At 44.4% G+C, this 576,716-nt stretch overlaps 4 protein-coding genes and 1 pseudogene across 9 annotated transcripts; 2 read left to right on the top strand and 3 right to left on the bottom strand.

The window, feature by feature from the left end:
- Positions 1–52,240: 52,240 nt before the first annotated feature.
- Positions 52,241–53,136, bottom strand: LOC125117077 (60S ribosomal protein L10a-like; annotated as a pseudogene).
- A 60,058-nt stretch (positions 53,137–113,194) lies between these two features.
- Positions 113,195–140,676, top strand: PIWIL1 (piwi like RNA-mediated gene silencing 1). The gene is made up of 20 exons (XM_047760869.1): positions 113,195–113,280; positions 113,619–113,730; positions 119,461–119,586; positions 119,980–120,194; positions 120,552–120,673; positions 121,745–121,825; positions 122,475–122,672; positions 123,365–123,476; positions 127,578–127,704; positions 127,878–127,995; positions 128,492–128,606; positions 130,271–130,458; positions 130,838–130,910; positions 132,590–132,790; positions 132,901–133,004; positions 133,818–133,888; positions 134,030–134,183; positions 137,530–137,655; positions 139,490–139,637; positions 139,802–140,676. Exons 1-20 carry the CDS (start codon positions 113,203–113,205, stop codon positions 139,916–139,918), a joined length of 2,586 nt encoding a protein of 861 aa, XP_047616825.1. The 5' UTR covers positions 113,195–113,202; the 3' UTR covers positions 139,919–140,676.
- A 7,865-nt stretch (positions 140,677–148,541) lies between these two features.
- RIMBP2 (RIMS binding protein 2) lies at positions 148,542–436,112 on the bottom strand. 5 transcript variants are annotated; one of them, XM_047761601.1, is made up of 23 exons: positions 436,089–436,112; positions 369,086–369,220; positions 262,245–262,334; positions 251,786–251,908; positions 220,128–220,232; positions 212,065–212,115; positions 200,102–200,306; positions 193,399–193,544; positions 191,744–191,820; positions 183,897–184,006; positions 180,712–181,524; positions 178,170–178,321; positions 176,701–177,150; positions 174,676–174,819; positions 171,831–171,989; positions 168,364–169,062; positions 166,681–166,798; positions 161,748–161,932; positions 160,834–161,002; positions 156,451–156,554; positions 155,021–155,092; positions 151,341–151,475; positions 148,882–149,218 (listed from the first exon to the last, which is right to left on the bottom strand). In XM_047761601.1, the coding sequence occupies exons 5-23, from the start codon at positions 220,227–220,229 to the stop codon at positions 149,030–149,032; spliced, it is 4,080 nt and encodes a 1,359-aa protein (XP_047617557.1). In that variant the 5' UTR covers positions 220,230–220,232; positions 251,786–251,908; positions 262,245–262,334; positions 369,086–369,220; positions 436,089–436,112; the 3' UTR covers positions 148,882–149,029. The 5 variants fall into 5 exon arrangements, with proteins under 5 accessions (XP_047617553.1, XP_047617557.1, XP_047617552.1 ...); XM_047761597.1 differs by lacking the exon at positions 168,364–169,062 and having other exon boundaries at positions 148,542–148,972; XM_047761596.1 differs by lacking the exon at positions 168,364–169,062.
- A 51,279-nt stretch (positions 436,113–487,391) lies between these two features.
- Positions 487,392–525,507, bottom strand: STX2 (syntaxin 2). Of its 2 annotated transcripts, XM_047761207.1 has the most exons (11): positions 525,273–525,507; positions 514,396–514,470; positions 508,142–508,241; positions 501,495–501,569; positions 499,751–499,824; positions 498,562–498,670; positions 496,575–496,648; positions 496,316–496,453; positions 493,562–493,672; positions 491,241–491,366; positions 487,392–488,301 (listed from the first exon to the last, which is right to left on the bottom strand). In XM_047761207.1, the coding sequence occupies exons 1-10, from the start codon at positions 525,300–525,302 to the stop codon at positions 491,286–491,288; spliced, it is 867 nt and encodes a 288-aa protein (XP_047617163.1). In that variant the 5' UTR covers positions 525,303–525,507; the 3' UTR covers positions 487,392–488,301; positions 491,241–491,285. The 2 variants fall into 2 exon arrangements, with proteins under 2 accessions (XP_047617163.1, XP_047617164.1); XM_047761208.1 differs by lacking the exon at positions 491,241–491,366 and having other exon boundaries at positions 525,273–525,506.
- Positions 525,508–548,557: 23,050 nt separating this feature from the next.
- Positions 548,558–552,427, top strand: RAN (RAN, member RAS oncogene family). Its single transcript, XM_047761439.1, has 7 exons — positions 548,558–548,809; positions 549,381–549,426; positions 549,871–549,955; positions 550,036–550,161; positions 551,352–551,539; positions 551,765–551,935; positions 552,024–552,427. Exons 2-7 carry the CDS (start codon positions 549,391–549,393, stop codon positions 552,066–552,068), a joined length of 651 nt encoding a protein of 216 aa, XP_047617395.1. The 5' UTR covers positions 548,558–548,809; positions 549,381–549,390; the 3' UTR covers positions 552,069–552,427.
- The last annotated feature ends 24,289 nt before the right edge of the window (positions 552,428–576,716 follow it).

Here is a 576,716-nt window from a genome sequence, read left to right as displayed (position 1 = left end):
GGCTGTTCCCGCTGGCGGTGGACCTGCTCTGGGCCAGCGATGTAACCCCTCTCTAAATGCAGCCCTAGTCATTGCCCTTAGAGAGAGTCAAACGACAGACAAGAAGAGGCTCACAAGCTTGAAAGGGGGACAGAAAGAGGGAGCGGGAACCTGGTTCTGCATGACTTGTGCCCCCTGGGGTTGCGCCTGCCTAATCTGGGGGCTGCTACCCTCACCAGGGCCCGCATCTGCCTTCAGAGCTGATCAGCACCTTCTATCACACAGCTCCCTGAACTGCTGGAATACAAAAATAAAGCTATTTAGATCTTTAGTAATTCACAAAGGATAACAGAATACGATCCTCATACTGATAAACACAGACAGGTGAGGGGCAGTGGGGTAATGCGCAGAACAAAGCATCTTTTTCCTTTGAACGCTCAGCCTTTGTGGTCCACGTAGAAAAATCCAGGCTGACCAGAGAAATGGTGGGTTATGTGGGCAGGAGAAAATGAGGAGAATTCCTTCCATCGATGTTCCCAGCATCTGCCTGCTGGGCTGAAGGTGCTGGATGCACCCCTGTGGTCCATCCTATGTTCTGCTTCCTGCCTTTCAAAGTGATATGACAGCCAGGCTCACCAGGAGAAGGTGGCTCTCAGGTGGTACTTCAGAAAGGCGGCTTCCTGGGGAGGTCGAGGTCCTGATAAAGAACAAAGCCCCTGAAATTGTGAGCTTAGGGGATGAAGGCTCCTTTCTGGAATAAACAAGTTTCGAGCTCCCTCCCCCACTCCCGCTCAGTCACGCACACGCTCCCCGGGTCCCCTCTGCGGTGAGCCGGCTTAGATTTTCTGTAACAGAGTCCGTGCAGGGCATGCATCCTGTAAGCCTGGTAGAACCGTATTCCAAATGAGTTGAGTACCAAGGGGACAAGTGCCCTCTATTGTCAAAAAGAAATGGTTGGTAGGGCTTTCTTTTCTTTCTTTTTTTTCCCTTCAAAAAAAAAAAAAAAAAAAAGCAGTAGCTACTTTCAAAGTCGAGAGAGGCAATTTTTTTTCAACACAAAGGAAGAAATAGCCACAGCGGGGTGTAGCCTTACTCTGTCCCTTTAACATGTCAGCTTCGGGAGATACTATTAATTTTCTCCTTTCTCTTCTGGCACAAGATGGTGAAAAATGCCCATGGTGCTGCAAACCTCCAGGCAAATTATCTTAAGAGGGCTTCCCACGAGGTATCTGGAAGGGGGAGGGATTCCTTAACCCACTGGCCCCTGTCCCAGGCGCTCCAAACCCCAATCCCACCCCTAGGGGTGACCAGAGACCACCTGGCCAGCAGATTCCCCCACCAGAGCCAATGAAAACAGGTGATAAGGCCTGTCTCAGCTCAGGCTTCAGGAGGGATGTGCCGCCAGTGGAAGCAGGTCAAAGCGTTGAATATCAATAGCCTCCATCCTGCCTGGGTAACCTACCCTGGGCCAGGAATGTAAACTTCTGGAACAAGCTGCTCACCTTTGCCCCCTGGCCATCTTCCTGGCTCCCCACTTCAAAGGATGCTCTTCACGTGGAAAACCGCTTGATGGAAGGGAAAAAAAAAAAAAAAAAGAAAACCGGCCATCGCTCCGCAATTATTTTAGAAACTCTTCATTGTATTTTAACAGAGGGCAGATGCCCCAGCTGAAGTCTGGAGGGCTTTCAAGATTAAGATCTAAATCCTGAGGTTTAGAAATTAGAACATCAGACATACACTCGTCCCAACATGGGGAGCCTATTCTTCGCTCTTTGAAAAATATATTAAATTAAAGACCGAGTCTCGGTTTGACAACTCACCTCACCATTTTCAAATAAAGTAACAAAATCCCGGTGCTAATGAAGCCTTTTTTTTTTTTTTGAAAGTTGGATTACGCTGAAGATTATTTTTACAGCTCTTTGAGCCTTCAAATAAGAGGCACTTTGAAATGTCAGCTGTGCCAGGAGACAGGCTGTTGACCTCTCTGTCCTGGGATTTCTGTTCTGAATTTCACAGCCTAACCCCTTCCTTGGTGAAGCACAATATGAAAATGCTCTGTGTCATCCTTGCCGAGAGGGACACAGAAGAGGAACCCGGAGCAACGGAAAGTGACGGCACAGGATCAAAGGGACCAGTGGGCTCCAGCTCGGCATTACTTGAAGCTCACACACATCATTTGGGAAAATGTTAATTCAACAGGCGGGTTACGACCATAACCGCGGCAGGCACACCGTGCAAAACGGGATCCCACCACTCAAAGAACCCACTTGTCACCTGAAAGAAAGCATCTGAGAGCAGCCTCCAAAGAGACATTTTTGAACGATTGAGGAGAAGAATGAAGGAACGTACAGAAAACACAGTGAAACCAGGGGTATTCCCCCTTGAAGCCGGAAAGAAGCATATTTTGATCAAACCTTTGGAAAGATTTTGCTATCCCAGTTCTATTTTATTTTATGTTTTAATATTCATTTAATTATTAAAATAAAATTATTAAAGTATAGTTGATTGTATATATTATATAAGATAATTGCATTATATATAATTGTATTATATATATTACATAGTTGATAGAAAAGAATTTGCTGAGGGGAAACCCTATGGCAGGAGTGTTCTGTTTTTTATTGTTTTAAAAATTTTTTTATTATAACTGGCACACAATGTTGTGTCAATTTCTGCTGCACAGCAAAAACATATACACATATTCCCTTTTTTATATTATAGTCCATCATGGTCTATCCCAAGAGACTGGATAGAGTTCCCTGTGCTATACAGTAGGACCTCATTGCTTATCCATTCTAAATGGAATAGGTTGCATCTACCAACCCCAAACTCCCATCCCTTCTACTCCCGTTTGGCAACCACAAGTCTATTCTCCATGTTTGTGTGTCTGTTTCTATTCTGTAAATAGGTTTGTTTGTGCCATCTCTTACATTGCCCATATAAGTGATATCATATGGTATTTCTTGGTTTGGCTTACTTCACTTAGTATGAAGTAAGTATGAGTCTCTAGTTCCATCTATGTTGCTGCAAATGGCATGATTTCATTCTTTTTTTACGACTGAGTAATATTCCATTGTGTATATGTGCCACATCTTCTTAATCCATTCATTCGTTGATGAACACTTAGGTTGCCTCCACGTCTTGCCTATTGTGCATAGTGCTGCAGTGAACACAGGGGTGCATGGGTCTTTTTGAATTATGGCTTTGTTCCCAGTTCTATTTAAAAATATTTGTTCCCAGTTCTATTTAAATAATATTCCTGTCGTGGTTCAGTGGTTAACGGATCCGACTAGGAATCAAGAGGTTTCGGGTTCGATCCCTGGCCTTGCGCAGTGGGTTAAGGATCCAGTGTTGCTGTGAGCTGTGGTGTAGGTCACAGACACGTTTCAGATCCTGCATTGCTGTGGCTGAGGTGTAGGCCGGCAGCAGTAGCTCCGATTGGACTCCTAGCCTGGGAACCTCCATATGCCACAAATGCAGCCCTAAAAAGCAAAATAAAATAAAATAAAATAAAATATTATCTACAGAAGTTGGAAAAGATGTTGCTTTTTCTCTTAAAAATTTCCATCCTAATTCTGGAACATTGGCAGTGGCATGGTACTGTTTATAACTCTCAAAAATATGCAGAGGAAAAACAAAGACTTATGGTAAAATCTACAATAAAATTGATGAGGAGAAATCCCACAAACCTCAGAATATACATGGGAGGGAAGCCTGGGGAGTGGCAGACCATGGAGAACTACCATGCGTGTCAGCAGCTGTGCAGGAGGCAGAGAAAGAATGGGGCGTCTGAGGGATCTGAGTGTTTCCAAAGAAATTGGAAGATTTGGACAACCAACTAAGACGAGATGCTGAAATAGGAGCAATGTTGCTCCAGGGGTAGGTGAATTCAAGGGGTCCAGGTGTTACCTGATTCACATTTGGCCACTTGCCATCACAGCAACAGCAACGACAGATCTAAGCCATGTCTGCAACCTACACCACAGCTCAGAGCAACACTGGATCCTTAACCCACTGAGCAAGGCCAGGGATCAAACCTGCATCAGGTTTGTTACCGCTGAGCCACAACGGGAACTCTGATTCTTACTTCTTTTAATCTAGGAACAGAATCAACAGGTTAGACACGGCATGATGTGAATACAGGAGAGCATAAGACAGGAGGTAGGTTCAACTGCCTAGCAACCTTTCTCCTGTTATTAGGTTCTTTTTTAAGATTAGAGGGGAGCAGAAAGGGGTAAAGAGGAAAGTGGCAAAAAGCCGCCTTCACAAGGAAGGTCTGAAGGGACAGAAGTACACTGGACCCCAGGAACCCTTGAAATTCAGAACTCCTCTCCAGGACAAAGTTTTATACCAAGAAGAGACTCCTGGAGATGGAATGGAGATTGGAGTCAGTGACACAATAGAGAGAAAAGAAAGAGGCATCCAGAAAAAATTGCACTGGAGATCGAGAGACAGGTAATCTCAGAAAACAGATTGCCTTTTTTTTTTTTTTTTTTGCCTGATGTATTTTTAAACAGAGCATACAAACAAACAGAAAAGAGAGCTCTGCAACTTGGAGCTCAAAAGAGGGGCTCAGAAACATGACTCCTTGTCAAATTTTAAGAAAACTTTGTTCTGTGTTCCCTGGTGACTCAGTGGGTTAAGGATTCAGTGTTGTCACTGGTGTGGCACAGGTTCGATCCCTGGCCCGGGAACTTCTGCATGCCACAGGTGTGGCCAAAAAACACCTCCAAAACTGTGTTCCCAAGACACTGAGTAAGAAGCAATTGAGATTAAATCCTATACATAGTTAATATACAATAAAACAGAAGAGTCAGTAAAGCAACCCTACAGCTAGTGAAAGCACACCATAAGGTAGAAGAGAATGATGGCATTTTTTTTTTTTTTTGGCCATGCCTGTGGCATGCGGAAGTTCTGGGGCCAGGGATCAAACTTGTGCCATAGCAGTGACAATGCCAAGCCCTTAATCCACTGTGCCACCTGGGAACTCCATGTGTTGCTTTTTAAGAAATAAAATGATATCCGATTTTTATTTATTTATTTATGTATTTATTTTTGTCTTTTTAGGGCCACACCCTCGTCATATGGAGTTTCCCAGGCTAGGGGTCGAATCGGAGCTACAGCTGCCAGCCTACACCACAGCCACTGCAACGCAGGATCCTAGCCTCGTCTTCAACTTACACCACAGCTCACGGCAATGCAGGATACTTAACCTACTGAGGGAGGCCAGGGATTGAACCCTCGTCCTCATGGATGTGGTCAGGTTTGTTAACCACTGAGACATGATGATGATGACAAGATTTTTAAAAAGAGCAATATACCTCAGGAAATCTAAATTAAACTCAGAAATTAAATGATATAAATTAGGAAGGAATTATTTTTAAAAGGCAATGTTATTTTAGCAATAAAAACTGTACTAGAAGAACACAGGATAAAAAAATACCTCAGAATGCTTGCTTTAACAGATGTGGAAGTTGAAAAGAGCATTTTTGAAAATTAAAGAGAAATGATTTTAGAGAAAGCAACAAATCCAGAAGCTAGGTAAAGCAGATGAAATAAACATAAAATTTAAGTCTCCAAAGAAGAAAAAAATCCAAGCTAGGGAAGAGGATCAATCCTAAAATTATAATTCAATAAAAATATTCATAAGATAAAAAATAAATGGAGTGATATAGTGAAAGCACACATCACACATTTGAGAAATTTGGCCCAGAACAACTAATCATAAGAAACAGTCTAGCAAAAAGTACTAAAATTTTTAAAAAGGATAAAGTATTTTGGGACTACAATCCAAAACACATCGTCACTTATAAAAGAAAGTTAAATTGTTATCAATTTTTTTTTTCTTTTTACAACCACATTGCAACATATGGAAATTCCTGGGCTAGGGGTCACATAGGAGCTGCTGCTGAGGCCTATGCCATAGCCACAGCTCAATAAATAGCTTCAGTAAGGAGTGAACTTCCTTCTAGAAATCAGTGCCTATTTTTCCTGGAAACCCCATTTTAAATAGCCCAGTCCCATCTGAAGACAAGCTGTCGTTGCTTTTGTTCCATGATACCAGTAGGTTAGGGAACCACTTTTTGGTTTAGAATACATACAGCAGATTCAGCTGGATTCTGGCAACACCAGATTCAAACCGCATCTGGGACCTAAACTGCAGCTTGTGGAAATGCCCTACCCTTAACCCACTGAGTGAGGCCAGGGGTGGAACCTGTGTCCTTAACTCAATGAGCAATGGAACTCCTAAAGCTTTTTTTTGGGGGGGGAGGGCGCACACCCATGGCATATGGAGGTTCCCAACCTAGGGTCAAATTGGAGCTACAGCTACTGGCCTACACCACAGCCACAGCAATGCCGGATCCTTAACTCACTGAGCAAGGCCAGGGATTGAACCCACATCCTCATGGATACTAGTCAGGTTCATTACTTCTGAGCCATGATGGGAACTCCGGTCTTGCCATTTTTAATGGCAGTGAAGTTATGAAAGTCAAGTAAAAAACTGTCAAAAGCCAACTTGAAGAAAGCCCCACAAACCAAAGATGAGAGTAAACATTAATAAGAAAAATAAGTGCAATGAATTAAAACCCATTAAGCATATTTCAAGCCACAAGTTTATAATAATGCTACAAAAATAAAATTGGTTGGCTTTGAATGTTGAACTAACTCCTTATTTTGAACATCAGCAGCAAAAGAGAAAGAACAGTATTATAAGAATTGTCCTGTAGGAGCTGTATCACTAGGTAATCAAATAATAAATGAGAGAAATTGCCTTTTTATAAATTGATTTCAGCTAATAAAGAAAAAAGTGATAGCAGTTAAATATCATCATTGTGCTACTTCTAATAAATTCATGGTTCTAGGCATTGAGGATCCATGTCTGCTAACATCAAAAAGAGAAAAAAAAAAGGAGTTCCTGTTGTGGCTTAGTGTGTTACAAACTCAACTAGTATCCACAAGGATGTGGGTTTGATCCCTGGCCTTGCTCAGTGGGTTAAGGATCCAGTATTGCCCTGAGCTGCCATGAGGGTCAAAGAAGTGGCTTAGATCCCGCATTGCTGTGGCTGTGGTGTAGGCTGGCAGCTGCAGTTCCTGTTCAACTCCTAGCCTGGGAACTTCCACATACCCCAAGTGCAGCCCTAAAAAAGCAAAAGGGGGCAATCAAGTATTGTGTTTCGTGTTTCCTGATGGATAACCACCTGCCATCTATGAAGTGGTCTTACTGGGGAAAAAATACTGTACTGTATACACTTGAAAGTTTAAAGTTACATTAAACATAAAAAGTTCCCCATAACAAACATATTCAGATTTATTCCACAAATTCTGAAGCTGCACTTAAAAAAAAATCCTATGATTCTCTATGGATGATACACTTGGATTATGTTTAAAAAGAGACAATTTTGCAAGTGACGATGAGGAAAAGGATGTTCAAGTACTGAGCATGCATAGCTCTGTAAGTTATGGAGGGGCAAAGGTAAGGAGTGTGTGGGCGATCATTCTGGCGAAAGCCCCCAGCAGGAAAGAACAATAACTGTTGTGTTGCATGCATTTCTAGTCTCATAGGCGATTTATTTATTTAAGGTGTTTTGTCTTGATCAGAAGTATTATCACATGAGCATATTTGATGAGCCTCGTTTCCTGATGTATGGGGCAAGAGCTGTTAATATCAAGTACAAATGTAAAATTTAAGCGGCTTCATTCACTAAAGGAAGATCTCTTTATTTAAATCAATATATAAACAGCTTTGGGAATAGATGTATAAATGGAAACAAAATCTGTGAATGTAAATGAATAAGAATGAAAAAAAATGCTATGAATATTAATCAGGGCATTTCCAGGACTAGCTCTGGGACCTTTAGCAATTGTTTCCCTCTTCCTAGCTGTTAAAATGGGAACTTACAAGAATACCACCCTTGGAGTTCCCGTCGTGGCGCAGTGGTTAACGAATCGGACTAGGAACCATGAGGTTGCGGGTTCGGTCCCTGCCCTTGCTCAGTGGGTTAAGGATCCGGCGTTGCCGTGAGCTGTGGTGTAGGTTGCAGACGCGGCTCGGATCCCGCGTTGCTGTGGCTCTGGCGTAGGCCAGTGGCTACAGCTCCGATTCGACCCCTAGCCTGGGAACCTCCATATGCCTTGGGAGCGGCCCAAGAAATAGCAACAACAACAACAACAACAACAAAAAGAATACCACCCTTGAGGAGTTCAAGTTGTGGCTCTTTGGGTTAAGAACGCGAGTCTCCATAAGGATGTGGGTTCCATCCTAGCCTTGCTCAGTGGGTTAAGGATCTGGCGTTGCTGCAAGCTGCAGTGTAGGTCACAGATGTGGTTTGGATCTGATGTTGCTGCGGCTGTGGCACAGGCCTGCATTTGCAGCTCTGATACCACCCCTTGCCCAGGAACGTCCATATGCCTCAGGTGCAGCCCTAAAAAAAAACAAAAACAAAAGAGAGAGCCAACCACTCTTGAAAGGACATTCTGAGCATGCAGTGAGTTGGTACTCTTCCAAAGGCATGGGTGGAGACCAGGCTCGTCATGTGTTGAGGAGCAAACAGGAGACTGGGCACTTGGGCTGCCTTGGGGGAAGGGAAGCACCAGCTTGAAGGGAGGCAGCAAGGCCGGAAGAGTTTATTTAGCTCAGGGGCAGGGGGAGGTGCAGTTCAGAGTCCGAAGGGAGGCAGGGGTGGCAGGAAGGATGAAGAAGGACAGAAACATCAAGAGCATCAGTGGGGAGGTAATTCGGGGATGGAGGAGGAATTTGGGGTGAGCCTGTAGATGTGTGTATAACCAGAAGATGGGGAAGGAGGGAGGAATTTAGGTTTGATGATCCACATTTTCCCTGTGAAGGAGAAAGCAGAAATAATGGATTTTGTGGGTGGCAAATTTGCACAAATTGGGAGCAGCCACCCAGAAACACAGAGAAATCGTGTCTTACGTGCTCCTCGTTGGGGCGAACTCTCTGCGTTCTTTCTTAGAAGATGGGGATGTGTATTACGGCCTCTGGGGTCCATTTTCACCTCCCGATTTGGGGAAATGCCTTTTAGGAACTCTTTGGAGAAAAAAAGGGATTAAAGAAAATGGGCTGGCCCGGCGAGGGCCTGTTGCCCTGGGGTGTTTGGGGCTTTATAAACGTAACTAAAAATTCCACTTCTGAAAACACGCCAGCACTACACTCAGGAAAAAGAAAACGCGTTTGTTGACAGAACTGATTGTTAGACGCTTTAATTTGGAAAATATTTTGGAGTAGGGATTTCCTTTCTGGTCCCTTAAGAGGTAATAGAGACAGAAACATCTTCCCCCATGTTCTGGAACAAGGCTGAAATGCTTTCATCGTTAATTGGATTGTGGTTGAGTTAACAAAGAATGCATTTTGGTTTTCTCTGTGTGGTGTGTGTGTGTGTTTCTTCTCTCTCTTTAGAAAAGGCATATGGCCCAACTTTATTATTCATTAGACATTTTGCTTCATCTATTAGCTTTGCTCATAAAACGTTGCTAAGATTCTAAAATGAGAGGCACACATGCATTTTCCACATTCCCCTCTCCACCTATTTTGTTTTGCTTTGTTTTAGTTCAGGAATCACAGCTTCTCTTCAGTTTTGCAACTCGTAGACCTTGTAATGCTGCACATCTTTGCAGCTCTGGTGTCTAGAAAAGTGTAAACCACCCCAGGCTGAATTCAACTCAGCCTGCAGAGTTTGGGCCTTTAACCACTTCTTGGCAAAGCACAAAAAACATTCAACAGAGGGTTGAAATGAGCGAGGTGAGGGAGTTCCTGTCATGGCTCAGTGGTGATGAACCTGACCAGTGTCCACAAGGATGCAGGTTCAATCCTCAGTCTCACTCAGTGGGTGGGGGATCTGGTATTGCCGTGAGCTGTGGTGTATGTCTCAGACATGGCTTGGATCCTGCGTTGCAGGCTGGCAGCTGCAGCTCTGATTCCACACATAGCCTGGGAACTTCCATGTGTATAGGGCATGGCCCTAAAAAGCAAAAAAAGAAAAGAGAAGAAAAAAGAAATGATCAAGGTGAGAAGTAGCAAGTTTCCCCACTGTGAGGAGGTAGAGGAAGTTTGAAGGAGAACTATCTTCCGTTTTGTTTTGTTTTCCTTTGGCCACATCTGGGCCACAGGGAAGTTCCTGGGCCAAGGATAGAACCTTCACCACAGCAGTGATCAATGCCAGATCCTTAACTGCTAGGCCACCAGGGAACTCCACCATTCTCTGGTTTTGACTCTTTTCCACTGGAAAAGCAGGTGAGTCTAAGGGCCTGAGAGATACACTTACCATGTTCTGGGGGAATCTAATAGGGCAGGTGAGGAGTATCCTGATGGCTCAGGAGATTAAGGATCCGGCCTTGTCTACTGCTGTGGTTCAGATAACTGCTGTTGTACGGGTTCGATCCCTGGCCCCAGAGCTTCCAAATGCCATGGGTGCAGTCAAAAAAAAAAAAAAAAAAAGATAGGAGGTCCCATTGTGGTTCAGCAGGTTGTCATCATATCTTTGAAAACTTGGGAAGCCTTACCCAAATAATGTATCCTAACCATGGAAATGATATCTTCAGATCAAAAGACACAAACATTTAAAATTTTGGTAGATGTCTTGGGTATCTGTCGGGACAAAACTACAATTCAAAAAGATACATGTATCCCAGTGTTCATAGCAGCATGTTCGCAATAGCCAAGATGTGGAAACAACCTAAATGTCTATTGATAGATGAATGGACACAGAAGATGTGGTACATATATACAATGGAATATTACTCAGCCATAAAAATGAAATAATGCCATTTGTAGCAACATGGGTGCATCTAGAGATTCTCATACTAAGTGAAGTAGATCAGAAAGAGAAAGACAAATAGCATATATCACTTACACATGGAATCTAAAATATGGCACAAATGAACCTAAAATATGGCACAAATGAATCTAAAATATAACACAAATAAAACAGAAACAGACTCACAGACATAGAGAATAGATTTGCGGTTGTCAAGTGGGAGGGGGAGGGAATGGGATGAACTGGGAGTTTGGGTTTGGTAGATACAAACTATTACACTTTTTTTTTTCTTTTTAGGGCTGCACCTGTTGCATATGGAAATTCCCAGGCTAGTTTTGAGCTGTAGGTGCTGGCCTACACCACAGTCACAGCAACACCAGATCCAATCCATGTCTACAACCTACACCACAGCTCACAGCAAAGCTGGATCCTTAACCCACCGAGCGAAGTCAGGGATCAAACCTGTATCCTCACAGATACTGCGTTGGGCTCTTAACCCACTGAGACACAACAGGAACTCCTTAACTTCTATTTTAAAAACTTTAATCATGTAAAATGTTCCCATTCTGCCTATTTGATTTAGGAAGTATACATGTCAAACTCTGTGCAAAAGCGCTGATTCTTGGCCAGTTGTAGACTCCAGAAAGAAGGGAAATTTAAATTAGAAAGTTTTACCTGCATGCATGTTATATACTGTGCCTTTTCCCCTATTACTAAGTTTGACTAGTTCTCACCCAAGATATAGGCAATACTTCTGTTTATGTCCTGGAGACCAACCTCTTTCACCTACTGATGGACCCTTCCTGCTGTTCCCTTCTCTCTCCTGCTTCATCCATCCTTCCTCTTGTTCCCAGCCCTTCCCATCAGCCAACAGATGTGCTCTTATGACTTAAAAAAAAAAAAAAGCCCAAATCAACCTCCCTGGTCCCCCTGTTACCCTCCAGCTATAGCCCCATTTCTTGCTTCTCCCTTTCATCAAAGCTCGTGGAAATGACCATCCCCGCTGGCTATCTCCAATTTCCTGCTTTTATTTGCTCTGGAAGCCTTTACCCTTCCTGCCTATTGGACATCCTTGTGAGGATATCAGGGAGCCAGTTGGATATACGACTGTGGGTTTTAAGCCAGAGGTTGATGAGGTCCACTTGGAAGTCATTATCAAAGAGACAGCTATGAGCATCATGAGAACAGATGGACCACCCAGACAGGCAGGGTCTAGGCTCTGGGCACTCCTGTGTTTCCTGTCCAGCGTCAGAGGAGCCCAGCCAAGTACACTGAGAGAGCAGTTGGTGAGGTGGGAGGAAAACAGTGTTGTTTCCTGGAGTCCTAGAAATAGTCGCGTTCAGGGAGAAGTACGTTCTGACCTGGGTCACGTGCCACTGAGAGGTCAAGAAGAGTGAAGGCTTGGCCATTGACTTTGTGGGTGGAGGTCCTTAGGGACCTTGACAGGAGTGTCCTGGCATAGCCTGGTGGGGGTGGTAGAGCTGCACATAACCCAGTGAAACCTATTTCTGACTTCTGGCCTCCAGAATGTAAGAGTAAGTCTGTGTTGTTTTGATTAACACTAAGCTTGAGAAGATTTGTTATAGCAGCAATGGGAAACTAATACCCATGATATCAATGTGTTATGAATTGAAGGGCATGACTGAGTCCTCTGCAGCTGGTAAAAAAAATATGTAGTTATTTCTATAACTAGAAATATAGATACACAGAGGATAATTTTTTTACCAGCTGTAGAGGTCTTAGCCATACCCTATCTCTCTCTCTTTCTCCATCCATCCACCCATCAATCACCTATCTACCTATATATCCATCCATCCATCCATCCATCAATTATCTATCTATCCATCCATCTATCTCAGTCTATCAATCAAGAAATCATCTATCTATCTGGTTGAAATGACACAGAATTGAGCACTGCTCTGTTCCACTGCCACCCACTGGTCCAGACTCCCTTTCTCTCTCACCTGAATCATTTCAGCAGCTTCCTAACTGTTTCACTGCTCTCTCTTTTTTCTTTTTTTCTTTTTTCAGGGCCGCACTCACGGCATATGGAAGTTCCCAGGCTAGGGGTTGAATCAGAGCTACAGCTGCTGGCCTACACCACAGCTTCAGCAACTCGAGATCTGAGCCATGTCTTTTACCTACACCACAGCTCAAGGCAATGCCGGATCCCCCACCCACTGAGCGGGGCCAGGGATTGAACCCGCATTCTCATGGATACAAGTCAGATTCGTTTCTGCTGCACTACGATGAGAAACTCCTGTTTCACTGCTCTTGCTCTTGCTGACTCCCTCAGTTTTTTGCCCATAGCCATCACAGCAGCCAGAGTGACCTATAAAAACCAAAGTCATTGCCTGTCACTTCTCTCCTCCGGCACTTCTAGGAATTTCCCGCCTCCCTCGGAGTAAAAACCGAAGTCCCTAGGGGTCTCCGAGGCTCTGCTCCTCTTATTCCTTTGATTTCATCTTCCCATGCTTTGCACTTTGCTTATCTTGCTCCAGGCTCCACATTTCCTCAACGGACCTTGTTTGCCCTACTTCTGGACTTTTGTGCGTGCTGTTCCCTCAGCCTGGAATGCTCTTCCCTCTGGTAACCTGGTTTGTTCCCTTCCCTCCTTATCTCTCTGCTCCAGTGTACGAGGTTTTTTCTGGAACCACCATCCAAACTTACAGGCTGTAACCCCAGCACTCCCTACCTTCCTTCATTGCTTTATTCTTTCCATACCCTTGTCAGCATCTAACACACTATACATATTAACTATTTATCTTAATACCTGTGTCCATTCACTAGAAGGTTAGCTCAGGGAGGCAGCACATTTTGGTGTGTCTTGTTCATCCCAGTGTCCTTGGTGTGGGCAACCATGTTGTCACATAGTGAATGCATGGTATATTTTGGTGTGTCTTATTCCCCCTGTTGGCACATAGCAGATGCACAGTAAATATATATTGAATGAATTGGATGGGTGAAATTTTGCAATTTTTATTTTTATTTTTTGTCTTTTTAGGGCTGCACCCGTGGCATATGGAAGTTCCCAGGCTAGGGGTCAAATTGGAGCTGTAGCCGCCTGCCTACACCACAGCCACAGCCACTTGGCATCCGAGCCGAGTTGGTGACACTGCAGCTCCTGGAAATGCTGTATCCTTAACCAACTGAGCAAGGCCAGGGATTGAACCTGCCTCCTCATAGGTGCTAATCGGGTTTGTTAACTGCTGAGCCACAACGGGAACTCCTGGATGGGTGAAACTTTAATTTATAAATTGGGTTTATAACCACAGTCTGGTCATGATAACACATGAGAAGTTTCTAGGATAAGAGAGGATGTGTTCAGTGGGCTTTCATGAGCTTAGCACCCCAGTGTACTGAAAAACCAAATAAAGAAATGTCCTATGGCTTTAAGTACTCTCCTTTTTTAATGTATCATCAAGAATACTGTTATTTTGGGGGAAGCTGGCAAATTCAAACACTTTGATCATGATCCACTCATTGATTTTTCAAGAACTTTAGGTGGGATTTTGACTGTGTTTGATGTACCTGATTAGAAAGCAAAAGCTCCCCCACCCCCACCTAAATTTCCCTTCTAAAAGCCCAGATCTCTATGAGGTTGCTCACAGAGGTGTATTCGGCAGACTTCGATGGATTTATCCACGGAGCAAGTTTTATTCATTTGGAAGGAAACCACATGTGCAGGATTTTGAGAGTGTATAAGTTCAACTCTTCTGGGCTCGATGTGGGCAAACATACACACCCACTCTCATAGGCACCGTCTTGAGCTCCCTCCTACTTGTTGGCTAAATGAACTCTGGAATCAGCCCTCTCCCATCTTGAGGATGGGAGACATCTTCCTTCAGCGTAACTTAGAGGTACTCTTAGCAGGGGCATAGTATGGGTACCTTTGGGCAGGGTCCTACATTTTCCACTTTGCCGGCTGATGTGGCCATGTAGGAACGACCCTGCTTTTACTCTCATTCTCTGTGCTCTTTCCTCTTCCTGGGTGGAGTGGCCTGGGTACCTGCACAATTTCCGGGTGCTCGTGCCCAGAATAGGGCATTTCATTAGTACACGGGGAATACCATAGGTGGTCCCAAGAATTGCCCCAAACACCAAATACAGGAGGGAAACCAGACACAGGGCATTCTTTTCATAAATAACAATATCCCCAGCCACTATTGTTAATAGCTCTTTGCCTTGTGCCAGGCACCTTAGGTCCAAATGTCCCTCTCCCTGTAAGGACACCTGTCACTAGATTAGACCTGCCTTAATCCATCATAAACTCATATTAACTTGATTACCTATGCCAAGGCCCTCTTTCCAAATGAGGCTCCAGGAGACAAGAATTTTTGAAGGGGACACTATGCAGCCCAGTGCCATTATTATCCCTACGTGATATTTAAGGGGGGTTGGAGAGGGCTGGGCTTCTGCAAGGTTGACACACAGAATTGAAACCAAAGAGTTACAAATTGTGATTTGGTCTTCTTCCTTGTGACTTTTTCCCCCTTTTTTTTCTTTTTATGGTGCACCTGCAGCATATGGACATTCCCAGGCTAGAGATCAAATTGCAGCTGCTGGCCTATGCCACAACCACAGCAACACCAGATCTAAGCCGCATCTGTGAACTACACTGCACCTTGTGGCAAGGCTGGATCCTTAACCTATTGAGCAAGGCCAGGGATTGCACCTGCATCCTCATGGCCACTGCTTTGTGTTCTTAACCCATTGAGCTACAACAGGAACTCCTCTTCCTTGTGGCTTTTCCTAAAGATGACAATGCTCCAAGTAAACTTGTCGTCTATAAGGGCATCTTATGCAAAGATGGATTTTATTTATGATATATATATATTTTTTTTTGGTGTGTGTGTGTCTTTTTAGGGCCCCACTCATGGCATATGGAAGTTCCCAGGCTAGAGGTCGAATCAGAGCTGCAGCTGCCAGCCTACAACACAGCCACAGCAGCAAGAGATTCTTAACCCACTGAGCGAGGCTGGAGAATGAATCCAGGTTCTCATGGATACTCATTGGGATCCTTACTGCTGAGCCACGATGGGAACTCCAAAAAATCTTCTTCCTTAATGTACAGAATCCTCCAAAATTAAATTTTATTGTAAGAGCTACCAGTGTTGAGAAATATTGATAAATATGATATAAAAATAATAGCTGAACTTGATGGAAGAGTGACTGTTTATCATATACTGCTTTAAGAGCTTTATACATATTATTTAATTTAATTTTCAAACAACCCCTGAGGGTCAGTTACTGTTATGATTCTCAACCTACAGAGCAAGGAAATAAAGTTCAGGGAGTGTCAGTAACATGCACAAGGCCATATGCTAAAAAGTACTGGAAACATAGTGAATTTTTTTTTAATGCATAGTCATATTGAAAAGAAATGGGCAAAATCGCCGTTTGGCAAATACTACAATGATGATTGTTTCAGACAAGAATAATCAATGGAATGGATGTGTGTAGCTGTATAATGAATCGCTAGGTGTACAGTAGAAATTATCACAACCTTGTAAATCAACTATACTTCAATCAAACTTTTAAAAATTAAAAAAAAAATCATCATTGGGCACTAACAATTTTGGGTGAAAGTTAGATGAGAAACTGCATTGTCTGTGTAGTGTCCACGTATCATTTACCGAAGATACTTATTATTGGAGTTCCCGTTGTGGCTCAGCAGAGTAAGAACTGACTAGCATCCATGAGGTTGTGGGTTCAATCCCTGGGCTCGCTCAGTGGGTTAAGGATCCGGTGTTGCCGTGAGCTGTGGTGTAGGTCGAAGACGCAGCTCAGATCTGGTGTGGCTCTGGCTCTGGCTCTGGCGTAGGCCAGCAGCTGTAGCTCCGATTTGACCCCTAGCCTGGGAACCACCATATGCCATGGATGTGGCCCTAAAAAGACAAAAGACAAAAAAAAAGATACTTATTATTTACAAAGGGGAAAAATAGTAACTATTCCACAGCGAAATCTGGTCAGCTCCACATGCAAGTTCCCTTTTTCATTCATCCAGCATTTACTACATGCCTCAGAGGACATAACGCTGAATGAAGCACTACCCTGACTCAGAAGTCATGGGAAGTAGCAATCAACCATCTCTACATTTCTTCTGCCATAAAGGATGTTTGAGGCCAGGCCAACTTTTATGACGTGTGATGAAAAGATGAAAAGAGTAGGTGTGAAGGGTGGGGGCCAAGGCGTGGAGGGCGAGGTTGTATAATAAGCATGTTGTGTGTTGCTATTCTCACCAGGCACAAGTCTTAACCTGGAGAGACCATCCAGTGAAATCCTGTTGATGTCAAGTCCTCTTCCTGTGAGGAGTTACACAAACGAAGCTTCTCCATTAAGCCAAGAACTGTCCCTCCACAGGACGTCCGTATTCATTCAGGATTCCACGTTTTTTCCACCCAGAAAATGTCAAGATGAACAACAGAGACTATATTTTATTTAGCTCTGTGTCTTGAAAACACTGCCCTCTTTGGTGTACTCTGCATGCGATAACTATTTTTGAATGAGCGGATGGATAAAATCCTAGGAACTTCCTTCATTTGAATCTCAGCTTTTTCTTCTTTTATTTCATCTCTCTTTCTCGTTAAGGCTGCACCTGAAGCATATGGAAGTTCCCGAGCTAAGGGTCGAATTGGAGCTGCAGCTGCCAGCCTACACCACAGCTACAGAACACAGGATCTGAGCCGTATCTGTGACTTACCCTGTAGCTTGCTGCAATGTGGGATTCTTAACCCACTGAGAGAGGCCAGGTGAATCTCAGCTTCTTAATAACAACTCTTGTTGTGGTGGAAATGCAGGTATCAACCATTACTTAGGATAATAAAATGATGTAGTAAAATAGAATCTAAGCAATAGATTTTTTATTTAAGAGTGCACAGGAGTTCCCATTGTGGCTCAGCAGTAGCAAACCCAACTAGGATCCCTGAAGATGGGGGTTCAATCCCTGGCCTCAATCAGTGGGTTAAGGATCCAGCATTGCCGTGAGCTGTGGTGTAGGTCACAGATCTGGCTTTGCTGTGGCTGTGGCATAGGCCGGCAGCTGCAGCTCTGATAAGACCCCTAGTTTGGGAACTTGTATATGCTACAGGTGTGGCCCTAAAAAGCAAACAAAAACAAAAAACGTGCATGGGAGTTCCCTGGTGGTTCAGTGGGTTAAGGACCTGGTGTTGTCACTGCTGTGGCTAGGGTCACTGCTGTGGTGTGGGTTCACTCAGAAAGAGGCTTCATTTTACTGGGCAATTAAAATAGAGCAAGATGTTTTTCAACTGTGTTCTGGGAAACCGAAAGATGCGCTTGAAGGACGTGAAGTCTTCCCATCTGGGTAATTCAGTAGTAGAATTAAGTCTCCATATTTCAAGTGTTTTAAAAGTCTAGTTTCTAACCCAATTTTTTTCTTGCCTTTTGTCCCCAAGGTACATTCTGAGACTTACGTCGTGGTCCTCTGCTGCATTCATTTGTACACACCTCCTATGTGCTGACTCATTTATTTCTTTAATGTTTACTGAACACCTACCCTGCCCGAGGCATGTGCTGGAAGCCATGGGAAACCTTAGTAGAACAAGACAAACCTGCTCACAGGAAGCTTAAAGTCAAGAGGAGGAAATATGTTGAATAAGGGTTGGCAAATGTGGGCCAACAGGGGAGGCGGGAAGAACAAGCGGGAAGCAGGAGAAATGCCAAGAGGAGAGATCCAGCCACCGCTCACCAAGGGACTCAGAGATTCTTCTGCAAAGAAGCAAATAGTAACCCTGATGGGAGAAGGAGAAAAAGAACCTGCCGCAATATTGAGCAGAAAGAACGTGAGCTTCAGCATCAAACAAACCCGGTTTCCAATCCCAGTTTTTCTCCTTCCAAAAGCAGTAACACACAAATTAGTTAGTGTCACTGGACCTTAATTTCCCCATCTTCCAAATAGGGATACCTATTTTTCAAGACTTTTGTTAAGAAATTATTTAAGTAATTATTTAAATTTTTTTAAAACTAGAAAAAGGCCTTCAAAATGATATTTAATCAAAATATCACATTAACCCCCTACCTCTCCTTCTTGCTCCAAAATCACAGAAATTATGGGAAAATATAATTATATAGACAATTTTTGGCCACGCCTATGGCATGCAGGACTTTCCAAGTCGGGAATTGAATCCACGCCATGGCAGCAACCCAAGCCACAGCAGAGATAACACTGGATTCTCTACCTGTTGAGCCACCAGGGAACTCCAATATGTGTTATTAATATAATCATTATATTATATATAATATATAATAATTATAGTCACTATTTATAATATGGATATAATGTAATTATATGTTATGTATAATCTTATATAAAAATAAACATATATAATACATAATTATATATATCATATAATTTATATAATCATATAAATTATATAATTATATATAAAACATATAAATATATAATATATATAATTATATTTTAATCCTAAGATGTGTGGAATACAAGAATTATGCCATCAGTAGAAGGAACCAAAATGAGATACTCAGACTGGGTGAACCAGGTGAGTGGCTGGTCAGTGTCCCATATGCCACTGCAGAGACTGGCTGTGAAGGATCATAGAAGGTGCCTCAGAGAAGCCTGGTGTGGATGGAAGGAGGTGGACCGGAGAGGCTAAGAGTGGAACTGGATATGGGCCAGGATGCCTGTTTTGTTTGGTGGGTAAAAAGCATGCCAGATCTTTTCATTTTGTTTAGGGTTTCCTTTGCTGTGCAGAAACTTTTAAGTTTGACTAGGTCCCACTTAAGACAACCCACAGAATGGGAGAAAATCTTTGCAAGTGGATCGACGGACAAGGAATTCATCTCCAAAATTTATAAACAACTTCTGCAGCTCCATACCAAAAAAAAAAAAAAACCCATCAAAAAATGGGCAGAAGATCTAAACAGACAGTTCTCCAAAGAAGACATACAGGTGGCCAAAAAACACATGAAAAGATGTTCAACATCACTCATTATTAGAGAAATGCACATCAAAACCACTCTGAGGTACCACCTTATACCAGCCAGAACGGCCATCATCCAAAAGTCTACAAACAATAAGTGCTGGAGAGGGGGTGGAGAAAAAGGAACCCTAGTACACTGTTGGTGGGATTGTAAATTGGTGCAACTACTGTGGAAAGCAGTATGGAGATTCCTCAGAAAACTAAACATAGAACTCCCATTTTATCCAGCAATCCCACTCCTGGGCATCTATCCAGAGAAAACCACAACTTGCAAAGACACATGTACTCCGATGTTCATTGCAGCACTATTTTCAATAGCCAAGACATGGAAACAACCTAAATGTCCATCAACAGAGGAGTGGATCCAGAAGATGTGGTACATATACACAATGGAATATTACTCAGCCATTAAAAAGAATGAAATACCAGCATTTTTTGCAACATGGATGGACCTAGAACTATCATGCTAAGTGAAGTCAGCTGTACAATGAGACACCAACATCCAATACTTTCACTGACATGTGGAATCTGAAAAAAGGACAGACAGAACTTCTTTGCAGAACAGATGCTGACTCACAGACATTGAAAAACTTATGGTCTCCAGAGGAGACAGTTTGTGGGGTGGGGGTATGTGCCTGGGCTGTGGGATGGAAATCCTGTGAAATCAGATTGTGATGATCATTATACAACTATAGATGTGATAAATTCATTTGAGTAATAAAATATGTATATATATAAAAACAAAAAAAAAGAAAAAAAAAGTATACCAGATCTTCCAACTTTTCAACTGAAGTTGAAAATCTATTTTTTTTTTTTTTTTTGTCCACACCTGTGGCATGCAGAACTTCCCAGGCCAGGGATTGAACCAGAGCTACAGCAGCAACAATGCCAAACCCTTAACACACTGAGCCACCAGGGAGCTCCTCCTACCACTAATAAGCCCAAGCATCTCTTGCATCATCCCCCACCCCTTCCCCCACTTGCCAGTGCAGTGCTGGTGCATGTTTAACAACCAACTCTTCAGGAAAACGAAACATCAGCAAAAATAAGCAAATTTTAAAATAAACTTGGAGATTTCTCTGTGGTGCAACAGGATTGGTGGTGTCTCTGGAGCCCTGGGATACAGGTTCCAACCCCAGCCCAGCACAGTGGGTTATGAATCCTGCATTCCTACAGCTGCACATAGGTTGTAACTGCAGCTTGAGTATGATCCCTGACCCAAGAACTTCCATATGCCATGGGGTAGCCCAAAAAAGGAAACAACAACAACAAACAAAAAAATAAAAAGCTTGATTTGTAATGTTTGCCAATTTCCACGGTGTAAATACTCCCACCATGATCAATTTCAAGATATCAACATCACATCACCACTAGAGTTAGGAAGAGATACATTCCTCCATCACACAGCATTTCCTCCCTGGGGACAAACCAGATGCAATTAACCTCAAGAGCATCGCTCTTAGTAAAAGGGAGTGAAATCATTAGGAATTGATAAACTTCACAGATTTATCACCTTTGATTCTAACACCTTTTATTTCATTTTAAGCACATAACTTGATTTTTTTAACTTTAATGATTTTTAGTTTTTTCCATTATAGCTGGTTTGCAATGTTCTGTTCATTTTCTACTATACAGCAAGATGAACCAGTCCCACACACATATATACATTCTTGTATGACTTGATTTTTAATAATGTCTCTGTTGAACAACCGGCTCACAAAATTCTTGAAAAGTAATAATTAATCAGCACGCAGGAGCCCGTATGAACTGACTCCATCGCACCACTGCCTAGTGCTGAGAATTACCAGACATTTAAATGGGTTGAAGAAAAAAAAAAAAGCCCGGTAGTTAACCCCTGTGTGGCTTAATATCAAAGCACACAAAGCATCTTCATGCTCTGGCACAATGAAGGGCAAACACCAAAAGACACGTTTGAGTACAGGGGCGGGGAGTTACAACACGCTATCTGATTGTACTCGTGGTACCCAATCAACAAAACCCCATCTTGTGAGCCACATTTCTGCAGAACCTGAGATAAATGGGCTCAGCCCTCTAGAATCCCAGCTAATGCAGTTAATAGGAATACAAACATTGATCTAAATTGAGGCCCTAAGAACAGCCTCTTATATCTTCCTCGCCCCGGGGGGCATGAATGAGAAAGATTACTTGTGGATTATAATTGCTTAAAATAGCTGGTGATGTAAAAATCTAATCCCGTCTCCTCTTCAATAGTAAAGTTCTACAGACAGAGAAATTATGCTTAATGCCAGTGTCTTGAAGGTAAAAAGAAAATTCTCTTCTCCCTTTGGGGGAAAAGAAAGGACATCTTTTTCGAGCTGTCAGAATTCACAAGCCATAATAAATTATTCTTTTTCATTACTGATTTATTAAGCAGGCTGCTTGGTGTAATGGCAGAAAATTTCTGTTTAATTTTCATGGTATTAGACTACTGTGATTCTTGATCTGAAATCAACTTGAGTTATTAAAAGAAGGGAATGTATTTAATGTCATGCGTTAGGGTCTCTCTTTACTAAATTCTCTCAAATGCAGGGTTTAAGAGTTTATGGAATATGGTCACTGTTTGGCTGGAGGCAAGACTTCAGCCCTGTTCTTTGGAGAGTTTCAATCAGGCGTGCAAACCCCAAGACTGCTCTTACTGACAGGCAGATCACCTGCAAAATACAAAAAGTGTGTTTCACCTGCAAAACCCAAAAATGTGTCCGGAACAGTCATGGGGCCAAAGACTTCTTGTTTTCACTGGAATTAGAATCTTTTTTTCCTTTTTTTTGTTGTTGTTGTTGTTGTTGTTGTTTTTTGTTTTTTCTTTTTTGGGCAGCATCTGTGGCATATAGAAGTTCCCAGGCTAGGGGTCAAATCAGAGCTGCAGCTGAAGTCTACGCCACAGCCATGGCAACAGCAGATCTGAGCTGCATCTGCAACCTATGCCACAGTTTACAGCAGTGCTGGATCCCCAACCCCCCGTGCAAGGCCAGGGATCTAACCTGCATCCTCACACATACTAGCCAAGTTCTTAACCCACTGAGACACAACGGGAACTCCTGGAATTAGAATCTTTTTGAACGGCAAACCATCAACCAAAATATTAGGATCATGTTGCTAACATTTAGGTAAATGTGGGATGTTTCAGAAGACTTTCCAATATGTATGTAAAATTATAATTTTGTGAGTAATACTTGGACCCATGCAAAGCAAAAGGTATTCTGTTACTACCTATCTCCATTGCCTCTGCTAATGAGAGGGTCTCCAAGTGCATTTTCTTCCCTCCTCTCACAATCTTATATTAAACATTGTTTACAAAGCTCTTACCTTTACAGTTCCTGTTGTGGCTCAGCACGTGAAGAACCTGACTAGTGGAGTTCCTGTTGTGGCTCAGTGGTTAACGAATCTGACTAGGAACAATGAGGTTGCGGGTTCGATCCCTGGCCTTGCTCAGTGGGTTGAGGATCCAGTATTCCCGTGAGCTGTGGTGTAGGTTGCAGATGTGGCTCAGATCCCGCGTTGCTGTGGCTGTGGTGTAGGCCGGCGACTACAGCTCCAATTAGACCCCTCGCCTGGGAACTTCCATGCACCTCGGGATCCGCCCTAGAAAAGGCAAAAAGACAAAACAAAACAAAACAAAAACAAAAACCAGACTAGTATCCATGAAGACACAGGTTCAGTCCCTCGCCTTGCTCGGTGGGTTGAGAACCTGGCGTTGCCAGCAATCTGTGGCATAAGTCACAGATGCAGCTCTGATTTGACCCCTAGCTTGGGAACTTCCATATGCTGCAGGTATGGCCTTACCAAAAAAAAAAAAAAAAAAAAGTCCAAGCTCTTCCCATGGAATGCTCCAGCCGGGCAGGAGGGTTTGGAATCTCCTGGGCAAGGTCCAGATGACACAGGAGCTGTACCAGGCAGGTGAGGGGAAGTGTGGAGGAACACCAGTGACCCATAGCCTCCAGGAGGGTCTGTGGGGCCTCACCGACCAGGTGCAGCTGTCTTTCTGGGTTTTGTGGAATTTACCTGAAAGGGAAATGATAAATGAATCCAGTGACTTATTGCCTTTCATGATGAGACATAATTCTATTTTACTGAACTTGCAGAACCAGGGAATAACTGAGTGCTACTCTATTCCAGCTAATATAATTTCTAGATTGTTCTACAGGGCTCATTTTGTAATCAACCCCTACATTTGCTGAAACAGCATAGACTGAATATATGATTATAGCCAACTGAACAAACTTAGGATTTTTGACCACATTCTAGATATCGCCTTCTGGGAGTTCCCGCCTTGGTGCAGCAGGTTAGGAATCTGACTGCAGTGGCTCAGGTCACTGCAGAGGTGTGGGTTTGAGTAAGGGGTTGAGGATCCAGCATTGCTGCAGCTGTGGCGCAGGGTGTGGCTATGGTTCAGATTCAATCCCTGGCCCCGGAACTTCCATGTGCCACAGGTGTGGCTAGAAAAAGAAAAAGAAAGAAAGAGAAAGAAAGTAAGAAAGACATCTACAGACATCCTTTGGCACAGGGGGTTTCTTTCTGTCTGTCTGTCTTTTCTTTCTTTCTCTCTCTTTCTCTCCTTCTTTTTCTTTCCCTTCCTTCCTTCCTTCCTTTCCTTTGCTTTGCCGCAGCTGTGGCTCAGATTCATCCTCTGCCCAGGAACTTGCATATGACACAGGTGCAACCAAAAAAAAAAAAAAAAGACATCTGCATCTTTGACACGTACAATTGGTGGATGGACTGGCCATTACAGAGCATGAGGAAGACAGAGAAAAGTGCAAGGTGGGGGAGGGGGTGATGAGGGAGGGGAAATCCTCTTGCCTATGGAATGATTTTGTGTTTATTCTTTCCTGCCTCCGACCAGCAAGATTCCCTGGGTCCTGGGCGTATAAACACCTCCTGAACAGCCACAGCCGGCCTCCCAAGATGATTCCAGGAAACACAACGCTGACTCTTCAAGAAAAGAAATTCCTTGCCAAGGTATGCCAGCCCATTGCAGAGGGGGTGAAGTTTGTTTGAATAAAGCCCAGTTTCTCCTGGGTTTCCACCATCTGTCTGTACCCCAGGAACTCCGCCTCCGTGGACACCTGGATGTTTTGGACGTGGAGTAGGTGGTCCAGTTTGCAGATGGCAGGGAAGGGGTCAGAATTGTATTCGCAAAAAACCAATGATCCAGAAAACCATTGTGAAGCAGGATTTTTAGTTTCAACAAGGGTGGCGGGGGTGGGGGGACGGAATTAAAAGGGGGGAAAGAAGCAGAAACAAAAATAACAAGGCCATTAATCTTTCATTAAGTTAAAGGGATGAAAAGGAACTGCTTTAAAGTATCATTCTTTCCTTGTACCACAAGCATGTTGCCCCCTGCTGACTTCAAAGGCCCTGACGAGAAGTTGGTTAATGTTGTTGGCACAGTATCAGGCTGTGGTTTACTTTTGCTTAAGTATGATCTTTTTTTTTTTCCTTTTCAACAAAGAGCGCGTCAGGGTTGGGCCCTCTGATGGGAGGAGACACGCCACGGAAAAGATGCCTTTGTGTTGTGGGGCCGAGGCTTTTCGAGTTTGGCTCTGCCCATGTGCACTGTTTGCAGACTGTCCCGAAGTCGAAAAACCCACTGCGCACACACACACACACACACACACACACACACACACCCAAGTCTGTCAGAAAGAGAAGAGGAAAGAATCATTGTCCTTTCTGCCTCTGGAGAGTCAAGCCTAGCCCATGTGTGACTTGGCGTCTGGGTTCTTGGCGGTCTTGATAGAGATGCAGTTTGCAAGAAAGCCTGCCAGGGGGTTCCCTGTGTGGTTCAGTGGTTATTGAACCTGGCTGGGATCCATGAGAATGAAGGTTTGATTCCTGGCCTCCCTCAGGGGGTTAAGGATCCGGCGTTGCCTTGAGCTCTGGTGTAGGTCACAGATGCAGCTCGGATCCCACATTGCTGTGGTTGTGGTGTAGGCCAGCAGCTGTAGCTCTGATTCAACCCCTAGCCAGGGAACTTTCACATGCCACAAGTGCAGCCCTAAAAAAGAAAAAAAAAAAGCCAGCTGGAAAAAGTCCCACTGCTTTTCAAGTCCCAGCTAAGATGCCTGGCATCTCTCACCTGTTTAGGGGCTGTGGGGAGGGATAAACAGCTTTGCAGCTTTGGGAAGCTGTATTTTTCTTCCAGGTAGCCCTGTTTGTACTGGAAACAAAGCTAATTGGTGGTGAGTGGCAGGGTTTTGTGGTTAGGCTCTGGCTCTGGGTTGGCAGGTGCTGAGTTGGTGAAGGCAGGCGGTCCCACCTGACAAGTGCAAATGCCCTGGGGCAGAGAGAGAACAAAGTGTGTGTGGGGGGGTGTCTGGGAAGGTCTGATGGCCCACTTGAAGACCCCATTGCTGGAAGCCCACCGGAGGGCTCCTGCTATATGTGAAGCTTGTGTCAATGTCCTTTTCTGCGTGTTTTCATGAGGAAGGCAGGAAACCAGTTGCTGCTTTTTAAGAAAGATGCTGCAAATGTGATCCACCAAGGGTAAGTCTTGGTGGGCACCATAATGGGTAATGTTAGGTCTTTCAGACTTAGAGATTGTTGGCCAGTGGCCCCAGTTTTCCCAGGAGAGTCCCAGAATCCACAGAACTAACAATCTCTGCAGTCCTTGACCTCTTCTTTTTTAGGCACCCTCACCTCCATGCAATAGATATTTTGGAGTCAGATTAAAATGGGTTGAATCCTGACTCTGTCATTGTGCCTGGTGAGATGCTAGCAGGCTGCTCATACTCTACCCACTTGGTAAGGGGAAAATAACTGTCCCCAGGGTGACTTTGAGGACCATTGGGGATGGAGTATGTGAAAACATCCAGCACCTAGGCAAGGTTCGGTGAAGACTGGCTGATTCCTGCCATTATCACAAATATTACCTGCATTTGCTGGACAAACCTGGGAAAGGGCATAGGCAGCTTTGCCAAAAAAATATTTACTTTAGAGAAAGGGAAGGAGGCTGTGGTTGTATTTTTTTTTGTCTTTTGTCTTTTTAGGGCCACATCTGTGGCAATGCCAGCAACGCCAGATCCGAGTCCTCGTTGACCTCTACAGGCATTCCAGCAGCCCCAGGGAGCAAGGGCTTCAGCAGGATGGTTTGCTGGGGGAGAATGGAGACAAGCAACACCAACAGGCATGTGGGTAGACAGATGGATATGGGGGTGAACGTGGATGTGTGCGTGGTGTAGATATGGGCATGGATATGGGTATAGATATTATTATGGGTATGTGTACTGATAAGGGTATGTGTATAGATTTGGGTATAGGTATTGATAAGGTATGTGCATAGAGATTGTTATGAGTATGTGGTTTTTTTTTCTAATTTTTAGGGCTGCACCTGTGGCATATGGAAGTTCCCAGGCTAGAGGTCAAATCAGAGCTGCAGCTGCAGGTCTGCACCAGATCCGAGCTGCATTTGCAAGGCCAGTGACTGAACCCACTTCCTCATGGATACCAGTTGGGTTCTCAGCCCACTGAGCTATGACAGGAACCCCATGAGTATGTGTATTGATAAGGTGTGTGTATAGATATTACTATGGATATATGTATTGATAAGGGTGTGGATATAGATATTGGGTATGTGAATAGATATGATTTGGGTATGGGTGTGGATATAAATATGGGTATGGGTACATATCTGAGTATGGGTATTATTACAAATATGGAAATAGCACATATAATATATATATAGATATAATACAGATACATATATAGGTAGAGATATGGATAGAGATATAGATGCAGCATTTTTTTTTTCAAGCAGGCAACTGGTGGAGAGTTGATAGCATTCTCAAGTTGAGAGGATGCTGAGGGGAGAGGCATTCAGAAGGCACTGAGCATTGGAAAATCTTATAAACAAGCCATTCCAATGCTGCTAATAAAATAGATATTTTTAAAAGACTTTCTTAACTTCCAGCTAAATTCTCTCCACTCCAGTTTGGAAAATGAAAGTATCTGCAAGCCCAAACTGTTTGTAAAATAATCAGTAAAGGGAGTTCCTGCTGTCCCTCAGCAAGTTAAGTATTGGCGTTGTCTATGCGGTGGTGCAGGTTCTATGCCCACACAGGAGCAGTGGGTTAAGGATCCAGTGCAGGTTGCAGGTGTGGCTCAGATTCAGTCCTTGGTCCTGGGAACTTCCACCTGCCACAGGGGCAGCTGAAAAAGAAAAAGAAAAAAATCAAAGTCACTAAAATACTTAATTCTCTGCTCCTAATTCCAGATACTATAATTTGACCATGAGCATCTAAATCTATATCCACATCTACAGGTCAGTTGGGATGGGCTAGGTTGTTGCAGTAATAACTCCAAAACTCCAAAAGTGATGAAAGAAACAAGGTTTCCATCTTGCTCAGGCTCCAAGCCCATCATGGATCTCTGGGGGTCCTGCTTGTCTTGTCCCCAGTCAGGCTGCAGTTTAAAAGAGCAGGCAGGCTCTGTGGCATAGGAAAAAGTGACATGAAAGAACTTGAAGGTGACCTCGGGCCTGGGAATGACCCATGTTATTTCTATTCAGTGCTCAAAGGTCAGAACTAGACACGGTCCCACCCAGTTCCCAGGGGGTCAGGAAGTGCAAGTACCCTAATCAAGCATCCAGCAGGTCCAGCCTCAAGACTCAAAATCCCATCAATCCTTAAATATCACCATTACTCCTAAATTCATCCAAAGTCATTTCTCCAGGCTGAGCCTCCCCCCTGAACTTCAGACTCATATCCAACTGCCTTTTTTAACACCTCCATTTGGATATCTAATAAATATCCCAAAGGTAACATTTCCAACCCCAACCGTCTGGTATTTCTCTACAAACATGTTCCCCAATTCCCCAATTCAGCTGATGGTAATTTTATTCTTCTAGGTAGTTGCTCAGACCAAAGCTCTTAATCTCATCCTTGACACATTCTTTTCTCTCAAAACCCATGTCTAATAAAATACCAGCAAGTGGAGTTCCCGTTGCGGTGCAGCAGAAACGAATTCTACTAGGAACTCTGAGGTTGTGGGTTTGATCCCTGGCCTCACTCCATGGATTAAGGATCCAGCGTTGCTGTGAGCTGTGGTATAGGTCACAGACGCAGCTCAGATCCCATGTTGCTGTAGCTGTGGCGTGGGCCGGCAGCTATAGCTCCCATTAGACCCCTAGCCTGGGAACCTCCATATGCCGTGGGTATGGCCATAAAAAAAAATAAATAAATAAATAAATAAAATACCAGCATATCTGATAATCTCTCTCCTCAAAATATCCAGGACCTGGCCGCCTTCTGCCTTGCTCCAAGCCACCATCCCCCGGCCCAGATTATCTCAATAGCCTCCAAACCAATCTCTCCTTGCAGTGTAATTCCCAACATGGGAGAAAGATGGTCACTTTATTTTTTATTTTTTATTTTGGGGGCCATACCTGCAGCATATGGACAGTGCCAGACTAGGGGTTAAATGGAAGCTGCAGCTGCCGACTTACACCACAGCCACAGGAATGCAGGATCTGAGCCACATCTGCAACCTACACCACAGCTCACGGCAGCACCAGATTCTTAACCCACTGAGTGGGGCCAGGGATAGAACCTACATTCTCATGGATACCAGTCGGGGTCATTACCACTGAGCCACAACGGAAACTTCAGTATGATCCCTTTATTTTTGATATTTAAATATTTTATTTTATTTTATTTTATTTTTTTAGGGCTGCACCTGCAGCATATGGAAGTTCCCAGGCTAGAGGTCAAAAAGGGCTGGGCACAGGCTGCTAATTGATTTTACCCCCAGTTATCCCTAAGTTTTATGGGGGTACATGATGACCCATCTAAAGATGCTATTTTGTGGTTTTTTCTGCAGCTCCCTGTGGCCGGAGGCTAAATTCAGATCAATGACTATGAGCAGAAGCGGTGCAGGCAATTCCAGGTCCTAACATTCCAAAGAAAGCTGGTGAACCAGAGGCAAGTGCAACCTGCCTGTTCCAGAGATTTGAGGCGTGTGTCCATGTTGGCAGAACCTCTGTCCACCCCCGACTGACCCTCTGGACTGTACGGAGAGAGAAATAAGCTTTATTCTTATCTCTTATTTGAACCCATCTATCATGTGGTCCCTTTGTTATCGCAGCTAAACCTGTACCCTAATCATACGAATACAGAGCTAGCGGTAAAGTCACAGTTGGCCTTTGGATAATGGTGGTTGGTAGAAAATGGGGGTCATCAAGGGGGAAGTCATTGCCTAGAAAAGTGGACCTTGTCCCCTGAAGTGTCCTGAGAGATATCTTGTTAAGCACTCACATTTTCAGAACAACTAAGAGACAGTGGTCTTCGGATCAGAAGAAGCAACACAATGAAATTGGGGGGAAGACAGACTTATAAGAGCTTTAGCAAAGCTTTCCTTCACCTAAGGTTTGCATGAGAAAGGGCTTTGGAATTCAGAACAAAGGAAGTGCCTGCCTTTGACTTGTGCGTTTGCATATTTATAAATTTCCCCCTTCGCCCTGTAGCCCATGTTAGGAGATGAGTCCATTTCAAAACTTTTTAGATCAAAAAATGGAAAATCCTATGGCTCTTTATGTCCTGGTCTGGTCACTACATTCTAGAATATTATCTTCCCCATTATCCAAAAAGCATTGCTTTGAAATTGTCTCCTTGGAGAGTTGATTTAACACATGAACAATTGTTCTCACACCTCCCAGCCTGGAAAAAGCATGAATTCACTGTCGAGATATTGCATTCAAGTAGCACAGGAGAGGGGAGAGTGGGAGTTGGCTTGAAAAATCACGGAATCAAAGGAAAATGATCCAATATTTCAAACAAAATCGTGTCTCGTGTATTTCTGCCCCATTACAATAGGGTAGGTTAGATCTAGTGTTACCCAGGCTGCTCACTTAGATGTGGAACTCTGCAAGTGCTTGAAAAGTCTTCTATTTTATTACATATACAAAGGAGCTCTTTTTAATACAGCTACTGTCGGTGACACGGAAGTCATATCTCAATTTTCTTTTTCAACTAAAACCACTCGAAACTGGAGAGCTATCCCACTACTGAAGAAGGTATCCCACCCTTATTCCCCATGGATGAATAGGCAATAGACTTTCTCCTTTTTTTTTTTTGTCTTTTAGGGCCGTACCTGTGGCATATGGAGATTCCCAGGCTAGGGGTCCAATCATAACTGTAGCTGCCGGCCTACACCACAGCCACAGCAACTTGGGATCCAAGCTGCATCTGCGACCTACACCACAGCTCACAGCAATGCCAGATCCTTAACCCACTGAGCGAAGCCAGGGATCAAACCCTCATCCTCATGGATCCTAGTCGTGTTTGCTAACCACTGAGCCACAATGGGAACTCCTCCTTTTTTTTTTTTAAAGAAACTATTCATTGAATAAATTACCAAAATAGTCTACCTGTCTTATGTTAGTTGCATATTTTGAGGAGTTTTAATATCTGCCAAATATTGTGGCGTCTAAACTTCGAGCTGCAAACAGTTTTTTCTAAAATTGAAAAGTCCTCGGTAATTGTAAATAGCTCCCCCTCTATGTTAAGCTTGGAAGAGGTTTAATGGATTAATGATTTTAGATACACTTTCTGGGAGGTTGTTAACTTTTAATCAGTTTATCAATTGGCAGATCATTGTAGTCTCACCGTCTGGTCCAGAAAAACAAACCTAAAGTTAATGTTAATGAACTAAACAAATCTTGCCAATCTAAGACTGAGTTTATAAGTCATGACAAATTCATCCTTATGAATGACGAATGTTATGCCCAAACTCTGATAAGCATGGCTTCTGTAGTCCTTGAATGTTATCAATATAGCAAGTAATGTGCAATGGTTAATGTTTTTAATTTTTTTTATTTTTATCTTTTTGATTTTAATTTTATTCAAGTATATGGATTAACAATGTTGTGTTGTGTTAGTGTGTTAAAGCAGGCTGTCTGTGGCGTTTCCTTGTGGTGCAGCAGCTTAAGGATCTGGTATTGTTACTGCTGTGGCTCTGGTTGCTACTGTGGTGCACGTTTGACCCCTTGCCTGGGAATGTCCACATGCCTCAGGCATGGCCAACACGCCCAAAAGAAACAAACAAACAAACAAAAAACTCAGACGGACTGTAAAAACATGATATGGAGTCTCAATATTTTCATAGTCATTCTACCAATGCCTGTCAAGAAGCTGCTATGTGCCGGCCATACACCATCTCTGTTCTTATGAAATGAACAATCAAATGGGACCTAAAATGAATATCAAGCATAAGGGAGAAGAGGATCCTGCACTAAAACCTTTTTATTGGAGAAAGCATAGGCTATCATGGGAGGGTATAAAAGGGTATCTTGATTGGGCTGTTGGGAAGATTTTTTTTTTTTTTGGTCTTTTTAGGGCTGCACATGTGGCATATGGAGGTTCTCGGGCTAGGGGCCAAATCAGAGCTGTAGCCGATGGCCTACACAACAACCACAGCAATGCCAGATCTCAATTGCATCTGTGACCTATACCACAACTCATGGCAATTCTTGGTGTCAGGAATTGAACCTGTGTCCTCATGGATACTAGTCAGATTTGTTTCCACTGAGCCAGAACAGGAACTCCCTGTTGGGAAGATTTAGAAATGACATCTGAACAGACTCCTGAAGAATAAACATGAATTTTCCAAACTCAAAGGACTAGGAAACAGTGTGTGCAAAAGCTGAGGAGCAAGAGAGAAGAGCAAGTTCCAGGAATTGACAGAAATTTGTTGTGGCTGGTGTGTAGACAATGAGCCTATGATAGCAAGGGAAGATGACTGAGAAACCAGCAGGGGACGGGTGCTAAGGAACTGAGCATATCTGGAACTAGATCGAAGGCCAGGAAGATGCAGAGAAGTGGGCTGGTGTAAGGGGCATTTGGGTGGTGGGATAGATAGAAGCGGATGTTTGTTTAGATAGAGGCGGGAGGGGCTGGATGGAGAATGACTCATAGAGTTCTGGATATACAAACACGGGGCAGGGCGTGGGGAGGACTGGCAGGGAGATAATGAGTTCCATTTGGATTTGTTGGGTTGAAGTGTGTGGAGATCTCTAAGAGAAGCTATACAGTTCCCAGCTGGACACATGATTCTATAGCTCAGAGACCTAAGGGTCCGTGAATTGAGACTCATTGCCAAACCAATGTTGTCTGATGACATGGGGACAAAGCTTGCTCCATTTACTAACCGGAGAACCAAGAGGACCATTGGTCACCCACCATTTAACAGCTGAAATAATTCTGAGATGGGAGATTGTAAAATGAGGCAATACAGAAGTGATGGAACTGTGAAGTTGGACAACCTTAAGCCGGTGGGCAAAGAAAAATGAGTCAGCAAAAGAGACTTGGAAGGTAACTGCAACCTAGGAAATAGCACCCAGAAAGAAGGGATGTTTCTGACACTAGAGAACAGTCAAGAAGAACAGGGACTGAGGATTGTCTGTCAGGTAAGCACAGGGAGAGGATGTTGGGGTGGAAGGAGGAAACGGTGGGATGAGTAAGGAGCAGGGGGAGAGCTGGAGGCTTAGGGGTCTAAGCCATTTGCTATGTGGGGAGGAGAGATTGTACGGAGGTGAATTCCTATGGCAGGAATGTTTTGGGATTTTTTAAAAAATTTTCTTTTTCTTTTTTTAGTTTTACTTTTTTTTTATTAAAGTATAGTTGATTTACAATGTTGCACCAATTTCTGCTGCACACAAAAATGACTCAGTCATACATACATTCATTCCCTTTCTTATATTATGTTTTATCACGGTCTATCCCAAGAGACTCGACAGAGTCCCTGTGCTGTACAGCAGGACCTCATTGCATTATCCATTCTAAATGGAATAGTTTGTATCTACTAACCCCTAAACTCCCCTCCATTCCACCCACACCCCCACCTTGGCAACCACAAGTCTGTTCTCTATGTTTATGTTGTAGAAAGATTCATTTGCCTTTTGTTTGTTTGTTTTTTGTTTTTTTAGGGCTGCACCTGTGGCATAGGGAAGTTTCCAGGCTAGGGGTCAAATCGGAGCTCCAGCTGAAGCCTACACCACAGCCACAGCCACACCAGGTCCAAGCCACCTCTGTGACCTACACAGCAGCTCAGTGCAATGCTGGATCCTTAACCCACCAAGTGAGGCCAGGGATCGAGCCAGCATCCTCATGGATATTAGCTGAGTTTATAACCCACTGAGCCACAATGGGAACTCTCCATTTGTGCTGTATTTTAGATTCCACATATATGTGATATATGATATTTGTCTTTCTCTTTCTGACTTACTGCACTTAGAATGAGAATCTCTAGTTGCACCCATATTGCTGCAAATAGCATTATTTTGTTCTTTTTATGGCTGAATAGTGTTCCATTGTGTATATATACCAAATCTTCTTAATCCATTCATCCGTCGATGGACATTTAGGTAGTTTCCAAGTCTTGGCTACTGTGAATAGTGCTGCTATGAACATAGCGGTGCATGTATCTTTTTGAATTATAGTTTGTCTGGATATATGCCCAGGAATGGGATTACTAGATCACATGATACTCCTATATTTCGTTTTCTGAGGACTCGCCATACTATTTTCCATAGTGGTTGCACCAGTTTACATTCTCACCACACCCGCTCCAGCATTTGTGATTTGTAGACTTATTAATGATGGCCATTCCAATCTGTGTGAAATGGTACCTCATGGTAGTTTTGATTTGCATTTCTCTAATAATTAGTGATTTTAAGCATTTTTTCATGTGCCTACTGGTGGCCATCCATATTATTGTTCTGTTTTATTGTGTCTTAAGATGGGAAGGACTATACATCTTTTGAATCACATCTGTGAGAAAATATTTTATACATGTATTTACTGTTCACTGCATTTAGATCACAGTTACACTGCAGAGCCCTACCTAATGAAATTACACCTCTCAGAATGGAAACTCACTTTTACCCATTCAAAGTTAAGTCATGACAAAATCCTACCCAGGAGAGTTCCCACTGTGGCTCAGCAGTAACGAGCCCAACTGGTATCCATGAAGATGTGGGTTCAGTTCCTGGCCTTGCTCAGTGGGTTAAGAATCCAACATTGCTGTGGCTGTGGTGTAGGCTGGCAACTGCAGCTCTGCAATCAGAGACCAATGACCCCTAGCCTAGGAACTTCCATATGCTGTGGGTGCAGCCCTAAAAAGCAAAAAACAAAAATACCAAGAAACCCGCCAAAACCAAAACCAAAAAAAAAAAAAAAAACCAAACAAACAAATAAACAAAAAAAAGAAACAAAACCATCCAGGAATATCCAGGCAGGCAAGACAATATTAACACATTCACCCTAGTCCCTGAGCATGGTGACATTGCTTCGTTTTGTTTTGTTTTGTATTTTGTTAGAAATAGTATTTGTCAGCTCCCTGTTAGAACCACAGAAAACAGGTTCTGTTAGGAATCTTGAAAGCTAATCTCTTGTCCATCCTTTATCCATCCCCATCAAAGGGTCACTCAACCTCAGCCTTTAAAGCTTTAAAGCTCTGGATGTTCACAATTTCCACAAATAGCCTGATCTGTCTCAGAGCCCTTCTGACTTCCATAAAGTTGTCCATTACATGAAGTCTGCAACGGTCTCCCTATAAGTTGCTTCTGCTGAGAAATTATGAGCAGGAGTTTTAAAGTCAAACTTTGTAGGTTCACCCTCCTGCTCTGCCAGTTACGAGTCATGTGACTTGGATACACCGCTTGATCTCAGCTGCCTCAGTCCCTTCATCTGTGTAATAGGCATAAATATCAACTCCAGCCTCATGGGCCTCAGTCCTTCATCTGTGTAATAGGCATAAATATCAACTCCAGCCTCATGGAGCTGTTGCTAGGGAGAATCCAGAGAATTCTGGACCTGAGTTCAATAAATGTTAACCACCTAACATTGATAGCAGCTCTGTTCACAATAGTCAAGGCATGGAAACAACCTAAAGGTCCAATGACAGATGAAGGGATTAAGAAGACGTGGTACATATATACGAAGGAATACTACTCAGCCATAAAAAGGGCAAAATAATGCCATTTGCAGCAACATGGATGCAACTAGAGATTCTCACACTAAGTGAAGTAAGGTTGAAAAGAAAAAGAAAAATACCATAAAATATCACTTATATGTAGAATCTAAAATATGGCACAAATGAACCTATCTATAGAACAGAAATAGACTCACAGATATGGAGAACAGACTTGTGGTTACCAAGGGGAAGGCGGAGGGAGTGGGATGGACTGCGAATTTGGGGTTAGTAGATGCAAACTATTCCATTTAGAATGGTTAAGCAATGAAGTCCTGCTGTACAGCACAGGGAACTCTATCCTATCACTTGTGATGGAACATAATAGATGATAATATGAGAAAAAGAATGTATATATGTCTAACTGGGTTACTTTGCTGTACACCAGAAATTGACAGACCACTGTAAATTCACTGTAATAAAAATATTTAAGAAATAGTTTAAATGTTAATTTTTGAAAAAGTTTATTGAAGTACAGTTAATTAACAATGTGATAATTTCTGCTGTACAACAAAGTGATTTGGTTATACCTACACATTTATCCCTTTTTTTCGGATTCTTTTCCAATATAGATTATCACAGAATATTGAGTGGAGTTCCCTGTGTTATCACAGCAGGTCCCCATTGATACTCCATTCCATATACAATATGTGCATATGAAGAAATATCAAATAGCCTTGGCATGTCCTAGCCTTTGAAATACTTCAGGGAGACTCGTGTCAACCCTGCATGTTTCTCCTCTAAATTCCATGAGTTTCCCCACAGCTTCTCATCTGACACAGCTTGACATGCCTTCACCACGGTGTGCTGACTTTCCTTTGGACACTGGTTTATTTATATCCCCTAAATCCAGTTTATTTATACCCCACTCCTCAGAGAGAGGGGGGCAGGCAGAACAGGATTGAATACTCCAGGATGGTATGTCCTGAGCAAACGGGAGAGGGCTTATCACTTGCTTTTTTCTTTCTGCTGAAGCCCTGTGAAGACTGCCCGAGATGCCCTTCGCTGTTGTGGTTGTTATGGTCCCGGCAACAGCTGATGCACATGGGACTCTGCGCCGAGTACACTGGAATCCCTGAGCCTTTGCACACGTGCTGTTCCTGTCCTTGGTGGAGTGCAGAGCTCCCTGAAGTCCAATCCTAGCTCCGCCCTACCAGCTGTGTGATGTTGAGTGTGCTTTCTGTGCCTTAATTTCAGCCTCTCTAACAGGATGTGATTAGAGTTTCCTCCAGATATAGGCCCAGGAGTGGGATTGTAGGATCATATGTTAAGTTTATGACCCTGCAATCCCACACTGGGGCATCTTTCAGGACAAAACTCTAATTCAAAAAGAAACATGCACCCCAGTGTTCACTGAAGCGCTATGCACAATAGCCAAAACATGGAAGCAATCTGTCCATCAACAGATGAATGGATAAAGAAGATGGATAACCCAGAGGTTATCATACTAAGTGAAGTAAGCCAGACAAAGACAAATATATTGATACAGCTTATATGTGGAATCTTAAAAAAAAAAAGATACAAATGAAGTTATTTACAAGATAGAAATAGATCCACAGACATAGAAAACAAACTTATGATTACCAAAGGTGAAGTGGGGAGTTTAGGACTAACAAATACACGCTACTATAAGTAAAAGAGATAAACAACAAGGACCTACTGTATAGCACAGGAAGTCACCAATATTTTGTAATAACCTATAAGGAAAAAGAATAAGAACAAGAAGAATATATGTATGTATTTATGTATATATAAACTGAATCACTCTGTTGTACACCTAAAACTAACACAACATGGTAAATCAATTATACTTTGATTAAAACGTTTTTAAAAAATAAAATGGTATGATGATAACTATACCCACCGCACAAAGGTTGTTGAGATTGAAAAGTGCTACTACATGTCATTCTTGGAAGTGTGCCCAGCACAAGTAAGCCCAGTACAAATGGTAGCTATTGTTGCTGCTCTTATATTTTCTATCTCAAGTGTAAGATGACATCATAATTCTGCCCTATGCGTGCTTCAGAAACACCAATTTGTTCTCACACGATTGCTGCATTAAGGGACAATCTGAACCTAATGCAGAGCTTATATTTGCTGAAGGGCGATTTCATCTTTGAGAAATGCTAGGGGAATACAGAAATATGCATGCTGCTGAAGAAGGCATGAAGAATATATGCAAAACGCACACGCACACCCCTCAGATGCCAACCAGCTACCCCCCAGCTCATTGAGGTTTCTCAAGGCAACCATGATATCTCTGCTAACGTCCTTTCCTTTAATTTTAGGGAATCTTTTCCACCACAATAACTCACCAGTCACAATGCTTCTGAGGCCAGAGGCAAACTTCAGGTCTTTTCTTAATTTTTGACTGCACCCATGGCATGCAGAAGTTCCCAGGCCAGGGATCAAACCAGTGCCACAGCAGTGACAACACCAGATCCTAAACCCACCGAGCCATCAGGGAACTCTCAAACTTTAGGTTTTTTTACCAGGTAAAGTGCCGTAGTCTTTGTAGTATTGGTACTTTTTCAATTATTTAACACATGTAAAACCATGCAGGCATTTTAAATCTGTTCCTTCCACCCCCCCACCCCCCACCCCCTTATGGCTGCACCAGAGGCACATGGAAGTTCCTGGGCCAGGGACTGAATCCAAGCTGCAGATCTGTGGCAACCCAAGCTGCTGCAGTCAGATTCTTAACCCACTGTACCATGGTGAGAACTCCCTTATCCTTTTTTTTTAAGTGTCACCGATGGAGTTTTTGAGTTCTGTGTTTCAACTGCATTTTTCTCATAAGCTGTGTGATTTTTATTATGTGATTTTCTGCAGCACCTTGATTTCTAGGCAGGCATATGACACATTACAGCAGGACTGACTGTAATTCTCTCTGCTAAGTTTTGTAGACTCTCAGAATATTTAAATCCAGAGTCTGCCTTTCATGATATTTGACATTTCCAATTTTCACCTTATACATGAATCTGATGTGAATATAACACTAAGCTATCTGTCAATCATTGAGAGGTAAAGCTTCATTCTGGAGCATAGTCTGATAAAAATGAAAAAGGCCTTTCCTGCAGGATAAATAAAGAAGCTCCAGGGAGTTCCCGTTGTGTTGCAGTGAAAACCAATTCCACTAGTATCCACGAGGATCCGAGTTCAATCCCTGGCCTCTCTCAGTGGGTTACAGATCCATGAGCTGTGGTGTAGGTCGCAGACAAAGCTTGGATCCTGTGTTGCTATGGCTGTGGCATAGGCTGGCACCTGTAGCTCCAATTTGACCCCTAGACTGGGAACCTCCATATGCCATGGGTGTAGCCCTAAAAAGAAAAGAAAAAAAAAAAAGAAGTAATGTTATCAATTGAATAAGCTATTTTCCAATTTAGCTTCTGGAAGTGAAATCTTTCTCCCTGCACTTACTGAAATCTGGAAGACCTGCAGGGCCATGGACTTTGGGTGGCTTGTAAGGGATCCTCTAGTCCAATCCCTTTGCTCTAACACTGAGTCAGCATGGCTCTGGGAAACCTATGTCTTGCCAATTTCGCCCAACTTTACTGAGCCAAGCTTCACTGCTGCTCTTGGAACCCCAGCTGACTCCCAGTTACATGTTGTACAATTTTACATCCTTGTAATAATACTACAGCTTCTTCCAAACCAGACCTACCCCTTACCACAGGGAGGGATTTGTACAGTAGGCAGCTTCTTGGACTGGTCCAGGGATTGGGAAAGGTGACAGCCTTCAAGAGAGGCCAGACTTGGAATTCCCGTCTCAGCTCAGTGGTAATGAACCCGACTAGGATCCATGAGGATGCAGATTCGATCCCTGGCCTCACTCAGTGGGTTAGGGATCTGGCGTTGCCATGAGCTGTGGTGTGGGTCACAGACATGTCTTGGATCTAGCATTGCTGTGGCTGTGGTGTAGGCCGGCAGCTGCAGCTCCAATTCAACCCCTAGCCTGGGAATTTCCACGTGCCATTAAAAAGACAAAAAAATAAAAGAGAGGCCAAACACCAGGAGGCAGTTAGTCGGGTGGCCAGGACCCTGCCCACACCATCTACCTCGGGGTGGGAGGAGGGGAGGGGACCTAAGACAGGACATGGTGACATTATCACCTCAAACCTATAGAATGAGAACAAACCTGACTCTTTTAAGTTCCCTCTTCTCAATTGCTTTCCCTGTAAAATGGGTTCATCCTTTTTGAATCCTTAGCTTGAATTATTTATTCATTTGTTTATATCATGTAAATAGGGATAGTAGAATAACTTTTATTAACCAAATGGGAAAAAAATACACATGCTGTCTTGGCATTGCTTTTAGTGATAGAATAATATAAGACACATCTACCTCAGTCATTTTCTGTAAGCCTACTTTTTTTTTTTTTTTTTTTGCTGCACCCACAGCACGCAGAAGTTCCCAGGCCAGAGAGTGAACCCATGCCACAGCAGTGACCCAAGCTGCTGCAGGGGCAACATGGGACCCTTAACCCACTGAGCCACTAGGGAGCTCCTCTGTAAGCGTGCTCTTGTTTTTACTAGAATAATTCTGATGAATACTGTGTTTAGACCATCAGAGTTAGTTAACTGATGAATCTGTTTATAAATTCAGAACTTGTAGGGGGCCTCAGCATAATATCCTAACTTATCCACTCATGTACTTGCTTATTGATTCATTAATTTAGTTCCTCACTTATTTATCTCTGGGAAAGCTCCTGGCTTGTATTATTCATTCCCTTATCTTCTTACTAGATGGACACACAAAGGCCTATGATTTAAAAGGCATTAAAGAATGTATCGGGGGAAAAAAATAGATCACTCTTTCTCCCCCTCTTCCCCCTCACCTAGGAGAGGAAACTACTTTTTAGCAGATGAAGATTTGTCTTTCTTCCCAGGATGGCCCCTGTGCTCATGATCATGTGTGTGTGTGTATGTGTGTGAGAGAGAGACAGATTACAAGAGCAAGAGAAAGAGGAGGAGAAGAAGGAGGAGAAGAAGAGGCAGGAGAAGGAGAGGAAGGAGGGAGGTGGGGAGGGGGAGGAGAGGAGGAGAAGAATGCAATATACTATGTATCCATGTCCCAGTGGTCTCACCTGGAATGAATCCGCCTCCCGTTGTTCATTGTCACAGCTGCAGGGAGGCTGCCACTGGCATCTGATGGGTAAGAGACCTGGGATGCTGCTTAACGTACAGGATAGCTCCACAGCGAGGAAATGGTCTGACCCCAAATGGCAAAATATCTGGCTTTCGGAATTCCCACTGTGGCTCAGTGGGTTAAGAATCCAACTGTAGTGTCTCGGGTCGCTGTAGAGGTGCAGGTTCGATTCCCCAGCCTGGTGCAGTGGGTTAAAGATCCGGTGTTGCTGTAGCTATGGCTCGGATGCAATCCCTGGTTGGGGAACTTCCATATGCCACAGGCACGGCCATAATAATAATAATAATAATAATAATAATAAATAAATAAAGAGTATCCAGCTTTTACTTTATATTTTACTTCTCAAGCTATTTTTTTTTGTCTTTTTGTCTTTTTAGGGCTGCACCCGTGGCATATGGAGGTTCCCAGGCTAGGGGCCCAATGGGAGCTGCAGCTGCTGGCCACAGCCCACAGCAACAGGGGATCTGAGCCCCGTCTGTGACCTCATGGCAACACCAGATCCTTAACCCACTGAGCGAGGCCAGGTATCAAACCCACAACCTCATGGTTCCTAGTCGGATTTGTTTCTGCTACACCATGACAGGAACTCCTCAAGCTATTCTGATTAGTGTTCCCCGAACAATTTAGCACCAGATTTCCCTGGAGTGTGGAGAGAAGAAAGTTTGAAAGTTACTGGAGCAGAGGAGCTGAATTTTGGCTTTGAAACACCAGCACCCAGCCAAGGGTTTGGCCACCAGTAAGTATTCTTTGGCTGCACAGATGGATTACCTTTGGTTGGGAGATGCTTGAAATAAAATAAACTAAGGTACAGCAAGCCGTTCTTTCTTCAAACTGGAAATTCTAGAGCATAGATCAGAATTTGCCTCATGGGCCATGGAGGAGGTTCACTCTAAAATTCTTTAGACCCAAAGAAAACACCATGGGTTCTGAAGGACATTTTCTATTTTGGAAACAAAGGCTGGAGAAATTAGCTGCCTGGTGGAAGCCCCCATTCTTTTACCTGTTCCCATTTACAAAGATAAGTTATTAAAATAAACAGAAAGCTTGCCTGGCTTTTTAAACGAGGAGGCCAGCCAGCCTCCATCAAAGACATTAGAACACACATCAGTGAGAGGGTAGAAGGTGTTTCAACTTCATCAAAAGCCTTGAAAAGGAGGACGCCCTTTGTATCTGGGCTTTCGGAACTTTTGCAGGATGGATATTTGTGTGTAAATCAGAACCCTTCACAAAGCAAAGCCCCCTTTTACAAGGGGTTGGAGGTACCCATCCTAGAGATGACCTCTACCATTCCAGGCTGGAAGGAGATATTATTTTTCTAGGGAAAAAAAAAATGGATCTCTTTCATCAGCTTAAAAAAAAAAAACATTGTGAACAGTCACTTCTCTTATTTAAAAGTTTAACTTTACTTTCATCAATTTATAATCAGAGTTCCTCTGGTATGTTTGATTCCTGACAAACAAGGATAAAAGTCTGGTGCCCCCATTGCTAATGAGATGATAAAACAGCAGGGATCAAGTTTTTAATTACTACAGGCAATGCACTGGAGAGGTACGGATGATATTTTCTATTGCATGTCTAAGTTGTAACTTCAGGCTTATGACAGTCCTGCTGTGCTTCACTGCCTTTGATGATCACTCATTTTTGTCTCCTGAGAACACACAAAAATTTCTGAGCTAGAATCCTGGGGGGCTGGCAATTATTGGCGTAACCTGGTGCAGGTCTCTCACTTCAACCAGGATGCTCGGTCAGGACCCAGTAGCTTAATGCCTGCCGTTATCCCGAAAGGGAAATTGGACACTCAGAATGTCTGTGAACGTTCCTCCTCAAATGGTACCCATTCTCCTTTGACCAGCGTGGGCTTTCCATTAATAATAAAGTGGTTAATTGAACTGGGAGATATGGAGGAATACACTTTTTCCTTTCTTTTCATAGTCATGCTTGAAATTTTTTCAAAAAGCTGATTCTTATACCTTTTTGTAGCCATGTATTTATCACTCTGAGCTGGTTCCACATATTTCTAACAATATTCTCTTTGTTACCGCAGACATTTGCTCATCGAGGTTCTTAAAGGTGTCATTTATGGGTCAAGCATGTGGAACACCAAGGTTGTGTACCCTTATAGTGATTGAAATGGAATCTGGGACTGGGCTCCATTAATTCTCATTTTCACAGAGGACACACACACACACACACACACACACACACACACACACACACACATGCACGCACACTCTTAAGGATGGCCAGAGCATTCTACATATAAAGCTAGCTTTATTTTTAGCCATAAAAACTGGAGCACAGAATTAATCTGATTTGGGGATGATCACTGACCCAATTGGAATCCAACTCACCAGCGTATCAACCAACCCAACTTGTCAAACAACTAAATTTTGATCACTCAATTAGTTTCTAAACTATGAAGTAAGATTGCGTGTCAGAATCACAAGCACTGACTGAATCTACTCAGTGGTTGAAATTTCTGAGATTTTGAATCATAAGGATAAAAATGTCTCCTCAGCTACTAAATTGGGGAAAGCCCACACATGGAAAGACATTTACAAATAATGAAAGCAAACAGACCTTCTTTTGGTTCAACACCTCTCAGAATCAAAATGTCCAATATCCATTAGAATTTCTATTTTTATCTACCCAGCTTTCATGGCTTTTAAAAATATCATATATGCAGAGTTCCTGCTGTGGTATAGTGGGTTAAGAATCCAACAGCAGCAATTCGAGTCACTGCAGAGGCAGGGATTTGATCCCTGGCCCAGCTCAGTGGGTTAAAGGATCTGGCATGGGTCACAGCTGCAGCTCAGATTCAATCCCTGGCCCAGGAACTTCCATATGCTGGGCAATGTGAACATAAAATTAAAAAATAGGAGTTCCTATTGTGGCTCAGCGGAAACAAAACTGAGTAGCATCAACGAGGACACAGGATCAATTCCTGGCCTTGCTCAGTGGGTTAAGGATCTGGGAACCTCTATATGCCACAGTGCAGCCCTTAAAAAAAAAGATAAAAATAAAGTTAAAATTTAAAATAAGAAATAATACATGGGAAACATAAACACCAGATACTTACAGTTTATTTTCTTCTTGACAAAGGGAAGTTAGAAATATTTTGTTTGCATAATGCATAAAGAATACAGAATTCAGATTGCTTGTATTAGTCAGAATGGACCAAGTGTTGAAACAAACATTGAAGAATCTCAGGGGCTAAACACAGTGGATGTTTGTGTTTTGTTCATGGGACTCCATGTGCAATGGGCCAGGCTGGGCAGTGCTCCTGGGCAGCTGTCTGCAGGACAAACTCCACCCATCCAGTAATGCCCACATCTTCTCACACAACAGAGCACAATACTGACTCTCAATACTGGCCTGCAGCTGGGGAAGGACCAGTTTGAAGACCCCTGGGATCTTCAGGAGCTGTGCCTGGTGGTGGTGGTTTTACTTTGCCCACCTTCCATTGACCGGAAGGGGTACCAGGGTATCACTCAGATACAAGTGGGCCCAACAAGAAAACAAATTGGTTTGGCAAGTGACTTAAGAGACTTCTCTGCATTCATTCTAATATTACTTTACTATATAAAATGCTTTATTGTTGTTGAGAGTTTTATGGATACTCATTTCATCCTCCAAGTCTTGGAAATTAGCCAGAGAGCATCATTATTTGTAGGTAAGAAAACTGAGCTTCAAATATACTCATTTTCTTGCTAGAGGTCAGGCTGTTACCAAGAACTAGAACCCAGTGCTGGTCTTCTTATCTCTTGTCTCCTTTGCTGTTTGGTATACCATATGACCACCATAATTTAGGAAGTTTGTTGTCCTTTAGAAATAGTTATTATAATGTAATCATGAAGATTAAGATAATCATCAGTTCCTATTGTGGCTCAGTGGGTTAAGAACCTGACTAGTATCTATGAGGATGCAGTTTGATTCCTGGCCTCTCTCAGTGGGTTAAGGATCCAGCGTTGCTGCAAGCCATGGCATAGGTTGCAGATACAGCTCAGACCTGGTGTTGCTGTGTTTATGGCATAGGCCTACAGCTGCAGCTCATATTGACCTCTGGCGGGGAACTTCTTTATCCTACACTTGTGGCCCTAAAAAAGAAAATAAAAGAAAAAGATTCAGATCATCAGTATCAAAGTATTTAATCTTCTGCACAACTTGATATGAAATTGACCACAAACTCTAGTAATCAAAGCTACAGAAATCAGTCTTGTTTTTAATGTTCTTCTCAGTCACATAATTTGATGACTACCAACTTTGATAAAACATGTACACAGAGAAAATATGTGATTTCAGCTACTGAGGTGATGTGTCTTGAAATTTGCTTACAGATCTTAAATGATTGAGGACCATATGAAATTTTTTTGGTCACTCCCATGGCATGCAGGGGTTCCCAGGTTAGGAATCAAAACCCCACAACAGCAGTGACAAAGCCAGATCCTTAAGCAGCTGAGCCTTGAGGGAACTCCAAAAGAACATATCAGTTGTAATTAGTGCATGGCTAACATGTGCATAGTTCTAGTGACTGTGGTGTAGTTAAAACCTTTCATGATGTTAGGAGGACCAGAGAACAAGGGATACTTAAAGTAAAATAATGGTCTAGCATAATCGTCAGAATATATTGATCATACAGCTGACCAAGGTGGTAAAAACATGAGTGAAGACTTTCAGAGTATTTTTTCTTCAGAAACACATAGATCAGAGCCCTATACTTAATCAAACTGCTCAGCTATGAGAGTATTTTTAGAAAAACAGCTTATCAAACAGTTTAGCTTTGGGGCAGGTAAAAAAGGTAAGAGCAGATCATCACTGGGGTCATTCAAAAACCAGGGTTGAAGAGTTTCCATTGTGGATCAACAGGTTAAGAACCCAACTAGTACCCATGAGGAAGTGGATTATATTCCTGGCCTCACTCAGTGGGTTACAGATCCAGCATTGCCATGAGCTGCAGCATAGAACACAGATGAGGCTCAGATCTGGTGTTGCTGTGGCTGTGACATAGGCTGGCAGCTGCAGCTCCGATTTAACCCCTAGCCTGGGAACCTCCATATGCCACACCTGCATGAAACAATGAGCACACCAGATGTCAATTCACAGATATTGATCAATTCCAACAGAATGCCAGCCACTATGCTGAGAATCCCCTGTGCATTATCTTGAATCCATACAACAAAAATGTAAAGTCATAATATTATTCCTCTCCTCTTTCTTTTAATCAAAGACATATAGAGAGAAAGTGGCAGGTAAATGCTTATTTTAAGTCAGATCTGGGAGGTTGAGCCATTTGAGCTCAAGCTGCCTGTTCTCCTTCCTTGGTGCCCTGCAATAAATACTGTACTATCCTTCACCACACACACACATGAAAAGTCGGATCTGGCTGATTCCAAAGCCTGTGTTGGGCTTCCTGCAGTTGATAAGGCATCTCTCAACAGGAGAGACAGACCTGCCATGTCTCTGCTGCCGAGTGGTTAGGGGTCAGGACAATGATGCTGGTCTCTGGGTTCAAGTCCTCTCCAACCTCCCAGGCAGGTTACTTAATCTCTGAATGCATCCGTTCATTTGTTTACAATGATCATGGCTCATTGTGTGGCTTAAGTGGGGAAGATGCACAATGCCAGACATTGAGTAACTGGTCTGGCTGTCGCTTTTACTCCTTGCAGCTTACCAAAGTTCCTCAAGAGATCATGAGTCATTTTAGTGATGTGTTCAAAGCACCAATACCAACTTGCCCGTTGGTCCCTTGGAAATCTGAGGAAATTGCACACTTTCCATCCTTTATGAACTCAGCATTTCAGCAGCAGGAAGTGTCCTCGTCCTGCCTTAAATGGAAATCAACTTTGTTCACAAGTGTCACATAAGCAGTCCATGCCTTAGGAGGTGTCAGTCATTACCAAGGTCAACCCATGACATCAGAAAAGAAAGCTCTTTCCCAGTAGGAAGTTCGCCTGCACTTATTTGAGCAGGTTCCTTCCTCCAGATCTCCTTCCCATGCACCAGACTCTGTTCCAGTCCTCACTTCTCCATCTCCTGACCTCACACCCAGGAGAGATACAGAAGGAACTGGAAATATGCTCACTTTTTCTATGAGAATCAAATGTACCCCATACACACATTCCCTAAAGGGATTCAGGGAAAAGCTCGCTTCATACACAGTTAATGCCTAGACACCTACACCTGGTCCCTTCCACCCTCCTGTGTGTTTAAACTGACTCCCACCGGGGTCTCAAGATGGCTGCAGAGTAAGGAGTAGGGGTGAGGGTGGGGAGGAATAGGGTGTCTGTTAGTCATGACCAGTAGACTATGGCAACAATTTAGGTAAAGACGCTTGGTGCTCGGGCCAGAGTGGTAGCGGTGAAGAACTGATCAAATTCTAGAAATATTTTGGGAGTTCCCTTCATGGCTCCTCAGAAATGAATCTCACTAGTATCCATGAGGATGCAGGTTCGATCACTGGCCTCACTCAGTGGGTTAAGGATCTGGCATGGCCTCTAGCTGTGAGGTCAGCAGATGTGGCTTGGATCCCTCATTGCTGTGGCTGTGGTGTAGGCCTGGCGGCTGCAGCTCTAATTCAACCCCATAGCCTGGGAATTTCTATGTGCTGTGGGTGCAGACCTAAAAGGCAAAAAATACAAATTAAAAAATTTCTAGAAATATTTTGAAGACAAAACTGAATTTTCTGGTGGTTGGGTATGGGTTGTCCAGGGCAGGCATCAAGTAGGATTTCAAGTGGGGAGCTAGGTCCTCCTGTGCCCCAAGGAAAGATTGTTACATGAGAAAACAAACATCACAGATAGTATCTCTATCTGGATGTGTTTACCCATATCTGGGCAAATAGATAGAAGCAAGTCTCCAGACAGATACCAGAGCAATAACAACCATCAGCCTTGGGAAGAAAACTCAGATGTAGGTGTGAGAGGGAGGGGGGAGGAAGATGAAGATGTACTTAGAGTTTTGACACTATACTTTGCCCACATTTTTTTTTTTTTTTTTGCTATAAGCATTAATTCTCTACTACCTATGTAGTTTTAAAATGTTTGGAACAATTTCGAAATATTGGTATTTCAGAGTATGCATAGTAAAAACTACAGAGCAATGTTCGGATAAAGAAGCTTTTTTTTTCTTTTTCAGGCTGCACCTGCGGCATATGGAGGTTCCTAGGCTAGGGGTCAAATCAGAGCTGCAGCTGCTAGGCCTACACCACAGCCACAGCAAGGCGGGATCCAAGCCACATCTGCTGATTTACGTCACAGCTAGAGGCAACACCAGATCCTTAACCCACTCAGCGAGGCCAGGGGTGGAACCCACATCCTCATGGATACCTGTCTGGTTCCTAACCAGCTGAGCCACAGTGGGAACTCCAAAGATGTGCTTTATAGGGTGATGCTATTGGAGCATTTTTTTTTTTTTTTTTGCCTTTAAAGCTACAGATGCAGAGACAGACAGATATACCTTCTTAGTGGGCAAAGATGATCTCTGGAAAAACCCAAAAAATTCTTTAAAAATTTTTAAAAATAGTCCAAAAGCAGAAGCGAACTTGTTGTGTGCCAACGGCCCAAAAGCAGACAAGGGGACATTGATCTCCTGAGAGGAGGAAAAGGGTTAAGCGGTTGACAAAGTCTTGGCTTTCCTTCAAGAGACGGACTGTGGTGTGTATGACATGGGCACCTTTTGAATGGCAGCTTATTTAACAATTTCCCCCAAATTAAATTATCTAGTTAGCAAAGGTCTTGTGTAGGGGTACGGGCCATCCATCTACCGCAGGGCAGGGAAGATGAAAGCGCTTTCCCAGCCATTAGCGGCCGGAGTTAGCACGTTGGCTGGAGCCATCTCCCCATCCCGCCCAGGTTCACACACTGGGATGCTTAGGAGACTAGGTGACTTGCCCCTGCTATGTGAAATATGCATTTCTACGTTTGCAAGCACGCTTCCGTGAAAGAGGGCACATCTGTTTTAAGTCCCCTTTTATGAAAATGACTGAAGCTTCCTCAGCGCGCTTATCTTTTAATTTCAAAATCCTTTGTAGCCATAACTTGAGATAATAACCAACCATATTTCTGGTCCCTTTGCAAAATAAAGGTCGGGGGGAGGGGGGAAGAAAGCACAAATGAGCCATTGGAGAGCTTTGAACTCCTTGTTCTAATCCTTCCCCTTTAGGCCTGGGTGGAAAAGGCCCCCCTCATTTGCGTTTTGAAGGGCTGGGCTCCGCCTGCGTGGCTGTTGGCTTCGGCCCCCAGCTGCCCAGAGCCAGGCCCAGCTTGAGGCTCCAGGATTATTCATCAAGTCCCCGGCAGGGGGGAACGGCTCCTCACTTCCACCGCTTAGCCCGAAGAAGTTCAGCTTCTCTTTACAAGCCTCTTCATTCTCCCTCCCCCTCAACCTTCCCCAAACCGGTGTTTTTTTGGTTTTTTTGGGTTTTTTTCCCCACAAACTTTCTCACCCTCTCCCTCCCTCCTGGGGGCTACTTGAATGGCAGGATACTAGATCATTTCTTAACTCCCCCAAATCCCACCACTAGCCTTTTTATTGTGAATAGCACAGAAGAGGCAGGGGTTTATTGACCATATGTCTTTCTGCTTTTAAACGGTGGTTTAAGGCTCATCTACAATCAGGGATTGAGCAGAGACGTGGATCAAAAGTCTTGAGAGTCCTCCTCTGGATGTCTACTACCAGTTCTTTTCCTTCCTTCCTCTGAGAGGTGATTTTTTTTTTTCTTTTTCTTTTTAGGGCTGCACCCCTGGCTAGCGGCTGAATCAGAGCTACAGCTGCAGGCCTACACCACAGCCACAGCAACAGGGGATCCCAGCTACTTCTGCAACCTACACCAGAGCTCACGGCAAGGCTGGATCCTTAACACTGAGAGAGGCCAGGGATTGAACCCACATCCTCATGGATACTAGTTGGGTTACCACTGAGCCACAAAAGGAACTCCCTGAGCCTTGATTAAATGAGAGATTCAAGGGTAAGGTGGGAAATAGGACAGGACTTGAGTTGGAGGATTCAAGAGACAGGGCGTCTTAGAGGCATCTGTTCTGGGGCTGACCCACCACTCACCTTCAGTTTGATGAACTTCAGCAAGAGGCACAATGAAATTCTTGATTTTCCTGCCTATCAAATGAGGCTAATCACATTTTAAGATATCTGATGGTCTTTATTTCGACCTTTTTTTAAAAAAAAATTATTAGAGTATAATTGATTTACAATGTTGTGCCAATTTCTGCTGTACAGCAAAGTGACTGTCATACTTCTCATGCTGTCTTCCATCATGTTCTATCCCAGGATATTGGATATAGTTCTCTGTGCTGTACAGTTGGACCTCAATGCTTATCCATTCTAAATGGAATTGCCAAGACATGGAAACAACCTAGATGTCCATCAACAGCTGAATAGATGAAGAAGATGTGGTACATATATGCAATGAAATACTACACAGCCATAAAGCTATGACATCCGACAGTCTTTAGAGTCATCAGAGGAAAGGGATTCATGAACGGCCACCATGTTTTCCTGTGTGCTCTGCTGAGAGGAGGATGATAACACAAGAGGAAAAATGAGGTCAATGCATCCTTCTTCCCATCCATCCCAGAAGCTCTGGATCTCAGTATGATATTCACATCCACAATACTGACTTGGAAATTTCCTGACTAACTAACTATGTAAGGCAGGCAAAGATTGTCCTACTTAGAGGAATTCTCTGGCATCCGATATTTCCCTCCTACTTTACCAAGTGAAGGTCTTTCCATCCTTATCTTAGTGGAAAGGGTCAAAAATAGAAATGGAATCTAAAATTATTATTTCTGCTCAGTAAGCAACTCTGGTCACCAGTATCTGAACAGAACTGGTGGTGACTTGTGGCTTAACACTTATCGAAGTTACTCTGCCCCACCATAGGATGTCAGACATTGAACTTATATACTATTTTTTTTAATTTTTTTTTTTTTATGGCCGCACCTGTGGCATATGGAAGTTCCTGGGCCAGGGGTCAAATCAGAGCCGCAGCTGCAGTCTATACCACAGCCACAGCAACATCAGATCCGAGCCCCATCTGTGACCCACACCACAGCTTGCAGCAATGCTAGATCCTTAACCCACTGAGCAAGGCCAGGGATCTAGCCACATTCTCAGGGACACTATGTTGGGTTCTTAACCCACTGAGCCACAATAGGAACCCCTACATACTATTTGTAAATAATTGAATCAAACCTTGTTCAACACCAACAGATATTTGTTGAGCACCTATTATGTACAAGAAGCCTCTAGGCTAAACACTTAGGAGACAAGAAAACCAGTAGAGAGATAGTTTTCTAAGATTCCAGATCCAACAAGGACCTACTGTATAGCACAGGGAACTATATTCAATATCTTGCAATATCCTATAAAGGAAAATCTGGAAAATAATATGTGTGTGTGTGTTTAATGAATCACTTTGCTGTAAACATAAACATCGTAAATCAAGTATACTTCAATTGAAAAAAAGACTTCAAATCTTGTTGGAGGGAGGAGGTCTACAAAAAGGAAAAGTGCAAGCCCTAACTCAGGATATTATTTGATAAATGTTCAAAAGAATTGCAGGGCAAGGGTTTCCACCATGGTCCAACGGGATCGGTGGCATCTTGGGAGCCCCGGGTCTCAGGTTCGATCCCTGGCCTGGCACAGTGTGTTAAGGATCTGGCATTGCCACAGCTGCAGCTTAGGTTATGACTGGGGCTCACATCTGACCCCTGGTCTGGGAGCTCCATATGCTGCTGGGCAGCCAAAAATGAAAAGAAAAAAAAAAAAGGATTACAGGGCATTTCATCAGAAATTAAAGAACAATGTTATTCTTGGTTCTAGGAATATAATAATAAATAAGACATGCAAAGTTTCTGCCATCATGCAGGCTACGTACTAGCTTGGGAGGAGAGTGAGGGAGGAAAATAAACATGCCAATAAATTTCCAAAATTCATACAAATAAGGATACAAGTGATGAAAAAATAGATCAAGGTGATGAGCTGGGGAGGTAGGTGATACTGCCACCACCTCTGGGAAGATAACACTGATGCTGGGCAGTCAGCCAGGTGGCAGTGGGGTCAGCCAGGTGAGGAAATGAGCCAGCCGAGTAAGAAAGTGGGCCAGCCAGGTGAGGAAGGCTAAGGCCAGGAACCAGCTAGAAGAGAGGATGAGGTTGGAGGGAGGCAAGGGTGGATCATCTAGGGCTGGATTTTGCTTGCTTTTGGTGTATGTATGAATCACTTGGAGATCTTGACAAAATGTAGACAGGATCCTGTCTGACAGGATCCGAAATGTAACCAGTATCCTGATTCGGTAGACATGTGTTAGGGGGGAAGGGGAGATTCTGCATTTCTTTCTTTCTTTTTTTTTTAATGGTGTCACATGGTTTATTAAGCTGTGCCTTAGTACAAGCGCTGCGGTTTGCCCATGGTGCTCTTACAAAGCCCTGATATTCTGCCAGTTTTTCTTGAGCAATGACACCAGGAAGTTGACAGCTAAGTGGATGCTGTCATCATCTGTCATCTTCATGTTGCTGACAGCCACTGCCAGACACAGCAACTTCTTCATCTGGAACTTGATCATGGACTTCACTTCATCAATTTGGGCCATCATAGTCTTGTTGTGGGTCAGCAAGGAAGGGAACTTTCCAGCCTTATTCAGGCCTGGGCCTAATATTCATAGGATTTACTTGATTAGAGACTCTGAAGTCAAAAAAACCATCATACTTTTTGCTCAGCCTGTTTTTTTTTTCTTTTTTTCTTTTTGGGGCCACACCCACATCATATAGAAGTTCCCAGGCTAGGAATCAAATCAGAGCTGCAGCTGCCAGCCTACACCACAGCCACAGCAACGCCAGACTCGAAACACATCTGTGACCTACACCACAGTTCAAGGCAACTCCAGATCCTTAACCCACTGATCAAGGCCAGGGATCGAACCTACAACCTCATGGATACTAGTGGGATTTGTTACCACTGAGTCATGACAGGAACTCCATTGGCCAGTTTCTTGACCACTTTCTTATTCCTGTTGAGTTTCTTCAGTGCCTCGATGTCCATGTGTGGGATATCCAGAGCCTTGGCCTCATCACCATCCAGAACACACACGGAGAACTTGGGGCAGGAAGTAGACTTGAGCCTGATGGTGCCCAAGATGTGTTTGTCCTTCTGAGGGTCATAATTCTTCAGGGTGAATTGAAGCTCCACCTTCTCCAATAACTTCTGGCACTTGCATTGGTTCCCATGCAGGACCTCCCACACTGCCTCTAGAGGGTGTCCTGGGAGACTTTGCTGCTCATGTTGCCTGGCACAGCAGTAACTAGAAAAACAGATTCTGCATTTCAGACAAGGTGATGTGATGTCCCTCCTCCGGCCACACTCAGAGTAGCAAGGACCAGAGCCTTGGTCTTCTAAGTGGCCTCACAAGAATCACCTGGAGAGAGCTGGTGCCACTCACAGGTGACTGTAACGTGCATAGAGGGTTGAGAACTACTGTTGGGCATCTTAGTTGGGCTAAGTGTGAGGGTTATATTGTCTCTGCCATTGGAAGGGGTAAGTGCCTCCGATTGGCTTCCAGAGAAGGTGTTCTGTGGTGGACCAGAAGTCAGGTTTGAGCTAGACAGTGACAGGTATTACATTCAAAGAGACAGAGGTTCAAAGAGGTCCATTTGGAATGGATAAAAGGTACAACCCAGGTTTCTCAGCCTTTGCCTTCTTAACATTTTGGACCGCATGATGCTTTGCCTTGAGAGCTGTCTTTGTTTCATAGGATGTTCTTGGAACTCCTGACCTCCATCCACCAGCTGCAGGTAGAACGTTCTCTCTGTCCAGAAACAACCAGACATGTCTCCAGACATTGCACCATGTCTGCTGGTGGGTATACAGACCCCAGTTGAGAACCTCTGACATAAACAAAGATATAGAACCAGGAAAGTCAGAGATATGCCCATTAAACTGATGTTCAATAAATATTTGTGGTTAATTGCTCTGGAAACCAGTCAGCTTTGGGGATATGTCCCCCTCTGAAGGCAGATGAAGCCCATGCTTAGGGCATCAGCGAAAACAAAAGGCTTTTTGAAAAGAAAAAAAAAATGACACAGAAAAAAAATACATCCAAGTAGACAACGTGGGAAGAATCAGAGTTATGTTAATCTTCCTTATACTTATTTTATGCCTTAATGTTTCTGTGTTTAAAAAAGAATGAGCTACATGTAGAAACATAGATACATTCAACGATGTTGAAGCCAGACACGAGAGTTGATTGTGTTCCAATCCCTTATGTGAAGTTGGAGAACAGGAAAAAGTCATTCAGAGTTTTGAAGTCAGATTTGTGATTCCACTTAAGATAGCGTGGGCAGGGGGCGGGGCAGGTGACTGACTAGGATGGGGTCCAAGGGAGGCTTCTGGGAACTGGAAATATTTGCTCTCTGGAACTAGGTGGTGGCTCTGTGAATGAATACAGGTATATAATTCACTGAGTTGCATCCTGGAGATTTGTGCCTGTGATATATGTTATATAGACATAGAAGACCTCCTTTTTACTGAGCTTAGAGCTTCGAAAGTGATTTCCTAGTCTGACCCAGAGAATGCCTGGTTTAATTTTGGCTGGATGGAAAGAGCGATGGCATGTTATTATTGGTCAGGTGCAGAGCATGGTGGAGGAGCCTTAAGATGAAAAGGCAAGGGTCAAGACAGGGAGCACAGTCCGGTCCATGGGGTGTCTAGATTTCTGCTGCTGGAGAAATAAAACACACTCTTGTAAATGGCTGGGATGTCTTGCCCCTTTATGCTGTCCAAACAGACTTGAAGGAGCTGTATCTGCAAATCCCCTCCCTGAGAGAGAGCAGCTGACAGCTCAAATTGGGCTCTTGGCATCAAAAAAACAAAACAAAAAAAACAAACAAACAAAAAAAGGAGATGAATTGATGGGTGAAGAGAGGGATGGATAGAGAGACCAAGGGTTATTCAGATGGAGTTAATGTTAATTATAGCCTCTAGTGTGTGGGTACTGGTTGTCCTCTTTACAAAACTTCCCATTTTTTCCCTATTTTTTTGAAACTTTTCATAATAAAATCAGGGGAGAAATCAAGCCCCTTGGTGCCAAGCTGAAACACCCCAAGAATTTATACAATGTAGCAAACACCATTTTAAGCTCCATTATGTTTTGCCATTGTTAAAATCATTAGCAGAGTTCCCTGGTGGCCTAGGGGTTAAGGATCTGGTGTTGTCACTGCTGGGGTGTGGGTTCAATTCCTGGCCCAGAACTTCTGCGTGCCAAGGGTATGGGCAAAAAATATAAAATAAAATAAAAAGTAAAATAATTACCAATGAGGTTATATTGCCATGTAATCTAAAACAAAATATCCAAATTCATTTCTGGAAGTAAACTTTTCTCTCCTTGTTTTTTGGCCACACCATAGCATAAGGAGCTCCCAGGCCAGATGTCAGATCTGAGCCACTGTTGCCACTTACACCGCAGCTGCAGTAACACCAGATCCTTAACCCACTGTTCAGGGCTGGGGATCAAACCTGCCACCTGGCGCTGCACAGACAGCACTGAATCCCACTGTGCCACAGTGGGAACTCCAGGAAGTAAACATTTCTAATGTTGAGATGACTTCTTGAGAAAAGACTTCTAAAAACATTTTTGAGAATTTTATTTACAAAAAATGCATTGACGTATAGTTGATTTATGATATTAATTTCTGCTGCACAGCAAAATGATTCCGTTATCCATATATACATATATTTATATTCTTTCTCATATTCTAAGTCTTTATAGCAACTTGGGGGCAATATAAAATTCTTATTAAATTCAGCTGTCCAGAAAAAAATAATGCCCAGCCTCTCCTTCCTAAAGATGCCCAATTAAGGATGAAATGAATGACTGTTTTCTTTCCTCGTACAACTCTGTTATGAGCGGCTGAGTTGGGATGAGAACCCTGCGCTTCAGCCGCTGGGATCCCATGAGGTCACTGGAGGGAGTGAAAAGAATCGTGGCTGCCCTCGGGGATGGGGGGGGGGGGCTCTGTCCTCTGGGGTGGGAAATTTAACAAAGGAATACATTTCAAAGGAGACACCGTGTTTTCCACTCTTTTTCTGAAGTGTTTTCAAACACATGCCCCGCTAAAAATTCTTAGAAGTAAGAAAAGGAAGCATTTCTCAGACAACCCCTGAAGCGGCTGACAATTCAGAGAGGAAAAGATGGGGTTAGATTTGAAAGACATGAATCCCAATCCATTCTCACTGTAGGAGGACTTGATTTCTTTTTGCCCCACCCACTGGGTCTCCACTTTGAAATGCTCAGTACAAAAGATTTGGACTAATGCCCTACTTGCGTGCATCCTCTCCTAAAATGTGACAAGTCTTATTTCCGTCTTACCCCAAGCCAGTGTTGCAGCACCTTCATTACCAAAGGATGTTGCATCCACTTAAACTCACACATCTCCAGAAGGTGATGGTGAAAGTAAATTATAAAGCAACATAAGGCAGGGTTTTTTTCCTTTCTCTTTTTCAATGGGTGAATGTGTGTTGCACTTGTAAAGCAGTATGCATAGCTCTATTAAAAGAAATCAAACGTTTTTCAGGAAAAAAGTGAAATTTCCCCCACCTCTGATCTTCCCCCCCCCTTCTGTCTCTTCCTCCCTCTTCTGACTACCCCCTGCCCTCTATCTGAATCCTTTAGGGTGGGCAGGAAGAGAAATAAGTAAATTTGGATTTTATGCATGTGACTATGACTATTTTAAAAGAAATGTTTGTAGGACGAGTGTAAAGGAAAGCATTTAAATTAGGTTTTGGCATGAAAATGCCTCTTGTTCATGACGGATCATCAGTCAAGATTCTTACAAAGAAGGAAAAGTGATGCTTGAGAGGTTTTCAATTTAATTGGGCTTTACTTGCATACACTTTGTTATTCAGTGAAATTTTTCATAATTTAAGTATATTTAAAATTTATTTTCATTTATAATTATTTTAAAATCACATGTACAGTTTATACAGTCTATATAATGTAGATTACATTATATAGTATGAGGCATCAACCTTATAGAGAGTATTATTACATACTACAGTATATAGTAGTATACTGTAGTATACTATATAATACTATATAGTAGTATACTATAGTAATACTAATAATATAATAGTATATATTATATAGTATGCTATAGTAATACTAATAATATTATAGTATTATACTACTATAGTACTATATAGTATATATTATATAGCATGCTATAGTAATACCAATAATGAAGTATTATACTACTGTAATACTATATAGTATATATTATATAGTATGCTATAGTGATTCCAATATTATAGTATTATACTACAATAATACTATATAGTATATAGTATGCTATATTATATATAGTATGTATTATTATATTATTATATACTATTACTATATTATTAAATTATTATTATATATAGTATAGGTCAATAACATATATGGGGAATGTGTGTGTGTTTAACGTTGTGGTTAAAGTCTGGCTACCTTCTTTAAGAATTCCAACCTATGAGTTCCCTAATGGCTCCAAGCATTCAGGATCCAGCATTGTCAGTGCCGTGGCTCAGGTCACAGCAGTGGCACAGGTTTGATACCTGGCCCTGGAACTTCCACAGGCAGCAGGCACAGCTTAGAATTCTAAGCTAATACTAAAGATGATTTATGATATTACTAATATTATCAAGCCAAAAACTTACCTAAAATATTCAACTTAGGCTTTCTGATTGCCGATGTTATATCCCCAAGGTAAGGCAATTTTTTTCTTGCAAAGAGATGGTCTAAATTTTTTATTTCGTAAAAAACCACAATAATATCCTCCCAGTGAGAAAGCTTCTGTGCAAGCAAGATGTCAGGTTGCAGGGCTGGTGTAACTCATTGGTGACTAGGTGTTTTCTTGAACACCACCCCCCTGCTTGGCTGACCATTTCCCCAGAATATTTAGAATAAACATGCTTGACCCAGGGCCTTGAATTTCTCCCAAGTGTCAAAAGCCTCCACCTTAGTATGTTAGTTGTATGAGCTCAGACTTTGTATCCATAATAAATCTTTCAGAGAATCAAATGCTCAGGTTAGCCACAGTACACATGCTGTCATCACCCATTATCTCTTCTGTTCTGCTGGAAAAAACTGGAGCAGAATCAGGGTTTTGTTTTGTTTTTTGTTTGTTTGTTTGTTTTTGTTTTTTGTTTTGGCTACACCCACAGCATGAAGAAATTACTGGGTCAGGGATCAAACCTGCACCACAGCTGCGACAATGCCAGATGCTTGACCACTAGCCACCAGGGAACTTATTCAGGTCATTTTTTTGGCGGGGGGCACACCCATGGCATATAGAAGTTCCCAGGCTAGGGGTTGAATTGGAGCTACAGCTGCCAGTCTACACCACAGCCACGGCAACTCAGGATGCGAGTGGTGTCTGCAACCTATACCAAAGCTCATGGCAATGCCTGATGCCTAACCCATTGAGTGGGGCCAGGGATTGAACCCGTGTCCTCATGGATACTAGTTGGGTTTGTTACTGCTGAGCCACGATGGGAGCTTCTCAGGACATTATTTTAATGAGCATCACATTACCCTGTTCTATGCTGTTTTTGTCAAGCCCTGACATCCACCCAGACATATATGAATGTAAATGTCATGTAATCTGAATATAGCATAAAGAAAAATTTGATGATGAAATGACATGTTAGAGTCTGAGAATCTCTCACTTCAATGTGTATGAATATCTGTCAATGTGTCCTTTGAATTCAAAAGTACCTTCATGGCAGTGTTGTAGATGAACACATACACCTGGAGAGATCACCATGATTGGGTAACTAAAAATATTTTTCAGCATGCATGCGCGTGCACACACACACACACTGTATTCTGCAGGTTCCTGAGGAAGACCTCCTGGATCTGAATTCTGCTCTGATGCATATGTTCTTGAGCTATCTCTCCGTATTTGCATTCCCCAGTTTCCTCAGCCGTGAAATGGGAGTAGCATGTGTCTCCAGAGCATTGCCGTAATAATCACACAGTGCCCTCTCCATAGCTTTGACGTCTGCATCTCGGCCACTTCTGGAGAACTGACTTCAATGAGATGCCTGGCTTCGTGGGAATGTGTCATCCCTTAGTTTATTCAACCCTGGAAGCAGGACAATGGGAAGTGAGAAAGAGATTTCCTGTCCAGGTGCAGGCTGCCCTTTCACCTCCAAGGTCACACTGCTGACCGCAGCCAGCAGGCGGGCGAGGACCCCTCCTGCCATTCTCTCTTTGTTTCTTTTTGCCCTTCTTGCTTGAGTAAAGGACTCAGGGGGCAGAGGAAACATGCCACATTTGAGGGAAAAGGAGGAAATGCTGTAACTCTTCCCAGAACTCTAAGGATGAATCCTAAAACCAATAATCTACTTTGAAAAGGGTGGCTCTAAGAACAATCAAGGCATGACCTGTAAGAGCCATGTCATTCCCAGCAGACCTGCCGACCACACCATCACCCAGTTCAGAGGGACAAGTTGCCTTATATGAACATGAAGCAAGTCCTTAGTTAAAACAGTTTGAGAGTTTCAAAATACGCTGCATTCTGAATTGGGTCATAGGGTCCTTAAATGCTATTATTATTACTGCCACCACTAACAGTCATATTGGACACCAAGTTAATCATTTGGAACCAGTGGAAATAACTTATTGCTCAACTAATGTTTCTTAACCAGGAAAAGCTTACTTGTGGTTTTCTGTACAACTGGAAGCTTACACTATTTATTTGTAATTCCTCTGGACACCTATATCAGTCAGGATGGTCTAGGATATGCTTCAGTAACTAATAAATACACACAATTCTCAGTGCCATAAAGAACAAAATTTGTCTTATTCTTGATAAGAGTCCTTTGGGACTTGGATGCGGTGGAGCAGCCCTCATCTGCACTGGGGAGGGGTCCCTCAGGCAGAGGGGAAGAGAAAATGCAGGAGACCAAGTCCTGAATGGCAAGCTTCCTGTGGCAAGTTTCAAGTGTCTCCTCCACACACATTTCATTGACTAGAGCCTGTCACGTGACTGCCTTCTATCTCCAGGGAGTGAGAAAGTACATCTTACCAACTGCAAGATGGAGGAAAGTGAAACTAGTGGGTAAAGAATGCCCACAGGTCATTGCCATGGTCACCTTGCATCATGCAAACCCCTGGCTAAGGTCCAAGGCATCTTCCACTTGATGCAGCAAGAGTCCACCTCCCACTGTGGATGCTGATGATGGCAAATCCAAATGTCTTCAGACTCTTCTGCAGGTAGGGACCCCAGCTCTGACAATCCATTGGAGATTTGAAATCTGTTGCTAGTGTTGCAGAGAAGGGGGAAAGGAATGGAATCCAGGGTGACAGATAGAGACAGGGTAGCAGTAGCCCCTAGCCTCCAGAGGCAGTGCTGGTGATGATGTCATTAGGACAAGCCGCAGCATCCTTGCCCATCAATGACGTCAGTGCCATGATGGAACCTGCACGTTTGCTCCTGCACATGGACCCCTAAGCTTCATGTTTTGGCTCTCCTAGAAATTCTAGTTGCTGCCAATATACTCTTTAAAAAATTAGGGTAAAACGCACACAACATAATACAGCTTCTAAACAATTCAGTGGCATTAAGAATGTTCACAATGTCATATAACCATCACCACCATCCATCTCCAGAACTCTTTTCATCTTGCAAAAGTCTGTACCCACAAAGCAATGACTCCCCATCCTCCATTCCTCCAGCCCCTGGCAACCACCATCCTACTTTCTGTCTCTGTGGATTTGCCAATATCCTTTTAGTAAATCCTTTTTCTGTTTAAATTAGCCTGAGTGGCTTCTGATGCTAAGAGTGAAGAACTTGACTGGTATTGACTGTAAGTGCCCAGAGGGGCAGTGGTTATATCCCTGTCCTGTTTATTTCCTCACTGCCTGGCAGACAATCGTGGAACTGAAGGGTTGAAATGATTAGAAGCCCATCATTTCAAAATGAGGCCACTCAAATAAGATGCTGAATAATCCACTTCAATACTGAACACACATTTTTATGTTCTGCCTATAGGATTAGAAAGAAAAAAGTCATCTTTTTTAATCAAGAAAAGGAAAGTGAACAATTAATGTCTTCAGTTTTCTGGAGAGATGATACATGAGAAATAGAGAATGTATGCCTTTGTGATGTATTGATGCTTTTAAGGGACTTCAAAATAAATCTATTCAGCAGAATAACCAGGAATGTGGGTAAGAACAGCTGGTGCATTGCCTCATTCTAGCTATTGCCGTCAGACTCCACACTGGCTTCACAACTAATTGAATCTGCAGGGAAATGTCATTTGATCTGAGATGCATTCTCTTTTTAAAGAAGTTCAAACATCCAATAGAATCAATCCAACGACTGAAGAAAAAAGATGGAAAGGAACACTGAATGTGTCATTCAACAGAAACCCTAAAAAAAGATTCCGGTATAGATAGAAATATATCCTCCCAAATTCATGTTAAAGCCCTCATTCCCAATGTGATGGTCTTTAGAGTTGGGGTCTTTGGAAGGTAACTAAGGTTGGATGAGTCATGAGGGTGGGGCCCCCATGATGCCATTAGTGCCCTTAGAAGACACTAAAGAGCAAGACACTAAAGAGCTTGCTCACTCTCTCTCTCCACCATGTGAAGACCTAGCAAGAAGGTGGTTGCCTGCAAGCCAAAAAAGTGGTCTCATCAGAAACTGACCATGCTGATACCCTGATCTTGGACTTCCAGCTTCCAGAACTGGGAGGAGTAAATACTGATTGTTTATGCCACCAGCCTCTAGCTTGAGCCAACTAAGGACCTTTCTAACTTTCTTTTCTGATAATGAATCAGAAGCCTAACCAAGGGAGCCAAGCATGACATTCAGGGAGTTCTCCACCTTGGTCTGCTGAAATCTTAGGTAGGACAGTTGATGGCTGTGAATGAGTCAACTCATTGTGTGGATTAGCTCTTGTCACGGAGTGTCTCCAAAACAGTGTAGCTGTCAGAAGGCTTCTTTCCTTCCTGAGCACTTAAGCAGGTGGCCTCTTTCTCATGGGTCAAAAGCATTTGTCCATTCAAGATACACTTATTGTGTCAAGTATTTGCACCAAGGGCTGGGAATAGACCAGTGAACAGGTCGAAGAAGATTACTACTCGGGGAGCTTGCATGTATGTATGTACATGAAAAGCTGAAAAAAAAAGCCAATTTAGGGGGAAAGATAAGGACAGAGGGTCACTATTTTAGACAGGCCATTGGGGAGGCCACTCTATGGAGGTATCACTTGAGTGGTGTCTCACTGAGGGTTCAGCCACGGACAGTAGTGAGTACTTCAACAGGTGGAATTCAGTACAGGAAATGGGTAACATAGCAGGTGTTAGAGGGCTGACCAAAGTCAAAGGCACATGGAGTAACCCAGCAGTCGTAACTGTAGAAGCCACTGCCACACTAGGATTGAGGAACAAAGGGATGAATTTGGGGATAGCCGTGCCTAGAAGCTCAGACAAGTGGGCGCAGGTATCTCAGGATCCCACAAGAGGGACTCTGCTGCTGGAACATGTGGGGCTGCCTCTGAGAATGCTGAAGAAAGTTGGGGTGAAACCAACTGACGCTGTTGGGGTGAAGGGTCCCCGGCTGGACAAATTGCCATTAATGGGGGATTCTGACAATGACAGCAAGCCAGCAGGGAGGCATAGGCTTTTCTTCATCCTGGAAGCCTCACTCTATCACTGACTCCCTCCCCTTCACTGGCTGAACAAGTGAAGGAGCAAACTACTGGGCAGATTCCCAGCCCTGGCATCCCCAAGCATGGCATGGAAGGAGGGTTTGCAGCCAATTGAGGATGGCTCAATAACCAGACCAAGCAAAGATCTAGTTGAAGTGAGAGAACATGCTGATGCCTGGGGATAGAATATTTCAGGCAGTGCAAGACCCAGAATGGAGATTACACCTGGTACATTTAAGGAACATGGCTCATGTGGGATGACCAGAGGCTACTTCCCTGCTTACTGTATAGGATGGCTCATATTTGCTTGCTATAAATGCAGATAGTCAGATTTTCTTTTATATCCACAAGTAAATTAATGGAGTTCCTCTCTTGCCTGATACACTAAAGAGATTCTTACAACCTATCACTAAGTAATCACTAGTCACCTACATTTTATGCCCCTCCTAAGGATGCTAAACACTGCTTTAAAAAAAAAAAAACTTAAAATTTTCCTAGAGACCAATACCGCCGTAAATATTCAGTTTCTAACTTTAACTCTTGTCTGGGAGTTTCTTTCTTCTTCCTGCCCTGAATAGATGCAAGTATGGGGCAGTGGCAGCCACATTGCAGCCATGAGGTAACCTCAGATATGAAAGTCACTCTCTAAGGATGATGGAGCAAGAAGATGGAAGGAGGCTCAGGAAGGAGTAAAATCATGAAGTTGATGCATTAGCCTGGCTTTCCTATCTCTTGACTTCCTGATATCTGACAAAATAAATGATTATTGCTATTTTAAGTTTGAAGCTGGTTTGTTAGCAACTAAGAAAGAAAAGTCCTGCCGGATAAAGTAAGGCACAATGTCTTAATGATAATCTCGTGTGACACATGAGTGGTTGCATCATCCTGTCTTGGCTGTGGAACTTCTGTCATCTCTTCAGACAGATTTGCAATCCCTTCTGCCATGAGCTGCATTGCTTGGCATGTGGTCATTAATCCTTTTGCATCTATGTGTGGGTGTCTTCTTTACTTGGATCCCCAAAAGCACTTGGATATCGCTTTGGAAGAAAAATGTGGAGCTGGAGTCCTTCTTCCCAAGACAAATATTTGTCTTTGTGATATCACATCTTGGCCCACTTTCCAAAACCAAATCATAGTGTAGTTTCCTTTAAAATAACATTTCTACCACCACTAAACCCAACACATGGAGTGTTGACAATATGCATACGTCCACAAAGTAGTAAATAGATGAACAGCTGTGGCCAACTTTGAACCCAGGAAGGAATAATGACAACTGTATCACAACCACTGTCTGGCCCCCACAAGGTTCTAAGACCCCCATGGAGACAGTAGAGCTAGCGTGGACATCACAGGTGACAGGTGTGTCTTAGAATCCATGAAATACGATCTGAGTGCTTGATGAAGGGGGTTGTTGTTGCTATTTTACCATCACTAAGGGAAGTTGTGTGACTATTTCATGACTGAATTTGAGATGTACTTGAAAAGGAAAAGCTAAGGTGAGTTTTTAAAAAATCTAACCATTAAATTAATTTTTTTTGGATTTCTAGAGTTTTTTTTGTTGTTGTTGATGTATAGTTGATTTACAGTGGTGTGTTAGTTTCAGGTGTACAGCAAAGTGATTTAGTTATACGTACATACATGCTTTTTCAGATTCTTTTCCCTTAAAGGTTATTACAAAATATTGAGTATAGTTTCCTGTGCTTCAGTAGGTCCTTGTTGACTGTCCATTCTGTATACAATAGTTTGCATCTGCTAATCTCAAACTCCTAATTTATCCTATCCTGCCTTTCCCCTTTGGAAACCATAAGTTTTTTTCCTACATCTGTGGGTCTAATTCATTTTTAATTAGCCTTCATACCCCAAAAATTGGGCAGGGGAGAATATTTGAGTAGGTTAAACGTTCTAATCATGGATAAACCATTCATGGAAATTACCAAGCCATAAGGCAAACACTTGAGCTGTTACATGGATTCTGTGGAAGTGGGTATTTAGTATTTTTTTTCTTTTGTCCTTTTTAGGGCAGCACCTGTGGCATATGGAGGTTCCCAGGCTAGGGGTCTAATTGGAGCTGCAGCTGCTGGCCAGCACCACAGCCACAGCAATGCCAGGTCCCAGCTGCACCTGCAACCTACACCACAGCTCACGGCAATGCCTGATCCTTAACCCACTGAGTGAGGCCAGGGATGGAACCCGCAACCTCATGGTTCCTAGTTGGATTCGTTTCCACTGTGCCACGACAGGAACTCCAGTGGGTATTTAGTTTTGAGAACAAGGACGGGGCCACTACATCACAACCCTGTGAGGCGTATCCCTCATCTCTTGTTTACTTCCATCTGCATGTGCTCGGAGAGCTCTATCTGTTCATCGACCGACTCTGAGGGCCATACTCTGAGACCCCGACTGTCCATCCAGTGTTTGCTCCCCCAGCATCGTGTCCTTGGCATTTCTGCCCAGTTCTTCCTCTACCAACCTCATCTTTCCTGAACCACACATTCTGCATGGCTCTTTTCTGCCTCTCCCACCATCATCGCCCCAGATAGTGTGTGGCCCTGCCCAGTGCCCCTTGGCTCCCTGCAGCCATGCCCACCTCCTTCCAACTCCTCCCTTGTCCTTAGCTGGTCCACTCCTGCCCAGGCAGTGCCCTCCTCAGGGGCACCTGGCCTCCTGCTCCCCAACCCCTATGGCCACCCTTATTCATCCTAGAAATCAACAATTTTCTAGTGCATTTTATATCATAATTTCCTAGCATTTGACCTGTACACATATCACTGTGACAAGCACTCTGATATTCTGATATTTTCTATTCTGTTTTACTTTACTTTAATAAATAGGGCAGTTTGAGGGAGTTCCCGTCATGGCTCATTGGTAATGAACCCGACTAGTATCCATGAGGATGAGGGTTCAATTTCTGGCTTTGCTCAGTAGGTAAGGATCCAGCATTGCCCTGAGCTGTGGCATAGGTCAAAGATGTGGCTCGGATCCTGCACTGCTGCGGCTGTGGTGCTAGCTGGCAGCTGCAGCTCTGATTCGACCCCTAGCCTGGGAACATCCATATGCCTTGGGTGCGGCCCTAAAAACAAAGCAAAGCAAAACAAAAGGTTGGCACCCATGAAATTATTTTCCAGAGTCACTCTGAGTCACAAGTGGCAGCTGAAAAGGGTATGTCCTACAGTCTAGGCGACTCCCCCGTGGGAAAGCCCTGTCTGGTTCTCAGGCTTGGTTTAGTTTCTGTCATGCTGATTCTTATTCTTCCCTTCATATCATCTGGCACAGGGTCTGGTTACAGGTGAGTGTGAATGTGTCTGTGTGTGTCGGGGGGCGGGTATGTGTGTACTCGTGCATGGCTTGTGTCTCTGTGTTTGTATGTATATATAGGCATGCATGTATGTATATGTGTGTGCGTGTGTGTGCACTTGTATGCGCGTGGGTGTTATGTGTGTGTGTGATTATCTCACGGATGTCTATCTCCTCACTTAAACAGTAAAACAATAGGCTCTGTCCAGGCAGACACGGTGCCCACTTTTTCCATTTATTAGGAGAGATTTCCCCCCATACACCCAGGGAATCAGTGTATGGGGGTATGAGATTCCCATCCCATGCACTTCATAGGGACTTTCACCTTCATTTGCTAATTTTCTTATAATAAGTGTCAGGGGGCATCCAGAGACTGACACTTTGGCCCCTTTTCCAAGGTCACTCAGAGCAAATTCTGTGTCTCCCTTTCTGATGGGAGCTGTGTGTCTATGTGAAGGAGAACAAGAGACAGGTGACAATTTCTGGGTCATTGCTCCCAAGAGAAACAGCAGCCAGGGTGAGCAAGCTCCCTCTCTGGTCCCAGCAGACCCTGGAGACACCATTTCCAGAGTGTTCAGCACACAAAAACATTTGAGAAATACTGTCCAAGGTCACGTGACTGGTGTGTGTGTGTGTGTGTGTGTGTGTGTGTGTGTGTGTGTGTATCACCACGTCAGGAATGGTGGCAGCAGTGAATGGATAGGAAGCAGTGATGTAGGACCTCTGGGTGGACAGCTGACTGTGGCATGCAGTTAGCACGAGAGGGGTTTTGTGAACTCACTGGACACTGGTCCAAGTCACCCCAACCCCCATCTGGATGACAGCAATGGCCTTCCCTCATGCCTGGCCTCCCTGTCTCTAGATTTGCCCCCCACACTCACTCTCTTCTGAATGCAGTGGCCTTTAATGCACTTGATTACACTTAGCCAAAGTCGCCACTCAGCCCTAAGCTCCAATCTCCCTTTCCCTTCCAAGGGCAGCACCCACACTCCCCCTGGCTCCCTCCACCCATCCCCAGAGCCTCCTGACTGGCTTAACATTTGCATTTGCTCTGCCCTCTGGCAACCACATGATTGGATTTGATAGATGTTTAGATTAGGTACATAGGACTTAATGAGGGGGGTGAATGTGGAAAGGTGTCATCCATGCTGCCAAATTTCCCTCTCATGAATGGAATGGAGGGTGCCATTCTCTGAGACAGCGCCACCAGACAAGGCCCAGGTTTGGTGGGTAAAACCATGAATTCACTTCTGAACCTGTTGAATTTGGGGCACCTGGGAGTCATCAAAAAAGATATCAAGGAAGCCGACAGTCAGTGACCTGAGACATCTCCACCAGACCTGTCAATAGGCAAGTTATCAACACATGGGTGTTAAGTGAAGCCATGTGGATGGATGAGATGGGAAAGAGCACAGCGAGGTGGCCCAGGACCAGCCTTGAAGGACCCCAACAGTGAGTGACCTTGAAGAGAAGGATGAGCTTACAAAGGAGAAAGAGAGAGAGAGAGGCGAAGGAGAATGGGGAATCTAAGTTGGGTGGATAAAGGAGGGCATGGCCAGTGGGGTGGGATCTTGCAGACCAGCTTCTATCTCTTAGGTGGAGATGAAGTTTGTCACAGGAAGCAAATGAAACATAGCATATGCTAAGTGTTAGCATAATCCTTGACACTTATCAGATGACGTTTCATGGAGAAGGTTCATTTTCTTTTTCTTTTTTCGGCCACACTGGCAGTATATGGAAGTTCCCAGGCCAGGGATCAAATCTGAGCCACAGCTGCAACCTATGCCACAGCTGTGGCAATGCCAGATCCGTAACCCACTGCATGGGGCCAGAGATCAAACCCTCACCTCCACAGAGACAAGCTGGATCTCTAACCCACTGTGCCAAAGAGGGAACTCCAAGATGGTTCTTCTGATGGGGAGGTTCCCCTAGGACTAGTGTGACCATTCATCCCAGTTTGCCGAGAAACATCCTGTCTTACATCTGCTATCCTGGTATAATGAATGATAAGTGGCAACCCTGTCATATTCAACACATCCCCAATTTGGCCTGTAAATGTCATGTTCACCCCACCCATGACATGGACCATTAGTACAGGGACGGCATAGCTTAGACGAACTACAAAATGGTCAGAGGTAGAAACCCCAATGGGAGGGTCCCACAGAGAGCCTACTTCAGGACCACGGGCTCCCTAATATCAGAGTCAGGCCCCCAATTGAGATGTTCCCAGTTATTCACGCAACCAGTGAACTTGGCTGCCGCATAAAATCCAATGTCAAGGTTTTAGGAACATATGACATTTTTTTAGCCTCAAACCACCCACAGATATTTTCGTATTTAAATAACCTTGTAAGTGAAACTCCATTGTGAAATGCAGCTTTAAATATTCCAGCCTTGAAAAGGAAAAAAATCCTATCATGGAGATTTCTTTCCACTCGTAAATGAGTCGTGCATTTGTGGAGCATGCAAAGTTTTTATTTTTAATTCATATTCCTTTGATAAATAGCTATCTGTAGTGACAAATAATCCATCCCTTTCTACAGAGCCTCAGCGATCAAATCCTTTTTATAGGATGTGATGTTAGAGATCATATTACACTGATTGATTAATTCTAAACCAGAGGTATTAAAAAAGATTTATAGTATGGGAGAGGCACAACATTGTTTCAAAAGAGCCTTTGATGTTTACAAACAAAACTACTTTATTTCATGGCTGAGAGGTGTTTTTTTTTTAAATCGAGGTACTAAGAAATATTTAAAGGAGGATAGAAAACAAAGGCCAGTGTGACGGTTCCACTCATTTAAAAAGAATTTGTTACATCTTTGGAAATGTTGCATGAAGAAATTTGACCGTAGTGCCAAAAAAGAGGACCCCCTCCATCTCCCCTGCTGAGGACACCCCACCAGAAAATAAACACAAGTGACCTTACTTAGAAGAATATAAATTGTGTGGTAATGTGACAGTAATAAAGGTTGATTCTCATAGGAAATTCTAAGACTTCCAAATGATTTTATTAAAATACAGATCTTTTTACAAAGATCTTGGCAGGATCACAAGAAAATGAACTATTTTCAAGGGTCTGGAAATTTTAAAATAAATACATTGAGCTATCACTCACATGTAATTCATCTTTTTAAAGTTTATGATTCAGAGGGGTTTAGGATATTCATAGTTGTGCAACCATCACCAATATCTGATGTTAGAACATATTCATCAGCACAAAGAGAATCCGTATAAACTGGAGCTGTCACATGTCCTCCCATTTCTCCCCAGGTCTAGGCATCCATTAACCTATTTTCTGCCTTTATGGCTTCACAGATGAGTGAAATCATACACTAGGTAGTCTTTTTGCCTGGCTTCTTTCACTTAAGCATGTTTCCAAGGTCAATCCACATTTTAACATGCATCAGGATTCCCTTCCTTTTTTAAAAATTTTTATTTTAATTTTTTTATACCACACCAGGGGCATATAGATGTTCCGGGGCCAAAGATTGAATCTGAGCTACAGCTGCAACCTATGCCACAGCTACAGCAATGCTGGATCCTTTAACTCCCTGTGCTGGGCTGGGGGTTGAACCCATGCCTCTATGGCAACATAGCTTCTAAACCCACTGTGCCACAGCGGGAACTTCAGTATTCTCTTCCTTTTTATGGGTGAATGATATTCCATTTTATAGATATACCACATTGTGTTTATTCACTTGTCCGTGGATAAATATTTGGGTTGTTTCTACCTAAGCGATTTGGTACAATTATTTAAACTTTTTAAAAAATCAAAGTGCAGTTAATTTACAATGTTGTGTTAATTTCAAGTGTATAGCAAGGTTATTCAGTAAAACATATATACATACATATATAAGCATATGCATACACACACACAATCAAATGCTTTTTCAGATTCTTTCCCATATGTTATTACAGATATTGAGTGTATTTCCCTGCGCTATACAGTAGGCCCTTGTTGTTTACCTTTTTATATATAGTAGTCTTATACCCCCTGATCTGTCCCCCTCCTATCCCCTTTGGTAACCATAAATTTATTTTCTATGTCTGTGAGTGTCCTGGGTGCAGGGCCGAGGCAGAGTGCCAACTGCTACTGAATACAACTTTGTGGCATGTCATCCTTCTATATGCAGGTGAGAATCATTTTTATCTAGTCCCCAGATTCATCCCATTGGAATTGAATTAAATACTTTCATTATTTTGGAGAAAATGATGCCTTTGCAATCCGCAGTATTCTTCTCTTTCAGGAATATGTATTTCTCTCTCCACTATTTTTAGAAAAATTTTTTTAAATTTCCCCAATGTATTATTTCTTTTCCTACTGTACAGCATGGTGACCCAGGTGCACATACATGTTTATGTTCTTTCTCTCCATTATATTTTTTTCCTTTTTACAGCAGCACCTGTGGCATACAGAAGTTCCTAGGCTAGGGGTCTTATCAGAGCTGCAGCTGCCAACCTACACCACAGCCACAGCAATGCCAGATCTGAGCTTCTTCTGCAGCTTGCAGGAATGCCTAATCTGTAACCCAATGAGTGAGCCCAGGGATTGAATCCTCATCCTCACGGACACTACTGGGTTCTCTCCACTGAGCCACAACGGGAACTCCCTCTCCATTATTCTGATAGCCATCAGCAAAACTTTAGGGTTTCGTAGATTCTGTTTATTCATTTTCACCTCTTCTTTTTGGCTATTTATATCTCATTTCTCTTTCTTGTCTCCTTGTCAAATATGAATAGTGATACTTAAAATCCTTGATTCTGACCCTTATGGGAAGTTCTTCACTTTTTACTGTGAGGGATGAAGTTGACTGTTAGGTGAATATTCATTATCGTGTTGAGGCTGTGCCTTTCTGTCCCTAGCCTTCTTTAGGATTTTTCAAGCTGATCAAATGGTTTTCCCCCTTTACACATTTCATGTGATGCATTATATTAATAAGTTTCTCAATAATGAACTATCCTCGTATCATCAAAATGAGCCTTAATAGACCATGGTGCATTATCTTTCAGCATAGTACTGAATTTGATTTTCTAGTATTTTGTTTGGGATTTAGAGATCTTTCGTTGTAATGGGGAATAATCTCTTCCTTCTGGAACTGTTAGGTTTTTGAATTCAGGAACAGGCCAGTTTGTAAAACAAACTGGGAAGGATTCCAGCTCTTTCTATGTGTATCAACTAATGAGTTTTCAAGTTTTGGAAATCTAAACTCAGTCTTTCCTTCTTCGCAATCCCTCTGCCTGCCCCCTGCTTCTGGCCCTGGTCACTGCCAATTTCCAACCAGTGTCTCAGCCTCCTGTCTCCACCCCTGCAAAACTCATCAGAAGTATTGATGATTCAAAACCTGAAAAAAAAAAAAAAAAAAAAAGGATTTCCCTTCTTGGCTCAGAGGTTAATGAATCTGACTAGAAACCATGAGGTTGCAGGTTCAATCCCTGGCCTTGCTCAGTGGGTTAAGGATCCAGTGTTGCCATGAGCTGTGGTGTAGGTTGCAGATGTGGCTTGGATCCCGTGTTGCTGTGTCTCTGGCATAGGCTGGTGGCTGCAGCTCCGATTAGACCACTAGCCTGGGAACCTCCATATGCCACAGAAGTGGCCCTGTAAAAAGGCAAAAAAACAAAACAAAACGAAACAAAAAAACCCTGGCCCCAGACCCCCTACTCTTAGTCACTAACCTACACTAAGATCCTTAGTGAATATTGAGTTTCAACTGCCTGAGCACAAAATCTGGTCTACTGCTTGCTGTGTGATGAAAAGCTAGTTGTAGAGCCTCTCTGTGCCTATTTCCTGATTTGTAAAAGAGAATAGCATTTCCTGGGGCTGCCATAACATAGCACTCCCTAAATGTCTGTCGGAGGGAGAGGAGTACGTTATTGGCAGTAAGCACCACTGCAATTTGACAGTGCTACTTGTTGACTCTAATTTTTTCGGCCCTGCCCCATGACATGTGGAAGTTCCCTGGCCAGGGATCGAACCCTGAACCACAGAGGCAACCAGAGCCACTGCAGTGACAATGCCGGATCCTTCATTCACTGTGCCACAGAACTCCTACTGGCCCTAATTTAAAGAGGAGCTTGTGTTTTGCATCTTCATTTTTCCTGTTTCAACACTGCTGGGAATTTCTTTTTATCCTGTTTTACAAAAGTGGCAGTCTGTGGCGCATTGGAAGTAAACTCCATCACTCAGCGGACCTCCGCTACCCAGATCTCCTGGGAAGACTGCTTTAAGGAGCCTTGGCACTTCTGAAGTCCTGCAGGTGACGCTTGAGATAAAGTCAAGACCAGCAGCGCCATGCTCATACCAGGTGCATTATTGTACGTGAAGCATGTCATGCATAAAGGATCATCTAGCTCTCTAAAAGTCCTGACACCAAATTGAGGCTTAGAAAATTGCGGAAACCACGTGAGGGCTCAGATCTGGGAAAGGGCAGAGACAATCTAAATATGAAGCTCCCAAGTCCTGAAACACATGTTCCTCCCATGTGACTGGTGAACTTGGCGGGGAGCAGGGTTGGGGGGAGGGACATGAGATGAAATGGAGCTGGGAGATGATCCGTGTTGATGACTGATGAGTAAATGCCACTCTCTGAACATCAAGCTTCTTCCCCAAGCAAAGTCAGATAGAGTCCTAGTCTAGGCAATGAACTTATAAGTGCCTTAAAAGAAAAAACAAAACCAAAAAACCAACCAAACAAAAAAACCAACCAGGGCACTGTCTCAAATATTAAGTAAGAAGCCAGAGGGACTGATCCATTCAAATAGCCCATAGCCAAAGTACCAGAATGACAGGTAGTTAGAAAAAGCAACTTTTCAAACCTTATCCAGGATGCCAGTCATCTTTTTTATTTTTGGGGGAAAAAAAATGACAAGAAATAGCTCCAAGATCCAGTGTTTCAGATGCTCAGATTCATCCTCATCAGCAAGACAATATTTTTCTCAAACACGAGCCTGTCTGCGGATTAAAGGCAAGCATTTCAAAAATTATTCTGTAGCTTAAGAAAACATACTTCAACAATTACTGTTTCCTTTTCCATGTAACCAAATTCACTGTACATTACAACTTTAAAGCTGAGATCTAAGGTTTCGATCAGTCCTTTAATCCTGCCTGTGGCTTCGGGTCCTTCCTGCTCTTTATGAGAAGGGCTCCAGGCCAGCAGCTGCCTGTGAACTTTAAAAAAAAAAAAAAAAAAAAAAAAGGAAGAACTTGGCTCACTGGGAACAAAGTTCTACAGCATGAAAAAGGTTAAGCCATGGCATTTAAAAATCTGACACTTGAAGAATATATAACTTAATGACATGACTCCACTTTTGTGCTTTTCAGAGAGCTTCAGGTCAAATGAAATCACTAAAGAAAGATGGCATTGAATCTCCTTCTTCTCAAGTAAGTTAAAAACACTTTCCATACCAGAAGCACTTAACTTCATTTATCAAAATTGAATCAGATTTTGCTTTTTCGAAAAAAACCTTGATAGCCACACCCACAGTGTTATGGAAATTCCTGGGCTGGGGATTTCAACATTGGATCCTTTAGCCCACTGTACTGGACCAAGGCTGGAACCTGCACCTCCACAGTGAGCCGAGCCGCTGCAGTCAGATTCTTAACCCATTGTGCCACTATGGGACCTCCTGCTTTTGTCTTAATTTGGTGTGCCACATTCCAGATTTTTTTCAACTTTTCTTTCTTTTCATTCATTTATCTTCCTCTGAGTCAGCTTAGTGTTGCCATCCTGTATATTAAGATGATATTGTTATGGGGCTTGGGGGAGAGGGATTCCAACAAGCATTGCTGAAATTGCAGTTTCATGATGCAATGCTACTCTTTGCAAATCATGGATTCATATACAAGCATTTGATTTACAGCTCATAATTGACTGGAGTGTGACCTTGAGCAAGTGGCTTTATCTCCTTAGGACTTCTATGCTACCGTCTATAAAGTGGTCCCAGGAATAGCCACCTTGCAGAGTTATGGGAGAATGAAGCAAGATGAGAAATGTCAAGTGCCTTACAACAGCATCTAGCACTTCGATTTTTCTTATTACACGCACTGTATAGACCAAGGCTCCATGCTTCAATATACTGCTGCTAATTTTATTTATTTATTTTTATGGCCACACCTGTGACATATGGAAGTTCCCAGGCTAGGGGTTGAATCAGAGTCACAGCTGCAGGTCTACACCACAGCCACAGCAACTCCGGACCCAAGCTGCATCTTCTACCTACTCCACAGTTTGCAGCAACGCTGGATCCTTAACCCACTGAGCAAGGCCAGGAATCGAACCTGCAACCTCGTGGTTCCTAGTCGGATTCGTTAACCACCGAGCCACAACAGGAATTCCCTGCTGCTAATTTTATTGTCACAAAGGTAAAAAGTTGCCTTAGGATGAATCCTCTTGGAGAAAAGAAAATGTCCTAGTTATACTTCTGTCTTCAAAATATACATTTGGGAGTAAGGAGATTTCACTTTAAAGTGCATCAGCTGGAGTTCCCGCTGTGGCTCAGCAGTAGTGAACCCATCTAAAATCCATGAGGTTGCGGGTTCAATTCCTGGCCTCACTCAGAAGGTAAAGGATCCGGTGTAAGCTGCAATGTGTCTTGCAGACACAGCTTGAAGCTGGTGTTGCTGTGGCTGTGGTGTAGACCAGCAGCTGCAGCTCCATTTTGACCCCTAGCCTGGGAACTTCCACATGCCATGGGTGGGGCTCTAAAAATAAAAATAAAAATAAAATAAAACAAAATTAAATTAAATTAAAAAGTGTATAAGCTGAAAGAGACGGCTTTCAACTTTTTCTTGAAGTTCAGGTTCAAGAATGTCCTGAAAAGTTTCTCCTTTTCATTTTCCTGATTCCCCCTCACCCATTTTTACATCATTTTCATTCACCAGAAATACTGATTTCACATTCAAGATCCTCTAGAATGTATTTAACACAATATTGAGACCCTGCAGTCTCCTAATAAAAATCAAGTGAGTAATAGGATTATGGTTCTGAAACCTAACTCCTAACATCCTAGTGCCAGCCTGGCCTTATGTGTTCCAGCTTTTCTTAAATAGGACCAGGCTGTGTCACAACACTGCAGCATGTAGCTGAGTGGTGGTCAGTCTGATAACGAGCAGCCTGGGACACTCATCTGTCCCTGTGCCTTCAGCTCCAAGGAGCGTCAAGCCATCATGCCTTGCAAAGCTCACCAAGAGGAGGTGTTCAGACTCTTTCAAAAGATGGAAATCCTGTGAAATTGGATTGTTATGATCATTATACAACTCCAGATGTGATAAATTCATTTGAGTAATAAAAAAAAAAAACCCAAAAGTAAAAGTCCATTTCTTAAACTCATGGACATGGAGAATAGACTTGTGGTTGCCAAGGAGGAGGGGGAGGGAGTGGGATGGACTGGGAGTTTGGGGTTAGTAGAAACAAACTCTTCCATTTAGAACTGATACGCAATGAGGTCCTGCTGTACAGCACAGGGAACTAGATCTAGTCTCTTGGGATAGAACATGATAGAAGATAATATGAGAAAAAGAATGTGTATATATGTCTAACTGGGTCACTTTGCCATAGAGCAGAAATTGACAGAACATTAAAAATTAACTACAACAAAAATAAAAGAGCTTTTATAAAAAATGAAAAAGTACATTAACTTAAAAAAAAAAGTCCGTTTCTATTTATCTGAGCTGACTCCTCCTGGTAAAGCTGAATAAACCAGATCCTCGCTGGATCCTGCAAGTACAGATGTCACTTAAAATAGCAAGAGAAGAGGCAGGATTTTCCTCTCTCCCTCTCCTTCCCTGTAAGTTCTTCCTCTACAAATCCACTGATGGCTCTACCTCCCCAGAGCTCCCGACTTACATGCGTTAACAGCTGCCTACCGGAGCAATTCCGGTCTCCCCAGGCATCTCTTTTCCTGTTTATACTTGTACATCAAATGTGCCTTTGGAAAATTCCCTGATTTCTTTTGTCCTGTTTTCTTTGTTCTGTTTCCATTTGGAAATGACATGTAAGGGAAATGGCCTGTTTCAACAACTGGAGATGATGGGAAAAGGCACCCAACTAGGCAAAAGAAAACACACACACATGCACACACACACATACGCACGCACGCACGCATGCACTCGGGGGCTCTGAGGAAGCAAATCTCAGAGCCAAGGTCTCCTAAAGAAGCCCTAGCTGCTGCTCCTTGTATAGGATCAGGTGTGGAAAAATGTGGACTTCTCCGAGGAAAATTACATACAAAATGGCATAGCGTCAGCGCCTCTGGAACTTTTATCTTCAAAACTACTTTGTTGCAGAGTTCCCTGGTGCTTCAGTAGGTTAAGGGTCTTGCGTTGTCACTGCTGTGGCTCAGGCCACTGCTGTGGTACAGAGATTCGATCCCTGGCCCAGAAACTTCTGCATGCTGCAGTTAGAAACAAACAAACAACAACAACAACAACAAAAACCCTACTTTGTTTCTATAGATAAACAATAAGGCTCTACCATAGAGCACAGGGAACTATGTTCAACATCCTCTGATAAACCGTAATGGGAAATAATATGAAAAGGAATAGCTTTATATATGTATAACGGAGTCACTTTGTTATACACCAGAAACGAACACAACATTGTAAATCAACCATAGGTGAATACAAACAAATAAATAAAAAGAAACAGTCACAGTTAATAATTTAGTATTTAACCTTTAAGACCTTAAAATATTGATGTTTTATCCTTACGAAAATAAACCATTAGTTTTGGGAAAAAAACCTGCTTTGTTTCTTCTTGTGCTTGTTTTTTAAAAAAATTTTTTGGAGTAGAATTGACATACAATGTCGTATTAGTTGCAGGCGGACAGCTAAGTGAATCAGTTTTTTATATATATGTATGTGTGTGTATATATATATCTATTATTTTCCTCATCTAGGTTATTACAGACTATCAGGTAGGTTTCTCTGTGCTACACAGTAGGCTCTTGTTGTTCCTTTCTTTCATTCTTTTTTTTTTGTCTTTTTGCCTTTTCTAGGGCCACTCCCGAGACATATGGAGGTTCCCAGTCTATGGGTCTAATTGGAGCTGTAGCTGCCGGCCTATGCCACAGCCACAGCAATGCCAGATCCGAGCCGCATCTGCAACCTGCACCACAGCTCATGGCAATGCCGGATCATTAACCCACTGAGCAAGGCCAGGGATCGAACCCAAAACCTCATGGTTCCTAGTTGGATTCGTTAACCACCGAGCCACAATGGGAACTCCACTCTTGTTGTTTCTGAGTGTCATCAAATGCACCTAAACACCAGGCTGTTGGACACATCCTAACATCCCCCTGGACTTCAAGTCTCCAGAAGCCGCCCATGTCCTGTGACACGAGGACACAATAGTGGACAGCAGTGATGCTAAATGATGAATGGCCGGGCCATGGAGCTAGGGGTTCGTCCCCACCAAGTCACCCCAAATGAGCATAAAATGGAAACCAAAAGGGTCTGCTTGCTATGCATGGAGGCAGCCCCACTGTCCCCAAGCACACGGCCATCCCTAATCTCAAGGAAAATGGGGCGCTATCACTGTTTGCTCTGGCGCAGTGAAAAATGTCATCCCTAAGAAGAACACTGGCAGACATTTATTTTTTTTCTTTGTCTTTTTATGACCGCACGGGCGGCCTACAGAACTTGCCATGGTAGGGGTTGAATGGGAGCTGTAGCTGCTGGCCTACGACACCACAGCCAAGGCAGCGCCCGATCCGAGCCACATCTGCGACCTACAACACAGCTTGCAGCAACACCAGATCCTTAACCCACTGAGTGAGGTCAGGGATAGAACCGCATCCTCATGGACACTATGTTGGGTTCTTAACCCACCGAGCCGCAATGGGAACTCCAACATTTATTTTAATTTGTCGGGTTTAACAGAGTGGGGAGGGGCCAGGAGAAGAGGCCCTTGAACCATTGCAAACTAAAAGTAAACCCATCGTATGTTTAACTTTGGGGAGTGGGGAGGGCATTGAAAATCCTTAGTATTCTATGAAAAGTGATACCGGTGTTTACGGGTTTGGTTTTGATTAAACGTCCCAGTGCTGTACCCTCTCTCCCCTCTCCCATGGCAGGGCATTTAAATAATATTGTAAAAAGACTTTGATGCTCTTTCTGTTTATCTTTGCGACACAGCAGAGCTCAGATGATTCACAAATCATATTTCTGTAGCTTTAACCCCCTGACCCACAGGAGAGCTCGGCAGGCTACTATATAATAAAATTCCCCACTGTGGGGAAAGAGCCCAGGGCAAGTTCAGTGCTAATCAGGAGAGAGCATGCCTTGCATAACTGTGCTCTGTTTTGATGAAATATTCATCTATATCAATATTGAAGCCCTAAAAATTAGGGTTGAAAAGTTCCATAACCTCTCTGTGAGCTCTGTCCAGACACGTGAAATGTCATCCTTTCAAAGGGTCACTGAGACCTCAATGTGGTGGGATCAGTTCCCTGCCCTTTACAATGAAAACTAAACCACAATTGAAATCTTTTGATCCACGAGGTAATGTCAATTGCATGTATTGTCTGATTTTCTTTTAACGGAAATAAGCCGCTGTTTTTGTCATTTTGAAAGGATTGTATGTCCAAAAAAAAAAAAAAAAACTCAAGTGATATAATAATGTGTCTGGTAGAAAATAAAAATGACGAATACGGCCAATATCTGGAAGAGCTCTCCTCCTTCCAGGTTTACAGACTTATGTGCAGTTCACACACCACACACACACAGGATATAGTTAGAGGAAGAGATGTGAGAGTAAAAGAGAGAAGAGTAGATAAGAGGGCAGGTTAGGGGAGGAGAGAGATAGTAAAGAGAGGCGATCATACACAGAACTGGCTTGTACCAGTAACAATGAATCATATACTTTTTTTTCAGCCACCCCCAAGGCATATGGAAGTGCCTGGGCCAGGGATGGAATCTGAGCTGCAGCTGCCACCTACATCATAGCTTCGGCAATGCTGGATCCTTAACCCAAGGCGCCAGGCTGGGGATTGAACTTGTCCCTCCACAGAGATAATCCAGATCCTTAACCCACTGGGCCATAGTGGGAACTCCAATTGTGTGTCTCTCTCTCTCTCTCTCTTTTTTTTTTTTTTTTTTTTGCATTTTAGGGCTGCGCTTGCAGCGTGTGGAGCTTCCCAGGCTAGGGGTCTAATTGCGCCACAACCACAGCAACATCAGATCCAAGCCTCATCTGCGACCTACACCACAGCTCACGGCAATGCCAGATCCTTAACCCACTGAGCGAGCCAGGGATGGAACCCACAGCCTCATGTTTCATAGTGGGATTCATTTCTGCTGCACCACGAAGGGAACTCTTTTTATTTTATTTTATTTTTTTTGTGATGCCAATAAACATAGAGTGGCACATCATTTTTAACCACTTTAAAGATTACCACCCCACATACAAGAATTGACTCAAACACTCACTCACAGACATTTCAGTTGTTTCTCTGGAGCATGCATTTCAAAGACATTTGTTCCCTATGAGTTTTAAGTAAAGGTTGATTCACAGTTATTTTTAGAACAAATTAATAAAAGTCATTTGAACAGAGTGATCAGTTATCTCATCCTCAACTGATATCAGCTGAGTGTTTAGGAATCATTTCCTTAATTTTTTTTTCTTTTTACAGCCACACCTGTGGCATATGGAAGTTCCCAGACCAGGGGTCAAATTGGAGCTGCAGCTTCATCCTATGCCATAACTATGGCAATGCTGGGTCAGAGCCGGATCTGTGACTTAAGCTGCTGCTTGCAGCAATGCCGGATCCTTAATGGACTGAGATTGAACCCACAACCTCACAGAGACAACATCAGATTCTTAATCTGCTGAGCCACAAAAGGAACTTCTCATTTCCTTCCTTAATTTATTACATCACATCTCCTCAAGGAACAGAAAGGATTGGCTTAGAAAAGAAATGATCCAAAAGAAAACAATAATGACAAGAATGAATGAGGCCAGACTCGGGGACCATTCTAAGATCCTAATAGGAGTTGTACATCTAAGTATGGCAAATATAGACTATGCATCTATAAAAATGGTATATTTTGCATACGTTAATAGTGTTATCAACCATTTTCATTATGGTATCCTATACTGTGAAAGTGTTTTATTTTTTAAAACTGTACCAAACTCCAAATCCAGCCACTTGTCTTGGGAAGGCAAAGAACACACAACCAACAGTCATTACTTTATGCAGACCTGCAAATATCATTTCTTTGGATTAATAGATTACCATAGAACAAAATACCCATCGACTATTACATTGAGAATTTCGTCAACAGGGCTGTAATGTCTTGATTTTCTGTGCACTGAAATATATGTGTATTTCTTTAAGCAGATAAATACAAACACATGCACAGGCTCTTTGTGCTTAGAAGCATGAATCACTCAACAAGTAATTAAGAGCATGCGCTTTAGGCTCAGAAAGACCCAGACTCAAAAATCTCCAATTGCTAAATATGTGTCCTTGGACATATTGTTTCTTCATCTGTAAAGTAAAGGTCATAACCGAGCTTACCTGGCAGGTGTGTGGTGGGGAGTAAATGAATAATAAACTTAGCATAGCACCCCATGCAAAGCAAATGTTCAAGAAAAAATTCTACATGATCGTGATGGCCATGATGCGAACAATGAAGGCGTATTTTAAGGAGAAGGTGAAGATGATAAGTGTTGGACATGGTGAAGGATGAGCAGTGACATGGTGCAACGCGTACATAACCTAAATGTACTGAGGTAAAACACACCCTGGAGTGATGTATCACTATTTTAATTAATTTATTTATTTATTTATTTATTTTTGTCTTTTTGGGGCCACACCCACAGCATACGGAGGGTCCCAGGCTAGGGGTCTAATTGGAGCTACAGCTGCCGGCCTACGCCACAGCCACAGCAACGCGGGATCCGAGCTGCGTCTGCGACCTACACCACAACTCGCTGAAACGCTGGATCATTAACCCACTGAGTGAGGCCAGGGATCGAACCCGCACCCTCATGGATGCTAGTCTGTTTCGTTACCACTAAGCCACGTTAGGAACTCCATAATTACAAATTTTCAGGTTCATGAATGCTAGTCAGGTTCGTTAACCGCTGAGGCACTGCGGGAACTCCTCACTATTTTATTTTTTGTAAAGGCCCCACCTGCAGCATACAAAGTTCCCGGGCTAGGGGTTGAATTGGAGCTGGAGCCACCAGTACCCCACAGCTTCAGCAACACTTGATCCTTAACCCACTGAGCGAGCCGGGGACACTTATCCTCATGTTTACTACTTGGTTTTGTTACGACTGAGACATAGCGAGATCTCCAATACACCATTCTTTTAGATGGAAAATTTAAACTTTATAAAGATGTCAGTTTCCCCCAAAGGAACATGTAGATTTCTTCCATCGTGCATCACAGCAGGACTTTTCCTGGAACTGAATGGTGGTAGTTGCATCATGACTAGTCACAGTTATCCCTTAATGAGCGTTTAGGATGCACCAGGTACTGTGCTGAGCATTTCTCTACATTATCTCATTTTATTGTCTTTACAGCTTTAATCAGGGTATCATACAATTTACCCACTTGAAGTGTACAATTCAATTTTTTTTAGTATATTCAGAATTGTGACATCACCACAATCTTATGTATTTTTATAACTTTATTTTATTTAATTGTCGCTGCATCCATGCATGAGGAAGTTTCCAGGCCAGGGATCGAACCCCCACCATAGCGGTGACTCAAGCCAATGCAGTGACAGCGCTGGGTCCTTAACCTGCTGAGCCACCAGGGAACTCCTCACCACAATTTTAGAACATTCCCCTTAGCCCCAAAAGGGACCCTGCACACATTAATGGTCACTCTCAATTTTACCTCAATTACTCAATTTTACAAGATAGTTAATCCAATTTCTGTCTCTATAGATTTGTGTATTCTGGGCATTTCTATACATGGATTCATATCACATGTGGTCCTCTGTGATTGGCTTCCTGCATTCTGTATCATGTGTTCAAGATACATGCACAGAGTGACATGCGTCAGCACTTCATGCCTTGTATTTGCAAATAAGATTCATTGTCTGGATGCACTACCTTTTTTTTCTCTGTGCATCAGTCGGTGGATATTTGGGTTGTTTCCGCTTTCTGAGTTTTGTGTTTTTATGAAGAATCCCATACATGGTTTAGTGTGGATATGTTTTTATTTCTCTTGGGTATAAACTGAGGAGTAGGATTGCTGGGTCAGGGGCACCTCAATGTTTAAGCTACTGAGGACATTTCAGACTATTTTGTAAAGCAGCTGCACCATGTATATTCCTGTCAGCATCATATAATGAGGGGAATTTTTTTTCCACACCCTCCTTAACACTTGTCTTTTTATTGTAATCACCACAGTGGGTGGGAAGTGGTATCTTGTGGATTTGAAGTGAATTCCCTTAATGAATAATAATATTGAATATCTTTTCATATGCTTATTGGTCATTGCTGTATTTTCTTTTTGTCCATTTCTAAGGTTATTTGTCTTTTTATTATGGAGTTGTAAGAGTTCTGTATATATTCTAGATCCCATTCCCTTAACAGAAATATGATTTATAAATTTTTTTTCAGGAGTTCCCATCATGGCTCAGCAGAAACGTATTTGACTAGTATCCATAAGGACGCAGGTTCGATCCCTGGCCTCACTAAGTGGGTTAAGAATCTGGTGTTGCCGTGAGCTGCAGTATAGGTTGCAGATTCTATTTGGATCTGGCGTTGCTGTGGCTGTGGCGTCGGCTGGCAGATACAGCTCCAATTCAACCCCTAGCCTGGGAACCTCTATATGCCACAGGTGCAGCCCTGAAAAAAAAATATTTTCTCTTACTCTGAGAGTTACCTTTTCATTTTCTTGATGGTGTCCTTTGAAGCACATTTAAAAAATTTTTTGATGAAGTATAATTTATCTATTTTTGATTTTGCTTGTGTTTTTGGTGTCAGAGATAAGAAACTATGGCTTACTCCAAAGTCAGGAAAATTTACTATGTTTTTTCTTTTCTTTTCTTTTCTTTTCTTTTCTTTTCTTTTCTTTTCTATGGCCACACAGCAACACCAGATCTGAGCCATATATATGACCTACTACTGCAGCTTGTGGCAACACTGGATCCTTAACTCGCTAAGAAAGGCCAGGGATCAAACCTGGATCCTTATGGAGACAACATCACGTCCTTAACCCATTGAGCCACAACAGGAAATCCCTATGTTTTTTTTCTTAGATTGTACAGTTTTAGCTCTAACATTTAGGTGTTTTGAGTGCATCTATTTTGAGTGCATTTTGGTAAGCTGTGTGAGGTAGAGATCTAGTTTCATTCTTTTGCGTGTGGATATCCAATTATCCTAGCAGCATTTGCTGAAAAGACTATCGTTTTCTATTGAATTGTTTTGGCAACCTTGTCAAAAATCAGGTGACAACATATGTAAGGGTTTATTGCTGGATTCTCAATTCTGTTTTACTGATCAATATCTATCCTAATATCAGTATAATGATGTCTTGATTACTGGAGCTTTGTAGTAGAATTCAAAATCAGGAATTATAAAGTCCACTAATTTGGATTGTTTTGTTTATTTGAAGTCTCTTGCATTTTCAGGTAAATATAAGGATTATTGACCATTTGTTGCAAAGAGGCCAGATGGAATTTTAACAGGGATGACATTGTATCTGTAGATCAATCTGGGGGTATTTTCATCTTAACAGTGTAAATCTTCTGATCCATGAACGTTGCATGCCCTTCTATTTTTTTTTTTGATCTTCTTTCAAAAACTGTATTTTTTAGTTTTCATAGTATATTTTGTACTTCTTCTGTCAAATTATTCATAATTAGGAGTTCCCGTTGTGGCTCAGTGGGTGAAAAACACAACATAGTGTTTATGAGGATTCAGGTTTGATCCCTGCCTCACTCAGTGGGTTAAGGATCTGGCATTGCTGCAAGCTGCACTGTACGTTGCAGAGGTAGCTCCCATCTGGTGTTGCTGTAGCTGTGGCATAGGCTGCAGCTGCAGCTCCGATTTGACCCTTAGCCCAGGAACTTCACTATTCCTAATTATTTTATCTTTTTGGTTGCTAGTGTAAATAGAATTTTTATATACAAGATCATGTCATCTGCAAATATAAATAGTTCTACTACTTTCTTTCCAGTCTCGATGCCTTTTGGTTCATTTTCTTGAATAATTACCCCGAGTAGAATTTCTAATACATTGTTGAATAGAAGTGGTAAGAACAGCCATTCCTCTCTTGTTCTTGATCCTGGGAGGAAAACAATTTTCACCATTAAATATGTTAGCTGTAGGTTTTTCATAGATGCCCTTTATCATGTTGAAGAAGTTATTTTCCATTGCTAGTTTTTTGCATGTACCATCATGAAAGAATGTTGAATTCATCAAAGGCTTTTTCTCCATACATTAAGACGACCATGTGGTTTGGGTTCTTTAATCTATGGATATGGTATATTACATAAATTGACTTATGATGTTAAATCTATCCTGTATTCCTGGGGTAAATCCCACTTGGGAATGGTGTATAATATTTATTTTTATTATTATTATTATTATGTCCTGGATTCACTTTGCAAGTATTAAGCATTTTTGCACCTTTATTCATGAAGAATATTGGTCTATATTCTTGTGATCGCTTTGACTGATTTTGCTATCAAGGTGAATGCTGGCTTCATAAAAATAACTTGGGAAATATTCTTTCCTATTTTTTTTTGACATATATGGAGAATTTATACTAATTCTTCTTTGGTGTGTGGTTAAATTTATCAGTAATGGAGTTCCTGTCATGGCTCAGCAGTAATGAACCCAACTAGTATCCACGAGGACATGGGTTCAATCCCTTGCCTTGTTCGGTGGGTTAAGGATCTGGCATTGCTGTGAGCTGTGGTGTAGGGCACAGATTCGGCTCAGATCCTGCAGTTGGCATAGGTTGGCAGCTGCAGCTCTGATTCAACCCCTGGCCTGGGAACTTCCATATGCCACAGATGTGGCCCTAAAAAGCAAAATTAATTAATTAAGGAAAAGAAAGCAAGTGGGTTAAACATTTCATCAGATATTTTAAATATATTTAAAAATAGTAGTAATTAAAACAGTTTAGCGCCAACACAAAGTTTTACATACATTTTATTAGAAAAGATTGAATAACCTGGAATACACACACCTTTTAATATATGATTGTAGTGGTCATACGAACCGGGGCACAATACCCTCTTCTTCCTGCCTAATAGAACCTGACTTTGTTCGAGACCGTCCATCCACCTCCATCCCACCCCTATTCAGCTATGAACCTCAGGCTGGTCAGATCTTAAGGATATGTCACACCTTTGCTAACACTTCATTCATGAAAGGATGTGTCACCCATTTCTGGCCAATGAGACCTGGCTCGTCAAGACTGCACAACCACTGCATCTCAAGATCTCCTTGAATTATCATCCTGGAATTTCCCTTAATGATTATCCTATCTAGAACTTTCTCTTTCTTTTTAAAATCCTTTATTGACTTGGTGAAACCCTTTCTGTAGTGGCTTCCTGAGAAAAAGAAGTAAACTATCAATTTCTTGCACATCTCAAATGCCTTCATTTCATGCTTATTCTTGATCGATGGGGAGAGTGGATAGAGCCTTGTAGGTTGGAAATTTCCTCCTTCCTTTTCCTTCCTTTATTTCTTTTTTTCTTTCATTCATGTCTTCACGGCAAAACCTGAGGTATATGGAAGTTCTCAGGCTAGGGGTTGAATTGGAACTGCAGCCAGTGGCCTACATCACAGCCACAGCAAAGCCAGATCCGAAGCACGTCTGCGACCTACAGCACAGCTCAATGCCAGATCCCCAACCCACCGAGCGAGGCCAGGGATCGAACCCATGTCCTCATGGTTACTAGTCAGTTTCGTTACCAAAGAGCGACAATGGGAACTCCCAGAAATTACTTTTCCCTTGGGATGTTGAAGATATTCTTCCCTGACTTCTGGCTTTCACTGTTGACGTTAAATAGTCTGATGTTATTTTGATAATCAGTCCTTGATTTGTGACCTCTTTTTCTGCCATGTAGTTACTTTTATTTTGATCCATCCATCTTTTGTATCTCCCTACTTGAGAGACATAACATCTTATTGGCTATTTCTTTTTATTACTCAAATGAATTTATCACATCTATAGTTGTATAATGATCATCACAATCTGATTTCACAGGATTTCCATCCCACAGCCCAGGCACATCCCCCCACCCCACAAACTGTCTCCTCTGGAGACCATAAGTTTTTCAATGTCTGTGAGTCAGCATCTGTTCTGCAAAGAAGTTCCGTCTGTCCATTTTTCAGATTCCACATGTCAGTGAAAGCATGTGATGTTGGTGTCTCATTGTACAGCTGACTTCACTTAACATAATAGTTTCTAGGTCCATCCATGTTGCTAAGAATGCCGGTATTTCGTTCTTTTTAATGGCTGAGTAATATTCCATTGTGTATATGTACCACATCTTCTGGATCCACTCCTCTGTCGATGGACATTTAGGTTGTTTCCATGTCTTGGCTATTGTAAATAGTGATGCAATGAACATTGGAGTACATGTGTCTGCGTGTCGTGGTTTTCTCTGGATAGATGCCCAGGAGTAGATTGCTGGATCAAATGGTAGTTCTATTTTGAGTTTTCTGAGGAATCTCCATACTGCTTTCCACAGTAGTTGCACCAATGTACAATCCCACCAACAGTGTACTAGGGTTCCTTTTTCTCCACCCCCTCTCCAGCACTTATTGTTTGTAGACTTTTGGATGATGGCCATTCGGGCTGGTGTAAGGTGGTACCTCAGAGTGGTTTTGATTTGCGTTTCTCTAAAAATGAGTGATGTTGAACATCTTTTCATGTGTTTTTTGGCCATCTGTATTATGTCTTCTTTGGAGAACTGTCTGTTTAGATCTGCTGCCCATTTTTGGATGGGGTTGTTTGTTTTTTTGGTATGGAGCTGCAGAAGTTGTTTATAAATTTTAGAGATGAATCCCTTGTCAGTTGATTCACTTGCAAAGATTTTCTCCCATTCTGTGGGTTGTCTTTTTGTGTTGTTTAGGGTTTCCTTTGCTGTGCAGAAACTTTGAAGTTTGAGTAGGTCCCACTTGTTTATTTTTGTTTTTGTTGTCAATACTCTGAGAGGTGGATCTGCGAAGATGTTGCTATTGTTTATGTCAGAGAGTGTTTGGCCTATGTTTTCCTCTAAGAGTTTGATAGTGTCTGGTCTTATATCTAGGTCTTTAATCATTTGGAGTTTATTTTTGTGTATGGTGTTAGGGAGTGTTCTAATTTCATTCTTTTCCATGTGGCTGTCCAGCTTTCCCAGTACCACTTATTGAACAAGCTGTCCTTTCTCCATTGTATATTCTTGCCTCCCTTGTCATAGATTAGTTGGCTGTAGGTGCGTGGGTTTAATTCTGGGCTTTCTCTCCTGTTCCACTGATCTATATTTCTTTGTGCCCATACCATGCAGTTTTGATGACTGTTTCTTTGTAGTATAGTCTGAAGTCCGGGAGCCTGATTCCTCCAGCTCCATGTTTCTTTTTCAGGATGGCTTTGGCTATTTGGGTCTGTTGCACTTCCAAACAAACTTTAAAATATTTTGTTTGAGTTCTGTGAAAAATGTCCTTGGTAATTTGATAGGGATTGCATTGAGTCTGTAGATTGCCTTAGGTAGTATAGTCATTTTGATAGTATTAACTCTTCCAATCCATGAGCATGGTACATCTTTCCATCTATTTGTGTCATCTTTGATTTCTTTCATCAGCAGCTTATAGTTTTCAGAGTACAGGTCTTTTGTCTCTTTAGGTAGGTTTACTCCTAGGTATTTTATTCTTTTGGATGTGATGGTAAATGGGATTGCTTGCCTAATTTCTTTTTCTGCTCTTTCGTTGTTAGTGTATAGAAATGCCATTGATTTCTGTGTATTAATTTCGTATCCTGTGACTTTGCCAAATTCATGATGAGCTCTAACAGTTTTCTGGTAGAGTCTTTAGGATTCTCTAGGTATAGTATCATGTCATCTGCAAATAGGGATAGTTTTACTTCTTCCTTTCCAATTTGGATTCCTTTTATTTCTTTTACTTCTCTGATTGCTGTGGCTAGGACTTCCAGAACTATGTTGAAGAGTAGTGGTGAGAGTGGACATCCTTGTCTTGTTCCTGATCTCAGTGGGAATTCTTTCATCTTTTCACCATTGAGAATGATGTTGGCTGTGGGTTTGTCATATATGGCCTTTATCATGTTGAGGTAGGTTCCCGTTATGCCCACTTTCTGAAGGGTTTTTATCAGAAATGGGTGTTGGATTTTGTCAAAGGCTTTTTCCGCATCTATTGAGAGGATCATATGGTTTTTCTTCTTCAGTTTGTTAATGTGGTGTATCACACTGATGGATTTGTGGATATTGAGGAATCCTTGCATCCCTGGGGTAAATCCCGCTTGATCATGATGTACAATCCTTTTAATGTATTGTTGGATGGGGTTTGCTAGTATTTTGTTGAGGATTTTTGCATCGATGTTCATCAGTGAAATTGGCCTGTAGTTTTCTTTTTTTGTGGTATCTCTGTCTGGTTTTGGCATCAGGGTGGTGGTGGTCTCATAGAATGAGTTTGGGAGTATCCCTTCCTCTGCAACTTTTTGAAATAGTTTCAGAAGGAGAGGTGTTAGCGCTTCTCTAAATGTTTGATAGAATTCGCCTGTGAAGCCATCTGGTCCTGGACTTTTGTTTGTTGGAAGTTTTTTAATCACAGTTTCAATTTCAGTTCTTGTGATGGGTCCATTCATCTTTTCTATTTCATCTTGGTTTAGTCTTGGAAGATTTTGCTTTTCTAAGAATATGTCCATTTCTTCTAGGTTTTCCATTTTATTGGCATATAGTTGCATATAGTAGTCTCTTACGATCCTTTGTATTTCTATGATGTCCGTTGTTACTTCTCCTTTTTCATTTCTAATTTTATTGATTTGAGTCCTCTCTTTTTTGCTTGGTAAGTCTGGCTAGGGGTTTATCAATTTTGTTGATCTTTTCAAAGAACCAGGTTTTCATTTTGTTGATCTTTTCTATGGTTTTCTTTGTTTCTATTTCATTGATTTCTGCTCTGATCTTTATGATTTCTTTCCTTCTACTAACTTTAGGTCTTGTCTGTTCTTCTCTCTTGAGCTGCTTTAGATGTAAAGTTAGCTTGTTTATTTGAGCTTTTTCTTGTTTCCTGAAGTGGGTTTGTCTTGCTATAAACTTTCCTTTTAGAACAGCTTTTGCTGCATCTCATAGGTTTTGGAGTGTCATATCTTCGTTGTCATTTGCTGCTAGGTATTTTTTAATTTCCTCTTTGATTTCTTCAGTGATCCATTGGTTGTTTAGTAGAATGTTGTTGAGTCTCCTCGTGTTTGTGTTTTTTGCAGTTTTTTTCTTGTTGATTTCCAGTCGTATAGCATTGTGATCGGAAAAGATGCTTGATATGATTTCAATTTTCTTAAAGTTACTGAGGTTGGATTCATAGCCCAGAATATGATCAATCTTAGAGAATGTTCCATGTGCACTTGAGAAGAATGTGTATTCTGTTGCTTTTGGATGGAATGTCCTATAAATATCTATTAAGTCCATCTGGTTTAATGCATCATTCAAGGCTTGTGTTTCCTTATTGATGTTCTGTCTGGTTGATCTGTCCATTGCTGTAAGTGGGGTGTTAAAGTCCCCCACTATGATTGTGTTATTGTTGATTTCTCCTTTTAAGGTCGTTAGCAGTTGCCTTATATATTGCGGTGAACCTGAGTTGGGTGCGTAGATATTTAAAATTGTTATATCTTCTTCTTGGATTGATCCTTTGATCATTATGTAATGTCCTTCTTTGTCCCTTAGACTATTCTTCATTTTAAAGTCTATTTTGTCTGATATGAGTATTGCTACCCCAGCTTTTTTTGATCCCCGTTTGCATGCAATATTTTCTTCTATCCTCTCACTTTCAATTTGTATGTGTCCCTAGAAGTGAAGTGGGTCTCTTGAAGACAGCATATATATGGGTCTTGTTTTTGTATCCATTCATCCAGTCTACGTCTTTTGGTTGGGGCGTTCAGTCCATTAACATTTAAGGTAATTATTGATATGTATGTTCTCATTGCCATTTTATTAATTGCTTTGGATTTGTTTTTGTTGCTCTTTTTCCTTTCCTTCTTCTCCTGTTCTTTTCTGTCTATAGAAGTTCCTTTAGTATTTGTTGTAAGGCTGGTTTAGTTTTGCTGAATTCTCTCAGCTTTTGCTTATCTGTGAAGGTTTTGATTTCTCCTTCAAATCTGAATGAGAGCCTTGCTGGGTAGAGTAAGCTTGGTTGGAGGTTTTTTCCTTTCATCACATGAAGTATATCATGCCACTCCCTTCTGGCCTGCAGAGTTTCTGCTGAAAAATCGGCCAATAATCTTATCAGGGTTCCCTTGTATGTGATTTGTTTCTTTTCCCTAGCTGCTGTCAAGATTTTCTCTTTGTCTTTAATTTTGGTCAGTTTGATTAGTATGTGTCTCAGGGGTGTTCCTCCTTGGGTTTATTTTGTATGGTACTTGTGCTTCCTGGATTTGAGTGAGTGATTCCTTCCCCGTGTTAGAGAAGTTTTCAGCTATTACCTCTTGGAATATTTTTTCTGTCTCCTTCTCTCTCCCTTCTCCTTCTGGCACCCCTATAATATGGATGTTGGTGCGTTTAACGTTGTCCCAGAGTTCTCTGAGACTCTCTTCATTTGTTTTCAATCTTTTTTTTCTTTTCTGTTCTGTATCCATAATTTCCACTAATCTGTCCTCCACCTTGCTTATTTGTTCTTCTGCCTCCTGTATTCTGCTGTTAGCTGCTTCTTGTGAATTTTTTATTTCAGTTATTGTATTTTGCATCTCTTCTGGTTTAAGTTTGCTATCTTGTGTCTCTTTTCTCAGTGTGTCCTGTAAGTTATCCATCTTTGCCTCCAGTTTATTTCCAATGTCTTGCATCATCTTCAGCATCAACAGTCTAAAGTCTTTTTCCTGGAGGCTAAGAATCTCCTCATCGCTTAGCTGTTTTTCTGGGGTTTTTCCTTTCTCCCTCATCTGAGTTATAGTTCTCTGTCTTTTCATTTTTATAGGTTTTTGGTGTGGTGACCTTCTTACAGATAATAGAGTTGTAGCCTCTCTTACTTCTGATGTCTGCCCCCCTGTGGCTGATGTTGGTATGGGGGCTTGCTGTAGGTTTCCTGATGGGAGGGGCTGATGCCTGCCCCATGGTAGGTGGAGCCAATTCTAATCCCTCTGGTGGGTGGGGCTTATTCTATGGATGGGATTAGAAGCAGCTGTGTGCCTGAGGGGTCTTTAGGTAGCCTGTTTACTGAGGGGCGGGGCTGTGATCCCACCTGGATTGTTGTTTGCCCTGGGGCTTCTCAGCAGCTGACTGATGTGTGGGGCCAGATTTTCCCAAAATGGCCCCCTCCAGAGAAAGGCATGGCTGCTGAATATTCCCGAGAGCTTTGCTTTCAATGTCCTTCCCTCACAATGGGCCACATTTACCCCTGTTTTCCCAGGATGTCCTCCAAGAACTGTGGTCAGGTTTGACCCCAATTCCTATGGAGACTTTGCTTTGCCCTGGGACCCAGGGCACGTGAAAGTCTGTGTGCACCTTTTAAGAGTGGTGTTTCCGTTTCCCTCCGTCCTCTGGAGCTCTTGTGCACAAGCCCCACTGTCCTTCGATGCCAGATGCTCTGGGGCTCTTTCTCCCCATGCCAGATCCCCACATGTGAGAGTTTGATGTGTGGCTCAGAACTCTCACTCCTGTAGGTGAGTCTCTGTGAACCAGTTAGTTTCCAGTCTGTGGAGCTTCCCACTCAGGAGGTATGGGGTTGTTTATATCATGAAATCTCCCCTCCTACCTCTTGATGTGTCCTCCTCTTTTTCTTCTGGAGTAGGATATCTTTTTTAAGGTTTCCGGTTCATTTGGGTGAAGAATGCTCAGTCTTTAGTTGTGAATTTTGTTGTTTTTAGGAGAGATGTTGAGCTCTGGCCCTTCTATTCTGCTATCTTAATCCACAGAAATCTTGGCTATTTTTTTTTCCTTTTTTTGGCCATCCTGCAGCATATGGAGTTTCCAGGCCGGATTTCAGATCCAAGCTGCAGTTGTGACCTATGCTGCTGCTGCAGCAACACTGGATTCTTTAACCCACTCTGCAGTATCAGGACTGGTGATCAAACCTACATCCTTGTGCTGCAGAGATACCACCCATCCCACTGTGCCACAGTGGGATCTCCGTATTGGCCATTTTTAATGCTTCTTTCTGAAATATCTATTCATATCATTTTCTTGCTGTTCTGATGGATTGAAGAACCCATCACAGGCTACAGACATGAACAATTTATCTGTCATGTGTATTGCAGGTAGTTGTCCCAAAGCATCATTTGTTCATATGCTTTATTCATGGTACCCTTTGCTGTACAAAAATCTTAGAATCTTAAGTATCTTTAATATGTGTGTGTATATAATACACACATATATATGTATATATATTTACATGTATGTATACACACACACACATGCATATATAGTTTCTGGGGTTTCTAAGTTATAAAGACCTTCTTAACACCTAGGCTGCAACTTAGAGTCTCCAAATTTTTCTTCGAATATTTGTACTATTTTTTACATGTAAATCCATCAGCAATTTTATTTTGTATAATGTGTAACCTAGAAATGCAATAGAACTTTCTTCCAAATTATGTTGTTTGTGCCAGTCTTTTAATTTAAAAATCTTTTTCTCAGTGAATTGAAAAAAATCACCTTTACAGGAGTTCTGCTGTAGCTCAGTAGGTAAAGGATCAGCATTGTGACTGCTGTGGCTCAAGTTGCTGCTGTGGCGTGGGTTTGATCCCTGGCCTGAGAACTTCCACATGCCATAGGCATGACCAATAAATAAGTAAATTTAAGAGAAATAGTGTTTGCTCCATCAAATTCCCATTTTTACTGAGATCTATTTCTTCTCACCCATTTTCTCCACTGGTCTGTTTGTCAGTTCCAATGTCAGTGCCATATTATTTTGAATTGATTCTTTAATTGGCAAGAAAAGTTAGTGCCTTGTCATTCTTTTCCTTTTTTTATGATAGCTCTCCTAATTTATCTTCCCATATAAGTAACAAGAACATTTTCAGAATCTCCTCAATGCAACATCTAATTGGAATACTTTCAATTTAGAAATTCATTTAGAAGAAATTACATTTTTAATTTCTTTTTTTTTGTCTTTTTGCCATTTCTTGGGCTGCTCCCGTGGCATATAGAGGTTCCCAGGCTAGGGGTCTAATCAGAGCTGTAGCTGCCAGCCTACACCAGAGCCACAGCAACGCAGGATCCGATCCGCGTCTGCGACCTACACCACAGCTCACAGCAACCCTGGGTCATTAACCCACTGAGCAAGGGCAGGGATCGAACCCGCAACCTCATGGTTCCTAGTTGGATTCGTTAACCACTGCGCCACGACGGGAACTCCAGTAATGACATTTTAAAATGGTTGTACTTTGGACTTTGTTCAGGTCTTTTTTATGCCCTTCAGTGTGATTGTATAGTTTCTGCATGTAGGTCCTATAATTTTTGCTAGATGATAATGCCCAATTCTAGAGAGGATGCAGGGAAATTTATATCTACTTGGCTAGCAGCAATGGAAAGTAGCCCAATCAACTCTTTTGGAAAGCAATTTTATAGTCTACAAAGGGCCCTACAAAGTGAGCATTTCCCTGGGAGAGAATACATGAATTAGAGAACTTATTCTCATGTTATTTCCAAAAGAAAGAAAAAGCTATGTGTGGGGTGTACCATGGTTCGTAATGATGAAAATTTAGACTCAATATAAAAATTAAATCAAAAGGAGACAGTTTTTCAACAAACCCACTTAATAGCATAAGTCATTAAAATGGCATTTGAAATTTATATAACATGATTGATACATGATAAAAGGGAAAATGTGATATGAAATTGAATGTACAAGCTACAACTGAAAAAGGGCATCTATAAATTAGGGGAAAATATACAAAATATTAAAAAAAACATCATTATTGATTTCTTGAGATGATAAATGAGATTTCCCTTCTATTTCTCAAACTTTCAATAATTTCATTCTTTACTTTGAAAAACATAAAATGTTACTAATCAGAATTAAATGGAAGAGCAAGGGGTTGGATGGGGGAAAGAAATTTTGGAAGGTTTTCTTTAAAAAGCAATTTGACTAATTTAAAATATACAGAGCAGCAAGGATAAACTGCTAATGATGAGTTTACAAATAGAGGTTCACTTTAAGCAGATAAAAGTAATGTACTATTAGTAGTTTATATGCAATGTATTATGCAGTTTGAGAACAGTTTTTTCTCTTAAGTAGGTTAAATCTGTCTCTGTAATCTTGCTCACACCATTGATTTGCATCTGACACCCTCCTTGAAGTACAAAGATAAACTTCAGCTCAATTAAGATTGCATTATCCCTGGTCCTCATTAACAAAATTTAGCAGAGTGAAATTTCCCCATGCCTCATCACTTATCAAATGAAGAAGGTTTTGTGTTCATTAAAACAAAAACAGAGTAACTGGAACTTTTTCTACCTGTAACTCTACCTGTAGGTTACAGACCCGTTCTCAGCTCAACACTAAGATCCATTGTGCACCTACCCTATACAAAGAAGAGTTTAAGGCGATTTACAATTTATGATTTACATATATAATCTCACTAATTTTCATGACAATCCTACAAAGTTGGAATTGTTGGTTCTGATATAATAATGAGACACTGGGTATCAGAGAGGTATGACTTGTCCATAGATGACAATCTATGAGTCATGAACTCATTCAGCAGGCCTTAACTGAGCCACTATTTTTTTTTTTTTGTCTTTTTGCCATTTCTTGGGCTGCTCCCACGGCATATGGAGGTTCCCAGGCTAGGGGTCTAATTGGAGCTGTAGCTGCCAGCCTACGCCAGAGCCACAGCAATGCGGGATCCGAGCCGCGTCTGCAACCTACACCGCAGCTCGTGCCAACGCCAGATGGCTAACCCACTGAGCAAGGGCAGGGATCGAACCCGCAACCTCGTGGTTCCCAGTCGGATTCGTTAACCACTGCGCCATGATGGGAACTCCATGCCACTATTTTTAAAATTGATTTACAATGTTGTGTTAATTTCTGGTATAGAGCAAAGTGATTCAGATATACATATATACATAAATACTATATATATACTTTTTCAGATTCTTTTTCATTATAGGTTATTACAACACATTGAATATATTGTGTTATATAGCAGGTCCTTATTGTTTATCTATTTTATATATAGAAGTGTGTATCTATTAATCCCAAACTCCTAATTTATCCCTCTACTACTTTTCCTTTTTGCTAACCATAAGTTTGTTTTATATGTCTGTGAATCTATTCCTGTTTTTTCTCATTTTTTAAAGTTTTATCGAAGTAGAGTTGATTTACAAGGTTGCAATAATTTCTGCTGTACAACAGAGTGATTCAGTTATACATATGCACACATCCATTCTCTCTCAGATTCTTTTCCCACATAGATGATCACAGAATACTGGGTAAAGTTCTCTGCGCTCTAGAGCAGGTCCCTGTTGGCCAAGCATTCCATATACCTCACTGTGATGATGCCAATCCCACGCCCTAAGTCCATTCCTCCACCTCCTGCAAACTGTCCCCTTTGGTAGCCGTAAGTTTTACAAAGCCTATGAGTCTGTTTCTGCTCTTTAAATGAGTTCATCTGTGTCCCTTTTTTCGATTCCACATATAAGTAACACCATATATCTTTCTTTGTCTGACATGCTTCACATTGTATGATAACCTCTAGGTCCATTCACATTGCTGCAAATGGCATTATTTGTTCTTTTTTAAATTGAGCCACTAATTTTATTAGGCTCTAACACTGGCAGCAAGTGGTGGTGGCCTTTAGCCACTCCCATAATCTATCAGCCTTGAGTCAAGCCAGCCCAAGGAAATATATGACTTGGGTCACAGCAGTGTGCTTACCGTGCCAATGAACTTCCAGACAAGGGTCCTCAGCCCCTTCCCCTCCATGTGTCCCAGAGCATCTCCTAAATAGAAATGCTGACGGTGTCATTGGTGCAGGCTGGGTGCTTAGGCTGCAAAAATAATCAACATGGGAGTTCCTGTTGTGGCTCATCAGGTGAAGAACCCAACATAGTGTCCATGAGAATGTGAGTTCAATCTCTGACCTCACTCAGTGGGTTAAGGATCCAGCATTGCAGCAAGCAGTGGAATAGGTCACAGATGTGACTCAGATCTGGTGCAACTATGGCTGTGGTGTAGGCTGGTAGCTGTGGCTCCCATTTGACCCCTTGCCTGGGAAGTCCATAGCCCACAGGTGTGGCCCTAAAAAGAAAAAAAAGAAAACAAATCCAATGTGGTTGGTCTAGTCCTCAGCCAGGGTCTAGCACCAGGGGCTCACTTGGTTCCAGAACATTTTGGTAACGTATGAATGCACACACATTCATGTATAGATACGTGTGTGTGTGTGTGTGTGTGTGTGTGTGTGTGTGTGTGTTTCTAAAGTCGGGTCCACAACTTCCAGGCCCCCAAAGATTGAGAACTACCAACCTCCTAAATTCAATCCAAGGGTGGTCTGATGCTCAAGTCCAAGCTCTGCTCACCATCCTGTACAAATCGCCTCCAGGTTATGCTTTCAGTGTAATTCTCCAGGACCCTTCTGACTAATTTAGGAAGAAAATCCTTACCACGTCCAGTTCTTCACAACAGACCAATGACAGCTTGTGTCACAGAGATCAACGTAATAGTGATTTTGTAGCAAACAAAACTGCAAGTATTTGATATTTGCTCTTTGAATTTAAATAACTGAATTGAACAGACTTGTGGTTGCCAAGGGGAGGGGAAGGGAGTGGGATGGACTGGGAGTTTGGAGGTAAGCAAATGCAGACTATTACATTTGGAGTGGATAAGCAATGAGATCCTGCTGTATAGCACAGGGAGCAATATCTAGTTACTTGTGATGGAACATGATGGAGGATAATGTAAGAAAAAGAACGTACATATATGTATAACTGGGTTACTTTGCTGTGCAGCAGATGTTGACAGAACATTGTAAATCAACTATAATCAAAGATAATTTTAAAAAACTGAAGTGAAGATGGGTGAAACTTCAAAGGCGCCAATATGTAAATAATTAATCATGCGATTGGGTTGGCCCATAATGACCCAAATCATTTCTGCCTCTGCTACTGATCAGTCCCTATGCTTGATGACAATTTCCAGAGAGATGTATTTATATTAGTTAGAAACCCAGAGTAACTGTGTTAACATAGGGAAAAAGTGAAACAAATTTAAAGTTAAATTTAAATTAAAATAAATTTAATTATGTATATGCCATTTTATTATTGCCATTGGAGATCATCTGAGCCTTTTCCTTTTTATTTTTATTTTTTGGCTGCAGCATGGCATGTGAAAGTTCCTGGACCAGGGGTCGAACCCAAGCCACAGCAGCAACCACAAGAGAGATCCCTAAACCTTTTTCTGAACAATATTTTTCAAAGTACCCCTTCCTGTGTAGTCTCCACATACTACAGATGCTGAAATGTTGGGACACTTACTATTGACCTACATACAAAACAACTTGGATATCAGTGGAGGTGGAGGCTCAGCTTTGTTCAGCATAGCGATGGATAAATATAATAAAAACATGTATTTTAAGGTACTTGCTTACCTCAAAATAGTTATCCTGGAAGTATACCAAGATAGCCTTGTCAAAACAGAATGTATCCCCAACTGCATTCTGAATTTCATTTCTGCTCCCAAACTTACTCCAGAAACAACTTAGCTTCCAAAGTTTGACCTTGATCCAATGACAGGGGAATCGACCGGAAAGCCTTCTAAAACTTGAGATCCCTGTAATCGACAGGCATGGTTCAGTTCCGTAGCATCACTGTTCAGGTTTGGAGCCAGAAGCCCTCCCATGTAAGTTCCTGAGGATCTTCTGACCCACATCCTGGGGTGGGAAGTGCTACATCTTGACTTAAGGTGTCTGGGGCTCAAGAGCAACTTGACATCCCTGATTCAACTGGCTTAAGCCAAGAAGAAAGGATTCCCTTGAGTTACATTGCTCAGTCGTGGCAGCTCTGGACGTCATCAACATCACAGACTATGAAGGCAGGGCGGATTGGTCACTGTTCTACCCCCTTATTTTATTTTATTTTATTTACTTTATTTTATTTTCATTTTACATTACTTAACTAAAGTTTTATTTTTTGCTTTATAGGGCCCCACCTGTGACATATGGAAGTTCCCAGTCTAAGGGTCAAATCAGAGCTGCAGCTACCAGCCTATACTACAGCTCACAGCTGGATCCTTAACCCACTTAGCAAGGCCAGGGATCAAACCCGAGTCCTCATGGATACTAGTCTGGTTCATTACCACTGAGCCACAATGGGAGATCCTCTTTTTTTCCTTTATTTTAGTGACCCCAGCCAACAGCCTCTCCTGTGTCTTTGGACAGAATTTTTTCACGTCAACATCTAAAATATTCACTGGCACAAATAGCTTAAAACTAATGCTTAGTTCCTGAAGGAGGGGGTCGATTGCCACCCAAAGCCTTATGGGTTATGAGAATAAGGAGGTGGGAGGTGGACTTTGGGGTTCCAGATACCAGGAAATTGTGTTCAGTCCAATCTGGGGGTAATACAGTTCTTAATGTCACTTCCAAAGAGAAGAGCACAACAAAAAACAAACCCCCAACAACTATTAGCAAAAGAAAAAGATAGTCCAGGAGTTCCCATTGTGGCTCAGTGGTAACGAACCTGACTCGTATCCATGAAGATGGGGGTTCAATCCCTGGCCTCGATCAGTGGGTTAAGGATCCCACGTTGCCGCGAGCTGTGGCATAGGTCGCATATTCGGCTAGGATCCAGCATTGCTGTGGCTGTGGTGTAGGCTGTCGGCTACAACTCTGATTGGACCCCTAGCCTGGGAACTTCCATATGCTGTGGGTGTGGCCCTAAAAAGAAGGAAAGAAAAAAATCCAGAGAGGACACACTATTGGAAGGAGAAATAAACACACGTGTTAGAAAACTGAGGATTCCAGTGGCAAGTGACTTACACCCTCTGCCTGACCTCTGAGAGTCACAGGAGGATGGAAAGGAGTAATGTGTGTTCCCCATACAAAGGCTTTAAGTACAGCCCAACACTGCAGCCGAGTTCCTATGCGTGTGGGAACTGAGGGTTGTGATGTTGCATGAGCTGGGGACTTTGTCGTCAGTTAGGTTGCAAAATGATGAAGGAAACTGAGGTCCACACACCCACACATTTCACTGATGGTCCAGGGTGGTGAGCGCCATCCTGGATACATCACAGAGAGGAAGGGTTCTGGATGGAAGAGGGCTAATCCACAGGAGAGAACAATTTTGGAAAGACAGCTTGGAGGGGTGCACCTTGGTGCTGCCTGGAGTTCATGACCACAGGCACTTCGAACTGTGGGAGACCCTGGGAAGCCGCAGAACTGGACAAGCAGGGGGAGGGCAGGTAGCCTGCACTGCAGAACCTGAACCCGATGTGCAGCCCAGCCGCCTCCAAACAACTTTCATCATGCGCCCACAACAGCAAAATCTTGAGCATGTACACCCAATATATTTTTATGTATATATGTATGCATGTATTTCATTTTATTTGGGGGGCCGCACCTGCGGCATATGGAAATTCCCAGGCCAGGGGCTGAATCAGAGCTGTAGCTGCCAACCTATGCCACAGTAAGGTCAGATCCCATCTGTGTCTCTGACATACACCCACAGCTCACCACAAGGCCCGATCCTTAGCCCACTGAGCGAGACCAGAGATCAAACCTGCATCCTCATGGATACCAGTCAGGTTCATTACCGCTGAGCCACAAAGGGAACAATTTGTGTTTATTTATAACATCCCATTATATGTATTTATGATATATGATGCAATATACTCCAAAAAAATCAAGATCAGAAATAAAAATGTGGATAAAATTTACTCCAAAATCAAGATCACCTTTCATGGTAAAGATGAAATTTTTATGTCGTAAAGGCTATTTTTCACTGAAATAATTATTATCAATAAGATATTTCAGGAGAGCGATGGGACTGTCGAATCTGAATAATTCAGCGTTTAGGATTGCAAAAAGCTTGCACCATGAATAGAAACGTCAGCTCCAAGGCTCTTTTGTTGTTTGCTTATGTTGGCATTTTTCATTTCATTTGTGTGTGTGTGTTTCCAACCATGGTTTCTTTGCAGGGATATTTTCAAGCTGCTTTTGCATTTCATGAGGGTGGGTTCAGTGAGAGTTGGATTTGGTAATCAGAGCTGCTGCAGGCTGGGCTACACACAAGCTGGAGCCATCACTACAGTGTGACAACAGACAGGAACCCCCTACCTATGGATGCCCCACGTAGAGCCACAGGCTCCTCTGGAGGACACCAGTGTCACTGACATCTTAAATGTCATTAAAGATGATATTTTTATCATCTTAATTTCTCTTTTTTTTTTTTTAAAAATCTAGTAATAAGCAGAAGCTCTTTCCTTACCCCCATAGCCATCCCGTACGTCCTGCTTACGAGACCACTGCCAAAGTATCTGAACCAAGATTAGTCTAGGTAGGGGAACTGCTACTAGAATATTCCAGCAAAGAGCTGAACTTGGGCTCAATAGGGACATCGTCCCTTTAAGCTGAAGAGGCCATTTGACATCATGGTAATAATCAAGCCACTTCTAAAGAGTGAGGCAGGTGGTAAGCTTAACCCCTTAACTCCATGGTTAGCCCGCTGGTTCTCACATTATCTGGTGAATCCGAATCAACCGACAGCCTGGTTAACCACGGCTTTTCAGCCCCACCCCCAGGGTTGCTGACTCAACAGGTCTGGGGTGAAATCCAAGGACTTGCATTGCCAACAGGTCCCTGAGGCTGATGCTGCTGACCTGAGGACCACACTTTGAGAAGCTTGGGCCATGGACATTGAGGAGATGGGCAGAAGAAGAAGAAGAAAGTCCCATGAATTACGTGAAGAAGGACCAGCCAGAGCAGAGGAAGAAAACCTCTGCTCATAGGAGAGCAGACAGGATGTTGGATCATAGGAGGCAAGACAGGATGTTGCTGGAAAGGAGGGAGCCAGCATCACTCCCAAAAGGTACCTAGAGAACAGGTAGGTCTGACAGGTGTGCCCTGGATTTGGAAACAAGAAAGTTTCTAGGCTCATAGAGGTCTCTTAGAGAATCAGACTATGGGAGGGTAAGAAGGGGATGGGAGGTGAGGGAGTAGAAAGTGATAGGAGTTTCTTTTCTTTTCTTTTGCTTTGTTTTTTAAGATGAAGAAGATGAGACAAAGTCCACATGGCAAGGAGAAAGCCACAAGAGAGCTGAGAATAAAAGTCAGAACTCATGGAGCTCCTGCTGTGGCTCAGAGGTTAAGAGCCTGACTAGTATCCATGAGGATGCAGGTTTGATCCCTGGCCTTGCTTAATGGGTCAACGATCCAGTGTTGCCCAGCGTAGGTTGCAGATGCAGCTTGGATCTGGCATTGCTGTGGCTGTGGCATAGGCTGGCAGCTGCAGCTCCAATTCGACCCCTGGCCTGGGAACTTCCCTGTGCCAAGGGTGTAGCCCTAAAAAGACAAAATAAATTTTTTTAATTAAAAAAGAAGAGAAAAGAAAGAAAGGAGGTATTGACCTGGATCAGCCTTCTCCCAGTACAGTCTGTGGACCAGCAGCAGCCCACTTGTGAATTTATATGAAACACGAATAAATTGCTCCCCAGATCTGCAGAATAAGGATCTTGGGGTGCTGCCCAGGACTCTGCATTAGCAATCCCTCCAGGTGATTCTGGTGCTACTTAAGATTGAGAGATGCTGGCACTGGAACAGTCTACCCAGTGGTCTCATCTTTGCGTCAAGGCTTCCCTGAAGGGTTTAAAACAAACAAGCAAGGAAACAAAACCCCTCTGATTTTCAAGCTTTAAATCTCACCAAGTTTCTTGGTCAGAATCAATACCAATAGCCACCAGCCTGCAGGATGCCTGCCTCTGCAATAAACCACATTCCTGCCACATTGGTCTTCTTTGGGGCCACACACATGCTGCGTTCAATCCTGTTCAGGGTTCTAATCTGGTTCTTCCCTCTTTTAGGGGTACGTGCCTCCAGGAGGGACAAGTTATGTCTCCCACCCAGGTCTTTGTGTTCACATGCCCCATCCCCACCACTGGGCCCATGCCTGAGCCCCAATCACAGAGCTCCCCTCCCCACCCAGTCACCCTCTAACCCGTCCCTTCATTTGCTACCACAGGGACTTTGCACTTCCTGCTTCTCTGTTTGGAAGCGTCTCGCCTAGACTGTCATTGCTTTCTGCACAGATGTTTATCTGCTCCCTAGGCCCTTCCTTGAGCATCCGTCTGAAAAAGCTGTCTATTCGCCTCCCATCCTCCATGCCTCCCCCTGCATATCATGTCCTAGGGCTTCACAGCAAATTATTACAGACTTGGTGGGTGACTTAAAGCAACAGAAATGTATTGTCTCATAGGTCTGGAGGGCTATACACTTGGGATCAGGTGTCATCAGAGCCCTCCTTTCTGAAGGCTTTAGGGAAAGCTTCCGGTGCTCCCAGGGGATCCCTGGCTTCTGGCTGCATCCCTCCAGTCTCTGCATCCCTCTTCATTTGACCTCCTTGGTTGTCTCCTTGTGTCCTCTCCTCCTGCTTTCAAGACACCTTCACTGGATTTGGAGCCCCACCCTAAATCCAGGAAGATTTCATCTTGAGATGCTTAATGAGCTCCATCTGTAAAGATCCTATTTCCGAATGAGGTCGCATTCTGAGGTTCCTGGTGGTCATGGATTTTTGAGAGCTTACTCTTCCACCCACCTCACCCTGCTCTATCGATCATTTAGGTAATTTCTATTACTAAACGTTACCTGCTTATTTCTTACCATCTAGAACAAGATCCCTATATGGGCAAGGAATGTGCTGTACCCACGTGGACATCCCCAGCTTCCACAGGAGTGCCTACCACCCAACAAGTTCGTAATACGTCTCCATTGACTAAATGATGAATGGATAGATGGATGGATGAATGAAATCTCAATCTCTTCTTGCTCCAACTTTAGCCAGACCCTGGGATAGTCATTTCTCCCCATGTCCTCAACATCTCTGCTCTGTGGTTCTCCTGGCAACTGCATGCATTTCAACTGGACACTGTCCCTGGTCATCGTGTTCCTCCTCCTCTGGGGCTATCTTGAGCCTTCACCATCTCCACTAGCCCCCATGTGGTCCTTACCCCACTGGCCTTTCTAGTGCCCTGGGAAAGGTGAGGTCATGACCATGAGCTGCTGATTGCCACACTCCCATCGGCCTGGTCCAACCTCACCTGTGTTCTGGGTCCCTCCCCATCCTGCTTCCTCAAAGATTTCTCTCTAGCACGAGTCGGATCTGAGCCACATCTGTGAGATCTACGCTGTGAGCTTTTGACAACGCTGGATCCTTAAGCCACTGAACAAGGCAAGGGATCAAACTAACATCCTCACAGGCACTAGGTCGGGCTCTTAAACCCCTGAGCCACAGGGGAGCTCCAATGCCTCCTTTTTTAGGGCAGAGAAAGCTCAGAGAGCTTAAGGGGTGTGCCAAGGGCCACTGCTTAGAACAGAATCAAGCCAGTTTCCTAGCCCCAGGTTAGTGCTCTCCTGATCCCAACCCCACCCCCAAAACATCCCACTTATGGCCAGACTGTGATTGTCAGAGTTGATTAAAATTTTGGGAGTTTCCATCATGGCACAGTGGAAATGAATCTGACTAGGAGCTATGAGGTTGTAGGTTCCATCCCTGGCCTCACTCTGTGGGTTAGGGATCCAGCATTGCCATGAGCTGTGGTGTAGGTCGCAGATGCAGCTTGGGTCCAGCATTGCTGTGGCTCTGGCGTAGGCCGGTGGCTACAGCTCTGATTAGACCCCTAGCCTGGGAACTTCCATGTGCTGCAATGTGGCCCTATAAAGACAAAAAATAATTTTTTTTTTTTAAATTTTGTACTTGGAAAACAGACAAACAGCCTCACCCAATGTCATCCCTTTCAATGAATATTCCCAGTTATTCAATGTGTGTGTTTGTGTGTGTGTGTGTGTGTGTGTGTGTGTGTACCTTGGGGCACATACCCACCTTCCCATTCTGCTCCTCAGATTAGATCAGGTGTCTAAGGGGAGGTGAGAAGCTGGGCAGTTCTGTAATTCAACAGAACCAGAATGACAAGATAAATGTAAAAAGGGGAGGAGGGAATTGCTTTAGAAAACTATGGTTTACAGCATTCACGGTGACTTGTTCTGAGTTTTTTTTTTTTTTTTTCTTTTTCAAAGACTTCGTCTAACCCATTACCTACAAAATCTGGATTATGGTTTTTAAGAGGCTTTTCAATCTTTGAATGAAAGGAGCTAAGTTAAAACGTTGTCTGCTTCTGATTTTTCTTTTAATGGCCACATTATGGTTATAGGTGAAACTGTTGTGGGGAGGAAAGAATTAGGAAAGTGGAAATAACATATACATACACACTACTGTATAAAATAGATGATTCACAAGAACCTAGTGCAGAGCACAGGAAAATCTACTCAAGAGTTTGTAATAACCTATACAGGGGAAAATGGATATATATTTTTTTGCATTTTAAAATTATTTTTTATTAAAGTATAGTTGATTTACAATGTTCTGTCAATTTCTGCTGTATAGCAAAGTGACCCAGCCATACATATATAAACATTCTTTTTCTCATATTATCTTCCATCATATTCTATCACAAGTGATTGGATATAGTTCTCTGTGCTGTACAGCAGGACCTCATTGCTTATCCATTTTAAATGCAATAATTTGCATCTACCAACCCCAAACTCCCAGTCCATCCCACTCCCTCCCTGCTTCCTCTTGGCAACCACAAGTCTGTTCTCCATGTCTATGAGTCTGTTTCTGTTCTGTAGATAGGTTCATCTGTGCTGTACTTTAGATTCCACATATAAGTGATATCATATGGTATTTGTCTCTCTGATTTAACTTCATATGAGAATCTCTAGTTGCATTCATGTTGCTGCAAATGGCATTATTTCATTCTTCTTATGGCTGAGTAGTATTCCATTGTGTATGTATATACCACGTCTTCGTAATCCATTCACCTGTCAATGGACATATAGGTTGTTTCCATATCTCGACTATTGTGCATAGTGTTGCTGTGAATATAGGAGGGCATGTATCTTTTTGAAATATAGTTTTTTCCAAATATATACCCAGGAGTGGGATTGCTGGATTATATGGTAGTTCTATATTTAGTTTACTGAGGAAACTCCATACTGTTTTCCATAGTGGTTGTAGCAATTTACATTCTCACCAACAGTGTAGGAGGGTTCCCTTTTCTCCACACCCTCTCTTGTTATTTGTAAGAATGCATATACTTATGTGTATGACTGATTCACTTTGCTGTACATCTGAAACTAATACAACATTGTAAATCAGCTCTACTCCAATAAGATTAAATTTTTTTAAAGCATGCTTTGATTATGGGGTTTGGGGCTTTAAAAATTCAAAATTCCTGCATGGGTCATTAGGGATTCACAGTGGCTGGTCAACTTCCTTTTCCCCTCATGTCTGCCACCCTCTACCAAGACCACATTATGGGTCATACCTGAACTAACTTGGACTTTTTCTGTCTTTTTTCCTCATTATGTTTCCTTCCACTGGCATTGCTCTTCATAGCAACTGTCATGAACTCAATGGCTGTGGTCTGAAGAGGAGTCCACAGATGTCCAAGGTTCCTGCTTCTCTTTAAAAACATGAGACCTATCATTCTTTGGTGGAAGAATGGATAAACAAAAGTGGTCTATCTCTACCATGGAATAGCATCCAGTCATAGGAAGGAGTGAAGCACTGATGCAGGCTACCACCTGGGAGAACCTTGAAAATCTGGTGCTGAGTGGAGGAAGCCAGACATCAACGAACACTTGCAATTCCATGTATATGGAATGAACTGAATAGATAAATCATAGAGTCAGAAAGGAGACTTATGCCGGCCAAGGGGCTGGGGAGATGGGCTGGGGGTGGGGGTGGGGGGTCAACTGGGGAGTAATTGCTTAATAGGAATGGAGTTTGATTTGGGGTGATGAAATTGTTCTAGAACTAGATAGAGGTGGTGGTCGCCCAACATTGCTGCTAAGTGCCACTGAATTGTTCACTGTGAGATGGCTGATTTTTTTTTTTGCTTTTTAGGGCCACACCTGTAGCATATGGAGATTCCCAGGCTAGGGGTCCAGTTGGAGCTACCACTGCCAGCCTCTGCCACAGCCATAGCAACGCCAGATCCCTAACCCACTGAGCGAGGCCAGGGATCATGGTTCCTAGTCGGATTGTTTCCACTGCGCCAGGACTGGGAACTCCAAGATGGCTGATTTTACGTGATGTAAATTTCCCCTCAAAGAAACAAAATGACCGCAATGAAATAACTTTAGACCCAGCAACTCTGGGACCTCCTTCCCACTGGGTAAAGACTGCCAGGACTCAGAAGTCATTGACCCTTGCAAGTACGCTGTTTATCTTCCTGTTTGCCTCAGTTCATGCTTCTCCTCCTCTTCAGTGACCTCTGATTCAGTCCTGATGTGTGTTACAGTTGGCCTGGGTTGAGCATCATGACCAAGAAAACAGAGGGTGTATTTTATCCACAGCAGTTAGCAGGGTGCATTCAGCAGTAGGGATGTGCAGTGGTTTTGTTACTCAACTTCCTGAACCTGGTCTGTCTCTTTCAGTGCCATCATCTGCCACTCCCTTACAGGTACCGTCTCACCTGCTGGACCAACCACAAGTGTCTGCTCAGACCATGGCGCTCGGTCCAGGTTTTCCCCAAACGGCTCCCCGAAAACCCTATTCAAGACTGCAGTAGCATTGTTTCCATGAAGCATCTCCTGATCCACCCTCCCTCCAAGCACTCAGATCATTTTCTCACTCTGCTCACTTTCAGTGTTGATTCCCCCCACCCCTTGATTCTGGAAGGAGAATATAGAGCCATTTTCCAGTTCGCAGAGTCAGAAACGTACCTCATTGTTGCCAACAACTTAACCACTGGGGTCCTGGTCAGGCAGTCAATATAGAAACTTTTTTTTTTTAAAAGGAATTCCTGTTGTGGTTCAGGGGGTTAAGAACTCGATATAGCCTCCGTGAGGATGCAGGTTCAATCCCTGGTCTCACTTAGTGGGTTAAGAATCGGGCGTTGCCACAACTTCAATGTAGGGCAAAGATGCAGCTCGGATTTGGTGTTGCTGTGGCTGTGGGAACCCCTAGCCTTTGTATGCCGCAGATCAGCCGTGAAAAGAAATTTAAAAAAACAAATGTTTTCCCAGTCCTCCCCATCACCCCCAAGTTTTCTTTTTAAATTTTCAATGAGCTTTGTGAGATGTGATGTTTGCACTATCAGAAAGAAGAATGCAGGATTAGGCCACCATTCTGCTGTATCGTAACAACTTTAGAAGCCCATTTCATACTTCACACACACCAAGACACTCAATGATATTTCAAACGAGTACTGTATCTTTAGCTTTTACAAGGAATATCAGACACATAGAGAAAATAAACAGAAGAAAAAGTGTCACTTCTACCCTCTAAGGTCCACTTGTGATACTATCTTCCTCTATGCTGAGGCTATAAAGATATTTCTTGTTCTATGGCTCCATCTGCTGGCAAAACCTTAGAGAACATCTTTCCAGTAATATTTTAAGCCCTTCCTGGAAAGTTAAAGTGTATATTATATTCCAAATTGAGGAAAGAAAGAAAGGAAGGAAGGAAGGAATAAATAAAGAAAGAAAGCAAGAAAAGAAAAGAAGAAAGAGAAAGAAAAAGAAAGAAAGGAAGGGAAAGAAAGAAAGAAAGAAAGAAAGAAAGAAAGAAAGAAAGAAAGAAAGAAAATCTTTGTGAAGTTATTTTCCCCCCAAACTACCCCTTGCTCACTGTCTCTTCTTTTCTCATAACTTCTTTAAGTGGGAGATGTTAGGATCACAGATCTTACCTCGAATTTCTCAAATTCTCTGAGCATAAGAATCACTTGGCATGACTTGTGGAAGGAAAATTCCTTGCTACCATTTCAAACCTACTGAGTCAGGATTATCTGGGAATGTGTGTGTTTTCAGAAGTTCCCCCAGTGCATTTTTAACAATCAAGCTACTGTGGGAAACACTGAAGTCTAGCCTGTTCCTTTTGTTCCCACAGATGAGACTGTAGGACTTGGGGGGTGGTTTGGGGAAACTTCAGCCGTCTGCAACTCCCTAGCCCCATCAAAGTATACACTCTTAAGTATGAGTGAAAAACAGTATGTTTGTTGTATAAACATAGCTTCAAAGCCAGTCCCTAGAGGCACTACCCTCTGTACTCCATTATAGTGAAGCTACTGAATTATTACTGTATTTAACTAGTCACAGAGTCACCATCTGGCCCATTTCCCAGCCTGACAAATAATTCCATTCCACTTTAAAATATTTACAATAGTTTTTTTTTGGATTTATTTTCATTTATATTTTTTGTCTTTTTAGGGCTGCACCCACAGCATATTGATGTTTCCAGGCTAGGGGTCGAATCGGATTTGTGGCTGCCAGGCTACACCACAGCAATGCAGGATCTGAGCCTTGTCGGTGACCTACAACACAGTTCATGGCAACGCTGGATCCTTAACCCACTGAGTGAGGCCTGGGATGGAATCTGCATCCTCATAGATACTAGCCAGTTTCGCTAACCACTGAGCCACGATGGGAATTCCTAAAATAGTTTTTTTTTAAATTAATGTATAGTTGATTTACAATGTTGTGTTAGTTTCAGGTATATTGCAAAGTGATTCAGTTACATATATGTGTATGGATATATTCTTTTTCATATTCTTATCCTTCTGGTTTATCACAGGATATTGAATAGAATTCCCTGTGCTATAAAGTAGGACCTTGTTGTTTATCCATCCTATATAAATAGTTTGCATCTACTAGTCCCAAATTCCCAATCCAATCCTCCCCGGACCCCCTCCTCCTTGCCATCAACAAGTCTGTTCTCTATGTCTGTGAGTCTGTTTGCTAGACAAGTTCATTTGTGTCATGTTTTAGATTCCATATGTGTGAAACAACTGTGTTGGCTTTGCCCAATGAGGAAATGAACAATTGAGGACACCTGATCCAGTGCCTCTGTTATAAACGTAGACGCTGTGTCATCACCTTCTGCCATTTGTTAGAATTGCAAATTAGTGGGTCCCACCTACAGAACCTGCTGAATCAGAATCTTTAGCAGTGGGAGGTGCACAGTCCCCGTTTTAACCAGCCCTTCAGGTGATTCTGATGCAGGTCAAGTTTGAGAATCACTGTCATATACGTTAACATGCATGCACTCAGCACACAATTTGTTTGTTTTATAAAGTTAAATATGTAGGTGCACAGCCGCCTGGCATCCTGGATCTAGGAGGCAGTTTTATTTTCTTCGGGGGCAAAACTCAAATCTCATTTTCTTGTTTGATAAATGAAGTACCTTATTTTACCAAACTAACCCAAGAGTAAGTCCACTTTTTTTCAACAGCAGGGAGCTCCAACGCACCTGGTCACAATTTCATAGTTTATTGAAAGGTGTATTGAGCACACAGCCCTGCTCCACAAGCAGGGAGTAAATCAAGCCCACGGCAATCCTCAACCAAGTGTAGTCACCTTTGCTCCAGGAGGGCGGGTAAGGTGCGGGCGGGCCTAGTTTGGAAGGGGCGGGGCCCAGCTTTGCATGGGCGGGGCCTAGAGAGGAAGGGGCAGGTCCCCTCTGGCCCTCCCTCCTTCCCTACTCCACCAGAAACTGCCATCTACGCGGCAACCAATCAGTGCGCAGCGCGGGCCCACTGCCCGTCATGCCGTTACCTCGGTGTCACGTGCAAACAGTTTACCCTTTGAAGCTCATGTCCATCCGCCCAGGAAAAGAGGTCCCCGTCCAATTCCGCTGGTGCCCACACCCCGCAGTCGCCTACTCGCGGGGGCCCTCAGCAAGGTGAGAGCGAGCAGCGCGGCTCTGCAGAGTTAAGAGACTCCGGTATCCGTTTGGGCTAGTGTCGGGGTGCGAAGTCCCAATTCCCCGCGCGGAGGGATCCGGTGTGAGATAACCGTTGGGGGTGCTGCGGCTACTGTTAGTGCTGCGGGGGCGTCTGTTAGTGCTGCGGGGGCCTCAGTGAGGCTGCGAGGGGCATCCCTGCGGACCGGCAGTAGTACGGTTGCATCCGTGTGGCTGCAGCCTGCGTGCTTGGTGAGACCGCGGCCCGCTGCGGGGGGGTCCACCACGCTGCCACTCAGCGCATCCCGTCGGCGGCCCGGATTCTGGGGGCCTCTTGTCTACAGTGGGCATGGGTGGGGACGGAGCTGGGAGGTGGAGTTGGGGGTGGCCTGGCGGGCCCGGTGGGCTGTCCTTCGGCGTAGGAGGAGTGACTGTATCTTTGGGGGTGGGCGTTCCTGTGGACGTCGCCTAGACCCAGATGTCCTTTATAGCTGGTATGGTGGGTTTTGTCACTCATTTCTCACGTCTGGGGTGACGGTGTAGTTTGTGATCCAGCCTGGTTCCCCTGCTGAATTGGGGGTTGGAACAACTGAGCACTGCAGCTGGGCGGTGGAGGGGACATGGGGTCATCCAACCTGGCCCGGGTTTGATGGTGTGGGTAGCATGATCCAGGGGCTCTCGGGCTGGGTGCTCATCAGAACCACCTGGAGCGTGCTAGACATGCGCTTCTGGCTCGGGGCGGGGAATGGGCCCCCCATGTGATTTGAATTTCCAGCGAGTTCCAGGTGTTGCCAGTCAGAGATCAAGCTATGAGAACTACTGCAGTAAAGATATTCTCTCTTGAGATGGCAGTTCAGCTCGGTAGTAGGTTTTTTACCATATACAGACACGCAGAGTCACTGCGAGGTCGCCAAGCCTTGGGTTTAAGTGCAAAGTTCTAAACTGTGATTAGCAGCCAGGTCTGGAGGAGCGCTGTAGTGTGTTTATGAAAGAGAGAAGGAAACGGATTAACCATGCTGTGTGTTGATTGCTGTAACACGCGTGCAGACAGCTGTGTAGATGAGGGTGGAAGAGATGACCTTTGAGCTGGTCTTTAAAGGATAAGCTGGATTCTGCCGTTTTAGAAAGGAGAGTAAGGCACTTTGGCAAAGCGTGTTCCCTGGGACGAAGTGAAGTATGCAGTTTCTTCATGGCTGATGAGTGGAAGAAAGTAATGTTTGCTGGAGTCTAAAGCAGAGGTTTCCAGATTTGATTCTGTCCATCATCAGTAAGAGATTTGGGTAATTAGGTTGGCATGCTTTAATGTGTAAATGATGTGTGTATAGCTATTGTTGTGATATACATCTGCATAAATACAGAATGCTTCATAATGGCATTAAAAATTAGTTGTAATATGCCAGGGCCTCAGCAGATCACATTGTGTAACCTACTTGGGAAATTGCTGACTTGGATTGTAAAGGTGTTTACAATTAGGTGAACTAATGTGTGTTTAGTCCTTTATAGAATGTGATAGAAAGCGAAGAGGTCTTTAAAAGTGGAGAATGTCATTAGATTTGTCTTTCTAGGGAGATTGTCATGGAACCAAAATTTTTAGAAGTTGATAAAATGCATAAAAATGTTATCCCATCTTAGAGCAGAGTGATCTGAAATGTAAATGATGTCACAGAGTTCCCGTGGTGGCACAGTGGTTAACAAATCTGACTAGTAAGCATGAGATCACGGGTTCCATCCCTGGCCTTGCTCAGTGGGTTAAGGATCTGGCGTTGCCGTCAGCTGTGATGTAGATCACAGACGAGGCTCGAATCCCAATCCCGCATTGCTGTGGCTGTGGCATGGGCTGGTGTCTACAGCTTGGATTAGACCCCTGGCCTGGGAACCTTCATATGCTGGGGGAAGTGGCCCAAAGTGGCCCTAGAAAAGGCAAAAAGACCAAAAAAAAAAAGTAAATGATGTCATAACCTGCCCCTCTGTAGAACCTTCAGCAGCCTCTGGTTGCATTGAATGTCCAATGCAAGCTCATTACACTTCAGTTACACCGGGCATCTTTCAGTTCTACAGACAAGCCAGCTTCTCAACACTTAGTCACAGGTCGTTCCCTCTTGTCTGTGAAGAGTGGTACCACCTAGCTTCCACTTCCTAATCTTCCTCTGTCTCTGTTAAAATATTAGCTTCATTTGAGGCAGACCTCTTCAGTTATGTGAATTAGCTCTTATCTTCCTTTTTGTAAGAACATTCTGCTTATTCCTTGGTTAAATATTTGTGGTTATGATTTTATCTGCCTTTTCTACCAGGGCTCATGTTTGTCGAATGCTCGTGGTGTGCGGGGCACTTTGTGCTTCTGTATGTTCCCATTCAGCCACACAATTGACCTGTGTGGTCTAGATGATTACAGCTGTTTTGCAAATAAAGTCATGAGGTTATGTGATTTGCTCAGTCATTTATGTTAAGGGGGAGGGTTTGGAAGTCTAGCTCTTGAGGTCTCTATCAATAAAAACCTGATGATACTGCTTTCTACTCTGTGGTTGGGATGACTGGGTGGGGAACCTTTTATATACATGGTAACATATTTGATGCCTAACACAGATGCTGGCTCACAGTAGGTACTCATTAATATTGTGGTATTGAAGTAATGGAGATGGTCGTTGATCAGGTGTGGTAGAATTAGTTTAGAAATGAATGACTCAGTCAAGTTTTCTTTAGAGACAAAGTGGATGGTGATGTCACTCACAAGAATGAAATTCTGTGATGCAAATGATGGGGTAGAAAAGATTAAGCTATACATGGAATTATAGGGAGATCTGGGAGGACATAGTAATGTATCTATAACAATTATGTAGGTGTTTCCTGGTGGCTTAGTGGGTTAAGGACCTGGGGTTTTTACTGCTGTGGCAAAAGTTCAATCCCTGGCCCAGGGACTTCACATACCGTGAGTGCGGCCAACAATAACAACAACGAAAGAATTATGTGCAGGGCTTGGCATAATATTTGGCATCAGTGCTGACTTTTCATGGTAGATTCCACATCCAGATGTGAAAGAAAGAGCTAGTCACCAACACCTTAAGTCTTAACAGTTTTACCCTCCTAAGTCTTTTCATAATAATTCAGTTGAAAAATGAAATATTAAAATAAGTTTTGCACTTCTATGCCACCAACTAGCACAGGATCAGGTAAGTTTGCTTAAAGTAGGAAGATTGCTTTAAACTGTATATTAAAAGGTTAGAAAAATATGTGATTATCCAGGAGCTTATTTAAGAATTTTAATCAGTTTAAAGGTGACATTGTGGAAACACTCAGATATAACTGCTTATTTTGAGTATTGTCTTCATGATTATTTCCTTCAAGAAAAAGAAAAATGACTGGGAGAGCCAGAGCGAGAGCGAGAGGAAGGGCTCGTGGTCAGGAGACGGCGCAGCACGTGGGCGCTGCTGCAGTGAGTGTTTACTCTTTTCTAACTGCAAAGAAAAGCAAACTGCTGTGAAGCCTTCATCAGCTTAGGCTTCCAAAATAAGTTTAAAAACTTTCCTGGGAGGGAGATAGGAACTGATCAAGGAAGATCGTGTTCTGTGTCCTGAGGATGTTTGAAGCTAGTTCTTGACCTCAGGTGGTGACCCGTCTTGAAGACATATCTTTATAAGAAAATATTTGATGTCTGTTTTAGATCAGTTTTCATCGAATGCCTTAGACTTGTTTAAGACTAGTTATTTCGTTTGACATCTGTGACCTCTTGGCATAAAAAGGCTGCTGTTCTTTATTTGCATGTAACTACAGAGTCAGCAGCCTGGCTACATGCAACCTAGACCTCAGCAGCCACCAGCAGAGGGGGAATTAGTCGGCCGTGGACGACAGAGAGGAACAGTAGGAGCAACAGCCAAGTCACAAGGTAAAGGGAGGATAAAAAGGCTTCATGTGTGCATGTGTGTGCACTTGTAGCACTAGACATGGAACAGTAACCAAAACTCTTTTAAAGAAAAAGGAGTCTAGCAGTCCTTTAAAGTGTAACAGGATCTCTCTCAGACTGCAGCCTGCTACTGAGTGCAGAGCCACAGGGCTTCTTTTCTCCTTGGAAATGAAAAAGAGCATACCAGAGCCCCACACTAGCTATGACAAAGCAAATAAATCCTACACTAATTATAAATTTGCCTGTTTATGCCTTAAAAACTATTTTAGAGCGTTCTCTGGGCATCTTTAGTGATTTCATCAAAGCCTTACCAACTTCAACATTTTATAACTGATTTATAAAACGTATTTTCACATGTGTTCATCCTATTTCTTAGATGCAAAAGCTGGGGTCAAATTTATGACAGCCAGTAGAGTTAGAACACCATTTCTGATTCCAAAAATTGTGCTTTTTCACTGTTGTTGCAAAGATAAATTATTTGGATGGTTGGTATAAGATTCTTTTACAGTTATTAAGTTTGGTTTTAGTATAAGAAAAAAACAGATCCATATACACATATGAGGAATTAATGTGGTAACATTGGCTTTTAAACCATGGGATAGGCATGGGAAATAGGCTATTCAGTAAAATAGTGTTGAGACAAATGGAAAACTAGAAAACAAAGCTGGCTCCTTTCTTATGCCTCACATTAAATTTCCATATACTCCAAAAATATAACCAGTGGAATCCATAAAATTTGAAGAAAACATGGATGAATCTAAAGTGAGCTTGATTCTCCTGTACAGCACAGGGAACTATATCCAGTCTCTTGTGATAGAATATTATAGAAGATAATATGAGAAGAAGAATATATACATATGACTGGTTCACTTTGCTGTCCAGCAGCAATTGACAGAACATTGTAAATCAACTATATTTTAATAAAAGTTTTTTTGAAAGTTGAAATGAGCTAGGAGTGGTCTGAACTGAACTGTGGCAAATACTGTCATTGTCAAAAGACAACCTGGAAACTTACTGCAATGATAGAACAGCTCATTTGTCTGAGACACCGAGCATTCTTATAAACCCGGTGTTATTAACAAGCTGGGAGAAAGTGGAGAAAGAAAAAGGCAATGCATTGAAAAATACAAAGGCCAATGAAAACGTTACGCCTTATCATTGAATTTAAACTGAAATGTTTTTTATCTGTTTGTTCCCCATTTTACTTTTTGCCATTGCTGGCAAATGTAAAACTGGGGAACTCGGGCCCCGTGTGACTGTATAATAATACTAACTTGTGGACGGTACTTTGTAATGTGCAGCAGCATGACACTTTTGTTAGCAATTACAGTTATGGTAATGTACCAGACACTGGGTAAGTACATGGTTGTGTAATGGTGTTAACTACATTTAATACTCCCAAACTGTGAACACCTAACCAATAAGAGGTAAGATTTCGTACTTTAGCAGTAGAGTACCATTTAGCCATTTTCAAGAATGTAAAAACCTGCCTAAAATGAATACAAGTTATAAAACAGCATCCTCTTTATATTATTTAGTAAACATGTGTATGTGCATGTATATATTTTTTGTAGAGAAAATTTTAAAGAAAAATATGTCAGTTATTAATAGTGCTTGATTGGAAGAATCAGAAGACAAGGGGCCTTTTAATATTTTCTACATATAATTATGTATATTGCTCTTAGGGTACTATAAGATGTTTTAATTTTTAAGGTGTCTGATGACAGTTCTTTTATGGGCATTGATCTCCTTAAATTTATAGGATTTTATCCAGTATTTTTCCCTAAATGACTCAGTTCTTCTTTTTAATTACCCATTTAATCCAAAAAGTGAACAGAGGGATATAATCTATTCTATTTAAATAAATATATCACAGTAAATTACAAATGATCCTAATAATGGAAACTTAAACTTGCATGAGTTTCAAACACGTAAGCCAAGTAAGAATTCTGTATCTAGCATTAATGCAGGCTAGATAGCCTCCAACTAAATACCTTTAATGTGCTAGATTTTAAAACATCTTTTTAAATTCATCTGCTCTGGCAAGAGAGTTGCAAAATCTTCGGAGACCAAAAATGACAATAAATCCAGAGGGGAAATTAAGTGTTGAAACTGATGACTCTCCAAAGAGCATCCTCAGGTCACTTTCTTTTGTTATTTTTTTCTCTAGTTTTATTGAGAAATAATTGACATACATCACTAAGTTTAAGGCATACAGCATGGTGGTTTGATTTACATATATTGTGAAATGATTGCCACATTAGGTTCAGCTCACAGCCATCTTCTGATAAAGAAACAAAAAGAAAAGGAAAAAAAAAGTATTCTTGTGATGAGAACTCTTAGGATTTACTGTTTCCAAAATATCATACAGCAGTGTTAGTATAGTCATGGTATTGAATATCGTATCCTTAGTATTTATTTCTTCTAAAACTGCAAGTTGTCCTTTTGGACGCTTTCTTCCCCCACCCTCTGTTCAGGTAATAAGTCTGATCTCTATTTGTATGAGTTGGTTTTGGGGTTGTTTTTTGGGTTTTTTGTTTGTTTTCCCCCGATTCCATATATAAGTGAAATCATACAGTATTTGTCTTTCTTATGTCTGATTTCACTTAGCATAATGCCTTCAAGGTCCATCCGTGTTGTGAATGGTAGGATTTCCTCAGTTGTTTTTTGTTTGTTTGTTTTAAGGGCTGTGCCTGCAGCATCTGGAAGTTGCTAGGCTAGGGGTGTAGCTGCCAGCCTACACCACAGCCATAGCAATGTGGGATCTGAGCCATGTCTGTGACCTACACCACAGCTCATGGCAACGCCAGTTCCTTAACCCACTGATGGAGGCCTGGGATTGAATCTGCATCCTCTTGGATACTAGTCGGGTTCGTTTCTGCTGAGCCACTGTGGGAACCCTTCTCTTCCTATGTTTTATTCTAGGAGTTTGGTGGTTTCAAGTCTTACGTTTAAGTCTTTATTCCATTTGAAGTTAATTTTTGTAAGTGGGGTAAGATATGGCTCCAGTTTCATTCTTTTACATGTGAATATCTAATTATCTTGGTACCATTTATTGAAGAGTCTGTCTTTCTTGCATTGAATATTCTTGGCTCCTTTGTCATATTAGTCAAATATTGTCCTTATATGCTTGGGTTTATTTCTGGGCCCTTGATTCTATTCCATTGGTCTGTGAGTCTGTTTTTGTGCCAGTAGCATACTGTTTTAATGACCATAGCTTTATAGGTTGAAATCAGAAATTGTGATGCCTCTTGCTTTGTTCTTCATCTCAGTTCTTTTGAAACTTAGAATATTTGACATATTCAGCTATGTTCAACATATACAACAAATTTTCACTAAATTAAAATGGTACGAAAAGGTGTACTGAAGATGTTTTAAAAATATTTTATTGTTGCAGCCTTAAAATGCAAATAAAATTGCAGAAAATACTTAAATCTAAACATTCTTTATATTGAGCTTCACTAATACTTTTTAAACAGCTACTCATGAATTTAATTCTGTGAAAGTTATCTGCCTGTAAAAAGCTGTATACCTTTATAGACAAGGGTATACATAGTGAGGATTAAATGATACTCAGGATAACAAATGCAGGGCCCTATTTTACTGCCTTTCACTGTTCTTGTAAGTATTATATCTGAGAAGAGCTTGCCACATTAAGTGTTCAAATATATTCTATGTTTTAGAATTAAAATGATAATTTTAGGAGTTCCTGTTGGCTCAGTTGGTTAATGACCTGATGTTTCTGTGAGGATGCAAGTTTGATCTCTGGTCTCAGTGGGTTAAGATCTGGCGTTGCCACAAGCTTCAGCATAGGTCACAGATGTGAATCAGATCTGGTATTGCCGTGGCTGTGATGTAGGCCGGCAGTTGCAGCTCCAGTTAGACCCCTAGCCTGGGAGCTTCCCTATACCACAGGTGAGACTATAGAAAAAAATGACAATTTTAAAAGATTTATCATTAATAAGACATTGCTTAGGAGCTTGATTTTTCACTCTATAAAGGAGGTTGTGGCAATATTGAAGGACTCTTAAATAGCAAGATCTGGTTTGTGTTTTTAATCATCACTTTGGCAGGCCCATGGAAGGGGAATTAGGGTTTCCAGTTGTATCTAGTTTATAATCTGTCATCTTTCTGGATTGACAATCCAACTTTGGCTAAAATGTACAAATAACGGTAGTATACGTAAAGAGAGGAACAGACTTCATCATTGTTCATTTGAAACTTTCGATCAGGTTTTCACGTCCAGAACTGAATTTTCTTTCAAGGAAAAATTCAAATCAAGCCTGTAAGACCTGTTGTTTCTGTCAGGTTGGATTCAGTAAACCTGACCTTAAGTGTAGTTAATTCATGGATACCTTAAGCTGAAACCCTTTGGGATAAAAAGTTCACCACGGGAAACAAGTAGAAGCAGTTACATATTAAAGAACTTTAAAAAAGAACCCCTGACAATCATGAAGCACAGGAACCAACATATTTAGCAGTACCTTTAAAATGCTTATAAGTGAATTTTTTATTTAAAACATACTATATGCCTGTAAAATTGTCAGTTTTACAGGTGAAGAAGTTGAAGCTTACCTTAAAAAAATAACTTGTTTCCAAGGTATATCAGGAACTGTTGTTTACTTTAATTCTCCTCCAGAAGCTGGCAGTTCTGGGCTAGTTCTGGCATTTGTGGTCAGAAGAGAACTAGGCACTCCTTTTGTTCTCTCGAGTCCATGATTTCAGTCATTAAGACTTAGGTTTTGTTCAGAATGTCTGGTTGAGCTCGCTCCTGCTATCACATCCAGATGCCAGGCAAGATTGGCAGCTGGGAGCATAGAGAACATAAAAGCCAGCTCTGACTCTTAACCTAAGGTGCTCTCCTAGAAGTTTCATCCAGTGATTTCTGCAGAAATCTCTTAGGCCATCCCCACCTGCAAGGAAGGTAGACAGTCTAGTCTGTGGGGTTTATTGCTCCCCAAATAAACTTTTAAAGTAGAATGAAAGATGATTCTTGGGTAGTCAGTAGTCTGTGCTCCACAAGGTAATGTGCCTGTGAAGTGAAAGCTAGAATTTAACACGTGACTGCAAAGCCCATCTTCATTCTTTGGTCCACATCACACTATTGATATAAGATACTTCATTATATATTTTCCACAAAGTAAAGGGCTTAATAATTGAGCATATTTTAACCACAGCTTTTGCAGCTAAGCACGAACCGATAGTTAACCTTTAGCCACAGGATATACATAGGCCCATCCCATCTATTCTGCTGGATATAAGGGAATTGGTGAGGAAATTACGTTTTAAACTTAACATTTTGTAAGTCAGGTTGCTCATTTGAATCATATGAACCGCGAATTCCTATAGCTATAATTACATCATAAAAATTGTGAAAAGCACTGATATTAAGGCCCTTAGGTGGTTATCAGACTTACAGTACAGAAACATAATTATCCAGTCAACAAACATGCTCCTAAGTTCTTGAATCAGTTCAGTTGTCTTGATCTTGTAAGCGAGCTGAGTTTGCCTATGGCAGTGACAGGAAAGGCTTTATAGAAGAAGTTCTAGCTAAGAAGTTTCTCTCTTACTGAGTTGGCAGATACCTAAAACATTTTGACGGATTGTTCATACACTATCTTTAGCACCTCAGTACCCTTTGGGTATTGTCTTTCTTTATTTCATGTTTCATATTACTTAAGTGTATGATTTTTTTCTTTTTCTTTTTTAAAGAACTTCAGATATCTGCTGGATTTCAGGAGTTATCATTAGCAGAGAGAGGAGGCCGTCGTAGAGACTTCCATGATCTTGGTGTGAATACAAGACAGAACCTAGATCATGTTAAAGAATCAAAAACAGGTGTGTTAATTATTAAGAATAATAAGAATACAGTTGCACAAAATTACTTTTCCATTTTCCTCGCTTCCGTTTTGGTTTTGAAATAGGTTATATGACAACATTTGCACTGAAATAATTGTTTTATTACATGTTACATAGGTAACTTTTTTCCTTTAAAAAAGCTTTTGCTGTCAAGGGATTTCATTGGTTCCGTTGTAAATGACTTAAGTGTAGGGAGGATTTGTTTTTAAATGTGTAGTAGTCCCCAAAGTCAGATGTCTGAGCACTTCTGTGTTGGGGTCACATTTAGACCTTTGTTTACACAACTGGGTCTACGTTGTCGTGGTAGTGGAGATTTCAAGGAACAGCAATTAACTTGATATTTCATTAATGGAATGTGACTTCTTTTTACAGGTTCTTCAGGTATTATAGTAAGGCTAAGCACTAACCATTTTCGACTGACCTCCCGTCCCCAGTGGGCCTTATATCAGTATCACATTGACTATAACCCCTTGATGGAAGCCAGAAGACTCCGCTCAGCTCTTCTTTTTCAACATGAAGATTTAATTGGAAGGTGTCATGCTTTTGATGGAACAATATTATTTTTACCTAAAAGACTTCAGCACAAGGTTATGTGAATTGCCAGGATGGGGAGAGGGAGATGGGGATTTCTACCTCAAAGCAAAACTGCCCTGATCTATGGTAGCTTTTGTAGAAACTCCAGTGGTCTTTCATCTGTTATGACTTATAATACACCCAAAGAATGTGTTTGGCATTATTGTATCATTCTCAGATCCACCTGAGTAACTTAATAATTACAACTAAATAATAATAAGGCGCTTAATCACTCTTTCTCATAGCCATTCTTTTTCTAAATTTTAAGCTTTTCTGTACTTTCCATTGTTGCATTTTTCATTAAACAGGCATTATGTGATCGGGCTTATTTCAACAATTAGAAGTTTAGTTTTCCATTGTTCCGGCTTTAGGTTACTGAAGTTTTTAGTCAGACCCGAAATGGAGAGCACGTGAGGATAACAATCACCTTGACAAACGAACTCCCACCTACATCACCAACTTGCTTGCAGTTCTATAATATTATTTTCAGGAGGTATGTTAGTATTTTTTTAATGTTTTATGAAGAAATTTTAAAACATTCAAAATTTGAAAAACACATACAATAAGTACTTGTATATTATAACCTTGATTTTCCAATGGTGCTTAGGATCATGGGGTTACTCTGAATTTTAATTGTTTTTAGGTGTGGGTGTACTGATAAAAATCCCATTTATTTGCTTTAAGTGAGCGCCATGTTTTTAACTTCCCTGTTTGTGTTGAGATTAGATCTTGCAAATCCTATCTGAGCTTATGTTAAGAACACACATTCTCTCAGGAGGTTATCACTAACTTTATATTCCTTCTCTTCCACAGTGGGTGCCTATTCAGAAAGCAGACCAGGATTTAGGTCTACTCAGATATAGTTGTGCCATTGTAGAACACACACTGCATACTCTATAATTTGCTTTTAATATGGATATTTTCCGAATCCAAAGTTAGGACACGTGTTCTATGGAGACCCCTTCTTCCCCCACTGAGTGATGAGGCTGAAACTGGCATGGGTATAATGAGATATAATACTTTGATTTGTAGTTTACTTTTGTAAGTTGTTCATAACATACCTGTCACTGATGATTGAACATTCATTTTGGTGGATACTTGTTTGAATTAAGGTAATGGAAGATTTATTTTTTCCATAAATGATGGGTTGGCAAACTTTTTTGGCAAAAGATCAGATAGTAAACATTTTAGGTTTTGTAGGCCATATGGTCTCTGTCTCAACTATTCAGCTCTGCTGTTGAAGCACAAAAGCAGTCATAGAGCATATATGAATGAAAGATCATAACTGTGTTCCAGTGAAGCTTTACTGATGGACATTGAAATTTGAATTTTGTGCAATTCATGCATCATTAATCTTTTGATTTTTTTCAAAATCTTTAAAAATGTTAAAAAAAAAAAGAAAGTACTCCTAGGCTATATTAAAAGCAGCAGGTAAGCTGGATTTGGCCCACCTACAAGCCATAGTTTGCCAACTTCTGCTGTAAACACTATGCTATTCTGATTGTAGTATTAGAGATACATCTCAAGCAATATTCACTTCTCTATTCTGACCTTTGAATTCTAGGCTTTTGAAGATCATGAATTTGCAACAAATTGGACGGAATTATTATAACCCAAGTGACCCAATTGATATTCCAAATCATAGGTTTGTATATCAAGTGGAAAGTTTCTGTTACTCAGGATTAATCACAGGCTTTGAAAGTGCAGCTCTATTTCAAAATGATCAAATTTACTATGGCTGTTCATGGTACCCATCACATTACGTAAACACTTAATTTGGCTTGATTAATAAAGGAGACATCCCAGAATACTTGGATTTTAAATAAATACATGATTTTCATCTATCCCTGGGGAAGCATAAAGAGTTGTCCAACTCAAAGTTGGTATTTGCTCTTAGGTAACAAAATTCATCAGCTAATGATTACTTCAAAAGTTACTGTAGTATATCAAGATTGCAGCTCAAGTTGTTTGGGTTTATTATAATTGTAGCTCATTTCAGTTAGATTGGCAACTTTTTTTAGTCTTAGGTTAATGTGAAAAGTAATAAAGTTTAATAAAGTTAGGATATTTAGAATGGAACTTACAAAATGATTATAATACTATAAAATAACATTCATTGTTGAAGATCTTGAAAAGATCAGTCTTTATCTGAGCCATGTAAAATCTAGAAATAAATTAACCCAAAGACTTGTACTTTCAACCCAGTTAATAAAGGTGGAAACACAACTTGATACATAAAAAATATGTTTGGATATTTGTAGAGGTTACTTCATGGCTTTCATTCTATTTGACAGGTTGGTGATTTGGCCTGGCTTCACTACTTCTATTCTTCAGTATGAAAATAACATCATGCTTTGCACTGATGTCAGTCATAAAGTCCTTCGAAGTGAAACTGTTTTAGATTTCATGTTCAACTTGTATAATCGAACTGAAGAACATAAATTTCAGGAACAAGTTTCTAAAGAGCTGATAGGTTTAATTGTTCTTACCAAGTAAGAGTTTTAATGACACAAAATAATTTTACAAGATTTAAGATATTAGGGCTGTCTAGTCCTATAATGTTAGATAGAATTGGAGTTTAAAGTTGAGGGGTGGAAATAGCACAAAAATGAGAGAGGGGTGTTTATATTCTTTCTTAAGAACAGACGTTTTAGGGGAATATACTCATCTGAAAAGGACAAATGCCTCATGACTCCCATCCTTTTTTATTTTTTTTGTTTTCATTTTTGCCTTTTTTTAGTGCCACACCCATGGCATATGGAAGTTCCCAGGCTAGGGGTCCAACCTGAGCTACAGCGCCACAGCAACTCAGGATCTGAGCCGCATCTGTGACCCACACTGCAGCTCATGGCAATGCCAGATCCCCGACCCACTGAGCGAAGCCAGGGATCAAACCCACATCCTCATGAATGCTAGTTGGATTTGTTTCTACCGCGCCACAACAGGAACTCCTGTTTAAATTTTATTTTCCAGTAGTAGCTTAGTTACTTCCCAATCCATCTAGCATAGTTTTTAAGAAATTCTTTTCCCTTTCTCTTTCCATAATATTGTATATTACCAAGTTATTATTTGAAATTTTATTTTTTAAGAGAGTACATACTGTCAAGCCTCTCTTTTTAATAACATTTCTACACATTTTAATCAGATACCAATTCAAATACCATAAATCTCAACTGGTCTGTAGGTATAACAATAAAACATACAGAGTAGATGATATTGACTGGGACCAGAATCCAAAGAGTACCTTTAAGAAAGCAGATGGCTCTGAAGTCAGTTTCTTAGAGTACTACAGGAAGGTAAGATGTTAATGTTGATTTTTTATCTTTTTAATGTGAAGTTCTTATACTTGGACCTTAGGAGCAATCTGAAATATCGTCAGTAGAATTTTCTATTTAGCTGGTGTGCATATGGAATAAGTTGCTTTTAAAGCTGCATATAAATGTTTTTTAAGGCAATCACAGCCCATTTAGCTCATTAGCAAATGAGATGTGCCCTGTCATGGTTCCTTTTCTGCAGTGGCTTGAAGGATGACATTTGAACTTAAGCATGTGGCAGAAAAATAGGATAATAATGGTAAATAATACAAGTTAACATCTTACTATACTGTCGGTCTTTTTCTTTAACCAACCCTTTTTTTTAAAACTTCATTTGGCAGTGGGAGCTAAAGATCCTTGAACCCTTAAACCTACATATGGCTTAACTTTTTTTCCCCTTAGGACCACAGATGTGGCATATAGAAGTTCCCAGGCTAGGGGTCCGATTGGAGCTGCAGCCGCAGGCCTGCTGCACAGTCATAGCAACTGTGACCTACATTGAAGCTCACAATACCAGATCCTCAACCCACTGAGCAGGACCAGGGATCAAACCCGACTCCTCATGAATACTAGTTGGGTTTGTTTCTGCTGAGCCATGGTGGGAATGCCCATATGGGTTAACTTATGTTGTACATGTTGACAGAATTCAGACATACTTGTTTCATATAGGTTAGATCAGTTTATTGAGTGATCTAACACCAGTTTTAGACGATTCTAGCCTTTGGCACAGTAATCACTAAATTGAAAAACAAAAACAAAAACCACCAGAGACAAGTAGTAGCAGGAAAGAACAGCTACTGACTAGAAGAAAATAGAATGTTTATGTAGGCATGCATACTAACATTGTTTTAATATTCAGAGATAGGTAGATCTGTCCCCTAAATCCTTAGGAGGTCACATTCCATTTGATAGGCTCTGTTAAAAGTACAGGAAAAGTATTCAAGAAAACACATTAATTAAAATCTTAAAAGTTGTCTTTGAAATGCTAAAATTTATCTCATTTTTTTCCAATTTTCAGTAGATTGCTTCCTTTTTCTAAAAAGTGGAATAAATGAACTATTATATATTACACATTTTGTGTCAGAAGTATACATCTGACTAGTGACCTTTGAAGTATCTTTTTGCTGAATATCTACTCTTTCCTGATCTTCAGCTGCCCTGCTATGAATGAGAAGATCAGATGCCACTCAGGAGGGATGTGCTTCCCTGAGAAGCCATGTTAAGAACTGGTCTTCTCTGGGCAACATGAAAGCAGGCCAAAGGTCATCACAGCTTGATTTCCATACTGCTGTTTTCAGCTTCTGAAAACTCCTTGCGGGCCCCAGCCGTGTTTAACTTAGATTCTCCTGGGTGTCAGAGGTTACCGTGAGAAATGAGTTTTAGCATTTTCTGTTTATTTTAATAAAAATATCGGGGAAAGAGTGTCTGTCAACAACAGATAGAAAGAGGACATCAGTGGTAGTATGATTTAAACCTGAAGCAAGGACAGGAGACGTTCTCCCCTCCTCTGACTAGTATTAAATCTTGTGTGCCTGCTTATTCTGTAAGTGGCCTTTTAAATGTTGTCGTACTTAAAGATTCTGCCTCAGGTCCCCAGTTACTGTATATTTACTCTAGGTGAGCTCTAGTCTGTGCTGAGACTTCAGATATAATATGGTAACAGTTCTCAGGTTTCTAGCTCTAGCCCCTAGATGTCTGAACCTCCTACTTACTCTGAATATCAGGATGTCTCAAACATACCTTACATATAACCAGCAGTGACCATGTGATACCCCCTAGTATAGATAAGTGGAGCAGAGGTTAGATAGGCACGTTCTACTTGGAATTTTCTTGTCTGAAATAATTTTTTTTTTTTTTCCTGGCCCCTGTGCCATGTCCACTGAGTCAGGGACTTTGTAGTTTATAACACCCCCCAGTGCCTGAGTAGGCCCTCAGGAATTTGAACAGGTGAGGAATAGATAAGTCAGACCTCAGACCACCAGGCTGGCCTCTCTCACTTACCTTATATAACTAATTGTCAAAGCCTGTCTTTATCCTGCCTTGCCTATCTGATTTTCCCTCTTTATCTAAGTGACTACCACCCTCTATCTAGGCCCCATTTCTCTCATTCACTCCACCAGTCTCTTAGTTTTCTTTTCTCATGCCTGCCTTATCCAGTGAAACCCTGCTCACTTGCTTAGCCTCACCTTGTCATGTGGACCCGCTGTCTTAGCTGACCACAGGCTCCCTCTGCCTAACACACTCTGTGTGCGTAACTCTCACTCTTAGGCTTTTACACCTCAGTGTAGTTTATTTCTTCAGGGAAGATTTCTCTCCCAACAGGGGACAAAGGTGTCTAGTACAGAGAATTAATCAAAAGGGAGTAGGGTTAAAATATTTGAAAGACTCAAGACAGTCTTAGAACTTTCTAGTAGAAATGCAGTTCAATAATAAGTTGTGGCTTAGGTCTTACATACTAAAGATAATGTCTAGGAAACACTCAGAGCAAGAGAGAAAAGAAGGGCCTTTAGAAGGGAAGATCATGGTCAGTCAGTTTTAAAAAGAAAATGTTTAACGGTAATGTTAAACAAGTAGAAATGCTAGTTTTTCAGTTGCAGGGGGAAAGTGTTAAATTGACAGGCTTTCGTTTAGGCGCTAAGAACCCAGAAGGGGGAATTCCACAGTTCTGTAATTAACTATGCACTTAAGGCCCTTCCCTGAAGTAGAGAATAGGGACTCCTCTGAAATCACTACCACATTTCTACTTGTGTACCCAACTAAAGGATGTGTAAGCAGGGTGACTGTTAAGTAGACCCCTAATAAAATTGTGTGATAAAATAAGTAGTATAGATAAATGGAGCAGAGGTCAGATAGGCATGTTCTACTTAGAATTTTCTTGTCTGAAATTGTTTTCTTGGATGATTGATTGGTAAAGAGTTAGATGTAGGACAGAGTCAACAACAACCTAGAATTCATGGTCTCTAATTCATGATGATAGGTGGCCAGGACCTGGTCTGTGTGGTAGGAATAAGGAATGGGCAAGCGCCTTCGCCTCTTGAGAGGCCAAGATGAGTGATGCTTGATGGAGATGCAATTTGTTAAAATGTTGGAGCTGAACTATCTGGGGTATTAAAGGTGCTAGGAGAGGATCCTGGAGACGATGGGGCAGAAGCTCTAAGGAAGCTAACTTGAGGGCAGACCGTCGTGGTCTTGAGTTGCAGAGTGGAACTGGAGATCATAAAGCCATCTCCTATGTATGTTAGTTTTTGGTTTTTTGTTTGTTTGTTTGTTTTTGTCTTTTTGCTATTTCTTGGGCCGCTCCCATGGCATATGGAGGTTCCCAGGCTAGGGGTCGAATTGGAGCTGTAGCCACCGGCCTATGCCAGAGCCACAGCAATGCGGGATCCAAGCCTCGTCTGCAACCTACACCACAGCTCACGGCAACACCGGATCCTTAACCCACTGAGCAAGGGCAGGGACCGAACCCACAACCTCATGGCTCCTAGTCAGATTCATTAACCACTGAGCCACAACGGGAACTCCGTATGTTAGATCTTAAGCATCACTATTTTTTGTCTCTTTACAAGTTGTAGAAACGTACCCTAGATAGTTATTACATGTGGGGAATCGAGGTAAGGACTCAATGCTACTAAGTGGAAATTCAACCTCAGAGTATCAAGATCTCGTAAAAAAATTTTTGTAATCAAAAGTGTCCTGTAGCCTGCAGACCTTGTTGCTTCCCTCATTCTTATAGTGAGACTTTCATAAACCAGTCCTCACTATGAGTAGTTTTAAAGAAATTACCCTGTGATGAAGACTTAGAGTTACACAGACTGCTGTTTCTGAACCAATAAAGGAAGTAAGTAGAACTGTGACCAGAATCAGAACATAGAACCTTACTGTCCTGGCCATCTCAGTGTTCAGGAAGAAAAGATGAAGTAACTCTGTAGAGCACAACCTGTTTTTTTAGAAGGATTAGAAATATAGTTTTTATACTTGGAAACTGTCACTAGCATTGTTGTTGGCATCAGTTCTTAATGGAAAAAAAAAAAAAAACCTTGTCCCCTGACATGTTACTCAAGGCATTTACCTTCCCTTGAATAGCAATACAATCAGGAGATCACCGACTTGAAGCAGCCGGTTTTGGTCAGTCAACCTAAGAGGAGGAGAGGCCCTGGCGGCACGTTGCCAGGCCCTGCAATGCTTATTCCTGAGCTCTGCTATCTTACAGGTATTGCTGGCCTTTCTCCACCGGCAGCTTTTCCCGTTGTGTTCTAGAAGTGACTGACCGTTTCTTTATACCTCCATCCCCCAAAGCCCTTCACTGTCACCATGCTACACGCCAGATACTGAGACACGATTCTTGTTTCTCTAACTATATGCCTTTATATGTTTTATTTAAAGGTCTAACTGATAAAATGCGTAATGATTTTAATGTGATGAAAGACTTGGCTGTTCATACTAGACTCACTCCAGAACAAAGGCAACGTGAAGTAGGAAGGCTAATTGATTACATTCATAAGTAAGTCATCCATGCTTCACTGGCATGTGGTTTCAGTTTTTTTATGTGGGTTTGGGGGGAATGAAAAATTTTGTTTTCACTTTGTATTTGCAATATTTGTGGTGGGTTCTTTTTTCATGTTTCTAAGTGAGGCTAATATTTGTCATGGAATAAAGTTAAATCTTGCAGACTATGGTATTTCTAATTCTTCTTTTAGAAAAGGACAATAGACTGAAAAGTAAAATTGTTTTGGACAATCTGCTTTCTCTCTTTGTTCTATATAACATTATATTTACTTTGTGGAGGAGAAAGTTTGGGCATCTAAATGTTGAGGACATCATGAAGGAAAACATATGACGAGAGAAAAGTAGTGCCTCTGTTTCCTCACATTCTCTCTAGGGCTTTGATCCTGAGAGAAGCTTTGAAATTGATTATAGGTTGCAGTGGGTCTCTATTTGCACTGGTGTTTGCTGTTTTCCTTGCATTTAGTGGTATGTTAAATGTGTTAAATTTACAGAGATGATAATGTTCAGAGGGAGCTTCGAGACTGGGGTTTGAGCTTCGATTCCAATTTACTGTCCTTCTCAGGAAGAATTTTGCAAGCTGAAAAGATTCATCAAGGTGGAAAAACAGTAAGGCAGTTCGTAAAGTTGTCAGTCAAATCAGGTTTGGGTCAGGTACATAATAAAGCAAGCAGGAATAGCCTAGTTCCATGCCAGTGTAGTGCTCTCCTCTCTTTTCTCTCAACAACCTCCACTCTGTCAATTAACGGAACCACAGGAGGAGGAGATGTGAATGCACCAGAGAAGGGACAGCTCTGAGAGACTTGGTTAACAGGTGGCTTAATTTTTTAATAACCTAAATGGCCTAAATTACAGTATAGAGGAAGTCTAAGTATCTGATTAGGCTGATATTTCATCTGCCACTAAAGTGATTTTTTTTTTGGTCTTTTTTTAGGGCCACACCTGCAACATATGGAGGTTCCCAGGCTAGGGGTCTAATTGGAGCTATAGCTGCCAGCCTATGTCACAGCCACAGCACCACGGGATCCAAGTTGCATCTGCTGCCTACACCACAGCTCATAGCAACACCGGATCCTTAACCCATTGAGCAAGGCCAGGGATCTAACCCGCAACCTCATGGTTCCTCGTTGGATTCGTTTCTGCTGCGCCATGACGGGAACTCCTAAAATGATCTTTCACATGAAAAAGTCCCAATTTATTTGGCTTCATTTTTGCCTGGACTATTTATTTGTTAGGAATATATATTAAATATTGTGATGCCTTTAATATTTTATCTTCAGAAAAGGAAAATAAGTATTCCAAAAATGCGTTTTGTGTAATTAAAGCACTGCAAGTACACAAATGTAAAAATCCTTTTAAAAAGAACTATGCTCTTCTGTCTTCTAAATGGTCTATGAATAACAACATAATTATGTGCTTAATATTTTAATTGTAATTTTTAAATTAATCCTTTGTAGTAAATGTATATTCCTATGTAAGAGTGGTTGGGGAGGTGGGTAGGATATGTAAAAAGCACTGAGTTTTTTCCTCTGTGATAAATATTTGTTACTGTGCTTTGAGTTTGTATTAGCTCTCTGCCTTGCTGTCAGATGTTTTCACAGCTTGTTTTCAGTATTTGACACCTCAGTCCTAAAGTTTCTTAATTTTCAAGGCCTTATTTTTTTTGTATCTTTATCATGAGGAAAGTAACACCTATCCTTGTAAGATTTTAGAAAAGATTAAGAAGACTGCAGCTTAAGATACTTAGAGTACCTGGTGCAGGTAAGCATTTGAGTGGCAACTGTTAATATGAGTGTATTTTAAATAAAATTGCCATAAATCTTTGGATACATTTTTGTATCTTTTCTCCTAAAGGCATCTCACTTGTCACTACAGTTCAAATTTAAGAGTAGTACTCTGAGGGAGTTCCTATTGTGGCGCAGCGGAAAAGAATCCGACTAGTATTCCTGAGGATGCTGGTTTGATCCCTGGCCTCACCCAGTGGGTGTGGGATCCAGTGTTACCATAAGCTGCGGTGTATGTAGGTTGCAGACATGGCTCAGATCCCATGTTGCCGTGGCTCTGGTGTAGGCCAGCAGCTGTAGCTCTAATTTGACCCTTAGCCCGGGAACTTCCGTATGTTGAGGGTGCAGCCCTAAAAAAGGAAAAAAAAAAAAAAGAAAAAAAGAGTAGTCCTCTGAGGTCTAGAACATGCCATGGTAATTATTGAAGACTTGAGCTTTATCACTGAGAAGTTACAATGGAATTCACAGTGTCTCTGAACTTTCTTCTAGTTTGATTACAATCCACAATTTGCAGATTGGTCAAAAGAAACAAGAGGTGCACCATTAATTAGTGTTAAGCCACTAGATAACTGGCTGTTGATCTATACTCGAAGAAATTATGAAGCAGCCAATTCATTGATACAAAATCTATTTAAAGTTACACCAGCTATGGGCATACAAATGAAAAAAGCAATAATGTAAGTGTAATAATGTAAATCATTTCTACTCTGGAAATTGATTAGTAGTCATTTGCAGGGTGTGGGAACTCAAACTATTAATAGAACTATTAAAAACATTAGATTATCTTAAAGATCTGATATAGTTCCCGGTAGGGTGGGTACAGAAATGTATTTCAGTAACTAAGGATGGGTGGGAGAAGAGCAGGACTATTTCCAAACTATTGCTGTTGTGTGGGTTAGAAACAACACTTTGACTGCATGGCTACTCTTGGTGTTTTATTTAATATTTTATACAGAAACATTTTGTGTTATGATAATCTATAGGAACCTTTTAATGCAGAGTAATTTTTTTTTTTTTTACTTTTTCTGAATGTTGAACAAAATATTTCCATTTTAGGATTGAAGTGGATGATAGAACTGAAGCCTATTTAAGAGTCTTACAGCAAAAGGTTACATCGGATACCCAGATAGTAAGTAGTTAATTGATATGTAGGCAGTTGACCTGGAATCAGTTGTTTTAAAGGAGGCATTTGTAAATCTTAGAACTTGAGTTCATTGTTCTGTGTTATAATTAGATACCCAGACCAGCCACAAAATACATCTTTTACCTTCCTAAGATAATTGAGTTAATACAGCTTTAGTTGTATGCCTAGGAACTTGTTTTGCACTGCAAGTGGTAAGGAAGGGATGGAGAAAAACAAAGCCATTTCTAAAAATTACCTGGACTGAAACACTTCAATTACTCTAGAAAATTTGGAGGAGAAAAGGCACAAGAGTAAAAATCAGTACATAGTTTTTGAGCACACATAGTATAATTAGTGTATTTGTGATTACACTTAAGTATAGTTAGTGAGCTGGCAAAGAGAAGTTTAATGATAAACAACATATCTGTGTTGCTTTAAACCTAAGAAATGAGTTGGCATTTTATAGTCTATTCCATTTAGTCCTTAATCTCATACTTAAATTCCACAGGCAGATTACCAATAAGTTGTCTGGAATGATGGAGACACCTGTGGTAGGAAAATGATTTTGTTGGGATCTGTGGAAAGAAAGATAAGAATCTGGGAATATAAACTGGAGAACACAGTTGTGGGTCAAAGAACTAGATTCAGCTCCAAAACTTAAACTTGGATCCCCAGAATTTGAGCAAGGGTGGGTTGGTTGATTTTCCAGCTTTTTTTTTTTTTTTTGAGATATAATTGACATATTGTGTAAGTTTAAAGTGTACAGTGTGATGATTTGGTATGTGTAAATATTAAAAAAAAATGTCCATGACAAGGTTAGTTCACACCTCCATCATGTCACATAATTACAGGGTTTGTTTATTTTTTGTATTTGCGGTGATAATGTTAAGATCCACACTCGTAGCAACTTTGGAGTACATAATACAATATCCCTAACTATGATCAGCATGCCCTACACTAGATTCTCAGAACTTATCACTTAGCTGGAAATTTGTGCCCTTTGACTTCTATCCATTTGGAGCACCAGTGTGTTTAGATCAGGCCCTTAATTTTCTCCCCCAAATTACCCAGAGACTTCCTAGGAATTTTCACAGTTTGATCATATTCTCAAGCCAGAGCTTTAAAAGTTTAAAAGCCATGATTCTAGGTGGGTCATGAGTAAGTGAAAATTGTGAGCATTTTAGAAAATCTTTTTTGTCTGTCTGTAAGTTATTACTAACTTGTTTCGCCCTATTCCCTACCTCTAAGTTGTTCCACATTGGTAATAGAGCATATTTAAGGAAGTTCTCAAGTTTTAGTGATAACTCAGTTTTTAATTATTTGCTTAACATGATTTTTTTTTTTTATGGCCACACCACAGCATATGGAATTTCCCTGGCCAGGGATCAAATCCAAGCTACAGATGTGACCTCTGCCACAGCAGCAGCATTGCCAGATCCTTGACCCACTGCACCACAGTGGGAACTCCTAACATGATTTCTTATTGGTATCTATCACTTAATTATATTTTCATGAGCAATATCTAAAAGCTAAATGTCACACCTATTAGCTGCATGGCAGAGATGAATAGTAAAGTAGATGATTATGTGTTTATACCTCACAGGCGGGTTTGGTTTCCTGTCTTCTTCCTTGAACTCGATTATCAGTTTTCTAATTTTTTGTAATGACATTTTGTTTGTTTTTAGGTTGTTTGTCTGTTGTCAAGTAATCGGAAGGACAAATATGATGCTATTAAAAAATACTTATGTACAGATTGCCCTACTCCAAGTCAGTGTGTGGTGGCCCGAACCTTAGGCAAACAGCAGACTGTCATGGCCATTGCGACAAAGATCGCCCTGCAGATGAACTGCAAGATGGGAGGAGAGCTTTGGAGGGTTGATATGCCTGTAAGTTTGATTTAATTTGTGGATAAAAGATTTAATTATGATTTAAGCAAGGTAGATTTTAAAAATATTGCTGTTATTCTCTTGTGTCTAAAATTATGTTTTTATTAAAGCTAAAGCTAGCGATGATAGTTGGCATTGATTGTTATCATGATACCACAGCTGGACGGAGGTCAATTGCAGGATTTGTTGCAAGCATCAATGAAGGGATGACCCGGTGAGTGGGCTTTGGTAGCTATCAGTGAACGACTTGACATGGGCAGAAGGGGACCCAAGCCCAGGAGCTGACTGCTAGGGTGTCTAGGAAGTACAGGGGTTGTGTCGATTGTTTATTTTTAATTTGATTTCTCTTACGTTAGGTACAGTGAAAACATAAAAAAGAAAAAGGAAATTATTAACTACCATACCATTGACTGTAGTGGTCAAACTGCATTTCAGGTTATTTTATTTTGTACTTGGGAGGATGCATGTGACTATTCATTAAAAACATCTTTGTCTAATAATTTTATTGACCACTGGATGTAATTTCAAGTTTTCATATTTATTTTGGAAAATCCATTTCACTTTACCTAGTTCCTTATATTTCAACATAGTGAAACTGTTTTTTGGTGCTTTTCTTAGAGTTAATAGAATTGCTAAGCAAGGAAAGAATGAAATTTGAAGCATTGGTGTGTTAGAATTACTAATGGGCATATTTCAAGGTGTTTTATCTTTCAGAAAAGTATCTTTTACCAAGAGCATAGCAGTAAGAGTGCACTTTTCTGTGTGCTGAGGTGTAGTCTAGCAGGCATCTCTGGCTATTAGGGCTTAAATTTTATTTTCTCTCCTCAGTGATGAAATTATGGTATTGATTTATAATGAAAGAAAACTTTGTGAGGGATTTCCTGTATCTTGTTACTTGTGTTTAAGATTTCACAAAGGAAGTTAAAGATCATGAACTACTAAGGGTAAAATAAATATAGAATAATTCAAAAATGAAAAGCTTGTAGACAGCTGCGTTCTCACTGCAGTCGTGTTCTCTCTCTGATAGCTGGTTCTCCCGCTGTGTGTTTCAAGATAGAGGACAGGAGCTGGTGGACGGGCTCAAGGTCTGCTTGCAAGGTTGGTCTCCTGCTGTGGCTTCAATCTGACCTCTGAACTAGAGTCTTCAAGAACTTATCTTAAAGCTGTGTTTCTGAAAAAAAAACTGCCCATTTTTGTTCTATGTTAACGTGTTTAAAACTTATTCTGGCTTTCTTTCAGCTGCTCTGAGGGCATGGAATAGCTGTAATGAATACATGCCTAGTCGAATTATTGTGTACCGGGATGGTGTCGGAGACGGTCAGCTTAAAACATTGGTTAACTATGAAGTACCACAGTTTCTGGATTGCTTGAAATCTGTCGGTAGAGGTTACAAGTAAGCACGTGAAACGTAAAGCATTTTCTCTTTGTAACATGACAGTTTTGTATCTTTGAAAATGGTGTCACAAGGTGAAAAGGTAAGTGAGAATCTAACCTTTAGGTACAGTGGGGCTTGAGGTACAAGCAGGAATGGGGCAGGTGGTCCTTGTGGGGATTTTGTGGGAGAGACTGGAAATGTGATAGTTCCTTCAAAGAATGACACATTGAGATACCTACCAATTGTCTGCCTGCCGCCTTTCTCACCCAGGATCTGATTATCCAAGTACATTGGAATGAAAAATTCCAGATAGTTCTGACTTACTCTTTCATCACCTCATCACTCGAGAAATACTTATTTAATTTCTTTGCTTGATGAGTAAGATGACAGGCATGTTTAGTCTCCTAGGAGGAGGGGGTTATACTTCCACCACAGGACTGAGGGTAGTTAGTGCCTCCAAGTGCAGTGCACAAGCTCACCTCTGCTCTCCTGCAGAGGTCATGTCCATGCTGTTTGGCACTAAGCTGCAGACCATCTCAAGATAACTGTCCTAATAAATTACATTGTTTAACTTTTTGCCGTTTTCTTTATCACACAGTAAGCAAGTTGAGATCAGGGACTATTGTATTAAGAGCTTAATATACAATAAAGATTTGTGGATTTGATTTTAAGGATACATAGAAAATCCAGGAGGTCTGTTTGTGTGTGCTTGCACATGCATATTTAAGCTTTATCTTTGCCAGACCTTTTCTGCCAGCATTTGTTATCCTTATAAAAAATGAGAGATTTTGAACATCATATGACTGTATCTGGGCTTGTGATTTCCATGGTCCATAGGATGAACAGTAAGAGCTTTTTTCTAGCTAAATTGGAGGGTTATTCAGTGCCTCTTTGACCAAATTCTGAAAGAACCTCTTCTAGTGCTGACTCTGTGCATTGCTTAAAATGAGATCATTATGTCAGTAAGTTCTCAGAACAAGTCAGGGATGTTTTTCTCTCTTTTAAAGTAATTGTGTTTCAGATTAAAATACTAATAAGCATTTTTTAGTATTTCGTAAATAAAGGTTAATATTCTTTCCTCTTGAAATGCTTAATGCTTATATTTATATTTTCGCATTAAAATAATAGCATTAATTTTATTTTGGTTTTCGGGAGTTTTGTAAGCCTTAATTTGTTGTTTTTTCCCTTAGATTTTCTAAACGTATAGTGAGGTGTGTGGTGTGGTGTGGTAGGGAGTAGAGGAAGGTCTCAGATGGACTGCTGAGTTCTTGGTCTTTTTTGTTTGTTGAGTTGTTTACTACTCTAGCACTTTTAGAATGTTCTAGTCTTAGTTGCCTTTTTCTCAGACCTGGAGAAAAAGAACATTTCAGGAGGTGAAGAACCGAGGTGATGGAGCAAGTTCATCTTACCTCCTCAGGCTGAGTATTTGGGATACTGGGAATATATGCTGGGGCCCTGCTGGGGCCTATGTCTCTGGTCCTTTGAGTCTTTTGAGTCCTTTGGGTTTGGTTACCAGAAGGATTAGCAGAAATAGTTGTCAAAGAGGGGATTCTAGCCCTTGAAGTATCTGTGAACAGGCTTCTCCTCAGGTGTGGTGTTGGGCCTGCTCAGTTCCCTTGAGCCAATAGGAACACCCTCTGCTTATGGCAGGAGGGGCATTGGAATTGATTGCTTGGACTGGTGCATGACAGACCATGGCATGAAGTAGGTTTCTTGTTGTGGCTTGTGCTGTTATTTGGTGGCTGCAGAGCTTAGTGATGGTCAAATCAGAGTTGGGTTAATCCTAGATTTGCTTTCATCTGTGAGACAAAAAGCAACTAACCAAGGTTGCTGAAAGGAGTGAGAATGTTTAAGTACTTCACACAGTACCCAGTAAGCCCTCAGTAAATAACAGATAATTCATGTACAAAAAAGGTTAGAATTGTATATGAAGTAAAGCGATATTCAAGAATGATTCCTTACTTTGAGGAACTGCAGAGTTTACTATTTATATAGTAATTATTCTTAGAACCACAGTATTTTTTAACTGAAATGTTGATGCATCATGGATTAGCTGATTTAGAACATTTGGTATAACAACAAAGCAAAAAGTCTCTTCAGCAACTTGTGACTTTCTGTCACCACCTTTGTTAAATCATTTCTTGTGATGTCACGGGACTAAAATCCACTTTATCTTTTGGTTCTCAAAGCTGTGGCTCTGTTATAGCCAGGCCTGTTGTAGCTGGCAGCAGTCGATCTACATGGGTGGAGAGTGACATTCCTAAAAATGTCTTCTGTTTGCTTAAGTAATATCACCTTCGATCCCTTCTGTATGTGGTTACTACAGCCATAAAGGAGCACAGTTAGATTTGTCCTTGAACAGAATTTCCCAATTTGGGGTCTTTTTGACTATTAGACATTACCAGCCAGGTCCATACTACAAGTAAAGCCCTCTGCTTCCCCATGTTTAGAATAAAGCTTATTTATGTCCTTAAGGAACTAGTGTTCTAACTGGAAAAATAGCACAGGGAAATTGGGGTGTTGAAAATCATAGTATTTATCAAATGCTTATTACATGCCTGCATTGTTCCATAACATAACATGTTCAGTTCCTTTATTCCCAAGTGGTTAATTATACACAGCGTGAATGTTTCAGACAGGGAATTTGAAATGGACCTTTAAGAGATGGGTGGAAAGGGTGTGAAAGATATTCAAGCTGAATACCTATTGCCATTAAAGGCTGTCCTCAGGAAAGCTGAAGGGCAGTGGATCCAATCTAACACAGAGCCGAAAGCTTGCTGGGGAAAGGAAAGCCACCTGAGGAGCAGGATCGAGGAGGGGGAAGGGTGAAAAGGGAGTGTTCCAGTGTTGATGTGTGGTAGGCTGGGGAGTGATCGCACCACGCTCGACACACCCAGAGATCCCCTCATACATTGTTCACCAGTTATTTTGAAAAGCAATTAAGTTAGACTTGGAGATAATCAAATTAGCTTACCTCTCAAAGATTTTAGAGTTAATATCTTACTTTCCACATAGTAGAAAATGCCCACTAAAAAATGTTTCATATTGTTAAAAGACTTGCAGGGTTTATCATTTTAGGGTGATGGGAATTATCATATGTTTGGTCTAATGATTAAACATCTGCGTGACCTTGTGTCATGCCCTTTTATTATGTATATATATGCCCTTTTATTTTCTATCCACAGTTTATTCCTGGTCCTTACTTCAGGTCCTTAGAAGTTGTGGGATCTCCCTTCATAATTTGGATAGACAATGCACCCCAAGAGGGATATCTGTTTCCTTTTAAATGGAGTGTGTGAATGTATGAATGATTCAGTTCCCTGAAAATATGACTAAATGTAATTACATTCTTCACCATCTTAAGCCCAAGACTAACGGTAATTGTGGTGAAGAAACGAGTGAACGCCAGATTTTTTGCTCAGTCTGGAGGAAGACTTCAGAATCCACTTCCTGGAACAGTTATTGATGTAGAGGTTACCAGACCAGAATGGTAAGTTCTGTAATAGCTGGAGATTGTTTTCTGTTTTGTTTTTTCAGCATAACCTCTATACTTTATCACTTGAACACATTCACTTTTTAGTTCTTTTACTTTATTTCTGATAAATAGTAAAGTCTTTATTGGTTTGATCTAATATTGCCCAAGATTTATTAACTTAGTGTCTGAGACAGTGAACAGAGGTTTCTGTGTAGTTTCTCTCTGGGAGAAGAGGGTTATTGTTTGCGGCATTAATTATACATGCAGAGTTCAAGAACTGCTACTATAGATAGCTTTTCATTTTTTTCAACATTTGCAACCTCATCTACAGATTCTTGTTTTTTAGTCAAAATGTTTAGAGCTGTAATGCACTTAGTTATGCACAGGTCAAAAACACAGTTGCAGATGAGAAAAGTGGCTTTTCAGTAGATGCTTTTTCTGTAACTGGGAGCTATACTCTGCCATAAGAAAGCCAACTAGGATGTGCAGGGGCACAAGGGTTCGGCTGTAAAGTTGTGAGACTCAGTTCCTTAAAAACCCTTTGCACAATGCAGTAAGTCATGTTCGTGATGGTAACTCATGGGCTGATCCAAATTAATGCCCTCCTCCTGAGAGTGAATAGTTAGGACAATTTCTGTTCTCATATATAAAGTTTTGGAACCTTTTTTAAAAAGGGCAACTTTAAGCAGGATAAAGTGTCTGCCCATATACAAAGTTTAAATGTAGAATGTTTTTCCTATATAAACTTCACGTACATAAGGAATTACTGTAATAAGTTTATGTAGAAAAGTGATAATAATACAGATTTTAGTTCTGACCAGGTATAGAAATCTGTATTTCATGATTCGTTATCTTGGATTCTTTTTTCTTGGGTGGATGTTGATTAATGGCAGTGCCTCAGAAGGATTCTAACCTGTTGGGGAAATCACTGAAGGGAGAGAAAATAGCTATGATGTTACCTAAGATGTTAGTAAATTCATTTCCTACAGGATTCTCTCTAACCATTCAGAATGACCTCATAATACTTTCTAACCTTACTGCTATTCTGAGAGCCAAGGCTCAGGTACAACATTGACCTGAAGACATAACTGACTTAAACAATTTGGGTAAAATCCAAGTTGAATTATAAAGTATGAAAAATTTACTAAATGTTATTTAAAACTTAACAGCTGCTGATGCTATTCAAGTGCTTGCAGAAGTCCACTTTGAGTGGTATTGTGCTTAAATGGGGAACTTTGATTCTAGCTCTCTTATGATTTCTCTGTTCTTTGCGGCAAGTCATTTAACCTTTCGGAAACCCTCATTTTTCTAAATAAGCATAATCTACTCTAAATCAATACTGATTTTATAATTCATCTAGTTTCAATGGACATAATATTATTAGAGTTAATTTCTTAATGTCTTCATCAGGTCAAATTACAGTGTCTCTGGATTGATGTTTGGTACCAAAAAAATGGAAAAAAAAAGCTGATGTTATATTCCTTTATGTTTACACTATTTGGTTCTTGATTCTGATGCCTTTTCGTGTCCAGTCATCTCCCTCGGATGTGGAGTGGTAACAGAGGCCTGTTACAGTGTGCACCATCATGCTTAGCAGCCTGGAGGCATCAGTGATACAGATGTTTAACATAAATAATTGTAGTGTCCTAAACTTCTTTCACACATAAGCATTCCAAAATGGTTCATGAATAACAGATTCTGAATTCAAGGAAGTGTGTTGTGTTTTGAGGAGATTAGGCTGCATTAGTATACAGGATCTTTTCACTGGAGGAAACTTGAGTCATCTTAATTTTAGCTTTCAAAACGATAAGCCTTACCCCAACCTTTTTTTTTTTCTTTGTAATTCCAGGTATGACTTTTTTATCGTGAGCCAGGCAGTGAGAAGTGGCAGTGTTTCTCCCACACATTATAATGTCATCTATGACAGCAGTGGCTTAAAGCCAGACCACATACAGAGGTTAACTTACAAGCTATGTCATGTCTATTATAACTGGCCAGTAAGTATTTTTTATTTATTGATGTTTACTCACCACAATGAGATTCACTTTTCAAAATGGAATTGCTCTTTTTTCAAAGGCTTTTAAAGTTAATGCTGAGATTTACATCTTGGAGAAGCTAGATTTAGAGTAATAGAACCTTTTTTTTTCTTCTCCCACTAAAGGGTGTCATTCGTGTTCCTGCTCCTTGCCAGTATGCCCATAAACTGGCTTTCCTTGTTGGCCAGAGTATTCATAGAGAACCAAACCTGTCACTGTCAAATCGCCTTTACTACCTCTAACCTACGGAAGAAGACAAGCTGTAGCTGTGTTTTTCTTTTTGAAATTATAACTAACTTTGGGATTTTTTTTTTAAGCTTTCTTTTTTTTTTTTAACTGTTATCTTTCTATATGAAACTTGGGAAGGGAATGAGGAGTTCTAGAGTCTTATGTCTAACATTGCTATTAACTGACTTATAGGTAAAAATTAGGATTTTATATTTTATCCTGTTTGGTTCTCATAAATATGTTGTGAGGATTTTTTGTTTTGAAAAAATGTGGATAAGGTACTTTGTATTGTAAACAGACTCTCTTAAGCTATTTGAAATATAGGGATTTACTTGCAAGTGCTTTCAGGAGTGAGCAAGTCCTATTTGTAAAGCTATATTATTCTTATTTTTGAAATATTTGTTTTGAATTTAAAGGAGAGAAAAGGCATAAAGTGGGAGGCTCACTACAATCATAAGGTAGGATTTTATTTGGGTATCTGATAATCTCATTTTAAAGAAAAAGCTGCCATTAAATAACCTATACAAGGTATAGGGAAGATGTGAGACTGTGGAGAAATATGCTTGTTTTTTATTTCATTTTGGGGGCAAGGTGTTATGGGGGTTAAAAAAAGATAGTGCAAAGTTTTAAATTTCTGTCCAAAGAAACATTTTAAAACTCTTTAATGAAAGAGGTCAGTAGTCTATATTAACATTACTATTTATTTTACTTTTTTTGCAACTGGAACATCATTCTATTTGTTATAAAATAAAATGCAGTGATTGTCATCTTATTTGAATAACTGTGTAGTTTTTGTTTTTACTGAAAGCATATGCATTTTCTTTCCATTTAGTATGTTTTTTAAACTGCTGGAGAGTACACTTAAAAGATATGATTGCATTTATAAAATCTAATTTAGTGTCACTTATGAACTTCAGTGTTGGTAAAATTCTGTCAGGAGATACTGCAACCTCAGTATTAATAGTATAAGACTGGATGGAAATCCATAGCTTGTAAGGAAATGCAGGCTAAGAAATCTGTTATTGTGAAGTTGATAATTGTAATTATTTACATCTACATACCGGTAGGAATCTTTGGGGAATTTCGCAAGGTGATTCTTAAAGCTAATGAGTAATTGTATGTCATGAGAACACCTTTAGACATTGCTTATGTGTGGCATGAATGTAAATATTGATGATCATACACAAACCACAGGAACTATGATTTAAGCTAATGCAGTTCAGTAGCATTACTTATCTTACCATTATTGTACTTGTTCTTATCAAATAACTACCTTTGGATTTAGCTTAACATTTGTGAAAGAAAACCATTTTATTTTTCTTTGAATTCTTTGAGCCAACAACTTTTGTTAACATTGTTTTTGGCTATTAACTGAGGTTCCTTATTAACTTGTTTGATTTCTAAACGTTAGAAGAAATGAAACAGGGGAGGATTGTGAACTTTTAGAAGAATGCCAAATAAAGACAAGAAAGTCAGTGGTGAAAGTGGCTAAGTGTTGTCACAGTATGAAGGAATATAAGGAAGTTTATACAACTGTAAAAGATTGACTTGGGGCATTTTTTTATTTATGGTTTTTTTATGGCTAGTCATAACTTAAGTCATTAAAGTTTCATACTTAGCAGGTTTTAAACTGTCCCTTAAAGTTGAGAGACTTTGGAGTTCCACTATGGCCTAGTGGCCTAAGAATCCAACTGCAGCAGCTCAGGTCACTGCGGTGGCACAAGTTCAAACCCCAGCCCATTGCAGTGGGTTAAAGGATCTGGTGTTGCCACAGCTGTGGCTTGGACTTAATCCCTGGCCTAGGAACTTGCAATAATGCTGCTGGTATGGCCATTTTTTAAAAAAAGTTAAAAGCCTTTGTCTTTAAAACCATGAAAAAATGGTAAGTGTGGTAATTCTGGGAAAGTTGCCATATTCAAAAGACTCTCACTGTATTGTAAAGATTTTTGCAAGGGGCAAAAAGTCCTCAAAGTAGTTTAAGCCAAAAATGGTATTTATTGGCTTTCTCAGTCATCCTAGGCACTGGTTCCCAAACTGAATGTTAAACACAGACTACTGGGCTGCAGACCAGACCCAGGAATCAGAACACGTAGGGGAGCGGCTGGGTGAAATATTGAACCACAGCCCAGGTAGCTTGGGAATTTTGGCAAATGCCGCCTGAGAAGGTGTATAGAATGTAGGTGTACAGAAATTATATTGGGGATCTGTTCTTGGTGTCTTCAGGGTTGGTTCTGATCAGATAGGGTTACACAGATTCATGCCTCAGCCTCACTGTAATGAGAGGAATGCCTCTTCCACAGTGGTTATGGCACATCTCAGGCTAGCCACACATCCTTGAACCCAAGGCCCACACTGCCCTGACAGGTACTGGGAATTGCTGGATAAGATGAGGCCCATCTGGGAGTGGGTCAAGGAACAGTTCCTGAGGAAAATTCAGGTGCTACAGCCAGAAGACGGAATGCACAGGTAAGCACAGTGGATGTCTACCATTTTAACGGCAAGGCAGCTTTTGATAGAAGTAGCGATTGCATTGGCCCCTAGAGAGACAAGTACAGCAGAGAACTGAAAGGGGAATTCATTGCAGCACTTTCAGAGAACAAAGCAGAAACTCTGAAATCAAGGTTTCTTCCTTAAAAGAAGTACACACCAGAGTTCTTAAAGATTAAAGCATTAAAGATACTTCAGGCCTTCCCTTTTCAGTGCTGAGTCTGACCCATCAAACATGCCAGTGTGTTGGGATGGTTCCTCAAAAGCACATTATAACAGATAATTTACCTAGTTTTTTTTTTCTGGGTACACAAGTTTTTTTTCCCTCAAAAATCCAAAAATTGGCCCCTCATGGGAAGCTTTATATTTATTAATTTTACATGGTATTCCCTGGAGCCCATAGAAATCATCTAAGTATTCTGGAATGGTGTCTTTGTTCTCTCTGTGTCAAATAGAGAGTCTCTTCCAACGTCACTTTGGGCCTGATGCTATGATAAGAATCTTGAGAAATTTGTGTATTTTTAAGATTTAATTCATTTGTGTACTGGTATTGTCATTCACATAACAGTACTTCAAGGGCTGGGTTTAGTTCTGTTTGCATTTATGATTCCACCCAATTAAATCATTTAAAAATCTAGGGTGAAGAATAGAGAAATTGTAAAATTTTCAAGTGATCAAGGCTCTTTTTTCGTCCGGAGTGCCTGTGCTCCAGGTCTCACTGCCCCTCCTAGCAAGCAACCTGTGCTGCCATCAGCAGAAGGCAAGTGGGAAGTCCAGACCTCAGCCTGAGACCTCCCATCCCTCCAGCTCCTTAGGCAGAGCCCACCTCGCATGGGCCCAAGAACCATTAGGGTGAATGCAGGCCCCCCATCCCTGAGGTCTTATCAGAACAGTCTCCAAGGAGCTCCTTAAGTGGGCTTTTCTGACACCATCTACCACCCAGAAGCTTTTCACCATGTCCTCTGGGACCAAAGGTCATGGGTCAGCACATGTTAGCACACCCACCTCTCCTCAGGATGCTTCCTGCCTTTGAGTGACACTGTCTTACCCTCTTGTTCATCTGGGTCTAGAGGTGGGGTAGGTATCTTTCTTACTCCTCACCGGAGCCCCCTTCTCTTAACTCACTCAGTCTTGAATCTCACCTTTCAACACACCCACTCCCCCCTCCACTTGTATTCTGGGCTCAGACAACTCAGCAGTTTTAACTCCCAGCTTGCTCACAGTGGTACTTTGTTCTGAATCCTGCTTAAAACACCAGGTAAATCTGTTTGGCCTGTTTGCCTGTTCCCACCTGTGCTTCACCTCACACACTCTGGTGCTGCTGTGTATACCGTGTGTCTAGCCCATTTTGCTTTCTGGCTCTCACAGCTGTGCTGTTCTACCACCACCACCACCCCTGCTTAAACCTTCAGCACTACCTGCACCCTCACCCTCTGCAGATAACCCCGTTTTCTGTTGCACAACAAATTCAAGTGGCCGTGAGAACTTCCCACTCAGATCGACTCATTAGCCTGTAGACGGCCACTAACAGTCTTCCCTGTTTTCAACACTGGAGCTCTCTGCTCTGGGCTAAAGTGAATATCACCCACTTGCGCAGAGATGCCCATTCAAGGACACTGCTCTCAAGTCACATCTCTCCTTGTCCTGCCTCAGGGTTTTTTTTTCTTTTCTTTTCCCTATTCATTCCCAGCAGCGTTCAAACCTGTTTTTCATCCTAAAAACAAAAGCCTCTTTGGGCCCCTGGCCCCTGTAGCTTGCTTGTCCCTCCCCTTTTAAAGCAGAAGTCCTATATTGCCTTTAGAGCCTTTCCTCCCCGGTCTCTCTGACCCTGTGTTCCTGCCAAGATCCTTCATGATCTCCATGTTGCTGATGGGACAATGCCTGGCCCTCATCATCAAACCCACTGGTGTATTTGACACTGATGTCCCCTCTCCTCAAAACGTTTTCTTTGCCTGGCTTTTGGGATTCCATACTCTGTTGGCTCCCTGCCCCTGACTCTCCACTCTACCTCTTGCTGATTTCCTCTGGTCTGCCTGTCTTCAAATATCTTGGCGTGCCTCCAGTCTCAGTAGTGGGGTTTCTTTCCTTTCTACTCTTCCTTCCTTGGTAATTCCATTAAGTTCCATAATGCATTTCTATGAAAATGCTTCCAATTTGCATCTCCAGCCCTAGTCTCCTACAGTCAGCTGACTCCAAATGAGTCTCTAATATAGTGGTTCTCACACCTTTTGCTCTTGCAACTTTCTTACCCCCTTAAATTGTTGAGGACTGGGACAGACTTTGTTTATGTGGCTTATATTTACTGATCATTATAGATTAGAAATTAAATTTTAAGGACGGTATGGAAGCCCCACATTCCCTTAACTGTTAGAGTGAAGCTCTCATGTCATAAAACCCCTAGAAAATACTGTATCCTTGCAAGAGAATTAGAGTGAGAAAGGCAAAAGACCTCTTAGTGTTATCGAATTAGGTCCTGTGGATCCCAGCTCCTGTCTTGCCTCTGCAGGGAAGGTTCTTTTCCATTAGGGTTTACGCAGCGTGCACCCCCTCAAAAAACAACCCATGAAACTGTTCCATTGATTTATATGTCTGTATTTTTACACAAAACAGCACTATCTCGAATACTATAATAAGTCTCAAAATTAGGCAATGTTTGTGAACTTTGTTCGTCTTTTTCGAAGTGGTTTCGACCATTCTAGATTATTTGCATTTCTGTGTAGTTTTTTGTGGGAGCTTTTTGTATGTATGTATTTGCTTTTTAGGGCTGTACATGCAGCATGTGGAAGTTCCCAGGCTAGCTCCCAAACTGGAGCTACAGTTGCTGACCTATGCCACAGCAATACCAGAACCAAGCCACATCTGTGACCTACACCACAGCACACGGCAATGTCAGATCTCTGATGCACCGAGCTGAGCCACAGACTGAACCCGCATCCTCAGGGGTACTAGTCAGATTTGTTTCCACTGTGCCACAATGGGAATTCCCTGTATAGTTTTTGAATCAGCTTATTGATTTCTGTAATAAACCTGCTGGAATTTGGCTGGCATTTCACTGAATCAGTAGATTGACTCAGGAGTGAAATTGGCAATCTAACGATGTATCTCTCAAACTGTGAACATCTCTCTCTCTATTTAGGAGCTTTTTTAATGGTCTCTAGGCAGTGTTTTACATTCTCAGTATACAAGTCTTGTATGTATTTTGTTGAATTTATCCTTAGGAATTTTATGTTTTTGATGCTGCTGTAACATTGCATTTATTTGCTTATTTACTTTTTATCACTTATACCTATATTTCAATTTCTGTCTAATTGTTTCCTGCTGGTTATAGCAGCACAATTGATTTTTTATGTTGACGTTGTACCCTGTACCCTCCTCATTTACTAATAGCATTTTGTAGATCCCTTAACATTTTCCACATGCACAATCATGTTATATGCAAATGAAAAGACTTTTTACCTCTTCCCTTCAAAAGTGTATGACTGTTATTTCCTTTTCTTTTCTTTTTGCACTGGCTAGAAGCTCCAGTACAATATTGAATATAGTTAAGTAGATACATTCTTGTGTAGTTTTTGACAGAAGAGAAGTGGCCAGTCTTTCATCATTATGTATGTTGGCTGTTAACATTATCAAACTAAATTCCTTTCTTTGTTTCCTGAATAGGGGTTGATTTTGTCCATTGCTTTCCTGCCATCTATTGAAATGATTTAGATAGCTTTTCTCTATTGTTCTTTTAATACATTAAGACACATTGATTTTTTTTGTTCAGCAAGGTAAGCCAACCTGCATTCCTGAGATATGAACCACAGTTGAGCACGGTATATCATCCTTTGTGTATACTGTTGGATTCAATCTGCTAATATGTTCTTAAGGATTTTTAAAAATCTACATTCATGATGCTATTGGTCTGTGGTTTTCTTACAATGTTTTGGTCTAGTTTTGCTATTAGGATAGTGGTGGCCTCATGAGTTTGGGCATTTTTCTCTTCTCTGGAAGAATTTGTGTACAGTTGGCTTTATGTATTCCTTAAGTGGTAGTATTCACCAAAGCTAAGTCCAGTTCATTATCACTTTGGATTTGCCTGCATTTTCATATTTTATGAAATAAGTAAATATTTTCAAAAGAGTTAATCCCGGCTACCTATACTGAATTTTTTAGAGAAAGTGCAATCAATTTCTTTTTATTGTGGTAAAGTCTGTATAACATAAAATCTACCATTTCAACCATTTTTTAAGTGCGTTGTTATATTAAGTACATTCACATTGTTGCGTAGGCTTTAATTTCTTACATTAAAACTTCTTAAAACTGGAATTTTTTTTAACCTAAGACATTCCACTTAATCTAGCATTTCAGGTTTTTTTTTAACTTCATTTTTAAAAAAAATTTAAAATTTTTGTCTTTTTAGGGACGCACCCATGGCCTCTGGAAGTTCCCAGGTTAGGGATTGAATTGGAGCTGCAGCTGCCAGTCTACACCACAGCCACAGCAACACCAGATCCGAGCTGCTCCTGTGACCTACACCACAGTTCATGCCAATGCCGGATCCTTTAAACCACCGAGTGAAGCCAGGGATGGAGCCCAAGTCCTCATGGATACTAGTAGGGTTCGTTACCACTGATCCATGACAGGAACTACTTTTTTTTTTTAAAGTAGTATCTCCAGAATTATTCATCTTGTGTAACTGAAACTTTGTACCCCTTGACCAACATCTCCCTATTGCCTCCAGCCTCAGCTGCTTGCAGCCACCACCCTAACCTCTGCTTCTAAGTGTTTAATTATTTTAGATTCTACATGTGAGATCATGCAGTACTTCTCTGTCATCAGTTATTCAGACATAACTTTTTCTTATAAATGCAGTAGGTGAAAGCATAATTCAACGTGAATAACATCATGACAGCAGTTATAATTTTATATATGTATACATCATTTCATAAAGTTATGCATTTGAATTCTATTTTCATCTTTCAGGTTAGTTTTACGTCTTAATTAGAATAAACCCTGTTATTTGGAGAATTTTAAAGTAATTAAAGCTCTTAGGAAAATGCTTTGTATTTGAAAAGTTAAGTTGCATTTTATCGTATTGGTGTAGCTCTTTATTCAGATCATCTGAATTCTAAAGTTGCTGAAGGGAGATGTCAGGAATATGGTTTGAATTGACTCTTGAAGCCATTATTGCACATGTGTATTTCACAAGAAATACTGGCTCCACACTGCTTACCTTTTGTTTGCCACTGAGTGGATCATCACCAACAATGGGAATGTGATGGCATTTCGTAAATGGCTCCCCAAACACAGGTCTGAATTACTTTAAAAAAAAAGTAGTGCCAGAAAAGGTAATATTACAGAATTATTCTTGTACACATAAGAGAAAGGAATTCAGTTGTGTTATTATGATAGTGTATAAAACAGAATAAACAACATTGTATAAAATAACAAATTTTATTTCTATAAAATATTTTACACTAGCTGTACACATGCACACACCCACACAGAACTTAACCACACATTGAGTAATTTCCTTTTAATAAATCTACCACATACTATTATATTACAATTTACAATAAAGTTTTTGAAGACACAATGGGGAAAGCTTTGTCATTCGTTTATAAACCTTCCATAAGTTACAAAAGAAAGGCAATCTGAAAAGTATGTATAAAGAGTAAAAACAATTTACAAGTGGACAAGAATTACAAAATAGTAACCATCAAATACATCTGCCAGCAACTTTGTAAATCTTTTGTTCAAGTGCCACTGATGAAGATTGGTATGGAATCATTTTGAACAGACTTAAATTTAGGATGTTTTCGGTGTGGCTTATGCATTATGTGGATTGCTTTACGTGTGTGCTGTTCATTGTTGACTGTGTGGCATTCTGACAAATAATGAAAGTAACATAAATCCATATGCCACAAAATGTAACACTAAAAGCAATGAATATTACCAGCGTTCTGGCAGGTTGGAGTAGTGGTACTTTATCAAAGCTACTTCCTTCCCTCTTTTTTGAATGGTTCGAATAAGTAAACGTTTTCTGTGTGTTGCCTGGCTTGCTTGGAAAGACGGAAAACCAGGACCTTAAATTGCACAGCCTGTACAGCTTGATCTCAAACCACTGTGTCTGTGAGGATGAAGAGCACTGAATGCACAACACATACAAAGTGTACACTGTAGTTTTTATTAGACAGTACAAATCATTGTGCATTTATAAGGCAGAACATCAAGGCGATTAAACTAGGAATTTCAAGACCAGAGTTAAAGTGAGAGTTATGCGTTATGAGGCAAGCATTTTGAAAAGGGGGAGAGGTTGAAATCATTCCTTTAAGGGCAGATGACAAATGCACAAAGACTGGAATCACAGGTGGGGAGTGAGCTACAAAGAGCTACTGGCCCCCTGCTTGTTCGTGAGCCAGCCCAGCTCCCGTCAGACCTCGGGCAATAAGAGCGGATTGGCACGGAGGCTGGGAGAGCAACAGCAGCTCTTTGTCCTTGCGCTTGGTTTAAAGTGGATGGTAGTGCAAAGAGCATTTCTCTACTGGTGTCAGGGGAGAAGATTGGTTTTTTAAGGAAGTGCTTGAGTCATGAAAGCCCTAGTTTGGAATTAAAGAAAATTACATAGATTTGGAAGTTGTCCGGAAGCACATGAATCATTTCACTGCACCCAGCTTTTTCAGCAGTTTCTTGCCTTTGGAAAGCAGCCCCTTTTTCTTTTTCGAGGACATTTCCCTGCCTCTCCCAGGACTACCAGTACCCATAGATGACGTAGGTGACCCCGAATGGAGATGGACTGTGGGGGATGGCGCTCTCCTTGCTGTACCTGAACCCTCAGGAGGAACCTAGTAGGTACATTGTTACAATTTATTGAGTGCGGGCGCCAACAACATCCATCCACTCGGTAACATCAGTAACATCAGTGCTGCCCCGACTCCCACCAGGAAAGGAAAGGTAGGGGAGGTTCATTTCTTCTCTCATGGGTTAACAGACACCATAAGAGGCCCATGCCCCTCCCACAGCAGAGCTCATCGGCTCCAGCCCTCAGCACTGGCTTTCAGCTGCTTTGGGGTTTTTGGGGGGGTGGGGGTGGCCACAGCTTTGGCAGAACAAAGCTAGGTAATAACTTACTTTGTAAATTAAGCCAAAAGCGGGGTAGGGGGGAAGTTTAAATTCATTTGAGAGTAAAATTGGCCGAGTACCCATCAGTAATCTTGAAAGCCAAGGTTCTTCAGGGGACTTCTGTTGTATTTGAAAACTATTTGGGTCTATAAAGTCCTGACCTTGTTGAATGCATTCCTGGGTTAGTTAGTATACTGTAGCAACATTGGAGATGGCACACCGGTTGAAAGAAAAAATAAAAAGAAAACTAAAATGAACCTTAATTGCAATCAAAGAAAGCTTAAAGGCCCTTATTGTATGCATTCATTATTTCCAAGTTATTAAAGGTGCGTTTTGGTCAATAGAGAGCACTGATAGTGTTTCTATATACTTTCAGTGCTTAGTTAGCACTTCACAGGAGCTGAACTATGTGTGGACACAGGCATGGCAGCTTGGCCTCACTCACAGTTACAGATGCAGGCATGCCTGAGGTTATAGATCTTACCTCAGCAGAGCAAACCTCTTCCTAATTCGAGTGTTCATTATTTCAACAGGCAAATGGTCTGAGCCAAGGGGCTTCAAGCTTACTTGGATTTAAAATCAAGGTCTAATTCTAATGGAAAACACCTAGTAAAGCATCCCAAAGTACACCTGAAGATACCATCTATTCCGTCTAATGCAATCATTTAAGCTGCATGTTTCATTGAACTTAGTATTGCATTGGTATACCAGCAGAGCGGTCTTCCACCAAACGCTGTGGGTTCAGGACACTTGCTTGTGCTTTGAGGAGAAGCATCAGCTCTCCCGTAAGGTAGAGGGAGGGTGACTTAAGAAAAAAACCTGTCTGCTGTTCAAGTCAGCGTGGGGGTTCAGAGCCAACTCTAGATCACCTTGCATTCACTATTCATCTGCTCGATCTTGAGTTGTGTTTTTTTTTTTTTAAGTTTCCTGTAGTAAACATTTATTAGGTTGTGCTTTTTCCAAGAGTGGCTAACAATGCAATATGCAGCTGTAATTATGAGTAGACATTGGAACACTCTGTGTAAACAAACAATTAGCCTGTTAAGAAATATGTTCCCAATGTTGGCCTTTCAAATATGCTTCATGTAAATTGTAGGAAACGATTGTTAAAGATCATTTATTTCACTGCAAATTCAGTTGCTTTACAACTGAGACCGAGTAATGTTTTAGGTCCAATGAGTTTTTGAGACATATTTCTTTTTTTTTTTAACCCCACAGTGAAGCCTTAAGTCTACCGCATTAGTCCATTTAAGGTAGCTTAAGTTGGTATCTTTATAGGTATCTTCAGTTGCTCACTTACGTGAAGGCTACATTGCCTGATTAAGGTGTGAAATGAACACTCTTCTTCTGTTTCCAAGCAGATGAGCAAAGAAATAAAAATATATATATAAAAATATAATATATAAAACTTGCAGTGATGAAATAAAATAAAAATGAGACACTAAATATGAATGTAATCTAATAGTTTAAAAAGCCTGAGAAATTCTTTGACCTTTGTTGCGAGGATCTGTTAGAATCCTAACAGGGCAAATGACCATTTTTGCCACCGAATCTAAAGACTAGCCATCCCCTTTTCACTCGTAATCAAACTAGAATGTGCATCTATGATGTAGGATGGGATGTTCCTTTGTGAGTGAAGCAGACTGATTAGATTGAAAGGGTCACTTCTGTGAAACAAACAAGATTTAGAACGAAATTTTTAGGCACACCCCCCGTGTTAAGGCAGAGAGAAAATTCAGGGTATATGCTTTTCGGCCCAAGATATAAAATGCAATGCAAAGACTGTAATAGACCATCTGTGGCAGAGTGGGGTAGGGGTTAAAAATGCTGAATATGCACGCTTACCCTTTTTGTCTTTGAGCGCAGAGGCGTGTCCTGGGAGTAATGGGACGGTGCATCGGAAAGATAGACTTCTACGTCGTCAGGCACTTCTTCTAGGAAGTTGGAAGGTACAAGGCCTTTCTGCCCATTAAGCTCCCCCTAAAAACACAGGGATGAGGCAGAAGAATGACTGACTCGATTTTTTTCATAAAGCTGCTTCTTGCTTTGGCTAAAGGAATAGACAGAGCTCAGAGTCTAGAGGCATGGTTTATTATTATTTATTATTATTATTTATTTATTCTGGTTAAAAAGTGGTTGAACTCTAGACTCTAGCATTTCCAAACTACCCTGATCATAAGAATGACCCCCCCCACCCCAACCACCCACCAAAGGCCTGGATTTGGCCTGTCTGGGGTGGAACTAGGGAATCTGTGCTGGCCAAGGGCCTTGGTGATTGTTGGGGTCAGGCGCGCTTAGAAACATCCTGGGGATCCTCTCACTTAGTGGCTCTCAGCCACTCAACGAAGTAAACAACCCACTTAAAAAGTAGGCAAAGGACTATTCGGGTATTTCTCAAAAAAAAAAAAAAAAGATATACAAATGGCTAACACATAAGAGATGCCAACAGCAACACTCAGTAGGGAAATGTAAATCAAAACCATGAGATACCACCCACATCCATTAGAATGGCTACTACAAAAATATTTTAAATTAATGGTGCAGATAAGGAGAAACTGGAACCCTTTTGCAGGGTTGGTGGGAATGTAAAACAGGGCAGCCACTATGGGAAAACAGTACGGTGGTTCCTCAAAAACTTAAAAATGGATTTCTCATTTGATCCAACAATTCCACTTCTGGATACAGACCCTAAAGAACTGAAAGCCAAGTCTTGAAGAGATGTTTGTATACCTATATTCATAGCAGCATAATTCACCACAGCCAAAAGATGGAAGCACCCTAACTGTCTGTCAGTGGATGAATGGATGAACAAACAAAATGCGGTTCCATGGAGTATTCTTCAGCCTTAAAAAGAAAGGAAATTCTCGGAGTTCCTTGGTGGCCTAATGGTTAAGGATTTGGATCACTGCCATGACTCGAGTTTGATCCCTGGCTTGGGAACTTGTGCATGCTGCAGGCACAGCCCACCCCACCAAAAAAAATTCTGACCTATAGGTGAAAAATTCTGACAATACGTGTGAACCATGAGAACACTGTTATGCTCAGTGAAATAAACTGGTCATAAGAAGACACAGACTTACAACTCCACTAATGTGAGGTTCCAAGAGCAGAATGGTGGGGCTGGGGGAGGAGCACACGGGGAGCTGGTGTTTAATGGGGGATGGAGTCTTATTTATTTTTATCATTATTATTATTGTCTTTTTAGGGTGGCACCCGTGGCATATGGAGGTTCCCAGGCTAGGCCTACATCACAGCCATAGCAACACCAGATCCAAGCCGCACCTGCAACCTACACCACAGCTCTCAGCAATGCTGGAACCTAAACCCACTGAGCAAGGCCAGGGATGGAACTTCCTTCCTCATGGATACTAGTCAGGCTCATTACTGCTGAGCCACAATGGGAACTTCTGCTTTAATTCTTTAGAATGCTACTCTGTGGCCGCTTTGCTTCTGACCTATTGAAGCATGTGATTTAAGAGTTTTGGTGTAGAAACACTGGGCTGTGTTTGGTTAACACAGCATAAGAGTTAAAATATGATGGGTACTAGAAGTCTCAAATGAGTGGAGACAAAGCAGTGACTCAGCTGAGATTACGTGGATTATGGAGGGCAAGGCCCAAGTAGACAGCACAGGTCCCTCTGGAGTTCCTCTGCTCATCATGGGCTGTGGTGGAACTCGGAAAAGATGACAGCGTTAGGTCCCACAGAATAGGAGAGAATAAGTGCTCTCTCAAGAATGTTTCAGTTTGCGCATGATGTCAGAGAACACAAATTTGGTGAAATTCAAGATTTTCCATCTCAAGTTCTGTCCCCTGTTCTTACTTATCAAATAAGAGATGATAAAAATAAGTGAGCCGGGCAGTCTACTTGGCAAATTTGACCAACAAAATATACTAAAGCCATTTGGTGGACCAATAACAAAAAGTGTACATTTCATATCAGTTTAGATCTGATGCCCACTACCATATAAAATTCAAGAAAATAAAAAATAAAATGATGTAGGAATAAGAACTTGCAGACAGTATTAGAAAAATATTTTTAAATTACCAGAAAATACTGTCCAACCGAAAATCTAAATTAGAGGAATGTTTTCCTGAATATATATAAATTTGTCAAGATTGACATCTGCATTAAGATAATTATTGAAGAAAATGAAAACTTTTGTACAACTCCATCCTGAAAAGACACTGAACCTGAAAGATTTTTAGGCACATTGTAATAACCTTCAGATAATAGTAAGACCTACGTTCTTTAATCTGTTCAAAGCATAGAAAAATATTGGAAGCTTCCCAGTTCATTCAGTAACTCCTGATACCAAAAACCATAAAGATATTCCCAAAAATACAGACTAATTTCTGGAATAGAAATATAGCTTCTGAATAAAACGTTAGCAAGTCAAATCTAGTGCTTTAAAAATAATCGTAAAAAATAGCTGTATGCCATGGTCAATCATTTACTGATTAAAAGATAAACTTAGAAAATGAAAACAGGATACTTAACATTATAAAGATCATCTGTGTTTATCGATAATCTTGCCTAACCCATAACAGTGTAAAGATTATTGATAGTCCTACCAAAATACTCAGAATTGCTCTAAATGACGCAGTAAGACAATAAAAAGAAATGACTGATAAATATTGATGAAGGAAAGACAAAATGTCATTATCTGGGAAATCCAAGAGAACCAAGAAATGACAAAAGATAGAGATGCATTCAGAAAAATGATTTGTGAGGGAACAAACATGCATGCACGTACAGAGGCACACAACACATACATAAACACACAGACACATGCATACATGTACATTACATGCACACAAACACATAAATACACATATACATTTCCAACATATTTTCTAGATAACCAGTAGAATATAGACCAGATTAAAAAAATAACAGCATGAACATAAGCATATTTAAAAACTATATAAAGGATGTATAAGAATAAATTCATGAACCTGAGAGAAAAAAGGGAAAACTTTTAAAAAGTCAGGCACACCACGTGTCAGAAATGAAAGACAGCTGCTCCCCAGTTTAAAAAGTAATGTACCTCCTCAGGTTCAATCCCTGATCTCGCTCAGTGGGTTAAGGATCCGTGAGCTGTGGTGTAGGTCTCAGACGCAGCTCGGATCCCACGTTGCTGTGGCTGTGCTGTAGGCCGGCTGCTGCAGCTCTGACTCGACCCCTAGCCTGGGAACTTTCATATGCTGTAGGTGTGGCCCTAAAAAGACCAAAAAAGAAAGAAGGAACAGTGACCATCACAGTGCTGCTGCCGTCCTGTATGTCAGGTCCTCAATGAGGAGGGCAAGCAAATTAGCCAACCTTTGAGCAAGTCAGAGAAAAAAGTTCATGCACAATTTTAGGAGAAAGAACACACAAACCAAAACAAACAAACAAAATACACACACACACACACACACACACACACACACACGAAGGAGGTTGGCACCAGGGAACCGCCAGGACTCTCTCCCCAGAGGCTGGGTCCTGGCTGTTCTGTGTATATTTGATGCTTCAAAAACTTACATAATAAAACCCGTCTTCATCAATTTCACCAAAAACAGTAATAATATCTCCTGTGCAAAATGTAAGTTCAGCCTGTAGAGACAGAAGACACAGTAAATAGCGTTTTCCGGTATCCAGAAATTGCTTTAAAAACAAAAAAGTTCTGCAGGATTTCTGGGCACATTCTCTTTTTTTCTTATTATCTTGGTATTACCCTACTCGTTCAGTCAATGGAGGAGGAAAGGTGAATGCCTCTCTTTGTAGCCTCTTAGAACATAAGGACAACCCCTGGATGAGGCCACTTACAAGAAAAGGTCTGCCATGCTCTGATTCTCAGCCAGAATTCAAGATCGTCACCAGGTTCTGCTGGTGGCTCATCTTTAGAATTAGTCAAATAGCTGACTTGAAAACCCCAGAGCATGAAGGAGATGCTCTCTGCAATGTAGGAGTCATTGCAAACTTTTCCTTACACTGAGTATAAAAAAAAAAAAAAATCTGTAATCTGAACATCTACTTATTAAGTGTCTGCGACATGCCAGGCTCCAGGCTAGAGGTGGGTGCACAGAATCCAGTAGAGAATCCCAGAAAGAATGGCATTTTTATCTCTAGACATGAAAAATGAGGGAATAAAGTTCATATCCAGGAGCCATCAGGCATCGATACAAATCAAGCTTGTAGAGAAATCTGAAGATGCCTGAGCTTTGAAACTGAACCATGAGCTGGCCGCCCATGGGGGTAACAGATACTGAGGAGCCGGATTCAGATCCATCTCATGGTCTAAGAAAGCAGCTCCAGAGAATGAAAAGCTAATCTTCCGTTTCTGAAGGCAAATCCTTTTCATTTCTGTTTTGTTGTTATTTAACTTTAGAGTGGCACTTGTGGCCTATGGAAGTTCCTGGGTCAGGGGTCGGATTGGCAGCTGCCGGCCTACGCCACAGCCAAGCCACGCCAAATCCTTCACTCACTGAATGATGCCAGGGATCGAACACGTCCTCGTGGACACTATGTTGGGTCCTTAACCCGCTGAACCACAACATGAACTCCCCTTTTCAGTTCTCGCACTGTGCACAGGACCAGGCCGTACCGGGCTTTGTGAAGACATCCCTCCATCCTTCCCTCTATTTTTTTGAATGTGTGTGTGTGGATGGGGCGGGGGTGGTGCACTGTGCTGCTCTGCTCACTGACCACATACCCACATGGGGGGGAGACTGTCATTTCTCTCTCTGGGACCACCCACCACTGTGATGCTCTCTCTGCACTGGTCCAGGGAAACCCTCTGTCGGTGGTGGTGGCTGCTATGCCCTGAGTGTGTCACCAGGCTCACGACCCTTCTGCCTGCCTGGCTGTCTATTCACTGGTTGAGTAGTCCTTCCCCAGATGGTTCCAGAGAAGGGGAGGGAAGGAGGAAGGGAGCAGCGCTATGGGTAGAGGGCAGGGTGTTGGGCCGGTACCTCCACGTCAATGTTGGGTGAGCTCTCCCTCGGGTCATAGTCATACAGGGCCACCATCCTGTGCGTAGACACTGAGTGCTGCCTGCCGCCTCTTCTGCTTCTCTCTGTTCACGCCACAAGGAAGGAGAAAGCCACCATGAAGTTAGTTCAGAGCAGATGGCATCTATGGCTTCGTGGAGCCTGGCTGCACCTGGCCAGTGTGGCCAAGACGACCACCAGACACCAGTGCCAGCAAAGTCGGGGCTGCCGTGCCCCCACCCCCGCAACTGCCTATTCTTACATTCAGCTCTAGTCTAGCCACTCCCCGCCCCTACGGCAGCCAGGACACCCTAGTTTCTCCAGAGTGTCGGTAAGCAGGGAGACTCAGAAGCAGTCGAGCAAGATGATAATGGTTTAGCCATAAAACAATGTCAAGGACTCTGAGTTCCCCTCCAGGCCTACAAATAATATCCAAAGAGTACAGGAGTTCCTGTCATGGTTCAGTGGAAATGAACCTGACTAGTATCCATGAAGTTGTGGGTTCGATCCCTGGCCTTGCTCAGTGGGTTAAGGATCCAGCATTGCCATGAGCTGTGGTGTAGGTCACGGACGCGGCTCGGATCTGGCAGTGCTGTGGTTGTGGCGGAGGGTGGCAGCTGTAGCTCCAATTTGACCCCTAGCCTGGGAACCTCCATGTGCCGCAGGTGCGCCCCCCTGCCCCCCCCAAAAAAGTTGTTTTACAGATACTAAAACCCCCACCCTGGTGGAAGAAGTTAACTGCTGACCACCAGCATGAAGACTCCAGACGGGCTGGAACCAGAAGGTTGATGATGTGAATCCCGATTACCTCACCACCACCAATCAGAAGGATGTCCGTGAGCTGACGGGGCACCCTGTGGCCCCCTCTCTCACCTTGCCTTTAAAGACCCTTCCCTGAAAGCCATCAGAGCATTCAAGTCTTTTGCGCATAAGCTGCCTGTTCTCCTTGCTCCGCACCCTAGAGCAAATGCTATGCTTTCCCTCCCCACAACCTGAGGTCTGGCTGTTTGATGCACACCAAATTTGGCTGGGTAACACTACGAGCCAGTTGAGAGTTCTGGTTTCTCCGCACTCTTGCCCACACTTGCAACGGCCAGCGTTTCTCATTTCAGCCATTCTAGTGGGTGTGTCCTGGTTTCCCACTGTGGCTTTCATTTGTATCTCACTAATGGTGTTAAGCACCTTCCCCATGTTTATTTACTATCCATGTATTTTCTTTGGTAAGGGTTCTTCACATCTTTTTTTATTGAGTGGCTTTTAATTGTAGTGTTTTGAAAGTTCTTTGTGTGTGCTAAATACAAATCCCTCTCAGCTGAGTTACTTGCAAATATTTCCTGCCAGCCTGTGGCTTCTCTTTTCATGCTCTTCACGCTGTCCTAAGTGCAGAAGTCCTTCACTTCGATGACTTCTAACACACTTTTTTCTTGTCTATATCAATCACAAAAATTGTGGCCTCATCAGCACAAAGGTTTTCTATTTTTCTTTCAGAAGTTTTACAGTCTTCATTTTTCTTAAGTTTAACACCGCAAGCTTGAGATTCATTTTTGGCACGTGAGTGTCCAGTAATTCCAGCACCTATTCTTGAAAAGACGATGCTTCCCCCACCCCCACCCACACCCCCACTGAATTGTGCTTTTACCTTTGCCACAATGGACGGTGTGTGCGTTGATCTGTTTCTGGGCTTCATTCCATCCTATGGATCTGCATGCCTGCCCTTCTCCAATTCTTCATGGCCTTGATCCATCTGCCTTTATAGTGAGTCTTAAAACCAAGTTTTGTGAGACTTCCACTTTTGTTCTTTTAAATGTTTTAGCAATTTTAGTTCCTTTGACATTTCGTATGCATGAAAAATACAGCTTATTGTTTCTACATAAGCCTTTGCACAGATCTTGGTTGCGACTGCGTTGAATCCGTAGGTCAGCTGGGGGATATCTGACATCTCAGTGCTATGCAGTCCATGACCATGCTATCGCTATTTAGGAATTCTTTGATTTCTTCCATCAGTATTTTATCATTTTCGGCCTACAGATCCTGCACATGTTTTGTCAGATTTAACTGTACGTAGTTCACATCTTCATTATATTATGGTCTGTGGTGCTTTTTCAATTTACATCTCACAATTTTCATCACTAACATATGGAAATACAATTGCTTCTGGATCCACTGGCCTTGCTAATCTCACTTGTGAGCTCTAGCAACTTTATAGCTTCTCTGACACTTTCTAAGTCGATTTTCACGTCACCTTTCCATTCTGTGTCGCTGCTTCCCAGCTCTCCCTGTGCTGCACACTCTGGTGGGTTGTTGGCAAGGAGAGGTGAGGCAGAGATCGCCGCCCTGCTCCAGTCTCAGGAGGAAGCGCCTGGTCTTGCACTCAAAGAACGTTATTTCCCAGTAATAGAAGGGCAAGCAGGTATCTCCGCTTGGCTCCCTCAACCAGTCACGTTTCGAAAGCCAGAATGGAATAAACGGACATTTAATCGAATGGATAGTGTCAATCAAATTACTGATTTTTAGCAGAGCTCCTTGGCGCTCTGGGCTCATGGTGCACAGAGCCTGTGTCCTCCCTGAAGATTCACTGTTGACCTCAGGAAGGGAGACACTGACCCCGGGGAGTGGAAGGTGTGAGGGGCCCTGAGCTGCAGTCTTGCAGGTGTAATCTGGGCAACACACCCATAGAAACCTCGACTATTCAACGTGAATCTTCACTCCAGACAGTGAGCTCATCAATACCAAAAACGGTTGCGACGTGTTAGTCGATTCTGGGTTTATCTTCAAACTACGCCTATTCTTTGAACCACTGAATTTCACTTTTGGAGTCTGATTCAGAAGGAAATCTAATATTCGGAAGTATAAAAACCTTGACTATGACTGACATAAAATGAGTCTTTCTGTCTATAGCTATTTAGGAAACACAGAAGCCTTTTATTTTACTTTTGGTTATTTACTTTTTATGGCTATGCCCGTGGCATATGAAAGTTCCCAGGCCACGGACTGAATCTGAGCCACAGCTGCAACCTACACTGCAGCTGTGACCTCTGTGGCTGTGACAGTGTCAGAAACTTTAACCCACTGTGCCAGGCCAGGGATTGAACCCGTGCCTCCACGGCGTCCTAAGTCGCTGCAGTGGATTCTTAACCCACTGCACCACAGCAGGAACTCCTAGAAGCCTCTTAAATGAATAGGTTTTCCTTGCACATGGGAAAAATTAAAGATCATAAATGCGATGTTGCTGAAAATTCACTGAAAGCAGTTTTGCTCTTTGCTCACTGGTACTGCAGATGGGTTCAGGACAAACGAAGGTGTCTGGTATCCAAATCAAAGGATAAGAACTTTTTATGCCTTTTGGATAAGCAGAACTCACCTAAAAATGGCAAGCATCACACTACCCCATCAGCCTTTGAAATGTACTCTCTATGGGTGATGTTCAAACTATATTACCAATGCCAGAGTTCCCGTGGTGGCTCAGCAGGTTAAGAGCCCAACTAGTATCCATGAGGATGCAGGTTCCATCCCTGGCCTCCCTTAGTGGGTTAAGGATCCAGCATTGCCATGAGCTGTGGTGTAGGTCACAGACATGGCTCAGATCCTGTGTTGCAGTGGCTGGCAGCTGCGGCTGCAGCTCTGATTTGACCCCTAGCCTAGGAACTTCCACATGTCCCACCTGTGGCTCTAAAAAAGCAAAAAAAAAAAAAAAAAAGAAAAGAAAAAGAAAAAAATGTGATCATCAATGCCACAGACTGGCTTAGGCAGCAATTTGTCTCTCATAGTCCCAGAGGCTGAGGTCTGTGATCATGGCCTGGGCTGACCTGGTGTCTGCTGAGGACCTGCTCACCTCCTTCCTGGTTCACACAAGTTCTCTCTGCCCCGGCATGATGGAAAAGGGCAAGGGGGCTCTCTAAGGACTCTCTGATACGGGCGCTAGTCCCATTTGTGAGTGCTCCACCCTCATGACCTAATCACCTTCCCAAGGCCCCACCTCCCAACACCATCGCGCTGGGAGTTAGGATTTCAATGTATGACTTCAGGGCATGGGGCCACATTCAGTCCAGAACAACCTACCAGCAGTTGCTTATTCTCCAGATGAGATGGACTTTTAGCGAGCAAAGCTGTCCTTCAAATTTCGGGAGAAGAGCATCTGCTTTTTCATAAATATCTAGATGCAGCAGGACTATCACAACCCTAGTTTACAGAGTGGGTTTTGCTCAAACAAAGTCAATGGTTGGCACTCAGGTACTTTGGGGCAATCAGATGGTGCACATGGGTTCTGTCTCCTACCCTGAGCTGGTATCCTGCACCGGGAAGGCCCTCGGAAGGCTGGAGTGCCTGGGCTGCAGTTCACCGGGTGACAAGCAGATGGATGCTCACCTATTTTCTCCACTGGTGTGTTCAGAGGGAGGAAGCCCTGTCGGAGAAGCTGGTCCATCATCTCCTCATCATCTGCCTGGATTTCGGAGACCATGTTACAAGGAATAAGGCCGAGCCGGGCACAGGTTTCTCCCCGGTAGAATCCATCAGCATCTTTATCTCCGTAAACCTGGAGCCGGGGGAAGAAGTCAAGGCGTTGGGGGAGGTTGGTTCAGAAAGACACCAGCTCCATTCAGGGTAGAAGCACACATGGCAGAGCCAGAACTGGAAGAACACGGGTAATCCCTGTGTAAACGCGTCCACACAGCCCTTGCCCTATTAACCTGCATCCCTGAGAACCCACTTCTCCTCCAAGGTTTGAACAGCTCCGGGGGGCCTCTCCGCAAGCCTTGCTGGCTGAGCACAGGTGTGTGACGTCACACAGTTAAAAGCCAGCATGACAACCTCACCCCATAGGGAAGTGCTACGTGGACTCTATGTCTTGAAGTTTCTGTGGTGAACGGTTCCTCTGTAAGAAGAAAGGGCCATGGTTGGGCATTCTAGAAATGAAAAATCTCAGCTAAGAAGGAAGCTCTGCTTATATCATTCTGCAGGGTAGGCATCACTATCCTTTTAAAGGCCCTGTTTGATGGCACAAATATTCATTTTCAAGAGCTGTAGTGCCCTCCTGAGAAATGCGCACATCTAGAATCTGGGGCCTCTCCCGCTCTCCTGGGAGAATCACATTTACTTCTTTTCAAGTTCCAACCCCAGATGCGGGCCCCTCCTCCTCTCCTGATTGGAGGGCTGAATGTAATTAAACACAAGAGGAAGCAGCCTGGCCTTTGGATGTGCTCAGGAACTTGAGTCCAGTGAGCGCACCCCCTCCCTGACCCGGTGCCCCTCACCCCCGCCACCCCCTGGCGAGCACCCACCTTGATGATCTGCCCTTCTGTGAAGGGAAGCTCCTCTTCTGCAGCATCTGGGTTCGGGGACATGGTGAGGGGGTCGTAGTCGAAAAGAGCCACGAAGATCCGGGCTGGGAGCTCTTCCGCACCAGGATCAGTCTCTGACTCTTCGTAGAAGTCAGGAGAAAGCCGGTCTCGCCCACCGTACTCATCTGGGAGCGTGTGGGTTAAAGGACAGGGTGCCATGTGGTTCCTGCTGGCCATCCCCCACCCCCCTTTTAACCAGAAACATGAGGTGTTATACCAGGCATGGTATGGAAAATGAGGAGGGTGGCTGTGGCACTTTCATTTTTGTCTCTATTTATTTATTTATTTGCTTTCTGGGGGGCCACAGGTGGCATATGGAGGTTCCCAGGCTAGGGGTCCAATCGGAGCTACAGGTGCCAGCCTACACCACAGCAACACAGGATCCCAGCCACGCCTGTGACCTACATCACAGCTCATGGCAACACCACCAGATCCCTGACCCACTGATCGAGGCCAGGGATAGAACCCCATCCTCATGGATACTAGTCTGATTCATTTCCGCTGGCACCACAATGGGAATGCCCCACTTTTGTCTTTTTTTTTTAAAATAATTTTGGCTCCAAAACTCAAGACATGGAAGCAAACTAAATATTCAAGGACAGAGAAATGGATTAAGAAGATGTGGTACATACACACAATGGAATATTATTCAGCCATAAAAAAGAATGAAATAATACCATTTGCAGCAACATGGATGCAACCATAGATTCTACTAAGTGAAGTAAATCAGACAGAGAAAGTCAAATACCATGTGATATCACCTCTATGTGGAATCTAAAATATGACACAAATGAACATATCTAAAAAAAGGAAGCAGACCTACAGACATAGAGAACATTTTTCATCAGACAGGTAAATAACTAGATAAATGCAATGGCCAAAAATTATAGAGGAAGAAACCAAACCCAGTGAAATCCTCCTTTGGGGGTCACTGAACAATGTTATGAGGCTTTCTTTATGCTAATTATATGATTTAGAATTTAGTGGATGTGGAACCACATAATTTTTATCTTTTTAAATCAGGAGGGGCATTGTTTTCTTAATTTAGGAAACAGAGTATATTAAAAGTACAGTACACTTTACTCAATTGTGAATTCATGGCTTATTAAAACTATATTTATGAAGTACATGGTCTACACACTTAAGAGCCTCTGAAATAGAAAATGGATGCTTTTGGAGTATGGCAAATTTCTAAAGTATTAATTACTGATATTTACACAAGAAAATATAATAGGGATTAGAGGAAAATAGTCAGTCTGTTCACAGGTCACTGACCATTCATTTTCTAGGGTCTTTGGCACAATTCTCCTCTTTTAGTAGCTACCAAATGGTTCCCTTTTGTCTTTTGAAAATATAATAGGTTCTTTGGTCTGTGTATGTATATATATGTATGAATATATGAAGTTATGTTAATTATGCTTTTTATGTGGGTTCTTAAGCTGCTGCATAAGAAATCAGATATAATTAAAGCAACTCTATCATGGATTTAGCTAGCACTTAATTTACTGGGGTTTTTGTGGCTACACCTGTAGCATACAGAAGTTCCTAGGCTAGGGATCAAACCCATGCCACAGCAGTGACAATGCCAGTTCTTTAATCACCAGGCTACCAGGGAATTCCCTATTTAGTACTTTTTGAATTATAAAGAGGCTTTTTTGTTAGGGTGTACACAGCATTACTGTCTTTCTACTAACTTAGCTAGTGTCTTACTAAATTGAGACATGCATGCAGCCTTCTGCATTCTTTTTTTCTTTCTTTCTTTTTAGGGCCACACCTGTGGCATATGGAGGTTCCCAGGCTATGGGTCAAATGGGAACTGCAGCTGCTGGTCTACAACACAGCCCCAGCAATGCCGGATCCGAGCTGTATCTGCGACCTACGTGACAGCTTACAGCAATGCTGGATCCTTAGCCCCCTGAGCAAGGCCAGGGATTGAACCCACATCCTTATGGATACTAGTCACTTCTTAACCCACTAAGTCACAATGGGAACTCCTTCATCATCATCATTATCATCACCGTTATTTTGCCTCCTTTACCTTGAGACAAATCTGACTGAAGGGCTGTTGAAGACCCTGATGGGGAGACTGTGGGTGCATTGATGTTTTCCTTTACTTCCTTGCCCAGTCGGCAATTTGTAGCACCACAATTTTCAGTTCTGTAGACTTTCCTCCTCCTTCCTAGGAGACTGGATGGAGTAAGAGGCCCAGTCTTGCAGAGGACACCCCTTCCTTGTGCTGCAACATTAATCTTCAGCCACCGGAACAGTGGCAGCTCATGTAATGAGCAGGGACTGCAGTCTTCATTCATTCAAGCCCCAGGTGAATGAGGACTTGGAAGCCAAATTCAACAGGAAGAATAGTCCTGAACAGGCTCCACCTCATTCCTAAAGACAGTTGGTCTCTAGCAAGTCACTGAGCTTACAAGCCAGCTAAGCTCTGTAATTATTACAGAGGGAGTTACATGCAAATTAAATGAAGGTTTGAGAGATGTGGCGCTAGTTTTACAACACTCACAAATCATGCAGGCTTAGTACATGTGGGACTTCAAGGTCCCTTCAAGGAGATAGAACTCAAAACCTCTGGCCAAGACAAAAAGGACCAGACCCTTATCATCGCCCCACCCATCTCATTGTAATGCCCCCTCCCACACCTTTAGCAACCTGGCCCCTTCCTTCCTGCCCCTACTAGGAAAGGCATGTGGCCCACTCCTCAACCCACCCCCATAGGGGGGCCTTATATGCCTCCAACCAAGCAGCAAGTGTATCATTAAGATCCCACTTTCCCCAGCCAATCGGTGGGTCAGCAGGCGTATCCTAAGACCTCTCCTCTCCCTGGGCTATAAAAATAGACACAACCACAGGCCCAGGGTCAGCTCTCCCTGATTGTCGGGAAGTCATCCCACTGAGCTAGCAACATCTCTTATCTCAATAAAATCTTCTTTCTTTTCATCCTGTTATGAATATGGAAAATTCTTTCTCCGACCTGTAAGCACAGACCACAACCATATATATGAAACTCTGCTGGTGGATCTGTAATAAGCAAAACCAGTGTCTGTCAAGCCTGTGCCTATTTTGTTATTGTTCAGCTACCTGAAAAACTGTCTGCTTTTTTAAAGGTCTTTTAACATTCTATGAAATTTGCACTGATTAAGAAAATCTTCTAGGAGTTCCTGTCGGGGCTTAGTGTCCATGAGGATATGGGTTCGATCCCTGGTCTTGCTCAGTGGGTTAAGGATCCGGTATTGCTGTGAGCTGTGGTGCAGGTTGCAGATGCGGCTCAGATCCTGCATTGCTGTGGCTGTGTTGTAGACCGGCAGCTGCAGCTCCAATTCGACCCCTAGCCTGGGAACTTCCACGTGCCATGGGTGTGGCCACAAAAAGGAAAAAAAAAAAATCTAAAAAACTGTAAAGATGGAAAAGGAAATTTATGCCCTATTATTTGGGTGCTACAAGGAAGAAATGTCTAGAAGAAGGACTAGATTTCAGGATTCTGTATTGCTTTAGAAAGTCTTGAATTATTTTTAGTTGATATGAAAAAAGATGGATTATCTTTTAAACTCTCTTTAAATGTTATTAGAACTGTGCTCCCAGGTGTCTAGAGCATCTACGAGATGTTTTCCTTGAGCCCTGTTCTGCCAAATCAAGATGTTCTCTTCTCCTCTACGTCTATTCCATGAATGGGTCTCTGGTTTGATTTCGTGTGAGTGTATTTTTACAAAAAGCCCATCTACTCGTGTTGATTACCAGGTTCCATTATCTTGCGCAAAGACATTTTGGAATTGTGTTGCTGGGGTTCATTCCACTAATAGAAGGACCCCCCTCTGACCTTCAGCCACATTCCCCCTCTTAGCGGATTGATTAAAATGACTAAACTGACAGCTTTTTGCACAGCTGGCTGAATTCCAAAAAGTAATTAAGAGAATGGAACTGGATGCCAGAAGATGACTCATGAAGGAGGAGGTGACCAGATGGACGTGGGCAGCACACAGTTCAGGGCATATATTCAGGCCTCCTGGTGTTTTTCATAACTTTCCACCCTAAATGCCCAAGTGTTTCATGCAGATGGATAACCAACTCTCCATTTACTCAGGGCTTGTTTAGCTATTTGAAATGTTGTCACCATCCCAGCCTCTGCTGCTCTGACATGAGCATCTCATGACAGCATAGGACATGGAGAGATGGCCTGTTACCGTCTATCCAATGCTTGCGTTGGCAGCCTCTCCAGTAACAAAAACAAGAAATAAAAATTGGTAGGGAGAAGACTGATAGAATTCAATATATTTTGAGAATATTTACAAATAGGTTTTATTTATCTTGTGCTATGTCTGCCTGTTTATGCCATAAAAAAAAAACAAGAATTTTGCTGTATTTAGTTGAAAATGCTATTCCTAGGAGTTCCCAGGTAGCACAGTGGGTTAAAGATCCCGCATTGTCACTGAAGTGGCTTGGGTCACTGCTGTGAAGCAGGTTCAATCCCTGGCCAAGGAACTTCTGCATGTCGTGGGCATGGCCAAGAAAAAAAAGCTATTCCTAGTAATTTTATTTATTATTATAATTTTTTTTAGGGCTGCACCTGCAGCAGACGCAAGTTCGCAGGCTAGGGATAGAATCAGAGGTGCAGCTGCTGGCCTACACCACAGCTACAGTGACGCCAGATCCCAGCCGGGTCTGTGACCTATGCGGCAGCTCCCAGTAACGGGGGATCCTTAACCCACTGAGTAAGGCCAGGAATAGAACCTGCATTCTCATGGATACTAGTCAGGTTTTTACCTTGCTGAGCCATAATTTTTTTTTAAGTGTTTAGGTGGAGGATCAAGCAGCCATGTGCTGTGTGGTTCAAAGCAAGAGGGAGGCCTTAATGGGGCCCACTAACCGGTAGGCAGGACCATCATCGGCGGGGACCTGTGGGGGCCAGCGCCACCATGGGAAAACCTCCGGCCCACGTGATCCGCTCTCTCAGCCCGTCCTGCAGACACCGGGTTCCCTAAAATCTAAAGACAGAACAACAACAGAGTCATGAGCCTTGCCAGCCAGTGGAGACAAAAGGATTAAGTCAGCCAAATCAATTCCACTTAGAAGCAGAAGCTATAAAGGCAACTAAACTTAGCTTTTAACTGAAAGGTTAGCTGAATAACCTGGAAGAGAAAAAGTGCTCACCCCAGGCACCCGTCTTCTGCATCTCAGTTGCTTCTCCGCCAGCAGGTAGGGGTGGGGGCAAGAGAGAAGCCCTTTTTGTTGCTGCTACTACCATGGAAGCCAAATATTTTGAACCAAAGTGAGAGTGAGTGGCTTAAATACAACTGGTCACACCTTAGACATCTCTTTCCTAGTCTCTGTCCAGCCTGCCCTCCCCCAGTGACCACAAAGGTGGGGAAGACACTGCGTTTCTAAATGTCCCACTTGGACAAAGCTGTACATGAGGTGACCAGAAAGTCAAAGATAGACATTTGGTGTGTATCCTCAGCCTTAAAACTCACCGCAAAGTTTCGGCCCTAAACTGAAGACACCAGTCACATTTCAGGGCCAACCCAGATGGTTCTCCTTTGTGGTTAAGTTTGCCTCTGCTTTGCCCTCGAGGTATTTAGCATCAAAGGAGAAAATCAAAGCAAAACTTCCAAGCTCACTGTGAGGCAGGAAGTTTCCAGGGTCACAGGGAAGGAACTAGGGTTAGGTGTTTCTGCAATTAGCTCGTGAACAAGCAGGAAACAGGCTGCGGGCTGCAGTTTGCCGGTGAATCGATGGGTTGACTGGCGCCCTCTAGCGGACATGTCACAAACTGCACTGGCTCAGACCCAAGGCCTGGAGCCCTGTGATGTCTCACCTGTGTTTTCATGGAAAAGGTCAGCATGGCAGGAGCAAATGTTCTGAAAAGAGGACATAATATAGAGATGAATGAAGCCTCGAAGGGACCCCTACTCTTAAAAACCACTAACAAGCCTGGAAGACAAGGCAGGGGTGTGTGTCTAAAGCTGATGATGGAAAATTCATTCTGAAAACTGGTGGCAGGAAAGACGCAGGAAGGAAAAAAAAACACCTTTGGAAACAAATACAAAAATGGGTCTCTTCCATAATAGTTCTCCATTTTTTTTTTCCATTTATGGATGAAAGGCCAAAACCAACTACCACAAAAAAAAAAAAAAAAAAACCCAAAAAACAAACCCAAAACCACAACAAGAGAAACACCTTCAGTCATAGTGGTTGGTCATTTATAAGTCCCCATGGTTCATTCTGCAAAGTCTGTGTTGCCAAACTTTTGGATAACCATGGTTCAGCTAACCCTTAATTAAAATTTAGATTCAGTTGTCCTTTAATTTGAAGCAGCCATAATCATCACTGATTTGGGGGTGGGGGGGAGTCGTTATTCTAAAGCAAAGTAAAGGAGTCATCAGCATGGTGAAAAGATCGGGAAGCTTCAGAAATCAAAGATGCATGGAAAACGAAAGAGAGCCAGCAGAGAGCTTTCCCCGGGAATGGACACCAAAAGAAAGAAAGGAGGTGAAAGGATGAAAACGGATTGGTTTGGCAAGCGGATGTGAGCAGGTTTACTTTCACACACCAAAGGACCTTCTGCAACCTGGGGAGGTAGCTGTGCGGGCAGAGCACGGGCCCTACTGTCGGGCATTTTTATGCTTTTCTTCCAGACATCCCGGAGACCTTGGTGACCCGCGGGCTCGTCCCAGCCGTACTTGCTGGGGGTGGGCCTCTCTGGGCCGGGGTGGGCGTCATCGCTCCTGATGACGTCGCTGGGCTCCGCTGGCTCCCCAAAATCGATGCTGCTCTGCCGGGTCAGGGTCCGGCGCCGGGCCAGCAGGGGCCTCGGGCTCCTCCGACAGGGGCAGTGCCCGGGGATGGGGCTGCAGGGGGTTGCGGGACTCCTGAAACTAAATCGCATCTCCTCTTCTTCGCTCCCACAGTCCAGTCCGCTGTCTGGGCTCCGTGTGGCGGAGCGGCTGAATCGACAGCCTCTGTCTTCGAAAACAAAGTCTTCGGCATTGGCGGTGGCGTGGGGGCCCCTGGGCTTGCTGGAGAACCAGGAGCCGTGCGGGGCCTCGTGCCCCTGGCAGGGCCTGGAGGGCCAGGGCTCCCGGGCCCTGCAGGAGTACCCTAAGCTCTGCTTGAACAAGATCTCACAGGGCTCTCCGTTCTCCTCCGCTACTTCGGGGATACTGAAAAGTTTCTTACTGTGGTGGGTCTGTTGGGGGTACTCAGGCAGTTCCAAAAAAGCGCCTTCAGTGGTCCTATTCTCATAGCACTCCTTAAAGGGGGTGGTGGGTTATAACAGGTGCCCGGAAACAGTATATGATCAGATGAAGTGGTTGGGGGGTGGGGAGGCAGAGGGAAGGAAAGAAAATACAGACAGAATTAGTCTCCAAGGCAATGAGGGACAGAAATCATGCTTGTAACTCGTGGAGGGCAGAGCGCATGCTCAGGCCTGGGGTGGGGCGCTGAAATGAGAACAAAATGGGTTAGAAGGATGGGGCTGGAGCAGAGGGTGTGCAGGTTGTCGGGGGTGGGTGTCCAGGCCATGCAGCCAAACTGAGGAAAGAGTGGTAGCCGGGGACAAGGGGAGAGGGGCGGCGGAGGAAGAAGGCTTCACATGGACCTAGGCACTTTGTTCTGGGACACGGCTGTGCCCAGGGGCTGGGTACCTCGGTGCCCACTGCCCATGGGCTACTGCACCCTCAGAATCTCAGAAGGCACCTGCCATGGGAAGCAGGTTACCAGACATGATTGGCAAAAAAGTGACCCCAGCCTGGCCACGCCACTCAACTCCAGAGCTAGATCTGGCACTGGGCAACCTCTGAAATCCCATTCTGTTGGCTCGACTATGGCCTAGATTCCTGGCTGGAGGTAAGGGTGTGAAACTGGGGACCTTGGCACTGAGCACCCCCAAAGTCATGGCTCTAGGGACGGTCAGGCTCTGCCAGTGTCTGCAAAGGCCTGGGGATCTGACTCTTTTCCTGACCCTGGACTTTGAGGCCCTGCGCTGGGCTCCCAGCCAGTGCAGGCCGCAGAGCCTGGCTAAGGGCTACCCACCCCCCACAGGCAGCCTAGTGGACACCAAGAGGAGGACACTGCACGACCCGGTCCCTGATGGCGTCTCTCTCCCCTCCACCCATCCTCCGCTCCCGCTGGACCAGCTCACTGAGCGACTCTCTCTCTCAGGGGCCTTCACATCAGAGCGCCCGGCATCCCACTCAGAGGCCTCTGAGGATGCACCTTAGAGACGCAGTGTGGGAGTGCTGGAGTTTGTGCTCTCCCCCCATCCACAAGCGCCCTGGCAGTCTAATCCCACACAGCCTCCATAGTGGACTTGGAGCCCAGGAGAGCGATGGGGCAAGTAGGCAGATTGCAGGCACTTTTTTCACTTGCTAACGAGACGCTGGAGGGCATCTATTCTGGGGACTATTAGGGCGAAGGTACATCGAGGAAGCAGGGATACAGCCCTGGGGAGCCAGGCGGGGCCATCAAGTGGGAAGGTGAGCCCCAGGGGTGGAGTTTCCCAAGAGAAACTAGAAATCCAGATCGGCCTGTAAAATCTTCTGATTTAAAAAAAAAAAAAATCAGAACACTATGGGGGATGTGAGGTGAGCCTCTGCGCCACTTCCCAAAGCTCTGATCGCTCCTGTGGGTCGGAGTGGGGCTTCGGTGCTGAGCCTGTGGGGCTGGGACCTGCCAGGCAGTTTTATCCCAGCTTGCCCCTCCATTGGGAGGGGCGGGGACGCAGACACAGGTCTTGACCCCCGCATAGCATGTGGTTCTGAGTAAAGCCAGGGGAGGCGTGGGGGGAGGTTAGGCTGGACCCCTGGTAGCCCGGGGCTTTCCTATGCCAAGAAAGGTCACTGTGAATCCTGCTGGACCTGGACAGTGGCTCGGGGGGTGGGGGAGGGGAGCTGGTGTGGGGAGCAGGAGCTGCAACCATGCAGGGGATTTGCATAGGGATCTGGCATGTTCTTCAGTGACAGAATTTCCAGGGCCCTGCCTTGGGCCTTTGCTGGGAGAACATAAGTCAGTCTGGTCTATGCAAGTGGGCAGTGGGCTGGCAGCCAGATTTGGATGTTGCTGTCTGTCCACCATTCAAAGTGCGTGGCTCTGTGTTCCCAGAGAAAGGCTGGGGTCCGGCGCTGTTTCCCCCAGCAGGATTCTCTCTCCCTTTTCATTTGAATACCCCACAGAGGCTCTACCAGCTCTCCTCTCCAGCCCTTCTTCATCTGTCTCCCTCGCTAGGCTGGGAGCAGCTGGAGCCATCCTCAAGCCCCTGCCCCAGTCTGGTGCAGAGCCTTGTGCACAGGGGTGACCAGCTTGTGCCCAGTGAAAAGATGCCCGGGCTGTAACGGGCAGCAGCAGCAGCAGCGGTTGCTGGACAGCTGCCCAGGCGAGGGTGGGGCGCACGCCCAGGGCCTCAAGCTTTCTCTATGAAGGTGACACCCCATCAAACCCTTGCTGAGGGCCACACCAGAGGGGGGAGCACTGGATGCCAGGGTCGGTGGAAGGGGCTTGTGTGTAGACCCCACTGTCCTCCAGGACGGCAGACCCTCCTCTGACGCCCCCTCTCCCTGGTCCTCCTTCCCTCCCTCCCCCAGCAGGGCTAGCCTGGGTTGCTTCCACTAAAGACTCTTTGCGGGATCCCCCAGCTGGCACTATGCCTCCCAACCTCGGGGCGGACTCCCGGCACCTGCTCCTCTGAGGATGGACACGCCAGGTGGGGGCGTGGGGCTTGGGATGGAATCTTCTTTGTTCTATTCTTTCCGATTCAGTTCTTGGTACAGAGCTGGGTGCCCTTGGGGCTGCCCAGTGGATTCTTCCAGACTCCTTCGCCCCAAACTTTTGGCAAAGAGGAGGGACAGGAGGCCCGGGAGCCCCAGAGTGCAGATTCAATAGTGGGAGACACCCATCCAAATCTGCGGGCTCAGCCTGCAGGGCGAGGCCTCCCTCGAGCTGGCCTCACAGCCCCAGCAAAGGGAAAAGGATGGGGGCAACTGACAGGCGGCAGGGAGGGACCCAGCCTCCCCTGGCACTGACCTTCAGGGCATTGTGGGATGTGCCGCTGGGCCGCCTCCGGCCCCCGTCCTCCAGCTGCATCTCAGAGTAGAGCTCTTCCTCGTCCTCTTCCATTATGTCTGAGAGGTCCGACCCCCGGCTGCTCTCTGTGTGGTACTCGTCTCCATGGCAACAGTGTGGCTGGGGCAGGAGAAGGGGATGTGGATGGATGGGCAGCCCCAGCACATGGGAATCCCTGGGGTCTCCTGGCTGGCCCCTCCCTGGCTTTTTTGGTGTCATGTGGAAGTTCCCGGGCCAGGGATCAAACCTGTGTCACAATTGTGCACAGATCCACAGCAGTGATGCGAGATCCTTAACCTGCTGAGCCACCAGGGACCTCCTTACCTGCCCCTGCTTTGTCAACTCATGAGCTCAGGGACATGTCTGGGTGTAAGCCACACCCAAAGTGAGGGAACAACGGGCCCCAAAGCAAGCGGTAAGCATGGATGGATGGCAGAGAGAGGACCAGAACAGGCCTTCCAGCTCCAAGTCCAGACAGGAGCGAGCAGAGACCCCCGGGCTCCAGGCAGGACTTATAAGACACATGGGAAAACATCACTTTTCTGGGTACCATCAGCATCTTCAACTTAGTGGTTGGACATAGGCTAAAGCAAGAAATGGCAAACTCAGGAGGCAGCAGGTTCGGGGCCTGGGGATGGTGTACGCTGCATCTAGGGGTGTGCAGTAGAAACTGGTGAGTGGTGGGCAAGGGGCTGCAAGTGCACCATTAAGGGAATGTAAGAGTTTTAAGAATACCATGTAGTCTCACACTGGAGTGTCTGGAGGACAACCTGATCTGGGTGGGGTGGGGCCCCCAGGGGACCATACTCACTCTGTGCCCAGCTCAGTCACCAACACTGGAGAAAACCACACTGCTGGGGGTGCTCAGGGAGGAGTCTAGGGACAGCAGGAAAGGTTAACAGAAAAGCAAGCAAAAGCAAGCTTGCTAATGTGTAAGCTGACCTGCCAGCTGCCCTGATGGGGTTTTGAGATGATGGAATTCAACAGCCCCGTTCCCATGAGCAAAGCAAGCACCCATCCTTCAGCATCAGTATTTACAGCAACTCAAACTGCACAATGAGCTCAGATTTATGAGCCCTGAACCTGCATAAAACTATTTTGTTTCTGCTAGACAGTGTTGATTAAGAACAATTTCTTTATTCTCCTGGTGGGCGACAAGACAGATGTATTTAATAGCACCTTGAGACATGCTTATTAAAAATACCCTGCTTTCAACTGCTACTCTAGATAAAGACATGTCAACCCCTGAGTTACACTAAGTTCATGGCCTGCTGATGGGGAGGCAGCATGAGGGCCCAGACAGGGGGTCCCAGCCCCAGCTGAACCCTCGGAGAGTAGGGGGTCTTCCCCCAGCCAAGGCCTCAGAGAGGTGGCCTGGTGAGGATGTTCTTAGCCTGAGAAGTCCTTGTGTCCATGTTGGGGCTGCCCCAGCCTAATTCTTTCAAGCAGGTGCCGCAAAGACAGAAAAGCAAATTGGCTTTAAATGAATACACAAGGATCAGGTTGGTTTTAATGAGGTCTTCCCAAGGCAAATGGGAAAGAACTCCCCTCAAGAACACAGTCTGATTTGATTCAGGCCCAGTGATGAGTTAGCAATAAACTCATGGGCTGGAAGGAGGTGTCTATTGTTCACCAAATACTCCATGGAAAAGCCATTCATGGGAATCCTATTCCTCGCCTGGTATTGAGCACATGACTCTTGTCTGCCTAGCGAAATGTGGGAAGTCTGATGGAGCTTCTGGAAAAGATTTTGCTACCAGTTAAGAGAGAAGTGCCTGAAGAGAAAGCCCCCTCAATTTTTAGTTCATCCCTTCCTTCCTTCTTGGGGTGCTGTCATATGAAAGTGTGATGGTTGGAGCTATGGCAGCCACTATGTAACCATGAGAGAAAGGCCAAAAGAATGCAAGATTCAGAACCAGAGCCCAGACATAATTGAGTGTCTGAATCAACCTTGCAACCTCCTACCTGAGATGTTGTGTATTGTGGAATAATGAAATGTCTATTATCCTAGTCATTATTAGTCAGGCATTCCTTTTTTTTATTTTTTTGCTGCACCCATGGCATGTGGAAGTTCCTGGGCCAGGGATCAAACCCTCAGCCCAGCAACAACCAGAGCCACAGCAATAACAAAGGTGGATCCTTAACCTGCTGAGCCACCAGGGAACTCCCTTCAAGGTTCTGTTATCAAGGTTGTGACACTGTCTTGCTATACAAGTGTGTGTCTGAGAGGCTTGGAAGACCCAACACCTGGGGCATCTCCAAGCTCCGACATCTCAAGATTTTAGGACTTTCCAGGCCCCACCCTTCTGTTGCCCAGGATTAAGTCTTGACATCATTGCTCATGCTTGACACCATTCAAGGACATTTCCATTCAAATATACATGATCAGAAATTGGAGACAAAACCCACATTGGATGGATTTGTCACTTATAAGCCTGGTCTGGAAGGGAAAGCAGGACATTTGGTCCCTCCTAGGGTGGGATGTATAATTCTGAATCTCCCATGATGCCTAGCACACAGCAGACACCCAACATGCATCTACCTGCCTGATTAATGACAGGAAGGAACACCTGGAAGGTCTTGCCTAAGCTGAGGCCAGGTGGTTACCTATTTACCTGACCCACAAAACTAGCCCAAGGGATTCAGGGAGGGCAAAAGCCTTACATTCAGACTTTTGAAACTGTCCCCAAGTGAGGTGACAAATGCACAGGCACTGTTCAATCCCAACCATCCATGTCAAAGGTGACTGTGGTCACCCAGGCCTGCACCTCTCAGTCCCGCTCACAGACCCGGAAGCCCCACTCACCAGCTTGCCCAGCTCTGAGCCCTTCAGAAACTCGTCCACTGACGCACCCCTTCTCTTAACATCCGGGGACTCATAGCCATCCTCCTCGTCTGAGTTTGCATACTGCCCGCTGCTCCTCTCCAGGAAAACGCTCCTTTTCTCTAACTTGGAAGAGAAGAGCAGAGGTGTCAGGAAAAGCTGCAGGGGGAGGGAGCTTCCAGGCCCCGCATCTTGTCTTCTGGGCTCCATCCTTTCCTTCGCCTCCTGGGAAGGAAGCTGTGTGAATGGGACTTGGGGCAGGTGACTGGACGCGCTGGCTGGTGGGCATGTCTTCTGATGCTGCCTCTGTTGCCCTCCCCTTGGAGGCTCACCTGGGCCTGGCTCTTTTTAAAAAAAAATTAATTTTTTTGGCCTCCCTCCCAGCAGCATACAGGAATCACATCTAAGCCACAGTTGAGACCTAAGCTGCAGCTGAAGCAATGCCAAATCCTTAACCCACTGTGTGGGGCCACTGATCCCACTGTGCCACATGTGGGAATTCCAGGGCCTGGCTCTTAATGGGATCAATGAACCTTTTCTTGAAAGTGGAAGCTCAGGTGTTTGCTTTCTATCCACACCAGAAAGACGGAGCCAGGTGTGGAGGGAGGGGTAGCTGCCCCAGGCTTTCTGGGGCTCAGTCTCTGGCTCCAGCCCACTCTTGGGGGTCCTATTTGGGGACCCCAGGATGGTGGTGGACGTGGCTGTCACCTGAGAGGGCAGAGAGCACAGGGCCCACCCACCAGCCCCTTCCTGCCCATGGGGCCTGTGCTTTGTGGGAAATCGGGGTGGGGGGGCAAGGAGGGCATGGGGCCAGCTGTGAACATGAGTGTCCTGAAGCATTTCCTCTGGTCAGAGGTCACCCGTGGCTGATTAATTGTTAACAAATTGGGAGATCACGCATAAAGCCTGGCTTTCCAGGTTTTCAGCAGCGCTGAATCAATGGTATTCCCCAGAGGGTGGCCAGGCGATGGCCTGCGTCCCTCAGCTCTGACCTCTAAGGGGTCTGCATCCCTCCTGAAGTTCTTGATCTAGCCTCCAGCCCCCAGGATGCCCAGGAAGTGGGGGAAGGGATCTGCTGGCACTGGCATAGATGTCTCCCCTACATTTCAGAGGAGGCACTGCCAGGGGTCCCTGTCCTGGAGAGACCCCCTCCCCACCCCCACAAGCCTCTTTTAGGAAGATGGATCCCCAAGCTGACCCCCAGGAGGCACCTCTCAGACCCCTAGACACAGACCAGGGCCTGGTTAGTGTATTGTTCACAGCTCGTTTGCTAAGCGAAGTGGGTAGATAACCATTTCCTCTGTTTACCTGGGTCTATATTTATGGAATAAAAACACAGGTTTGTTTCTGTAAGGATCAGGCCTAAAACACTGTGTGAGAACCAGAGACTGGCACTTGCCATCAGCCTCTACACAGATTGAATCATGAGCCACTGCAGCTGCCGACCCTCAACGCCCCCTGAAAGGAGCTCAGGGTGGAGACCAGGAGTCAGGTCCTTTGTGCTCTGGGAAAACTAGCAGAACAGATTTTCAGAGAGTTAGAGATTTTCAGAAGATACTATAAACCCAATTCTTGCATCTCCTCATATCTAGAAAAGCACTAAAATCCTTCATGGTGAGGTCTGCTCCTGGGGACTAACAGAAACATTCTTAAGACTAGCAGCAAACTTCTGTAAAAATGTGTGTTGGGTTGCTAATGCTCTTTACCAAAATCACATATATACTGGCCTTCCCCCTACCTCTCTGGAGCAGTATCTCAGAGCTCTCTGAGATGCTGCCTCCCAGGCTACAGTCCTCATCTTGCCCCCAAAGAAAACTTAACTCTCCACTTTCATTTCGTGCGTATTTTTACGTGGACAAGTCTAGGGGAAACTGGGAGGATAAACATGACATCGTCCCTGCCAAGTCAAGGCAGCTGCCCTGGGGCTGGGTGTTGGGAGCCCTTCTCCCCCAAGGTTCCATCCCAGCTGGGCTGCAGGGAACCAGCGAGGAAACCCCCCAGCCTTACCCTGCTGCTCTCCGCCACCCTCTGCGCGGCCTCCCGGGCCATGGCCTTGGCGACGGAGCTGGAGACCGGGGCGCCCTGCGGCTGCGGGAGGATGCGGCTGGGCGAGGGCGACCGCCGCCCCTGCAGGCCAGGCGGCTCCAGCATGCGGCCGTGGGCCGGGGTGGGCGCCCGACCGTGCTCCCAGGCCTCGTCCGCCTTGGCGTGGGGACCCGGGTGTTCATCTTTGGTTTCGGGGGCTCCGGCACTTGCTGATGGCTTCGGTGTGGGAGCAGTTCTCGGGTGGGGGGTTGGAGGCACCAGGAGGTCGGGGGGAATGGCAGCGACGGCAGAGTCGATGGACTCGCCCTGGGCGGAGAGGGTCCTCACGCTCACGCCCTTGGCTTCCAGGCTGCGCAGCCGCACGAGCTCCACAGCTGTGCCATCTGCAGTCGGGGAGATGATTTCCGCCACCTGCGCACAGAGAAAGCCGGCTCCCGCGCTGCCCGGCCCCAGGGCCTCTAACGCCCCCCTGCGGCCAGGGGTGCGGCCGCCGACGTCCTCCTCACACCGCACTGTGCAGCCTGGAAATCAAGACCCTCTGGGACCAGCTCCCGCCCTGCTGTTGGAGGTTTGGAGGGAAGAGCACACCCCTTCTCCCCTGGCCAGGACCAAGTGAGAAACAGATGCAGGCGCCACAGGGGAATCAGAACACTAGGCTTACCACTGCCAAAGCCTGGCGCACCAAAGGTGCTGGCAGAGGCCCAAAGGGGCTTCCTGTGGCAGTAAAGACTGACCGTGGCCTTTTCTGCAGGGGCAGGGCCTGTCTGGTCGGCTTCTTGAGGGATCAGGGAGTAGAAGGAGGGTCCTGCAGCCCATAGCGGCCACTGTCACAGAGCGAGCTCAAACACTCACATGCACCTGACACATCACCTCCCCGGGCCCTGGAAGCGAACAGGGTGGGGAGGGTTCGGGAACAGACAGAAGCTTGCTCAAGCCCCTGCCCCACCTGCCCCCCCCCAAAAAAAGGGAGCCGTGTCTATTTCGTGTGCTTGGAGGAGGTGGGGCCTGTGATTATGGGCTTTCCCTCGGGGGACATTAAGGACCCTGCAGTGTTAACGAGGCATTTAGATGTGACTGCCATGTCACCAAGACTCACTTTGGTGAAATCCGTTAAGCCCATCGTCTTTTGAGGGGGCCCTGATGCTGTGGGCCTCAAGAAGTGACTTTTGGAGGGAGAAGAACAAAAAAGGTCCAGAGCAGCAGCACAGGCAGGCACGGGGGCATGGGGGGCGGGGGGGGGGGGCAGAGAGCATCTGGAAAGGAGGATGGGGCAAAAAAGGATGGAAGTTCTCGGTGGCCTGTAGCCGGACCCTGGGGTCGCAGTACAGGGGCACTTGTAAGTGCTGGGTGGAGGAGACAGGGACAGTCACCCTTCACTGCGTGGATGGCCAGCAGCACTGGGTGCCAGCACCACCTCAGCAGAAACTCACCCTCTGCCCTTTTGCATACACTCCGTAGCCGGTGACATTGGCTCCATTGGACAGCCCAGTGGCTGTCAGAGGGGGTGGTTTCCAGGAGATCTGGACGGTGCCTGGGGTGGCCCCAGCTTGGACGGTGATGTCTTGTGGGGGGGCTGGAGGACCTGGCGGGGGGCGGGGGGGGAAACAGAGTCAGATGAGTTTTCACAGCACAGCCCATTGGCAGGTGAGCTGATGCCATGCCCAGCTGGTGACATCTAGAAATGTGATTTTTGTCAAAGTCTGGGCAGGGGCAGGGAGGAAGAGAATTCAATGTGTGAAAGCAGAGCAGAAGGAGAACAAAAAGCTGTAGCTCCCGGATGCACTGAGGTGGCCCCTTGGAAAACCCCCCCCCCCCGGCTCACTGGTACTCTGTCCCCAGGCCAGCCTGTGACCCAGCAGCCACAAGATCCCAGCATGTGGCAGAAGAAAGAGAACCCCCAAGCCCTCTCTCTTCTCTTCTGTGCCCCCCTCTCCTCCCTCCGCCTTCCCTCCATCTCTCTCTCTTTTTATAGGACATGAGAGCAGTAAGCAAAACCACAGGTACCTATCTTGCCATTTCGCAGAACTGGGAAGAACTGGAAGCTGGCAAGGGGTGGGTTCTGAGGAAGCCCCGCCCACCTTTGGCTCTGCCAGTGAACTGCCCGCTTCCTTTGCATCTGAGCCAGTTTGAATGGTGCTCACTGTGTCTCCAGAGAGAAAGTCTCAGGCTGCTACTTCAAGCAAGAAGGGGGCAGGGGTCCCATTGCTGGTCATTCCCAGTAGCTTCTGGTGACAGCCCAACCGCCCATCTGCCCTGCAACCCATAGGCAGCTCTCTTTCCTCCAGGTCTGGAAAAGGCACATCTAACTTTTAGGAGGAAGGCATGAGCCTCTTTCTCTGAGACCTTGCTCAGGTCCCAGGGGATTTTTCCGCAGGGCAGCAGAGACTGTTTGCTGAGGATTTTCGACAAGCGGCTCATTCTGTTACTCACCCTGGACACTTCACATCACTTGATCCTTACAACAATCCTGGGGATTCAGGGCACCTTCATTTTGCAAAGGAGGAAATTAAGGTTTAGGGGAAGCTGCTCAGCGGGGCTCACAGCAGCTGCAAAGGCAGATGTGACACCTCCTCCATGGGCTCTCATACGGGCAACTGAACTTCCGACCAACCAGGTTTGGGAGTTAAATTCTACCCGGACAGCCCCTTCAAACATGACAGATGCTCTTCTTTATGCTCAGGGGCAAAGGTCAAGAACTGAAACCAGTCTGGGATCTTGCTGAGCACCCACTTCTACGTTGAAAGCAATCACAGCAGGGGGCTGGGGTTCTGTGGGTGGGGGAAGACTTGCGAAGCCGTGACCTGGCAGCTCCAGCCCATCCTTCCAGGAGGCCCAGAGGACGCCAGGCTGATGTCCATCACATGGGGGCACTTCGTCCAACCACACACCCACTGCTGGAACCAGGTTCAGAGGCTGCCCCTCCCCCACACTCATGACATGACATTTCCACAGTCCAGACGCTCCTCCTTCTGAACAGACCATGAAAACAGTCTGCTATGGCCTGAATGTGTCTCCCCAAACTCGTGTGTTGAAATCCTAACTCCGGAGGTGATGGTATTAGGAAGTGGGGCCTTTGGGAGGTGATTAGTTCATGAATGGGATTTGTGCCCTTATTAAATAGGCCCCACCAAAAATTTAAAGAAAAAAAAAGAAAAAAGAATTCCAGCTGTGTCACAACAGAATCAGTGGCAGCACCAGGACGCAGGTTCGAACCCTTACGCAGTGGGTTAAAGGACCTAGCGCTACTGCAGCTGTGGCGCAGGTGCAACTGTGGCTCAGATCTAATCAATGTGCTTGGGAACTCCGTGTGCTGCAGGGTAGCCAAAAAAAGAAAAAAAAAAAAAAAAAGAGGCCCCAGAGAGCTCCCTTCCACCAGGTGAGGACACAGGGAGAAGATATGTCTATGAACCAGGAAGTGGGCCTCGCCAGATACTGGATCTGCCCAAGCCTTGATCCTGGACTTCCAGCCTCCGAAGCTGTGAGAAATAAATGTCTATTGTTTATAAGCCACTCTGTTGATGGTATTTTGTTCTATCGGCCCAAGCTGAACAAGACAGCCAGGAATTGGGGCTGAGGATCTGCATCTCCTCCTGGTCCAAATTCCTCCCCCCAGCACACCTGCGCAAGCTCTGCAGGAGACTTTCCCGGCTGTCTCGGTGGGCGTGCGCCTCGCCTTGCCTCAGAACCCGTGGCACCCTGGTTTTGGTGTTTCTTGTTTCTTCATCCTCCAGCACGGACCCTAAGACCTCACAGCAGGCATCCACAGGGATTGGAACACACACACACACACACACACACACACACACACACACACACGTGGTGTGTGGGTGTTTCATGCTTCACAGTGATTTAAGGATGTTCCAGGACTGTGTGGGCTGTTTGCAGCTTCCCTTTGCTCCCCCACCCCTCCCCCTGTATGGGTGTCATCCTGGTGTCCCCTCCCTTGGGGAACACCCCTGGACAATGGCTCACCTGCGGGCAACGTGGAGAACTCCACGAAGGCCTCCTTCCTCTCCCTCTGCTCCAGGGGCAGCTGCCAGGGCATCTGGTGAGGCTTGGCCAGGACCTTGACCTTGTAGGCCGTGTCAGGCCTGAGGTTGAAGAGCTGGTACTTGTACCTGGCGGCCTTGACGATGTCCAGCTCCTGCTCATTGAGGAAGATGACGTGGCTGTAGTTGCTGTTGGTGGGCAGCCAGGAGAGCTCGGCAGAGACCTGCGTGATGTGGTCCACTCGCAGGTGGGAGGGGGCCACCACCACGTCCTTGCCCACCAGCAGCGTACACTGCAGCTCATCCGAGGAGCCCCGGCTGGTGACGCACTGCACAGAGACACGGTAGGTACAGGCTGCCAAGTTCAACTTCTCCACGAGTGCCTTGGTCCTGCCGCCCAGCGCCAGGCTCAGGCGTGGCTCCCTGTCCACCAGCACAGTGTAGCTGCTCACGGTCCCCCAGCCCGGGGGCACCACCGGGGGCTCCCAGCCCACAATGACACTTTTGGCGAGTTGTTTGATGAGGGTGATTTTCCGAGGGTAAGGCACAATGTCTTCTCCAATGTCGTCGATGTTCACATCGAGTGTCCCCGCCCCGTTGTCAGTGAGGCCAGAGTCCGCGTGCGTTGGGGAGTGGAGGTCCAGAATGTTCTCTCCCTCCCCACCGAGGCCAGAATGGTTGATGAAATTCTGATCCTGGTCACTCCCCAGTGTGCTTGCCAATCGAGATTCATTGTCCTGGACAAAATCCACAAAGTTGGAGGGCACCAGTCCCCTCTGCCCGTCCAGGAGTTCACCTGTTGGGCACAAGGTCAGTGTTAGGGCCTGACCGTCCCAAGGGGGACCTGAGGTCCTGCAGCGGAGTCTGCATCCCACCCCTACCCCAACCCCTGCCATGGGAAGGTTCAGAAACAACAGGGTCACAGCAGATCCCTCAGCTCTTTACAGGTATCTCTCCAAGGAGTCCCCCTCCCCTGGGCCTGCACCCCCACTACTCACCATCTGCCTCCCCCACCCCCATCACTCTGGCTTTCTCCGCAGCGTCCCCTGCACTGCATTTATTTACCTGCATACATGTCCACAAACCTGCCCCCCCAGCCCCCTCCCCCACCAATTGGGATGATGTTCTGGGAAGGCAGGAACCCTTGCTCCCCACTCCTGGACAGTCCTAGCATGGACAATGGCACACAGTAGGTACTCGTAAGTGTTTGTCCAGAAGATGAGCAACGTGGAAAATATGTGGGTTTGAAGGTGAAAAAAAATTTACACACCTCACTCTAATTTTTTTCCTTTGGACCTGTGGCATATGGAAGTTCCCGGGCTAGGCATCAAATCAGAGCTGCCAGCCTATACCACAGCCACAGCAACGTGGGATCTGAAGCTGCATCTGTGACCAACACCAAAGCTGGTAGCAATGCCAGATCCTTAACCCACTGAGAAAGGCCAGGGATTGAACCCATGTCCTCATGGACAATACATTGGGTTCTTAACCCACTGAGCCACATGAGAACTCCTACTTTTCCCCCTTTTTTCTTTTTTAAGCCCATATCTTACTCTGATTTTTGATTGGGTAATCGCACCTACGGGAATTAAAAGGTGACTTTCTACCCCTAGCAGAGCACCGTCTCCATCTTTGCGAAATTCCTGATATATGTCCATTTGGTGTGAAACAGAGATGATCAGTTTGGTGCCAGAACCACCTGTGGGCTACATGGCCAAAAAATGCCACCAAACTGCTCTGAGCAGTCACAGTGGAGGCTGGGGGCCCCCTTTTGATTTCATGAAATGGTCTAATTCCTGTGTGTCCTCTTTATTCATTGGGCTTGAAAGCCTGCTCACAGAAGATGCCTGAAAAACTGGGAAGTATTCTGAGAGGCTTCAAAGATTATGTACGGGGTTTGTGTAATCCCTCAGCACCAGCAGGAAAGGACAGTTCCCCCCTATTCATGGCAGGTGACTGCAGAGATAGGCCTTGACGGGGGGTGGGGGGGTGGGGTGTCCAGCGTCCCAGGAGACTGGGAAGTGCAGAAGGAACAGTTGGGTCTGCTCCCGGTAGACTCCTGCCTCAGGGGATGTGTGACAGGCTCAGCAGAGGGATGCTGACCATTGGATCAATCCTGATTCTCAGGAAACCAGTGAAGGTCCAGTTCTGCTCCTGTCCCCACCTGGACGGCGGTGGGTCTTGGGAGGTCAGTCCTTGCCTTGAAGTTGTTCTAAAACATAACCTGAGGAGTTCCCATTGTGGCTCAGCAAGTTAAGAACCCAACATGAGGATGCGGGTTCGATCCCTGGCCTCACGCAGTGGGTGAAGGATCTGGCATTGCCGTGAGCTGTGGTGTAGGTTGAAGATGTCGCTTGGATCTCGTGTGGCTGTGGTGTAGGCCGGCAGCTGGAGTTCCCATTGGACCCCTAGTTTGGGAACTTCCACATGCCGCAGATGCACTAAAAAGAAAAAAATATGTTTGTTAAAAATCAATTTGTTTCCAGCTGACTTTTAGAGGTAATGATCATTGTTTCATATCTCAAAAGTATTGCATTTAGAAATCAGTTGTGTGATAATGCCTTGGTATATCTGTCTTTTCTCAAGTTGTTGTTTTTTTGTTTGTTTTTTCTTTATAGCTCAGCTTTTATTCCTTCATGTTCAGGCTTTCTTCCCAGAAATCTCTTTAGACCTAGCCAATCTTCTACTTGTAATTAACCAATTATCACTACTTCTTTCTCATGTATTTTAAAATAGCCAGTAATCTATGCTTTAATAAAATTTTTCTTTGGTGTAACAGGGGAAAAAGGTTAACAACAGGGGCTGAAGATCAATGGGCTGAAGATCAATCACCTACAATGGGCCTGGCCCGGGTCCTGGCACGGAGGAGGTCACTTGAGGGTCCCCTGGGGTGCTGGGCAGTGACATGTACTGGGAGGAGAGACCCTGGTCCCTCGACCCCACGTGTTTACAGGAGCGGACATGAATGGGAGAGGGTACCCCACCCTGCAACCCCCAGTGTCAGAGGGCCACTTGGGATTACAAACAGGAAACCCTCCTCGGCCCCCCAAAGGGGAGCACCTGTCAACTGCAGAGGGCAGGAGGGTCAGAGGCTGGGGCACCCGGAGGTAATGGGGACCCCGCCCTGGAGGGCCGTGTGCGCGCACCGCCCACCGCGCTCGCCCAGACCTTCATAGAAGCCGTCCTCATCCATGTCCCCGTAGACATAGAGGTACTTCCCCGCCGTGAGGGGCAGCTCAGCCTCTGGGTTCTCATTCGGCCCGTCGAAGGGGTTGTAACTAGAGGGAGGAACAAAACTCACTCAGCGGACACCGGAGATGGATGGAGACTGAGCCCCTCCCCCTGTCCCTGGTTGAGTGTGGAGCCCTTTATCTGCTGTTCCCAGGACATTTTAGACCCACACCACGATGGTTCCCTGCTAGAGTCCTCTGTGCACCGAAAACTCAGGCCGTCCATGGCTGCATCATGCAGATTTAGAACTAAAAGATAATTCTAGAACCACCGTTGTACACTCAGAGTCCTTTGAAACAGATTATTTGACTCCAAATCATAGTTTTAAATACCCAAATCAATAAGCTAATTAAAAATAATTAACCGTAATTAAAAAATAATTAACCCGGGGAGTTCCCTTTGTGGTTCGGCAGAAAAGAATCCAACTAGTATCCATGAGGACTTGGCCTCCACATGGGTGTTGATTCTCTGAATTAGAACAACAGTTAATGTGTTTCTTTTTCTTTCTATGACTTACCACACCCGACTTTATATTTGGATTTTGGAGGAAAGGATGAGCTGAATTAGAATAAACCCCAACCAGACTTCCCATTGTGGTTCAGCAGTAACGAACTCAACTAGTATCCAAGATGATGTGGGTTTTATCTCTGGCCTTGCTCAGTTGTTTAAGGATCTGGCGTCTCCATGAGCTGTGGTGTAGGTCCACAGAAGCGGCTCGGATCCCATGTTGCTGTGGCTGTGGTGTAGGCTGGCAGCTTTAGCTCCAGTTCGACCCCTACCCCGGGAACTTCCATATGCCATGAGTGCAGCCCTAAAAATTAAAAAAAAAATTTAACCCTGGAACATTTCAGTATATTTTATCAAGAGAAAGTAGGATCATGTGACATACACTATTTAGTCATCTGCTTGTTTTTATACTTTCCACTATGGCAGGATTATCCTTCCACCTCATAAAATACTAACCTGTCCTTTTCAATGGTTGCATTATATTCTACTGAAGAAATTAACTTTTTTTATTTCACTCATTTCCTGTATTGGGCATTGATATGGCTTCTCACTTTTGGCTGATAAAATCAGTGCTGCATCAAATAGTCTCATCAACATATCTTTGCACACTTTCTTCCTAAAGATAAATCCCTAGAGAGTCTATTTACTCAAGGCAGTGCATATTTTTAAGGTCTTGGGTTCATACAGCCAAAACATCCTGGAAAATGGATGCATGTTTTATCTCCCCCACCTCCACCAAGAGTGTATAACGCCCTACCTTCTCAAGTCCTCCAAACAGTGGAATGAACATTTTTTAAAAGTCATGTCCAACTTGCAAATAAAACATGTATGAGGAGTTTCTGTCATGGCTCAGTGGTAGTGAACCCAACTGGTATCCATGAGGACTCGGGTTCCATCCCTGGCCTCACTCAGTTGGTTAAGGATCTGGCACTGCCATGAGCTGTGGTGTAGGTTGCAGACGCCGCAGAGATCCCTAGTTGCTATGGCTGTGGTGTAAGCCAGGCAGCTGTAGCTCCAATTCGATCCCTAGCCTGAGAACTTCCATATGCCTCAGGTGTGGCCCTAAGAAGCAAAAAAAAGTGTGAGATGAATTTTTGATTTTCTAATTAAAAGTTTCAGTAATTTAAAATAACAGGAAAGGCCTCAACTGGAAAATAAAACTGACATTACTGATTGTGGGAGATGATGTGTCAACAAAAAGAACAGCGTGTCACTCACTGTCCTGTTACACAAAGAGTGAAGCTGAAGCCCTCACGACAGCGTGCCCTGCAGGGAATTCCGGGTGGAGAAAACATGAGGTGAATCCTTGGATAAGATGCACATCTAAGCAAGAATTTCAATGACCCCAAATTCTTGCCTCTTCCCCTACACAGAAAAGCACTAAAATCACTAACTTGAGAAATGTGTTCTTTATGATTAAATTTTTTTTTTTTTCTTTTTAGAGCTACGCCTGTAGCACATGCAAGTTCCCAGGCTAGGGGCTGAATGGAGCTGCAGCTGCCAGCCTATCCACAGCCACAGCAAGGTGGGATCCTCAAGCCACTGAGTGAGGCCAGGGATAGAACTGGCATCCTCATGGATACTAGTCACTTTGTTACCACTGAGCCACTATGGGAACTCCAGGAGTAATTTTTAATGCTTGACTGCATGTATTTCCCAGCCCTCAAATTCATTTATGTTCTGCTCCTCTTCTGCCTCTTCAGAGCAGTTCACTCAGAGCTACAGGGGGTGGGGGGAATATCCCCCAAGCCAGAGTCCTCTGTAAGTTCCCTAAATAGAACATGACTCACAGGTTTTATGTTGTGCATTTTTCTTCAGTCCACAATAGCCGTGCCCCATGAACTGATAACAACTAGGTGACAATGAGTCATAGGCCAATAGCACCGTGAGTTACCAGCACTTTTCTCTACGTGTTTTATTTGATCCCCATTAAGCTCAGTAAGGAAAGCAGGAAAGACATCAGGACTCCCAATTTTTATGGCCAACCAAAGTGCACTGACTTGTCCCAGGTCACAAGCTCACTGAGCAGTCGGGCGGGACCAAAATGAAGGCCCCCTGGACCTCGTTCTGGGAGGGTCCAACCACACAGGACGCTTTGTCTCTCACTGTCCCAGTCCAGAGGTTCCAGGAATGTCACCCGGACACTGACGGTTTTACTAACTCAGTAACTGCCAGGGCCATTTGCATCAGGAAGGGACCCAAGGGGGCGGACTGAAGCAGAAACTTGTCCTGGCAGAGGGAAAGGCCAGTGCAAAGGCTCAGGGGCAGGGAGCAGGGTGCCTTCAGGGAGCAGAGAGGCTAGCCAGCTGGAGAAAGATGGGTAAAAATAGGAGGTTGGGGGATTGGCCAGACCAGTGTGGATTTAATCTCTAACGAGTATCAGGAAGGAGTTTAAGTAGGGAGTGGTGGGATCACCTTTACATTTCACAAAGGGGTCTCTCTGGGGCTGTGTGAAGGGGAGGGGGCTGGGAGTGGGGAACGACGGGGGAGGATGGGGGAATGGCGGGGGGTGGGAGGCAGCTAGCAGATGCATTAGAGCTGGACAAGGGAGTGGCTTCAGGGGCGATGCGGGGGGTGCTGGGTATGAGGGTGGGGGAACAGAGTCCTGGAGGACTCAAAGCATCCTGAGCTCAGGATACGCAGATGCGGATAGGATTACCCAGCAGGGGTCAGCGGGATGCATGGAGGCTGGAGGCCTCTGACTAGGCGCAGAGAGCTTGCACGTACGTGTGGCTGGAGACAGAATGCAGATGAGGAGGTCACCCAAGGGGGCGGGATGGAGCGAGGGGACAGGGGACTGCGGCACAGATTCATTTCACTCTTAGGAAGACAGGTCTCAGCTGGTGAAAAGAGGGTAGAAGATGTTGGAAGAGGCCAAGGGTGGGAAGAAAACTGTGGGCGATAAGGACTTGCGTGGAAGACGGAGTAAATGACCATGAGGTGGATGGATACACAAAGCATGTTCTCTGAGTCCTGTGCTGTTATTTGAGTATGAAAGAGAACTGAGATGCTGCGGGGCCTGAGCCTTAGGGCCTCTGTGCAGACTGGGAGGAACCATGGCAACCGAAAGCTCAGGGGTTGTTTGGGGCTGGGAACCAAGAGGATGGGCCTGAAGCCCACGAGGGCTGGGGGTGCTGGCGAAAGGATGGATGTGTTCTCAACTTGACAGTGGGAATGGTGGCAGGCACTGCGAATTGCACGCTGTAAACAGGGGAGAGGGGGTTTGTAAGGTATGGGACGTATTTCAGTAAAGCCTTTTTTTTTTTTTTTTAAAGGATGTGTGGAGTTCCCTCGTGGCTCAGCAGGTTAAGGATCTGGCTTTGTCACTGCTGTGGCTCAGGTTACTGGTGTGGCACGGGTTCTATCCCTGGCAGGAGAATTTACATATGCTCCGGGTGTAGCCAAAAATAAATAAATAAATAAAAAGAAAATAATTTTTTAAAAAAAGGATGTGGGAAGCCTGTGTCTGCTGCCTGCTGGACTTTCATCAGGAGTTCCCCCCGGAGCCTCAGTGAGGGTCGTCTAGCTGTTGGGGGTGGGGAGGTGGGGGGAGCCTGGGCTGAGGAGGCAGCATCCTGAGCAGAGAGGGGAGGAGAAAAGTTTGGGGGCTGCCACGTGGAACAAGGCTTCTCCTGTTTCAAGCCTGGGGAAACTTCCAAGCAGGTTGCTGAATAAAGACAGTGATTAGTCCCAGGGGGAAACACCCGGCAACTTGCCTTTCCTGGGAGCCACTCCTCTGGGGGAACCAAAGGGTATTTAGGGAACTCCGAGGTGCACACTCTCTCTGGAACTTTTCTCTGTGCTATTCACAACGCGGTTCGATTTGTTTGGGGGTGGGGTAGGCGGTAAAAACACAGGCATAAAACCATCACCAGGAAAATGCAGAGGGCACCAACAGAGGACGGAGAGGGAGATCACGGAGCACCCTGGCGGGAGCTGGCAACTGCAATGCAGAAAATAAATTGGTTGGCCTGTCTTGCCTTCTCTGGTTTCTGTGAATCCAGTCTATGGGTACCTGAACTCTTGGACACCTTTCCCAGAATAAGACCTCTCCTTCCCAGGAAAGCTGAGGGAGGGTGAGCCCCGCAGTGGGTGGCCAAGGTACGTGGCACAGAGCAGCCTCAAGAGACTGGGCTCAGGGCTGGGAAGGTGCAACTGGCAAGGGAAACACACATGGAAGCCAGCTCCCCATCTCTGCGATGGCCCCAACTTCCAAGCTCACATGGAGGGCTCTGTCTGAACAGCTGTGATTACCACTTTTCCACACTCAGAAAGAACCACTGACCCATCAGACACTGGGTAGGGCTAGGCCCTCCTTCCCTGGCTAGACTGCTGTCCTCAAAGCCCTCCCCAGAGCTGTGGCAATGTTCCCATGGACCCTGTGAAGGATGCTAGTCGGGGCAGCCAGCATTCAGATGGGGGGGTGGGTGGTCCTCAGGGGCTGGCTGGCTTCCTCAACAAGGGTCCCGAGCCCAGGGCAGCTACTCCACGTGCTTTTATCAGCTGAATGTCAGAGGTGGGATTGCATTGATGAAATTAGTGGATTACTCATCAGCAAAAAATAATCCACCAATCGGCAGAATAGTTATTAGAAATGATTCTCATTGGAGAAAGCAAAAGGCACTGAAAATATATGGATCGGCTAAAATTAAGGTGCCCACCCCCCACCCACCCCAGCCACCTCTGCATAAACAGTTTAGGATCTAATGAGATCTCATTAGATCCTAAACTGTTCACAGCTCTTGAGGTTTGATTTCTAAACAGTTCTGTGCACAGCCTGGTAAAGGGGATTCTGGTTGCCAGGATGCCAACTTAGAGGGCAGTGGTGTCCGCCTGCAAAACACCACCCTGCGTGCCCCAGCCACCTTGTGTCGCTGGAGCATCTTGAGGGACAACAGGCTGGGTCTTCACAGAGTGTAAAGCACAGGATGTGTGAATGTTGTGTGCCTGCTTTTTGTGACTGATTCATCAGCGTCTGTATACGTGGCAGACTTTGGGCGGAGACTTGATTCATTCTCACAGGCATGGAAGTTGGGGGAAGGCTAATCATCACCCATCTCAAAGTTTTTTGGTGGTTGCAGGGAGCCAAGAAGATACAAGAAGCCGAGGAAGGGAGCTTGCCTGAACGGTACAATTCCGAGGGCAGTCTCCTAGTCAGAAAAAGAGGCCTGCCTGAACGGTGCAGTTCCGAGGACAAGCTCCTAATCAGGAAAAGGGGCCTGTCTGAACGGTGCAATTCCGAGGGCAGGTTCCAGAAGACAGTAAGGCTCGCCTGCTGACATAGGTGGAAAACTAAATTTCCCAGGAAATAATTTCCATTTTGTGTTGCTGAGTGGGGATTGTTTCATGGATAACTTAATCTTTTCTGTTATTCACTTGCTATTCAGTTTTTCTCAGTCTTTCCTGATTATTTACTTATTATTCTTATTTCCCATTCTTATTGTCCTGTGGTGATTTGTGACTTAACAAAATTACAACAATAGTATAATAAAAATTTCATCCTGAAGGACTTTTCCCCTATTTAAATCCAACTTAGTTAAAACATAGTGTTTATCTATTAACTAGTTATATAGTAAACTTTAGAGTTTGGATTTTAATGAGGTCCATAGAAGTTAGCCATATATTATCCAAAAAACCTAGCTGTGAGTTTTGTCTTTGATTTTAAAAGCTTTTAAGTGATAGCTAGTTTAGTTAAGTTGGTTTATATTTACTTACACTATCTCCCTGCCATAACTCTTTGAAGATAAGCACCAGTCTACAAACAAGATTTGTGAATGCCAAATTCTTGTGTCTGTGAACTCTTCAAATTGTAAAGACTGGCTGGTCATGGAATGATTTGTACTGTCTCCTCCTTTCCACACGATGAATTGTACCTAATTGCCCTTAAATTGTACTCCCTAAGTTTAGTTAAGATAGAGATCTTAAAACATGATCTATTGTACCTAACTGCCCCTAAATTGTACCAAGTTTAGTTAAAACAAAGATCTTAAAACATGATGTATAGCTGCTATACCACATAATAGTTAACGAATGTACTTTTAACACTGTGATGTAATCTGTAGCAAAAAGCTGTCTATATAATCAACCACTTATGCCAATAAAATCTGAGCAGTCCAGCGTCCTGAAAGAAGGGACAAAGAGGCTGTCTCCGTAATTGTACATTCGCTGACGCCGCATCCCTCTCCGATCGGGAAGTGCACACTCCCTGGCTGCTGGAGCTGGCCTCCGACAGGTGGTGACCACAAGGAGGGTGGTGTGTGGCCAGACGGGCCCCCGTTAACTGTCAGAGGACACAGACACACGGGTCCTGCCAGAAGAGATCAGCTCGCGGCTGTACCGGCTGCGTGGTCTGGCCCAGGCACTGGGCAGAGAGTGAGGATGCTGGAAAAGCACCAAGCAGCAGGTTCTGGAAAAGGGTGGCCCGCTTTCAGTTTCAGCTTGCTGCTTGATGTGGGGTGAATTGGGTCCCCCAAAGAAATGTTCATGTCCTAATTCCTGACCCCTGTGGAGGTGACCTTGTTTCCAAATAGGGTCTTTCAAGTGTGATCAAGTTGAGATGGTGTCATACTTGACTTGAGGTGGACCCTAATCCAAGGATAGGGATCCTTATAAAAAGGAGAGGGATTGATTTCCTACTGTGGCACAGTGGCTTAAGGATCTGGCATTGGCACAGCTGTAGCATAGGTCAAAGCTGCAGCTCGGATTTGATCCCTGGGCTGGGAACTTCCATATGCCACGGGGGCAGCCTTAACCTTAACATGCTGAGCAAGGCCAGGGAGCAAACCTGCATCCTCATGGATACTAGTCAGGTTCACAACAGGAACTCCTAAAAATTTTTTAATTCTTTATTTTTTTTATTTTTTTTATTTTTTTTGGCTGTGCTGTGCTGTGGCTTGATGTGAGATCTCGGTTCCCAGACCAGGGATTGAACCCCAGGCCACAGGGGTGAAAGCGCTGAATTCTAACCATCAGGCCACCAGGGAACTCCCATCATTTTTAAATTTTGGGGTGGTGATGGTGGATTTCTGTTGTTTTAAGCCACCTGGTTGTGGTAGTTTTTCACGGCGGCCGTGGGAAACTAACACACTATCCAAACTCATTCTATCAAAACAAATGTTTGCCATCCTCCAAAGCCTGGCAGAGCTTCCCACCTTCTCTTGGTGCCCAGGAAGGGACCCCTCGGCTCACGATGCATTCCCACACCCATCACCTCACCTGCCCTGGGGGCTCCCACACTCATGGGTCTTCAGAGGGTGCAGAGAGGTCAGTACTCTTACCTATAGCGGGCAACACACAAGTGGACCTTCCCAGAGTATCTCTGCTTGGAGGTATTGGAATTCCGTTCATTATCCATCTATTAAAGACACAAGGGATCTCCAGGTTATTGAAGCTGTAGACTTCACGTATCATGCTGAAAACACACAGGAACTCCCTTCCATGGTCCCCATGGGCTTTTCAGCCTCAGATGGCAGACCCCTCATAAGACGCTACCACATCTTCATTCTCTGTCTTGGGCATGACCCAGAGTCGGGGGCAGGTCCCTCATTTGGGCTCCTTGGCCCTACAGAAGATATTATTAAAGAACTCATCTCCCAAAATACTGTATGATACCATTTATATGTGGAACCTTAACAATAATACAAATGAATGTATGTATATACAAAACAGAAACAGACTCACAGACAGAGAAAACAAACTTCTGGTTTCCAAAGGGGGAGGGATGAGAGAGGGATAAATTAGTGATGTGGGATTAATAGATACACACTACTCTCACAAAAGAGATAAGAAACAAGGATCTATTGTACGGCACAGGGAATCATAGCCATTACCTTGTAGTAATCTATAATCGAGTATCATCTACAAAAATACTGAATCACTATGCTCTACACCTGAAACTAATAAAATATTGTAAATCAACTATATGTTAATTTAAACAAACAAAAGCTACTTTAAAAAAAAGACCTCATCTCCCCACACCCAGATTGGACTCAAATGAGGTGAGGACCTCGCCACCACTCCATGTAATTTAAGGCCTGAGACGGTCACTGTCCCAGACCCTGCTAGGCTCCTTGGAGGACAAAGTTAGGCAATGATTTGTGCCCTCAGCTTGCAAGGGCTCAGCACAGAGCTGGGAGGGCTCACATGTGGATGGTAGCCAGTGCTCCTGGGGAATCCTGCATGGAAATGACACCAGCTTCTTCCTCATGATCCTCCCAACCCTGCTCCTCTTTGCTGACCTGAGTCTGCAGAGCATGAAGACGCTGCCTACAGATGTTTCCTTACACCTGCTACAACCATCTTGGGGTCAGGGGAGGGGAGGAGAGGGCACTGGGCATTTTTTTTCTCCCAGGACAGGGGAGGAGTGACCTTGAGCCTTTGTGTGCATCCCCCTCCCAGAGGAAGGCCAGGACTCCAGACCGGTCCCTCCTCCTAACACACCCCCAAACTCCGTGGAAGTCAGACACCTCACTTCCCTTCTTAGGGCCTTTCAGTGGCTTCCCCCTGGACTTGGACAAAAAATCAGGAGCTTCCATGTGGCCTCAATTCACCTCCTCATCTCCCAGCTCATCTCCAGTCTAAGTGGTTTCCCTGGGTCCCTTTTCTCATGAATGGCCCCTGGCTATTCTGAGGAGGGATGCCCTCTGCCTCATCCTTCTGGTTCATGACACTAACTGTTACCTGACTTTTAGGTGTTGACCTGTTTGTGGTCATTCTGCCCCATAAAAGCAGGGCCCCCCTGTCTGTGCATGCAGGGCCCTCACACCCCAGCACAAGGTCATGGAAAATGGGTAAATGGGAGCAAAGGGATGAGAGCAGGAGAAGGAGGAAGAGGAGGGAGACACGGAAGAAAGAGTAGGAGGGAGGGCTGCCAACATCCACGGCCTGCTTCACAGTGCAGCCAGCCAGCTGCCTCCAACAGGGCGGGACTCACGTCTGATTCAAATCTGCATCTTGGGCCACCAGATCTTGACAGAAAGGTGGGCTTGACGGACAGAGACTCCGGCTTGTCACCCGGGAGTGGGAGGGGCCGGATATATTCACCAATCACAGCTCGGCTTCCAATGGAGCTTTCCTGACCTGGACAGGATATTGGAGCAATTTGAAGAAAAACACAGAGGAAGTCATAAAAGCATGGTGGACGTTTGCCTTCCCCCTGTATCTTTCCAGAGCTTTGGCATCAGCCTTTGACTTTCACTTCGGGATCCACCCATCCCCCATGATTAATCTACATAGAAAGGTCTGACCCCATCCCCCACCCTGCTCTGGACCGTCCTTCTGGCAGAGTCCACTTCTGTTGGGTGAAGATGGGGGTGCTGCCCACGAGATGGGAAAGATCAGTCAGAGAGAACTTAGTGGAGTCATGGGCAAAGAAGCTCTCCTTTTTCCTGGGCTTAAAATTGAGAGGAAATGAAAAATGATACAAAAGAACTTATTCACAAAACGGAAACAGTCTCAAAGATTTTGGAACCAAAATATGGTTACTGAAGGGGAAACATGGGTAGTGGGCAGGGAGGGATTGGGAGGTTGGGATTGGCATATACACACTACTATATATGGAAAATCAATCAGTAACAAGGACCTACTCTATAGCTTAGGGAAATCTATTCAATACAATGTGATAGCCTATATGGGGAAAGAATCTGAAAAAGAATGGAGGTATATGTATATGCATGGCTGATTCATTTGGCTGTACACCTGAAACTAACACAACATTGTAAGTAAGCTAACACTCCAATAACATTTATTTTTTTAAATTGTTGGAGTTCTCATCGTGGCACAGCAGAAACGAATCTGACTAGGAACGATGAGGTTGTGGGTTCGATCCCTGGCCTCACTCAGTGGGTTAAGGATCTGGTGTTGCCGTGAGGTGTGGTGTAGGCTGCAGATGCAGCTCAGATCCTGTGTTGCTGTGGCTGTGGTGCAGGCTGGGAACCTCCATATGCCTCGGGTGAGGCCCTAAAAAGCAAAAAAAGAAAAGAAAAAAAGAAAAATTGTCAAAAATTGTTTTAAATTGAGAGGAGATGAGACTCAGTGATACTTCAGCCACACTGCCACACTGAGAATGGAGCTTGGTCATAGAAAGAGGAGCTGTAAAAGTGGGAGGAACCAAGTCCAGGTGGCATGGCTGGAGCCCCTGATTTCAGCTGTACCTGAAGCTAAACCTGCTGGCTCTGCATCTACTCTACATGAAAAATAAATCCCTTTTTACTCACTTTGGTTTCGGTCAGCTGTGCTGTCACTTATGTCTGAAAGATTCCTGACGTATACACAAAGTGACCAAATGGCCAGGCTTGGAGATACTTGTGACAAGAGACTCAGTCCGACCAAAGTAGTTCTCTGCCTGTCCTGTCCTCATGGGGCTACAGGGCCCTGGTCACATGGGGAAGAACTGAGGACCTTGACCTGTGTGGGCCTGTCAGAGTAAAGTCAGGAGTGCTTTTTTTTTTTTTTTTTTCTTTTTTAGAGCTGCACTTGTGGCATATGGAAGTTCCCAGACTAGGGGTCAAATCAGAGCTACAGCTGCTGGCCTACACCACCGCCACAGCAACACTGCATCTGAGCAGCATCTGTGACCTATGCCACAGCTCACGGCAACGCAGGATCCTTAACCCACAGAGTGAGGCCAGGGGTTGAACCCACATCCTCATGGACACTACGTCAGGTTCCTAACCTGATGAGCCCACAAAGAGAACTCTGAGTCAGGTGTGCTTTTGAGGATCAGATGTGGGATACAGAAGGCTTCCCTGCATTCTCAAGGCCCAGTGGATTATAGCCACTCCTCTCTGGCTTTGCCTAGCCTCTGGCTGCAGCCCTCACATCACAGGAACCACTCCCCTGCAGAAGCTGACTTCCTGAACCCAAATCGGGAAGTACAAATAGTGGTGAAGAGTGTCCCCACAGAGGCTGCATTGAAGTCATCCCTACAGAGCCCCAGGACCCTGACCTGATGAAGATACCTGCGGGGAAGCATCACTGTGGCAGAGAATTGATGCTGGAGTAGACAGGGGTCCCAGCCAGAAGGCTGGATCCCTGAGAGCAGCCTACCATCACTGCCCACAACCCCTGATGCCTACAGCAGCACATGGGGTACAGCAGGTGCAAAGAAAATATGTGCTGGATGAATGGCTTTCCAAAGCCAGCTGAGGGTGGCACCTGGCCAGGGGATGCTGAGTGCTACAGATCAATGTTTCATCGCCTTCCTCTAATCAACAAAAGAGGGTAACTCCTACACGTGGCTTGTCCCAGCCAATGACCTGTGTTGCGTCCCACTTTGGGGCAGAAGTCTTTTTGAGTAAGTGTCTAATCTGTTACACTTCCTCTGCCCTGTGATGGAACATTCCATACAGACGAGGCACAGTATGAACACAGTGTGGAACCTGGAACCCATCCCCTGAGCCAGCCTGAGAAGGACCCGGGGCCTGATCAAGGTAGAGCCTTGTGGGTACATTAAGTCCATGAAATTTGGGGGATGTTTATTCCTGCAGCTGAACCTAGCTCGTCCTGACTGATACACTGGCCCCGTGATCGCAGAAGGGGACAAATCAGAGCTGCACCTTTTCACAGTAAAGGTGAAATGAATATTCCCATTTCACATCAATGAATCCAGTTCTCTAGAGTAAAATGACTTGTTGTATGTGGCAGATTTTACCTGCCCTTCTGAGTCAATGTGAGATTAGAGACAAAATCTCCCAGCGCCCTCAGCAACGCTGGTCCCCCTGCCCCTCATGGTATGAACAGCCCACTCCTTCCTGATTAGAATCCTTCAAAACATGTATTTTTTCTGGAAAATATGGCCACTGCATCCAAATTAATGACTTTATCTGGGTGCACCCAAACCCAGCTCCCATCCTGGAAGAAAACTGGGTGGGCATGGGCGGTCCTGGGAGCTGAGGCGCCTCTTCCCAGCAGATCTCCAGGATCATCCTATCCCTGTGTGATTTCCACCTCGCCTGCTGTAGACCTGACTCCACTGCACAGAAGGCGAGCCCCCCAGGGCTCCTGGTCCTCCTCAACCTTGTGCTGATCTAGCCTGTACCAGCACTGCCCCTCCTCCCCCCAGTACACTCCCCTCCTTCATAAGAAGGAAAGGCCAGCCCAGCATCAAGCTCCTCGTCACCCTTACCCTTAAAGGGGCCCCGGCCACCTTCTGTCAAAAAAATGACCTTGAGGAGGACTTTGGGGCTGTGCAAGGAAGCCCTCTTACAGGCATTCCTCTCATGGCCGAGGGAGGCAGGCCCAGCAAGGATGCTGGAGGGTGATGCCAAGGGTGCCTGGCCTTGCCAGCTGGGGCCTCTCGTGGGCAGGGTAAGCAGTCTATTAAATGAGCTGGTCAGGGAGTTCCCATTGTGGCTCAGTGGAAACGAACCCAACTAGCATCCATGAGGACATGGGTTCGATCCCTGGCCTCACTCATGGGTTAAGGATCCAGCATTGCCATGAGCTATGAGCTGCAATGTAAGGTTGCAGACATGACTCAGATCCAGTATTGCTGTGTGGTTGTGGTGTAGGCCAGCAGCTGTAGCTTCCATTCGACCCCTAGCTTGGGGATTTCTATATGCTGTGGGTGCAGCCCTAAAAAAGACAAAAAAAAAAAAAGGAAAAGGAAAAGAACTGGTTAGTTACCGTGATAGCTCTTCCACATGGCTAAACAGAAGCCTTGGTGCAAACCTGTTCCTTTTTTTTTTTTTTCTTTTTCCTTTTTCCAGCCACATCTACAGAGTATGGAAGTTCCCCAGCCAGGGGTCGAATCAAAGCTGCAGCTGCTGGCCTAAACCACAGCCACAGCAATGCCGGATCCAAGCTGCATCTGTGACCTACACCACAGCACATGGCAACACAGGATCCTTAACCCCCCACTGAGCGAGGCCAGGGATCAAATCCTCATCCTCATGGAGACTGTGACGGGGTTATTAAGCTGCTGAGCCCCCATGGGAACTCCCAAACCTGTTCTTCTACCAGGATCTAAGCAACTCCCTTAGTAGAGACAGTCCTCTTTTGGTTTTGTTTGCTTTGTTCTTAGTGTCCGTTTTCTTCCATCATGACTCAGATCCCTTCTCTAATCAACCTCAACACTGATTCACTCAGGTAAATCCCTGCTTCCCATCCACCGACCCACACACTTGCCCTAGATGAACACATTCACATGTGCCGAAAGGAGTTCACACTGGGGGCGGGCGGGGGGCGGGGCCTGCCTGCCTCAGGCTTGGCTGCATCCAGGAACTCAGCCTCTAAATGTTCCTGATGCCAGTGTGAAAGCTTCCCTAACTGATGAGGGCATTTCCCCGGGACTAGACTCTATTCACCGCACCTGCCTTTCTCTGGCAGCCTGGGATTCTGGGCCAGGCAGAGGTGCTCACATGACCGGCCCCCAGTGAACCCTGGACACTGCACCTCTACTGGGCAAGCCTGTTGATGTCTTGCGTGTGGCTGCATTTTCCGCTGCACAGCAGGTGCCCCAGGCGGCCCTTTCGGAGGGAGAGAGCCTGAGATGTTTTCACATGGACTCCCCCTGTTGGCCCATCTTCTTTCCCCCAGGACCCACTGTGTGGCGGTCCCATGTCACTGTAACAAGTCTGAGCCAGAAGGATACACATGCTGAGTCCCAGGACTCGTTGACTGTGCTGGGGGCCTAGGGACCCTGAGAAATGTGCGTGGCCAGGCTCACATGAGCACCCAGCCCCAAACCATCTCATCTGGTGGGAGCTGGAGAATCTGTCTCACTCCGGCTTACCCTTCCAGTCTCAGGGCTCAAATGTCATTTCTGGGGAGGCGGCCTTCTCCTACCGTCCCTCGAAGTAGCCCTGGGGCACTCGCTAGTTTGTCACCTGGCCTCCCATGTCTGTCTGAGGGGGAGGCTGCCTGGTCACTCATCTGTCCCCTCCTGTCTTGTCTGTGTCCCCACCCCCCAACCAGAGGGGCTCCACACAGGACCTGGCCATCTGCTCAGCATCACACCCTTGGTACCCAAACACAGCCAGGAGGCACCATGTGCCCAGAACTTGTAAGGGAGGTGGTTAGATCTCCTCCCCCCCACTCCCCCATTTTGTGTTTCGTGGCCTTTTAGCATCCTCTCTAACATGTGAGCAGCATAGGAAGGGAGTGGGAAGGTGAGATAAGAAGGGAAACAGGTGTGGGAGAGGGATGGATGGGGGGGTTGGGACTGGCATATGCACACTATTGTATATGGAATGATTGGCCAGTGGGGCCCTGCTGTAGAGCACAGGGAACTCTACTCAATATGCTGTGATCATCTGTATGGGCAAAGAATCTGAAAGAGAATGGATGTGTGTGTATGTATAACTGAATCACTTGGTTGTAGAGCAGAAATTATCACAACTTTGTAAATCACCTATACGTCAATAAAACTTAAAAAAATTTAAAAAGGGAAACTTTATCTATCAAGATATATGCAGCATCACCTCATTTTAACATTGCAAAGCATTCCAGAGAACTTATCCTATGTTCTGATTAGAACTAGAAGTCTGGAAATTCTTTTTAAATGGAATTCCAAAGTGAGGTTCTGGCACTTATCTCCCCTACATTTTTCTTTATTTTTATTTATTTATTTATTTATTTATTTTGCAAACAAACAGATCCTCATTTCATTTCAATGATCTCATCTGAAACCAATTTGAATAAGACGGCACTTGGACTGAAAACTAATACTGCCCAGAAACCACTTAACAACAGCAGCAATGAAAAACACAGGTCACTATCCCCTACATTTTTCTTTTCATCATACTGCCATACCTGCAGCATGTGGCAGTTCCCATGCTAGGGGTTGAATTGGAGCTGCCAGCCTATGCCACAGCCACAGTAACAAAGGATCTGAGCAGCATCGGTGACCTATGCTGAAGCTTGTGGCAATGCCAGATCCTTAACCCACTAAGGGAGGCCAGGGATCGAACCCGAATCGGGTTCTTAATACACTGGGCCACAACTTGAACTCCATTCCCTACATTTAAAAAAAAAAAATCAACTGTTTTACAGGTATATAAACTGGGCCTGTGACCCATTTAATCTTCATTGGAAAGTCCCTGACTGAGCAGGCAGTTCGTCACCTGCACTGGGAACCTCCCCTGAGGTTAAAGTGAATGCCTCTGTGATCACTTCACCTGTGATGAAGGCTAAAGCCCCTGCAACCACGTCAAGTTAAACCTCCCTACTTCCTACGCTGCTTCCTGAACACCAATGTGATGGGAAAGCAGTAACATGCACCGCTATTACTATCACTGCTTTTGGTGGAACCGAAATTCCAAGTACATCACAGTGTCATCAAGACGTCGCTAGATGAAGAGAGGGAAAAGAAGGAAAGCTGAGAAACCTGACTGGCCACACCCCTGGGTCCCAGTCCCTTCTTGCTGTTTGGTTGCAGGACTTGCCACGTGCCTCTGCCTGTCTCATCTGTAAAATGGGGCTCACAGCCTGTGGATGTCACACTGTTGGATACCCGTTCAGTCCTCAGCAAGGGTCTGGCCCCAAGGATGTTTTCAGGAAACACTAGCTTCCTTGAATCACCCTAAGTCCTGCAATGTGTGTGGGGGGTGCCACAGTTGTACAAGGCTCTGTCACTTACACGTTGGCTGTGCCCAGCTTGCTGGCCGGGTGGGAGGGTGGGAGGTCTAGGTACTTACCTTTGCCAATGGAGGGAGCCAGTCCGTTCATGAACCTCGGGAAATGCTTGCTAGGGGACCCAGGGACATCCAGGGAGGCCACGGAGCTGCCGCCCAGCAGGTCGATCTTGCCGGCGTGCTGCCGGAACTGCTCCAGGTCCCGGGACAGCAGGCTGAACTGCTCACTCTGCGTCCGACATTTCTCCTCCAGCTCCCGAACCTTGCACTGCGCAGCAGAGGCCCAGACACTGGTCAGCAAGTAACCCTGGCTGATGGGGACCTGTGCGTCTGCACACGAGTGTGTGGTAGGTGGGGACATATGGGCTTGTGTGTGCATGTTGGTTGTACCTGTGTGTACAAGACTACTGCCTTGTGTGCATTGTTCATGACAGTGTGTGTGCATGTCTATATACATGAAGTGCACTATGTTTATATATGTGTACGTTTGCACCCGCGTGTTTGTCTATGTACATGAACTGCATTATGTGTGCGCACAGGTGCACCTGTGTGTGCACCCGTGCACATAAAAGTGCATTGTGTTTGCATGTTTGCACATGTGTTTGCACCCATGGAGCAGGGGCCAGGAGCTGCCTCTTGCCTCCATGTGAGCATGGAGGCTGAGAAAACCAAGCTTCCTGTGCAGTCCAGCCATCGGCCAGGTTCCCCTGCAGGATGAATGTGGAAAAGCACAGGTGCCAAGAAACTCTACAGTCACTCAGATCCCAGCCAACCGCAGGTTGTTCTGGGTTCTGCGTGCAGCCTGGGCACTTGGCGGTTGGCACATCTCAACAGAGCTGCTTGAAATTTGGAGCGTGAGGCACAGCCCAGCCTCAGGAGAACAGCTCAGTGGCTAATGAGTGAGTGAAATTTTTCTGTGGGGGCCCTGCCCCTACCACTGCAGAACCCAAATTACACCAACTTAGCCATAAAGGGGATTGCTCTCTGCTGGACTAGATTAGCAACACTGCTGCTGTTTGCAGACAAGGAGAGACATCTAAGGATCTTCAGGGAGGTGAGAGGTATCCCTCCCTCCCCTGCTCCCCCACAAACTCCCCCATCTTTGCCTGCCCCTGGTTCTCAGTTGGGCAGGTGTGAGCCAGCCCCTCTCCCCTCCCTGGGGAACTAAGGTCTACATTTAACCTTGTGATAAACAGAAAATACTCTGTACATTGTCTGGTTTCCTGCCCAAAATGTCCGCTTCATGAAGGCAGGACTTTTTGTCTGCTTCTTTCCTTCTGTATCCTCAGCATTTGGACTAGAGCTTGTTACCAAGTTGGGGCTCCACAGATGTCTGGTTTCACGTGTGCACGCAGGGAGGCAGGATGATGGCAGGCTGACCCTCAGCCCGGTTGAGGGCTCAGAAGTCCGCACCCTCCTCCTCGCTTCCCTTCCTTTCCCTCCACTAGCTTTAAGCTTTTCAGCTCCTTAGGCCGAAATGAAATGCTATTTGTGTCTGAGATCATGGAATTCTACAAATAGACTGAACCAATCCCAAACCTAGAATTAATTTCTTCAATTCATTAAAAAAAGAAAAACTCAATAGGATTCTTCTTTTAAAAGGTTGAATGAGCTTGGCTGTGATCACGGCCTCTACCAACAAGGCACAGAAGTGACACCAGGGGGACCCAGGGCCCATGTGGGGAGGTGGAGAGAAATTCGGATCCACCCCCTGCCTTGATCCCCCACCCCCCCATCAGTGAGATGCAGCACCTGCCTGGAAGCAGCTCTGACCCCAGAGCAGGAAGGTGACATAGATACTTCAAGGCCAAGGATCTGGTTCTCCCCACTCAGCCCTGAAGACCAGGCATTTGCTCCAGGACTGAGCTATGGGCCTTGGAGGACAAACAGGGTCCTCAAATACAGCTGCCAACCACCCAGCCCTGGACAAGGAGGGTGTGAGAAGAGACCTGAGCTCACCTGTCCATCCAGGTATGCTGCCAGGTGGTTGTGGACCAACACCATTTAAATGGCCATGTATTCATTTTCACGTGCCCGAGAAAAACACAGCCAGCAATCAAATCCTTGATGTATGTGTACAAAATGACCTGACTAAAAAAGCAGATAGATTTTTCATACTGTACAGCAGAGGGAACACGCTCTTGGGACAGAACATGACAGAGGATGATATAAGAAAATGAATGTTTGTATATGTATGACTGGGTCACTTTGCTGTACAGCAGAAATTGGCACAACATTATAAATAAACTACCCTTTTCTGGGGGGGGGGACACCTGCAGCATTTAGAAGTTCCCAGGCTAGGGGTACACCACAGCCAGAGCAACACAGGATCTGAGCCGCATCTGTGACCTACACCACAGCTCATGGCAACACCAGATCCTAAACCCACTAAGCAAGGCCAGGGATCGAACCTGCATCCTCATGGATACTAGTCAGATACCTGCTGAGCCACAACGGGAACTCCCTGAACTGTGCTATTTTCGTAACTTCTTGTGAAACTAAAGTTGCTTCAAAACAGAAAGTTTTAGAAAGTGAACCAATTTAAAGAAATGAAATAATAATGTAGGTGGTACATGGTTATGGTGAATGAACAGCTGGTGTGCAGGGACAGAACACCAGATCAAGTTGCCCTGAGTGTTAAAAGCAGAGTAGCTGAGATCCCGGGAGCCTCATGGGTAGAGGAGGGGGAAGTCGAGCATCTGATGCACATGGAAACAGAGGCCCGGCTGGAGCTGTTGACTGGATCTGGTGGGGTAGGGCAGTAGTGCGTGGGTGCTTCCAGCTGGCCATGAGGGACTCAGACCTGGGAGAGAGGCCAGGGCTCATACAGAGGCGCTGGACTGTGCATTTTAGATGGTCTTGTGAACTTCATCCCCTGGCAATTACTGCTGGCCAGTCCAGGACCCAAGCTCTCGGAGGCTCCCCTTCTGGGGAGGGTTCCTTTGTTCAGAGGTCTCCTTCCCTGATGGGGACTGTGATGACCCTTCTCCCCAGCAGCTGGCTCAGTAGGAAAGACTGCTGGCTCTGATGGGAGTGATGAGGGGAGGGTCCTGGGAGCAGGTGGATCAGACCTGATGTCAGACCAGTGGTGTATATTGGATATCCTTGAGGCGGTGAGGGAGGCCCATAAGAGGAAGGGCAGGGGCCAACCCACAGCATCTCAAGGGACCACAGTGAACCAGGGTGTGTGTTCTGTCTACAGGGGCATCTGTTTCTCAGCATTGGTCCAGCCCAACCGTGGACAAAATTTCTAGGGAACACGCTCTTGGGACAGAACATGAGAAGCTTCCAAGAGAAGCTTCACTTTAACGGAAAAATCTCTCAATCGTTAAGATTTGGCAGGCATTTTGAAGGCTTATAAACAGTCTCGCATGGCAAGGATCATGGAGAGATGGACATGGCCTGGGGGCTGCTGGGAAGCAATCCCAGCACCATTCAGGTTGGGCTATTGAATGGCCTCCAACTGCATGCACCTAAGTCCCAGACACACAGAATCATCCCCACAGAGTCTGGGACCAGGAGGCTCCAGGATCTATAATTTATAATCCTTCTGGATGGAGAGTACATGTCCTAGGCAATTCAACTTTCTGGGGCAATTGGTGCTGTAATTGAGAATTCCACCCTAGGAAGGGTTAACACAGATGTTAGGAAGGAAGCATCTTCATATAACTCCATCAACGCCCCAGGCACGCCTGTTACTGTGGCCATTATCAGGGAAAACATGGTGAAATGATGCGCTTTTTCCTAGCTGTGATGAAGGGGAAATAGGCATTCACTGGTGAAATTAAAGGTATTCAAAACATGGGCTATCTGAGCGCTATTCCATCTTGGAATGAATAATGTGTAAGACCTGAGGATGGCACGCAAGGCTGGGTCCTGTGTCCAGATACGGGGTCAGAGGATTTCTAGTTGCCTGAGGCCACCAGAACCTCGTGTCCACTTCTGTGGGAGCTGGCGGTGGAAGCCCTTGAGAGGGCAGAGAAGAGGGATGTGGCCACTTTGTGCCTGCTCATCAGCAAGGGATGGTGAGACACACGTCTGTCCCTGTGCGACAACACAATGGAGACCTGTTTCCATTGTGACCTGGGAGCAAAGCTGCAAGGCTAAGCCCCTCCCACCTCACATTCCTACCCCAGAGATTCTAAGAGCCCAGAGCAATCATACCTGATTGTCTGCACTTTATTGTTCAATTCTTTGCTTTGTTTCTCCTCTTTGATCTGAATCCAAGGCAATGGCTTCAAGCAGTATGTCAACTCCCAGAAGCCTGGGGCTTGCAGATGCCTGCTCTCACTAATTTCAGGGGGAAAGGTCTAAATGACTAGTAGATGAGAATTAGGAATCCATGAATCCCAAAGAACATCACATAGATGAGTGCTCCCTCCGGAAACTTCACCAGGCTTTGCTGCTTTTTCCCTCTTCCAGGAAAGGGGCAGGTTTTCCTTCCAGAGCTTCCAAGGACTCCCCGTCCAGGCCAGGCTGCAGCTGGCAGAGGCTGGGTTGCTGATACTGAGCCTGGTGGCTGGTGCAAAGTGTCTCCAATGGCCCCCGAGCCTCCAGTAGAAGGAACTGCTTTCAAACGATACAGAAGGAAAACAGCAGCCCCGATGTCCAGCCCCAGCTGGCTTATTTCCATGTCAATATTTATTTCAGGATTCAGAGCACTGGGGTCTCCCTGTGGATGGTGACGATGGTGGGGCAGAACCACGCCTGCTTGAGTTAACCCAGTGGCTTTTGTGTCCCTAGTGCCTGAGTTTCTCCCACCCTAGAGACCCGCCACCTGCAGCTTCGGGAGTGGAGGGTGGCTGCGTCCTGACCTCAGAGGAAACAGATGGTACAGTCATTGGGCAAGTAAACTATAATTGGAATAAACAGCGGAAACTTGCAAATTTGGAAGTGGGTATTTATTAAGACGAAGGAAAACACATCAGAGACATGTCTGCCAGCATTCTCAAGTTCCTCCAGTCTGGATTTCTCATTTAACTTCTGGGATTAAGGGGAATGGAGGAACAGGGTTCTGTGCCCCATAATTAGCATCTAAGCTAGGACCATTTTGAGAGTCAAGGGACACTGTGAACAACCAGGCCAGGGCAGCAAAACCAGGGGGCATCCAGGGCAGACTGGGTCACCCTGCATGGGAGCAAGTTGTTCTGTGCAGTGTTATTCGGTGTAAACTATGTTTGTGATGCTATATATTATTTACTGTGTACCTACTATGTGCTGGGTCCTGCCAGGGGCTTTATATGCATGATTACTGATGGCCAGAGAGACTCCATGCAGTAAGTTGGTATGAACTCGTCGTATGAGTGAGGAAAACAAGGCCAGAGGGACTAAAGGCCAAGGTCAGTAAGTGGCAGGACAGACCCAGGTTTCTCTGACTCCAGGCTCTGGGCTGTGTCTAGACGTTTGTTTCTTTATGGCCACACTTGATGCTGGATCCTTTAGCCCATTGCACAGGGCCAGGGATCGAACCCAAACCCCCCACAGCAACCAGAGCCACTGCCGTCGGATTCTTAACCCACTGTGCCACTGTGGGAATTCTTGTCTGCATCTAGATCCTGGATGCACCACTTGCTCACTCACTCACTCAGGAGACTTGAAGGCAAGTCACGTGAACTCAGTGAGCCTCGGTTTCTTCATCTATAAAGTGGGCGGCGGGGGAAGCTGCCTTCCAGAACAATGGCAAATTCTAAGTCCAGACGCTGGCGGGTATGGTCAGGGCTCCATAGGCAGAAACTAAGATCTTTCATCCTTTGTGGGCAAAGGACACCAACCGGCAGGGGGACGGCTAAGTAGTAACCCAATCACCGTTCCTACTCAGATGACCGAATTTCTGTTTTCGGCAAAAGCATGATGGTGCATTTGAGCTTGTGCAAGTATGTTAGAATTATTATCAGCCAGAGACATTGAAAATCTCTCCATATTCTTTCTTCACATTGATTCCCAGTTAAGAAATACCTTCCGCTGCCAGTTTAATATCCAACCTGCGCTAACTCTTGCCTGCAACTATAATATACACAGGAACACCCCAGAGATCCATCTGTACAGGCTCTGAGTTCCAGGATCTCAGCAAGAAATTGTTCTGAATTCCAGAATCTTTCCAGATGATGCAATCTTGATACTAAAATGTAACAAAGCAATAAGCAAGGGGACACTCTGGGGAAGATAACTCTTTGATCAATGTTTTGCCTCCGATAGTGTGTATGGATTCAACACTACCAAAATCCTGAAGGTTGGCTCTGGTTCACAGGATTCATCCATTTATCAAAGTGCCCAATGAAGGCACAGTGAATTCTGCAGGGGTGGGGGCTGGGGTCTGAATCAGGAGAGGCTTCTTGCTCCTGTATAGACAGGCATTCGTCATAGAAGTACTGATAGGGATGGAGTAGGATAGTCACACAGGTAGCTGTAGAAGTCCCAATAGGGGACCACAGAGAGGGAAACCTAGGGAACTTCTGGGGATCACTAAGTTAATAATTGCTCAAGAAAGCCATCCAAACCAGGCAGGCTTGCTTGACTAGTAGAGGTGCAAGATGTGCCTCAGGTCTTTGGGTGGGGGATGGGGTGAGGTCTGCATTCAGGTTCAGACAAAGGTTAGTAGTTTGAGGACCACCCTTCTGCTGATTTGAATAAGCACCAGGACAGTCCTAGTCTGACCTTATAGGGTTAAACACTCCGTTACCAGATACCAAGGGGGAGCTATTACTCCAAGAAAGAAGAAGAGGTGGTCTTTTCCCACCCCCACTCCCCTTGGATGATAAAAATATAGCCTGATCCTCGAGGAAGAGCCTCCTTGCCTGCCCGCTTGCATCTCTCACAAGTCTCCTATCATAATAAATCTACTTCTTGCCTATCACTCTTGTCTCTTGCTGAATTCCTTCTGTGCTGAGGCACAAAGAACCTGAACCTCAGTAAGTCCAGACACTGGGTGAGTGATTCTAATTTAAAAACTGTGGCTTCAAGTCCCAATCTGGTTTTAGGCTGGGTTTGAGTCCCGGCACATGGGTTCAAGTTCCAATCTGAGTTGAGGCTGGGTTCACGTCCCAGCATATGGGTTGAAGTCCCAATCTGGGTTCTGGCTAGGTTCCAGTCATAGATGCTGTCAATTTCAGTACCCTATGTACAAACGAACTCCTTTTGCTGATGGGGCCTCAGAACCAGGGACTGCCCACTGCTATGGCTTTGCCCTTGAGATGCCAACTAAGCTGGGAAGGAGAGGCAATAGGAGAGAAAGCGTAGGATGTCTCAACCCCCAAATACCTGAGCATTCTCAGTTTCTTTGTTCCTAACAACTTCATCCCCCAGGTAAAGCTCTTAGGTACAGGGTTGCCAAGGCTATTCCAGGGGAGCAGAGACCCCACACCCACCACAAGTCCTGGAGGAAAGAATTCCCAAGAGATCTGAATGCAAAGCATAAAGGATAAACTTCTTGATCTGTGCACTTTTCGGATTCTCAACATGGCTAACACTCTGCTCTTAGGAGCTGTGTGCTCTTGGCAGGTGGCTTAGTGTCTCTGTGCCTTGGTTATCTAATCCGTAAAATGAAGATGACACTGTCAATCTCACTGGCTGGTTTTAAAAGGATTACATTCCATCACACTTGTCACTTGTGACTGTGAGATATGCGTTTCTGTCTCTGCTCCTGCCAGGGAAGGGCAGGCAGGCTGCAGCGCCAGTGTTTCCAAGTCTGGCTGCTGTGAGAAATGACCCACCAGGCACTTTGTGGTACAGCTTTGCTGGCAGGAGAGCTGACCCTGTCTCGGAAGGAGGTCAGGATTCCAAGGTCAAGGGATGCTGCCCAGCAGTGGCAGAGGGTTTGGATTCTGGCATCAAACTCCTGGAGTTAGAGTCCAGATTCAGTCCCTGACTTGCTCTGTGGCCTTGAGCAAGGCATTTAGCCCATGGTTCCCCTGGTTGTCATGCAGACTGAGCAGGAAAATACATCTGTTGTCTCCTAAATAGACACCCTTAGAACAGTGCGGGGCTCAGAGGAAGGGTTCCGTAAACATTGCTGTTGACACAATAATTGTTGTCATTATAACTATTTTCTTTTGCTTCTTGGTCTTGAGCTAACGCCCTCATAAAGTGCCAAGAAGGCTAGGTAACTAGTAGCATCTGGAACAGTCCCTACCCTTAGGCTCTTTGCATATAGAGCTCTCCGTTCCTGATTCTGAAAAGCTCTGTTCTATTCTCAGTTGACTCCTGACCCCTGTCTTTGCTAAGACCCCAGGCCAGCCTAGATCAGTCCTGGGGCATCCTGACCAGGAATAAAGACACCCCCACTCCTCTCAGCCCCAAACATCCTGGCTGTGGAACTTCAAGTCCTCTCCAATGAGACAAAACTCAAAAAGCCTCCGGCTGAGATAAGAATTACCAGACTCTCATGATCCCCCCTGTCTCGCTGTTAAGTGTTACAGCGTTCCTGAGGATCTCCCCACCCCAGCAACCTGGACTGCTCCTTCCTACAAGGCATGTGGCCCACTCTTCACCCCACCCCCATAGGGGCATTATACACCCCCAGCCAACCAGCCAGCAAAGGCCCCCTTTTTTTCCTAACCAATCAGCAGATCAGCAGATGTATCCTGAGACCTCTCCTCTGCCTGGACCATAAAAACAAGACATGACCACAGGCCCAGAGTTGGCTCTCACTGATCATCAGGAAGTTGGCCCGCTGTGTTAACAGTGACTCTTGCCTCAATAAAATTGTCTTTGCTTCATTTTGCTTTGAATCTGGAAAATTCTTTTTCTGACCCACATGTACAGACCATGACACTGGCCACTCACTCATTCATCAGAAAACAGGGCTGAGAGATGCCCGCAGAACTGGATTTGTACCTGTGAGTGTTTGGGTTTTCTGGGGCAGCCAGCCCTTCTCTGTCACTCTATGTTATCTCCTGCTGCACAAGGAAGGGGGTTGATCTGCTTAGGAGATTATCTGAGTAAGGGAAGTCCTCAGCCTGCCCTTTGGGAGACACCAAGACCATGAACTTGAACTTCTAAATGAAAAATACACTGCCTGCTAGGGATGCTCTGTGGTGGTCTGGAAGGTGGGGTCTCTCTCTTCAGTTATTCTTGGTCAGCACTGCCAGTGCACATGAGTAGGCTGGAGATTCAGGTGACTACGGTGTTGAACTAGGATGGGCCGATTCCCAGAGGACTTACCCTTTCTGCTATTTCTCCTTCCTGTAACTAGCCTGGCAGACTCTCTAAACAATGCTTTTTGAATCACCTGGAGGGCTGGTTAAAATGCAGATTTCTGCCCCTCCCCCCCCCCCCCCCCAGTTTCTAATTCAGCAGGGCCTGGGCACCACCTGAGGATTTGTGTTTCTTCTTCCTTCTTCCCTCCCTCCCTCTTTCTTTCTGGCTGTACCTATGGCATATGGAAGTTCCTGGGCCATGGATGCAATCTGAACTCCATTTGTGACCTATGCCGCAGCTGCGAAAAGGCCAAATCCTTAACCCACTGTGCCATAGCAGAAACTCCAGGATTTGTGTTTCTAACGAGCTCCCTGGTGAGGCTGATTTTGCAGGTTGAGGAACCCCAGTTTGAAAACCACCCATACAAAAATGAGGAAAGCCATCGGTTCTACAAACTCACGGCCAAACTCAGAGTTTTGGAAAAGGCTCAAAACTCCGTTTGGAGAGACAACTCACTTCTCTTCCTCCTCCAGGCAGCTGCCAGAGAAACAAGTAAGCCCCCCGCCCCCCCAACAGGCTGCTGGCCCATGACACAGGAGAGGGACCACTCAGGTGCAAGGTTTGAATTCTGATGACTGAACCACAAAATTCTAGGCTCTCGGTCAGGGCTCACAAGCAGCTGGCTGGCCTGAGGGCCATGCAAACACCTCTCCTTCCTGTGGTCATCTGAATTCTTGGAATGTCCTTCCAGCCTGAGGATGGAAGCCGGCTTCACTGGGCCTGCTCATCACTTTAGAGAATAGAACACTGGGCCCCGATGCCCGGATTACAGCAGGGAGCCCCGGGTGCCCACAAGTGTATCAGCAGATGCCCTTGAGCCACCCATTTGCGGAAGAAGAGGCGGACTGAGCGGACCCAGGGGCGCACGGCTGGTCCATGAGTGGGAAAAATCGTTACCAAGCACACAGAGAGGGGCAGATATAATTCCCTAAAATACCTGCATGCTGTCCAGCGTGTTCTGGATGAAAAGCAAAGCAAGACACAATAACAGGAAGAGGTTGTGAATAAAAGAAGACACAGATTCTCGGCGCCTCTGCATCAGCTTTTCTTGTTTTTCAAACCAAAGCACATTTCGGCTATCCCCACGTGTCAGGGCAGGCACTGCCACCAGCACCAGATGACGTGACCTCAGCAGGACTGCCACAGAGCAGGAGCTCAGAAGGCAGATTCAAACAACCCTGAAGATCAGATCAATGGGTTTTGGATGCTGGGAAAAAAGAAACTACACTTCCAGCCGGGAGAGGATGCAAATCAAAGGGTGGTGGGCCATCTGGGCAAAGGGGAATGAAATGATTTTTCAGGAAGATGTATGGCCGTTAGGAGGTCTGTTTCCACTCTCCTGGGTTATATATCTTCCCACCTACGATTTATCCTCTCGGCCCTCATGATATTCATTAGCTAATGGAGGCTTTCAAAAAATCAATTTTAATATCTAGGATGTAACGGTGAAAACGTTTTTCCTGTGGGGGGAATAGATGTTAAAAGGCAATGTAAGAGAGGCATATATTCTGCTGTAAGTGGTTCCTGTTCCCCTGGGGACAAGGGACAAGGTCATCTCAAAGAGGATAAGTGTTTCCCCTATGCAGAGATGGCCCAGGGGAAAGGACCTCCTGGCATTTTTTTTTTTTTTTTTTTTTTGCTTTTTAGGGCCTCACCTGTGGCATATGGAAGTTCCCAGGCTAGGAGTCGAATTAGAGTCACAACTGCCAGGCTACACCACAGCCACAGCAAAGCAGGATCTGAGCTGTGTCTGCAACCTACACCACAGCTCATGGCAACACCAGATCCTTAACCCACTGAGTGAGGCCAGGGATTGAACCTGCGTCCTCATGGATGCTAGTTGGGTTCATTAACACTGAGCCACAGTAAGAACTCCCCCTCCTGGCCTTTCTTAACGTGATGGAACCAGGGGAGGAAGCTGCCTGGGGTGACCCCCATGCCCTGCCACCAACCCCTGCTGCTGTGAATGTAGTGAGGGGTCAATAATCATGTGACCTCTGTCCTCAGCAGGTCGAAGGGCTGGCTTGCTCCTTATGTCCATTTATTATGCATGAGGAAGGCCAAAGGCAAAAGTCCCCAGATGACCCCATGATATCCCCCACCCCTGCTCCTGAGGAGGCTGGCATAAGGCCACTAGGCAGGAACAGAAGTGTGGTCACCCTGCCATGCCACCCACACTGATGGGACTTGATGCCACTTCTCTGCCCAGCCCCCACCATCAGGGCCAGTAAAAAAAAAAGGCCTCTGGGTGGCAGGGAAGGGTCACTCCTGCTGTGCTCACAGGGACAGTGCCCGTGGCAGCACCTGGACGGTGGTCACTGCTGTGATCCCCTTGGTCATCCTTTCCCTAAAAACAGCAAATGCCTCTCCAGATGCCAAATCCTTCCTTGAGATTAATGCTGTCACATAAAATCTGCCCTCCCCACCATCTGACGCCCATCAGAATGGTCTACCCCCTCTTCTCCTGGAGAAGATCTTGCCCTGCAAGTGAATGGACTGGCCTTCCTCACTTTCCATCCAAGAGGAGCCAGCAGAGGAGAGGAGACCACATCCAAGACCCACAGATCTGATGCTGACTGTGTGGCCACAGGAAAGTTGCTCAACCTCTCTATGCTTCCTTTCTTCACGTGTAAAATAGGAATCATAAGGGCTCCTATGGTATAGGTTGCTCATGCTGACGACACGTGGGGGATGTGTGAACAGCACAAGTGACTGGTACCCAGCAGGCACTCAGTAGGTTAGCTATTACTTCTACGAGGTATTAACACAACCCCCTCCCCCCACCTCATTCACCCCCCTAGAAGAAGAGCCAGCTGGGCTGGTTCACTTACCTCTAGCAGCTGCACTGCACCCTCATGTTCTTTCTTAGCTTCAACCTGAGCCTTTTTTGATAATAAAAAGACAAGAGTGAGTGTTGAAAGGGAGGAAAAGAGAAGATTGATTTTTTTTTTTTCCCTTCAATAAGCCCCTAGGTTCTCTAAATCAGTTCTCATTTGTCTCTCCCTCTGGGCAAGGATGGAATGGATTTTGATGCTCATTGTAAAAACTGGAACGTGCCTCCGGATTCCCTGGAAAGTGCAGAGAATGGGGAGGCTGGTGGGACTAGGGTGGTGCGAGAGGGTGGGAGCTCCTGATTCTGTTCCTGAGAAGGGGTCACGCGTGATGGTGGCTGAACCCAGAACAGCAGGATACTTATTTCCAAAGCCTCTAGAAGCACCATTATTTTCTCAAATGTCCTTAACTGCTTGAGAAACAAAGTAAAGTCGCTTGAACTTGACCTCTGGATGACTGAAGATCTGTTGACATCCCACTAGGCCCTAAGGACAGGCTGCCCTGGAGGTCTTGAGCTGCCAGGCTCTCAGATGCTCAGCTGTAACAGGGGGGCTACCCTCTTCAAATTACCTGATGCAAAGCCATCTGCTCCACAGAATAAGAAATTACACAAGTTTCACTAAAGGAATTTCTCAGGAGGGCTACTGCCCGCCTGGGCCAAATGATGAGTTCACACAAAACTGAGATGCAACATTGTGATTTCTTGTCCTCACAGTCCCTGAAGTTCTATGATTGTGATGACAGCCAATATCTGTTGTGTTTGCCTGTCTGGAACTGTCTTCTGAGAAGAGGGCCTGAGTTTGCTGTGGATCCACTGAGTACCTGAGAACAATTCTAGACTCTCAGTGATTGGTTAACTGGGTGGGTATATAATCCAACTAGAACAAAGAGACTTTGCCTAGGAATGCTGGGAGGAAGGGAGACCCCTTGCTTTTGGCACTTGAGGCTGAGTGGAAGAGAATTTGGAGCAGATGCAGCCATTTTGCCACCATGAGGGGCAAGTCTAGAGCAGCCGGGGGTCTCCACATGGTAACCAAAAATGAAGCCAAGGCAGAGAAGAGCAGAAGCAGGAGAGCAATGGAGGTCTAATGGGGTTTAGGAAGTGCTGGGTTCAACCATATCTGAAGCCAGTTTGTCTGGGTCCTAGATCCAGCTGTATCTGCAGCAAGATTTTTCAGTGCTCTTTTTTTCTTTCAAAAAGAGTTTTCTGTCACTTGAAACCAAGAGTCCTAATGAATGAGACTGCAAGCTGATTTTTAAAGATTTTAAAGTTGGAGACCCCAAAGTGCAGTGAGAGGGTGGGATGTCATAAGACAGAGGAGAAAGGCCTGACCCATGTTGCCACCTTGATTCAGCCCATCAAACTGGTCTCTAGGTCTCACAAACACTCCCAATGAAGCAGCAAAACTCCAACTTTAAGGAGTATCTTCTCCTGAGGCCATAGGGTAGCTGCCTCTTAAAACTGTGAGCGCGAAGAAAGATCCATGTATTACATTGAGATTTACACTTTGAATTTTCATTTTTGGAGGAAGATTTTCTCCAGGTGCCTGGAGAATAATTAAGAGAATAGTTAACATCCTAAATAAGGCAGCAGGTGCCATCTTAACAGCTTCTACTTGTTAAGTTCATGTGAAAACTTCTGTGAGTCAGAAGGAGGGAAGGACTTGGCTCCCCAGAGCAAACTAAAAATGAAAAGTAGCCCGAGATTTCCATAGAGTTCATTCATATGCATTTTCATTCTCACATATTTCCAATGAGGCTTTTCAGAGCTAGGAAGTGAATAGAACCTAGCAAATTAATTAGACCATTCTTGAATGCAGCTCAATCTTTAAATGCTTGCAATTGTCCTTTTCAAAGCAAAACCAAGCACAACAAGCAATCACCAGAGGAGGGGGAAAAAGACAAACAACCAGAGAACATATAAGGATTATATAAATAACATCACCATTGAGCCACTTGAGTCAAAGAGAGTTTTCAACTGGCAGAATGAAAAACAACCCCAAACTCCATCACGGGCTGTGAAAACACAGCCAAGCTGGCAGTAACAACTCTGCTTCTGGCTTCGTGTGAAAAATCAGGAGTTGGTTTTCATAGGCTACTTGCAAGCTGGGACATTTTGGTGATCAGAATAGCTGGTTTAAAATTAGCCATTCAAATTAGCAGCGCTGAATTCTTGCAGAAGCTAAGCCACAGCTTAGGCGAGTCTCATTTTGAGGGGCCATGGCCAAGAAGCTGAGACCTTTATGTAGGCACACGACTTTGTGCAATTTTGCAGGACACAATGAAACTAGAGAGGGACCGTGACTCCTAGGGAGGCCCACAGTCCTGCTGTCAGAGGAAGGGGCCTGACATCCAGGGGGTCCAATGACCAGGGGATGGGTTAACACGGCCGAAAACATGATTGTCTTGTGTGAGGCGGAGGCAGTGTAGGTTTCCTATTACTGAAGCTCTGGATGTTTGGCTCAGATGAACAGGACACCTAATATTCAGCCATCCAAGGTCCTCGGTGATTGGGTTGGGATCATGAGAGCTGGTTAGGATGGAACAGGGTGAGTGTCACTTAAGGGTGCTATTAATATCAGCTCCATGGAAAAGTGAACAAGATTCGTGGAACTAGGCAGAGAGCTTTAGGGATCCTCACGTGGGGGTCCCTGGTTCCCGTAGAGTGAAGGAAGCCATGATACCAGGCATGGGTCATAGCAGAAAACCAGACCCGAATGAATACAGAGGGCCAGCCTGTGATTTCCCCCGCCATCCACATATTTCAACTAAATCCTAAATGTCCAAGAGAAGCACTGGATGTGGAGGCAAAGCACTTTTATGAATTGCACGGTGAGCTTGGCTTCTGTTTGAGCCACACATTTCAGCAATGGCCTTACAATGGGAGCTGATATATCTCACTTGGGAGGGATTTGAAACATCAGTAGCATCGGCCAGGTCTACAGGTAAATTTTAAATATGGAAAAACTCTCTGGCGCCTATATTTGGATTGTTGTAAGTGCTACTTGTAATGAGACAGGAGGTAATCTGCCCAGGAAACTGGAAATCTGAAGCTACCATTTCCCTAAGGAGACATTGCGGATTCAGAGTCAGGCAGCCAGGGGACCAAGAGCCCATTATCTAACCTCAGGACCTGCACCTGGAAGGGGACCTGCATCCCACAGGTTACAGTGAAGGCTGATTGATGCGTCTTTTCATGCATTCAACAGATCTAGAATTGCCTATAACTTATCATCAGTTATCCTGGTAATGTCATTTGACCATGAACTACATCAACTGATGGATTCTTACTAGGTCTCTCATTCATTTGTTCATTCATTCAGTTCCTGAGCATCACTTGGTGAGTACCTACATATGTCAGGCAAGGTTCTGGAAGTGCAGACATTCCACTCTGAATGCAGACAGTAGGCAAACAGGTAAATCAATAAGCAAGTGGCATTGTTAGATGGAGGGAGGGGACAGAGAGCACTTGGGCAGAGAGGTGAGATCCATTCAGGTGGGAAGGCCTAGAGGAGACTTCAGTGACAGTAATAAGCCAGCTCTACCATTATCTGCAGACCAGGCATTCTGGACAAAGGGCTGAGAGGGAGACAGTTTGGGAGCAACTGAGCAGCAGACAGGAGACCAGTGTGGCTTCAGCCTAGTGAGGGGAGGGAGGGTGACAGACAGGACAGGAGGAGGCAGAAGCAGGTGGGGCATAAACGAGGTGACATGTGCATCCAGGTACTAGGTCCAGAGCATGCCACACTTAGAACAAAAGTTCAGAGTGTAGCTTATTAGGATTGTCATTATGTACAGCCTTTGCTCACAGCCTGGCTCACTGCTATGTCCTTAGCTCCTGAAACATTGCCGACACGCAATGCTCAAGAACTGTGGAATGAATGAAAACGAGATTCCTCAGCTCAGCTCTTGGCTCCCTGATCTCCTTGAAGCAGGTGGACCATGGAAAAGTTCTTGTAAATGGGACTTGCTCTGCTGGAACTTTTTTTTTTTTGTCTTTTTAGAGCCTCACCCATAGCATATGGAAGTTCCCAGGCTAGGGGTCAAATCAGAGCTGCAGCTGCCAGCCTACACCAGAGCCACAGCAACACAGGATCCGAGGCACATCTGCAATCTACACCACAGCTCACAGAAACACCGGATCCTTAACCCACTGAGGGAGGCCAGGGATCAAACCCGCATCTTGTTCATTACTGCTGAGCCACGATGAGAACTCCAGAAATTTTATTTTTTTAAGCTATGCCTCCCCTGAGCTACCAGAGCTTAGCCATGGCTCATGGTCTTCTCTCTCCTTGATTCCCATTAGACTAGCCTTGGGCGGATGGATCAGTCACTCATTTATTCTTTATTTCAACAAGTTTTTCATTTGTTCATTATTTTGCTTGCTTCTCCCAACCACCATTCTGAGTAGGGGGATGAGCTGAGCTTCCAGGGAGGGAGAGGAACCCTGGAAAAAGTGCTGGGTTCCAGGTCCCAGACATCAGGTGGCTGGATGCTTGGACCTTCCTTAGAGGGACCAAATCTAGAGATGAGGCTGAAACCACAAAGGAATCTCCAAGTACCATACAATGTCACAAAAACCCACTTAACATTTCATGGGAAAATACACTCCTGGCTTCCTTACACACCTGCTGTATATCAAGAAAAAGAACATCACAGGATCCAGGAAACAGAGCATCCCAAAAAGTACAGAGGGAAGGAAAGGGAATTCCAAAGAAGACAATGAAGGGAATTCCCAGGCTCAGCTCTGTGTCCAGCCTCAGGAACCACCAGTGTGGACTAGAAGAAGAGGGTGGGCTCCAGGGAGGACGTCTTAGGGGAGAATGGAATTGAAACATCCCCTAAGGAAAGGAATTAAAACATTCCTTCCATCTCTCAAGAAATTCTGCCACTCTGGCAAAACGCTTGGGGATTAGGGCGTGATGGGTACATCAAGAACTGAGCAAACAGACAGACATAGGCAATGAACTCCAGGGAAAAGGAAAAGTTCTACAAAAAAAAAGGAAATGTCCCCTCTGAAGAGCCTGGGAGGATATGCATAGAGTAGGTGTTGCTGGGGATGAAAGGGAATTCAACTTGGGACACCATGTTTGGGGTCATCCAAGCTGGATATCTAGTGGGAGGACAGAAATGATGTTCAGAGACAGAATCAGCCCTGGATATCTCCATCTGGGAGTTGATACACAGATGGCATTTAAACCATGGGGCCAGACGAGGTCATGGAGGAAGCAAATGTAGGTCAAGAAAAGAAGTGGTGTGCAGGCTGAGTCTTGGGGATATTTAGAGGGGGTCTGGTGGAAGGAGGAAAACTGGAAGATAGTGGGGTCCCAGAAGCCTGGAGTGGAGGGTACTGACCACCTCCAACCGTGCCTCTGGGTCAAAAAGGATGAGGGCAGGACACAACACTGGGCATGTCCACACATGGGTGGCTTAACAAGAGCCATTGCATTGGTCAGACGAAGGTGGGGTCCCACTGGAGTGGGTTCAAGAAATAATGGGAGTGGTAGTCAGAGGGCAGTTCCTTGGAAATGACTCACATTGCTCTCTCGTGAGACTCAAATTGGATCTCAGAGAGCTTTGATGACTTTTACTTTTGATTTTTATTTTTAAAAAAATTTCATGAGCGTTGACTCACAATTTTGTTAGTTTCCAGTGTACAGCAGAGTGAGTCAGTTATAAATATACATATATCCTCTTGCCTCTACTTACTTTTGTTATGGTAGGGGGATTAGGGCCAGACTTTGTCCTTCTGTAGGACATGAGCACTTGCATAATGGGAGTCCGCCACTCCTTTCAGCCTCACCTCTTCTAAAGTCATCAACCTGTCACTTCAGTCTGTGTTTCCTTCATAGCATTTTCCTGATCTGAACTCATTTAATTCTTCACTGGCTTGTTCACTTACTCTCATTCTGTGAGGCAGAGCTCTTGTCTATCCTGCAAGTGTGTTCCTGGCTTCCAGAACAACAGCTGAGCAGCCATGACAGAGGCAGCAGTCAGCCAACATGGGCTGAAGGAATGGATGAATGAATGATCTGGTCAGCAAGTGCAGCACAAGGGCTGTGCTGGAAACCAAAGGGGGATGTGAATTCTGGAAAAAATTCCCCAAAATCCTGTTCTATTCAGGACTCAACTTTTCTAACACTTAAAAAAAAAAATCAGAGCTCTAAGAAATCACAAATTGGCTCATGCATATTCATTAGTTTTTCTTCCTCTGCTCCCCGCACTGATGAGCATCAGTGTATCCAAAACAGAGATATGGATGGATCCAGGAAAAAAAAGAAACAAAGGGAAGTTGGAAGGTGCTCAGAAGAGACTCTGGGCGCTGAATAATGGACTTGGCTCCAGCACACTTTCCTCGGCATCAAGTGCTTTGTAAATAAAACTCCTGGCTTGGGGGGATGGATGCTCTGTTGAGAAAAACCGATCTGTCATTCTTACTGGACAGTATTTGTATTCTTTTAGGCTTCTTATCTGTCCTGGATGCTCCAGCCTGAGCACGAGGCTTCTGGGGGTGCAGAAGATGGGTGTGGGTACCAGACAGGCATTTCCGGGCCCCAGGAGGTCCTTCCCACATGCGGGAGGAGATAAGAGTAACATCACTGTCTATGTCTCGGCAATATCCTGGATAGCATCTAATGAAATATTGCTTCTCAGATTGCTAGACAACTTGTTATGACAGGTCATAAGGACTGTGACAGTCTCCATTGCGCTGGCCTAATGAAATCCATCCTGTGCATGAGGTCTCCATAAATGATGAGAGAAGCAGTATCAGAAGTTATCTGCCTGATGCAACATGCTCTGCTACGAAACTCGGGGTGGGACAAGGGGGAGAAAAACCACTCCATCAGATCCCTATCGCCATCCAGGTAGGGCAAGCCATCTTGTCCTTTATTGGACATCAAAGACCCAGAATTGCTGGTCAGGGGGGTGGAGGGGTCCACCCAGTGGTGGAGGGAGTGCCTGCCCATCCCACCTGGCACCAGGGCTGCAGCGGGACCAGTGCCTATGCTAACTATCCAACCTTCAGTCAAAGCCAAATGGGAATCTGGGCTGTCTGTGCTCCCATTCACTTAATTCAGTGCACTCTGGCTGGAAGGGCTGGCTGCCCTCCCATGGGTTAGGGAAACAGGGGTTTGGGAAAGAAATGCAATGAGAACCATACACCAGGAATCCCAAGCCCCATGGCTCTGAAAGAGGGATCCTCAGACCCACTGGGAGAAATAAGAGGACCAAGGCTGATCACTAAAGATGGGGCAGTAGTTCAATTTCTTGGCCCCTGAAACCATCACAGGGGCCTGGGACTACACATTCTGAAAGGCCCCCTCCTTTCTCCCACTTCCTTCCCTCTGATTGCCATCCTTTCTTTTTCCTCCTCTCATTTCTTTCCTTATTTCTCTCCATTTCTTGCTTGTTTGGTGTGTTCGCTGTGTCTCCATCTCTTTCACTTGTTCTTCATTCAAGAGACCATACTCTACCTAATACCCTGAAACTTGATTGGCTCATGTAATAACACCTCACATAAATATCGCCAATGTAGCATCTATAAACCCAAATTATTCCTCCCAGTGCTGTCAATGCGTTCTGCAATATGGATGCCCCACAGTTCACATAGCCACACCCTCGAGTGGGCATTCAATGTAACCCCGTTAGCTGTGCTCCTGCAACAGACTGCAAACCACAAACCAAACCAAACCATCCCTTTGCACTGATGCCTATTTCTTACAGGGCATATTCCCAGAGTGGGAGAGGGCAGGGTCAAAATAGACCTGCAGTTTTAGTTTTCACTGATGCTGTCAGGATGCTTGCCCTCAGAACTGAAGTAATTCACACCCCTGTTCTTTTCCCTACAGTCTCACCAGCATCAATTGTTAGGGCTTTTTGTTTGATTTTGCAGTTTGAACCATGAACACACACAAGTCAACTTCAGAGAAACTAGGCAAGCACACGGGACTCTGAATTCATGCCAGTAAGGAGAGGAAGTAGCTCCCAAGCCTGCAAGAAGGGTTCAGGGAAGCAGCCAGCCAGCCCCAACCCTCAGTTCCCAGCCCCAGGTCCAGCTCACCTTCTGCAGAAGGTCGATTTCCTGCTGCTTGGCGTTGAGGACAGCCAGGGCTTGTTCATGCTCCAATTCCAGCTGCTGCCGCCGTTCTGCAGCCTCTCGCATGTGCTGTTGGGGGGACAGTGGGGTCAGCTCAGCACACAGCAGGGAGCCCCATCCTGGGTCCAAGCGGCTAGCTCCCCCCTCTGTCTCACTGCCTACTCCCTCAGCTTCTCACAAGGGCAGCTGGACAAAACCCTCAAACCCACAGGCCTTCTTCCCCCATTTTCATATTTTATATTTCACATGGCAGGAGCACATGAGCAAAGTGGAGGTTCCCACACAGAGATGAATACCTATTCTTCCTGTTGGAAAATTCTCTTCTCCCCATTTTTTCCTCCTCAGGCCTTTATGCAAATACCCACCAAGACTTGAGGATGCTTTCCTGCCTCGGGGTACTGTTCTAAGCTTTTTACTGCCATCTAAAAGTCATGTTATCCTCACAATAATGATAGGAGGGAGGTACTGGAACTAGCCCCATTCTACAGATGGGAAAATTGACACACCAAGTTTCCTTGCTTGTCACACATGGTAAGCAGCCACCTGGGATCCAAATCTGAGTCCTCAGTGGAGTCTCTGAGTCTCAGGGTTTGGCCCTGTCTACTCGCTCTAGTGGAGCCAGGTGCCCAGCCCCCATGCGTCCAAACATCCCCCTGCAAAGGTCCCACCAAGGGCAGGAGTCCCAGGGATGGACCCCTCCTCTAACTGGGGCATCTTCTCCCCACCTCTGATGGCTTATCACCACCCAAAGTTATCCTCTAGGAGGACCGACCAGTGAGCATCAAAGGACACCCGGGGCTCCAAGGCCCTAACAGTGACCACCTCTGAACCCTGAACGGGGAGGAAACATGAGAAATGACACCATGTAGGAAAAAAGCATGGATGGGACTGGCTTTTACTGGGGCAAAATTACACAGAATATTTCACAGCAAAAAAGATACACAGCGTTTGGTTTTGACTTCCTTTCTCCCTTTCCTCCCCGCCCCCTCCCTCCCTTCCTTCTTGCCTCTTTCTTTTTATATCAAGATCTATGCCATAGGTGACTTAGTGGTCAGCATGTTAGAATCTGGATCTCTTACATAAAAGTGCTGATTCCTTCAGAAAAGGGAATATTTGGCTCCATATCCCACCTGGAGGGGCTGGTGGAGCCAGAGTCAGAATCGTCCCCTCCCTGGGCACAAGGCTCCCCTTTGCTCCTGTCGCCATGGACCCGGCCCCTCCTTCCTCCTTCCTTTAGTTTTCATTGATGCTATCAGGTTGCTTGCCTAACATCCAAAGGCAGGACCAGAGTTACAAAGACAGGAGGCACCTTGATCAAATGGGGCAGGGACTCTAACATACTCTCCTCCTTGGCTTGAATTTGTTGGTGATTTATCATTATTATTGATTACTTTTAAATTTTATTGTCTACATTTTTGACCTATTTTTATTCCCCAGGCTGGGGAAGGGGCACAGGGAGGTAAGGCAGAAGGGCAGAGAGGCAAATTCTATTCTTTGAACCATTTTCCCCAAGTTTATCCTACCCTCTGCCACCAAAAGCTCCTTACTTCTGGGAAAGGTCTTGGCGCTCAACAGTTTTAACTGAGGATAGGGAAGCTTTCAGGTTTCTGGTCTGTCCCAAAGTTCTATGGTTTGTTTGCATTTAAAAAGCTGAGTCTTCCTGCCTTCTTGTGTGGCCTGTGTTACACACTCCGTCACCTCACATGCTGGCTTTGTCTCCAGTTTTGAGCTGAAAGACCTTACAGTCCCCTCTGCTGCCTCTTTGCCCTGGGAGGCTGCAAGTACCCAGCCCCTTGGCATAGAGCTGACAGTTCCACTGTTGCTATGGAAACCCTCCTTCTCATCTGGGATCCCAGCAGGAATAAAATCCCCTGAAAATCAGAAGTGGGCATGTCTGTCAATGACCATAAACTGCTTGAGTTGAGTTGGGACCGAAGGGATCTTTCAAGTCTATCTGAGGGCAGGACAGATGGAGAAATACACACACGCACACACACGCACGCACGCATGCACATCTTCTTGCATCTGCTCCAGTCTCCAGCCTTCCTGGTCTGACGGATCTCATCTTCCTGGGAAGGAGAGGGGTTATTTGCCTGTGGAGTCGCACCAACAACCAATCTTGACCATGGCTCTCCTGGTCCTGAGGGGCTCTGATTAATTTGGGTCTAGCAACTTTTTTTTTTTTTTTTAACAGCTGTGCCTGTGGCATATGGGAGTTCCCAGGCTGGGGTTTCAATTGAAGCTGCAGCTGCCAGGCTATAACACAGCCACAGCCATGCAGGATCTGAGGCACATCTGCAAACTATACCACAGCTCACAGAAACGCCGGATCCTTAACCCACTGATCGAGGGCAGGGATTGAACCGCATCCTCATGGATAGTATGTCAGGTTCTTAACCTACTGCGTCACAATGGGAACTCTGAATCTAGCCACTTCTAATGGCTCGATGACAGACTTGACTGCCCACTACCAACCCACTGTGATTCCCAAACTTGCAGCACAAGGGACAGGCCACTGAGGCACAAGAACCACCATAACCTCTGAAGATGTCAGGAATTCTCTGAGTTTCCAAGAAGCTTTGGAAATTCTCCCACCAACGCTGCTGACTCAGAGGGATAGTCCTTCTGAATTGGGTTTCTTCTTAAGGGCTGAGTTTGTTAATACTACTGGCTCTCCAACAACTTTCATGGGGTTGGCATAGAGCAGATGGGACCATTTGTGTGAAGCTTTTCATTCTAGAGAGGAATATTTCTGTTGCATTTCTTTCTTCATTTTCCTCTCTATATTTATTCAGTCAACCAACATTTACCTATCATGTGCTAAGAAATTGGCATATAGAACAATAGGATCTGACTTCATGAATGGACCTTATAATTGGGGGAGCAGGTAAGAAAGTGAAAACAAGCAAATAAGCAAGAAGATATCAGGCTGCAATAAGAAGTGTTAGGCTGGACCACTAAAATGGAGAGTCAATCATCTTTGACTAATAAGACTGGCTAGGAGTTTCCATTGTGGCTCAGCAGGTTAAGAACAGTGAGGATGCAGGTTCTGTCCCTGGCCTTGCTTAGTGGGTTAAGGATCCAGTATTGCCACAAGATGCAGCATAGGTCTCAGATGCAGCTTTGATACAGGATTGCTGTGACTGTGGTGTAGGCCTGCAGCTGCAGCTCCAATTCGACCCCTAGCTCGAGAACTACCATATGCTTCAGGTCCAGCCATAAAAAGAAAAGTAAAAAGAAAAAAAACACTGGCTATTTCACATAGCCTAATCCTATGATGAAATGTCAATCTAATGCTGGAATAAAGATTCACTCATTCATTCATTCATTCATTCAATAAATAATTACCAAGTACTTGTCACATGCTGGTCACCACTCTAGGTTCTGAAGGCAACAGCAATGAGAACCAAGACAAACAAAATCAGCTCTCTTGGAGATGACACTCTAGAGGAAGAGACAGACCATACCCATGGACATTAAATCATATAGAGTGTGTCAGGTGACCCTAAGTGGTATGGAGAAACATATTGCATGGAATGGGGGGATATGGAACTGCAGGTGTGGCAGAGGCTGGGAGTATTGATGAAGTGACCAAAGCCTCAATGAGAACTTGGACAGGAGCAGAGATTGGAGGCAAGTGATAGAGTGCCCTGGGGGCTACGGGGGGAAGGGTTTTCGAGGTGTGAGAACAGCATGGCGCTGGGACACCTTCCATTCCCACCTGGACAAGGCACTGAGTCAAGCTGCTAACAAGGCTGTGAGGATGTGGGGACTGGGCTGAGCTCCTGGGAAGCTTCCAGGGTGTTCCCTGCTCCAGACACCACTCACTGGTTCAGACATTGTCCCACAGGAAGGAAAGGGAACCTCTCCTCTCCATCACTTCAAGGAGGAATGTCTTTCCAGAGTGTGCCTGACGACTTCCATTTTGGTCTTGTTGGCCAACCCAGGCACCCCACAGCCTGACGGATCTCTGCACCCAGAGGGTGGACCATACCCCTTCTCTGCTCAGAGAGAAACTGTGGTCCTGCAGTGGCAATGGGACTGCAGGTCCTGTCCCCCTCCTTCCTCTCTGACGTCACTTCTACTGCTGTTCGGTTCACCCACGCTGTCTACACACCTGGGCTTTCTTACTCTTTCTGAAGACCAGGAAAACTTCTACCACAGGGCCTTTGCACATGCTGTTCTCTCTGCCAATCACGCTCTTACCCCTGCCCCATGTTGCCCCGATTTTGGAAGAGCTTGTTGTCTCAAAGTCCAGCCTTTGCCCAAATGCTTCTCAGTGAACACATATTTAACATTGTAACCACCCCCTACACCCAGCATCCTTATTCTCCATCCTGCTTTTTTTGCTCCAGAGCACTTATTACCGTCTAATATATTTTACATGTTACTAGCCCACTCTCTGCTTCTCTGCCCTAGAATGTAAACAGGCACCTTGTCTCATGGGGTGTAGTTCCTGCCCCTGAGCAGCAAATAAGCCAAATCCTTTGAGATGTCCTTTATGATATGATCTGCTCATGACTCCTTAGACCTCAGCTCTGACCACTCACTCCAGCCACATTTAGACTTCTATCTGGAACTTTCCAAACAACCCCAAAAGGTGTTTGCAGAGACAGTGATGGTGGAAACATGCTTCCGGCATTTCAGAAAAAGGGTGGGGTGCAGTGATCAAGAGCTAGACTGCCTGGGTTCAAGTCCCAGCTCAGCTGTCTCCCCACTCTGTGTCCTCAAGGCAGTGACTTAACCTCTCGGTGCTTTGTCTTCTTCTTCTGGATTAATTATTCATTGGCATTTGGATCAATTTGTAGATGGTTGATTAACAATTAATTACATAACTAATGTTGATTAGTTAATGATGAATGAACACCTGCTTGGTGGAGCAGATTTGAATATTACATGAGTTAGAATGGTACCTGGCATCTATTAAGTTTATTACCTTTAACTCTGAATAGAGGAAAACCCCTTCCCACTGACCGTGTGCTGTATTGTGTAATGCAGGATCCTGTAATGTAGCCTCCTGTAATGCAGCCTCCTGTAATGAAGTATCATGTAATGCAGCCTCATGTAATCAAGTATCATGTCATGCAGCCTCATGTAATAGTGTCAGGTGATGCATTATATGATGCCTCTGTGGTATAAAGCTCAAGGTGCATGTGGAGAGGTAGAATGTATTCAGTAACCAGGGACTCCGCCAGCAAGGCAATGAGCGACTAGGATGATGGTATTGGTAATATGATGGCAATAAAGGAAATGTGCTACTACTTATTCCAAGCCAGGCACTTTCTCATCCAATGCTGAGAGCTGGGTGCAGTGGTCACGTTTGCAATGGGCCACATACTCAGGGAAGCTGAGTGACTTGCTTAAGGACACATAGGGTACTGCAGCAGAACCTGGAAGCCATCCCAAGAATGGAAAACCTCAAAGCCAGTGTCTACTTAACCACTGACCCTTTGCTGGCCCGAGGCTACTTTTCCACGGCCTTCTTCACTATGAAATGCTATCAGGGGCAGACCAGCATTTTCAGGCTCCCAAGAAGCCGACCTGGTTTGGATGAACAATTACGCAGCTGTTTAATTATACTATTGTTCCAGCTCATTTTTGCGCTTCTGTTTATTTTGGAACTGGGCACTGCCAAATGCAGCCTGTGTAATCTTTATTTAGCTTTGGGAAGGAAGTTATTAGGGGAAGGAGGAAACCATTTTCCTTATAAGGATTCATTAGAAATGTGAACTGAGTACGGAAATCGCTCCAGGCATGCCACCATGGGCACTGGGGTCACTGGAGGAGAGAGGGTCTACAGACACCTCGTGGGCTCCTTGCTTAGAGGGGAAAGGGGGTCAGGGGCTTGTAGACAAGATGGATGGAAACAGCTGGGATGGAAACAGCTTTTATTTATTTATTTTTAATTTTATTTTTAGGGCCACACCCATGGCATATGGAAGTTCCTGGGCTGGGGTCAAATTGGACCTGCAGCTGCTGTCCTACACCACAGCCACAGCAGCACCAGATACAAGCTGCATCTGCCACCTACACTACAGCTCATGGCAATACCAGATCCTTAACTCACTGAACAAGGCCAGGGATCAAACATGCATCCTCATGGATACTAGTCAGGTTCATTACCGCTGAGCCACAATGGAAACTCAGGAAATAGCTTTTAAATAACAGATGGACCAAGTCAATATGAAGTAGTTGTCAGAAAAGCAAAACGGGTAAAATGGTATGTCCCTTATGGGATGTCATGTTTGAGATTAATTATAATAAGCATCACAACTGGGGGATAAGATTAGCTGGGAACACTTTCAGCTTCCATGTGCATCTCCCTCCATCCTACCTTTCCCTTCAAAGCCACGTTCCCCTCCAGCTGCTGCCCAGGTTCCCACTTCCATTCTCAACAAAACTGCCACTGGGGAGTTCCCACGTTGGCTCAGCAGAAACAAATCCGACTAGTATCCATGAGGACACAGGTTTGGTCCCTGGTCTCGCTCAGTGGGTTAAGTATCTGGCGTTGCCATGAGCTGTGGTGTAAGTGACAGACGCGGCTCAGATATGGCATTACTGTAGCCGAGGTGTAGGCCAGCAGCTGCAGCTCCAATTCGACCTCTAGCCTGGGAACTTCCATATGCCACGGGTGTGGCCCTAAAAAGACAAAACAACAACAAAAACCTGTTCACCGTGTTGTCCCCACTCACTCTCTCTGCGCCCTCACTCCGACTCACCCTTTATGCTTTTCCATCCTGGCATCCCTCCCACTGAGCAGACAGCCTGCTGCCATGATGACCAAGGAGCTCCCAAGCCAGCGGTGAATTCTCTGCCTGGGGACCTGATCTCTCAGCAGCACATGACATGAAGGGCCATCTCCTTATGGGATGCCCTTTGCTCCTGGCCAGGGGACCCCCTTTGTGGCCTGTGTCCCCACTTCTTTACCGCTCTTCCCCTCCATGACTATCTGGTCCCTGAACCCTGGAACAAGCCACTGGTCTATTTCTGTTCTTTCCTTATGGGGTCTTATCCCACAGCACAGTTTTCACTGTCTCTATAAACCCACGCTCCTGAACGAAATCTTTATCTCTGCGCTCGTAGCCAACTGCCTACTCCTCATCTCCACATAGACATACAGGAGGAAGCTCAAACTCAGCCCATCCAAAACAGAGTTCTTAGAGGTTTTTTTTTTTTCCTTTTTTTTAGATTTTTAGGGCCACACCCACGGCATATGGAAGTTCCCAGGCTAGGGGTGGAATCTGAGCTGCAGCAGCCAGCCCACACCACAGCCACAGAAACACCTGATCCGGGCCACATCTGTGACGTATGCTGCAGCTTGCAGCAATGCCAGATCCTTAACTGATTGAGAGAGGCCAGGGATTGAACCTAAATCTTCATGGATATTAGTTGGGTTTGTAACCCACTGAGTCAGAACGGGAACTCTCAGAGTTATTATTTTTTTAATTATTATTTTATCCTTAACTCTTTTTTTGGGGGGGGGGCACACCTTCAGCATGCAGAAGTTCCCAGGCCTGGGATCGAACCCAAGCCTCAGCAGTGACAACACCAAATCCTCAACCACTAAGCCACCAGGGAGCTCCCAAAACAGAGTTCTTGACTTTTTCTCTAGTCACTTCGTTCCCCAGGCTGCCCCATCTCAGCAATGACCTCACCAGCCACTCATTTCCTAGAGCAAAAGAGCGAGGAGTCATTCTTGACCCCCTTGCCCCCTCCCTCAACATGTAAATCTTTACAAAATCTTCTATTTGCACTGAAACCTTTCCAGATCGGCCTCTTTCTCTGTCTCCACGGCCACCATCAACAAGCTGGCTGCTATCACCTCTCTCAGGACTGTAACCAGACTTAGAGTTGGTCTTCCTGCCATCAGTCCTGGCTTCCAGCAGGTTCCCCCAGAGAGGCCAGGGTTCTCTCTCCAAAGCATGGCTATGACGGCTCATTTCCCGGTTTTCCAGCACGCAGATGGCACGGGCACATGGTGGGACTTTTTGGCCTCCATAACTGCATGAGTCCATTCTTAGAATAAATCTCCTCTTGCAACCTACATCTCTCTCTATGTGTGTCCAATTGGTTCTGTTTCTCTGGAGAACTCTGACTAATCCACTGCCTTCCAATGAAAGTGTTCAACAGCTGCCAACTGCGCTTAGGACCAAATCCAAACTCTTGGCCACAGCGGATGGGCTCCTCCATGATGGGGCCCACTTCTCTGCTTAATCCCTTACTTCCCCCCCTTCACCATGCCTCAGTCATGCTGATCAGCTCCATTCTCACCCCAAGATCATCCCCAACTCCATGTTTTAGCCTATACCATTCCACTGCATGAAATGCTGGTCCCTGCATCTTCGCATGGCTGGCCCCTGAAGTGCTGGTCCCTGCATCTTCGCATGGCTGGCCCCTCATAGCCTTTATCCCCCGCCAGAGATTACCTTGCTTATTTATATGTTTATTTATTCCATGTCTTTCCTCCTCCCCACTTATCTGTGGGATCCAAAGAATTCATCTCCATCTGCTGATATACCCCAGGGCCTAGAACAGTCTCTAGCACGTAGTGGGAGGGAATAAATGATAGAGCAATGAACCGACTTATCCAAAACATCTTCCTGCTGGCTCCAGCCCACACTCACTTCCTGCTTCTCCATCACTTAGAGAGTCTGTTATTATTCTGCACAGTACATGTACATCATCATTTTCTGTTCTGTTTTTCTTTATTTTTTTCTTTCATTGTGCATCACATTTAAAATTTTTTCTTTATAGGGCCATATCTGTGGCATATGGAAGTTTCCAGGGTAAGGGTTGAATTAGAACTGTAGCTGCTAGCCTACACCACAGCTTGCAGCAATGCTAGGTTCTTAATCCACTGAGCAATACCTGGGATCGAACCCACATTCTCATGGAGACTATGTTGGGTTCTTAACCAACTCAGCCACAACAGGAACACATCATCATCATTCTTTTTACGCACATTATTATTCTGCATATAATGTATGTGTTATTATCATATGCATATTCCTATTATCATTATTCTTCATATAGTTCTGGTTAATTTTGTGTTAATTTCACTTTCTCACTTGGACTCTGAACGCCTCTTCCTTGTGCATACTCCACAGGCGACAGAAGCCTAATTCACATTTGCAATGGAATTCAACCATAAAATCTGCCCAGTGGCTGTCAGGAAAACTAGACTTCTGCCTTTGGGGAAACTGGCGTACAGAGAATTCTCACCATCAGGGGTCTGCTACTTTAACCAAACCTATAGTTAAACTGTGAACCAGGCACATCAATTCATTCTCCTGGAGGAGAACCATGCTGGTAGGGGTGAGTGTCATCCCCTTATCATAGGTTCTCTAGGAGATGGGCTTTGAAGATGGATAAAGAGATAGATGGATGGTGAAAAAAAAGTTTAAAGCAAAACAGGAGAGAGATTGGTCTTGAAGGCTGATGTTTGTGGCATTAAGTGGATAGTGAGAGAAACGTTAACCCAAACAGTGGACAGGGTTTTGGAGCTGCGAGTTGAACATTAGTAAGATTTATGAACCAGCCAAAGCAGAGACAGACAAGCCTCAAAACCATACACACGTACTAAACAGATTCATCTGTCTGGGCACAAGGACACGCTATTGATTCATCTCGTACAGCATTGATTTTTTCCAAATAGAGCCAGAGATACGTCTATGTTGAAACACACCTAGAAAATCAGAGCCTTGCAAGGTTAACATTTTTGTGATTTCATCAATATTTCTTTCTACCGCTACCTTCTATTTCTCCTCCATTCCTCCCCCACTTCCCAACCAGGTGGTAGGTCCCTTCTGTGCTCACTGCCTCAGGGAGGATGGATAGGGGAAGAGCAGAAAAAAAGGATTCTCCTGGGATTGGGGAAATAAGAGAAAATCACACCAACAAACTACTGGTGGGAGCTACCTAGCCTAGAGCTTCCCTCCTCATCTGCAGAAAAACATTCATTCATCAGAGATAGACAGATAAATTGAGAAGAACTCATGTGTGTACAGATCCCAGTGGATTCTAGACAGAAAGGCATTGGCTCTGCTTCCTGGAAAGTTCCAGAGAGGCGAGACCCTAGAGAACTTATGGCCAGCAGGTGAGTCCAGAAAATAAAACTTTGAAACCACCTGGCAAAGACTCCTGCACCATACTGAGATAACCAAGAGTCCAAAGCAACTCATTCAACTAAATGATCAAATTCTCCAATCCTTTCGTTAATTATGCTGTCTCGCGTATTTGAAAATTGCTAACAGAGTAGATCTTAAAAGTTCTCATCACAGGAAAAAAATCCTGTAACTATGTATGGTGAAGGATGATAACTAGAGTTATGGTGGTCATCACTTTGCAGCATAGGCAAATATCAAACCATAATCTTGTATGTCTGAAACTGATCTAATGGCCTATGTCAATTATACCTCACCAAACAATTCTTTGGTCTTATATCTTACAATGATGTCATGTAACTTGAAGCCTTGTCTCCAAAATGATGAAAACAACTGATAGAGTGTGGCTCATGGATTTTTAAAGCCTACATGTAAATAATAGGAAAGGAGTTCCCATTGTGGCTCAATGGATTAAAGACCAGATATTACACAATGGAATACTACTCAGCCATAAAAAAAGAATGACATAATGCCATTTGCAGCAACATGGATGGAGCTAGATAATCTCATACTGAGTGAAATGAGCCAGAAAGACAAAGACAAATACCATATGATATCACTCATAACTGGAATCTAATATCCAGCACAAATGAACATCTCCTTAGAAAAGAAAATCATGGACTTGGAGAAGAGACTTGTGGCTGCCTGATGGGAGGGGTAGGGGGAGGGAGTGGGAGGGATCGGGAGCTTGGGCTTATCAGACACAACTTAGAATAGATTTACAAGGAGATCCTGCTGAATAGCATTGAGAACTTTGTCTAGATACTCATGTTGCAACAGAACAAAGGGTGGGGAAAAAAATGTAATTGTAATGTATACATGTAAGGATAACCTGACCCCCTTGCTGTACAGTGGGAAAAAAAAATTAAAAAAAAAAAACTAACAAAAGCTGTATGATAGATTTTAAATACCTGAAAAAAAAAAAAAAAAGACCAGATATTGTCTCTGTGAGAATGCAGGTTCAATTCCTGGCCTCGCTCAGTGGATTAAGGATCTGGTGTTACTGGGATTTCCTGTTGTGGCACAGCAGAGAAAAATATGACTGGTATCCATGAGGATGCAAGTTCGATCCCTGGCCTTGTTTAGTCAGTTGGCGATCTAGCATTGCTGTGAGCTGTGGTATAGGTCGCAGATGCTGCTTGGGTCTGGTGTTGCTGTGGCAGTGGTGTAGGCTGCAGCTGCAGCTCTGATTTGACCCCTAGCCTGGGAACTTCTATGTGCTGCAGGTGCAGCTGTTAAAAAAAAAAAAAAAGAACTGGACAGAAGGGTGGGAATCTCAGCATACGCATGCCTGGGTGGGGGTAAGATGGAATCCCCAAGCACTTTGGTATTATGCAGCCCCCCCAACCCCAAATTGGGTGTAATCTTGGCATTCCAGTCATCTGTCCTATTGCTCTCAGATCTATTTCTCCCCTTTCCCTATGGTTCACAGAGAACTACATTTCCCAGACTGCCTTGGCCCTGATTCTTGTAGATTGGCCAATCGGAGACACCAGAGGGCAGGAAAGGGAGAAGCCAGGTATTTCTCCCTCTCTCAGCTTCCTGTGTTGTCTGCCGTGGCTTTTTCTCCTCTGGGGCTCCAGTTCCTAATGGGCAGCCCTCCCCATAGCCTCAGCTCTTTGGAACGCCATGGCCCCACTGTCTCCGCAGACTTAGAGGTGAATTTTCCAAGTATATATTTGACTTCTCAGCTCTTCTACTGCCTGTGTGACCTATCCCCTGCATTAAAGTCCCTCCACCTGAAGACACCTAGATTGATGTCTGCCTTTTGATGAAATCTGGCTGAGAGACTGAAGGAAAAGGACAAAGCCAACTACAGACTGACATTATCTTTCAAGCACTCTTTCAAAATGAGCATCTAAGGAGTATTAAGTAACTTCGGGGAAAATGTTCTATTTCTTTTATTTGAGCCTCCACAACTAGATTCAAATCTGCTTAATAGATTTACTGTGACAACTGGAAGGGGAAAAAAATGAAAGCCCATTGAAATCTGAACTTTGCTGACCCTCTGCAAAGTGGAAATGAATCCATCCAGGAACATGTGCATCCTGAGAATGGCTTGATTTACTTTAGTTGGCTTGTTTTAATATCCCTTAGTTAGTTTGCTTAAAACATTTCTACCAAAAAAATGGTTTTGATGCTTCTGCCCAACCAGGAAAGGTTGTTCCTTTCAGTCTCAGTGTAGTTGATCTAGAACTCAGAGCTGTTTTAATGAGTCTGAATTGCCCCCTCCTCTGGATGGAGGGACACAGACACACAATCTCAGGGAGATCTGAAGCCTGTGGTTTATGCGCAGGGGTTGGGGGAGTTCAAGGATGATGCTCCCCGGGCCCAGGCCCCAGCCTTCTGCCTAGGAAAACTTCTTGACAGAACAGAAAAGGCTAAAGGTCTAGTGGGCTAAGAATCACTAGAAATGGGACAGGACACAAGCACCATTTCATTTTATTTGTAACACACACCCACCAGCTGAATACTTGAGACTTTAGGAGTGATGGAAATGGAAGCCAAGGCATTCTTTTATCCCATATTCACCTTCCCTCCCAAGCTGCTGTAAAGATGTCCAAGGAATGGCTAGATAGATGGATGGATGCATGATTGACAGCCATGGCCTTCCCCATTTCACATCACTGTCCAGCCTTGACAATCAGCCTCTTGGCAGGCCACTGAGTGCCCCAGGGTTGGGCCAGCTTTCATGTCCCAGGAACACTTCAAGGTCATTTCTGCCTTTCTGCCTTTGATTAGGATGTCCCCTCTACCGTTCATGATCTGATTTCCTCCTAAATGTTCACAACCCTCCCTATGCCCTAGGCCCTGAATTATCCCAAGGACATTACCCTTTTCCTACTCTCAGCCTTGTGTTTTACAGAAAGTAACCCCAACTTTTGGCTTTAGGGTTTGCCTATGATCTACACTCTTCTGGCTACATGAGCCCAAAGCTTGCCCAGTGAGACAAATTCTAAAACATTTGTAGGAAATACTGTGAAAGAAAGAGGCATTCTCTTCTGTGTGGGCTAAACTGGTAGGATGCAAGCCAGGAGATGTTAGGTACCATCTTTGACATGACTGGATAAGTGCTGCCTGCTTACTGGACTGACACAGAAAAAAAAGATGAGATAAAAGGTGAAGAGAAACTATTCTTCATGACATCATCTGAGCATCTTGATTCAACCTTGCCTGAAGCTTAATCATTCTCTCATCTTCCCATTTTATAAACCAATTATTTCTCTCTCTTAAAACCATTTGACATAGGTTTGTGTGAAATTTATCCCAAATGGTCCTCACTAAAATATTTTTCAACAGCATTTATGACTGTGACAAAACTTAATTGTAGAATGTCTCATATTATGCACTGAACCTTCACGGATCTTTAGTCTTGCTTCTCAAAATAAAGAGACAGCTGGTGGATCATGACAGCTTTGGAGTTCTTTCAATTCCCTTTTTACCAGAGAGCCAAAGGAGCTTTCCAGAAGTAAAATAAAAACTCAGCAGAGAAGAGTATCAACGGGGATGCAGGAGATGAAGGTGGGGTGGGGTAGGGTGAGGTGGGGCAGGACCAGGGTGCCTGGTGCCATCTCTTACTCAGGGCCAGGAAACAAAATCCTAAGATCAAAGTCACTGGCAGAAAATTTTGTTTTTCAAGGAAATTAATCCCCAGGGTATTGGTGGTATATGAAGGTTAAGACCCAAGAGTTCAACAACAGAACCAACCAAGGAGGTTTCAGGGAACCTCTGGTTGGCCGGGCCAGAGGACAGAAATGGAGGTTTTAAGCCCACACTGGAACTTAGCCATCTGGGCAAGGGTTCAAGTGGAGGAAGAGAGTAGTAGGCAGTCATAAGCCTTCACAGGAGCTCCTGATTCTGTGCCTAGGGCCACCTCGATTAAACTCTCCTTGGTGTTTATTATAGATTAGGATGTCTCCTAATCCTAACAGATGGTACAACAGGTGAACATCTATGTCCTGGTTGCAATGACCAGGTTGCTGGCTCTCCTCAGAGAGCCCTGTCCCAGGAATTCAGCCCCAGGCACCAGAATCTTCATCCCCATCTAAGCCTATAACCTTTACTAAATTCTACAAGTGCTGTTTTGCTAAGCATTTAACACATATAACCCATCAGATCTTCACAACAACCCTTGAAACAGGATTTTTTTTTTTTGCTTTTTAGGGCCGCACCTAAGGCATATATAAGTTCCCAGGCTAGGGGTTGAATCGGAGCTGTAGCCACCAGCCTACGCCACAGCCACAGCAATGCCATACGTGAGCTGCATTTGCAACCTACACCACAGCTCATGGCAGCGCCGGATCCTTAACCCACAGAGCAAGGTCAGGGATAAAACCTGCATCCTCATAGATGCTAGTCAGGTTCATTTCCACTGAGCCACGATGGGAAATCCTGAAGCCATATTTGAACACAGATTTGTGCTCACATTCTCTCCACTCAATCACCTGTCTGCTCTTCAGGAGACTTTCTCCAGGACCCCACCCATATTTGTGGGATGGGCTGACATCCAGCAGACCTTGCAAGAAAGCACAAGAACCTCTCCTGTGGTGCCCTGGAGTTACTCCCAGTCCCTTGAAGTTCTCAGGTCACACTGCCCATGACCACATGACCAGTGCAAAGAGCAATCCGCCGTTCTCCAGGGAGGGAAGTTACATTGTCACCTGTCTAACTTCCGCAAAATGTCGTGATGCCAGCTGTCCCCGGGAGAAGAAGGGGGCCTTGGACTTTGCAGAGAGCCTGCAAACCCCCTACTTTCACCCCCAAACAAACTCCTACCACATCCCTAATATTTGGCTTCCGTTTGCTTTTACAAATATCTTCCCAATTCCAAGGGCACACGACACATTCTATGGGGACATTCCACATCTGAAAAGTCTGAAAGATCATGCACCACCACAAGAAAGTGCCTGTCTGAAATTCTCTGCCTGTGGCAGGATTTATTTTTAAAGCGGTGGTATTTAGAGCCGGATGCCGGCATTAACGAGAGCGCTTAAGTAACCTGCAAATGTCAAGGCACCGCTTCCCCAGGAAAGCTTGGATGTGACAGGGAGTGAGCAAGCGTGGAGCAAATTAAATCATCTCCTCAACGTTAGATCAAAGGTGGGGGAGTGTCTTCTGTTCTGCATCCTTCCCTGCCTGGACAAAGGAATTAAGGAAAAAGTCATTTCCCTTAACAGGAGTGAACAGCAATGCTTTTAACGTCATGTTCATGGAATCTTGTACACATGGTACAAATAATGAAGCATTTCTGTGCCCACAGTTTCCTTTTAGGAGACACCTGGTGAAAAGAATACGGCACTTACTGGGGTAAGTGGGGTCCTGGAGAAAGTCTCCTGAGGCATTTAAAGCTGTTTGTTTGTGGACGTCCTGTCTGTGGACGTCAGATTTGTTCATAACGAGAATTAGCGTGAAAAAAGAGCCATGCAAATTCTGCAAGCTGAAATATATTTTAGCCAAAGTTTTTTAGTTTCTCAAACTGGAAAAAAATGAGGAAGTCAAGAGCCTCTTTAAAAAGATCTTGGTGCTTTCCTGATTCCTGATTTGTCCTGAAGCCGCTGGACAAGACTCTCTTTTGCTCATTTGACTCTGACGGATTCTGAAAACATGGGGACAGTGGAACTCAGAGCTATTAAGAGCAGCTTTCCGAAGCACAATTTTCTTCCTTCCTTCCTTCCTTCCTTCCTTCCTTCCTTCCTTCCTTCCTTCCTTCCTTCCTTCCTTTCTTTCTTTCTTTCTTTCTTTCTTTCTTTCTTTCTTTCTTTCTTTCTTTCTTTCTTTCTTTCTTCCTTCCTTCCTTCCTTCCTTCCTTCCTTCCTTCCTTCCTTCCTTCCTTCCTTCCTTTCTTTTCTTTTTTTTAGTCTTTTTGTCTTTCTCTAGGGCCACACCCGCTGTATATGGAGGTTCCCAGGCTAGGGGGTCGAATCAGAGCTGTAGCCGTCGGCCTACGCCAGAGTCACAGCAACTCGGGATCCAAGCCACATCTGCGACCTACACCACAGCTCACGGCAACAATGGATCTTTAACCCACTGAGTGAGGCCAGGGATCGAACCTGCAACCTCATGGTTCCTAATCGGATTAGTTAACTACTGAGCCATGACAGGAACTCCCTGAAGCACAATTTTCATCACTCCCTGTGACCCCCAAATGCCCAGCCAGGTGCAGGGAATATGGTCAGACAGACAGGTGTTCGAATGTCATCTCTACCACTTAAAAGCTGTGTGCTCTGGGGTGAGGTATGTACCTCTCTGAGCCTCAGCTTCCTCATTTAGGGACTGAAGGAAAAGAACCCCACCTTCCCAAGGTCGTTGCAAGGGACCAAATGGAATATGAGATTCAAAGAGATCTGCAGAGTAATTAACTTTAATGCAACTATGGGTAAGTGTTGATTTCAGTTTGCCATTTTATTATTTGTTTCCTGGTTGTTCCCTTTCCTTTTTATCATTCTATTTTGCCTTCCTGGCTTCTTGATTTGAATTTTTTTTAGTTTTCCCTTTTATGCATCTATTGGGTGTTTGACTACATATTTTATATAAAGTCCTGGGATCTCAAAATACACGTTTAAATTAAACTAACCCATTGAGAATTAAAATCTGCCACTCCAAATGGAATGTAGAAACACTACCCACCATTTCAGTACCTTCATCATCTCTCTAGGTTATGGTCATCCTATGGGTTATTACATGTACATAGATTGAAAACCCTTGGTGTTATAATTTTTCTTTGAACTGTCATACAGACTTTTAAGAATCTAAGAGGAGAAAAATAACCTATTATATCTATCTAGCCACTTACTATTTCTGTTTCTCTCACCCACCCAGGATTTACTGAGTGCCAACCATGTGACAAGTGCTGGCAACATGTTATAGGCAAAAACAGAAGTGGTCCTGGCTTGTGGGGAGTTCATGTTCTAGTGGGAATCATAAACGTTAATCAGATAAGGATATAAAAATGCAAACTTGTGACAAATGCCATGAAAGAGGTAGTTTTCAATGCTGACAACTTCCATCACTTACAGTTGAGCCCCGGGGGATATCAGTTTCCCTGGGGTGGTGACAGGTGAGTGGATTTTTGAGGATGCATAGGAGTTGGTTAGAAGAGGGACGGGCAAAGCATTCTACACAGAGGGGGCGGTATGTGCAAAGGCCCTGCAGCAGAAGGGATCACTGTGAGATGAAGAATGTTGGAAAGGGGAAGCCAAGGGGACTGACAGGGACCAGATTCCCAGGGAGGAATATCATCCTCATTCTCAGAGCAGGGGGTGGGGGAGGGACAGCCACACAAGGATCTGGATCAGAGTACAGAGCACAACTGGTTTGTGTCTGCAAAAACTGTGGTGTGGAGAAAAGATCAGAGGAGAGTCAGAGCAGAAGTAGGAAGAGGCAGGAAGTTAGGAAACTATTCACATAACCTGAGCAAGAGAGTGGCTGTGTGGTCTCAGGCAGCGGGGACAGAAATGAGGACAGGTAGACTGGTTTGTGAGGTGTCTAGATGGCTTGAAATTGATAGGACTTTCCATGAATGGCACAGCCAGGACGGGGGTATCTGCATGCCTCCAGATGGAGCAGTGGGGTAGAGGGTAAAACCAAGGAACAGACTCCAGTTGGGCTTCTTATTTCAAAGCCTGTGGGTTTGTGCTGAAGTAGAGTGTACCTCATGCTTTCATTTATCCCCAAATAATGACTGGCCACTTCCTCTGTGCTAGATGCTTGATGCTTGGAACAGAATAACAAGGAAGGCAAAGATCGTCTCTGTTCTTCTGAAGTTTACATTCTGAGGGGGGAGGGGTATGCAGAAAATAAAGAAGGAATCAGGCAAATAAATAAGGATTTCAGAGACTGATAAGAGGATGAGGAAATGAAGTCATGGGCAAGAGGAGAGAGGTGGCAGTGGAAACTCTACTCAAGCCAGTCAGGGAGGTAGCATTTTTTTCCCCCTTTTTCAACTGCACTGGTGGCATATGGAAGTTCCCAGGCCAGGAGTCGAAATCAAGCTGCATCTGCTGGCAATACCATAGCAGGAATTCCAGGGAGGTGACATTTTAGCCAAGACCTGAATGATGACAAGGGGCCAGTTAAGCCACGTTCCAGGGAAAGCTCAAGGAGGCTGGAGCTAGCCTGGTGTGTGTCCACTGGCTGCACCCTGGGCAGGGGTGGGAGGTGAGAGGCGAGGGAAAAGAGATCGGAACAAATGGGATGATCACCCTGCTGTGGGTCCAGTCGCATCCCCCAGACGTATGTGTTCAAGCCTCACTTGACCATACTTTCTGGTTACTAGATATGGTTGTAATTCATTGTTTAATTATTGTGTTATTGATCCACTTCTGGTGACTATCATGGTTGTTTCTGCCAGCATAGGTTCACTCTACAATAAATATCTGGGTGCATGTAGTGCGGGCTTTATGGCTTACGTGGACTCCCAGAAGGGAGGCTGTGCGGAAGGATATTCACAAGCTAAATGTGAACAGACAGTCTGGGGGCCCAGAAAGGCCACAGCAATTCACCCTCAGCCAGCTTTGAATAAGTGCACCTGCTCCCCACTCCTCGCTGGCCCCAGGCACTGTCACTCCTAAAAGTTCGGATGGAGGGAGCTGGAGCATCTCAAGGTCATTTCACTTCGCATTTTCCCCATGATGAATGAAGTTCAACACCCTCTATGCTCAGCAGATCAGTATTTTGATGGGCTGGTTGGAGCCCCAGCAGAAAACAAAGAGTCGCCTGCTACACAAAGAAAATCTCCCCCATCTCCATGGTGGGGGGCGAGGGGGCTTGAATCTCAGATTGAGACCTGGTCCTGTCTTTTGCTGGATGCAAATAAGACACGTGTGTGTCCCACAGCACCAGCCAGGGAAGTGATGATGTCCCTTACCCACACCTCTCCCCATAGAGAAAGGAAGGGAGAACGAAGCTTTGAAAGGAACACATTTCCTGTTTCTGGCCAGTCTCTGAGCATCTAGATAACATCTGAACTATCAGCTGTTGAGATCAAGGATTTTGATGGAGATGGAGCCTTAAACCTTACACTCATGATTGGAGAACCCTGCGGGGTTCTATCAGAGTTTGAGTGTCAGAACGTAGCAAATGAATTCCAAAACCTTAATTAAATCCGACAATGACCTCAAGCAGGTTATATTCGTAGATATGATGAAGCTCCATGCACAGATACAAGGTGATGGGGGCAGGGGGTAGAGACAAGGGAAGATTAACTGTCACCAAGAGAGTTTCTTATTAATCCCAGGTAATCAGTGGATCATTAACACAAAATAAGCTTCAGATTAGCTGCATAGAAATTGGACGAATCTGTTGATTATGGGAACAAAATCTGGTCCTGAATACTTTTTCCTTTGAATCCAAAACTACAGTAAATTTAATCAAAACTATTTTTTACATACCTGGGTCAACTATCTAAAATGTCTGCACTGCGTTTGGGTCAGAGAACCAAAAGGGTGGCTGCACAGGTTTCCTGGTAAACCTGTGGCCAGCTTTTCCCAGCCCCAGTCGACGGTGTGCTTGGGGAATCCTTAGAATCGGGAATCAGGATGGTCCTAGGTCATGATTTTTAAAAATTCAATAAAAATTGATGTTACAGTGCCTCACTCCATGGTCTTCCTGGAGATGTTTGAATATATTTAAATGGTTTGGGGCTTCCCAGTGGGTCAGTAGGGATGGGAGGGAATAACACACTGGCAAGGGTCTCTCTTTCTGTCTCTGTCTCTCTCTCTCCTTCCAGGAACTTTTTTTCCCAAAAAAAAAAAAAGTGAAACTCCTTTTTTCATTTGCCTACTAGCCAACCGTATGTAAGTCAGAAAGAGAAAGACAAATACCATATGATATCACTTATATGTGGAATCTAAAAGATGGCACAGATGAACCTATCTACAAAATAGAAACAGACTCACAGACACAGAGAACAGACTTGTGGTTGCCAAGGGGGAGGGAGTGGGATGGACTGGGAGTTTGGGGTTAGTAGATGGAAACTATTATATTTAGAATGGATAAGCAATGAGGTCCTACCGTACAGCATGGGGCACTCTATCCAGTCTCTTACGACAAAACATAATGGAAGATAGTATGAGGAAAAGAATGTATAAATATGTGTATGACTGGGTCACTAGGCTGTACAATAGAAATTCACACAACACTGTAGATCAACTATCCTCTAATAAAAAAGAAAGTGATACAGCTTCTGTGTGGATGTGAATTTGGGGGACACTGTTTACCCTCCATGGCTGTCTAGCAGCTTTCCCACAGCTGTGGTTCCCACTGGGCTCTAGGAACTGCCTTCAGGCTCAGGGATGGGCAACTGCTGGCTCTGCTGCCTTATCAGCCCCATGGGTTCCCCCAGCCCCCACCACTCTAAATGGTCTCTGTACTGAGCTCTCGAAAGTTAAACACTTAAGAGTGTGCCATCGTTCCCTGCCAGGACGCTAAAGCTGTCCTAAAACAGAGACAGAGGTCTTGTTCCATCTGACAAATAGAGCCATCTCATGGGTCTTGAGCAAGAAGACACAGGAAAGAGAGGCAGGGTGTGTTTTGTCCTACACAGCAACTGAAGCTTCACAAGTTCCTTTTCCGTTTCACTCAAATTGGTAAGATGCTAAGGACCTAGAATGAGTACCCTGAATATCCCACAACAGGAAATGTACATGAAAAACACTAGGCTCTTTTGCAGAATACTTGATTCTGAGAATCTGGAGAAAAGAACTGTTTGGTTTACTCCATTTTATCACAAGTTTAGATGCTTGCGCCAAGGCCTGAACTGGGAGCTGTTGGGCTTGGGGGTGGGGAGCTCGGTGGGAGGATAGCCTTGCCTGACAGCCATCCAGCCTGGGCCGAGTGGAGGCTGGAAATCACGAAGTCTCCAGCGGTGTTTCCTCTTGGAGAACCTCATTCTATGCCAGAAAGACGCTGCACTTGATTTGTGGCTGCATTTTTATAGAAGCACTTGCAAGCCTCAGAGAAGCAATTCTTCTGGACAAGCTCCCTTGACCACAGGGCTTCACCTGCTTCATTATTCTCCATGATGGCAGAAGGTGTCCACCATGAGAGCCCATATCAGTAGTCATGCTTGAGTGTGTTCACTCATTTACTCATGGAATCCTGTCATTGATGCATGCATTTACTCATTCACTCATTAATGCATGCACTTACTCATTTACTCAATCAATCCATATTTACTGAGTGCCCGCTAGATGCCAGATTTTTTCCTGTGCACTGAAACAAAGTCTCTCAAGGAGGTTATATTTGGGTAGGAGAAAACAAAAAAAATACATATACAAGTAAATAATTAAAACAAGCAAGATAAGTTTTCTCAGAAGAAAATAGGAGGATGTGATAGCAACTGGCAGGATGGAGTCTCCTGCAGATAAGATGGTCAGGAAAAGCATCACCAAGTAAGCGACACCAAACCAAGACCTAATTAATTGACCACGAGTCAGAAAAACAAAAGTGATGAGGGAAAGAGCCTTCCAGGTGGAAGAAGCAGTAAGTACAGAGGCCCTGGGGCGGATACAAGTGTAGTATGTTCCGAAAGACAGAGAAGGTCCCAGCTATAAGCAGTCATGGTAGGAATCAGGGCTGAAGGATCAGGTGGGGGCCAGAGAGCGCAGGGTCCTGTAGGAAAGAGTTTAGATTTTCATCTGGGTGCAATAAGAAGCAACTGGTGGGAGTAAGCAGCGGGGACATGATTCAATTTTTGTTTTACTAGGACAGCTGTGGTGTGGCTCTAGGGAATAGTCAGTCTTCAGAAGAGGATACGCGTCTGAATGTTTTGCAAAACTGAGGCTTCACCTGTTGGCTATTGTAAGCAGGGAGCTTAGAATATTAGATATTATAAGCAGGGCAGATTTGAGAATATCTTGCCTCCATCTCTCAACCACTCAGCCCACAAAAAAATTTATTATATGGTTTCTCTATGCCAGGCTGGGCACTGAGGATATATTGATAAGCAGAAAGAATATAGAATCTGTCCACATTGTTCTTAGAGCCTCCTGGACCAGGACAAAAGCAAACCAGACAGAAGGCTCAGCAAGTGCAAAGGCCCTGGGATGGTGGAGCATGCCTATAGGAAGAACTGAAAGAAGTGTGTCTGCGAGAGAGGAAGAGGCTTGGCTTTCCAGACCATTGTCATCTGGCTCCTCTGTGTCTCTCTGGCTTCATCTTATAATTTTCTATCCCCCTCCTCATTCTATTTCTGCAACTCTGACCTCCATTCTGCTCCTCAAACGTGTCAGGCTTCTGTCTTAGGCCTTTTGTACCTGCTGTTTCCTCTGCTGGAACATCCTTTCCCCAGATTTCTCACAACCTCTTTTCACCCAGGTAGCCACCCACATGTCACAGGATCAATTATGCCCTCCCCAAAACTGAATATAAAGTAGCACTTTGGGGAGTTTCCTGGTGGCTCAGTGGGTTAAGGACCCAGCATTGTCAGTGCTGAGGCTCAGGTCACTGCTGTGGCACAAGTTTAATCCCTGGCCCAGGAACTTCCACATGCCACAGGTGCAGCCAAAAAATAAAATGAAAGAAAAATAAAGTAGCACTTTTATCTTTATCATGCTTTATCCCCTTGTGTTTATCATCATCTGACATAAACCTGAATCTCCTTATTAACTCATCCAGAATCAAAGGCAGCCCCTAGGAAATGTTTGGCACTTACTAGGTATTCAATAAATATCTGTTGCATGAATGAATGTGTCTTCAGGTGAGGGTTTTCATGGGGGTAATTTCATGGAAGGTAATTTCATGGGGGTAATTGCAGGAAGCCAGTATCTGAGGCATCTGTGAACCCATTTCCTCTGATACTCAGTATGTACTACTTTACAGGTATGTAAAGTTACCTGGCAGGCCCTCTATAGAGCAAAAAAGGTCTCTGAAAACAACTATTACCATCACGATGAGATGTGGGCTCCTGGTTTATATAACCCATCACAGACTGTGGAAGGGAAGGCACGATTGTCTTCAGCTAAACCGAATCAACAGGATAAAGACACATGCATGACCCATCAGTGATATTTGGAAACAAAAAAGCCAACACGTGAATGACCAATGGAATAATTATCAGTGCAAACAGACCCTTGTTGGCCCCGCTTCAGAGCTGTAATTACATAGCCTTAACATAAAATGAGCATCCTTCATTTACTGAACAGCATGCCCCCTCTGCCCCCACCACTCTGAGAACGTTGAAGATGGTGTCCGGTACAGGGGGAGACAATTCAATCCATGACTGTAACCACAGATCTTCAAATGACAAGATGCCGTGATGGCCTTCAGGGTGTCCCTCTTTAACCCCAAGGAATTGCTCCTGCTTTACACACTGGCTGATCGTTGACTGAAGCCGCTTTGTGAGGACTGGAGGGGTCCCCAATTGGAGGACAGAGGGCTCTGTGGCCACAGTGCACTCCATCTCCAACACAAAGTTTCCTGACCTCCAACCCCCATCCTTAATGACACACACCACAGCCAATGACTCCATCTCTCACCCAACACACTCCTGAACCCTGGGCATCATCCTTGACCCCTCCCTCTCTGTCATCTTCATGGCCAATCCATCAGTGGATCAAGGTGTTGATTCTACCTTGAAAATACCCCAACGAAAATGATCCTTTATGCCCACCCTGGAGGAAGCGCCCGCATCTTCTATCTAGAGCATTGCTCCGAATCCACCTCCTAGCTTGCCCTCCTGTTTCTTGCCTTGTTCTCTGCTCCTCACTCTCTTCTCGTGGCTGCTATGCTGTGATTATGCAATGACTCTTTTTTCTTTTCTTTTCTTTTCAGGCCGCACCTGTGGCTTATAGAAGTTCTCAGGTTAGGGATGGAATCGGAGCTGTAGCTACCGGCCACAGCCATAGTCACAGCAAAGCCAGATCCGAGCCACACTGGTGACCTAAGCCACAGCTTGCAGCAGTGCTGGATCCTTAACCCACTGCGTGAGGCCAGGGATCGAACCATCCTCCTGGATACTAGTTGGGTTCATTACTGCTGAACTACAGCGGGAACTCCAACCCTTGGAATCCTACTTGGTACCCTAAAACCCTGCCCAACGTTGCCCAATCTAAGCTTCATTTCTACCTCCCCACCTCTCCCTCCCTGTTCACCAGCCACCTCCCCAAAACCAAGCATCTGCCCATCTCAGGCCCTTTTCTCTTCCTACCTTCTCCTTCCCTGAAGGTCCACAGGCCCCTCCCTCACTTCCTGGAGAAGCCCTTACTCTATTTAGTTGATGTGTCTGAAAGAGAACTCTTCCCCCACTGTGTTTTTTGTTTGTTTGTTTTTTGTGTGTTTTTTTTTTTTTTTTTTTTTGCTTTTACGGCCACACTAGCAGCATGTGAAGGTTCCCAGGCTAGGGGTTGAACTGGAGCTACAGCTGCTGGCCTATACCACAGCCACAGCAACGTGGAATCCAAGCCACGTCTGTGACCTACACCACAGCTCATGGCAACACTGGTTCCTTAACCCACTAAGCGAGGCCAGGGATCAAATTCACAACCTCATGGCTCCTAGTCAGATTCATTTCCGCTGCACCATGACGGGAACTCCCTTCCTCCCTTTTGAAATGGTTGGTCACTACCTCACTTCTGGGTGCTTCGCCCTTACTTGTTTTTCTTCAAAGCACTTATAGCTGCCTGATATTCTGTGACAAGTGCATGTCTTCTTCTGCATGGACTCTCCCAGTGACTCTCTTTTGCTAACTGCAATGTCCCTGCTGCCAGGAGCCAAGTAGGAACACAGGCAGTGCTGGAGCAACATGTATGAATGAAGGCAGGAAGGCGTGAATAGTCATGCAATAAAAAACACTCACAGGCCGGGGACCTGACTGTGTAGACCCGTGTTGAGATGCATGGAGACATCCCTTTTCTTAGTAGGGATGCTGGGGGTGGGGCGATTCCCAACAAGATAAAGTGGACATGTGGTAGGAGCCTCTTTAGCCCAGCTTTGTTCAGACTATGATGTTTTCCATATCTTGGGTGTATTTTTTTCAGGCTGCACCTGTGGCATATGGAAGTTCCTGGGCAAGGAGTAGAATCAGAGCTGCAGCTGAGGTCTATGCCACAGCCACAGCACCAAATCCGAGCCACATCTGCAGCCTACACCACAGCTTGTGGCAATGATGGATCCTTAACTCAAGGAATGAGGCCAGGGATCAAACCTGAAACCTCATGGACACTATGTGGGGTTCTTAACCCACTGAGCCACAACAGGAACTCCTTCTGTTGTGTTTGTTTGTTTGTTTGTTTGTTTTTTGGCTATGCCTGAGGCATGTGGAGGTTGCTGGGCCAGGGATCAGATCCAAGCCACAGTTGCAACCTAAACTGAAGTTGTGACAATGCGGGAACCTTAACCCGCATCATGGCACTCCAGAGACACCACCCATCTCATTATGCCACAGCGGGAACTTCTCCCTGAAGATATTTTTCTTTTCTTTTCTTTCTTTCTTTCTTTTTTTTTTTTGTATTTTTTGTCTTTTTAGGTCTGCACCTGTGGCACATGGAGGTTCCCAGGTTAGGGGTTGAATTGGAGCTGTAGCTGCCGGCCTACACCACAGCCACAGCCACGCAGGATCCGAGCCACAATCTGCGACCTACACCACAGCTCATGGCAACATGAGGTCCTTAACCAACTGAGCAAGGCCAGGGATCAAACCAGCATCCTCATGGATACCAGTCAGGTTTGTTAACCACTGAGCCACAACGGGAACTCCTGAAGATATTTTCTGCTATATTGTTCTGCATCCTCTAACATAACATTCCAAGTAAGAAAATCACCTTCAGTGTTCCATGGTTTGTTTTCCTTCAGAAAGAGTAGGTTCCCTTTTCTTAAGGAGTGAGAATTATGTAATTGCATATTTCCTTTTTCATCCAGACCGCATGGCAACTCAGGCCAAATTAGAATCTTAGAGTAACTATGTCTAAACTCCAAGCTGGCATATTTGAATTTTCCTTTCTTTTTGTCTCAATTCGCTACTTCCATTTGCTATTCCATTCATATCATTTGAGCACGTTACATGTGACGGTTTGGGGGATTTGGTGATATTCTTGGAGAGAAGCATGATAAAAACATATACAAAGATAATGACTGACAGGTTTTTTTTTTTCCTTTTTACAGCGGCACCTGCAGCATATGGAAGTTCCTGGACTGGGGGTCGAATTGGAGCTGCAGCTGCTGACCTATACCAGAGCCTCAGCAATACCGGATCCGAGCAGCTTGCAGCAACTGAGTGAGGCTGGAGATTGAACCTTCATTCTCATGGATACTAATTGGGTTTTTAACCCACTGAGCCACAACGTGAACTCCTTAATTATTATTTTTAAAAGTCTAAAAATCAGGATGAATTCAAATCAGGTTAAACATTATTGGTTGGGTTCATGTGTGTGGGGGTTCTAGACAGTTTCAGTATTATTCCAGCTGGATTGTCTTAGAAAACAGCCCCCAATTCAGTCTTATCTGTTTCATTAAGAGCTTTTGTATTTTGAAGGAAAAAGAGGTGTTCCATTCACAATTTGGTAAAAACCAGTGATGGTGTGGTCATCACCAGACCCTACCCTAAACTAGTAGTTCAGTGTCTTTGCATGTTCCAGATAAGAGTTAAGGGTCTGGAGCAGAGCTGCCTGGTCCAGGCTCTGCTGCAGGTAAGCTGGCCTCCCCTCCACCCTCCACGTGGCCTGCCGGCCTGGGAGAGTTCACTTTGATTCTAGGCAAATCGGGTTGACTGAAACTGGGGATCCAATTCATTTTCAAATCAATGACAACCAGAGACCAAACATCACACTCCAGGGGCTATTGTGGGGTGGGGGTGGGGGTCCGGGCAACTTTTGGAAATGCAAGATTATTATTTTACCCAAGAGAACAGAAAGGGCAGGATTTTCTAAGTCAGCTCCATCTCAGCCCAGCATAGCCATCACTGCCTCCCTTTTCTATCACCAAGGATGGGCTTTGCTGCTCAAGGAAAAAAAAGGGGGGGAGGTAATTTTGAACAGCCCGTTTATGATTCTGACCAAAACACCAGAAGAAGAACATGAAAATCACTGTGCTTTTGAATCAGGTCCAAATCAAGACACTGCTCATAAAACACACAGTTACCCCACTTGGGGGTGGTTCTTTGAAAGCAGCAAAGTTTAGCAGGTTCTGTCCAAGAAACCAGGGGTTCCAGCTACTGCTGAAGTAAAATCATCTCCTCCCTGATCTTTTCCCTCCTGCTCTCAGCTCCAAAAGTTAAGGATGGCTGAGACAGGGTTTTGCAAAATTGCAAGACATTCTCTTTCCTTCAACTGCTAACTGCTACAGAATCACCTCCTTGAAAAGGACAAATCCTTTTTTTTTTTTTTTTTTAATCGAAGCACCAGTGAAGTTCCCAGGCTAGGAGTTGAATCAGAGCTGTAGCTGCCAGACTACGCTACAGCCACAGCAACATGGGATCCAAGCCGCATTTGCGAACTACACCTCAGCTAGAGGCAATGCCGGATCCTTAATGCATTGAGCGAGGCCCAGGATGGAACCTGCATCCTCATGGATAGAAATGGGGTTCTTAACCTGCTGAGCCAAAGCAGGAACTCCAGGACAAGCCTCTTCTAATCTCCAGGTCTTTCTTCTCTTTCTCATAGAGCAAAAATCTTTTGAGAAAGAGCTCCATTTGCTTCCAGAAAGGACCCAACATGTCCTGCATTGCAGCCCTCTTATGGGCACTCCATCACTTAGTCACTCGGTCCTGAGAAGAACTTTATGGGGTGATTACTCAGTGCCTGGCTTTGTTCCAGGAATAGAGACTGGGAAAAGACAGAGCAATGGGAGTGAATGGAGTCAGGGCAGAGAGGTCCTGAGAGGCAAGGGTGGCTGCAAAGCACTGGGCAGAGGCCAGTGTGAACTGGAGACTGGCACTTGCCATCTGCCTCTATACGGATTGAATCATGAGCCACTGCAGCTGCCAACCCTCAACGCCCCCTGAAAGGAGCTCAGGGTGGAGACCAGGAGTCAGGACCTCTGTGCTCTGGGAAAACTGGCAGAACAGGTCTCAGATAGTTAGATATTTTCAGAAGATATTATAAGCCCAATTCTTGCATCTCCTCATATCTAGGAAAGCACTAAAATCCTTTATAATGACAGATGTCTGCTCCTTGTGACTGGCAGTGACCTTAAACCGTATGCTTGGTCACTGTATCTCCCCCTTTGCCAAAATCACATATATACTGACCTTCCCCCCAACTTTTGGGAGCGTGTTTTTTTTGAAGCTCTTTGAAATGGTGCCTTCCAGGCTCCTCATTTTGTCCCAAATAAAACTTAACTCTCAACTTTTAGGTTATGCAACTTTTTTTAAGCTGACAAAGTAAGGGCGCCGGGCTTTGGGTAAGGAAGCTGGGGATGGGGGTGGGGTTGTGTGGAGGGTGTGGGGATGGCACTGGGATCTGATTTCTATTTGAACGGTACTGCTTTGACCACCACATGACACACAGGCCAAAACAGCCTGGGAGGTGGTGGGAGGTGGTGACCAAGGGGAGGCAATTGCCAGAACCCTGGCCCCACGAGGTTGTCATTTGTCCCCATGGGGCCCTCACAGCCATTAACCTCTTCCATTTTTGCTGCTTTCCTGGTGACAAAGATGACCATGTCCACTGACAGCTGTTCACATCCTGCCAATCCAGCTAAAGTCCTGCCTCTCAGTACCTCCTTTATAAATAGAGCCGAAAGGACAAGCCCATCCATGAAACACACTCTCCCCTCCTGGACCACAATCCAGTTCCCCAGACCCTGGAATTCTCTGTCTCAAAGTCCCTAAGATTACTCCCAACTCCCTCATAGGCCTTCTCCCCAGTCAGCCCTCTGCCACACAACCATGTGTCCCCCTGCACAGGAAGGCAGCCAAGGGGAGGGGTATTTGCAGGGTGGGATGGACAGACCCAGTGTCTGCATGTGTGCAGGGCTCTGTGATGAGGCTCAAACCCCAGGTCAGACAGAAGGGCAGCAAGTCCCACAATGCCTGTCAGAATGCACGACCCTTTGCCCATTCCAGATAGGAGGAAAGACTGGCCTGAAGCCTGGCAGGCAGGCAAACGGGAGACCAGAGATTTATACAGGTGGGAACTTCATGCCCTGTAATTATAAACAGGGTCTCCTCTGCCCACAGGTGACATCAGCGCTATTGGCCACTCCGTCAAATAGTCTAGGTGGGGCAGGCTGAATGATGTTGCCCAAAGATGTCCACCTCCCAAGCCCTGGGGGCTTGTATCTGTGTCACCTTACATGGCAAAGAGATTCTGCCGATGTGATTAAATTAAGGACTTTGAGATGGGGAGATGGTCCAGGAGGATCCGGTATAATCATAGGGTCTTTACAAGAGAGAGCGGGAGGTCAGAAAGGAGAAAAGATGCCTATTTCTGGCTTTGCAGGTAAAGGAAGGGGCCAGGAGAAGCTGTCAGAAAGGGAAAAGGCAGGGAACAGTCTCCCTAAAACCTTCTGAAAGGTAGGCAGTTCTGCCGGCACCTTGATTTTTAAAATTTTTTTTAAAAATTATAGCTGATTTACAATGTTCTGTCAATTTTTGCTGCACAACAAAATGACCCAGACACACACACACACACACATACACACACACACACACACACACACAAATATATATACCCACATTCTTTTTCTCACATTATCTCATATCATGGTGCCTTGATTTTAGCCCTGTATTTCGAATCTGACCTCCTGAACCATAAGAGAATACATTTGTGTTACTTGACACTGTGACTATTTGTTACAGCAGCAATGAAAAACTAATGGTACCAGTGACATTTTGGGCCCCTTACTTCTTTGCCCTGGAGGTGGCCCTGTGCATTGCAGGGGGATAAACAACACTCCCAGCTTCTACCCACGAATACCCAATAGCCCCCTCCCAAGCTGTATCAAATCAAATCTGTCTCCAGATTGTCAAATGCCTCCTGGGAGCACAGTCACCCTGCCTGTGTCACCTAGCCACCTCCCGACCCTGTCCTTTATGGTGACTTTATTCCAACAGACCCTCTGCAAAGCCCCTGGGTACACCCTGGATTCCAGCCCATCCTCCATTTAATTTACCAAACATTAGCTTTCCCAAATTCTCTGGCTCTTGTCCCCCTACCATAGTAAAAGTCACCAGAGGAAAAAGGGTATATGTATGGGCATAACTGACTCACTTTGCTGTACACCTGAAACTACTACAATGTTGTGAGTCAACTTTACTCCAATAAGATTTTTTAAATAAGCATAAAAAATAAAAGTCACCAGCATGAATAAAGCACTTGCTTTCACCTCAGAGAACTCACAGTCAGTGATCAAGGCAGCTATTGAAATGAATAATTATGGGGTGGTATCTGATTCCTTGACAACAAGGTTCTAAATTCAGAGTAACTGGGCAAAAGTATCATGGTCAGGGTTAGCCTTGGTCCTTCCTCCAGAGAGGGCAAGGGGGACACAGGAGTGTCTCAGAAGCCGGCAGCACTGGGCACAACCCAGCCACTTCCTGAGGACCACACGAGGGGCATGGTTTACCGTCTAGCCAGCTGTGACAGAATAGGACATCCTCACTCTTAAATTGAGATGTGACTCACCTACCATAACTTTTATCCTCTTAAAGTATATACTTCTGAGGTTTTGGCACCTTCGCAAGGCTGTGTTATCATCACTCTAATTCCAGAACATTTCCATCATTCCCAAAGAAACCCCGTATCCATTTCCCACCTCACCCTAGTCCCCTCCAACCACTAATCTTCTTCTCACAGTTCTAGCAATTTCCCCAAGTGAGTTAAAATCACTTCCTGATGCCAGAGGGCCGGTGGGTGCGTCACAGCTCTGTTCCATGCTTGTGGAACACTAATGCTTGATATAGGTACTGGATTGTAGTACTGCAGGCAATTATTATTTTATTCTTTTACGTTCAAAATTTTTTTGCCCACGATGACAACCCAATAAAATGTTAACGCTTAAAAAACAAGAGCCAAAGAATTCATTCAGCTTAACTCAGAGACATCAATAGCAAATCAACCCACCCATTAAATATTGAAGGAGATCCCAGCTCATCAGAAATGCATGAGGCTATCCAATTACTTGCACCCTGATAAGGCAATTTTCTGACTTAGCTATTCTCTTTATAACAAAGGTCGTTAACCATCTGAAGAACAGCATAAAATTCATGAAGTTCGAAAAACCAATGTGGACACTTAAGCACAATTTCCATTTCAGAGCGCAGTCTACCATTCTTAGCTCAGCTGTGTTTAACATCCTAAGAAATGTAAATGCATAATTGGTTTTACGGGATCGCTTCCAGAAACATTCGAATTTTGTTATTTATTGCTTTTCATACCACAGAAAAGGGAAAAACACCCCCAGAGTCCTGAATTTTGATGATGTTGAAACTCAAAAGGAGTTTCAACCACTTCCTGATTTGGAATCCCACAGTCCCTCCTTCCTCGCGCTGACCCTAAGGAAAGCAGAAGGGGAAGCCCGTCCTACCTTTAGGACCTGTTCTAGGTTCTCCAGCTTGGCTTGGAGCTCGTTTTTCTCCTTCACGGCCAAATCACGTTCTCTGGTCACTAGGGTGAGCGTGTGGTTAAGCCGAGCATACTCTGCTTTCACCTACAAGTAGCAAAGATGGAGAAAAGGGGCTGTTTACAATATGCACAGGAGCTGCAGAGGGCATTGGTCCTCAGCTGTCAACTTCACTTCCCCTTTAATTTTATTTTGGAAACCCTTCCCCTCACTCATCCCCCATCATGGATTTCATGGTGGGTCCTCTCCTGCTGGGGTGAATCCAGCTGACCAAGGGCTGGCCAGTCAGGACACAGCCTCCCTCTTCATCCCGTCCACCTTCACCACAGCCACAGTGATTGGCTCAGGACTAGGAATATGACCCAGGCTTGGCCAATCAGTGCAATCCCACCCCCTGGATATAATGATTGATTGGGGAGGGGAGGGACCCAGTTGCATCCGCGGAGAATGAGATATTGGACTTGTGTAGGAATCTGGAAAGAGACTCCCTCTTTTGCCCACTGGCCTTGGAAAGTTGAGGACAAAGGCTGGAGCTACAGTGCTATTTGCCATCACCAGGGAAAGGAAATGGATGTAGAGTCAAGAGATGCAGAGGGAAAGGCAGGGTCCCAATGATGTAATTTGAGCACCTAGATCAAGCTGTGCCTGAAGCTAATGTTTTCCTTTCTAGTTACTTGGGCCAATAGACTTCCTTGGTTTGCTTATACCAACTTGAATTGTTTTCTGTCCCTTTGAACCAAAAGTCCTAACAGACACAAAATGTCACTCAAATTGTCCACCCATACTGTAATAGGGAAGAAAAAAATATCTGACTCCATATTGGAGCTGGTCTTTTTACTTTAACCCTTTAACCATATATTCTATTGCTTTTGCTACAAGTTAAGAATGTTGTATACAGCCTGAAATAGGCAGCCACTCTAAAGGCTATGACCTTTAAAGGTGAACACTTTCCCACCCATACAGAGATAAAAAGTTGCAAAACAGAGAATAACACTGGTCTAATTGGAGGCTTAATACAGGAACATCATGACCTGACCTAGGTGTACAGCTGCAAGAACAAAGGATTCTGATATCAAGAAGTTTGTAGCCACTAAGACACCTCTGAGTATAAGAGAAGCCCAAATTCTAACTTGGGTAAGATGGTTCTTTGGGACACTAGTCCACCATCTTCTGTTTGTTGGCTTTCTGAATAAAGTCACTATTCCTTGCCCCAACAACTTGTCTCTTGATTTATTGGCCTGTCATGTGGCAAGCTGTACAAGCTTGGACTTGGTCACCTTACTAATTATTGTGTCTAAAAATCTCACCCCTGTCTTAAAAGTGGATAAAAATGCCGATGAGGGTTCCTAGGGATTAGACTAATAGCAGCTCCAATAACCTCAAAAACTACATCCATCCTCAGCCCACAGCCCCCAGGACCATATTTGGAACTTAGCTGGCAGGCTTCACTAATCCTCAATCTCTCCTATAACTTCTTTGAGACAGATAAGGGCATGCCCTTGTTAAGAGAAGTTACCTCACTTATTCCCCATTAGTTTTCATCGTGCACCATAGTTTAACCTGAGCACAAATTTTAGTCTCTTTCCCTCCCCCCACCCCGAACGTTACAACATGAATTATGGCTTCAATAACAGACTGTCACAAAGTCATTTTTTTTTTTTAGCTACAAAAGTCCTTTCTGTTTCAAAGGCTTTATGTACAGAGTGTTCGTGACAATTTCTGAGGCAGAGAAAGAAAGGAAGGCACCCACTTGGCATTCCTAAATGGAACAGGGTGATGGGGAAGCTGTTATTAAGAGGTCATGGCGAGGTCTGATTCACAAAAGTGTTTTAATGTCATTTTGCTACAGTGTGATGCATCAGGCAGTGAATGTGGGAAAAAATTCAAATGCTCCCTGGAAAATGACATGACCTATGTGAACTAAGCAGAACCCGCCTTTGAACCTCAACCCCAGGTTACTGAAAGCCATCACTTCTCATGTTCTGGCTAATCAAGGAAATCATAGTTGAGAATAGTGTTTGAGTGCCCCCAAGCTCAGTCTCACACAGTAGCCAGAACAATCTTTCTGGACTATTAGTCAGAACTTTCTCTAACTGGGGGCTTCCCTGGAAATTAGAATAAAATTCAAACTCCTGGCATGGCCTATGAAGTCCTGTAGCATCTGGCCCACCCACCTCTCTAATTTGACCTGCTCCTAGTCACCACACTCAGCCACCCTGGCCTCTTTTTCCTTTCTTTCTTTTTTTCTTTTTTCTTTTTCTTTTTTTTTTTTTTTTTTTTTTTTTTTTTTTTTTGCTTTTTGGGGCCACACCTGCAGCATATGGAAGCTCCCAGGCTAAGGGTTAAATTGGAGCTGTAGCTGCTGGCCTACACCACAGCCACAGCAACATGGGGTCTAAGCCGCATCTGCAATCTACACCACAGCTCACAGCAACGCTGGGTCCTTAACCAACAGAACGAGCCAGGGATAGAACCCACATCCTCATGGATACTAATCGGATTTGTTTCCACTGTGCCACAACAGAATGTCCCACTTGGCCTCTTCCCATCCGTTGAGTGTGCCAGGCTCCTTCCCATCTCAGGGTCTTTGCATATGCAGTTCCCACAGTGGCACATACCTGCCCACCTCCCAGTATGGCCTCTTCTCATCAATTATGTCACTCCTCAGACAAGTCTGCCTCCACTCCCCTCACCAATTCACCCTGTTTTATGTTCCACAGGCATTTATCACTATTTGAAATTATCCTAGGAGCTGTTTACACTTTTCTTGGGGGTGCTCCTCATTAGAATGTAAACTCTGATCAGACAGGAGTTTTCTTTTCTGATTCAATTCCCTGTGGTTAAGAGTAGAGAAGCAGGGAGTTCCCATTGTGGCTCAGTGAGTTAAGGACCTGACTTGTATCCAGCACGAGGATGGAAGTTCAATTCTTGGTCTCGCTCAGGGGATTAAGGATCTGGCATTGCTGTGAGCTGCGGTGTAGATCCCAGATGTGGCTCGAATCTGGTGTTGCTGTGGCTGTGGTGCAGGCTGGCAGCTGCAGCTCTGATTTGACTTCTAGCCTGGGAATTTCCATATGCTATGGGTGTGGCCCTAAAAAGAAAAAAAATTGAGTAGAGAAGCAGAATGAACAGCCAAAGTCCACATAAGTCAGGTGTTTCCAAGAAACTCAGACTCATGCTTTGTAAGGAAGCTGACTTGGGATTTCAGGCACATACTCCCAAGGGCACTGACCAGGGCTTTGGTCAAGAATAGCCAACCCCCAACCTACAGATGTGACTCTGGAAACTGACAGGCAGGCACCATACCTGCCCTCCCACAGGCATGTTGCAGATGGGGGTTAGGACAAACCTGAGAGGGTCAGGCCTGCCCAGAAATCCTGTTTACCCCACATGGAGCTAAAACACTGTGCTGTCGTTATGGGAAACACTGTAATCATTATAGTCGCTTAATAGAAAGCAATACTGTTGGGGAGAAAAAATAAGTTTTATTTGTCTTGAAGACAATGCTCTAAAGGAAAGCAGACAAAGATGAGGAAGAGTCTACAGAGGACTTCTGGGCAACTCAAAGCCTCTGGAAGTTGTTGGCATTTGCTCCTAATACACTTCATCTCATGCCGAGATTGTGGTTTTGCATTTCTTCTTCCTTTTTTTTCTTTCTTTATACTGCTGCACCTGCAGCATGTGGAAGCTCCTGGACCAGGGTGAAATCAGAGCTGCAGCTGCCGGCCTATACCACAGCCACAGCAACACCAAATCCCAGCTGGCATCTGCAAACTTCGCAGCACCTTGCAGCAATGCCAGATCTTTAATCCACTGAGCGAGGCCAGGGATCAAACCTGCATCCTCGTGGAGACTATGTCGGGCCCTTAACCTGCTGAGTCACAATGGGAACTCTGGTTTTGCATTTCTTTGACATACTATTTTCCATCATATTCCCTTTCTGTTTACTGGCATGTTTAAGGTCATTTCTCCGGCTTGCAACAATGAAAAGAAGGTCTGTTGGTAAGGAAGGATGGGGGTAGACAAAGGGATTGATTTGGGGGAAAACAGAGGTAATGACTCCAAAAAGATGTCCACATCCTAATCCTGGAGCTTGTGAATGTTGCTTTATATGGCAAAAAGACTTGAAGGTGTGAAGGATCTTGAGATGGTATATTGTCCCAGGTTATCCAGATGGGACCAGCGTAATGGCAAGGGTCCTTAGGAGGGGAAGGTAGGAGAAATGGGGTCAAAAAGAGATTTTTGAAGACGCTATAGTGCGGGCTTTGGAGATAGAGGAAGGGCCCACGAGTCAAGGAATGTGGGCATCTCTAAAAGCTGGGAGAAAAAAAATGAGAACATAACTCTCTCCTAGAGATTCTGGAAGGAACACAGCCCTGCCAACACCTCGAATTTAGGATTTCTGACCTGGGCAGTTTTGTTCCAGTGCCTCCCTAGTTAAGAAAGGAGGAGAAGAGAAAGGTGTTAGAAACGTTAGTTTTAAAAGACTAATCTCTCCCATGAAAAAAATATCTTTTTGTAATAATATCTTTTTCAATAAATGAGAACTCTCCACTGCTGTTGGCCACATCACCCTGATGGATTACTTAACTCTGCCCACATCCATCTAAAGGCCCCCCCCCCATTGTTTTTTGGGGGTGTGCCATTTCTTTCCCACAGAGACACCGGTCTCAGTGACAGACGAGCAGGAATCTCCGGAGGAAAATGACCCCACATGAACACAATGCTTTTCAAGAAAGGCTGTGGGAATTCCCATTGTGGTTCAGCAGGTTAAGAACCCAACCAGTATCCATGAGGATGAGGGTTTGATCCTTGGCAGCAGCAGCTCCCATTTGACTCCTAGCCTGGGAACTTCCATATACTGCAGGTGTGGCCCTAAAAAAAAAAAAAAAAAAAAAAAAAAAAAAAAAACAGAAAAGACAGTCTATGACCACTCCAGCTACAGTGAGGATGTAACATTCAGCTGAGTCTCGGTGACCACAAAAGCCACAGACAGCCCTGTAGGATGGCACTGCCCAGAGGCAGGAGCTTATGTCCCGGCCCATCTCCAGCAGCGGCCTCCACCCTGCCTGCAGCTGAAAGAACCCCAGCTGGTAGGCACAGAGAAGGGCCTTCTCTCTGATTTGGGGACAGCCAATCCTGCCTGGAAACAGGACTCAGGCCTTGAAATAGATACAATAGAACTTACAAAACAGAAACAGACTCAAAGTTGATTTCAAAACCAAACTTTTGTTTACCAAAAGGGAAACATGTTGGAGGGGAGGGATGAATTAGGGGGTTGGGATTGATATACACACTATTGTCTATAAAATATATGGCTAATAGGGATCTACTGCATAGCACAGGGAAATCTACTCAATATTGTGTAATAACCTATATGTGAAAAGAATCTGAAAAGGAATGGATACACATATGTGTATAACTGATTTACTCTTCTGTACGCTTGAAATTAACACAACTTTGTAAATCAACTATATTTCAACAATTTTTTTTAAAAAAAATTGCTATTTGTGGAAATTGGAGCCACAGACTCCAAGAGATAAGATTCTGGTACTTCATGTTTATGAAGTAAATGAGATAGTTGTATGAGATGTCCTCTAGCAAAATAAATGGTTCAAAAATGAGAAAGACATGGAGTTCCCATTGTGGCCCAGCAGTAATGAACCTGACTAGTATCCACAAGGATGCCAGTTCCCTGTTAGGTAGAAAGCTAAGAACAGTTGACTCTTACAAGATTTTGCTTTCGAACAAAGGGAAAAATAGATAATGATAATGCCTACTGGGCTGACTTCATTTGAACCCAGGTGAGTAAGAAATTTGAAATCAGTTTTTTTTTTGTTTGTTTGTTTTTTTAAAGTTGAGTTTGCGGCTTCCAAGGCATTGAACCCATTCTTTCCACTGTGTCCTGGGTTCCCAGCTTGTTTGTTTCCTTCCTCAGGGCTGCCAGCCCAGGGAATTCAATCCAATATTCCAAATCATCCAATATCTGATTTTGCATCTAAGAGGCAATCCCTTCTGAGCGGGCTGCAGAGATGACACTGACTCTGCATCCACTTGCATCCATAATTAAGAGCTCTGATCATTAATGTCATTTACTTAATCAGGGCTACTAAGAAGGAGAGTGCAAATCCAAGCCAGAATCAGCTAGGAGGGAGTTGGGAATTCCCAGGTGTCTTCCTACCAACCAGAAAGGTTTCTTGTATTTCTACAGTTTGCCCTGATACTTCACCGCCCCCCGCAATGGATCTGGTGCTGTGGTTGAATGATTCATCAGCAGCACTAACCAGCCCATCCCTTGGATACCCCCACATTAGCCTGGGACACAGACGCTGGTCTCTAAGGGCAGTCTTTTCTACAGTGACTCTCCTGCAGACAGCCTGCTTAGGCACCCTGAGGAAACACCCAGCCCTGCAAAGCTGGGGAAAGGTCAGGACAGACCACGTGGCCCTGCCAGTCTCCCTACCTTCCCTCTGCAAGCTCTGCTATTCCTATCTGTGCCTGTGAGTCGTGCGGCGCCCTCACAACCCTCTGCAATGCTGAAGGGAGCTCATTTTCTGAGCCTTGAAGCCTTGTTTGAAAGACCAAGGTGTGGAGGCAGCTGGGAAAGAAGTTTCAAATCTTAAGTGAAAAAGTAATATTGGATTCAATTTTATGGAAGCAGGGGTGCCCACCAGGACAACTGGAGAGTCAGGTCTGGGAATGGAGACGGTGGTGATGCCCAGTGCTGTGACTCCACGCCACGGCCACTGTGCTTTGCTTCTCTGGCTCTGCCCTCCACGCTGGAATCACCACTCTGGGTGTGTGAGCCCCGTTTTAAGAACAGACAGAAGTGCACATGGGTGTGATCTGAGCAAAAGAGAGAAAGCCATCCCAGGATCAACCCTCCCTCTAGCCCTATGGTCAGCCTGCATCCGATGCCTGAAACACCACCATTCTTTTTCATTTTTTTTTTCTGTTTAAATAAAAAGATCCCTGGGCTGAGAAGGTCACTAAACCGCATTATGGATTCACATACCTCAGTGTGCATGAGTTTATCAGAGCCTTACCCGAGAGTGGATTCGGAAAGCAAAGAGGACAGAAGGCACGAGTGGGAATCGGGGGCGGGGGGGGGGGGGGGAGCGAATTAAAGGGAGAGTTGAGGGTGTACTAAAAATTCATCTTTTTTAAAAATTATGGTAAAATACACTCACATTAAATTTTCCATCTTAACCATTTTAAAGTGTACAGCTCAGTGGCATGAAGTACAGTCACATCACCATCACTCATCTCCAGAACTTTTTCATCTTCCCAAACTGAAACTCTGCCCCATTAGACACAAACTTCCCATCCTCCTTCCCCAGCCCCTGGAACCCACCTTCCTACTTTCTGTCCTGTGAATCTGACTCCTCTAAGGACCATATATAAGTGGAATCATACAGTATTTGTCCCTTGCATCTAGCTTATTTCCCTTTGCCTAATGTCCTCAATGTTCATCTGTGTTGCAACAGGTGTTAGAACTGCCCTCCTTTATTTTTATTTTACTGTATTTTATTTTTATTAAAGTATAGTTGACCTGCAATGCAGTGCCAATTTCTGCTGTACGCCAAAGTGACCTAGACATACATATATAAATATTGCTTTTCTTATATTATCTTCCACAGGGATATAGTTCCCTGTACTGTACAGTAGGACCTCATTGCTTATCCATTCTAATAGTTTGCATCTACTAACCCCAAACTCCCCGTCCACCCCACTCCACCCCCCTCACCTTTGGCAACCACAAGTCTGTTCTCTATGTCTTCGAGTTTGTTTCTGTTTTGTAGATAGGTTCATTTGTGCCATATTTTAGATTGCACATATAAGTGATACCATATGGTATTTGCCTTTCTCTTTCAGACATTTCATTTAGTATGTTAATCTCTAGTTGCATCCATGTTGCTGTGAATGGGGTTATTTTGCTCTTTTTTATGACTGAGTAATAGTCCATTGTATATTTGTACCACATCTTCTTAATCCATTCATCATTCGATGGACATTTATGTTCTTTCCATGTCTTGGCTATTGTGAACAGTGCTGTAATGAACATAGGAGTGCAGAAATGCCTTCCTTTTGAGGCTAGTAGTCCATTGCATGTATACACTGCATTTTGTTTCTCTGTCTATCTGTAGATGGACAATTGGGTTTCGTTCACCTTTAGGCTATTGTGAATAAAGCCGCTATGAACATGAGTGGACAAATATCTCTTCTCAACCCAGCTTTTAATTCATAGGGGTATATTTCCAGAAGTGAAATTGCTGGATTATGTGGTAATTCTATTTTTAATTTTTTAAAAATCTACCATCCTGTTTTCAGTAGTGGCTGCACCATTTTACATTCCCACAAACAGTGCACAAGGGCTCCAAATCCTCTACATCCTCTCCACCACTTCTTATTTCCTGAAGAGCATATATTTTTTAAAATGGCCAAACAGGATGGCAGGAAAATAAGTGTGAAATCAAGAAAGCTCAAATTTTTATAGTAAATTGTTGAACTCTGTTATTCTTTGAAATATCCGTTGGTAAAGCTGTGAAATTAGCAACTCCAAACCACCAATCCATCAGATATTTACTGAGCACCTATTATGTGTCCTATTATACATAGGTGCTGGGAATCCAGTGATGAACATGGGAGCTGAGATTCTTGCAGAGGAGACAGACAGACACAGGAGGCACAGACACATAGATGAAGACGTAATCGACCAAGTGATAAGACATGCAAGAAGATAAAAACTCAGTGAACCCTATGTTCACAACAGCACTATCCACAATAACTAAGACATGGAAGAAACCTATGTGTCCATTAGCAGATGAATGGATAAAGAAGATGTCATATATATATTCTATAATATTCCACTATGTATAAAATATAATATACATACTCAGCCATAAAAAAGAATGATATAATACCATTTGCAGCAACATGGATCAATGTAGAAATTATTATACTAAGTGAAGTCAGACAGAGAAAGACAATACCATGGGCTATCACTTATATGTGGAATCTAAAATATGACATAAATGAACTAAGAAACAGACTCACAGACATAGAGAACAGATTGTGGTTGCCAGGAGGAGGAGGTGTGGGAGGGAAGGATTGGGAGTTTGGAATTAGCAGATGCAACCTAATATACGTAGGATGGATAAACAACAAGGCCCTACTGTAGAGCACAGGGAACTCTATTCAATGTCCTGGGATCAACCATAATGGAAAATAATTATTTTATTATTTATTAGTTTATTTGTGCTTTTTAAGGCCGCACCCACAGCATATAGAAGTTCCCAAGTTAGGGGTCGAATGGGAGCTGCAGCTGCCGGCCTACACCACAGCCACAGCAATGTGGGATCAGAGACGCATCTGCAACCTACACCACAGCTCATGGCAATGCTGGATCCTTAACCCACTGAGCAAGACCAGGCATCGAACCCGCATCTTCATGGATCCCAGTCGGGATCATTAACTGCTGATCCATGAAAGGAACTCCCGAAAAGAATTATTTTTAAAAAGCCGGGTAAGGCTGCATAGTTAAAAGGAGGAGCAAAGGAGAGATAGAACACTCCGTGTTCTATCAGGGAAGCTCTGACTGCGGAGGTAACTCTTAGGCTGATACATGAATAGCAAGAAGCTTATGGCTATTTCAACAGGAGAGAGTAGAGATCTAAGCAGAGACGGTTATTGCACACTGACATGATGACCTTGGTGGTCTGAGAAGAAAAAGCAGGTCAGAGTGGACAGAACTTCAGGAATCAAAGGGAAGAGGCAGGTGACAAAGGTTAAACAAGACAGCAGCCTTGGGGAGGAGTTACATTCTTATTTCAGGGAGACATTGGAAGATTTACTTAGAGGAGCAACACTGTCTGGTTTGTATCAAAAGATCACTCTAGATCCTGCCGGACAATGACAGTAAGAGGTCAAGAAGGGAGGTAGGCAGGATGACTCAGCATATAGGCAAGATGAAACAGCAGCCTGTGTTGGAGGGACACAGTGGAGATAGGAAGGACTGAGTCTGGGAGCTGCTGGCGAGTGAGATGTAGGAGAGAGGAAAGGAGAACCCAGGACAGCTCTGAGCAGCCAGGGGGATGACCAGTCGCTGGGATGAGAAAAACTGGGAGAGCCAATGGTTTGGGAGAGCAGACACAGGAAGTTTTGTTCTGGCCACGTTGTGAAGGTTGTGACCAAATAGGCTTCTAAGTGGGAAGACCCAGTAGACAGAAAAAGAGACCCTTCCTGAGAGCTTTGTGTAGTGGTCACATGATGAAACCAAGAGGCATGACCAGGTTTCAGAGGCATGACCCAGCCACCCTCACATTGGGTGGAAGTCAATGAGTCCTCCCCTCCCTACCTTCCCCAGGGGCCCCACCCTGACACCCCACCTCCCAGTGGCATATTAATGGTAGTGGTTGGTTACCTTGTTGCGCTGCTGGGCCCTTGTAGGAAGGCCTGCATAATGGGATCTCAGGCGATGCTCTCTTTGGGCCGCATCCTTCAGTGCATTTTCCTACAACAAAAGGAAAGGGTATCATGAGCTGCCATCCCAACTTCTGGAGGCATGTGGAGCATGGTGGTTAAGGGTTCTGATTTGAAATTAGACCCAGGTTGGGTGAGATTCTGCAATTCACAAGTGTAGGAGTGTTGGACCTATTTCCTTCTTCTTTCCCAGCCATGAGTTTCCTACTCTATAAAACAGGAGGAATGATACTTTACAATGATGTTACAAGCATATAATAAAATAATATATACAAAGCCCATAGTGAAATGTCGGGAAGATAAATCACCTCTGATCCATGGTGTGCTTACCTGCATTACACGTTTCTGTCCTAAAGATGTAACAGAATTGCTTTCCAATTGGAGTTGTTAAATCAAGCTTTGACCCACCCCTTTCCTCACTAGCACTGTTCCAAACAACTGCCAAAATAAACAATAGGGAACATTTTTAAAGGTTTGTCTTGCTCGAAAGCAAGATAAAAAATCTATGAGGGTTACAGATGGCTGGGACACATGTGGTGAGTGGAACTCCTGGGACCCCCTAGATTCTAAGTCCATAGATGGGCAGAAAGACGAGAGTTCAATTTTTTCAGGCTACAGGAAACTGGAAGTATGTCACTTGTAGTTAGAGATGAAGGTCACTGCCTGACCCAAGGCTGAGGTCTAATCTCCAGCCCTGAAAAAGGCTTCCCAGAACTCTAGCTCAGATAAGGTACTGCCCTTGAGAAGTGGAGGGTACAGACCCAGTGGGTCAGAGATATCACCTGAGCAGAAACTCTGAGCTACCATTAATATAAACCAATTCAAGACCAGGAGCATCCATGGGATGGTATAGAATCACAAGGAAGTAAGACAAGGGTTGTTGAGGGGGGACAGAAAGACTGGGGGTAAAGATCTCCCATTAAAGATGAGTCTGAAAATAGAAATTCCAACAACACAGAAAACTCACACTACTAAAGAGAATTAACAATATTGGGAACCAGGTTGAAGCTGACTCGAGAAGAAACAAAAATAATGAAGGGACCTGAAAATAAGTTCAGTAAGTTGAGGATCCTCGCAAAGATAAAGGAAGGAATGACATCTCTTCAAAAAGTACAAGGAGGAAGCAATAGGAAAAATTGGTGGCCCACAGCAGAAGGCGATGGCAACGGCCATCAGCAGTCAGGACTGCAGTTTCCTTGTTTGCCTGATTCTTCAAATATGTTCTCTGTTCACTTCCTAAATGATTTACTTCTTGGGAGAACCCACATCTTGAACCAATCTGCGACTCTCCCCTGCAATACCCTGAGGGCTCTGAATTTAGGCTCACTCACACTCACCACAGGAAAGCGGTGAGAATCCCATGATTTCAAACACCTCCCACAAGGAGAAAAGCTCCTCCTGGCTGTCTTCAGGTCTCGTATTTCATTTAACCCCCCTTCCCCTCTGCCACAGTCATTACGACCTCCTCCTTTCTATGGCATCTCCTGGGTTTCCATGGTGATGAAACACAAGGAAGTAACCATATCCACACACCTCACCCATGGGGTTTGGTTCTGGGGAACAAGGATCCCCAACCTATGGGAAAGTGCTTCCTTCCTCTGAGATACCTCATCATCCTCTTTCTTAAGTCAAGTGATTACAACATAGTCCCCTGCAGGCTTCTTGAGGGACTGGAGACATTCTGAGCTGTCCCACCTGGGATAACCACAGGCAATTACAAGGGATGGGTGCACTTAAATAAACATCTGACTCCTGACCTTGGATGTTTTGGTGACCCAAGGTGAATTAAGCAGACCAGGTCTCAGGGAATGACAGGAGAAACTTTAAATTTACCTAGTTCTGAGGTTGAACTGGGTAATACAATACATCTCTACACTCTTTAAAGTTGGTGGATATAAAAGCACCTACCCAAGCAGGAGGATTAAATGAGATGGTTCGTAGACCACCAAGCACTTCTCTGCACACGCGGCTCAAGCTGGGGTCCCCTTCCCTACTGAAGGCACCATTGTCACTGTCCACACCTTCCACGCTCTTCCACAACCACCCACTCAGTTTCTGATACCACCTTCCTCTGCATCTCCCTTAGAAGGGTGGAATGCAAGAAGAGAATCATGGAGAGACACAGGGCTGGCTCTTTCATTTGGTTTTCCAGTGGTTGTAGAAAAGCTACAGTCATCTATTTTATTTACATTCCGTCTCAGTGATTCAAGGTCAGCTGCTTAACCTGCTGAAATCAATCTTCACAAGAACAAAAGCTCAGGATCTAAACCCAGTTCAGGAAGCACCAATCCAGGGTATCACCAGGCAAGGGAGGAGAGAGGTGGCCATCTTTTCCCCAAATCGGTCCAAGCGTGAATCTGCACTTGGGGGTACTGCTTACTGTACTGGTCCCCCACCACGAGGAGCTAGGAGCAGAACAACAAACTCATGTCCAACCAAATACCTCTTCATCCCACACAAACTCCTTAGCGGAGGGCAAAGACCCTCACAGAGTGATGCTGAAAAAACAGCATCCAGAGACCAAGACATCCAGGTAATGGCCCAAAGAAGAGTGAAGATGCCATTTGAACTACATGGACTATGTGATTTATTCACCAAATTCTAGCATCTCATTTATTCAGACCTGCTGTTTACCCCTGAAAAAACCCAGAGCTGGGCATAGAGCAGAGGGTACATGTGGTCTCACCCTCAATGCTGCAGTGACTGCAGACATCACCACAGGAGTAACAAGACACAGATGTTCCTCGGCTGTGCATGACCCTGCCTGGCCTAGGGGAAAATTCAGAAAATGCCTACTTCTCATGCTTGGGGTCCTAGTAAGATGCTGAGAAGCAGAACACTTACCCTGGAAGCTTTCATTGTGGACACCGTGCGGGACCAGAGCTGCCTGCCCAGGAAAGCTGTCAGCGCTCCAATTAAATCCAGCCCTTCTGGATTCATCCGCACCACCAAAGAAGGGCCGCCAAGCAAGAGACAGACCACCTTACGTTCCAGTCGCATGCTTGAGACCAGAATGCCCCCCAGAGATGTGGGATTTCAGTTGCAACACGACAAAATGAGACTAGCCAACAGGCGCGGGTGCACCAGCTATGACAATTCACAGGAGGAGGAGGAGGAGGAGGAGGGTGGGGTGGACTTAATATACTCCGACACTCCTGCTGAGTTTCCACAGCCTGGGGTAAGGCGGCTGGCCCCACCAGTGCCCAGACCACAGGTGTGCACACACATACCCCTGCTATGGTGTGATCTATGCTCCACTAGCTTCCCCTGGGCTGGGGGTTTGACACATTGACTACTGACCACATCTGAGTGCCCAGGAATCGAATCTGACAGCACACCCACCTCCTGGAGATGCAGAGCCAGTGACTCATGCATTACCAGGACTGTGATAACAAAGAACTTTCCAAACACCAGCTGCATGAAGTCACCCTCTAAGCTCAGATTTCTTGACCTGAAATAATGATGGTGAAGAGAGGAGCACCAGCCTCTGTGTATCTATTTGCTGCCTCGGAAATGGCACAGCTTTCCTACCCTTGGGAGATGCCTAGCTTCCCCCATGGGAGAGATTGAGCTTTTGATCCTTTATGTTTAAAGCCATCCAAGTAAGAGGGTTTAGGATTCGCCAGACACTGGATGCATAATGAGAGGGTCTACCCTGTGCAAACCAAAACACACAATTTGTTGACTCTAGTTGTCTGCAACCACAGACAGAAAAGGGCATGGTCCTTATTTGCACTTTGTAGATGAACATTTGGAGGTTAGGACCAGCTCCCGACAGGCTGATCAGAGTTCTGGCATCTGAGTTAAAGATTTCTGGGACCCCTGAAACCTCCCTCAAAGAGCAGCTATAGGAAGTGCTGGTTGGAGAGTTTTTAATCCATTACTATCCAGTAATACATTAAGGCAGAATAGCTTTATCTGATTTTCTGCCTCCCATTTAGCAAAATTATGGGCAAAAGGTCAACTCTGATGAAGACAAGGGAAGAAAAAAAGGGCTGAGGCAGTAGTGGCAAAGTGGCCTGGCCCCAGGGAACAGCAGGTAATATAAAGGGGTAGATGGGGCAGATGTAAGAGCATTCTAGAAGAATAAGAATGCAGCCAATGGTAAGGCTCATGCCCCAGCTAAAGAGGGCAGCTGCAACCTGGCTCCAACCAGTTGGTGCCACCTAGTAACCAACACTGACACACTTCTAGGTTCTTAGGAGCTGGAACTCTGGGTTTCTACCTGAAATATCCCTGGTTTTAGTTATTAATTCAGATTAAAAACACATACCATGTATTCCCTCCCATGATAAACATGTCTACAGGTTGAGTTGGCTTAAAACTGGAGCACTTTGTAAAAGAAGTCTGTCCTCATAAGAGCACAGGTATTATGGGGTGTGTGTGTGGGGGCGGGGGTGCAGGCTGTGTGAATTCCCCGTGTGCAGGGAGCTAGAAGGGGAGATGAGGGGTTACCAAGATAAATTTAACCATTTCAACCTGATTCTGCCTTGGTTATCGGCTATGGACTGAACTGTGTTCTCCAGAATTCATATATTGAAGCCCTGAAGCAATGACTGAATTTGGAGATGGGACCTTTAGGGAGGAGACTGGGGTTAAGGTTAAATGAGGCCATAAGGGTGGGGCCCTACTCCAATAGGACCAGTGTCCTTATAAGAATAGAACCTGAGTGCTCTCTTTCTCTCTCTGCACGTGTGCAGAGAAAAGGCCACATGAGGACTTGGTGAGAAGGTGGCCACCTATAAGCCAGGAAGAGAGGCCTCACCAGACACAAACCCTGCCAGCGACTTTGGCTTCCAGCCTCCAGAACTGAGAAAAAAGTTCCTGTTGTTTAAGCCGCCCAGTCTGTGGCATTTTGCTGCAGCATCCCAAGCTAATACATTACCCCTGTTTAAAATGTCAAGACGTTCCAGTTTCCATCAAGTGTCCTAAGAGCAGCCCAAGTGCTTGTCCCAGAGCAACTGGGTCCTACCCCTTCCCCATCAGGATCTCTAGTTAAATCATCCACATTTTCATGTGGTTGGATGGGCAGTTTCCCAGTGGAAACTATCTCCTGAGAAAAGGAAGGCACCCTCTTCTGTGACTTGTCAATTCTACTCAACAGAGGTCCTCTGAGTGTAGACATGGCAGGTACTGGGCTCGCTGGTCATCCTGGAACCAGCAGGTAAAGAATACCTCTGTCCCCAAGCTATATGGATGTGGTGGCCAAGGAAACAGGCCATGTGGTGCAGGGTGACAGGTCTTATGATGGCAGAAATGCAGGTTGCTAGGGAAGAAACGAGAGGCATTCTTGGTCACCTTTGAGACCAGTCTGGTCTCAGAGAGGACCCACCCAGCACAAACACAGATGTAAACTCCTTCTAGAAGCCTGCAGGGCCCTGGTTCAGGATCTGCATCAGCCTTACCACCCTGGACCCTAAAATATCCAGGTTCCTGCAAAGCTTGGCTGACTAGAGAAACACTTCCCCACGATGGTGGTCCACAGAGTAAAAGGGGCTTCTTGGTGGACTCCAAGGGCAGGAAGGGCATCTCGGTGGGCTACTCCCGGTTCAGAGATGGCTCTTCCTCAGATCAAGGAAGACATTACTTCACTTGTCTGACCTCTGTTGTATGAATGCAGCCAACCCCTGTGTGAACAGGTTAGCACTTCCTAGCACATCCATGGCCCAAACTCTTGCTTTCCTTTGCCTTCCAGGGGGGTTGTATTCGAGATGCCCTCCAACTGAGCCCAGTTAGGTTGGAGGTGGGTCACTATGTGATGCTTCCTCGTGGGGAGACCAGCAAGATGCAAAGACCCCAAGTTGCAAAGTCGAGGGAAGGCAGGAAGGGCAGGGAACTGCAGGCAGTTGGGTTCTTGCTGGCCAAGGCAGGCAATGGGGATGGATAGGCTTGGAGAGGCAAGCAGGGCAAGGTCATGGTAGGGGGAGGGGGGCTTATAGCTACAGTAAAGGAGTTTTTATTTTACTTAGAATGAGCTGCAAGAGCCATACAAGAGTTCTAAGATAATAGCATGATCACATTTGTATGTAAGAAATACCATCCTGAAGTTTAAGCAATTGAAGAGAAGCAAGGCTGAAACAAAAGAGATCAGTTTGCCACCATTTGGGGGAAAGGTGACAGTGGCCTGTGCTGAGGGCATAGCAGCAGAGAAATAGGGATTTGGGAAATATTAAAGAAGATGAGATAACAGGGCTCAGTGATTGGTCACAGAAGGAGGCATAGGATTCTGGGGGCTAGAGATGTTGGCCAAGGAAAGCGGGGTTGAGGGCAGAAGCACAGATGTAAGTGATGGGAATGTTGGGTTCCGTTGGGGTGGTGAGTCCGAGATGCTGGCATGACCCAGTGGGGGTTCAGTAGACAGTTTGCTCTGTGGCCCCTGGCTTAGGAGAGAGACCTGGACTTCGATCCATGTTTGCGAGTCATGTTTGAAAAGATGTCACTGAGTCATGGGAGTGAATGTGACCCGCCAGTCAGACTAAAGGGAGGCCTTAGGACAGAGCTGAGAGAAACTCAGATGCTAAAATGGGCAGAAGAGTCTCCTGCAAAGGGTTGGGCAGGAGTGATGGGAAACCAGGTATGTGACATCCTAGATGCTGAGGAAGCACAAACTTGAGGTCAACAGCATCAAAGGCTGCCCAGAAACCAAGCCAGAGGAGGACCATAACATGTCTAGTGGGTGCAGTGTAGAAGACCTCTCCCTTGACCTTCAAGACAAGTGCTGAGGAAGAGGTCCAGAAACCGAGAGGCAGTAGTTCTTAGAAAAACATTGGATTGAACAGGAGGAGGGAGGCAAGGTTGAGCCTCTGAGGGACACAGGTGACCATAGGAATGTGGAAACACAGGCTGTGCAAGCAGCAGTGGGAGGTAAAGTAAACCAGTGAATCCACCTTCCTGCTACAGGTAAGGGGATGTTGGGGGGTGATGGAAACAGGGATCCTCAAGGGAAATCCAGTTAAGGCAGAAGGTAGTAATGCTCAGGAGAGCGGCAGAATATAGACACAGGCATGCTGGGAAGCAGTGAGGGGCAAGAGAAAAGCACAAAGCACTTTGGGGGTAAGACCACGTGGGGAAGATGTATCCACATTCAATTACACAACAATGCAAGGAGCTTCTACTCTGAGCCAGGAGCTAATATCCTTGCTTTCTCCTTTTTCTTTTTCAAAATTCATTCAGTTCTCATGATATCTCTATGGACACTACTTTTCCTACTTGGTGTACAAGGAAATTAAAGCACCAGAAGTAACCTGAACAAGTAGCCTCCATGTGGCAGGTGGAAGGAGCAGGGTTGGAGCCCAGGTGGGGTGCTTCAGGATCACCAGAACACACTGCTCTCTGCACTCCCATCATCCCTAACTCTTTCTGAAGAGCAAGGTCCTGCAGCTTTCCTGGTACTGAGAGCAGCCAGCAGACTCAAAAACGCTCCCTGTTGGGAAGGCTAGGAGTTTTGGGAGGGCTGGAACAGCATATCTCATTCTTGGAGCTACAAAGTTTTCCAGGAGAGGTGTCTATGAAAAAAATTGGCATTTTCCCCCCATGAGATCTAAAAAGAATGAATATAAGCGTATTCCGTGCCTCCTTACCACTCGGGTCACACCCACGACATAGCGAAGTTCCCAGGCTAGGGGTCCAATCAGAGCTGCAGCTACCAGCCTATACCACAGTCATAGCAATGTGGGATCAAAGCCATGTCTTCGACCTACACCACAGCCCACAGCAACACCAGATCACTAAAACACTGAGGGAGGCCAGAGATCAAACACGCATCCTCATGGATCCTAGTTGAATTAGTTTCCACTGAGCCACAACAGGAACTCCTCAAGACTGAATTTCAATGTCTGCATTTGTGTGTGTTCATGTGCATGTGTGTGTGTGTGTGTGAATGCACTGGCTTGAAGAATAACTGTCTTGACTGCCCCAAGATAATGAAAAGATAACAAAGGCTAACATAAATGGTCCTTTCATGCAAAGTGAAAGCCAAATGACTTCACATGTGCTTAAGAATCAAAGACTTTGCAGGAATTTGGAGGAGATCAGCAGTAGGGACGTTGAATCAACTTTCAAGCAACTGTCAACTTACAAAGGAAAATTCAGTTTAAGTCATTATCTGACACATTACAGTAAGTTTGATTTTTGAACTTTGAAATCAATCAACTTCATTCATTTGTTCATTCACTTTGGCGTTATGGTTTAGAAAAGCCATAAAAATTTTATAAACCAGTTTTATCACTGGGCACATGTAATTACATTATGAATTATAAATATATCATCATATTGTGTTCAAATATAGTAAAAATTATGTTGGTATGATATGCAAGTCTAGTAGAATTATACTGTGTAAGAATGATGCAATGATCAATTATAATAACATATAATAAACATAATTAAAGTGAACACTGGGGTGTGCTTGATAATATTTTTCTTTCCAAAAAGTCTTCCTAAGTGGTTCTAGAATAAAGACATGGGAAGGGAAGATGGAGTAAAAGAAAGGAAGAAAAGGAGAGGAAAGGGGTACTGGGAGTGCTTGGGATGGGAGAGCTGGAAGGAAAGGGGGAGGAGATAAAAATAGATTGGGATGAGCATGCTTGGCTCCTATCCAGGGTCCTGAGACCCACTCCTGTCCGTTGTGGTTCAGGCCCCAGACAGCTAAGACATTGAATGATAGGGAGAAACATTGAGACTCAGAGGACCTGGGTTTGCAACTTAATTCTAACATTTACCAAGGGTGATTCTGGCCAAATTCATTAACCCTCTGAGCATTCCCAGCAATTTAAATGAGATAATGCTTACAAGTACACTTTGCAATCTGTAAAGGACAAATTGAGAATGTGAAAGATTGTTACACACAAGGGACTTATATGAAAGAACTGTCTCTGTTTCTTTAATGCTCTGGGGTTTGGGGCAGGGGGCAACAAAGCCAAATTTCTAAGTACCCTTCTGCATTTAGAAAAATCTATAAATGCATACTTGCTTCCATGATGACAGATACACAAGAGTCCTGACCCATTTGATATTCAGGCACTGTCCACCTGCCAATAATGTAATTATGGAGAAGCACATTGTGCTATTTAAAAGCTATTTTTCTAATATAGGTTAAAGAGAAGCTGAAATGGAAAAATATAACACACTAAGCAGGTTCTAATATAAGTTCATGACCCAGAGGAATGCTTGTATTTTAAAGAAGGCATCTCTCAGTGATTGTATTTCATCAGTTTACATGTACCTACAATGTGTGTTCTGTCCTACTTGTGGTTAAAAATAAGCACAGTGAAATCTACCCTTGCTTCCCATTGGTCACTATCATCAGAACACAGGCTGCCCCTAAGGGGACCTCTTCTGTACCCCAAACAGTGGGACTGGACCTAAGAGAACTCTTCGACATGGGATTGACGAGGGTAGGGGAGCAAGGTGAGGGGAAGAGAGGACAGCTCAGATGTAGAAAGATTTGAACTCTCATACATTGCTTGTGGGGAAATAAAATAGTGCAGCTGCTGTGGAAAAGATTTGGATGGTTCTTCATAAAAGATAAACAGAATTATCATATGACCCAGTAATCCCACTCCTAGATATATACCCCAAAGACTTGAAAGCAGGTGTTAAAACACTTTTACATAAATGTTCACAGCAGCACTATTCACAATGGCCAAAAGGTGGAAACAACCCAGACAGACGTTCATTAGCTGATGAACACATAAACAAATTATGATTTATCTATGCAATGGCATATCATTCAGCCATAAAGACTAATGAAGCTAGAATCTATACATGTATGTGTAATTGGGTCACCATGCTGTACAGTAGAAAGTTGACAGAACCATATAAACCAGCTACAATGGAAAAAATAAAAATCATTATATATAAAAAATCATTATATATATTAAAAAAAAGACTAGTGAAGCAGGAGTTTCCTGATGGCTCAGGGGTTAAGAATCTGGTGTTGTCACTGCTGTGGCAGGGGTTCAATCCACATACCACAGGCATGGCCAAAAAAAAGAAGTGATGCACACACACACACACACACACACACACACACATTACAATGTGAATAAACCTTGAAAACATCATGCTAAGTGAAAGAAGCCAGTAATGAAAGGTCACATACTGTATATATTTGATATAAAATAAAAAATAGGTAAATTCATGGGGACAGAAAGCACATCGGAGGCTTCCAGGGACTGGGTGGAGACTGGTAAATGGGTGTGGGTGTTCCCCTTGGGTGTTGGAAATGCTTTAGAGCTAGGCAGAGGCAATGGTTGTACAACATTGTAAATGTGCTTGGATGCCACTGAATTGTTCACTATAAATGTGTTCATTTTACGTTGTATGAATTTTACCTCAGTTTCAAACTAAGTCGTCACCAATCCCTCTAGCAATAGAGCCTGAAGTGCTATGAGCAAAGAGAGGCAAACATATTCCCCAACCATGTCTCCATGAGCTTCTCCTGAGTTGAGAGCCACTTTGGACAACTGATCCCCCAGATGCAACAACACTGTCTCTGGTCCTCAGCCAAGAAGAAGCAGTTTCCACCAATGCTAGAGGGAAAAGCTGACACCTGCTGGGTTCATCTCCAGCATGGCTCTTGCCAAAGGGACTTTCATAGCCAGTATTTCTATATGTGCTGGCAGCATAACCTGCTGGCTTTTGAGCTGAATCCCTGCAAAAGTGCATCTCTTCCATAGGTCTGTTCAACATACACAACACATAGTAATTTAAAAACCATATTCCTACTCCCCAAAAAAGAATTTAAGAATGCCTGTAATAATAATATTTATGCAACAAGGAAGTTAAGAATTTTAAAAAGAGAGAGAACAATATATAGAAAATTGTATACTGGACAAGCACACAGAGGATTTTACCTATTGACCGAACATCACATTTAAGCACTAAGCTTGCCAGCTATTAATGCGGGAAGGACAAGTTATTATTTAGAACTTTGTTTGTGCAAAGGGTGAGCCTCCTAGGAGCCTTCTACAAATAACACAGCAATAAAAAAAGATTTAAGTGACTTTTTAAAAAGCGTTTGCTTTTTCAAGAGATGGTTTATTGGTGTGGTTACAAAATGGCACTACATCCTCAGGAGCTCCAGCTTTATTCTACAGTCTTGCTTCCTAGGGGTTTTCTTTGCTTCTCCACATTTCAAATTCTTGATTGTGGAAACTTTGAGTTCTATGAGCAAATGGAAACAGTGGTGCTGCAAACTGGCCCAACCCAGCAGAGTCAGGCTGTAAACTTGGGTGGGTTAAGTAGCTATACCCACTCACTCAGGAAAACCACATTTCTCCTTCAAAGACCCATCACTCTGTTTGATTATTGACTGAATTTTCCTCATGACTCAGGGACCTCCAGGCGTCAGAAAGTAAATAATTGCGTTTAGATCCAAATCTGTCTTCTGTTCATACTGTGGTGCATTTAATGCCATAACAGTCAAAATTCCTTTTCTACATGGATTACCTATGTGAACATTACATCCTGGGACTTATTTTATAATTGGATGCTTGTACCTCTTAATCTCCCTCACCTCTTTTATCTCACTCCCAAGCCCCTTCCCTTCTGGCAACTATTTGTTCTCTGTACATATGAGCCTGTTTTGCTGTTTTTTCATTTGTTCTGTGTTTTAGATTCCACATATAAGTGAAATCATACAGTATTCGTCTTTTTCTATCAGATTTATTTCACTTAGCATAACACCCTCCAGGCCAATCCATGTTGCCACAAATGGCAAGGTTTCATTATTTTTTTATGACTGTCATGTTCTATTTTATATATATATATACATATGTATATATATGTATGTATGTGTATATATATATGTGTGTATATATATATATATATATATATATATATATATATATATATCTCACATCTTCATCCATCTATTAATGGGCACTTCAGTAACTTTTTGGATTGAAGTAGTTTTTTAAATTTTCTTGCCTTTTTTTTTTTTTTTTGCTTTTTAGGGCCACGCCTGCAGCACATGGAAGTTCCCAGGCTAGGGGTCAAATGGGAGCTACAGCCACCGGCCTACGCCATAGCCACAGCAACACAGGACCCAGGCCACATCTGTGGTCTACACCACAGCTCATGGCAATGCCAGATCCTCAACTCACCGTGCAAGACCAGGGATTGAACCTGCGTCCTCATGGATACTAGTCAGGTTCATTACCTGCTCAGCCCCAAGGTGAACTCCATGGAATGAAGTACTTCTGGATTGAAGTAAAAAACGCATACACAAAAGTGCTCAAATCATAGGCATACTGCTCTGTTCATTTTTACCAAGTGCACATCAGCACAATCAAAGCCCAGATTGGGAAATAGAACTTTTCAGTAGTTCCCAAAATTCCTCTCCTGCCTCCTCCTGGTCAAGATGCTCCCAAAAGGTAACCTCTAATTGTTTTGCCTGCTTGCTAACCCTATGTAAATGGAATAAAAATCATTGACAGAGGTAGGGGTATATGTGAGAAAGAGGGAGGGAGGGAGGGGAGAGGAGGGAGAGAGATTTTCGTCCATAGACATATTGTTTTTTGGTCAAAGAGCATCATCTCTTGGTTATTGCCTTCTGAAATGTAAATGACTCCAGAATAGGTTGACACTTTCCATCTCTATACTTAATAATGATTGACTCCATTCATCCCAAAATAGAAGTTCAAGAAAAAACCAAGCTCTTGGGAGTGGTTCCCAAAAGGGCTTGAAAATCCTTTTTCTCCATTAAAGAAAAAAAATCATAGTCACACTCCAACCACATGATTGTATCCAGACTTTCATGTATTTGGGGATCCAGATTTTCATTTATATGGGGGCATTTATGGTTTGGTTGACTTTGGCAATAATCTATCCCTCAGCCCACCTCTACTACTAGAGTCCAATATGGTAACCACAAGCCACCTTTGGCTGTTTAATTTTAAAATTTAAGTTCACTAAAATCAAATGAAATTCCAGGATAGAGTTTCATTACCCTCCTCTTGCGTGGGGGCTGGACTTGGCAACTTGCTTCCAGAGACTACAATATGGTTAGAGAAGAAGAGCAACTCTCAGAGGAGAAACTTGGCAGACACCACCTTAACCAAGAGGTCAAAGTCAACATCACCAGTGAGAAGTCACAGTGACCCCACATACACCTTGGTGTGATGTGATGGGAAGGATACTTCATCTCTGTGGTACTTTTTCCAAAAACCTATAGCCCCAGTCTCATCATGAGAAAAGCCCCAAACTGAGGGGTGTTCTATCAGATATCTGGTCAAGGTGACAGTAAACAAGGAGAAACTGAGAAACTCTCAGAAATCTGAATAGACTAAGGAGACAGGATGACTAAATGCAATGGTGTGTCTTGTGTGGGATCCTGGAACAGAACAAGGAGATAATACCAAGGTGATCTGTACCCAGGTGAAGCTAGACACAATGTCAGTTGTAGTTGTGTATTTATAAGGGCTGGGACTGGTACAGCAGAATTCTCCTGAGCAGATAGGAGACCGTGATTTATCAACTGGCTTTGCCCCCAGTGTTTTACCTCCTGCTCTGTAGTTGGCATTCCTGTGAGTAGTCTTTATTTTCTCTTTCAAAAAAAATGTTATTAGAGTATAGTTGATTTATTGTGTTGTGTCAATTTCTGCTGTACAGCATAGTGATCCATGTTGTACATATAATACATATATGTATTTTGTGTATATATTCTATATATATGTATAGAATACATATTATAGTATATATATTATATGTATATATTATAATATACACATAAATTATATGTACATATATATATTCTTTTTCTCAGACTGTCTCCATCATGTTCTATCCCAAGAGATTGTATATAGTTCCCTGTGCTGTACAATAGGACTTCATTTTCCATGAATCCCATTTGGCCACTGGCAATGCAGTTTGTAGAGTGCAGGGCTGGGAAAAAGGTAATTCTATCAAGTCTGAAGTAGGAGGTTAGTGGAGATTCAGAAAAAGTAGTTTGAGACTCAACCTTGGAGATTCCCAGCTCTCCCACTGGCTAGCTGTGTTGCTGTCAGCATATTACTTAACCTCTCTATGGCTCACCCCCCTCACCTGTAGAAATGAGCATCGTGACCCATACCCTCGCAAGGTCCTTGGGAAGGTGGAAATAAATAGCCTTTGCGAAAGACTTTGGTACATATTAGAAAGAAAACAAATGTAAGTTTCTGACGTCCCCATGCAGAATTCTTAACCCAGGCTGTGCAACACATATGGTGCATTCCACATTGTAGAGGAAAATCTTTTCCTGCTGCAAATTCATCAGCCTTGGCGAACAGAGCAAGCATCCTGATTTCTTTTGATGGAGGAAATGAGAATGCCTCTCTGCCTGGCATGAAGAAGTCATTAGCATGTTCATGTCAGTGCTTAGAGCTAAGCCCAGATCATTTTTAAAATTCCCCTTTCACTTGGGCTGGATTCCAGGTGAGAGCCTTGCTAGTTTCAAGCTCGTTTGCTCCTGCTATGTCTCTCTCTGGATGGAATTGTCAACAAATCTGCTGTTTCCATTTTCATTCATGTAGGACCATATTCCAAACACTGATGAAAATAGAATGCATGCCTCTAGAATCCTTCAATGTGGCAGGGCGGGGGTGAGGGGCAGCCTATGAATGTCTCAGTTTCACCAAGGAGATTTTCCAAGATGGTGGCAGATGACTGGCTTTGCCCCAAAATGGTTTATGTGGCCCAAGTCATCTACATAGTCATCAACTGTTAAAAATGGGAAATTTCTTATTAAAAAAAGAAGATTCACATGTTCTGGTGAAAAAAAAATTCAGAAAATTTGCCAGCCCTGGGTCTGCATCTCCATATGGTCACAATTAGCCATAAACAGCCATGATTTTTTGTCTATGCCCCTAAGTGTCCTTGCTCACTCCTGAGCTCCTCAGGAAGCTGCTGCTCAGAGAGGTTAGGTGACTTAAGGAAGATCATGTAGCTGAGCTGTGTCAGAGCCCAGACTTTTCCCCCTGCATTCAGAGCCCTCCATCCCCACTCTACCCTCATAGAAGATATTCGTATTCGCTGTTGTGCAAGTCTCCCTGCTGGGCTTCCCTGCATGCCGGAGTTGGCATGCTTGAGCTTTTGAACATCTGAGCTGTAATATGCAAGCACGTGTTCTAAAGTGGCAAAATAGAATAAGGATTTGCATCAATAGAGTGTGTCAGGAGTATCAACGGATAGGTCCAGGCAGCCAAGAACCCGACTGACCTCATATGCTCTTAAGTCAAAAGTGGTGACACAGTGGGCTCCTCCCTCCCATTCTTCTTACACTCTATTGCCTGGGGAATCTTGTGGGGACCACACCTGTGCCCATCTAGTACCAAATGAGGAAGGAGGGAGGTTGCAGGGTGAGCCCAAGGGTGATAAAACTGTAGGACCTGCCTATGGCTCTACAGATCCTCTGGAACTGGTTGTCAGTTACCTTCTGTGACTTTCTTTTCCTTTTTTCTTTTAGACATGATATTTATTTTGAAATTTCAAATGATGTTTGGGGAAATATGATCTTTATGTTTATTGAGTGGGGCACAAACTAAAAACAGGCTCTAATACACTTTACTAGATTACCCAAATACTACAAGAAAAACAAACATGTATGCACCAAATTCTTCTTGAAAATTTCTGTGGCTTCCTAGACCAGGCATCAGCAAATCCTGGTGCACAAGTCAAATCCAGCTTGCCTCCTATTTTTGTCAATAAAGTTTTATTGGAAATAGCCATGCTAACTCATGTAAAAAATGATTTTTTTTTCAGAAGGGATTCAATCATGCAGGGCAGCATGTGGTGATTTGTGACCCAGAGATGCTGCCATGTACAGTGTAGAGAGATCCAGGACAGCAGAGGTTCATAAACAATGAGCAGAATACATATGTATTCTCCCCAAAGCTCTATAATGATAGAGGTTCTCGTAAATATACACACACTTCTTTGCTGCTATTGTTTGCTTGTTTGTTTCCTTCTTACCTCCCTATGCAGTTGACCCTCGAACAACATGGGGAGAGGAGTGCTGACCCTCTGTGCATTGGAAAATCCATATATAACTTAGGGTCGGCCCCCCTCACACGTGATTCTTCATATCCACACAGTTCAAACCCATGTTGTTGAAGGGTCAGCTCTACAGCATTCACTACACTGTGAATACTATGTAGGGAGATAAAGAAGGAAACATACAGAAATTTCTAGAAAATGTAGTCAGGGAAGGGGGCTCTGAGAAGGGACATCTAAGCAGAGTCCTAAATGCAGTGAAAGGTCAAGTCTTGTGGACATCCTATGGAAGGATGCCAGCAGCAAGGACAGCAAGCACAGAAGCCCCAAGAGTGGCACTGTGACAGAGTAGAGACAGTGTAAATAGCCAGGCAGCCAGGTGTTCACTATTTTTTTTTTTTTTTTTGCATTTTAGGGCTGCACTGGTGGCATATGAAAGTTCCCAGGCTAGGGGTCGAATTGGAGCTGCAGCTGCCGGCCTACACCACAGCCACAGCAGTGCAGGATCCAAGATGCATCTGTGACCTATACCACATCTCATGGCAACACCAGCTCCTTAACCCACTGAGTGAGGCCGATCAAACCCATATCCTCATGAATACTAGTTGGGTTGGTAACCAGCTGAGCCACAATGGGAACTTTTTTCATTTTTTATTTTTTTGTCTTTTTGCCTTTTCTAGAGCCGCTCCCATGACATATGGAGGTTCCCAGGCTAGGGGTCGAATTGGAGCTGTATCCACCAGCCTAAACCACAGCCACAGCAACACGGGATCCAAGCCTCATCTGTGACCCACACCACAACTCATGGCAATGCCGAATCCTTAACCCACTGAGCAAGGCCAGGGATCGAACCTGCAACCTCATGGTTCCTAGTTGGATTCGTTAACCACTGAGCCACAACAGGAACTCCTGGAAATTTTTTAGATTTCAAATATGAGATATCATATGATGCTTGTCATTCTCTGTCTGAATTATTTCACTTAGTACGAGAATCTCTAGTTGCATCTGTATTGCTACAAATGGCATTATTTTGTTCTTTTTTATGGCTAAGTAGTATTCCACTGTATAGCTAAACATCTCCTTTATCCATCCGTCTGTCAATGGGCATTTAGGTTGTTTCCATGTCTTGGCTATTGTGAATAGTGCTGCAATGAACATACAGGTGCGTGTATCTTTTTGAATTATGGTTTTCTCCAGATATATGTCCAGGAGTGGGATTGGAGGATCATATGGTAGTTCTATAGTTAGTTTTTTAAGGAACCTTCATAATGTTCTCCACAGTGGCTGCACCAATTTATATTCCCACCAACAGTGCAGGAAGGCTCCCTTTTCTCCAGGAGTTGGGGCTTTATTCAAAGGTTGATGGAAAGCCCCAATGTGATGAAAGCAGGGCATTGAAGAGATCTAGTACATGTCTTAAAAGGATCACCTAGAAGAAGATGAACAGGAGAGTTTTGGGAGGATAAGGGAGGAACCAGGTGGATCTGCTGGAGGCTAGTGAAGTTGGCCAGAGAGAGGAAGGCAGGTTGATTTAGGGATGATGAGAGAGGAGGTGGCCATCATCTGGAGGGTTGGAGGATGGGCAGGGGCCTCAGCATATGTGCATTTTCCATGAAGCAAAGTCTCTAAACTTCAAACAAACTCTATCATTTCTCTACCCAAACCTGACCTGAATTTTTCTCAGAGGGTATCTGCTTAATCCCTTGCTTTTGAAAACACATAATCCTGTTGCAAAAAAAAAAAAAAAAAGGAAAAGAAAAGAAAACAGCAAATTGAATGAGAAAAGAGGGTGGTGGGTGAAGAAAAGTTCTTGAACTCTACCGTCTCAAAAAATTATTAAAGGAATAATCCTGTTATCAAAAAGGATTGACTCTGCATGACAATCATATTCTAAAACCGACCGTCAAAGGTAAGGTGAACACCAGGCACCAGCTCCAACTAGATGCCTCTGCTCAACAGATCCCTTGAGACACCAGAACATAATTTGACTTGATTAATACCATTTGATTTCAGAGACAATGAGTTCCATCCTGTGGAACCCTGGGTCTCCAACGGGATTGTTTTAATTGTAAAAGGGCCTTTCTTTTGTAAGTAGGAGCAATACAGATTTATAAGGATGCTTGAGAATGATGGAAAATCATGGTCTGCCCTGCCATTATTCTCCATTAATCCTCTAAAATAAGGCCCCTGTGGATCTGGGGACTTGTGTTTGAGCCTTGATGCATCACAAATCTGTGGGAGAGCATTTGGCTAATGGAGGCATCTTTTCTTCACATATAAAATGGAGCCCCTGTTGTGGCTGGGCAGTAACGAACCCAACTAGTATCCATGAGGATGCGGGTTCAATCCCTGGCCTCATTCAGTGGGTTAAGGATCTGGTGTTGCCAAGAGCTTTGGTGTAAGTTGCAGACATGGCTTGGATCTGGTGGTGTCATGGCTGTGGTGTAGGCTGGCAGCTGCAGCTTTGATTCAACCCTTAGCTTGGGGATATGTCATGGGTGTGGCTGTAAAAAGAAAAAAAAAAGGAGCTGATGCCATCTGCCCTTTCCATCTCTTAGGGTTTGGGTGATGAAATGAGATGAAATGAGAACATGTCCAGCTATCTTCCTACAGTCTCTGGATCCCATGTTTATTCTTTCATATTCTGCATAAGGCTGCGAGACTCAGGCTGGAAGACAGAAAACTGCATTTCCCAGACTCCTCAGCAGTAAAACCACTGGCAGGAGGTGGCAAGTGGAAGGGGGGGGCGGGGTGGCACTATCTGCTTCCAGGCTCCAAGTCCCTTCCAACAATGACAGTGGCAACTCCAGCACCCTTATCATCTGTAGCCAGGCAATATGCCCCAGAAAATCTGAGCACTGGCTCCTTGGTGCCCACACCCCTGGATCCCTGGTGGTCCCAGCACAGTAGCAGCCCATTTTCTGGGGGTCCCAGATGCTGAAACAGCCCCTCCTTCATGCTCCTAGGTTCCCGTGATCTCACTGCCCTTCTTTGTCCCCAGTCCCAGAAGTCCTGGCTGCTTCCTGCAGTCACTAATTTGTGGGATCCCTCAGCTCTCCCTTTTGCTTCCTCTAGCTTCACAACAATGTATCATCACTATCCTTTATGAAAGCTCCTGTGCTTGACACCTGGAGGCTCCTGTGGGTCTAGCAGGACCAGCAGGGGAAACCCAGCACCAGGAGGGATACCTGGAGAGCTGTATCTTTGGAATATTAGCATAGCATCCCTAACAAAGTACCATCAACTGGGTTGCTTAAAGAAACAGAAATGTATTCTCCGGAAGGCCTGGAAACCACAAGTCCAAAATCAAGATGTTGGCAGGACCACACTCCCACTGAAGACTCCAGGAAAGAATCTTTCCTGCCGCTTCCAGCCCCCTGGGGCTTCCAGTCATCCTTGCCACTGAGTCCCATCCTGCCTCCATCGTCACTAGGGGTGTTTTTCCCTGTATGTCTCTGCATCTCTTCTAATAAGGACACCAGTGACTGGATTAGGGCCCACCCTTTCCAGTATGACCTCATCTTAACTAATTACATCTGCAAAGACCCTATTTCCAAATAAAGGCACATACAGAACTTCAGATGGACATGATTTTTTGAGGACACCATTCAACCCAGAACACTTGGCCCAAAGACATCAGGCAGCCAGGTCAGGGAAGGGTCCTTGCTTCTAAAGGTGCACCAAAGCACTGCCACAGGGCCACCAGAGGAACCACAGAGCCCCAAATAGCAAAGGCTCTGACCCAACAAACTGTCCTTAGAACCAACCTACAGAAGCAGGCCAGAACTCCGGGGCCTGAAATCCTCAGACTGGTGTCCAGCTCTGAATGATACAAGGTACATGAAACCATTCCGACAATTGTAAAACATGACATACACACAAAAGGAGGTTACCCTTTGAACTTTAGGTGCTTATCTAGATAAGTATGTAATTATCATAACATTGTAAATCAACTGTACTTCAAAAAACTTTTTAAAATGAGGAATTCCCCTTGTGGCTCAGCAGTAACAAACCCAACTAGTACCCATAAGGATGTGGGTTCGATCCCTGGCCTCGTTCAGGGGGTTAAAGGATCCAGCATTACCATGAGCTGTGGTGTAGGTCACAGAAGCAGCTCAGATCTTGCATTGCTGTGGCTGTAGTGTAGGCTGGCAGCTGCAGCTCCGATTTTACCCCTAGCCTGGGAACTTCCATTGGCCACAGGTGCAGCCCTATAAAAAAGGAAACAAAAACAAACTTTAAAAATTGAAAAACATCAATTAAAAATAAAATGTAATCATAAAAATATGTATCTATGTAAATGAATAGATTAGTCTTTGGTAATTAGTCTTCATTAGTCTTTGAAGACCTGTTCACCCAGAGAGCAAAGGCGTTACATCTATGATAACGCTGCTAAACTGGCAGCCCCATGGATGAATAAAGTTTGTGGATCACTTGGTCCACAGTGTTTTTTATTTTTATTTTTTTATTAAAGTATAGTTGATTTACAATGTTGTGCCAATTTCTGCTGTTTAATAGAGCAAAGTGACCCAATTCCTTTTCCGGTATTATCTTCCATCATGGTCTATTCCAAGAGACTGGATATGGTTCCTTGTGCTGTACAGCAGGACCTCATCGATTACCCATTCTAAATGTAATAGTTTGCATCTACTAATCCCAAACTCCCAGTCCGTCCCACCCCCCCGCCCCTCCTCCTTGGCAACCACAAATCTACTTGCCAATCTTTCACAAATCAAAACAATTCACATACAAAATCTGAATTTCCGTCATCTCCTGAGAAATCCCAAGTGCTGAGCCCCATGGTGGGTTTAAGGAGTAAAGAGGCCAGACCTGTGAGATGGAACATTCACCCTTTGTTTTGCCCTGGTCTCACTATTCCTTATTGTATCTCCAATGCTGAAGATGATGAGAGGACCAGTGGTTACTTATCATCACACATGTGCTGTTATCTTTCTCATATTATGAAAACATTTCCCTATACCCACACTTCCACAGAGATTATGAAAGTGAATGAAGACTGGGAAATTATTTCTTGGGTCTGCATATTTTCTATTGTATTCTTTTTGTGTGTTCTCTATTATATTCTTTGAATGAAGATGCTTCTATTTTCCTCTTATACAGCAAAACGTGGGACAGTGAAGTCTGTTTATATAGAAAGCAATCAAAAACACTTTTAAGCATGTGTACCTTCTGATGTAAAGACTTCTCCAAGCCTTGGAATTCTTTCTTATGTCTTAGTATACTTGATCTTCTGGCCAAATAATGGGGGGTGGGGGAACTCTCATGCACAGTCATGTGGACTATTTAGAAATACCCACCCCTGATTTACTAGTCAAAACTTCTGTTGTAACATAGAGACCAAAGGCAGACTGTTTTCTCACCATCATATTTTATCACTCCGTTAGAAGACTCAGTACAATGTTAATGGAAGGTCTACATTTCACACCAGCTCTGGTGGCAGAAATTGCTTTCTAACAGTTTCCATTTGGGGGCCTTGGGACATAATAAAACCCAACAGAAGCAATCGTGGCCTGGCAACAAGGTGCGGGCGATTACATCGCTGCTCCCTGCTGTAAGAAGGAAATGAAATGCCTGATTTACTCTCTCATGTCAGCCTGGAAACCAGGAGGATTCAAGACGTGGCAGCATCATTAGCTGTCCCTGGCTGGCTCTCACTAACTCTCTCCTGATGCCAGGGGGCTCTTAGAGAAAACATGATCGCAGAAAACTACCCAAGCTGTGTCCTGCCCTCAAGCATTCTCTCTCTCTCTCTTTTTTTCTTTTTACGGCCACGCCTGTGGCATGTGGAAGTTCTCAGGCCAGGGGGAAAATCAGATCTGCAGCTGTAACCTATGCCACAGCCATGGCTATGCTGGATCCTTAACCCACTGAGCAAGGCCAGGGATTGAACCAGCATCCTCACAGAGACAATATCAGGCTCTTAACCCACTGAGCCACAATAGAACTCCCTTAAGCATTCTCTTCATTTTCTTCCCAGTGAAGACAGACAGAGGGAACTCACTGTATTTCAGAAGCACCCACAGAAGTTCCTAAGCAGGAAGTTTCCACTAAGAAAGATCAATGCCTCTCTTAGGTCCCCTTCCTCCACTTAAATAACTGTTTATTCTGCTGGTGGTGATGCCCGGACCTTCCTGCCTGGGGCTCAGGATAACCATGTCTTCCGTAGTGGCCACGACAAGCAGAATAACTTGCCTTGGACACCCTCCACTAATCAGCCACTATCCAAAATCCCTCAAAGACTGAAAACCACTCTCATTCAAAGATTGAACAGCAGTAACCAAAGATAAGACATCCATGATTGCTTTCCCCTGTGTCATGAAATGAAGAATTTGAACATGAGTCATAGACATAATTCTGCGACATGAAAGATGCAAAGAACAAGGAAGATTGGGCCAGCCTTCTGAGATACCTGCCTTATCACTGTAATTTTCTGGTTTTCTTTTTTGCCACCACTTCCTGGTAGGATCTCCTATTTCAACCTCACAGCCGAAGTTAAGATTTTGATGTCCCGTTGCTTAGATTACAGAATGTTTTCAAATGCTCCTCCCATCACTTCCATGAAACTTCCTTTAGGAGTCCCTGATGTGTCTTGGGAAGGATGCCACTTGCATCCATCTGCCCTGCGGGACTTTGTTTTTATCAGGTAAGACATACCCACTCTTGGTTGGCAGCCATGTGGTGAGATATCTATCAAAGGACTTTTGTGCAATCGACAGGTGCCAATGACGCTGCAAAAGTGTCTCTAGGAAAACTTCTGCACCTATGCTCATCATTTCACTTCCCCTTTAGTTATTTAATTAGACAATCCCAGGAAACTTGCAAGAAATGTTGACAGTGTGTTTTATTCTAAGTGAGCTCCACTTGGGGGAAGACTGGCCAATTCAAACATGTAACCCTAGGCTGGTGGATATTTCGTAATCATCTGCAAAGGTGAACCAACAGTGAGCATCTGCAAGTCCAAAAAAAATTCTCCTTGATAGACGATCTAAGCAGATACTTGATGCCCATTCTGGGGGAATCACTTGAGAACTTGGCCTTACTTATCTATTGCTACAATGAAGAGACTGAACAGGAGTTCCTGTTGGGCTCAGCAGGTTAAGAACCCAACATAATGTCCATGAATATTTGGGTTTGATCCCTGGCCCCACTCAGTGGGTTAAGGATCAGGCATTGCCACAAGTTACAGCATAGATCCCAGATACAGCTCAGATCTGGCGTTGCTGTGGCTGTGGCACAGGCCAGCAGCTGCAGTGCTGATGCAACCCTTAGCCCAAGAACTTCTATATGCCAAGGTGCAGCCATAAAAAGAAAGAGAGAGAGAGAGTATGAGAGAGAGGGGGAGAGAGATGGAACAGCATACACTGGCAAAGTAATTCGAGTATTACTTAAAACAAAGTATGGTTATAATTTAAATGTGGGCTAAACTAAGAGAAAGGGGATAAGTATGCATATTTATCCTGTTCTGAAGAAGGAATGTCTTCTGTCTTGATGGCCTCTTTACATATTGCCCAGGTATGTTCTGCTGCTCTACCTAAGATTCCTAGGGGCCTCCAATTCAATCTCCTGAGAAAGTTTCAATGTAAAAGACATGCAGAGAGAAAATCAAAGAGATTCAGAAAGTCTTCTTATCAAAAAACAAAACCAGGGATTCAGGAACATTGTATTGCAACAAAGTCAATGTCCTGACTTTGATAAGCATACAGTGGTTATGAGTGATATAGCCATTGGGGCGAAGTGGGTAAAGAAGTATACAGGATACAGCAGAAATTAACACAACATTGTAAATCAACTATACTTCAATAAAATAAAAGAGAATTTTTTCTTTTTTGGCCTCCCCACAGCATATGGAGTTTCCAAACCAGGGATCAGATTTGAGCCACAGCTGCAACTGTAGCAACAGTGGATCCTTTACCCCACTGCATTGGTCAGGGATCAAACCTGCATGTTGGCACTTCAGAGATGCCACCAATCCCATTGCACCACAGTGGAAATGCCAATAAAAATTTTTTAATGTAAGAAATTACCCAGAAACTCCCCATGCTATTTTTGCAATGTCTACGAGATTCTGAACTTATTCCAAAATAAAAATGTTTTTAAAATTAAACTATAAGATGCTGGATGGAGCATGCGCTGTCCTCTGTCAATTAGTCTATGATTTAACAAATAAATATCTAAGGCAAGGTATTAAGTTCTGTAGGAGATTCTAAAAGATGAATAAGTGGTAGCCTCTGTCCAGAAGGACTTGGAAAAATAGGGTCCTGACATACAGGAGATGTTTAAGGTGGACATTAACGCAACTTAATTGACATGACAAGGCTGCACATGAGTTAGAATTACTGAGATGAAAAAATGGATGCAATACGTTTCATCAGAAAAAGAGTACATGTGCATACCCTAAAAACATGGCTTGCTGTATCGTGACCTCCCAGAAGGTGGTGTCTACGTGCTATTCATTTCTAATTCCCACATTACCAGACACACAATAATCAGAGTTGATTTTTCAGCCTGGGATTGACTATGATTGAATGAAGATACTAAGGGCTTACGTGGAATTGAATGGATCAGAAATTACAGAAAGGGAAGTCCCCGTCATGGCTCAGTGGTTAATGAATCTGACTAGGAACCTTGAGGTTGTGGATTCAGTGCCTGGCCTTGCTCAGTGGGTTAAGGATCCGGTGTTGCTGTGAGCTGTGGTGTAGGTCGCAGACTCGGCTCAGATCCCGCGTTGCTGTGGCTCTGGCGTAGGCCAGTGGCTACAGCTCTGATTCGACCCCTAGCTTGGGGACATTCGTACACCATGGGTGTGGGCCTAGAAAAAAGGCAAAAAGACAAAAAAAAAGAAAGAAAAGAAAAGAAAAGAAAAAAGAAATTACAGAAAGGGGATAAGATGAGTGGGCCCCCCAAGTATGGAACCCCATCTAGAAAACAGTTTCTTCCAGTTGGCCTGGCAAGACACGTTTATAGAAACAGGTCAGATTAGGCTGGGATCAGGCCAGAGAGGGGCTTCAATGCCAAAAAGAGAATTTATATAATTGTTTCATTTCCCCAGAACTCTACAAAATGTCTTCTGCGATTTAATTAGTACATGATACTTCTTCTCACTTCATCTCTTCCATCTGTGTTCATGTGTACATGTCCATAGGCCCTCAGATGTCGTATGAATAAGAACTGCTCATTTAAAAAATGAGCGAGTTTCTCTAGTTATTTTTAAAATCATAAAATGCAAAAAAATGATAATCTTGTGCTTCCTTGCCAATTCTTCTATTTCTTGATTATTTTTTTCTTCTTTTATTGCTTTGGCAAAAGCTGCTAGTCTAATGGTAAATTGTACGGGTGATGCCAGGCTTAGTAACTATAGTTGTCTATGTTCAGTTCACTGAAGCATGTATTCTTGACAAAAGAAAATCCATAAATTCAGTCAGGGAAGAGAGAAATCAGAGAAAACAGAGCAGAGACTCTAACAGGTGAGCATTTCAATGAGGGCCTCCAATGTTTAGAGCATGCTTCAAGTAAGATTTCCAATTAAAGGCAATTCTTTTCCACAAAGGGACCCTCTAGTTACCCTGTGGGATTTTATTCATACACTAAGCACCCCCCCATACCAAATGGTCTAGCAGTTTTACTTAGTGTTAACAGTAAGTTATGAAGTGCAAGCTTAAAAGACAAGGTTTCAACAGATGGGCATCCAGTAATTTCAGATCCCACATTAATTACATCAATCATTAAACCATTTTAAAGGAGTTTCCAAGGCATGGGTTGAACAGGATAATGGGTTGCTTGTGTTAATAACTGCTTCAACACCTGTGAGAGGTGTTCACTGGCAAGATGCTAATGCCTAGCACTGACAAAATAAAAAATAAAAAACACAGCCTCTACTAAATGAGACCATAACAACTTGCTCATGTGTTTTACACTTGATCTTAGCCAAAAGGTCGAGAAGCGATGCTCATGTGTTTTAGTGGGGAATACATGAAGCCTACATTCTCTGAAATAATTTTGGTTAGAGAGGACAGGGGGAATGGGTAGTGTGCAATGCCTCAGTATGAAGAAAAACAAACTACTTTACTTGGCAATCACATAAGCAGAATTTGACACAAATTATCTCTTCTTTCCAACCGTGACTTGATAAGTAAATAAATTCATGAATTAAAATTAGCATATTAATATATTTTCCAAGATGATTACACAATAGCAGTAAGTAATGCAAGGGGAAATAATAGTGGCAATAAAGATAATGGGAGTATTCTTTTCCAAAATAGTACTTCGCTAAATATGACATCTTAAAAGCTATTCGTGAGCTGATAAGGAAATGGGCATCATTAATTCTGACACTAGGAATTAATAGAGCAAGGCTATATTTTCATAACAAATCAACTTGTTGATTCTGCTTGTTTAATATGAGAATCAGTATTCAAATCAGTGATTTAAAAGTATCAAGTTGGTCTTTTGTCTGCACTGATCACTGAAACAGATTACAAAACTGCATCCCAAGTTTGACTGAGCCTGAGCCTGTCCAAGGTGTTGATTTGAAGATGGCCAAGGCCATTCATTCCATAGCAGTGGTTACCTCTGCATCGATGGTATAGATCCTCTTCCATGTGTGGAAAACACAGAGAAAAAGGATGACATATGTTTGGCTAGCTCCATACCAAAGAGGCACTTGATAAAAGCTAACTACCATTAATACTACACTAATTAATACTTATTGAATCCTTCTGTGTGCCAGCTGCTGTGTTGAATATATTCCTAACATTTTCTCTTTAATATTTACAACAATCTTATAAGACAGATATTATTATCCTAATTTTAATATGTAGAATTTTAATGTCAGGGGTTAAATAATTTGACCAAGGTCATAGGGTTACCAAGTGGTAACTCTGGGACCTGAATTAAAACATGTTTCTGGAGGAGTTCCCGTTGTGGCGCAGTGGTTAACGAATCCGACTAGGAACCATGAGGTTGCGTGTTCGGTCCTTGCCCTTGCTCAGTGGGTTGGCGATCCGGCGTTGCCGTGAGCTGTGGTGTAGGTTGCAGACGCGGCTCGGATCCCACGTTGCTGTGGCTCTGGCGTAGGCCGGTGGCTACAGCTCCGATTCGACCCCTAGCCTGGGAAACTCCATATGCCGCGGGAGCGGCCCAAGAAATAGCAACAACAACAACAATAACAACAACAACAAAAAGACAAAAAAAAAAACATGTTTCTCCCCAAACTCTGCACCAAGATGGAGAAGCTATGAAGAAACTATACTTAAATTCAGTTGATTGGTGGTAGGATCAAAGAATATTGACAGTGTGGAATTTAAGGACTCTAGGTTTATGATATCACAGTAAAACTTCCAAGGAGGGAAGGGATCAATAATCATTCATACATCCAGCAAACAGTATTGTGGGCCAGCTGTGTTCCAAGATTAATACAAGTGACAGTCTGTTAACCCATTGACTTGGGGAGCAGACAGTTGCATATAGGCCAAAAAAAGAGAAAATTCATGCAATAACAAAGGGCAGCAGATATAGCACTCCCAATTTCAAATCCCCACTCCACCTCTTACTCGCCATGCAATCTTGGATCAGACATAACTTCTGTCAGCTTTAGTTTCCTTGGTTCTTATCCAACTCCCAGGCCTTTCCTGGGCCCTAAAAATCATAATTCATATTAAACACTTGCTACTATGCCTAGCACATGCAAGTGGTTGGAAAAAATACTAGAAGTTACTATCATCCTCTCCCATCATTCAGGTATCTTTAGTGACTCTTCTGAGATTTAAAAAAAAAAAAAAACTGGTAGAGAAAGGATATAAATCAGACATGAAATCTCATGTTTGCAGTTATGAAAGTGGATATAAAACCCAGACCCCCTAGTGTGACCCTATTAATATCTCTCTAGTGCTTCAATGACAGCTCCTAACGCTTAAGAATAAAACTGAAAATGACAGATGTTGTTAGTGAGAGCCCTGTTGAACAGAATTCTTAAATATTTGTTTTATTCATCAGAAATATATTTAAATTCATGCATCCTGTGGTGCTCTGACCATTTTATAAGCATTAATTTACTCAAGGCTCATAATGACTCTATGAAGCTGGTATCATCTTCATGTCCATTGTACGGATAGAAGACTGAGGCACAGCAGGTGAGATGCTTGCCTGATGTCACAAAGAGGTAAAGCAGGTAAAGGTAAGCAGGTAAAGGTAAATCAGAGACTTGAACCCAGATAGTCTTGCTCCCTAGCCTGGGCACTTAACCACCAGCTTTGTCTCCCCTGGGCTAACTCCTGCCTCTGTCAAGATAAATCAGAAAAAAAATGCATCTGTTGAACTCAGATTTAGCATAAAGGACTAGCAGAGAAAAAAAAATCCCAAAAGCCCATTTCAGCCTCTGGTTATAGCAGCTGTTGAACAAAACCAGGGAGAGAAATGGTTTGCCATTATGCATCCCTCACTGTCTTGGACAGAAATGACCTTTAATATTTATATTTGAGCCTCTGAAGTTTATTCCATTTAATGAACTCCAGGATCATAAATACAGCTCTGAGCACACACTGTTGTATTTCATTTGAGACACTATTATAGTACAGAAAAATACACCATGTGGTAACTAACAAAAGTTTTTTCCCCAGGAAAAAAAAAAATTTTAAAGGTCTTAACATTTAATAAGGGACCTATCTTAGGAGGGTGGGGGAGCAGCTATTCAATCAGTAGCCTCACCTCTGATTTACAGGAGGTATTTTATGATGTTATTATGACTTTGACCTTGGAAGGATTTCTATTTAAAATAGCAGAGGCATGAAGCTGCTCATGCAAAAGCCAGTCACATAAACCAGAGGAAGGAGATTGTTTGAGATCTTGAAAATAATGCCCCATGTCTGGCAAAACTTAATCATCATCTGGTTCCATTGTGAATGATAATCATAAAAGGCGACTGTGCAGGCCAGCTCACAGAAATACATCTCAGCGAGCCAGGCTCATTGCCACACACAAAGAGGAAGCAGCACCAATAGGCCCATCAGTGGTTGTCATGGCAACTGCAAGGCACCACAGGTGAGTTTCTCTGCCCCCTTGTACTTTGGAAAGGAGCAGATAAAATGAACAGAATTAACAGCATTGTGTTAGATTCTGACTAGGGTTCAAGGCTTGCTGTACTTTGGTTCCTGGCTTCAAGAGATTCTATTTTTTAAAAAGTAGAGTTCTTTGTTGTGTGTGGTGTTTTAATCACACCACAGCAGGACTACCCTGGTGGTAGATATATGCACTCTATCTGGCCAAATTGTCATTAATAGGCTAAGGGATAAGAAGCAATACCACCAAGACCTCTTCTTTTTGTTGCTTGCACAGGATAAATCCATAGCCAATGAACCAAGGAGGTTTCCAAGCAGCCCTGGAGACCTGTAATCCACTCTAGCTCTTTGCATCACTTTTTCTCTTATCATGTGTCTAAGACAAATGACTGGAACTTAGGAAGTGGTATCAATCAGGGTGCTGTCTGGAAACAGATGGCTCCTCCAGCTGGGAGTTTCATGGGGCTTTTGTCTTTTTAAAAATTTTATTAGACTATAGTTGATTTACAAAGTTGTATTAATTTCAGGTGTACAGCAAACCAAATCAGCTAAACATATACACATATCCATTCCTTTTCAGATTCCTTTCCCATGTAGGTTACCACACAGTACTGAGTAAACTTCCCTGTGCTGTATGGTAGGTCCGCATTACCCTCTGTTCTATAGATAGTAGTGTGTATATGTCAATCCCAACCCCCTAATTTACTTCTCTCCCCACACACTTCCCCTTTGGTAAACATGAGTTTGATTTTGAAATCTTTGAGTCTGTTTCTGTTTTATAAGGTCTAGTATATCATCTCTATTAGACTCCACATATGAGGATCTCATATGATGTTTGTCTTTCTCTGTCTGCCTTACTTCACTTAGTATGTTCATCTCTACATCCATCCATGTTGCTGCAAACGGCATTACTTCCTGATTTTTTATGGCTGAGTAGTATTCCATTGTGTATATGTACTCCCATCTTCTTTATCCAATCCTCTGTTGATGGACATTCTGGCTGCTTCCATGTCTGGGCTATTGTAAATATTGGAACTGGAAATATTTTGAAGAGTTAAGGAAGGAATAATTCAGAAGGGTGTAAGTATAGTGAGCATCCAACAAGGGGGGCTCGGGGGGCCTGTGCTCAGGAACTATAGGAAGCCAATGCTACCTCTGAGGCTGAAGGGACAAGAGGACAAGCTGTAGCCACGGGATGGGGGGAGGATGCCTGGCCAGAAATACCGCACCCAGGAAGGGAAAGCAAGGGGAAGATATCCCCAACCTCTCTCTCCACCCCCACCCTGGCACCCTTCAGCCTCAGGATGGTATCTCCCATGAGCAGAACCCAGCTGGAAGGTCAAGGGCTGGGAGCCCAGGTGGGGCGGTGCACAGGGCCAGCCCTCAGGGTCACAGGACAGGATAGAGAGGAGTGGAGAGTCCTAGAGGGTCAGGAGCGGGAGGGAGAAGGCAGAATGCAAGACCATAGGATGTGACCAGGCATTACTGGACCTTGAGGGCCAGAGCTTAGAAGCTGTTTCACCTTTTGAGTCTCAGCATTTGGATCCAAAGGCAATGGCCATACCCTGTTATGGGTTAAATTGCATAGCCCCCATATTCCCAAGTTGAAGTCCTAACACCCCCCCCCCCGAACCTGAGAATGTGACCTTATTTTTAAATAGTGTCCTTGTAGATATAATTAGTTAAGATGAGATCATACTGGAGAAAGGTGGGCTGATTCCAACATGCCCTGCGGTCCTTACAAAAAAAGGAAATTTGAACACAGACACACACAGGGAGACACCATGTGACCATGAAGGCAGAGAGTGGGGTGATGCCTCTATGAGCCTAGGAGTGCCCCAAATCACCCACCACCCCTAGAAGCCAGGAGAGGGTCCTGGAATAGATCCCCCGCACCTCAGAGGGAGCCAGCCCCTCAGACATCTTAGTCTCAGACTTCCAGTCTCTAGGACTGTGTGAGAGTAAATTCTGTTTAAGCCAGCGCACTTTGTGATACCTAGCCCTAGCAGACTAACACATACCCCTCCAGCTGCCTGTGCAATACAGGCAGGAAGAAGTCTGTGGATCAGGGTGCCAGGCACACAGAAGAAAAGCACCAAGGACCATAAATGGAATTTGTGTGCTCTGTGGGCAGAGCCAGATATGATCAGAAGAGTTAGAGAGACATGGGATGAACTATTCTTATATTTCCTCTGAACACTAAAATGCCTACTTCATTATCTAACCCCATTACACAAGATAGGTAGATACATACACACATACATACATACATATAGATAGATGATAGATATATAAAGACAGACGGATAGATAGATGATAGATAGATAGATAGATAGATAGATAGATAGATAGATAGATAGATAGATAGATACACAGGCAGACAGACAGATATTTCTTACAGCTACACCTACAGTATATGCAAGTTCCTGGGCCAGAGGCTGAATACGAGCCACAGCCATGGCAACGCTGAATCCTTTAACCCACTGCACAGGGCTGCAGATCAAACCTGTGCCTCAATAGTGACCTGAGCCACTGCAGTCAGATTCTTAACCCATTGTACCACAGTGGAAACTCCTAGGCAGACTATTTTTCTTTTTTTTTTTTTCTTTTCTTTTTAGGGCCACACCCATGGCACATGGAAGTCCCCAAGCTAGGGGTCTAATTAGAGCTGCAAGTAACATCCTACGCCACAGCCACAGCAACGCCAGATCCAGATCCAGATCTGTGACCTATACCCACAGCTCACAGCAACACCAGATCCTTAACCCACCGAGCAGGGCCAAGGATCAAACACACATCCTCATGGATACTAACTGGGTTTGTTACCACTGAGCCACAGTGGAAACTCCCCAGACTATTTTTCAGTGCATCTTTTCTGACTGAAAAATATGGAAGTGATGACCAGCTCTTCTGTCCACCCTCTGTCCATCTGAAGAAAGAGGAACCAACTCACAAGCATTGAACCATAAGTAGGTATGGCCCTAAGCTTTTATCTGCACCTGTTTCAATTTACAAGACACCATAAGACACTACTGTTATCCATATTTTATGAATGAGGAAACCAAGGCACAAGGAGAGGTGTCTCTTGCCCAATATCACACACTAGCAGGTGGTAGAACGGGGGTGTCTACTGGACAGCCTGATGCCAAGCCTGCTTTCTTAGCTGCCTCTATGCAGCCGCCTCTCCTAGCAAAGATTAAAGATTGTGGGGGTGAGGGCGAAGCATCCATGGGGAGACCAAACAAAAAGCACTTCCCATCATCAAGGACTTTGCATAAGTCGATCGTGAGGATACGGGAATTGACTTCCCATGCTCCTTCCTCCAGTTTTCCAGGTTGTAATCAGGTGCATTTTTAACTAATCAAATGGGGACACACTTGGTCACTATAAAGGCAGGCTTCCTTTCAGTTCTTAGCCTGGCCACCCAAATAGCAAACGTATTTGTTCCCAAAATTGATCTTTGAAAAGAAAACTTTCCAGGGAGTTCCTCTTGTGGCTTATCGGTAACGAACCTGACTAGTATCCATGAGGACACCAGTTTGATCCCTGGCCTTGCTCAGTGGTTAAGGATCCACTGTTGCCATGAGCTGTGCTATAGGTCACAGATGTGGCTCAGATCTGGCATTGCTGTGGCTGTGGCATAGGCTGGCAGCTGTAGCTCCAATTCGACCCCTAGCCTGGGAATTTCCATGTGCTGCACATGCGGCCCTAAAAAGCAAAAAAAAGAAAACTTTCCATCCTCATCAGCAGCTGGTTCTCCAGTGTGGTCCTGTGTCTGTGTGGGGTCAGTCCTGCCGGGGCACCTGCGTCCTCTGGGAGGAAGTGGGGTCATGCACCTTGGGCCCCCAGAGAACCAGCCAGTCAGTGCTGGAAGACCCACCCTGTTAGAGCCCACCCTCCAAGTCACCCCCAGTGCAGATTAAAGATCCTTTATAAAAGTGCCTCATAAAGAGGCAGGTCCTGGGAACATGTGTAGAGAGGGCCCAGGTCTGGGTGCACAACTGTGAAGACTGGCTTCAAGTTCAAAGTTCAGAAAGCCATGGCCCCCTTCTGTGTCTATGACTTCAATCCTCAGCTTCTCACTGGTAACTAACTCACCACAGATGCGTGGCTGCCGTCTGCACTGAATCCCCATCACCAAGGCGCCTTGGTCGCTGGGCAGCAGTGGGTCTTTGCCAGACCTCTTCCTCCCCAACTGTTCTGATGGGGGCTTTAAAGTGGAGGGGGGGGATATAGCTCAGTAACTCTCCAGATTTTCTGTCCAAAATTGTATCAGTATGAGCCACTTTCACTATGGAAGGCATGCCACTTCCAAGATTATGTCATTAAAAGACTGTGGCTTCCATCTTGGGTCCCTCATTCTGGGAAGAACCAACTGTCATGTGATGAGCAGCTTATGGAGAGGTCCACTTGACTGTCTGCATCCAGCAGCCAGCAAGGAGCTGAGCCTGCAGCAGCCAGGTGAGTGAGCTGGGGGTGAGCTCCTGCCCTGCCCATGGCCAGGTGGGTGAGCTGGGCTCACTGGATCTCCCCCCAGAGGGATGGCTCTGCCCCAGCTGATATCTTGACTACAAACACGAAAGACCCTGAACCAGAGACCTGGCAAACCTGCACCTGGATTCCTGAGCCTCAGAAACTAAGATAGTGAGTGTGTATAGTCCAAAGCCACTGACTTGGGGGTCATTTATTACATAGCGATAGGTGACTAATTCAGCTATGTTGAGATATAGATTTAAAAAAAACAAACAAACCTGGAGTTCCCATCACAGCTCAGTGGAAATGAATCTGACTGGTATCCATGAGGACACAGGATCGATCCCTGGCCTTGCTCAGTAGGTTAAGGATCCAGCATTGACATGAGCTGTGGTGTTAGGTCGCAGACTCTCCTCGGATCTGGGGTTGCTATGGCTGTGGTGTAGGCCAGCAGCTGCAGTTCTGATTTGACCCCTAGCCTGGGCACATCCATATGTCATGGGTGAAGCCCTAAAAAAAAAGGAACACTTTTGAATCATGTTTTTCCCTTGGAGCTGTGTGTGGTCAATACTGTGACCTTGCTCCACACCTGCCTTCATCTGGGCACCACCCTGGATGTGGAGTTCACCTATCCCCTCACTTCTTCCTCAGTCCCCGTGGTGGTGGCTTCAAGCCAGCTCTTTAACTCCCCCCCATGACTCAGTTTCCTCATCTGAAAAGTGGGGAGAAAATGGCACCAACCTCATCAGGATGCTGTGATGGATACAGAAGCAAATAAGTGGAAGCGGGTGCCAAGGACAGAGCCCAGAACAGGGTCTGGCACAGAGTAAACGCTCAATGACTATTAGCTGTTATTATTCCTATCATTATGGCAATGATTCTGTTCACCCAGGAATGAAACAAACAAGCAAAATCTACAAAGCCATCTGAGAGCGATTTTCAGCTGACCCAAACCACCTGAATCCTCCCTCATCATCTCACGGAGAAGAACTCATTAATGACACGGGAGCCATTAGCACCACAGAGAAGCCTGAAAATAGATGTTTCCACACTTATGATCAGTTGGGACATATGGGATCATAATATTTTGTGATCACGGACAAACACACCTCTCTCTGCAAACAAACACAGCTGCCAGGGTGGGGCTGTGCCTTCTCACTTCCTGAGATGAAATGCCTCAATTCTCTTCCTCCTGGTGATGGCGACAGAGGAAGGTCGGCCACTGGCTGCCTGCTGCCAACACAGACCTGGTGCTCATCAGCAGCTTTGCAGTGAAAGAGCTCAGAGCCAGCCTCAGGTTGGGCGGGAGGGGGTCGGGGTGGGGGTAGGGGGGTGGGGGTTGGGATGGAGTTCCCAAGTTGAAGTGCATCCTGTCAACTCAGAAGGCGAGGGAGAGAGGGGCAGATGGGAAGTAAGCCCTGGTTTAACTTACTGCTCTGGGTTCATGTTCAAGAGCCTTTTCTAGTTCCAAAGGACGACTGAATCGCTTCGTGAAAAGGAAGATTTGGTGTAGGTGTAGGAAGGAGCCTGTGATTCTGCATGTTTGCACTGAGTCCAGGTCACTATTTGCCCTTGCTGAAATGTTGTTACATTTTACCACCAACACACCACGTTGTTTTTTTGTTTTTTTGTTTTTTTTTTTTCAAATACTTTGTTCCATTGGTCACAAAACTAAACCAGAAAAAGTAAATCAGAACCCAGAGTTTTCTTAACAACCATGTTTCTCATTAGCAGAGGGCAGGTGGTATGTGCCCTGCACGGCTGGGAGAGGCTGATGTACACAAGACCCTTAAATGTTCACTGATCTAAGGCTGCAGATTGCAGTGACCAAGGATTCAGCCTCCTTCCTACACCTAGTCTTTCTAAAAGGGGGAAAACTGGACACAGACATGTACAAAGGAAGATGCCACATGAAGATGGAGGCAGAGACTGGAAGATGCTTCTAGAAAACAAGGAACATTAGGTTGGCCAGCAGACCACCAGAAGCTAGGAGAGAGGGTGGACCAGATTCTTCCTCATGACTCTCAGGAGAAACCACCATCCGCCAACGCCTTGATCTTGGACTTCTAGCCTCCAGAACTGTGAGAGTTATTCCTGTAATTTAAGCCCCCAGCTTAGAATATTCTATGCCAGCAAATGAACATACCAAAGCACTTACCTTCTCAGAGTCTAGTAGATCCTAGGTCTATCATTTAATTTCTCTGAGATCTCAATCCAGGGGATAATGGAACACATTTAGAGAAGCCAGAACTGGGTCGATGTGATCAGAAGAAAAGTCTGGAAAAAATTATTTGGGAGCCTGACCAATAGGAACAAGACATGCCAAACCTAACTGTCATTTTCTTCTTTATTTTGAAGGCTTTATCTCCTTGATGCAAAGACCCCTGGAGCCGGTCCTTCATGTGTCATCAGTGTGACTTTGCCAGCAAACAGAAAGCAGAAAGCAGATTTTCATAATTCCCAACTGACCATTAAATATAAGTGGATATTGGGGAGCTCTGAGATACATCTCATTTTCCAGCTAAGGGATGAGCATTTACCAAATATAATAAAAACTTTCAGAAAACACTGGAAGCAATCTTAGGAAGGTTTCAATCCTGTTTTAATTTTAAACCTGAGCCTATCCATAAATCCCCTTGTTCTATATGTCTGTTAAATAGAATTTAGAACACGATTGTCCATCCTCCAGCATTTGGAAAGTGTCTTAAATTTATCTGAATTTATCTTTTACTAATAATTTTTTTTTGGTTTTTTTAGGGCTTCTCCTGAGGCATATGGAAATTCCCAGGCTAGGAGAATGATCAAAGCCACAGCTGCCAGCCTATGCCACAGCCATAGCAACACCAGATCTGAGCCACATCTGTGACCTACACTGCAGCTTGTTGTAGCTCTGGATCCTTAACCCACTGAGCAATGCCAGGGATTGAACCCACATCCTCATGGATACTAGTTGGGTTCATTACCACTGAGCCACAACAGGAACTCCTAAAGGAAAACTCTTAAATTACTGAAAACCATCAAACTCTATGAAAGTGGTAGAGCTGTGAAATGAAGCTTTAAAGAAGACACAGGTAAAACACACACATCCTCAGTTTGTAAACCTTGTTAAATTTTGTGTCTCCTCTTTTAGCTCAGTCTCTCCCTAATACTCAACAAAGAAGACATCTCTGTCTAACCAAACATTGAATTTTATCAAATTACTTGAATACTCCCCTCCAGAAAGCATTGAGTTCTTCATCCACAAGGAATTTCTACAAAATCCATGAGAATCCTTGTATAATCCTGGTCTACAAGAAATAGAAAACCAATTCAAACCAGCTTAATAGATAGGGAAGATCATGAGCTCACGTAAGGGGAAGTCGGAGGTAAAGCAGCCTTCAGGGCTAACTTGATCCAGGGTCCCACCCCGTGAAAGCCTGCTTCTCCTGGCTCCCACAAGTCCAATTCACCCTCAGTGAGTCCTCTTTGTGTAACCAAGTCCAAGAGGAGCACGAGAAGGGGCGCTTCTGGAAGCTGGCTCAGGAGAAAGGAAACCCTTTTCTAGAAGCCACCTGCAAGCCTCTCCTCATCTCTTATCTGCCGAGGTTGTATCACAATCTCCATCAGGACTACCCCATTGGGAGGGCTCAGGGAAGCTCTAAGACCAGGGGTGCTAGACCCTGGTCGCAGTATGGGTCTGCTGACTCTGTGGCATGTAAGCCACCTGGAAATGCAGTGGATGCCTAAAAAACAAAATCCCTGCAGTTCTGTTTGGCAGGAATAAGTGGGGGTGGTGGGGGGGGGGTAGGAAATGGATGTTAATAAGCAACCAGGTGTCATATCAATTCTGTAGGAGTTGTCTGGGTCTGACAGCTTGTCAGAATTCCACTGGGCACCTTCAAGAGTGAAGGGAATTTGAAAGGCAGAGGAAAATCACTGGGCCAGGAGTAACTCGCTGTGCATTTAATAAAACCTAAACAGAAATCTCTGACAGTGTGAATTGGTGTGACTGACGGTTGGTGGAGACAGCTTTGGACTGATTTAATCTTTCTTTCTAACCCAGCACTGAACTCAAAGCTGTAAACCCATTCACACTGCACAAGATGCATCCGTTGAAAAATAAATAAATAAACAACTGTTATCTTGTACTTGGTTCTAAATCAAAGAGGTCTTTCCAAAAACCATTTAAAAGTCTGAAGTGCTTCTGAGTGACATGGAAGGACCCACCCAGTCGATTTTGTATGTCCAGCGCCCTTTAAACAAGACACTTTCTTTACGTCTTCCCTCCATAAAGAAATGAATTGCCACTTGAAACATTTTCCTCTGCCTGTACCGAGGCTTTTTCTCAATGTGATATCTGAGTGGCATCTCAGCCTGCGAGTCCAATAATTAGCTTCAACATGAGAAAGCTCAATTGGTTCAAATACAAAACGGAAGGAAAGATCAAATGTGTGTCTGAATGTCAATGGGGTTGAATTTCCAGATCAAAAGTTAATAGGAGTAGGTTTGGGATTCGTCTCCAGTTATTAATGAAGTCGTTCCAAGAAATGAGCAGTGGAACTGAACAGGGAATAGAACATGAAAATGGTAACCCATAATTGAGACTACATTGTGAGCTTTCCTATTTAATGCTAATATCCTTTGAAAGGGTAAGCAGATAGACCTTACTGCAGCAAGGGCTTTATTTGAGAGCAATTATTTTTTCCATGATGTTAACTTAAAACCTAGTCGGCTGCTTCAAACCATGGTGAGATCATCCCATATGCAAACGGACTACTTATTGGAGTGTATATAGTAGTACCACCATCTTGCCTGCATTTTTTTTTTAATCTTTTGTCTTTTTAGGGCTGCACCCGAGGCATATAGAAGTTCCCAGGCTAGGGGTCTAATCGGAGCTATAGCTGCTGGTCTACACTACAGCCACAGCAACTCGGGATACGAGCTGACTCTGAGACCTACACCACAGCTCACGGCAGTGCCGGATCCTTAACCCACTGAGTGAGGCCAGGGATTGAACCTTCTCATGGATGCTGGTCAGATTCGTTTCCATTGAGTCACAACAGGAATTCCCCACCTGCATTCTTATAACATCATCTCTCCATAGGCCACACAGCAGCTAGGGCTCTTCTGAAATTGTAAGTCAGCTTACATCATTTTGCCATTTGAAACCCTGCAGTGGTTTTCTGTTTCAATTCTATTAAAAAAAAAAAAAAAAAAAAAAAGCCAAACTCCTGCAAAGCCTACAAGGCTCTGTATGATCTGAGTCCTTGGACCTCATTTCCTGCTACATCCACTTCCACACACAACCCCCCACCCCTGCTCACTCTGCTCCAGCCATACCTGCTGTTCCTAAAACACACCAGGCAATAAGCAATGAAATCCTGCTATATAGCACAGGGAACTATATCTAATCACTTATGAAGGAAAATGATGGACAATAATGTGAGAAAAAGAATGTAAATATATACACGTGTGTGTGTGTGTGTGTGTACTGGGACACCCTGCTGTATCACAGAAATTGACAGAACACTGTAAATAAACTATAATAAAAATTTTTTTAATTAAACACACCAGGCAGTCCCTGTCCCAGGGCCTTTGCACTGGCTGTCCTCTCTCCCTGAGAAGCGCTTCTCCCAGACATCTATCTGACTAACTCCTTTACCCTTCAAGTCTTTACTCATATTTTATCTCTTTACTGAGGCCACAATGCCACATTTAAAAAAAAAATCTCAAACTTCCTTCCAGCCACTCTTTCCCATTTCATGTCCCTAGTCCCTGTAACACTGTGTTTTTTTCCAAAGTCTTTCACATTCAAGCATGCAACATGTTTTACTTTTTTAACTTGATTTTTTACATTATAGTTGATTTACAATGTTCTGTCAATTTCTGCTATACAGCAAAGTGACCCAGTTGTACATACATATATATTCCTTTTCTCATATTATCTTCTATCATGTTATTTCACAAGAGAATGGCTAATTCCCTGTGCTATACAGTAGGACCTCATTGCTTATCCATTCTAAATGTAAGAGTTGGCATCTACCAACCCCAAACTCCCCATCCATTCTACTCCTTCCCTCTGCCCCTCCTCCTCAGCAACCACAAATCTGTTCTCCATGTCTGTGAGTCTGTTTCTATTTTGTAGATAGGTTCATTTGTGCTACATTTTAGATTCCACATATAAGAGATATATGGTATTTGTCTTTCACTCTCTGACTTACTTCACTTAATATGATAATCTCTAGTTGCATCCATGTTGTGGCATTCTTTTTTATGGCTGAGTAATATCTCATTGTGTATATGTACCACATCTTCTTAATCCATTTATCTGTTGATGGACATTTAGGTTGTTTCCATGTCTTGGCTATTGTGAATAGTGCTGCAATGAACATAGGGTGCATGTATCTGTGTGAATTTTAGTTTTGTCTGGATATATACTCAGGAGTGGAATTGCTAGATCATATGGTAGTTCTATATTTAGTTTTCTGAGGAACCTCCATACCATTTTGTATAGTGGTTAAAATTTGTATGTAAACATAAACTTGTTTTTAATTGAGGTGAGAGTCACATTAAATGAAGCTTTTTTGCACAAAAGACATTTTTTATTGCAATTTAGGGATAAATATTCTGAAAATTAAGTCATCTGAAGATATTACATATGGTCAAAGCCAAAAGTTCTTAAATTTTGTAAAGAGGAACAAATTCACATGAAGAATATAGGCTTAGGTTCCAGCATGATTATAAAATTAACAATTTTAAAGTGAACAACTTGGTGGCATTTAGTCCAATAAATGGCCAACAAGCATTTAAGAAGATGCTCAACATCCTTAGTCATTCATGAAATGCAAATCAAAACCACAATGAGGCACCACTTCACACTCACTGAGATGGCTAAAATTTGAAAAGTGGAAAATTACAAGTGTTGTTAAGGATGAGGAGAAATTGTTGATGGGCCTGGAAAATGGCTCAGCTGCTGTAGAAAGAGTCTGGAGGTTCATCAACACAGAACTATCCTATGACCCAGCAATTCTACTCTCTTATTTTTTAACATGTATTATTATTATTTATGTCTGTCCCCAACAGAATGTGAGCTCTGTGAGGGAGACACATAGTTCTGCTTTGTTTTCTGCTGGATCCCAGCACCTACAGCAGGGCCTGGAAAAGAACTGAGTCTCAATAAGTAGTTGTAAATTAAATTGATAAATGCGGAGATGATCTGCCGGTCTCATCTTAGAAAAGCACCAAGCCATTTCCCACTTTCTTAACATTTGCAGGATAACCAGGAGTTCTTTAACTCGGTTTTTCTGCTGATGTCCCAGCTACAAAACACACCAATTTCCTCCTCTCTCTGATTTTTTTTTTTTTGGCTCCAAAACATGTAGGGGGCCTTAAACCCTCTAGCTCTTTTTTACTTATTGAAACTACACTTTCACACAGCAGCACAAAAGTTAATACAAGAATTACAGTGAATGAGATAAATAGAAACCTTGTATCTCTGGATTGTAACCATATGACATTCCAACTCTGCTGGAAAAATGGGAAAGAAAAACCCAGGAACAAACCCACCGCAATATTTGGTGAGCCTTTACATAACATTGCTTTTACTCTCAACAAGGAGGAAGAAACACCTGAAAAGTCATATTAGAGATGATGCCCTTTCTGTCCAGCCATCTGTCAAACACCACATCTTACTGAGAATGGTGCAATGGAATTTGTCCTTAGCAAAGAATTAAATCTGTGAACTGCCAACATCTATGGCTACACCTGGATAGTTAGGGTGGAGTTAAATGCATAGAACAAGAGAGAACAAAAAATACTTTTAGAGCAGAGAGAGTTGGGGGGTAGTATTAAAAAAAAGACTAAAAGGGATGAGGAAAGCTGGTATAAAGATTTGTGACCACAGACATAGAAAGCAATATTTGGTTACCAAGGGAGAAAGGGGGGGGGATTAACAGATACACACTATTATATATAAAAGAGATGAACAACAAGGACCTACAGTATAGCACAGGAAACTCTATTTGATATCTTGTACTAACCTATAAAGGAAAAGAATCTGAAATGTATATATATATGTATATATATATTCCTTTTTCAGAATCACTTTGATGTACCTGAAACTAACACAACCTTGTAAATCAACTATACTTCAATTAAATTTTTTTTTATTTTTTTAAACTTATTATTTTAGTCCTTTTAGGGCCTCACCTGCGGTATATGGACGTTCGCAGGCTAGGGGTCCAATTGGAGCTCAGCCTATACCACTTCCATAGCAACTCAGAATCCGAGCCATATCTATGACCTACACTGAAGCTTGTGGTAGCGCTGGATCCTTAATCCACTGAGCAAGGCCAGGGATCAAACCCACATCCTCATGGATGCTAGTCAGATTCATTTCCACTGAGCCACAAAGGGAACTCCATCAATAAAGAAATTTTTTTTATATAAAAGAGCTGTGACCAAATTGAATTTGCTTATGCACTTTCACTTTGGGAAAGTCCAAAACACAAAATATAATTTGAAGAGAACAAAACTTTATAACAAAGGGATCTTTTGAGACATCTAAACTGTTGAAAATATTATCATGAGAATGTATTCACATGACTGCACCCTGTAGATTCATAAGAAACCACAGTGATGGGAAAAAAAACAACATGTTTCTAGACCTGAAGTTTTCAGACATGGGGTCAGACACACAGGTGTAAAAGGCAGGGTCAACTGTCCTGCAACAAATCTGTCATTACTAATTAAGCAGGCAGGTATGTATTAGTTATCTTTTTTATAAATTAGAGTTTATAATAGCACTATATCATGATTGCCAGTCACATGTGTTTTGTTTGTTGGTTGGTTTGTTTTGCTTTTTAGGGCCACACCTGTGGCATATGGAAGTTCCCAGGATAGGGGTTCAAAATGGTGCTGCACACTATTCACAATAGCCAGGACATGGAAAAAACCCAAATGTCCATCAACAGATGATTGGATTAGGAAGATGTGGTATATATACACAATGGAATACTACTCAGCCATAAAAAAAGAATGACATAATGCCATTTGCAGCAACATGGATAGAACTAGAGAATCTCATACTGAGTGAAATGAGCCAGAAAGACAAAGACAAATACCATATGATATCACTCATAACTGGAATCTAATATCCAGCACAAATGAACATCTCCTCAGAAAAGAAAATCATAGACTTGGAGAAAAGACTTGTGGCTGCCTGATGGGAGGGGGAGGGAGTGGGAGGGATCAGGAGCTTGGGCTTATCAGACACAATTTAGAATAGATTTACAAGGAGATCCTGCTGAGTAGCATTGAGAACTTTGTCTAGATACTCATGTTGCAACAGAACAAAGGGTGGGGAAAAAAATGTAATTGTAATGTATACATGTAAGGATAACTTGATCCCCTTGCTGTACAGTGGGAAAAAAAAAAAATGGTGCTGCAGCTGCCAGCCTACACCATAGCTATAGCGACTCAGGATTTGAGCCATATCTATAATCTACACTGCAGCTTGTGGGAGCACTGGATCCTTAACCCACTGAGTGAGGCCAGGGATTGAACCTGCATCCTCGAGGATACCAGTTGGATTTGCAACTCCTCTGAGCCACAACAGGAACTCCCAGTCACATGCATTCTGATATCCTTGGGAGGGGGTGTTGTCTGGCATTCAAGCCCACCCTCTTTCTTCTGTTCCCTGTCTGACTCTGCCAACGGGGGGTGCTAGGAGGGAGGCAGGAGAGCAAGTGATCCTTTAGGTTTTCTGTCACTGTTACATCTGCCCTGAACTTAACCTGCAAGGGGCAGGTTCTTCCAAGAGCAGCAGTTGGTTCCTACTTGGAGTCCTCGCCTCATTATGCCCCCTCAGGGATCAACAACAGCCAGCCAGCCCCCCTCTTAAGCTTTGGGTTCCCTCTGTCATGCTCTGAATTTTAATAATCTTAGCCACTCAGTGCCTCCTTTTCTGCCTTTGTTGTTCTCTAAAATCTGATTAGCGGTACTGCATGTGGATGCGTATATATATAGAATTCTCGCTGTCGCAGTAATTGGTGTGGTCTCCATCTCCTGACCTGAGCCCTAGGGATACACCTGTGTCTTTCACATACGCCTCAGTCTCTCTCATCTGTGCCTCAGAGCCATCTTGTCAACATTCCCTGCCATCTGTCAAGGAAGGAAAATAAAAGCTGCTGTCACCAAACCGTCGTCCTGGGCCATGTTTCCTCCAGAAGATTTCCCAGCGATTTGAAATCTCACATCAGGATCTCCCTCCCTTGCACGTTAGTCAAGGTTCTTTCTGTGTGGCAGGCGACAGAAATAGCCTTGGGCTCTCTAACGCAAGCCAGAAGGCAAATTTGTCAGAAGGATGGTGGGTTCTTACAGCATCCAAAGTAAAGTTCAACAGCCAACCTTGCAAAAGGGGAAACCTAGGTTACTTCTCGGGACCCAGAAACAGGAGCTTAAGAAACTTTCTCCCCAGAGGATTGCTGTTGCTGACTTCAACCACCCCAGACCTTCCACTCGAAGCAGCAAATTCCCTGGACCCTGAATGTGGTGGCCAGGCATGGATCCACGGTCTTTCTGATTAGATCAGCTCCAGCAAGTGGACAGGTCTCGTGGTACCCACACCGACCCAGGGCCAGTCCCAGAGCGTGGGGAACTATAGTGAGCCCTCAGCCCTCTGATCCTAATCTCTCATACTGGGTGAAGATGACAGGCTGTTCTGTGGCAAACTCAGAAGCAAGGATGACAGGCTCCCAAGACCTGTCACAATCCAAGCACCTGTCACACTAATAGACCCTCTGGCGAACTCACTTTGCATGTTTCTTCCCAGGTGCTTAAAGTGAAATGCTTTGCTTTGAAATATCTGTTGAAAACCCTTCCAGTTCCCCGACCCCATCGTCACATTTCTTATAAAAATGATTTGATCTGAACTATTTTTCAAGCTCTTTCTTCCAGCAGGATCCTCTGATGTAGGCAGTTACTTGAGTGCCAAGCAGGCACGTGCAGAGGAATAAAACTATTCTTCTGGACAGTGGGGTGTTATCCAATGAGGAAAATCATAGACATTTGAGAGGGGGGGTAAATTAGGAGTTTTGGATTAGCATATACACATTACTATATATAAAATAACCAACAAGGACCTACTGTATAGCACAGGGAACTCTATTCAACATTCTGTAACAACCTATAATGGAAAAAGAGTCTGACAAAGAATGGAGATATATATCCGACTCACTTGCAGTACACCTGACACCCACATAACATTGTAAATCAACTAGACTTCAATTTAAAAAAAAAAAAACATTCCTAGAGTTGATTCTAAAATGCCACAGATGCTCTTTACACAGCCAGCCAAACATTTGAGTCATTTATTAATGATGGGAGCATCTGTTGACCATTTTCTTCCTTTGCAACCTCCATAGAGCAGATTAGGCAGACACCCCTGGGTTTCATAATTGTCTCAGTTCTGTATATAAAGTCCTATTCATATCGGATACAACGAAGATGAACTGGCAACACCTAAGAGGTGGTCAATACTCTGCTAGCCTGAGATGTGCCAATAATCCTGGCACCTGCCACAGCCTCACTAGGTCTTCCTATGTTACTAGTGAGGCAGAATGACCTTGACCATTACCTAAAAGGCACACACCTAATACCCAAAGAGGCCACTGAAGAAGCCTCTTCAGGAGAAAAGTAAATCTCTGTTAGCTTAGAGAACAAAGCTCCTCCAGCCACCTAACAGAACTCCAGTGCCCCCTCTCCTTGGTCCTTGTGCTGCCCCCAAGCCCTCGCTTCACTCCACTGATGCTCTCGCACAAGCCAGAGCTGAGCCACAGACCCTGCAGCAGGTGGTCCCCACGTGGACACAAATCTACTCTATGGAAACTCCACATGATCAGGCTGATTCTTGGCATCCAAAAGGTATTTACCGAAGGGCTTATGGAAATGATGAACTCGTTGAAAACCAACTTTGCTACATATAAATTCATCTTCCACACAACTTTGTAGGAAAAGAACACCACGACATTGGCTCAAAATGACATTTCTCAGAAGGTTCTAGGGAGTTCCCATCATGGCTCAGCAGTAATGAACCTGACTAGGATACATGAGGACATGAGTTCAATCTCTGGCCTCACTCGGTGTATTAAGGATCCAGTGTTGCTGTGAGCTGTAGTGTAGGTCACAGATGTGGCTTGGATCTGGTGTAGCTATGGCTGAGGGATGGGCTGGGAGCTGCAACTCTGATTTGACCCCTAGCCTAGGAACTTCCATGTGCCACAGGTGAGGCCATAAAAAGACAAAAAAAAAATCTAAAACTCAGGGAGTCCCCTGGTGGCCTAGCGGTTAAGGATCTGGAATTGTCACTGCTGCAGCTGGGGTCACTGCTGTGGCACGGATTTGATCCCTGGCCTGGGAACATCCACAAGATGCAGGCATGGCCAAAAACAAAAGTTAAAAAAAAAAGAATAAAACTCAGATGGTAAGGAAAAGGACACATGGGTTTGCTAGAGAGAAGCCTCACTTTTTTTCCTTCTACGTGACTCATTAAAACCTGAAATTGTAAACCTCTTATTAGAATAAACATCAGGAAGGAGAAAAAGGGCGCTATATCAACACAAAGATATTACATAATAATTAAGAAGTGGAACTCTGAAATTCAAGAGGGGCTTGAAGGAAAGTGCCAGCTCCTATATTTGATCTGTGAGTAACTCTTAGAAAGGTACCTTACCTGTCCATGTCCTCACTCCTCCCTGTCCTGGCTCCTACTACATATACTTCTAATAATTCAATGAGATGCATCCAGCCCAATCTGAGCACTCGGCTCACTTTCATTATTACCACTACTAGGAAAAATCAACAAAAGTCCTATATTGAAAACAACAGCAGCCGTAAAAAAGAACAAAATAATGCCTTTTGTAGGGATGTGGATGGACCTAGAGATAATCATACAAACTGAAATAAGTAGGACAGAGAAAGAAAAATATCATATGAGATTGCTTATATGGGGAATTGAATTTTAAAAATGATACAAAAGAACTTATTCACGAAACAGAAGCAGACTCAAAGATTCTAAAACCTTATGGTTACCAAAGGGGAAACACCGGAGGGAGGGATAAACTAAGGGTTGGGATTGACATATTCACACTACTACGTGTAAGATAGATAAGTAACTGTACAGCACAGGGAAATTTACTCAATATTCAGTGATAACCCTAAATGGGAAAAGAATCTGAAAAAGAATGGATATGTGTATATGCATAACTGATTCACTTTGCTGTATAACACAACATTAAGTCAGCTCTAATAATAAAAAAATAACATCAGTGCTTAAGTGGGTAAGTAATGGTTAATAGCAGCCAAGTTTTTTTAAGTAGGTAGAAAAATTCATAATTAATTTAGGAAGTTCTCTTGTGGCGAAGGAAGTTTAGGATCCTACATTGTCCCTGCAGAAGCTTGAGTCACTGCTTTGGCGTCAGTTTGATCCCTGGCCCCAGGAACCTCCACATGCCATGGGCACTGCCAAAAAATTTAATTAATTAATAATAATAATACTAAATTTAGCAATTATTATTAGTTATTATTGGGCACTGTCGTAGGTGCTGGGAGCACAAAAAATGGGGAAAAACTAAGCAAAGTGCCTGTCCTTGTGGAGCTCAGAGCTGAATATGCAGTAGAGACCATGAGAAAAATGCCATTTGAAGTAGAAGTGGACCAAAGTCATTTCCCATGTGCCAGAGAAGTGGCCAAAGGGGCTCTCTTTGTCCACCTAGGAGCAACCAGAAGTGAGGCATGAGCAAGTGGTGGGAGTGGGGGTTGGAAGATGTGAAAACAGCAGTGAGAAATCCAAAATTCCATTGCAGAGACACCCTGCTCCCTCTGGAGCATGCCCACTGTCCACAGCAGCTCAGCCACCACCGACAGCCACCTTCCTCACTGGCTACCATTAACCACAGCCAAGCAGATCCATCAGAGGAAGCCAGTACCTCCCACACAGAGTACCAATGAGACAGGTGTCAACACTTAGGAAACTAGCAAAGCAAAACTGCTGGCACTGTATGGCCACAGCTTTGTCAGCAGAAAAAAATATATGTGTGTGTGTATATATGTATATAAACATACATGTATGAAAAAGATGCATACAGAAGATGAGAAAGCAAAATCAACTGATCAATTATTGATTCAGGGTAGGATTAGAGGTAAATATTTTATTTTAAAATATTATTTAACCAGCTATGGCGGAAAAAAATAAAAATCATTAAAAAATTAAAAATTTTTTTAAATTTTAAATAAAATATTATGTAATAGGAAGTTCCCACTGTGGCTCTGCAGGTTAAGAACTGGACTAGTATCCATGAGGATGCTGATTCGATCCCTGGCCCCACTCAGTGGGTTAAGCACCTGGCATTGCCATGAGCTGTGGTATAGGCCGGGAGCTGCAGCTCCAATTGACCCTTAGCCTGGGAATGTCCATATGCTGCAAGTGTGGCCCTAAAAAGCGATACATATATATATACACATACAGAGAGAGAGAGAGAGAGAGAGAGAGGGGCAACCAACAAAAGCCTACTGTATAGCATAGGAAACTATATGTAATATCTTGTAATAACCTATAATGGAAGAGAATCTGAAAAAGTATATATATGTACCATATATATAGATAGATACACATATATGCATACATATATGCACAAAGCTGAATCATGCTGAACACCTGAAACCTTGTAAATCAACTATACTTCAAATAAATGAAAATTTTTTTAAATGTTCTTTATTTTTGGCATAATTTTAAAGATAAATTTGTGTGTGTGTGTGTGCGTGTGTGTGTGTGTGTGTGTGTGTGTGTGCTTTTACGGAGAACCTTGGTGACATGGTAACATAAGCCACGTAAATAAATTTGTAATTCTCACGATCGAAGTCTAATCAGACACCAGCAATGGCTCTTAAAGCAATCTTTCCACCCTTGCTCTTCTCTTTGAAATCTGGAGGCCTGGCTCTGGAATAGGGCAGGGAGGAGGCACAGCCGGGGGTGTCTGCTTGGGGGTGGGGGCAGATGGCTGTTTCTGGTCCCTGATGATGGGGAGCAGCAGGGGACCGGGCATAGTGGAGACCCAGGAAGCAGGATGGACGCAGCTCAGAGCTGCTAAACTTAAGATGTGGGTAATTTTGAAACCTCCCTGAGGCTGTTTCCAGACACAGCCGCCAACTGTTGGGTGCAGAAATCCCCCTTCATCTCAAGCCGCCCCCAAGCACGCCTCCCTCTCAGCTCTCTTTCCAGCCTCTGCCCACGACTCAGCAGGCGCAGGATGGGATTCAAAAGCAAAGGAGAAAAACAGGCTTGCCATTTCTGAAGGGAATGAAAAGGCAAGCAGAGATCTCAGCAACCCAGGTCAGCTGTCTCCTTTTGAGTTTTCATTGAAACCAATTATCACAGCACTGAGGTGATGCTCCTGTAACAAGGGTCGAGCTTAATTTTTTTCCCTTCGAAAGATTCCTAGTTTAGGACAACTAATAAACAAGGACATCGCCAAAATGAGAAGAAAATTCCTCAAATGGATGGAAATAAAACCCTGTCATCCCCACCACATTGTTCCAGGTTGGAGAGAAACAGATTCCAAGATGCAGCATTTGGAAAAACAAGAGTGCAGGGGGAAACATTCCCAATGGGTATGCTACCGGCTCCCCTGAAACAGGACAAGGAAGGAGTATGCCCCTTGCCACCCACTGAAGAAAATCCTTACACTCTAGCACCTAATTCTCACCTTTTTCTGCTCCAAAGAGACAAGGGAAGAATTCTGAGGCAAATTGCTTCCTCCTGAAAAATGTCTGTTACTGTCATCTTTTTAAGTTTTACATAAATGAAATTCCCAGTGTATGTGCATAACGCAGGGGGGTGCATTGTTCCATGTGCCATGTGCCCTCCCAGGCTCTGAGTTAAGACTGAGGGTCTCTGATCCTCTCATCAGCGCACGGCAACTCAAACTTCTAGGGACATAAGGAAGGAAAGTGTGACAGGTGGTTTGTGACTTCCCTCCTGGACACTGGAGTGGGTTCCTCGAATCCATGAGCAGTCCCACCCTACAACCTGGACTCCCCTGCACTATTCTGATGCCTCCTCCCTGCCCCACACGCTTTCTTCCTGATCACTGTGGCCATTGTTCATGCTATTCAAGGAGTCTGGCTTTCCTCTCCTTCCACTCAGAGGCAAGACTCAATTCCCTGGATCCCTGTATTGAGTGGGATCATGTGACCAGTTCCAACCAGTGAGTTGTAAGCAAAAGGAGCAGATGCCACTTTCTGGCCTGGGACACTTAATGGCTCGAGCCAGATGCTCCAAGCCCTCTGAGGGCAGCCAGTGATGCTTCAGATGGCAGCTTCCAGACCAGCCTGGGTCCCTGAGGGACCACAATGAGCAGAGTCCTACCGACCCAGGAGGGCCATGCACCTTGAGCAAGAAATAAGCATCTGAGGTTGGGGGATGTTTGTTACTTCAGCATGATGAAAACTTCCCAGGCTAATACAAGATGAGATGCCAAGAATGAAAAATTCAAAACTCTGCACAACAGAAATTTCAACCAAGGTAAAGCCAAGTCCCCAGCAATCAAAACAAGTCCCCAGCAATCAAAACATAAGATGTTGCCAGAGTTGTTCTTGTTTTCACTGTTACAAACAATGCTACATTGTATGTGTGGTTGTTTTGTTTTGTTTTGTTTTGTTTGTTTGTTTGTTTTGTCTTTTTGCCATTTCTTGGGCCGCTCCCGCTGCACATGGAAGGAGGTTCCCAGGCTAGGGGTCTAATTGGAGATGTAGCTGCCAGCCTACGCCAGAGCCACAGCAACGTGGGATCTGAGCCACGTCTGCGACCTACACCAAAGCTCATGGCAACGCCGGATCGTTAACCTGCTGAGCAAGGGCAGGGATAGAACCCGTAACCTCATGGTTCCTAGTCGGATTCGTTAACCACTGCGCCACGACGGGAACTCCAAAAATGCTACGTTGTATGTGTTTATGGTTAATAGCACTTTTTTTTTTTTGTCTTTTGTCCTTTCTAGGGCCGCACCTGTGGCATACGGAGGTTCCTAGGCTAGGGGTCTATTCAGAGATGTAGCCACTGGCCTATGCCAGAGCCACAGCAGTGCCAGATCTGAGCCACGCCTGCGACCCACACCATAGCTCACGGCAATGCCAGATCCCCAACCCACTGAGCAAGGCCAGGGATCGAACCCACAACCTCAAGGTTCCTAGTCAGATTCATTTCCACTGTACCACCATGGGAACTCCAATGGTTAATAGTTCTTTACTATTCCTTGAATGCCTGCAACAGTCAGGCACTGTTCTAGACACTGGGGGTCCAGCAACAGTGAAGCATACAGACAAGTGAAACATACAAAGCCCCTATTCTCACCGTAAGGGAGACAGACAGCAAATCCACATGACAGGCCAGGTAGTGATGAGTACTACACAATTCAAGCCTTGTAAAGGAGATGGAGACTAGCTTACAGAGGGTGTAAGGAGTGACTATTGGAGCTGGCTCACTCAGGCTCCCGAGAGCCAAGTCGGTGCACCTTTGTGTTGGGTGAAGTCACACATAACTTGAAAACCATCCTAATGGAAGTAATGCACCATGGAAATGGGCAAACACTACAAAGCAGAATTTGGGGGGGGGGGTCCCTGAGGAAATTATCTTATCAGTATACTCCTGGATGTCTGGATGGAGACCAAATGGCAATGAGGGAGATCAGTGGCTAGGAAAGGTGTTTCCATAGAAGAAACCACAGTGCAAAGATATGGATGTGGATGTGCTTGACTGGCTGGGAGATGGGCAGATGAGGTCCAGGAGGAAGGCTGCAGGTCACACAGGGCCTCGTAGACAATGGGACAGCTTTGAATTTCATTCTGAATGTGGGAAGACATCTCTCTCACACTTCTGTATCCTTATTTTTTCTTTTTTTAGGCTGTGGCTTTGACTTACAGAAGTTCTAAGGCCAGGGATTGAACCTGGGGCCACTGCAGTGAAAGTACTGAATCTTAACCACTAGGCCACCAGGGAACTCCTGACAGTCCTGTATCTTTAAATGTCGAGTTTAAAGCCATTAGACCAAAGAAAGACAAAAAAGGGAAGGAAGGAAGGAGGGAGGGAAGGAAGGGAGGAAGAAGGGAGTGAGCAAGAGGGGGGAGGGAAGGAGAGAGGGAGGGAGGAAGGAAGAAAGGAAGAAAGGAACAAATGAATGGAGAGACAAAGAAAAGAAAAAGTGGGAGGAGGGAGGAGAGAGGGAGGGGGAGGGAGGAAAAGCCCAGGGCCATAGGCAGGTTTTTCTGGGAAAGAAGTGACTCCCACTGCAGGTAAGAGAGATGTTCTGAGCAGTGGCTTCCACGCCCCATGTGACTGAGGTCCCAGCGGGCTGGCCACCACCATCAGAGACTTAAGCAGCCCACCCACAGCAGCAGCTTAGTGGGCCATCTACTCACCCCCCACCAGAAGCCCTGGGGAGGCGCATCCTCAGAGGGAAGCAGATGGGTGCCTGCATTCGCTTGCTCACACCCAGGACCAAAGCAGTCACCCCAAAAAGAGAATCAAACCAAACTGTTCTCATTTCCCAGGCCAAATGGTGGATAAACCTGCATCTCTGTGGGTCGGGAAACCGGAGCGAGACGGGATTAAGACGGTCGCAGCTCTTTAGCACCAGCTGCTGTGAGCGCGTGGGAGCCCAGCCGAGGAGCCAAGAGGCATATGCATGCACCACATGCCATAAATTGAAGCCCTAAGTCCTAAATGAATCGCACCAGGAGAGAGATTGCAAAACAGCATGTTTCCATCACCATCAAGCAGGTGCTGTGCCTGGAAGCAAAGATCATTGAGTTGGAAAAAAGCCTGAATGTGTGGCTCGGGGTCGGGGTGGGGTGCAGACCAGGAGCTTTGGGACCAAGATAAGCACAAGAAGAGTTGAAGGATGGCTGGGACCCTAATGCAGCATCTCAGGAAAAGTTGAAGAAAAGCCAGCTCCCAGCCCGTGCTGGCCACACTGCATCCATCTGGTTAGGATAAGCTGGGTCGCACCTTTTTCTCCCAGGATGGGAGAACCACCCATCCCATCCTCCAATGTAGCTGTCGCCCTGACCATGGGCCACAGTCTGGGGTTCAAAACGATGTAGCAACACTCGGGCTGCAAAATTCTAGAGGGGAGGCCCATGGTCCCACCACTCACTTTTGTGCCAGTTCTCCCTGGTGTTGCCTAATTCATTCATTTCCCTTGAGCCCGCTGGCTGAGTTTCGGAGCTTGCAACCCAGAGACCATAAAAAGTGTCAACAAGAAAAGACCAGTGGAGTTCCCGCTGTGGCTTAGCGGGTTAATAACCTGCAATAGTGTCTGTAAGGTTGCAGGTTTGATCCCTGGCTGTGAGCTGTGGCGTAAGTTGCAGATAAGACTCAGATCTGGTGTGGCTGTGGCTTGGGTGTAGGCCAGCAGCTGCAGCCCCAGTTCGTCCCCTTGGGAACTTCCACATGGCACAGGTGTGGCAGGAAAAATAATAATTAGAAAAAAGACCAAGAAAAATATGGACCAAAGTATAGCGCGAGGCTGGCTGATTGTTTTTCTCTTATTGATTTCCTCCATCTTTCTGAAATGTGTTTTAGCAGCTTAAAAGTATTTTAAAAGTCATTATTTAAAAATGACCACAAGCTAAATAAGCAATGAGGTCCTACTATATACCACAGGGAACTCTATCCAGTCTCCCAGGAAAGAACATGATGGAAGATAATATAAGAAAGGGAATGTGGGGGATGGGATTAAGATGGCAGAATAGAAGGACTGGAGCTCAACTTCTCTACTAAAAACAACAAAATTCACAACAAAAGACTGAGCATTCTTCACCCAAATGGACCGGAAACCTTAAAAAAGATATCCTACTTCAGAAGAAAAAGAGGAGGCCACAAGAGGTAGGAGGAGCGATTTCACGATATAAACAACCCCATACCTTCTGGGTGGGAAGCTCCACAGACTGGAAACTAACTGGTTCACAGAGACTCACCTACAGGAGTGAGAGTTCTGAGCCACACATCAAACTCTCACGTGTGGGGATCTGGCACTGGGAGAAAGCCCCTGGAGCATCTGGCATTGAAGGCCAGTGGGCCTTGTGCACAGGAGCTTCATGGGACTGGGGGAAACGGAGACCCCATTCTTAAAAGGCGCACACACAAAGCAAAATCTCCATAGGAATTGGGGTCAAACCTGACCACAGTTCTTGGAGGACATCCTGGGAAAACAGGGGTAAATGTGGCTTGTTCTGAGGGAAGGACATTGAAAGCAAAGCTCTCAGGAATATTCAGCAGCCATGCCTTTCTCTGGAGGGGGCCATTTTGGGAAAATCTGGCCCCACACATCAGTCAGCTGCTGAGAAGCCCCAGGGCAAACAACAATCCAGGTGGGATCACAGCCCCGCCCCTCAGTAAACAGGCTACCTAAAGACCCCTCAGGCACACAGCTGCTTCTAATCCCATCCAGAGACTAAGCCCCACCCACCAGAGGGATTAGAATTGGCTCCACCTACAGGGGGCAGGCATCAGCCCCTCCCATCAGGAAGCCTACAGCAAGCCCCCCATAGCAACATCAGCCACAGGGGGGTAGACATCAGAAGTAAGAGAGGCTACAACTCTATTATCTGTAAGAAGGTCACCACACCAAAAACCTATAAAAATGAAAGACAGAGAACTATAACTCAGATGAGGGAGAAAGGAAAAACCCCAGAAAAACAGCTAAGCGATGAGGAGATTCCTAGCCTCCAGGAAAAAGACTTTAGACTGTTGATGCTGAAGATGATGCAAGACATTGGAAATAAACTGGAGGCAAAGATGGATAACTTACAGGACACACTGAGAAAAGAGACACAAGATAGCAAACTTAAACCAGAAGAGATGCAAAATACAATAACTGAAATAAAAAATTCACAAGAAGCAGCTAACAGCAGAATACAGGAGGCAGAAGAACAAATAAGCAAGGTGGAGGTCAGATTAGTGGAAATTACGGATACAGAACAGAAAAGAAAAAAAAGATTGAAAACAAATGAAGAGAGTCTCAGAGAACTCTGGGACAACGTTAAACGCACCAACATCCATATTATAGGGGTGCCAGAAGGAGAAGGGAGAGAGAAGGAGACAGAAAAAATATTCCAAGAGATAATAGCCGAAAACTTCCCCAACATGGGGAAGGAATCACTCACTCAAATCCAGGAAGCACAACAAGTACCATATAAAATAAACCCAAGGAGGAACACCCCCGAGACACATATTAATCAAACTGACCAAAATTAAAGACAAAGAGAAAATCTTGAAAGCAGCTAGGGAAAAGAAACAAATCACATACAAGTGAACCCCAATAAGATTATTGGCCGATTTTTCAACAGAAACTCTGCAGGCCAGAAGGGAGTGGCATGATATACTTCATGTGATGAAAGGAAAAAACCTCCAACCAAGCTTACTCTACCCAGCAAGGCTCTCATTCAGATTTGAAGGAAAAATCAAAACCTTCACAGATAAGCAAAAGCTGAGAGAATTCAGCAACACTAAACCAGCCTTACAACAAATACTGAAGGGACTTCTATAGACAGAAAAGAACAGGAGAAGAAGGAAAGGAAAAAGAGCAACAAAAACAAATCCAAAGCAATTAATAAAATGGCAATGAGAACATACATATCAATAATTACCTTAAATGTTAATGGACTGAACGCCCCAACCAAAAGACGTAGACTGGATGAATGGATACAAAAACAAGACCCATATATATGCTGTCTTCAAGAGACCCACTTCACTTCTAGGGACACATACAAATTGAAAGCGAGAGGATGGAAGAAAATAGTCCATGCAAACGGGGATCAAAAGAAAGCTGGAGTAGCAATACTCATATCAGACAAAATAGACTTTAAAATGAAGAATAGTCTAAGGGACAAAGAAGGACATTACATAATGATCAAAGGATCAATCCAAGAAGAAGATATAACAATTTTAAATATCTACGCACCCAACTCAGGTTCACCGCAATATATAAGGCAACTGCTAATGACCTTAAAAGGAGAAATTGACAATAACACAATCATAGTGGGGGACTTTAACACCCCACTTACAGCAATGGACAGATCAACCAGACAGAACATCAATAAGGAAACACAGGCCCTGAATGACGCATTAAACCAGATGGACTTAATAGATATTTATAGGACATTCCATCCAAAGGCAACAGAATACACATTCTTCTCAAGTGCACATGGAACATTCTCTAAGATTGATCATATTCTGGGCTACGAATCCAACCTCAGTAACTTTAAGAAAATTGAAATCATATCAAGCACCTTTTCCGATCACAATGCTATACGACTGGAAATCAACAAGAAAAAAACTGCAAAAAACCCAAACACGTGGAGACTCAACAACATGCTACTAAACAACCAATGGATCACTGAAGAAATCAAAGAGGAAATTAAAAAATACCTAGCAGCAAATGACAATGAAGATACAACACTCCAAAACCTATGGGATGCAGCAAAAGCCATTCTAAGAGGGAAGTTTATAGCACGACAAACCCACTTCAGGAAACAAGAAAAAGCTCAAATAAACAAGCTAACTTTACATCTAAAGCAGCTCGAGAGAGAACAGACAAGACCTAAAGGTAGTAGAAGGAAAGAAATCATAAAGATCAGAGCAGAAATCAGTGAAATAGAAACAAAGAAAACCATAGAAAAGATCAATGAAACAAAAAGCTGGTTCTTTGAAAAGATCAACAAAATTGATAAACCCCTAGCCAGACTTACCAAGCAAAAAAGAGAGAGGACTCAAATCAATAAAATTATAAATGAAAAAGGAGAAGTAACAATGGACATCACAGAAATACAAAGGATCGTAAGAGACTGCTATATGCCAATAAAATGAAAAACCTAGAAGAAATGGACAAATTCTTAGAAAAGCAAAATCTTCCAAGACTAAACCAAGATGAAATAGAAAAGATGAATGCACCCATCACAAGAACTGAAATTGAAACTGTGATTAAAAAACTTCCAACAAACAAAAGTCCAGGACCAGATGGCTTCACAGGCGAATTCTATCAAACATTTACAGAAGAGCTAACACCTCTCCTTCTGAAACTATTTCAAAAAGTTGCAGAGGAAGGGATACTCCCAAACTCATTCTATGAAGCCACCATCACCCTGATACCAAAACCAGACAGAGATACCACAAAAAAAGAAAACTACAGGCCAATTTCACTGATGAACATCGATGCAAAAATCCTCAACAAAATACTAGCAAACCATATCCAACAATACATTAAAAGGATTGTATATCATGATCAAGTGGGATTTTTCCCAGGGATACAAGGATTCCTCAATATCTGCAAATCCACCAGTGTGATACACCACATTAACAAACTGAAGAAGAAAAACCATATGATCCTCTCAATAGATGTGGAAAAAGCCTTTGACAAAATCCAACACCCATTTCTGATAAAAACCCTTCAGAAAGTGGGCATAATGGGAACCTACCTCAACATGATAAAGGCCATATATGACAAACCCACAGCCAACATCATTCTCAATGGCGAAAAGCTGAAAGAATTCTCACTGAGATCAGGAACAAGACAAGGATGTCCGCTCTTGCCACTACTCTTCAACATAGTTCTGGAAGTCCTAGCCACAGCAATCAGAGAAGTAAAAGAAATAAAAGGAATCCAAATTGGAAAGGAAAAAGTAAAACTATCCCTATTTGCAGATGACATGATACTATACCTAGAGAATCCTAAAGACTCTACCAGAAAACTGTTAGAGCTCATCCATGAATTTGGCAAAGTCACAGGATACAAAATTAATACACAGAAATCAATGGCATTTCTATACACTAACAATAAAAGAGCAGAAAAAGAAATTAGGCAAGCAATCCCGTTTACCATCACATCCAAAAGAATAAAATACCTAGGAGTAAACCTACCTAAAGAGACAAAAGACCTGTACTCTGAAAACTATAAGCCGCTGATGAAAGAAATCAAAGATGACACAAATAGATGGAAAGATGTACCATGCTCATGGATTGGAAGAGTTAATACTATCAAAATGACTATACTACCTAAGGCAATCTACAGACTCAATGCAATCCCTATCAAATTACCAAGGACATTTTTCACAGAACTCAAACAAAATATTTTAAAGTTTGTTTGGAAGCACAACAGACCCAGAATAGCCAAAGCCATCCTGAAAAAGAAACATGGAGCTGGAGGAATCAGGCTCCCGGACTTCAGACTATACTACAAAGAAACAGTCATCAAAACCACATGGTATGGGCACAAAGATAGAAATACAGATCAGTGGGACAGGAGAGAAAGCCCAGAATTAAACCCACGCACCTACAGCCAACTAATCTATGACAAAGGAGGCAAGGATATACAATGGAGAAAGGACAGCTTGTTCAATAAGTGGTGCTGGGAAAGCTGGACAGCCACATGGAAAAGAATGAAATTAGAACACTTCCTAACACCATACACAAAAATAAACTCCAAATGATTAAAGACCTAGATATAAGACCAGACACTATCAAACTCTTAGAGGAAAACATAGGCCAAACACCCTCTGACATAAACAATAGCAACATCTTCGCAGATCCACCTCTCAGAGTATTGACAACAAAAACAAAAATAAACAAGTGGGACCTACTCAAACTTCAAAGTTTCTGCACAGCAAAGGAAACCCCAAAGAACACAAAAAGACAACACACAGAATGGGAGAAAATCTTTGCAAGTGAATCAACTGACAAGGGATTCATCTCTAAAATTTATAAACAACTTCTGCAGCTCCATACCAAAAAAACAAACAACCCCAACCAAAAATGGGCAGCAGATCTAAACAGACAGTTCTCCAAAGAAGACATAATACAGATGGCCAAAAAACACATGAAAAGATGTTCAACATCACTCATTTTTAGAGAAACGCAAATCAAAACCACTCTGAGGTACCACCTTACACCAGCCCGAATGGCCATCATCCAAAAGTCTACAAACAATAAGTTGGAGAGGGGGTGGAAAAAAAGGAACCCTAGTACACTGTTGGTGGGATTGTACATTGGTGCAACTACTGTGGAAAGCAGTATGGAGATTCCTCAGAAAACTGAACATAGAACTACCATTTGATCCAGCAATCTACTCCTGGGCATCTATCCAGAGAAAACCATGACTTGCAAAGACACATGTACTCCAATGTTCATTGCAGCACTATTTTCAATAGCCAAAACATGGAAACAACCTAAATGTCCATCGACAGAGGAGTGGATCCAGAAGATGTGGTACATATACACAATGGAATATTACTCAGCCATTAAAAAGAACGAAATACCAGCATTTTTTGCAACATGGATGGACCTAGAAACTATCATGCTAAGTGAAGTCAGCCATACAATGAGACACCAACATCAAATGCTTTCACTGACATGTGGAATCTGAAAAAAGGACAGACTGATCTTCTCTCCAGAACAGATGCTAACTCACAGACATTGAAAAACTTATGGTCTCCGGAGGAGACAGTTTGGGGGGTGGGGGGATGTGCCTGGGCTATGGGATGGAAACCCTGTGAAATCAGATTGTGATGATCATAATACAACTATGGATGTGATAAATTCATTTGAGTAATAAAAAAAAGGGAATGTGTATATAGGTATGACTGGGTCATTTTGCTGTACAGCAGAAATTGGCACAACATTGTAAATCAACTATACTTTAATTTAAAAAAATGGGAGTTCCCACTGTGGCTCAGCAGAAATGAACCCCACTAGTATCCATGAGGACACGGGTTTGATCCCTGGCCTTAATCAGTTGGTTAAGGGTCCGGGGTTGCCATGAGCTGGGGTGTACCTCGCAGATGTGGCTTAGACCTTATGTTGCTGTGGCTGTGGCGTAGGCCAGCAGCTACAGCTCAGATTCAACCCCTAGCCTGGGCTTCCATATGCTGCAAGTGTGACCCCTAAAAAGCAAACAAAACAAAACAAAACAAAACACAAATGCCTTCAGTGATCAACTAGGGGACAGGCAATAAACTATCTCTTACAAAATCACCAATTTCATAGCTTTGTCCAGTCCCAAGGAGAATTTGCAAACTAGGATGGAGAAAAATCAGAGGGCAGTGACTTCACTTTCTGTCACATCCAGATGGGTGGCAGCAGAACACTACACACTTGGAGGGACAAATAATCTCTCTGCTCCTTCCCTCCCACACAAGCCTGCTGGTGCCTCCTGTGGGGCAGTTTGGCCCTCGGAACACTCCAGAATCATTCCCGTTGTCAAGCCTTTGCACCTGCCATTCCCGCAGTACCTGTCTAAAATGTCCCTCCATCTTTCTAGCCCACTAATCCAACTCCTCTACAATCTTCACAACCCTGCTCAAGTCCCACCTCCTCCATGAAGCCTTCCTTCCTCCCTCTCTCTCCAGCCTCCAGCCTCCTCTCCTGCACCGGGCCCCACATCTGTCTTCCCCAATCTGCAGGAAGCCAGCTTCTCCCTCACTCTCTACATCATAACCCCATGCTGTTCATTGGGAACTACTTTATATTTAAGTTAATGCACTGTCTATGAATGCTTTCTCAAATAAACTCACTTTCCAGGAAACTTGATTTCACTACTCTGAAAAGAAGACATCACTTACTCTAAACAGAATGTCATTTACTCTGAATTGTAACTGTAAAAATAAATACAGGAAAAATGGAAGCTTATTAGGTCTTGGCTACACCCAGCAGTGCCCTTCACACCAGAGCAGAGAGGTGATGAGCTCTCTCGGGAACCATTCAGATCCACGTGTCTGATGCCACCTCCAGCAACTGGGGACACATCACAGTGTGTTCATTCTGTCACCTGATGGACATCATATTGTCCTCTCGCCTGTTCAATATACAGGTTTCTTGTTTCATTCCCGAATGATGACGTTTCCCTGGGGTGTCCACCAAGGCGACCACACAGCTGAGCTGAGAAGTTAAGTGATATATGTTTCATTATGCTGACATCCCAAACATGATTAAAGTTTTCCTTTGGTACCTGCAAGTCCTGGCTGGGGCTGGGGGGTGCAAAAGGAAGAGGATTTGCAATGAGATAATCAGGGATGTCTTCTGAGGTTCATCTCCAGACTTTTGTACAGAGCATCCTGGGTTAAAACATTGGGAACTTGGTTCTGTGTCTAAGCCCTCTCTGAGAAAGCTGGTGCTCTACCTGCATCAGACTTGCTTTAATTGAAAAATAGGGAGTTGCCGTTGTGGCTCAGTGGTTAACGAATCCGACTAGGAACCCTGGGGTTGCAGGTTTGATCCCTGACTTTGCTCAGTGGGTTAAGGATCCGGTGCTGCCGTGTGCTGTGGTGTAGGTTGAAGATGCTCCTCGGATCTGGCATTGCTGTGGCTGTGGCGTAGGCCAGCGGCTATGGCTCCGATTAGACCCCTAGCCTGGGAACCTCCATGTGCTATGGGAGCGGCCCTAGAAAAGCCAAAAAGCCAAAAAGCCAAAAAAAATCAATACTCTGATTTTCAGGGCTGACCCTTAATGGGCCAGCTCCAGTCTAACAGGGAAACAGGGAAGACCTTCACAGGGGCCACCCGCCCAAATGATCCCAGCGATGCACTATGATCTCCTGAAACAAAGATTCTACACACACACACACACACACACACACACACACACACACACACACACACACACATACTTCTTTGTTCCTTTGGAAGTTTCCAGGCTAGGAGTCGATTTGGAGCTGCAGCTGCCAGCCTATGTCACAGCCACAGCAACCAGGAATCCAAGTCATATCTGCGAACTACACCACAGCTCACATCAACACCAGATGCTTAACCCACTGAGCAAGGCCAGAGATCAAACCCTCATCCTCATGGATACTAGTCAGGTTTTTAACCCACTGAACCACAACAGGAACTCCCATACGTCCTTGTTCTGTTGTGTTTTTTTTTCCTGCTGAAATGAGTAGAAACAAATTCATTTTTAAAAAAAGAAATAGCTCTCAGTTACCACAACCTTGTAAATCAACTACACTTCAATAAAACTTTTTTTTTAATTAAATAAATAAATAAAAGAAAAGAAATAGCTCTCATGGAGAAGCACTCATTTACGGACCCCAGGAATCTCTTTTCTTTGCTGCAAAAAAAGCTCCTCAAGTCTCTGACCTGGGTTCTCTGAGACTAGGTTAGAGGAAGGGATCGACCAGAGGGAGCCAGTGCCTTTCTGTCCCTTCTGCACAGGCAGATGATTCCTGCTGACTGAGGGACCCACCCATCTTTGCATCAGCCACAAGGCTGTAGCCAGGCAGATGAGCCCATGAACCAGAATTGACCTCATTTGCCCAGGATGTGGGGAACCTGCATTCAGGGCTAAAGCTGGTAAGTCTCGGGTGAGCCTGCACTGGTTGGACACTCACACAAATACCTCCAGGGGTGCCGTTTCTGCAGAAGTTGCTTCCACCTGAAATAACTCTCTGTGCCCTCTGCATGGACCAGATCCCATCCCCCCCAGGCATCCTGAAAACCCTGGTGCCCGAAGTCACCTTCTTCTGGACTCCCCAGCCTGCAAGGGCACTCTAGGTATTGCCTTGGGCTATAGGCTGCTCTTTCATAACCCTCCGCTTATTCTCTGGAAGATCTTCCTGAGAACTTTCCCTTCAGGTGGCATGGAGACCAGCTAGCTCCTTGTCCTTCTGTTACAACACGCTCCAGCACTGCTGTCTTGTCTGGAGAAAAAGTCCATATCGATTCTTTCAGCATTTTCATAGATTTAGGGTTTTCTTTCCTGCCATTGGATCTCAGGAATTTACTTTGGTGTGAGGTCTGGTAAAGGACTCTAATTGCATAGGTTCTTTGATTTGGTTAGACAGGTGCTCAAGCCTAAATCTGTTTATGGGATGGTCTTTTCTTTCTTCCCTGATTTGAAATGAAAACATCTTCCAGGAGTTCCTGTTATGGCTCAACGGAAATGAATCTGACTAGGAACCGTGAGGTTTCGAGTTCAATCCCTGGCCTCGCTCAGTGGGTTAAGGATCTGGCGTTGCCAAGAGCTGTGGTGTAGGTCGCAGATGTGGCTCGGATTCTGCGTTGCTGTGGCTGTGGTGTAGGCTGGTAGCTGCAGCTCTGATTAAACCCCGGACTGGGAACCTCCATATACCACAGGTGTGGCCCTAAAAAGCAAAAAAAAAGAAAGAAAGAAAGAGAAAACACCTTCCAATATCAAATCCTCATGTGCCATAATAATAAACAACATTTCCTGAACACGCGTCTATGGTACACTGGGTACCATGGGGAGCCCTTTGCATAAGGTTGATACTCACGTTAACCCTGTTTCACCAACAAGGACGCTGAAGTGCCGCCAGGTTCCAGCAGCAGTTTTCAAAGTGGGGTCCCCCAACTGCCAGCAGCGACATGGCCAAGAACTTGTTCAAAATGCAGATTCTCAGGCCCACCCGGACCCGCAGGGTCAGAGCCTGAGGGGGTGGCACCCAGCCACCAACGGTTTAAACAGCCTTCCAAGTGACCCCACCACCCTCAAGTTTGAAAACCACTGGTTGGAGGAAGTTACCAAGTGTCATCTGGCAAGTAGGTAAAAAGAGGAACTGGGTCCAAGCAGCCGTATTACAGAACCCACGGCATCATCCTCACGGGCATCCCTCCCTCAGGAAAGCATAGCGAGCGACCCTCGGTTTTCTGAGCAGGTCGATTGATTGCTGTGTTTTCTCTGACAAAACTGCTTTAAAATCTCTAAAAATCTCCCATTTTTAGAGATTAAGGACCTGACATAGTGTACATGAGGATACTATGTGGCTCAGCAGGTTAAGGACCTTGACATAGTATATATGAGGACACGGGTTTGGTCCCTGGCCTCGCTCAGTGGGTTAAAGATCCGACATTGCCACGAGCTGTGGTGTAGGTTGCAGATGTGGCTTGGATCTGGTGTTTCTGTGGCTGTGGTGTAGGTCGCAACTGTGGCTCTGATCCGACTCTTAGCCTGGGAACTTCCAGATGCTGCAGGTGCAGCTGTAGAAAGAAAAAAAAGATCTCTAAAACCCAGTAGCCCAACACTCCATGTCATGACAAACATTTCTAAATATCATTATTCCTCCATCTAACTATAAACAAAGCTGAAAAGTTTGCACAGTAATAATAACACTATGAAACAATGATGATAAAATAATGTAATAAAAATAGAAAGCACCTGCTGAGAGCTTATCCTGTGGACAGAAAGTGTCCATACTTCACCTCATTTGTTCCTCATCACAACCCTACCAGTATGGTCCATTTACTGTTCCTCTTTTCAGAGGAGAAAACTGAAGTGTGGAAAGTCCAAACAAATAGCCCCCATCATACAGCTAACAAGGGACAGAGCCAGGATGACAACCCAGCTGGCCAGGGCAGCCCTATTTCCAGGGGCTCCAGGGGGCCAAGGAGTATACAAAGGGTCCTACTGCCCAGCACCAAGGAAAGGTCTGAAGACAGCAACCTGGAGGATGGGGCTGGTCCGAGTGTCCCTGCTACCTCCTCCATCCATCTTGATAGATAAATTTACTCTGAGAAAATTCCAGGCAGCCTTCAAGCCATGGTTCTCAAACTCATCTGCATGCTGGAATCACTGGAAGATGTTTTAAAACATCCAAAGACTGAGCCACACCCTAGACCAACTAAATCACCATCTCCAGGGAGGGATTTTTTTTTTTTTTCTTTTTAGGGCCAGACCCACAGCATATGAAAGTTCCCAGGCTAGGGATTGAATTGGAGCTGCAGCTGCCAGCCTACACCACAGCCACAGCAACACCAGATCCAGGCCGCATCTGCAACTTAACACCTGCAGCCTGCAGCAATGCTGGATCCTTAACACTGATTGAGGTCAGGGGTTGAACCCTCTTCCTCACTGACACTATGTGGGATTCTTCTTTCTTTTTTTCCATTTTTGGCTAATCTGTCGCACATGGAGTTCCCAGGCCAGAGATCGGACACAAGCCAAAATGTGACCTACGCCACAGCTGTGGCGACATTGGATCCTCTAACCCACTGTGCTGGGCCAGGGATCAAACCCACATCCTGGTGCTGCAGAGACCCCATCGATCCCATTGCACCACAGCAGGAACTCCGATGTCAGGTTCTTAACAACAGAACTCTGGGAGGGACATCCTGATGCCCTTGGGTGCAGACGTTTTCAGGGATTGCTCCTCTCAAGTCAGTTTCTGGGAAGCTACCAGGCTATGAAGCATAGAAAGAATGAAAAGAGTTTTCCTGTAGAAGCTTCTATACCAGAAAGGCAATCCCCACACCAGTTGCCAAAGGAAGTTCAAAGCTGAATAAGCCAGTGCCAAAGGTCTCCATAATGAGAGTTCTCAATGAATCTCTAAATGCCCAAGAGACAGAAACCCACCTTGTAGAACGTTATCCCTACAGCCTTGGCTGGAGCTTAAGTCCAGCCCCAGCTGACAACAGGCTTAATCGCTTCTAATTAACCACCATCTTCCCCAGAGACCAGAGGACAGACTCCCTCGTGAGAAAGCACAGAGACCAGACACCACAGCAACAAGTGCTCTGGTGTGCTCTCTCTCTCTCCCTCTGCACCATCAGGGCCCCTGCAGGAAAAAATCATTCCAGCAAAGCCCTACTAAGACTTCCCATCTCCACCAGGGCTCTCTGCAGCCCTTGCTCACAGAGAGAAAGCATGTGTTTCCTGGCTAGAGTCAAGGCTGAAAATTCTGCAGTAAAAGAAGGGCAGGTGAATTTAGAACAATAAAAGGTTCCATCTGGAGTTCCCACTGTGGTTCAGTGGGTTAAGAACCTGACTAGTATCAGTGAGGATGTGGATTCGACCCCTGGCCTCGCTCAGTGAGTTAAGGATCCTGCGTTGCCATGAGCTGTGGTGTAGGTTGCGGACATGGCTCAGATTTGGCATTGCTGTGGCTGTGGTATAGGCCAGCAGCTGAAGCTCCGATTCAACCCCTAGCCTGGGAACTTCCATATCCTGCAGATGCTGCCCTAAAAAGATAAAACACAATTCCTGTCTATACAGAGTCCACAGACGGAGATCCTCACCTTTCTCCTGAACACAAACCTGGTCCGTGTCCCTGTGAAGATCGCCATGGCCAGGAACAGCCAGAGAATGTCACCTTCCGGTTTGTCTCTGATACCTTTTAAAGACACGCCATTGTTGAGAAACATCCAGAAAATACTAGACTTGCAAAGACTCCACCCTCCAGTTTAGGAACAAAACACCCCCCCACCCCCGCCTTGGCTGAGAGCACACTTGATGTGAACCTCTCCTGGGGAAGCAGGTGGTCATCCAAAGCCTAGGTGGACTGGGTGAGGAAGTAGTGTGGAAGCTGGCACTCGGTGCCTTCTGACAGCTTGTATCCCCATCTCAAGTAAAAGGATGTCCCTTGGGGGATGTGCCTTCAGGTCTGCTTCATGGGTCAGCTTGCTTCTGCTCCTGAAGAAAATGCTTAAGCCTAATTTTCCTGGGTCCTTATTACAGAACCAGAAACTCACTTTAAATATTAGGAGGCAGATTTTGTGCTGTGGCAGGAAAATCCTGCATTGCCTCAGCTGCAGCATAGGTCACAGCTGCGGCTCAGACTCTATCACTGGCCTGGGAACTTCCCTATGCCTCAAGAGCAGCCAAAAAATAAAAATAAAAATCAGGAGTTCCCATCGTGGCTCAGTGGTTAACAAACCCAACTAGCATGCATGAGGATGTGGGTTCGATCCCTGGCCTTGATCAGTGGGTTAAATATCTGGCATTGCCATGAGCTGTGGTGTAGGTTGCAGACATGGCTCAGATCCCTCATTACTGTGGCTCTGGCGTAGGCCGGCCGCTACAGCTCCGATTCAACCCCTAGCCCGGGAACCTCCATACGCCGCTGGTGCAGTCCTAAAAAAAGACCAAAAAAAATTAAAAATTAAAAAAAAATTAAAATCAGGAGGCAGGTCATTTTGCTGTCAGCAGAAATTGGCAAAACATTGTAAATCAACTATAATTTAAAAACATAGGAGACAAATAGAAAGGGGAAGCAGGTTAGGGGAGGGATGGACTAAGAGTTTTTTGTTTGTCTGTTTGTTTTGCTTTTTAGGTCTGTACCTGCGGGTCGAATCAGAGCTACAGCTACTGACCTACACCACAGCCACAGTAACGCCAGATCCAAGATGTGTCTGAGAACTACACCACAGCTCATGACAACACCGGATCCTTAACCCACTGAGCAAGGCCAGGGATTGAACCCACATCCTCACTAGTCATGTTTGTAACCCACTGAGCCATAATGGGAACTCCTGTGGACTGGGAGTTTGGGAATAGCAGACACAAACTATTATATAGAGAATGGATAAACAACAAGGTCCTACTGTGGAGCACAAGGAACTCTATTCAATATCCTTTGATCAACCATCATGGAAGAGAATATGAAAAAGAATGTATATGTATGTATAACTGAGTCACTCTGCTGTACAGCAGAAATTGACACAACATTGTCCATCGACTACACTTCAACAAATTTTTTTAAAAATTAGGCAGCAATGGAAAGATGTGACACCACCACCCACAGACTGACGTCCACGGGCTCTCACGAGGGCCGAGAATGCAGAAGCTGGAATCAGCAAGTCCATTCCGAGGACAGAGCCGGGTCAGCAAAATATCTTCTGTAAAAAAGCCTGAGAGCATGTGTATATTTAGATCTTGCAAGCTGGGCTGTCTGTGTTACAAAGACTCAGCACCACCTGGCAGGGCCAAGGCAGCCCTGGATGAGGGCATGTGAGCAGGCGTGGCTGTGTTTCAATAAAACTTTAAGGACAAGCACAGGTGGCTGCCTGGATTGGGTCTGAAGTCTGCCAACCCTTCCAGAGTGTGGACAAGGGGAGAGAAGAGATTCCACAAGCAAAGCACATCTGAGAACAAAAATCTCCTCATAGGAGTTCCCACTGTGATGCAATGGAATCTTCGGCGTCTCGGGAGCGCTGGGATGCATGCTCCATCCCCAGCCAAGCACAGTGAGTTAAGGATCCAGTGTTGCCGCAGCTGTGGCATAGGTTTCGACTGAGGCTCAGATCTAATCCCTGGCCCAGAACTCCATATTCCACAGGACGGCCAAAAAAAAAAAAAAAAGAAAGAAAGAAAGAAATCTCATTGTAACCCAAGATTACTGGTTACTACTCTGAGAAGGATTGAGATGGCCATAGCAAGTTATCTATTGCTAACTTGGCATCTAAAAACAGCCAGAAATTAATTTATTCTCCTAGAGCCCTCGAGGCCAGATGCTGCCCTCCCACCAGAGGCTCGAGGAGAAGATCCTTCCTGGCTTCTTCCAGCTCCTACAGCTCCATAATGTAATGATACCTGCAAAGACCCTTCTTCCAAAGGTCAAAGACACAGGTTCTGGAGATTAGAGCACAGACATGTATTCTGGGTGCCACCATTCAACCACACTAGAGATACCATGAAAATTGCATGTTGTTCTGAAATTCAAACTCAACTGGGCATCCCGTCATTTGCCTGGCAACACTATGGAGGTGCCAAGTCCCAGCATTTCTTAGTTGCTCTGCCCCCAGCCCCTGGGCAGGGCCCCATGAGCCAGAGAAGCAGGGAGACAGCTGTGCTTGTGGTGGAGGCTGGCAGCATCTACGGTAACTCATCACTGTGCTGGACCAAGGATGCAGGGATGGGTGTCAACAGCATCTCCTTCAACAGGCATGTGGGAAATGTCAAGCCATCAAAGGATCGCTTCATGATCAAATGGCCAACACATGCAATGATGTGCCAGTGACCGCTAGGTCTGTAACATCCTAATTCCCCATGCAGTTGAATCAAAGCCAGTTCTTCACCCCCACCTGTCACCACCCAGCCCCGTACGAGTTATCTAGAAACTCCATTCTCTGCCTACCCGAGTCACAGTGCCAGGGAGGCTATGAACAAAGGGTATGGGAGGCAGTTGAATTCTCTCTGTTCTTACTCAGCCTCTGACCGCTGGCATTGTTCCACTGCGAAGTCCCGGAGAGGGGACAGAAAGGGGACACCATGGCCAGCGCTGGGACCTATTGGGCTGCGTCTATGAGAAGAATTTACCAGGAGGGAATTCAGAAACACGAGAGCCGGCAGGCAGGTCAGGGATTATGGCCCTGAAGAGGCCAGGCAGTGTCCCCTCACTGAGGATAAGGACAGGGGAGTTTAGATGCCCTGGAGGCTAGGTGCAGTGTGAGACCCATGGCTCTGTGCTCCCAGGGACCAGCCACGTCAAGCACAGCAGATCTTCTGATGTTTCAAGAACAATTGGAAACTCTGACTTTTATGTGAGTCTCTCAAGTTTAAAATGTTAGCAATTCTCTCTTTTTAAATGTTATGCATGTCAAGTTAAGGCAGGAGTCAGCTGAATGGTTTGCTGGTGAGAAATCCTTACTGTATGGGAATTCTTGCTACGGCACAGTAGGTTTAGAATCCAACTGCAACTGCTCAAGTCGCCACGGAGTTGTGGGTTCAAGCCCTGACCTGGCACAGTGGGTTAAAGGATCTGGTGTTGCTGCAGTTTCGATGTAGTTTGCAGCTGAGGCTCGGATTCAATCCCTGGCCCAGGAACTTGCACATGCTGTGGCTGCAGCCATAGAAAGAAAGAAAGAGAGAGGGAGGGAGGAAGGAAGGGGAAAGAGAAATCCCTATTATGTATCATGGGTAATGGAAAAGTAATTATGAACTTGTCAAAAATTGTTCCTTCTTCTTATCTTCCTGTCTCAATATCTACATTTCAGGTTTTCATTTAACGACTTCCTTTTTATGGCCACACTTCTGCAGCATATAGAAGTTCCTGGACTAAGGTTCAAATCAGAGCTTCAGCTGCCAGCCTACACCACAGCCACAGCAACACCAGATCCAAGCTGCATCTGCCATCTATGCTGCAGCTTGTGGCAACACTGGATCCTTAACCCACTGAGCGAGGCCAGGGATGGAACCTGCATCCTCACAGACACTATGTTGGGTTCTTAACCCACTGAGCCACAACAGGAACTGCTTCATTTAACTGCTTGCAATGTGAGGGTTTTCTGATGGGATCTTGCACGAGAATTTCTCCCAGCTCGACATTTACCTCCGTGATATAGTTGCTATTTGATTTGTGATACCAGAAGACTGGGTCTTTATCCGTAAAACCTTTGACACCCACAATTTCCTCGTACTCCCATAGCACATTAGTGGGGCTGTAGGGAAAGTTTAAGTTGTCTGTTGTAGACACTCACATAGGAGCTGGTCTGATCTTCCTGTTCTCAGCTTAGGGAAGGGCCTCACCTAAAGTGGCACGTTCTCTGCTAGCCAGGCTGTGCGCAGCAGGGGGAGAAGGGGGTGCTGACCCCCAATCCTAACTTATCACAATTTGACGGATTTCAGCAGGCCTCTTTCTAGGGAGGTGTCCTGTAAAATGTGGGTCACAACCCATCAGGCCTTTATATCAGTTCAGTGGGTCAAGACCAGTATTTTGTAAACAAAACAGAGGAGAATAAAGCAGGGTGGGATGGAAGCCCCCAGGCTGACTGCACATAGAAAGGAAGGTATGCTTTCATGAAACATGTCTTTTAAGAGGGGTGTGTGGGGGTGGGTGTGTGTACATGTGAGCACTGCATTTCCTTGTACATTTCTTTTTTAGGGCCACACCTACAGCATAAGGAAGTTCCCAGGCTAGGGGTTGAATCAGAGCTGCAGCTGAAGCCACAGCCACAGCCATGGCAACACCAGATCTGAGCCGCATCTGCAACCTACACTGCAGCTCTCAGCAACACTGGACCCTTAACCTACTGAGCAAGGCGAGGGAGCAAACCTGCATCTTCATGGATACTAGGTGGGTTCTTAACCCACTGAGCCACAACAGGAATTTCATGTCCTTGTACATTTCTTCCATGATTCATAGTCCCCGAAGTCTGAAAACCCACTGCTCTGATGTACCAAATTCCCAGAGATGTTTTGGATTTCATGTTAACTGGAAATCATCTTCCATCTCACATTGGGATGGGAAGATAAAGTCCTGAGCAAACTGCTGTCTCCCATTGTAACACAACAATAGACAGCAACAACTGCAATTATGATCGCAGCTCATGTCTACTAAATTTTATACACTGCCAGGCACTGCTTTACCTGTATTATCAATATCAATGCCTCTTTGCCTGTAACTACCTTATAAGACAGGCTCTAAGTGGTATCACCTGTAACTAACAGTGCAGTGACTTTATAAACAGTGCACGCACAGACTACAGCCAGGATTTGACCCCAGAAAGCCCAGCTCCAGAGTCCCTGGTCACAACCATCACACGCAGCCTCTCAAAGCAAACATGCCCAAAGCCTCCTCTGTATCCTTCAGCTGAACTCAGTCTATTAAAATTACCTCTTTCAGCAGATATTTTCAAATGCCTTGAACAATTAACAGCAGTAGTGGCTTTGGAAATGGCAAGAGGCAGATGTGTGCATTCATACACCCCAGGGAAGGAGGGCAAAATACCACCTTGAGATTTTGGCTGCAAGATTTTGCCTTGTGCCAAGGATGGCGAACACCTGGTGGCCAGAGAGGTGAGACGACAGAGCAGGACGCCCTCAACAGGTGTGTGTCGAAGGCTTCCATCCTAAAAATAAAGTGCATGAGGGGCTTCAAAACAGAAGGACACAATGTGCACAGTATGGAAATTGGTGGCATTTACCAACACAGCAAAAATCTGATATTTATTCCATGGCAGTCCCTCTTTCCGAAAATCTGATTCAGCAATACCTTGTCTATTAGAACTTACCATGCTGGGGAGTTCCTGTTGTGGCGCAGTGGTTGACGAATCCGACTAGGAACCATGAGGTTGCGGGTTCGGTCCCTGCCCTTGCTCAGTGGGTTAACGATCCGGCATTGCCATGAGCTGTGGTGAAGGTTGCAGACGCGGCTCGGATCCCGCGTTGCTGTGGCTGTGGTGTAGGCCGGTGGCTCCTACTCCGATTTGACCCCTAGCCTGGGAACCTCCATATGCCGTGAGAGCGGCCCAAGAAATAGCAAAAAAAAAAAAAAAAGAACTTACCATGCTGGCCAAGACATCAGCTAGAGGAGTTCCTGCTGTGGCACAGTGGGTTAAGGATCCAGTGCTGTCTCTGCAGTGGCTCGGGTTGCTGCTAAGGCTCGGGTTCAATCCCTGGCCCAGGAACTTCATATGCCCCGGGTGTGGCCTCTACCCCCCAAAAACGTGGACTAGAAAGACCTGTGAGTCACCAGAGCAGGTGTTGCAAAACCATGTCCCTGACTTCAGTTTGCTTTCCAGAAGCCCATGTCAGACCCTCGCACAGCACCTCCTCATTCACAGTTCTAACTAGTCAACTGGATTATTTTTTAAATTTCCAACCAAGTAGGAGCAAGCAGGAGGCTGGAAGATGGTAGCAAACAGATCTACACAAATCTGCTGGCAAAGAAGACCTTTCACATTTATTGAGCACTTACTGTATGTCAGTCATTATACTAATGGCATTACTTGCATGTGACACTCAGGGCATGACTAGCCCCATTTACAGATAGAGAACCTGCTCAGAGATCCTTGCCCAGGGACACACAGCCCAGAAGTTGCAAGGCTTGGATTTGAACCCAGGCGACAAGCCTCTAAAACTCACGTTCATGACCATGACTCTATAGAATCCCCTCATATTGTAGGTAAACTCTAAGAGTGAATACACAGGTACACAAAATGCAGATACCCAGACCATTTTCTTATCTGTTTTGTTTGCTGCTATGGTCCCAGTGCTTATAGCAGGGACTGGGACATAGTAAGTGCTCAATAAACATTTGTTAAAGGAAATATGGAAGCACATTTAGGAGCTGCTAGCATCACCCCTGATACTCCTATGCCATTGGGAAAATCATCATCCTGGCCCATGCTCTCTTCAATCTGATTTTTCACAAATACCCAAACTGTATAACCAAACCAAAAATTTCAATACATATTTCTCCAAATAAGACATCCAGATGGCCAACATGTATGTGAAAAGATGCACAACACTGCTAATTATTAGCAAAACGCAAATTAAAACCACAACGAAGTACCACCAGAATGGCCATTATTAGTAAGTCCACAAACAGAACATGCTGGAGAGGGTGTGGAGAAGAAGGAACACTCCAACACTGTTGGTGGGACTGTAAATTGGTGCAGCCACTATGGAAAACAGTACAGAGGTTCCTCAAAAAGCCAAAAATGAAATTACCATATGATGTAGCAATCCCACTCCTGGGCACATATCTAGAGGAAACTGTAATTCAAGAAGCTACATGCACCCCTATGTTCACTGCAGCACTACTTATAGTAGTTAAGACATGGAAGCAACCTAAATGTCCATCAACGAGGAAAGGATATACAATGAAATATTACTCAGCCATAAAAAAAGAATGAAATAATGTCATTTGCAGCAGCATGGATGAACCTAGAGATTATCATACCAAGTGAAGTCAGACAGAGAAAAACAAATATCATATCAGTTATATGTAGAATCTAAAATATGACACAAATGAACTTATCTGCAAAACAGAAAGAGACTCATAGATATACAGAACTGATTTGCAGTTGCCGAGGGGGGTAGGGAGTGGGGAAAGAGTTAGATTGGTTGTCTGGAATTAGTAGGTGCAAACTACTATATACAGGATGGGTAAACAACAAGGTCATACTGTGTAACACAGAGAACTCCATTGAATATCCTGTAATAAACATAATAGAAATGAATTTTTTAAAAGAAAAATAAATAAATACTTCAATACAAAATAACTTAGCTGAAATGAATAGATTTCTTGAAAGACACAAATGACGAAAATCTAAGAAATATATAAACTTGAATAGCTGTACATTTATTAAAGAAATGTAATTTGTAGTAAAAGGCTTCCCACAAAGACAACTCCAGTCAAAGATAGCTTCACTAGAGAATTTGACAAACACTTAAGTACAAAATCATCCAAATTCTGCACAATTTTTTTCTCCAAAAAAAATGAAGAGGAGGAGACACTATCCAACACCTTTTTTTCTTTTTTTTCATTTTTAGGGCCACACCCATAGCATATGGAAGTTCCCAGGCTAGAGTCAAATCAGAGCTGCAGCTATCAGCCTATTCCACAGTCATGGCAACACCAGATCCACGCCACATCTGTGACCTACACTGCAGCTTGCAGCAACTCTGGATCCTTAACCCACAGAGTAAGGCAAGGGATCAAACCCACATCCTCACAGAGACAATGTTGGGTCCTTACCCCAATGAGCCACAACGGGAACTCCCCAACTTACTCTTTGAGACCAGCATTACCCTGATACTAACCCCAGACAAAGACACTACCAGAAAACTACAGAATACTCTGTCACATAAACACAAAAATTATAAACAAAATTTTAGCAAGTTTAATCCAACAACATATCTGCAAAGGGTAACACATCATACCCAGAGTTTATCTCAAGAATAAAAAGTTAATTAAACATTTGAAAAATCGGTCAATGTTATAAAACATAATTTAAAAAATGTATATGATCATCTCAATAGACACTCAAAAAAGCTTTTCAGAGATTACAACATCCACTTCTTACAACAACTCCTAGCAAAGCGATGATAGAAAGAAACTTCCAGCATTCCCCCCTGTGGTGCAGCCAGTTAGAAACAGGGTTGCCACAGATGTGGCTTAGGTTGCATCTGTGGCTTGGAATTTGATCCCTGGCCAGGGAACTTCCATATGCCACAGATGCAGCAAAAGAAAAAAGAAAGGAAGGGAGGGAGGGAGGGAGGAAGAAAGGAAGGAAAGAAGGAAGGAAGGAACTTCTTCCACTTCTTGACTATGGTGATGGTTTCACTGGGGTATTCTAACGTCAGCACTTCCAACTGTGCCTTTAAATATGGGCAGTTTATAGACTAACAAGTATTTTAAAAAGTAGAAGTGCTGGAGCCCACCTGACTTGAAGAAAAAAGTTTAATGGTGTTTGTGAAATAAAAAATTATAAAGTTTTCAACAAGCAATATGTCCATAAGTAACTCTTTTACACCATAGTTTTCTGGATACTCATTTAGTTGGAAGAGTAAGCATTTCTTTAAAATCCATGGACTTGGAAAAGGAGTTTGGTTTTTTATTTTTGTTGTTGTTTTTACTATAAGCTTCTCACTTTTTTTTTTTTTTAGGGCTGCACCTGTGGCATATGGAAGTTCCCAGACTAGGGGTCGAACTGGAGCTGCAGCTGCCGACCTACGCCACAGCCACAGCAACACCAGATCCAAGCCACATCTGCAACATACACAGCAACACTGGATCCTTAACCCACTGTGCATGACCAAGGATTGAACCTGAATCCTCACAGATACTAGTCAGGTTTGTTACTGCTGAGCCACAATGAGAATTCCTACTACATAGGCTTCTTGATGATGTATATTATAATAATGTATTACCGTGTTTTGATTATAAACATATACATTAAATGGGAAATACATATCTCAATAAAAAATGTGGTTTTGTTCATGCCGTACAAGCAAAGCCATCAAATTGATGACCACAAGTAGAAGACTGCTTAAAAAATGCTTTTCTCACAGGTGTAGTTTACTCCCAATCCATGGATTCCCTAGGAGTAATTTCTAGAATCTGTGGCTGCATCACAGACAACTAACTCCAAACTGGCTGACTTAAAACAACCATCTCTTTGGCTCAGGAGCACCTGGGTCAGGAATTCAGGCAGGGCTCAGAGGGCAGTTCATCTCTGTTCCCCATGCTGTCAGGAGGACAGCTGGCAGGGGAGGATACTTCATGCCCATGCCCTGGGCCCTGGTGGTCCTTGGGCTGTCTGCCTGTCCATCTGTCTGTCTCTCTTTTCCACTTGGCTTGCACCTCTCACACTCAGGGGAGTTGTACTTACTTCCAGGAAACCGGAAGTACTTCCAGGAAACAGAAGCTACTGGACCAAGTCAGCCTCTCCATCCGAAATCGGCACCACGTCTCTCTTCTGTTAGAGGAACCACAAGATCAACAAAGAGTCCAGGGCTGGAGACATGGGCTCCACCTCTGGATATGGGGGGGGAGTGTCACTTTGCAGAAGAGCAAGTGGAATTCGAGATATTTTTACGGCCACTTTTGGAAAGCAGAATCTGCTAACAGTAGGGTCCTAGTTCCACTTCTGTATATTACCTACTCTGAGGATGACTGCATTTGCCCCCATTGCATCCTCCACCCAGCCCTGTGCAGGGAAGCAGGGGCAGGGGGCTGACCTGGGCGGGGGTGGGGGGTGGCTCCATCACAGAGGCTTCCTTAGCCTTCCTTAGCATTCAGGTGTCCCTCTGTCCTGCTGGATTCAGCCACAGGAAATCAGAGAGAAAGTCAGAGTATTTATTCCTCCTTGGAGCCTACTCTGCTTTACACTGTCCTGGCCATGGTTTCCCCCTTCTGTGCCCACACCTTGGGCTCCAGGAGTCAACCAAGCTGTTATGTGGCTTGGAGTCTGCAGATGATCACAGCCCCCCTCCCCCATGCTGTTCCCAGACCCTGGCTGTGTCACTACTTCTTACTGTTTGCCTAACTGTTCCCACACATATATAAACGGTCCCCTATCATCTCTCTAAAATCCCCATTGAGCGGGCTGTTCATTTCCTGCCAGTCCCTGTCCCAGACATTTTCTGCCGAGCCAGGCTCAGCTCCTGGTGGGCCTTCTACTCAACAGTGAGCCTATGTGGGATCACTTGGGTAAAGCCTTTTACTGTCAAGGCTAATTCACTATGTGATTTGACTAACTAGAAGAACCACGAGCAGTCATCAAGATCACTAGCTGAACAGAGTTATCCAGGACCTAAGAATTCTTGACCTTGAGTGGGATTAGAAAAACCCTACCAGCAGCCTGAAGGCTCAGAGGCCCCCACTCATGCCTTGCTGGGGGAAGGGTGGGCACACTCCTGGCGAATGTGATTATCTCTTTTATTTCTTGTTGGATTGGCAGCCGCTGGGTTGTGGCACATCCATCATGCTGAAAAGTGTGCTACGTCCGTGGATTAAAAATTAATTTACTGTCCAGCCTGGCTTCCAGCTAGATGCCTTAATTGAGTTTTGTTATGACAGTGATGCTGAGCTCCAAGGCATCATTCAGGCCAGTCTAGAGGCCTCGGTGTTTGGAGAGAGGTTTATGAGCTCTGTAACACAATTATCTTCCAGCACGCACAGAATGCTTATCTTCAGAGTCACTCACAATTCATCCTGGGTTCTTTATGCATCTGGAACTGGGAACAGAGTTATTGATCTGCTTCCTCAAAGATACGCTCAACACTCTTGAGTCTCCAAGGGAGAGATAGGATAACTCAATCCTATTGTTGAGAAAGCCTCTCTTTGGAAAAAAACACATTCATTAATTAAGTTAAACATTTAATGGAGCAGCTCTTATATGCTTGGTATGCAAATGAGTGAGACGCAATCCCTATGGAAGCTTACAGAAATCCTTTTAGCCAAGGGCAAGATCCACGACAGGGTTAAAGAGACAGTTGTTTATTATTGACCCTATAGCTTCCAGCCAAGAGAGGTCTCCAGAGATTTCTTTATTTAAGAGATACTTACACAGTGCTGACTTTGCACCAGTCGCATCCCAAATATTAACCCTTAGAATCATCAGAGCATTCCTAAGATTGATCTCACATGGTTCCCATTTTACACATGAGGAAATAGCCTACTTCTGTCCACAACTCCATCCACCTTAATCATTTCAGCCCCAATGTTCTAAAGAGACATTCAACATCATGAGGTGGTCACATTCCAGACACGCCCTCCTTTGATACACTCCTGCCCTTCTGAGAATGTGAGAATTTGTCTTTTGAAGACTTCTTCCCTTCTGAGGCATCTCCTTGCATTTCCAAGGACTGGTTTGGAAGGTCTGCCATGCCAGGAGACAAGGTCACCCTTGTGGTTGTATGGGTGCCTTGTGCTTCATCAAGAACCACTCCCAGGATGGTACAATCCCTTCCCATGCTGCCTTGACAGGGATGTCATTGATTTCTTTTGCTTTACTTTTTTTGGTGGAAAACATATACTTGGTGACCATTGTCTTAACTCTGCTCGAGCAATGGCCAATAAAGAGTGAACACGCAGAAGTAGATGGCAGGAGTTCCCATTGTGGTTCAGCAGAAACGAATCTGACTAGTATCCATGAGGACACAGGTTCGATCCCTGGCCTCACTCAGTGGGTTAAGGATCTGGCGTTGCTGTGAGCTGTGGTGTAGGTCACAGACATGGCTAGGATCTGGCGTTGCTGTGGCTGTGGTGTAGGCCAGCAACTGTAGCTCTGATTCAACCCCTACCCTGGGAACCTGGGAACCTCCATATGCTGCGGGTGCAGACCTAAAAAGACAAAAAAAAAAAAAGAAGTAGATGACCACAGAGGAGAAGGCTTACTGGAGAGACAGTTATGTTGCATCAGATTACAATAAATAATGTTAAGAACTTATGTACATTTTTAATAAGATTTGGCACGCCTTTAGCATAAAAAATCTTACATATAAAAAGGGAAATAAATGGGCAAATGTTCAATTCAACTACTAATAAACACATGAAAATATGCCCAACTTCACTAGTAATCGAGCATGCAAATTCAGAGTTCCTATCTTGCACAAAAATGAACAATATGACTTTGTTGAGCACTGATAAGGTGGGTAAGTACATCTGTCCACACAATGCTTGCAGGAGTGTAGATTCATCCACCAGATAGAAGAAAGTTGGGAATATCTGCTAAACGCAAGGTGGGTGTGTGTGTATGTGTCCTCCAAACCCAGTAATTTCAGCTGGACTCGCTCACATATATAACATTGACTTTACACCAGACACATTCCAAATGGTAACCCTTATAACCATCAGAGTCATGTGCTCAGGAAGGAGGCATGAGAATGCCCAAAACAGGAAATGGAAAAACACGATAGGGAGATGAATAAGGAAAACTCATCAACCCAAAGACATCTCCAAAACATAAGGCAGAGTAAAGAAACATGTGCCCAGTGGGATAAATTTATGAAAAAAAATCTGTTAAGTAAAAAGCTCCATGCATGCACCCTGCGTTCATAATAGCACTATTTACAATAGCCAAGACATAAAAACAACATAAGTACCCACCAACAGAGGAATGGATAAAGAAGATGTGGATGGAATATTACTCAGCCATAAAATACACAGCATGGAATGGGGGGATATGGAACTGCAGGCGTGGCATAGGCTGGCAGTATCGATGAAGTGGCTGAAGTCTCAGTGAGAACTTGGTACTAGAGCAGAGATTAGAGGCAGGTGATGGAGCACCCCAGGGGGAGGGGACTGCGGGGGAAGGGTCTTCAGGTGTAGGAACAGCATGGTGCCAGGATGCCTCCTATTCCCACCTGGAAGAGGCACTGAGCTAAGATGCTAACAAGGCTGTGAGCGTGTGGGGACTGGGCTGAGCTCCTGGGAAGCTTCCAGAATATTTCCTGCTCCAGGTACTACACACTGGTTCAGACAATGTCCCACAGGAAGGAAAGGGAGACTTTCCATAACTTCAAGGAAGAACGTTTTCTTCAAGGAAGATCCTGAAGCCTGAGGAATCTCTACACCCAGAGTGTGGGCCATGCCCCTTCTCTGCTCAGAGTGAAATCTCAGGGCTGACGTGGTAATGGGGCTGCAGGTCCTGGCCCCTCCTTTCTCTCTGATGTCACTTCTACTGCCTCACCCATGCTGCTACACAAACCTGGGCTTTCTTACTCTTTCCAGAGACCAGGCAAACTTCCACCACAGGGCTTTTGCACATGCTGTTCCCTCCACCAATCACACTCTTACCCCTCCCCTGATGTCGGGAGAGCTTTTTCTCTCAAAGTCCAGCCTTTGCCAGAATGCTTCTTAGTGAAACCATATTTACCACTCCCACCCCCAGCATCCTTATTCTCCATCCTGCTTTGCTTCATTGTTTCATTTTAAGATGATGCAATAACGAAGTAAGGAAGTGGCACAATATATATTATATATCTTTGAAATAGTTCATTAAAAACTAGATGATAGATTGATAAATATACAGATAGGCAGATTATCAAATATAACAATACTTTTTTATTTTTTTAATTTTCTTTATTATTTTTTCTGTTTTGGCCACACCTGCAACATATGGAAGTTCCCAGGCCAGGGATTGAATCCAGGTGCAGCTAGGACCTACACCACAGCTGTGGCAACACTGGATCCCTTAACCCATTGTGCCACAGCAGGAACTCCTGTAACAATTTTTTTTTCTTTTAACGACTGTATCTGAGGCATATAGAAGTTTTCTGGCTAGGGGTCAAATTAGAGCTACACTGCCGACATACGTCATACCCACATCACCATTGGATCTGAGCTACCTCAGGTTCTTAACCTGCTCAGCCACAGTGGGAACTCCAACAATATTTTTTAAGTGATGAGTCTACAATGGAATGTCCATGAGGGTTCACTGTACTGTGGTTTCAATTTCTCAGTATGGTTGAAATTTTTCACAAGAAAAATATTTTAAAAGGCAAGGCCAATGTGTAACTTTTCAAAGTATAAACAATAAAAGTAATTGGAAGTAGGAGCTCCCATCCTGGCTCAGCAGTTAACAAATCTGACTAGGATACATGAGGATACGGGTTCGATCCCTGGCTTCTCTCATTGGGTTAAAGATCCAGCGTTGCCATGAGCTGTGGCGTAGGTGGCAGATGCGGCTCAGATTTGGCATTGCTGTGGCTATGGTGTAGGCAGGCAGCTGCAGCTCCTATTCGACCTCTAGCCTGGGAACTTCCATATGCCGCAGGTGCGGCACTAATTTAAAAAAGTAACTAGAAGCAAATAAAAGCAAATACTGGCCCTGTGATTCTCTTTGATGGGAACTGCACATGCGTTATTTTCTCTTCTGCACTATCACTATTCTCTTAAACAAAAAAAAGCAAAACTAAACAACAACAACAACAACAAAAAACCCTCCCAAATCAACAAGTAAAAAAAAAAAAAAAAAACACCAAGAATGTTGAATTCCTGGGATGGCCATCATCTCATTATTTTTCTACCACTAAAGTGCCCAGAATAGGTGGCAGAAAGGAAGCGCTGAGTTTCCCAATAGGCAGAAGATGACACGTGGGAAGGAAGCCATTCATGTACTTAGTCTCCCAACTCCATCCAGGAAAGCAGATTTTCTCAGCTGTGACAGCACTGGGTTTGGGGAGGTGTGTGGATTGACGACACAGAGACTGGGAGCACATTCCAAAAGGGATCCTGCGGCAAAACTGTTGGCGGCTTTCATCCAAACCTGCTCTGAAAGTGTGCATTCCGGGAAATGAACATTTGCACAGCAAGCTATAGACTCTGACCTTGAGGTGTTCTAGAACCTGCCTCTAAAGTTTCAAGTTCTGACCGATATGAACATTTGTCCTGGTGCAGGAGGGTGACTTTTGCTTCATCAACGTCCAAAATAAAGTAAAATGTTTAAGGGCTACAAGAAATCGTCCAACTAACCGTGACAAATGACTCAAAGTCCTTCATTCAAACACAGCTTGTCCCATCTTACCAGCCTACGTGTCTGAGATGAGGCTCCCCATCCAAGGCTAATTTATTTTATTTATTTTATTTTATTTTATTTTATTTTATTTTTTTTGGCTGAGGCTGCAAAAGTTCCCAGGCCAGGGATCGAACCCTTGTTGCAGCAGTGACCTCAGCCACAGTGACAGTGACAACACCTGATCCTTAAAAACGAGGCCACCAGCAGACTCCCAAATCTAATTATTCTGTGTTGATGTATTTGAAAGCCACATGCAGGGCCTCCGACCATGAACCTGAATACCTGAAAAATTCACCTGAAGGGTCTGACCATGTTCCTTCTAGAGGGAGAAAAAGCTTTCCAGATGACAGCATGAGGTTTCACAGTTTAACAGGTGATCGGGGTCATATCTGAGAGACTGTACCGCCCACTTGATAGAATTCCTCCAACCTGCCACCCACAGCCCCAGCTAACTGTCACTTTCCAGGCATCTGGAGACCTCCTTCACGGGATTTCTGCAGCACTGCCATACCAGGACCACGTTTCCACACACTTGACATGAACGCGCTGCTTATTCACGATGCTTCACATCCCCTGTGGGTTTCTTTGAGAGAGGTGTGAAAACATCAGCTTCATAAGTCATCTTCATAGGCAACTGCAGCTCCCATGTGACAAGCATGTGATGGTCAGAAGCCCAGGGCACAGAGGCAGGGAAGCCCACAGAGAAACAGGTCACCCAGCTGAGACTGCAGTCAGCTCCTTCCTGACCTCTACCCTCAACTCGGACCAAACTGAAACATTGTCAACTCAGCAGTTTACTGCGTGCCAGCAACAGAAAAGAAACCAGACTCTGGCCAACCTAATCAGGAAGGGAATATATGGGGAGGAAGGGGGAACACACAGGACATGAAAGAAAGTTTGGAAGACAGGCTACAGGAATGGACTGTACAATGTGGGGAATATAGCCAATGTTTGGGAATCACTGTGAATTGTAACCTTTACAAATTGCATTAACAGGAGTTCTTGTTGTGACTCAGTGGGTTAAGAACCCAGCATAGTATCCGTGAGGATGTGGGTTTGATCCTTGACCTCACTCACTGGGTTAAGGATCCGGCATTGTCACAAGCTGAGGTTACAGTTGCAGCTTGGATCCTGCATTGCTATGGCTGTGGCATAGGCTGGCAGCTGCAGTTCATATTCCACCCCGAGTCTGGCAACTTCCACATAATGTAGGTGTGGCCATAAAAATTAAAATTAAATTTAAATTTAAATTGCTTTAACAGTTTAAAGTTCCCACTGTGGCGCAATAGGATTGTTGGTGTCTCTGGAGCACTGGGATGAAGGTTGATCCCTAGCCAGGAACAATGGGCTAAGGATCTGGCGTTGCTAAAGCTGTGGCATAGGTTGCAACTGCAGCTCATATCTGATCCCTGGCCCAGGAACTCCATATGCCACAGGGTGGCCAAAAATGAAAAAACAAAAACAAACAAACAAAAAAAAAACATTGCATTAACAAAAAAAGAGAAAGGTTGAAGAATAGGCTCAGGAAGTAAAGAGCTGCCCAGGAAGTCCTGGGGAAGGAACTGCTAGAAAGTTCCTATCCCCCAGCCCAGGAACATGCCGTTGAAATAAACATTTTCCAACTGTTGGCTTTTTCCCTTACTTCACTCAAGAAAGAGTCAGAGTTCCAGAAGAGATCACACGATTGGTCAATCTTACATGTCCAACCTCCCTCTGCCTGGGTACAAGGGTGGGAAAAGGAAAAACCTGGCAAGAAGAGCCTCTAGAAAACTGTGGTTTCTCCAGTGTGTGGGTGTGGTACCCAGACAAACAACTGAATAAAGCTCCACAAAACATGGGAAGAGATGAGATACAGTGGGAACCAAGGCCCTGTAGGAGAAGAGGTGGGATGCTGGGCAGGGAGGCAGGGACCCAGCCATGGGGTAACACGTCCATGGTCCTATGTGAACCAGCCCCACTTGGAATCATGCATACATAAACCACCCAGCTGTTTGCAATCAGCCTCCTGGCTACTGGTGTCTCTGGGCACTTCAGGGAAGTCTCCACCCTGCAGGTCAAAGTGACTTTCCAGGCCAGGCCACTGGGTGTGGCTGGGTCCCTCTGGAGTGGGGGAGGGCTGTCCCAAGCCTAGATGCTTGTTGGGGGTAGGGGGAGTGTCTCTGGGAGGGGAGGGGAGTCAGGCCCTGCAGGGATGAAGAGCTGGCCCTCTGGCTGGTCATGGCTGCTGGACTGCAGGTCAGTGCCCCAGCTTGGGTGTAGGGCTTACCTAGTTCTGGTTGAAGGACCCCCCACGGGAGGAGTGAGCCGGCCTCATCTGATGTCTGTGGCTGGATTAGCATCTGGGTCCCTGTCCTCCATTGTGTGAGGAACATAAAATGCCCTGCAGTTATCTCTTTTTCTTTTTGGCTGCACCCATGGCATGGGGAAGTTCCTGGGCCAGGGAGCAAACCCGAGCCACAGCAGTGACCCAAGCCACAGCAGTGTCAGTTCTGGATCCTTAACCTGTTGAGCCACCAGGGAACTCTCACCCTGTTGCTATCTTGGTCCTCCAGTCCTGGGGTCCCCAACCAGCTCTCTTTCCTCCTCCCACCTTTCAGAGCTCTGCTGAGTTTCCCTCTGGTTTTATCTCCAAGGTTGATAGCTATACTTAGCAGGACCATCGTCTGTACACCCAAAGTTGAAAAATTTTGAAAACCCTCTCCATGCCTGAATATGCTTAGATTTTTAAATCAGTAAACACCTATGTTTTTGATAAGCAAAAACAAAGTAACATTTCCTAGCAATCTATAACAGATTCATATAAACATTTTGGGACTCATGAAAAAAATCTTTCCTCCTCTAAATTCACTGTCAACCACCCACCAGCACTATGATGCTTCAGAAACATGCCTCTGTTAGAAATCCTAGCTGACCAATGACTATCAGAGTTTGCTCATTTTGTTCTAAAAGCTTCATTGTAAACAGACTCACGTACATAGAGAATAGACTTGTGGTTGCCAAGGTGGGTGGAATGGACAGGGAGTTTGGGGTGAGTAGATACAAACTATTCCATTTAGAATGGATAAGCAAGGAGGTCCTACTCTACAGCACAGGGAACTATGTCCAGTCTCTTGGGATAGACCATGATGGAAGATAATATAAGAAAGGGAATGTGTATATATATGTGTGTGCATATGTATATATATATATATATGACTGGGTCACTTTGCTGTACAGTAGAAATTGGTACAATGTTGTAAATCAATTAATTATACTTTAACAATTTTTTTTTTAAAAAAAAGGCTCCCTTGCGATCAACTCAAAAGGTTCAAGCAGAAGGCCCTGGGGGTCATCTACCCAAATATCACACAGGCCAGAAAATTAAAAGTCCTACAAGGTGATGAGCCTCAAGCCACACAGCCACAGCCCCACCAGCTGATCACTGCTCAGCACCAAAGGATCCAGAAACACCAGGGCTCCCTGGACTCTACCTCTTCCTTCATCCAATGAGTGTCTGTGTCAACTTATCCAAGGATTCTGATGTCACTGCTTGGCTCTTACACAACCGCCACCTCCCTTTGGGTTCATGGTGACATCCCCCCCTCGAGCATGGCTGCAGCCCATGAAAGACAATAAATCACAGGGCTGTTTTCCCGTCCCATTCACCTTTCACTCCACCAGAAGACAGAGCATTTGGGCTGCTTTATTTTTCATCAATGGTCCTTCTAGTCCTCAGCTGGAAGATGCTGCCTATGGGATACAGAACTTCGCCGCAGGAATAAATTGCAGGTATTAACCATGCTGGTAGCAAAGCCACTAGCTACAAAATGGATTTACTGCAGTGGCAAGGGCTATGGGAAGTTCAGAAGGTTTATAGAGTCTTGATTTAGAAGGCCCTTCGTCTGTAGCTGCCATCTGATCATTCTCCTCAAACAGCTCTGTTCTAGCCCCCACACAGACATGACAGAAGGTCATGTATTCTTGCTTGAAATGTTCTTAACTGTAGACTTAACACCTGGCCAGCAGGACACAGGACACATGCCCCCCCTTCCCCTGCCGCCTGGGAGGAGCAATGCTCAAATGCTCTGATTGTAAATGTTCTCTGTCCTGCAGGGAATTCTAAGAGACAACTCCCAAAGGAAGGCAGACTCCTGGAGTAGAAAGTCAGGGAAAACCCGGGCTCAGATGCTGTTTTGTACTGGAAGAGGTCCAGTGCATCCTGTGAGAAGCCACCTGCTGTGGGACCTGCAGTCATCTAGTCACTTATGGGGCAGAGAGGAGGGGGCTTCCAGAGACAGCTTGAGAGGGCAGTGCTGGGACACGACAGCTGGCCCGGGGCACTGTCACATATCTGGGCTGGAAAAGAGGCCTGCAGACAAAGCATTTTTCGGGGACAGCCTGTGGGTGTGTCCAGAATGGGAGGCAGAATCACCTGTTGGCCTCACCTTTCACTGATCAAAAACTGGCCCCATGAGGCCTTCATGTGGCCCAACACATGTTCCAATCAGCCAGGGAAAGGCTTTTTTCAACCCTATGTAACTGACTTTTTTTTTTTTTTTTTTAATGGCCTCACCGGAGGCATATGAAATTCTCAGGCCAGGAATCGAATCCCAGCGGCACCTGCGACCTATGCTACAGCTGTGGCAATAGTCTGGATCCTTTTTAAGCCACTGCAAAGGCTAGGGGTTGAACCTCCACCTCTTCCACCGCAACCCACCACTGCAGTCAGATTCCTAACTCACTGAGCCTGGAGCGGAACTCCTTAAATGACTTTTTAAAAATTATTTTGTCTTTCTCATCGACAGCTACCTTTTCCTTCATTCTTTTACATTCCCTTGGTTTGGGCAAAACTTTTGGTCAAAGTGGGCAGGTCACGGTGCATGAGCTGCTCTGCAATGCCCAAATCCCTGATCCAAAGGGTGTGACTCATGCTCAGCAGAGGAAAGCAGCCCTAGGTCAGGCTCCCCGAGACCATCCCCCGAGGCAGACTCTCGCTAGCGGGAATCCTCAGCACACAGTGGTGCTTGGGACTATGATTTATTAGCCCAAAGGACATGAAGCCTAAACAGCAAAGGGGAAAAGGGCGGGGCCTGGGGAACCAGGTGTTGAGTCCTCTCTGGGGACTCACACAGGACAAGTTTAATTCCGACAGCGCTGAACTATGACAGCACAACGGAGACTTAGCACCCTGGGTTCACTGGGAACTGGTCACCTCTGCCTGGGATGGGCCAGAATCCTAGACTCCCAGGGGGAAAGCTGGTGTCAACACCCATGAAACTGTCTGTGCAAATGGTCTGGACACAGGGAGCCACACTTGTCAGTTGGGGAACAGTGGGAACCCTCTGGAAATCCAAGATCCTAGATGCCCAACACCAGCCAGCCTGGCCAACAGACTTCACAATGATGGCGGCCTCAGACATATGGAGGGATTCCTCCTCCTGCTCACCCGTGGCTCCCAGATCAGAGTGCATTTGAGCCTCTGCTTCACCTGCAGACCAAGCCCACATGCCGGGTGGCATGAGGGGGATCAGAGACCGCTGACAGCCAGACAGCATCATCAGCTCAGCCAACCCAGTATCAGCTCTGGGCCGGTAGGGACACTGTCCTGGTCTCTCTTCCATGCTATTGTTACTAAAAATCCACTTTTATTTTAACCTCTGACTGTCATCTTGTTTTTCTACAAGAGCTAGCTATCAGGTGCCTCTGAGGAAAATACTTGCTTTCCTACTTGCCTCAGTACCCCCCACACTCCATGATTATAGCCAGCCCTCTCCCAAGGTTACTTTTCCTCCCAGCATTGCAAGACTTCTGACCCTCAACATCATGAGACTTCTGAGACCCCAGTCCCACTGCAGCCAAGTAGATGATATGCATGCTCACAGGTGTTTATCTCTATCTCTGTGTATCTCTCCTAGATTCATTCATTCTACCCCCAAACCCAACTGCAGCTTAGAAGTAGCAGGAAGAACAGCAGCTACTGCTGGGTATTTTATGAAAATATGGTGTTTTAAAAATAATTTTTTGTCGTCTTATTTTTTTAGGGTTGCACAGGCGACATGTGGAGGTTCCCAGGCTAAGAGTCTAATCAGAGCTGTAGCTGCTGGCCTACACCACAGCCACAGCAACGGGGGATCCGAGCCATGACTGCAACCTATACCACAACTCACAGCAATACCAGATCTTTAACCTACTGAACGGGGCCAGGGATTGAACCCTCGTCCTCGTGGATACTAGGCAGGTTCATTAACCACTGAGCCATGAGCTGAACTCCTGTTTTTAAAGTAATTTTTAAAGCACCATGGTAACAGGACAATTAAGATCACAATGGAAAGAGGAAGTAGTGTTAACGCAGGGACAGGAGAAACCTAAGGAATTCTGTCAAAGAGTGGTGGGGCTCTTAAAGACGGGCTTCCCCAGGGATCAGCAGGGCCAGCTTCAGCCCAGGCTCCTTTTGAGCCCTTCAGGCCATCCGACTGCCTCCAGTCACAAAACTCAGAGTTGAAGTTTGGATTCTGCCACCTCCACTTCTTCCCCACTCACAAGTGCAGAACTAACCACTTAGCCCCGGATTATCACAAGAGCCTTAACTGAGCTCTGGTCCACCTGCTCCAACCCATTTAGATGTTTGAGTGAGCTGACTGAAGGCCATCCATGCCCACTGCTCCCTCACCTTTCCTTACTATATACATTTTCTAGTTCCCCTTGTGGACAAAGATGACTCTGACATTTCCATTTGTTTTGTTTTGTTTTTTATGGCTACACCTTTGCCACATGGAAGTTCCCAGGCTAGGAGTCAAATCAGAGCTGCAGCCACAGCCACAGCCACAGCCACGCCAGATCCGAGCAGCATCTGTGATCTACACCAGCAGCTTGTGGCAACACCAGATCCTTAACCCACTGAGTGAGGCCAGGGATGGAACCTGCATCCTCATGGACACTAGGTAGGGTTCTGAACCCACTGGTCCACAATGGGAACTCCATGACTCTATGGCATTTCTGATCAACAAGGAAATATTTCTATCTGTAGGAAAGTTGCATTGTCAAGATCCAGGACAAGACAGACACGCTGCTTCGGGAGTCACTGGGAGAACTTATAGGGGGACAGAGGCAGCAGTGCAGGTGGGCTTAGGGCCAGGAAGGAGGATTCAGCCCTGGGGACAAGAGACAGCATTCGCTGTTGCCACCCAGGCTCAGGGGCCAGGGGGCAGCCAAAAATATCCCAGCCTATCCAACCTCCATTGGCCAAACCCAAAGGTTAAGAGAACTACACGCTGGGGACTCCGGGGAATAGGGCAGAATAGGAAGGAGGAGAAGGTGGGTCCAGATGCAACCAGAGGGCACTGGGCACAGAGCCATCCTGTCTAGATACAGAGACGGGGTCCCACAGAGAGAGCCCTCCGCCTTTGCTTCTGATTCTTCCTGCCTGGGATGTGGACGAGCCACCTGAAGGTGCAGCAGCCATGACCATGAATGCAGCGGGGCACAGGGAGGCTTGTGCTTGGAGCCCCAGGGTGGCTGCCTCCACACTTGCCCCATCTCCTCCAGTGTTTTTATTTCTTTGATTATTTGTTTGTTTTCTTTTTAGGGCAGAACCTGAGGTGTCTGGAAGTTCCCAAGCTAGGGGTTGAATTAGAGCTGCAGCTGCCTGCCTACACCACAGCCACAGCAACATGGGATACAAGCTGAATCTGCAACCTACACCACAGCTCAGGACAATGCCAGATCTTAACCCACTGAGTAAGGCCAGGGATCGAAGCTGCATCCTCACGGTTACTAGTCGGGTTCATTACCGCTGAGCCACAGTGGGAACTTCCCAGACAGTACTGAAAGGCTCTGCTGTGATTTGGAGCTGGACCTAACAGCTGCACCAGTTTGCGTCTGAACTTATGACAGCCTTGTCAGTTCGCAGTGTGGCTCCATGTACATCCTCTAATTTGAAGTGAGAAAAACAAATACATGTGCCTTCCCCTTAAATAAAGAGGTAAGTGAGTCACCCCTTAGGAGAAGGATGGGGAGAAGAGTTGGGGTGAGAACGCAGGAGTCTCCTGACTCTAGGTACTCACCAACCCCACTGCCTACTCATCTCTCCTGCTGTCCCAGCCCAGCTCCAGGGCCATGTGGCTCCAGCCAACGCCAGCACATTTCCTTCCTGCCCCTCAGGCTGTCATGACAGCCTTCCCTCCAACTTGGAACCACTCATTTTTGAAGGTCAAGGACTGTTAAGAAGCCCCAAAAGAGGAAAACTCAATGATCAATAAAAATGGGGAGCTAAAAACTAAATGACCAATGTAAACAAACCGATGAAACAATCTACAGTCTAACAGCAGAATGATTCTCATACAGTAGATTTGCAAAAAAAAAAAAAAAATTAAAGAGTGATAATACCCAGTGCTGGTGAGCATAGAAGGAATAGGAAACTATGTATAAATGGTAGGAGGGTCAATTCCTAGAGTCTTTCTTGGAAAAACATCTGTCAGAGGCATAATTTAAAAGAATATAAACATATTCTGACCCATAAATTCCTAGAAATGAATTCCTTAAAATAAAAATTCTAAGAATACATCTATAGGATTTTTATTATAGTACTGTAGAGGCAAAAAATAGAATGTCTTTTAATATAACAGTTGAATAAAATTGTGGTGTATATATGCAATGTCACATTTCAATGATATCTCCATAAAGCTGGGGAAAGAACTTCCCAATTGTGGTGTATCCATATCATGGATTACCATAAAGCAAATTCAAAACAATGAACTAGAAATGTATATATTGGCATGAAAAACATTCATGACACACTTTTTTTTTTTTTGGCTGCACCCAGGGCATATGAAAGTTCCCAGGCCAGGAATTAAACACACACCATAACAGCAACCCACACCACTGCAGTGACTACACTGGATCCTTAACCCATTACACCACAGGAGACCTCCTTTAACACACTTTTGAGTAAAACAAGTTATAGACATAGATACACACATAGGGTCCATCTCTATTTTTAATAAACCAACAAAACCCAAAAAGGTCTAAATATAGGCATACAGGTGTTTACACTTGATTATACAGTGGAGAGAAAGGTGTGGAAGGAGCCATGTTGGTTCCCTGGGCATGGGGAGTGTGATGTAAGAAATCTGGAGGGGAGAGCCAAGGAAAAAACAAACAAACAAACAAACAATAAATATAAGAAGCACGATTTTTCATGAACAGTGACAGACACTGTGGTGACAAGCAAAGGATTCAGATCTCTGCCATCATGACTTTAAGAGCCCACTCCACAAACATTTTGAATTTTGGGGGGGGGGGGTGCCCCAAGGCATATGGTGCTCCCTGGCTAAGGATCAGATCTGAGCTGCAGCTGTGAACCAAGCCGCAGCCCAGTGCTCCCAAGACCCTGCAGATCCTGTTGTGCCACAGGAGCTCCAACATATTGAATTTTTTAGAGATCAGTGCTCTGGGTCCAAGAGCAAAGGATGTCTGCTGTTACAGACTGTGACATTCTGCCTGCACATGCCTCCCAGGACAGGAGGGGAGCTGTCCAAGGTATCGTGTTCCACACCACGACATCTGAAGAGAACCACACACACACACTTTCTCTCTGTCTCTGGCTACCCCCTTCTCTTCCTCTGCCCATTCCCTCTTCCTCTCTCTCCCTCCTCCTCCTCTCCCACCCTCACCTCTCCACACCCTCATCTGTTCTCTCCCACCTCTCTCCCTCTTTCCCTCTCTCTTCCTTCTTCTGTTCCCCTCCTTCTTCTTTTCTCTCTCCCTCTCCAGCTTTGTCTCCCTCCCTTCACTGCCTCCTCTGGCTCTCGCCATCTTCGGGAGGGCTCAGGGCTCAGACTCCTGCAGAATCTGAGTGACAACCACAACAGCATTTACTGAGTGACCCCTCTGGTCCTCAAACCTGTCTGCAAGACGGGTGTTGTTGTTAAACCCACTCGACATCCAAGGAAACTGAGGAACAGAAGAAAAAAAAAACCTGGACCAATTAATACCTGTCTACTAAGCTCCTACTACGCACCTGGCATGATTCCAGGCAGGAGCAAACTAGACAGAGGTTAAGGAACTCCCTGCCCCATATCATACAGGGCAGAGCCTGTGGCTGCGGGAAGCTGTGAATGTCCCAGGACCTGGGCCCTTTCCTCTTGCATCTCTGTGAAGCAGCAAGCAAGGAGCTTGATGGGGCAGGAAACAGGACCAAAAGGAGGAGAAACAAAGAAAGGACAGCTTGCTTTTCCAGCACAAAAGCCACAGAGAGCTTGGCCAAAGCTCACTCCAGCAGTACTCTCCCCTTGAATGGACCACTGGTCCCCATACCTGGTATTTTCCACCAGCCTGAAGCTAGGGTGTTGGGACCCCACTCATTCTCACAAATCCACTTCGTCCCACCACTGAGATGCTGCCATCTCCCATTTTTCTAGAGCCTCCAACCTCTTATCTCACAGCCAATGGTTCTGAGCCCTTTCTGTGAGCCAGGCCTACCACTGAGACCTTACCAGTTTTTGTTCTGTTTAATCCTCACAAACAGCTCCTCTGAGATTAATGCAAAAGCTCCCATTCCAGTTAAACACACAGTGATGAGAATGTTTAGGGAAATCAGAGGATATGCCCACATCTGATAGCTGGTAGGTGATGTAACCAGGATTTAAACTCAGGTCTGTCTGGGTGAATGATTAAGAAGGTGTGGTACATCTATTCAATGGAATACTACTCAGTCATAAAAAATGAAATAATGTCATTTGCAGCAACATGGATGCAACTAGAGATTCTCATACTAAGTGAAATCATAGAAAGACAAATACCATATGACATCACTTATACATGGAATCTAAAATAGTACACAAATGAACCTATCTACTAAACAGAAATAGACTCACTGACATAGAGAACAGACTTGTGGTTGCCAAGAGGGTGGGGGAGGGAGTGGGATGGACAGGGAGTTTGGGGTGAGTAGATGCAAACTATTACATTTAGAATGGATAAGCAATGAGTGTCCTACTGCGCAGCACAGGGAACTATATACAATCGCTTGGGATAGAACATGATGGAAAATAATATGGGAAAAGAAATGAATACATATGTATAACTGGGTTACTTAGCTACATAGCAGAAATTGACAGAATATTGTAAATCAACTATACTTTATTTTTTAAATAAATAAATAAAAATAAACAAACTCAGGTCTGTCTCCATCTAAATGGCATGTCTCTTTTCCCTAGACTACATTTCTTTTCCTGTAGCAAACACTGCCTTAGGGCATGAGCTGGGAGCTCCATAAAAGCTCTGGTCACAGTGTCACTAAGCATATACCAGTTGCATCTCTAGGCAGAAATAACAAATAGATTTCATCTCACATCAGCTTCCTTTAATGCCTGTATTTAATGGCACTGAGAAGATTTTAGAGGCTGTAACCAGGCTCAGTAGGAAAGAACATCATGGAGAATCAGCAGTGTGTGCTGTGAGCAAGAGATGGAGGAGGGTCGTATGTTTTGATTAGGATAATTTAGGTTCCAAAGAGCCAGAGCAAGGGCTTCAGGCAGGGCTGGACCTAGTAACTCAGATGATATTGCTCAATTTCTTTCTAGGGTCTAGGCTGCCTTTCTTGGGGTTGGCTTCAATACCTGACTCTGATTCCAAGCTAGGTGCTAATAGGTCCAGGTATTTTAAGCTTTCTTATCCACAGCTGGCAGGAAAGGGAGAATATCTTTAAGACAACATGGCAACCACATTCCCCAGACACTCTGATTGGACGAGCTGAGGCCAAGATATGGATCTGAAGGTGGCCCAAGAGACAGAAGGTACCAACAGCTGGCCAAGGTCACATGCTCTACCCCTAGAGTGGAGGGTACAGTCAGCTTCCTCTGAGCCTTGTGAATCTAGAAACTAGAGGGAGTGATGGGAAGGGAGATGGAGGTAGAGAGACAATCAACAAACCTTCACTATGCCATGTGTATGACATCACTCCCCTGGAGGAAGGCTTGTTCCTCCATCCTAGAGAACACAGGTGTGAGCGGGAATACCTCCTCTCCTGTCTGCACGAAATGCAAACCCAGAAGACTCCTTCTCCCCCTCCAGTTACATGCTCTTTACTTCCACATTTGCCACCTCTGCAGAGATAAAGGAAGGCCCTGCTAATGTCCCTCCAATAATTGACCTCTGTGTTACTCCTTAGACCAGGAATGGGACCATGGAATGAGATGAAACACCCTATAATATAACCAGCTTCCATCCATTTCCTTAAAAGGGTAATTACCATGTATAACACTTTAACCCCATTTTCTCTAAGAAGGACTTTTTGGGTTGACCTAATTAAACTAGGAGTGAATGTAATTAAGGGGAAGCATATGATGACGTAGGAGGCACAAAAGATTATTTAGACAGTATATTAAACCCTGTCACTGATACAGTTATGGACAAACACACTGCTAGTTCTGGCCTTGGACGACATCATTAACACTCATTTGCAAAATTGCTCTGGGCTCCATGGAGCTTCTTATGAGAGTTACACTTCCTGAATATCTTAGCGCTCTTAAAAAAAAAAAAAGCAGAATCTGCACATCCGTTGATTCACGCAAATGTTTCTAACCATTGGATACCATCTTCAAGTTGCCCAGACAACTAAACTATTCCTGGTCTGTCAAAGTCATTTAATTCATGTACTTCCTGTTAATGCAGAACTTGGGTCCATCCGCAGGCCTCCGAGGACAGAAGGCACTTGGCTGTGACTGTCAGAGCATAGATACTCAAGCTCAGTGCTAAAAGGGCCAGGAGTCCGCTGCTTCCTTTACTGAGCCTCCAGCAGAAACAAGAGCCAGCCCACCTCCCCGGAAAGGGAGGTGGCAGGAGGCTTACCCTCCATCTCCACTGAGGTGTCATCAGCCTGGCTTTGGAACATGATGAAGTTGCCGCCTCTTTGAAACCAGGAGGCCCCCCCCCACAATTTGTGACTCAGGACACATCCCCATTGATATGATTGCCAGGAGAGGACAGAAAGAATTTCCCATGGATTTTACTGAAAAGAGTCACCTTGATCTTTGATCTTTGATCTTTCATCTGCTTTCCAATCCACCAGATCTCATACAGGATGGTCCTTCATGGTACCCAGGGGGTCTTCAGATATAGATCAGGCAGGTATTTCATTACTCATAGAGTGTATAAATCATGGAATCATCAGCAATTTAATATTCTCTCAGCATTTTTTTTCCAACAAGAAAGGCTACGTTTGTTGCCAGATTTTATACTCTAAAATACTTTGGACACTCCTTTTTGGAGGAAGTGTGAGCTGACATCAGGTTTTAACCCTCAGGAAGTCCCCAGAATCTAGCTGTTGTTTTCCTCGTATTTATTCCTTGTATTTGACTATTTTTACCTCTGTTTCTAGCAAATTTTCCACTTTAGATTAAGTGATTATAAAGTTTGTGGGGGTTTTTTTGGTTTTGTTTTTTATCTTTTTTAGGACCGCACCCACAGCAAATGGAGGTTCCCAGGCTAGGGGTGGAATCGAAGCTGTAACTGCTAGCCTACATCACAGCCACAGCAATGCCAGATCTGAGCCACATCTGCAACCTGCACCACAGCTCACGGCAATGCCAGATCCTTAACCCACCGAGCAAGGCCAGAGCTCGAACATGTGTCCTCATGGATACTAGTCAGATTCATTTCTGCTAAGCCACGACAGACCTTTTTTTTCTTTTTAGGGATGCACCTGTAGCATATGGAAGTTCCCAAGCTAGGGGTCAAATCAGAGCTGTAACTGCAGGCCTACATCACAGCCACAGTAACTCAGGATCCCAGCTGCATCTGTGACCTACCCCACAGCTCAGAGCAACGCTGGATCCTTAACCCACTGAGCAAGGCCAGGGATCGAACCCACATCCTCATGGATACTACTCAGGTTTCAGGTTTTTAATCTGCTCAGCCACAATGGGAACTCCTAAAGCGTTTTTAAAAATTTAGTTATACATACATTGATTTAAAGGAACATAATAGTATTATAGTGATAGTAATGTTACCAAGCAGATGGGCAAAAATCAGGAAGGTGGTGATTCTCACAGATAAATATTTATGAAACAAATAAACAGTTATCTATCTTCCAAAGCCATAGGGTTCCAATCCCCTGGTCTAATGCCCCATAAGGTTCGCCTTTCACTTTTTTCCTGTGCTGGCTGGCATGGCTAGTTACCACTTTCATGAACCCACATTATTGTCTCACAACATCAGATTCATTGAGCAGCTAGTTCATGTCTTATTCATTCCTAAATCTTCCATAGCACGCAGAGCAGAAGCACGGAGCTCATGGCAATGCCGGATCCTTATTCATCCAGTGGTCGAGGCCAGGGATCGAACCTGCATCCTCATGGGATACTAGTCAGGTTCATTTCCGCTGAGCCACAACGGGAACTCCTAGTGTTCTGTTATTTTTAACAAAACACGCTGTAACTGAAACTGGTATGGAATCTCCCAAATTATGATCTCATGAGGGTAGGATGGTCTCCCCAAAGGAGGACAGTTTCCTGGGCAAAGTGACCAGAGATTCTTCCCTCTCCTCTTGGTAAAGACAAAGATCAGGTCCTCTTCCTTTAGTTTTTTCTTCCTCCTTCAACTTTCCCAGCAGAGGACTGCTCAGCAGGTGGGGAAAGATTCCTGCTTTGTCATTGAAATGGGCTGTGTGGCCTTCTTTCTACCTGCTCCTGGGGGGGCCTTGAACTTTTTCTTGCTGCGTAGCCACATTGGAACAATCATCCTGCCGGCTGATGGAATTTAAAAAAAAGAGTCAGGCAAAATGCCTTCTTCAAAAGCGTTGAGATGGAAATATTTTTTTTCCCTAGCTTTGTAATGTAAATAACCTTGAAGTCAAAATTCCAGCAACAGAAAGCAAATGTACCATTGCACATGAAAAGGATGGGAAAGAGATCCTAGTCATATTCAATTGTACAGTGATCTTGCTTGTAATAGGAGCCACGAGGGAAAGGGAGGAAGAAGGGAGACAGGGAAAGAAAGAAGGAAGGAGGAAAGGAAGAGAGAAAGAGTCTGAACCTCCACGCTGGACTTTCATCAGAGGTGAGGCTTAAAAACCAGAATTAACACATTTCTTGCTCTTGAAGTTTTTTTTTTTTAATTTTAGTTTTTTTGTTTTTTGGGTTTTTGTTTTGTTTGTTTTGTTTTGTTTTGTTTTGTTTTTTGTCTTTTGTCTTTTTAGGGCCGCACGCAAGGCATACAGAAGTTTCCAGGCTAGGGGTCTAATCAGAGCTGCTGGCCTACACCACAGCCACAGCAATGCAAGATCCAAGCTGCACCTGTGACCTACACCACAGCTCATGGCAACATTCACCCCACTGAGTGAGGCCAGAGATCAAACCCACAATCTCATTATTCCTAGTCGGATTCGTGTCTGCTGTGCCATGACAAGAACTCTGCTTTTTTTTTTTTTCCTATTTTTTAAAATTACTCAGAAATTACCTTTGATTTATGGCACCAAATTGGTAAAACTGGAAAAAAAAATATGCTTTTCCAATATGTTAGTATTCATTCACTCATTTAATGATTCATTCAATCATCCAATCAATTAGTCAACAAATAGATGTGCTTACTATGTGTCAGGGAAAACATTCTGGGTGCTGGGAAAACCGAATAAATAAGGCAAATCCCCTGCCCTGGTGAAGTCTCTATTATAGTAGGTCACACAGACCACAGGCACCCAAACAAATAAATGTGGTTTCAGGGAGCATGGAGTCCTATGGAATAAAATAAGTGTTTCACAAAACCTATCATCACAGCACATTATGGAGCATTTTGTACCCTCATTACTTCCAAGACTGAAATAATGATGACTTTTACCTACCTGGTCATGATGGATTTCTTACCTCCTTGGGAACAGACCCCTCAAGTTCAAAGAAACCTAAAATTCCCCAGTTTACAGAGTGGAGCTTTTGTACATGCATTACCAGCACCCATCAAATAGGGAACTCAATCAAGTCAGGATTTTAGAAGCCACAGTTCTGGACGAACTGCCTAGAAGATTTTTAATGTGAACAGCCTCTACTTTCCCTAGTCATTGACTTCATCCATGGCCTTCATCTGACAAAGCCATGTCGTCATGGGAACCAGATCTCGTCCAGGGCCACAGGTTAAAAATTAAGCTCCACCTGTGGCCATGTTCCCTTATCAATCTCCTCTCGGAAAGCCCTTTCATTTGAACCAGGCAGCTGGCTGCTCTCTGTTGATAGCATCTGCCAGTGGCAAAGGCTCTGTTCCCTGGTTACTAATTGGTGATGGGGACAAGCCCTGGCTGGACAGCAGGTCAAAAATGCCTGTAGGCTGGGCATGGCGACTGGGACAGCGTAAGTGAGGAGGTGGCAGCAGCCGGATCCCTGGCCCTTTGAACTGAGGAGCCAACACAAGGCACAGGAGACAGAACCCTCCCCCTAGGAGGCTCCTGGAGGTGTTGGGAACCCCAACATACCGGACACAGCAGCATTTCCCCGGGATGTGCCACCAACACTATGATTTGATGCAAGAAAAGAGAGACAAAGGGGCATCTGGATCTGAAGAGCAACAGGACGTAAAGGACACTAGGAGGCTGTGCTCACCTTTCTTCCCGCCAAAGCATCTGGCTTTGCTTTGAATGTGGTCTGGTGAGAACCAGTGACAGGGCTAGAAAGAGACCCAGGTCAGCCTGATTAAGCAGGCAGTCCTTATAAATCTGAATAAAGATTATTCCGACATTTATTTGTCAGTCTGAATTTAAATCTCAAACAGACACCCAAACACAAAACCAATGGCTGCAGCAGATCTATCCTGGGATCCCTCCCAGGGGAAGCATCCTGAGGGGCCTTCCATTCATATCCACTCCCTGGCTCTCCAGGCCTCTCCTTCCCATCTTTTCTTCTAGAAAATGATTCTTCTTGAGATCACCAGAGTTAGGTTCTGCTGTTTGCATCTGCAGGGCTGCCAAAAAAAAAAAAAAGGTACCACAAACTTCGTGGCTAAAACAAGAGTCCCCCAGTTCTGGAGGTTGAAATCCAAGATTAAGATGCCCGGCAGGGGGTGGCTCCTTCTGAGGCATGAGAGGGGATCTGTCTCTGCCCCTCCCCAGGTCTCGGTGGTCCATTGGCAGCGTTCCTCAACTCGTAGACACATCACCCCATCTCTGCCTCAGCTGCACATGCCCTTTTCCAGTGTGCGTGTTTGTGTCCAAACTTTCCCTTTTATAGGGACACCAGGGCCCACCCTAATGACCTCCTTTTGATCAATTACCTCCACAAAGACCATCTTCATATCATACTGGTGAAGTAAGTCAGAAAGAGAGGACAAATACCATATGACATCATTTCTATGTGAAATCTAAAACATGGCACAAATGAACCCATCTACATAACAGAAACAGACTCATAGACATGGAGAACAGACTTGTGGTTGCCGAGGGGGGAGAAGCGAAGGAGTGGGAGGGACTGGAGCTTAGGGTTAGTAGATGCACATTTTGTATTTTAAATGGATAAGCAATGAGGTCCTACTGTATAGCACAGGGAACTCTATCCCATCTCCTGGGATATATATGTATAACTGAGTCACTTTGCTGTACAGCAGAAATTGGCACCATATTGTAAATCAACTAGACTTTAATAGAAAGGAAAGAAAGAAGGAAGGAATGGGAAGGAAGGAAGGGGAATGAAAGAAGGGAGGGAGAAACAAGGAAAGAAGGGAGGGAGGAAGGAATGGAGGGAGGAAGAGAGAAGGAAGGAAGAAAAAAAGATCCAATTTTCAAATAAAGTCACATTTTCAGGTACTGGGGGGGGGGTCAGACCTCTAACATTCTAGGGGAAATACAATTCAACTCATAACAGATCTCTAAGTGATCCAGAGTGGACCACCCATCTAGCCATGGAGAGCATGTGGAAACCTACAAACTAGGATCCCATTGTGTTAGCAATGGGTAGGCGAGCAATGTGCTCTGAGATCTGGCTGGATAGAGAGGCCTGCAAATTCAAAAGTACACCTCTGTAAAGAAGAAGAGGTGGTCTTTCAGCAAAGGATGAGTGAATTTTTTTTTTTTTCTTACCCCAGTTGCTTGAAAAGCATGGTCACTCTTACATGGGGAATAAACTCAGCTGAACCTGAAAACTCTTGATCCTGAGCACAAGGCTTCAGGAAATGGCTTCTAAAAGAAGGGTGTTAAGATGGTAGAATTTGGGTGGATCCTCTCCATGAGTGAAAAGTATGGAGCCCAAGAACTGAGAGCACAAAGTTCTGTTGCCTTTTGAGCCTAATTGTAGAGATGTCAAGTCAATGGGGAGATAGCACCATGTCTGAGAACCCTAAGTGCATGGTTAAGGGACACAGATTAAAAGAGGAAATGGACTCAGAAACCCCAAATCCTGTCAGAGCTTGGGATCAAGCTGTTCCTGAAGTCAGAATATGCTCTCTTCATGTACAAGAGTCACTTAACTCCCATTTTTGCTTAAGCTAGTTTGCACTGGTTTTCTGTCATCTGCAAGCTAAAGAGCCCTGACAAACACAACAGCATAGTGCAGATGGGGGCCCCAAAGATTCTTCTGAGTACAGCCACACCAGCAGCCTCTTTTGTCTTAGTTCAGGACAAATGAAAGCTCCATTCCAAGGTCTGGGTTTGCCAAGAGACCGGAGTGAAATGGACTCACGCCCTCAAGACCCATATGCCACAGCTGAGAGTCGGTTTCTCAGCAGTTTCTGAAGCCCTTGCCAACATTTGCATTCTTTTTTGCTTTTTACTCCCTTGCCATTACTGCCCTAGGTCCCATCGTGGTGGAGCTGGCACACGAGCATCACACGCACTTCCTGGCAGACCCAGGACAGCACTAATGATCATTTGACTGTAATTAGCATTAAGAGTTCAATATCAACAGAGCCCATTCCATTTTGACTTTTCTGCTTTGAAAAAATAAATAAATAAAATGGAATTTAAAATACATAATTGCTTTAGTCATGAAGAGTAACAACATTAAGACCTGTTTTAACTGGACATTTCCGCACAAATACCATTATGCCCAGACAGTCTGTCTTGCGGCCCCAACCAAAGGTAAGACCCCAGAACCTAGTCTAACCATAGTCTGCAGTTTGGTCCTAGAGCACAGGTTGCCTCTCCAACGTTGGAGGAAACTGGATTTCCCCAAACATCCCCAGTTTTGCCATTTCTATGTACATCTAGTAACTTCTCCTTTTCCTTCAATGAGCCTGTGTGTCTTATGGACACAAAGATATTGGAAATGGAAATTTCATCTCCTTGTGGGAGTTTCCGTTGTGGTTCAGCAGGTTAAGAACCTGACTAGTATCCATGAGGATGTGGGTTCAATCCCTGGCCTCGCTCAGTGGGTTATGGATCCAGCATTGCCGCAAGCTGCAGTGTATATTGCAGATGCGGCTTGGTTCCGGTGTTGCTGTGGCTGTGGCATAGTCTTCAGCTGCAGCTCTAACTCAGCCCCTAGCTTAGGAACTTCCATATGCCACAGGTGTGGCCCTTAAAAAAAATCCTTGTGTTTTAATTTGCCTTTCCTTGATGATTAATGATGCTGAGCATCCCTCCACTTGCCTGTTGGCCACCTGTAGGTCTTTTTTGGAAAAAAAATGTTAGGTCCTCTGCCTATTTTTCAACCAGGTTGTCTGGGTTTTGTTGTTGTTGTTGTTGTTGTTGTTGTTAGGCTGCACGAATTCTTTATATATTTTGCATATTAATCCTTATCAGATAAATGGTTCACAAATACATGCTCTCATTCAGCAAGCTGCCTTTTCAGATTTATGATAGTTTCCCTGACTGCAAAGAGGCTTCTTGGTTTGATGATGTCCTATTTGTTTATCTGGGATCTTGTCGCCCTTGCCTGGGCAGTCAGAAGCACAAAAACATCACTAAGACTGATGAAAGTGAGGGCACCACCTGTGTTTTCTTCTAGGCATTTCATAGTTTCAGGTGTTACATTTAGGTCTTTAATCCATTTTGAGGTAATGTTTATGTGTAGTGGTCTAGTTTCGTTCCTTTTTTTTTTTTTTTTTTTTTTTTTAAAGCTGCACCTGCAGTTTATGGAAGTTACCAGGCCAGGGGTTGAATCAGAGCTGCAGCTGCTGGCCTATGCCACAGCCACAGCAACACCAAGTCCAAGCCGCATCTGCAACCTATGCTTCAGCTTGTGGCAATGCTGGATCCTTAAGCCACTGAGCTAGACCAGGTATTAAACCCAAACCTTCACAGAGACAACATTGACCTTCTGAGCCACAACGGGAACTCCTAGTTTCATTATTTGCCTGTGGCTGTCCAGTTTCATGCCTGTCCAAATGGCTATCATCAAAGAGACCAGAAATAACAAATGTTGGAGAGAATGTAGAGAAAAGGGAACCAATGTTGGTGGGAATGTAAACTGGTGCAGCCACTATGGAAAACAGTATGGAAGCTCCTCAAAAAGTTAAGAATAGAACTATCCTGTGATCCAGCTATTCCACTTCTAGGTATTTCTCCAAAGAACACAAAAACAGTAATCTAAAAAGATAACATGCTCCCCAAACACTCACAGCAGCACTCTATCTCTCTCTCTTTTTTTTTTTTTTTTTTTTTTTAGGGCAGCACCCATGGCATAGGGAGGTTCCCAGGCTAGGGACTGAATTAGAGCTGTAGCCTCTGGCCTACACCACAGCCACAGCAATGCCAGATCTGAGTCACATCTGCAAACTACACCATAGCTCATGGCAATGCCAGATCCTTAGCCCACTGAGCAAGGCCAGGGATCAAACCTGCCTCCTCATAGATGCTAGTCACATTTGTTTCCGCTGAGCCACGATGGGAACTCCCATAGCAGCACTCTTCACAATAGCCAAGATATGGAAACAACCTAAGTGTCTGTCAACAGATGAATAGATTAAGATAGCAGTGTATGTATATATACATAGAATACTACTCAGCCATAAAAAAGGAACAAAATCCTGACATTTTTGACAACATGGATAGACCTTGGGGGCATTATGCTAAGTGAAATAAGTCAGATGGAGAAAGACAAATACCATATGATTTCGCTCATGCATGGAATCTAAAGACAAAACAAATAAAACAAAAATAAACTCATACATACAGTGATCAGATTAGGAGTTACCAAAGGGGAATGAGGTTGGGGGGAAGGTGAAGGGTCAAAGCATATGATGAAGGACCGTAACTAGACTCACGGTGGTGGCCAATCTGTCGTGCATACAGATGCCAAATTATAATGCTGTGCCCCTGAAACTTATATAATGAAACAAATTGAAAATGTCTTGATCTACATAGGGAGAGAATCTGAAAGAGAATGGATGAGTGTACATGCATAACTGAATCACTTTGCTGTACAGCAGAAATTACTACAACATTGTAAATCAACTCTACTTCAATAACACTTTGAAAAATGAAATAGAAAAAAAATGTGTTGGTTGACCAGGAAATAAACTAGTAAAGGTGAAATGTATTTTATCATTAAAAATAAAACAATTTTCTTTTTCTTTCGAGGACTGCACCTGCAGCATGTGGAAGTTCCCATGCAAGGGGTCAAATAGGAGCTGCAGCCACAGGCCTATGCCACAGCCGTAGCCACACCAAATCTGACCACATATGAGACCCACACTGCAGGTTGTGGCACTGCCTGATCCTTAATGCCCTGAGGGAGGCAAGGGATCAAACCCACATCCTCACAGACACTTCTGTCAGGTTCTAAACCCACTGAGCCACAATGGAAACTCCAAGATTTATTTCTTGAAAAAAGAGAAACTTTGTATTACTACTATGAAACGTATTACTGTTGCTAGTTATAATTTTTTAATAAAGAATTTTTTTTCTAGTAACTACATTACTGTATCCAGGCTTTGTTGACCATAGATGTCTATTTGGTTCCCTGTAGAACACTCTGGAAATACTGGGTTGGTCAATAGATTTTGGCTATGCCTTCCCCAGGCTGACAGTCACAAAATCCTCCACAGAGGCAGAGAAGACAAAATTTCCCTCTCTCCAACTGTATGCAGAGTTGGATGCAATCTGTGTTCCAAGAGCTCATGGAATTGAGTACTTAGTTCTTTGGGGCCAACCCCAGGAGGCAGGAACAATACAACTTATCTAAGAGGGGGAGTGAAAAACAGATGTTGTGGTCAAAGTGCCAATGGACCAATGGGTCCATTTCCTTCCAGGGTCAACCATCTCCGGTTTCAGCAAATATTGACTGAGCAGCTATTATGTACAAAGTCAGGCTGTTAGACATATCTCTCTCTCTCTTTCTCTCTCTCTCTCTCTCACACACACACACAAAAACACAAATACATAGGAAAAGGTCCAGAAGGACCAAACCAATAAGAGTGGTGAATGTGTAAAAGGGAGATAGTCAAAGACCCTTGAGATTTTACAAACTGAATATATCCATTTCCTTCCTGAGTCATGAAAAATGAACTTTATAAATTGCAGAGAAGTATTTGTCTGTACTTGGGGACACATACATAAAAAATATATGCACACACACACACACACACACACACACACACACCTTTTTTTGGCCGCCCCATGGCATATGGAATTCCTGGGCCAGGGATCAGATCCGAGCCACAGTTGTGAGCTACACTGCAGCTTTGACAACACCAGATCTTTAACCCACTGTGCCGGGCTGGGGATTGAACCTGTGTCCCAGCACTCCAGAAACACCATCCATCCCATTGTGCCACAGTGGGAATGCCTACTCATCCTACTGTATATGCATAGGCATCTATATATGTTTGTGTATATATTTTTTACACATGGAAGAGGGTCTGAAAATCCTGAAAGGAAACATCCAACGGAGAGCTGTGATTATTGATGGGGATCAAGGATGGGAAAGTTATACAGGATGTAGCACTTGGAACTATGCCTAGTCACTTATGATTTTCATTCTTTATACACCTAAGATATGACTTCAAGGGGCATCTGCTGCCCCTGAAATCTGACAAACGAAAATGATTTTAAAGATGTTTCCACATATTCACATATTCAACTCTGTGAAAGTGTTGTGGGTGACATTTCTTCAACTTGGGTCTAGGAATAGACATTTTAATGTTTTGTTTACACAGAGGGGCCCTGGCCCCTATTTAAAAGAATGGATACAATCCTATTAAGAATAATGATCTTGGCTGGCTTACATATATGCTGCCCTTGGGGAGCTTAAACCTTAGTGATCACCAAGGTGTGTTTCAGGCAATTTTATTTTTTATTTATTTATTATTATTATTTTTTAATGGCCACAGCAGTGGCGGCATATGAAAGTTCCTAAGCCAGGGACTGAATCCAAGCCACAGCTGTGACCTGTGCCACAGCTGTGGCAACACAAGGTCCTTATTAACCCACTGCACTGGGACAGGGATCAAAACCCACACCTCCCCCCAAAGCAACCTGAGCCTCTACACAGTCAGATCCTTAACCCACTGTGCCAGAGCAGGAACTCCTGCTTAAGGCAATTTTAATTTCCTCCACACTGAAGGTCCACTCAAGAGCCTCCTCTTCTGAGTCAAATATGCAGCCCCCTCTGAGACTCACTGGCTAGACCTCTTATTTTTGAGAAGTCATGAGGATCTATTTTCTAATCACTTCCCCTTCGTGGTGAAATAATTGAAACATTCCATTCCCTTCCAAAGTGAGAACAAGAGCTAAATTTAAATGCAATAGCTTAATGATGCATCTGCGATTCCAAGCAGCCAACAATCTATCAAACAAAAAAAAAGATCAGCCCATTCCAAATATAGGATAGAGTTGCACACATGCATATCACCCCTCTCTGTAGCTTTCAACCCCAGGACGACCAAAATTTTTTTTAAAAAATCAAGTAATCAGCTCCCGAAATAACCTCTTGTTACGTCTAAGAGAACAGAGCAAGTTCTGGGTCCTCTAGGCCATGTAGAATAAATGAACTCAAAAAAATTATACACAAATAATAACCCACATCACTCAATGGAGACATATACTCTTTGATAGTGTTCTTAATGACACAATTTGTCTGTGGAAGGCAGGCAAATAAATACTTATTATTATACTTGATATCCACTGAAGAAATGCATACTATGAGACTGATGAGGATGAAAGATTAAGGGTTTGGAACATTATCCACGCATCTCCCCACCTCCAAGGACCCTGCCTTTACTAATTAAATGATGAGGGGAATTGGGCTCTACAGTGATGGGAAACAGACGGTTAGTGTAAATCCTGTATCTTAAACAGCTAAGTTTCATATACACTTTTTCTACCTCCTGGCATGGAAAATGAACACATAAAATAGAAATCACAGGACTGGGTGTGAATTTAAGTTTAAAGAACACATACTAGCTGGGCCCATTCCCACCACCACCATCACCACCACCCCATCATCACCATCACCCACACCATCATCAATATCACCACCATCACCACCACCCCATCATCACCATCACCCACACCATCATCAATATCACCACCATCACCACCATGCCCACCACCATCATCACCACCACCACCTCCCTCATCAGTACCGCCATCACCATTGCCAATACCACCATCACCACCACCAATACCACCATCACCACCACCAACACCATCATCACCATCATCACCATCCCCTCTAACTCTACCATATCCACCACCGCCACCTCCATCATCACCGCTACCCTCACCATCATGTTTACTGGAGTCTAAAATTCCGACCCCTTTGTTTCTATCAGGGACAACCCCCAATGCCAAGCCCAGGCAGGAGCACCAAAGGTTCAGCAGTCCACCTTCCTCTTCATGCTCAAGATGCTTGACTAACAACCATAGCAACGAGCACCCATCCAGCCACTTGCCTCATGCAAACCTTTGGCAGAAATAAGTAGCTATTATTCCTAGCCCCTCAAATCATCTCGTAATCACCCTGTATGAATTACTGCCCTGGGTTCAGGCCAAACCTCCATCCAGGAACCCTCAAACTGAACACCATGAAGGAATAAAGGAATGATCGAACTAGCCCATATTTCTCTCCTGAACTCTAGACCTGGCCATCTAACTGCTGATTTCCTCCCCCAGCCCCCTGTGTTTAGGTGTTACTCAAACTCAAAAAAGAATTTCAGTCCCAAATTGAAGCTGAATCTTCCCCACAAATCTAATTCTCTTGCAACCTTTCTCATCATAGGAAGTGGCACTTCCCTCTCCATTATGTTGTCCATGCCAAGATCTGGAGAGTCATGCTTAAGACCCTTCTCACCCCTCCTCCACTCTGATCCATCACAACTGGCAGGTACTACTGCCCAAGTTCATCTAGTATCTCTCCAATGGCCTTCATATCTACCACTAATACCCTGATCCAAACCACCATGACCTCTCATTAGACTACACGGTGGCCTTCTAACTCTCCTTGCTCCCACACCTGTCTCCACTCAGAAATTGGAGTGATGTTTTTAGGAGGCAAATTTTGATCACATGTCATTTTCCTACATAAAACTGGTCACTACTGGTAGCTATTGCTCTTAAGACTTAAAATCCATATTTTAACACAACCTCTGAGGTCCTGAAAGAGTTACTCCTCTCCATCTCTTCCCCATGTGTCCAGACATGCCCTTTTCATGCATCAAACTCTTTCTTGCCTCTGGACCTCTGCACTGCCATGACCTCCATGACACCACTATTTCCATGAGGGTACAGATATCATTGGCTTTGGTCACCGTTCTGACTTCCCCAACTAGCTGATGTGCAGTTGGCTCTGATAAACTTGTCTTGAATAGACCCTTAAACAATGAGAGAATGACTGGATACAGGGGATAGAGCCTCAGATGGAAGAAAGGACCACTCACTACAAAATTCCACTGCTGGGTTCCTGGACTCAGGACACGAAGTGGGAAATTTCCAAGCAGATCTTCCAAAGGTTGGATCCGATCAAATGTGTCTTCTGGACCCACAGGCTTCAGGTCTGATGGGACATTTCTAAACTGTAGAAAGAAGCATATAATCTTTAATCACAAAAAAAGAACAGCTTGAAAGCTGGGTTTTCTGCCTCCTTTCACTTTCCTCTGTGCCTAAGATGCAGGCCATGCCAGGGAATCTGCTCCCATAGCCCTGAGGGCTAAGTAAGTGACATACTGGGACTTAACTCATGGTGTTCCCAGCCTGACACTTTCCCTTCCTTTCACCTAAATGTCTTGATGTAGAACAATGCAGAAATATGCACACACCCTGACAGAAAGTTTTCATGATTCTCTGAGTAAAATTTCACGTTGCCGAATATGACAAGAGAAATTGTGTGTATGTTGGTGGGGGTAATTATCCCTCTTTGTACAATTGTGATATGCCAGTGGCTGATGACAAGAGGGACAGAGCAGAGATCACAAGTCAACATCCGGGCTCACTCTATACATTTCCTTAATTACTTCAATATGACTGAGGCTAGTAGATTATGCCAAGTGTTACCATAGGTCAAAGTAATTAATAAAAATCAATATAAAACAGAGGAGCATGTTGCATGTAACAAACTCTTGGGGAAATTCCCATCTTGCTGCCAAATATTCAGCCAAAAAAAACAGAAATTCCCATATTTCAGCAGACCTTCAGGTTGACATAAACCATCAAAACATATGGAGTTCTTTTACTTCTCTTATTTTAAAGAAAATGTCTTGAGGAGTTCCCATTGTGACTCAGAGGTAATGAACCCGACTAGTAACCATGAGAATGTGGGTTCAATCCCTGGCCTCATTCAGTGGGTTAAGGATCTGGCATTGCCATGAGCTGAGGTGTAGGTCACAGATGCACCTTGGATCCTGCTTTGCTGTGGCTGTGGGATAGCCTAGCAGCTGTAGTTCTGATTTGACCCCTAGCCTGGGAACTTCCATATGGCACCAGTGCGGCCCTAGAAAAAGCAAAAAGAAAATGTCTTTAAACGTCTTAGAATCACAGAACAAGACGATACGAAGAATTATGTTAGGTTTCGTCCAAAAGCTCAAGTGTCTGGGATTCAAAAATGGTTCCACTCGCACAGGTGAGTGGAAGAACCAACACAAAACTGGGCTTTCACCTGAAATTTGGAACTGAAAAAACAGCCTGCATGACCAAAACATAAATAAGACTGTGTGCTTTCAGGACCCCCTTCCAGTCTGACAGCAGAGGCCGGAACATGCATGAGTAATCTGAATTCAAGCTAGACTTTAATAAGATTTAGAATGATGTGCAAAGGAGAAATGAGGGGACGATGTCTAGACAGGAGATTGGAGGTTACTTCCTGGAGATAGTTAATGGCAGAGCTCAGGACACAGAGGCAGTAGGAACAGCTCACAGTTGCGGAGCGCCATATTTAAAAAAAGAGAGAAATTAACAGAGGGTGCCTGTGGAGACCCCACCCCAGCCCCGATGCATGACATAGGTAATTCAGCATTTTCCCACACCACCCTCAAACCAAGTAGGTGACTGGAAACATTATTGTGGTAGAAAACAAACATTCGAGAGCTAAGACCACCCCCCATATGGTGACATTGGGAATGTCCACAATAAGATGTTCCATTCCCTGCAATTACCCTGGAGTGAGCCCACCACTGACAAACCCCACTGACATCCACTAAGCTTTCAAGATCTTGAGCCAAAACCAGCCAACTCAGCCATGAAAACACAGGGTAGTCTCTCCTCGCAGTCAAATGGGCCAAATGGAAAGTGAATCAAATCCCAGAGACCTTGCTGAGGGTCCCACCAGTGGAAGCACAACATCTGTGCTGCCCAACCCCCTTTCATGCAAATCCCCTGGAGACCTTCCAGTCACCCCACTTCCTGCGGCATCCCTCTAAGGGAAATGGCTAAGGATGACATAAAGCACAAGAAAACAGGAAACCATGATAACTTGCAAGATGTGCAAATATGTCCCTATTCAATATCAGAGGAAGAAAAATAAGTAGGACAAAAATTCCTAGCCTCTCAATGCATTTAGTGAATTTGGCAGGGGAGCTCTCTGCATAGATTAAGCAAATTCACCTCTTCTCTTCCTTTATCCTTCTGGGCTCTGGGCTTCTGCATCTTTAACCACCTTCCAAGCTCTGCTCTCTGCCCCTATTCCCCAGCCCATTCCTAACAGGGGTTAAGTGGGTATAATATCTCTCCGTCTCACCATGCTGACTGGGGAGCTTGCTAATGATTATAAAGCATGAAAAACTCCTCTATATGCTTACATGTGAAGTATGATTATTATTAATTCAAAAAGTGGCCCAGCCAGATAATGCCTTTGAGGGGATGTGCGTAACCAACCCTAATGAGTCTGAAGTAAAATTGCATGTACAGCCCGACTCTCGCTTCATACAAAGTTTTAATTAACAGAGCTATTTGGGCAGATAGGGAAAGAAAAGCCATGATTTATTAATGCACAGTTTATGGCAGCTATCAAATGTCAAGCAACAGAAAACACTGCCCACCTGCTCTGCCCTGGAAACGTGTTCATCACAGAGTACAGAATAAATCCTTCTGCCCACAAGGGAAAACCCAATTCTAGCTATTTAATGTTCAGAACACACTTTATCCATCTCATCTGTTCATTTACTTCAAGAACAAATAAATAGGAGGAAAAAAAGAGAAAGAGAGAATAGGGAGTTCCCGCTGTGGCACAATGGGATCAGTTGTGTCTCTGGAGCACTGGTTCGATCCCTGGTCCAGCACAGTGGGTTAAGGATCTGGCATTGTCACAGCTGTAGTGGAGGTCACAACTGTGGCTTGGATCTGTTCCCTGGTCTAGGAACTCCATATGCCACGGGGCAGCCAAAAAAAAAAAAAGAGAGAGAGAGAGAGAATAGAACCTTCTGGTCTAGAACTCGTCAGTCTTACAGACTTACAGACAGCACAAGCTTCCGGATGTTTACATACTATCTCAATAAATATTGTACTTACATGACATAAAAATGCTACAAGAACATTAACTCATTCTATCTGTTACCTAAAACCATTATGGTGTTAAACTCAGTCTCAGGAGCTGGGCTTCAAGAATTGGCAGATGCTGTCCCCAAATGGAATTCAAAACAGGTACAAATGTCCACCGGAGACCTCACAACTTGAAAAGTGCTGTTTATAACACCGATTATGTGATGCTTACATGAGCGGGGCTAAATGGTTTCAAACAGAGCAGAGATTTCCTGAGAGAGTAAGGCTGCATCGACAAAAAATGAATGCTCAACTCGGCAGCAAGTTAAACTGCCACCTTTCATCCCAAGGGACAGCATACCGTGCGTGTCTTCTCCCAATTTACCCACTGAACCGATCTTTGGTGCAGAGGACCCTTCCCACCCTGCAGCTGGCCCAGGGACATATTAGGAAGTAAATGCATGCCAGGTAGCAACGGTGATTCAAGCCACAAGAACGACCCAAAGGCTTTGAAATCAGGAATGATCACCAACACTGAGGCTGCAAAAATCCCTCTGCCTGGGTGTCAGCACAGACCGGCAGTTCTCCAGTCTTGAGCCAGCCCTATCCAGGAGGTCGATTTTCTTGCCTCTGTGTCTAAGCCTCTGTGTCTAAGCCACATCTCATGAACCCATGAGACTCTTCTCCATCCCCCAAAGAGGATACTTACGAGATCCTGGGCATCACACGGACCAGCCTGACGCCCCCGCCCCTAGCCAGCACCGGCTTCCTGTCCCCCGTGGACACCAGCTCCTCTGAGCCTCCGATGTTTGTGCTCAGCATCAAACTGGAAGTCTATTTACTTATTCATGGACTGCCCGAGCCGGCCAGGAACTGCTTTGTGTCAGCTGAATAGGACAGTAATTCAATCTCCAAATGGGAACTGCTCGGCACATGGCATGTCTGTCATAATGAGTCACAAAGATAAAAAGAACACGGCTTTTTGGAGCCATGGGTGGAACGTGTGTTTTGACAATGACAAGCATTATGGGGACACCACTTTTTCTTCCTCCACCACTCCCCTCCAAAATGCATCCTCCTTGAGATGCAAGACAGGGAGGGAACTACAAGTAGGGATCGGGTCCTTGGGAGGGGGACGAGAAGTGTGTACATTCATTTGAGAGAGAGAGAAGGTGGAAATGTTTGGGAATAGGCAAGAAAAACTGAAAGGGTGATGAAGCCAGAGGAAAAAGAGTTTATCTATGTCAAAGTTTTCCATGATGGATGCTTTACATGCATTTCTTTAGTACTAGTGGGATCTCCAGCACCCAGAGATAACGGCATTAACTAAGTCATAAGATTCAGAGAACGGCCTGGCATTTAGGGCAGAGAAGACCCAAGTCAGATGATAGCATGAACAACTCCTAGTTCCCAGAGAGTCACAGCTGGGGGGGGGGGGGGCGGGGGTTCACCTCTTAATTCTCACTCCCACTATTCTTCTTGCCTCCTGGTAATTTTTTTCTTTCTTTCTTTCTTTTTTTTTTTTTTCTTTTTAGGGCCTCACCTGCTGCATTTGGAAGTTGCCAGGCTAGGAGTCGAATCAGAGCTGCAACTGCACCATAGCCACAGCAACTTGGGATCCAAGTCTTGTCTGCAACCAACTGCAGCTTGTGGAAATGCTGGATCCTTAACCCAATGAGTAAGGCCAGGGATTGAACCCACATCCTTGCAGATACTAGTCGGGTTCTTAACTTGCTGAGCCACAGTGGGAATTCCAGCTATTGGTAATTTTTACTTGAGAATTTAAAACTTGAATTTTGTCTGATTTCTTTGCTTCGGGCACTTGAAGCCCTAATACCATCACTGCCCCCTTTCTCCTCTCTCCCACCCCCTCTATAAGCCCTTTCCTCTACTCATTTCCTTACCCACATAGCTTGGACTCTGCCTTCAAAACCACCCTCTGGCAGAGTGTTCATTGTGGCTCAGGGGGGTTAAGAACCCGGCAGAGTATCCATGAGGATGTGGGTTCAATCCCTGGCCTTGTTCAGTGGTTTAAAGATCTGGTGTTGCCACAGCAGTGTCATGGGTTGCAGCTGCAGCTCTGATTCGACTCCTAGCCCAAAACCTCCATATGCCGAAGGTGCAGTCATAAAAAGAAGGAAAAAAAAAACTACCCTCTTGCCAAAGTATCCTAAGCTTTTTTTCCCACTATTCTTCAGTTATCACCCTGGCGACACCCCAACAACAGATTAACCAACTGGTTTAACCAACAGCCCACCTTCTCTAGACCTACTGCACAGGCTGCTAATGACCACTGTAGAAAACTCAAAACCCAGGGAGGCCCAGGCCCCAACTTACCTCTGTCCCCCCATGGACCATAACCTCCTTGGGGGTAGGAAGTATGCATATCATGTTCTGTGTGCTGCTCTAGGCATCCCACAGTGTCTGGCCAAAGAAGGTACTCAAACATTTGTTGAAATACCAACTGAATGAAGTCTTCAATTTCAGTGTTGTCTTGAAGTACGTATCAGTCAGAATGGGCTAGGTGATGCTGTGGTAACAAATAGCCCTCAAATATCAGTGGCTTCAAATGCCAGAGGTTTAGTTCTCACTCGTGCTTTACGTCTATGGAGGGTCAGCTACTACTCTGCCCCACTTAGTCCTTATTCCGGGCCCAGACTGATGAATCAAGAAACAGAAAATCAAAAACAGGAAAGTATTTATAGTGGCATAAATGAGAGATTCCATACTCCATAGCCATTGGATTTCTGCCCTGAAATGTTTTGCTGAACTGAATCGTCACATTTTTACCCCCCTATTCCCTTCCTGTCTTCAGGTCTTGGCTCAGACACCACCCTTCCACAGAGACTGTCCCCTGATCATCCAGTCACATAGCAGCTATGCCCCCAACATCACCATTTTAAATTGTTTATCTTCTGTGGACCCATGAGAAGGTCAGGTCTCCGAGATCAGAGACCTTATTCACTTCTCTCTGCACTGTGTTCCCCTGAGGCCAGTGCCTAGCACCTAATAAATGCAGAATAGCCCTATTACTGAATAAAAGGATGAATGGATAAAATAGCAGATTACACTGGAGAAAGCACAATATTTGAGTGTGGTTATAAAATTAGTGAGTTCATGAAGCAGTCTCATTAAAGTGTAAGTCATATAATGTACTAAGAGTAGCTGAATTAGAACAGAAGATTGGAGCCACATAGAAAGATTCCTGGAATTAATGAAGATGGAAGATTTGTCAAAGTATTCCCTGCACTGTTTGCTGTGAGAACAAGACTTACAGGACCAAATCAGAACCAACCCTAATAAATAACAGAATGAGATGGAGCTATAGATGCTTGGTGTCAAGAGTTCCTACTGTGGCTTAGGGGGTTAAGAATCTGACTGCAACAATTCAGGTCTCCGCAGGTACCCAGGTTCTGTCCCCAGCCTCACACAGTGGATTAAAGGATCCCACGTTGCCACAGCTGTGGCTCTGATTCAATCTCTGGCCTTCATTCAGTCCCTGGCCTAGGAACTTCCAGAGGTCACAGGTGCAGTATCCAGTCTCTTGGGATAGACCATGATGGAATATAATATGAGAAAAAGAATATGTGTGTGTGTGTGTGTGTGTGTGTCACGTTGCTTACAGCAGAAATTGACACCACACTGTAAATCAACTATACTCTAATAAAAATTTTTTTAAATAAATAGGTAAATAATAAAAGGAAGAAGCAGCTTGGTGTAAATATCCTTTAGCTGCTCATGTATGTTTTCTTTTTTGTTATTCATCCAGCAACCTTCCCAACCTACACTTGGATGTCTTAGTGTACAGCTCATGAGAAAGGGAAGAGAGGTGGTCCAAACTCCTAGTACCCTGCATCATACCAGCTCTCCTGACTTTGATTATTAAGCTTTTCTTAATAATCTAAAGTTATTTGATTCTTTCGTGAATTTGGTCAGTGTTTTAGTATCGTTGAGAAAATCAGGTTCTGCAGTATACAAATTTAATGACCAGGGGTTAGAATGACCCCCTGAGACCCACCCCCTCCTTCCTTGGTATGATGACACCACCAATATCTACCTGCTATAAGATGACAATCGTTAAAAAACTTGTGAGTTATTCAATTTGTGTCCCAAAGCATTAGACCCCACCCCCACCCCCAGTGTTTCAGCAGGCTGATTTCTCCAGGGTCTCCCTGGACCAATACATAGTAAAGCTGCCCTGTTTTGGAATAGCCACTGGTTGGGATCTGTTTAAAAGTACCCTCACAAGAAAACCAAGATGTCCTTCAGGGAATGATGAATGAACAAACCATGTTCCATCCCAACAATGGGTTATTATTCAACACAAAGACGAAATGAGCCATGAAAAGATGAGGAAGAACCTGAAATGCATATTAGTAAGTGAAAGAAACCTGTCTGAAAATCACTGTATGACCCCAACTCTGTAATGTTCAGGAAAAGGCCAAACTATGGAGAAAACAAAGAGATCAGTTGGTTCCAAGTGGTGGGGGAAGGGAAGGAGGGATGCACAGGCAGAGCACAGGGAATTTCTAGCGCAGAAAAACTACTCTGTATGAGGCCATAATGGTAGGTACAATGTCATAGACATTTGTCTAAACCTACAGAATGTACAACACCAAGAGTGAACCCTCGTCTAAGTTCTGGACTGTAGTTAATAATGTATCGATGTTGGCTCATCAATCCTAATAAATGTACCCAGTAAGACAAGATGTAGGTAATAGGGGAAACTCTGCGCAAGGAAAAGAAGGAGTCCGTGGAAATTCTGTACTTTCCAACCAACTTCTCTATCAACCTAAAACTGATCTTTTGGCGGGGGGGGGGGCACTGCGCCCACAGCAGGCAGAAGTTCCAGGGGCTAGGGATCGAATTTGCACCACAGCAGTGACAATACCGGATCCTCAAACTGCTGAGGCACTAGGGAACTCCTAAACTGAACTTTAAAAAAAAAAAATCTATTAATTTTTTAATTGACCCTCAAAAGTACCCCAGACCCTTAACTGCTGTTCTTTTGTGTATAATAAATGTCTACACCATTCTGAGTGAGTTGATTGAGAAATCACTCTTTTACCATGTTGAGTTCATGCGGACGTGCCCCAGTAGGATGTGTTCTCTCTGATGGCAAGAATTTGAGGCAACTCTCTCCTGTCTCCAGTCTTTAGAATGGTGCCTGGCTCATAGAAAGGGCCCTGTGACTATCTATTAAATAAAAGATTTCATTTCTTATGTTTCTGCTTGGCCATGAATAACAGAACATTAACTAGTGAAAATTGAAAGCCGAGGTAAAAACCTCCCCCAGGACAAGCAGTTCAGCTGCTACATTCTCCAGAGATGTAAGTCAATAAAATAATTCTAGAGAGCTGCAGACACGTGGAACACTCCACAAAGGATGCTGTGCCAGGGAGCCCTCAGCTATCAGTATTGCTGATCCAGGATGCAAGGTCCCGTGGCCGCCTGGCTCACTTTCTTGTTGGTCCTCGCTGGTTTGAATGAATGTACCTTCAGGCACAGACTGTTTCTATAGGCTGCATGAGGCACCCCCATGCTCGCCCACCCACACAGTGGGTTTCTCCATCGGAGCCATTTCAGCCATGAAGGAAGATGGCAAAACACCCACCATTTGGCACCACAAATGCTGCTCAAAGATAAAGGCTCTGAGAACAAGAGAAAGGGGTCATTCCCGAGGACAATGTGTACCTGAGCTCAGGGCTGAGAGGCAATGCCTGCAGCTAATTACATGCATTTATTGCACACAAGCTATTTCTTTTTCTTTCTTTCCTCCTTACTGTCTTCCTTTCTTTTCCTTCCTTCTTTCTTTCTTTCTTTTTTTTTTTTTTTTTTTTTTTTTGCTTTTTAGGGCCACAGGTGCGGCATACAAAGTTTCCCAGGCCAGGAGTCAAATTGGAGCAGCAACTGCCAGCCACAGCCACAGCCACAACCACAGCAACATGGGATCCGAGCCACATTTGCAACCTATAGCACAGCTTACGGCAACACCAGATCCTTAACCCACTGATCGAGGCCAGGGATCAAACCTGAATCCTCATGGATACCAGTCCGGTTCATTACCACTGAGCCACAGCAGGAACTCTGCACGTGAGCTATTTCAACTGCTTAATCATCTTACATGAAAATTAATTTTGCTCTTGTTAAAAGCACAGTTGTGTGTGAATCCTTCTAACACTGATAAGGAGGCTTCAGCCCAGCCACTTATTTTTTTCTTTTTAGGGACACACCTGAGACATACAAAAGTTCCCAGGCTAGGGGTCAAATCGGAGCTGCAGCTGAAGCCTACAGCACAATCACAGAAACACCAGATCTGAGCCGCATCTGCAACCTATGCCACAGCTTGTGGCAATACTGGATCCTTAACACAGTGACCAAGGCCAGGGATCAAAACTTCATCCTCATAGAAACAATGTCAGGTCCTTAACCAGCTGAGCCACATTGGGAACTCCATCCCAGTCACTTCTTTATTTTCAAACTGAAGTTCAGAGTATGGTGTTACTTTCCAAAACAAATTTATTTCAGGAATTTGATCTTCCATTTTGATGTTGTTAATTATTAGTATTAATAACACCAGCTACTACTGGGAGTGCTCACTGTGTACTAAGCACTGTTACAAAGTGCCCCAATGAAAGACCCCTAAGGGCAGTGCTGTGATACTCTGTGCACGTTCTAAGTGAAGACCCCAAGTCACAAAGAGGTTAGTCACCCCAAGTGAGTCACAAAGCTCTGGAGGCGAGGAGTCAGGATTGGTACGCACTTGGAGGTCTGGCTGTGTGGACTGCACTTGGCCGCAGGGCTTCACTGCTGCCCAGTGATGAGCAGCAGAAGGTCAGTGTAAACCAAGGAGAAAAGAATAATTATCCTCAACCGTGAGCATTTTCAAAACTAAAAGGCATTCTCTTTCCTAAATAGGAGAAGCACCTAATTCTATTCCGTGGGCCTCTGGAAATATTAGATTGAAAACTCAGAACACTGTAAACAGCTAAAACGGAGAAAAATTAAAATCATTATAAAAAAAAAGAAAACGTTACTGCTAAGGGAGTTCCCTGGTGGCTCAGTGGGCTAAGGATCTAGAATTCTCACTGCAGTAGCTCAGGTTACTGCTGTGGCATGGGTTCAATCCCTTGCTCAGGAACTTTCACATGCCACAGGAACAGTCCAAAAAAAGAGAAAAGAGAAAGAAAATATTACTGCTAGAAAACTTCTGGGGATGTTCTAAACCAAGACAGACCTAGCCCTATGAAAGCTAAATCAAGCCAAGACAGCAGCCCTTCCAGCATCCAGCACAACCTTGGTGTCGCCATTGATTGAACCAATTCTAACACATCTCTTTTCTCTTGTGATTCCGGCGCCTTGTTTATTCTGAGCCATTTAAGGAGGCGACATCATAAGATTACTCAAGTGCCAGAGTCCTAATTCCTATTTTGTTGTTTGCCATTTCAAAGAGAACGTGAAATGATGCTCCAGATCGCGCCGCCTGACCCAAACCTTGGGGAACAGGCCTCCGAGTGATTCCCTTTGACAGATGACGTGTTTGACATTCACCCTGACATCACACCAGCTTGTTTGGGGATTACGACTCCCACCATCCTTCCTGTCTTCCAAGTCATCAGTGTGCTACTCAGTTCCTCTCTCCTAATCAGCCTCATGGGCCGAGGGGCCTCATTAGTGCCTGGAAATTAATGGGAGTTAAGAATAGAAAAACAGACTGCAAATATGTTGGTCCTGGCATGGTGTGGAATGAAGAGAGTGACCCTGCCGGGAGAGCCATGGAAAATGAGTCAGCGCATCGAGGGCCCCTCAACTTCCCCTAACAGGTACATGCCCCAGAATTCCCAGGAGCATTGCAGGAGGTGGTAAGCACAGAGTGGGCTTGCTCAGTGTGGGTGCACCCGGTCTGGGCCCCTCAGCACTGGACGGCAGTAACAAGCATTGATCAGTTCGAGCACACATCAGATGACACCTTAGGGCTTATGTCTATCCCCACTGTACAGATGAGCAAATTGAGGCCACCAAAGGTCACACAGCTTGCAAACAGAAGAGCCCAGGGTCAAACCCATGTCTCACCACTTCACCTCCACAATCTCCTGCCCTCAGTGCCTGAAAAATCTCTGCACTGATACAAGGGCTTGGGACAGCATGAGAGCCAAAGGCTGATTGGTGTCATAACCATGAAGCTTTCCCCCTCCATTTTCTTCCAGGAATTTTATAGTCCTGGATCTTAAATTTAAATCTTTATACAGTTTGAGTTGATTTTGGTTGTGTTGATGTAAGTTAGAGGTCCAATTTCTTTTTCTTTTTAAGTTTTATTGAAGTATAGTTGACTGACAAGGTTGTGATAATTTCTGCTATACAACAAAATAATTCCATTATACATGGACACCCATCCATTCTCTTTCAGATTCTTTTCCCACATAGTCACAGAGTATTGGGTAGAGTTCTCTGTACTCTACAGCAGGTCCCTGTTAGCCAATCATTCTATACAGAGAGATACAATTTCACTCTTTTGCAAGTTGATATCCAGTTTTCCCAGCACCATTTGCTGAAGAGACCATCCTTTCCCCATTGTGTAGCCTTGGAGCCCCAGTCAAAGACCAGTTGACTGTACTTTTGTGGGTTAATTTCTGGACTCTATTCTGTTCCTGTCATCCAAGATAAATGTTGTCTAGAAGCCTGCTATCCGATGTTGTACTTGTAGTTAACAATGCTGTATGGCACACTTAAAAATTTGTTAAGAGGGTAGATCTCATATTAAGTGTTCTTACCACAATGTAAAAAAATTTAAGTAAAATAAAAAGACTGGGGAGTTCACATTATGGCTCATCAGTAACTAACCTGACTACTATCCATGAGGACACAAGTTTAATCCCTGGCCCTTCTCCGGGCATGCAGCGTTGCTGTGAGCTGCAATATAGGTTGCAGATGTGGCTTAGATGTGGCACAGCTGTGGCTGTGGTGTAGGCTGGCACACTGTAGCTCTGATTCAACCCCTAGCCTGGGAACTTCCATATGTCATGGGTGTAGCCCTAAAAAGACAAAAAAAAAAAAAAAAGGACTAAAGGACTATAGCATCAGAGAAGCACACTCACCAAGAACAAACAATTGTTTAGCAGCAGAGAGAGAGAGAAGGGGGGGGAGGAGGGGCAGTACAGGATTTGTGGATTAAGAGGTACAAACTATTAGGTACAAAATAGATAAGCTACAAGGATATATTGTATAGCACAGGGAATATAGCCAATATTTTATAATAACTTTAAATGAAATATAATCTATTAAAAAAAACATTGAACCACCAAAAAAAAAAAAAAGATGAATAGAAACTAAGGAAACCATGTAAAACATGATGATTCTAGCTAACACTGCTATATGGTATAGAAAGTTGTTAAGAGAGTAAATCCTAAGAGTTATCACAAGAAAACCTTTTTTATTTATTTATTTATTTTGTCTTTTTTAGGGCTGCACCTGTAGCATATGGAAGTTCTCAGGCTAGGGGTTAAATTGGAGCTGCAGCTGCCGGCCTATACCACAGCTCAGCAACACTGGATCCAAGCCACACCTATGAACTACACTGCAGCTCATGGCAATGCCTGATCCTTAACCCGCTGATCAAGGCCAGGGATCAAACCTACATCCTCATGGATACTAGTTGGGTTTGTTACCTCTGAGCCATAATGGGAACTCCACAAGAAAACATTTTTGTTTTAGTTTTTTAATTTTGCATCTATATGAGATAATGGACAATCACTAAATATATTGTGATAATAATTTCATGATGGAGTTCTCATCATGGCTCAGCAGTTAATGAACCCAGCTAGTGTCCATGAGGACGTGAGTTCAATCCCTGGCCCCGCTCAGTGGGTTAAGGATCTGGCATTGCCATGAGCTGTGGTATAGGTCACAAACGTGGCTTGGATCCTGCATTACTATGACTGTGGTGTAAGCCGGCGGCTACAGTGCTGAGTGGACCTCCATATGCCACAGGTGCAGCCCTAAAAAGACAGAATAAATAAATAAACAAATATTAAAAATAATAATAATAATTTCATGTTTAAAAATTATATGGAAACACAAAAGACCCTGAATAGCCAAAACAATCTTAAGGAAGAAGAAGAGAGCTGGAGGAATCATGCTCCTTGACTTAAGGCTGACTATACTGCAAAGCTACATTCATCAAAAATGTATGGCACTGGCACCAAAAAAACACATATATCAACAGAACAGGAGAGCCCAGAAATAAACCCACACACTTATGGTCAATTAATCTATGTCAAAGGAGGCAAGAATATGCAATAAGTAAAAGACAATCTCTTTAATAAGTGGTGATGGGAAAACTGAACAGCTACATGAAAAAGAATGAAATTAGAACATTCTCTAATGTTATATCAAAAATAAACTCAAAATCGACTAAAGGCCTAAATGTAAGACCATATATCATAAAACTCCTAGAGGAAAACAGGCAGAACATTCTTTGACATAAATAAATCACAGCAATATTTTTGATCCATCCCCTAAAGTAAAGGAAATAAAAGCAAAAATAAACAACTGGGACCTAATTAAACTTTAAAGCTTTTGCATAGCAAAGGACAACATAAACAAAATGAAAAGACAACCTACTGAATGAGATAAAATCTTTGCAAATTATTTGACCGGTAAGGAATTAATATCCATACAAAAACAGGCATACAACTCAACATCAAGAAAAAAAATTCAATTAAAAATAGAAGAACTGAATAGACTTTTTCGAAAGAGGAAATACTGAGAGCCAACAGGGACATGAAAAGATGTTCAATATCACTAATTATCAGGGAAATACAAATCAAAACCACAAATAAGGTATCACCTCACCCCTGTCAGAATGGCCATCATTAAAAAGAACTCAAACAGTTGCTGAGGATGTAGGAAAAAGGGAGCCCTTCTACACTGTTGGTGGGAATCTAAATTGGTGCAGCTACTGTGGAAAAAAGTATGGAGATTTCTCAAAGAACTTAAAACAGAACTACCACATGATCCAGCAATTCTACTTGGGTATATGTCCAAAACAAAAAACAAAAAAACAAAAACACTAATTTGAAAAGATATGTGTACCCCAATGTTCATGGCAGCATCATATACAACAGCCAAGATATAGAAGCAACCTAAGTGTCCATCAACAGATGAATGAATAAAGAAGATGTGATATACATATATATAATGGAATACTACTCAGCCATAAAAAGAACAAAATATTGCCACTCGCAGCAACATGGATGGATTTGGAGGGCATTATGCCAAGAGAAATAAGCCAGAAAGAGAAAGACAAATACTGTGTGATATCACTTACACACAGAATCTAAAAAATACAACAAACTAGTGAATACAACAAAAAAGAGTAAGATTCACTGATACAGAGAACAAATTAGTGTTTACCTGTGGGGAAGGGGAGGGGCAATATAAGGGTGGAGGAGTGGGAGGCTGAAGGCTATACTGTACAACATGGGGACTATAGCCAATATTGTGTAATAAGTGTAAGTGGAAAGTGACCTTTAAAAATTGTATAAAATTTTTATCTTTAATTTTTAAAAAATTAAAAAGTAAAATGAAGCCTTTCCCCAAATGGCCACCTGCCATCCTGGGCCAACTTTGTGCTCTGAGAGAGAAACCCCTGCATGAACCCTCCACCTCACATGGGCATGTCCTAGCCCTGGTCACACAGGCCACAGCAGAGCCTCCCTGATGCCATCCTGTGCCCTCTGTGAGGGGCACGCCATTTATATCAGGAGGAGGCCAAGCCATATAGACAACCAACAGGACAGACTGAGCATTGGAAGATACAAAGGCAGATGAGAAAGACTTCTAGGTGACCAGAATTATTAAACTGGGAAGAAAAAAAAAACAGGTTTCTACAGAAGACAGCCAGCCCCCATCCTACAGATAAGGTAACTGAATCCCATCCATGTGGAGGGAAAGAAAGGTCGCCCTGGTCAGGCTTCATGGAAAGGGAGAACCACAGCTCTTCACTCATGCACTTACTCATCCACTTAAATGTATGGACCAACTTCGGAACAGGTGCCTCAGTGAACACAAGGGAGAGAAAGGTAAGGTCCTAGCCCCAAAGGAAGACACATTCCAGTGGGAGAGAGAAAGACAACAAACATGCAAATGAGACAATCTCGGCTCACAAAACTAGGGAGCAAATAGAATTAGAAAGTGTGAAAGCAAAGACTGGGATGTTTGAAAGGGAGCCAATATTTTTTGCCTTTTTTAAAAATGGAAGGATAGTTGATTTACAATATTGTGTTAGTTTCAGGTGTACAGCAAAGTGGTTCAGATATATTACAGGTTATTACAAGATACTGAAGAGAGTTCCCTGTGCTATACAGTAGGTCCTTGTTGTTTATCTCTTGTGGTGTATAGCAGTGTGTATTTGTTAATTCCAAACTCCTAATTTAACCCTCTCCCCCAAGGGGGAGCTATTTTAGATAGTGTGGTAAGGGTCACCCTCTCTGAGGAGGCATCTGTCCTAGGAAGAAAGACCAGAATGAGAGAACGAGCCAGCAGCCCTGCTCAGATATGGAGAGAGAGGGTCTCGGGCAGAGGGCACAAGTGTGTGCAAAGACCCTGAGGTAGGAACTCGAGTCTGCAGCCACTCTCTCAGAACAGTGGCTTCCTCACTCAGCATCCACCTCTCACTGACAGAAATACTAGACTGTGGGGTCCCAGGATCTGTTGCCTCTTCCTTTAAGACAAAGGAAAGGAGGTGGGGAGGCATACTAAACGTTGAGGGCCTCAAGTTTGCTCAAACAAATACTTGCTAAGAGACTGGAAAACAGAGGGGATGGTGGGAGGAGGCACATCATTTCCTCTGTTGTGGTCTTAGATAAATTAGCTTTCACAGCCCAAGCTTTTAATCTATGAAGGCAGACATGTGTAACCCTGCTTAAGAGTGCAGTAAAGCCCAGCCCAGAGATGCACGCGGCATTTAAAACACAATTGCATATTGATTCAGACTCTGCCAGCGGCCTTATTCATTACCTAGTCTAGGAAGACTAACCATTTAAAAACAATCTACATACACGGGATGGGAGAGATTAAAAGTACTGTTATTTCAAGAAGCCTCCATATCAAGGACAAATTAATGTGGCAGGGCACCACACATGGATCTAAACGAGCAGCTGAGTATGATACACAGGAATTATGGGAGAGGTTTCAAAACCAGAGGGTTCTAATCATAGTCAGCCTCCAGAGTCAGCACAGTCAGCAAATGACCCGAAAATCCCCAGGACAGGCCCCCAGCCCTCAAGTCTATATGGCCACAATCATCACATGACTTCAATTCATCCTAAAATAACCCTCCTGGGGAAAAAAAAAAAAAAAGCTTTCTTGAAGTACTAGGGAAAGTGCCTTTAAGAAAACCAAAATCCCGCCTGATGTCAGGGAGTTGTAGCCCATGGGTGTTGCCAACATGGGTGAGTTAAGCAGGTACAACCAGCTGCACATTACGAAGATGCTCCCTGACAGTGTGATGAAATGAGAGGCCACCTTCCAACTGTTAAATCTTCAGCAAAATTGATGTTGAAGCAGCTGTAGCCTGAAATCAGCCACTCTTGGAGGACTTATGATCATGAAATCAGGCCAAGACTGTTTTTTTCCAGAGAGCTGGGTTACCAAGACACAACCCTCCTGAAACCCACTTCCATTATCCAGACAAGACAATAAATCGGAATGAAGAATCATACTCTGTGTATGTTGTAGAATCCCCCCAACCTTCTCCAACGCTGACTTCATGTGATGTTGTAGGCTGAATATGACTCCCCAGCATTCGTGTGTTGAAACCTTAACCCCCAAGGTGATGGTGTTAGGAGGTGGGGCCTTTGGGAGGTGATCAGGTGATGAGGGTGGAGCCTTCATGAATGAGATTAGAGCACTGGTAAAAGAGGTCCTGGAGAGCAGACTCACCCCTCTGCAGGACACAAGGAGAAAACAGCCACTGGCAACCCACAGCAGAGCTCTCACCAGAAGTCAACTGATGCTGGCTGGTACCCTGATCTTATACTCCCAGCCTCCAGAAATGTATAAAATAAATTTTTGTTCTTCATAAGTCAGCCAGCATGTGATGTTCTTTTACAGCAGCCCAAACAACCAAGTAAACCAGTCAATACACCCCATTTCTCTAACTATGGTAATGACACAAAGATGAGTCTGAGAACTGAGCCCATCCAAAGGGAGATTTAAGACTGGGAAAAATCATGCTCTTTCCTGCTGGAATTACATGATCAAGCACATGGCCTGGGGAGGTCTTAGAGCCATCTTTTAAATTTAATTTTTAGTTTATATTAGAGTATAGTTGATTTACAATGTTGTGTTAGCTTTGGGTATACAGTAAATTGATTCAGTTATACATATACATACATCTATCCTTTTTCAGATTCTTTTCCCATGGAGGTTTTTACAGAATATTGGGTAGAATTCCTCTGGGCTATACAGTAGGTCTTTGTTGATTACCTAGTTTATATATAGTAGTGTATATATGTTAATCCCAAACTCCTAATTTATCCCTCCCCCACCTTTCCCCTTTGAGAACCATAAGTTTGTTTTCCAAGTCTCTGTTTCCATTTGGTAAATAAATTCATTTGTATTATTTTTTAGATTCCACATATAAGTGATATCATATGATAGTCTTTCTCTTTCTGACTTTCTTCACTTAGTATGATAATCTCTAGTTGCATCCATGTTTCTGGTGTTATTTCATTTTTTATAGCTATGTAGTATTCCATTGTATATATGTACCACATCTTTATCTATTCCTATGTTGATGGTCACTTAGGTTCAGAAGCCATCTTATAACTTCAGGAGGCACCAGCTTTAACCCAAAGGCAGCCCAGAGAAGGATGGAAAGAAGCAAAGTCTTGGTTGATGATATTAAGTCTCTGGATCAAACCATGCCTGATGCCTTCTTGATTTCTGCACTTTCAAGTTATTTGAGTCTATAGACTCCCTTTTAATATTTAATATTCTTGGAGATGCATTATCTTTTAATGGAAAGATTCCCAACTAACAGAAATCTGAAACCAAGCTTTTACATGTGCTTCCTCCTTGCCTAACTAAGTGGATTCATTAAAGCTCTTTCAAATTACTAAATCACTTAATAGCCATGTTTGTACTCCCGAGCTTTTAAAGAGAAAAGAAGAAAAACACTACCAGTGAACCACACTCCACATCACACCAGAACATTGAGAGCTGTGAACACTTAAGCATATTCGCACAGCCAAGGTGATTAATTTGTTTTTCCACTGCTCTTAATGACTTTCTGTTCCCATTCCATTCTTGAGGTATTGTTTAAAAAGGTGCTTTTCTGGCACCAACCAAGGGTTGCAAACACACTCTGTGATGGAATGGCAGCGGATCCTGAAGGTAATGGGGATGTTTCAGATTTAGAGCTTTAAACAAGGAGTGTGGTCATGAAAGACAGGTGCCCTGTTTAAAACATAAAATCTGACAAAGAGACAGTTTGAAAGGGCCCTAAAGGCCATCTACTCCAGAACAAGAGGGGGAAAGCAGGCTCCGAGGTTGAATGATTTTTTTTTTTTAACTGACTGCACCCTTGGTATATGGAAGTTCCCAGGCTAGGGGTTGAATTGGAGCTTCAGCTGCTGGCCTATACACCACAGCCACAGCAATGCCAGATCCAAGCCACATATGCAACCTACACAGCAGCTTGTGGCAATGCCAGATCCTTAACCCACTGAGTGAAGCCAAGGATCGAACCTGCATTCTCTTGGAGACAACGTCAGGTCCTTAACCCAATGAGTCACAACAGGAACTCCTGAATGATTTATTGATAGTCTCACAACTCAGAGTCACAGAGCCAGGCTTTGGAGCCAGGGCTCCTGACTCTAGGGTCACAAGCAGGACTGGAGAATCCAACCAGGATGTCCCCACCCTATGAGGAATGAAATCCGGGCTTTGCCATTTCCCACCTCCTGGTCCAGAGGTCTGGCACTGGCCTATGTGATCCTCACTGGACACACACATGTACACACACACTTCATATCATATATTTCTAGAAGAAAGAGCATCACTGAAATTTCAGTATTCATTACCACTGAGTGCCTGTCACTAATTATTATTTCCTTCATTTTCACACATCTTCATTTTCTAACTTTTCTACAATAGATACTTTTACTTATTTTTTATTGAAAAAAAATTTTTTTAGTTTTTTTTTCTTTTTACAGCCACACCTGCTGCATATGGAAGTTCCTGGACCAGAGGTTCTATCAGAGCTGCAGCTGCAGGCCTACTCCACAGCCATGGCAACACGGATCTGAGCCTCATCTGCAACTTATGCCACAACTTACAGCAATGCCAGAGCCACCGAGCAAGGCCAGGAAACAACCCTGCATCCTCATGGACACTACCTCGGGTTCTTAACTGCTGAGCCACAAAGGGAACTCCTCTATGGTGAATAATTACAAATGAAAACAATTTCCCCAAGGCTTTCAAGACAAGAAGAGAGAGCACATTTTGTATACCACTGATGGGAGAGGAAACAGATGCAAATTTGAAGCTATCAAAAATTATCAGATGCCTCAGAAACACATATATCTTCGGACCTAGAAATTCCACGTACATAAGTTTATCTTAAAGGGTAATAATGGATGTGACTGAATCATCTTCCTTTCTAGAATCACACACACAGTGCATAATTACTTTAAAAAAGAAAACAGCTAAGCACAAAGATGAAATGAAAACTACCTAATATCCCCCCAAATATATTCCACCCATACACATTTTCTAAATACCCTAGCAAAATAAGATTCAAGCTATGAACATCAAATGCTGCCCATGAGGATTGTGGTAAGGATGGATGTTTACAGAGGATTTAAATTATTTTCTATACTTTAAAAACATGTCTACAACGAATACATATCACTCTATTAGTTCAGTAAAAGCGATCTACAACTACTAGAATCTAAGAAATGGCACATGCACAGTAATTGCTACTGCATTAAAAATTAAATAGTGTGGGACCTAGAGTTCTCTGTGATGGTCAGAGTCACTGCCTGTGACACGGCAGGTTGGGGATCCAGCATTGTCACTGCAGTGGCTTGGGTCGCTGCTGTGGTGCGGGCTGGATCCCTAGCTCCAGAACTTCTGCATGCTGCCAGAGTGGCCAAAAAAAAAAAAAAAGTGTGAGACCCAAATGCCATTTTCAATGTTGAACACAGAGCCATATGGATCCCACGGTTCTTCATGAACCCATAGCTTGGAGGTACCAGTGACAGGGCCCTTACACAACAGCAGTAAGTTGCAAGTGGGGGTAAGAGGTGAACTGATGGACAAGAAAGTAATTGAAGAGGCCAAAAATCACACCAAGTGTGTTAGTATAAAACCAGCCTCTATACTAAGGGAGGTGCTGAAGTGTGGGGGTCAATGCTACATGCATTTATTTCTGCTCACACAATGGATCGATGCCTGTGGTCCCAGCTCGGGGTAGCTTTCCTGCATGCAGCAACCCGGAGAGCCAGGCCCCTTCCATCCTATGGTCCCCTTTCCGCAGGGGCTCACAGGGCTCAGCAACCCGCAGACAGGTGGGTTACACAGGGCTGTGCCCTTCCATGGTCTTTGCCCAGAAGCAGCACACATCCCCTCCCCTCTCCTCTCCTCTCATTGGTTGAAACTAGTCCTGTGGCCCTGCCCCCAGATCCTGGGCTACCCGAATATGAACTCCTTAGCTGAGAAGCGGCTTCCCAGAACCACTCGATGTTACAGGAGGAGACATATTAGGTGAACGGCTGTCTCCTTATTCATGGGGGGACAGTAGGGGCAGCAGAGGAGACCCCCCCAAACAACAGACCCCCTTCCTGTGACCAGCTTGTCCTGCTTTGTCCTGAACCCTCCTATTTAGCACTGAAAATCCTTTCCATCCTGGGAAAAACTGGAAAGCTGGACATTCCACTTTCACCCACTTCACAATGTGACAAGACAGCAGCCTGACGAGGGTGGGGTGAGGAGGTGGGTCTGAGGCTTGGCTGCTCCCCCCCCCCCCCCCCCCCCCGCCAGAAGAGGACATGGCGGTCTGGAAGCACTCAGTGACTCCCTCCGTGGCAGGTGCAGAAACCTACCCACAGTCCTTCTGTACACATATTCAGGCTAAGTTGAACCTTGTCAACAGGCGTTCCAAGGCTGTGAAAGGAGATGGGATGGGGGCACAGAGTACACAATCATTGAAGCTGAAGGCGCCAGTCATGAAGATGTACCCAGCAAGTGTGCGGCACACTCATTTGATCACCTGCTCAAGGAGATCTGGTGTAGGCTGGAGGGGCAAAAGAAGAAAAGTGCTCCTTTGGCACCGAAATGGAGGGCCTTTTCCTGGGTGGGTATCTTACAAGCTCTGCCACGGGGTATGTTTCTGCCTGTCACACGCACTCTGGGGACAAACTTGAGCCCCCTCCCCTACAGCCAGCTGCCAATTACATTCTTTAAAACCTCCAGGGTCATGTTGTATCACCTGCAGCAAAGCACCCTTAATTCCTGGTCTGAGCTCCAAATAGAACTGCTGCTTCTTTTTTTGTTTTAATGGCCACACCCCTGGCATATGGAAGTGTCAACGCTGGATCTTTTAACCCACTGCTCCCTGCTAGAGATTGAACACGCACCTCCGGAGTGACCCACTGCAGTAGGACTCTTTTTGTTGTTGTTGTTCCCAGGCTAGGGGTTGAATCAGAGCTGCAGCTGCAGGCCTACACCACAGCCACAGTAACAACAGCAGATCTGAGCCACGACTTTGACCTACACCACAATTCATGGCAATGCTGGATCCTTAACCCACTGAGCAAGGCCAGGAATCAAACCCACATCCTCATGGGTAGTAGTCAGGTTCATTACTGCTGAGCCACAGTGGGAACTCCTGCAGTGGGATTCATAACAGGAACTCCAAATAGAACTGGTTTTTAACACCACATCTGTGCTGTTTCCACTTGGCACAGCCCTCTGCCAAAGGAAAGCATCTCGTAGCGTCTTTATCTGCAGGGCCCAGTTGGGGAAGCCCTCCCACAGAATGTGACCAGGGGCAGGGTCCTCCATCTCTGAGAGCCGCTGTGCCCCCTCCTGCAGGGCCCACAGGTCTCTATGCCCTGTTCTGGCATTTGAAATCCTTGTGGAAACTTTCTGAAGATCCTGCTTCCACACACAGATGTTCGCCTCAGTCCTTTGCCCAGGGCAGCCCAAAGTTGATGTAATTATCTGAAGGCCCCTTCACAACTTCTGTAAACAGGAAGGGTTAGGGGCATTTTCTTGACAGATCAATGTTTGCCAAGGGCAGCAGGGAGCCAAGAGGAGAGAGATTGCCCTTCAAAACAAGGGACTGCATCTAAAATTTATGTTTTACGTTTTAAGCCGGTGTCCTAAAAGGCAACTGCCTGGAATAAATGTGAGCCTCCTGACCTTAGAAGAAAATATCAAACAGATTTCAAGCAGCGCTTCCTTGAACAAAAATTTGCACAACGCTGTTTAAAATAATAATAATAATAAAACTGCTGTGTAAATGTCATAGGAGGGATGCTAAGCGCAGGGTGAGGAGGCTCCAGCAGAGAGAAAGGCTCCCACCTGGTCCAGGACTGAGCTTCCAGGCTCTGGGATCTTATGAGCATCCTCAGTCTCGGAGGTGAAGCTGTTCAGTGATGCTTTAGGGAAGGGCTTATTGGCACATGCCGCCCCCCCAACCAAAGATCAGCACTTCTCCATTTCACTCTGCAGAGGAAAGGGGCTTCTAAACATCTCCCAGAACTACCTCTAGACCCCTTGCTGGCGGGGACAGGGAGAGCTGGGCTGCTCAGGAAGACAGGTTTAAGAGAAGAAATCATTAGAAATGAGGTGCACGGGCCATGATAAGGTAGGCGGTGTGCCAAGGAGCATGATGGGCATTCACGAGTTCTTCCTATGAGCTGCCAGAGTACTGAGGGTGTAATCTGGCCATCTGTGTTGGAAGTCATTTCGTCCTTACTGCCCCCCTGTTAGGCAGGTAATATTGTCACTCTCACTTTATAGATGAGAAAACTGTGAACAACACCAAGGTTGCATTACTCATTCACATCATAGAGTCAGGAGGTCTGGAGGAAGCGTTCAAATCCAGACAGTCCACTTTGCCCGTGGCACTCTCCGGGCCCCAGCATGGCCATCCCCACAGTGACGTAGTAATAGCACAGCAGTGGGTCCAGGAGACCCCAGCTTCTCCTGGGCAAAGTCTGGAAAGAGCCTCTGAGCTGAGTCTTTCCAGAGAACCAGCCCTTTTGGACCAGGGATCCACAGCCTGCAGGTACCAACCCGAGTCAGGCCCTACCGGGGAGAGAGGAAAAGCTTAAGTTTAAATGAGGTTGTGTGTGGGCCTGAATATCCTAATAACCAAACTGATGTCTCTCAAGGGACCAAAGAGAGGCTACTCACAATATGAGAAAAGTCAATGGCGGCATGGAGATTTTTATCTGGGTGGTGGGGGCATGGGGAACTAGCACAGAGAGGGTTCAGCAGAGGCAGCCAGAGCAAAAAAAAAAAAAAGCTTTATTCTATCACCCTCTTGAGCCCTTCCTGTTCACCCTCAAAGCTTTCATTCTTTCATAAAGTATGTGGTTTCCAATCCCTGACATTACTCTGAAGCAGCTACCCTAGTGTGTTTCTTTTTAAATTTCCCTTTTGGTATTATTTTAGCTTCCTCTCAATATGTGTATGCTGAGAATATTCAAAAAGTCAGAGAATGAAGGCTGGACAGAAGCCAAACCATATTTCAAATGCGTGTATATTTAGGAGCAGAGGGTTTGGGCCATATGATGCTGAGTCCCAAGATCCTTGGGTTTTTTTCCCCCCCATCTTCCCTCCACTACTGTATTTGACCTTCCTACCACCTACAACAGACGGCCCAACTAATAGTTAACTCATGAGAGGGGCTCTGCCACAGGAAGGAGGCTGCAGCACCCAGCAAGGGTGGGGGGTTGTGGGAGGCAGCCTGCTGAGGTCTGCAGTGGGGCAGGGAGACCCGGACAGCCAGAGGATTTGCATTTGGACCTCCAGGTTCCTCACCCACCTGCAACTAATTCAACTATTTTTGTCTGCTTTGCCAGGTGCTGGCCAGATGCCTCTGGTTCTGAGACACACTCTGCAAGAAGGAATGGGGATTGCATTATTTGCATATAGAGATATTTACACATACTTACCAAGAGACCCCACCCCCACCCCCACAAAAGAAAACTCTTGCATCCTCTGCATTGTACATTTGGAAAAAACGCAGCCATTTCAACCATGAAAAATAAAAGGAGACAACATCTGGGGAAAAACGGACACCAGGAGAATCCCATTTCACTGAATAAATTGACGAAAGGTCAAAAAGCTTGATCTTTACCACTGATGTGCTTCATCTGAAAGCTGAGCCACCATTTAAATATTTATGGACAAGAATTGTAGCTGCAGCTTATGGTACTGATTCCATGGACGAACCAGACTGGGACCATTTTATGAGAAATAACCAAGTTCACTTCAGAGGAAGTTTCTGGGAAGGATTCCACTAAGCGAGCTCAGCACTCTGCCCTGGACCCTAAAAGAACACAAGCAATGCTCAGAGGTAACAGGCCAGGTGGAAGCTGCAAACACACTGGTGAGAAGATGCTTCCAGCCCTGGCTCTATGACCCAATCATTCCACTGCTGTTGCCTACAGCCTCACCCTTCTCCATCTTCATATCTCCACCTATCCAGCACCAGTGCCCTTGGCAAGTCATTTTAATGCTGTCTTTGTGGAAAAGATTGAAGATTTGTACAAGGAAAGCTCAAGAGGGTGTATATGAAGGAGGAAGGCGTAACCTAACCCAGCACCGTCCAAGAAAAAGATAACGCAAGCCATACAGGTAATCTTAACTGGGGGGGGGGGGGGGCTGTGGCTTTTTAAGAAGTAAAAGATCAAATTATTATCATTGTTATTATTTCACTTTTTAGGGCCACCCTGTGGCATACGGAAGTTCCCAGGCCAGGGTTCCAATCAGAGCTGCAGCTGCCGGCTATGCCACAGCCACAGCAATGCAGGATCTGAGCAGCATCTTCCATGCTGCACCGAAGCTGGCAGCAACCCCGGATCCTTAACCCGCAGAGCAAGGCCAGGGATCGAACCTGCATCATTATGGATATTAGTTGGATTCTCAACCCACTGAGCCACAATGGGAACTCCAGATCAAATTAATTTTATCTGGACACTTTAATATCCAAAGATATCTGAAACCAGTATAACAACAGTTAATGCTGTTTCACATTCTTTTTCTCTAAGCCTTGGAAAACCGTTGCACACCTTGCAATTTCGCATTTCAATTCGGAAGCCATATTTCAAGGGCATGAAGACCACCACGCATTGGGCGGGCGGGTGTGAGAGCCAGCAATAGGATGTGGGAAGTCTGGAGCAGGAGAGGACAGACATCGCAGAAGGAAAGAACAACCACTTCTAGAAAATACTTGAGATGTCAGGACGCATGTGCACTGGCAGAAGCTCCTGGGTTTCCTCCAGAATTGGGATGTAAATGGCCTCCCACCTCTCTTCTTTCCCAATAGCCTCCCCTCCAGCCTCTCATGGGAACCTCTGGTTCAGTGACTGTCTTTAGACAGATGCCACATAAGCAAGGATGCTGGGGGAAGCTTAGGGTCCCTAAGAAGATTCCAGTGGAGGATTCCAGTGCAAAACCGCATTATGGGTGACAAGGCGGGGTGGGGGATTGATAAGGAGGATGCAAAAATGGGGAATGCTGGTCTACACTGGCAGGGCGCATGGTGAGATGCTCCTGGCTCTGGATCAGGAGTGCACGCAGGATTCATCCTCCTGGAACTCTGGAACCAATAGCAGAAACTCTCTCCCACTGAACGCTGAAGTGTGCAGAAGGGACAGCCTCCCGCCTTGTGCCCCCCTCCACCCTAGTCTCTGCTTGCATGGCCAGGAAAGCCTTCCATGAACCCTCTGCTTCCTCTGTCCATTTAAGGTTAAGATGCCAAGATGCCCAGGTACCTTCAGGCACAACTTTAAATGGCAAAGCCCACCAGGCCTCCTGGAAATGTCACTGCCACTGATGAGAAAACAGGTTTCCAAACATCCTTCGATTACCCACTAAGGAGCCATATGATCTCAAAAATTACATCATGGGATGGGAAAGGGCCCTTAACACAGAATGCAGACAGAGGTTAATGAACTGAACTGTATTTCAAATGAATATAAGACCCCATGGAGGGCAGAGGGGGCTTCCCCAAGTAACTTATAAATACAGTGCCGAGAATGTATATACACACACACACACAAACATATATATGACTGGGTCACTTTGCTGTACAGCAGAAATTGACAGAACATTGTAAACCAACTATAATAGAAAAAATTAAAATCTTAAATAAATAAATAATAAATATAGTACCTGGATATGTGCCCTCAAGCCAAAGACAAAAAGAGCAGTAAATAAATACTGAACTCTACTTAGTACCACTTCTGTCTTCTAGGATTGAGCAGATAAATAGAGATTGAATGCAAAATCCAGTTTCTCACTGTCAGAGAAGGGAGTCAGACATAAGGAGGCAGGGGTTAGCTAAAGGAAACCTGGGGGGTCAGATTGGGTTTGGAAGTATAATTATGAACTCATGGTTTCAAGTAGAGATCACTAGATGCACAGATAGCTTTGGAAATAGAAATAGACACAGAAACATACACACACACAAACACATGCTCCTTATCTCTGCTGAGAGGTCCTAGAAGTGTTGCCCAGTTGCCATGATCACACCTAGCACCCAGATTGGTTTCTAAATATCATTCTCCACCACAAGAAACAAAGCCTCCTTGAAGAAATGGCTGATTCTAGGACTGGGGCAGGGAAAATCTAAGCTGAACTGGAATATCTTATTATGTTAGAAAGTAAAGAAGTGCTAAAAAATGATGGTCACGGAGCAAAGTGACACACAAACCAGCTTGAAGGTGCTCCCATGGCTCTTTCATGTGAGCATAAAAATAAATCATGATAATAAATTTAATCCTTGAATCAAATAGCAATCCATTCATCCAAACTGACATAAATAAACATCAATGTGTCAGCGGAGGGAAAGAGGAGAGTTTCCCCTTACAGAGGAAAGCCAACTAATAAATATTGGAGGAACATGAGAAAAAAAATCACCATTTTGTAACTATGATAAATAATGATTTGGATCAGAGTCACCAGTGGATACTAAAATAAGTTGTTTGATGAGAAACTGGTATTTACATGGTCTCAGTGTACCTCCCCACAAATCACTTACTAATTACAAAGGGGCCAGAGTAATTCTCCAGCAAAGGAATTCAGTGGGAAGCACTACAACCTAGTGACCAAAGTCAGTGTCCTCATAAATGTGACACATGGATGTCCTGCATTTGCACTGACAGGACGCACCAATATGGAGGCAACCTTACCTGGGCAGTATCCCTGTAAATGCACAACCTGCATCTCATCATGAGAAAGCATCGGACATGGTTATTTCACCGTGGAGTCTGTGAAGTAACTGGCCTTATATTCTTCAGAGATGGTCAAAGTAAGGAAAGACCAAGAGAGGCTGAGAAACTGATATGGGTTAAAGGAGATGAAAGAGACATCACAACTAAATGCAGTGTGTGATTTGGGGTCGGATCCTGGATGGGGGGGTGGGGGGAAAGAAGGAAGCAAGGGAGGGAGGAGATGGGGAGAGGAATGTCTTTGTTGGGAGAAAACAGACTTGAACAGACCTGACAAGCTTTAGGGATCCTGGCTGGAAGCAGATGGCTCATTTGAAGAGAGCTGAAGGACCAGAATTGTTTACAGAGTTGCGGGCAGGGTACAGGAATCAAAAAGATGGGAAAGGCACCCTCCTCCCCCAGCCAGCAACATCTGGAAGCCCACCCCCATCCCAGAAGAGGGAAGAGGAGTAATTTCCACACTCCAGGGGAGGGCAGTCCTGGGGGAAAGGGCTGAGGCAGGTGCTGTGGGTTTAAGGAGGGAGGGGGCAAATACCCACTGCTCTCCCAGCCCAGGCACAGTGAGTGAGGATAGGGCAGGGTGTGGAGGTCAGCCCACTAGGGTAGGAGCAGGATGCAGAGTGGACACAGGCCTGAACGCAGCTGGAACCCACACAGCTGCTGGTGTGCAATGAGAATCTGGCTGCCTTTGCCCCTGGTCCTAGAAGGTAGTCTCTGAACTCAGAATTTCCCAGGTCCTAGGAATGTCCTTGTGGTTGCCAGGGCCACACCTGAGTGTATGCTAATGAACTGGCTCCTATGGGATCATAAGCTGTTTCAGGATGGAGGCTTGTCAGGCTGGAAAAACCCTGTAACACAGGGGTTGTGGCTTTGAGTGAGGGGATGTCAACCTGACCTTCTAGGACAGGAGGGTACTGGAGATCTTGTGGAAATCTGACCTTACTCCTTGCAGTGAGTGTCAGAACTGCATGGCAACTATATAGCTCAACTCCCAGCAGACAGTGATGGGAATAATTTTAGCTGACATTTGAATGCTTCCAAGGTACCAGGTGCTTTACCAACAAGATAGCATTTACCCCCACACAAACAGCCTGTAAGGTAGGTTTTTCCTTAGCATATTTGCATTACAGACAAGGAGCTGGGTCTCAGAGACAGCAACTTGGGGCTTGAACCCACGCAGCTCCAGAGCACACAAGAGAGAGACAGTGGGTGATTTGGTGCCCTCTCCTACGCTGTGGCTGGGGCAGAAGATGAGTGGGATAAGAAGCAATGAAGAGAAGAGGGAAGAGGTATTCCCACTGTGGCGCAATGTGATCGGTGGCATCTTAGGAGCACTGAGATGCAGGTTCAATCCCCAGCCCAGCACAGTGGGTTAAGGATCCGGCACTGCAGCAGCTGCAGCTTAGGTCAAAACTGCAGCTCAGATCAGATCCCTGGCCTGGGAACTCCATATACCACATTCCGTGTGGGAATAGCCCAAACCTAACCTAACTAGAACAGGACAGCCAACTTGGTTAAAGCAGAAGAGTTATGATCGGGCTGATAGGGTTCACAGGGTCACTGTACAACACGCACATAGCAGGTGCTTGATAAACATACAATAAATCAATTTTAAGATGGAGAATTAAGTTAGACCTCAAAAATGTATGAGGAAAACCAGCAACCTGTTCCCCATGTCTCATGGCTGGAATAACCTCTTAAATTTTAAAGGATTCTTCATCCTAAACAGCTTAGACACAGAATATAAAAACCATTCAAGGGGAGTTTCTGCTGTGGCTCAGCGGGTTAAAGATCCGACTGTACCTGGCTTCGCTCAGTGGGTTAAGGATCTGGCATTGCCATGAGCTGTGGTGTAGATTGCAGACACAGCTCAGATCTGACATTGCTGTGGCTGTGGTATAGGCCGGTGGCTACAGCTCCGATTAGACCCCTAGCTTGGGAACCTCCATAAGCCTCAAGTGCGGCTCTAAAAAGACAAAAGACAAAAACAAAACAAAAACAAAAAAAAAACGAAAAGATCTGACTGCAGTGGTTTGAGTCACTGCAGAGGCACACAAGTTCAATCCTAGCCCTGCACAGAGGGTTAAGGATCCAGCATTGCCAAAGCTGTGGCTCAGATTCAATCTCTGGCCCAGTAATTTTCATCTGCTGCAGGCGCAGCCAAAAAGAAAAAGAAAAAAAATTCAGATGGTCTAGTGGTTAGGACTTGGTGCTTTCACCCCTGCCACCCAGGTTCAATTCCTGGTCTGGGAACTGAGATCCCACATCAAGCTGCTGCATGCCATGGCCAAAGAAACAAAAACCAAACCGACAGTCAAAAAACATTCAAGAGGTGATAAGCATTCTCTCCAAATATCTATACCCAGGATCTGTCACGGGTTGAATGGTATCCTTCAAAAGGATGTATCCACAGGAGTTCACTGGTGGCACAGCAAGTTAAGGACCCAGCATTGTCAGTACTGTGGCATGAGTTTGATCCCTGGCCTGGGAACTTCCACATGCCGCAGGCGCAGCCAGAAAACAAAACAAAACAAAACAAAACAAATCAAAACCAAAACAGATGTATTCACATCCTACACCCAGAAACTGTGTGTGTTATATTATTGGGCAAAAAAGACCTTTGCAGACATGCAGTTAAAATTCTCGAGATGAGCTCATCATGGATTATCCAGGCGGACCCTAAGTCCAATAACTGCTGTCCTTCTAAGAGACACATAGAGGAGAAGGCACACAGACAGAGCCGGAGGAGGTGTGACCACGGAGAGGCATGTGGCAGTCATGAGGCCACCAGAAGCTGGGACAGGCAAGAGATGGAGAGGAGCACGGGAAGGAGCGCTGTCCCATCAGCATCTGGATTTCAGTCCAGTGATACTGACTGCATCTTCAAGCCACCCAGCTTGTGGTCCTTGGTTACAGCAGCCACAGGAAACTCACAGCCCTTGGGATGCTAAGAGAAGAGGCAGATCTTCCTGGCAGTAACCATTGTGTGGGCACTTTTTTCAAGAAACTAGTAAACAGGGTGATGGGGATTCTTACAACAGCACCTGTATTTCTCTGTCTTCTGGCCATAACCTCTGAGTCCCTACATGCATGGTTCCCCTCCCTCTGGGACAGCCTAAGATCTCAGCTCAACTGTCACAAGTGCCAGCACCCTAAACCTGGCTGACCTGACCCCCATCCCCAATACTTTTCTCCACTAGAGAGACTAGAAAGGATAAATACTAAACTAGCTAACCTTCCTAGCAGCCCTGGTTGTCATGTGACCTAGATCTGTCCCACAAGCTCATAAGAAGTCTGCTGAGGGAGTTTTTGTGACAGTGTCTACCCTTCTGAATGGAGAGCTGAATGCCATTTTTCCCATCATGAATACAGATGTGGTGGCTGGAGCTACAACAACCATTTTTTGACCTTGAAGTAAAGGAAAAAAAAAAAAAACCCAAGAGACTTACAAGAGACTGTGGCCCTGAATCAGTGCCAGCAGCTGCTAACTTCCAGACTTCTTATTAAGTGAGCAACCAAGCCTTCATTTTTTTATGCATGGTAAGTCACATTTTTTAAATATTAGGTGATATAATTCCTAGCTGACCTATTCCTCACCAAAGAGTTCACCTGTAACTACTCTGACCAACTTCGTCCTCTGCAGACATCTGTCTCTACCATCTGACCCTGATTCATTTCCTTTGTTGCAGGAACTAGAGTTATCTTGTTATTTTATTGCCTCTCTGTCCTCTTTCTACCCGACAGCTACAATATAATCTCCATGAAAACAAGGACACTCTCTGGCTTATTTACCACCTTATCTCCAACGTCTGGAACAGTGCTTGTGAAAAAGAACACACCCAATGGACATCTGTTTAATATTCAACCTTAGCACTAGGGAAGTGTGGGGCTGGAGGATGATCTGCTGCACAGGGCTGTCCTGTGCATTGTAAGATGTTTGACAGTATCCTTGACCTCTGTCAATTGGGTGTCAGCAACAAACCTTCCTCTGCCCCAGAGACTATGACAACCCAAAACTTCTCCAGACATCACCAAATATCCCCTGGGGACAAAAATCGCCCAGTTGAAAGCTGCTAATTTAATGAATGAGCAAGCGAATGAATGAATGACTTTCTCTAAGTGCACACAAAGACAGCCCTGGTGGCTCAGTGGGGTGAAGGATCTGGTGTTGTCACTACTGTGGCACAGGTTCGATCCCTGACCGGGGAACTTCTGTATGCTGAGGGCATGGCCAAAGAAAAATAATACCATAGGAAAGATGCTGGCAAATGATAGAATCTAGGAGAAAATGCCACTTGAAACCATTTATCAGAGTTCCCATTGTGGCTCAGCGGTAATGAACCCAACTAGTATCCATGAGGACGCTGGTTTGATCCCTGGCCTTGATCAGTGGGTTGAGGATCCAGCATTGCCATAAGTTGTGGTCGAACACATGGCTTGGATCCACTGCTGCCATGGCTGTGGTGCAGGCTGGCAGCTGCAGCTCCAATTTGATCCCTGGCCTGAGAACTTCCATATGCTGCAAGTGTGGCTCTAAAAAGAAAAAAAAAAAAAGCATTTATCATCAAATGAATTAAAAGATAAAATGATCAGTGGGCCAGCATCTTTGTTTATTTGTTTGTTTGTTTGTTTTTTGTCTTCACTTATTTGTCCTTAGACATAATTTAAGATAGTACATGATAGGAATTTAGGATGGGAAAGAGTCATGTTTTCGCTCTCCCATCTCCAACGGAAGCTTAGACTCCCACCAATTAGCAAAGGTGGTTTGGCTGAGAGTGTGTCTCTAACTCCCTCAGTCAATGCGCCAAGACTTCTAAGATAATTCCAGTTCAAACCTCAAATCCCCCGCTAAACCTGCACTGCTCTAATTCTAAGGAAATTTCCACAGATGGAGATGGAAATAAATGCATGCTCCTGGCCAGGTCTGCTTCTTGCAATACGACTCATTAAATCAATTAAATCACTTGCTTGGCAGGATTATTTACAGAAATAAGAAATCGTTTTCCAGCAGCAAGTTGGAGGGTAGCTAAGCACGAGCTCCACACTGGCGGGGTGAGGGTTGGGGGGTTGAGCTCATATGCACATCATTTGAGTGAAACAAACCTTGAACTTCTGGAAGCGTCTTAAAGGTCCTCAAGCATTTTCAGATCTATCTAGGACACACATTTCCCAGAACAGCCAGGATGTGGCTCCTTTTGTGATGGGAAATAGAAGCAAAGGGAGGATTCAGAGGCTTGGCCAAGTTGCCAACTGAGCAAGAAGCAAAATTTGAGAGTTTTAACAGCAAATCCTATGCCAGGGGCCAAACACAGAGGCCTGTGTGGTAGGCAGGTGAATGAAGCAGGCAGGTGGGGGCTGTGGAAATTTGAGGACTTGCTGGTCCTCCACACAAGCTGATTGTGGCCATGTAGAAATCAAGAGTGTTTCCAGCGCCTCTAATTTTTTTCAAGAAAACTGTCAGAAATTGGGAATATTATGAGAAACATTTGTGCATTTTTTTTGTCATTGGCTATGACTTCAAAATTGAAAACACAATGTGTTTGCAGACCTTATCAGGGAATTTAAATCAAAGCTGTGTGGTCCTTTTTCTTCCCACACATCTTTCTTAAGAGGCAGTTTTGACTCATTTCCTCCTTCTCACTTAGGGATTTGTTCTGTCCTCAGACACACAGGAAGTCCCCAAGAAATGAACAGTCTGTCTCTGAAAGGGACAGCAGAGTCCTCAAAGGAACAGCTCCCACTTGGGAATCGAAGAATCACAGTGCCTGCTCTTGATTCTTTATAGAGAAACATAGTTGGGGCTAAATTGTTAGAACGGCCATAGAACTGCTCTCTATTTGGGTTCCCGGTAAAGCACAGGAACTTCGGTCAGCAGAGGAGGTGGGTACCTAACCTGGCAAAATCCATCTCATCCTGGGGGCTGGGCACCACCTGCCTCCCCAGAGGTCACCCTGGCCACCTGGAGCAGCCATCCCTCTCTCTCTGTCTCAGGCCCAAAGAGGCCTAAAGCCCATTTGGTGAAGCTCTAGACATATGATCCCTACCCCAGATCAAACCTCAAGCTGGGATGGTGGGCCCAAGGAAGTAAGAAGAATCCTTACCATGCCATGCTGGTGTGAATTCCCAGAGGCTCACCAGTTCACAGGCTGGGAAAGCTCAGAGACTTGGTGGGCCGGTAAAGTTTGGAAGGAAAACACAGGCGGGCTTGTACATAAAGCATGTGGGCCTGACACAGCCCAGCTTCCTGCCGGCGGGGGGGGCGGGGGGGACGTGGCTGCCTAGAAATTGAAGAGAGCTTTCTTCTGGGTGAGGACCACCAAAGCATGGCTGCCGCACAGGGGACAGAGCCAAGGAAGGTGGTGGGGCGACACCTGTGCATACTTGTGCACTGGATCTGATCTGCCAGTTTTTTAGGAATGAGGGTGGCATGTCCCTAAAGTCATCACACCCATCCCTAACATTTATTTAGTGTTACTCCAGAAGGCTGTTTCTAAATTAGGATAAATTACACACAACATAACATTTACCATTTTAACTATTTTAAAGCGTGCAACATGGTGACATCTAGCACATACATAATGTTGCAAAGACATAATAACCATCTACTCCCCAAATTTTCCCATCATCCCAACAGAAGCCCCACCTCCACAGCCACCTGAAGCCACTCCCCCTCTTCTCCACCTAGGGTTAATAACAGGATCAGCTACCAAATCCTATGTGTGTGCTAGATTACTGCAGTGGTATCCACTAGCTTGCAACACACTCAAAACTTTTTCTCCATGGTGCACAAGACTGATTTGGTATGAAAAGGCTTCACTACAGTGGAAATGCAGGGCATAGCTAGCTAGGCAGGTACCCACATGTCAGCAATCTTACAAATGTCACAAACAAGAGGCTTCTAGCTTCCTACTACAAAGTGCGTGCCAGTCACTGAAAGAGCACCAGGCCCAATGGTGGTTTCCACTCCTCTGCTTTCTCTCTATGGATTTGCCAATTCTAGACATTTCATTGAAATGGAATCATATGATGGGGGAGCAGATGAGAGTGTTTCCATGATCTGTGGGTGACCCCAATCCCGTGGATGCAACTCTCAGAGGGAAGTTTTGGGGGAGACTTGTGAGGGATCACTGTAGGCATCTGGGATTCTGGGAGGGCTGAAGTTGCAGGGGAGAGGCTTGAGGAGGGTGTAGAGGTGAGCAGAGGAAGGTCCCTCCTGCTTCTGTGCAAGGCCCAGGGCCTGGTAGACAGCGTGGCACTGGAGCCATGTGGGGGCCTCTGGACACATGCACAGAGGTGGGGACAAGCAATCAAAGAGCATGGAAAATCTGTGCCTCACTAATGATTCACTGAGCTGTGCAGCCCCACAAATCAATCAGCTCAGAATCTGGTTGGGTGACTGTTCTCCCCCAGGCCCTACCCTCAGCCTGGCCAGCAACCAGCCCTCTTGGGGACAGGTCAGTCCTGGATAAAACACTCTCATTGCTCCCAGATCTTGCTCCTTCTCATCCCACTACCCCCAGCCAGCATGGTCTTCTCCTACCAATAAAGGAAACCCTTTCTGACCTAAGGAAAGAGCACCATATGATCCAAAAACCCCATTCCATGGAGTTCCTGTTGTGGCGCAGTGGTTAACGAATCCGACTAGGAACCATGAGGTTGCGGGTTCGGTCCCTGCCCTTGCTCAGTGGGTTAACGATCCGGCGTTGCCGTGAGCTGTGGTGTAGGCTGCAGACGCAGCTCGGATCCCGCGTTGCTGTGGCTCTGGCTTAGGCTGGTGGCTACAGCTCCAATTCGACCCCTAGCCTGGGAACCTCCATATGCCGCGGAAGCGGCCCAAAGAAATAGCAAAAAGACAAAAAAAAAAAAGCTCAAAAACCCCATTCCTGGGCATATACCCAGACTAAACTGCAATTTAAAAAGATCCATGCACCCCTGTGTTCATTGCAGCACTATTCACAATAGCCAAGACATGGAAACAACCTAAATGTCCATCAACAGAGGAATGGATAAAGAAGATGTGGTACATATACACAATGAATACTACCCAGCCATAAGAGAATGAAATAATGTTATTTGCATTGGCTGGAACTAGAGATGATCATACTAAGTGAAGTAAGTCAGAAAGAGAAAGACAAATACCACAGGATATCACTTATGTGTGGAATCTAAAATGTGACACAAATGAACCTGACTTCCTGTCTGTGAGTCTGACAGAAACAGACTCACAGACAAGAAGAACACACTTGTGGTTGCCAAGGAGGAGAGGGAAGGAGAGGGGTAGACTGGGAGTTTGGGATTAGCAGATGCAAACTAGTATACACAGTACTATATATAGGAAGAATAAACAACAAGATCCTGCTATTGAGCACAGAGAACACTATTCAATATCCTGTGATAAACCATAATGGAAAAGAATATGAAAAAGAATGTATATATAACATATATATATATATATATATATATATATATATATATATCAGTTTGCTGTACAGAAGAAACTAACACAAAACTGTAAATCAACTATACTTCAAAAAAAAAAAAAGGAAACCAGATTTCCTGCTATGGCTCAGCGATAACTAACCCAACTAGTATCCATGAGGATGTGGGTTCAATCCCTGGCCTCGCTCAGTGGTTAAGGATCTGGCACTGCTGTGAGCTGCAGTGTAGGTTGTAGATATGGCTTAGATCTGGCATTGTTGTGGCTATGGTTTAGGCCAGCAGCTGTAGCTCCAATTCAACCCCTAGCCTAGGAACTTCCATATGCTGCAAGTGCGGTCCTAAAAAGAAAAAAAGAGAGAAAGAGAGAGAAGTTAAAAAAAAAAAAGGAAAGGAAACCCTTTCTGACCAGATGCCTGCAGGCAAAGACTCAGAGCAAGAGTTCTGTGAATGACACCTTCACCTTCAAGGCCCAGTGTGCTTCTTATTTAACACTCATCACAAATGCTGTGTGTCTCAGGGATCAAGGCGATTATTAAAGAAACACCTCTGCTTCCCATCTTCCTCCTTTGCCAGGTAAACAGCACCCACCCTCCACCTCTCTCAGCCTTGTTCAGGGCCCAGGTCACTGAACATGTTGCACAAATAGGATCCAAGAGACCAATATCACCTTCATCCTCGAGAGAAGGAAATTCCTCAGGGGCCCTGTGTGTTGGAGTCGCGTCACTCTGCCGGACAGGATGGGCGGATTTATGCATTTAAACCACTGCCGAGGTTAAACACCATTGCTGTGCCAGGATAGGGGCCAAGTCTGCCAAGATGAGGATTTCATGATGAAGCAAATTGCTGGCATGGCTGCACTGGCCTCCAGCCCACAGGTCTGCACATCAGTGGGGGCGATGGGAGCTGCTGGGAGCCGGACCGCATCTTCCAAGCCAGAGCGGCACCTGCCAGCTGGCCAGACGCCACGGGAGGGGCCTCGGCAGCCAGGGGCTAGGAAAACAGATGGCCTTGGCGACTCAGAGCAGCAAGGGTGTGAACTGGAAGTGGTGGTGGGAAGAGAGGAGTGCCCAGGAGGAAGGGGGCACAGCAATGGTGGGGACAGGTGGGAGGGATGGGCCGAAGTTTGCATGATGCCATTTAGCGTTCACAATACTGCACCCACCAGTTAGGAAGTATTTGCTTGTAACCAGAATGATGTGGAGATTAGAGACCAGCTTCCCAGTGAAAGCACCATGGACAAAGAGTATGCATTTTCTTTTCTGCTAATTCCTTAATATTCTAACCTTTTTCAAATTAAAAACATCATTAGTCTTCTTCACACTAAAAACCATACAGGCACATGTGTATGTATCATAATCTCTGCACATTTCAGTTTGCAATTTTTTTTTTGTAAACTAAAGGAAAATTCAAAGAGGAAATACATGTAAAAAGGTGATCATCATGTCTTTGTTCCACACAATCTTAATGGTGTTTTTTTAACCAGATATTTACTTCTTTAAAAGCTCCCAGGTGACTGGATGTTGGGCAAAAGACATAAATGGGGAAGAAAACCAATTCTTCTAAAGATAAGACAATTTAGGCAAAATGGAAAGGTAAGAAGGAAAAAGATTAAAAGTTAAGAAATTTCCAAAACAAAACAAGACCAGAAAAGGAGGTCACTTGTGGCACAGACAGTTAAGGATGTGGCATTGTTACTGCTGTAGCTCAGGTTCAATTCCTGGCCCAGGAACTTCCAGGTGCTGCAAGTGCAGCCAAAAAAAAAAAAAAAAAAAGTTCCAATTGAAAAAGAAAGAATGGAAAAAAGAAGTTCCTGGGAGTCCCCTGCGGCCTAGCAATTAAGGATCCGGCATTGTCACTGCTGTGACTCGGGTTCCATCCCTGGCCAGCAAAACCAAAAAAATAAGAAGAAGAAGAAGAAATTCCTATCATCCAGAGTATAAGACATCCGGATATTTTCTGCCATATTCCCACATGGAAACAAAGACGGACCTTAAACTACCCAGTTTAATTCACTGATGGGAATTTTTTTTTTTTTAACAGTCATATCCATGGCATATGAACGTTCCCGGCTCAGGGACTGAATCTGAGTCACAGCTGTGACCTGAGCCACTGCAGTCAGATTCTTGACCAACTGCACTACAGTGGGAACTCCGATGGGACACATTTATTAACCATTTAACTTGCTTCAGGTCATCCCCACAGCAAGATAAATGCCAACAATTAGCACCCCCCAACATATGTATCCAACAGTGAATTAAACTAGCACTTGAAATAGAGAGTGATTTTAGAAAATCACCACCATAAGACCCAAAGGAGTGAGCCCAAGACCCCACACACTCTTAGCCCACAGGTTAGATGAACAGGTCCCCATGGTCCACACCCAGGGGAGCAGAGACACACCATAGATAACTGATTGGTTCATGAAATGATGCATATTCCCATCATGCCTTGCAGCCTTTCCAGACATGGTTCTCAGCTCCCAGCCTGGTCGCTGGCAGTCCTCCTTCCTGAAACTCACTCCCGCCCACCTTTGCCTGTCTGGTTTTCTGCACAGCCACGCAACCCCTAAGTCATCCATCAGGCCATGGTATTGACTGGGGTTCTGCCTGTAGGACAGAACCTGCAGTCAGTACCTGGGTGATCTAAGAGTCCTGACTCCAGTGGCCTCCTCCCGACCCTCCGCCCCACTGCACTCCCTCCCTTGTCATTCTTTCTTGTCACTGTCATTCTCCCAACATACTAAGCGTGTCCTGATAGCAGGGAGCACATGGAGCATTCTAGAACATGCTACAACACTCTTCCCTCAGGACCCCACTCCCCATTGAAACGCCAGCCCTCAGATCTTCCCCATCTAAGGGACCACCCTCTCTAACGATCCAGGTCTGGCCCACGGAAGGTGCTTGGAGACAATTAGCGTGCAGACAAGGCACATTCCTCCCCAAGAGCACCTATGTGACTCAGACGCCAAGACCTCAGTTGGAAATCCAAGTGCTGGAAACGATTTAAAAGGGCGGAGTTTTTCCTTCTAGGAGGGCGTCAGTTCACTGCCCTCGCTGGGAACCCGCCCCCCCACCCCACCCCCACCCCACCCCCACCCCGGTCACTATGAGGTGCGTGAAGAACCCCACGGCCCAGAGGGAAGAAGGTCATAGGATGACTTTCTCCCGAATTGGATGCTCTGTAACTCACACGTAGTCCCTAGTGAGAGGGGCGTGGTTGTGGTCAGAGGAGCGGAGTGGGGCTGAGGGGTACAAATGGACTTCTCTCTCTGAGGTCAGTTCTTCAGACCCGCTGCCGCCTGCTCTCCACGGGTAAAGCCTAAGTGTAAAGGGAAAGGTCTACAGCGCCCCCAGGTGGTGGGGTTAACGCTCCCGTAGCATCCTTGCTTTCAAGAGACCCAAAGGAGGCCCGTGATTCTCTCAACCTGCAAACGTGGTGCCTGTCTGAGCAGGTGTCCCACGGAGATGCTGAAGACGAGAAGGGAACTGAGCCTAGCATCCTTCTCTCTGTCCCTCCTCCCTGCCCTCCTTCCCAACACGCCAGGAAGAGGGCAACTGCCCAAGGCCCCTTTTGCTTAAGAAGCTGGACCAGGTAGAGAAAAACAACACAAGAAACCTACAGTGTGAAGACCTGAGTCAGATGTAGTGGAAAATTATTTTTAAGTACAAATGAGCTAGAAAATAAATGCTCCATGGTGCGAGTGACACTTTATTCATAGCGACCCCACAGGTGGTTATAGCTGTGTCTGAGACATCACGGGTAAACGATAAAGGCTTCCCAGTTGAGGGGAAGCTGGTCTTTATCTGAGAGATGTGGTCTGGGGGTGCTTTAGAGATCTAGGGAATCAGGACTGGATGCTGCTGTGATGGAAAAGGAGAATCTATTTGCTGATGATTGCACAAAAAGAAGGAATGTGCCATCTCTCAAACACCCACCAGCAAGAAGGGGATTTGATGAGGCAGCTGCTAGGCTGATGGACAGGTGGATCTGCCAGGAAAGGCAGCTTCCATGGAAAACCCACCAGACCAGGAGACTAGGGGGTGGGTGTTATTCCTGCCTCTGGAAGAAAGCCCCAGGGTTCTCAAAACAGAGGAGGAAATAAGTCAAATTCATAGCTGGAAACCTTAAATCCATGGCCTCGTGGGGTGGGTAGGAAAGGAGAGAGAGGTCCCTGAGCAAGTAGAGTTTGGAGCAGACCTTCACCTGGATGGAGGGTGGGGGTTGAGTCCCACAGGATCCACCCAGGTCCAGCTTGCACCTGACTCACAAACCCACATCTTCTCTTCCAAGCATTTCCCCACCTGCTCCCTTTCCTCCCACAGATGGTTTAAAACCAAGCCTCTTAATTGCCTAGTGTTGAGCAGCGAAGAATGAGTAATGATTTGATGGGTCCTTTGTTCTCTCTCTCTTTTTTTACTTATTAAATTTTAATTAAAAACTATGAAAGGCACCCTGTCCTGATGCCCAGAAATAAATCTCATCAGGATCCTGGAGGTCTACTTCCAGGGAGGGGTCCCACTTCCCCAGGGGTGGGATGCCAGCCCCACCCACTCCCTATCTTGACCCAGGACTGCCAGACTTGAGGTTCTAGAAAAAGGAGTTCCCGTCATGGCTCAGTGGTTAACAAATCCGACTAGGAACCATGAGGTTGCGGGTTCGATCCCTAGCCTCGCTCAGTGGGTTAAGGTTCCAGCATTGCCGTGAGCTGTGGTGTAGGTCGCAGATGCAGCTCAGATCCTGTGTTGCTGTGGCTCTGGTGTAGGCTGGTGGCTACAGCTCCGATTCGACCCCTGGCCTGCAAACCTCCATATGCCATGGGAACAGCCCAAGAAAATGGCAAAAAGACTAAATAAATAAATAAATAAATAAATAAATAAAAGGAGCTGTCCAAACATCAAGGCATAACCGATCATATTATGGAATCAATGTAATAGGTCTTAACACCATTTTTAAAAATAGAATGGGATGGGATGGAATGAAATTGAATAGATGCACACTGGCAAGGTAGGAAATATTCTCATCTCAATTTTATAGACAAGGAAACTGAAAGAGAAGGTCACTTCATGAACAAGGAAGTGGGACATGATTTAAACATGGAACTGTCTCCATAACCCTTAAGCTTACCCCGGTATTTTTTTAAAATTTATTTTACTAAAGTATGGTTGATTTACAGTGTTGTATCAATTTCTGCTGTACCCCTTGTATTTTTATTGTAGCATTTCTCAGAAGACACATATTTCCCTTTCTTGCCTTGAAGCTTCATGTGATACAGCTTTATAGGCAGTCATCATGTAACAGTTTGATTGAATGAATGCACGAATGAATGTGAAGAAAAATGCAGAGGATTATCTCAAAATTCATTTTTCCACTTTTCTTTGCAACTCCGATCTTAAAACAATCAACACTCCCAGAAGACTACACCCTAAAGGGACTCACATAATAAAACCTTTCCATTCCCATCCAAGAAGGCAGCTTAAAGATGAAGTCATCCAAGAATAACACTTTTTTTAGGGCCATACCTTCAAAATAAGGAAGTTCCCAGGCTGGGGTGGAATCGGGAGCTGCAGTTGAAGGCTTATGCCACAGCCACTGCAATGTGGGACCTATGCCACATCTTGCAACAATGCCAGATCATTAACTCACTGAGCAAGGCCATGGATCAAACTGCATCCTCACGGACACTATGTTGGGTTCTTAACCCAGTAAGCCGCAATGGGAACTCTCAAGAATAACACTTTTTAAATTTCTTTTAAAGATAATTTAGACAGTTTGGAGAAGTCTGAGCGTACACACACACACACAATTCCAGCATCATGACAACCTCTGAGAGAGAACACCCCAGTGAAATTAGATCAAACACACATATATTCACACAAAATGATGGCCATTTATCATATGTGCTTCCCTTTAAAAGTAGTGACTCTCAATGCCAATGAAACCCAAATATTGTATGGAGAATCTATTTACCCTTCTTCTTTCTCACAGAACTCAAATTTTATTGGAGGTTGTAATGTCCCAGGGAAATAGCTATTATTTCCCAGCTTCTGGTGTAGTTTGGGGTGAGCGCCGGGCAGGTCTGACTAATGAGATATAAGCAGACATCACTGAACAGCTTTCCCATTCATTAAAGAGGGATGCTTCAGCTGTCACTCACTTTTTCTTGCCCTTCCTCCATTTCCCCTTCTTCCTGCCTACAAGGCATATGTACTGGCTGGAGCTCTAGTAGCTGTCCTGAGAGCATCAAGACAAGGGTCACTGTCATCAAGATGAAAGAGCAACAAGCTGGCAGCCTGAGCCCCCAGTGATTCTGTGGAGCCCAAACCAACACTCCTGGAAGCTCTGGACTTCCTACACCTGAGATTTTTTTTGCTCCAAAAGTACAAAGCCTCCTCTCATTTGAGGCACTGCATTCTCTTTAACATGCAGCTGAGTGTAATCCTGAATGATGTAACTAGGACACACATGGACCGCGGGATGCTCCACGCTGCGCAAACCATAACCCCTGAGGGAGATGCTCCTCCAGAAGAGCAACTGTGACAGCACTGCCCACTGACCAGACAGGGAAGCCAGAACCCCCGACTCAGCTTTGTCACTCAACATGTCCTGCCAAGTCTGCCTCCTGTTAGCCCTCCAACCCATCCGCTTCCTTCCATCCCTACTCCTCACCGAGGCCACCAACATCTCTCCTCTGGATCCTGTAACCAGCCCATTCAGCAGTCTTCCTTCCAGACATGCTCTGGTCAGTTCACACTCCTCCAAGAGGCAGCATGATCTTTTGAAAATAGACATCTGGGGAGTTCTGTTGTGGCTTAGCAGCTTAAGAACCCAACTAGTATCCATGAGGATCTGGCATTGCCACAAGCTTCAGTGTAGGTTGCAGATGTGGCTCAGATCTGGTGTTGCTGTGGCTGTGGTGGAGGCTGGCAGCTGCAGCTCCAATTCAACCCCTAGCCTGGGAACCTCCACATGCTGCAGGGGTGTGTGCCTAAAAAAAAAAAGAAAAGAAAAGAAAAAGAAAAAAAAAGGAACTAAAAAAAATGGCCATCTGACTGTGTCGCTCTTACTTAAAGGATTGCAGAGGCTCCCATTACCTTGAGGAGAAAGTTCAAAGTCCTGAGGGTGGCAATTCAGCCCCGCCCTACCTCCAACCTCCCCGTGTGGGTTTTCTAGCCTGTTCCTGTGCCGGTCCCTTGCTGGGTCCCTCCTGCTCATCTTCTCCCCAGAGTGAACCCTCCTCACCCCTCACATCTCTGCATAAATCTAAATATCCATCAATAGAGGAATGGATTAAGAACATGTGGTTTGGTGGGAATACAAACTGGTGCAACCACTATGGAAAACAGTATGGAGGTACCTTAGAAAACTAAATATAGAACTACCATATGATCCAACAATCCCACTCCTGGGCATCTATCCAGACAAAACTTTCATTCAAAAAGATCCAAGCACCCCTATGTTCATGGCAGCACTAGTCACAACAGCCAAAACATGGAAACAACCCAAATGTTCACTGAATGATGAATGATTAAGAAGATGTGGTACATATACACAACAGAATACTACTCAGACATAAAAAGAATAAAATGCCATTTCCAGGGATAGAACTAGAGATTCTCATACTAAGTGAAGTAAGTCAGAAAGAGAAAGACAAACACCACATGATATCACTTATATGTGGAATCTAAAATGTTGCACAAATGATCTTATCTACAAAACAGACATGGACATGGAGAATAGATTTTGTGTTTGCCAGTGGGGAAGGGGGAAAGAAGGAGATGGACAGGGAGTTTGGGATTGGTAGATGAAAACTATTACATTTAGAACAGATGGGTAATAGGGTCCTACTGTACAGCACAGGGAACTGTGCTCTTAGGTTAGAACATGATGGAAGATAATATTTTAAAAAGAATACATATATATATTCATATATGCAATGGAATATTACTCAGCCATAAAAAAAGAGTGAAATAAGGCCATTCACAGCAATATGGATGCAACCAGAGATTCTAATACTAAGTAAAGTAAGTCAGAAAGAGAAAGACAAGAATCATATGATATCACTTAATATGTGTAATCTAAAATCTGATACAAATAATCTATGAAACAGACTTCCAGACATAGAGAACAGACTTGTGGTTTCCAAGGGGGAGGGGGAGGGATAAGGATTGGGAGTTTGGAATTAGCAGATGCAAATTAGTACATATAAGATGGATAAACAACAAGATCCTACTGTACAGCACAGGGAACTCTATTCAATATCCTGTGACCAGCCATAATGGAAAAGAATATGAAAAAGAATGTATATATAATTGAATCATTCTGTTTGATAGTAGATATTAAAACTACATTGTAGGAGTTCCCATCATGGCACAGCAGAAATGGATCTGACTAGGAACCATGAGGTTGCGGGTTCAATCCCTGGCCTCACTCAGTGGGTTAAGGATCCAGCATTGCCGTGAGCTGTGGTGTAGGTCGCAGATGCGGCTCGGATCTAGTGTTGCTGTGCTTCTGGCATAGACCGGCAGCAACAGTTCTGATTAGACCCCTAGCCTGGGAACCTCCATATGCCACGGGTACAGCCCTTAAAAAAAGGACAAAAAGATTAAATAAATAAATAAATAAATAAAAATAAAACTACATTGTAAATCAACTATACTTCAATAAAATACATTTTTTAAAAAAAGAAAGACTATTCCCTTTCCATCAAGAGCTGGAGAAGAAACACTGAATTCTGACTTTTCAGTTACAGATCTTTAAGCTCTCTTCATGCTTTGATTCCCTTGCGAGAGTTTCCTGCAAGGAAGCAACAGGCAAGCTTCCCCTGGTCAAATCAGTGTGAGGTGAGCAGGGCTCACAGGTGTGAGGCATCCTCAGGGCAGATAGGGCTTCTTCTGTGCTCCCTGGGTAAATAAGCAAATTCTGGTTGGAAAAGCACTCACCATGTGCCCTGCACTCCCAGTGCTAGGATGTGATGAGTGGGTGAGACAAAGCCCCTGTCCTCAGGAAGCTTATGTTCTAACTGGGGAAGCAGACAAGCCAGTAAAGCAAGGACCTCCACTTCAGTGATACTTCATCTAAAGAAGATCAAACAGGTGAACATGACTGGGGGAGGGGAGCAGAGTGGCGTCTCAGAGAACCTCTTGAAGAGGTGACATTTGCACTGAGGTCTAACAGGGAGTGGGAAGATCTATGGGAAGAGCTCCTAGACCAGGGGGCAGCAAGTGCAAAGGCCTTGAGGTGGGCAGTCGAGTCTCTTGTTGAACAAAGAGATCAGCAAGAATTAGAAAGATGAAGTCCTATTAACACCCAACTGAGACTTTCTCTTTTGTTTGGTCAGAAGGAATGAAAGAGAACTGGAGAGGAACTCTAAGTGTAGTGTTCAGGGAACAATTTTGAGCAGTGATGTGTCTTCATTAGAAATGTCATAGTCCCAGGCCTGGAGAGAGACTGTAGGGAGAAGAGGAGATAGTAGAGAGTAGTTTTTTAGGGAGAGGACTATGAGGATGACAGAACAGAAAGAGCATGGAGGTGAGTGAAGGACCAGGAGACACCACAAGACAAAGGAGCTTTAAGGAAGAGGGTGTGGACAACAGTGTTACCAAGCAGGACCCTGAGGGGCCTTCCCCGGACAGACCCCCACCTATGTCCTCCACCTGCCTTTTGATTAAAGAACAAAAAACGAAACCCCCACACTTTAGCCTCCTAGGCCTTCCCCAAGTTCCAAAAAATAAATTTAATGAGAGGAGTGAGAAAATGCAGAAACAAAGGAAAAGAATCAAGCAAGACAAAATAATAATAGCTTAGCCACTAAACAAAGGATCTTTGGTGTCTCCTCAAAGGTTATAGATCATATTTTGAGACATGTCCCATGAGGTGTCTCATGAGACTGAAACCCCCACCAGGTTGAATAAGTTAACTACATGATGACCAGACTGCAGCCAGGACACAAGCTGCCTCTACAAAATTGGAAAAAATTGACTCTGGAAGTGAAGATGAACTGTACTTAAAACAGTCGAGGTGACACCGATCAGACCACCCCGTGACCAACTTCAAGACGACTGCCAGAGCTGACCATGCTGTTCTGCACACAGCCCCCTCCCTCTACATATACATCCCCAAAACTCCCCTTTAAAAGCTCCTGCCTGGCAAGAGAGAGTTGGTTCTTTGGGATATGAGTCCACCTTCTCCCCAGGATTGCTGGCTTCCTCAATACAGCTGTCTTTCCTTCTTGCCAATACTCGTGTCTCAGTATTGGATTCTTGAGAGACAAGCAGCTGAACATGAGCTCAGTAACAATAGTACCAGTGCATTGGAGCCAGAAAGGTTATGGTCTGAAAAATCCTCTGCTCCTGGCCACCAGCAGGCTGGTGGTGTCATTAGCAAGGTGCAGGATGGTGACACATGAGGTGGAACACCACCTGACCACGTAGACAATTGGCACTCAAAAATGTCAGAAAGTGAGAGCAGGAACTGGTTAATGTAGGGAAAACTGACTGCTTCAGTATTGGGGGCAGCAGTGTGATGGGGTGAGAGTGATCAGGAAGTCACATGAAGTGAGTATTTAAGAAGGGAACAGAAATGTTAGACTAAAAGAGAAAGACAGGAGGAGCACTAGATTGTCTGGGTTCAAATCCTTGCTCCATCCCCTTAATAGTTCTGTGCTTAAGTCACAGAGATCAAGTTACTTAAACTCTCTGTGCCTCAATTTTTCATCTATAAACTTGTATCTACTATTTAGGGGTTTTTGTGATGAATATCTGAGTTAATATGTGGGTAAAGATCAGAAGAATGTCTGGTACACGGTTAAGGTAACAGATGTGATTAATGCTACTGCAACCATTATAACCTGACATCACAATCCAGCTGTAGGAAGAAGGAAGAAGGCTAGGAAACACTAAATAGAAATCCTCTCCCTGAGAAGAGAGATCCACTTCCCATATTCAGTATAACAAAGTTCGGTGTTTTTCACAGTCAAGAGAAATCTGGGTCATTTCCAGGTTCCTGGTATGCTAGGAATAAAGAAATAGACTCATAGACATGGAAAACAAATGTATGATTTCCAAAGGGGAAAGGTGCAGGGAGGAATCAATTAGGAGTTTGGGATTAACAGATATACACAACTATATATAAAATAGATAAAAGACAAAGTCCTACTATGTAGCACAGGGAATTATATTCAATATCTTGTAATAATAAGCCGTAATGGAAAAGAATGTGAAAAAAGAATATATATATATATCTCATGTTGCTGTACACCAGAAACTAACACAATGGTAAACCTGGAGTTCCCTGGTATCCTAGGGGTTAAGGATCCGGCACTATCACTGTGGCAGCTTGTGTTGCTGCTGTAATGCAGGTTCGATCCCTGGCCCAAGATCTTCTGCATGCCTTGGGTGTGGCCAAAAAGAAATTGTAAATCAACTATGCTTCAATAAAAAATAAGAGTTCCCCCTGTGGTGCAAGAATCTGACTGCAGCAGCTTGGGTTGCTGCAGAGACTCAGTGTTGATCCCCACACAACAGGTTAAAGGATCTGGTGTTGCCACAGCTGAGGCATAGGTCACAGCTGTGGCTCAGATTCAATCCCTGGCCTGGGAACCATATGCTATGGGCACAGCCATAAAAAAAAAAAAAGAAAGAAACCAATAAAATAAAAATAAAGAAAAAATTGGAGTTCCCGTAGTGGTGAAGCAGAAACGAATCAGACTAGGAATCATGAGGTTGCAGGTTTGATCCCTGGCCTCGATCAGTGGGTTAAGGATATGGCATTGCCGTGAGCTGTGGTGTAGGTCACAGACTCGGCTCAGATCTGGCTATGCTGTAGCTCTGGCAGGCCAGCAGCTGTAGCTCCAATTAGACCCCTAGCCTGGGAACCTCCATATGCCTCGAATGCAGCCCTAAAAAGCAAGCAAGCAAGAAAGAAAAAATAAACTTCACCATAGGCTCACAAGGTTGATTATATCCACATCTTCCAGGTCTCCTCCTGTCCAGCCCAAACTGGGATGACAGTCCCACCCCCCATCTAAAATTACACTTGGCCACGTTGCCTGCTGTACTCAATGAAATGACACACAGTTACATCCATGTGACACATTTTAGAGCTAGGGCTTGATCTGCTCTGTTTCCTTTTGCTGCCTTGGCAATTATAAAAGCATGTACTGAGACATAGCCTGTATCCCAGTGACTGCAAGACTCAGGTGCCCACCCCTACTCTGTCACCACTGAACACAGAGAATGAGAGATGGAATGTTTGTTGCTGTAAGATTAATGCCTTTTTTTTTTTAAGACAAAAACCAAACATCTTTAATCCATGCACCTTTTTTGTGTCACCCCTTTTGAAGGGGTGATTCAATGGCAGATTCAATGGCCTCGGTAACGGTGGACCTGGCTGAACTGCCCTCCTGAACTTCCGCTGAAAGTCCTCATCTGTATCTAAATAGGAATCAGGAAAGCAAGGGCAAGGAAGTCTCCAGGTTCAGGGAAAAGTGCATCCTGGGCTTCCCAAGGGAAGGACTTGATAAAGCATCAGCCAAATGCCAGGCAACTCCCCATGTGCTGGGACCCCAGCACAGAGGATCCAATAAAGGACGAGACCAGATTCTCCCCAGACTCCTCTCTTTGCTGCTTCTATTACTTTCTTAAAACATTTCACTGAAGTGTAGTTGATTTACACTGTTAAGCTAAGTTCTGCTGTACAGCAAGGTGATTCAATTATACATATATGCATATCCATTACTTTTTTAAATGTCTTCAACCAGGAGAGTTTTCTGAACTAAAAATTAGTGAAGGAGATTATGATGGTTCTATAGGTTTCTAAATATAGTTTCAATTCAAAAAAAAAAAAAAAGCCCTTCTCATACACCACGTCCTTTCCAAGACTCTCTCCATGGAGCTCCCCTCCCTCTGTGCTCAGATGATGTTATCTTCAACCTCCTTCTTCTGTGGGTAGCAAACACTTCTGGGCTTCTCCAAATAGCACTGACCTGCACATGCTCGACATGGGAGGTATTCACATTTTTTTTATCTTTTATTTATGTGTGTGTGTGTGTGTGTGTATATATATTTTTTTTTTGCTGTACAGTATGGTGACCCAGTTACACTTATATGTATACGTTCCTTTTTCTGACATTACATGTTCCAACATAAGTGACTAGACAGAGTTCCCAGTGACTAGACACAGCAGGATTCCATTGCTAATCCATCCCAAAGGCAGCATTCTGTACCTATTTACCCCAAGCTCCCGGCCCCTCCCAGCCCCTCCCCCTCCCCCTTGGCAACCACAAGTCTATTCTCCAAGTCCATGATTTTCTTTTCTATTTGCTTTTTTTTCCTTTTATGGCCGCACTCTCAGCATATGGAAGTTCCCAGGCCAAGGACAGAATTCGAGCCACAGCTGCAACCTACGCCACAGCAGCAGCAAGTGGGATCTTTTAACTCACTGTGCTAGGCAAGGGATCAAACCTGCACCTTCACAGAAACCCAAGCTGCTGCTGTTGGACACTTAACCCACTGCACCATGGGGGGATCTCCTTGCTTTTGTTTTTAAATGAGAATACATTTCCCATTCCTAAGTTCTAGGTGTGAAGGACATTTGCCTGCTCATCTTTACTCTTCATATGATAAGGAAACCCTCTTTCCATTCTAAACTTTGTAACCTGTGCCACTGAAGTTTGCACTCAGAAGCTTGTGGTAGCATCCACAGCAGAACCTGGTGTCATGGTAAAGGCACTCAACACCCCAGGGAGCCACTCTGGCTGGGGCTAAAAAAGCTGGAAGGGCAAGCTGGGAGGTGGAAATGCATAAGTAAGGTCAGGTATGGCCAGCAAGGGGGCGTGGAGACTCACATCTAGAGCTTAGAAGGATTCTTCTGTTATGTGACCTTGGCTTTACCAATGTGAGTTTAGCGTCAAAGTTTAGCACAATAGTCATAAGACCCAATAAATGATGTACAATCACCCTCTTCTGGCTTTTAGTAATGCTGCTGCCATTTTTTTCCACCAGCATGGTGGTCATTCAAAGAGAAGACTATTGGAAAGTTTCAAGACTCGGTCACCCCCAAATCTAGCACCAAAAGCCAAGTTCAGTACCATGGCAGAGATTATCACTGGCCCTTCATCATATTGATAGGATATTTTGTAGCTGAACAGAGGAATGCCCAGGGAGTGACCACATTTCCCAACCTCCCTAGCAAGTGGGTGTGGCCATGTCACTAAGTCTTAAACCCATGAGATGTAGAAGAAGTCATGTGACAACTTCTAGGTGGTGCCCACCAGAAAGACATATGCCCTTTTCTTCACCTCAACGTCTCCCTGCCATCTGGGTGATGAAACATTTGGACCAGACAGTTGAGGCCAGAGCAGAGCAACAAGATGCCAGGAACTTGGGTTTTCAAACTTGTGGAGCCCTGAACCTGGACTGTTACTGAACCAAGAGCATATAACTCTAACTTACTGAAGCTACTTCTTCAGGGTCTCAAGAGAGCAGCAGAACCTGTCTTCATACTGACTCAGACACATTCTTTCACTGGCCCACACAACAAGGTTACCGGCCACGTCCATTGCCTTCTGCCCTCTCTCCCTGGCCCTTCAATAGGAAACCTGTTCCCCTCTGGAAGGGGAAATCACAAAATCAGGCCCAGTGAATTTCTCTCAGAGGCTACAAAAGTAGGGGGGTTGCAATTTTGGATTTTAAAAAATTCCAAATTTTAAATGTTTGTTAAAAAAATAAATAAATAGGAGTTCCCATCATGGCTCAGTGGTTAACAAGCCCGACTAGCATCCATGAGGATGTGGGTTCAATCCCTGGCCTCACTCAGTGGGTTAAGGACCAAGTGTTCCCGTGAGCTGTGGTGTAGGTCACAAATGAGGTTCAGATCCCCCACTGCTGTGGCTCTGGCATAGGCCGGTGGCTACAGCTGCGATTTGACCCCTAGCCTGGGAACCTCCACATGCCATGGGTACAGCCCTAAAAAGACAAAAATACAATCAATCAATCAAATAAAAATAAAAATTAAAAAGTGAGTTCCCATCATGGCTCTGCAGTAATGAACCCAACTAGTATCTATAGGATGCAGGTTCAATCCTTGGCCTTGCTCAGTGGATTAAGGATCTGGCGTTGCTGTGGCTGTGATATAGGCTGGCATCTGTGGCTCCAATTCAACCCCTAGCCTGGGAACTTCCATACGCAAAAAAGCCAAAAAAAGAATGTTAATGTTCACAACCAATGTTACAATTTCTTAAAACTCTGTGTGGGCCAAACAAAACATTCACGTAGAGGCACCCAGCAATAAACGCCCATCTGCAAAATCTGAGAGACATCAGGGACTCCCAACCAAACAACTGGTTTAAAGGAAAGTGCTTCTTGAATTGTCACTGGCCAGAGAACAGTCTTCTGGTTAGTGCAATCTTTCCTCTCAATCTCTAACCAGGTTGGCCATATCCGCAGAAGCTCACAAGACCCATCTCTCAACCATGGTGTTCTTTTCTCCCTTCATCCATTCCTTCAGATGTTACTGGAGCCAAAGAGATTCCTAAAAACCACACCCTCTCAGGTTCCCCTGGGTAGGCAATCATGGCAATGATTTGAATGGTGTTCCCTGACCCTGGCCTTGCAATTCAGGTCCACTCAGGTCCACTCAGAATCTCAGAACTTGGAACTGCAGTTGTAATTCATGTAAAAATTGAGACAGGCTCATAGTGGATCAGAGTGGCCCCAAATCCAATGCATATGTCCTCTTAGGAGACAGAAAAGGAAGATAGAGACACAGAGCACAAAGACATGAAGATAAAGGCAGAGATTGGAGTGAGGCTTCTCAAGGTCAAGAACACCTGGGGACACCAAAGGCTCAAAAGATCAGAGAAAGCATGGTCCTGCCAACACCTGGATTTCCTTCTAAGCTCCAGACTGAGAGATACATTTCTGGGTTTTGTTTTGTTTTGTTTTGTTTTATAGCCATATTTGCAGCATATGGAAGTTCCCCTAGCCACCGGCCTATACCACAGCCAAAGCAATGCGGGATCAGAGCTGCATCTGCCACCTATACCACAGCTTATGGCAATGCCAGATCCTTAACCTACTGAGCGAGGCCAGGGATTGAACCCCCATCTTCACTGAGACCACATTGTGTCCTTAACCTGCTGAGCCACAACAGGAACTCTCTAATTTTCTTTTATAAGGACACCAGTCCTATTGGATGAGAGCCCATGCTACTGACTTCATTTAGCCTGAGGTACTTCCATTAAAGGCCCCATCTCCTTTAAATAACAAACAGAGTCACCTCGGAGGTGTTAAGAGTTAGGACTTCTACATATGAGTTTTTTGACAACAACCCTTAAAAAAATAGGGCTCCAAAACCCAAAGAACAGCAATAGCTGATAGTAATTATAGCATGTTTGGACAGAGGAGAATCCTCAAGGGAAACCATCACAGTCGGGTTGGCATTAGGAAACAGGGCCTTGGGTACCATCCCAGGCACTCGAGCTCAGCTAGAGTGAGCCACCCGCTGCAGTCCATGGTTTCTAAAGGGCAGTACAGGCATGAGATTATGGGAACATTATGTAATTCCAGCCCCTAAAAGCAACAGAACCCAAATCACTCATCTGTGATGGTCAGATGCAAAATTAATTTGTTCTTCTTCAAGATATTTAGGCCATGCAACAGAGTATCTTTTAATACTGGATCCTCAAGCTCCGTGGGCAAAACAGGTTTACAACTGATAGTGTGACTTTCAAATCAAAGAAGTGGGAGAGGGTGTTCCCGCTGTGGCTCAGTGGATTAAGAAACTGACATAGTGTCATAGTGTCCTTGAGGTTGCGGTTCAATCCCCGGCCTGGCTCAGTGGGTTGAGGACACAGCATTGTCGCAAGCTGTAGTGCAGGAGGCAGATGCGGCTTGGATGGATCTGGTGTTGCGTGACTGTGGTGTAGGCCTCAGCTGCAGCTCTGATTCAACCCCTAGTTGGGGAGTTTCCACATGCCACCAAAAAAAAAAAAAAAAGGAAACAAAGAAGTGGGAGGAGAGAGCTGTAGCCTCCCCCGTCCCCACCATAGCTCCAGACCAGGAGCACTTTCAGCCTAGCACACACCCCTCAGTACATTTGACCTTCACACATGCCCTTGAAGGAGGTCAGGAAGAGCTGTAGGAAAGAGCATTACAGGCAAAAGCCCCCCCACCCCCCAAAAAAAGAACACAGTGTAGAAGAGGTCTCTCAACGGCCCTTCTCCTGGTTCCAACTGATTTCAGCCAATAATTCAGTAAGAGAAATTTCCAGAGTTCCAGTTAACCAAACAACTGCTCTTCTTAACAAAAGAATGAGAAGGACTATTTGCATTATAGTAACTTACAGCTGAACTCCTGGAAATGATTTGGGGTACGTTCCAAAATTGCTTCCACCAAACTCAACAATGAAATAATCACTTAGTTATCCAGCAGCTAGAGGAGAACATAGGTGGGAATGCTGTGTGTGTGTCTGTGTGTGTTTGTGTATGAGAGACAGAGATGTATGTATTTGCCCTTTCTTTCCCTAGGAGAATTTAAAGAATTCCTTTTCAGTTACTAATTTCTTCCACTAAGAACCACTATGAATTGGTTAAGAGAGAAGGTTCTGGAATCAGATGATCCAGATTAGCATCTTGTCTGCCACCCCTCACCTTCAGTTACAAACTGTGTGACTTTGGACAAGTTACTTAAATTCCTGGTGCTTCATCCAATAAAACTCATCCCTAAAACCAGAATTAATAATAAGGCTATGGAATTCAATACAATTAAAAACTCCAGGAATTTCTGTTGTGGTTCAGCAGTAACCAACTCAACTAGTACCCATGAGGATGTGAGTTTGATGCCTGGCCCCTCTCAGTGGGTTAAAGGATCCGGTGTTGCTGTGAGCTGCAGTGTAGGTTGCAGATACAGCTTGGATCTGGTGTTGCTGCAGCTGCAGTGTAGGCCAGCAGCTGTGGCTCCAATTCAACCCTAGCCTGGGAACTTCCATATGCCACAGGTGCAGACCTAAAAAAACCCAAAAAACTCAAGAATCCCCGCTGTGGCACAAAGGATCAGTGGCATCTTAGGAGAGCTGGGACACAGGTTTGATCCCTGGCCCTGCACAGTGGGTTAAGGATCCAATGTTGCCGCAGCTTTGGGTGTAGTTTGCAGCTGCAGCTTGTATCTGATCCCTGGCCCAGGAACTCTATATGCCTTGGGGTAGCCAAAAAAAAAAAAAAAAAAAAACTCAGAAAGCTCAGAAGAGGCCCTGGCTCTGTATGTTAAGAATATCATCAGCATCTATTTCTTCTCCTTTTTTCCTGGGTGCAGATGCTGAGACTGTGATTTCCAGCAATTCACTCATTTCAGTAAATGTCTCCGCACTTTAGATACCCCGAAGAAGTTCATGATAATAGGATCTTCTTGGTAATGCTTGCAGGTCACTGGGTCACCTCTGTGGGCACAGGCTGGATCGTTGCCTCAAAGCCTAAAATAATTGCTGCAGGTGCCAGAGTGTCGGACCAAGGACCACTGGGGCAGCCTGTTACTGGGAGAGGATGCTCACCATTTATGCCCCATTTCATCTGCCCTTTGCAGTCACCACTAATCACCATGCAGGTGTCTCTCATTGCTCAGTATGTGTGCAGGTCACCTTCACCCATTACAAAGGCTGCCTGAGAATCCTTGATTTGCTAATAAGAAAACTACTGCCTAGCATCAGTGTTTGAAAATTACCTTTAGAATTCAGGCAGAAAGGTTATTTTTTTTTTAATGAGCATCGTTTTTTAAAAATGTGGACATGCCATTTGCCATCCAGCATCCCCTCCTCAACCTGCCCACCACCCAGCAGTCCCCTTGGCTTGGGGAGGGGGAGCCCATCCTGGTCCCACCTGCCTGGGGTCTGCCTGCCTGGCTCTGGGCGGAGCGCCAGGTCAGGTCCCTGGTAATCGGTAATCGGGCTCTGACAGGCATTAGCCTCACGTGACCGGGCTGCCCCCTCCTAAACCTGATTAGCTTTCCACCCACAAGCTGTTGCCTGCAGTCTGCTCTGGGCTCACGTTGACTTTCCACATTTTGACAAAGATTCAACAACCCTGATGGGTGAAGTATTCTGGTGTGTGTGTGTGTGTGTGTGTGTGTGTGTTTAAATGGAGATTCCCAGGAGAGAAGAAAGAAAAAGAAATAGCACCCCATAATAGAACAGTGTAGGAAATGCAGAGAGAGGCGGGGGTGCAGAGCTTGGGAAAGGGAAAGATCTAGAAGCAACAGGAGAAATCACTGCCCAGTCCACAGGTCCCTCTTCAGCACAAAGCCTGGGGCCTGACCACAAGAGGGGAGCAAGGTCCCTCTGGGATAAGCTGGGTCTATACGTGCTGCTGAAGGAGATTCTAACTTTGCTGAATTTTGAAGAACATCAGCAAAGTCCGCCTTAAAGATTCCCTTTCTGTGCCCCAAATGCCCCAGCCAGAGCTCCCTCCTAGGTGGAGGAGTGCTTGGAAGGCCCAGAGACCTCTGGAGAGTGGGTGGGGGGAGCCTGTGGCCACACAGACCCTCCCCTGGCACCAGGACCCCCAAGAGGGTGTCAAGAGGGGCCTGAAGGAGGGCTCAGCTGCCAGGGGCAGAGCTGAGGGGAAACCGCCTCTGCAGGTCCTCAGTCACAGCCAAGCCCCACCCTCCAGGGGTTTTCACACCGGCTGAGGTCCAGCCCCTTGTTTGAAAAATAAACAGATGCACCCACAAACGGCAGCTCTTTTTCTTTTCTTTTTAGGGTCACACTTGTGGCCCATGGAAATTCCTGGGCTAGGGGTGGAATTGGTGCTGCAGCTGCCCGTCTGCACCACAACCATGGCAACACCTGATCTAAGCAGCATCTTCAACCTACACCACGGCTTACAGCAATGCCAGATCCTTAACACACTTAGAGAGGCCAGTGATCGAACCTGCATCCTCATGGATACTAGTCAAATTCTTAACCCGCTGAGCCACAACAGAAACTCCCAAATGTCAGCTTTTAAGCCCAGAAATCATCTTCTGCCATGTGGCACTCTCCACGTTTTAACATGCTTTCCTTTTTTTTTTTTTCAATGCCCACTCCATGTGGAAGATCCCAGGCCAGGGATCGAACCCACACCACAGCTCTAACCAGAGCCACAGCAGTGAAAACATCAGATCCTTACCCTGCTGTGCTGTAAGTGATATGCTTTCTAAACGCATTCCCTGTGATGCATCCACCCCACCTGCCTCCAGTTTTCCCAAGGTGGGGAATGACCGCCAGCCAGCCAGCAGCCACGGGACATCCTGGGTGTGCAGCCCTGGAAAAGGTCAAAGATGGCCAGACTCTGGGTCCAACCACCCTAGTTCAGATCCTAGCTTTGCCTCTTCCTGGCTGTGTGACCTCAGCCTAATCACACCACCTCTCTGTGTCTCAATTTCTTTGTCTACACAACAGTGATAACAGCAGTGCCCACAGTATGAGTTTCCTGTGGCTGCAGCAACCAATTACAGCAAACTCAGTGGCTTAACATAACAGAAATTCATGCTCTCACAGATCGGGGGGCCAGAAGTCTGAAACAAAGGTCCCTGGAGGCCTTGGGGAAGAGCCTGACTATTCTGTCCAGCTTCTAGTACCTCCAGGCCTTTCTTGGCTTGTGGCCGTGTCCCTCCCATCTCTGACCTGTGGTCACCCAGCCTCCTCCTGTGTCTGTCCATGTGGCTGCATTCACGGCTCACCAGACAGTCCTGAAGGATAAACTCCTCCTCTCAAGATTGTTAACTTAATCACTGCTTCTGCCATAAAGGTAATAGTCACTCTTTACCATATAAGGCAACAGGACACAGGTGCATTGCGGGGGGGGGGGGAGGGGGGGCTACATTCATCCCACTACACCTAACTTGTGGGCCTGCTATGTAGATTTAATGAAGAGTCCCACCATGGCACAGTGGGTTAAAAATCTGACTGCAGCGGCTCTGGTTGCCCCAGAGGCACAGGTTCAATCCCTGGCCCCGCATGGTGGGTTAAGGATCCAGTATTGCCAAAGCTACAGCTCAGGTTCAAACCTTGGCCTGGGAACTTCCACATGCTGTGGGTGCAGCCATCAGAAGAAAAAAAAAAAAGATTTAATGAGCTAAAAGCTGCAAAGTATTTACAACATTGCTTGGCACACAGTGAGAGCTGAATGCCATTGTCAGCTGTTACAGCATTAGTTATTATTATTGCTATGGCCATTATTATTATTCAGTGGTGGCATTAAATAACATCAATTCATCATCTGTTCTCTTCCAAGAGTTCCTCCAGCCAGAAGTCTCAATCAGGGGCTAGAATACCTTTCATATCTTCCTAATGCTCACCAACCTTCCTCTAGATCAAAAGGGGGCGGACCTTGCTTGACCTGAGCCCTGGCAGGCAGGTGTGGCTGCCTAGAAGTGATTAACCTTTTTTTTTCTCTTTTTTCTTTTTACGGTCATACCCTCGGCATATGGAAGTTCCCAGGGTAGACGTGAATCGGAGCCATAGCTGCCAGTCTACACCACAGCCACAGCAACGCAGGATCCAAGCCACATCTGTGACCTGTACCATAGCTCACAGCAACGCTGGATCCTTAACCCACTGAATGAGGCCAGGGGTCCAACACGCATCCTCACGGATACTAGTTGGGTTCTTAACCTGCTGAGCCACAATGGGAACTCTATGATTATCCTTCTTTTATCTTCACTATTCCCATTTTTAGGCAGACTTCATCTAAGATGCTAGAAAGAGTTATTTTATGGTAATCACGTAAAATTGTATTTGTTTCTTGTTAGTCTCCATAAATGCCCCTCAAAAGGAACATGAGTCCACTGAAAACAGATATTAAGTCAGTAAATAGCACAGGCTTCGACAACTGGGGCGAAAAGAAATGAGGAAGCTGGCCTTATAGACCAGAGGAAGGAGGTGAATTCCCCTCCTCCCAGCCCCCACACCACCCCCCACCCGCTCAAAGGATGGCAGAGAAAGCAAACCATCATGATCACTCACATCACAGAGCATGAGGCAGAGAGAAGATGCTGAGGTTGGGAAACGCTGGCATCAGATTAATATCCCCACTTTGGAATCATGGAGACCATTGCAAAGCAAGGACCAGAACTCAGGACTCCCAAGGCAGTTGTTCTGTGCTTCCCAGTCTGTGTTTACTTCTGGCAGAAAGAAGCAATGTTTCCCCCACTTGTTTTTCCCAAGATTGGGAGCCATAGAACCATTCTGGGGCGGGGTGGCGGAGGTGGCCGTGAGGGACACAGCTGTCCTCTCAGCCAAGCACACAAGCGCACCCATTAACCCACGTGGGCAGCCCTGTTTCTGATGTGCTCCTTGCTGATGAAAAATCAATGCCAGGCATTGGCAGCCTGATCCACTGTGCTCGTGGCTCCTGGTGGTTTCTCCCTCTCCTTTTCTTCCATGCTCCTGGAGCACGCTGTGCAGGGCAGAAGGAAAGAGCCTCAGGCCACCCCAGCCTGAAGAAATGTCCTGTCTTCCCAGACAGCAGCAGGACAGGGCTCCCCTAGCAGACGAAGGGGACCTGAGGCCCAGCCCATCACAGCTCATCCACCCAGGGAAGGGCCACACGGAGATCACTCCGTGCAAAAGTCCTTCCCCTGCCCCCTCCCGACACAGTTTAAGCAGCTCTGCTAGTAAGGAAGGAAAAATAAAGAAAGGGCAGAAGCACCTATTTTAAAAAATCAAGGCTGCGGTGCCCAGGAGACGAAAGTCAAAACAAACTTCAAAGAACCAGTGCCATCTGCACCTTTGCCCAGGGCTGCTGAGACAGATCAGAACTGGGGAGCCCCCACATCAAGCCTGAATTTGACCTGAACTAAGTGTGGGGGGCACAGAGTGCCAGGGGCGGGGGGTTGGGCCCAGGCTTTAATTCAGTTTTGCCCAGGTTAACACAGCAGCAGGCATTTCACAAAAGTGCCACACAGGAGCCCAGCTTCATCTCCACGTGGCTATTTCTGCAGATCACCGGTCACAAAGACGTAACGTGTCTGCTTAAACATTCAAGTCTTTGAGAGCAGGGAAAATGTGACTTTTTTTTTTTTTTCATTTTAGGTCCGTACATATGGAAGTTCCCAGGCTAGGGATGGAATAGGAGCTTCAGCTGCCAGCCACAGCCACAGCCACAGCAACACCGGATACCCACCACATCTGTGACCTACACTGCAGCTTGTGGCAATGCCAGATCCTTAACACACTAAGGGAGGCCAAGTATCAAACCCTCATCCTCATGGAGACTGTGTGGTTCTTAACCCACTGAGCCACAGTGGGAACTCCCAGAATGTGACATTTTAATACTGTGCTGGGTGAGGGCACCCTTGATAGCAGGGAAGGGCTGTGCAGGTGGTGGGCTGTGCAGGTGGTCAGCTCTGCTATCAGTCAGCTGAGCAGAAGCAAAGCTTTCAGGGACGACACCCTACCCTCCCCAGACCTGGTGCAGGGCATGTAGGATGAAGGTCCCCATTAAACTGTCAGATGGGATCCTGTCCCACTGATGTTTGCTACTAATTATATTGTCATTTTAATGCCTTGTCTGTTTAGAATTCAAGAATCACAGAAGTGATAAACTAGCTAGCATTCACCGAGCCCTTACTATAAGCCCGGCCCTCTTCCAAATGTTTCGAATTATTGAACTCTTTTAATCATCAGAACACCCCATCTGAATGAGAATAACAGTAATAGCTAATATTTATTGAGTGCTTACTGTATACTGAGCACTTTTCCTGCATGAGCTCCATCCTTTGAGGAGAAGATAGATACCATGATTCTCCCCTTTCGCAGCTGAGGAAATGAGGCACAGAGAGGTTACGAAACATACCCGTGGTCACACAGCCAGAAAATCACAGAGCCCCCATCAGAACTAGCCAGACTGGCTTCAAGACTCTCACCACGGCCAGTGCCACCTACTGAAGTTCATGTCCCAGTCCCATTTGCAGAGCTAACTCTTCTTGCAGGTGCCTCCAGTAGGCAGTAAGAGCAGGGACAAGTCAGCATGAAGTGGGAGATTTAACTAAGAGACATAACCCCCCTCATCTGAAAAAGCAGCTGGAAGCCTTTTCAGTTGTGCTATCCTCATACCATCCTTCTCATAATTATGTAGTAACTTCATGCCCTATGTCCAAGCCAGCAGCCCTGATAATGGTGATCCAAGCATTGCTTACCAGTTTTGCTTCGGTAAACTTGCTTGCTCAGTTTCTTTGGCAGGAACACTGTCTGCTCCGGGAAGCTGGAGGTCCTGGCTGCTTACATGGGAAAAATAAGACCCTGTATGGTATAAAAGTTGCTAAGAACAAAGACCTGGTGCTCAGACTCTGGAAGTGACTCCTCTGAGCCCACACTGGTGCTGAATAAATCTTGCTTTTCCGCATCTCGGAGTGCCGTTTGTCTCCTTACGCTGCCACAGTTTCTGCAGTTTCTGCAACAAGCACACTCCTCAATGGCAGTGTTTCCAGGTGGTTAGGCAACAAGTGCTACCCCAAGGGCCATCTTGGGGTTAACCTCGGCTGCTCCCCTCACTGGAGCATGAGTTTGGGCAAGTAACCTCCCTTCCCTGGTCTCGGTCCCCATTTTTAAGAAGCAAAGAATGAGAGGTCCTGCCTTAGACAGGTGGCTATTGTTAGTGCTACTGTTATGACCCAATTCCAGAGAGACTAATCATTAATGGAACCATGAATCAATAATGGATCATCGCTCATCACCAATGGAATTGTGCAGAAAACACCAACGGTCCCCAGCATGGCAGGTCCATGCTCTGACACAGTGATGGAGGCCTTCTCCCCATATCTCCTGCCTCCCAGGAGATTAGAAAGGAATATTCTGAACGAGTTCTACTTAGGCTCAACTCTCCTAGCAGAGCTGACCCCCGGCCAGCTGTCCCTTCCTCCCCGACCCCATAGAAGAGAAATTCACAGTGAACTCCTGAAATGATAGAGAAAACTGAATTTCTCCTGTGATGAGGGTAATTTCCCTGCTCCTGAGAAAAAGCAGATAGGGAAAACAAGCTGAGTTAGAGTCCAGGAAGCAACCTGGGGTGTCACAGCCGCCCACATCACACATAACCTTGGGACGCACGCACTGACTACATCAATGTGCTCACCTCACTCACATCGCCAAACCCGATCACGCCATCCAAACACCCCGGTCTCCAGGGGATGCTGGGATGGGTGGGAGGTGGTCAAGGGAGGCACCCACACCTGGACAGTCCATGCCCCTTCTGAATAGTGACCACCTCGATGAAGCCCAAAGGAAGCAGTGGAGGACAGAGAGAGACTGCTGCCCCATGAGGAAAGAGGAAGACAGAGGTTTCCTGCGAGGGGTGGGGGTCGGAGGTATGGCTGCAGAGACCCAGAACAGAACAGACTAGCTCCTCGAGCCTGGAGGCACCTTGAAGTCCCCAGAGCTTTTGAGACATATCTGTGTTCAAGGCCCACTCAAGCTTCTTAGAACAGGTGCCCTGGAATGGGGGCGTGGGCGTCAGTATTTTTTTTTTTTTTTTGTCTTTCCATATGCACTGGTGGCATATGGAAGTTCCCAGGGCAGGGGTTGAATTGGAGCTGCAGCTGCCAGCCTACAGCAATGCCAGATCTGAGATGCATCTGCAGCCTACACCACCAGATCCTTAACCCACTGAGCAAGGCCAGGGAATGAACCCACATCCTCATGAATACTATTTTGGTTCATTACTGCTGAGCCACAATGGGAACTCCTGCATCAGTATTTTTAAAACAGATTTACTGAAACAGAATGCACATAGCATCCAACTCATCCACTTACAGTGTACAATTCAGTGGTTTTCAGTACCTTCCCAGATACATGTAATCATCACCAGTCAATTTTAGGACGTCAACTTGAGAACATTTTCAGCCATTTGAGAATGTTTCCTCAAAAAACTAAAAATAGAACTATCATATGACCCAGCAATTCCACTCCTGGGTATCTATCTGAAAAAAAAAAAAACAACACACAAATTTGAAAAGATAGATGCAACCCAATGTTCAGAGCAGAGTTATTTACAACAGCCAAGCTATGGAAGCAACCTAAGTGTCCATCAACAGAGAAATGGATAAACAATATGTGCACATATATACAATGGAATATTATTCAGCCATAATAAAGAATGAAATAATGCCATTTGCAACAACATGGTTGGATATAGAGATGATCCTATTAAGCAAAGTAAGTCAGAAAGAGAAAGACAAAAAACGTATGATATCACTTATATGCAGAATCTAAAAAAAATACAACCTAGTGAATAAAAACATAAAAGGAAAAACATTTCCTGACATCAACTTCATGAATATTTTCTCAGGTCATTCTCCCAAGGCAACAGAAATAAGAGCAAAAATAAACCAATGGGACCTAATCAAACTGAAAAGCTTTTGCACAGCAAAGGAAACCAAAAAGAAAACAAAAAGACAACTTACAGAATGGGAGAAAATAGGTTCAAACAATGCAACGGACAAGGGCTTAATTTCTAGGATATACAAGCAATTTATACAACGCAACCTCAAAAAAGCCAACCACCCAATTAAAAAATGGGCAAAAGACCTGAACAGACCATTCTCCATGGAAGATATACAGATGGCCAACAAACACATGAAAAATGTTCAACATCCCTGATTATTAGAAAAATGCAAATCAAAACTACCATGAGATACCACCTCACACCAGTAAGAATGGCCATCATTAATAAGTCCACAAATAACAAGTGCTGAAGGGGTCGTAGAGAAAAGGGAACTCTCCTGCACTGTTGGTGGGAATGTAAGCTGGTACAGCCACTATGGAGAACAGTATGGAGATACCTTAGAAATCTATACATAGAACTACCATATGACCCAGCAATCCCACTCTTAGGCATATATCTGGACAAAACTTTTCTTAAAAAAGACACATGCCCCCGCACGTTCATTGCAGCACTATTTACAATAACCAAGACATTTAAACAGCCCAAATGTCCATCAACAGACCATTGGATTAGGAAGATGTGGTACATATACACAATGGAATACTACTCGGCCATAAAAAAAGAACAACATAATGCCATTTGCAGCAACATGAATGGAACTATGTTGACAAATACCATATGATATCACTTATAACTAGAATCTAATATAGAGCACAAATGAACATTTCCACAGAAAAGAAAATCATGGACTTGGAGAATAGACTTGTGGCTGCCCAGGGGGAGAGGGAGGGAGTGGGAGGGATCGGGATCTTGGGGTTAATGGATACAAACTATTGCTCTTAGAATGGATTTACAATGAGATCCTGCTGTGTAGCATTGAGAATTATGTCTAGATACTTACATCACAACACAACAATGGGAGGAAAAAGTATGTATACATGTATGTGTAACTTGGTCCCCATGCCATACAGTGGAAAAATAAAAAAATAAAAAAAAACATAAAAGGAGCAAGCCCACAGATATAGAGAACAAACTATTGGTTACCAGTGGGGAAAGGGAACAAGAGAGGGGCAATAAGTGTAGGGGACCAGAAAAGAAGGATTATTATCCTTCTTTTATTATCCATGCTACCACCCACAGATGGGTGGCATCTTGAAGATCCTGCTCCCAAATATCTTCAGGGAGAAATGAATCTACAGTGGCTAGGAAAAAAAAAATGCAAACATTTAGAAAGTCACGTAGTGTTAAGCATTGGCAAGGACATAGAGAAAGAGGACCCACACTGAAGAGCAACCTGGAAGGACTTGCTGGAATGGAGCAGACACACCCCTTCTACCCCAGCGAGCCACTTCTGAGATGCACCTGGAAGGATGCTCATGCGGGACCCGAAGGCGCATGTGTGAAGATTCAGCCACAGCATCGTCTATGCAGCAGGGCTCTGGAGCCTGCCTGATGCCCTCAACCAGGGGACCGGCAAGCAGAACATGGTCCATGAGCTCTACGGGCTATTACCCAGCGGGCAGAAGTAACTCACCAAAAGTACGCACAGCAGCGCAGGTGGACTATAAGGGACAGGGCTGCATGAGAGAAGCAGGAAACAGAACAAGGTCTAGAGCACAGTGGGATTTAAGCTCATCAGGCTGCCTCTGAACCTAGAAACACTAATCTTTACCAGAGATGCAAATTCAGGGTTATTCATCAAGCATGTTGAAGGGACTGCCCTTGATAGAGAAGGCAAAGGGGGTGGGGACTGGGATGAAAGGAAAGTGACAGGAAAAGAGGCAAGGGTGAGAGAGAGAGAGACAGAGAGAGAGAGGAGAGGGAGGGAGAAGGGAAAGAGGGACCCATAATGACAGCATGGTAGGGTTTGAGGAGCATGATTAATGCAACCCTTTGCACCCTAGGTGGGCCTGCTCCCAAGTGTGAAGATGATCTCAGCGCAGAGCCTTAACAAAGGGGCAGAAGCAAAGAGAAGTTGGGGAAACACTGTTCACAGAATAGGACAATCTCATTCAAAAGGAACCAGAGGAACGAACAGAGTTTTCCAGAAGTTAGTGTCAGCCACTCCAGCTTATGCAGGACAAACAGTACAGCAGGGGCATCTTTCATCAGAACCACACAGGTGCCAGCCTTCCAGCTACATGGGAAAGGCTCAGGAATTCAGCAGTAAAATCCTCCACTCCCGGGAGCAGTGGCTCCAGTGTTCTGACATTTATGACCCTAGACCTCCTCCAGAGGGGCAAGGACACTGCTGGACTCACACAGCTTGGAGCCCCTCAACCAAAGTCAAGAGCACAGAGATGCCTCCCAGGGATGCTGAACTGCCCTAGCCCAGAGGTTCTCAAAGGGGGGGGTCCCTGAACCAGCAGCATGGGCACAGGGCATGGAGAACCCCACTCGGCTCAGGCTGTTCCCACCACTAATTAAAACTTCAAACTTCCTTCCAAAAACACAAAGGAAGGAGGCTTTGCAGGAGAAGCTCCAGAAAGAGCCTCCCTCCTCGGTCCCCTCCTCCTGCCCTTTAAGCACAGGCTGTTCTCTCCCAAACGCCAAGCAGGCACAGAGCACAAGAAACCAGACTGGGAGTCACAATGGAAAGAATCAGCTGAATCGGTTGGCTGCCTTTTTGTTTAATTGCTAGTTTTCAGCCCGGTCTGCACAGGGCCTCACCTGCAGAAGCTTTCATCCTCCTCCCCTCTCCCCCAGCCCGGGGTTGGATGTGCCCGGGATGTTCGCAGGCTTGGTCTGGGGGAAGCCGGACACAGACCCACCGTCCCAGTATCTCCCCCCTGGGCATGCTGCTAACGCCACAGTTTCCCTGACCCAGTTTGTCATCTTCTCAGAAGGGAGGGTGGTAAATATCAGCTGCCAGCCACTTCCCTGAAATAACCTCAAAATGCTTTGCTCTGTGTCCTGGGTACAGTGCCATATGGCCAGCCGAGCCGCCCTAGACCCTGGGGCACAGCCCAGTCACCCCACACTGCAGATGGGGCTGACAGCCTGCCTGCCTGCCTCCCACACCACTGCCCTGCCAGAGACACAAGCCCAGGTGCTACCCCACCATCCAGCCCTCAGGCTTCAAATTCACAGGAGCCCCAAAGCCCCAAATATCAGGGACCAGCACTTGGGGCTGGGACAGAGGCAAATTCCGGGAGCTTCCAAGGCAGGGCTGGGAGAAAGCAGAGGGGCGAGGGCATCTGGAGGTGGGAAGTGGCTATTTCCAGAGGATGGATGCCCCCCAGGACTGTTTTTCCTGCACACAGGGTGAGTTAAAAGTGTTTCCTTCCTTGGCACCTGGTTCCCTGCTGGTTCAGAAACTGGATGGGAGGAGAGGTGGTCCACACCCCCCCATACACACAGGGGTTCACAAACCTGACAACCTGCCTCTCTCCATCCCATCTTTCATTTTCAATGCCAGCCCGCTCTTTCTTCTTCCTCGGCCTCTGGGACATTTTCCATCCCTTAATGAGGCAGGGTCTCTCTAGAGAAAGGAGGTGGTACAAGGAGAGATGGGGGCCCCTTTCCCCAGGGCCCTCCCCTCCTTGCTCACCCACCATCCCCAGAACCTGGGGGGAGGCAGACCCAGCCCAAAGGTCTGGAGACCCCTGTCCCTCCTCCCGTGCCTGAAGGACCCTCCAGAGACCTCCATTCCCTGGGCCCAATGACCCAGTGGCAAGCCATGTCAGTCAGCCCTCAGCCAGCTGGGGACAGCTCCCTGGGGACAGGAAACAAATCTGCCTCTACAAAGGCCTCAGCTTCAAGAGAACAAGCCACACCCTCACCCCTAAACCCAACTTCCCTACGGGGCAGGTCGCCCTCTAAACAAGCCCTCAGTCTCCAGGTAAGAGAGTCTGCCCCAGCCTACTACAGCCTGCCCTGAGCACCCACACCCACACCCACACAGGCGTGTACACCTCCAAGCATGCGCGCGCGCGCGCGCACACACACACACACACTCTCTGCCGGGAACATCTGTTTTGTCAAACAAATCATTCAAGTCAATCTATGAGACGTGAATTGACAGATTCCTAATGTGCAGGTTCCTCGCTCCACGCATTTCAAATCAGAGCCGAGCTGCAGATGACACGACCAACTCTTATTTTTCTTCTCCCATATCCCCTCCTCTACTCCAGCCGGGGGCCCCAGGAAGACCTCTTCCAGGACCACCGAGAGGCTGAGATGTGAAACAATCCAAGATCACATTCCCCAGGGTTAGAAAGGCTTGGGCTTGTGTGACGACAAACTTCGCCGGAGGGGCTTTTCTGCAAAGCTGGGATGGGAGGGGTCTCAGGAACCCCACACTTTCAGAGGACCTTCAGCCGTGCCCTGTGGGGCAGGGGAGAGGGTGGGCTGGATCCAAGGGGACCAAGCAGCAAAATCCCACATCAGGAAGAATCATCTGGAACCGGTCCTCTCTCCCTTCCGCTCTCCTGCACCCGGCATCCATGGCAGCCTGGCCAGCTCCGCCAGCCGGGCGGCTGCCTAGACCCTAAGCTAAAGGGCATTCTCAAACCGCTGGAAAATAAACTTTGTCAGGGCGCAGAGTTTCCGGCTATCACCCAGCGATCCTGCTGCTGCAGCTCAAGGTGCCTGCGGAGAGGTGAAGGGAGAAGCTATTTTTAGGAGAAAAATAAATAAATCTCAGCCTACCTTAGAAGCAGCAGTGCCAAGACCGGCAGGTTCACCGCGGACACAGCTGCAGTCTGCTGTGTCAGATTACAAACTGGGGGCCAGAGGGAGGGAGCAGGGAGGGAGGAGAGAGGGGGAGGGGGGGAAGAGGGGGGAGAGAGAGAGAAGGAGAGAGAGGGAGGGAGGGAGGGGGAGAAAGGGCATCGGTGTGTTGGCACTGCCTGGATTCAGCTAGAAATGATTCATTAGTTTTCTGCAGGCAGGCAGCTAGGCAGAGAGAGAGAGGGAGAGAGGAAGAATGATCCGCCATGCAGCAGTACCCAGAGCCTATGAAACGTCAGTGTTTAAACACACATGCACGCGCACACACACACACACACACACACACACACACACACCACGGCAAGATGGCTCTCCCCTCCCTGCCAGTGTCTTTTTCACTGAGCTGTGGCCAAAAGCTGGGACAGAAATGGAGGCAGAACAGCTCTTAGCCAAGCAGGGCTTGGGGTCGGGTGGGTGTCTGTCCCTCGGTGGAATAGCAGCTCGCGATCTCCCCTGCTGGCAGCCAGGGGCCTCCTGCAACCCACCGCTGCCAAGTGGAGGAGGGACCTGCCCTCTGGTGCTCCACGAAGCTAAGAAACTCCAGTGCTGCCAGGAATTAAGTGATTACATGCACCAACCCAAGCTGCTCGGGTCTATGCCCTGTAGTCTGGCTCTCTGGCTCCCTCAAGCCTCCAGAATTCAAAGCAAAGTACATATTTGTCCTCCCCGTCCTCCCAGAAGTTCACATTGTTGCACAGAGGTACCAGCTACCTAGCAACATGGCAGAGAAAGTGACAAACTAGAAAACCGTGCGTAGATTTACACACACACACACAAGCATTCGAGAACACTCATGCACACACACGCAGTTTGTTCTCTGGGGTGAAAACACCATCCCATGTGATTTAAAGACGCTAAATAATTTAGCTTGTGGTCACTCTGCTGTACAGCAGAAATTGATAGAACACTGTAAATCAACTATAATCAAAAAAAAATTTTTTTTAATTTAGCTCATGCAAGGAAAGCCCCAGTATTGGATCCCACGAACACCATTTGTGGCTCTGAGGGGTCCCAGTGCCACCTGCCTGGACAGGGACCCCTGGGCTGGAAGGCAGGCACACACCAGCTGCAGGACCTTGGTTGGAAAAGATAAGACGCTCTCGAGATGCTTTCTGTTGCTTCTGCAATTAACAGCCTTACCAAAAGGGTAAAACCCAACAAACCCTTCACCATGGTAGTTGGGTTATTTGTCTTACATGAACCACCATGATCTAAAAGCTAACTGGCCAGAGAGAAACTCCTGCCCCAGACAAACTCCTGCCCCAGACAACTTCTGCGTCTCCACGGTAGGTGGGTGGAGCCAAAGTTTTCCTCATCAGGACCAACGCTTGCTTCCTGGGGATAGAAATGGTCTGAATTTGCCCTGCAAGGCAGAAGGCTTCTTCCAGCCCTGGGTTTGCTAGTCCCAATCTCTTTCCATTGGAACCAAGAGCTCTGTGCCTATTGAAGGAGGAGGGGGCAGACCACCCCCACCATTTCCCTTTTCACTTTGCGGAATGAGCTCTCAGGTCCCCATCACTATAACCAGGGAGGAGAGAGGAGGCAAACACTGTACATGCGTGTTCACGGCTGCACTACTCACAATAGCCAACAAGGGTAGACAACCCAATGCCCACTGATGGACGGATGGATCCACAGAACACCATCAGCCTGCAGTGGAATACGATGGCAGCCATCAAAGAGAGGGAAGCACTCACACAGGCTACAATGTGGATGGCCCTTGAAAACACAATGCTAAAGGAAAGAGGCCCGATGCAGGAGACCACATGTCCTATGAGTTTACGTATATGAAATGTGCATACCAGGCAAAGCCATAGAGACAGAGAGGAAATGAGTGGTATGAGTGCCAGGGGCTGGAAATAGGAGGCCTGGGGAGGGACTGCCAGTGGGGACGGGGCTTCCTTTGGGGACAAAGAGAACATTTCGGAATTAGACAGAGGTGGTGCTTGCCCAATACTGTGAAGGCACTAAATGCCACTGAACTATTCACTTCACAATGGTTAATTTTATCTTATGTGACCCTCATCTTAATTTTTTTTTTTAAAGACTGTGGGGAAAGTGTACAAATTGGGAGTCATGCTGGCCAAGGTCTAAATCCTGATCCTGTGCAACCTTGAGTAGATCAGCCTATTCCCTCAGCTACCAAGGTACTGTGTCTGCTTCTGAGAGTACATCTACCTTGTGGGGCTCTTGTGGGAGACAAAGAGCATAGTTGATGGAAGGAAATACAGCTGCTCCCCCTTTGGAAAGAACTCATTCTTTCTAAGTGAAATAAGTCAGAGAAAGACAAATATTATATGATATCACTTCTCTGTGGAATCTAATTAAAAACGATACAGTTGTTCCCATCATGGCTCAGCGGGTTAAGAACTGGACTAGTATCCATGAGGATGCAAGTTCGATTCCTGGCCTTGCTACATGGGTTAAGGATCTGGCGTTGCTGCAAGCTGCAGCATAGGTCATAAATGTGGCTCAGATCTGGTGTTGCTGTGGCTGTGGTATAGGCCTGCAGCTGCAGCTCTGATTCACCCCCTAGCCTGGGAACATCCGTATGTTGTAGGCGTGGCAAGAAAGAAAGAAAAGAAAGGAAGAATGGGAGGGAGGAAGGGAAGAAGGAAGGAAGGAGAAAAAAGAAATTTATTCTTCAAGAAGGTCGTTCAATGGTATGGAAATGGCTTTCTTCCCCTTTTTTCTCAGCCAAGAGGGAACCATTTGGAAGCAATCCCCTAGATCATAGAGGCCTACAGTCCAAGGTTCTGAAACAGTTCATCTACAAAAGCATGTCCTTTTAAGATGAGGATTCCTCCCCAGGCCAGGCCATGGCCACCTGAGCTGGCTGTTTTAAGATTCCAGAATCATTCTCACAGTATTTAGTGTCAATACAATGGTGTTGCTCTCTCAAGGCTCTCCATATGAGCCCACTTAGTGGACTGGGCAAGCTGAGGCCAGGAGAGGACACTGTCCGCATCCAATCAGAAAAGGAAGGCAGAAGGGAGTTCCCTGGTGGCTCATTAGGTTAAGGATTGAGCACTGTCACTGCTGTGGCTTGGGTCACCACTGAGGTGAAGGTTCAATCCCTGGCCCAGGAACTTCCATAGGCTGCAGATGCAGCCGGAAAAAAAAAAAAAAAAGAATGAAAGAAAAGGAATTCAGGGACTCCACCTCCATGCGCCCTGTTCTAGGTTTGCAAAAGCCAGGTGAATTCTGTGCATAAGACACTGGAAAGTGTAACCAATCAGAGAATTTCCTAGGCATACCCTCGGTAACTCATGACACAGCCCTTCTGCTTCCATGAAGGACAGGACATGATCAAAACAGCAGGAAGGGCAACAACCAGACTAGTAATCATGAGGCCGGGGGTTCGATTCCTGACCTGACTCAGTGGGTTAAGGATCCAGCTTTGCTGTAGCTTTGGCACAGACTGGCAGCTACAGCTCTGATTTGACCTCTAGCCTGGTAACTTGCATATGCTGCAAGTTCAGCCCTAAAAGGATAAAAAAAAAATAGTGGGGAGGGACCCCCCAGTTCTGGAAAAATGGGATGCCAAGGTCAAGACCAGCTTCCTTGAAGAAATCAAAGAAGCTAACCCCTTCAATGCTAACCCCTTCAATGCTTGTTACAGGCAACTCAGAAAACAGACCCCACAATTGCATCCTGATGCACTGAGCCTATTAGGCTATTAAGGGGCTGCTCTAAATAAGGCATCATTTGTTTATCTGATCCTGATGCAACGAGTGTTTGCGAGATAACAGAGAAGCACCAGATGCAAAGTTGTGTAATGCCATTCAGAGCCCTCCCGTCTTTAGTACAGAGAGAGAACAGCTGGGCCCTTTCCATCTGGATCAGATCTCTGAGGAAATGCTGAGTGTCGGCTGTAACGCGGTTTTCAGGGTTCAGCAATAAAGCAGCAAGATCTACCATCTTCATAGAGCTAAGAATAGGTCCATGCTGGTTCTGAGTATCAGGGTCTCAGCAGGCCCTGAACTGCCACAAAGTACGGCAGGCTTTCCACAGGCTAGTTCCAAGGCCAGGGCAAGGTGTGGTCCCCTAAGTCCTTTTCAAGTAGTTTTTGCAGAGGATATGATGGTCTACTTGGAAAACCCATGTGAACCAAGAAACTGTTACAAAAAAGGATAGAATGGAATGGAATAAAATAGGACAGAATAGAATTCTACATACATTCCTTAAGAGGATACAATGGTCTATTATTTTTATTCCCAGCCAAAAAAAAAATTTGTATATTATTGCATTTCGTAATATGTAAAAATCAGGAGTTCCCATCATGGCTCAGTGGTAACTAACCCCGACTAGTATTCATGAGGACTCGGGTTCAATCCCTGGCCTCTCTCAGTGGGTTAGGGTTCCAGCACCTCCGTGAGCTGAGGCATAGGTCATAGATGCAGCTCAGATCCCCCATTGCTGTAGCTGCGGTATAGGCCAGCAGCTGCAGCTCCAATTTGATCCCTCCCCTGGGAATTTCCATATGCCATGGGTGTGGCCCTAAAAAGACAAAAAAAAAAAAAAGAAAATGTCCATAGTCTGTCTGATAAAACTATCATGAGGGAACATCTCAGTGGGAAAATGCAACTGTCTTAAATGATCACAGTTAAAATAACATACCTGAGTAAACTGTGTGAGCACATTCCTAGGATCCTTTCCAAGTCTTATAAAGGTTTATACAAGTGAGGACCCCAGAAGCTTAAACTTCACTGACGTCATATAAACCTACCTCTTGACAAGCTAATGACTAAATTCCTTAATATATAAAGAGCTCTTACAGATCAATAAGACAAGTCAATTGAAAAATTGCAAAAGGGTATAAATACACAGTTCAGCACCTGCCAATTTAAAAAAAAATGATGAAGTGTTACTATAACACAACCTCCAAAACATATTAAGTGAGAAAGAAACAAAGAGTGTGTGTGCATTCTCTAGTTTGCACATAAAAAAGGAATGCTTACATATGCACAGACTGTTTTGGAAAGCAAACAATGTAATAGTGGTTGCCTCTTAAGAGATGGACTAGGAACTAAGGGTTTGGGAGTTAAAGCTCTCTCTTACTTTGGTGCAGCATGGATTTTTTTTACCAAGTGCAGATACTGCTATTTCTTTTTCACTCAAAGTGCTATTATTTACTAAAACTTATTGACTGTAAACCTAAAAGGGATAAATTTTACTGTATTTAAAATAAAAAAACATAGGTATTTTAAAACATGATTATTAAATATATAATATAGGATATAGTAATATATTATAAATTAAATCTATATAGAGACACGTACACAAGACACGCATCTACATGCACACACACACAGAATATATTGAAAAAAATGACCATTATTTAACATACACTTTACTTTAGGTATTGGATTGAATAGGGATAGTGGTAATGCAAAGTAGTATAAAACTCTAAAATATTTATACTAGATTTGATACCAGTTACTGTTACTATTGGCATCGGGTTTAGCCCATAATCCTGTATAAACCTAGTCTGAACACATCCAACACTGCAATAGAGAGGTTAGCAAAAAAGCAGGTAAGACAAAAATGACCTCTGATAATCCATGGGAACAACACTTCCCATGTAAATAATGAAGGTGGGTTTACAGATTAGATTTAAAATGCACCCCAGGTGTCTGATACCACGCAGGGCCCCCTCCAACCAGCCCAGCCTGTGTTGTCAGGAGGCAGCATCAAGTCGTGGGGCTTCCCACAAACACGGCTGCCAGGCCTCCCTGCAGCCACATCATCCCTCTGAGATGGCCTTAGAGCTGCTCACATAATCAGGCTTCTGGCTACAAACCACAGGGCAACTACTCAGGCAGCTTCTGCATGCCTTAGTGAAAATGCTTAGGTAACGGTGCTGTGCATCCCACAAAGGACACCTGAGACCCTTCTGTTGGAGAAACAGGCCCTGAGACAGAGAAAGGGGAGAGGGATGGGCACCGCCCTGATCGAGGAAGAATTCCACCCAGATGAAACAGCAACCACTGTTGGGCTATTGTGAGCCGAACACCAAACTAGAGCACTGAGTATCTCCTCGCCCTCAGGATGTATCTAAGGATTGGCCCAGTCTCTGTTTAAATATCTTCACTCAGGACCTCCCTGGTGGTTTAGTGGTTAGGACTCAGTGCTTTCACCACCTTGGCCCAGGTTCAATTCCTAGTCTGGGAACTGAGATCCCAAATCAAGCTGTTACACGCCAAGGCCAAATTAAAATAAAAATAGAAAGTAAGTGTCTTGGAGTTCCTATTGTGTCTCAGCAGGTTAAGAACCCAACATTATGTCCGTGAGGTTTGATCCCTGGCCTTGCTCAGTGGGTTAAGGATCCAGCGATGTGGCTCGGATCCAGTGTCACTGTGGCTGTGGTGTAGGTCTGCAGCTGCAGCTCTGAATCAACCCCTAGCTCAGGAACTTCCATATGCCACAGGTGCAGCCATAAAAAGAAGGGGAAAAATGAAGGCATTTATTTTTTTTTCAAAGTTCTGGAAGCTGAAAATCCATGCTGAGGGTGTCAGCTGCATTGGTTTCTCCTGAGGCCTCTCTCCTTGACCTGTTAAAGGCCATCCTCTCCCTGAATTCTTCTGGAATGTTCCCTCTGTGCGTGTCTGTGTCCTAATCTTTTCTTGTAAAGACATCAGTCAGATTGGATCAGGACTCAGAGGTAGTGAGGCTTAGGGTTTCAACATACGAGTTTGGGGGACCATAGCTCAAGCTAACAATGAAGCACCCCAAGATCAGCACCAGCTGGAAGTCACTGCCACCCCCAGGATGGGTGGGGACAGGGAGGAGGTAGCCTCACCAGGCCCCTGGGACACAGCAGCTGCCCAGAGGTTGGGGCCTCACAAGGAGACAGTGTCTGGTGGGAGCTGAAGCCTCAGAGTCACTGCCAGGGCTACACAAGGGTCTCAAAGAAGGGGGAGTGGGGAAAAAAAAAAAACAGCTTCTCTCTGCCCCCATGATCCAGTCTTCAGCCCCTACCTCTGCTTGGCTGAGCCTCCTGGAGCCACTTAGCAAGGACACCGGGGGGTGGGGGCTGGGCTGAGGGCAACTAGGCAGCGCATTGGTGGGGTTAGTTGGGGTAGGGCTGTGCTCCAGCCCAGGGTCACCCTGTGGGAACCTAATCTTCTGATTCTTCCAGACACCCTAAAGATCTGCCTTCTCATCTGATGCCTCCCCATTATTTTAACTCTGTGTGGGTCTCCAGGGGGTGATGTTTGATTTAAAGGGACACAGATAACTGATAGAGGTTTGTTTAGACTGAAGAACTGCACCACCAGACCTGGGTCACGCTGTTGCATACCTGGCCTGGCAGCAGCATGGTGGGATAGAGACTGAGACCCAGGGTAAGCCACAAGTACTCACAGCCTCAGTTGGGGTCCTGGATAAAGTGGGAACATGAGGACTTATCAGAGAATGCAGCTGTGCCCACATCAGCACAGACAAGTGTCCCTGGGCTGAACTCCCCAAGTTCCTAAAACTCAGAATTGTGAGCCAACAGTAGCAAAGATTCTGCTCTTGCAAAGCCACCTCCCAGGCCCGTGATGTGACAAACACAGTAAAGCTTGCACAACCTAAGGCAGATGAGATGGGGTTGGGCTCCAGCCCAGGTGAAGGTATTTACCGAGCTCTCAATGGAGAAAGGGTGGCAGACCTGCCCCCCAATGATCTCTTTAATCAGACAGAAGTCTCTGTTATTTGCATCTGGTCCATAAACTTTTTTTGTTTGTTTGTTTCTTTAGAGCCACACATGCGGCATATGGAAGTTCCCAGGCTAGGGACCAGTTGGAGCTGCAGCTGCCAGCCTACAACACAGCCACAGCAAAGCAGGATCTGAGCTGCATCTTCGACCTACACCACGGCTCATGGCAACACCAGAAACTTAACCCAATGAACAAGGCCAGGGATCGAACCTGCATCCTCATGGTTACTAGTTGGGTTCATTACCACTGAGACAAGACAGAAATTCCTGGTCCATGGACTTTTTAAGTTGAATTTGATGACAAGATTTTCAAAACGATATACGGGAGTTCCAGTTGTGTCTCCATAGGTTAATAACACGTCACAGTGTCCATGAGAATGCGGGTTTGATCCCTGGCCTCAATAAGTGGGTTAAGGATCTGTCATTGCTGCAAGCTGTGGCATAGGTCACAGATGTGGCTCAGATCTGCTGTGGCTGTGGCTGTGGCGTAGGCCGGCAGCAGTAGCTCTGATTCGACCCCTAACGTAGGAACTTCCATATGCCAAAAGTGCAGCTATAAAATGTGGGGGGGGAAAAAAAATCCACCAATCTAGATGTCTGACTTCCATTGAAAAACTAGGTCTATTGACAAGGACCATGATGTTCTGACTGGCTTGATTCACTTATGTTACCTGCTGGGCCCCTGGGAGCACCTGGGTTTGTGAGCTCAGAGTCACATGATCAAAGGTGAATGACACCTGCCAAACATAAGAGAAGCTCATCTATAAAGCATCTGTATGATACATCTATATAGCAGAGAAAGAAGAAAACCAGATGTGTTCCTTTGGGAAAGGAGATGAGCAAACCAAGACCTCGTGGCAGAAAGCCCAGGAGAAAGTCCCCTGGTGAACTTGACCTCCACCTGACCCCACCCTACCACCTACACTTGACTCCAGTTTGACCCTTCCTGATATGAAGATTCTCTTCACCTTCTGGGAATTTCCAGCTCTTTATGAAAGGAACATTCTCTTGGAATGAGAGAGTCTGTGGTGGGGATTTTTAACAAAATCAACATTTTCTGGACAATCACAAGAACTCAAAAATCAAAGCCACAGAATGTAAAGATGAAGCATCAATTTCACCTTTTAAAAATAAATTCCTCTCAGAGTTCCCGTTGTGGCTCAGCAGGCTAAGAACCTGACTAAGTATCCATGAAGATGTGGATTTGAGCCCTGGCCTCACCCAGTAGGTTAAGGATCCAGCATTGGCTGTGGTGTAGGTTGCAGATGTGGCTCAGATCTGGCATTGCTGAGGCTGTGGTATATGCCGGCAGCTGCAGCTCCAATTCGACCCCTAGCCTGGGAACTTCCAGATGCCGCACCTGCAGCCCTTAAAAAAAAAAAAAAAGAAAAGAAAAAAAAATGTTTCTCTCTTTGGAAAGGAAAAAAAAATCAAAATACAGAGAAGTGGTTGAAGATGTAGATCTTTACTTTCCCCCCATGTCCCTCCCTATTGGATCTAAATGGACTTGACACCCCTGCTCCCTCCACTGGGGACCCACTCTCAGTAGAAACAGTCTGATGGGCATCACCATTGGTGGATGGTAACTTCACAGTAGCCCCACGGGGGAACCCTCCACAACCTTCCCTCCTTGAGAAAAACCAACAGACCATCCCCAACCAACACTCAAGGCTACTGTTCCCAAGACAGAGCTTACACCCATCCCCCCAAATAGCTTGGAACTTGAACCACCCCAAATCAGCTCCCAGTACAATACTGTGACCCAGAACTGGCCTTCCCATTTCAGGCCAGATCACCCACCCCACAGAACCAAACAAATTAAAGCAACAACTACATCCTCCCAAAGCTCCTGAATTCCCTGGAGGGGGCCCGACAATGACGGAGGTTCTTTTCTTAGAATGTGGCTGATGGAGTCCCTAAATATAAGCATTCTGATTTGGTTAATTTTCCATCTGGGATTGAGCATGCTGTGGCTGCAGGAGATAGGAAGTCTAGAAAGCATTTCCCTAATTATCAACACTTCACAAAGGGGAGGAAGAGAAGCTTGATTTCAGGGTCAAGTGAGCCCAGCCATGTGGGAAGGGGGAGGGATGAGGCCTATGGGAATTGGGGAGAATTTGAGGCCCACCAAAAGTAATTCCAGTTAACTTTAAACTGTACAAAGCAAACAAAAGACACGTCCCCGGTTAGAGTCCTTCTTGACAGTTTCTAGGGGAAAACTTCTTTTTTTTTTTTTTCCATTTTCTTTTTCAGGGCTGCACCTGCAGCATACAGAAGTTTCCAGGTCAGGAGTCAAATTGGAGCTGCAGCTGACGGCTTACAGCACAGCCACAACAACACAGGATCTGATCCACATCTGTGACCTACACCACAGCTTGTGGCAACACCAGATCCTTAAACCACTAATCAAGGCCAAGGATGGAAACCCACATCCTCATTGATCCTAGTCAGGTTCTTAACCCACTGAGCCACAACAGGACTCCCGCTAGGGGAAAACTTCTTGACAGAACTAGAGAGGACTTGACCATTCTAACCTCAGCTGATGTCAGAGCAACTTTGAGATTATACATCAGCTGCCGCATCATTTAATTCATCCTTTGAAAATCTACACATCAAGAATGAAGATACTAAAGCTTCTAGGTCAGACTGTAGAGTTAGGAATATCACTCTTGAGGAAAAATTTCTGGGTTTTAGGGGTAGATCAGTTGACAGCGGTATAAAGTCCAGGTCAACAAGTTGTGGCCCATGGGCTGAATCTAGCTCATCACTTGTTTTTGTCAATGAAGTTTTATTGCAAGATTGCCACACACATTTGTTTGCATTATGTTTATGGCCACTTCCACACTAAAATGGCAAAGGTGAGGGGTTGCAATAGAGATTATTTGGCCAGCAATAATCTAAAATATTTACCATTCAACCCTTTACAGAAAAAGTATGCATTCCCTGGTTAAAGGTTTCTGGACTTTTGATAAAATATCCTTACTGATTAAAAAAAAAGCTATGGAACATGCAGCCCTATTATATATGAGTTATGGGATATTTACATAGTTGTAAAACATCTCCCCACAAATTATTTGCCAATCACAAAGGGGAAATTAGAAAACTTCATGTGAAAAATCTCTAACAGATGCGACCCTAGCCAGGAACCAAATTAACATCACCAGAAGCAGGACACGCCAAAGTCATGTGCGTCCTGGATTTTGTGTTTAAGAGATCACCTCAGCATCACTTGGCAGCAATTACACCAAAAATGCAAAACTAAATCAAATCATGAAGAAACATCAGCAAACCCAAATCAAGGGAGGGCCTTCAAAAGGATCAGCCCATCCTCTCCACACGTGTCAAGGGCACACAAGGCTGGAGGGGCTGGGGATGGTTCCGGATGAAAGGAGCCTGAAAAATGTGATGACAACCTGTAACGTGTCTTGGACTAGATGCTGGACCAGGAAAGAGAGTGGCTGGGCAGGGCCTTATGGGGGCAACTGATAAAACCTGAATGGGGGCTGTGCACTGGACAATGGTAATGCATCAGTGTTAAACCTTCAAATCATTGCACTGCAGTTGTGTAAGAGGATGTCCTGTTTTTAGAAAAAAACTCATCGAACTACTTTAGGATAAAGGGACAATATAGTGTTAGATATTAGCAATTTAGTGTTAGATAGATGGTTCTGGAGGAACATCTCCCTCTCCCACTGTGTGTGTGTCTACAAATAGATAATAGGAAGAAAAGAAGGAAGGAGGGGAGGAGAAAAGGAGGGAGGGAGGAAGATGATAAAGAAATGGGGGCAAAATATAAACAATTGATGAATTTGAGTAAAAGACATAAAAGCATTCTTTGTGCTATCCGGACTAAATTCTAATTAAAAAAGATGCATGCACCCCTATGTTTATACAGTGTTATTCACAATAGCCAAGACACGGAAGCAACCTAAGTATCCATTGACAGAGGAATGGATAAAGAAGATGTGGTACAAATATACAATGGAATAGTACTCAGCCATAAAAAAAAAATGAAATAATGCCATTTGCAGCAAAATGGATGGACCTATAGATCATCAGATTAAGTGAAGTAGTTTAGAAAGAGAAAGACAAACACCATGTGATATCACTTCTATGTGGAATCTAAAATATGACACAAAGGGAGTTCCCATCATGTGCAGTGGGTTAAGAATCCTACTGCAGTGGTTTAAGTTGCTGCAGCAGCCCAGATACAACCCCTAGCCCAGGAACTTCCATATGCCATGGGTGCAGCCATAAAAATCAAATCAAATAAGACACAAATGAATTATCTGTGAAACATAAACAGACTCACAGACATAGAGAACAGACTTGTGGTTGCAAGGGGGAGGGAGTATGGGGGAGGAAAGAACTGGGAGTTTGGGATTAGCAGATACAAACTAGCATATACAGAATGGACAAACACCAAGGTCCTACTGTAGAGCACAGGGAACTCTATTCAATATTCTGTGATAAACCAAAATGGAAAAGAATATAAAAAGAATGTATGTATGTATAATCGAATCACTTTGTTATACAGCATAAACTCACACAACATTGCAAACCAACTATACATCAATAAAATAAAATCTTTAAAACCATTATTTATGCTATTCTTCTTGCTTTTCTGTGTTAACGTCAATAGAAAACTTTTATGTTTAATGAAGGACAAAATTCCCCAAAGCTCCCCCATAGACACAGCTCTTGCCTTTGGCTCATTCCTGGCAACTCATGCCCTGTGAGTTCACTTATTTTCAGGCCAATAACACAAATTGGATGTACCCTGAGGCCCCCATGCTAGTCTCTTGTTCCCCCCTTTATCCTCAGGTACTTATTTTTGGGTGTCTGTCCAGCATGGCCTCCCTGAGCACTGCTGCAAGGGCTGGGTTTCTCCAGGGAACTCATGACCTTTAAATTTGATGGAAAACAGACTTGCAGAGTGTGTTTTCCTTTTCCCAGATGAGACACAGCACAGGTCTTTTTCCTAAAACAAAATTAATGTTGTGCCAATTTTGGTTTGGCTGGTGTGACCTTTCTAATGTCCCTTCATCACTTTTTTTTTTTCTATATAAACAGGATACTGATTAATCTAGGGTGGCAAATGTCGCCAGACTCTGTTCTGGCTAATGAGCTGTGCTGACTGGGAGTCAGGAGGGAAGAGATCTGGGAAAAAAAATTGCTTTCCTCATAAAGGGGAGTAGATAAGGTTAGTGTTATCTCTCATTCTATTTCCTATCCTGACTATAGATGTGATGGCTGGAGCAGTGGCAGCCATCTTATAAATTATGAGAGAAAAGTTGGGAGACTCATGACAGCCCTGATATCCTTAAGCCACTGAATCATGGCCAGCAGCTGCTGACTTCTCAAGTGAGAAAACATAAAGCCTTACTTGTTGAAGACACTGTTAGTTGTGTGTTCTATTGCTTTTGTCCAACCCACTTTTAACTGCTAAAACAATAAATCTTATTTTCCTTTTTTATCTTTGACTCCAGAGAAAAGTTGTGATAAAACACACTGCATTATATTCTCATGGGGTCCCTTCCTATTCTCCCTCCCGCAAGAAGATAAATTTCAGTTAAGCTGTAGTCTTAATTCTTAAGTCCTGATTCAGGCAAAGCTCCCATGGGGAGAGTACTCTGCATAAAGCTGATGATTCCTACTTTCCTTCCCCAAACTGAACATTTTCCACTTCTGTTTAATTATTAATATGCTGCAGATATATTTAAGAAGCGACCCTAGCATAAAGTATATTTAAACCTCCAGCAAAGATTTCCATTATGCTGATGAATAAAGGATGAGTTGCTTCAGCCTGCCTGCCCCTAACTGCTTAGCTGCTCTCCCCACGCTTCTCACTCTGCTGGCAGCTCTTCCACCTGGTCTGTTTGTCCGGCCAACTGATAGGATCATCATAAGATCTTGCTCAGAGGAGTCATGAACCCAAGACTCCTCGGGGAACAGCAAATGTTAATGCCAGCCGAGTCTAAGACAAATGCAAAGAGGAAGACAAGGTCCAGAAACAAACCGTCTCCAGCCTGACTTAGGATGGGACACAGAAAATGGTCCAGCCTCTGCCTACTGTCCACCCTAGACCTAGTGCACGATCCAGAAACACTAGCCACCAGACTGTGTAGACTGGAATGGGAGTAGCTAACAGACTCTTTGGAGCAGAAACAGCAAAGTGAAACCAGAACACCGGGGAAAGCACCAGGATGAAACACTGGTGTGAATGTGGCTCAGTCAACGATTTATTTCCTGCAGGTCAAAAATCCTATTGCTGAAAAGTATTCATCTGGGTTAGGCTGCTATGATTCCAAAATGCTCAAACAACTGGAAATTTCTCTAGGTAGGTGGGGTGGGGGGAAGCCTCAGAAGATGTGTAGTGTTTTTGTCAGAGATTGCAGAGTTCACTGTGGAGAAAGGGGAAACAGAAGGGGTAATTTCCAGTAAAAGCAGAAACATAACCTGGCATATCAAGTGGAGAAGGTAATTCTGCACAGAGATTCCTATGGCACCAGGGGAATGGGCATCACTGGACTGAGGGAGCAGACCTCACCAAAAGAGATCTGGAGACACTGGGGGACAGGTGTCACTTAGCGAAATCCTGAGGACACTGGGGGAATGAACATCATTTAGAGAAATCCTGGGGATACCAGGGGACAGGCATAACTAAGAGAAATCTTGGACACCAGGGGACAGGCATCACTTAGAAATCTCAGGTGCAGGCATAACTGCATCAGATTCATGAAAGGCATTTGCACAGTTGATCTTTCCCTTGTGGAGCCTCTGCTCCATCATAAGATGACAAAGGCCTTGGTAGTAGCCTTGCCTTCAGCCCAAGCCCCAGAGTGAGACATCAGAGAGGACTCCACTGAACCCTGAGCCTGAAGCAGAGCCACCCATGCGTACCTGCTCTACAGGTCTTCTCTTGACCTAAAATGAGAAGCAATGACTCAGAGACCTGAAACTGTTACTCAGCAGTCGCTGACAGCTCCCTTCCCCTTACTGAAGCCGGGCTACCCGTGGCATGGGGTAGGGGGAGCAAAGATGTTTGTAATCAGGGCTTGAGAACAACAGTCAATGCAGGCAGCTGATTAATTCCATCTGCCTTTGGAGAGAAAGCGAGTCATTAAATGGAAATGCAAGAGATTTTTAGAACAGAGGTTTCCCCAGGGTGTCCCATTATACTTTCATAGACTGACTATCTGAATATCCGTGTGTGTATCACCAACATATGTCTACAAATGCGAGTTAACATAATAATGTGCTGTCTGCTGGTTTATCACCACAACATGCATAACAGTCCTCAGCTCCCCTCCCCCGCCCCCACAGCCCACCTGGCTTGTTGCTCTTGGGTACCTGGAAGTCACAGCCCTGTGGTCCTGGTTAGTCTGCTTTACAAAATCAGATGGACAACCTTCAAAACACACACACAGACCTGTATGTCTTATTTTGTTTTGTTTTAAATTTTATTGAAGAACAGTTTATTTACAGTGCTGTGTTAATTTCTGCTATACAGCAAAGTGATTCAGTCACATATATTCTTTTTCATGGTGTTTTCCATTATGGCTTATCACAGGATATTGAATAGAGTTCCCTGCGCTGTACAGTAGGACCACATTGTTTATCCATTCTATATATACTAGTCTGCACCTACTAACCCCTAACTCCCAGTTCATCCGTCACCCACTTCCCCATTCCCTTGGCAACCACAAGGGAGTTCTGTTCTCTATGTCTGTGACAGATATGTATATCTTATTTCCTTTATTTGATGTCAGGTACTCGAAAAATTATTTTCAAGAATTTTATCATATATTCCACCCCATTGTACAAGCATCTTACGCTTAATGTCTCAACGATCCTAAAAAAAATCAGAAGCTCAGTGTGAAATTGCTTTCCAGGATCCTATTTTCTTCTATTTCAAATTGGAAAAGTTATTACATGTTACACATCAACCCAAGGTCCCAACCAATTTCCTAAATGTAACTAAAAAAAATAATAAAAAAAACACCTTGTAAAACTCCTATGTATATGTAACATACATACAGAAAACATATATATATGTACTGTCATGTCAGCAGGTAAAAATATTACAACGTCACTTCCTAAGTATCAGACCATTCATACCATGGTCACAGACAGTTGCTCTGGATGTGGTACCTCTGGGGAATCTGAGATCCATGGCCCTTTCAGGGACACGAGGAGCCTTTGCAAATACCTACACTAGACTTTGAGGTTCCATCACTTGTATTTTGGGTATAAGTTGAAACTTTGTCCACTTACCGTTTTGCTTAAAATGCCATCTTGAGAAACAGACTCACAGTGGTAGAAAACAGACTTGTGGTTGCCAAGGTGGGGTGGGCGGTGAGGGAGGGAAGGATTGGGAGTTTGGGATTAGCAGATGCAAAGTAGTATATAGAGAATAAACAATAATGTCCTACTGTAGAACACAAGGAACTCTAATGTCCTACAGTAAACCTTAATGGAAAAGGATATGAAAAAGAATATGTATATAATATATATATATATAACTGAATCACTTTGCTATAGAGCAGAAATTAACACAGCATTGTAAATAAATTACACTTCACTAAAACTTTTCAAGTTGCCACCCTGAATCATGATCCAAAATTTATATTTCTCCTAAAATACATATCTCAGAAGTGATATATTTATATCATTTATATCACATGCAAGTATTGCATATTGTATACATAAAATATGTGTGTGGGGATATATATATGTGTATATATATATATATATAATGAAGTTTGGTATTAAAAACTGACAAGGATACTTCTGGGAACATATCTACAGGTGAGGTATGACTGAGTTTTAAGAGCTAGGGGTTCTGTAGTCTCTCAGAGCTATTTGAATCTCACACCCTCCACTTCGAAGCTCTGTTTCATATAGTATGTTGTGTATTCTGTTTCCTCTTGCATAAAACAGAAATACCATGCTGTACACCTGAAACTAAGGCAATATTGTAAGTCAATTAAGAAAGCAGAACTATTACCTAACACAGAGCATTGTAAGAATTAGAGGAAATAATGCACATTTTTTCACAATGACTCCCTTCTTATGAGAGAATGTATATCCTCTCTATTAACCCAAGCAGGGGTAGTGCCTTACTTTGGCTGATGCACTGAGAGCGGTGTGAGGTGTGTGTCATTTCCATGTAAAACACTTTAAGTATCACCCATTTTCTCTGTCCCTGTCTGCGCTATCATGGAAGCATGCATCAAAATAGATCTCCCTTCCACCGGGTCCCTCAGAACAGTAAGCAGAGCCCCCTGGCAACTGGCAATAGGCAAAAGCATGATTCAGGAACAAACTTTTTTTTGCTTTTTAGGGAGGCATATGGAAGTCCACAGGCTAGGGGTTGAATCGAGCTGCAGCTGCCAGCCTACACCTCAGCCACAGCAACACCAGATATAACTTGCATCTGTGACCCACACCACAGCTTGTGGCAGTGCCGGATCCTTAAATTCCTGAGTGAAAACAGGGATCGAACTGGCATCCTCATGGATGCTATTTGGGTTTGTTATTGCTGAGCCACAATGGGAACTTCCCAGTTTTTAAACCACTTTTAAACCACTGAGGTTTGTGACTTGTTTGTTACAGCAGCATAAACTAACCCATCCTGACTGATTCTCCATGGCTCCTATTACATGTGTAATAAAGTCTAGCTTTGGGTAATCTTGGAAATGTCATTTCATCTCTTGAAGCTGCCCTTTCCTCCTATGTGATACAGGGGTGATTACATCATGTCCATCTGCTAGGGCTGCAGTGGGACAGAAAAGCCCTAATGGAGAGCCCTCAGCACAATCAGGAATGGTAAAAAGAATCACTATTTTCATCATCACTACCATTTCAGATGTATTCAAGGAACACTTTTAGAATTTAGCTGAACTAGATTTACCTACTCTCATTAATGGGAATAAAATCTATTTATTTCCTCTGAGAGCCCCAATCCATCAATCTTGGCTCACGGTGTCTTTAATGACTATACCGTGTGGATGATACCTGTGCTGTCATTGTTACTATTCTTCATGTTTCCTATACAGGTAAGACTCTAGACCAACAAGATCTGATCTTATTCTCCCAGGTTACTCTTATCTCAGAAAATAAAGCTGTACAAAACCTAGTGAAACTCTCTACCATTCCTCTCTCTCCACCAACAACTTCTTTGGGCCTTGCAGACCCCTTGTCTCACTGTTTCCACCTGCCTGAGATGAGCCAGTTTTTAAGGGCAGGTGTTCATAGCACCTTTGGTACACTTGGGTGCACCACATGATAGTCACTTGTCCTTGTCTAGCTGGGCACTTCCTCCTCACCTCCTTCCAGCCACAGGGGCCTACCCCACACGGATGTCCAAAACTGCAGACAGGCTGGATGCACCTGAGTTCTCTGAGGACCTGTGACTCACCTGGGCCAGGCTGGCCACACTAGCGCCTGCCACAGGCCCCTTGAGACACTCACTACCCTCTGGTGCCACCTACTGGTTCTCTTCCCCCTTCTGCTCAAGAGCTGCTTTCCCCTCAAAAGTAATGAAAACGTGAAGACTTTAAGCTGGTCACATTCTCTTTTATGGGAGTGGAAGGATGGCATTCTGGCTCCTAAGGTGGTACACTCTCACTTGTCCTTTGTAGAAAATATAAAAGCAGCCCAAAGACAAAGCCCCCTCAAAAGCCCCACTCTGAAATAACCATCATTCATGTGTACGGTACCTGCCCTTTCCAGTTTATCTTATGACATTCTTTTATTATGTGTATTACATGAAAATTATATTTATTATCTGCATTTTCTCTAAACATAGAACATTAGGGGAAGACTAATTGTTACCTTATTTTGTTTTCCCTAGATTCTATTTTGGAACCTAATTTGTTCTAGTAATAAACAGTTCACCATAATATAACTTTTTCACTTTTTATGGCCACACCCTCGGTATATGGAAATCCCAGGACCAGGGATTGGATTTGAGGTGCCCATGAGACCTATGCCACAGCTTCAGCAACGCTGGATCCTTTAACCCACTGTGCCGGCCTGGGGATCAAACTTGAGCCTCTGCAGTGACAGAAGCTGCCGCAGTAGGATTCTTAACCCACTGCACCACCTCAGGAACTCCCCATAACATAACTTTTTCATTTAAATTATGGGGTTTGAACACCGTCATCATAGCAACATTCTCTAACTTATGTAATGCCTGCCTCCCACTGTTTGATATTTCATTTGTTTCTGCATGTTGTCCTTGGATATAAAGACCTGATCATAGGCATCTTTAGGGCTCTGAATTCTCATTGCCAAATTGCTATCTAAGATGTGTGCATTTTCATCCTAGTGAGCAGTGCCTCTTTCCTTACATCCTCACCAACATTTGGTGTTATCATTTTTTAAAAGTCATAGCCAACTTGGTATGTTAAAAAATGGCACCTCTTTGCTTGGGGGACAGTGTAACCCAGCCTTGGACCAGCTGTGTGACCTCAGGCCAGTCACCTAACTTCTCTGTGCCTCAGTTTTCTCAACTATACAATGGGAATAAACAGAGTGGTCATGCCTCCTAGGTTTGTGTGAGTCAGTACATGGAGAGTCCTGCAGACAGCACAGCCAAAAAAAAAAAAAAGACATTTTTCTGAAAAATCTGCATCCTCCAGCAAGACTAACTGCTCTCGGGGTTTCAGCCACCCCTCCCCCTGACACCTCCCCTCTTGTCTCCAGCACCCGTCCCTTCAGTGAAGGTCACCCTGACACTGACTGCCATCCACACCCTCGCCCTGACATACCTGGACAGCACCTCAAGTTCAACCAGATCAAAACAAGTGGCACCATTACCATCAAGAACCTCAAATACTATGATAGACCATTTTATATATATATATATGTATATATATATATATGTATGTATATACACATTTTATATATACACACACACACTACTTGGCCATGAAAAAGAATGAAATCATGCCATTTGCAGCAACATGGATGGACCCAGAGATGATCATACTAAGTAAAGTAAGTCAGAGAAAGACAAATACCATATGATATCACTTACATGTGGAATCTTAAAAAATAATACAAATCAACTTATTTACAAAACAGGAAGAGACTTAGATACAGAAAAAAAAAACTTATAGTTACCAAAGGGGAAAGGGGAGCATAAATTAGGAGTTTGATATACACACTGTTACATATAAAATAGATAAACAAGGTCCTACTGTAGAGCACAGGGAACTCTGTTCAGTCTCCTATGATAAACCATAACAGAAGAGAATATGAAAAAGAGTATATATAGGTGTATAACCGAATCACTTTGCTACACATTTGAAACTAGTGCAATACTGTAAATCAACTACAGTTACATTTTTAAAAAGAAACCTCAAGTTCTCCACCCCAACCCTCTCCTGCAGCTCGGAAGCGCATCGTTTATGCCACACATCCCCCGGACCACATTCCCTTCTATCTACGAGAATAAATAACCCCATCTCACGTCAGCATGGCAAGCACCGGGCCCTATCTCTCAGGTAACGACACCCCTAAAGAATCAAGTTCATGCTCTCTCATCACCTGACCCACCTCAGCTTCCCCTGGTGTGGGGGGCATGGGGGGTGGGGGGGTGGGGGGTGGGGGGTGGGGGGGTGGGGGGTGGGGCAGGGAATTACTAACAAGATGGCGGGCGATCGGGGCAATTGAGTGAATGCCTATGGAACCGTGCTTTGTTTGTACGGTTCTGAGCTGGGAATTCAGCCAGGGGCCCATGGGGCCTGTGGACAAGCCCACCACCAAATCACTGGCTCCTGCTCTGATCACCTAGGTGTCCCTTTCCTCCTTGAGCCCCCTCCTCATCTCCAGCAGCGTTCCAGGGAGCCACTAAGCATTGTGGGAAACTCCCTCCCGCTCCCTTCTCAGGAGGCCTTGCTTATGAAAGCCCAGGCCCAGCGTTTTATTCCACCTATTGACCAAAGAGTCCCCTGCTGTCTTGAGATCCTTCGCAGGCCTGAATAGGCTCTAGTTGACAAAAGCAGTCCCGGGGTGGGGGGAGGCTTTAGACTTTAACGTCCTACAGGTAACCTTTGTCTGTGGATTATTCACGTACGGCTAGCTGGCTAGCCTTGGAGGCCTGAAGTTCCAGGGGCCCGCCTTCAGATGCGATGATCAACAGCTCTGAAAGGGTCGCCCAGGTCAGTGAGAAATGGGATTTAGTGGACACAGATCCTATTGACCCAAGGTTTTTAAGAAAACAGTTGCCAAGGAGAAAAAGCAGCCACATTCCACAGCTGGGTAAAGAGCCTGGACTCAGGGGCTGTGACAGAGCGCCCTCTGCTGCTCACTTCATGCCCTGCAGGCCACAAGAGCTAATGCAGAGAAAACCCCAAAAGACAAAGAGGCCACCGGCTCCAGCTAACCATCCTCAGGACAATCCCATGTTCCGAAGCCCGGCACACAGAGGGCACCATGCCTTTTTAATGCCATTTTATTGAGGTATTATTTATACACCTATGGTAAAGGTAGGGGTTGGATGGTTTTTAGGACATTTATAGTTATGCAACTACCACCACCATCAAGTTCTAAAACACTTCCATCAGAGTTCCCCTTGTGGCTCAGCAGTTATGAACCTGACTAGTATCCATGAGGATGAGGGTTTGATCCCTGGCCCGGCTCAGTGGTTTAAGGATCTAGCATTGCCATGAACTGTGGTGTAAGCTCCAATTCAATCCCTAGCCTGGGAATTTTCATATGCCATCAGTGTAGTCCTAAAAAAAAATACATAAAATAAATAAATAATAATTAATTAATTAAAAATAAAAAAACAAAACACTTGCATCAAGCCTGGAAGTTCCTAGCCTCAGGCAACAACTGAGCTGCTTTTCCACCTCTACCATTTTGTCTCTCTAGAAATCTCACATAAATGAAACTCTGCAATCAGTAGCCTCTTGTATCCTGCTTCCTTCACTTCGAGTAGTGATTTCGAGGTCCACCCACGTTGCTGCAGGATCCAACTGCATGGATTCCATCCAGCAGTAGTTCAGCAGGATTCCGTTGTATGCACTGACCACAGTGTATCCACTCACCTGCTATTTCCTACTTTTTACTATTATGAACCCAGCTACTGGGAACATGTGTGGATAAATCTTTGTGTGAACATGTATTTTCATTGCTCTTGGGTAAATACCCAGGAGTAGAATTTCTGGGTCCTGTAGGAAGGTTTAGCTTTTTCAGCAATGATTTTCCAAGATAACTGCACCATTTTACATGCCCTGTTTACCCACATCCTGGCCTTCACAGCCCAGGCACACCTGTCTCCCGCTTCTTAGGGATAAATCCCTTTCTCTGGACCCATTCCCCATTCCAGGGGCTAAGTTCACTCCCCCTTTATCTGCTCCACATTTGACCTACATAAGGGAGCTTTTTCCAAAATTAAATCACTTGCTTTTTCCAAAATTAAATCACTTGCAACTTTTTTACTGAAGTATAGTTGATTTACAATGTTGTGCTAATTTCTACTGTACAGCAAGTGACTCAGTTTTTATATATATACACATACACTCTTTTTCAAATTCTTTTCCAGGAGTTTCTGTCGTGGCTCATCGGTAATAAACCCAACTAGTATCCATGAGGACAGGCCCCACTCAGTGGGTTAAGGATCTGGTGTTGCCATGAGCTGTGGTGTAGGTCACAGACGCGGCTCGGATCCCGTGTTGCTGTGGCTGTGGTGTAGGCCAACAGCTGGGAACTTCCACATGCCGCAGGTATGGCCCTAGAGAGACAAAAAAAAAATTGTTTTAAAGAATTTTAAGGTGGCAGATGTTACTGCTGAACTGCATCCCCCCACCCCTGCCAAATTTCTTATGTTGAAGCCCTAACACCCAGGCCCTCAGTCTGGTCTGAGTTGGAAATAGGGTCCTTGTGGATGGAATTAGTTAAGAAGAGGTCATCCGGGAGTTCCTGCTGCAGTGCAGCAGAAATGAATCCAACTAGTATTGACCAGGATGCAGGTTCAATCCTTGGCCTCGCTCAGTGGGTTGGGAATCCGGCATTGCCATGAGCTGTAGCGTAGGTTGCAGATGCAGCTTGGATCCCAAGTTGCTGTGGCTGTGGTGTAGGCCAGCAGCTGTAGCTCCGATTTGACCCCTAGCCTAGGAACTTCCATATGCCACAGGTGTGGCCCTAAAAAAGCAAAACTAAAAGGGGGTCATCCTGATTAGGGTGAGCTTGGGGAGATACATCCTACATCCACACTGTGTGTCCAGTGAGGCAGCCAAAGCCACACTTTGCCCCTGAGTACCTGGAGTGAGGCTGGTGTGACTGAGAAGCTGGATTTTATTTTTATTTAACAGCCACCTGTGACTAGCAGCTTCTGTGTTAGCGCAGGTCTAGGAGGAACCAGACCCCAAACTAGAATTTTTAGCGCTATTTCCTTAGCACAGAATTTTTAGCGCTATTTCCTCCCTTCCATCCATCTGCCCCAGATTTTCCGTAAGAGGCATCCACTTTGGCACTGGGGATACAGCTGTGAACAGAACAGAAGCAGCACCACCCCTGGTGGAACTTATATTCTAGGGGTTGGGGTGGGGGGAGGCCAGAAACTGATGAAAGAATAAAACCACTTCCCACAGGGACAAGTGCAGTGATGACAAATAGGGCGGAAGTGTCAGAGGGTAGTGGCTGCTTTAAACAGGGTGTGGGGAGGTGGCACTTAATCAAGACCTTAAAGAGGGAACTCCTCTACGATGCTCTTTTAAGATGAGTCGAAGCCCACGTGGTGGACCCAATGGATTGATGCATAGCTGGCCATATACCCAGAGGATATAAAATGGTGAGACCCAAATTATGAGAAAGAACTGATCATGCAGAGATAGAAGGGAAGAGCACTGCAGTCAGGGAGAATAGCAGGTGCAAAGACCCTGAGGTTGAAGGAACAAAGGGAAGTCCTAAGTCATGGTTGATGGAGAGTAACAGAGGACACAGCCATGGGAAAGGCAGTCTGTGAGAAAGACCACCAAACTGACCAGGCAAAGCACAGTCATGATACTTTTTTTCTCTTCCTTTTTCTTTTTTGGCTGCTTCATGGCATATGGAAGTTTCCAGGCCAGAGATCAGATTCGAGCCACAGCTGCCTCCAAAGCTGCAGCTGTGGCAACACCGGATCCTTAACCCACTGTGCTGGGCAGGGGATCGAACCTGGGTACCACTGCTCCCAAGATGCCCCCAAGCCCACTGTACCACAGCAGGAACTCCATGATACACTTTTTTGTTTGTTTGCTTGCTTTTTAGGGCCACACCCACAGCATATGGAAGTTCCCAGGCCAGGGGTCGAATAGGCGCTGTAGCCACCAACCTACACCACAGACACAGCAATGCTGGATCCTTTAACCCACTGAGTGAGGCCAGGTATTGAACCTGAGTCCTCTTGGATACTAGTCCGGTTCATTACCACTGAGCCTCAATGGAAACTCCTCTACAATGCTCTTTTAAGACCAGTCAAAGCCGGAATGGTTGGCCCAATGGATTGATGGACAGCTGGCCACAGACCCAAAGGATATTAAGTTTGAAACCAAATGTGGTGACACTTAACTCTTCAAAGTCTGCTCCACTAAAGCAAGAGACAGTGCAATAAATGCCTTAAAAAGTGTTTTCAGTTCTGGCTGGTTATTAGAAGCACCAGGGGAGGTTTAAAAAAAAAATCTTACTGGTGGTCTAGCCACACAGTGGAAAATTATTCAGCCCCAAGAAGGAATGAGACACTGGCATAACGCCACCACATCCAGAACCTTAACATATTCACTGGGAGTTTGGGGTTAGTAGATGAAAACTATTCCATTTAGAATGGATAAGCAATGAGGTCCTGCTGTACAGCACAGGGAACTCTATCCAATCTCTTGGGACAGACCATGAGGGAAGATAATATGAAGAAAAAGAATATATGACTGGGTCACTTTGCTGTACAGCAGAAATTGGCACAACACTATAGTAAAAATTTTTTAAATAAAAAAGAAATGCGTTTCCTCTAAACAAACACAGCATTATATTCAGTCAAAGAAGCTGGACACAGAAGCACACAGATCGTATGACTTGAAATACCCAGAATAAGCAAACCCATAGAGACAGGAGGTAAATTAGTGGTTGTCAGGGGCTGGAGGTTGGGCCAGGCAGGGCAGGGGGAGGTGACCACCAGTGGGCTTCCTTTGGGGGTGAGGGAGCTGTGTTAGAACTTGACGGTGGTGGTGTTTGCACAAGGTCGTAAATGCACTAAATACCACTGAACTGTACACTTTAGGGGGTTAATAAAATTCATCAGATGTTGACGTCATATGGGCTTCACCTTGACAAAAATAAATAGGTAAATAAATGGTCATGTCTAGGTCAGATTCGAAGAATTCAACAGAGAGTTGGAAATTGCACATTTGTTTGTTTGTTTGTTTCCTTCTTTGGCCACCCCACAGCAAATGGAGTTCCAGGGCCACGGATCAGATCTGAGCCTCAGTTGTGACCCACCCCGCAGCTGCAGCAATGCTGGACCCTTGAGCCATTGTGCCGGGTTGGGGATCAAAACTGTGTCCTGGCACTGCAGAGACAGCACTGATCTCGTTGCGCCACAGCAGGAACTCCTTGAACACTTATTGAGTAGTCACTGTTTGTCCCCCACTTTGCTAGAAAGGTCCTAGTTTCATTAGCTCTGATTTATGGATGAGGAAATGGAGCCCCGGAAAGTTTAAGTAATTCAGCCAAGGATACACCTGGGGTGGGGAGAATTCAAACCCAAAGCCATCTGGCCTCAGATGCCCTCTGAACAGTGAACCAGAAGAATGAAGAGAGGGTTGTGGGTGGATGAAGAGGCCCAAGGAAGGTCCAGATTGGGACTGTGGGGCTGGCACTGATGGGAGAGGAACAGGTTATCAAGTTCTGCTAACAATCCTTGCTGGAAAATTCCATTCCAACTGATTTCCTATTTTCTGCCTATTTTTTTTTTAATCTGGCACCAGCTCTGCACCCGTTTTCTTTCTTTTCTTTTTAGGGCCACACCCACGGCATATGGAAGCTTTTAGGCTAGGGGTCAAATCAGATCTGCAGCTGTCAGCCTACACCACAGTCACAGCAACACCAGATCCGAGCTACATCTTCAGCCTACACCACAGCTCACAGCAATGCCAGATCCTTAACCTGCTGAGCAAGGCCAGGGATCAAACCCAAGTCCTCATGGATAATAGTCAGGTTCTTAACCTGCTGAGCCACCACAGGAACTCCTAGACCTGTTTTGTTACTATGTCACAACACACTTCAACATTATTTATGGGAATTCCTTCCTTATTTTTCACTCTTATCAGAAATATCCTTTTTATTCTTCCCAGATGAATTTGAGAATCACAGGACAACATTTTCAAAAATAGTGGAAGAATAACTTTGCTCTTAAAATATTGAATCTTTCTACCCAGGATGTTTAACTTCATTTATTGAAAAGTCCTTTTTATCTCCCTTGTTAGAGCTCAGTTTTCTCTAAACAAGCAAGCAAACCTCTCCCCTTGTGTGTTCAAAAGAACCCCTCTTAACATCCATGTTATAAAGCCAAAGTTGAAGACACTAAATATTTAGAAACAAATGATGATGAGAATTTAGATGAAAGAAAACAATCATACCTATAAGTTTTGAGGCTCTGTAAATGTGGATTCTTTTTTTGTTGTTTTTTTTGTCTTTTTTTTTTTTTTTTTTTTTTGCCATTTCTTGGGCCGCTCCCGCGGCACTCGGAGGCTCCCAGGCCAGGGGTCAAATCAGAGCTGCAACCACCGGCCTACGCCAGAGCCACAGCAACGTGGGATCCGAGCCGCGTCTGCGACCTACACCATAGCTCACAGCAACACCAGATCCTTAACCCACTGAACAAGGGCAGGGATCGAACCCGCAACTTCATGGTTCCTAGTCAGATTTGTTAACCACTGCGCCACGACAGGAACTCCAAGTAAATGTAGATTCTTAGATTAGAAGAATTGATGAATAATTTTGGTTTATCTTACGTAAATATATTATTTTGGATAGGCTCAGAGGTTTCTTTGGCCATGCCCACGGCCACGTGGACATTCCCAGGCCAGGGATCAAACTTGTGTCATAGCAGCAATCTAAGCCACAGCAGTGACAAGGCCGGATCCTTAACCTGCTGAGCCACCACAGAACTCCCTCTGGTAGGTTTTTTTTTTTTTTTTTTTCTTTTTTGTTCATCCCCTGGCATATGGAGTTCACAGGCCAGGGATCAGATCTGAGCCACAGTTGCGACCTATGCTGCAGCTGCGGCAACACCAGATCCTTAACCCACTGTGCAGGGCCAGGGATCAAACCTGCATGCCAGCACTCCAGAGAGGCCACCAATCCTGCTGAGCCACAGTGGGAACCCCTTGATAGGTTTTTAAATATTCTAAAAAGGGTCCCTGACAATTCCCCTCAACCTCCTTCCTAGACCCCAGGTGGGGACCACTCCCCTGAGCCACATCAAGCCATGAAAACATGGGCAACCCAGTTGCCAGGGCCCTCCGTCACTCACCCATCTCCCAGGCTCTTCCCTGAGGTGGCGACGGATTTCTCGTCCCTTCTTGAGAGACATGGGGACTAGCACCCAAGCCTGGGGCCATCGGCAATGCCCCTGGTGCCCTGTAAGAAATGAAGAGCACAGAACATGCAGGTAAAACACAAGAGCCTCCTTCAGCTCCTCCCAGGACCAAGAGAGGGACCAAAAGGAAGCTCAGCATCACTCACACGATGGCCTGGGGATACAGGCTGCAGCTTGGGAAGAATGTGAGAAGCCTGAGGGACACAGGGACCCTGGACGTGCTGACAATCAGCCCCTCCTCCGACAAACCATCTTTAAACATTTGTTTGGTGTTTAAGGACAGTCTGGGGGTGGGAAGGGTGCAAGCCCAGGCAAGGCAGTGCCATCCCCGCCCCCAGCCAGCACATCCTGCCCTGCCCTCAGCTAAGGAGGTCAACTTTCCCTGGAAGGCACCTCCTGGATGCAAATCCAAGGAAGCCAACACTCAGGCCCAGGAAGGCGTCTGAGGAGCGGATTTCATTCCCGTCCCAGCCCATTTCCGGGATAGCTCAAAATGCCTTTCCAGGGTCAGCCCAGGCTTCAGAGAGCATCTTGGCCTCAGCCCCTGGTGGGTGAGACAGCCCTCCTCGGGGGTCTGTGACCCTGACTTGCGGCGGGAATCTCCTGGACAATCTTTCCAATCTTTTGAATCAGAATCTCCTTGGACAGGCATAGCACTTATAGGTGCAAAGCTCCCCCAGAGGATTCTGCTGAGCCTCACTAATTAAAAACCACTGGAAGATGGAGTTCCCTGGTGGCTCAGTGGGTTAAGGATCCATCTTTGTCACTGCAGCAGCTTAGGTCACTGCTATGGCATGGGTTCAATCCCTGCCTGGGAACTTCTACATGCCACAGGTGCAGCCAAAAACAAACTGCTAGAAGAATTTCCAGCTCTTCCTGGTTGTCAGTATAATTTCTCAGACTGGAATGAAGCACGAAGGCTTCACTCCCAAGATCCTTAGGTGTCTCGGACAGGACAGTCTGGCAGTCACATAATTCTTCCCTAATCAGTTTGTAGATCAACTAGGAAAGTCCAGCTCCAGATGTGGGCTTCTTGGGTAAAGTAATATTTCTTGTCCTACAAATGTAGGTGTGACTCACTGCAGATGGTCATTTCAGTGATTTTTTTTTTTTTTTTGGTCTTTTTAGGGCCACACCAGCGGCATATGGAGGTTCCCAGGCTAGGGGTCAAATCAGATCTATAGCTGCCAGCTTACACCACAGCCACAACAAAACGGGATCCAAGCCACGTCTGTGACCTACACCACAGCTCACGGCAACACCAGATCCTTAACCCACTGAGCGAGGCCAGGGATCGAACTTGCAACCTCATGGTTCCTAGTTGGATTCGTTTCCACTGCGCTGCGACAGGAACTCCTGGAATGTTTTCTTAATATCACAAGTAAACAGGGAGTTCCTATTGTGGCACAGCAGAAACCAACCTGACTAGTATCCATGAGGATGCAGGTTTGATCCCTGACCATGCTCAATGGGTTAAGGATCTGGCGTTTCCATGAGCTGTGGTGTAGGTTGCAGACACAACTCGGATCCCAAGTTGCTATGGCTGCGAAGGCCTGCAGCTGTCACTCCAATTCAACCCCTAGCCTAGGAACTTCCATATGCCTCAGGTGTGGCTCTAAAAAGATAAAAAAAGTAAAATCACAAGTAAACAGTGAAAGTGAGATAAATATCTTAACTTTAAAAATCACAAGTAAACAAACAGTGAAGGTGAGATAAATATCTTAACTTTTTTAAATGCTATGCCATCACATAAAGCAAAAGAGCTGCCACTTCTTCCTAACTGATCTGGGGCAACATAAACTGTGCGTTTTCTTGGTGCTAGTGTGTCTAGAGTGTGAATGGAGGGGGTGGGGAGAGGCCACAAGTCTGCACTTTTCCTTCCAGGTGAAGATCTCCATACAGCATGAGCTGCAAGCCCTCTGAACTGGGGTGCAGCCCCGGAGAGGCGGGAGCAAGGAATGGGGAGCTAGTGTTTAACAGGGACAGGGTTTCAATTTAAAGGAAGGAAAGAGTCCTGGAGATGGATGGTGGTGATGGTGGCACTTCAGTGTGAATGTACTCAATGCCCTTGAACTTTACACTTCAAATGGTTAAGATGGTAAATTGGGGGTGGGGAGCATATCCAGGACATGAAGAAGTTCTTGGGCCAGGGATTGAACTCGCACCACAGTAGTGACCCGAGCCACTACAGTGACAACGCTGGATCCTTAACCCACTGAGCCACATGGGAATTCCAAGATGATAAGCTTTATGTTCTATGTATTTCACTACAATTTTTTAAATTGTTTGCTACGTCTGTGAGTCTATTTCTGTTTTGTAGATAAGTCCATTTATACCATTTTTTTAGATTCTACATGTAAGTGATATCACATGGTATTTGTCTTTGTCTGACTTACTGCACTTAGTATGATCATCTCCAGGTCCATTTGTGTTGCTATTAAAGGCATATATATCATTCTTTTTAGGGCTGAGTAATATTCCATTGTGTCTATGCACCACATCCTCTTAACCCATTCTTCTCTTGATAGACACTTTTGCTTCCATGCTTTGCTCATTGTGAGTAATGCTGCTGTGAACACTGGGATGCATGTACCTTTTCAAATTATGGTTTTCTCCAGATATACGCCCAAGAGTGGAATTGCTGGATCATGATAGCTCTATTTTGAGTTTTTGAGTTTTTATTTGTTTTGGCTGCACCCACAGTATATGGAAATTCCCAGGCCAGGGATCAAACCCCAGCCACAGCAGCAACCCAAGCCTCCATGGTGACAATGCCGGATCCTTAACCCACTGAGCCACAAGAAAATTTCTATTTTTAGTTTTTAAGGAACCTCCAAACTGTTCTATAGACGGTTACCAAAGGGGAAGTGTTGGGGGGGAATAAATGAGGAATTTGGGATTAACAGATACATACTACTATACATAAAATTGATATCCTACATGGACCTATTGTCTAACACAGGGAACTATAGTCACTATATTGTAATAACCTACAATGGAAAAATATCTGAAAAAGAACAGATTTATATATACATCAGAGGGCTGAAAACTCCACCCTCGGATCATGCTAAACACATCCATTTTTGAATGTAGCTTAGCTGCCTCTGTGCAGAACAACAAAGAGGCATTTTTCTCATCAGCTTTCTCCATGCTCCCCACAGCTCAGACTGCCCCATTGCTTTATCCTTCATCCCAGCCCCTTGCCTTTGGGGAGGTAGATTTAAGCCTTATTCTCCTGCATCCTCGATTGGCTACCTTGTGAACAAACCCTCTCTTTACTGCAAAAGATTTGGAGGGATCCCCCAGATCATGATGAGACAGGCCCAAGTGGTGTACCCGGAATGACACAGGACAGGGTGAAAATGCTGGGGTGGTTCAGGTAGCTAGAGACACATGGGAATATTCAGAGACCAAGATATTTTTAACCAGTCCCTATTGGAACAAGAAAAAATATGTATACATATACATATGCATACACATATATAAACACATACACATAAGTAGACACATACATATAAACATAAATACACATACATATACACATAACATAAATGACAAATATATACATATGCATGTATACATACATATACATACACATACACACATACAATATATATACACAGTAGCAAAGAAAAGAGGCAAGAGACACTGCCCAGCAATCCCAGTCTTGGGCATTTATCTGGAGAAAACTCTAATTCAAAAAGATCCATGCACCCCCATATTCATAGCAGCACTATTCACAATAGCCAAGACATGGAAGCAACTTAAGTGTCCATTGACAGATGAATGGATAAAGAAGATGTGGTACAAATATACAATGGAATAGTACTCAGCCATAAAAAAGAATGAAATAATGCCATTTGCCGCAAAATGGATGGACCTACAGATCATCAGACTAAGTGAAGTAAGTCAGAGAATGAGAAATATCAAATGATATCACTTCTATGTAGAATCTAAAATATGGCACAAATGAACTCATCTATGAACAGAAACGGACTCACAGACATAGAAAACAGACTTGTGGTTGCCAAGGGGGAAGGGGAGTAGATAAATTAGGAATTCAGAATTAGCAGATACAAACTATTTTATATAGAAGGGATAAACAACAAAAACTACTGTCTAGCACAGGGAGCTATATTCAGTACCTTGTAATAAACTATAATGGAAAAAATCTTTCTGAGAAAAAATATATACATACATATATATGTGTATAACTGAATCACTTTGCTGTACACCAGAAACTGACACATTATAAATCAACTGTACTTCAATGGAAATTGTGTGTGTGTGTGTGTGTGTGTGTATTTTTTTTTAAATGGTTGGATTTTCAAATAACCTCTAGGCAGCTCTGCGGACCACCTGCCCAGGGCTGGAGCAGGACCATCTCTAACACCTGATAAGCCATCACCAGCAACTTTCAGTCCTCTGGTGAGAATGTCTTTCTCACTCATGGGAAATCAAGTCCAGTTCCCCTGCTAACACAGCCCTGGGGAGCCAACACTGCCTTGAGAGCAACCCGCTGCCCAGTGGGCTTTCCCAGAGTGGGGGAGGGGCAGGAGCGACTGCAGCATGCTGAGTTGCCAGGTACCCTGGCCAGGTTCCCTGAACTGAACCCATATTATGGCATATGCCTAAACAGCCCATCTAGTCACGATCATGCTCTCTGCACTGTGCCACATCAGGGATTTCCCTGAGCAAAGAGGCCCATTCTCAGAATTTTTTTTTTAGAACACAATAGAGGAGAAAATACAAGATAGCAGGAGGCAGAGTGAGGCTCAGGGGCTTCCCTCTCCATTTGCTGCAGGAGATGTGATAGTGCCCAGGCCCTGCCACTCAGGCTTTTTTTTTTTTTTTTGCCTCACCCATGGCATGCAGAATTTCCCGGACCACGGATAAAAACCACACCACAGCAGCAACCTCAGCCACCACAATGACAACGCCAGATCCTTAACCTGTGGAACCACCAGGGAACTCTTCTTGATGCTTTTTTTTTTCTCTCTTTAGGGTCACACCTGCAGCATATGGAAGTTCCCAGGCTAGGGGTAGAATGTGAGCTGTAGCTGCCAGCCTACATCACAGCCATAGCAATGCCAGATCTGAGCTGCATCTGCAACCTACACCACAGCTCATGGCAACACCAGATACTTAACCCACTGAGTGGAGCCAGGAATCGAACCTGCATCCTCGTGGATACCAGTCAGGTTCATTACCACTGAGCCATGACGGGAACTCCCCTCAATGCTTTTTTTAAAACTGACACAGACATTTTTTTCTTTATACAGCTACACCTGTGGCTTGAATCTGAGCTGCCTCTGCAGGCCTACGCCACACCCACAGCAACACCAGATTCGAGCTGCATCTGTGACCTACACTGCAGCTTGCAGCAACGCTGGATCCTTAACCCACTGAAGCCAGGGATTGAACCCAATCCTCGTGGATGCTATGTCCAGTTCTTAACCCACTGAGCCATGATGGGAACTCCTGACACAGACTTCTCATTAACAAAATACCATGTCCTTGTCACATCCAACATAATTTACACGAATTCCTTACCATCATCTAATACCCACTCAAATGTATCTGTTTAGCACAAAAGAAATTTACATTTGATTTGGCTCAAATCAGGATCCCAATGAAGTTCATACATTACATGGGTGGTTATTGCTCTGAAGTCATTCTTTTCTACAGAGGCATTAATGTTAATTAATCAGAATCAGAGATATAGAGCAAGTGGGGTTTTAAGCAAATGAGGCGCCTTCATGGGGCGGGAGGGGGGAGGGATTTGAGGGCATTGCCTGTCCCTCATGTTCCTTTTCTTTTTTGCTAATACGCAACCTATTCCTTGGAAGGTCACAGCAAACCTTGCCTGAGATCAGTGGTCATAGGTTATCAATCCCCTCTGTCACTGGGAGATAGATAATTATTCTGTGGCCCTGCCAAGATGTTCAGACTCCTTTTTAGGACCTTGCAGGAATCACAAGGGGTAAAAAGATGAGGATGTGCTCCAACAAGGAGACGGGGATGTACACCCCAGAGACCCTGTAGGTGTCACTAGACTAGGGGTTGGGGTTTATTCCCCCCTTTTTTTTAAATATTATTAGGGCCACACCTGTAGCAGATGGAAGTTCCCGGGCTAGTGGTCCAATCGGAGCCGTAGCTGCCCACCTATGCCACAGTCACAGCCACAGCAACACCAGATCTGAGCAGCATCTGTGACCTACACCACAGCTCACAGCAACACTGGATCCTCAACCCACTGAGCAAGGTCAGGGATCAAACCCGCCTCCTCATAGATACTAGCCAGGTTCGTTACTGATGAACCACAAAGAGAACTCCAGTTGAGGTTTATTCTAATTCAGCTCATTCTTTCCTCCAAAATCCAAATATAAAGTCAAGTGTGGTAAGTCATCGAAAGAAAAAGAAACATATTAACTGTTCTGCAAATTCAGAGAGTTATGACCTCCTAGTGTAACCTATGTGGAGGCCAGGGTCCTCGTGGACCAGGCTGCTCATAAGAAAAATGCTCTTCATGAACCAGGCAGGATAAAAAGCCATGCTCATCTTGAGCTGTGCTTCTAGAAAAGTTCAAGCATCTCGTTCATAATCCATCGCAATCTCGTTAAATCTACTTTTTATTCTGGAATGGTTTTAGATGTATAGACGTTATAGCCTTCCCTTTGAGCATCTTATTTCCTTCTATCTCCAGCCCTTCTCACTTCAAAACCTCTCACTAACTCCCCACAGCAGCCCACCTCCCCCAAAAAATACTCTTCCCAGCACCCAGCTTATAAAGATTTTCAGTGCTTTCCTGGTTTCCTCTCCTACTCAATTACCTCAGCCCCTGGGTCTTTTCGCTTGATTGTTTTCCCTCCACGTCCCCGGTTCCTAGTTTTCCCATCCCATGGACTGTGCTGGAACCCTCACTTAGTACACAAGCCCCTCCTCTCTCTTCCCCTCAGTTTCTTCCCTCCCCTCCACCCATGGCCCTGAGTCTATTCTGAATCATGAAAACAGGGGCCAGAAGGAAGCACATCCTCATTAGAGGTGGAAGAAGTAGGCGGAGTCAAATTCCCCTCCGTGGGAGGGATGGTGGGTGGTAGGGGTGGCTGGAAGCACTCACGTCTCGTGGATTGTGCCTGTTCACGGAAAGCGCCCCATCTGAACAGCCCCGGAGGTGTCGACAGCCTGAGGGATCATCCTTGATTAAGCACTGTCGCTGTCCCAGAGGCCAGACTGGGAGACTCTGCGGGGAATTCAGATTCTGCAGGAGACCATTCCCTGGAGGAGAGGATGTCTGATGTTGGTGGTACCTCTGCTGGGATGCTACCCAAAATACTCTGCTCACGACTCTGCTTTCCAATCTGACTGCCGAAGGAAGGGGTTCTGCAGGGCGTCAAGTGGGAGTGCATAAAGCGTGAGTCACCCTGTTTCAAATAAAGCAGCTGTGGTCGCAGGGAGCCATCCACCCTGGCTCTGGCCTCCAGACTGGGGAGAGAATCCTCCCAGCTCCTGCCCTTGAACCAAAAGCCTCAGAGCTGCTCCAGGTCTCCTGGGTCCCAAGGTAAGCACCTTTATTTATTTATCCAGGGATCTCCAAACAGTTGCTATTAGACACGGCTTTCCTATAAAAGGACATACGTGGAGTTCCCGTTGGGCTCAGCAGTAACAAACATGACTAATATCCATAAAGATGAGGGTTTGATCCCTAGTTTTGCTCATTGGGTTAAGGATTCAGCATTGCCAAAAGCTGCAACATAGGTTGCAGATGCAGCTCAGATCTAGTGTTGCTATGGCTGTAAGGTAGGCTGGCAGCTGCAGCTCCAATTCAACCTCTAGCCTGGGAACTTCCATATGCCACAGGTGTGGCCCTAAAAAATAAAAAATAAAAACAAATTAAAAAATTAAAAATTAAAGGATGAGCATCTAAAAGGCACCCCTACTGTATTCTATCAGACACTTCAATAACCTAACTGGTCTTTCTCTATCCATCCTCAACCCCCTTTAGATATGTCTCAACACAGGAGTTAAGGCAGTGCTTTTAAGACATAAATCAATCATCTGTACACAATTTTCCACCCCTCCCAGAGAGATAGTCAAGTAAGTTCTTACAGTGGTCAACAGGGTGCTGAGTGATCTGATTCCCCACCTACGCATCCACCCCAACCCACACATGCACACACGCACACAAAATCATCTCTCATCTCACTTCTCTTTACCTCCTGCTGCCAGCCTCCAACACTCCAGGCATGTACCTATCTGAGGACCTTTGCCCATGCTGCTTCCTGGGTCTGGAAACTCTTCCTCCAGAAATCCAAATGGAACACACTCTGAGCTGTTCCATGTCATCACTCAGATCTCATCTTTTAGTCATATCTTCTCTCATTACCCCACACCAGCACTCCTTACCCTTTGAGATTTATTTTTCTCCCAAACTTTCATCATACCTCACAAATATTTTACCTAATCATGCGGTTTACTACCTGTCCACCTCCTCTGGACTAAAGTCCTGCAGGGGCGGGGATTTTGCCTGGATGATTCACTGCTGTATCCCCAGAATATTGGCTGGCAGGTAGGTGTTCTATAAATATTTGTTGAGAAAAAGAGCTTCATGTTTCATGAAATTAAAAAAAAGAGGGGCATATGCATATTTTTATGGGAAGGCAGGATATAGCAAAGTGTTTCCCCCATCAAAAGAATACCACTTGGAATTCCCACTACAGCACAGTGGATTAAAGAATCCAACCACAGCAGCTTTGGTCACTGCAGAGGCATGGGTTCAATCCCCAGCCCAGCACAGTGGGTTAAAGGATCCAGGGTTGCCACAACTGTGGCATAGTTTGCAGCTGCGACTCAGATTCAATCTCTGGACCATGAACTTCCACATGCCATGAGTGTATCCATTTAAAAATATATATATACCACCCATTGGTGCAACCACTATGGAGGACAGTATGGAATTTCATTAAAAAACTAAAACTAGAGCTACCATATGATTCAGCAATTCTACTCCTGGGCATATATCCAGAGAAAACCAAAATTTGAAAAGATACCTACACCCCTATGTTCATGGCAGCGCTATTCACAATAGCCAAGACATGGAACCAACCTAGATGTCCATCAACAGAAGAATTGATAACAAAGGTGCCAGTACATATATACAATGGAATACTACTCAGCCATTAAAAAGAATGAAAAATGCCACTTGCAACAACATGGATGGACCTAGAAATTTTCACACTAAGTGAAGAAAGTCAGATAAAGACAAATATCATATGAGATTACTAATATGTGGTATCTTATTTAAAAAGTGATACAAGTGAACTTACAAAACAGAAACAGGCTCAAAGATTTTCAGAAACAAACTTACAGTTACCAAAGGGGAAATCTGGGGGGAGAGGGATAAATTATGTATGTATGTATGTAAATTATAAATGTAGGGAGAGAGGTTGGGATTAACGTATACACACTACTGTATATAAACTGGATAAGTAACAAGGACCTACTGTATCTCATAGGGAACTCTACTCAATAGTCTGTAATAATCTACATGGGAAAAGAATCTGAAAAAGAATAGATATGTGTATATGTATAACTGAATCACTTTACTATATAGCAGAAATGACTATAGTATTGTCAATCAACTATACCCTAATAAAGCATTTTTTTAGGGAGTTCCCACTGTGGCACAGCAGTTAACGAATCCAACTAGGAACCCTGAGGTTTCGGGTTCGATCCCTGGCCTTGCTCAGTGGGTTAAGGATCCGGCGTTCCCGTGAGCTGTGGTGTAGGTTGCAGACCTGGCTCAGATCCTGCGTTGCTGTGGCTCTGGTGTAGGCCAGCGGCTACACCTCCAATTAGAACCCTCACCTGGGAACCTCCATATGCCATGGGAGCGGCCCTAGAAAAGGCAAAAAGACAAAATAAATAAATAAAAATAAATAAAACATTTTTTTTAAAAAAAGGGAGTTCCTGTTGTGGCTCCATGAGGATGCGGGTTCGACCCTCAGCCCTCACTCAGTGGGTTAAGGATGTGGTGTTGCCGTGAGCTGTGGTGTAGGTCTCAGATGTGGCTCAGATCCAGCGTTGCTTTGGCTGTGGTGATTTGACCCCTAGAATGGGAACTTCCATATGTAGAGGGTGTGACTGTAAAAGAAAAAAGAAAAGAATACCACCTAAGAGGCATAATGCAGCAAAATGTACAAGATGAAGGATAAAGGGTCTGAGTTTGTGACTCCTGTGCCCAGTTGTAAAGAGGCAGAAACCTCCCTTCACACAGGGACCAGGAGTGAGGCGGAGAGCAAGGGTTTCCTACCTTCTCTACCAGGAGCAGCACTCTGAAGCTGGACTCTGCCCCACTCCCTCCACCTGGAGCCCCATCCCCTCCACTGGGAGCTCCACCCCCTCCACCCGGAGCCCACTCGCAGCCCACTCTCCCTTCTTGCAGCCAACAACCGTCCAGACACCCACGGTAGCAGCTCAGAATCACAGATGTCCCAAAATCTTCTCTCTAGAAAAGCGGCTCCTTTTTTAGGATTTTTATCCATCACAGGAGTTCCTGTTATGGTGCAGTGGAAACGAATCCAACTAGTATCTATGAGGATTCAGGTTTGATCCCTGGCCTCGCTCAATGGGTCGGGGATCCAGCATTGCCAGGAGCTGTGGTGTAGGTTGCAGACACCGCTTGGATCCCGCATTGCTGTGGCTGTGGCATAGGCTGACAGCTGTAGCTCCTATTTGACCCCTAGCCTGGGAACTTTCATTAAAAAAAAAAAAAAATCCAGAGTTCCTGTCATGGCTCAGTGATTGATGAACCTGACTAGTATTCATGAGGATGCAGGTTCGATCCCTGGCTCTGTTCAGTAGGTTAAGGATCCAGCATTGCCATGAGCTATGGTGTAGGTTGCAGACGCCACACAGATCCCATGTTTCTGTGGCTGTGGTGTAGGATGGCAGCTACAGCTCCAATTCAACCCCTGGCCTGGGAACCTCCACATGCCACAGGCATGGCCCTAAAAAGACAAAAAAAATTACAAATTTTAAAAATTAAAAAAAAAAATCCATCACAGCCCAGATAGGATCAGAAGATGCCCAGATCTGTCCATGTGGGGTCTGAGTCCTGCTGCCCATCTTGAGCTGACTGCTATTTGTCATCCAGGTTGTCTCTGCCCCCTCAACCCTGGACATACTCCTGGGGGGTCCCAGTCCAGTGGGCACACTATCTATGTCTCTGTGACACCTCCTCTTAGCAGAGAAATGGACAAATCTGCCTCCTACTGAATGGTTCTGATGCTACGGGGAAGGCAAAGAAACCCTCTTATCTACAAGCAAAACAAACCACAAAAATCTCCTCCTTGAAAAGGGAATCCTCCTACCCGTTGGTAGGAAGGTAAACTGGTACAACCACTACAGCAAACAGTATGGAGGTTCCTCCGAAAACTAAATAAAGAACTACCATATGATCCAGTAATCCCATTCCTGGACATTTATCTGGATAAAACTATAATTCAAAAATATACATGCACTCATATGTTCACAGCGGCACTATTCACAATAGCCAAGACATGGAAACAACCTAAATGTCCATCAACAGATGAATGGATTAAGAAGATGTGGTGCCTATACATAATGGAATACTACTCAACCACAAAAAAGAATGAAATAATGCCATCTAGAGCAACATGGATGTAACTAGAGATTATCATATTAAGAGAGGTAAGTCAGAAAGAGAAAGACAAATACCATAAGATATCACTTCTATATGGGATCTAAAATATGGTACAAATTAACTTATCTATAGGACAGAACAGACTCACAGACATAGAGAACAGACTTGTGGTTGCCAAGGGGGAGGGGAGGGAGTGGGATGGACTGGGAGTTTGGGGTTAGAAGATGCAAACTATTACATTCAGAATGCATAAGCAATGAGGTCCTACTGTACAGCACAGGGAACTCTATCCAGTCTCTTGGGATAGAACATGATAGACTATAATATAAGAAAGTCATAAAGTGACTGGGACACTTTGCTGTACAGCAGAAATTGGCACAACAATGTAAGTCGACTATACTGTAATTTAAAAACACACACACACACAAATCTCCTCTAGCAGGAACAATCGAAATCTCTGCACAGCCACCCAGAAGCAGCCATAGGACCCACCATGACAAGCTGGAGCCGGGAGCCTGGGGAAACAGCACCCACTTCCCCCACCCCCACCCTCTGGCTCTGCTCCAGGTTCGTACCTCCAGGCTCACCATCCTGGGGGCAGAGGCCAGACTGGGCGGTCGCCTGCCTGGAGCCACCCGGCTGAGGGCTGCCATGGGCCGGTGCCTTCTATCTGCCATCAGGTTTCATTTCCCAGGTCCTGGATGCAGCAAGGACGGCAGACCACCCAGCGCATGAAGACGGTCCACTGTGGGGGCAGGGAGCCGCACCAACTCAGACCCCAGCTGCCACAGGGAGCCTGCTGTCTGTGAACCTGAGATAAGAGCGCCTGGCAAGCTCCAGCTGCCAAGGATGGGTCATGGGCAAAACGGAGCAGGTGTGACAGCATGCTCTGCTCCTGACAGTATGATCACCAGAGCCAGGAATTCATTGTAATTTTTAAGCACTTGGCAATTTTTTTTCTAGTTACAGAGAATCTGCTTTAGGAATTCATCAGTGGAAGAAAAATTTTGTTTCCAGTCTGGGGAAAATTATTTTAATGAGCCTCTTGGTTACATGCAAAGGTAACACCAAAACCCTAGTCCGCATTGAGAACACTCAAAAAATCAGAGTAAAGTCACATAATAAAAATTAGCACAGGAGTTCCCATCATAGTGCAATGGGTAACGAATCTGACTGGTATCCATGAGAACACGGGTTCAATACCTGGCCTTGTTCAGTGGGTTAAGGATCCGACATTGCCGAGAGCTGTGGTGTAGGTCGAAGACATGGCTCAGATATGGTATTGCTATGGTGTAGGCTGGCATTCGATCCCTAGCCTGGGAACTTCCATATGCAGTGGGTGCTGCCCTAAAACAAAAAACAAAATAATAATAATAAATAAATAACAAAATGATTTAAAAAAAAAAAAGCAACCCAACTTAACATGTATATTCATTATGTGTTAGGTCTAAGAACTGTATCTTTATTATTCATTTAATCCTTCTATTAATCCCATTTAACAGGTGAGAAAGTTGAGGCAGTGAGGCTAAGAAACTTGTTCAAGATCACACAGCAAGTAAGTAGCAGAGTCTGTTTTTTTCTTTTAGTTTTTGGCCACGCCCACAGCATGTGGAAGTTCCCAGCCAGGGATCAAACCCATACCACAGCAGCAGCCCCGGGCCACTGCAGTGACAACAATGGATCCTTAACCCACTGTGCCACAGGAGAACTCTAAGTGGCAGAGTGTGGATTCAGACCCAGAAAGTCTGGCTCCAGAATCGGAATCCTTCATGATCACCCTCAATCATTTTTCTGGTTCAATACTGTTAAGGAAAAAAAAAAAAAAATCCTCTTCCTTCTGGGAAGAACAACATCACTGGGGATTATTCCATGCCTGGGATTGGGGGGCTTGGATTATCAAGGCTGTGGTCAAGGGCCCTTCCATTGGAAACTAGTAAACTGACCCTACAAAATTCTGGCAAACTGGGAAATAAAGAATGTAACCATATGGACCCAGTCACTGCACTAACATCTTCTGCCTAGTCAGTCCCGGCCAATTCCAGCAGTTGCAAAATGCTGAGTGAAGCAGGAGAGGTGACCAGGTGGAGACTGTGGCAAACCTCTTCCAGGGGGCAGCCACTTCTCAGCTCCAATGGTGAGCCCAGCATGACCGCATCTTCAATTTTGTAAAAAGGTGCAAAAATCTGGCTCTTGATGTGAAAAGCTATCAATTTTCAAATGTTGGAGGCAAATTACTTTGAAAATGTAAACGCTGACTCTGACCAAACAGAATGCATTGAGGAGGAGGATGCACTGCACAGGCTCTATTCCTATGGTTTAGGTATGGCATCCATTTTCATTGTCTGGTACCTGACCGCAGTCCATTCTGATTGGTCGGTAACAGGCTGGCATTCATCTAATTGGTCAGCACCAAGCTGAAGCGTTCTAATTGGCTGATGCTTGTATTTGGAGGCCGTTCCATAAAGTATGTCTCAGCATTTTTTACTAAGGAGAAGGGCGGTAGCGTTCAACAGGTTCTCAGACGTGTTGGTGGCCTCTGAGGAGCTAAGAACCATCACTTTAGAGGTTCCCACTCTTTCCTTTACATATTTTCATTTCTCTTGCTTCCAGGCAGCCATTGAGGTTAATTCTGGCAGATGCTGTACATGCTCCACTGACATCTCACTCTTGTCACAACACGGTTTTGCATCAGTAGTTGGCTGCCAGACCCCAGGGATCAATCTTATTTGATCAAAGCCAACCCTAGCCACTGCATTTCTCCTGTCTCTCAAGGGTTTAGGAATGAGCATGCCTCCCAATTCAGCTACCAAGATATGAGGGAAAGTCTGTTGGGGGCAGAACTGGGGAAAGTGGAACATTAAAAAGGACACAAGGAAAAATCATACTGTGTTCTTTTCTGTTCTGTAGACATTTTGTGTTGATCTACACCTGGATCCCTGGCAGCCATTTTGCAACCATGAGGAGAACTAGCCTGCGCAGCAGAATTTCCTCAGTGGCACGGACTCAGAAAATTAACAAAACCTTGAACTATCCTGTCTCCAAATTTCTTAATATGTGGAATGCTAAGTTTTCCTTGTTGTTTAAAGCCATTTCAACTTCAGCCCAGAGCGTCACCAAAATGATATGCTAGTTCTAGCTATATGAATATCTCCTTCCATTAGTAGCTCGGAGCATTTCAAAGGACCTTCCTGAAATTACCTGCTGTGAGTCCCCAGTAACTGAGCTGGGGGCACTTGGACATCAGCTTTTTGAGTCCCCACACTTCCAGGTGAGGAACCAGGACAATGAGGTTGGAATGTACTTGTGATCACCAGCCAGTGAGTGACAAAGCATTCTGACTGGTCTGGGACTCCCTCCTGGACACCTCACTCCCAATAAGCTCACTGTGTGTGTGACAAAAGGAAAGAGAAGTGAAAACTGTTAAGTTAAAATCTGAGTTGCTGGAGTTCCTGCTGTGGCGCAATAGGATCAGGAGCATCTCTGCAGCACCAGGACGCAGGTTCTATCCCCAGCCTGGCACAGTGGGCTAAAGGGGCCAGCATTGCCACACCTGTGGCATAGGCTGTAACTGCAGCTGGGATCTGATCCCTGGCCCAGGAACCCCCTCCCCCGCCATGCCACGGGGTGGCCAAAAAAGGAAAAAAAAATCTGAGTTGCTGCATCCAGATTTTTCCCCAACATATCTGGGCTCACACCCCACATGAAGGAAACTAGAAATGGGAGGTGATAAATTAGAGGCTCAGAAAATCAAAAAAGACTGAAGACTCTGTAAGCAGACCGATGTTCAAAGAAAAGTTTTGCCATTCCTTGAAAGCTTGGAAAGTATTTGTACACTCACCTGTTCTTAATTATTTATAGTCTGCATGTATCATTTTTAATTATTCTTTTGAGTGGTACTTTCTTTTGATAACCCACCACCAAACACCATCCTGTTGTACAGATGGGGCCCTCCTAGGTTCCTGAAATGTGTGGCTATCAAATGTAGAGAAGTGACATGAGATTTGAGAAGGCAGCATGTTCAAGAAAGCAGAGACAGCCTTTTTCTTCTTGGAGGCAAGGCTGGTTCTTGCACATAATGTAAAAAATCACTTGGCTCTGCAATAGCCAGGACATGGAAGCAACCTAAGTGTCCATCGACAGAGGATAGGATAAAGACATGGTATATGTATACAACGGAATATTACTCAGCCATAAAAAAGGATGGGCTAATGCCATTTGCAGCAACATGGATGGACCTAGAAATGATCATACTAAGTGAAGCAAACCAGATAGAGAAGGAGAACTATAACACAATATCATTTCTATGTGGAATCAAATATGACACAAATGAACTTATCTGGGAACAAAAATAGACTCCCAGACAGAGAACAGACCCGAAGTTGCCAAGGGAAAGAGAGGTAAAGGAGAGAAGGATTGGGACTTTTGGATTAACAGATGCAAACTATTATATACAGGGTTGATAAACAACAAGATCTTACTGTACAGCAAAGGGAACTCTACTCAATATCTTGTGATAGGAGTTCCCGTCGTGGCTCTTCAGTAACAAACCTGACTAGTATCCATGAGGACTCAGGTTCACTCCATGGCCTTGCTCAGGTGGTTAAGGATCTGGTGTGGCCATGAGCTGTGGTGTAGGTTGTAGGCGCAGCCTAGATCCCAAGTTGCCTTGGCTGTACCAGAAGCTACAGCTCTGATTCGACCCTGGCCTGGGAACTTCCGTATGCCGTGGGTGTGGCCCATTAAAACAAAAGAAAAAGAAAAGCCTATTTTCAGAGAAAGGGTGGGGTGATACCCAAAAAATGGATGTCAGGGAGCCCAAAGACCAGCAAGAGAATAAACAGAATTCTCAGAGGCCAGGGAAGCTAGGCCTGTTTGTGGTGGGAACTGTAATCAGAAAAACTGTCCTGAGCAGGCTCTGCCCCTCCAGGGTCGCCTACCTCCCTCTTGTGCGTAGAAAAGCTGTAGCCTCCTAGGTCTTCCCTGAGTTCCCAAGAGAACATTTAATCAGAGAAGTGAGGAGATGCAGAAAAAAACCAAAGCAATCAGTGTCCATGAATAACTGAATCACTTCGTTGCACAGCAGAAATTATTACAACCTTGTAAATCAACACTACTTCAATAAAACTTTAAAAAAATGAAAAAAAATAAAAGCAATCAAGCAAGACCAAGTAATAATAGTTGAGCCATAAAAGAAAATCAAGGACCTATAGTTCCTCCTCAAAGCCTAGAGATAACACCCCAGCCATATCCTTGAGCTGTGTTGCAGATACTGAAACTCCCACCAGGTGGAAAAAGTTAAGTGTGTGCTGCCCACCAGCACTTAGACTCCCCCCCAGGCTGGTTGGAACTAGAAGGCAGATGATGTTGACTCTCACTTACCTCATCATCAACCAATCAGAAGGATGTGCATCAGCTGATCACTTCCCTGTGACCCTCTCCTTCACCTGGTCTTTAAAACACCTCCCTAGGAGTTGCTGTTGTGGCTCAGAGGTAACGAACCCAAATAGTATCCATGAGGATGCAGGTTTGATCCCTGGCCTCTCTCAGTGGGTTAAGGATCTGGTGTTGCTGTGAGCTGTGGTGTAGGTCACAATGTGGCTCGGATCCTGTGTTGCTGTGGCTGTGGCCCAGGCCGGCAGCTGCAGCTCTAACTGGACCCCTGGCCTGGGAACCTCCATATGCTGCAGGTGTGACCCAAAAAGCAATAAATAAATTAATTAATTAATTAAAATTCTTCCCTAAAAGCCAAAGCCAGTAGTTCCCATTGTGGCTCAGGTTAAGAATCCGACTAGTATCTATGAGGACTCGGGTTCGAACTCCATCCCTGGCCTGGGAACTTTCATACGCCATGGGTGCAGCCAAAAAAAGAAAGAAAGAAAAAAAAAGGCAGTGTCAGGACGTGGAGAATCTGGAATCCTTATACACAGCTGAGGGGAAAGAAAAATGTACAGCATTGGGGAAACCGGTTTGCAGTTTCTCATAAACTTACATATAACCAGTAATACCATGCCTATGAACCTACCCGAGAGAAATGAAAACATATATCTCTAGAAGGAGATGTGCACAAAAGGTCCTAACAACATTAGTCCTAAGAGCCAAAACTGGAAACAATTCAAATGTCTGTGAATGGATAAATCAAGTGTGGTGGACTATAAAAATTGATTTAAAAAAAGAGAACAAACTACAGATTCAAGCTACAAAATGCATAGCCTTATGTTACATTATGCTAAGTGAAAGGAGCCAGAGGTCAAAAGACTACATATTGCACAAGTGAAAGTACATGAAATGCCCAGAAAAGACAAATTTATAAAGAGAAATCGTGATCCGAGTTCCCATCATGGCTCAGTGGTAATGAACCCAACTAGTATCCATGAGGACACAGGTTTGATCCCTGGCCTCACTCAGTGGGTTAAGGATCTGGTGTTGCCATGAGATGTGGTGAAGGTTGAAGACGTGGCTCGGATCTGGCATTGCTGTGGCTGTGCCATAGGCCAGCAGCTGTAGCTCTGATTCAACCCCTATTCAGGGAACCTCCAAATGTGGAAGGAGTGGCCCTTAAAAAAAAAAAAAAAAAAAAAGAAAGCATGATCAGTGGCTCCTAGTGATGAGGGGTGGGGAGGCAGGGTTGGCAGTAAGAAATAAAATACTGCCTGCCATATCAGTAAACAGAGGAAGTCACCAGCCACCTTTGACAATGCTGAGCCCTGAGGGAATTCAGGCAGGAAACAAAGAACACAGGGCACCTAGCAGCCCTCAGGCTGCAGCCACTCCCTGTGGTGAACCCCCAAGATGTGAAAAGCACAGGATACTGGTCCAGACGGCTGAGGTACACATCAAGGGAATGACTGCAGCGAGTCCAGACCTTCAGAAAAGCACTGAATTTCTTAATCTGAGATACCTGGTTTTCTTTGATTAGCAGTAATCTTTTATTCTGACCACCTGCCCTTTGTTGCAAAAACTCTTATATATCCCGGCTCCCCCCTTGCTTCCTCAGAGCAGTTTTCTCAGGGTTCTCTTGAGATGCTGCCCCAAATAAAACTTAACTCACAACTCTTAACATTGTACATTTTTTTAAAGTAGCAAAAGGACATATTTTGGGTGATGGAAGTGTTCTGAAACAGAAAGACTGTGATGGTAATGCAAGTCTATAAATTCACTAAAAATCATAGAATTGTGCAGTTATTTTAATTGCAGAATCGTGTGGTTATGATGGATGAATTCATGGGAAATAACACCTCAAAAAGCACCTAAAAAAAAAAAAAAGATAGGGAGTTCTGGTCATGGCTCAGAGGTAACAAACCTGACTAGTATCCATGAGGATGCAGGTTCGATCCCTGGCCTTGTTCAGTGGCTTAAGGATCCAGCGTGGCTGTGGCTGTGGCGTAGGCCAGAAGCTACAGCTCCAATTGGACCCCTAGCCTGGAAACTTCCAAATGCGGAGGGTGCGGCCCAAAAAAGCCAAAAAAAACAAACAAAAACATAAAGGTGTGACAGGCAAAACACTCTAGGCTTTCAGAGTGTCACCCCAGGCTTTTGGCCACTCCCCTGCAGTCAGGGAGACCTTGTACCCAGGCCTCCAGCACTAGAGTGGGGTGGGGCTCAGATTTCAACATCTGGGGAAGCACAGAAAGGCAGGGGTGTCAGGAGCTGCATGGACCAAGTCTTGATCCCAGGACACCCAGTCCTATGACCCAAGCTACCTCAACTTGCAGACAGGACCTTTTTGGGGTGCTTGGAGCCCAGAGGAAGCAGTCCCTCACCAAGCACATGGGAAGTGGGAGGAAAGCCGTATCCACAGAAGGCCACCCTCCTTGGCCTCCCATCTGTCTCCTTGATCCACACTCCATCAACCCTCATGTCTTTGCTGCAGGCTGTCAGGTCCCCCTGCCATGTCTTCATGGAGACCCTCTACCCATTACCTGCACTCTGCATTCCAGGCAGCCTTAGTTGTCTGCCCACGAGTGTGTACTTGACCCTGAGCCCCTGAGCTGGCTCTCCCCCCACGGCCCAGTCTCACCCACCAACCTCTCAGCAGGGCGGATTGTGTCTACAGCTGCTCTTCTGGGCCCATTGCCACCATAGGTCTCCTTGCTGCCCGATCAGTGCTGAAATCAGTCATCGTAGTTTGTTCCAAATCTGCCCTTGGACAACATAGCCTGGACCCACTCCGGAAGCCCTGCCAGGTGGTGACAGCAAGATTGAAGTGCTATGGCTGCGCCAGCCGCTGTCTTCCTGGCGTATTCTGCCCATTTTCCACAGTCACCTTCATCAAGGACCAACTTAGGTGAGATAATCACCAACCTGGTCTTGCAGTCCCCTAAGGCTCTCCAGGATCCCCCATCCCCACTCTCCTTCTCACAGAGGAGATCAAAAAAATGTTGTCTGCCATTTTAGTAAACAACAAATGTCGCCCACCTTCAAACCAGCAGCCACTGCAGCCCACAGTGCACCCTGCAGAAACTCAGGGTGAAGAAAGAGAGGATACCAGCCCCAGAGAGCTATGGCGAATATCAAAGAAGTGAGTTCTCTTTTTGCTTTTTCTTTCCTTTTTTTTTTTTTTTTTGCTTTTTTAGGGCCCCACGTGCGAGCTGCATATGGAGCTCCCAAGCTAGGGGGTCAAATCCGAGCTGCAGCTGCCAGCCTACATACAGAGAAAAATCACTTGAAATCATTCATTTGAGATGTCTGTTTTTATGATTGGAAGTTGATCTTTGGGTGTTCAACTGCATTTTTTTTTTTTTCCCAACAAAACCCCCTAAGTATCCAGAGTCTTCCCTGTCCTCTTTGGAGCGTCCCTCAGAGTCATCGGAGAGGCTGGTTTCTTTGGGCTCACATCCGCGGTAAGGCCACCGGAGAAACCACAATGCTCACCTTTCAGGTTGTACATTTTCTTTTTCCAATCGCTAGATGTCACAGGCCCGCAGGCTGAACCAGCTAACCCACTGCCCCCTCCAGGATAACCACTGTCTCTTCTAGAACTTACCCCTTTCTCGAAGCCAGGCCCTTAACCGTTCTCCGCGGTTTAGGAATCTGCTTGTTCGGGGGTGCAAGTCAAAATGACAACCGGGTGTGGCCTCGAAAGAAAACACCACCACCACCGTGCCCACTGCGTCCCCTCAGGAAGCGCGGGTGCAATTTCCCACCTGACGGTAAGACGGGATGCAGCGTCCGAGCGATGGCCGCATTTAAACCTGTGCGCATGCGTCCCTCCCACACACCGCTGGAAGCAACCGGAGCAAATATGGGATCCAGAACTGGATAAAGTCAGTCCGGTGTGATGTGTTCTGGGCTCACCACGTCCGATTCTGAGTCTAGAAAACCAAGCTGAGAAACCCCCCAGCCTTTTGCTTGGCTGTCTTGTTTCAAGCACAGTGCACAGTCCCCTGGAGTCTGTTCTTCTAGAAGCTCTCCTTTGCATTAGCTAAAATAATAACCCTGGCATGAGGGAGGCCTTGGCCCTCACCAGTGTCCCTGCCCTGACCTTCGCAGAGCACAGGAGTCACAACCTTGAGAAAATGGGGACTGACCCCAGGGCCCCCTGACTTTAGAGCCCTTGACCCCCCCCCCCAGGCCCAAATCCCTGGGTGCCCCTGACCTCCTGTGAACCAGACACCCCCCACCTGTTTCCACCCCCCCCCCCCCACACACACACTGCCTCTTCTATGACCCAGACTCATCCCCCAACCCAGGGCGTACCCCACCCCACCCCCAGATCCCACCATTTAACGTCGTGGAAGGATGTGAGCCTAGATTTATTGAAGGAGTTAATAAAAATTTGTTGTAAGAGGTCCCAGAGAGGACGTGACCACTGGTTGACCCTTAGAGCTGTCCCGGGGCATCTAAGGCCCCTCACCTCTGTCTTCTTGTCCTTCGATGTCTGCTCCACACACATTCCCCCAACCCCTGTCCTCTGTGGGAGCTGTTTCAAGGACACACCTTAAAACAGTATGTGTGGTTGAGGCCTCGGGATGGTATGGGTGCCTGAGCCCAGGAAGGCCCCTGCAAACTGAAATGGCCCTATCCAGCAGCGTCCCAGACGGGCCCCTACCTGGGGAGGTTGCCTCCGTGCCTCCCCTGTCCTCCCTGTACTTTTCTACCCAAGGAACTCCCAAGGGTACTTGAAAAACTCAATTAGATGATAAACTTTGTCTTCTTTAGAAAGTAAAAACAAAGGCACTAAATTATTGAATGTGCCTGTCCAGGCTGCCATTCAAAAGCAAAGTCACTGGGGAAGAAACGCAGGAAGAGGAAGTTAAAAGTAATGTAAGGGGGGGGGTCCTACCTCCATGAACTAATGTTCTCCAGAAATATCCTGTTTTGTTTTTTTTTTCTTCTGCTTTTTAGGGTTGTACTAGCGACTTATGGAGGTTCCAGGGTAGGGATCGAATCCGAGCTACAGGTGCCGACCTACACCACAGCTCAAGGCAACGCTTGATCCTTAACCCACTGAGCAAGGCCAGGGATCAAACCTGCAACCTCATGGTTCCTAGTCAGGTTCATTTCTGCTGCACCACAATGAGAACGCTCCTATTTTTCTTTTTTTAAAATTCTGGATTTCAAACATCACTTTCCAATATGGTTAGAATTCAGCAAGGGTTATGGATTAAGGAAATCCCACCTAATAGGAAAAAACTCTGAAAGAGAATAAAGGAAAATATCAAGGATAAATAACTCAGAACATTTGGGGGAGGGGAGGTTCACCCTGCTCATAAACATAAACATTCATGAGAACTTGTTGAATTGGCATAAGCATTCAAATCCAGTGACTCAAGACAAAGCCCAAATTCCTTGAATTAGTATGTTGTAAACAGCAAGAATTCAGGTGGGTTCATTAATGTGTTCTGCTGATATTTGAGAGACCACAGGGGCTTGTAATAACAACAATAAATAACCAAAAATTTATCAAACCCCTAAAATTATTAGCTCACATTATACTATTATACATAATAATGACCAGAGGTACTTTTCTTAGTAGAACAATTTATTAATGGATGTGCAATAAAATATCTCCCCAAAAAGCTTTTCAGAAATAACAAGGCAGAAAGCAAGTATTTCTTTTTTGGTTCTCTGAGATTTTTTTTTTAATGTAAACATGAAATATTTGAAGAACTGATAAAAAGTAACACATGAACCTATATATATAGGTACACAAGGCTTAGACATATAAAATATGTTAGCCAGTGAACAACTTCAACAATCGAAATAGAAATCAAAGAGCATTTTCATAACTTCAACCATAAGACAAAAATTCAGGAAGTACTTCAAATCCAGGAAGAATGTTGTGAAAAAATACATTAAGAATTATTATGAAAGGTAAGGACTAAAAAGACCTAACTGGAAGGTGGGACAAGGGGAGAGAGGCCACCCAGCATGAAGTGCCTCTGCACGTGGACATGATCAGACAGAGGTACACAAGTTACATGAATACAAGCATGCTCTCTCACCATTTAAACATCCTCTGGGACAAGTTACACCTTCAACTTAAGCACAAATCAGTGAGAAGTTCCCACCGATGGGCTCTTCAAGATTTAAGAAATACCCGTGTTGGAGCCAGAATACTCCTACTGTCATTCTGAGCACACGGTGATGCTCACCAAGTAAATAAAATGCATAAAAAAATGCTTAGACTTGGATCTAAGCTAGGCAGTTTGAAGTATCGATTATGAATAAGTGAAATTCATAATTGTAATAAATAAGGAGCAGAGTCTCTAAACTGTTGGGTGTAATTCAGTCTTACTGTTTGGAATCAGGCATTATCTACATTAGTTTTCAAACTAAGCAATGTTAAAATAGAGTCACAAGCTTACACAATCATACACAGAAGTAACAAGAGTTAACAATACTTCGAGTATCCTTCGTATATTCATTTACCATTTTGACTAGTTGCTATCTTATAAGATAGATATCTTATATCTATCTTATATCTAGGCCATTCCCTAGGAAAACTTCATACATTTTACAAGTCTAAAAAGAAAGCATATTATTATACTAAGAAATTAATGAGCAATAAAAATGTTTAATTATCATAGATTCCTGTAATCTTTGGGAATTAACACTCAAAGTTCAGCAGAATAGTAGGTACTTAACAAGAATATTTCAGTGATGATCTGTACAACAGCTTACATTTAAAAGAATTTCTTGATGTCTAGGAATAATTTCCTTGAGTTTAAAACTTAGTTTTATCACCTGCTTAAATTCAGACTTTATTAGTGTAAACAGGGAAACGCAAACCTTATTTTTTAGTGAATAAAAGAAGAGACCATTGTCTTTACAGTGTAATAACTAATTTATTATCTGGGGTAACAGAACAGGTAGTAATGTCGATAAGTACAAGAATCAAGATTTTCCTGGAGGTGTCAGGCACATTTAAACCTTATAAATCAATTTTTACAGAAGGCCCTGGAAAGACTTTTTGGGGTACTCTGCAACCAATGTTTTCTATGCCCATGGCAAACTTTGTAAACAACTGTGCAAAGATGGCTCTAAGATCATGAAGCTTCCTATTTCTTTCAAAAGGCAATAGTTAATAAAATTGGAGTAAATTAAGGTGTTAATATATTAAACAATTTATAAACATTTAAAATTATAGGTATCTTACAAAACAGCTCTGTGATAATAAAAATAATTCTTTACAAACGTAAACAAATATGAATTAAACATAATACAAAAATGTCTCTTAGCATGTTAGCTGGAAGAGGGAAGAAAGGCTTAGACCTGAAATCTAATAGCTTCATAACATAAGATATTCCTAATTAAACTTCATATACATTTTAACACTGAAATGTAAAAAAAAAAAAAATTGAAAATTTCAATAATTCCTTATCCTAAGGCCATTGAAACAAGTTTCACATTGTTAAATTTTGTGGTGTATTATTTAGACTCCAAGGATGTTTGGGTTAACTGATCACTTCCATTCTGCTTACGGTTTTTTCACCCAACAACGCATTCTGTTGTGTTTTCTTCTTGAATTCACTAATAAAAAATCGGCACTCAGTGCCACACGTCACAATGTCTGGGATCCACTCAGGAAACAGAAGGATGCAGAACTGCTGCAGACATGGTCTGACTCCAAGGACCAACGGCTCCAGGGATACAGTTGCTATGAAAGTGTTGTTGCTAGGATAATTCCAAGGATCACAAGCAAAATAATTACACAGATAATAATGAACATCATTTTCTGCAAGATAAGGAAAAACATTAATTAATTTGCAAGGTTTAAAAGGAAAGAAATCACTGGTATCATTTCCTACCAAAATCCTCCTGGAGTTTTAGATGGTTTAAAACATAAGTCCATCCTCAAGAAAGAACCCCTATAGGTCGTAGAAAAGCAAAGCATGGGAGAGCGAAGTTCTAAAGGCAATTCACTAAGTCACAGACTCGTGTATATTAAACAGAATGAGTTTTGTAACTTAAAATATGTATTATGAAACAACAACTATTTATTCCCAGAGGTAAAAGGCAATATCCAGGTGGCACCATGTGGGTTCTTAATGAACACTTCCTGTGAATCACAATAAAATCCCAAAATGTTATTTCTTGGATGCACTGTACATCTTGTTAAAACTTGAAATGACATTTATTTCTCATTCACTGAAAACACTATTTATTTATTTTTTACATTAAGATATGATGCCTGTAAGAAATCAACAAGCCAGTAACTCAAGTCTTCTGTTGTATTCTTGGTCCAGAGCAGGGCAATAAAGCATTTAACCTTTTGCTTTTAATTAACAAGCCTCCTCACACAGTTGAAAAGCTAAACAACTTTTGGGTAATGAAATCTAGTCTCCTGCAGGAAACCTGTCTGCAGAAGAAGGAAAGGAATTCACAAAGTTGAAAGCATGCCCCACTGTCCGACCTGGTAAACAGCAGAGATTCATCATTTTCAACGACTAAGAAATCACATCTGCTGAACTGGTCAGTCTCCTGGCCTGCCAAAAGCAGCATTCCTCACTGCATGATTTATGATCACTCAGAGCCTAGGGATCTGCCTTCAGGATGTCACGCACTCAAATTTCCTGTTACTTGTTAATATTAGGTCCATTTCCTGGAAAGCAAGGACATGGCCCCAACCATGCTAGCATCCTCTTTGCATGATCCTGAGACCCTCTCTCATCACCATGCTAGACACACCTCTCTCCTTTGTGGCTGTTACTCCCCCCTCCCTCAGCATCACTCTTCATCTCCGGAACCTCAATGGACCCGGAACCACCCCAGGAAGCCAGGCAGCTGGGATTCCCGCCATTATTACGATGCCCACCACGTGCTTCCACATCTGGCTCTCAGTGGTGCTCTTCTAAGTCCCGCTGAGTCCCTGCCCCCTCAATGCCATGGATTTAACCACTCTCCTCAAATGCCCTGCCAGCTGCAGGTTCCCAGGCTAGGGATTGAACTGGCACTACAGCTGCCAGCCCACACCACAGCTCATGGCAACGCTGGATCCTTAACCTACTGAGTGAGGCCAGGGATAGAACCAGCATCCTCATGGATACTAGTAGGATTCATTACTGCTGAGCCACAACAGGAACTCTCTTGGCCACAATTTTAATTGTAATCATTATGCCAAACATTTTAAGATAAATAACTGGTATGTCCAAATTTAATACACCAGACGGCATTCTAACTTAAAAGAGTTAACACAAAAAGGATGATTCCAAATGCATGGGAAAACACAATATCTACCAAAGTTTGAAGAAAGGTGATACTCATACAGTGAACAAAAATAAAAATACTCTGAATGAAGAAGTGAATGTATTTTGCACTCCAAATCCTTTAATTAAGAACAGAAGTTCCGGAGTTCCCATCGTGGCGCAGTGGTTAACGAATCCGACTGGGAACCAGGAGGTTGCGGGTTCGGTCCCTGCCCTTGCTCAGTGGGTTAATGATCCGGCGTTGGCGTGAGCTGTGGTGTAGGTTGCAGACGCGGCTCGGATCCCGCGTTGCTGTGGCTCTGGCGTAGGCCGGTGGCTACAGCTCCGATTCAACCCCTAGCCTGGGAACCTCCATATGCTGCGGGAGTGGCCCAAGAAATAGCAACAACAACAATAACAACAACAACAACAACAACAACAACAAAAAAAAAGAACAGAAGTTCCTACTGTGACACAGAGGAAACAAATCCGACTAGTATCCATGAGGATATGGGTTCAACCCCTGGCCTTGCTCAGTGGGTTAAGGATCCGGCATTGCCATGAGCTGTGGTGTAGGTTGAAAAAGCGGCTCAGATCCCACACTGCTGTGGCTGTGGCGTAGACAGACAGCTGTAGCTCTGATTAGACCCCTAGCCTGGGAACTTCCATATGCCATGAGTGCAGCCCTAAAAAACAAAAAATTAAAAATTAAAAATAATAAAAATTTTAAAAATAAAATAAACTAGATGCAGAGTTCTCCTGTGGTGCAGCAACTTAAGGAGCTGATGTCACTGTTGTGGCTCTGGTCACTGCTATGGCATAGGTTTGATCCCTGGCCAGGGACCTTCCACATGTCACAGGCACAGCTAAAAATAAAATAAAACAGACTAGGTGCTGCCAAATGGAAAGAAGTGAGACAAACTATTCTGACTTCATGCAATGTTTTTCACAGTTCTCATTCCATTTCAATTCCACAGTAAAATGGTGGGCAAATAAATAGATTTCACGGAGCAACTTTCAGTTGTTGCACTTATCCTAAAGTTAAAATTTAAGATGTAAGTTAAATAGTATATGCTAGCCTTTTCCCTGCAAATCATTAAGTTCAATACTACATGCTGGTCTTCTCACTGCAAATCAACCCTCACTGCTGTGGCTGTCACACTAACGAAGGGCTCATTACTCAGAGTAGAGTCTTCCCAGATCAGAAACAATAGACCGCCGTGGAGACAGAGGAGCCGCTGCTGGCCACACTGTCACATGGAGGTAACATACATAAACAGAAGCTTCAAAAAGCAACATGAAGATGACCGTGATTAGACATGACCCGGCCTCTGCTTGCTCTCAGGTCACAGAGGCTGGAGACAGGAACCCAGACGTGGGGGCAAAGGCTCTGCTGGCAGCTTTTCCTCCCAGCTTTTGGAAGTTGGGCCAGCACCACCATTAGCTAATTGGGCGAGAGAATGAGTAGATTAGTTGATTAGTTACTTACTGCCTCGTTGGCAGAGAGGCGCACACACTGACGTCATCCACGTCATCATTTGCCAACTGATAAACCAATAATTAGAGCAATCACAGCCACCAGCACCAGTGACACGGCCACAATTATCCACTTTTTCTGTCAAAGGAAAGCAAGCTGATTATATTGTGGTTAATTCCACATGCCCGAGTGAGAGAGCATCATGCACTTAAAATTGAACAATCCATCAGAATTCCTTTTAAAATCTAAATTACGGGACATTGATGAATTCTGTTTGACAATTTGCAGTTCTCAGAAAGAGTGATTTTGAATTTAATGAGGTTAGGCTATTTGGAGATACACTGTTATAAAACCCTTAGAATATTAGGTTTCATTGATGATAAAGCTACATGATCACAGTCTTTCAATCAGTTTCTGATGGAATGAGATATGCAGCTTTACTTTTTTTTTTCCCCACGTATAGAGAGCTACATGCAAAGCCAGGTCAGTAAACTAAAAAATTAGCTTTATATTTATTAAGCCCCTACACTCTTCTTTCTTGTTTGCTGTTACTGGCAGTTAAGTCCTTCACTGCTCCCACCACACCGTATACAATCACCCTACCAGTACTGCCTGGTCTTTTGGAGCTAACATAGCACCCTGGGAATGAAACCATGACAGTGGAGAGGGGATGGATGGCCAACACCCTAGAAGATGCAGCAGCCATGCATGTGAGCAGCAGGGTGACAAGCCGAACACACTGGGTATGGTTTTAGATGTCAGGCCTGGAGTCAGAGACAGGAATGACTTTTGAGACAAGCACCACGTTTCTGGCCAGTGGCCACTCTCCCTCACCTGCTGGAGCAAGGCTTGCTCTGTAGGTTCAGGATGAAATGCAACCCCTTTCCCACCACCTTTTATCTCTGTAAAACTAACGACTTCCAACTGAAGTCCTCGTTGGACTGACATGCTCTTTAGGTCACAAAGAAAGGAAGGGAACTGCCCCTTTTAATGATTATTTTAAGTGTTAGTACATTTTGTGCTGGGACCTAGCCTAAGCACTTTACATGCATACCTCATCATCTCACTTTACTGTAGGCTCAATATTTCCAAATGTGGTAATAGAATAATATAAGAAACCACGTTTCACATTTCAAAGGTAAGCGACACTCAGATTCCCAAGAACAGGTAGAGCAAGAGGCTTTACCATTGACATTAAAGCCCAGATATGCATTTTATTTGAGAACATCCAAATAAGACAACTGTTACAGGTGAACCTGCACACAGAATCTGACCCCTCATGTCTCCTGACCTTTTTTTTTTTTTTTGGCTTTTTTAGGGCTGCACCCATGGCATATGGAGAATCCCAGGGTAAGGGTCCAATCGGAGCTACAGCTGCCAGTCTACACCACAGCCACAGCAACATGGGATCTGAGCCACGTCTGCAACCTGCACCACAGCTCATGGCAACACCGGATCCTTAACCCACTGATGGAGAAGGCCAGGGATCAAACCTGAAACCTCATGTTTCCGCTGTGCCATGACGGGAACTCCTCTCCTGAATATTTTGAAACTCCCTCTTTGCAATGTCATTTTTGCCACTGCACTGGAAGCCTCCCCCAGTTCCCCGAATAGCACTGGACAGTCAGCTCCCAGAAGGGCATTTCTACCCCCACACAGACACACATGGAAAGCAGCACTCTGGTCTTGGTGTATGGTCTCCACACCACAGAGGAGGAGACCAGGAGATGATGGGTGAGGTCACAGAATGAGAGCCCTGTTCCCTGGCCCTGAATTAGAACTCAATTCTGCAGTCTTGCTCTCATCGCAGCAAACATTTTGCTCACACATGACACACATTAGGTTCAGATAAAAGTATTAGACCCACTTATAAAGCTTAAATGTGAGTGCACATAACACTCCACAGCCTCAAATAATCCTCCTCTTTCCTCCAAACCAAAGGTTAGGCACACACCCTAAATAGAGAATCAAGTGCTCACGGCATAAAATGTGTAACCGACAATCTTTAGGAGAATTTCTGGTCCCATTCGTCTTATACATCCTTCCAAATAATGACCCGAGAAACAGCAAACTCTAGAACTGAAATCCATACAAATGAGGAAAGGCACTGACTTTGGGTGTGAAGAGTTTTCATTACTTAGAACCAACAAGGCTCCCAGGCAACACAACTTACCTGATAAACTGCAAACGTTTTAGCAAAAAGAATTACTTCCATTTTCAAATAAAACATTTATGGAAGAGGTTTTATTTCTTGGATAAGTAGGCTTACATCAATGTATGGCCACTTGAAATACAGAGAAAAAGGCACTTTAATTCTTAAAGACCAAACTCACCCTCCGTGCTTTGCTGTGATATTTAATAGCTTTTTTCGTTTCTTCTTTAGCATGTTCTACATAGTCTGCGGCATTCATAACGTTTTTTTCTATGTTATTGATCATTTCACCCTTAAAACAAAAAGTTTCAAGCTTAGAAGATGTTCTCAAATGATTTAATCGTGCGTCTTAAGACAGCCACAGAGCAGCATAACAATTCGACGGAGCGTGATGTGCGTGTGATGGAGCCAAATGCTTTGTCGCGTTTACAAAAAAGATGAGACTGTTACAAATGTGCCAATAACACAGTGATCGAAATCCAACTTATAAAAAGAACTAAAAGGGATGGGCAACAATGCTGATAATTAAAGGCATATCCAGTAGACTCTGAGATACGCTTTAACAGGGGAGCACTCTTTTTAAAGACGGCACAGGGAATGAGAGGAAGCTAGCTTTAGGCTGAACTAACAGTTACTGTTATGCATATACATACAATGTATAAAGAATGGCATCTTTTCTAAGGGGTAGAAAATTGTTGCAATTTCAGTAAACTAGGAATAGCTTATGTTTGCCACTAAGTTGACTAAATTAAAGAGCAAAAAATGTAAAGTGAGGTGACTCCAATGAGATGTTAGGGAAGAAAGCACGTTACCTGGTTTTCCGTCCACCAGCAGACATAATCTGCAGCAGTGAATAGTAAAGCATTGAAGAATGACGCACAGTTAACGTACTCATTTGCAAACTTAAACTTTCCAGTAAGTTTTGACTAAACATATATTTCGATTTGGATGAGTCAATAAAATGCAATACTAACAGACTTCTAAAAGGAAACAATGGAACAAAGCTAAGAACACAGTGATTTCTCTAATGGAGATTAATACAATATGTCTGGCATAGTACAATTCTAATTAAAAGTCCGAGGTAGTCTAAAATCTTTGGTAATGACAAAAAATAATTGCTGATCGTTCTGTCTAACTGGTTTCTTTCCCAAAAATAAGAAGCTGGTACTAGCCAGACTCTCGACTCTCCCTTTTTGCAAGGAGTCCACCTAAATTGGAAAGGAGTGGACCCAATCAGCCCCATCCTGTGCTCCAAATGCACAGGCCTCGGTTCTTCACACATTTTTATGACAAATTTCCTGGAGCCCAACAATGTTCTTTAAAACAGCAATGTGGAGAGTAGCCCCAGTACCAGGATGGATTTCCTATCACTCCTTATATAGCCCAGGCAAACAGAAAACAGGCTGGTCAGACTGGAACTTTCTTGGAGAACCACTCCTGCCAAAACAGACCCTGACACCAGCCTCATGGGAGTAAGGCCATGGGTGGGGAGCGAACGCTTACCCTTCACAGGGCAGTCAGCTGGACCAGTGGCCCCTGATCTAGGAATGACTGGGTGCAAGCCTCAGGTGGTGCCTGAGACCACAGACGTCTCATTCAGCATCACCTCAGGGCGAGCAAGCACATCCACACACCTAACAGGAACACCAGTTTGTCCTGTACATTTTGGGTTTTTTGCTTTTTTTTTTTAGGGCTACACCTGAGGCATATGGAAGTTTACAGGCTAGGGGTCAAACTGGAGCTGCACTGCTGGCCTACACCACAGCCATAGCAACTCGGGATCCCAGAACCACTGACCAAGGCCAGGGATCGAACCCATATCCTCATGGATACTAGTCAGATTTGTTTCCGCTGAGCCACAATGGTAACTCCCAAGTTTTGTTTTTATTTTTTTGTTTGTTTGTTTGGTTTTTGTCTTTTTGTCTTTTCTATGGCCATACCTGTGGCACATGGAGATTCCCAGGCTAGGGGTCCAATCAGAGCTGTAGCTGCCGGCATACACCAGAGCCACAGCAATGTGGGATCCGAGTCATGTCTGCGACCCACACCAGAGCTCACAGCAACACCACATCCTTAACCCACTGAGCAAGGTCAGGGATCGAACTCAAAACCTCATGGTTCCTAGTCGGATTCATTAACCACTGAGCCATGACGGGAACTCCCCAAGTTTTGTTTTTAAATTAAGTTAACTTCCTCAGTCCCTCACAGGGTCTCTTCAACAGCCCTGTCACCTCCTGCCTGTGCTTCCAACAATGGAAGTACGAAGTCCTACTTATGCCATGGCATATCCCTGTGGGGCTTATTCGCTTAAAGTTCTCTCCTGATTACTACTCTAATATACGCTCCTTGCAGAAAACTTGAATATATAAATGAGAGAAAAAAACTAAAATTCCCATAGTCCTGATGTTCTTACACTGCCTGGTATATTTCTTTCCTTCTGGGAGTGCTGTCTTATGTAGCTCAGTTCATGCCATATCTGTGGGTGTCAGGGTGTGGGTTATGTGTATTTATATTTATACATACATGTATTTATATAAATACACACATAAGGTTTTGTGGCTCCCTCTTCTGTCAACTGGAAATTGACAGCACGACATTTACACATTTCATCAAAAATCCTCCATAGTACAACAGAAATTGGTAAAACATTATAAATCAACTACAATAAAAAGTAAAAAAAAAAAAAATCCTCCATGAACAAAGTCTCTGTAGTCCACAGGTGCCCAACAGGCTGTCCTATAGGCACACCATAATTTAATAACCCAGCCCCTACTGTTGGAAGTTTAAGCTGTTTCCAACATTTCAGTTTCACATGGCATTAACACTGCAATCAGCTTTTGAATTACAAGATCAAATCCAAAATAACGGCCCTCTCAGGTACGGTGGAATCAAACAACCACTCTCATTTTGGAAAAGGAAAGCCAGGTGCAGTTACCTGAGTCTCCACAAACATAGCCATGTCCATAAACATCTCGTGCAGCTCACGGATGCTGGTCTCCAGTTTCATGATGTCTTTATGACGAGACTCAATTTCATTGAGAGCCTGTCTAGTAATCTGTGAATCTGATATAATCTTTGAAAAGCAAGAACCAAAGAGAAACATTGATGAACTTATGATTGTTTAGGAAGTTAAAAGAAAACACGTCTGTAGGTATACAAGCGCCCACCGTCACAAAACGCCCCCATGCACTCACATCGGACGTGAAAATGGAGGGATTTCCGCTTTCCAGCATCTCTTCTAATTCATCATCGGTGGTGGTCTTTCCCGCTACAATAATAATTAAAAACTCCAATGAGAACGCAGCAATATTTAAAAATGATGTTTGCACAGATAAGTTAGCAACTAAAATCTCATGTTAACATTTTTACCCAATGTTTTTCTAACCTTTCCAATATATTTTCCTAGGCAAGTATTAATGATGAGAAAAATTAACCTTAGACTATGTAGTTGAGAGAACTGGAAAACTTTCACAGTAAATCTGATAACTGGAATGAATAAGACACAATTTTAATGTGAGTGAGAAAACAACTGTAAAAAGAAAACTGATACATAAACTTTTGGCATATCAGTTTTCCTAAAAGTTTTACTCTGGTTTATGGGGAAAGGGGACAAGCTAGATTCAGCATCTATGAAATGGGTATAATAAATAATAAAGACTGTATAATTAGAATCAGATGGTTTAATGCTTTCTGTACTTTGGTTGTTAATATTTTTCCTTGAGTTAAATGTATTAATGCCCTTGAGGATTGGAAAAAACCAAGTTTTTCACGTTTTTCACGCTCTGTGCCACAAAAGGCAAAATTAAATGAGTAAGTATTATAATAACTAAAATATCAGTTAATGGGACTATTCATAGCAGTACCATAAATACCAAAAAGTGGAAACCACCCAAATGTTCATCACCTGATGGATGGATAAACCCATCCAGACAATGGAACCGGGTCCAGCCATTAAAAAGAATGAAAGACTGGTACATGCTACAGTTAAGTATGGTTGGAAAACTATGCTAAGTGAAAGTCACAAAAGACCATGTACTGTGTGATTCCACCTACATTAATGCCCCAAATGGGAAAATTTATAGATAGAAAAGTAAACTGGTGGTTGTCTGGGGCTCAGGGGTGGGGGGTGCGGTGGAGAATGGGAAGTGCCAGACAATGGTGCAGAGTTTCCTTCTGGAGAGACTAAAGTATTCTAAACTTGATGATACCAATACACTAAAAATCTCTGAAATATACACTTGAGTATCATTCACCTGCTACGTCAATTATATCTCAACGATGTCATTAAAATGTCATTCAAGGAGGTTCAAGTTCACAGCTGCCACCCAAGTTCACCAGAGACACAAAGTAGCCCCGGTGGATTATGCACCCACACTGGGCTTGAACCACAACTGAGGAACCCCCATCTTTCACAGCAGGGAGGAGACAAGCCTGCCTGACCGTTATGCAACAATCAAACTGCCTTCTGCTCAGAGGGAAATGTGAGCTCCACCTTCCAAGGCCAAGTGCTACACAAACATCCTTGGAAGAAAGTCTGGAGCGAAAGGGCAGTGAGGGTCTGCTCACCAGACACACAGAACTGTGAGAGACACGGGATCTGTCCCAAGACGGGGCAGGAAGGGTTGGGCGACACAGAAAATACACGAAGGGGAGTTCCTGTTGTGGCTCAGTGGTAACAAACCCAACTGGTATGCACAAGGATGTGGGTTCAATCCCTGGCCTTGCTCAGTGGGTTAGGGATATGGTGTTCCTGCAAGTTGCAGGGTAGGTCATAGATGCAGCTTGGATCTGGTGTTGCTGTGGCTGTTGCACAGGCTGGCAGCTGCAGCTCCAATTCAGGCCCTAGCCTGGGAACTTCCATATGCTGCAGGTGCAGCCCTAAAGAGAAAAAAGAAAATACACGAAGATATGATGGTTAAAAGTTTGCCACATGCAATGAACACTCTAAAGTAACAGTTACTGGAAAGTAATCTAAAGTCCATCACCTAGAATTTTCTAAAGGATGTAAATAAATAATAGGTTGGTTGACTCAATAAACTAGAAGCTATGAAAGGGCTTTAAGCTTCACAATACTGACAAAAGCGGAGATGGAACTACTTTTCTGAAGTTACATACTCTCATATCAGATCTTAGGGAGAAAAATAATGCTTTTTAACAAAAATAGCATTTTCATTGACTCACTTATTTCTAGCTGCCGCTGTATACGTCCTTTGCTTCGCTCCCGAAAGAGAGTCTGTGCTTCATTATACTCTGTCATAACTTCCACAAACTTCCGAGACAGCACTGAATGCTGCCAACATGGAAAAATTAATCAATATATAATGGTCATTTCCTCTGTTAAAAGTTATACATAGAAATATTACATTACAGAAATTCAAACTATTATGCTATGTATTCCTTCAAATGGAAAATAAGACTCACAGCAACTGGAGTTCCTATTATGGCTCATCGGAAATGAATCCTAACTAGTAACCATGAGGTTGTGGGTTTGATCCTTGGCCTTGCTCAGTGGATTAAGGATCTGGCATTGCTGTGAGCTATGGTGTAGGTTGCAGACTTGGCTCAGATCTGATGTTGCTGTGGCTGTGGTATAGGCCAGAGGCTATATCTCCGATTGGACCCCTAGCCCGGAACCTCCATATGCCGGAGGTGTGGGCCTAAAAAGCAAAAGATTAATAGCAACTTACTGTACAACAGAATCTATGCTCAGGACTTTACATGCATGGTCTTATTTGATTTTCATAATAACCCTGCTATTATTGTCCTCCACTTCAACTTAGATAAGTCAATTAACCCATGGCTGCAGGTGAATGGATGGGGTTTGACACCCAATTGAGCTGTTCCCAGAGCCCTGAATGCATAACCACCGTCTGCCAAGAGTTAAGTGGACTGAATTCCACTTTGCTGCACCGCCAACCTCTAAAAGGCGAGGATTTTACCAGGAACACTGAAATGACTCGGAAAATTCTTTACACCTCAGAAGAGAATTCTGCTGATAAGCTGGAGAGAACTTTTTCTTCATAATATAGAGAAGTCTATAAATACTACGAGGTTTTTTTGGTTTTTTTGGTTTTTTTTTTTGGTTTTTTTGTTTGTTTGTTTTTTGCTGTGCTCGAGGCATGTAGAAGTTTCCAGGCCAAGAATCAAAACTGTGTCACAGCTGTAACCAGAGCCACAGGAGTGACAACACCAGATCCTCAACCCACTAGGCCATCAGGGAACTCCCTCTAAATACTACATCTTTTTTACACAGAAATATTGTGAGGGTTAATGTGACAGTAGAGATGAGATTCTTTTAGAATTAAAAGAAGAAAGTGAAAAGACCTCTTCCCAGCCATCACTTGGGTCTAGACAAGGCTGATTATCAAACCTGGGTTCTTCGTATCCGAAGATCCACTGAAGTCCGGTTCCCACTCTCATCCTGATCAAAACTTTGTTCAATAGCTAGAAAGAAACAGGAAAGAGTTACCTTTTAAACTAAAAAAATGAGAGTTTTTCAAGCCTAACTTCAAATGCATTTTCTTATCTTTTCACCTCCTAATAAATGTATGAATTTAGGTGATCATCCACTGTTGAAAACATCACAAAACAATGCCAGGTGTTACAGTTTCATATTTAAAAGCAAAGAACCTCAGTCTGATCAAGTCTGGAGAACTTAACCATCAGTCTCCAGGAAATTCAGAAGACAAAGGAAGCTGTGACGTGATGTTAAGGGGTGACACCAGCAGAAGCGCAACATGGTAACTCCAGGTGGATAATGTCCTGGTTTTCTCTGACCCAAAGAAAAAAATGCTGGTGGAAGAAAGAAGGAAGGAGAATATGGTCAGGAAAAACTGATCACAGGGCATGGTCCTTATTTGGTACCCAATCTAAACAAACTGTAAAAAAAATAAATAAATAAAAAATAAATAAATAAAAATTAAAAGATCAGTGTGGAAGTGTAAATTCTGACTGGATATTTTATAGTAAATAATGGTAATTAATGTGATTGAGATATAATAATAGCATTGCAGTTGTATTTTAGGGGGAAATATTCCTATGTTTTAGAGACACACCCTGAAAACTACATGCTGACAAAAGTCTCAGACGTCTGGGAAGGGTTGGGAAATCAGCTGGATGGTGAGTGGGCCACTGAGCTGCAGAACGAGGACACTGGGCTTGTGGGCTCGTAGTAGTAACCTCCTCCCACACACACCCCCAGGTCCAAAATTTCCCATCATAAAGAGTCTCTGATCTTCAGAGATTTTTATCTGAATACTATTTTGTAAAAATCGACTGCAATGCGTCTACCACATTAAGAAAACACCTCCTCTGCTTCAGTCCCTTCAGAAAGCTATAAACCTCTTGGAAACCACTGAGGCTGACGTTGACCTTGGAGCACCATCAGCTCAGCTGAATGATACTAAGTATTCAAAGGAGCTTGCCAACTAAAAGAAATGTTTAAGAACCTGGCAATCCACTTTAAAGGCTATTCATCTTCTCAAATACCTGCAATTTAGCCCTAAACTGTCATAAAAACATACTATAAGAGAATAACAATTTAGAAGCAGGTGCTTCATCTTGTTGAGTATGTATGAATTAGTGTTTCACTCCTAAATTTAAGGACTAATAACCATTAGCTTTTTAGCTCCTTGAATGCAATCCTTAGAGCTGGTAGTTTAACAATTCTAGAATAATGAGTTACTTAAATGAGGCTTACTCTTCCAAGTATATACAAATAACATTTTAAAGTGCTCACCATTTTAATGTTTGAATATATAAAAGAATAAAAAGTTAGAGAGTTCTTGCTGTGGTTCAGCAGGTTACAGACCCGACTAATATCCATGAGGATGTGGTTCAATCCTTGGCCTCACTTAGTGGGTTAAGGATCTGGTGTTGCTGTGAGCTGCACTGTAGGTCACAGACGCAGCTCAGATCTGGCATTGTAACGGCTGTGGCCGTGGCTGTGGTGTAGGCCAGCAGCTGTAGCTCCAGTTAAACCACTAGCCTGGGAACTTCCATATGCTGCAGGTATGGCCCTAAAAAGAAAAAAAAAAAAAGTTACAAAGAAGAAAATAATAATTATCCATAGTCCCACCACCAATGATTACACATAATTAAAACTTTAAACTCACACTTTAACTTGGTCCGAATTTTATTAGCAGTTTTCTTGATTTCTTTGTTCAGATCTTCAAGCTCTTCTTTTATTTCTTTAAAATAAAAAAAAAGACATCTGAGCTGTAATATCCAACATCAAAAATGTCCAACAAACTTAAACAGAATATTATTCTTGGTAAATATTCAAGTTTGCTTATTTCTTTTCCTTTGGCCACGTCCATGGCATACAGAAGTCCCGGGCCACAGATCCTACCTGCACCACAGCAGTGGCATCACCAAATCCTTAACCACTAGTCCATCAGGGAACTCCTGTTTGCTTCTTAAGAAAAAAAAAATCTCCCACATGTTTCTTTCTTGCACTGCTCTAATCAAAGCGTGGGAGGTTTTTTTTTTTCCCCTCTCAGAATATGGCTAAATTTCTCCTTTTCTGTTCAGGTCTAGGTGTTGGCAATGGATTCAAGGGACTATTTCATCAATTAATGGGTATAAACCAGCAATCTTCAAACTTAGGTGTGCACCGGAATCCCAACAGATCTGTCTTAATGGAGTTATAACAGACATTACAATAGTTACATTCAAAGAGGTAAAACACAAGATTGAGAATTTTGTCAGGAAACAGGACAGTAGGAAAAGGAACCAAATGAAATTCTAGGACTGAAAAATATTTCAACCAAAAATAACTCCATGGGTGAAGAGAGATCTCCTGACCTGAAAAGTAACAGCTAAAGAGAGGTCAGGAGACAAATCAGAAAGATTCCAAAATAAAATATGGCAAAACAATAGAGAATAGAGAACAGAGGGCAAGAGATGTAAAGAACACAGTGAAAAGGTCTAAAACACAGGTAACTCGAGTCTCTAAATAAGAAATGACAGAAAACGGAGCCAAGATGATTTATGAAAAGAAAATAACGAAGATTCTCCCAAATCTGCCAGAGAATATCAATTCAAAGATTCAAGAAACATCAATCCAGTGATGCCAGAAAATATCAATCCAGATATTTAGGAAATAGGATAAATACAAGAAAATCACATCTGGGAGTTCCCATTGTGGCTCAGTGGTTAACAAATCTGACTAGGAACCATGAGGTTGCAGGTTCAATCCCTGGCCTTGCTCAGTGGGTTAAGGATCCAGCATTCCCATGAGCTGTGGTGTAGGTTGCAGACATGGCTGGGATCCTGTGTTGCTGTGGCTCTGGCATAGGCCAGTGGCTAGTGCTCCAATTCGACCTCTAGCCTGGGAACCTCCATATGCCGTGGGAGTGGCCCAAGAAGTGGCAAAAGGACAAAAAAAAAAAAAAAGAAAGAAAAAAAAAATCACATCTGGAAACAGTGAAAATAGAACTGACAAACCCAAAGGCCAAAAATCAGACATCTTAAAAGCTACAATTAGACAGCTGACTTTTAAAAAAAAAGACAATAAGGGTAGTGGGGAGGGACTGGGAGTTTGGGGATAGCAGATGCAAACTACTCCATTTAGAATGGATAAGCAATGAGATCCTGCTGTACAACAAAAGGAACTATAAACAGTCTTTTGGGACAGAACATGATAGAAGACAGACTAACAGGAGAAAAAGAATGCATATATATATATATATATATATATATATATATATACACACACACACACACACACACACACATATATATGACTGGGTCACTTTGCTGTATAGCAAAAATTGGCACAATACTGTAAATCAACTATACTTTAATAAAAAATTCAACTAAAAAAAGATACTGAAAAGATAATCTTCAAAATCTTCAAAGGGGTGAAACAACTTCCAAACTAGACTCTTTTATTCACTGAAATATCCCTAAAGAATGAAATCAAATAAGGATAATTTCAGACAATAGCAGATCCCCACTAAAAGAAAGAATAGTGTTTTCCTTAGGGGAAAAAAAATTATCTCAAATACAAGCTTTAACACAGGAAAAAGGAAGAGCATTGGTATTGGTAAATATGTGGAGAGATCCAAATGTACACTAATTGCATAAAATATAAATATGTTATTTTACCTAGTATACATATATAATAATAGCACTAAGAAACGACAGGGTTAAAGTTTCCTAAGGTCATCCTACTACTTGGAAGTGGTAAAAATACAGGTTTACATTGGATTTTAACAAGTCTAGAATGCATACTAAAACAACAGTAAATGGAATGTAGAAACGAGGTAATAGGGAAGGGTAAAATTCTTAAAAATCAATCCAAAGGAAAGCATGAAGAGAAAAAAAGTAACACAAAAGAAACAAGAAAATAAAAAAGCAAATCAGATCATGAATGTTAGCTCAACACATCAATAATTCCAGTAAATAACTAGACTAGAAAAGCTAACTGCAGATGAAGAAAAAGATCAAATTGGACAAAAAGATAAAAGTCAACTACATCTTATTTACAAGAGATGAGAGGAACATCTAAAACCCAGGCCCACACGAGTCTGAGAAACAGGCAGGGCTTTGCTAACATCGGCCAGTGGACATGAAGGCACAGAGCATCTCTGGATGAGAAGGAGACCACAGGTGGGTGAAGGCTCAGTACACCTCAGAGATAGGGTAGCTCTGAAGGTTTTGTCTGCCCAGGTGTCTGAACTCTTCTCTGGAAAGAGGGGGAAATACACAGCAGTAAAGGGTATCAATGGGACAATTCCTGACTGAGAATACAGACTGTGGATTAGGCAGTATTTTATCAATGCTAAACGTTCTGAGTAAGGAGTTCCCTGGTAGTTCAGTGGGTTAAGGATCTGGCATTGTAGTTGATTGTAGTTGCTGTGGCTCCAGTTTCATCCCTGGCCTGGGAACTTCCACATGTGGCAGGCATGGACAAAAATAAATAAAAATAATTTTAAAACATGAAAAGAATGCTTAATGGTACAAGTCCTTTGATCAAGTTGGTAGATTAGAACCCTAGCCCAAGAGGTAGGCTGATAAGTACTCAGGGACACACAGCAGGCAAGGATGCCCATGTGGAGCTACCCCTTGTGGTGCAACAGGACCGGTAGCAAGTGTGATCCCCAGCCCAGCACAGTGGGTTAAGGATCTGGTGTTGCCACAGCTGTAGCATAGGTCACAACTGCAGCTCAGGGCTGATCCCTGGCCCAGCCCTCCATATGCCACGGGGCAACCAAAAAAGAAAAAAATAAATAAAAGGAACCTCAAGGCCTACAACTGATGAACAAAATCTCACCACTATGATGGTTATGCCACCTATACAGTATCATCAGAAGGATCCAAAAAGTTGAATCACACATATTTCAGGCTCCCACCAGGTGCACCAATGTTTTGGAAGTCCTGGAACTTACACATTTTATAATGGCCCTCTTAAAAAAAAATACAAAAGAGTAAAGTTAAAGGAAAGAACAGGAGCTCCCTGTGGTACAGCAGGTTAAGGACCTGGTGTTGTTACTGCTGTGCCTCGGGTCACTGCTGCGGCACAGGTTTGATCCCTGGAACAGGAACTTCCAAATGCCACAGGTTGAGTCAATAAGATAAAAGAAAAAAAAAGTACAAGTAAAAGGGCCCTTTGTTAGCTTCTCATCAAATCTTCCTCTGGGATCTTCTCACTGCAGGTTAATGAAACGACTTGGCCAGCATGCCAGCCCTGCATCTGGAGCAGGCAGAAGCAAACGGCCTGGGCCAGGCTGCAGGGTGGCTCCACCTCTGGCCACTGTGCTCTGGAGCCCCTTCTGCAAGCCAACCCAGGAGGTGGGCAGACAGGGCAGCAGGGGGCTGGAGCTCCAACCTCCCACCTCCCCCACCCACCAGGACAGAGGGCTGGGAGAGGACAGCTGCATCACCCTGGCCACTTCCTAGGACCCAGCAATGTGGGACAGGAGTAGCAATATTTTCCTTTACAAAGACTAAGTAAGCAGTTAGACATGACTTCCTACACTTTGGTTTACAATCTGTTGTGAAACAAACAGATGAAAAGCAATAGTTTTATTGAGAAGGCCTACTGGAACAGATGCAGTAAGAGCTCTAAATTTACTCACAATTGCTGTAGCTGCTATTACTCGCAGCAAAAGTTTTTTGGAGGTACATTTCTCAAAAGAAAAAAATATACTAATATATATTCAAATTCAACTTCCCCAAGAACTAAGAAAGATGTTAACAAGTATTACATTAAAAATTTATGGGCAAATACACTTGTGAAACACAATACTAGCAGAGTGAAACAGGTTTCTTCATTGCAGGGCTTGTCAGGGCTTTTATTACACTGAGTGTGCTTTAACTTTCCCAGTGGGATTGAGGTTGGTATAAAGTGGACCCCAAATGTATCTGGCCACAGAACTCTTGTTTCATAGACTAGCTAAAGAGATTCATGCTCTAGGAACACACTTTGAGAAACATTAAATCACAAGACAGGGCACCTAAAGTCGCTCAAGGCATTATTTTATGGAACACGCAAAAAATTTTTTTTTCTTTTTACAGCCCAACCTGTGGCATGTGAAGGTTCCCAGGCTAGGGGTCAAATCAAAGAGTGGCATCTGCTGGCTTATGCCATAGCCACAGCAACACCAGATCCGAACCTCATATGCAATCTACGCCACAGCTTGTAGCAATGTTGGATCCTTAACCCACTGAACGAGGCCAGGGATTGAACCCACATCTTCATGGACACTATGTCAGGGGTTCTTGACTCAGAGTTACAACAGGAACTCTGGAAACAAACAAAATCTTAAAAATGAGTCCTTTTCTAACAATACCAAGTTCTTTTTTTCAAAGTAAGGCTACACCAAATAATCTTCTACAAAGTTGCTTTCAACTCTCCTCTGAGATTGTGAATTAGAGTTCTCCCAACACTGCTTCTATTCAAGACTGTAAAAAATGCCAGTGAAATAAGTCGACTAAAAATAAAAATCAGGAGTTCCTGTCGTGGCGCAGTGGTTAACGAATCCGACTAGGAACCATGAGGTTGCAGGTTCGGTCCCTGCCCTTGCTCAGTGGGTTAATGATCTGGCGTTGGCGTGAGCTGTGGTGTAGGTCGCAGACGCGGCTCGGATCCCCTGTTGCTATGGCTCTGGCGTAGGCCAGTGGCTACAGCTCCAATCAGACCCCTAGCCTGGGAACTTCCATATGCCGCGGGAGCGGCCCAAAGAAATAGCAAAAAAATTAAAATAAATAAATAAATAAAAATCAAGGAGGAGTTCCCACTGTGGCACAACAGGATCAGCAGCATCTTGGGAGCACCGGGACGCAAGTTCAATCCCCAGCCCAGGACGTGGGTTAAGGATCTGGCATTGCTGCAGCTGCGACTTAGGTTGCGACTGCAGCTCAGATCTGATCCCCAGCCAGGGAGCTTCATATGCCGCAGGGGAGCTGAGAAAAGAAAAGAAAAAAGAAAAAGAAAGAAAAAAAAAAGTTGAGGAGTTCCCTGGTGGCTCAGTGGGTTAAGGATCTGGTGTTGTCACTACTATGGCTCGGGTCACTGTCATGGTATGGATCCCTGGCCCCAAAACTTCCACATGCTGTGGTACAGCCAAAAATAAATAAATAAATAAATAATGTAAGAACTGAGGGACAACTTTCATTATTCACAGATGACATGACTGGGTGCAGAGACATCTCAACCGAATCTACAGAGAAATTATTAAAATTAATAATTAGGCAAGATAATGGGATACAAGCTCAACATACAAAACCCATTTTATGTCTATATATGGAAACAAATAGTAAATAAGATTCACAGCAGATACTGTTTACATTAACATAAGACCTCTATGCCGAGCCCACAGAACATCACGGACAGCAAGCAGAAGGGTAAGCAGACAGACGGGCCATCCTCATGGATAAAAACACTCAATATTGTAAAAGGTATCTATCAACCATCCCCCCAGTGATGGATGGATTCCAACTTGCAGTCTCTGACTTCTTACCTTTAAAGTCTTCAAAATGTATCCCTGCAGCTCCAGGAAATACTTCCTTCTAAGTACAAAAGCCCTGATGTTTGGCTAAGTTAAAACCACTTGCTTAATGCTGCCCTCAACAGACACTGAGAACAGCACACCCCACACAAGAGCCTTTGCCGAAGACTTAAAATCCCCTCTCAGTCTGTTCCTCATCTTTAAAACAAGGACTGTTTTCCAAATCAATCCTTATTAACCTTTATTTAAACACAGAATCCTATCACTCCTGTTTAGTTATGAAGATAACAGGGTCTGAGGCCCAGTCACTGACATGGTTCCGCAAAGCCACGGTTGCGTACTCTCAGCAGTCCTCTCCCCGGACAAACGGTGGACCCCTAGGAGGCTGTGAAAAACCACACGGATGCCCTGGCTCGCCCAGACCACATACATCAGAACATCCCAGCTCAATGTCATGTACACCAGGCTGAGGTCTGTGTTACAGACAGCAGGAGGGAAAGACACCCAGACAGACACGCTGCTTTTTAAAACCAACTTGGGAGTTCCCGTTGCAGGGCAGTGGAAACAAATCCAACTAATATCCATGAGGATGCGGGTTCGATCCCTGGCCTTGCCGGCATTGCCATGAGCTGTGGTGTAGGTCGCAGACACAGCTCAGACCCCACATTGCTGTGACTACAGCGCAGGCTGGCAGCTGCAGCTCTGATTCTACCCCTAGCCTGGGAACCTCCATATGCCATGGGTGCGGCCCTAAAAGGACAAAAAATAAAAATTAAAAATAAAAAAAAATAAAACCAACAACTTACTTCCTTCTGGGTTTGGTGCAGAAAGAATGATGCTGTGGTTTTTCTTTACTTCTTCAACATACTGAGCTATTTTAGCTATACTGTTTCTGATCTCCTCAACCTAGGAGAGAGACAAAAAGTCATCACCATTGTGACAAATTCAAATCTCCCACCACTTTTCATTACCTACAAAGAGAAGGAAAAAGGAGGGAGATAAGTGAATAATCACCACATAAAAAAATAACAACCTTTCCCCATTTGTTCAATTTAAAAAATAAAGGGAAAGGTACCATATTAAAATAGCTACCCTCATGACTGAGGCAGTATCAACCACCAGGAAACCTTGTTGGTTGTAAAAAGGTTTACACTTAAGATCCAGTGTTACCACAGATGAGGGCAACTAGCAGCATCTACGATTAACACCAGTATCCGTGCCGCCAAGAGGTGAACCCACTCTGCAGCATATGTGACCATAATACTCTTGTGTGGGGAGGTATTTACAGCTCATGAGGCCAAGCCTCTTAGTTCACTGCTTTCTGCCTCTGGTGGTCAATTATTCAATACTTATTTCAAAATGTAATGTACTCATTAGCGAGATTTGTCCAGGTGGATTCATAACATCATCTTCAAAAACCTCTGTGGTGACCTTCATCACTGTCCCCCAAAATGTCCAGATCCTAACCCTGGACCCTGACTGTTACTTATGTGGCAAAAGAAACTGCAGATGTGACTAAACACATCTTTTTCTTTTTCAGCCACACCCTGACATATGGCAGTTCCCAGGCCAGGGATCAAATATACCCTACACAGGATCCTTAACCCACTTAGCCAGGTCAGAGACCAAAAAAAATAAACACCCACAAGGTGCAGAACAATGTATAGACATGTTAGCAATGATGCAGAAAGAGTCAAAATTAGCACAGTTTAACTTTCAGACTGTGCAAGCTAACATTTACATGAAGAAACACTGAGACGTCTAAACAAGAAACTAAAAACAGGGTCACCTGTTGGGTGGAGAGGTGAGAAAACAGAGGAGATGAAGACAGGAGAGGGAGTGAGTCTTCTCATGGGAGTGCATCTCACATCATTTTGATTTCTGAGCAATGAGAATGAACGAGTGCAGAGGTAGGATCCCAACGTGAGGAGTCCCATGGAGTAGAGCAGCTCTCACAGTTTTGGTCTCAGGGTGTCTTTAATCCTAAAGTTACTGAGGACCCCAAAGAGCATTGGCTCATGTGGGTTGGAGCTCTCTGCAGATAATTCCCACAGTGGAGAATAAGCTTGAACATGTACTAATGCATTTAAAATAGTAATTACAGGGAGTTCCCATCGTGGCACAGTGGAAACGAATCCGACTAGGAATCTTAAGGTTTGGGGTTCGATCCCTGGCCTCGATCAGTGGGTTAAGGATCCGGTGTTGCCATGAAGTATGGTGTAAGTCCCAGATGTGGTTCAGATCTGGCGTTGCTATGGCTGTGGCTGTGGCCGGCAGCAACAGCTCCAATTAGACCCCTAGCCTGGGATCCTCCATGTGCCGCGGATGCAGCCCTAAAAGGACAAAAGACAAAAAAAAAATTTTTTTTTATTTAAAAAAACAGAGTAAAATAAAGTAGGAATTACAGGGAGTTCCCTGGTGGCTTAGCAACTTAAGGATCCAGCACTGTCTGTATATACCGTGACTCAGGTTGGTGCTGTGAAATGGGTTTGAAACCTGGCCTGGAACTTCCACATGCTGTGGGTTGGACAAAAACCCCCAGTAATTACAAGCCCATGACATGTTGTGGTAGAGTCCACATCCTAATCTTCTGAATGTGGGCAAAAGGTATTTGGCAGGTGTGATCAGTTAAGAGTCTTGAGATGGGAAATTAGCCTGGATTATCTGGGTGGTTCCAGTATAACCACAAGAGTCCTTAGAAAACAGAGGCAACAGGACCAAATTTTGGAAAAAGAGACATGACAGTAGAAGCAGAGGCTGAAGTGAGGAAGGGGCTGCAATCCAAGAAAGCAGGTGCCTCCAGAAGCTGGAAAAGGCAAGGAAACCACTCTCCCCTGGAGCCTACAGCAAGAGGGTACACGGCCTGACCACACCTGGATGTGATCTCTGCCTGGCCCACTTCAGACTTCTGACCTCTGCAAGTGTGTGATGATAAATGAACGTTTCATTCAACCCCTGTGTCTGTAGTAATTTGTTACAGCAGCAGCAGCAGACTGATACTCATGTTAACATAAATAACATGTCTGTAGGGAAAAAAGTATTTTTCCCAAAAAATCAGTGGAAGTAAGAGCAGTGAAGACATCTTTCTGCAAACCTAACTTCATGGCAGGCATCCTGATTCTGCTCTCTGCTTCTGCCTTTAGTCAGCTGCGACACCACACACTTCACGTAGCCTCCAGGAAACTCCACCCCTGCCCATTCACAAGGGAGTGAGAGGAAAGAGGCAAAAACCTTGTTGTTCTAATGAAAATCCTATAGCCACATGAACTCCTTGAAAGGGTCTTGGAAGGGTCTTGGAGACCCCAGGGACACTGAGTCCAAGCCCCACAGCACATTTTGAAAACCAAGGTATCAGAGGGTAGTCTAACACAGAAGTCTGCTTTCCTAGCGCAGTGAACGGCTATTTCATTAGGCCTGAGTGTTATTTCCATTCACACAATTTCTACAGAACTTCATATACTTTGAATACTTGTAATTTAATTTTATTAATCATGTAAAAACAACATGTAAAATTAAAACTGAATCTTAAAAAATTTTGCTATTTTACCATAAAGGCTTAGACACAAATAACGATTTTTTTTTTTTTTTGGCTTTAGTGCACAGATCTACATTTCCATTTGGCACCTTTTATTTGGGGGGGGGGGAGCGTGAGGGGGCACACCCACAGCATGTGGAAGTTCCTGAGCCAGGGACTGAACGCATGCCACAACAGTAACCCAAGCCTCTGCAGTGACAATGCCAACTCCCCAAACTGCTGCATCACAAGGGAATTCCTCCATTAGGCATCTTTAAAGCACCATTATTTCTGAAGTAAATTCAGTGGTATGCACCTGCCACAAAGTAGAAAAGACACTACTGGAGTTTCCGTTGTGGCTCAGCAGTAACAAACCTGACTAGTGTTCATGAGGACACAGGTTTGATTCCTAGCCTCACTCAAACTGGGTTAAGGATCCGGTGTTGCCGTGAGCTGTGGTGCATGTCACAGATGCAGTTTGGATCTGGTGTTGCTGTGGCGGCGGTTCCTAACCTGGAACCTTCCATATACTGCAGGTGCGGCCATATAAAGGGGAGATGAGAAGAGAGGAGAGGAGGGGAGTGGAGGGGAGGAAAAGATACTGTTTTACCTCCTGGGGAGTTGTGCAACACACTCCACCAATATGTCTGCAGCAGAAGCCCAGTGTCGCCCCAAAAGAAAAAGAAACTGCTGGACTGCCAACTGGGGACCAGGAGGGAAGGGCCACCATCACAGCAGTGCCAAGTCCATTCACATCTGAGTTTACCATACAGGGTCTCTCTCTGTTCACTACAAATCATCTTCCCAAAAAGGAGACTCCCTGGCCACCTGTTACAGCACTATTTCAGTCTTAACCAAACACTGGCCATGAGCAAAATTCCTATCTTTTGCAGTGTTCTACAGCATGTTTAAGAGTGGAATGCCACCTTCTAAAATGGTTTCCATTAACAAACATCATTTGCTTCTCTATTTGTCTGAGAAGTCATCTAACAGAAATTAACTGTAAAACAAATCAACTATTTGACAATGAAACTGGAACTTAAGTTAGAATCAACCACTCTCAAACCTTCCTAACACAAGTCACCTGTTTTTGCACGTATCCCTGAGACACCCACAGCCAAAACGGATTAGTACAATGTTACCATGGCTTAATGACATTTAGTGTTTACATAACTCCTCTCTAAAATATAATAACATTTAGGAGTTCCTGTTGTGATGCAGCAGAAATGAATCCAACTAGTATCCATGAAGATGGGGGTTCGATCCCTGGCCTCGGTCAGTGGGTCGGGGATTCTGCATTGCTGAGCCTGTGGCTTAGGCTGGCAGCTGCAGCTCCAATTCGACCCTGAGCCTGGGAACTTACATGTGCCACGGGTGCAGCCCTAAAAAACAAACAAAATTAATTAATTAATTAAATTAAATATAACAACATTTAATGCCGGGAAGTTCTTTTAATTCTTTATTATAGTTTACAATGTTGTGCCACTTTCTACTGCACAGCAAAGTGACCCAGTCATACATATACATATATATACACATATATATATACATATATACATATATACACATATATACACATATATACACACATATATATACACATATATATACATATATACACACATATACATATATACATACACACACATATATATGTGTATATATATGTATGTGTTCTTTTTTCTTATATTATCTTCCATCATGGTCTATCCCTAAAGACTGGATAGAGTTCCCTGTGTTGTACACCAGAACCTCAATGCTTATCCATTCTGAATGTAACAGTTTGTAATGCTAGGAAATCCTTAAAATAGAAATATTTTACAAAGAACTGGGATAGTAGAATTAAGCATCTAGGTAAAGGGGATAAAATCAGAGAAACAATGATTTTACAAAGTGGGTAGGTAAGCTAAAGATAATAAAAAGAGTCTCAGAGTTCCCATGGTGGCTCAGCAGAAACGAATCTGACTAGGAACCATGAGGCTGCAGGTTCAATCCCTGGCCTCACTCAGTGGGTTAAGGATCTGGCATTGCCATGAGCTGTGGTGTAGGTCGCAGACTCGGCTCAGATCCTGTGTTGCTGTGGCTGTGAATGTAGGCCAGCAGCTGTAGCTCCAATTAGACCCCTAGCCTGGGAACCTCCATATGCCACAGGTGTGGCCCTAAAAAGCAAAAATAAATAAATAATAAAAAAATAAAAAGAAATAAAAAGAGTCTCATTTCCAAAGTGAATCAGGAAATCCAGTATCTTAACTCCTTTGTATCTTAAAGCAAGTCCCTGTATCTAACAACTTAATTATGTTTTTTCCATTAGTTAAGATTAGGAACCAACATAAATACCTGAAACGCAATGACCAGGCCTACAAAAGGTATTCAGTAAATTCTGGCTGGCTCTGGAAAACTGGTACCTTCTAATATATTTTTATTAACATTTTACATATTTTGAAATCCACGTACTGACAGACCAGTTTAGATTGTCAACAGAGTCAAGAGCCAACTGAAACTATTAGATTCAGCATAATTGAAACAAATCCTGCAAATCAAGTTTTCATCATTAAAAAAATTACACTGAACATATCTTTTCTTCATGTTTACCAAAGACAAAATAATTGTTCTCTGATTCAATTTCAAACATCTGAAATTATGCAAAAGTTAAACAACTATTAATTAGGGTTAAGAATTTAAACATGATGTCAGCCTAGAAATAGCCCTGGGAAGCTAAGAGGGAGAGGGACAGGCCTTGCAGGGAAGGCCAAGAGAAGGGACGGAGTGAGGTCAGACCCTAGCATGTGGGTCCAGAGATGGCAGCCACACACTGACAGCTCAGACAAAGGCCACAGTGACCAACGGCGATGGCAGAGCAGGGCTGCTACAATCACGCCTCTGCTCATGGGGAAGGCCCCTCCGCAGAGAAGTCCCAGCGGACCTAGAATCTGATATTCTGAAATGGGGAAAACTTCTCGGGAGAGGAATTTCAAATTCAATCAACAATCTTAGAAAACATACAACACGAGCTTTCTGACCTAGGCCATCAATACAGGGGACATTTCGTGGAAGGAAAGCAACAGAAGCCTCACTGTGTGTGTTGAGCACAACCACACTCATGGCAGCAGCAGCTGAAGGAGTAACAGGGGTGCTCGGGCTTCCCTCCCAGGACCAAGCAGCCCTCAGTCTGGGGCACCAGTGTCGTGGGCGTGTACTTGGAGGAGGAGCCCTCTCCCAGCTCCAGCCCCAGCCACAGAGAGCAGCAAGGACCACCCTGCCATGCCCCCAGCCAGCCTACAGGAATTGGTCACACTGCCCTCCACACCCACGACCACCTTTCTCACCCAACCCCTCCACCTGGTCAACTACCAGAAAGAATGGCTCAACGGTAATGAATATTTTAAAAGCACTAAAAATTCTAAAGCTCTTACATAAATTCAAACACCAACTTTCAAAAAGATTAGTTTGGGTAACATTTCAAATGTGACAAATGCACAGTCACATCAATGTAACTATATTTAAAGAAGGAAAGTCTGACTAGGTATTTCATTAAATGACTCTTACCTGATGGAAGAAATCATCCATAAAATGGTCTTTTTCAACAACAACAGTTGTGTCCCCATCATCATTTTTCCGACACTAAAATGGAAAAATCTAAGATGTAAAATTCAGGTTTTAAAAATGTTCATGTCCACATAGAGGATGGCTATACAACAAGTTCCTCGGTAGAGCACAGGAACTGTATTCAATATCCTGTAATAAACTACAATGGAGAAGAATATGAAAAAAAAAGGAAAAGATATACATATAACTGAACCACTTTGCAGTACAAAAGAAATTAACTCAATCAACTATACTCCAATGAAATGAATTTAAAAGAAAATTTCCCATGTAGGCACAAACAGTGACTCAAAAGACAAAAGCTGTTCTGTACCTACAAGATCTCAACTCACTAAGAGCACCAAGTGTAAGAGGCCAGCAGCACGCCAGGGCCAGACCCGGCCCGAGACCACAGTCAAGGCAGGCAGAGATAGCTGCATGCCCCACAGGAGGAGCAGGCGCATCCTGGGGAACAGCAGCTGGATCCCTCAGGACTGAGTGACGCAGAATCCTGCGTTCTCACTGAGGACTTCAGCATGACATTGGCCAGTCTCCTCTGCCACCAGTGAGGGTGTGTGCACTGCACATTCTCCATAAAATGCTGCCACCATGAGTTAACTTTTCTAGACTACGTCATATTTTCAAGGAACTCTCACACGTATTAGCTGGTGTTTATCAGGTGTTTATCATTCGTCCCTCAGTGAGTAACTCCCAGTCAGGCCCCACTGATAATCGATGAGTACTTTAATGAGGAAAGACTTACTAACAAAGACCTTAATGAGTAACACTGAGGAAGAAAGCAACCGGCCACTGGGAAGAGCCAGGATAAAACTGTATTTCAGAAGTTGGGCACTGTTAAGTTTAAAATGACACTGGAGAATAAAGAATGAGATATTCTTTACAAGGGTTCTCACACTGGCGGGACAGCAGCACCTGGAGGGCTGGATCTGATTCAGCAGGGCTGGGGTGGGCATTCCATCTACTGATGATTATTCCAGAAGGTCAGGCATTCTAACAAGTTCCAAGCGATGCCGCTGGTCCAGGTTTCCCAGGTGAAGAGCCCCCTTTGAGGCAGGTGAAAGACCTTCACAGGGAAGAAAGCACCCTCTGTCCACAGCCACAGGGATGAGGAGACCATGGCAGACCCAGGGACCTGGAACCCAACCGTATGATGCTTATCAAGGACTGGGTCACAGCCTCATCAGCGAGTGCTATGGGTGCGAGAGGGAGACAGCCTCCAGGATGCAGAGGGACTGTTCTGAGCCGTCTCCCCAGGGACACACTGGATAGGTCAGCTCACTTCCAACCTTGAAATGCTGAGGTGGCAATGGACTTCAGGAATTCTCTGAACCCTTGTGCAAACTGAAGCCCTCAACCACTGAAAATCTGAAGTGCAGCTTTACTGATCTGCAACCCAGGAATAATGTGGAAACAAAATTCCACTAAATGCAGCCAAGAAAAATCCTCAAAATGTAATAAGTGTTAACACCTCTATTAAAAGTGCAAGAAAGCATAATGCATCCTCCCTCTGTACCACCCAGGGCCCTCACTAAGGCCAATCACATCAATTTGGCCTAAAAGTCAACCACCATCTCTCACCAACCCTTGAAGGCTTTGGCACCTCCTGAGCCTGAGGCTCCTCTGGGGTAGATAAGACAATCCTGAGGGCAAAGGGAGAAGAAAAGTGTTTCTCTAAGATAGAGAGGCATGAGCTCCCTTATACAAGGGGCTTTTATCAGAGGACTGTAAAGAATATTTTCTCACCAGGTGCTCACAACACAGAGGGACAGCCACGGGCTGCATCCAAGGGAAAAGCAGAAACCTACCCAAGGGCTTCCTGTAGACACTCACTAGCTGCAGGCAGGAGTCAGCTGAGCTGGCACCTCTCAGGGCTGTGGCTGTACTCTCTCTACACTGACCATTTCTTACATTTTCACTGACTCCCAGGGCATCCACTGAGTGGTTTTCCCAGCAGGGATGGGACTTACATTGAGTTACCACCCTGCTCCCACAGGACTCCAGTTATTGAGAAACAAGCTTGGAATCAAGCAGCACTGCTGCTGAGAATGTTTTATTTGGGCCCTGTTAGCAGGACAAGCATGGAGAGTTCCCGCTGTGGTGCAGCGGTAATGAACCTGACTAATATTCATGGGGAAGTGGGCTCAATCCCTGGTCTCGCTCAGTGGGTAAGGATCTGGCGTTGCTGTGAGCTGTGGTGTAGGCTACAGATGTGGCTCGGATCCCTCGCTGATATGACTGTGGTGTAGGCTGGCAGCTACAGCTCCAATTCAACCCCTAGCCTGGGAACTTCCATATGCTTTGGGTGCTGCCCTAAGAAGACAAAAAAACAAAAACAAAAAACAAAAAACCAGAACAAGCATGATGGGTTGAACTGTGTCCCCATCCAAATATATTCGATGATACTAACTTCAGCCTGCAACCCACGTTTGGAAAAGGGATCCGTGAAGATGTAGTTAGTTAAGGTGAGGTCACACTCGAGCAGGGTGGGCCCTTAACCCAACATGATTCATGTCCTTATGAGACAGAGACATGCAGGGGAAGGTGGCTGTGTGATGAGTGATGCATCGATAAGCCTAGAATGCCACCGGCAGTATATCAACTTCTTGAGCTCTGTCTCTGTCTGTGAAGCAGGGACGACACCTGCCCCCGCTCCAGAGGCAGGGCTGTAAGGGTAACTACCCATCTGGGCTTCATAAGGGCCATTATTTTCACAGGGCAAGCATGAACCAATAAAGGCTTTCAACATCACTCCTGGTCCATGCTCTTAATTCTAAGCAAAGAGCACTCAGAGGCAGGTCTGCAGTCATCTAACCAGCGGCAGAAAGTTCCGCGCAGGCAAACCCACGACCACCGCAGCATCTGCTCCTCTCTGGGCTCTCCCTCCTTCTGTGCAGGGAAGGGCTATGGTCAGGACAGGTATTCAACGCGCTGCCTTGTCCATCCCCCAGCACCACCCGAGGCGAGAGCAGCCCCACCTCATGCATCAGAACATGGCCTGGTGACTGAGCCACGTGCCCGCAGCCTCCTCCAAGCCTGTATGGGAAACAGGTGGGTCTGACCTTACAGAAATCTCCACTACCCTGACTCCTGAAATAGCAGAAGCTGCCCTTCCCTCCAGCTCACACTCACGGGAGAACCTAGAAACTACTGCTATCCATGCTCCCCATCCTGCCAGGAGAAGCTGAGGCCCGAGGAGTGAGATACTGCCCCAGACACTTATAGCGAGACCGCCTCATCCATCTGAGGCCAACCCCCAAGCCTAACAACGCCAACCTCCTCCTCCGCAGGAACGGAGCCCCACCCGGGCCTTATGAACGCCCCTGAGTGCATTTAAGCATCCTCAGGAGGCCCTGTATGTCACATCCCCCAAGCTTGACTTCTCTTCTCAGCTGGGAGGCTCAGGGCCAAGGAACCACAGAGAGAACTACCACCTTGTAAGTAGTTAATTGTGTATTCAACCAAATGAGCAGAGGGGAGGGGGAGAATGAACATGAACTTGGTGGGCAGGGCCAGGGCTCCCCTGTGGCTCAGGGAAAGGCACCTGCCCCTTCGGCTCTCAGCGGGGGGCTCACACCTCAGCGTGTGAAAAATGCCTAGGGATTTCTGCTTAACCTTTTGTCATGGAAAATCACAAACACATAAAAAGTAGAAGGAATAGCATAATGAGCCCTCAAAGTACCACGCATGAGTTCAAGATGGTCAATCCGTAGCCTGTCTTGCTTTGCTGGTGCACCGCACCCTCCACCCCTGCGGCCCTTGACCATCTTGAGGCAAAACCCACACAAAAGATTCCTGACAAGTGTGTGATGCAGCCACAAACCTCAGCTCACTAACTACTTCACCTGCCACTCCAGAAGGGACACTGTTATTAACTTCAGGGCTCAGGAGAGACAGGTTTCAACATAACACCTTCCCCAAGGGAGGTCAGTCATTTTACTATCACGTTATATACTGACCAACTCCACGCAGGAGCCAGTGAATAAACAACTGCTAAAGAAACTCAGCTCTTCCTCAACACTGAAACCTGTCAGGCATGCTCTTTATTCACAAAGACATTTACCACACATTTCTCCACCTGCAGACCAAGGAGCCTCCTTCTTATTTTTAAAACTACTTGTATTTCTTAGTTCCATCTAGAATTCTCAAAATCATTAGTCATTAGAAAACAGGCCCAGTAATACTGTCTTAGCTTTTCCATTCATAAAAAAAGCAACAGAGAGAAGGACTACAAAAACAATGCTATTTTATTAAGCTACATTATTGCTCCATCTTCAGTGAAGCCCATGTTCAATCTTTCTCACTGGGACAGTGTAATCCCCGTACAATAGCTGTTGTTTATGACAGTGTACTTATTGTAAGTAACAAAATGATTTGTGGCAAAGCATTTACTAAAAGCAGTGGGCACACTGTCCAATATGACATACTTGATTTCCAAAGTGTCAGAGTGCAAGATAAACATTCAAATATCAACATTGATTTCTGTTAAATTTTAAAAGAATTCTCCTTGGAGTTCCCATCATGGCTCAGTGGTTAACGAATCTGACTAGTAACCATGAGGTTGCGGGTTCCATCCCTGGCCTCAATCACTGGGTTAAGGATACAGTGTTGCCGTGAGCTATGGTGTAGGTCACAGACATGGCCTGAATCTGGTGCTGCTGTGACTGTGGGGCAGGCTGGCAGCTGCAACTCCGATTAGACCCCTAGCCTAGGAACCTCCATATGCCGCAGGAGCAGCCCTAGAAAAGGCAAAAAGACAAAATAAATAAATTTTAAAAGAATTCTCCTTAAAAGTAGCCTTATATTAAATTACAATTCTCTCTCCATGAAAACTACTCTGAGGAAAAGAAAGCAATTATCTTCCATGTTTAGAGACTATTTAGCAGAGATGAATAATTAGTCACTGGAATGCTCACTATTTATATAATTCAGAAGCCAAAGTTGGATAAAACACTGGATTTTCCTCCAGGTTGCTCCCCACATTCACATACACTAGGGCCTATGTATAAATGATAACAAGAAATAATTATCTTGAAATATGTACAGTGGCTGTAGTAGATTTGCTGCCAGAATACATTATTTTTTTCCAAAATTAAATCAGAAATTAAACAAAATTAAACAGAAAAGAATACTTGTAATTAAAAATAGGTAAAAGCTAGGGATTCCCATCGTGGCTCAGCAGGTTATGAACCTGACTAGTACCCATTAGGATTCAGGTTCGATCCCTGGCCCCACTCAGTGGGTTAAGGATTCGGTGATGGCGTGAACTGTGGTGTAGGTTGCAGACACACCTCTGATCCAGCGTTGCTGTGGCTGTGGTGTAGGCTGGCAGCTGAAGCTCCAATTCAACCCCTAGCCTGGGAATTTCCATTGGCTACAGGTACAGCCCTCAAAAGCCAAAAAAAAAAAAAAGTAAAAACTGACTGTTGGCCAGTTTGTAATTACGATGCCAAATGTAACATTTCTTTTGCATATTTTTATAGAATCAGTTATAGTCTTACACCCTGTGGTAGAATATTACTTTGTTGCCAAATGTAACATTTCTTTCACATATTTTTATAGAATCAGTTATAGTCTTACACCCTGTGGGTAGAATATTACTTTGTTTCATGTCTTGTATTCTTCCTACATATGTCTCCTTTATTAATATTATATAAGCACTATTTCGTGGGTACTTACACTTTACATAGATAACATTGTACTACACAAATGTTTGTTTTTTTTTTTTTTCCTCTCTGATACCTTTAAAGATTTCTCATCCCTCATGTTTGCTCACTACTGATAATCAAACTCACCATCTTTCTGTCCTTCAACCCAACCTGTCCCCATGGCAGAGCCTCAGGGCTGACCAAGCCTTCTGCCCAGCCTGCCCCTCCCAGACCTGTGCCAGGCTGGTTCCCCTCTCATTCAGATCTCTGCTCAGACACCTCCCCCCCGGTGGCCCAGCCCAAAACAGCCCACACCCACTCACCCTGTTTTATTTCCTCTCTGCAGGTACCACCAAAGACATTTTATTACTCATCTACTTAACTGGGTCTTGTTCCCTCCCCCACAGCAAGGGGAGCAAGGACTTCAGGGTCTTGTCACAACAATCCATAAGTGGCACATAGCAGCCACTCTGTAAAGATCAGCTGAATGAATGAACGAGGAGCTGGGGTGAAGAGGAGAGCAAGCATGGACAGAAAGAGAAACCAGGAAACAAAGACACAGACACACACAGTGAGCAGCAGCATGTGCCCAGCAGGCAAGCCTCGAGGACAGAGGCAGTCTTGGTTGCTTACAAGTCCCTGGTTCCATCGCCTCATGAGGTCTGATAGCACATCCTGCCCTGAGTCTGAGGCACCATTCTACCCTTTAATCAATCTCCCCTTTCTGCTGCAGCTAAGGGGTTTCTGTCCCTGGCAACCCAAAGAGTCTCGAAGACAACGGAGTCCATTGTCGATGACATTTTCCTTACTCTGGGCATTTGCAGCAGCAAATGCACGACTCAACACACACCTAGCAGGTGCTTGGTGTAGAATCCTGGGGCTCCAGCACAAACCTGCCCTGGAAAGGGCAGAGCTGGGGGCAGGAAGTGGGAAGAAGACAGGACCGCACATGTGCTCAGAACAGGCAAAGATGACCACCTCTGGGGACATGAGAGAAAAGGAGCACAGGAAGAATTCCTGGTGGTGATGCTACTGAGACCAAAAAGAAGGTGCAGGGCAGGCAGAGATGGAGCAGCAAGTTGCAAAGGCAGGGGAGAGGGAGTCCTCTGGGGGCAGAGTGGGTTAAGGACTTGGTGTTGTCACTGCTGTGGAGGGGGTTTGATCTCTGGCCCATGAACTTCTATGTGCCACAGGCACAGCCAGAAACAAAAGAGAGAATGAACAGACTTGAAGTTAACAGAAGTAATTGAGCTGTGGAAATGTAGACGGGCTCTGCTACTTCATTTTGCAGACAAATAGATATTTATTACAGTTCACTGAGAAACTACAGATTCCAATGTCACAACCGTCTGGATGATGACACAGGATTTAATAAATTATGAAATTCTAAACTACAAACAGATACAAAATTAGATTATGTTTATATATGAAATTATAAATGTATCATGGAATTCTTGGTATTTTAAGTTTTAGTTAAGTACTTAGAAAACGTTATTTTATAAACTGGAATCTGAATCTTTACTACAGAACAATCTGCACTACCAGTGCAATCTGAGCTGCCAGAAAATAACTTTAAAAATATCTGGGCAGTTTTTCCTGCCCTTTAAAAAATTATACTTGCAATTCATCACCTTGAACCCAGGTATTAAAAATTGTAATTTTCACATTCATCTGCTAATGAATACCACATAGCAACAGCATGTTTGTTTATTACTCTGCAAATTCCCACAGTTGAAATTTGCAATTTTTCTATTTTTAACTATAATAAATACAGCCATTTGCCTTGGAAAACTTTTTTTTTTTTTCTTTTACAGCTGCGCCTATGCGTATGGAAGTTTCCAAGCTAGGGTTGCTTTGGGACTGCAGCTGCCAGCCTACATCACAGCCACAGCAGCACTGGTTCCAAGCTGCATCTTACCCCTACACCACAGCTTAGGGCAACACAAGATCCTTAACCCACTAAGCCAGGCCAGGGGTTGAACCTGTTTTTCCTCATGGACACTATGTCAGGTTCCTCACCCCCTGAGCTACAATGGGAACTCCCAGTAAATTTTTTTTTGTTCTTTTTAGGGCTGCACCTGCAGCATATGAAGTTCCCAGGCTAGGAGTCGAATTGGAGCTACAGCTGCTAGCTTACACCACAGCCACAGCCACACGGGATCTGAGTTGAGTCTGCGACCTACACCACAGCTCATGGCAATGCCAGATCCTTAACCCATTGAGCAAGGCCAGGGATCAAACCCACATCCTCATGGACACTAGTCAGATTCACCTCCACTGAGCCACAATTGGAATGCCTTTATTTTTTATAAATCAGAAACATCTGGATTTAGAGCTTAGGAAATCTTGGGCAAGTCACTTAAATCTGCTGCACCCATGTGAACTAGCTGCTTAAAAAGAGAATCACTGGTTAGAAGCAGCCGTATCTATATTTGACAAATTGTACCTAACTTTTAAGTCCTTTCCAAGTAGTTATCACTGGTAAATTTTTTCTTAGTAAGAATCATTAACAGGCAATAAAAGAAACTTTTAGAAGGCATCGCAAATATTTTGTCAATGTGGACATCATAGGCATTTAACCACCAAAATTAAATATTAAACTTGCCTGGGGCGGGGGGAACAGCCATTCAGAAACATGGTTGTAAAAGGACATTCAACTACTCCAAGAACTACTTGGGAAGGACACATTTTAACTTTTATATCTGATAATTTTCAGATGAGTTTTTAAATATTAAAAGTTATTAAGCTTTAAGTAGGTCAAATTCAATTTTAATTTAAATGTTTTATGCCAGGGAGAAGGGTGCTTTTTATAACTTCATAAAAACATGAAAAAAAAACCTAATAAATATTAGCAGCACTTGTAATTACACAGCATTTTCTCTCTCCCATCTTCTTCCAGAGCATCACATGTAGGAGGTAATTCTATGTTTCACAGGTTCTTCCACAAGTAGACAAGGAAGATGTTATTATCACCATTTTATATACAGGAAAATTGAAGTTTTGAGAAGTTAAAAGTGATCTGCCCAAGATTAGACAACTCCAGATGCATAAACTTCAACTAATTTACTCTACAGCTGCTCAGTCTCTGCATCTACAGCAAGATGGTACTAGACTAGAAAAGGTCCCTTCTCACTCCAAAATTCTAAATCCACACAAATTTACATGTTCTTACCCACATTGTTGCAGCAAAAGCTGAAACATACATCCACTTAGAGGGAAAAATAACTGTCTCCTTTATTTTTTTGCTAATCAAGCCCAGAAAAGCTGCTTGTATATTGCGCTGACCGACTTTTATTTTTTTTTTTACTATTCTTCGTATTCATAAATTTGATTGTCCTTTCATGTGCAGATACATTCACCATTTCTTCATTTAACATATATTTGAGCTTCTAACTGTAACAAGGACAGATACTCCAATGAGTAAGATAACACAACAGTGAGGTGCAAAGGTCAAAATATCTAACCACTGCAGTTCCCACTGTGGCCCAATGGGTTAAGAATCCAACTGCAGGAGTTCCCATCGTGGCTCAGTGTTAACGAATCCGACTAGGAACCATGAGGTTGCAGGTTCAATCCCTGGCCTTGCACAGTGGGTTAAGGATCTGGCGTTACCATGAGCTATGTAGGTTGCAGACTCGGCTCGGATCCCGAGTTGCTGTGGCTCTGGTGTAGGCCGGTGGCTACAGCTCCGATTATACCCCTAGCCTGGGAAACTCCATATGCCGCAGGAGCAGCTCAAGAAAAGGCAAAAACACCAAAAAAAAAAAAAAGAATCCCGACTGCAGTTGCTGTGGAGGCAAGGGTTCCATCCCTGGTCTGGGAACTTCCATATGATGCCTGTGTGGCCATTTAAAAAAAAAAAAAAAAAGACCTGACCGTTAATAAAAAGGGAAGGAAAGAAAAATCACTATGAAGAAACCATCTGGAAATGAGCGTAAAGCATTATTTCCATGCTCCTAAGGATGAATAATTCATTGCCTTTCTGAACCAAGATTCCTCATCTGTCTGGAAGGACACAGACAATATTATTTGAGTGCCTATTCTCCCTACTGTCTAAGCAGGGGACATAGCTGGATCCATTCCTAGTAGAGGTTAATTCATGCTCTGATGCCTCAGGGTAGTGGGCCTAGCACTACTTTGAGGCTGCCAATGGTCTAAATGTACACATTCAGCATTATTAGTATCTGAATTTTTAAATAAAAAGTCTTAATTGGTCCTGTTGACCTAAAATATTTCAAGTCTTCCACATTATATAAACATCCACTCTAGTTTCAATGTCACCATCTCACTCACAGATCAAACACTATTTCTAAGTGAACAAAATAACTTTTCTCTTACTAGTGTGATTGGCAATTTGCTGTAGTTACTGAGCTATCTGCATACTCCACTAGCTGGGTGTGTTGGAAGTAAACAAAGGCAAAGCAAACTATTTACAGGGGAGACACAAGGCACCTCTGTACCTGTCTCTCCCCTCATCCAAGCATCCAGCCCAGTCAGGAGTATGCGCATATGTAGCATCATCTGCATGCACTTAACTACTGAGCTCCCACTACAGGCGGGGCGGGGTCCTGTCTCAGACCCCAGGGAGAGAACACAGAGCAAGGGGAACAGTCCCAGCTCTCCGGGAGCTGACACCCACTAGGGTAGGACCGACCGTAATTAAACAGTAATTTCTGATCATAGTAAGTGCTGTGCAAAGATTCAAAGCAGGCGACAGGATGGAGTGACTCCGGGAAGAAAGCAGCCTACCTCGGAAAAGAGGATTCAAGGCCCAGCGGGACGGCCGCCTTGCGACGCCCTCTCAAAACCTCAGTTTCCACCTGTGCAGAAGCCAGGACAGGACAGCTCCTGCCTCCAGGCCGTCGGGGCAGCGATTCAAAAGACGGTGGGACCGCGACCCACCACAGTGCTGCGGGGTGGGAGAGCCCTGTGCCCTGCTCCTCGACTCCGCCCGCAAGACCGCCTGGCCGAGTCGGTGCCCCCAGACCTACGCCTCCCCTTCTATCCCCGCGCCCCCGGCCCAGACAGCCGTCACCGCCGGTAACCCCGGGCCCGTGACCCCCCACGTCCCCGCCCACCTCCGCGCCGTCCACCCCCCTCCCCGGCTTGGCTAGGCCAGCGCCCCCAGCGCTCCCTGCCTGAACCGCTATCCGCCGGCTCTCCCGCCGCTCTCACCGCCGTCAGGTCTGGCAGCCGGTCCCGCATCCCCGCGGGCCGAGCACCGCGCCCCGCCGCTCAATTCTGCCCGTCGCCGCCTCCGGCCGGCCGTGAGCTCTCCGTGACCCCGCCGCGGTCTCCGACAGCCGGTCTCCCTCCCCTCAGCCGGCGCCGCCACGGCAACCGCGCCCGCGCGCTCTGCGCATGCCCGGTCCGCGCCGCGCCCAGGCCCACGCAGACAGCGGGAGTCTTCCTGCGGGAATGCTGCGGCCCGAGGGGCGGGGCATCGGGGGCGGGGCCTGGGTGCGGTGGGTGGGCGGGGCCTCCTTTGGCGGGGAAGGGACAGGCCCTAGCGGAGGGGAGGGGCGGGGCTTGTTGAGGAAAAGGCGGGGCTGCTGCTGAGGCATAAGGCCAGGCGGAGCTGCATTCTGGCGGCCTCTTAGGTCGGTTAGATGTGCCTTTTGCCCTCCTTGATTTGCCTTTGTTTTTGTGCTTTCACCTTCATTTTAAAATTGGTGAACAATCTGGTGACAAGTTTAGCAAGGCTATGGAAATGAGCTGGGTGCAGCTTTGCATACACATATCCTGAACATAGGCCTTCTCTCTGAGGGTTCACATCAGCCTTTTGCGTGAATAAAGGAGAAGAGATGAAGTATGGCACATAATTTCTGAGTAACAAAATTAGAAGTTAAAGGGTATAACTCAAAATGGCATGCAGAGACTCAGGCCTTGGGATGAATTTCCAGTGTGAGAAACAGGCAATACAGAAGCAGACAAATAAGAAAATAAGAGCATAGACACAGAGGAGACCTGAGAGAGGGGTGGCCACATCAGACAAGTGGTCACAGGAAGTGCCAGAGTTTAGGCCAACAACCACAGTTAGAGGGGAGAGTTCCCAAGACCATTCTCACTCCTGACACCAACAAGTTCTGGAGGGCCCCTTAAAACCACCCTCAAGTTCAACAACTCACTAGAGGGACTCAAAATTCACTAACAATTGCAATGCTCACAGTTAGGGTTTATCACAGGAGAAGGATACAGATCAAGGTCCACAAGGAGCATGGGAGGAAGTGAGGTTGGACCAAACATGAAGCTTCTGTTGTCCTCTCCTGGGGTAGTTAGCATGCAATTCTTTCACAGCATTGATGTGTGTCAATACACGGGAAGTTGCCAACCAGGAAATCTCACTCAAACCACCACATTCTGAGTTTATATCGGGGCTCCATTGCATAGGCATAATTGATTGATTGCCCTCTGATTCGTCTAAGTTTCCAGGTTAACTGGTACCCATGTAGCCCAAACTCCCACCCTAAATCACATTGTTACTACCTGACTAGCCCAAGGCCCCCAAGCAAACCAATATTACCTTCCAGGAATAGAGAGCAAAAGACAGACTTCTTTGGGGACAAGGTTAAATTCTTTACTATCTCCTTGAAGAAATGGCCTTTGACCTATGACCTGGGAAAAAGAAGGCAGTCATATAAAATTTATTTGAGAATAGCCTAGACAGAAAAGGTTAAGAGTTTTGGATTTGGTGATCTTGATTCTTGGATTATAGTAGGGGAGCAGGGGAAGCAGAAACCAGTTTAGGAGGTCAAAGATAGAGACATACACTTGGGTAGACTAGAGGCAAACTTGCCACCTTCTTAATTTATGACTTTGATATGTTTTTCATAATTTAAATCAAAATCAATAATTTGATGTATATGGGTTGAACAAAAATTCTCCATTTTGACTAAGCAACAAAAATGAGGTGTTAACTGGGGGAGAGGAGATAGTTGTACAGAGCTCTTCTGAGATTGGAGTTAACATAAAAGAAGTAAAATTGAGAGAAAGTAGGAAAAAAAAAAAAAAACGCTTGGTCCTGAACACAGAATTTGAGCCCTTCTGTCAAGAAATATTTGAAATCAATACATTCCAGGACTTTTATGAGCCAATGAGTTGCTTCTTTTTTTTTTTTTTTTTTTTTTTTTCCTTTTCAGGGCCTCACACAGGGCATATGAAAGTTCCCAAGCTAGGAGTTGAATCAGAGCTGCAGCTGAGGCCTATACTATAGCCACAGCAACACCAGATCTGAGCTGCATCTGTGACCTATGCTGCAGCTTGCAGCAATGCTGGACCCTTAACCCACTGATTGAGGCCAGGGATTGAACCCTCATCCTCATGGGTACTAGTTGGGTTCATAAACTGCTGAGCCACAAAAGGAACTCCTTTTTTTGCTTTTTTTTTTCACTTAGAATGAAGAAACCCTAATAAATTGCTATGAGAATTAAAATAGACACATCACAGGTTACAGACTATTAGGTAAGCTGTTTCTATAATGTAAGGTCCTAGGGAATCGGGGCTTTGATCTGTTTTGTTCACCATTGTGTCTCTGATCCCTACAAAATTTCTGACACATTATAGGCACTCAATACATACTTATAAAATAATGGATTCCAGACCTGGATTTGAATCCCAGTTCTGCTATTTAATTTCCATGTAACCTTGGACTATGAAAATTAATAAAAGAAAATCTCACTAAAATGAAGTCAGGAAGCATCGAAAGCTCCACCTCTGGCCTCCTGACTCCATTTTAATTTCCTTTTACTAATTTTGACAGACCAAAGGAGATTTCAATGTTTTGTTTAGTTTTCATTTCCTTTTTTGGCCACCCTGTGGCATATGGAGTTCCCAAAAATCAGATCTGAACCTACACCCTAGCTGTGCCCACACTGGCTCCTTTAACACACTGTTCCAGGCCAGGGATTGAACCTGTGTCCCATTGCACCATAGTGGGAAATCCTCTCATTCAATGTTAATATAGATCCCAACAGGAAGGGATAGTACCTTGCATCTCCTGCAGGAAGTGACATTACGACTAACAACAGGAGAAAGATTTTCTATTTGCCTGGCAACAGCTCAACCAATGGAAAGCCACAATATTTCAAAATCTGAATTTCCTCCAATAGACTTTTTGTTCACAACACCCCCTGCTAATTTCCCCTTCTTCTCTATAAAAGTGCTTCTGATCTTGGAGAGACAGCAGTGAGTGATGCCTTGGATGGAGATCTCAGTTTTCTGCTCAGGAATTGAACCTAGGCAGCCTGGAAGAAAACCATGAGTCCTAGTCACTAGACCACCTAGTGGCTAGACGCAGAATTGCCCTGATTCTTGCCCCCTGTGGAAAGCAAGAATGTTTCAAGGAGGCAAAGATTGTGAAAATAGGTATAAAGTTTATTATTAGCGACACAATACAGCATGTGGGAGAGCACACAGAGAAGTTTATTTAAGTTAGAAGCAAAGAAGTAATACACACCCTAAAGAGGAGTGCAGGTGTGGGAATCCCCCTCAATGAGAAGCATACCAGGGAAGTTATTTAACTCACTTACATAGGATAGTTCTTCCGGGTCTTTGTTTACCTTTAGCCAATTACCTTGTTTTATTTCTCACACTTGACTGGACACAGAACCCTCCCCGATGTGTGTGCATTTTTGGTAAAGATGGAGTCCAGAGCAAAGGGTGCTGGGACAGTGGAAGGACTTATGATGGCCTGGTATCCCCCTCCCTCTTTGACCCTGAGGAGTCTCACTGCACATGTGTAATTGGGGAGATCGCCTTGACCCCAGAAGTGATTGATGTGGTCATCTTAAGTTTCTACTCCAGCAGAGCTCAGCTCCTGCCATTAACTTTTTCCCTGATGTGTCAAAGAGAAGCAAGGCCCAATTTACATGGCCTAACAAGTCCCCGCTGTTCTCAGCCCAGGGGCCCATCTACCTCCTACTTCATTTCTTCTCTTTTGGTTTACCAGACTTGCCTGTGGTTTGCCATAGTTGTACATTCCAAAATGCAATTCTTTGCAACTCTGGAATAAACCCATTTCACTGGAAAAAAAAAAATAACTGTTTTATTGTCTTAGGTTAACAGGACAAAAAGACTTACCTCTCTAAGCTTCAATCTTCCTGCCCATGAAGTGGTGACAAGGCAGCTTTCAAGTTGAAAGGCTGTGACTTTCCCATTTCAACCCCTCTGTGCTTCCAGAAACTGATTCGCCCTACTCATTTGTCTTTATTAATTGCAAACAATAAATATGAATGAGATGTGTTTAGTCAATTATGCTTATTACTCTTAGAAATAAATAACATGTATTTAAAAATCTAAACTACACATGGTAAAATTTGTTATGCATTTTAAAAACTGGTTGAAGTTATATCTGGTTAGTAATAGCAAAAGAGAGCAAGAAATTAAACTTGAAGGAAGAATCATTAACATAAAATTAATTGCCTAAAAACACATACTGCAAAATTTGCTCTTACTTTAAAAACTGATTGAAGCATCAAATCTTAACAAATGTTAGACATGCAAAATGAGGCCTGGAGAAATCGCACTGAGTAAAAATAAAACATACACACCTATCTGCACATACATCAATACCTTCCAATACCAGAAGCTATAATAAATATTTTCTACTGAAGAACAGATTCAGAATAAAATCTCGGGGAGTTCCCAGTGTGGCACAACAGGTTAAGCATTGTCTCTGTGGCAGGTTTGAGTTTGATCCTCAGCCCAGTGCGCAGTGGGTTAAGGATCCAGTGTTGCTGTGGCTGTGATGCGGGTCCAAGCTGCAGCTTGGATTCAACCCTGGCCCAAGAACTTCCATATGCCATGGGTGCAGCAGAGAAAGAAAAAAAGGGATGGGGGGGGAATCTTGGCAGTGAAATATACAGGGGAAGGAAATGGTTTTTCTCTCAGCCAACTCCAGCCAACTCCTCTGCTTCTACCTTTGGCTGGACCAAGTGCCAGTTTCAGTCCCAGGGAAAAGAAAGAGAACTGTTTCTAGCAGCCACCTCAGATTCTCAAACTTCATTCTGATTGGATTAACTGGGTTTATTTGCCATGCACTGGATCAATCACAAGTCAGGTGGCTAGGACTGTGATTGGTCAAACCCAGTCATGTGACCACCCCAGGACCAGAAATGCCTGGCCCAAATTCCATGATGAGAAAACAATGGCTTAGGGAGAGTGGATAAACATGTTGATGCCTATAGAAGGATGGAGAGGTGCTGGGTAGCTGAATAGCCACCCCATGCCACTCCATCTCAGTGAAGATAAGCTCATTTAACAAAGAGGGAGTTCCCATTGTGGCTCAGCAGGTTAAGAATCCAGCTAGTATCTGTGAGGATATGGGTACAATCCCTGGCATCTCTCAGTGGGTTAAAGGATCCCATGTTGCTGCAAGCTGCAGGGCTGGAATTTGGCATGGCTGTGGCTGTGGCATAGGCCAGCAGCTGCAGCTCCCATTCGACCCCTAGTCTGGGAACTTCCATATGCCATGGGTGCGGCCCTAAAAAAAGAAAAGAGACAAAAACTAATTAGCAAAGAAAGGAAAAAGGAAGACAGTTGGGACCCTTCCATTGCACTGGGTAGAACACTAATTAAGGCATTAAATCACCCTAACAAAAGTTCCTTTGGAAAACACTTTATTTTTTTTAATTTTTAGTCTTTTGTCTTTTTAGGGCCTCACCAGCAGCACATGGAGTTTCCCAGGCTAGGGGTTTAAACTGAGCCATAGCCGCCAGCCTACGCCGGAGGACAGCAATGCCAGATCCGAGCCACGTGTTCAACCTACACCACAGCTCATGGCAAAGTCGGATCCTTAACCCACTGAGCAAGGCCAGGGGTCAAACCCATAATCTTATGGTTCCTAGTCAGATTCATTTCTGCTGCGCCACGACGGAAAACACTTTCTTAATGAATACTAAACATGTGGGGCGTTTGGTTTTTTTGTTTTTGTTTTTTTTTTTCGGTCTTTTAGGGCCAAACCCACAGCATATGGAGGTTCCAAGGCTAGGGATGGAATCAGAGCTGTAGCCGCTGGCCTACACCACAGCCACAGCAATACCGGATCCAAGCCATGTCTACGACCTACACCACAGCTCAAGACAATGCTGGATCCTTAACCCACTGAGCCAGGCCAGGGATCGAACCTGCATCCTCATGGATGCTAGTCAGATTTGTTTCCATGGAGCCACAATGTGAACTCCTAAATATGTTTAATCATAAATGTTCCCTGGATTCTGAATGTGATGTCTAAACATCCTGTCTTGGAGTTCCCTGGTGGCTCAGTGGGCTAAAAATCCAGCATTGTCACTGCTGTGGCTTGGGTCGATGCTCTAGCAAAGGTTCAATCCCTGGCCAAGGAACTTGCACATGCTGTGAGTGCAGCACCCTCCCCCCTCCCCCCAAAAAAAACAGAAACAAAAATATCCTATCTCTGTAGTTTCTCACTCAGAGAAATGGAGTCCCACAGCCAAATCAATTAAAAATGACGGCAAACTTTATTAAGTTATTGCTAAGAATATTAAAAGAGGTCTAATTTAAAAATCACTCTTTAAATCCTTTCTACAGTTTTGGATTTCCCATTGTGGTTCAGGGGAAACAAACTGGACTAGTACCCGTGAGGATGGGTTTTCAATCCCTGGCCTTGCTCAGTGGGCTAAGGATCCTGCATGGCTGTGGCATAAGCTGGCAGCTACAGCTCCAATTCGACCCCTAGTCTGGGAACTTCCATATGACCCTTGTATGCCCTAAATTAATTAAGTAATTTAATTAAATAAATCCTTTCTACAGTTTTCTGGTACCCCTTTTTATACTCTACGGCTCCCAGAATACTCTCTTTCTCACATCCGCACCTAAACTGCTCCACCAGGGAACTCTTATAGGGCCAGCACTTTCCTTCCATTCACCATCATTGTTAAACTCTCTGCAACAAGTATTGGCCATATCTGGTTCCTCTCTCTTCCCCAACAGATTATTCCAAAGCCTTTAATATGGGGAGCAGTTGGATAATGTCGCACTGTCAAGCAGGACCTTCTTATCCTGCCAGGGAAAGAATGAGGATGTGAATAATGATACATAATTTGTCACTTTTGTCCCTATTACAGACATACACATGCAGTCTGATGTCTTTGGGGTCAAAACATCTGTCAGACCCCAGTAGGGGATTCAAAGCAGCTATTAATCAAGATTAGAAAAAAAAAAAACATAATTCGAAAAGATGCATGCACCCCAATGTTCGTTGTAGCCCTATTTGCAATAGCCAAGACATAGAAGCAACCTAAATGACCATCGACAGAGGAGTGGATAAAGAAGATGTGGTAGGAGTTCCTGCTGTGGTGCAACAGGATCAGTGGCCAAAGATGCAGATTCAATCCTGACCTGAAACCAGTTTTGCTGCAGCTGCAACATAGGTTGCAACTGTGGCTTGGATCTAATGCCTGGCCTGGGAACTCCATATGCCTTGGGGCAACCAAAGAAGGGGAAAAAAAAAAGATGTGATACCTATATACAATGGACTATTACTCAGTCATGAAAAGAAATGGAAGAGTGCCACGCGCAGCAACATGGACTTAAAGATGATCTTACTAAGTGAAATAAGCCAGACAAAGACAAACACCATTTATCACTTATATGTGGAATCCAAAAAAAAAAGAAAAATGATACAAAGGGGAAAGGTGGGGGGAGGGATGGATTGAGAGTTTGGGATTGGCATATGTACACGATTGTACATGGAATGGATGGTCAACAGGGACCTGCTATACAATTGTCTGTGATAACCTATTTGGGAATGGATGTGTGTATATTTATAACAGAATCAGTTTGCTATACAGCAGACATTAACACAACATTGTCTACTCCAATTTTTTTTTTTTTTTTTTTGCTTTTTAGGGCCATAACCGCGGTGCATGGAGATTCCCAGGCTAGGGGTCGAATTGTAGCTACAGCTGCCAGCCTACACCACAGCCACAGCAATGCCAGATCTGAGCCACGTCTTCGACCTATATCACAGCTCACCACAACACCAGATCCTTAACCCACTGAGTGAGGCCAGGCATGAACCCGCAACCTCATGGTTCTTGGTCGGATTTGTTTCTGCTGCACCACGACAAGAATTCAATAAAATTTTTTAAATAATTTTTTTTTAAAAAAAGGCTTTGGTCCAGGAGTTCCCGTCGTGGCTCAGTGGTTAACGAATCTGACTAGGAACCATGAGGTTGCAGGTTTGATCCCTGGCCCTGCTCAGTGGGTTAAGGATCCAGCATTACTATAAGCTGTGGTGTAGGTCGCAGATTCGGCTCGGATCCTGCATTGCTGTGGCTCTGGAGTAGGCTGGCGGCCACAACTCGGATTCAACCCCTAGCCTGGGAACTTCCATATGACGCACTTGTGGCCCCAGAAAAGACGGAAAAAAAAAAAAAAAGAAAAAAAAGGTTTTGTTCCAGAGACCCTTTTTTTGTGGGGACTGTCAAGACTCACCCTGTTAAAAATGGCCACCCTCTTCTTCTCGCTCTGAACCCTCTTACCCTGTCCTTATGCCTCCCTAACACCTACCACCCTCTGAACAACTATGTCATGTACATACTTATTTTGTAGGTTGTTTATTATCTTTCTTTCTCCTCCAAAATATCCTCTCCTTTCAGGGCAGGAATTTTTGGCCACATTGCTCAGTAATTATCTCCAACACCTAGAATGGGCCCTGGCCCATGTGAGGTATTTAATAAATACTTGTTGAAAAAGTTTTACTGCAAAATTTGCTTTGATTCAAAAGTAGACTTTATTACCATGGTGGGCAAATTATGGCAAATTACAGGTTAGTGAATTGCTGGCCAGCAGCAGAGTTTGAATTTGAACCTAGTAAGGTTCTTGCCTATTTTTAAATTGTGATTCTAAATTATTTTTACTTGGAACTACTAAGGAAGTACTAGGGGACCCGTTAAAAAATCCAATCACATTCAGACCTCTAAAAAAGCAACTGTCAGTTGACCACAGGATTGTTTGTCCAGATTGTGAGTTGAAGACTGGGTTAGAATTCACTTTGTCCAGTGTTCCCATCTTGGCTTAGAGGAACCAAATCTGACTATTATCCTTGAGGACGCGGGTTTGATCCCTGGCCTTGCTAAGAGGGTTAAGGATCCAGCGTTTCTGTGAGCTGTGGCATAGGCTGAAGATGCGGCTCAGATATGGCATTTGTGTGGCTTTGGTGTAGCCCAGTGGCTACAGCTCCACTTAGACCCCTAGCCTAGGAACCTCCATATGCCACAGATGCAGCTCTAAAAAAACAAAAATAAAGAAAAAAGAAAAAAAAAAGGAATTGACTGTTTTCTCCTAACCTGGATACAGAATATACATTTAAATGTGGATGGATCTTTTAAGGCATTTGGAGATGCAACAGCCTTGTTTAATGTATCAAGTTGAGAAATAGGCCACCCAGAGTTCCTGTTGTAGAGCAGCAGAAACAAATCCGACTAGTAGTCATAAAAACTAGGGTTGGATCCCTGGCTTCTCTCAGTGGGTCAGGGATCCAGCATTGCCGTGAGCTGTGGTGTAGTGTAGAGGGCACACGTGGCTCAGACCCCACGTTGCAGTGGCTATGGTATAGGCACGGAGTTCTGATTTGATCCCTGGTCTGGGAACTTCCACATGTCAGGGGGTGCGGCCCTAAAAACGACAACCAAAAACTCCACAGATTTATCTTACAGTCATATGGGCCAGATTGTCACTGGGCTAAAATGAGCCTTAAAATCAGCCTTTTCCGGAGACTCTAGGAGAAGACTTGTTTTCTTCCTTTTCCAGGTCCTAGAAGTACTCACATTCCTTGGCTCCTGGCCGCTTCCTCCATCTTCAAAGCCACCAATGTAGCATAGTTCTAAACCTTCGTCTACTTTCCCATCTTCCACTCTAACTACAGCCAGTTCTCCTCTTTGTAGGACTTAAGTGATTGGACCAGGTCCACAGAGACCGCCTCTCCATCCCCAAGATCCCTACGGTTAACCGCACCTGCAAAGTCCCTTTTGCCATGAAGATGACACAGTCACAGTGGTTTCCCAGGACAGGGGCATGGACCTCTCTGGAGGCCATTGTTCTACCTACTATACACACTCTCTGCTTATTTTTCAGAGAATGATTTCATGTATTTGCTTATGTAAATGGAAAAAGAAACAAGTCACAGATCACGACTCATGACTTTTGGGAGTTTGAGGGGTTTTCGTTTGTTTTCATGTTTTGCCTTTTAGGGCCACACCTGTGGCATACAGAAGTGCCCGGGATAGGGGTCGAATCAGAGTTTGTTTGTTTGTTTTTGTTGTTTTCAGTTTTGAAAGTTTTTTGAAGTATAGTTGATTTACAATGTTGCCATATTTTCTGCTGTACAACAAAGTGATTTTGTTGTACATGAACACACATTTCAGATTTTTTTCCCCTTTTAGGGCTGTACCTGCAGCATACGGAAGTTCCTGGGCTAGGGGTGGAATCAGAGCTGCAGCTGCCAGCCTACTCCAGAGCCACAGCAATGCCAGATCTGAGCCACATCTGTGACCTACATCACAGCTTGCAGTAACACAGGATCCTTAACCCACCGAGAGAGGCCAAGAATTGAATCCACATCCTCATGGATACTAGTTGGGTTCTTTTTATTATTATTGTTGTTTTTTAATTTTTTTTGCCTTTTTTGTCCTTTTTAGGGCCACACTCATGGCATATGGAGGTTCCCGGGCCAGGGGTCCAATCGGAGCTCTTGCTGCTAGCCTACACCACAGCTCACAGCAAGGCCGGATCATTAACCCACTGAGCTAGGCCAGGGATTTAACCCGCAACCTCATGATTCCTAGTCAGATTCATTTCTGCTGTGCCACGATGGGAATTCCACTAGTTGGGTTCTTGACCTGCTGAGCCACAACAGGAATTCTGCATTTCAGATTCTTTTCCCGCATAGATAGATTATCTCAGAATATTGGATAGAGTTCTCTGTGCTCTACAGCAGGTCTCTGTTGGTCAATCATTCCATATACCTCAGTGGCATATGCCAATCCCACACCCCCAGTCCATCCCCACACTCCCCCCCCCCCACATACACCTGTCCCCTTTGGTAACCATAAGTTTGTTTTCAAAGTCTGCGAGTCTGTTTCTGTTCCACAAATAAGTTCATTTATATCCTTTTTTTAGATTCCACATATAAGTGATACCATATGATGTTGTCTTTCACTTTCTAACTTCACTTAGTATGCTCATCTCTAGGTCCGACCATGTTGCTGCAAATGGTATTATTTCATTCTTTTAATACTGGGTACTATTCCATTGTATAGTTGTTGTTTTTGCCCTTGGCATGCAAAAGTTCCTGGGCCGGGGATCAAACCTGAGCCACAACAGTGACAACGTAGGATCCTTAACCACTAGGCCACCAGGGAACTCCATTACTTTTAACACTGATAATTATACAAGAGAAAAAAAATACGTAAAATACTATCATCAGATCATATGTAAGCAGACCATTTTTGAGTTACAAGGTGGGAATGGCACACAGGGCTGAAAAAGATACACATATCTCTGATAATCAGGAGAAACAAATTAAATTACAGTTCAACACTATCTTCCCAACTTTTAGAGAAAATAGAAAATATACATCCCTTTGAGCTAGCAATTCCTCTTTGATGAGTCTGAAATTCCATATCAATAGGGAGTTCCCGTTGTGGCTCGGTGGTAAAAAACCTCACTAATATCCATGAGGACACAGGTTTGATCCTTGGCCTCACTCAGCGGGTTAAGGATCTGGTGTTGCTCTGAGCTGCGGTGTTGTTTGCAGATGTGGCTTGGATTTGGCATTGCTGTGGCTGTGGCGTAGACTGGCAGCTGTAGTTCTGATTCAACCACTAGCCTGGGGACTTCTATATGCCGCAGGTATAGCCCTAAAAAGCAAAATAAAATAAAGTTCCACATCAATGATAGCCTCAGGATACAAGTAGAGATGTTTAAAGATATAAACTGCCACCTTGTTTTAGTGGGAAAAAAGCTTAAAAACAAATGACTGTCAGAGTTCCCCTTGTGGCTCAGCAGATTAAGAACCCATCACAGGAGTTCCCGTCGTGGCGCAGTGGTTAACGAATCCGACTAGGAACCATGAGGTTTCGGGTTCGGTCCCTGCCCTTGCTCAGTGGGTTAACGATCCGGCGTTGCCGTGAGCTGCGGTGTAGGTTGTAGGTGCGGCTCGGATCCCGCGTTGGCGTTGCTGTGGCTCTGGCTACAGGCCAGTGGCTACAGCTCCGATTAGACCCCTAGCCTGGGAACCTCCATATGCCGCGGGAGCGGCCCAAAGAAATAGTAAAAAAGACAAAAAAAAAAGAACCCATCACAGTGTCCATGACGATTCGGGTTCAATCCCTGTTCTCCCTCAGTGGGTTAAGGGTCCAAGCTTGATGTAGGTCGCAGACTTGGCTTGGATCCTGCGTTGCTATGGCTGTGGTGTAGGCCAGCAGCTGCAGCTCCGATTCAACCCCTGGCCCAGGAATTTTTGTAAGCTACAGGTGCCACCATAAAAAGAGAAAAACCAAAACGAAAACTGAAAATGGCTATTGGTAGTGGAAGATTTGAACAATGTGGGCTTACCAGTGTAATGAATACTATGTAAGACAGGAGTCATGTAGGAAGACAGAGAGTCCTGCCACTTCTGCAGCTCCATCCAAGTGAGTTGAACTGTCCAGACAGTCCTGAGAGGCTGTCAGCATCCACAGAACGAAAGAGTCATCACATGGCTTTCAGCTTACGCCCCAATTCTGATCCCTTCTACCAAAGCGTAGGATGAATTCACTCATTTTATAAACCCAGTGTTATAGGTTGAATCATGCCCACCCAGAAGGTGCCCCTGTATCTGTAAATGTGAACTTTTTGGAAACTGGGTTTTTACAGATGTAATCAAATTAAAATGAGAGCTAGAATTTCTCCAAAGAAGACATCCAGATGGCCAAGAGGCACATGAAAAGATCCCCCACATCGCTAATTACTAGAGAAATGTAAAGCCAAACTACAATGAGGTACCACCTCACACTGGTCAGAGTGACCATCATCAAAAAGTCCACAAACAACAAATGGTGGAGAAAAGAAACCCTCCTACATGGTTGGGTGGAATGTAAATTGGTGCAGCCCCTATGGAGAACAGTATGGAGATTCCCTAAAAAATTAAAAATAGAGTTTCCATGTGATCCAGCAATCCCAATCCCAGCATATAGCTGGACAGCGATATAATTCAAAAAGATAGGAGTTCCTGTTGTGGCGCAGTGGAAGCGAATCTGACTAGGAACCATGAGGTTGCCAGTTCGATTCCTGGCCTTGCTCAGTGGGTTGAGGATCTGGCGTTGCTGCGAGCTGTGGTGTAGGTCACAGTTGCGGCTCAGATGATGCATTGCTATGGCTGTGGTGTAGGCCAGCAGCTGTATCTCCGATTGGACCCCTCACCTAGGAACCTCCATATGCTGCAGATTTGGCCCCGAAAAAAAGCAAAAAAAAAAAAGATAGATAAATAAATATAGATACAATGGAATACTCTCAGCCACAAAAAAAGAGTGAAATAATGGCATGAAATAATGCCATTTGCAGCAACATAGGTGGACATACATATCATCCTAGTTAAGACAGAGAAAGGAAAATATCAAATGAGATCACTAATATGTGGAATCTAAAATATGACACAAATTAACTTATCTAGGGAACAGAAACAGACTCACAGACATAGAGAAGGGGGAGGTGGAGGTGGGGGACTGGGAGGTTGGGGTTAGCAGATGCAAACTAGTATGCATAGGATGGATAAACAACAAGGTCCCACTGCAGAGCACAGAGAACTATAGTCATTATCCTGTGACCAACCGTCATGGAAAAGACTATGAAAAATAATGTGTATATATGTGTATAAGTGTAGCAGATACTTATATGTATAATTAAATCACTTATCTGTGCAGTAGAAATTAACCCAACACTGTACATCAAATATAAAGCAATAAAATACATTTTTTAATAAAGATGAGGTCTAGGGGGGGCCCTCATCTTGTAAGAAGAGATTAGGACCCAGACACACACAGAGGCAGGGACACAGAGAATGCAATGCGACCTCAGAGGAAGCATTACAACTGCATTTGCAAATCCAGGGACACCAAAGATGTCTAGAAACACCAGAAGCCAAGAGAAGAGCCTGGAACACATCCTCGCCCAGAGCCTCCTGAGAGCCTGGCCCCACCAGCACCTCAAGTTCAGGCTTTCAGACCTTCGAGAGACTCAATTTCTGTTATTTGAAGGCACCCAGTTTGTGGTATTTTGTCATGGAAGCTGAGGAAACCAACACACCCTGTCATTATCTTATAAATAGCACAGTGATGCTGCATTAGTGATTATTCTGTTTTGGAAGAGTTAGTTGGTTCAAAGTAAATATTCAAAAGATACCACCATTTAGAGATCTCACTGTGGTGCAATGGGATCCACGGCAGCTTGGGAGCCCTGGGTCACAGGTTTGATCCCCAGCCTGGCACAGTGGGTTAAGGATCTGGTATTGCTGCAGCTTCAGCCTAGGTGTCAACTGAGGCTCAGATCTGATCCCTGGCCCAGGAACTCCATATGCTGGGGGGGGCAAAAAAAGAAGGAAAAACAAAACCCAAAATGTGCCACCATTTTTGAGACCCTAGAGAAAAAAATACTGAAAATGTAAATATATATACAATCAAATATATACTGGAAAACATATGTACTGGATTATTCACATATACTTTTAAAAGTATACACCTATATACCCACATATATAAATATCTACCTATAGAGGTGGCTAGAGATCCGGTGTAGATACTATACTAGATATACATTGCCATAGACCCTTGAATTATCAGGAGTTAGGGGTGTTTACCCCCTGTGAAGTCGAAAATCCACATATAACTTACTTAATCCTCCTTGCCCATGGCTTCTCCATATCTTTGGATTCAACCAACCATGGGGCATGTAGTACTACAGGGTTTTTAAAAAATTTTTCTTCAAGTATAGTTGATTTACAGTGTTGGGTTAATTTCTGCTGAATAGCAGTGATTTAAGTATATATATATATATATTCTTTTTCATGTTCATTTCCAAGATGGTTTATCATAGGATATTGAATAGAGTTTACCATGCTCTAGAGTTGGAACCTGCTGTTTATCCATTGTATATATACTATTTTTTTTTCAGGTGTTTTTTTTTTTTTTTTGGCCATGTCTGCTGAATGTGGAAGTTCCCAGGGCAGGGATCAAATCCTATACCACAGCAGTGACCGGAGACACTAACAATGACAATGCCTGATCCTTAACCTTGCTGCAAGGGAGCTCCTATATATCCGAATTTGCATCTACTAAACCCAAATTACCACTCCCCCCCACCACCACCTCTTGGCAACCGCAAGTCTGTTCTCTACATCTGTGAACCTGTTTCTCTTTTACAGATAGATTCTTTTGTATATTTTATTTTATTTTTGTATTTTTAGGGCCAAACCTACAGCATATGGAAGTTCCCAGGCTAGGAGTCAAGTTGGAGCTGCAGCTGCTGGCCTACACCACAGCCACAGCAACACCAGATCCAAGCCAAGACTGCGACCTACACCATAGCTCAGGGCAACACCAGATACTCATTGGGTTTGTTACTGCTGAGCCACAGTGGGAATTCCTGTGTCATATTTTAGATTTCACATATAAGTGATAGCATATGGTTGTAGTTTTTAGTATTGAAAAAAAATTGTGTATAAGTGGACCCATGCAGCTCAAAACCATGTTGTTCAAGTGTTTGTAAATACTAGGCATCCATCTACTTATATCTGGAGGTAACTATAAATACCTAGAGATCTGGGGGTGGATCGATATTGATTGATAGATAGATAGATAGATAGATAGATAGGTAGATAGGTAGATAGGTAGGTAGGTAGATAGATAGATAGATAGATAGACAGACAGACAGACAGACAGACAGACAGACAGACAGGCAGATCTAAAGTGTCCAGCCCTGGAGTTGCTGTCGTGGCACAGCGGAAAAGAATCCGACTAGGAACCATGAGGTTGTGGGTACAATCCCTGGCCTCACTCAGTGGGTTAATGATCTGGCATTGCTGTGAGCTATGGTGTTGGTTGCAAATGTGGCTTGAATCTGGTATTACTGGGGCTGTGGTGTAGGCCAGCAGCTGTAGCTCCAATTTGACCCCTAGGCTGGGAATCTCCATATGCTGAGGAGTTTGGCCCTCAAAAGCAAAAAAAAAAAAAAGTGTTCAGGCCTGTCTCAGCCTTTGATTGAGAAGCCCTGTTCTGTCCTGTTATGTACTGTTTTCTTCTGGCATTTTCTCTCCTTCTTCCTCAGACTAGACCCTCCTAAACAGACATGGGACCCAGAATAAAAGTCTCTTTCACGGAGAGAGCTCTCTCCTGCTGTGGACTGCCAACCAGCAGCGTTTAAAGTTCTTCTTGCTAAAAAGAAACAACCCTTGTTCCTGACACAAGAGGCTTCTTGCCAGGCCTGTGGAGACCCTGGGTTTCCACAAAAATCCAGTCCAAAGGCAAGCCCCTCCTACCCTCTCAGAACTGGTCTGCTCCAGCCTTGAGTCTCCTGGCCGCCCTGACAACTCCAGGTAGTCCTCTGCCCTCCCAGCCCTCTGCCCCCAGAATCCTCTCCCCTCAAACATCTGTGTGGCACCTGCCATCACCTTCTGCAGGTTTTGGCTCACACGCCACCATCTTAGGGGAAGCCTGTGGTCACTCTCACTGTCACCCCCTTCCCCTGACATCTGCGTTGTCTTTATTTATCTGCTTCATTTCCAAGCTCAGTAATGCTCATCTTCTCACCTGTCTCACTTCCTCAATAAGTGTGTCCTGTTTCTTCCTTCTAGAATGAAAGCTCCACGAACCCAGGAATCTTTGGGTCTGCTTTGTTCCCTGCCCTGGTCATTAGGGAGTGCCTGGTACCTAGCAGGTGCTCAATCCATATTAGCCAAATGAATGAATTAATCTGGGTGAGTTTTTTTGGCTGCACTTTCAGCATATGGAAGTTCTAGGACCAGGGATCAAACCTGAACCATAGCAGCAGCCTGAGCTGCCAACAGTAACAATGCCACATCCTCAACCCGCTGAGCCACACTGGAAATCCAAATATGGGTATTTTTTAATCACTGTCTTAGACCACTAAACTGGAGGTTGTAAACACAAACATTTCAGAGTGCAGGCAAGTGAACAGAGCAGGCTGGGTGTCAGATGAAAAATGACAGACAGCAAAAGATACTAGGCCTCAAGTCTGAGACATAATGGGGAATGGCGGGGCCTGAGGCAGAGGGCAGTGTTTGCCCCTCAGCAGGTGGGTGGGGGGGCAGTGATATTTACCTCCAGACAGTTATGGCCATGCAGGAAACCAGCTCAATGCTTTCCAACCTTGATTTTCTTCCTTTCTTTCTTTTCCTTTCCTTCTTTCCTTTCTCTCTCTTTCCTTCTTTCCTTCCTTCTTCCTTTCTTTCTCTTTCCCTTTCCTTCCCTTTCCATCCCTTCCTCCCTTCTTTTGTTTTCTTCTCATGGCCACACCTGCAGCATATGGAAGCTCCCAAGCTAGGATAAAAATGGGCTGCAGCTGAGGCCTATGCCACAGCCATGCAACACCCAATCCGAGCTGCATCTGCAACCTATGCCACAGCTTGCGGCAATGCCAAATCCTTAACTCATTGAGCAAGGCCAGGGATTGAACCCACATCCTATGGACACTATGTTGGGTTCTTAACCCACTAAGCCTCAATGGGAACTCCCCAATCTTGATTTTCAAAAGACACCAGCCAGCTGGACTTTTATGTGAAATAGCCTTGCTTTTTGTGTTAGTTATCTATCACTGCATAGCAAATTACCCTTGATATTAATGGCTTGAAGCAACAATTCAGGGTATTATCTCACATACTTTCCAGGAATTCAAGACTGGTTTAACTGCATGGTTCTGACTCAGGTCTCAGGAAACTGCAGATAAGATACCTGCCTGACTAGGGCTAGAAGGTCCATTTCCACAATGGCTCCCTCACAGGCCAGCAGTTTCCTACCTGCTCTTTGTAGGGGCCTCAGCTCCTTGTCATGGGAATCTGTCCCTAGGACTGTGCACGTCCCATAATATAGTGACCTGCCTCCTCCAGAATGAGTAACCCCAGAGAGCCAGATAGCAGTTACAGAGCCTCAATGACTTAGTCCCAGAGGTCACACTGTCCACTGTGATGTATTCCATCTGTTAGGAGTGAATCACTAAGCCTGGCCTACACACAAGGAGAGGAGAACTAGGCTCAACCTTTTGGGAGGAGGCGCAAAGATTACTGGACTAATTTAAAAACTGGAGTTCCCTGGTGACCTAGCGGTTGAGGAGTCGGCATTGTCACTTCTGTGGTGCAGATTCCATCCCAGCCTCAGAACTTCTACATGGAATGGGTGCAGCCAAAAACAAAAAAAAACAAACAAAAACAAAACAACAAAGACAAAACCACAACAAAAAGCCATCCACATTTAAAAATGCTGGCAACAAGTTCCAATATAAAGCATGTTCTGATCTACCCCAGTATAGGACAAACAACACCTCTGAAGGTTGGATTTATACATGGGCCATCAAAGTGTACCCTCTGCACTAGTCTGATTTTTATTTTTTAAAAATTTACTGAAGTATAGTTGTTGTGTTAATAATTCCTGCGGTACAGCAAATTCATTCAGTTATACTTACAAATATATTCTTTCCCATTATGGTTTATCACAGAATATTGAATTAGAGTTCCCTGTGCTGTACGGTAGGACCTTGTTTTTTATCCATCGTACATATAACAGTTTGTATCTGCTAATTCCAAACACCCAGTCCATCCCTCCCCTTCCCATCCTCCCCCTTGGCACCCACAAGTCTGTCCTCTATGTCTGTGAGTCTGCTTCTGTTCAGTAGATAAGTTTGTGTCATATTTTATTTATTTATTCATACTTTTTCTTTTTATAGCTGCACCTATGGCACATAGGACTTTGAATCAGAGCTGTGGCTGCAGGCCTACGCCATAGCTCATGGCAACATGAGATCCTTAACCCACTGAGCCACAAGACCTTCCATTTGTGTCTTTTTTTTTTAATTTTAACAATAACTTCATATTTTGTTTTTTTATTAAAGTATATTTGATTTAAAATGTCATGACAATTTCTCCTGTTGCGCAGTGACCCAGTCACATATATATACATACATATGTATACATACACATAATTTTTTTCACATTATCTTTTATCATGTACTATCACAAGAGATTGGATATAGTTCCTATGTCATATTTTAGATTCCACATATAAGTGATATCATATGGTATTTGTCTTTGTCTGGCTTACTTCACTTATTATGATCATCTCTAGGGCCATCCATATTGCTGTAAATGGCATTATTTCATTCTTTTCACTGCTGAGTAGTATTCCACTGTATATGTAACACATTTTCCTTTTTTTTTTGTTTTTTTTGTTTTTATGGCCACATCCACAACATATGAAGTTCCTGTACCAGGGATTGAATCTGAGCTCCAGCTGCGACATATGCCACACCTACAGCAACACTGGATCCACTGTGCCACAGCAGGAACTCTATACCACATCTTCTTTATCCATTCATCTCTTGATGGACATTTACACTGCTTCTGTATCTTGGCTTATTCTGATCTTTAGATGAAAAAGATCAAATGGCCATAATGGCATGAATATATACAATTTTCTCCATTTTGATTTTGCTAAGAACTAGCATGTAATCTGTGCATCGATGTATTCCCTGTGTTGAAAATTCTCAGATAAAGAAAATATCTCAGAGTTCCCATTGTGGCTCAGGGGGTTAAGAACCCAACATAGTTTCCAAGAGGATTTGGTTTGATCCCTGGCCTTGCTCAGTGGGTTAAGGATCTGGCATTGCTGCAAGCTGTGGTGTAGGTTGTAGATGTGGCTCAGATCTAGTGTTGCTGTGCATGGGGCATAAGCCTGCAGCTGCAGTTCTGATTCGACCCCTAGCCCAGGAACTTCCATATGCCACAGGTACTGCCTTAAAAAGAAAAAAAAAGAAAGAAAGAAAGAAAGAAAATATTTAATTTGATAATTTTCTGATATTCACCAGCTGGACTGATGAATGAATTAGCTGATGAAATCTATCAGAATAGCTTCCTTATTGGTCTGCAAAGCCTCAATGTTGATGGAAACTGCACAGGTAGAAAAGCTAGGCCCTATATTTGGTAAATGTTTAAGTTATTTGCTGAATGATTAGTCTGTGATGTTAAATTGCATTATTTAAATTCTAATCAGCTTGTATATTTAAATCACTCATTTTTATTTATCACTTATTTTTATTAGATTATAATGCAGCTGTTTCTGATTACCTGTATTCAGATGGATTCAGAGAAATTCACTCAATAATTCAGCAAATATTTATTGAGCTCCCATTAGGTGCCAGACACTGTGTGAGGTACCTCAAATATTAGGACAAACAAGGCACATAGTTTATTCTAGTGAGGGAAAGAAAGATTTTAAAAAAGCAAGCTCATGAGTAATTAAGAAAGTTATCTTCAGTTAGTGGGAAGTGCTTCAGGAAAAAACAGAACAGTGCTGAGATAGGGAATGGCTGGTGTAGTGACCCCACATTAGAAATGGGGGGTCAGGGCAGGGGCAGGCCTTTCCGAGAAGGTGACATTTTAGCTGTGACCTGAAGGGTGAGGAGGAGCTAGTCAGGCAAAGATGTGAAGGAAGGACAGTTCAGGCAGAGGGACAAGTAAGTGCAAAGGCCCTGGGGAAGGAAAAAACTTGGCCAAGGTAAGGTTCAGCAATGCTTCTGAGGCTACAGCAGAATTACTAGGAGCGAGGCCTGAGATGGGGATAGAGTGGTCGGCACAAAATAGGTCACACAGCTGAGTGTGACAGACAGAAAACCCTTGCAGGGGTTAAGAGGGGCGAAGGGATGGTCTAATAGGTTTTCAGAAGATTGCTCAGTGCCTCCCGATAAAAAGCACTGAGAAGAACAGCACACCACTTCTGCAGTGTCCTAACCCCAACAGCAAAAGCTGAATCTAATCCTGAGGAAATATGAGACACTCCATATGCAGGGGCATTCTAAATACTCAGCAAAAGGGTCAAGGCCATGAAAGACAAGAATGAAGGTACTGTCCTTAATTAAATGACACTGGAGACACTGGACAGGTCATGGTAACATGTAATCCTGGAGGACCTCACACCAGATAAGGACAGAAGGGAGAAAACTGCCAATTAAATTCTGTCGACTAGATAATAGAATTGTAACTGTGTTAATTTCCTGATTTTGCTAAGTGCGCAGTGGTTATGTAACAGAATAGAATGTCCTTGGTTTTAAGTGATGCACATAGAGGGGTGTCCTATTTGCTATTTACTCTCAAACATTGCAGTAGAAAACAAACAAACAAAAAAAAACATGTGTGCATCTGTGTGTATATGATATATGGAAAAATCATATATATAATATATAGGAAATCATAAATATATATCATATACATACTGAGAGACAGAAAGCCAGGATGGTAAAGGCAAATGATCAAGTAAACAGTGTTAACGTTTGGGAAAAACAGAATTAATAAATACTGAATTTTATTTATTTTTTGTCTTTTTAGGGTCGCAGCAGGCACATGGAAGTTCCTAGGCTAGAAGTCAAATCAGAGCTGCAGCTGCTGGCCACAGCCACAGCCACAGCAATGCCAGACCCTTAAGCCACTGAGCAAGGTAAGGGACTGAACCTCATGGACAGTAGTCGGGTTCCTTAACCACTGAACCACAATGGGAACGCCACCATTCATTCTTCTTAAATGCTGTCTGTACAGGATGGACCTGTCAGTGCTGTGGTGTGGGTTGCATCCCTGGCCCTGGCACTTCTACATGCTGCAGGCACAGCCAAAAAGTTTTAAATTTAAATTTTAAAAAGCTGTACAGGAAACTCATAGTATAAGTTTATTTATACATTTTCCTATCAATGGACATTTACATAAAATTAATCTTTTGTTATTATCATACGGCAGGGAGCATTGGGATAACTTGTCTCCTTGGGCATATGAGTTGAACTCTAGGGCATCTCCCTAGAAATGGAAATAGATGGTCATGAGCTATGGACATTAATGTGTGTTTTATTCCATTCTACTCTCCCAAGAGGCCAAACCAATTTACACTCTCACCAGGGGCATCAGCTCTGCTTGATGTTTTCGTGGGAGTCCTCAGACTTGACTTTGCAGCAGGCATGTGCTCAGATGTGCTGTGTCCAATATATCACTTGAATTCCCAGTAGACTAGCTTGCAAGTATGCTCAGGACTATGTGGCTAACTCCTTGGTCATTTGGGTTCTCTTTCCTCTGAGAAGAGTCCCCAAGGCGGAATCTTTTCTGAGGAACTTGGCTATCCTGATACGCTTGCTTGGGGAGAGGGGATCAACATATCAGTTTGAGGAGTTCCTCGTCGTGGCTCAGTGGTTAACGAATCAGACTAGGAACCATGAGGATGTGGCTTCAATCCCTGTACTTGCTCAGTGGGTTAAGGATCCGGTGTTGCCATGAGCTGTGGTGCAGGCTGCAGAGGCGGCACGGATCCTGCTTTGCTGGGGCTGTGGCGGAGGCCGGCATCTACAGCTGCGATTAGACCCCTGGCCTGGTAATCTCCATATGCATTGGGAGCGGCCCTGGAAAAGGCAAAAAGACAAACAAACAAAACCATATCAGTTTGAGAATCTGTGGCTGTTCAGACAAATGCCAAAACCTGGCCTTTAGATTTACGATGTGAGGTGGGAGGGCTCCGTTTGGCCAACGGCTTTGCTCAAAGCAAGTGAATGAGAATAACCAACACTTGTTGAGTTTGAGGTGTACCTCATTTTCTCTCTTGGACAATGGCCACAGGTGGATATGCCCTGGAGAATTAAGTTCTATGAGTGCACAGTTCTTGTCTGGACCCTTGACAGCCTTACCCTCACAAGAGTCTGGAACCTAAATACTCAATGACTGCATGCCTGTTTGTCTCAGAAGAGCTGCCAAGGTGGAAACACTACATTGCATCATCCCGTCTGCAGAATAGGGCCACAAAGGCTGCTGACCACTTAGATGCTCAGAGAAAAAAGTGACTGGCTTTTCAGGATGGGAAAGACATTGGTCTTTGCTTCCTTTACTCTCCAGAAGGTCCTTACTGAGATGTGGGCGAGGGTCAAGGGCAGGGGCCAGGATACCGGTGGGTGGGGGTGGGGCAGCCCGCACCCCAACATGGCGCCCGCTCGGGGCCTGCGGTGCCGCGTTCGTACAGCTGCGGGGGGGGTGTCAAAGGCTTTGTGTGGGCCACCCCGCGAGTTTCCCGCCCAAGGGGGCCCTCGGCCCTCTCCTCCCAGCTCTGTTCCCGCGGCGGCAACAGGGCGCGCCGCGTCGCTGTCAGCGCATGCGCGCGCGGGAACCCGCCCTCTAGGCTGGCGCACGTGGCCCGACGGCCCGACGTGCGTGCGCGCGACCGCCGGGCCTCCCGCGTCCGGGGCTCCGGGAGCCTCTCCCTCCTGGACGACGGGTGCGGCCGCCAAAGCAGTGCTGTGTGCGTGTGCGCGCGCACGCGCGCGCGCCGGGCCACGTGGGAGCGGCGCGGCGCCGTTGCCCCGCCTTCCCCCGGCGCGCGCCGGCGTCGTCTGCGTCTCCGGGCATTTGAATTGCGCTTCCGCCATCTTTCTAGCCCTCAGTCAGACGGGCGCGGAGACGCTTCTGGAAGGTAGCGGGGCAAGGGTGGAGGCCGCGGAGCCAAGGCGGGGATGGGGGGGGTCGGGGCGTCCCGGTGGCTGTGGCTAGCGGCAGCCATGAGGCGGTGGTTTCGCGGGGCCTAGGTGTCAGGTGGAAAGCTCTCCTTCCTGGCCGTGGAGGCCCCGGGCCGGCGCCGGAACCCGGGCCGCAGTGGGCCGGGCGGGCGGAGAGGGTCCCCGGGGCGGCCAGGCGGAGGGGAGATCGGGCTGGAGGGTCCTGGCGGGGGCCAGGGGCGGCTGGGCCTGGTTGTGCTACCGTGACCAGGCGCTTTCCGCGCCCCGAGCGGGCCTCCCTTTCGCCCGGCCTCCGCGCCGACTGGGCGCGCGCCGGGCCCCGGCGGCCGGAGGAGCCCGGCTGGGGAGCAGCGCCGCCGTCGCCATTGGCGCGCCCTCGGCCGCCCGCGTGCGGTGTCGGGGGAGGGGAGAGTGGGCGGCGGGGCTCCGGGTTGGAGGCCTTTGTGGGCCCGGGCACGTGGGGCGGGTCGGGCCATGCGGCCCGCGCCGCTGTGCAGCGGGCCTCACTTCTTTCTCCTTCTCTCGCAGTAACATCACGATGGCTGCCCAAGGAGAACCCCAAGTTCAGTTCAAAGTAGGTAATCTTCGTGAGTTGGGGATCTGCTGCTGTGGACCTGAGGAGGGGATCTGCGGGGCGGGGTGGGGGTGGGGGGGCGCTCTTGTCCAAACGGGCTTCACAGGGTCTCCTTTATGACCGCAAACCTGTGCCGAAGGCCCACTTCGTCTGCCAACATGTTTGTGCCGCGGCAGGGCCTTCAGCCCCCCGATAACGGGGTGGGGGTGCTGGCCCCACCCTACGGATAGGGAAGCTGGGCAAGGGAAGTTTCATTGGCTCCAGTCATTCATTAATATGGGACAGGGCAGCTTCATTAAGATTCTTTGTTTTAAATATACTTAAGGGATATTTAAAGTTCTGTTATGTAAGTGCAATGGGTGTCCATAAAATCTTAACTACATAATTCTGAGATCCTGAAATGTTGCGTGTCTTGGTGTTTATTTCAAAAATGTCTTTCGACAGCTTGTATTGGTTGGTGATGGTGGTACTGGGAAAACTACATTCGTGAAACGTCATCTGACTGGTGAATTTGAGAAGAAGTATGTAGGTACGTAGGGGAAAACCATTGGTGAAGATGTGTGCGAAATGGATGAGTTCAGCGACTAACTGGAAGTGCTTGTGTTTCAGCTACCTTGGGTGTTGAGGTCCATCCCCTTGTGTTCCATACCAACAGAGGACCTATTAAGTTCAATGTATGGGATACGGCTGGTCAGGAGAAATTTGGTGGACTGAGAGATGGTTATTATATCCAAGGTAGGTGTTTGATTTGTAACCAACAGTTTTCGAGAGGATCTGTGAGTTGGTCTCCAAGGTTACTTATAAATAATCCGATCTAGTCCAGTAGACTCATGCATAGTACTAACTGAACTGGGAATCGGGTAGTTGGATCCAAAAGATGTGCTGGCTTCAGGGACTTGACCATCATTTGAGGGACAGAGAATTTTGTGAAGTTTGTTATGTGCCATTTGATTGCTTGTGTCATAGGCACGGTTTTGGAAGAAACTATATGGTTTGTGTTCAGGCTCATAACTTAAAAAGCCACAGACAAGCTGTTACTGGAGCTCCTGTATTTGAAAACTTGGGACTGTTTGAATATATATTTTGGTGATTTCAATGATTATTTCTTGTGCACTCCATTGAAAAGGTAGTAAACATTTGAGCAGATACTGGACCAGAGGAGCTAGGTCTTCTGTCTTATAAAATGTTGTATAAGACCAGCTGATTTTTTAAATGTACTAGGTCTTGTGGAATATTTATTTCAAAGTGCTTGATTTAAAAAATGGAAATAAGTGCTTATACCAAGAAAAAAAGATGAATAAAGAATGCTTATTTCCTAGAATCTTTCTCTTTTGATGAAAATTGTTGAGAATCTTTCCATGTCTTTTGCTTTCCTTGGGTACATACAAATGCAAGGATTCCCGCCAACCAAATCTTTTAGCTACAAATCTGTGTAATATACTGTGCCTAGTCAGTGGCTTAGCAGCCTTATTATGGCTGTTCTACAAGACAATAAATACAGGCTTCACTGAACTTTTGAAAACAGGCACACTATATATTCTCATGTATTTATCTATTTAAGAACCTTTTAAAGAATAGATTCTTACATCTTATATGTGGAAGGTGAGTTCTCTGGAATGCTAATTTATTGTTAATCTACATTAGGTATTTTTTTTTTTGAATGAGGCAGAGTTTATGATGAATTACTACAGGTGGAGAGATTTCACATGGTAGGCTGGTCTTTCATGCTTTCACATACAATAAAAGAGAATTTAAAATAATGTATATTTAAATGGTCTAAGATTTTTAGAATTGGTATAGACCTTGCAATTGAATAGAGAAATTAGAGTTAGGCCTGAGAGTATGAATCTGAGTCCATAGTTCTCAGCATTTTTCATTTGGGTAGTAAATTCCTAGGTATGTACTAATTGCTGTACATTTTCCAGCTCAGTGTGCCATTATAATGTTTGATGTAACATCGAGAGTTACTTACAAGAACGTACCTAACTGGCATAGAGATCTGGTACGAGTGTGTGAAAACATCCCCATTGTGTTGTGTGGCAACAAAGTGGATATTAAGGACAGAAAGGTTAAGGCAAAATCGATTGTCTTCCACCGAAAGAAGAACCTTCAGGTACATTTCGTACATTTCTTAAAACTTAAAATTTCTGAATTATGATCCTTGGGTAAAATTATGATACAGGAACATTATAGTAATTCATAATGTTTTTGACATGGATTTTTTATTTATTTATTTTGGCATATTAAAGTTCCAAGGCCAGGGATTGAACCTGCTGTGCCACAAAGGAAGTTTCAATATGTGGGTTTTTACAATTAGTTTTATTTCTCTTTTAAACAGTACTACGACATTTCTGCAAAAAGTAACTACAACTTTGAAAAGCCCTTCCTCTGGCTTGCTAGGAAACTGATCGGAGACCCTAACTTGGAGTTTGTCGCCATGCCTGCTCTTGCCCCGCCAGAGGTGGTCATGGACCCAGCCTTGGCAGCACAATATGAGCATGATCTAGAGGTAGGATGCTTCCATTTTAGTAATGCTGTAAAAGATTCCTAATGGTTTGCCTCGGGAGTATTACAACTTTTTTATATCTTGTCTTTAGGTTGCTCAGACAACTGCTCTCCCGGATGAAGATGATGACCTGTGAGAAAACAAAGCTGGAGCCCAGCGTCAGAAGTCTAGTTTTATAGGCAACTGTCCTGTGATGTCAGTGGTGCAGCGTGTTTGCCACTTTATTATATAGCTAAGCAGAATATGTGCTTAATCTCTGGGGTGCTGAAGGAGATGAATGGGCTTCGGAGTGAATGTGGCAGTTGAAAAAATATACCTTCATTTTTTGGACCTGCATATTTAGCTGTTTTGGAACACAGTTGTTTCCTTCTTGAGTTTCAAATATAAGACTGCTACAGTCGCATCACAATATTCCGTGGTGAAATCTTGTTTGTTACTGTCATTCCCATTCCTTTTCGTTTAGAATCAGAATAAAGTTGTATTTCAAATATCTAAGCAAGTGAACTCATCCCTTGTTTAAGTGAGCATTTTAAAACCACTAAATTGTGCCATGTTACTATTTTGGATTTCCTTTGCTATTACCATTTAATTTGAAGTTTATTAGGTTAAGTACTTCTAATTTCCTGTACATCTGAATCATTTCACACAAGATGACAGGTCAGTATTGTATTCGATAAGAGTTGTAAATATTGTTAATGCAGTTAGGCTAAAAAAATACCTACTCCACCTGCTTTTTGGCCTATAGTGTTATCTAGGGAAGAGCTTGTTTGGGATTTACGTGACCTGTGAAAATAAAAGTGGTACATGTTTTAGACATTTCAAATAGATACCTTAAGAATTATATAGTTGCTTTTATTGCGGAAGTAACAATGTTCTAATGTAGAGCTTTTCAAAGTCCGCTGAAACCATACAAATGGTTTCAGAAACTGGAGAGATGTCTCACCTGTTTAAAATGAATATGAGTTGTGCATTTACTTGCCTTTGTTTTAATGTTACGTGTTTAATGTAAAGTTGGTATTCTAGGATATTCCTGTTCACCTGCTGCTTTCAAGTACTCCCAAGCTTTAATGATGTCAAAGATTAAGGATTTAATTGAACAAACCACAGCTTTGATGGGTTTTTTTTTTTCCCTCAAAGAATTTTTGTGGGCAGTACAAGGACACAGCAGGCTACTGCTACAGAAAAATAGAGCTTAGGATGGCTTTTCTAATGTGAAGCAGACTGCAAAACTTCTGTTCAGATTCAATGTTTATCTTTGTATGGTTTCCACATGTAAAACATGAATCGGGTCTGTCTTGCTTGAGTTTGATCACATCGACCCCATGCTGTAGCAATTAGAAACCTTAAAAATAAGAGCTGTTTTGCTCAAGTAAGTACTACTGTACTATAGTTTAACTTACCAAAGTTTTAGATGTCCACTTAAATGATTACTTTCCTACCTAAAAAGGATGTAGGGAAGGCTCTCTATAAGTATGTGGAAAAATGAAACAAAGGGTAAAATATTGAATGAATATATCCATAGATTCACTTACAGATTGAATTGCTGTATATGCTATGCTATATTCAGTTCAGAACCAGATCTTAACAGATGTGAAAGTTCCTATGATGGGGATGGAACCCTTTCATTCAGATAGTTAACATGAGAGGTGTGTGCTGCTTGTAACCTTATGTAGAATGCAAGTGTGACAAATATTCTGAATCTTAAATGTAACAGTTAAAATCTTGGAAGCTACTTCACTTGCTGAATGGGAAGGAGGTGGGAGAGAATTTACGAGTCGTATATTGGAAGAAAAAAATTGCTGCAAAATACATTGCTTTTATTTTGCCTGGATGTTCTGAATCATCTAGTGTTCGATTATCTTGGGGATACATTGCTACTTACTTTAGACAGATGGGGAAGTTGTCCCCTCATTTGAAGTCTGGTATTGAATGGGGAAAGCCTTGAAAGCTTTGTAAACTAGTAGAGTTTAGTAGAACAAAATTGACAACAATAAGCATAAGATGGTTTTTGTTTTTGCTTTTTTGTCTCTTTAGGGGGCCACACCTGAGGCATATGGAGGCTCCCAGGCTAGGGGTCCGGTCGGAGCTGAAGCCACTGGCCTGTGCCATAGCCGCAACAACTTGGGGTCTGAGCCGCCTCTTCGACCTATACCACAGCTCATGACATCCTTAACCTCTGAGCCACAGTGGGAACTTTTTTTCTTTTTAAGTCTAGGGTTTTTTTTGTTTTGTTTTTGTCTTTTTGCTATTTCTTAGGCCGCTCCCGTGGCATATGGAGATTCCCAGGCTAGGGGTCTAATCGGAGCCGTAGCCACCGGCCTACGCCAGAGCCACAGCAATGCAGGATCTGAGCCGCGTTTGCAACCTACACCACAGCTCACGGCAACACCGGATCGTTAACCCACTGAGCAAGGGCAGGGACCAAACCCGCAACCTCATGGTTCCTAGTCCGATTCGTTAACCACTGCCCACAATGGGAACTCCTAAGTCTAGGTTTTTGAAGCAGTTTTGTGATATGCCGTGGCCAATTTCTAAGGAACTCTACAGAATGAGTTTTTGGTCTTAAGTGTTTTATCTAAGAGGGGGCAGAGATTTCCAGAAATGCATTAAACTTGCAAAGAAGACTGATTACCTGCTGATCACGTGCACCAGATTCTCATAGTGCAATATTTGGTTACCCATGTAAAAACATTTTAAGGAGTTGTGTGTTGAGTGTTTAAAGTTGGTTTGACTGGGATGCTCAGCCTTGTGTTGATAATTTCACCTGGTTTGGGGCTGCAGGTATCATGCATGACATAACCTGAGATTGGTTCTAAAATTCCATGCCAGGCCAGCAACAAGGTTAATGTCTTTAAATCCTTACCTTGTTAACCTTCAAGCTTGAAGCTTTGTTGTAGATGAAAGGTGTCTCTGACACTTAGAACCTTTGCTTTAAGGGCTTGGAAAGCAGCTCTGACTTCCACACTGCTAGTCCTTGTAAGGGTGGGCCCTATGCTTCTAGGCTTTATGGTTTGTACAATGCTCCTTTCCATCTTTACTGGAGTAAATGCTCTGGTTAAGTGCTTCATTGCCATGTAGTTTGTGCACTGGATTTTCTTTTCTTTTTTAGGGCCTCACTGGTGACATATGGAAGTTCCCAACTAGGGGTCGAATCAGCTGCAGCTGCTGGCCTACACCACAGCTACAGCCACACCACAACCGAGTCATGTTTTGAGACCTGCACTGTAGCTTGTGGCAATAATGGATTCTTAACCCACTGAGCAAGGCTGGGGATAGAACCCATGTCCTCATAGATGCTAGTTGGGTTTCTTTATTGAGCTAGTGTGAACTCCCATTGGATTTTAAACTGGGCCGAGGGTCCCTGCTATGGCCGTATCACTGAGTGGCCTCACAACCCTAGTCTGGTTGGGAAGACTTGCATGTGATTGTCTCCCTTACTAGTCTGACTGCCATGAGGGCAAGGATCATATCTGCACAGTATGTCCATGGTGCTTAGGAGGAAAGGAAGGTGGTCATAGAGAGGGAAGGGGCAGAGAGAATTTTAGGCCACTGCAGTCTGGTTATTTTGGAGAATTTCCCTTCTGGCATTTACTTTGTTCATTTATTTCAGCTTGTTATCGTAATTTACAAGTGTAGGGAAAGTGAAAAAGCAGGAACTTCAGACCATGCTGTTAGATACTGGGTCTCTGGTGCTTTGGAAGTGGAAGAGAAGCCTTGTTTTTAGTTGGTTATCAGTTCCCTGCCTTTAAGAAGCAGAATAAAAACCATTCCAGCCAAGTAGCATTTTTATAATATGGATGGTTCATTCCCTAAATTCTGAGCCTTGTGCTCAGAGATGTAATGATGGCCATGAAGCTTTCATCTTGGGAATGAGTGCCAAGATGGAAACTTAGACAAGGCTTTGGAGGCACGACAGGAATGGAATCTATTTGAGAGGCCTGGTAAGGAGGGCAGTGATCTGAAGGTATGTAAGGAGAAGAGGACTCAGGGCAAAGGGAACAAAATCCCAGGGCAGAGAATGGCTGGAGAGCAAGAAGTGGAGGCTCCTAGTCAGTGATTTTAAAGCCCGTTTAGAGTTATGATACTCAGAATACAATGGGAAGCCTCTGAAGTGTGGGTGGCATTTTGGAAGTTGTTTCGGTAGCAGAAGCAGGTGCCCAGGGGCCAGTGACAATCTAGCCTTCCCCCCCTGAAGTTCACTCGACGCTGCAGCATTTTAGAAAAGGATGATACTATGGTTACAATAAAACCTCTATTCATCCAACAAGCGTCTCAGCGATGATTAAATTGAATAAACATCCACTTGAAATGCCAGGCACATTTTTTTTTTTAAACCACCAAAGTCATTTTTCTAACCCCCAACTTCATTGAGGTATAACAGACACAAATTGTATATTTACGGTGTACAGTGTGATGTTTTGATAGACTTTATGGAGTGGTTACTACCATCAAGCAAATGCATCACCTCATAGTTCTATTTCGTGTGTAGCAAAAACATTTCAGATTACTCTGCACACTGCAAACATACAATGTAATATTACTACAGTCACCATCCTGTATATTGGACGTCCAGGACTCACTCATCCTCCATGACTGAAACTTTGTGCCCTTTGACTAACATCTCCCCATTACCCTGTCCTGCTCTAACCTGGCCCCAGCCCCTGGCAACCACTTTCCATCTCTGCTTCTAGGAGTTCGGCTTTTTTATGTTTCACATTTGATTATTGCCATACACTGGTTGTCTTTCTGTCTCTGACTTCACTGAGGATAATGTCCTTGAGGTTCATTCATGTTGTAAATGACAGGATTTCCTTTTTTCAAGTCTGAGCAATATTCTGTCATGTTGTGTACACACACACACACACACACACACACACACACACGCAGCATTTTCCTTACCCATTCATCTGTTGGTGGGCACTGAGGTTGATTCCCTATCTTGGCTGTTGTAAATAAGTTTGCTTCTACTTCCCTGGAGGCCTAGTGGTTAAGGATCCGGCATCGTCACTGCTATGGCTCAGGTCACTGATGTGGCCTGGGTTCATTCCCTGGCCCGAGAATTTCTGCATGCCTCGGGCACAGCCAAAGAATAAATATAGTTGCTGATATATATGAATTCAGGGCCAATTAGTTTACAGACGAAACTGTCGGGTGTGAAGGTTATGTTGTGATCCCCTAGGCATGAAAGGTGGGAAACCAAATTGTTAGGAAGACTACCTTATTCTAGACCACATTGAAGCCAGCCTGGCACAGTAAACTGATGGGCAATTTGGGAGTGAATAACATTTACTGCCCCTTTTTTTTTTTTTTTTTTTTTTTTTAAGGGCTGCACCCATGGCCTATGAAAGTTCCCAAGCTGGGGGTCGAATTGGAGCTGCGCCTGTAGGCCTCCACCATGGCCACAGTGACTTGGGATCCAAGCCGAGTCTATGACCTACACCATGGCTCATGGCAATGCCGGATCTTTAACCCATTGAGTGAGGCTAGGGATTGAACCCAGTGTCCTCATGGGTACTGCTTGGGTTCATTACCACTGAACCACAAAGGGAACTCCCATTTGCTGCTTTTTATTTCCTCACATTCCTGACCATTCTTTTCCTCAAAGGGAAAAACGTTATATATAAGTTTAAGGATTTGATTAAATAGTTAAAACATACAGTGACAGAGGTCCCATCATGGCTCAGTGGTAAACGAACCCGATTAGGAACCATGAGGTGGCATCTTCAATCCCTGGCCTCGCTCAGTGGGTTAGGGATCCGGCGTTGCTGTGCGCTGTGGTGTCGGTCGAAGACGCGGCTTGGATCCCACATTGCTGTGGCTCTGGCATAGGCTGGAGGCTACAGCTCCGATTCGGCCCCTAGCCTGGGAACCTCCATATGCTGTGGGTGTGGCCCTGGAAAAGGCAAAAAAACAAAAACAAACATACAGTCACCGCATTGTCCATTTACCATGCAGAGGCAACTGCTGTTGACATTTTGCCATATTTCCTTTCAGATGGTGTGTCAAAGAATGGAATTATACTATAGTACTGTTTAATAACCGCTTTCCACTTTTTATTTCAAGTTTTGCTATATTAGATGGTTTTACATGACTTTGAATAGTTACTTAGTGACCCATAGCATGGATGGGCCAGCCTGTCATCTGACACATTCCATTCTTTCCTTTGGTTGGGTCAGGTCTATGTTCTGTTGCCCTTTGTTCAGTTTTCAGAATGGGTTTAGCTCTCATTTCCCAATGCATTGAACTTCCATGTTTTTTCACCTCCATGTGCTACTAAAACTGTCATGTCTTTAAATTTTAACTTTTAAAGATGCTTGGAAAACCAACATTAAAAAATATATTTTGTGTGTGTTATGCTGTTCAACTTTCTATCCTGGTATATGAGGTGATGCAGAATGCAAATATACTAGTATGTGCCAAATTAAACACATTTTATTAGTTTCCTTGCTGCCTCTTATTCTATAAAATAATCCATATTTTGTGTTTTCAGAGATATTCAAAGTTAAATGTATACTCTTACCCCTTTTCAAATATTCATATTGTATTATGTTCCAATTTGGAGCACAGAAAATATCAACTGGTGATGCTGGGATTGGATTTATAGGGAGAAGATCTGGAAGAAAAGTAGGGCTAATCAAAGAAAATGGCCATGAAGAAAAGGAAATTGAAAGTTTAAATTGCAAAAACCCCACAGAACAGGATGGTTCAATATCCAGGAGGTCTGAATACACAGAAATAAGAGAAGGGAGCTGACTAGTTTCTTTTTATCAGCTGACTAGTTTCTTTTTACCAACAATTTCACCACTTTAGGCATATTCTTACCTTTTATTCTATGAATAGTTGCTAGTTATTAAGTAGTGGTGCTCAGATAACCTGTTTCTAAGACCGCACTTGACTGGTTATGGTTAAGCCTCCCTGAGCAGATGGGAGAAGGATCAGTAGGTAGGAAACATGAGTCTTTTTTTTTTTTTTTGGACTTTTTCTTTTTAGGGCCCCACCCACCGCATATGGATGTTCCCGGGCTAGGGGTCAAATTGGAGCTGCAGCTGCCAGCCTACACCACAGCCACAGCAATGCCAGATCTGAGTCTGTGACATACACCACAGCTTGTGGCAACGCTGGATCCTTAACCCACTGAGTGGGGCCAGGGATCAAACCCACATTCTCCTGGATACTAGTCGGGTTCATTACTGCTGAGCCACAACAGGAACTCCCCCATAAGGAGTCTTATTACCTGAGTTCTCTTGATTTGAGGCCCTGTAGTTATGGGATTGTGTAAGAATGTGAGCTTTGTCCTAACACAGGACTATTAATAAGCTGGTGACTTAAAAAATCTGGTTCCCAACTCAACCATCACTTCCTCTGAGTGTCTGGAGGCTTACGTCTAGCCCCTCTGCCACTGATGCCTCCATCTATCTCGGCACTGTCGCTGTCCCCACCTGCCAGGATGTGAACGCTGTTCCTCTGTGACTCACTTCTGGTTCAAAGCCTGGGGCTGGTACAACCAAGAGGTGGAGTGTTCTTAGACACTTTTACCCACTTGTGGGAGTTACAGAAAGGGGCACTTGGGAAGGGATGGGCTTAACTTAGACCCAGAGGGATTTATCTCTGATTGAACATGCTGCTGACCAGAACAAATCCAGGATTCTGTTGCAAGCAGAACCAAGGCGAGGGGTGGCTTTGGCGGATGGGGGGGGGGGGGGATGATCATTTAACGGTCATACACTGTATTAAAGATGATTATGGGAGTTCCTTTGTGGCTCAGTGGTTAACGAATCTGACTAGGAACCATGAGGCTGTGGGTTCGATCCCTGGTCTTGCTCAGTGGGTTAAGGATCCGGTGTTGCCGTGAGCTGTGGTATAGGTTGCATACGTGGCTCGGATCTGGCATTGCTGTGGCTGTGGCTGGCAGCAATAGCTCCGATTAGACCCCTAGCCTGAGAACCTCCATATGTCGCGAGAGCGGCCCAAGAAATGGCAAAAAGACAAAAAAAAAAGTGATTATGGTTTTTTTGTTTGTTTTTCTTATTACGACCTCACCTGTGGCACATGGAGGTTCCCAGGCTAGGGGTCGAATTGGAGCTGCAGCTGCCGGCCTACACCACAGCCACAGCAATGCAGCATCCGATTCACATCTGTGACCTACTCTGCACCTTTCAGCAACACTGGATCCTTCACTCACTGAGCAAGGCCAGGGATCAAACCCACATCCTCATGGACACTGTGTCAGGTTCTTAATTCACTGAGCCACAATGGGAACTCCTGTATGTTTCAAATAATTGTGAATAACCAACTTATTCACACTTTTTACATAACTGAAATGAACATTTTGTATATATGGCTTGAATGTTTTTTCCGTAGAAATGAGCATGGGCTGGAGTCCCGGGGAGGTATTTCCCCTGGGAGTTTCGTTGCTACTCTGCAATAACAAGCCTGACTAGTGTCCATGAGGATGCGTGTTTGATCCCTGGCCTTGCTTAGTGGGTTAAGGATCTGGTGTTGCTGTGAGCTGTGGTGTAGGCCCAGACTTGGCACAGATCTCGAGTTGCTATTGCTGTGGTATAGGCCGGCAGCTGTATCTCCAATTTGACCGCTAGCCTGAGAACTTCCATATGCCTCAGGTGTGGCCCTAAAAATACACACACACAGAAACACACACACACACAAAAGGCATTGTCAAACTCCTCTTTGGGGGCCTGATTTATTTTTTTAATATCCTGCATTATTTTCATAATTTAATTTAGGTCATTTTGAAATATGAAGGTTATACTTTTAATCCTTTCTAGAGGAGGCATCTTTCTGGCATCATTTCATTATCTGCAGGTATGCTATTTTATTTCCCTAATTTTCTCCCTCTTTCTGATACTGCCTAGTATGGGATTCTGCCATAATCCCTCTCCCTTGCTTATTTTTGGGAGCTTAGTTTCTGGACTTTCAGAAGGAAGAGATGGATTAGAGTAGATTTTCTTCTGTGAATTTCTCTATACTGGGAAATTTCCTGGTTCTTCCCCTTTCCTACTTTTTTTTTTTTTTTTGGCTTTTTAAAGACACCTGAGGCATATAGAAGTGCCAAGGCTAGGGCTTGAATCAGAGCTGCAGCTGCTGGTCTACAGCCACAGCCACAGGCACACAGGACCCCTGACCCACTGATTGGATACTGGTCAGGTTCATTGCCTCTGAGCCACAATAGGGAACTCTCCCTTTCCGACTTTTATGTGGACCCTCGTTTTCCTTTGCGTCTTGTCTCTGCCCTGTGTACCTCTGAATCCATTCCTAGAAGCTTCTCAGTCTGGAGCTTGTGCCTGCTTGGGCTGCTGTAACAAGGTACACGGTCTGGGCAGCTTAAACAGCAGCATTTATTTTCTGATAATTCTGAAGGTTAGAAGTCCAAGATGAAGTTTCAGGAAGGGTTCGGCTTCTGGTGAGAACTCTTCCTGGTTTGCAGAAGGCCCTTCATCTTGCTCTCTGGGTGGAAAGAGAGCTCCCTCTTGCTCTTCTTTTATTGAAGTATAGTAGATTTACAATATTGTGATGATTTCTGCTGCACAGGGATCTCTTCCTCTTCTTATAAGGCCACCAACTCTATCCAGTTAAAGCCCCACCCTCATGACCTAGTTTAACCTCCATTACCTCCCTATAGGCTCCTCCAAATGCAGCTCCCCCTGGGGGTTAGGGCTTCAACACACGGTATTTGAGGGGCATGAACAGCTAGTCATACAGCTTGCTAGTTGTAGACGGCCCTTGACCTCCTTGATGCACCCCCACCTTCTGATGAGCAGGATGCCTCTCCGTGGCTGTTCTCAAACTGGCCAGCTTTCTGCTCCCTGGTGAAGAAAGAGCTTGTTGACTACTTTGGAATTCTGCTTTCAGACCGTGTAGTGGCCCTGTTCCCTCCCCTGTCCCCTTTCCTGTCAAAGGGGCTGGTACTAATTGGATCATCTAGGTAGGCACCAGGGGTTTATCCCTGGCTTGGTTTTTTTTTGTATTTGTGTTTTGAGCCGGTGTAATTTTTTTTGTTTGTTTTTGTTTTTACTTCCCTAGTTTCTCTCTCTCCTTTTTTTTTCTTATTTTTCTTTTTTTTCTTTTGAGGGCCACACCTGCAGCATATGGAAGTTCTCAGGCTAGGGGTCGAATTGGAGCCGAAGCTGCAGGCCTACACCACAGCTCATGCCAATGCTAGATTTTTAACCCGCTGAGCAGGGCTAGGGACCTAACTCATGTCCTCATGGATACTAGCCAGGTTGGTTATCACTGAGCCACAACAGGAAATCTTGAATCTGGATTTTGACGAAGTCTAAAAAAAATATGTATTTGGTAGACCACCCAAGACATTTGGGCATCAATTATATATTTGATGAGGCTAAGGAATTAGTGTTAATTTGTTTTGCCATGATAAAGTTTATTTTTCTTTTGATGGACACAGCATATGAAAGTTCCCAGGCTAGGGAGGTGTGGCTGCCAGCCTATACCACAGCAACACCAAATCTAAGCCACATCTGTGATCTTTGCCACAGCCCGTAGCAATGCTGGATTCTAAACCCACTGAGTGAGGTCAGGGATCGAACCCGAGTCCTCACAGAGACCATGTTGGGTCCTTAATCCACTGAGCCACAACGGGAACTCTTAGGATAAGTTTTTTGAAAGTTTGTTTTGGTATATGTATGAAAGTTCCTGTAATGAAAATCTAATTGATAAGCGTTCTGCCTTAACTTTTCATCTGATAGCTTAAGCAGTCATTGATGAATATTAGATTCATTGATTCATTAGGGATTGCAAAATGGCAATCTCCTAATTCCATCACTCTTCCTACATTTGTTAGCTGGACTCTTTTACCAGGAATCACTTTTCTTCCATCAACCATTTGGTTGGCTTGAAACATGGTCCATATGGGACAGACAGAATAAATACCTGAGTCCTGATTTGTACCAATTTCATAAGTAATGATTTGATACTGTAGCAACCTTCAGAAATGACCAGTGAGTTTTTTTGTCTTATCCTCAGGTGTACATATATTTTAATATATTTGGTGCGTTTCAATATACAGTAGTCCTTACTTTTGTTTTTGGTGGTCAACTGCACTATCTTTGTCCACTGGGGACCCCCTCAAGTTACTTCCTGTGCTATTTTGTTGGCTCCTTCTCTTTATTTTTTTTTTTGTCAGCCACACCCGAGGCATATGAAAGTTCCTAGGGGGTTAGGGATTGAATGTGAGCCGCAGCTGAAACCTATGCCACCGATGTGGCAATGCCAGATCCTTTAACCCACTGTACCGGGCCAGGTTTTTTGTTTTTTTTTTTTTAGCTTTTTAGGGCTAAACCCGCGGCATGTGACAGCAACGCCAGATCCGAGCCACATCTGCGACCTACACCACAGCTCATGGCAACACCAGATCCTGAGTGAGGTCAGGGATTGAACGCAAAACCTCATGGTTCCCAGTTGGATTCTTTTCCACTGTGCCACGATGGGAACTCTCCCTTCTCTTTCTTACCAATGTTTTTGCTTGAGGTGGGCAGGATATCCTGGGGAGAGGCTGTTTGGAGAGCAGAATTTGGATGGCAGGACTCTCTGTGGTTACTAGTTTGTCATTGCTTCTAACCTTTCACTTGACAAGGTAGGAAAGAAGTATTTTCTGAAAGGGAAAAATCAGTTCATACCGTTATTTTCAATCACAAATTAAGAATGCACTTAAAAAAAAACAAAAAAAAAGAGTGCGCTTTTTACTTCTTTGATCTTAGAGTTACTTTTTTTTGGGGGGGGGGGTGTCTGCAGCATGTGGAAGTTCCTGGGCCAGGGATCAAACCCATGCCACAGCAGCAGCCCGAGCTGCTGCAGTGAAAACGCCAGATTCCTAACCTGCTGAGCCACCAGGGTACTCCTAGTTACATCCTTTTTTTATGCTTAAATATTTTTATTTTATTTCATTTTATTTTTTTATTAAAAAATTTTTTTCCATTATAGCTGGTTTACAGTGTTCTATCAATTTTCTACTGTACAGCAAGGTGACCTAGTCACACATACATACATACATTCTTTTTCTCACCTTATCATGCTCCATCATAAGTGACTAGATGGTTTTTAACAATGTTAACAAAATTAGTAGCTTTATCCTGCTGCACCTCATAGACCTAGAATAAGAATATCAATATTACCACTTATGAGAATAACACAGAATGTAGTTTACAATTTCTTTCTCTGTGTCTGCTTCATTTCCTACTAAGTGTTTTGAAATCACTTGAGTAGGAAGTTCCCATGGTGGCTCAGCGGTAACGAACCCAACTAATATCCATAAAGATGCAGGTTCGATCCCTAGCTTTGATCATTGGGTTAAGGATCCAGCATTGCTGTGAGCTGTGATGCAGGCCGGCAGCTATAGCTCAGATTCAACCCCTTGCCTGGGAACTACCATATGCCACAGGTGCAGCCCTAAAAACCAAAAAACAAACAAGCAAACAAAAAACAAAACTTGAAAAAAAAAACTTGAATAACTTCTCTTTTTGGTTATACCATCAACTTGGCACAGAGTTAGTTTCATTTATTTCAAATCAAAATTTATTTCTGTTGCTTCCCCTCCTCACAGATAACTAGTTTATTAGTTTTTGGTTTACCTTTCCACTGTTTCTATTAGAAAATAAAAATGCACATTTTTATATATTTTGAAAATCTAAGCCCTTATTTGTGGGTGGTTGTATTTGAGTGTGTGTGATATATAACTTATGTCCTCTTTTCTTTACACAAATGTTTTCATATTACAGATACTCTTCCGAACTTTAAATAATACATATCCTAGACATATTTCATAGCAATAGAAGATGTCTGTATTCATTTTTACAACTGCATAGTTATGTATTGTGTTATAAACACTTCAGGATATATTCACACAGGCCCTCTTGATAGACATGAGGATTATTTCCAGCCTTTTGACGAAAGTGTCACCTGGATATAATTTCATAGTAAGTGCCTTTGTAGAAGTAAAAGGCACTTACTAAGTATCCTTGTAGAAATGAGATTGGGGGGTCGGTCAAAGGGTAAAGGCATATTCGGTTTTGCTAGACACTGCCAAACAACCCTCTTTAAGGGTCATGTTTATTTTCGTTCTGACCAGCAATGTATTCTGTCTCAATACACAATAATTTTTAGTGAGTTATAGGGGGTTCCCATTTTGGCTCAGCAGGTTAAGAACCTGACTAGTATCCATGAGGATGCAAGTTTGATCCCTGGCCTTGCTCAGTGGGTTAAGGATCCTGCGGCGGTGCTGTAAGCTGTGGTGTAGGTCACAGACAAGGCTTGCATCTGGCATTGCTGTGGCTCTGATTTGACCCCTAGCCTGGGAACTTACATATACCACAGGTGTGGTCCAAAAAAAGGGAAAAAAAAAAAGAAATTTTACATAAAAATTTAGATTTTTACTTTATCTTGAGATTTGAAAAGATCTGGGGACATTCCATTCCCACATGGATGGGACATGTTCCCCTGGTTTTCCCAGCTCCTGCTTCTGACACATTTGTGCATGTTTGCTTATACCCGGCCCAGGCATTGGTTTGCAGGCATTTGCATTTGTGGATTCTTGTTGTAAGTGGTACTTCGTGGTTTTAATTATTATTACCTGTGAATGAGAAAGAAAAGTACTGTTTTAGCAGTACTTCCATTCGAGTATATGTATGAGTGTGTGTGTGTGTGTGTGGATGGCTCAGCAAAGTTTACACAGTTTTTATGTAATATAGAAATTTGTAGGAGTTCCCGTTGTGGCAAAGCGGAAACGAATCCGACTCGGAACCATGAGGTTGCGGATTCAATCCCTGGCCTCCCTCACTGGGTTAAGGATCCAGTGTTTCTGTGAGCTGTGGTGTAGGTTACAGATATGGCTTGGATCCTACGTTGCTGTGGCTGTGGCGTAGGCCGGCAGCTGCAGCTCTGATCTGACCCCTAGCCTGGGAACCTCCATATGCCACACCTGTGGCCCTAAAAAGAAAAAAAAAATATTTATCTTCAGATTTTAAAATTTCTTGTTATTGTCATTGTATAGAAATTGGGGGGCAGGGTGGAGCTCCTGTTGTGGTCCAGTGTGCTTGTCTCTGTGGAGGTGCTGGTTTGATCCCTAGTCCGGTGCAGTGGGTTAAGGATCCTGCATTGCTGCAGCTGTGGTGTAGGTCCCATTTCTGTTGTGGATTTGATCCCTGACCTGGGAACTTCCATACTCGGCAGGTGCTGCTGAAAAAGAAAAAAAAGAAAAAGAAAGAAAAGAAAGAAATTGAGTGGAGTTTGAAATAGTGGGTCTATCAGCTTTATTTTAGGACTTTTACCTTTATTTTAATAAGAAGTCAGCACAAAGGGAAAGATATTTGTGTGGGTTTAAGGCAGCTGTGCACGGGGGACCTGACCTGACCTTAAAATTCAAACCGAGAGTCTGTCTTATTCATAGAAAACAGAATTATGTCTACTAAAGGGGAAAGAGGGAGAGATAAATTAGGAGTTTAGGATCAACATATAAGCACTACTATGTATAAAATGGATAAACTGTAAGGACTTACTGTTTAGCCTGGGGAACTGTATTCAATATCCTGTAAATAAGAATCTGAAAAAGAGTGTATACACACACACATGTATATAAAACTGAATATATATATATCCACATGTAAATATGCATGTGTATACACATACGTATATGTATAACTGAATCACTTTGCTGTACACTTGACACATTGTAATCAACTATACTTCAATTTTAAAAAGAAAGAAAAGGGAGTTCCCGTCCTGGCGCAGTGGTTAATGAATCTGACTAGGAACCATGAGCTTGCGGGTTTGATCGCTGGCCTTGCTCAGTGGGTTAATGATCCGGCGTTGCCGTGAGCTGTGGTGTGGGTCGCAGATGCAGCTCAGATCCCGAATTGCTGTGGCTGTGGTGTAAGCCAGCGGCTACAGCTCTGATTAAACCCCTAGCCTGGGAACCTCCATATGCCTCGGGTGCCGCCCTAGAAAAAGACCAAAAAAAAAAAAAGAAAGAAAGAAAAAAGAGTGGATCCTTTTTTTTTTTTTGAGAGTGGATTTTTATGTCAAAAAACTGAATTTTCATGGAAACCTGAAGAGGACAGGCCTGAAAATGGCAACAACATTATCACTGAGATGTAGAGAAGGATGTAAACTTTGCTGGTGAGTGATCCCTTTACCACCAAATATTTGATACTATTATATCCTGACAATACTCTAGTTTAATAAAGCTCTTTGAGGTAAGTCCTTGTTGTCTGAGGATAATTGGTGTTAAAAGTTGTCACTTTGAAATAAATCTATTTAAAACAAGGATCAACATTTCACAGCAAAGAGTGAAAAATGATTAGGACTTGATTTTGAGATATGAAACTGAAAATTATGACAAGTTTTATATTGAATGCCATTGTGCTTGTCATTGAAATTACATGCCAATTGTCAGAACAAATAAAAAAAATGAATTGTGTTAATTCAGGAGGAATACAATTTGTATGGTAGAGCTATAATCTGTGTTTCCATTCATGATTTTCACTGCATCATCATAATTTTTTTTTTTTGGTAAAAATATTTGAGGCCTTGGTTAATCTTTGAGGATTCAAGTCTTTCCCTTTTGGGATGCTCATCATTGCTTGTTGATTTCTCTCCTGCAATTTTAGCTGGTCGAATACTGCTAGATTCTTAACGTTTGATAACTTTGCTTGAAATTTGCTACAACAGGCCTTTTATCCACTTCATCAAATCTTCATTTTTTTTGGCCATGCCAAATTCCTGGGTCAGGGATCAAACCCAAGCCACAGAAGTGACCTGAGCTGCTGCAGTGACAACACTGGATCCTTAACCCACTGTACCACCAGGGAACTCCCCCAAATCTTCATCTTTTGCAAGATTTAAAAAAGGTTTTTACTACTACTGATTTTTACTATCATCCCATTAATCAGAGAGGGCTGGAAACACTAACACGGATGATGTCTGCTTACTGGTTTGGGCAATGACAGATGCAGGCACTGAGTAGGGAGAATCGTTTTATAAATGGTCATTTGTGGAGTTCCCGTCGTGGCGTAGTGGTTGACGAATCCAACTAGGAACCATGAGGTTGCAGGTTTGGTCCCTGCCCTTGCTCAGTGTGTTAAGGACCCGGTGTTGCCGTGAGCTGTGGTGTGGGTTGCAGATGTGGCTCGGATCCTGCGTTGCTGTGGCTCTGGCATAGGCCGGTGGCTACAGCTCCAATTCGACCCCTAGCCTGGGAACCTCCATATGCCATGGGAGCAGCCAAAAAAAAATGGCAAAAAGACAAAAAAAAAAAAAAGGTCATTTGTGAATAAAGGCTGTTTTGGCATTTGCCTCCTTTTGGGAATATGGGGTGATGAGACCCTCCTGTACTTTATTTGATTCTCAGAGTGGTCCTGTCACCAACCAGGGCCTCACATCTAGGACATGGTGGTCATTCTGGGCCTTTTGTCACACAGTAGGCCTGGCACCATGACAGGTACTCTGAAAAGATGACATTTTTAGAGCTGTCGACAATGTTAACCTTCGCATACCTTTAAAAATTCTTGAGGAAGTTCCTGTCATGACTCAGTGGTGACGAACCTGACTAGTAACCCTGAGGATGTGGGTTTGATGTCTGGCCTTGCTCACTGGGTTAAGGATCCAACATTGCCGTGAGCTGCGGTGTAGGTCGCAGACATGGCTCAGATCCTGCATTGCTGTGGTTGTGGTGTAGGCCAGCAGCTGCAGCTCCGATTCAACCCCTAGCTTGGGAACTTCATAAACTCTGGGTGTGACCCTAAAAAGATTTAAAAAAAATGTCTTGAATGTGAACTTTATTTCAAAGTACTCTCTTTGCTCCTTAAGATTAAAAGTATACTTAAGATAATTGTGTACTGTCAGTGTTTTCTTTCACCAAAATTCAAGCAAATACCCAAAACTCCAGAAAGGGCCTGAGGGCATTTCATTGGGACAGAGCAAATTAAAATAACTGATCCTGCAATTCGTATAACTAGGTAGAATCCCTATAGCCTTCTAAAAGATTGAGACTGCTAAACTGGTTTGGTTTTTTTTGTTTGTTATTTTTGGGGTTTTTTTTAGCCATGCCTGTGGCATGTGTAAGTTCCAGGCCAGGAATTGAACCTGGGCCACAGCTGTAATCAGAGCCACACAGTGACAACACTGGATCCTTAACCGCTGAGCCACCAGGAAAGTCCCCAATGTTTTTTTTTTCTTAGGGCCACACTTGTGACATAGGGAAGTTCCCAGGCTACGGGTCGAATCAGAGCTGCAGCTACTGGCCTACACCATAGCCATAGCATCTCAGGATCCTAGCTGTATCTGCAACCTACGCTGCTGCTTGCAGCAATGCTGGATTCTTAACCCACTGAATGAGTCTAGGGATCAGACCCGTGGCCTCATGGATACTAGTCAGGTTCTTAATCTGCTGAGTCACAACAGGAACTCTCCCAATTTTTTTTTTTAATGATTTTTATTTTTTCCATTATAGTTGGTTTTCCCAATTTATTTTTGATTTGACTTAAAATTGACTCAGTTTCTTCATGGAAGGCATACTTTTTTTGATATATAGTAGTGGTAACACTAATACTAAATTTTATTTTTATATTTATAATAAAGACAGCTAGTGTTTATGGCATGTATGTACCAGACACAGTAAGTGCCTTCCTGACATGCTGTTTAATCCTTTTAACAATCCTAATAAATCCATACAATTACTTTCCTCCTCTTAGAGATGAAAAAAATAATGGATATTTGGAAGATAAATATTAAGAACTTGGTCAAGCTATACAGTAATAGAGTCAGGATTTTAACTCAGTCTGCTTGATTTTTTTCAAAATTTTTATTAAAATATGGTTTTTATTGATTTATAATGTGTTAGTTTCAGGTATACAGAATAGTGATTCAATTATATATCTATATTCTTTTTTAGATTCTTTTCCATTATAAGCTATTACAAGATATTGAATATACTTCTCTATGCTATACAGTAGATCCTTGTTGATTATCTGTTTTTTACATAGTAGTGTATATCTGCTAATCCCAAACTCCTAATTTATCCCTCCCCTTGCTTCCCTTTTGGTAACCTTAAGTTTATTTTCTGTGTCTGTAGTCTATTTCTGTTTTGTAAATAAGTTCTTTTGTATCATTTTTGTTAGACTCCACATATAAATGACATCACATGATATGTGTCTGCCTGGTTTTCTTCGCTTAGTATGAGACTCTCTATTTCCATCCATGTTGCTGCAAATGGCATTATTTCATTCTTTTTATGACTGAGTAATATTCCATTGTATATAGGTACCACACCTTCTTTATCCATTCCTCTGTCAATGGACATTTAGGTTGTTTCCATGTCTTGGCTATTGTGAATAGTGCTGCTTTGAGCAAAGGGATATATGTATCTTTTCAAATTAGACTTTTCTCCAGGTATATGCCCAGGAGTGGGATTGGATTGCTAGATCATATGGTAACTCTATTTTTAGTTTTTTGAGGAACCTCCATACTGTTTTCCATAGCAGCTGCACCAATTTACATTCCCACCAACAGAGTAGGAGGGCTCCCTTTTCTCCACACCCTCTCTAGCATTTTTTATGTAAGTTCCCAGGCTAGGGGTTGAATTGGAGCTGCATCTGTGACCTAAACCACAGCTCATGGCAATGCTGGATTCTTAATCCACTGAGCCAGTTCAGCGATCAAACCTGCAACCTCATGGACACTAGTCGGGTTCATAACCTGCTGAGCCACAACTAATGAACTCCCCTCATTAGTTTCAATTTGCATTTCTCTAGTAATTAGCAACGTTGAGCATATTTTCTTGTGCCTGTTGGCCATCTCTATGTCTTCTTTAGAGAAATGTCTATTTAGATCTCTGCCTTTTTTTGATTGGGTTGTTTATTTGATATTGAGCTGTATGAGCTGTTAATATATTTTGAAAATTAATCCCTTGTCAGTCTCATTGTTCACAAATATTTTCTCCCATTCTGTAGGTTGACTTTTTGTTCCGTATATGGTTTTCTTTGCTGTGCAAAGTCTGCTTGATTTTAAGTCATAATACACAATGAGCATTTTCAACTTTACCTCCATCCATGGCCAATTTATATTATTTACTGATCCCACAGACATTTACTGTAAGTCATTTTGTGCAGAAGGTGATTTGGGGAGTGGAAAAAAGAAAGTGCTTTAGAGCTAGAAAGACATGAGTTCATACCATGTGAAATCTATGAGCCTCGATTCTTTCCTCCATAGAATTGATTTCTTTCTTCCATTCTCACCAACCACCCCGGTTGCGATGGTTACTGTAAGGGTGGGAACGGCCAGCCTGACAAAGAGAAAAGGCTGCAATTCATCATGTCCTCTCTCTGTACAAGTTTCCCTCAACATTTCACGGTGCAATTTAGTTGCCACAGTGACCAGAATTGACATATGTTTATTCATCATCCATTTACAGTTTTATTCCTATGGAAGATAACAAACGTTTCATGTGTCTCTTAGGTTTCAGGGAAAACTATAAGAAATTACTTTCTTGTTAAAAGAACTGCCAGTGTAGGAAGAGAATGGTGAAATTTCCTTGTGATTCTCAAATCACAGGGAGCTAGAATGCATCTTAGCAACTTCGCTCTTGAATCATTTGCATCAACAAACTCATTTCATAGTGTAAAAAAACCTTTTTTTTTTTTTTTTGTATTTTTAGGTCTGCACCCACAGCATATGGAGGTTCACAGGCTAGGGGTCTAATCGGAGCTGTAGCCGCCAGCCACAGCCACAGCCATAGCAATGCCAGATCTGAGCCGCATCTGAGACCTATACCACAGCTCACAGAAACACTGGATCCTTAACCCACTGAGTGAGGCCAGGTATCGAATCTGAGTCCTCATGGATCCTAGTCTGGTTCATTACTGCTGAGCCACAACGGGAACTCCTCACACTGTAAAATTTAAACATTTTCTTAGGAAAAATTTCCACACATACAGAAAAGTTAAGAGAATTGTACAATGAACTCTATCTAGTGCCAACAATAACAAATACACCCATAAACCATTAAGATTCACAGTAGACATTATTTCATGACGATATAATTACCTGAGTAATGTTTTGCAGGCCTTGTAACTGTATGTCAGGCATAAAGTCCTAAGGATTTCTTTCTTTTTTTTTTTTTTTTTTTTGTCTTTTTAGGGCCTCACCCACGCGGCATATGGAGGTTCCCAGGCTAGGGGTCAAATTGGAGCTACAGCTGCCAACCTCCGCCACAGCCACAGCACTGCCAGATCCGAGCCACGTCTGTGACCTACACCACAGCTCATGGCAATGCTGGATCCTTAACACACTGAGCGAGGCCAAGGATCTAATGCGCATCCTTATGGATGCTAGTCAGGTTTGTTAACCGCTGAGCCATGACGGGAACTCCAGGATTTCTTTTTAAGACAATAAAAAAAGTATAGGATGAGTGGTGCACTGGGTTAAGAATCTGACTACAGTGGCTCCAGGTGTTTTGGAGGTGTAGGTTCAGTCCCCAGCCTGGGAACTTCTATGAGCCACGGCTGCAACCAAAAACAAAAGCAAAAACCAAAACATACAGGGTAGACACAATTACACTGGAATTTGGAATGGGGTATTTCTACCTAAGAATATATATAGTAAGATGTCTTCAATAAGAAAAAGAAGGGCTAAATGTTTTCTTTCTACAATGTAAAATCTGGCTGTTCTTTTTTTTAGGGGCCCCCCTGTGACATATGTTAGTTCCCAGACTAGGGGTCAAATTGGAGCTGCAGCTGCTGGCCTAAATCTGAGATATATCTGTGAACTACAGCGTAGCTCATGGCAATGCTAGATGTTTAACTCACTGAGCAAGGCCAGGGATCATACCCTTGTCCTCGTGGTTACTAGTCGGGTTGGTCACTGATGAGCCACGATGGGAACTCCTGTTTGGCTCTTCTTTTTGAGAAATAAGTTGTATTTTTGACTTGAAAATTTTCTTAAAAATGAAAATAACCATTTTTGGGTTACTCAGTAGTAGATATTAATTATATTAAAAATTCAAGAGAATGTGTATACATACAAAAGCCATTGGAAATCACATGCTCTGAGACAAACACCTTTCCTGGCCTCATGGCTCATGTTCTTTTTATCTTGCCCTTTAAAAAAAAGGACATTTTGTTTTTCTTCCATCCTCCCCGACCCGCTGAGGAATCAATGGTGATAAACCATTAAGTTGTCCTTCCTGAGCTTTCTCTATTACTATACTGTGAGTGTGTAAACACATCTAATGAATTTTCAATACTTTTAATGCTTTGAACAGGGCATGCATAAAACATTCCTTTGTTCCAAAAGTGAAAATGTGCTCAAAAGTATCCTGTTGAAAACTCTTCCATCCTGGCTATTCTTGTCTAAGCACAGTGGGTTACAGCTTTTATTAGTGTCTTATATATCCCACTGTAACTTGTTTATGAATAAACAAACATACTAAACTCTTATTTTTCTACCTTTAAAAAAAACACAGGCGAGAGCTCCCATTGTGGCACAGTGGTAATGAATCCAACTAATATCCATGAGGATGCACGTTGGATCCCTGGCCTCGATCAGTGGGTTAAGGAGCTGTGGTGTAGGTCGCAGAAGTGGCTGGGATCCTGCTTTGCCATGGCTGTGGCATAGGCCGGCAGCTGCAGCTCTGATTAGACCCCTGGCCTGGGAACTTACATATGCCAAGGGTGTGGCTGTAAAAAGAAAAAAAAGGAAAAACCTAAAAACAAAAAACACAAAAGCATTTATTTGGCTTTTTCCACCTAGCAACAGACCTGTGTATGGAGATCTCTCTTTCTCTCTTTTATTTTTGGCTGCACCCATGGCGTATGGAAGTTCCTGGGCCAGAGACTGAATCCAAGCTGCAGTTTCAACCTATGCCACGTGCAGCAATGTGGGATCTTTAACCCACTGCACCACTGCAGGAACTCCAAGATCTCTCTTTAAATAGTTGCCTCGCCTTACAGCTGTATGGATGCAGGATGATTTATTTAACTTTTGTCCTGTTGAGGGTATTTATAGTGTTACTGCCACAAACACTGCTGCAAGTATATCCTTGTGCATTTGTTATTTTGTGTGTGTGCTAATGTGTGTGCAGGATAAGTTCCTAGGAATGGAATGTGTAATCGTGGTCACAGATGAACTTTGACAGCCAGTACTTACTTGCCTTCCGTAGTGGCTGTTCCAGTGGACATGTCCCAGGGAAAGTGAGCTCTTATTTTCCCAGAGTTTCAATAACAGCGCATGTTATTCAACTTGTGTAATTTTGTCATTATGATCAGTGAAAAATGGTGATTCGGGGTGGTTTTAATTTGCAGATCTCTTACTAGCAGTGAGAACGGACCACTTTTCACTTACAGCTGCAATCATATAGCGTGGAGTCTTTCGGGACTGGCTTTTTCACTTAGTCATAAGCATTGGAGGATCCTCCGTATCTTTTCATGGTTGGATAGCTCATTGCTTTTTGGCGCTGGATAATATTCCATTGTTAGGATGGACTGCAGTTTATCCATCCACTGACATCTTGGTTGCTTCCAAGTTTTGGCAGTTATGAATAAAGAGGCTATAAATATTGTGTGGACATAAGTTTTCAGCTCCTTTGGGTAAATACCAAGGAGGGAGATTGGTGGATTTAATGATAAAAGAATGTTAATTTTTTTCCTTTTTTTTTTTTTTTTAGGGCCACACCTGACACATATGGAAGTTCCCAGGCTAGGGGTTCAATCAGAGCTGCAGCTGCTGGCCTATACCACAGCCACAGCAAAGTGGGATCTGAGCCATGTCTGTGACCTACACGGCAGCTGGCGGCAACGCTGGATCCTTAACCCACTGAGCAAGGCCAGGGATTAAACCTGAGTACTCATGGATACTGGTTGGGTTTGCAACCGCTGAGCCACAACGGGATCTGCAAAAGGGTGTTAATTTTTGTAAGGAAGTACCAGACTGTCTTCCACACTGGCTACACAATTTTGCATTCCCACCAGCAGTAGAGGGGGATCCTGTTGTGATGATTTATCCTCTGAAATCATACTCACCTGAGGCCATTTAGGGGGCTTTTTCAATCTTTTTTTTTTTGGCTGTGCCAGTGGCACTCGAAGTTCCCATGTCAGGGATCAACCCCCCACCACAGAAGCTGCCCGAACAACAGCAGTGACAACACCGGATCTTTAACCCACTCAGCCAACAGGAACTCTTACTTTCTTAAATATCATATTTCAAGTCTTACAAAAGTAGTTTTGTTAAATTACATTTTCTATGAAAAATAAATATTTCATTTAGGTCTTCTAGTTTATTTTCATAGACTTAGATTGTTCCCTCCAGAAATTCCTGGGCCAGGGATTGAATCCAAGATATAGCTATGACCTATGCCACAGCTGCAGCAATGTCAGATCCTTAACCCACTGTGCTGGGACAGGAATTGAACCCATGCAGCAGCAGAGACAACAGCTGAGCGGGAACTTTTTATTTTTCTTAGATTTAAAAAAAAAAACGCTGAAGTTCTTGGATTTTTAAGATAGCTCTCCCATTATGCTTCTTAATATTTTTTTTACTCTTTATTAATTCCTTCTTTTCCTGGAATTTTTTATTTATTTATTGCTAATTTCTTTAACTTTAGCTTTGATTTAGACATTTAAATTTTTTTATTACTCAATGAATTTATTACATTAACAGTTGTACAATGATCATCACAATCCAGTTTTATAGGATTTCCATCCCACAACCCCCGAGCATCCCCCTACCCCCCAAACTGTCTCCTTTGGAGATCATAGGTTTTTCAAAGTCTATGAGTCAGTATCTGTTCTGCAAAGAAGTTCAGTCTGTCCTTTTTTCAGATTCCACATGTCAGTGAAAGCATTTGATGTTGGTGTCTCATTGTATGGCTGACTTCTCTTAGCATGATAATTTCTAGGTCCATCCATGTTGCTAAAAATGCTGGTATTTCGTTCCTTTTAATGGCTGAGTAATATTCCATTGTGTATATGTACCACATCTTCTTGGTTCACTCCTCTGTCGATGGACATTTAGCTTGTTTCCATGTCTTGGCTGTTGCAAATAGTGCTTCAGTGAACATCGGAGTACATGTGTCTTTGCGAGTCATGGTTTTCTCTGGATAGATGCCCAGGAGTGGGATTGCTAGATCAAATGGGAGTTCTATTTTTAGTTTTCTGAGGAATCTCTATACTGTTTTCCACAGTGGTTGTACCAATTTACAATCCCACCAACAGTGTACTAGGGTTCCTTTTTCTCCACCCCCTCTCTAGCACTTATTGTTTGTAGACTTTTTGATGATGGCCATTCTGGCTGGTGTGACGTGGTACCTCATAGTGGATTTGATGTGCATTTGTCTAATAATGAGTAATGTTGAACATCTTTTCATGTGTTTTTTGGCCATCTGTATAGACATTTAAAAATTAATTCTTATTTGTTAACAAATTATGTGAGACAATATTTTTGTCTAATGTTTTAGTTGGTTTCCATTGCTTATGTTTCAAAGTTATTATTTTCTATGTAATGTGCAAATTTATTTTGTGTGAACTCTAAATATTTGAGATATTTTAAAACAGTTCCCAAATGGCGATGGTGTTTTTATTTTTTTTACAGCTTTATTGAGATATGATTGATATATAACATTGTGTAAGTTTAAGATTTATACTGTGATAATTTGATACAGGTACCCATTACAAAATGATGAACACAACAGGGTTAGTTAACACCTCCACCCCCTCATATAATTACCTTTTAAAAAAAAACATTTTCTTGAGTATCATTGATTTAC

The sequence above is a fragment of the Phacochoerus africanus genome, chromosome 15 (genome assembly GCF_016906955.1).
Source record: "Phacochoerus africanus isolate WHEZ1 chromosome 15, ROS_Pafr_v1, whole genome shotgun sequence".
Classification (NCBI taxonomy): Eukaryota; Metazoa; Chordata; class Mammalia; order Artiodactyla; family Suidae; genus Phacochoerus; species Phacochoerus africanus.
This window is presented reverse-complemented; position numbering and strand designations above follow the sequence as displayed.

Excerpts from the sequence above, each read along its gene's own strand:
- PIWIL1 (XM_047760869.1), top strand. The coding sequence starts at position 113,203 with ATGACTGGGAGAGCCAGAGCGAGAGCGAGAGGAAGGGCTCGTGGTCAG. Across the intron at positions 121,826-122,474 it reads ATTGATATTCCAAATCATAG|GTTGGTGATTTGGCCTGGCT; the intron begins GTTTGTATATCA and ends TCTATTTGACAG. Across the intron at positions 139,638-139,801 it reads ATGTCTATTATAACTGGCCA|GGTGTCATTCGTGTTCCTGC; the intron begins GTAAGTATTTTT and ends CTCCCACTAAAG.
- RIMBP2 (XM_047761601.1), bottom strand. The coding sequence starts at position 220,229 with ATGCGAGAGGCTGCAGAACGGCGGCAGCAGCTGGAATTGGAGCATGAA. Across the intron at positions 212,116-220,127 it reads AAATCGACCTTCTGCAGAAG|GCTCAGGTTGAAGCTAAGAA; the intron begins GTGAGCTGGACC and ends TTATCAAAAAAG. Across the intron at positions 191,821-193,398 it reads GATGCAGATTTGAATCAGAC|ATGGATAATGAACGGAATTC; the intron begins GTGAGTCCCGCC and ends TGTCTTTAATAG.
- STX2 (XM_047761207.1), bottom strand. The coding sequence starts at position 525,302 with ATGCGGGACCGGCTGCCAGACCTGACGGCG. Across the intron at positions 501,570-508,141 it reads TGCACCAAACCCAGAAGGAA|AAATAAAAGAAGAGCTTGAA; the intron begins GTAAGTTGTTGG and ends TTTATTTTAAAG. Across the intron at positions 498,671-499,750 it reads TTCGGATACGAAGAACCCAG|CATTCAGTGCTGTCTCGGAA; the intron begins GTTTGATAATCA and ends CCATGTTGGCAG.
- RAN (XM_047761439.1), top strand. The coding sequence starts at position 549,391 with ATGGCTGCCCAAGGAGAACCCCAAGTTCAGTTCAAA. Across the intron at positions 549,427-549,870 it reads AACCCCAAGTTCAGTTCAAA|CTTGTATTGGTTGGTGATGG; the intron begins GTAGGTAATCTT and ends GTCTTTCGACAG. Across the intron at positions 550,162-551,351 it reads AGATGGTTATTATATCCAAG|CTCAGTGTGCCATTATAATG; the intron begins GTAGGTGTTTGA and ends TACATTTTCCAG.